Source organism: Neodiprion lecontei, chromosome 2, assembly GCF_021901455.1.
Source record: "Neodiprion lecontei isolate iyNeoLeco1 chromosome 2, iyNeoLeco1.1, whole genome shotgun sequence".
Taxonomy (NCBI): domain Eukaryota; kingdom Metazoa; phylum Arthropoda; class Insecta; order Hymenoptera; family Diprionidae; genus Neodiprion; species Neodiprion lecontei.
This window is the reverse complement of record NC_060261.1, coordinates 43,408,148-43,841,683: the sequence shown is the minus strand read 5'-3', so window position 1 is coordinate 43,841,683 and position 433,536 is coordinate 43,408,148. Positions and strand designations below refer to the sequence as shown.

The following is a 433,536-nucleotide window of genomic DNA, read 5'->3' as shown; positions in this document are numbered from 1 at the left end:
TGGAGTAAATTGTACGAAAAAACGCTCCTCCGATATGACGACGTATCGGATAACCCCGTGTACGCAGACAGGCAAGGACTATCGTGCCGCACGTTGTGGTCCCCAAAATATTGAATCCTGCTTTGAAAAACTCTAATAGTAATAATGAATAATATCGCGATTGTCCTTGACTTAAATTTTCTAGTGGCATTTATACAATCGCGAACGCGCGTGTCTGTATCATATAGGTATAAATCGTGTGTGTCTCGTGTCAAAATAGGATCGGCCTGTAACAACGTGTACCGGTAACTTAATCGATTCCGTAGCCTTGTGCAGAATTCAACATTTGATATGGCATGGTTTCAACTCCGAATGGATTATTATATTTTGCCTCTCACGTAGATGGAGACTTGCCTCTAGTCATCTCTTTTGGCAATAAATGAATCGGCAGGTTCTCATCGAGTACAAGCTAAATTAAAAAAATTATTGCTATCCTCGGTACATAAAAAATAATCGTTTAGTTTAAGTATTACATTTACATTTTCCCCGAGCTATGTTATACGTGCAGAAACATTGAGAATGATAATCTTGTAGGTACTTAAAAAATTATTTCCGCATCTGTACAACATTTGTGGAAAAATATCAAGCCGCGATAAGCGAATGAGTCAGGTTAATTTAATAGTTGCAATTTGTAAAAATTTCCCCATACCGCCAATTGATACTTACATGATTACAGCCCAATTGTAATTACGGATAAAGGGTACTGGAGTACCTGTTGGAAAACATTTCTTCGGCGAAAATTCTCGCCCGACCAAGTTTTTTGTGTATATATATACACGGAAAGAATAAAAATGCAGTGTTACTAAAAACTACAGGAAAAGAGGGACACGTGACGTTTTTTTTTTTTTTGTAAATTACAGTTCCTCGAAATACAGAATTTATTCTAGAAACAGTGAAAACCATTGCGTGCAGAGTAAAACCTGCTACATCTATAGTAAAAAATTACAAAATGTATTTGACACGGGTATATTTTAGCAAAAATCTCTACGTGTCCCTATTTTTCTGCAGTTTTGAGTAAAATCTGCTCCTTTTCCTCTCCCCGCGTATAAATAGCCTTCGTTCCGTTTTGTTCTGGTTACTTCTCTTCGCTCGTTCGGTTTTCGATATATATCATCGATCCGTAGCACCGACTATCATGCATGCGGCGTGCCCCACCATGCCGGTAAGGATCTTATGTGAAAGTAAGTCTGCCGGTTGACTGAGAGCGCGTGCCCTGGCCCGGGGACGACTGGGTATAGGACACCGAGTTCGCGGTAGACAGACGAAGGTAGGGACAGACACTTTGCCAGCTGCCGCGTCTACGGACGGACCGGACCCACCGAGACAGAGACTGTCGCTTGACACGAGGAGCCAAGTCGAGATCGTAAAATTGAACAATAATACTTCTATCGCCTCTCGTCGCAAGAGTTTGTGAAAATAAAAACCCGCCGAAAAATAATAACAAAAGCAAACACTTAATATCGGCATACGCACCAGTTGTATAGTTTTTCATTATTTTATTTATTTTTTCTATATTTTTTGTTCGTTGAAAAGTTTTATCTGACATATTGTTACACATGTGGTAAATATTTGGTATATTAATACGTATATCTGATTCGGAAATTGTGAGACGTTCGTTGTACCTACTGTACTGTTTCATTGAATTTTAACGACAAAAACTGTCTTGTTACATACCTGGAATATAACTTCACCGTCTTGCCAATTTTGTTTGCACTTACGCGACGGACTGAGTAGGGACTGCGTGAAGAGAAAAAGTATTGCTGGAAAAAAAAAATTTCATTTCCTCCCCTCTCGCAATATTCATGCATATATATAGATTCGTTCTCGACACAAATCTCGTTCAGTCTCGACACAGCCGTGAGAGGTTCCTGATCGTTTAACAAACGATTCTCCACCTTCCTCGCCGTTTGAAAATTCGGCAACACACCCAGATTGTACGATAACAGTTGCTTATATATTTTTTATATCCGTTGAATTTGAAATAGCGTGTTTAATCACATTGAATATTGCAAAATTGAAATGTATGGAAAAATATATTTAAATTGGTAGTAAAAATTCGTTAATCATAGCTAAGGTCAATTGATTGATTCGAAACATGAATCGAACGTCACACAGTTTTCGAAAATTTCTGTAGATCTGGGATGAAAGAAGAAATTTGATATGTATAGCGGACGGTCGTGCAAATATATAATCGTTATTTAGAGAGGCTCACTTTCTACATGTTATTGATAATTGTTGTAGAAAAAATTAAATACTAAACTAAATCAACGTTTGTTTCTTTCTTTTTTCTTGGAGCAGAATAGTCTGGCCTGGACGAAAGAGACGAGGGATACTTGGATTAACTATCGGGACATAAATTTTCATAAGCACGGTGTTTAATCATGCATTTTTCAAAACGAGACATTTCGACCGAGGATATGGTGCTGGTTGTACAGTTCCACTGAAATCATTGGACTGCTACGTGGGGAAAGTGAATTGATAACCGAAAGGACGATAAGCAGCTACGAGTCTGAATTGATAACCTGCATTCACTCAGTGACTTGTTCGCTTTTATCTTTGACTCGGATCAAATTCGAGCAACGCAGACCCATTGCCAGTGATAATTACGTGGAATAAACAGAACACCACGGATCCAGAGGAACTAATCGGAAATTCTGCGCCTTGCGACCTGAACGTTTTAACGGTTTTAACACGTTGACAATAAAATGGCGATGACAGATAAATGAATAAACAAATAAGCAAATAAATAAATAAATCAATAGATAAAGGGAGAAAGCAGTAGGGCGAGTCAAAAATTGATGACAGAAAATAAACTCGGTGAATCGTATTAAAGTGAAAATATAATCGGGAAAGTGGTGTAAAGGAATTGAGCCAAATAAGATATTGTTATAGTGCATAAAATACTGTGACTAAATTGGAACGGTTCTTAGAGAAAAATCCGAGATCCGAACGGCAGTGACCATGATAAAATTTGTGCTAGCGGCGTATCTTTTAGGCTTCGTGCTTGCCGGAAGTCCAAGACTTCCGAGGACCTCGGCCGACCAGCGCAGCATCAGAAACGCAAACAGCATTAGCAGCGCAACGAGCAACAACATCAACGGAAGTCTTCTTCCAGCTCCCTCGCGAGGCGCTAATCGGAACAGGTGAGTTCCTTGTCATATTTCGTTGCCGAGCAGGCCTGTTGAATGAGATCCGTGACTTCTGACCTAAAGGTAAGCCTACCGGACACACCCAGTTATTGACTCTTCTATTTTCGAATAATAATAAATTTATGACACAAATTGTGAATTTCTCGACGAGTAAAACCAATTGCCGGAGGGTCAGACGATGCAAATTTATTTTTCGGTAATTCTAGAACTAAGGATCAAGCGGATGCAACCAAACGAGGTCAATAATTGGGACAGGGTCAATAACTGGTACACCTACCTCAATCATTGTCGAATTTTTTTTGACGAGGATTCGGTTTCTTCTCAAGTCTCCTCGAGTAGCTCACGGCTCGAGTACAAACAGAGCTGCTTGAGAACTTTCGCTAGAATTACGTGTGCGCGTTTATTGAAGGATATTACCTACTCGGATTCCAACAGTGCTTGTAGTGATTTTTCTTTTACGTTGGAATCGGAAATTCACAATTTAACGATTAAACTTTTGTTGCGTCTGTTAATAATTAAAAACACAGCTGCTCTTCGGCCTAGTGCAAGGTATATAAATATCATTAACAGGTGCGCGTGTAATTTTGAGAATAAGTTACGTTGATACACCGTAAAATTTAGTTAACGCGCCTACTTCGATATCTCGCTCAATTATAATATTTAAGTCAATGCGGCCAGGTCAGACAATTTGTGGCACATCCTCTAAATGCCAAGTGCCTCGACGATAAATATGAAAACTGGACGCGCGATCGAGTCCTTACGACCAAACACCATTGCGTTAAATAAAATTTTAGAAATGTCTGGGAGCTGTTTATCTCGAAGTTTATTTTATATTTTTTACCCATCAAACTGAGAGAGTAAAAGTTGGTAAACTTGTAATATCGCATCATTGCACAGCCGGAAATCACCAACAAAAAAACGTTTAACGCTGCGTCTTTACACGAATGTATCTTACTGTGCGTGATGCGATAGAAAGCGAAATTGCTATGGGTGAAAAATTTCACAGTTTAACGTAGCAACTGGCAGGACGTTGTTAATAATTAATTGATTTTACTGAACTCCGGCTGTGATCAAGCACAATTGCTGAACCTTATATTTTATACCGTTAAAAACACGATTCTTTGTGAAAATTTGCTCACCAGATCACGTTTTCATCGATCTCGAATCAAGGTGTAAAAAAACGAAAGTAAAGTCGTGGAAAACTAGAACGCTGTAACAGTATTCTTAGATTGTCCCGGAACTGCGGCTCCTCTTCTTCCTCCAATTTGTCAAGTATATAAACACAAAGTTCTAGAAGCCAGTGCTTATAATGATCGTGAATTTATTGGCGCACGAGATAACAATCGCGATTTTATAACAAACCGACATTGATGTGTCTCAGCATTTTTTATTTTTTTGTTTGATTTTTTGACATTCCTTGCCAGTCCTTAGTCCGATACATATGCGAATCCTGATATTTAGACTGGATCAGCCTTGAATCCACCTTATACTAATGTTGTATGTATGCCTACGCATGCGTATACATTGAGTCATGGGGGTCATAGACTGGTTCCTAATATGAATGGTAGTTCGGTACAGTAGCACGGAAATTATAAAAGCTCGTTCTTTTCTGCACTTCGTTTTTTTCTCAATTCCCACCTACTTACCGATACTATACTGACACACTCAACCGGTGTACAAAGATCTGTCACCACGACGCAACGATGCCTATAAAACCAGATGGTGCCGCCGTATCTGCACCTACACAAGAACGGCATCGGCGTGCCTTTCGAACAATTTACAACTCGAGATGGACACGCGGTGATCTGTTTTTAGACGCTTGTACCTTGTTGCTCGCCGCTTGTATACCGAATGTCAGATTCAAATTGCAACCATCAAGGAAGAAGGATTGTCGAGATTATCTATCTAGGTTAAGGCTCGAGGCTGAACCTCTGATTGCACAGGCTTTACGACTCGATCGAATTGAATGTTATTGATTTGGGTAACTGGTTCTGTTTTGAAAACTGTCACGATTTTTTGCTGTTGTATTACAGTGACGTGCCTATTCTATGATTAAGACAAAACCAGCTTGTCACGAACCATTCGACGCTGCGAATGCAATTTGACACTGCATCTGTGTATTGGTCGTCTTCCTTCGTTACGAAGGACTATCGTGAAAGTTATTGAGGTTATCGAGACAAATTCACAACACATTGCGTGCATCGTTAGTGGGTTCTATAATTCTATTGGTTTACCATTTAAATGATATGCAAATTTTATACCTCGATGAAACATACCCAGGCAAAGTATCCCGGTATCCAAACTCTCGTCGAAGACCCATTCAGCATAGTTGAGTCATGCATTCTCGTTTTTGACTCGCGATTCGATGGGAGACAAAACTACACTAAATGATCATCAGTCCAACCGACGTGTTTCTACGTACTCCTAGACTCGCAAAAAAAGCGGGAGAAAAAATTCAGCAAAAACAAACCGTACGAGAACGATTGTGTTTTTTGTCTACTTCTTGGACTTAATTATCGTGCGGTCAGGTCATGAGGTCAGTTAAAATTCGTCATTCCGGGGATCACTGATTCGCAGTCTCTGATCTCGAGAGCATAACAATATGACGCAGTAATACTTGGGCGCGTCAATTCCTTCCTTCCTTCTTTGCTTCCTTTCATTCCTGGGTACTTTCGAATGACGTTACTGTTGACATTTGCTGTGGTTACACACACCACCGCGGACACGCGTGCTGTCGCGTGTACGAACCTCTTCTACTTTGAATTCAATCGATGATGCGGCGACGATGCGATAAGGAAGAAAGACGCAACCTGGCAGGTGTTAACCTTGGGGAAGACCGCGAGACGAGATAGCGGGAAGGATGGAAAGCGTGCTTGGATATGTACGTTGCGCGGTAAGCTAGTCATTCGTGAACAGGACTCACTCAACTCTCTTACAACTTGTGCTGTTGGGTATGCGGTGTACACCTACTCCGGGCGTAACGGTACCTTGAGTATGTGCACACGCAGCTTCCATGAGTCTTACCTAACTATATGCCTACATCGAACCTCGCAAGCTCTTCATCATCCGGATCTCTAGGCTCAGTCACCTGGCTTTAGCTTTTTCCAATCTTCTTGGAGCATTGCCCGAGATGATTTTCGCCAGCCCGGGTGTTCCGCGTCGCTGGGTCGACGAGCCGTGCGTTGAATCATAATTTTAAGGCCAAATGCTCCGCTTCTCGCAGGAAATCACACAGATGTCAGCTTCTTTGTCCAATAGATTTTTCGGACGGATCACTCGCCGCGTTTTTGGTACAGTACAATTTTACAGGTGAACGCAATTGAAATTGATTCGGTTCGTCAGCGGTATAATCTGCTCGTCGCGGTATTAGCGTGCAAGCACCGTTTATCACCATGAATTATCGAAGTAGAAAGTGCCTGTGCACAGAGCCTTTCGAGAGAATGAGATTTCGCGTCCGCGGTTCCGTTGCGTGCTGCTGCCGACATTTTACGGGTCTTCGGTGGTTTTGGATCTTTACCGGGATCGTGATGTTGTCAGATATTTCCGTATGTAACATAGGCCAAGCACTTGCCTGATGACAAGGAACAGGTCTTAATTATCAGCGCAGAGGTTGGAGTGGGTTTTGAGGTTTAAATTTTTGGAAACTTCGCTACGGTGTCTCGTGTACTCTCGACTACGCAACTTTCCTTCATCAAGAATCGTGGTGGAAACAATTGAATGCAATTATAAAATGGGTAAATTAATGTCGCAACTAAGGCATGTATCATTCAAAAAAGCTTTATATTTAATGCATCGATATAAGTAACTAGCGCAGCACAGCACGTCCAGTAGGTACTAATGCATGTACACTGCAGTCGTGAGTGTTTTTCTTGTTTTTCTAAAGAACGAAATATGCCGAGTGAGTGAGCTAAGCTTCCCATTAAGGCATCAACCAACTACCCCGGGTGTCGATAAATCACGCTTGATGACCCATGGAGCGAAGGGATTTGAAAAGATACCCAACGAAGATCGCGAACGCGCTCGTATCCATTCGCATGATTCGAAAGATCGTCCGTATCCGTTTATCAAATACTCTCGCGTGGGTGGTGAACAACTTTATCCTATTGTCGACTATCTCGTACATTTCATCTCCCGCTGGTTGTACATACTTCGCAATGTTCCGTAGATACATCATCGGGTACCGACGTCTGTTCTCGAGAATTTATAATCTCGAATGATTATTCAACAACGTGCGACAAACCTGTGAAGAAGCATTCACGACAACAAGGTCAATGACATGGAAACATTGATAGTAAGCAAAGTATTTCTCACAGTTTACACACAATCGTAATTTCGCGCACAGTTTCAATTGTTATGACTTGCTGAACCTGTGATCATAATTGAGGAGTAGATATACTGTAATATCTGAGAATCAGGACGACGGGATAATGAAAGCGTTTGCTCTGTATTTATGCACAACGAACAATGCACGATGGATTACTCGACGTTCAAAATACGCAGGCACTTGTAATAACATCGTAATCTACGGATAAAATCTCTCGATAACTGATGGCCATCTCATAGTCATGGAGGAAATTTTGATTAAAACGCTGCAGCAATATAATCGAACATGTTTCGCGGAGTTCTTCAAAAGCTTCAAGAGTCCAGGGTAAATATTACGACGGTGCTATACCACAATTGAAATAAACTTAGACCGCAGTGCAGCCCATGATTGCGAGATTTCTCAAAGCGAATTAGCGATGCTGTTTGGTACCGCGTAAAGAACATCACCTCCGCACTCGTCATGGAAAGATGGATAAGATAATTAGTTTAGGTAGCATTCTTAGTCGTGCTATATAGGCTATATAGCTGCTACCAGGATTAACCTAGTTTCAAACTAATATTTTCTAATTTTTTAACCGTGAGTCACCATTAATCAACAACAATCAAGGATAATTGCGTTGGAACGGAGAGCTTTTATTCCAAACTCGACCCGAACAAGTTTTTTTTTTTTTTTTCCTTAGACAATGTTGAAAACCCATATTATAACCCTCCAGATCGTAGCAGTGAAAAGATTTGAGATGAACTGGCTGGAGATGAAGCTTCGTAAATTATTCTTGCCAATTATTCTGCTTCCTTTCGTTCGCATTCTTTGCTCAACTATCGGACGGCGATCATCAGCAATAAATATTTACTGTTTTGCCAATGGAGGAGTGTAAAAACTTTGGGGAAAGTCATGCAGAATGCCAAACTAAGCGCACTTTCTGGAACCTGATTTTTACCTCCATTTTTCTGATCGATTGAAATGACTCATATTTGCAAGCATCGATAAAACATAGGGTAGGGAACCGCGTAGAGAAAGCCAATCCCATTGGTCTATTGTGGTGGGTCATCTCGAGATAGCCCTGCCATGGGTTTAACGCGTGCCTGAAACTAGCCATCGATTCGCGAAAACTTCACACACGAAGTGATTTTTATAGAAAAAAACCACTCTAATCTATGGCGTTTCGACATTTGTAATACTTATCTACTGATTCAAATAATTTGAAAATGGTAAACAATTCGCACGTGTACAAAGCTTTAGTTAATCGGTGGCCTGCTATTGGCGGCTAGCTTCAGCTTCATCCGTAGCTACGCGAGGTGCCGGACTGGATCAATGGTACCTACTCACCTGATCGAAAATCTCCACAGACCGACACCTGTTCCTAGAGGCGTGCGTCGCCCACGCGCCGTGGCCGTTTCGTCTCTCTCTTGAAACGTCGGTTTGTGTGCATAGCTGTGTGTGTGTTTGTGTATTGCGTGTGGTTAGTAACTGAAATGGCACCAGGAAACTCTCCCATTTCCGTCCCCATTAGCGCGCCTTTTCATCGTGGCTACTTCACGGAGTCCTTTCGTTATGGTGATCGCATAAGTTTGTTTGATTGGGAAATTGGGAAGAGCGAGAGAAAGAGAGAGAGACAATGCTATATATCTACGAATCCCACGCACAGATGAGAGAGAATCGAAAACGATCACGATTTGCGGTGATATTTTGTAATTTTGTGAGTAACGTTGGATCATCTTTGCCACAGATTTGTGTTCTTTATTTCGTATAATTACCAGCTCAGCCTTTAACGGTTATTACCGGTTGGCATTCACGGTGCTGAGATTGAATATCACCTATTAGAAGATGTAACCGTTCCATGTAAACGAGGATAAGGAATTGAGCCGTGGGTAAGGAATCGCATGCCAATGATCGATCAATTCTTCAAACTACGTCGTTCAATCGGAAGCGAATCTTGTTTATGGCGGTATAAATAATTTTATTATACCACTATGCTAGACGTAAAATAATGGGATCGTTATGTGGCTAATTGAGTTTGGGAATACAATTATAATAGAGCTAATTGCGTGCGCACTAATCAACAGTGGCAAGGAGAATTCGTGCGATATCTCCACATATTTTATGCGTAAAGATTATAGTCAGCGATCCATCGATCGATTCTAAAAATATTGTAAATCCTTGTTCGTGCAGGTTACAGAATCACAGGATTCCCGCATAAACCTCAAATATATCAGCAGATTGTTACGTGGCTATTCGACTAAATGTTAATTGATACTAATAAAATCACCATAAACTCGACATTGGCATTTTATTTCTTCTGATACGTTTACTGAGATACTGTTCTTATCTGTATGGGATTCCTAACTTTGACTGTGAGGCTAATTGGTACTGATGAAAAAAGAATACATAATGCTGTGGACAAGAAAATATGCTTGTAGGGCAGAGCGAAGCCCGTATTATACGTGTATCAATGTATAGATGAATTCTAATTTGATTAGTGAAAGGTGTTAAGCCTAGGCAAAGCCACCGACAAAGTATCGGGACAAGATGAAAGAATTGGCATTGACTGCCTTGGCGACGGTGATAACATTGAATCAATGCGGAAACAAAACAACGTATGCTCTACGACGCTTGACGCGATGCGTGTCCTATATTTACAATTAACTGTTGGGGGTGGGGGTTGTAAGAATTTGTTAAAATTTAAAATCATTTCTACTAAATAATGAATATTGCGTATATTTGATAAGGTACCACCAGCATAAGACATTTTCGTTTCTTGAGAGATATATTAAAACACGAGCCGCCGTTATACTTAAAATTCATTCGTTCATCCACTCCGTATGTAATTACTATGTATATTGTTTAAAAATGGTGCATATTGTTAAAATTATAAATAATTGTAAATAATTGTATTTCGTCGAGGCACTATACTCTTGGATTTCACTGGGTCTGTCCCGTTTCTTTCTATTAAATCTCTCTTTAATTTTTATGTGGCCTTCGGAGTTTTTACTAATTAGGTTTTAAACGTCCTTCTTTATGGTAAAATTCACTTTTCTTGCACATTCCTCGATTTTCGGTAGTTGATGTTCAATTTCGGTGATGGGAACCGCTGCACCTCCTTCCTACTAGAGAGACGTTGACCAAGAGCAGTCATTATCTTCTTATACTTGAAATTGGTGACGACACACACCAGGTGTCCCACTCCATGGGTCTAAACTCATCCGCTCACGTTGTGCTCATTGAGCGGTTACATTCGAATCATTACGATATGCAAATGTTCTTGAAAATATAAATAATAAAGCTTTCAAACGCAAATTTCTCTGAACGTTTTCATTTTCTTGAAAAAAGAAGAACTCCCAAAAATAGGTATGATTTTAGACCGTCCATGCTGTATTCCGCTTTAATTATCGCTCTTCAACCAAAGTATGAGACTCAACGATAATATTGAACTTGATCACTCTTACGACCGTGCCTTTTTGCCACGCAATACTACTATGCTATTTGGTTAGTCACAAATAGTCACCCTGACAATGACAATGGATGGATTTCTCTCCCGGATGGTCCCGCAGAATACGTGCCGTCGTGCACGCACCCGATCGCACGGTCTGAACAGGTTTTAATTGATCAAGGGACGAATGTTACTCATTCGATGAATAGGTCACAAGTGTACGCCAGTCGCACAAATTTATGCCTGTCACGACGGACAGAGCATGCCATGCTGATAAAATTTCTTAAAAAAATTGTCGGCTTCTGTTCGAACAAACGTGCGAATCAAATCAGTGTTGAATGGTCCGGTTTGCGAAGGAGAATTAACCCCTTTCACTCGGACACAACTGGTTCAATGTGTGGAACCGATTGCGCATCCACTCGAGCGAGTCTTTATTAATCGGCTGCGTATCGCAATGAGAGCAGCAGTTTTTTCGCAATAAGAAAAGGATGGCAAAGGATGACATTCACGTGGCGACGACGCCTCGCCGATCGAGTCTTGGCGGCGGTATAAGAAGTTGTAAAAGCGGTTCTTACGCAATTATCTCTGAACCTGTCCTCTTCACCGTGCTTCCTACGTGTCATGCCCTGGTATACGTACGCGTTGTGTTTGCTTTTCAACGCTCAAATCCCCCTCGGACCAATCGCTCTTTCACTCTTTCACTATCGCTTCACATATGCTCTTGAAGTATTCGTGCCGCCTCCCGCTCGCAGGCGCGTAAAGAAAATTCATTTTTACGAACCACCGTTCCGCCGTGTTACTATATACACATATATGCTCGCGAAGCCTCAAGCGGCCAAGTACAAGCGATATTTAAGCCGGTGCTAACTTTCGATATATACGTCTCTCAGGCTCCACGTATGCGGCTATAGACGTCGTTTGGAAATAGAGAAATCGGAAGGCAGCGAATCAGTCCTTTCGGAGCTGCAGGCTTGGGTTCCTACTAAGCTTTATCAAATGATCAAGGTCTCCTTCTCACTATCAGCCAAGTTTACCGGTGAGCCGAACGACGAAGGGATAACATCACCCGCGTTACATTTCGAACCCGTTGCACTTTTGTCCGCCCTATTCTTTCTTCTTCCGCTTCTGCTTCTCCTGTCCCATCGAGGTCATTGTATTATTGTTGAATTTAATAACTATCGATCGGAACGACGAAAGTCTGTGGTGCCAGAGTGACGTGCGTGGGTAATTTATATCGCACCATTTACGAAATTGAAAACAAGGTTTTGTAAAACGATGGTGACATATGCTTTTAACAAGGCTCGTGCATCTGTGGGACTTTTAAGAATACAAACAGCTTATCAATCATCCATTGCCATCGCGGTGAATGGCTTTCAGGAATTCAGTTCAATCTGCGTCTGTAAATATAGGTATATACGTGTGATAGGTTTTAAGCGTTTCAACTATTGCGAAATGTAAGTGTATAAGTTTCAAAGCCTGACCACTTACCGCTCAGGCCATAACGCACGTTGATTCACGCACACTTCAACAAGTTTTATTCCGTAACTGTCGCCTGTATCCGTTAGGTACAAAATGTCAAAGTTCTCACGGTTTCGGATTGTTTGACATTCTTTTCATGCTCGTCTTTTGCTAACGGACAAAGCCGATTGCGTCTTCAACTAGATATCGGATCTTCTAGGGTCCCTGATTGTCCAATAAAGACACTTGATCAGCCGGGTTAATATTCAAGTAGCCGAACAAAATTCAAAAATCGTATCCATTCGTAGCTTGAATATATTTACACAAGATTTTTTCTTTGCATAGGATCATCCGATAAGCATTGGGAATTTTTGACAGATCAATCATACCGCTATCACGTGTAAAATCTGACCAGAAGTTGACCTGATAATGGTTTACTCAAGGAAATGTGGTGTTATAATTTGACGTACAAGTTTTGAGTTTCGCTACATTACAGTGCTAAATACCGACATAACTTTGTTATGATAAAATGATCCCGTTGGAAAATTGGCAACAATTGACATCCGATAGTTGCCGAATTAAGATATATTTCTCTCACCTAGACACGTTACGTGTCGTTCAGCCAAAGATGCGTCCGATCATCCAAATGAATTCATAATCGTTATGCAACAGTTATCGCACTTTATTATCAACTTATTACGACATTTAGCGGGGATTATGCTAAGTTGGGAATCTTTGAGGCAGCCGGCATACCTACCTTGATACAAGTAGCCGTGTTTCTATCTATACGTGGAGCTATTCGGACACTGCAATAGTGTATTTATATACGTCGACTATTCGCAGACTTTATAACGCGTACACTTTCTCGCCGCTGTACGATGTATGGATTTGAGTTGTCGATTTGTAGTTGTTCCATCACTCTGACGTAATTTTAACTCTGGTATGAAGGTATTCCTCGGCAGAAAATTTTCTACCTTATAATATTTCGTACAGCACATGCGCGTGCAATACACATATACATGTACATTTGGTCGGAGTGCAATATCCAGAGATGAACCGCGGCTGAATTAAAGTTCATATGTTACCCACCTTGTTTCACCCGATTAAGGGGTAACGCCAATCTGGCGGCCGAAAAAAACGCCTAACTTTGACGATTTATTTTGGGAGTATAGAAAAAGGAGCAGGATTTCTTTTCAGGGGATTCGTTTAACACATATTGAAGTATGAATAAAAAACTGCCTTGTAAACATTTCGATGCAAAATTGCGACGACAGAGCAATCTTTGAAATGACCTTTTTTTAAAACTCCTTCACGGGAGGACGAATTTCTCGTAAAATATAAGACCTGGAACAAAAGCCGAAAATTTTATAATCTATATACTATTACCTGTAGAAGTGCGTAGGGTTTCTTTTAAATCGAATTTTGTAGAAATAGTGCATTATTGAAAAATTGAATCGATTTTTCGCACAAAAATAAGCGGTAAATCGTTTGTAAAAAAAAGATTATACTAAATAAAAAAGAAAAAAAAAACGGCTACGGACTTCCATAGAAAATGTAATTATGAAGCTACAATGAAAATTTTAAATCGTTCCATGCAACGGCGTTCAAGTAATCTGTCCTCCCAGTTTGAACAAAGTGGTTTCGAGAAAAATGCGTTTAAAGTTTTACGAGCACTCAGTGCGCACTCCGAGGTAAAATCGAGAACAGAACCTTGTAAAAAAAAAACAATTTCACCACATCAGGACCAACTACATATGGTTTTTATGACCCTGAACTATTGTTTTAACCATGCAATGTTAAGTATTCTCACCGATCCCATAACAGACGGGATAAAATTGTAAAATCTTCAAGTCTCTTTTCACAGTAAAATACTACATATTCTTCCATTCATGTTTAATTGCGGTAGTGAATACAGCGAGCCAAACAGCCAGACTTATAATGAGGAAATAAATAGCCATTAAATAAATGCTCAATAACGTTTATAATCGGGAATTAATTGATAAAAGAATATTACTCCGCGGCATGCATGTAGGCACACAGATTTTTTATACTTACATATTTTAATCCGAGTTAATTGCCTCGGCAACAACTTCTTGACATTCAGTACAGTCCATTTCTATTCATCGACGTAGTTCTTCATCGCCTTTTAGTTTCATACGTCCGTACTGTGATGCAAAGAACTATGGTGTTTCCTACGGTGAATTATAGATTGCGGACACGAACGGAATTTCTTAAACTCATTCGGCGTTTTTTGCCAGAAGAAATATGTCGTTATCGTCGGCTTACCCGCAATTATTCGTCCAGCTGGAATTGGTCAATCTGTTTTAAGGTCGCCGCATTGCCACCCATAGGTATGTACGAACCATGTTTTTCTGCATCGATTTAAGCAACAAATTCATAATACCGTTGCCGTGAGACTCTTTCCATTCCACGTTCAGCTACCTCTTTTCTGTCTTTATCTCAATATCTCTGCACGATTCACGAAACTGGGTCTGCTCCTGATGTAGCCGAAGAGTTGTCAGGTTATCGTTATTGCACAATTCTACTTCTTTCAGTCCATGATAGTTGCGCCTGGCGATTCTGGCTAATTGGATCGCTGTAACGATGACTTGACGAGCAGAGAAAGAAAAGAAAACTAAAGGAAATGGTAACACAAGTACGACACGTATACTGTACGGCAAGGCAAGGTACGCTGGAGGAAGCTTGAATGGATGACCCTCGGGCGTCCAGTTGCATAATAATATTAGTAATCGTATGTAGACCTACCTATATACGAATAATTCATACATGCGTTCGGTCGTGGATGTGATGGATTATTTTTGTAAGAGTCTTTCATTTTCAAGTCAATGGCGGACGAACACGCGAAAGAAAGGAGTGATAACCGACTTATTAAATCTGTAATTGTCGATTCAGGTCCAATTTACCTGCGGCGATAGGACGTATTGTGTGCTGTAAAGATGTGTGCCGTGATGTAACCGCGCGAGGTGAATGCTCGAATTTCGCAAGTCGGTGCGAATCGTTTAATCCCTCCTTCGTACTCCGTCATCACGATCTAGCTTCCGTCCTCGGGGTCTCCGCAGATTCCCGATAAAGTGATCATTCGACGAATACGACCGATCATGAATTACCGCGTATTAAATGTATAACGTCGCTGCTTCGCTCAGGCACAAACGGAGCCTGCACAACTGTCGATAGTGAAAGCTGAGGGTACAAACGTACACGGACGATACACGGTAATTCGCTATACCCGGTGGGACGGTTCGGTAGGTATTAGGTGCCGAGCTGTGTATGAGTGAATTTTTTAACAAACATTTCAATGTCAACATTTTTTTAAGTCTCCGGAGGTCGACCGAATAAATTATGTTGTGTCAATGCACGCGCTCGCATATCAAGTGTTGATAATTGAAATGTGTTGACACAATGCAGCGGATTTTGTATAAATTTTATAGAAGGGTTGATTTTAACACAGAACATATTAACCGCAAAAACACTTTTGCACAAATTATTCTTAACAGGGTACCTGAGTGAAAAGAAACATACGAATGAGCGAAAATATTGGATAATTTTTCATTTCGATAGAGATGTAACAAGAATCTCTTCATCGTTCAAATTTTCATCTGCCCAAAGCTCGGGACGTTCATCGAGGAAAATAATCGAGGGTGAAATTCCTCACTGATTCCATAAAAATAATCAAATTATTCGGAATAGAGGCAACGGTTGAATTTTTGGTGTCAGCCTTGTAAATTAGTTTTTCGATTTTAAAGGTTGTGATCGTAGAGGTGGTCTCCGGTGGTTTTACAATATCGATACAACGTTAAAAAATCACATTTTGTTTGGAGTGAACTGTTCCAAGTGAAATACGCGCGATATTTCATTCTCGTGTTTGTCAATCAATGAATGTTAAAAATTTTGTGGTATAGCATAAACTGTCATAGCGTGTATTTAACGGCGTGAGTTAACGCGCTGTGCAATTAGAAAATTCTGTCGACGCAGAGCTCCAATTATTTCACTCATTGTCGGTCAACGTCTCGCATCGTGTACCTGCCGATCTTGGCAGGGTTCGAGGATGAAAACGCCTCACCTTATCTCCGTACAGATCTGAAGTGTGCCTGCCAACTCTCGATTCGACACAATGTTGCCTTGTACTTTTTCCTCCTCTCCAATGTACATATACGGTGCTGCCTGTACATAAAACTCGTCGTTTGTTCGAAGACCGTTTCATTAAAGTAGCAGCCTGTAAAATTGTGCCTCGCGGAGCTGGTGAAACCAGCTTGAACCACATACACTATGCATGCGGCAATTTGGAACCGGAGATTAAATTCAGGGCGTTGTGCTCGGATGTGAAAAAATTAAAGTTTCCCATGAGGATATTATCGACATAACTCGTAGGTACCCATTCTTCGTTCACCCGTTATAAATATGTATATTTACACTACCATGCTTGATCACATTTCCCTTGTGCAATGGAAAGAAAACGTTGGTCACGGTATCTAGCTTCGGGGTAGAAACGACGAGTGGGACGGAAATGAATTTTGTTATAAGCTCGGTTTCCCATATTCCCATGTTCTTATTTTTATTAATTTATTTTTTTTTTTTTTGTTTTTTTTTTTTAGTATTCTTCGACAGGTTTATAGTTACCTTCGAACACTTGTGATATTACCGTTCGGATCGGCATGAAGCGGCTGTTCGTCATACCGGTGTGTAGCGGCGGCGATGGAAAGTATATTCTAATAATTTCACTTGGCAATGGTCTTTTCCCTTTCTTCCGTCGAGTATATTATACCGGCTGGCCATGCACCATACAACGTCGTTGCAATTCAATTCTAACGTTATACCTTGCACTCACGTAACATCACGCCTCCCGTACATGTCGGCATGTACGCAACGAACAATAAGATCTGCCCATGGGTCGTAGACGCGTGAGCGGTCCGATAGTTTTAGAAATCATTTCACTACCGGCACCTTCTTTCTTAATTACGAGTTGAAATTGTACTTGATACTCATACACATTCGTTGTATTATAGATTTCGGCGTGGACTTCTATAGACCATGCGTTGTCGACTTGACACCATTTGATGCTATATTTCCGAACTAACGTCAAAGATCATTGGATAGTGGTCCTCAACGACAGTTGAAAATCCACATTTTTCGTAGTATTAGTAAACTGCATGCAACAGTATTACAGGTAAGGCAAGTGTGCCAGTTATTGACCCTGTCCCAATGATTGACCTGTTTTGGTTGCATCTGTTTGATTCTTGGTTCTAAAATTACCAAGAAATAAATTTGTATCGCTTAACATTCCGACAATTGGTTTTAATCGTCGAGAAATTCACAATTTGTGCTGCAAGTTTATAATTTTGGAAAATGAAAGGGTCAATAATTAGGTCGAACCGTGTCAATAACTGTTACACTTACCTTATGCAACTGTCGATGTTTAAATAGAGGGATCTCGATGCGGGCCGGTTATTTACTGTCACTGCACAAAACACATTCATAAATTGTCCAATTAGCATAAGAGATAAATATCCACCCTTGCAGTGCATACGTGTACCTACATTGATGTAGGATATAGGTGGGAATTTGTAGAGTGTACCGTATGGATCTGCATTCAGAAATGGACCCGTGCTCCACTTTGACCGTGTTTTAAGAATGAAGTCTGCACGTGTAGGTATATCCTTGTCCTCTTTCGCCTACGCCTGTGTAACCATTCGTGCCTCGGATCAGCACCGCGGCTTGTTTGTCCATCGAAGATGCAGCATTACGGATGGTTGAACCGTCGTTTGAAAAAATGATTTTCCTTCGCGCGGTTAATACTTGTTTTGTTAGCTGGGTACCGGTATTACATGCCTGATTCGATCGAAGATCAACCGCCATCTTTTTACATGCATTAAAATAACAATATTGCCAAAAAATTATTCACTTAAATACTAATAGTGGTAAAATGGACAAAATGTGTAATATTATAGTTCTCGCTAAAGTTATAACGGAAGGAGGAGTCGTTGTAAGCAAATGTTTCTCTGCTGCTTCGAAAGTATCTTCCAACCTTATATCTATTGTATCTTCGTATGATAGTATAATTTATACCGCAATCGGAGTTATTCGGTAAAAAGCAAATAAATGCCGAATTTACGAATGATATTGTACTTTCGCCGATCCGCACTATCGCCGGAAGAGCGTAGGTATATACAATCGTAGTCATTGAACTGTAGTTAACCGCGCTTCGCTTTCATGTTAATTCACCGTGTCTAGATCCTGGCTATGGTAAGAAAATCGAAGCCCAGTGCTCGGCGAGAGCGTGGCGGTATTTCTGGGTTTCATTCACGTGTACTTGCAAGCTTCACTTTCCAGCTGTTGTCTGCCTACCGGAACTCTAACAAACGGTTTACTCGGCAGCTATCCTCACGGGAAGTACCGATTTGCGCTTTTACTGCCGTACTATTATTATAATCACACCTTTCGAGCACGCGGCGCACGGTTCGCTTATTGCTGAATAAATACTAAGTTTACGATCACCGTTTCAAATTTCCCGTAGACCACCGGAAATGGTACTCCGGCCCAATCCCGTGAGCTTATCATGCATAAATATGAATATTTTACCCCGGTGAAATTACTCGTGATATATAGTACAGTAGGCACGCGTGCCCGTGTCGTACTTTCCACTAATATTATCGACTCGTGTTCGGACCCTGAATAATAAGATCGTTGTACGAATCCTCTATTCATACGATCTAATGCCCTGTGTTTTTGGACATTTTTAATTTAGGCTGTTCAATTTCCAGTGAGCTGGTCAATAGTTTATCCATGTGTGCTCAGCTTTATGCGTAGAATCTGAAGACTAAGCGTTTTCATACCTGTGAAAGTAACAATCTGTTGCAGAGTGTTAAGAGGGATCTCTCAATGATAGCCGGATATCAGACACAAATACCTATAAAGTGTATAGTGGAAATAGGACAAGTAAATCGCGTTTTGTCACAGAGGTGTTGATCAAGTGCATGTACAGCCCGCTATGATTAGCGTAACGTGTACAGAACACTTGTATGTCTCTGCTCACATTGTATGATCATTCACAGGCACGTACATATAAGCCTGCGACGTTGCTCGGAGGCTCTCGATGATCAAAAAGTGAGAGCCGTTGGAAAATATCGGGTAACGTTCCCTGCTTTCGGTACAGACAGACATGGCAAGGGCCAATTTGAAATTCAGCTCACGCTCGCGTGGTTCCCACGCTATATTATACCACCGGTATAAGGTATAAGTGACTGCAGATCGGTGGTCGCTGATAGCGCCAAGTTCATTAAAAAAAAAAAAAAAAAAATGAACGCGCGCGAGCCGACGCACTATCTTTTACCGCGAACAGAAGCCTTTAGCCTAACCGGCGAAAACAGTGTCACATATTTCTCCCTTCTCCCAATGAAATTCGACATTTCGGAAGTTTTTATACGATTATGGATTTTAAAAGCTTTCATTTAAGCCCTATGTCAATGCGATCGATGCACGGGGAGCCGAAATATACCAGTTGTAATATTTCCAACATCGTCGAAAAACTGATTCAATTTGTATTATGTAACGAAAAAAAGTGACGTTCGTGTGTTTCATAGTCGTAAGTTCAGAACTAAGTGAAAATATACAAATTAGTGATAATTATTTGACTACTTTAGATCGGTTCGATGAACAGCGGAGCTCCCGATGAAGCTGAACGCAGAGTTAATAGTCTTGCGAAGCCTAATTTTATGCTCATGTAATCGGGTAAATTTGGTCTGTCAAAGGATGAGAATATTTATGTACGTTGTGTTTTTGTGAAATGTTTTTCTGTTGTATAACTTGATTATATGCATGCATTTTTGATCAGAGAAAGTATTTTTGTGGGTAATGACCACATTGTTAATGTACTTGGCGAAAGGCTTTTGTACCAGAGGTGCTTTTTGGGGGGATATGATATTTTTGGATCCTTCGTAGAATTTACGCGTATACAAGTAGCTCTGATGGCCTTTCTTCAACTCTCTTTTCGTGAGTGGCTAAATTTGGCAGATTTTCGTTGCGCGAGGACCGCGGTCTAAAATCTAACCGGCATAGGTTGGGTGATGCCACGGGCACGTATGCAAATGATTATCGCGTCCGTGTGACGATGACGCTTAGGAGGACGACGTCGACGTCGCCGGTTAGGACTAAGAATTTCCAAAAACACGCGATTCGGGGATATTTGGTGGAAACGGACGAAGTTGGTGATTTCTTTTACCTTCATCTCTCATTCGTATTACAGATCTGAAAATACTTTCACGGCGTAACTCTACATTATTTTTTTTTCAAAAACTAATTCTTTCAAAGTCGTATGACGGACCTCTACACGTGGTTTGTATTTAATGTGAAGAAGGTTATAGAGTAAAATGAATAAAAACACATCCTCATCTGAAGAATCAGAAAATGAGCAAGAAATTTTCAACTATTTCGATTCCGAGGCAGCATTAATTGTGCGAAAGGAAACCGTACCAAAGAAATAGATGTATTCGATCGGTATTTATTGGCTTACGACACGTACAAGAATCAGCGACAATAATGTAACTGCAAATATTAGTTTTCATTTATTACTCATTATTTTGGTCACGGATCATGACTTACTTTTCAATCAATAATTTTGCAGCCCTGGTTCATAACCGAATGCGTTCCGTCGCCGTGCTTCTTGATACGCCCTTCGACCACCGAGTCCGAGACCGTTCTTAAATCGTAGGCGAATCCGTAATTCGCCAGAGTCTGCAAGAACTTGGTGTTGATACCATCCCGTTGACTGAATTCTCCAGCTCTCCAATCCCCGGGAAAACTGTGATGGTAATTGTGCCATCCATCTCCGCCGGTCAGAAATGAAACGAGATTGGACTCGACGGAGGCGATTCTTCTAAAATTTTCAACTACGTTATTTCACATTAAACTAATTGTAAATTTTATCGAAATTCATCCAAGTATAAACGGAGAGTGTTGTAACCCTGAGAGTTTCAGGGTTTCTCGGGAATCATTCCACGTTCGTTTTACATCTGCTTTAGAAATGAATCGGTGATCGTAAACTTACTTGTCGTAGGGCTTTGTGCCGAACATGTGAGCGACAGAATTTACGCTCCAAGTTACATTAAGGACGATGACGTAGCGAAGACAGTATGCGACGTAAAAGGAAGTCCACCAATTTTCATTCCAACAGAAAACTGGCAAATAAGTGGGACAAAGAAATCCCACAAGTATGTAAAACGGTACGTAATATCTGCAAGTAAATTGGGATGATAAAAGACAGCCACGGTTATATCGCGATATCATGAGGAAAAAAAACCGTCGATGGTGTTCTAGTTAGTATTTCACGTTTCTGATTCGAAAAATCGTGAGGATTTCACTTTAAAAAGAAATTGGTACCTATAGTGTTCGAAGTTGGATACTCACTTGTATTGAAACATGAGGATTTTGTCATCGAGTAGATCCGAGACGTCGATGCACTTGGTTTTCTCTTTAACGAGAGGATGTTTCTTGAACATCAACCAGCCGACATGGGAAAAGAAAAATCCTCTGGTGGAATTGTGAGGATCAGCGTCCGTGTCGCTGTATTTGTGATGCAGCCTATGGTCTCTTGCCCAGGTAAACATGCTGTTCTACAATACGAAAGGTATGCCTAATGTCGCCTGATTGTCGCGCAGTTATTAAAAAGTAGTTCGGGGGGGACCCAACAGCACTAAAAGCACTTTGATCTTGAATCGTCAAAGACTGTTATTACGTTATACCTATGATACCCGGTGTATTGACAACCCGAGTATAACGAGCGCACAATTTTGGCGAAATCGCAATTTTTGTGATTAGCTGCGAATAATTGGATTTCACTAACCTGTCCAGCAGCCGTTTGAAAAATGATCATGGCCAGCCTGAGAGACGTTGTGGCCTTGAAACTCTTGTGAGAATAGTATCGATGGGCCCCCAATGTTACAGCTTCCAAGGTACAGAACACCATGAAACCCGCTAGAAAAAAAAGAGTGGTGAAGTTATAGGAATAAGTAATTGTTGAAACTGAATTCGGCTGTTCCTCGCCGTCATTCTTATATCTGCATTCTTACGAGTTATATGATTTCAACTCACCCCATATTATTGTGAGTATCTTGGCGTTCACCAGTAGCTGGTAAATACCAATTACTGCGCCCACGTGGAGGGCGAATAAGTACAACAGGTTGGGAATCACAAGTCTGTGATAAAACTTATCGTTCGTGCTGACATCCTTGTTGACCACCTCTTCCAGGTCGAACTCTCGACTCTTCTCATTTTGCACAATGAAGTCCAAGTTTGAGTCGTGATCCCTGTACATTTAAATTCAAATTATACCATACATGATAATTTTCAATGTTTTAGTTATACTAGCTTAGTCAAACAGCCAGTCCGTCAGGGGATCAGTTAAGGGGACTCGCAAGTGAAATTCTAGCCCTACTATATATACCTGCTACAAGGTCGGTGATTTTTTTTCTCCATGACTTTGGATAAGAAATGATGTCCCAACCCGAAAAATAATTCCGGGAAAATTTTCACTATTTTCGAAATCAATATTTGTGAAAGCAGAAGAATGAAATTTATATGAATATATGAACCCCATTATGGTAAATTTTTTTTTTCTCTTTCCCGTCTCAGTTGATGGGCCTTTTTAAGCTAAGGTCAGGTTTCAATCATGCTTTTATTGTGAATTAACAGTCATGGCCTTGGCTGTAGGATGTAACTTCAATCTCTTTTGATAAAGGATGAGATCACATTTTTAATGTACTTGGCGAAAGGTTTTTGCACCGGAGGTGCTTTTTGGGAGGATTGATTTTAACGAAAAAATAAAGTGAATCTCGACTCACATACTTTTGAAAAGACGAACCCCAAACGAGTGAAATGATTGGTTGTCGAAGCATGATTTCCCCAAATCTACCCACTTTGCCAGCCGTATTTTCGTACATTATACCTCCGTAAAATAATTTGAAACGGATTTTCATGTTTGGGTTTGCTTACTGATTGGCAAATATGATTCGCATGACTCAAAACAACCAAAGCAACAATTTAAGGGGAGAATCAAAATTGAGCGGGAAAATAGTCTGTTCGACGCCGCGCCGCCTTTAAGTATGTGCCTTGTTAGCCTAGACTTAAGTACGGCTCTGGTAATTATAGGGGTAGCACGATCTTTAGTGAAATCTACAGTACTTCTGGTTGCTAACTTAAGGTTACCGACTGACCTGTCAAACTTCACATTGCGAGTCTTTGATGTGGTGAATTTTACTGTCGATTGCTTGAAAATAGATCAATTCTCCCGGAATGATTGCATTCACTTTTCGGTTCGAAATATCCAGTAATAATCGTTCGTCTTTCGTTAATACAAATGCCAAAGTCTAGCAAAGTGATAGTTGATAGAGAAATTAGTAGGACATCGATAGGATGCGAGTAAACGTCGGTTTGGACTTTATCTATATTATTAAGGGTGTATTGAAAACTCTTAAAATTAGTAATTACCCCATTGAAACACAGCTCGCAGTATTGAAGATATTTTCTCAAACTCTCAACTATTTACGTATTATTTTTCTTTATGCTCAAGCTGCCTCGACGAAGAACGGAATCACGCTCAGTGTAATGCACTGGACTGACGATCTCCAATTGACGATGGTACGAGGATAATCGGACTTTTAATGTTTCCAAAAATATGACGTACACGTACTTTATTACGCTAACGCGGATCAAGCACAGTTTTTTAGGTGGGGCAAGCCAAGTCAGATGGGAGGTGGGGGAAGGAAACTAAGATTACCAAATAAGTTTTACAAATGTGCAAAAAATGCTTTATTTACGACTCTTGGAAGCACTGTAGTTTTAAATGCTTCCAATATTATTATGTAAGAGTATATCGAACCACGAGAGGTGCTCGACGAGTTTTTGTCAATCGCAAGTAGACGCTGATGTCGGAGTCGACGTCACCGTTACCACGACATCATCAAACAACGATCCGTCGCAGCTGGATCACCGAAAACGACGGTCTCGTTGTCAGGTGAATTTATGAGTTATCTCGAACGCCGGGTGATGATCGATTCAGCGTTATTCATTATACCTATGGGTGTATCGTAGTTAACTTTTTGATTCTTTTTTTGCGTACATCTGCCCACAATTCGAGGCTACGCGACATGTCGCCGTTTCGTCGCGACGCGCGACGCTGCAAGCTCGTCAAACCCATTTCAATAGAAATATCTCTTCGCCGTGTTTATGTGATCGGTATGCCGACAATCGCGGCTCTCTTGCCCGATTACACGTCTCGTTTGAGGTCAGGGTGTTCGCTCTACCGTGAAATAACGCCCATAAATCTGCTAATACATGACGTCCAGTCCACCTCTATGTATGTACAAGCTGTAATTACGTGCCGGGGACTTTCTGTTTTGTCGGCGAGAAAAATGAAAATTTCCAACGGTACGAAGAATTTTGAACTGTCTTTACAACTTAGATCTCGAAATTCAGCAAGACTGAACTTGATGTTATTACCTGATGTAAGATGTTGCGTTAGTCGTGCAAAAAATGTACAACCCGGTATGAAACTTTCATATCAACAATATGTCCATTTTACGTTATTTCGATACATACTGTATACACTTTTACCTATGATTCGTGGCGTTTCGAATCTAAAACGCAAAAAAATTTACCAATTTGCCGATGCTGACACGTGTGTCAGGTTCGTACGTCATATGGAGGCAATAAAAATTCGAACATTGGACTATTTGAAAATTTTACGAGATTCAAAACAGATTGCGTAACCAATACAAAAGATGCTGCTTGTAGCTTGAGAATAGATTTTGGCGAGCGTATGATGTGACTTAATGTTGCCATTCGACTTTGGGACCATTGTGACGCGTTTTTTGTATCCATTCTACTTTTTGGTACAAAATCGCAACATCGAATAGGACATCAAACGTATATTATCGCTTTTATATTGGCCGCAATAACGATGAACATGAATTTGGCTTACGTTGATGCCATTATTTTCCTGAAAATAAAAAGTAATCTGCCGGCAGGATATTGGATGATTTCATCAATATTTATTCCCGTTCGAATATCACACGGTTTGGCATAGATCGGATCGATTTATTTCCTTTAATTTTTACCACGAGTCCTGTTTCTCACCATGAAATATGCGCAACTTGCGGAATGCAGTACTACGATATTTTTCACTGGAATTTTATTCGATTTTTTTATGCCTAATTTTTTTGTCGTACAAAAATAGCGACATACTTCGGATAAGAATGTAGAATGAAGTTTTGAAATATTGGGAACCCACGGTTCCGCAGTCACATTGTTATTATTTTCTGAAAAACTAATTTCCAAGTCAACCAAAAACTTCAGTAACCTGGACAGGATATAGTATCAACCTTTCTGATGCTCGTTTCAGTTTAACGAGTTTCCGCTAATCATTAGATGTTTTAAAATCATTTTAAGCGGAATAAAAGATCAATCGATAAAATAGAATCAATGAAACATCAATACCGAGGTTCAACTAAAGATTATCTTTGGTCTCGTTATTGTAATTGCAAGAGTACCCAATAAGAGGTAAAGAAGCTTTCACTCTTTGAATATAGCTAGATTGAATGTTGATCAAAGGACTTTCGGCAAAAATATTTCAAAATATCTGTTTCTTCCGGAAATGTTAGAAACAGCCGATCCCATCGATTAGTCGAAACGAATTTTCGAGCAGTCGTGGGTTGAAACGGGAAATGAAGGGGCGTGGGTACCGTTCGGGTCACTGGCAAGCGAGCCCATCCCGAATGTTCGTGAGCTGCAGATACATACGTGTCACATTGATTATGCATGCACATTTCTATTAGAGAAATTAATACGCGTAGGAACTGTGTAGAGCGGAGTGATTACAGATCCGTTCGTGCAGCCTCCTACCGGTCCTCGCGTTGTATTGTCTATTATTACGGTGAAACGTATAATAATAAAGGTGCGCTGACCTTCGAAAGTAATTTATCGGCTACGAGAGTGCGAGATGAAATTAGTCTACGTATCATAGCTGGATTGCGCGGTAAATTATCATGAGCGAAACGACTCGTTTGGATAAAATTCACAACATTATCCCGCAAGCAATTCTGCAGTATACCGAACTGATTCAAGATCTTGCGAAAGCTCATTTGAATCACCGCTTCCTTCGTTTGCGAAGTCGTTGATCCCATTCCATACGGAATGAAGGGTGGTAATACAAGGCCGATTCTTGATGCAGATTCCTACCACCGACACTTACCAACATCTTACCCAGACTCAAACCCTTCTCCGCGATGACGTAACCGCGATCAACCCCCTGCTGTACCGACTCGAAGGTCAAAATCGCGGAGAAGGGTTCAAGTCTCGGTAAGATATCGGTAAGTGTCGGTATTAAGAATCTCTATCAAGAACTGGGCTTGTATTACTACTATGAATTTATTACTTATGAAAACTGCAGAAGTTTCGATACTGAGATGATGATCCCGTACCTACACGATATGAAGCGTTATTTTGAGCCGAGAACAATCCCTTTCTGGTTTGCAAATATTCCATATTAACATTTTTACACGCCGTTGACCTAAATTCAACGACTTCTCAGCTTACAACTTTTCGCATATACGAGCGTAAAAACAGCAATCAGTGTTCCGAAATTGTCCAGATTCACACAACGTCTGCAAACGGAGCACGTGTCAATGCTCGAAACATATGAACATAGGCGATCAAGATCGGCAGGTACGCCCCGAGTGTATGGAAATGGATTGCATCGCTAATGAGAATGCGGCACATTCAGCTCGGGCATTATCTATGCAGGAAACAGACGTCGCGTCGAGCAGACAGTGTCCTGCCCTGGGCTGGATAAAGTCATCAAGATTACATGCTGTGACGTGGTCTTTTCCTGTACCTCGGTCACTCGGAGAAATGACCGAGAACTTACCGCGTACACAATAATTCGGCGGCCCGCGATTTAAGCTGAAAAACTGGATCTTACAAAAGATATCGCAAAACTATGTTGGGCGCCTGGCGTGATTACTACGCCTCGAAATCGCTAATTCGCTATACCTCGGGAATTTACTCGGTAGCTCAGTACCGCGGAGAGGGGACGGGTAATTTTTGGAAGAGACAACCACACGTTATCTGACAACGAAATAAAATAATATATTTGACGATAGTGATGATACATAAACAAAGAAGAAGAATAATTCAACATTCGCTCCTCGCGATCCAAAAAAAATAAACGAACAGAACTGATAAAAACCGACTATATAAGAAACCTTAAGTCTACTTGCGCTAGTTGCATTCTTAGTAATAAACAAAAAAATAGAAACAAATTGTTACGTGACGCGCTAACCGCGATTGTTCTCTACGAGATACAGCGCTAATCGCCAGACTATAATAATAAACCACCAGGGCAATAACTAAAATGAAACCTTATTCGACGCGCTAGTCTCACCTCTAATTATTATTTGTAATTCGACGTTTTTTTTTCTGTTTTTTTTCAACAGTAATCGCATGACGCTTAGCACGACGCATCCGCGCTCAATCCGTACCCGCAATTACTCCAAAGTTCACAAATCGCTCCGCTAAACCGAGCGCTCACGCGCGACGATATGCGACCTACACGAGAGGTGACACTTTTACATAAGCTGACTCGACAGGACCCCGTGCGGCGGAATTTGGCTGAACTCAATTTGCAACAAGTTTGACTCGACTCAAAACGGTGACTCTACTCTAGACGATACATGAACAAAAGTTACTCTACGCGTTATCGCGAGAACTCAGGCTATGGCCATCACACAAGGAGATCGGCACACAAATTTCAAGTGCTCCACTAACTCAATTATTAACTGGCCAACCGTTGGTCGGTGCGCCGATCTAAATCGTACTCGAAATATGTTCGCAAAGAATTAACAGCTCTTACCGCTTCGCAACCACACCAAAAAGTCTCCAACCCTGGTCTCGGCCGTGGCGCACACAAACCTAAATTTTTTTTTCTTTTCTACTCAATCACAACGCTCGCGCACTGTCGCCAGGCCTCAAGTGCCGAGCTTCGCTACGCGGAGCCGAAATTCGAACATGCTTCTAACATACGCGCTATCGGTCACGATAAAATTTTCCCGATCCAATTGGTTTTCATCTCATGAAATTCTTATAGCCTAACTTACCGCTATCGTTGACTTCCGCTGTCGCGGAATGCTGATTGGCTGTCTAGTTCTCCGGTTTTCCATCGTCCGGCAGTGGCGTGGTGACGGCTTAGCGAGGCTGCATGACGTAAGCATGGTGAGGGGAGGAAAAAAAAAATCGCTGAGTTGCTGGAGAACGCTTATGTACGAATGCCGCGAGTTGGACAATTCGGTCCAGGATTCATTATTACCCAAACTGAGAAGCATTTTGTCTAATTTTCCCTTTTTTTCATCGAGTGCAAGCGATTATTTTTTAAATTCTCTGTGTATTCAGCCCCATGTAAAAACTTGCAGAACGTTACAGTAAGGCCACAGTGACAACCTTCGGATCCAGTTTCGAAATAATAACCATCGAACTATCAAACTAGGCTTATATTTCTATCGTAACTGCCTTTAAACATGCCATTCGTCATCTGTAACCGAAGATCTACGAATCCAGCAGCGACTGCGCAGCGTCGCTTGATATTCAAATTAGCTATTCCTGATCTGTACCATAAAGATTATCATTTTATTATTTTATTTTTATACTTTGAACGCAATGCGGCGCAGGTTGTCCCGAGCTGCTGTTTTCTCTCTACAACTAATTATCCTTCCTCAATCTGCCGTATAAATGATCAAGATATTGCCAGTATACGAAGAGACATACTTGTCTGTTATAATGGCCTGTTCACCTTCACGTTCGGTCTAATCAGTTGGCGTGCCGTCGAATCGGTTTGAATGACGTCAAACTTTGCACGTGTCCATTCCCCGTAAATAGAACGATCTCAATATCGCGAGGATTCGTAAGCTCGTCATTATTTTGTTGCACTGCGTATGAATGTAGGTTGTAACGCAAGGGTTTCCTCGGATACGATATTTAAGATAATTTCGAGGGTGGAAATCCTGGTCCATTCGGCGCAGACAGCGATCTGATTATTAGTGATACTTAAGGATAAAGATATTGTTTTCAGAAAGACAGTTTTCGATAAAATTGGCAATTTAATGGAATAATGTATTTCAATCACCAGATCGAAATTTTGTATCGGTTCACGGCATTGTTTATGAGATGTAAGCAAATATGTCTTCGCTCATTTTACACATATTCTTATGGAGGAATGAACGGGAATTGAAGTTATCAATTCAATTTGCAATGAAGTGACATTGAAATTTCAATGAAATTTTTTTTGCAAGTAGAAGCAAGTCTAATAACAATAAAGAAACATATTTCAGAATTATTCATCACTTCCATGATATTGGAAAAAATTATTTACAAACATGTATACATGTCTGAGATTGTACCCAGCTGTGCAGGCCGTAACACGTTGTGACGTGGCAACAGCGCAACACATGCGTAAAACATGACATTGTTGTATTATAGTTACTTTTCGGCTATAAATGAAAAAGAAATGGATTTTATGCGTGACAGATCGTGGAGGTATATAGAGTTAGTATACAAAGCTTTTGCAATAAGATGACGCGACGTTACCAAACTCTGAAAAACCTATTACTTACGCTGGTCAGACACGCAACGCAACCGAATTTTGATTAGCCGCGTAACGTCGTTACAACTTCCTTAATTATTTAAAGATATTAGGTAAGAAAGCAACTTACAATCAAATTAGAGAAGTTATAGAAAAGACTAAGTGACGAGAGAGAAAAGATAATAAGAGACAAAGATAAACTGTGAGAATTTATAGGCTAACTAATTTACCAATCACTACAGAGAAACAATAAATGATGAAATTCAAGTAAAGCAAGGCAATTGAAGGTATTCTAAACAAGCGTAAGCAATGAAATGGTAATTAATCAATTCAAGCAACAAGATCAAGGAAAAAGGCAATAGTCACTACAGATTAAACAAGTAAGTGCTGACCAGTCGTGAAGTTACTTGCGGTATTATATAAGAAAACGGAAAGGTACCAGCTCACGTGGCTAACGCAGAGAAAACGGCGAGAAAATATAAGAAAAGAGAAAAGATATAATACAATTAACTTTGTGGCTTTACAAAATAGATATGTAAAAGAAAACCTCCCTTACGAGAATTGTAGAAGAAAAACAGAGAATTATATATAAAACACGCTTCTATTTGAGAGCTGATGGCGAAATAGGCGGTTGTTTCAGCACCAGGCTGATAAGCGTCGTCGACGATTCGCGTATCCGTCGGCGACGCATCCAAGCGGCTGTAGCGGTATTTTGTTTGAGTCTAGTCATCGAAAGTCTGCATTGGCACTTTGCGCTGGGCACTAAGCATGACCCTGTTCGCAATCCTTGCAGGCATCCACCCGGAATCAGTTTGGCGATATTCTGTCCTGTGTGCTGCGATATCCGGTTTCCTCGAAGCGATGTTCTTGAAGATAGTTCTCGTAATGCGATACAAAAGTAGAAAATAGACAAGCTTGATAGATATATCTCACTTAAAATTAGCGTTATTCTGTGGAGGAAAAAGTGCTTTATTATGGCCCATGTGACGGAGTATAAAATACCACCTCACAAGGTATATTCCACGGCCGTAGTGCATGTTATGCTCGAGGAACAGCGTTCATAAGATTGAAATTACACAATTATAACGATACTTAGATTCATTATTTGTCCTTTCGAGTTCCGGGCTTTTCCCCTTTTTCAAAATTCTTCTACATATTAATTATAAATCGACCTGGAACAATGAGCCCAGTCTTCGTGCTTCACGATTATCAATTAGGAAATAAAACATTTCAAGGATTATTACAAACGTAAACGATTGTTAAAACGATTACGAATAAATAACGAAGGCTTGTAATTGCTACGCAATTTGAGTTATACACATCGTTATTAAATTTGTTATTAGCCAGATTTATGAATTTATTGTTCAATATCCTACTGTCAACTCATTAACTCTATGATTTTTTTTATTGATATTTTACGATAATTATTGGAGGAAGACATTTTTTTGCTGCAGACGTAACAGAAGAAAGAAATTACGATTGATTTGGGATAATCATTACAATAGGTACGCAGGCTTGAGAAAATTCAATAACAAGAATTCGAAATTGTTAATATTATGTGCATTATATACTATACGAGTTCGAAATTTACTATCTAATTTATTTCCACAAACGCGTTTTCAACTTTTTGTATTCAAATACTCTGATACATGAACATATTAGTTTCTATACGACTTACGAATGAAATAACATCAATCATATATTGCTGATCAAAAGTTGCAACACTTTTAATTTTTGACAGGCTGAAGATTAATTTCTCCCACGCAACTAGCGAAGTCGGTATCGTACATTTTCTTGTATCGTTACATAATTGATCGGCTGTTGATATACAGCAGTGAACGCACGTGTCCAAGCTTTCTTTTAAGATATCATAACAATGTTTTCCTGAAACACAAAAACGCAATCTCGTTAGAGACATTCAGAGAAAAATTACTCTGTCGTTAAAGCATTACTTATACCTATTCGTGCGGTATTATATGGGGACAGAAATGCGCTCAAAAGATCATGACCACTAAAAATGTCGATCGGAGCTACCCACGTGGATTGTTCGTGTGAGGTTACTTGCAGCGGCTCGGGCGGGGTCGAAGAACCGAATTTGAAAAGTTCTGAATTATTTGGTGGCGAAACATGAAGTGGAGAAATCAAACTTTTACGATACAACACAGTTTCGAGTGGTCGGGAACCCGACGGCTCAAAGTTCCGAAATGTGAGATTCCGAAAATTCAAGATTCGATAGAGTAAAATACGGAAAATTAAAATATACCCAGACAGCGTAGTTTACTCAACGAGTCTGTGTAAAACATCAGAAAAACGGAAAATCGGAACGAACAGAATTCCGAACGTGAAAATATCGAAAATCCCAAAACAAAAGAAGATGAAGGTGGTGAAATTTCACCTAAAAAGATATTTACAGAACTGAATATCTTCGATCGTTCGGAATTTCAATGTTTCAGATTTTTAAATTTTCTCATTTTCGCACTTTCGGAACTTTGACTTGTCGGAGTTGCGCCTTTTCGAACCTTTGCATTTTCTGAATTTTGAGCGTCGGGTTTCGGACCATTCAAAACTTGGATGTTTCGTCAAAGTTTGATTTCTTTACTTTGAGTTTCGCCACTACAAAATTCGGATTGTGGCGTTTTCGGAACTTGTCAAATTCGGAATTTCAACCCCGCTCCCAACGGCTGAACCTTGGATGTCCTTCGTTGATGTCCCATACATCACATGTAGAATCGAACGAAGCTGGGACTCGAGCGTCGATCAGGCGCCACGACGTAGTCGGGTGCAACATGAACTGCACTGGCACTCATACTGCCAGTGCTCGTAACGATCCGAGAACGAGAGGTTTCTCAAGCTTTATTCTTTTGCCCCGTTTTTATCCGCTCAAGAATGCAGTCACCGTGGCACAAATCCTGAAACGTGAGCGTTGCCACGTTAGTATGAATAGAGGCACGAGTGTAAGCCCTCGCGGTAATCGTTACTCGCGTATGTCGGACGCACAGGATTAATGTCCTGGTTGTACAGGTCTGGCAGGCGCGGGATCATCATTCTCAATCGTTGGAAAAAGTGCGTGTATCCTAATTTGCACTTTTACAAAAAGTATAGGAATAAAAAAGGATCTATCTGTGACTTTGATGGATCAGAATACCGTGTCGATGATGTTGCATTTTATTTCAATCTGTCAAATCTTCTGCGATTGATATTTGATTCGAAACGTTGCCTCATGATCAGGCATCGGTAGTCGATTTTTTTATTTCTGTGTCTAAAATATTCTGGTTACGTCTCGTTAACAATTAGAGTATAAAAATACCAAGTAGATTAATTGCAGGGACACTGTAAGCTGATCGGGTATTTCTAAAAGCGTCGGATAGTGTTTTCATGGGAATAATAACATCTATTTTCGTCTTCTCAGTTCAATGATTGGAAGGATCAATTTTTCCCTCGGGGATCACAGCTCAGAATGAATTGAGGAATCAACTGACGGTTCAAAACTCCGTCAATAAATCTGATTGTGAACCTGTAACTGACCGGGAATCATTCTGCTGGATCTTGAGATCCGATCCTGAACTCCATTTTACACGTGCGGTACGTACAACACAAAATCCGTAGCACCATCGGAACGTTATAAAATACCGAACTTGTGCACGCATACACCGGTGCTTGTCACGTATACGTATCTATACGACGATACGGCAATGCTTCGGTGTAATTGTCTTTCGCCCCGGCAACTGGGTCTTCCTTGACCCAGAAGTCCAAAGTGAGTCTGCCGCCCGAACAGGTGTAGATCGCGAACAATGGACAATGGCAGTAGGCCGTGTAGCTATATACAATATTACGGGAGTCGTCGGCGCGTTATTAACACTACAATGTATTGTAACTGCGTTGATTCTACAGGGTGTCCCGAAATTCACGCAGGAAGTAATTTTGACAGAAAACACAGGTTTGTGATTCAAAATTAATTTTTTTATCGTATAGTTTCGTGAAGTATACGGTATAGGGTTATGTATGAAATAGGATATTGGGTAAAATGGCCTCCACGGCTTTGCTGGCATATGCGTACTCTTTTGTTGAATTTTCCCAAGACCGTTTTGCATAAATGTGGCTGAATTTCGTCGATCCAGCGCTCAATTTCCTCCCTCAAGATATGCGTGGTCGTCGGCTTGTTTGTATAAGCCTTGGACTTGAAAAAACCCCAAAGGCAAAAGTCCAACGGCGCTAAATCGCATGGTCCGGGTGGCCGATTCTGATCACCAAAATGGGAAATTAAAGCTGCAGGAAAATTTCAACAAAACAGTGCGAATGTTCCAGCAAAGCTGAGGAGGCCATTTTATCCGATATCCTACTCCATATATAACCGTATACATTACGAATCAATGAAAAAATTTCAATTTTTAACTACAAACCTGTGTCTTCTATGAAAATTACTTCTTGCGTAAATTTTGGGACACCCTGTATTCAAGAGCTTCCTAACACACGATGATATTACTTCACCTGCCTTGCGCCCGGGCGATGCCTGTACAATGTAACGCATACTTTGGCGGAACATCATGTAGGTAATTGTCGCCTACGATTTGCCACGGGTTTCAAGGTCGTCGCTGTTCGCGGCCCATTCTTGTGCCGTGACAACCAGATTTTCATCTCCGGCGACGGAAAGAATGGAATAAAAACTTATTACGAGATTAAATCTTGTACACCTCGAGCTCGTTTGAACTCCCACCAAAACTGATTCCTACGCGTTGACATCCGCAGGCTGCAGCAGTGACCTAGAAAATATGGGAATATCAGAGAATTTTACGAAAGCGTCGTTTGGAAGGTCAAAATTACAAGTGACAGATTTGAAAAATTCGACAAGAAGATACGATAAGTGGTTCTTAGTACATACACATACACAGTATGTGTGCAAGAATAGAGGAAAATGAGACGATTTTCTTTATACATGTGACGATTCAAGAGCAGGGTTTCCCACTTTACAGAACGGGGTAACGAACCTTGATCAGTAAGTTCCGAGTTACCCAATCGCTCGAAATCCCGGCTTGTATAGTATTGATGGGAAATTAATGTGGCAAGAGCTGTCGAGTATTCGCGGTGGTCACCCGGAGGCAGGAATCCATTGCCGAAGATGGAACGAACCGAACTATATGTTGGGAAAAGGTGTAATGAAAAAAAAGAAAGAAAAAAAAAGAACGAAGCCAAGAAACAATAAATAACATGATAATAAAACAGCCGTCCGTTGCGATAGTAATCGCGAGCAGCGATTACGCAAGCCTACGGCTGGGAGGTCGGTGTATGTGTACCCCTACCGCAACGGCCACGTTACATTTCACAAGAGCGTACACGCCCAGGGCAGTGGCAAGATATCATTAATATCAAATTGATCAGAATTATAATTTGTGAATGTGTATCGCGTAAGTGGATCTCGTTTTTGCGCTACTCGGACGTGTATGGGAGGAAGGAAAGCGACCCGCCGCCCTGTAATTAAAACAACGTTGCAGTCAAATGAGTATTTTTTACCCATAGCTAATGACCCCGCAACAGCGCAGAGTTGTCTGGCCGATAATTGCGATAAACTTATTCGCCGGGATTCCAGTGGGATATGGATATCGAAGGGGCGACACCTCGTGGGTGATCGAAAACCTGGATGCCCGGACGCTTCGGTGCAGCTCGACGTACGTCATTCGATTTCAATAGAACGTTCGAGGTGATAAAATGGATCAGAAACGTGTAGGACCCGATCATCGATTTCAAACAACCGATCACGTCCCACTCTCGCTCTCGATGATCGTTAAAAATTTCTTCGACTTCGATGTTCGCGAGTGTAGGTATATCATAGATTACGTATGTCGATGAACGCAGGCTGGGCACTGATCGCCGGTGAAGCTGCCCGCCCACTTGAGAATATAATACGTTTTTATGTAACTGGGTGTAATTTCCGTTTAAGAAGTTACGGGGCCGTTGCATAATACGCTGGTAACATCATCGACGATGCGGTATTAATATACGCTGGTACATCCATGTACCTCTTACCTACCTGCATTCGAATCGGCACGGGGCGCGGAGCACCTCGAATAATATTTTGATCTTTCAAGAGAATCGGTAGGTGTATAATGAGACAGGTTTATTTCATAGATTAAAGAACACTAAACGGGTTTTGGTGAATGTTTACTCAATAGCATTATCTTTTTGTCTAACGAAAAGATGGCAATCAAATGTATCGGACATCAGGCTTCCTAATATAGAGGGACGGACGTGCGAAACAACATTTTTAATAATCATATCTCGGAACTTTGCACGAATAGAATCATTCAAATGCAAAATTGTCATTCGTTAGTTTTTTCATGACGGTCACCAGTGCTGATAGGGAGTGCTGAATAAATTTGAAAAATCTTGAAATTTCATTCCCCTGTGAAGCGAAATAAAAATTTCGACGCTTAATGAAATGTGACCGAGATGCACCGATTTTTAACCATACACGAAACGTGTACTCCGTAAGTAGAATCCGACTATCGCGATCAGCCGCTCAACTGACGATCAATTATTAACGGGAACGAATTTTGCGAGGTACTGTGGCCTGCGATTGGTCCGTTTTATTATTCGGCCTGATATACCGAGATTAATGTAATGGACCGGTCTCAGGCTACGAGTAGCTCTATTAGCTGGTAATAATTGCGCTCCTAATGTCTTCAGGGACGCAACTTATCGCTAGAATATTAACTTCGCCACCTAATTCAAGTTCTTTCGTCATTACGTATTTAATGGTATAATACATCTGGTCATGGACCATAAGTTGTTCTGACATATTAACAGACTGATTTCTGGAATTTATAGTAGTGAACATTCAAGCAACAATTATTTTCAACAAATTACAGCTAACATTTGTTTGTAATGAAAGAATTTCACACGGATCACGCATCTGTTGATAGAAATTTATCTCAGTCAATTTTGATTCTCAGGGACCGATAAGATGTATGAGAAACCAAATACTTCGGAATTTTTTAAACGCATTTTAACTATTGATGCAATAACCTACATATCAAATCTAGAACACCATTCTATACATGTATATGTAAATTCATTTGGCATTTTTGGTTCTTTGTCAACACTCATCGACCTCGACGGTCTGTTAACGCCGCTCTAGGTTGCCGAATTATTGGTAATCGAAAACTCGCATATCTCTTTGAAGTAACAGAGGTGGGGAGCCGTTCTTTGCTGTGAACAGGGTGGATTTTGGATTTTGGTCCACCATATTGGATCCGCCATTTTGAATTTGCAAATTTCAATTTCAGATTCGTAATCAGCAACCCAAGAACCTCTGTATCGAATTTGATTTGCCCCAGAAAGGATTCAATGGGGAAATCCACGCTCTTGCGGGCACGGATTAGAATTGAGATAAAAACCAGAAAAATTAAAGAATTATTTTAACAGTATTTAGAGCCGGTTTGGGTCCGTGAGGCGGTTGAAATTCAAAAATTACCATTTTAAAGACCACCTTATTGTACATGACTAACTATTTTAGCACAGGGAAATAGTAGATTACGACAAGAATGGTTTATTCTGAAATATAACTCTGTGTGAAATTTTTCCGATTATATAAATATCAATGAGAGCTTCTCCTATTTTTCTCAGTCTTACATGCCGTACGGACACCCGATTTGGTGAATTCGGAGTACACTCATGGGGTTCATTTGGTAACTCAGTGTTCAGAATGACTAACAACTATCGATCTACAAAATATCGTTCAAGGTTGTCTTGTGAATAGCGCATTGCTTTAATGACAGAGTTCCAACCTTCGTATTACTTGTTCGCTTTCTGCACACGAGCACTTCTGGCCTTTAAATTTTTTTAAACTTGAGAAATAAAATCAATGACGATAAGTTTTGTAAATTATGTGTAGCGGAAACTCGGACTGAAAAGACCGTTCAAATATTTCAACCTAAGATGGATGTTATAATTCATCAACACTCAAGGCTATTTTTGCAATTGCTCGAAATAATTTTCACCGAGCTTGCAATTTACTCTGAACTGTTCTTCACTCAAACGATATAAATGAAAAGAAAGAGACGCTTATGCACGCCGAACAAAAAAAAATATCAAACCATGTTGATCCGTTTCCACGCCGAACCAATCACAGGCTAGAGTGCATCCCTTATTTGACTCACTAGGTATGGTGTTTAATATGACGTCGTTTTCTACATTTCGGTGAAATAACAAACAAAACTTTACCTATTTCAACTGATATAAGTCAAAATAGTTTCACGAATGTATCAGATCGTAGTAACCCGAAGTATGAAAGATTGCACAGATACATTTATACCTATTCTTTTTCTCGGAAAGTGTACTAAAAATACCAAAAGCATAAAAAATTACACTGTTAAATAACATATTTAACCGAAGCACGATGCAAATCAAACAATAACTAAAAAAAAAAATTTTACGTCATATGAAATACTACTCTACCTCAATAATTGTTGGAAAACTGATTTTCGACCACATCGTACTGCTCCTGGCAATACCACCGATACATGCACTGGCACATACGCGTCATCGTTACCTGGCAGCCACCGAGGGGGTGAAATATTATAGTGTGCGTTTATTTTCGCTTTTGATTAAGTCATCATCGGCACTTGACAAATTTACGAACAGCACCGATGCCGCTACTATAGTTACGTGCACCCTGCGAGCGCCGTGCCTGCAGCATGTATGCATATTATGATGTATGTGTTCTGAGAAACATACATATAGCTCATCGTTAATCTGTTAGCAACGATCTAGAAGTTATGCAATGCCATTGAGTAGAGGTATAAAGTAGGTATAGGCCCACCTAAGTGCACATTCGGACCTATCGGGCGTTAGGACGTGTATTCTAGACTCACGGATGGAGTTGGGCTGCTTCTGAAAGAGAATGTCAAAGGAAGCAGAAATCTTTACCGCGTTGCAGCCTAGCCACACACAGTCTGCGTGTTCGGTCACTTGTCAATTTTTATACAATTTATTCCCTATGCTTCGTATCGGTGCAGAACTTGGCGCATACCTGCCTCCCTACCCCACTCATGGTCTCGGGACATTGAAAGCGTTGCAGCACCGCGAACAACGCTGCTCTATTTGTTCCAGAATGAGGAATGAGAGGGAGAATGCTGCGTCGAGGCGAGTTCTCGATCTATCGAATTCGGAGATTGTTGTCAACGCCTTGTTATCCTTCGTGATGTAACAACTGACAACTACAACCGGTATGGCACAAGTACAACAAAACGCGGACATATGCCTTGCACTATCGACGAGTCGGCCAGCCGCGATGGTATTGAAGAAAAAAAGTACACCAAGACTAGTATGTATGCTGCAATGGCGCGTTTGCGATACAGGGCAGCTGATTTTGGCTGAAAAATTTCATTGGCACCTCGATGCGACAGGCGCAGGCACGATAAGTCAATGGGGGGCAGAATAATATGCTAAAAATGATGAAGTGAGCACCGTGGCACGTGTAGCCAAGCTGTCTGCGATGGACGATAAACTGCTAGTTTTATTCGTACTATGTGCCTCCGGCTAGTGCTGTCTAGTTGCGTGTAACTCTGCGATTGAATTGCAGAACGGAGAGATAATAGTTACGAACCGTTCGCCTTCTTCGTCGAGGTATCAACGATCCGGTGAAGATCACTCGGGTGCTGGGACTAATTGACTTCGGCCGAGTCTTCGGTTAACATCTTTTTCGCGGGAAGCTTAAATTTAACTGGAGCCCAGAATCTTCACTCGATTCGTGACGGTGGTGGTTGTGGTGGTGGTAGCGATGTTGCTGCTGCCGCTGCTGCTTGCTGCACCGCCTCGAGACGTATGATTATTTTTACGCGTTACTCAACGAGCTGGACTTGGATTTTAATGATATCAGCTCGTGTAGCATATGTCGGGTACCACTGGTTTGACATTTTGTTCGGGGACAACTAGGTTACGCTTGCGAAATTTTTTCAGGTACGATGCAACGGTATAACGAGTAATAATGGAATAAAACTCGATACAGAATTGTGCAGGTCACTCATCTATCACTGAATTGAGAAACTTTTCGTTTGTTCTGGATTTCTTTGAATCAATTGATAGTAATTTTTCTAATCAGTTTCCTTATCTCATTCAGAAAATCTAAATTCCAGCCAGTATTGAACATTTGTAACCATCCAGCTGGTTTGTAAAACGAGAGATGTGAGTATGTGACATTTATGTTACGAACAACCTGCCGCAGGCGAGTTGTCGGCATGTTTGACTCATTTGCGTAATCCGAATGCATGGTGCTTTTGAAAACGCTTAGCTCCGTACTGCAGCAGTGGAGGCCAACAAACCAAAACTAAAAGCATTCACTCGGGTTTCTCTCATCCTCACCAAACAAGGTGGCTGTCCATCAGACTCAGAGTCACTTTATCCTACCAACTTAAGCTTATCTGCTTCATTTGATTTCACCGATCGGACGCAGTAGCCACATCAATTTGAATCACTCACCGTCAACCCATCAGTCCTTCTGCATCTTCGATTGTCCAATAGTGTGTACTTGACGCAACAACTGTGGCATGACTTCTGCCCTGCAACTAGTAGTTTTAAATCTTGAAGGGTCTTCGGAGGTTAGGCTGCTCTCGACTGAGATCCGGCTAGGCTCGCTTGGAACAATGAGAGAAAGTGCATAGGGAATTCGCATTAGAGGGACATGCCCAGGTAGGTATCTGTTGTATCTTCACACCGCATCTCGTCCGCGAACGATCCCTAATGCGATAGATTTTCTCTATCGTGTCATATCGTATCTCAGGTGCCTATAATATATGCCGTGATTGTCTTTACTGAAAAATGTTTCATTGCAAGCGGTTACTGAACTTTCTAGAGTCGTTGTAAATGGAAAACGGGATCGGTTTAACCTACTGGGTGTCTCTCGAGACTCGGAATGTGAGATTCGAAATGTAAAGGAGAAACGGGTGTCCGCCGGTGAGAGATGCGGAACGAAGCTAATTAAAATTCGTACAAGAAGTACGCGAGAAGTAAAAACACAGGCGGAAAACATGAGGTTACGTACAAATTTGTCGGTTCGCCTGATTCATGCACCGCGGGATGCCAAGCATATATGCATAGTGCGACATGTTCGGGTAAAAGGTTCTGCAACCTGTTTCGAACCAGCCGGCAGTCTTTTCACGTACCGCAAGTTTTGGAGCGGCGCCTGATATCCTTGAATACCGAGCGACACGAGAAGAGTTCCTGTCGGACCATAATTTTAGATACACGAATTACATCTCTGATCGATCCATTCGATTTGACGCGTTCGATGAAAAAGTCGTCAAATGTCAAGAAACAGGGCGAGGTCGACCGGAGTCGATCGTGTAAAAATTATTTAAATTGTCCTGAAATTCTCCCATCGCTGTCCTTCGGTTGAATTGTAAGATAACCACATTCTGCAACAAAAAAATTTACCATACACCTGTCGTGCTCGTCCGTCTGGCCGTATCCTTGTCTAACTACACAAGCAACCACCCATATATGCTTCACGGTGCATAAATTATTCTACATATCCGTTATCATCTTGTGACCGAGCTCTTTTTTCGCATAACCCACGTGCGTTGTTTCGGTACCCAATACAGCACCACGGTTGCATAACGTCTCGCCGCACGCTGTGGTGCCTTTCTAGACGTAAGTCACGAACATTCTCCAGGTTGGTACCGTCGTCCTTAGATGGATATTTGAGAAAAAGGTAACTTCCTCGTGCCAGCGAAAGTCTCGGGGCAAAATGTCGTCTTGCTGATGTAGCTTTGCCCGCATTTGGCCTAAAAAAGACATGACAAATTCGGTAGATCTTGATCTAGTGATGCATACTCAAGTTCTCACTTTGGGCAATACACTAGAATGAATCGTAATTTATACAAAATTAGACACGAAATCGTGGAGATGCGTTGATTTGCTCCTTAGATAGTTTGCGAAAATATCTACCGTGCATTTCAGCAGGGAATTAGAATCGTTCCGGGTCACAGGAATTGAGCCTTCGTCGTGCATGTTTGCTTCGAGCGCATGTACCTGATACCTGGAGTTTACTTTGCCGGGTAGACCACATAGTCCGCTAAAGTGTTGGCGGTTACCACTTAGCGACTTGAATACAATTCTGCAGACATTCACTTTTTCGCGGTTGTCGGTGATGCCGGTACAAAGTGACCAGCACAGCCTCTTAACACGAGCAATACCTTATTTTGCGATTACGTAACTGCTAACCTAGCGCTGCAAGCCTCCGGTGGTTCTTGGCTTGACGGATAGGTAAGCGTGCATGTTGGCACAGCCTTATAAGCACCGACACTTTTCGTTGCTGCGAAATTTGTTTTTATAAGTGAGAGACTTTTTCGCGCCTCTGAGGATCATAGTAGCTGCGGTAATAACGTCTTGTAAGAGATATTTTTCCACGCCGAGTCCGGTCCAGTTCTAATTGCACATTCGACCTTTGACGGGGATTTCTGCATTGCCGTATCGCATGTGGCCGAAAATTTTCATCCGCAAAGCGTCCCACCTTTCGAGTTCCCGTAAAGAAAGCAAATAATCCGTATAACGTGCACAGTGTTGTGTGGTTATTTGTTTGACCGCAAGAACCGCAAAAACACAAGGATCGTTCGATGGTCAAGTTTTCGGATATTTGATAGTCATAACCCCGCACGATGGTGTACACGAGATGTGTATATTAGTACATTTTGTTGCGTATCTACACGGTCGCGAACATATGTTGGTAGATACTGATCTTTCATCCGGTATTTATGGTAGACACTCCAAAGTCGCGACAACGTGTCCTATATGACTCGGAGGTAACATGGTCCTGTTCGTTCGTTCACCTCGTACATCGAATATCACGCAGCGCAGATTGTACTGACATAGGCTTTATAAATACAAGAAGATAGGATCACCGCTTTCTTTCGAGATCGTACGGACGAACTAACGACTAACGACTGGCTTACAGCCTCTGTCGCCAGATATTCTCCGTGGAGAATTAAAAAAAAAAGAGAAACCTAGAGAAATAGCTTAGCACCTCGAGCTGTGACACGGCTGTTGTATAGTACTCTTTACTTATGGATGACTTTTGGTCACTTGTCAAAACAATCATCTGGAATTTAGGATGAGCGACGACTAATGTCGAAACTAGTAATAACTAATTCGGGGTTATCCTTCGGTCGCTTTTGTGACCACAATAAGTGGTTAATATGGTCTTTGAAAATCATCATGTGCAAGAAAATTTTGTAGTACAGGAATAAATGTTGATATACATTTTCTTGCTTCGAATAAATTCCAATCCGTATCAGAATTGTCAAATACATTTTTCTTTTTAGCCTGATCATAGTTACAATCCAGATTCTATTCGCTATCTTCTATATGTTAAACTTTTTTTCTACCTTATTTTTATCAGAATATAAATTATGCTCCACGAAAGCGATTTTCACAGATATCGACCACAGTATGTGATTTTCAAACTCATTATTAGTTGGTTCAGCTATTCTGAGGATACAGATAATCGGGTGTACCTTATTTATTTTCATAACAGACTCTGCGAAAACCGGAGGGCATGCAAAATTTGCCGGAATAGTGAGACTGTGTTCAAATTTGACTATCAAAAATTTATCGGACTCATACGGAGACCACGGATGCAAAACTTATAGCTTTTCCATCAGATTGGAACCTGTCGCGTGACTTGGAATAATCGAATGCTGCAGTCTCAATAAAGCCGTATTTTTAGCCATTCAATTTTGATATGAAAAAGGTCAAGGATTAAATCATAAAAAGGATTGACATGACTCTCATATGCTGCTACTTCAACTATCGCTAATCTACTCTGAACACGAAATAGTACTCAAGCTGATTTTGACTCTCCATTCTTCTCCAAAATTTATGCCTATAGACTAAACGTCCGCATGAATTGATTAGTCGAGATTTTTCGAGGGTGGTCCGGATTTCAGCTTATATTTTAATGCGGTGAAAATTGCTACCCGACAAACCTTGACAATGAGCTGAAGGCGGTAAATCTCGTCCGGGAATTGCAAAACGTGGAGAACCGTTAAGCGGCTTGACCGTGACTCTCGTGGACGTGAGTTGATTCGGAATTTGAACTTGTGATTCGATTAAGGTCTGCAACGAATACGACGTACTCTTGCATTCGTTAATAGACTGCCCGTGATCGTACTTAGGTTAAAGACACAACTGTCAGTGGAGCTGTGAATAAATAGTAAAGAGGCAAATATATCAACTTCGTTGTCGACCTGCCTCACTGTATGGTGAACATCTCATTGTGATTCAAGGCCCCGAAAAAAATTAAGAGGTAAACAAACACTGATATTGGCTTACAATCGTGAGAAGGAAACCCTATATCTGTGGCCCAGATTGGTCCGGGAAACTTTTCCCTCAGAAATACCAACGGTCGTATAGTTTTCGCCTACATTCGGTGTTCCACATATCGAGTCATCGCGTATCGGTACGTGATTTTGGCAAATAAACGTTGGGTGTCAAGCAATTGATATGCATGGAAAGAAGCCGCACCAAAATCATACGTATGAAACTTTCCGAACGTTCGACGAGTTACGAAATTAGGACGAAGTCAGTGATGACTGTTGGGTCTTAAAACGCCTTTCCACAAACTAGGAACCACAGCATAAGAACCCACACGCTTGAATTGGCAAATTTGTAGAAAGTTAGACAATTGTCGAGTAGTTTTAAAATAGTAGAGGGCAAGCTCACTCAACGCTCACAAAGCTACGGGGCATAAAGCAGAGAAAGCGGCTTACAATCAGTTGAGAGCTAGGTAAAGAAGGTCTGGGTAAGCTCCCTCGTATGCACTCAGAATATGTGGCAAATTAACTACACTGAGTGTGAAGGTGTACTTACCCACGGCCAACCCTTTTGAAAACACTTGAACCGGAAGCGGACAAAAGAGGGATTTTTAAGAGAACGGTCGTGCCTTCAGCAACCGTTCCAACTTTCTTCACCATCTGTTACATCGTAATTCCACTAAATCCTGTCATCTTTGAAGTTTTGGTTTTAACAATATATCCACTTATCAGCGTGATAGTTAGCTATTCTGAATAATTATTGCACTTGGACAATATCCTGATCAAAATGTCCAACCTACCGCGTGTGCCAGTAAGCCGAGGGCTTTGGCTATGGCGCTACGCTTTCTCAGTGTCAAGGCTGACGCTAACGAATTCATTACCTTAGCTCGCGGCTGTCACAACGTTAACAGTTGACGCAGCCTGACCCATACCACCGGGCCACGACTCAACCAAATAGAAATCATCACTACATCCTTCCTCGTAAACGATTCTCCATCACTCTATCACCGTATGGGGAACCGACTTCTGCACACCAAACGACAACTTTCATCGATCAATGCTCCACAAAACACACACCGCGTTATACCTGTATTGTAGGTATGTGACGCAATTATTAGCCATTGACGTGTAACAGTGAACAGTGCTACATTTAGCAAATAAGATTCGTTTGGATCAGCTGCAACTGCCAGTGTAATCGTGCACACGATCGTTAAGAGAGTGTTCGAACATCTCGTTGTAAACGTTACTTTATCATTGGGCAAGCGATGTCTCACCAATTCATTCATGCTTGTGGTACTGCACTACACGTTTATAGTCTTGTCAACGTCGTGCCGAAGACGATCAAAGCAGCTTCGACTCAACGGTTTTGTTTACAAAATCATTACCATTATCAATTTTTACTCTCTGAATATTATCAGCTTTCGATATTATTATCTACTACGAATATCGACAGGGGTAATCCCTGATTGGCATGCGCTGCTCTCTTAGTTAGGAAACTCTTTTGTCTTGGAGACCGAATCGAAGTATCTGGATCCGGTGGAACCTGGTAACGAGATTTTCAAGGACCGTCTACGCACACGCAAAGTGGCAAGAATAAGGCAATCGTGGGTTGACGGGAAAATTATTAGAACATTAAATGATAAGCCAACATCTTTAACGGTGGCAATTATCTGGAATTAAGACGACTGTTTAGAAATGGAATTGGATAATAAAAGGGTAAATTACTCTGACTACTCGTTATATCCGCGAGGGTACCAAACCCATACCTTAGGCGGCAGCTGTCGCTCCTCAGCAATAAACCTATTCGCACCTTTCTATGCCGGACCCGTGGGGCTCGTTTAATAGAGGTATTGATTCCGTAGTTAGCATCAATAAAGTAATTATACCGTTAAGCGTCATCGCTCCGGGCAAGCCTCAAGAGCACGCAGCCGTTTTCCTTCAGACTTTCAGTATTTCGTACCTACTCTTGTGCGCAGAACGCAGAACAGTGCCGTGCCATGCAGATCTTTTCATCACGTCGGTACATGGGGGAAATGGGGAATCAGAGAATTGATAGGAATGATCATGGATCAGTTACATGGCATTGAAGATAGCCTCACGTGTATCAGTGTTACTAACGCGGTCACGAGGCAAATTATTGAGACATGAAGTCGCGAGATCTTCTCGCTCAGCTGTTGGCCCCAGAGGTCACTGTGGCCAAGCCACGAGGCCAGGGTGAAATCTCTTGCGGCCAATCCGGGCAACCTAATAACCTTAATTGTCTTACGATTGCAGTTGTAAAATTTACCGATAATCATACGAGTTGGGTAAACGTCGTGCACAAACTTGCCAGTGCTAGTTCATTTCCTTCCTCCCGGTAACGTACATTCCGTAACCCTAATTGGACAATCGGTCGTTGAGAATAAGATTGATTTGCCACTTCACACATTTTTATTGTTCAAGAGTAATGAGTTCTTTTACGATTTGAGCTCATACGTCGCGGGACATTTTTAAGACCTTACTAATAGCACTTCAATGATCATTCTGCGTGACAATCGAACTCTTTCACCGAACTTTCTACGTTCCACGTGGATGTATATATAAACAATCTAGGATGAAGACATATCGTATGTATCATCGATACACATCCAAATTAGTATGACTATTTTTTACCACTCGGCCGATTTATCTTTCGGTGAGAGATTGAAATAACGGAAGATACCTCGTCGATAGGAGAATGACCGCAAGCAACGAAGCTTCTGGCACAAAAATATTAAAAACGTACAGTATACATAGAATGATTGATACAGCGTCCGTGTATTTTACACGCATGTGTACGCGGAAGGCCCGCCATTCGTTTGCTGACCAAACGCAAAGGTTTGGGGACCCCCTGCTGGCACGACATCACGCGGGCCTCACACGCGCACATCATCTGACTGTCATAGTCCCCCTGTCGTAAACTGATATTAATTACGATTCGAAAGGTGAACGTTTGCATAGAGAGATTGATACATCACTCTTAATAGAATTCCGCAAATTGAACAGTTATAGCGAAATTTGTATGTAAGTCCTTCCTGATATCAATGCATGGATCTCATCGAGCAGCTGTTTGGTTAATTCATAAATTTCCACGGTGGACGGCAATGTTTTTTCTTTCTGTCGGTCAACCAATATTCCGACGTAACATGATAGTCTTGATCGTTATTTTAATCGAGTTTTTATTACCTGGTTCGATAAAACTGGGAGGGTGGAATCTCTCGCTATTTCTTTAATAATGAACAGTAAAAGTCGTTGCATCGAAATCGGTCGAACATCTACGTATGTGTAGACTCTAGAGTAGATGTTGCTTACCTCTGACATCTCGAATCGGTTACGTATCGGAACTCAATGGCCACATAATCAGCGTATCAACAGGTGTACCTCACACCAGATAAATTGTGCATTACGAAATACGAATTCGATGAATTTTAAACGATACCCAATAAACAGAGGCCAAATGTCAAATCCCGTGGGTAAGTTCGGTGTAAGTATAACCGCTCGGTAAATCGTCGACGAAGACTTTCTTTCCTTTTCAAATCGGATTCGATTAAGCCTCATACATGTATAATAAAATATACCAGCTGCTGTTTCTCAATTCATTTATTGAGACATTGAGAAGAAGAAGAAAATGTGTTAATGAAAGACTGTTCACCATTCTTCAAACCTCGAAGTTTTGACACAGTGTTTGCTATCGTATAAATGCTCGTAGTGATATTGCACCAACCCGTGCAATCGCGAAAATTCTGAGGGTTGAATGATCGGAGTATTCGATCAGCACGTGGTAGCCACGCGGAGGTTTAGAAAGCGATGTGTAGCCAACAGTGCCGACTCTGTGGGGGGTACCAAACTCATCACGGCTTGTAATCGTTTAACAATTACTATGCAGGAACAGTAGTACTTTTTAAACAAGAAGTGTTTCAGGTGCGTGTCAATCGATGGTGTGAAAATTGAGTAGCTCAGGCGATCCGGCCGATTGCACAATCGTCTGACTAGATATACCGTGAAACGTTCGAGGTATTGGTCGAAACATTTATCGCCCACTGACTACATGCTTCCTTTGCGACAATCGTAAGCTTTTCATGCGTCACGAGCGCAGCGCGAGCGATTGCCAAACAAGGGGTTATCTTTCTAACGTTGGTTCGAAAGCTAAACAATTCGTACGCGATGCAGAGTAATGCTTATCCTTTGTATGCACCTATACTTGGATTGGGAGACGGGAAAGTTTAATTGTCCTCCGGGAACAAGAAACGCGTGACGTGTATATAAATGTGTACCATGGGTGCAACTTTGAATTATCCATGTTGCGTAACGTTTTTGCTTATACCAGAAGCTGCGGAATACCTAGCAGGGTTTCCTATATTCGCCGCTGTAACCGTTTGAAATTCCATCCGTAAGTAGCTACAGGATCCAGCTGTGAAACGAATAACCTCGGAGGGGTATTTAATTATTTGACCAATGGCTTTTTAACTCGGTTGTGTATAACTATACACCATTCTTCGTTACGTTTCGCGCTCGCGGCGCTAGAACGACTCACTAATCGATACAACGTCTGACGTATTTCCTTTTTTCACTTTATACAAACGATCAGATTGATCCAGCTGCAAACGCTGATACACTGTACTTGTGGTCGTAGTGTCGAGTTTTTCATCTCAATGTTTCTTAACTAGTTTTCCACAATTATAACAAGTGTCCGGCAAGCCGGAGTCGACTCTATCGTCGCATTAACGTAGTAAGTACGCGGATTCTGTACGCCACGTTGGTTGCAATTGTGCGCCGATTCGGGTCTGATCTCGTAAGATAAAAGTGAAAGTGTTAGGCGATGGCGCCGGATCTCTCTCTATGTCTCTCTTTCACTCCTTCTCTCTCTCTGTCTCTCTCTCTTTCCTTCTTACTCACTCTTTCTCCCCCCAACCTGTCGTGCTCTTTTGCTTTCCGTATTTCATTTTCTTCCATTATCGCTCCAACTCTCTCTCTCTCTCTCTCTCTCTCTCCCCTCACGTAAGTAGGACTACTCAAGTTTTTGCTACGCGACTTTTCTGAGTACACTCTGGTCTTCTTGGTCCTGTGGGATAGCAGCCCTTGTTTATTCAAAGTCTGTCTACCCATTAGGATGTAAACCAAGTAGCTACAAATTACGAATACAGGATAGAACAGGTTTGATGCAACACTTTGCCCAACTTCGCTTCTTTCATGATCGCCATCATCTCCCCGCCAACTGTTACCTAGGATATCAAGCCGTGTATTGACCTACCGTTTGTCGTTTATCTCGACTAACTAGACGCACCCGGAATCAACAGTGCTCAGCCCAAGGTGAACCAACCATTTCGAAACATTAAGTTTGACCATTTACGCAGCGTTACTCTCATAACCGTAATTGTGTCTTTCGGTGCGCTTCTCGTGTTCTTGGCTTTCTTTTTGACTCTAGATTTGCTAGCCGAGGATCTAATGCGCGAAAGAATAGGTAAGCCTTGACCTGCGGCAGATATCACCAAGGTATAAATAAACAATTAATGTACGTCACTTTTATCACTCGTTTTCTATTTCTCTTTATGTATTTTTTCTTATTATACGATCGTAACAAAATTTCCGAAATGTCTGTCTTGATTAAAATTCATAATCAGTTCTGCAGTTGAAAATTTAAGAAGATACAGCTTTAACATGTCCATCAACATGCTCCTATCATTCACACCTTACAACATCTGTAACGCTTCGGTTCACGTGCCTGAGATCACAGAAATGTCGATAGAGTAAAAAGGAAAGGCAAAAAATAACGCCTGAATACGAAATGCATCGAGAGTAAAAATAATGATAAACGTTATAAGCACTTGCGGAATGTTCATTTTTCCTGATCGCGCTTCAACACGATTCGACCACATTTCAACAGCTGAGTGGGTAACGGACTTTCACGAATGAAGACATTAACTGGTAAATAGTGCAGCTATTAATTCGATTCGGCATGAAACGTTCATCTTTCGATCAACAGACAAACGGGCCTGTGTCTCTTAAAAAGGAGAATTTCATCAAGTTGTTCGAACTGCCCGTGGGAAGCGTTAGCTGGTCAGCGATCAAAGGATATTAATTGTCATCGTCAGCCATTAATACGAGCAAGCGTAAGCGACTCACCGTCTTGATCAAATATTTTTTCGCTATTCTTCCTGCTCAGCCCAGGTGGCTAGTTTGAATCTTTTACGTCATTTGCTTGAAAAGGTTTTTTTTTCATCGCTGACAGCGAGTTCCTGTCTGGGATCGGCGACACTTGAAGTGTCATTCTTCACCGTCCTAAGAAGTCGGTCTCGAATGTCTCGATAATTATGTTGAAACCATAGCGGCTTTAGAACGACTCTGTTTACCCCGTAAGGCAGGCTACTGCAATCCAGCATTCACACGCGTATACCGGAAATAAACGTGACAGCAGGTGCCGGTAGAGAACTGGCTTTATTTCTTCCAACGATTTCTAACGATTGACACCAGACACTAACACGATGGATCACTGGACCCGATTCACCATCAGCCGCGAAGGCAAGAAGCGGTCACATAACGTACCTTATTCTAAGCCCTACATTCTTACAATTAGATTCGAAAAAAGGACGAAGTGCTTTTACCCCTTGACAGCGCTCGTACACGCCAATTGGTTAGTCAACGCACGGTCACGTGCAATCGTTCAGTAGTATACCGAAAGATGCTCGTACACTACATCAACGTTCCCACAGAGTCATTCATACAAAATACCTTACCGCTACAAGCTCACGTGGTGGCTGGTGTGCGTCTTTTTCTTCTTTCACTTGCGTCGCCGCGTCGGCTGAGTCGCGATAATACTCCAGTTTAAAACGGGACTGGTCTACCTACTGGCCAGGGTGTTAGGTAATAAAAAAATTTCTCTTTCAATCTGTTGAATGCAGGCCCGCCCGTATGGAAACTCTTCTTATAAGCCTCGCTTCTATCGATCTATTTCCCTCGACACTGTCATGCTAGTCCTCGAAAGATCGAGGTTTCCCTCGATACTTAATACGCATAGTTCAGCCAAGAGTTTATTCGAAATCGGGCCATCTTGGTGCAGGTCAATAAGTCGGTGTTATTTGTAATCAGGTTCCGTTAGCCATCGCTAGGGTCTGGAATATTTGTTTTTATTCACTTTTATATGACTATCATTATTTTCCCCTTACGTCGCGTCGCGCACGTGGAATTATCTCTGCGCGTAACGATCAGTCTTGTGAGCACATTTTCCAACGCAACCGACGATGTCGAATTGTTGACCATTTTCCCCCAACTTTTAATTGCTTCGGAAAGTAGATTCGCACCGGCGTTAAACCAGTCGTGAAATAGTTGCATCCCGCGTCCAGGAATCGGTCTGCACGATGCCCGCAGCATCGGTAGCTAGAAATGTCTCTCGTAAACGGTCTGAAAGTGAAACTAACGCACACGCAATGGAGCTATACCCTAGAATAATGCTTGTGTAGGTACCAATGATAAAATGTTCCCCGATAAGCGAACCACACCCGTCTTTCTATTCCCGTTGCTGCATTTCATCGTTGGTATTTGAATTACTTCCTGAAAAGTGAAGAATTTCTCACACTGGTCATAGTTTCCCGACATACCAGACAACCACACAAGTATTATGATAGTTATGTTCTTCTTATTTTTTTCCCCCGTCAGGGAACAGTACCTCTTCAATGTCTTCGAAGTTATTGTCTCCACCCTCGAATCAAAGCTACAGAGGATAGAAAACCTCGACAAGGCGGTGGAACACCTCATGAGAAGGGTTGAGGCTCTCGACTCGCGGGTGAACGACAACATTGATAAGACAGACGCGGTTATTTCAAAACTGGGGACCTTAGATCTGAAGCTATTTCACGCTCAGCACGCTGGTTTTCCGCAGGAAGCGGTGGTCGAATCTCGGACAGCGGAGAGCAGGAGCAGCGTCGACCACGCCGGTAAGTCGAGTGGAATTTGGCAGGCCTTTGCAGTTCCGAATCACTGGTCACCTAACGTAAAGTAAGAATTTTGCAGCTCCGACAATCCGCGTCATTCATCACGATGACCCGTCACCGGAATCTCTTGGGGAGAAGCTTTTGTCGCTCGATCAAAAGGTTTCGGATATCGACGAGAAACTCGTCGTACTGAAGAACCAGTTGGACAACAATTTCGTCCCAGCGGACGACATAAACGCCGAAGCCAGCGAGAAGAAGCCGATAAGCATGAACGTTATCGAGATAACCAAGGCTCTGAACAACGAAGTGATGAATCACGTTTCCGTCGAGATCGAGAATCTGCGGCAGGCGACCAGCAGCATGGACCGAAAGCTTCAATTCCACATGAACGTTGTCTCGGACAACCTCGGCGCCGTTTACACCATGATACGCGACGTCCACGAGGCGATAGTCGACAAAGACACGCCCGTAAACGTTACCACGACGCAGCCTCCCCCGAAGCAGAGCAAGATCGACAGGATCGTTGAACAGATGCACCCGATGCTCACGGTCTCCGAAAAGATGGACGAAGTTTGGGACGTTGTGGTGAGCAAAGAAAAAGTGACGTTAACAATTTGATTTCTAACTTTCCATTATTCTGAAACACGCATCCACTTACTCAAGCTCGTAATTTTCTGTCAGGTTGGCACCAAGAGCTCCGTGGACGACCTCGTTCCCAAGTCGGACGAGCTCTTGACGCAGACTCAGCGCCAGGAGAGAGCCATAAGCGAAATTCACGCCGACCTAAGGTCGAAGACTAATAAGATAATCGAGAACCTGGAAGGTGTCGAGAGCAGGCTCAAGAAGCAGGAGGACGACGTCGCCACTTTGGCCCAGAGACCGGTGCCGGCTGAACTTCTACTTGACCCAACGATCGACAGGCTCGTCGAGTACGACCCGAGCAGGTTGGTAAAATAGTTGGAACGAAACGGTTACGATTAGCCAATGTATTGTAGGTAAATCTTGGTCAAGCTCCTCGCATTCGATTCACAGGTACGTCGGAATACCCGAAGAGCTTCCAACCGAAACGCCGATGAACGCTTTCGTCACGACGACAATGCCACCCGCGACGACGACGACTCTTTCCTCCGTCGCGCCCCCGTCCAGCAGCCAAACCATCCTCGTAACGACCCCGACGACGCCCTCCTCGAGCCAGAGACCAGCCACTCGTAACAGAGGAGTCATTTTCCCGAGCGTCAAGAACAAGCCGAGCCCTGCCAACTCAACGTTCACATCCGATATCCTCGCCAACTTCAAAGACATCAAGGTAAAATCGTCATCGTCATTGATGATTCGGTTGATTTCAAGTTTTTCTTCGGCTATTACGTTTGAGGTCAGGGCGGAAATTTCACCGATCGTTACGGCAGCGGAACATTGCATCTTCGCAATGAGAAGATTTATTTACATTAAAAGTTTTTTGGTCGATAGTTCCTACCACAGTCGGTGTCAATTTAGAGATCCGTTTAATCATTCCGCTAATGAATTTATTACGCTACGATGATGCAGATCGATTTATGGCAGGTTTCTGAAACTCGAAGAGTGAAGGAAAAAAATTCTACTCTGTCGGTAATTGCGTAAAATCAATCGATCGCTTGCAGGAACTGTATAGCCGAAATACTAGCAAGTCACAACGTAGCCACCCCTGATTCTGAAACTGATGATCAATAAATCGGTCTAAGTAAGTTCGATTGGAATAGAAGGGAAAATGTATTACATAAGAAAGTCTTAGCACTGCGCGTTGTATGTACGAGGCCGAGTTTGTAAACGATCGGTTCGAACGCATCAAACCTTCCACACGAGAAGATGAGCCATCGCAATGTAGCAGGTATTAATTTGCTCGCCGATCCAATGACGGCTATCAGCCGTAACTCACCTTCCTCGCCATCGCTGTATCCACTCGTCATTAACTCCCTTCTACGTCGCTCTGAGATACCGTTCCGTATGCCAATCTGCTCCCGAAAATACCACCGTGACGTGAATCACAGGAAGCAGAGACCACACGCGAACTGCGATACTAATATCCGTCGACGGTTGGCCCAGCCAAAAACAAAGCCATCGCGTCTCGATCCATTCTGGTATCGAAGTCATGCTTGCAAACAGTCTTCGTATGAGCGATTTCTCGGCTGAAAGGAGAGCTGTGTAATCCTGCAATTGAAATTATAACGAGTTTATAATATCGTGAATATCCGGCTAAATGTGCTCAAGTTTTTCTTCGCATCATTCGTTGTCCTGTTATCAATCGCTTTGAGGAATTTTTTGACTTCGAATCGATGTCTCCGGGTACGTGCAATAATGGCTAAGCCGCGCTAAGTTCGTTTCATGAAATCTATATCCGTCCGCGTAAGGTGAAAGCGACAAGTGTCGACAATCCGTATCCCTAAAGTCGTTTGCCGTGACCAGGTGATTACTATTTCAATTATTGCTGGATTTTTGCCAATCGTTGTTCAGTTTTTACCTAGAGCCAAAGGCCACCCCGAGGCACATTGTTGTCCCCGCAGGCTTTGCGCAAGGACAAAAACTTGTACTGCCACCGTCGTTTATGCCGCTGCGTTGCAATCTCGTCGCTTTAACGAGCTGCCGTATTTTCGCCACACGTTTCCCGAGCTGCAGGTATTACACCGTAAACTCTGATATTTTTACCGACCAGATAATACTTACCGTAGCCGGTGCGTGCTTGTACCTGTAACATGAACGGCCATTTATATCGGCTGCCAATTTAGGATTTCCCAATCACAGGGATACGCCTGTATAACGATATTTCAAGAGCTCGGCTCGATGGTTCACCATTTCTTACTTCAAGCAGTGTCGGTCAGAACTGAGGACCGCTACTAATTGTTCAATGTTTTTTTTTTGTTTTGTTTACTCTCCATTATGCAGGCAGCCGGAGCATCGCTCGGCCACTCACGGCGAATGTTGTACGAAACTGAAATAAATCGAAGAGCAAGTGAATTTGAATAAAAGTGTCTCCGTATGTTGATTAATAAATGTACGTAACTACGGCTCATCTTCTGGGTCCTCTGACCTTGAGCCAGAGTAGAAGCACGCGTAACTTCCGGCACCACGTCGCACATTTGACGCGCGTATCAAGTGCGGTGTTGCTCTCGACTGTATTTCGCAATGTTCCATCCATGTGTGTGGATCTGTACCTGTACCGAAAAACTCGAACGAACGAGTCTATCATTCCTGCGCACGTACCTTATACATGTAACATAATTTCGGGTCTCGGATACTTTCAACACCGGCATGATGATCGTTCTGCACCGCGTTGCAATTCATGTAATACCGATAGACAGCTGTCGAATTTTCGTGATCCATGAGTGCTCGGCTTCGTTCAACAGAAAACTATTACGTATGTGTAAACGAGAATTAGACTCGGGATGATTGAAGCAGCACGTGGCGCGTTTAAGCTGCAGCATGGATCGTGATTTAACATATTATATACCCAGTATCAAGCCACGAGATCTGGTTGCGCCTGTCAGTCCTCCGATCCATTTCTTGAATAAAGTTTAATCCCTGATCTCATTATTTACACGACCTTTAAAGAGTCACTTGATTTCACCGTCGTATTAATTTTCCCTCTAGTCGATGCAGGGAAAACGATACGCGAGTGAAAATACGTCTCTCAATCGAATTGCAATCGTTTCACCTGACACGTTTTCGGTGTTCGTCGCATACCGAATTCAGAGAGAAGTTCATACCTTGGGATTTTCAACAAATAACATAACTACAGCGCGGTAAAGCAATTAAAACAGTTCCACTCTACGATAAATTGGCTGGTCAAACAAGAAGTAGAAAGTTTTTTTTTTTTTCATCCTACTCCCCACCCTTTTCCGGTGAAAAGAATTATACTATAGGATTTCTACGACTTATATCATCGTCTCGACAGACGTGATGGACTGCGTAAATATAAAACCATAGGCATCTGGTATAAGATACGGAAAGCAGTACAGGATTTATGCTTGTAATGTTTGAAAAACTGAACTCTTGCAATTCAAGTTTGTCCACACTATATGTTCGCAGGTATTCACAATGAAATGTAATTTTGAAGCGCACGCGGTGGTGAGGCTCATGATTGAGGAGAACAGTTGCGAAATAATTCACTGTAGGTGCCCCCACATATTGTATTGCATTGTACGCGGCACGTACGTCCCTGATCTAAATCGTATCAGCTCCTCTCGATTATCGCACGCAAAGCAAACAATTTCCAGAGAACAATGACGACCGGTTCTACTTGCACGGTCGGATGCTACGGAAAACATAGAATGTAGACGCTAATTACCTATTGAGTTTTATGCGCGAAACGTATTCGTTTGCCGTGAATTTTCGCACCGAGACACGTACCTAGGCGATTTAACACGGATCATTCGACCCCTATTGCCCGACGGACGATAAGGAAGTTGGTTCCGTATTCTTTCGTCGTTAACTCCACGGCGTGAAAATTCCACAGTACTGCGGTAGAAACGCGTTGTTCGTGTCCAGCACCGGCGTTTAAGTCTAACTCCTGAGCGAAGTATGAAATTGATGGTAACGATTCGGTGGATTGCTCACCCGGCGTGAACGCCGATCAAGCTCATGGCGTGTAATGCGATAAGCATGATTCGCCGGTGTATAACTCGCGGTGAATAACGGATGGCAATGAAATGTCTGTGGCTAATCCACATTGTACGGGCACCGATGCATTGCCCACATTTTAACCTAAAAAATACTCCTTTACGCTCTAACGACGCGTGAACGTGAAATAGAAATAGAAATTTTGCCCGAGGTGAGGCATAAATAGAATTTCTTCTTTTCGTCGTTTTGACCACTTCCCACACACGCATCTGTCATAATAGCAGTCGCAAACGTCTCGAGGCACATTAATAATTAATTATCAATCATTAATAAGAGACGAGTCGGGAAAGGCGGATCTGAACGGCCTTACTCCTGCCTCTCTCCATTGTAGAATTGCCTCGGATCCGGTGGCTGCAGGATTCGATTAACACAATGTGACCGCGATATCTGAGTACCCAATCAATGTAAATTGGTAGGAAACCAGCTCGGGAGCACCGTCCTGAAGCCGGGCACGCGTATTTCGTAAATACTCACCTACCGACAGACGTAACTACCAAAATTGCAGACTAGCTTAGCTGCTACCCTATAATTTAATCCCGCGTTTCGCTATCGGCAATTTATTCCGATCCGCGCGCTTCCAGATAAAAGATCGTTTCTCATAGGTTCCAATCAAGTGAAGACCGAAGACGGCTCGTCGATATAGAAACTCCGTTGTACTTTGTCTTTCCTCGAAATATTTTCGACACCTCCTCCCACCGACAGGGCGTGACGACGACGATAATTGGTACGACGCTGAATATTCAATCTTGCGATAGGCTATGGGTTTCCTGTCGCCGTCGATGACCGTTCCGAACACGTGAGACGTATGTTCATGGTAGGTACGAGATACAATGTCCAGTCTCTAGAAACACGAAGGATTCCACAGTACAAGTCCTACGAAATATTTTTTCGTTAATTTTTTTTATTCCTCCCAGGCAGATAGTCGAGCATTTCTCCTGTCACCTGTCACTCGTATTGAATGTCATTGCGGTTGTAGCCGAGTAACGGAGGTCCGTTTACGCGTCGGCGAACCGCCGGGAGTCCGCCGCAGCCTCCGACAAGTTTGCTTGTTACACCGTATTGAGTTTTTTCTTCCGTAGGTAAAATTTCTTTTCATGGAAATTTGTGCGGCACGTTCAGATCTCTCGATCCTTCGATCGGAAACCACGGCAAGGAAAGATGCCGATTAACTCGATTCCACACTGATTCGGTCACGATCGATAAACGGGATGCAGCTAAAGTACTGTGGGACCCGATGCAGCCTAGATTCGATGCCGCGTAGTGTCGCAATTACGAATATAGATGAACCGGGTTCAGACGATCTTTCCATAATTTCATTTTTCATTACGCCGTAGTGATCGGCGCCAATTCTCATCGCTCACTTTCTACTCGCAATACCTTATTACACGATTAAGTGCACGTTGCGTGCATCACAACGCGCATTTAAACTGTTCTGTAAACGTTATCCTGCATAATGAATTTCATCCGATTCCACAGGGCTATTCTTGCGTCGATCTCCTCAACGCTGGAATGAGGGACAGCGGCGTTTACTACCTTCAAATCCGAGGTACAACCTACTGGTTCCTCAAGGTATACTGTGAACAGGAACTCGCCGATGGAGGCTGGACGGTGAGTGCCGAATTTCCCACCATAGATATCCTGTTTAATCATGATTACTGTTGCATTGTTGTTCTTTTCTTTCGTACGTGGATAATTTATCACTATCACTTCGCTTAAGTTGTAGCGTGAGGAAATTTAGCAAGAATCGTGGATGTCGGAAAATTATAACGTAGGTATCGTCACCAATTACCTCACTCCAAGTGCGGGTTTAAATTGATTGCGGAAATTTCACCACGCCGCATGATCGACGTGCGGTTTTAATTTTTCCCTCATTTATTTTCTTTATGCACGGATCGACAAATTGTGAGTAAAAGCTGTGACTATGATAATACCTTGCGGTTCTTGGTATAGAAATTTTCCTCAGCCGTATCCTATTACTTAGGTACTATTCCATTTGACCAGCAATTCCACAAACATTTCTTGTACCTGCAGAGCAATGTGACCGAAGACTTAACTGCTGGGGTTAAACTGTAATTCGTGTAACACACCGTTTCTTATACCTTTCACACCTATAACGGTGCTGTTTTCTGATTCAAGTTTTTTACGGCCAACTTTTTATATCCTCTTCCACTTATTTTCTCCTTCGTGAAATGCAAGAGCCATTTTTATCGATATCATCCTGCACGCTATGTAACGTTATAGTCGTCCAGGCATATCTATAATAACTACCTAAATACTAATGAAAAATGATCACCATATCATTTGCTCGAGCGAGATCGTGAATTTCATTGCTCGGTTATATAAATACATCGATCTATCTTAGTCGAACTCACAATTAGAACCAGCAATATTTTTTTGCTTCTCGCCTTTCGCCTTACTTATTTTCGACCAGTGTACCGCCGGTATATATATATACATATGTATGTATATACACACACATTTATATACACAATCACTCGGTAACATTGTACACATTTCTTTACGATTATTCAATTCAATCCAGTGATTTTCACCGGTAGATTATTGCTTATATTCTGAATTCATGAACAACCGAACAGCTGAGTAGTAAAATTTTTCCATCATTAAAATTTCGCATAATATTTTTTTGCTGCCGATTTTACGTACAATTGGATCACGTGGAGTAGAAGCTGTGAAATTTACGTCGTACTTGTACAACAAGAATCGTCTAGCTAATCATCCGCGTGCATGCGAATTTTCCGAATAAGGCACGAACCCGCGTACATATTTCCCTACGGTCGGACTCATTACGGCCGGGGTTATAACCACCGCGAAATTTTCTCCTGCAATATTCTCTGCTCCCTGCAGTGGTTGCACAGGTATGCACACATTCTGTAACCTACGTAACACGTTCATACTACATTTTAACGTCCTGATACAATTTTATTACGTATACATATAGATGAATGGGAGAAACATGCAATTCCGCACTTTTTATATTTCATTGTTCTCCTCTCTCCCTGCCCCTCGCTCTCGCTCTCGCTCTTTCTCTCTTTCAGACAACTTTCCTCCGAGTTATTTGTTTCTTTATTTGTCTCACTTTTTTTCGTTCTTTCTTTCATTACACGCTTGCGCAACCGCCGCTTTATTGGCGTACACGCCTATGTAACGTAATCACACGTGTGCCGTGTCCGCGAATGCTTATCCGGCGTGTGAATTCTATCAGTGCAAGGACACAGCTGCTGGCTCTTATGTGTTATAAGATACGTAATGCATGTGTACGTGTGGCCTTACATAATCGGACCGATTATTTCAAATGGATCGGAAATTATCATTCATCAACTGCTGCAACAATTAGGTTGTGTCCGAAAGTGAGACCTTGGCCTCAGGCAGGCAGCAAGATAAAAAACAGAAAAGTACAAATAATACGGAGTGAAGTGAAAATAAACGATGAATTACAAAACGAGTGACGCGCTATGTATGCTATATATTAATAGATCACGCTGGTAGATCGAGTGTTGCGGTTGTTATATCCCGCAGTAAGCCTAAATCTATATTATACTGCATGTCCGACTATCTATATGCACCAAATGAACTAATTGTAAGCTGCAGCGAAATTGATTACTAGACGGACCGGAGAAAGAAAATGATATACATGTAAGCTGTGACAGACGCGTGTTACATGTGTTATAAAATTATACCAATGCTATGTTGAAAACTGTAAAAAAATTTATTTATTTACGACCATCGTGCGAAGTTTCAATTTTCTCACAGCATTATAAATCGACACCTTTCATGCAGTCGCCAATCGTAGGCGTACACGGTTAGAAAAAAAATGTCCCTGCAGATCCACGAATATTTTCGGGTTGATTTAACCATTTTTTTTTATTTATTACTCACTGAAAGACAAAATACAAATTTACAAATTAAATGTTGATGTGGCAATTAAAATGTAAAAATTACAAAAACTTGCGTCATATCTACTAACAAAAATTCAACAAACAACACAAATATAAAGTGAATTTGTTGAGACATTATGTTCAGTTAAATTTTTTTAACAGTTTTTAAAAATATTTCAACGAAGTCATGTCTATATAGATGAAAAATATATCGACTTATTTTATTCGTGCTCAAGCGAAGCGTGTAATTAAATTGTAGTTCTTGTTCCAATAATCGCTCCGTTCCCTATAATTCACTATCCTCTTTTTCGTTCACCGCGTGCGATATGTGATGCAGGGTGAAGAAAAACGAAGTGGGAAAAAAGAAATGCCCACGGTACAGCAAGCGAAAGTAACGCGATTTCAAACGATTATCGGTTCGTTGGTGGTGACAGGTGAAACATGAAGTTGTAAAAAAAAGTCTTTGAAGCTGACGGACCTCTGGGTCATCATCCTCTTGCCCTACGGGTGATATTTCGACGTTTCTTTTCTCGTTCCTTTTTTACCTCCCCATCGACAACTTCATCCGCGATTCACGTCCCTGCAGCTTCGTATTTCAGTCGTAGATGGATGGTCCGTAGTTATTCACGGTGGCTGAACGAATCGCTCTTTTCGTCGGAGACGAACAAATGAGGTTTAGGCTAAAGAAATACAACATTCTCGATACAGTTATTCAACGATACACGTATATTATGCATATATGAATGTACACGTACATTAGACTGTATGAACAAATACACTATTTTTTTTTCTTCAAAATTCAAGTCGGCAATGTTGTTCGAAATGAGGAAAAAATTATGCTGTCCAATTTTCGAGTCCTAATATTAATATTTCGAGGTACCTCGTCGCAATTTTTGTATTTCCCATTGAAATAACGTTGAAATAAAAAAGTTTTTTTTTTTTTTTGCAACTTTGGATCCTTGTAAGTCGTTTACATATCAGTGTACCGATAAAACCAGCACGTATTTTTGTAGGGAATTGAACGCTCTACAAAAAAGGTCTTGCATCATTTAATGATAAATCTACTCTTTCAAAAGTTATTTAAGGCCCTTTGATGGTTCGATATGCATGTTTTTCCGTCAATTGTAACACGTTAGGTCTGCACTACATAGCCGCATGCTTGTACACATGACACATACGATATGCCCACATATACCGAATGAAAATTATCATGGCGTAACAATTGTTATCTCGTTCGCTTTCTCCGGCGCGCGTCTGCGATTGCGGTAGGAATTTTTAAATAGGTGTAATACATCAGGCACATAACGCGCGGTGCAGGATGACAATTTAATGCAACTCTCACAATTCAAGACCCTGGGGATATACAGCCGAAGGTTTTGTGCCCGCGCGTTCGTATATAATAAGTTTGTTTGCTCTAACAAGGTGTAACGACCGGGGGTAAAAAAATTGGTGAGCTTTCCTTCCTGTACGGCATCGGACTATCGGACTAGCCATCCATAGAAATTTAGCTCCGGCTTGATCACGCTGAATCGTTAAGCGTAGAAAATGCGCCACTGGGTGGTACCTACCATCATGCAAAACACGTGATAAATAGGAATCGATTGAGGTGGATGTTTCTTGCGCACGTCTTTACTGCAAATACCCTGATTTCACTCGATTAATTTCTCTCCGCGTTGCCGAAGGAAAAGCCGAACTCCACGAAACTTGCACGGTGCAGTCGTTATTGACTTATAAATGGTCGGACCGTTGTCATTTGCCAATTTCAGTCGCATAAGCGCTGCTTAGCAATATCAAGTAGTTATATATTATTTTCGAGTAATTAAACACCTCACACACGTAACCCGCGCTCCATTGCAGCTGACTTTCCCTTCAATTTGCAATAGGCCCTCGAGGAACGTGCAAAACAAATTAAGTTGCGGAGTTAGGAAACGCGGGGCTTCGTGTGCGGTGCAGGAAGTGTTAATGCATTCTCCCCGCAAAACCACAAATTCATGAGCGAGCGATCTGAAAAAGGGTCTAGTCCACTCCATCTCATCGACTCTGACCAACTTTCGTTGGTTCACTGAATTTCCTGCAACGTTGCGTCATTTGCAAACCATGCGGTAAAAGTCAAAGATCAGTTTCTGCAGTCCGTTACAGCTGCATGTTACGTGCACCTTACACACATCGCGAAGTCAGAGAAATTGCACCTTGCCACGAAGCTTGGCATTTCGTTTCAACGACGTGCAATTATATTCCCGTTATACTCTAATTGGACGAACGCACACCGATTTTCTCGTACCGTGTCATCGCATTATCCGTGAATCAATTGAATTCGAGATATTTAATTTAACATTTGTTTCCAATTTTTCGTGCAGCCAAATTACATTCCCGAGAAACAATTGGAAAGTACGTATTATACCTAGTTCTTAAATTGTACAGCTCCTGCATTCGAACAATCTCCTCACAAATTTCTGTCTCGCAGGTGCGTTTTATATAAAGTATCGAATGAAAACGCGATAGGATCTATATAATAACGAGCAAATACAAGCCGGAGACTAGCGGCCATAGATTACGATCATCACCTTGTACACGGTGTAGTTACAATGGATGAAATTGTTCTCCCCAAGACCCCCAAAGTATGTATTATCGCCTTGAAATAAAATTTGACGTCCGAATCTAGATCGGCATCTACAAACCTGGCAGTTCTATAGGCATTCGCACGGCAATGACAGGTGCAAATTTGTATGGTGAATTATACGTCTCTTTTTGCCCTTAAGCGGGAACCTGAGGCTGTTGATATCAACGTCGTATACGAACCAATTTTGCACTACCTAGGGTGATTCTGGCTTCGTATCTCTGTGGTAATTAGCTCCGATCTGGTGGCGAAAAGGGGCCGATTGAGTCGATTAGTGACCAGTAAATAACTTCGGCTTCTGACGCAATGCCAATTACAACTCTATCTCGAGGTAATTGCAAGAGCTCCACTAAATCTCGCCCTGTCCCGACTTTATAAGTTTGATGACAGAATTTTTCTCTCCGTGTTTCATAACATTTTTTCATTCGCCGCTACTTACTCGCTGCTCATTCGTACAATTGATCAATTTCCTATTTCCAAAGCTCAGGGACGACGTTACGTCTAATCAATTCGTACACGTCTTGTCGCGTCGAAGTATTTAAGCGGATTTTAATGGAGCATAAAGGCACGATGAAGGCTACGAAGATTGATAATTAGCTGTAAATATAAGCCCGTAACCAGGTATAGGACCATAAAACTCTGCATTTAATTTAGGTGTCGGTTATGAATTTTGATCAGTTTCGTGCCAGATTCGAGCCGTCGTCGATGGCATCATTTGCTTAACATACGAGATGTATAGTTTACGATCCGTCCTACTATTAACCAATTATAAGCCATTTTGTAAGAATTACAAGAACTGGACTGGGGTTCATGGTCGTAAACAGATAGTGAAAGGTTCTACATTTTATTTTATATACAACGTAATGGATGCCTATCATATCCGTGATTCGCGATACAGTTTGTGGCTGTACACCGGCCGTACGCTACACTCGACTTACATCCGATCGAGCAACGATAATAAATGCACGGAACCTGTGATACATGTTCCCGAAATTATCGTCTGTACCACATGCCAAATCGCCGTAAAAATTTTCCCATTCACCTATCTCGTATCAATTGTGAAACAACGATCGCAAACCCTCGTCTCGTTTCAGGTGATTCAAAGACGAGATGACTTCGGCGATTCCAGGGAAAACTTCAACCGAGACTGGGCCGATTATAAAAACGGCTTCGGTGATCCCGCAAGGGAATTTTGGCTCGGTAATGAAAACATTTACATGTTGACGAATAACGAGGACTACATGCTGCGGGTCGAGCTTGAGGACTTCGAAGGAAACAAAAGGTTGGTTATTCAACTTGTACCACGTACTCGTAATTCGTCCAATCCCCAGCGCCATTCTTAGGTGTCGTTGTGACTCGTAGTTGTAGTTCTGCACATTAGCGAACCCCGACAACTTACCTAGTGACCGACGCACGCGTAGACGGGCATTTATTTTCATTCCGTGAAATACGAGTCTATGGAATCGTAACTCGGGATCCCTACTGACCGTGAAAGAGGGCGTCTCTCGAAAACGAGGGGGTATTGAAAAGTGGAAGCTCAGCATTATTCGGAAGACGTTCTACAAAATTTATAGTCACTCGTGAGATATCGAACCAGCCGTAGTCCTCGGTTCGAGACCTTCTGCACAAACGAGACGCTACGATTGAAGAAATCCTCGTTTGAAAATATGCTCCGTACGATTCAAGCTGTTTAAAATATTCCACCCTCTTGTGGTGTGAAAATCCCCTAAAGATGCCGCGATAGATTATGGGTAAAAGTGTAAAGGCGTTGCGTCACTTTGTCGGGTAAGTTCTCCTTCACGTTTCACACTCCCACGTAAACTCCGGTCTCAGCTTATATTCCGAATCGTTTTCGAATCACCCCGTGTAGATGCGGCGTGTCGAGCTCAAGAGGAGCATCTTCCTTTCTATAAAACGTCTTGCGAAACGACGAGTAAGTGCGACTGCGATTCACAGACGCATTCACCGGTTGGATGTCAGACGAACGAGTGGGTTAATGGTAACAGAATGATCCGAGATGCTCATTATGAAACGAGATTTGCCAACGCTAGAAGATACGGAGGTAGATGCATGTTTCACGTCCACGTGCGTAAAAGTATATCGTAGGTGAGCTTCGAGCTTCGCCGGTGGCAAAAAGGTCGCTGAAATTAACAGCAATTGAATCGGCGAACGAGTTGTAAATCTTATGCTATTACATTATGACCAACGATGTGTACACACCGTCGTATTGCTCGCTTTTCGACATACCATGTTATTTTCTGTACGCCGCAAATTGAGCCGACGAATTTGCGCCCGCTCTTACTTGCTCTCTCTGTGCACGTGTGCGTGTCTTATAAGTACATCGTACACGATTAATATATGCGACCTACTGCTAGCTGCTGGTCGCTAACCGTACGAGTATGTCTGCCTGTAAAGCGATTGGTATTTATTTGATTTTGGACCAGAAACCTTTAGCCTTTCTGGAACTTTACTTTCGTATTATGTAAACCGTGTTTCCGCAAGTAAGTCGTCGCTGTCGCGTTTGCCCGAAGCAGACGTGCGGAAATCGCGACGGCACGGCGTTGCGCGTTTCGCTGAACCGCGGTAAGAATTACCAAAAACAATCGATTTTTGATTAAATTGATTATTTTTTACCGAGTAATCACGTATATTCGATCATTTTTCAGAATCGATTAATCAACCGACTCGATTATTTTTCCTCGTAATCAGTTTTGGTTTTTTACTCCCATGAACGATGTAATACAATATCAATTTATTTGATCAAAGTATCAAATTATATATTTATATATTTTAATATAATTATATATTACTTATACCAAGTACCTGTTCGATATAATTAGTGAAAGATAAAGGAATATTTTTACTTGGAATTGAAAAATATTTTGAATGAAACTGTAAATTATCAAAAAACTTTTCCGCTATTAAGACCGCGTACTGAAATTTACGAAATTTTGCTTTCAAGTAACTACGAAATAATCGATCAACCGAATAATTTTTACCGATTCAGTCGAGTCGTGTTAGATTATTTTTTGTACTCAACTAATCGACGCATCGATTATTTGTAGCATGTTGGTCATCGTTAGCCCACGTTTTCCAGCTGCGTCAAACACTGTACTATAAATTTCGAATATAATTCGTCAGAAAATGTGAATAAACTTAATGACTTTCGCTCTGTAAAAGGAGAAGATAAAGAAATTGAAGGGGACTGAGAATTGAATAGTCCGTAAGAACTCTGTTCATAGATAGTATGTTTGACAGTGCAGTGTATGGCTCTTGAATTACCATCACCCACCTGTCAGACTAACGAGCAAAAGTTATTCGGGAAGCACACGCGCATAACCGTACAAGATACAGGCGCGAAACGAAAATAATAATTCAACCGTCATGTACGGAAGAAAGGAAAAGGTCGAGATCTTTGAACTATAAGCGTTATACATATACACGATCTTTTCTCAATAATTTATACGCCTTCTTGACGATCACCTGACCACGTTCACTTCTCGAAATCTCTTATATAATACACAGAGCAGCAAAACACTTACGTACGTCAAATTCGCCTCACGCTAATTTTCGCTTTTTCGCACTCGAAATCAACTGGCGAATCATCAAAGCGATGCAATCTAACCCATCTCGTTATACATATACGTGTAATTACGTTGGATGTGTCAGGTACGCCCAGTACTCTCACTTCAAGATATACTCCGAGGGTGAATACTACAAGCTGGAAATCGACGGGTACGAAGGAAACGCGGGAGACTCTCTGAACGACCCTTGGTACGGGTCGAACAACAGCCCCTTTTCAACCTATAACAGGTGGGTCCTGCTCATCTGACGATATCAGTGTGAGACGTCAGACGTGAATAAAACCAGCCAGGCACCCGTAACTAATACATAAACGGCACGTGTGTGAATTTCATTTACAGAGACAACGACAGATCGTCGCTGAACTGCGCCTCGATGCTGAAGGGTGGATGGTGGTGGAAGTCCTGCGGTCGCGGGTTGAACGGATTGTACCTTAATGATCCGCAGGACCTTACAGCTCGACAAGGTGCGTTTCACACCTGTCTTATCATTCGATTATAGTATGTGTGTTATTTATTTGCGCCATTTCAATTTTGTCCCAGGAATTGTTTGGTTCCGTTGGAGAGGCTGGGACTACACCCTGAAGAAGGCGTTGATGATGATCAAGCCGAAGGGACCGATGCCCGTAGTTTAGACGGTGATTTGAATCTATAGCAACGCCCTTGATAAGATAATTTTTGGGTAAATTAATGCTTAGACGATGTTATAAGCGGCGGTCGCCGACGTCGTGGTTGTTATTGGAGAAAGTGTAAGTCAAGCATCGGTATAACTCGTTATTCTGTACGTCATTTGGTGGATATTATTTTCTGGTAATTTCTTTTACGGAAAACTTTGTTCTCAAATTTGGGAAAATCTCTCTCGTCAAATATGCTCACCTAATTTGGCAAGTCCCGATCTTCACACTCTGTAAATGGATTCTGAGCGGTGCAATGTATTATTTGAGAAAAATTTGAGTATGATATTGAATTCAGAGATTTTTTAGAAATTATCGACTCTTTGAGATTGCGTCACTTTCTCCCATTAATTCGTCCCTTCAATAACAAAATATATTTACATCGTATGAGAATTTTTCCTTTTTGTGAAAATCTTGGTTCAGCAATTACTGATAATCTCTGATTTTGTCTGTATTTTGTAATACTCTGAAAAGTACCGATTGAAAAAATAATTTAAAAATTTCAAGAAAAAAACAGCATACTTAATTACTGACTAGAATTTCCACCAGAGACTCGCGGAATAAAGTTTCGGCGAATAAAAGAGCTTGTTACGTTGTGGCACGGGTATAGGTTATACATATAGGCGGTCACGGCAAACGAGATCATGATTGATTTTCTATTTGGTTTCGCCGTACACCGCTACTTTCCAAGCTAAAGTAATTAATCACTGGCGTCTAAAAAATTGACCATTACTCTTGCCTGGCTTGGTACAGTAGGGGAAAATTAACCAAGAGTTGACCAAACAATGGCTTCAAGATCCGATAAATTCTCAATCATTGCTTTTACAGGTTCCAGTGTAAGCCAGTGTAAAGTAAGTATATATACATGTATATGTGTATGCATCCACGCAAATATACATGTGTGTGTACGTACGGATCAGAAACGGCAACTGATCACTGCAAACATTCCATCTATTCTCCGATTCCCTACCCTGTATATTTATTATCGTCTCACACCATCGTAAAATTATAGATTTTAAGTTTCAAACACCCACGTGTGATTGTATTACGGTTTACAGTAAATTATTGTTTAATATTAGACAGCGAAAATTTCTCTCGGCACTATTTTAACACGTATAATATACGGGATGAGTTATCCTAATCCTGATCAGAAACCGCGCGTCTGCAATTACTGATTAACATTCCGCCAACTTACGCATTTGGTTCTCGTAACGGATCATCGTATTCAATGCTGAAAGAAGATGTTGTTTATTTACGTTATCATCGCTCGATAATGGAGCGACGAAAAAGAAAATAGCCTTAAAACGTAAACGAGATGATGATCGCGTTAATTGATTTCTATACGTGCTTCGTTAAAAAATTTCGCTGAAAAATTGTTTTACTCTTTTACTTTGGACTTTTGTAGCTCTCTCCTAACATTTTTCACACGCATTTCACCAGCAACCTGCAGTCCAATCTCGTTAATGACATTGTAATAGGCTTATGTCAATATAACGTCAAATTATGTAAACGAGAAAACGCAATTTTAGTTATTTTTTCATCGTATGTTATACTCCACGATGAAAGCTATAAATTAAAAGTTGAAATAATACAGATTACGACAGGCTAATGTCCGAGCTATTCTATAAGATTGTCGCAAAAAACACATCGGTTGCTATTCTAAACTGCGAGAAATATCATTGAAGGCTTAATTTCGATTGAATATTGGAAGCAGAGGATTTATTGTACGGACGTTAAACCAAATTTGCATATCTGTCTCCGTTAATAACGTTTCATTAAAATTTTTGTAAAAGATTTCTTCTCTCGGAATATACACTCGTCGTGCAGTTAGCCAGTCAGATGCTGTGTGAGTGTGGGCGGAATTATATATATTGATGCATACCTTTATGATTATAACTTTCAACACACTCGGTGCCCTTCGACCTTTTGAATTATTAATGCATGTGAATAATGGCGAATGGTAGATAATTTTGAAGTTAACGATTGGCGGATATTGTGTTAAGCTGTATGTTAAATTAAACTAACAACAAGTGTGTGCAGGTCGTATACTAATGGAATTGCGAGCTTGAACGCTACGGTCTCCGAATCCGACCTGAAAAATAGTTTTAAAAAAACGATCCGGGGAAGACTTCAAAAGTATTGTGTAGCGGCGTTAGAAAAACTATCAGAACATTCCTCTATGACACTTTTACATAAAGTGTCACATGGTTAGTTAATTTCAGCTCAAAATTCGCTGTATAATAAGATGTTGCCGTTCCGTGTAGAAATTTCGTATTCAATGCTAGAAAAAGATGTTGTTAAATTACATTCTGCGTAGTATATTATATGTTAATTTATTATTATTGTCATTGTTATTATAATTATCCAAAAATTATTAGGAACAGCACGATTCGATTTAAAGATTTCTGATTATCCTCTGAAAATTTTTTTTGGCCGCATATCGTGAATATTTATCTATTCTTATAATAGATCGAGAATAATCTGCAGCTAACGAACAAATATCTTACATAAAGCGGTTATAAAAATTTTTTGTACAAGGAGTTATTACTTCAATATCTAACACCTAATTTATCCCAGGCTTTGTGTAATACGTTTGAATTTAAAAAAATACAGCATTTTTTTTCTTTTTTTTTTTTTTATCCACACACATGACGAATATCGGCCCGTTCTTAAAAGGCCAAAACGAGATTGGTTGGCGATATGAAAAGAGTTGATAAATATACAACTCTAATACTAATTGAATGAACATATAGTATACCTATTAATAACTGAGTAAGTAATTATATATTGTAAATAAAGTGACACACCCAATATTATTAATGTTACTATGTATAATGTATAATATATCGATAATAATACATATTTGTAATAAGTTGTAAAAAGACCTCGAATAAATATATGTTTTGTAAAATAGTAAACATGTTCTAGCTCTTACAAAACGAAATTGTCGGGAGAAATGAACTGTTTTCGAACAAACGGGCGTAGTTAACATAATAAGTAATGTGGCTCTGAGAGTTGAAAAATTCTAGATCGATTTAGATAAATTATGTTATGTACGATATAAAAAATGTCTTGCAAACCGTTAAATTGTCAATTCAGTCCGTTGAATTGACAAACTGGGAAAATGATATGATGAAAAATAACTTTTATAAAACAATATGACTTTTACACAACATCTTTAAATATCATCTGCCATCAAATGGTACAGTCGTCCAATATCTCCGGCCGCAACGATGACCGGGTGTAGGTAACACGTATACCTGTTGTTTTACAATTACATTGCAATCAATAAAAAATGACTACAAATGTATGAAAAGCAACACAGTTGTGTCACACGATCCGATCCTTCAATAAACAATGCTGCACAAGTTACGAATCAGTTATAAAACAGATAAGGTGTACTGAAAACTATTACTTTAGCCCTTATAAGTCATACTTTGATTTAGTTTTTTTTTTTTTTTTTGCGCATTCTTGAAAATTGGGACCGTGCATAAATTTATGTGAGATACCCGAGAGCTCGCAGGTAGTATTCGTTGTCTGGGCCTTTCCTGGAAGGGAAGGGGCGGGAGGTTCGGATCATCGGGGTTTTAGTTTTCAAATGCATATTGCAGGGTTCTCATCCTTCGAATGGGAAATACTTTTGCAAGAAATTTCTCGATCATTCTCAGATCGCACGTTCACGGCATTTGCAACCGTGTTACGTTGCCGGGAGAAGTGCTGAAAGTCAAGTGCATTCACTGGACTGCGTATGTCCATATAAATTCATTCTCGAATAACATGCCATGACTGAATGCAGCGGCGATCCCTTCCCTTTTGAACGATCAGTGATTCTCAACTCAGCTCTGTCGATGCGGAAAAGTTGAGCAACAGGTGCCAGAGGAATATTCGCAGTATACGTCCACCCGGATTCCTAGCATCAAAAATTTCCGATCGAGCAATGATAGATGCTGCATGGCGTACAGTAGCGTCAGAAAATTCCCATAGTTCATACATTTTTCACGTTACAATTGTATGAATTGCATTTCAGTCTTATCCGCAGGACAGCCGGAAACGTGCGTAAGGTGGCAGGTTTCGTTCCGTCAAGTAGGAAACAATAAAACAATTACTAATCCGATAGTATATGTAAAAATAGTGGAAAATCAAGAAATTTGCGAATGATAAGTCGGTCGCGTGAAACACACGTCACGTCGTTGATGCGAAGCTTATATTCGACAGTTTTAATCATCGGGATTCCGGTATCTATAGTATTAAACTATCGGAACGCCATCTGTGCAGCACGCCGCTGAACTAGGATAATACGTGTCGGGGGCCGGGGAAACGAGTTTCGTTGCATAGGACGCAACGAACGCCTGGAGCAAATGGTGGTGCGTTCGGTTAACGAGGAGTGTTTCAGTTGTGTTTCAAGAGACTATTAATCAGTGGTAAGAGCAATATTATCGTCGATTCGTTGCTGCTGTGTAATCGCGACGTTTCGAGCTGTCGGCGAGTTTGCAATGCGACTCCATCACGTGAGTACACGCGACATAACGTACATACGTATGACTTCTATCCAACCCGCGCGGAGCTTTCTAACACCATAAAACACAACCTCGTCCTTCTTCCTCTCACAATAACTAGCCGCCTGTTGCGTCGCGCTCTACCAAACTCGCTGGGCTGGACAGTGAAATTGGTTTACTTGTTTCAATGCCTATTCTACGTGGGAGTGACAAATTTTTATATATCGTCGGTTCCTAACCATATTTTCTAGCCAAATTCCTTAATCTAAATTTAATATTTATTCAATAAACCAATTGCGATACTCCTTTAATCTAAAAGTTCACCAAGTCAGGCTGGTGTCTACTAACAATAGGTTTTTGTCTACTGTAAGGATGCTCCACCCACTTTATTCTCTATGCATTGCCTTACTTGTCGCTGCTCTTTCGAATAAACTATTTAGTTCGGTTGCTTTAATATTACAGTGAGAGAAAACACGTGTTTTGGAATTCATGGTAGAATGAAGTGAATTTTTGAGTGGGATACAATAATTATATTTCCTGGTACTCTGATTTATCTTGGGGTAGCTGCACGGTAGCAACGACCTACGGGTCATTGCCTGGCTCTTATTTCTCTCCCGAGTATTTTGTTATCGGTTCATATGCTGATAATAAATCCTGAATTATATATTGACACTTGATATGATCCTTACAACATTTGCTCATATGACCTGTGTGTTTTCTTTTTTTCTCTTTTACAGATGACTGCCATATCGTGAAAAAAATCCTGTTTGTCACAATGAAGCGACAAACAGTTTAAACACAATGTTCATACACTTATTATCTTTTATAATATAATTAGAATGAACAATTTCATCGCAAAAACAAATTGAATTAGCTAAAATACCATTTCAACAATCAAAACAAAGAAAAATAATCACTCTCGGTCAAAACATTGTATTCACGATGTACAAAGATAGAAACTTGATGAAATCCTCCGAGTTGGATGGCAATTCCGAAGACGATTTTGATTTTTGTAATACTGAAACTGGTCAAAAATTTACTATAAAATGGAGTCCGACCGAAGACATCAGGCATATATCTAAGCATCGATTCGGCAGCACGAGATTACTTAGCAGATCAGTCCCAAGAAGAAAGCGTAGTTTATTTCAATATAGAATAAATAGGTCGTTAAATTTTGAAATCGGCGCGCCTAGGCGTGACACGGTATTTAAATCACCAAACTTTGATTCAGATGAAAGTCCGATTTGTAATGAGAAATACTTGACCAGATCTGCCAAAATATTACGATCGTTAAATATAAACTACAGTCCTTCGAACAAAAGAACAACGAAAATAAATAAGGCTTTAAACTTTGACTTAAGTCCGACTCCGACAAAAATTTTTAATTCAGCTGAGAATCTTTGCAAAAAAGAGTCTCCAAACTTTGATTCCAATCTAAGCAAAACTTCAAAGATCAACAAAACATTGAACTTTAGCTCCAGTTCGAACAGCTCTAATTTGAGTAGCTGTTTAGGTACATCGATTGATTCAATTGATGAAAATCAAAATCAAACTCCATCTCATCGAAACAGAAAAGTAAAAAAGTCACTGAACTATCTTACACCGAGTCCAAAACCTAATGCAAACTTGCCTAGGTCTGTAAACAAAACTCCAATGTCTCGTGAAGAATTTATAAACAATCTCAAACATAATGCTGAAACTCCCGACTTCCACATTGCCAAACAGAGTGTGAAAAAATCAAAGCAGTACGACAGAATGAGCGTCAGCACTCCAAGGAACTTGTTCCAAGATTTTGAAGACGACGATAAAGATGTGAGACCGACTACACCGGAAAATATTGTACAGTTTGTACCAGAGAGTATGAGCGCTATCAAAAAGAGCCACAAAAAGGTATCTCAGAAATGACTGTATTTTAATTCTAATTACCTTACCTTACCTTAAAATAATAGTTGTTGACATTGTTATTCACAAACTTTATTTGATCCGAAAATTACTTATGTTGCAGGAACGGCAGAGTTATCGTTCGGAAAAGTTGTATGCGCGCCAATTAATAGAGAATTGTCTAAAGACAGAAAATAAATCAGAAGATTCTATTATGTTGACACACTCGGATGAGAGACCTGCCACTCCAATTACAAATGATTCTTATCCAAGTCCGAATTATAGTGTCGGCTCTATTAAACAATCTCACAAGAAAGATAAAAGCAAAAAAAGAACCATTATTAACCACTCAGAAGATGAAATATCCGACTCGGGATCGATATTTGATTACACAGAAATGCAGGAAAATAAACCAATCGTTGAGAGTGAAATTTTAAATAGCTCCGAGAATAATTTGAGCCCTATCAGCAATACCAGCTCAGGTTTCGGAGTAATCCCATTTAAGCAGGAGGTCGACCAGAGATCAATGTGCCTGGATAACTCTATCGAAGACTTTTCTGGTCGTGGTTCAAGTTTTGATTATTCAGCAACGCCCGAAACCAAAGGTGAAACAAATATCGGTAATTTACCGTACAAAACTGATGTACAGGATAATTCGAGTCACAGTTCCCAAATTGCAGACAGAGAGCCACTCAAGTTATCATTTGACAAGTTAGAGTTAATTTCACCTGTAAAAGATGAGCAAGAGGCGGTACAGTCCTGCAGCCAGGCAGACAATGAGAATGCTAAGCGATCAGTGACACCTGAGAATGTGGTTAATATATTGGACCAAATAATGACAGATTCAATAAAGAAATCGCATAAGAAAATAAAAGATAAGAAGAAGAAGATCTTATTTAAGCCTCATGCATCTGTACATAACGTTTTAGTAGAATCACCGTCACCTGATAACAGCCAACAACTTCAACCGTCAAGTCCTACAAGCAATCTGAATAGTTCTGAAAGCGTTGTCAGAGCTGTTACGCCAGAGAACGTCAATTCAAGTAGATTGTTAATGGGACAATATAGCTCTGTAAAGAAGTCACACAAAAAGAATAAACACCAAAAAATTGTTACTGAATTTGCCAAACGTCACAAATATTTCAATAGTGACACCCAGCAAAAAACTTCGGACGACGCATGCCTCATTAGCGGTATTGAAACTTTACCTCTATCTTGTGATAGTTTTGCATCCAGTGCATCGAAGAAACACAAGTCAATGTCTGACGAATCTGTGATGAGATCTGCATCTGCGACTGAAAGTGAGGCAAGCTCTGCCACACCTGACAAGTTATTAGCTATTGATCGTTCCATTGAATTATCTATATCTGATAGATCTCCATTGGATAGATCTAGTCCGAATAAAAGAAAAAAATCTTTACTGATAAATGAGACTGGAATAAGCAACTCATCAGGTGATTCGTGTCATATTGAATCTTTGTCGATGGAATATGAGAGTGCTGAAGAAGAGTTTAAAATTTTCACACCAATAAAAAAGCGGAGATCTTTGCTAAGACCGACCGATTCTGAAACTATTCCCAAGACAAGCGCCGAAATGAAGCAATCAAATTCTTTGGAATGTTCAGGGGACAAAAACTTGTCAACGGAAGATGGAAGCTTTAAATCTGTGGAAAATGGTTTCGATACTCCCAATCACGAGAAAGACTCTCCGGTTGTTACACAGAGTAATTCTGAGTCTCAAATTAGTGGAGAAGGTTGCGATGGTGAAAATTCAAATGGTCCATCTACCCCAAAAAATCGTTTCACCTCAGAATTAATTTTTGATATTAATTCGATAAAAAAATCCCACAAAAAAGACAAAAAAAGCAGTAGATTGAGAAGAAACTTGAATGTTGACAGTGAAAAGAACGATTTTCATCTCATAGAAACTAAAACATCAGTTGAAGATGAAAAACCATTCGTCAGCTTTCAAACTATAAAACACAATGAATTGATCTTGGAGAATGAGTTTGAAAATCCCAAACCATCGACCAGCCTTGGCTGCACTTTGACTACAACCCCTCCGAATTGTTCAAGAATAATAAGCTTCTTAAAGCTACGCCAAGCAGACTCTATTAAACGATCTCATAAGAAAATTCGTGAACAAAGAAGACAATGTACAATTAATAAAGATCCGGACTTGTCAGACGATGGATCGCTATTCGATAGTAGCGACAGAATTGACGTAAACGGTGCTAACGACTCGATTGATATTTTGGAAGGGGAAAATGAAACAAGTTTGAGATCTAAAACAGCATCTGCTAATCCAAATGACGAGGGTGCTCCTGAAGATTTGGTTCACACTCCACCTAATAAATCGAATATGTTGATACAAATTGAATCGATAAAGAAGTCGCACAAGAAGGTAATCATATGTTACAATTTTATTACTCTCTCTATAGTTTTATTAGAATTAGTTGCACATTGCTTCTCACTTCAATACATTTACAGTCATTTTCAATTGAAACCTAGTCTTTTAGACTGATAATGGTTTAAATCATTGTCGTTTTTTTTTTTTTATTCAGGATCGTGAATTTAAACGCTCAATCACAAACGCAGTAAATCCAGAACTTTCCGATGACGGATCAATCTGTGATCCGAATGAAAAAATTGACGAATCGGTCAGTGACATAAATGAAATCCAAGCCAGCAGGGACGCTTCGCCATCAAATTGAATTTGCAACAGAAGAAATATCCCAATCAAGATCAATGCCTTACCTACGAATAAATTTGACAAAAAATGATTGTTTTCTTACACACTTATATCGTAATTAAAAAAGTTTATATTGGGAAATATCGCAATTTTCCCGGGTTATACACCTGTTGTAATCAAAGTTCCGAATTTCTCTCAAATTTCAGTTTCGTTATGGGAAATTTATTCAACCATACAAACATTTGGGTAGCGTGATTATTAATTTTTGTCTTTATCAATTATAATTATGTTTATGTTTATTTTTAGTTTTGTTTATTTGTTAACGTCATTGATGAAAGTATTCTTGATACAGCACTTTTGCTCGATTAGCTCACAATCAGTTATTTTTTTTGTGTAAACTTGTCTGGCAGGGTATTGATTGACATTCGAATTTAGCCAATCACTACCACGCAACAAACCGTAATGAGACGATCGAATATTTCCATCAGTAGTCGCAGGTATGGTTAACATATTGGAAATCAATTTGGTAAGTTTGGTGGGAATTGACAATTAATCTATTATTGGGCCTGTTCCTGTATGCCAAACTGCATCAATGTGATACAAAAGACATATTTCATTACCATCAATCGTTAGGTGCTTGTAGATTTCACTGAAATAATAACTCAATGGTTCAACGAAATCTACAATGTTTTTCGATTCTGCGAAGAGTGACCAAACTGCTATTTGATTGTTTAATGAATTTTTGAGCCTTAACGAACACGAAACACCCGATGGAATTATCAGAATAGTGAGAGCGCACTTATGAAAAATACTTTCTGACCAATGTCAGATTTATAATTTAAACTATATCTTACTCTGTGGCGTCTATTGAAAGTTACAGTGTATACATACATATACATACATACTGAATAATTTCGTTGAAACTTCTAGTATATTGTACGTATGTATATGTATACACACGCCGATATATAAGAATGTGTACAAAGCTTGTTGTCGTACACACATTTTACTGGTGCCGCATAGTAAATTAAGTTCTCACTGGCGTTATAATGGTTATCGCTCCATTTATTAAAATATATTTCAATGTTACTAATATTCATGTATACAATTTTTAGTTAATTGAATATTGTTTATTTTTCGGCAAAAGTTGCGTTAAAACGTGAAACGTATCGTTATTTAAGTTTAACATTCATGATTGTATTGCATTATTTAAACTACGGTTGCTTTTATGTGTTACGTAATTCGTCGCATCGAATTTTGCAAAGTCCTAGTATAATTGTGATATGTAAATAGGTATTATAAAATATGAAACAATCCATATATTTTTATTGTAAGAAATCGCATTCCCGGGCGACGAGACGTTAAGCGATGTCCAAAGTTTTATTACGATTCAATCAACCGGAAAATTGTTCTTGTTGACTTTGGAACCTCGAGAATGATTTTTCAGGACATAATTATGATTGTGTTAAAATAATTATACTATTCTTGAATCGTTCAGCAGCGTCTAGTTGCCCGGGTTTCCACGGAGGAAAGAAGACAACGTATATTGTCTATTGTAAAGAGCGATTTTCAAATTATTGTTATACAAATGGGTCGAGGTAAATTACTCTATAGCTAACTGTTGTTGTCAATTTAAATATGATATAATGCATAATTGAATTTAACACACTGTAGAATTCTAACATGCGATAAAAATGTATATGTTAAAATTAGGAATCTACGTTTAGGACGCATGAACGGCTGATGACATTACCTCTATGTGTATCTTAGTTTAAATTTGACGTTGTATTGGTTCAATTTTTTAACATTTTAAGATTGGACCGCAATAGCGATGTTCCACTATTGAAATAGAACTTTTTCACTTTTAGGTCATATTCTGCACGTCCGCTAACCACTAATGTCATCAGCGCGTTGAAAGATGTGTAACATGAACGTCAATAAATTTCAATTGACGGCCGCTCTCTTTCCTTGCCGATATCCTAACAATATGACAGCATTTAAACGGTGGAGAGTCGATCAAGGCCATTGCAGATCTCCTTGGTTTTTTTTGTTCATTTTTTTTTTGTCTTTCTGTACCATCAGTGCCGCGTTTACACAATTCATGATAAATATTGAAAAAAAACCGTCCAATTAGCTGACTCAAACTCACTTATTTCCTACACAAAATGGCTGAAAGCCCTTACACAGCTTATCCTACTATAGCCCAAAATTGGACAATGTATTTTTATGATCAAGCAACGACAATGAGCATGGTCATGAATAAAAAAAAAAAAAGAAACGTGGCGCCTGTGGTTATCGCAGTCAGCAGAATTATAAGTTTTCGGCAAACCCAAAGAACACAGTAATTTTATTGAAACGGTAGAATTCTGATGAACATCGACCGCTTGAGTGAAATTTCTTTGTAAAAATAAGCTGACAAGTTGTAATTGAATGAAAAAAAAATGATATGTTATGCTTCTTCAACGTTTGTTGTTCGTACAGTTTATCGAATTTCAATCAACTAAATGTGTAAGATTTATGTGATTGTTAATTATTTCAGTCGAAATTCTTGCCACATCCGTAATCGCTTAAACATAGTAAGATACCTTGATCCTACTTTTTATTTAGAAATTGGATTATCGTTTTATTAAATTCAGCGCGACCAAATTTGCTTGAGGTAATGGTTTTTTCTCTTTCGATACCTGGTATGTTTTCAAATTTATCTTCACTATAGAAGCAATAAATCGGATTCCTCCGCTCAACACGTCACTTCCTAGTTAGGAAGCTTGAAAACTGGACAAGCACAGTGAACAGTCGCGTCTGCTTCGCGATACCGAATTTCATCAGAACTAGCCAGTCAGTGTAACCATACCCACCCATTGTGCCTGCGTATAAAGTTGCCCGGCTTTGATCTGTGCGGGCAGTTGTTGAAAACCAGCCATACGCTGCAGCGTTACCTACACAATTATTTCTTAACTAATGTTAACAAAGATGATATTCCTATAGTCCTCAGAAGGAGTGTATTAAATAATTGTTATATACGGAATAATAATGATTGAAATGTATGTTACGAGCACAGAGAGAATATTAGATCTTATATTTATTCTGACGGTTTAGATAATCATCTTGCGTTATGCGCGTTTTTCACCATGCGATCGTCTTGGAGTAAAATTATGTTACGGAACAAAATTCCTTGCAGCAGTGTGAGAGTTTTGTTAATTTGTCAAAAAGACTGACTACGCAAATACATGGATTGTATTTATTACTAAAAAAATAATTAGAATATTGTGTGCAAAACTTTCAGTGCTGATTTCGAAGATTGTGAATTCTTCTTTTGACGACTGTATCGACTATTCCAATAAACTTTGTATGTTGTGAACTAATCTAGGATATATTGTACTTTCGTTATTTCGATTTCAACATTTAATTATTTTCCACTTTCCCCCTATCGATGACCGCGGAAATGAACGAAATACCTGCATTTTCAACATTGATGTGCAGGCTGTGAACATCAACGTATAATATCGTTTTCCAACACTTGCTTGAAAAATTTAACTAGACATCGCTCACTTTTCGCACTAGTAGCATAATGTACTATTTAGCAAAAAATTGTAACATTGTAATGAACACAGTTGTGTGCGATTACCCGTCAACCTGATTCATGTTTTTCAGAATATCTCCCACGTGTGTGTACTTAAATCAAAACCCCGCGTCCTTTGCTTACATCTAACAATTTTCTTAAGGGCTCTTACAGTAATGCTACAGCGTTCCGACTCAATTTTAGATACGACATTATAAATGTCTAAGCGATTTGGGTGTGACTGATCACTAACAAACATATTTTCCATACATTCATCCTCAATTAGTGTAATAAGTGCCTCATTTTCTCATTCATCGTCAGATTTTCCACTAGCTAGACCACGTCTCCAGGAAACTTGTATAGTCAGTCCCACTGCAGGCAACTTTTCGTGACTCCTAGAACATAGTGAATCAATGCATAAGCGTAGGCTGCATCTGTTCTATGGTGAAATGTATTTTCCAGCGGTTTGTCAAGGAACACGTTCAACAGGAAGATATATGTTTACTCGTCTTAGATTGTGAGAATGAAGGATTATCGATTGTCTGCTCTGCCGCCTGACCCGAATGAACTTTCAATAATGATTGATAATCGACATTTCATTGACAAAGTCACTGTTGTGCAATATGTATATGTCGGTGATGCTGATGTTCAACCATTAGTGAGTCTGAATTGAAACATTAACACGTATGATATCATTTTTATTGTAGTGTTTCCGTAACATATGTTTACTATTGGTTCCGTTCGGCAAAGCTCTATGAAGAAATTGTGAAAATCGGAAACTACGGATAAATTACTGGTGATGGATGGACACAGCATATTCGTGTGTGATTCGTAGAGACACATCGTTGGCCTTACATTATTTTTCATTCTCGGAGCCGAAATTTTTTTGTCTCGGATTCGATATTGATGACCCCTTTCTGGCTAATTGGACCTCCAGGAACTGAGGAAACGCATCGAAAAGAGCGTAGGACGAACAAGACAGAAATGGCGAATAAAATTCTTCGTTTTTCGGCTGTCACTTTTCATACAATGATCGCAGCGTATCGGGACTGCGCTCAATCGATTTCTCTGGCAAAATTACGTCGGAATAGTGCAAGAAAGAATTCATTCCAGCACTTTTCGAAATCGCGAAAATTTTCGCCAAAAATACAAAGGGGTTAGCCTTACTTTTTTCTTCATTTTTGGAGCCAAAAATTTGTGGTCTCAGATTCGACTTGTATGACTATTTCCTGGCTAATTGGACCCCCAGGAACTCAGAAAACGCAGCGAAAGGAGCGTGGGATCAACAGGGAAGAAGTTACGAAGCAAAAAGCACCTGCTGAAAAATGTCGAAAACACAGGTTCTGGTTTTTCGGCTGTAACTTTTGATCCGCTGCTCGCAGCGTATCGGGACTGCGCTCAATCGATTTCTCTGGCAAAATTACGTCGGAATAGTGCAAGAAAGAATTCATTCCAGCACTTTTCGAAATCGCGAAAATTTTCGCCAAAAATACAAAGGGGTTAGCCTTACTTTTTTCTTCATTTTTGGAGCCAAAAATTGGTGGTCTCAGATTCGACTTGTATGACTATTTCCTGGCTAATTGGACCCCCAGGAACTCAGAAAACGCAGCGAAAGGAGCGTGGGATCAACAGGGAAGAAGTTACGAAGCAAAAAGCACCTGCTGAAAAATGTCGAAAACACAGGTTCTGGTTTTTCGGCTGTAACTTTTGATCCGCTGCTCGCAGCGTATCGGGACTGCGCTCAATCGATTTGTCTCGCAAAATCGCGTCGGAATAGTGCAAGAAAGAATTCATCCAGCACTTTTCGAAATCGCGAAAATTTTCGCCAAAAATACAAAGGGGTTAGCCTTACTTTTTTCTTCATTTTTGGAGCCAAAAATTGGTGGTCTCAGATTCGACTTGTATGACTATTTCCTGGCTAATTGGACCCCCAGGAACTCAGAAAACGCAGCGAAAGGAGCGTGGGATCAACAGGGAAGAAGTTACGAAGCAAAAAGCACCTGCTGAAAAATGTCGAAAACACAGGTTCTGGTTTTTCGGCTGTAACTTTTGATCCGCTGCTCGCAGCGTATCGGGACTGCGCTCAATCGATTTGTCTCGCAAAATCGCGTCGGAATAGTGCAAGAAAGAATTCATCCAGCACTTTTCGAAATCGCGAAAATTTTCGCCAAAAATACAAAGGGGTTAGCCTTACTTTTTTCTTCATTTTTGGAGCCAAAAATTTGTGGTTTAAGATTCGACTTGTATGACTATTTCCTTGCTAATTGGACCCCCAGGAACTCAGAAAACGCAGCGAAAGGAGCGTGGGATCAACAGGAAAGAAGTTACGAATCAAAAAGCACCTGCTGAAAAATGTCGAAAACACAGGTTCTGGTTTTTCGGCTGTAACTTTTGATCCACTGCTCGCAGCGTATCGGGACTGCGCTCAATCGATTTCTCTGGCAAAATTACGTCGGAATAGTGCAAGAAAGAATTCATTCCAGCACTTTTCGAAATCGCGAAAATTTTCGCCAAAAATACAAAGGGGTTAGCCTTACTTTTTTCTTCATTTTTGGAGCCAAAAATTGGTGGTCTCAGATTCGACTTGTATGACTATTTCCTGGCTAATTGGACCCCCAGGAACTCAGAAAACGCAGCGAAAGGAGCGTGGGATCAACAGGGAAGAAGTTACGAAGCAAAAAGCACCTGCTGAAAAATGTCGAAAACACAGGTTCTGGTTTTTCGGCTGTAACTTTTGATCCGCTGCTCGCAGCGCATCGGGACTGCGCTCAATCGATTTCTCTGGCAAAATTACGTCGGAATAGTGCAAGAAAGAATTCATTCCAGCACTTTACAAGATCGCGAAAATTTTCGCCAAAAATACAAAGGGGTTACCTTTTCAGCAAAAAAACGTTTGCTCCGGAATTCATTTGTATGTCCTTGTTACAATCAATCGTACACCCAGGAACGCCGAAAATACACTAGAAATACCGTAGAAACACCAGCAGAAAAAAGCATAAAGGATACAAGGAAATTCATTAATTTATTGATTTTAGTACAGGTTACATGCAGTAGTAAAATTACAATATTATTCACATCGTATTCTTTAGAGGTATGTACATTGCACACATGTATAGCTCAGAACTTGAACTTGACAACATATACCTCACATCCATATAACCATTCACGCATTCTGCTCAAAGCAACTTATATTGTACTTCTCTTTCCTCATATTCTCTGTGTCTTCAACTTTATAATAACTACTATTAGGCAACCTGTTGAAGTACCGTACACTGTCACGCGAACACTTGTATTAGAATTAAGGCACATTGAATAAACTGTAACTGAACTGAAACAAAAACTTTGTCACTGTGAATTTATAATTTTCCTTTCCCATCCATCTGAAAACTCGGTAGGAATCGGATGCTTTTGGCTGCAATTCTGGATTTCTTGCGCGCAGCGTATTTGGACCGCGCCCAAACGATTCCTTCCGCAAATATACGTCGAAATAATGCATTCAAGAATCGATTCCAACATCATTCAGAATCGTCAAAATCACGGCATCCAGAACATCGTAGGACCCACAGCTAAGGAGTCGGACGTGCATATTCTCACTGTATGCTAGTGAGGCCTGTGTGTTTTTTCACGTGCATATCATTTTCAGTTATCATTTTTGATCATCCATCATGCATTCCGACGTATCTCATCTGATATAAGACGATTCAATAGCTTGCAGAATCAATGCTTTGTATCGAGCATTAGAATAGATATGAATTATGTGTCAGTTGTGGAAGCAGGTATCAGGAAGAATTTAAACAAGTTGTATTTCCGATGGTTATCCGATGTACTTTGTTCGTTATTCAAGAATGTCGCAGCGCTGCAATGCCGTCCAAACGCCTCCTTGTATTGTAATCCTCCCGCATTCAAGGAGTTAGTCATAAGTACAGTTTTAGCGAACGCTTCAACATGCAGTTTCATGTCATTAAACCAGAGTGCACCTATCCAGAGATCCTTAACCTAACTTATCCTTTCTCATAATAGCTACAACTATTTCACGTTCAATTTTTGTTACTGCACTTCCGAGAATTAGGCGACGAATTCGTGTTACTGAGTCCAATCGGATGGAGCCCACGAAACGAGGTTCACTCGTCGTGTACCAATATAGCGAACAGATCGAAGGTATGTGCAGAGTTACCTGAAACAAGATCTAAAATTAGTGCTTTCTACTCAAAACAAATCTCGAATTATCAGTAAAAATTGTTGATCATACAAGTGCCCCCCTCTCGCACACACGCACGCACGTACATACCTATATATACGATCGTGCACACTAATACGATTTACACGTCAAAACTGAAATCTCTGGATTTTTTCTACTCGTCCGAACTGGCCTCGAAATCAACATACGCCTACGCACGGAGCATAAAATACCCAGAATCGCGTGTAACGGAGGCCTCGCGACAGGGAGGGAAGGGGTAACCCTAAGGAGAGTGGGAAACGCCGGACGTCGAGACGCCCGATCAAGTCGTGCCGGTACCTCTGAAGACGTCGCACCTTGAGGAATACCCTGAAAATTAACTTAGGTACGATTTCTGTCTAGGCTTTTACTCTCCGCAAGTCCTCATAATTCACCCACCCATCCACCGTCCATCCACCCGCTGACTGTCTGTTGAAATTTAATTTACCACTTGCCAGCTTCGATTGATTTGGCTTCGCTCTTCGGACATACTAACCTTTGACACCGAAATCTAATGTAGTCGACAGATTCGCGATATAGACCAATTAGGTTAGCTCGCCAATTTTCGTGATTGACGCATAGAGGTGACCGACAAACGCGTGCTGACCTTAAGAACATCTCGCCTAGCTTTTCTCTTCTGGTCTCCTCAACTCTCGCAATTTCATCCTCATCCCCGTTCATACTGTTTCCTTGGAAGACCAAGGAAATTATCAAAGAAATTTAACGGAGTAATCCGCCTCCGTAATTGAATTTAGTAAAATCCGAATGTCAAAACCTGATACGGCCTTCATTACCTCGCCACCGACTAATACCGATGTTGCGAACTTTCCTGTACCCACGCAACACCAGCTCCGCAAGTATCAAATTCCGCTTAAAATATCTTGTCGACTTGGATTTATATTTAAAAAATCATTCGTACGAACGTCGAGTTGTGAGTTTGATATTACGCGTGGTATACAGCAGTCCGTCAATTTATATATACCTTTTCCTCGACGATATGTTCTCTTTTCCAGACGCTTTACGGAATTTAGCAAGTTTTTGAACCTCGGTTTCAACTCAATTTTCTCCTCGCCTACGGCTTCACTACGGTGGTATTGCACCCACTTATAAGCTCGTACGCAATCGGTTTCGCGCACGTGTCGGAGGCGATAAAGTAAGAGCTTCCATGCAAGTCGTCGGTTATTGAATCCAAAACGCGTGTGTATTCGAAATCTCCAGTATCCTGACATGCAAATAACAGGATAGCGCTAGCGCCTAGCTATCGCGTGACGTGGAGATCGAAATAAAAAAGCTTGGCGAGCCTCCAACGAGTACACGCAGTAGTAAAATAGATTAGCGCATTAGATAATTAGATTTTGTAATCGATATCACCGATTCTAAAACAATGTCTGCACCAGCTAAATTTGGACTCCCTCGCTCTCTTCTTGTCTGTTTCGACTCGGCTCCTCGTCGCTCTCGGGGTTTTCTTTACGTGCGCGTCGCCCGCGTACCTCTGGGTTCCTTAACTCGTTATGTAACGAAACTCCATCGACGTGCCCGCTCCTCGACTATTTCAATGTACTAGTACGAATTTCAATGACCGCGGGATGCCGCGACTCGTCGTATAGCTACGCAATTACGCCGGGTACCTGCCTGGGTGAAATTAAACCTGTACGACAATTACGCGCATGCGAAAACGAAGAGGTGAAATAATGGCGCAAGTTATTACGGGATCGTTCGTGGGAGGGAAATTCTTATAATACATGTCTCGTCGCCGCGTCGACACGGTAACATTTATTCCGCGGGAATTTATTGTATTCATAGCTGCATAACGAACTATCGCTGCCAGATCGAAATACGCATGTAACAAGTCCTACCGATAGAGTACAAGGAGTGACTTACGTACGGACAATGCGCCACAAAATTTAATTATCATGATTGAATCTGTGGATGTAATCACGGATACATTAACAACAAAAACAACAACCACAACAACAACAACAACAACAACAACAACAACAACAACAATAATAATAGTAATAATAATAGTAATAATAATAATAATAATCTTGAAAAAGTCTTTAAGGCCGTTTGCGTCGCATCGCATAAATAATCACCGACTATTCTTAGCTACGAAGGAAGTAATATAAAATGAAAGGGATAACGAAAAAAAGATAACTCTGAGCGAAGTGTCGAGTACGTATAGCTATATTCGGCGACACAGCGAGAAGAGACAAAATATTATCTCACGGGTGTACCCGTCCAGACCTACATATACTGAAAAGTATACCGCGTGATATTTTTGAGACGTGACGCGGTAGACGGGGCGGTTTTTAATGGTTTCTTAGCATTCCATGCGGGCTTCCGGCCACCTCACAAATAACCGAGGACAGACAGACATCAAGGCTGGAAATCTAGTTTGACGTTACATACCGGCGTATGATTCACCCTGCATCGCAGATGCGTGGTCACTGGAGTAGGATGGCTTTGGTTCCTGCATCGGTGTTGGAATATTTTTCGCGTGTTGTAAGCTTTGAAAACAAATCCGACACAACGGGTCAATTTTACTGTGAAAAATGAGAACGATATTGAGGTACCTTGAGAATACCACAAATATTCGACACCCTCCGCAGATCGAAAATTGTGTGTGTATTGGAGTGAGGGGCATATTTCGTTGCTGGTCTCGCTTTGCTGGCGCGTCTAGATGCTAAATCGCGATGTCGCTCATCCGTTAAACGAGCGTTGCACGGGCCCCCCTCTGGGGTCCTAACTCCTAATGACTTGGCCTCGTGCGGGAGGCTACTTAATAATACGACGTCCCGGGAGCTGGCTGAAAAAGAGGTGACGCCGGCGATCCGTGTTTAAAGACTTCGAGAAAGAGAGCAGGACTAAAGAGCGAGGAGACGGACTCCGAGTATGGGATGTCCATCATTTATCCGTATCGGATGATTGTCGCCACGGAGCCATGAGTGACCCGCGTATTGTCTAGGTACTCGTTTACGTCCGTCTCAGCGCGCCTACCATATTATCCGGGGTAATTTTGGCCGTGATGCTTTCCGACGTAGCTCATACGCCTCAAGCTTACAAGCTGATCGTTGAGTAGGTGTCGGGAGTTATTAGTCACTATTTTCGTAACCTAGGATAAAACGATTGGTAGGATCGCTTGATCAGGCAAGTGGTGATTAGAAAAATGGACCCCGGAGCAAAGCCCGCGCTCCCCAAGTTCAGCTTTTTCGATTCTGCGTCGATAGAATCTCGGAACATTGCGACCCGAAGACACGATATACACGATATGGGTCGAGTGCAGACTTGCGTCAGGGTGAGCGTAAGGATTCCGGGTACGTGGCAGGAATGCGTTTACACCGAAATCTTGCCGATCCGTATATAAGGATGACGTATGTAGAGTTACGGAGAAAATCTGTGACGTCGAAGTCAAATTCAACCCTTGACTCCACCCCGCTGCCGCGGAGCGTTGACAGGGGATTTCATTTATCAAATACTGATTGCGCCGATTGTCAAACCCTGTTGCCAAGAGGTAAAAATAATCTTTGGTTTAGTTTCTAGCGCGTCGGTGACAAACGTCTCAAACTCCGCCGCTTCGTCGCCGCCAACTCGGCGCTCATATTCTTATTTTATTATTCCCCTTGTCGTCTATAAATCGAGACGTCGAATTTTTTCTATAATTAATCGTAGTGACGTCTGCGAATGCTCTTCCACTCGTGAAAATCAAAATTTTTACATCGTACGTTTCTCTAAGCAGCGATCCATCAATATTTATGAAAACTTTCTACTTTTGAGTACCTACTGCAAAGAGGAATCAATATTCTTTGACCATTGTTGACTTTTACTTACGTATAAGCAAAAACTGACTACGTCCAATCGAGAAAAAATGACAAACCAAAGCCCGTTGTTAGCTTCGATCTACGGGTAGGATGAAAATTGAAAAAAAAAATTATTATACAAATAAATTAGAAACGGCTAGAGCTGAAATTTTTTAAAAATTATCATCTTTGGTTCAATCCGAATTTTCTAGCCTTCCCTCCTGTACATCGAAAACACAGTGTTAATGAATGGTAAACGTTATTCGCACTTGAGAAAGCATGGCCAATCAAGTGCCGTAAAGATTAGTACCGAAATAGTTTAACGGTGCTTGAGATATGAAATATACGGAGTGCGGAACTGCAGAACTAATTTTTACCGCCTATAACTCGAGCTCCTCTGTACGAGGGTGCAGTTTTCAATCAATTTCCACTTTCTAGACGTCGAGAAGGGAGCCCAGTTTCCTACTAATAGAATGAAAACCGGCACCTCGCCGTCTAGTTTAATTTAAGATGATTGGGCTTTCGAAAGCAGAATGCTCTACGCACATTTTACACGACCCATGAGATCGGGACTCGGTCTCGTCAAACTACTGCGGTAAAAAAACGAAACCGCGTGGGTAATTTGATTGAATGCCAAGTGGTCAACTTGCGAGTGTTGCGCTACGCATGAAAACGTACGGCGTGTTTTCAAGATTCCCGCAAATGACGCATGCGGCACCAAGGCTCTCGTGTGTTACGCATGCCGCCGGTTAATTCGCTTTCCCGGTAGGAATTTCCCGAAGGAATCGAAAACTCGGATCTGCAACATCGCCCGCAGTCACCAGCCTTTGTCAAATCAGTTTCGGCCAGCCTGCCTGGTTCTTGCAGAGCTTGCTTTGGCCAGCCAAACCGCGCTCGGCTTGTGTGCGGCTGGTTCACGGGCGCCAAATTAGATTCGATCTATTTTCGACCGGGACATATAGTCGGTCGTTCCATTTTACAACTACTGGGCCACGCAACCACCGAAACAACTCTCCGCTTGCGTGAAAGAAACCGTTGCCTTTCCTCTCCCGCTTACAATTTGATGATATTCGCAAAATCACCCCGCTTCGTTTTCGCACACAGCTTTTACGAACTTCTCTGGTAATGCAAAAAGCGAGCTGCCGTTTTACAGCCAGAGATATTTTACCGTCTCAAGTTTTTCTCGCACCCGGAAATTCTCGATTAATCGTGCATTTTACGCGGCTTGAAAATGCATATTCAAAGTATGATCTATGCCGCTGTAAAAAATGTAGCGTCATACGACCAAGATAAGTCGAATTGTATTTGCTGATAAGGAAGGAAATTTCATTGCCTTGGCTTTATTCTTCAACTGTCGATCGGCGAAACTTTCGTACGGACCCATCGGCTGATTCTTACCTTAACACGAGTTCCTGATTTTCAGAAAAGAGCACCCGTCTACCTTAGGAAGCGAAGATGTCCAGGCCGATATTAAGCAGGCCACGCACCCGCGTCTACGGATGCAACTACGACAAGGGGGAATCCTACTACAAACCAATGGTCGACCACCTTGACCGAAAGTACAGCGGACGCCCCCTTTTCCCGGAAGCAAGAAGTTCCCTCGCCGACGAGATCGCAGCGCGTCGAAGCGACATCGGTAAAAGCTTCAGTCGTTTTCCAAAATGGTTTTGACCACTGGCACGCAAATTTTTCTTTCCCATTTGTGTGACGTTGCGCTCGAAAACACAGTCCCGCACATCGGCACGTGCCTCCCGCACGGTACTCTAATCATATTTATAATAATAAGTAAGGGAAAAGTAACAGCCAACACTTCGACACCTCAAACACCTTTGTATCGATGTATCGCCTGCCGTCTGTGTGTTCTACTGTAATATCCTCTTCTTCGGTTCCTTTTTCGTTTGAAATTCATAACTGCGTCACTCTTCACCTGACTTTATTTCTCCACTCTTCCCATTTTCTTTCAGTCGCAGTGCTTCGCACCTTAGATCAATATGTTTGTGAAATTGTGCCTCCGTGAAAAAGGTAGATTAAGATGAGAATCGATAGTTGAACCGCGAAGTGCACCGAAGAAGACGAGCATTCGCGTACTCGTAAAAGTTGAGACAACATACGCACATATTCACTGATCTCATCTCAATCTCTTCACGGCCGAGTCACGGTTCCTCGAAATGTAAATAGTTTGTTACGTTTCAATTTTCTCCCCCTGTCACGTTACCATTATCTCTATATGTTCTACACGCCGTTGTTCATAATCATTGTATTACCTGATTGTTGAATAAATGTTTGGTTTTCGAAGATTCTGACTTTAAATTGACTGAAGTCCAGTTGAACTTGTACGTTCGTTGCATGCTGCATCGTTTACATCGCATCGTGGTTGCAGGCTACTGCATCGGGACTCATCTTTGTGTTTCATCGGAATGTTACAGAAAAAGGAAGAACGAAACTTTCGTCGCTCGATTAGAGAACATTTTATCACTCGCAACTTGAAAAATAATCTTTCTTGATCTGATGTCAGTAAGCGGTTAGTACAGCTCCCGTATCACTGCTAAAAAATTCTGTATGGAACTTCCTACATTGTGCTGGAAGTTTTATTCGGATACGGAACAGCGAATTCACCGTGCATTTACCGTTTATGGAATTTACATATACAACAAATTTACTACACAAGTTACTAAATTCAAATGACCTTTTCTTATTTTCCTATAAATTTTTCGTGTAATCGAGAATTTTTATTGTATATTTAAGACAAGTTAATAGTAATTCACGACGCTGCACGGAATTTGTCACCTTACAAACTGATTTTGTAAATTGACAACTCTTTTGTACAGTAAACGTGTAGTAAATTCATAACGATTTAGCAAATTAACCGTTACGAAATAGCCGCCGTGAGAGAAAGAGGCGCACGTGAAGTTTCGGATCGCATTAGGCTTGACTTGCATCCGTCGCATTTGAAAAATATTCGTTTCCCAGATATAGTTCCATATCCTGGCACTTGAAGCATATCATCTCAACGGTTGTTATGCATTCCGAGTGAAAATTCACTGCAGCCATTCGTCCGCCGTTCGCTAGTGTTGGTTGGGATGAATAGAAGCATTACGTAGGTACGGTGCCGAGGGTTCTGCACGAATGCCGAGTAGTGCGAGTTTGTTTACTCTCTTGAAATAGAGCGAAGTGGGATTTTGCCCAAGGCGTCATGAACTGGGTGCCATCCAAAGCTGGCTCTGTTAGTTATATCCGCATATAACGAGGAGGACGACTATTTCACACCCATGGGTGTAAACGTGCGGCAAATTTATGACCTACTTCCATGACTTCAATGAAATTAATTGCTTCTGCAGTTCCGACGCAACTCGGCGTCGAAGTTCGTTGGTCTTTGAAACAGAGCTCTGCCAATCGCTGTGAGTTCGGTAGGACAGTTTCAGGGTACACAGTACGTGCAGTTTCCGGTGGGCCGTTGATCTAAAGGAATGGCTCTTTGCTGCTGAGAGAAAAAAAAAAAAAATTCATTTAAACTTTTAGATTTCGCTCGTTCCGCGAGACATTTATCCTGTGGCCTTGACCCAATTCAAATTGGCGGATCGGCCGTGAAAGGTTCCTTCGTGTCGAAAAATAAAAAGTAAGCGTTCTGCAAACCCAGTGAAGTTGGAGATTCTAAAAATGATTTCGAGACAACGTCACACTTGTCTCGCTATCCCAGGTTTCTGCTAAATATACTCTACCCTTTCCCGGTGGTTCGCTTTTTACCGCAGTGCCGCGGGTCATAACCGCTGCAGGTTTAAGGGGACTCATAACCCTCGGCGGCACGGAAAGCCTGGAGTTTTGGAGACGGTATTTAAGCTAAACAGCCGGTAACGCGCCAAAGCTGCCTATAAATGTCCTATATACCATGTCCTATAAATTCTGTTGGAAATAAAGCAAAAGCAATTATGTCGGTTGACAACCGCGTATTACCTGCACGGGTGGTTTTGGAATTTTCGCATTCCTGTATTCTGAAAACGACATCTTGAGAATTTTCAAATCCGTTCAGTGCAATTATTTTCTTTGCAAGCCAAAGGATTGGACGCAGTCAATTTCTTTTTTTTTTTACTTTTGATTTACTCGTCAAAATTGTTGTTCACACACAGCTAAGCCCTGTACCGAAAGTTGCACAGTCGAAGTCTCCCACTGTTTGAAACAAGACGAAGGACCCTCCCGCATGTGGCTTGAAAAGACAAAGTCTTGAGAACTCCCGACGGTTTCCGTATCGCCGATATTTCTGGGCTCCTGTAAATTAACCGGTTAAATCACACGCTCACTATATTTCGATCGGTTGCAGGCTCCCGCGATCTTGCTGGTTCCCGCAACGACTCCTTTGGGCGTGACCTTGACCTTGAATCCGAATTCCGTCCCCGCGCCCGACCCTCGAGCGAAGTGCTCATCGACGACGAAGACACGGTGTTCGACAGTCATGGTCAGCGGACGCGCCGCGATACCGCAAGCGATAATTTCGCAAGCGAGGTTGAGGCGACGACGCGTCGTTTCAAGGCACGCGTCGCGGCGCTGAGCTACGACGAGGACCTGGAGAACAACCGGCGCCCGAAATACGAGCCGGGCAGCAAGCTCTTCGAGTCTTTCGGCACCAGCGTCAAGGCGGAGTCGGATCGAGCCAGGGCGGCGATCGAGGACGCCGATACGGCGTTCAAGCGTCGCTCGAGGTTCCTCAGCGAAGACGTCGTCGCCGAGGAGAGGCCGGCCCTGACGAAATGGTCGAAGGTAGCCGGGCTCGACGAGGACGCCCCGAGCGCCGCGGCCACCAGAGCCAAGCAGACCCGAGCCCGTCTCAACGACCTGGAAACAGAGATGGAGGAAATCGCCGAGAGGCAAGCTAAGCGCGAACAGCGCAGCGCCGCCTTGCGCGCTTTCGTTAACGAGAACGCCGCCGCCAGCGAAAACTTGTCGAGCTCCTTCACCAGCAAGAAGGTCTCTTCCGTCCGCGCCGAGAGGGCCGAGAGGTCCGACAAGCACGTTTCCTTCTAGGCGAAGACCTCCGCTCCACCCCCGATAGCTTTCGAACCTGCGGGCATTGCGCGGAGAAGCGGAAGAATCCCGCCCGCCCCTTCTCTCTTACATTATAAATGTTCCTTGAAAACGGTCCTTTCTACGGATCGACGAACAGAGTCTTCCTCTTGGATTCGAAAGAACGCCGCACGAGATACGCGCGAAACGAGCGTGTTGCCAACGAATCGAACAGCTCCTACGAACGCCCGTCACTTCGTCTTTTTGCCCACCTCACTTTCGGAACCGTTTGGATTTTTTATCCGCTTCTGCAAGGCACGATCCTTTTTGCATTAGCTTTCGTGCGCTCTAATTCATTTTCTCATCTCTCTCTCTTCTTCTCTCTCGATGATTCTTTCTTCGCGTCATATACGAAATTCGTGCACGTAACGTCAAATCCGTTCTAGCGTAAAAATTCAAAAATATTATTGCTCTGTATGTACGTGTTCGCCATGTATTTTTTGAATGTATACAACTTACGTTCGGTGTCAATAAATTAATATGTTACCGTCTTCATTCGCATTTATTTACACAGAATTACGGACCGATACCAGATACTTCTGCAAATGTATAAATGTTACGTCGACAAAAAACACTGTCCACCCCATAATCCTGATTATAATTGATAATAAAAGTAATCAGGTCTCACGTATTCATCGCAATATAACTTCGCTGTGTATTCGGCTACGTTGCTTCTAATGTTGCATTCCAATATCGGTTAACCCATTAAAACGGCCGAGCTGTCGGATATCGCCTAATAATTTACTAACTGCTATAACAAGCGCGCTTTTACTAACATTTCAGGAACACGGGGCTTGGCCGAATCTCGTAACGATTCGTTCGACGACCTGGATTTCATATTCGACAACCGCGGCCGTCCCGTACACGAGGAAAACTTTGAAGATGACTTTGTCAGCACTCATAGACGGTTCAAGGAACGAGCCGCTGCCGCATTCGACTCCGACTTAGCAGAGCTTAGACGCAAGCGCAAAGATATGCAGGTACTTTGACTTTGACATGTTGAAAAAAAAAAAATCAGCTTACAGTTTAACCGAAATATTTTCTGAATGTCGTTTCTTTTAATAGGACAGAATGTTCGACATGGTCGACATAAACGAAGAAATCGAACGTGCCAAGTCGACTCTGGAGGCAGCTGATTTTGCTTTTCAGCGCCACGCAACGAAGTTTGACAACAACGAAATTTTCGAGGACGCAACGTTGGTTAAAAAGACGAACAGGCACAGGAATTTGCAGGACGTTGAAGTCGAAGAGAAGCCAAGACCTAAGGCTGCATTCAAGTGGGCGAAAGTTTCTGAAATGGAGGAAGACCCGACTCAACTGAAATCTATTACGGCTAGGAAAGCTCGAATCAATTCGCTCATAGCTGAGAACACGAACGCGGATTTCCCCTTTGAAGGTCCCGCGATCAAGATCAAACCAAAGTCGGCCTTCAAAAGTGACAAGAGAAAGAAGACCGTCTCATTTTAGGAGAGATTGCGCCTCCTCGGACATTTGATAAAATTCGAAAATCCAATCACGGTGATATAACGTAATTCAGCGCAGCACTTTGCATTGTACCTATAAATATAGCTAATTGTTGCAGGCGATAACTGAATCTTACATTATATTCTGACCGGACTATGACTAAAAATTCATTGTCCATCCCCATTCAAGGTCTGTCTATTCGCGCAGCGACACCCTCACCCACTTTCGTATAATACTTTCGATTTTCTACTGCGCAATTATAAATCTATCGCTATACCATGCATCTGCTATTTCTATACTATCTTACTGTCGGCATCGATGCCAGCAGCTGCGCGTTATGTTCTTACTTTGACAATGTGAAGAGAAAGGCGAAGACAACAACATGTATTTGACGCAAGGACTAGGAATATGCCTGTATGGTTTGATTTTATCGCTGTATTCCTTGTACAATTAACTACTCGGAATGTATTGTGAAAAATAAAGTTAACCCCGGATGTACGGTATTCTTTCGTTGTACCAACTGATTAAATGGTCACGTATCCTCAACCTTGGACAACCAACAAAGAAACTGACTCAAGGTGCGGATGGTTTAATTTCGAAATGACAATTGCATTCATTGGATGTTTCATCGCGTGCGTCTGTTGCCAGCTTTTATCTATATGCTGCAAAGCTTGGTAATGATCAGTGTCAGCAATCTGCTACAAAACATCTATACGTGCAGATATGCAGAAGCAGCGTTGCCAGCAGAGTGTCATCGGCGTTCGCAGGATGTTGAGACACGCTGGAAGGAGAATAGGCGCGAGTGAGTGGAGGTGAAAGGTCTCCGTCGCCCTCCGGAGGACTCAAGACATCCTCGTTATATTCTTGTTAGAGAGACACAGGAGGCCTTGGCTTTGAGGCCGGAAAGCTTTTCAAAAGTTTCAAAATTAACTCGCACAGCGTTACAGACCTGCTGGATTCATCCAAGCTCTCAAGCACGCATAAATCATCCGCACGCACACGTACACGTGGGAAAATGAGAAGCACTTCTTCCGCTCTCTAGTTCAACCGGAATGCCAGCCCCTAAGCGTGAGCCTAAGAGTAAGCCCTTGGCCTAGGTATATCGCAGGGGATGTAATTGAGCGGAGACACGCTTGGTTTTTCTACCGTAACACGTACCGGGCTAAGTGCTTTGGCTTAATGCATTCTACGCTGGAACAAGCTGCACGATATAAATTTCTGCATACATATATATAACACACTGTATATTTCCCGGTATATATATACATATATAACATAAAGATGTAAGGTGCGAATCTTTGGTATCCATCACATCGCGTTCCGTCTTTCTCACGATGGGATTGTAACGAATTGCATTACCTAATGGTTGCCGTTGTCTCGGTTGATATTTGCAATGGTTACTTGGTTTCCGGCTGTTGGAAATGCGACCTTTGCTTGGCGGATCGGAAAACGGAGAAGATGATACTAAAAGAAGACACACTTCGTTAATTTTCGTAAACTTAGATTGCCATAGTAAAAACGGCACATGTGTCAACGCTTTCATTGTCGTGTCGGTCTAATTTGATTAGAAGAATCGTCGCCGTTACCCAAGTGTCGATTTACGTAGGAACCATTAATCCTCGTCATGCAAATATAGATCCCATGGTCAGGGACTAGTGCGCGGATCAACTTACAAGAGTGTCTGGCTGACGTTTCCTTAACCAAAATGACGGCTAACCATTTTCTCCTTCAACGCTCGTTTCAGTCGTATATGATACACATACGCGCAAGTGAAAACGTGAAGCCGCTGATTCCCGGATGGATCGAAGAAACAGCCGTGTTCGACATTTAGGCTGAAACGGTGAGCGTGCTGTCAGGTTAGCCGAGTTTGCAGGCCTTCGATTCGTTAATTAATACCACGTACCGCATCTGTATGGGAATGCGCACATGTGCAGAAGGCAGCTCTGCCAACTGTGGCAGCAATGATTACAGCAAGTTGTGCGTGCCGCTCTTCCCCCCCCGCGAATTACTCACGAGGCACTCACCCGAGGTTTTCGGAGCGATTTTTGCGGAGGGGGTAACTGGGAGAATGGAAGGGAGAAAACGAAACGGTATAAGCTAAAATAAAAGCGTAAGAGAGGAAGGACAACGGGGTAGTGGCATAAAGCAAGTGGCCGACGAGTGGCCGAAGCGAAAGGGTGTTTCTAACGAGTCTGTCTGCACAGGTGTTTCACACGGTCGGGAAGAGACAACAGGTAACCGAATATTTGCGGTGGTGATCGGTCAGTGAATATGCGATTTGTCCCTCTTTCGAGGATGGACCGGACGAAATTGCGCCGCGATGTTAGTTCGCCGAGGGAGTGAGGATGTTTGAGGGCTTGCGCAAACCTTTGATTCGGATTTTCGGAGCAACACTCGCGCCAGAAATGTGGAACAACGAAGCTATCGGGTCTGCCACGGCCAAGGAATACTTCTTTCGCTTGTTTGTTTCTACGATAATTACTAGTTGAAATGTTGAAAGATACTTTCTCGCAAGCATCGACCAAGCCGTGAATCGATGGATGACAGGCGGTTTGAGGCAGTCGTTGAAATTGACCATTTGCACAAAGCTTGCTTTATTCCTCCGTCATTCGATTCTTTGACAGCTTCCCGTTTTACTCAAAGTGTACGTTTGGTGAACAAACCAAGAACGGTTCAACACAGCATTTGGATATTTTTGGCTCGTCAAAAATGAAAGATCGTTTACTAGGCTGCCGGTTCGCGCGCGTGAAATTTCGATTTACAACAGTTTTTTCTCTAATCTGTTTCATACCGATCACACAGAAATTAAAGTAAGAATGCTGGAATATTGAATTCAAAGGTTTAAACAGTTTTCGTTTTCTACAATTATTAAATTTTTCAAACTGGTAACGGTGATAACGCGTAGTCTAATTTCACGTCTTTCAGTTTCATTTGGATACGACCGAATTTAGTGATCAAACGACTGATGCTCGTATAATGACTCATCTCACGAATTTGATTAATCTTTTCTCCCGGTGTAGCGGCTCAACTCAATTCGTCAATAGCTTTCACGTAATAGGCGTTACTGAAGCTAAATATATAAATAATATATATATATATATATTTGTAATACGATTGGTAGAGTCTTCGCTTCGAGCTGAGACTTGATCCAAGTAACCCATTGTCCGAGGTGGGTGATTACTTTCCTTGAAGTACAGGAAACTCTCGACACAATAGTGATATCTGGTATGGAATGCAATTCCCACACTTATCCGTGTTAGGTTGGAAACAAGTATATTTTACGTCGTTTAAAATCAAAAAGAACCTTCACATTTCAAGGTCTCCACTTAACTTCTCAGACCATTTTCGTGCTGTCTATCAACGACGTGATCTATTTTCAACTTCGCTTTGTTACTCGTCATTCGAACGGAACTGTCCGAGTATTGTGTCAGATTTCCGAGGCCTTAAAATTAGCAGAACCTAACCCTTGATCTCGAAGAATAAGATCGACGTTACCGATACCACAGTTTTGCAACAGAATTGAAAATTTCTCGCAATATATCGACTTTGAAGTGGAACTCGAGACGATGCGTGTTGTGTACGAGCATTGCGCATCGGAGGACAGTGATGGGTAGTTCTTTTTTTTTTTTTACTTCTTTTATTATCGAGTAGTAAATAGCCGCTCGGTAGAAACTTTTATTCGTCACATCCTATTTACAAATAGGGATTCGAACGAACAGCGCGATGCCTTCTAATCATTGCCGCGACAGCTTAGCGGCAATAATTAATGAGAAAATTCTGCAGGTCGATGTGGATTGTCGCCAAGAACATTTACACAAATTATTTCGGCAAATACGCGATGTCGCGAAAAGGGCGTCGATAAAAATTTACGTTGAACGTGCCAGTCAATCTAATCCGTTAGGCGGACTTCGTGTCCCTGCCTGTAGGTCAGTGTTACAAAGTGAAATTTTCATTTACAGAATACACAAACATGGACACGTCCGAAACACGATACATTTACAGTTGTGACGTAAAAACATCAAGCGTAGAATATCCTCCAGATGATACGCAATCAGGTCAGTAATTGTCGAGGACTGGAGAAGGTTTGAGGATAAGTCAGAGCGGAATCTCCTACGTCGAGAACTTGTGTAATTCGCTGGGCTTCGCATTACCGGCTATTTCTAACACCACGCTTTCAGCTGCTTTATTTATAACAAGCGTTTCTTTTCAAACCCAATCGGTCATCGTGTAATACCGTTGTGTGTGCAGCTGCACGCCGGCTGCTGCACTGAACTAGAATCGATCGATCCTTTGCCGCGAGGAATGTTGAATCCTCTGTTACGTCGATTTCGTCGGGGAGAGGAATCTCGCTGACGATGGATCGGCGTTACCCCTTTTGTCGGATACTGCCGGGGGTTCGTTCGATTTTAATCGCTGTTGAACCGTGTGCGCCGCGACCTCTGTTCTCAACAATACGCTTTGCGCCGATGCTTGAATGACACGAATCGCATTGAAATGCTTCGCGAACGCTCGAGGAGGGATCATTCTTCGATCGGGACTGATTGCACCAATGATAAATTTTTGAAAAAAACGAATCCGCCTCATACGATGGTTTCAAATCAAGGGTAAAAAACTGCGACGAATGAGTTGTACAACGGCGCAAGTATGCCTTTGAAAAATGACGTCCAATTTCAAATCTCACATCTTTCGTTAAAACCAACGTTTCTCAGCTCGGCGTAACTTGGATGTAGGTACGTGTCGGAAAGATGTGACTTTCGTAATGCCGAATGAATTTCTCGAAGCACGATCCCTCTCGACACTCTTCCGGGCTACCGCGTACCGACGATTGACGCTCGAGTGAATAAATTTCAGAGGCCACCAAAATGTGGGGAGACGAGCCGGCACCGTGGGACACTCCGGATACCGAGGCACCTGCGGCGACCGGAGAAGGTGGAGAGGGCGCACCCGCAGCGGATGGGGCGGCGGCGGAAGAGGCACCAGCCTTCTCCTGGAGGGGACTCCCCAAGTGTGACCCGCCAAAGTACACCCTCCACTGGGTGCGACCCCTGTTCCTCAACTACGACTACCTCTACGATTACAGGTGAGTCGGCTTAGAACAGGAACGACGCGGGCGAGGATAACGTGGGTGAAAACGAAATTTCGTGTTGAAGGAAAAACTACTACGACGACGTGATCGACTTCATGGACAGGAGGCAGAGAGGGATATGGCGCGACACACCGAGGGCTCAGGAATGGTCGGAACGAGTGCTGAGATCCTACAACGGGAAGATTCCGGTGAGAAGTGGTAAACGGGCGGCGGATATGCGAGTGATGAACCTGTTGAGGCCCGACAACAGGGGATACTACAGTTACCACACTCGCGCCTATTACAGTATGAAGTACCAGGCGATCCAGTGAACGAATTTTATAAAGTACGCCCCTCCCCCTCGCCGTTCTTAGCGCCAACTTACTGCCGAAAATTAAACTTCGTCCGCATTAGGACGTAATTCACTACGCGGGGGATTGTCGTTATACGTCGGATGTTGCGTTAATTGAATATTGAAAAACGATACACTGAAAGGAATTTCATACTTGTTGTATATTTATTTATTTGTTCATTCACGTAAGTAACGTGAATTGCCAAGACTCGGATACTTTCGGTGCATCTACTCAAAGTTTTCGGCGAATTTGTTACAATTGTGTAAGTGATCGAAATTTTTCAAAGCCGCACCGATCGTCAACCCGAATTCACTATTATCAACGGGTAATATGTATTATTCTTGCACGCAATTACTGCTAAATATATACATGTATAAATGAGTAAATCGAAAACAGAAAACAGTTTGTTGCAATTGTAAATGTTTAAATCCTTTTCCCAGATCCGTACAGTACGAAATGCGTATTATAGACTGACGAGTTTACTTCCAGGGTATGGAAACTAATATTGACACGCTAGTGTAACTGACAATTAGAGTGCGCTTTGTTCAATTACAAAACATAGAAACGAAATGGAGAAGAATAGTATCGACCGTAGCTTGAGGGGAAAAAACAGGGAGAGAATCTGTTCTATTTTGTATTTCTAAGTAACTCGACACAATTTGAACGGGTATAATAATGTCAACACTTTAATGTATACTCATGAATTTGATACAGAAATGATTTGTTTCATTCGTTTTCTTTTTTTTTTGTCGGTTTGTTTTAAATTAGTTTAGATTTATTTTTTACTTCACTTTTTAATTTGTAATAATAATAATTGATCGGTAATAATTATTAGTATAACTATATAATATTACTAAATATATCTTCAATATATATATATGTGCATGTCGCAAAGCAAAGCAAACTTTCAACATTTCGTAATCGTCGTCATATACAAATATACCATTGCCCGAGGTTGCATCTCTCATTTTCTTCCATTACACACGTAACTCTATAATGTAATTACAATATGCAATACGAGTATAATTATACAAGGGAAAAAACGGCGGTTTGTGTTTCGATTCCGATGACAGATGTTGTTTTTACTCATATTTTCCGCTATTTTTTTTTTTTTTTTTTTTTACTTCCGAAGATCGAAACTCAAGCCGCTGCGGTGTACCGTGTGGTCAAAGTACAACAATTACAATAAAAATATGTTTTTTTTTTTTTTTTGTAGAATAAAATTCATCGCGTAGGTAGGTAATCAGTTTTAATTTCAAAATGATTATACGTTATCACCGTTTGTTTTCGTTATTGTGTTACTATTTCTTTATCTCGAATCTTCATTCGCTGCGAAAATTTGCAAAACGATTACAACGACATGTTAAAAATTACTAGCCGCTCTGCACATGCGTCAGGCCGTGAAACAATACACGCCGCGTATCAGGTCATATACTGTTCGGAACACACGGTACATACTTGATTTATTTACTTATTCTTAGCACCAATAAATTATACATCTGTATAATGCTTACGGGGCAGGTATGCTACGTCTTCCGACAAACATACTCTACAGCGATTCAATGACGAATTGTTACATTTGAAAGTTAAAGAGCACAGACGGAGAAACGAGGTAAACAGTGACCAAGTATTTCGTCATCTTTCGTGCCATGTTCATCTGACTACTTGGAACAGGGACTTTTAGCTGAGAGCGTACGCCGAGGGCTTTCAACGGTGATCGATAGAATTCGCGAGATGGTAATGATCCGCATCAATTGATCAAACAGAGTGCGTTGTTTCAAGTTTCGCAGATATGCGCTTATGTGCTGATAACAATTTAACAATCCTGTATCGTTTAGAATTATTGTATTATTAGAAGTTATAAAATCAAATAGTTTTACAGGCTGTTGTTCACGTTTTTTTTCGTTTTTTTTTTTTTTTTTAAATTCACATTTTAATACTAAACCCTATGATTGTACACGACTGTGTTACAATTTTATTTCATTTTGTTTATTCATTTCTTTGGTTCAGATGATACAAGTCCTCGTGCGTAAGGTGCTCTGTACAGAGAATATTGGTGGCGCGGTGCTTAGATTCTTTTTGAAACGAATAATTAAAAAAATTCCCAACCAATAGTGAGACGTAGATAACAAGTAGCGTTAGCTGGTAGATTCCTATTCATTCAATTTCTGGATTTTTTTTTTTTTTTTCTTGATTAGGGGAATGTATTGAAATACATTTTGAAATGTAAATAATATTAAATCAAATATCTATTGCTATAAGTAACTGACAATAGTTTCTTTACAACTTGGTTTCGATAAGTATCGTGGCCAGTATCACGTCTGCCCCGCGAATCGTGCCTTGATTGTACGGTAAGTACGTAATACTATTCTTACCGTACAACAATGGATTTGACAATATATTGTAATACGCGCACGTTGATCCGCAGGTTAGTTACGGTTGAATTTCACCCTTAGGTTTTCACTTATCACTGCTGAGGCCCGTTTCGGTAAGCCTAGAATAATTATTGTGCGTAGATTCAAACTATTTATAGATCTTTACAATCTCGTTCAAACCGAAACTTGTTATTTTTCCCCACCAGTAAAGGTATCGTCGCATTATACGAAGCTTCTACAGATTGGAAATTGACTCGTAGAAGAAATTTTGTAACAGTTTGGCAAAAGTTTTCTTCAAATTTATCTCGGTTAAACAACGTAATTATTTTACGTAAGGTATGTATGTACACTGATTTAAATTAAAGAAAAAAAAAAAAACAACCCCGCTATGGCGGTTGCTCGACGCGCGATTCAACTTTGAAAATTTAAATGACTGTAACTTTACGCGTGCACATTGGGTGTCGTCGACGCTATCTCTGAACCCCGAGTTCATTATTCATCGGCATCTATAATCCCGAGGTTCCGTAATTTCGGAATAACGGAGTTGGTAATTACGGAATCTTTTTTACCGGTATTGATTAAAATGCGACTGCCTTCCGTACGTGTAGGCGTAGCAAATGATTAAGTGCTCTACAAGTCTTCTTCCTGGCGGTGAACACCAAAAAGCCTGCTTTAATTTCGAAAAATAATAAGTAATAATCATATAGTACAATGGATAAATGATGGTGTGAAGAAAAAAAATGTAAATCCTCTAAATACCGCGCAAAGAGGAATGAGATGCGAAAATATTATGTAAATTTTCCTCCTAGATGACATCGTGCCTGAGGGAAAATGAACCTTGCGCGGCAGGGGAAGCCCACCGCAAGCTCACAGCTAAGCTAAATTAGTTCTTTGATATTTGCATAATATTATCCACACCCGCCTATATAAGCGCAGCGACAGAATTAATTAATTAATTAATTAAATAATTAATGTTGTTCAACTTTGAACCAAGGCGAAGACTACTCGGGGATTTATTGCGCGCGCCTAGTTGATACTTGGCAAAGTAACGAGCCAAGTACTCGTGCATTTTCTAATGCCATGCGTGTATTTTATATATATTGTATGTTTATATATACCATATTGTACGCAGGGGTGAAAATGTTTCACGACCGTTGCGTTACTCGTCCTCATTCGGGATTAATATTCATTCGTTTATATACATTAAAATTCACTGTATGTAAGTCTCTTTTCCGTTCTATATATAGCAGACCGGTTTTAGGCGGGAGGAATTTTATTTTTTATTTTTTTCTTCTAATTATTCAATAGAAGTAATGTAAGAAGACGAAGAAGATATACAGTAGTTGTAGAATTAGAGAAATATTATTTTGATATCTATGAATCGTATTCACCTGAGAGGAGGCATAAAATAATAATTCCAACGAGACAGTGTAGCGCAGATCTGACTCGTTTGGCATGCATATTTATTATATCGTAGTATAATACTATGTGTTTGAAACATGTATTCATTATATATTCCTTCGTTAAGGTCTTGTGGTGAAACCCGTTTAATTATCTGTTCCGTAGGATGGATTTACAAATAAGGATAAGTTACTCGTGATCAAGACTGAGGTGAATTTTGAATGAGTAAATCGTTCGTCAAATTCACGTAAAAGGGTTGAAATTAGCGAAAATATTACACGCTTCGCTACTTTTATGCTATGTATGCATGCCCGAGCCGCCGATGTTGCAATGTTCATCAATCATAACAATAACCACCTACGTGTAAATCCATTATCTATAAACATCTTAGTGAGATATAAGTATTATGCAAAAAGGCAAGAACAATTTTATACGTGAGTACGTATGACGACTTGTCGACATACGTATCTTGCGGTATCTGTTGTACTTCCGACTGAGTTCACATAAATAATATATAAGTATGTATGTATATATTTTATGCGTTTTATTGCTTCTTAAATTTCATTTTTTTTTCATCCCGATTATTCGTAACGCATTATACCTTTACACCGTGTAGCTGAATAGAATATTGAGTGTATATAACAAAATATTGAGTCATTATTGTTGTTATTGTTATATATATATATATTTTGGGAATATTGTTGTATGTTCATTTTTATCAATATTTTGAAGTTTATTAAATTTTTTAGACGCATTCGTAATTATTAAAGAGACCAATTTTAGTAGAGGAAAAAACAATCACATTTTATGCTAGTAGGTAAATGTATGTAATACATACATACATAAATTGTATTATTATAGTAATTTATGTATTAATTGCTTCATATAAATTCAATTTTTTTTTTTTTTATCTTCTTTTCTCTATCAATTTTCTTTTCCGAATGTTATGGGTAATTTAATAATTTATTAGATATTTAACATCACGAAATATGTCCAAGTTAGAGTTGAGGGAAAATTTTGAATTATATGCATGTAGTAGATTATGTTATAAATATTAATTAATGAGCAGTATATGAATATAATAGATGTCTAGTTAAGATGTAGGTACTGTAGAGGAAAATTGATGTAGTACATATAGTGTGTACAATAATGAGTTGCTGTAGCACTAAGATGGTAGCCGCGAAATTTAACGCTGGAATCACGAACGCGTTATTGTGCCCCCTCGCCGTTGATTGCAAAATCAGTTTCTTCCGGCACAGCGCCGTGACTTGACCATTTCATAGAATAATTCATAAGGATTCAATTATTATCATTAACGTATATAATATTGTATATCTGTTACTATTTCATAACGATAAATTGTTAAGGAACGACGAAGTATGACAAAATAAAATAAAAAATGACGCAGAATGTGTCATTTCTTGTAAGGTAGAAATAATAATAATAATAATAATAATAATAATAATAGTAGTAGTAGTAGTAGTAGTAGTAGCAGTAGTAGTAGCAATGATATATTACTAACTTTTCACATTAATTTGTTGGCAACGCATTTTCAAAAATTATTATTTTTCTTATAGTAATATATGATAATCAGCGCTACGCAAATGACAACGGCTTAGTTTAAGTTAATTTATAATTTAATTTAATTTAATTTAATTTATGTTACTTCTATACTTTACTTTAATTTTATACATACATACATACATATATGTATATATATATATGCATATATGTATGTATGTATAATGTATACATGGGTGTGTGTGTGTGTGTGTGTAAATTTATTTTCTGCATCACACACCACTCCAGAACAAACAGAACTAAAAGATAAATAAGTGTAGAAGAAAAATGGAGAAAAAATACTCTCGGACGTGGTAACCTGCGTACAATTGATTTTTTCGCGATTCTATACTATTTTCTCATTTCACTTCAATGCGTATACATGTACTCTCACCTGAAATACCAAAATTTTTTTACAAGGTTCTTTTGATTCGTAAATGTTTCACGGTTTATTCCTATATTTTTAAGTAATACGTTGATATATGCATATTCAGTATACATACACCTGTGTATAATATCTCCATTGCAGGAGCTGCTAATCGTACAAGTGTATTTATATGTATAGCACGGTTTACCACGAATAAATTTTTTTTTTTTTTCAAATCCTGCAAACTAGACAAAACAGTGGCAGCCTTAATTGTATGTGTTTTTCTGCCTTTGAAAGTTTGATTCGAGAACGAAAAAAATGAACATGAATTTTCTTACCTTTTCACTTAATTTTTTTCTCTGTGCGTCGAAATGATAAAAATAAACTTGATCTTTTTTCACTTTCCGCGCGTTTCTTTCAAACGAGCGTGAACTTCGCGGCGTATAAAAATGCTGCCACCGAAGTGCATATCTGTATGTATAAAGGGATAAAAAGACCGAAACGGAAGGGAAAATAGCTAAATGAAAAAGAAGAGCCACACTTTCAGCTGATATTCTTCCCAACGTGTTGCTATTCTTTTTAACATCTCCGCCTCACTTTTACCTCCCCTAAAGCATTTACAATTTCAGGGAGCGAACGAGGCTCGACGATGAACACGACTGCCCCCCGATTTGTCTGTCAAAATTCTTTCTATATAATTATATTGTACGTATAAATTTATTCGATCACCGCAAAGGTATAATATTTGCCGCGCGATGCTCCTGCGAGACATTGGCTAATTTTACATTATACAATAACGATTATATACGCTATATGTATACCAGCCGAAAAATCGCAAAAGCGTCGCGGGTCCTTTTAGATACTAGGACGATCATCATCTCGCGCATCCCGTTTTCCGGGAGGCTGGATTCAGGCACCGGGCCGCGCGGGACGTTGGCCAGAATAATAAACTACCGGGGAAGATTCGGCATCTCGTTATCTCCGCCCGGACTTGAAAGTCCGCCGAACCGTGTGGCCGACTGACGTTTCGCATCCCATTTGTGTCGTTTCATTCCTTCCTCTCGTTTCCTTGACCCACCGTTATTATTTTTCTTCGTTCTACCAACCCTCCATTTGCATTCATTCCTTATTCTCTATTCAGAGCGAGACAGAGCGACTGGACTAGTTCAACCATCTAGCTAGCGGTCAGTGCAAGCGCCGTGGGCCCAGGAGTCCCCCCGGACGACCGGGTCCGGCCCAAAACTCGCGCCGCGTTTTTTCCCAACAAGTTGAAATACAATCGTATTCTACGCGACTCTGTATTCGTCTTAGTACGGGTGTGAGTCTGCCTGTGTGTATTGGGTATAGACTACAGAGGAGAAGACGTTTAGGCAGGATTTCGATAATCGTGGGTAGGTACGTATATACGTTACATGTACGTACATTCGACTGCGCGTTATCGATTGAACGACTTTCGTATAAACGGAAGTGGTGCGATTTCTTCGTAATCATGTATACAAGTAAGGTTATAGAACTGCAGGAGTAAAGGGAAGCGTGAAGGAATGCCGGAAGCGGAGGAGGTAGAAAGTCAGTTCGAACTTGTCGGGGCCGCCGGATCTGTTTGGGCCGGGCGCCGCAGCATGGTCTCGGGTCCCGAGGCCTCACTGGGCCTGCGGATCGCACTGCAACAGCCGTACTATGGACGGGTCGCTCTTCGCGCCCTCTATAAATTCCTCTAAGGAGAGTTTCCCGTCTTTGTTCTTGTCCATCTGCCGGAATATCTTGTCGGTTCTTTTCTCGGGCGTCGACTCGTCCTCCGGCATCTTCATCACGGTGCCGACCATCTTGTAGATCGCCTGCGAAATCACAAACGAAGCGTCACGCGTGCAGTCACCTTTTACATTGTACTCTTGGCGGCAGTGATTCTGAGAGGGTTAATTTTTTCGACGGGTCGGTTACGTTGGCAATGCGAAACGAGCTCGCAGCGCCGCCACGGGCCAGCCGCGAAACAAATTCAATCTTTTGAAACGTAACATGACCCATTACCGTCGAACTTGGTATTTTTGAGTTGGATTCGACGGTTGTGGGTGACGTTATGTTTTCTTATTTTTGGGTCTGATTCGATGTTCATGCATGAGTTGTTACGTTTCGAAAGATTGAGCTTGCTTCACGGCTTCACGCAGACGGCGGCGCTGCGGGCTGATTCTGCATTGCCAACGTAACCGACTCGTGAAAAACTTATCCGTCTCGGAATCGCTGCGGCCAAGCGTACGATTTTCTACGATTGACAATCTCGCCTCATCTCTGTTCCCCGCCACTTGTACCTACCGTCACTATTTCGAGCATCTCCTGCCGCGAGATGTATCCGTTCCCGTCAAGGTCGTACATGCTGAAGGCCCACTTGAGTTTCTGTTCCAGCTTGCCCCGGGACGTTACGCTGAGGGCGCAGAGGAACTCCCGGAAGTCGATCGTCCCGTCGCCGTTTGCGTCAAACGTCCTAAATACGTGCTCTGCAAACTAATCACACAGTAAAAACGTTACGGATTTTTGGCACCTCGGATTTCATCGAACCACCCACACCATAGAACATGATCAAAGCTGTGCTACGCGACCATTCCACCTCTCTGTAGGAATTTGCGGATGCGTCGTGCCGCACAGAGGCCAGGTTAACGAGACGGTCCGGATACCCGGATCGCTACAATTTTTCATCCAACGGTTCAGAAACGAATAAGTTCGATAAATTTTATTCATTACGAAAGTCGCCGTCAACCCACCTCTGCCAGACTTTTATATTATTTGGTGAATCTAGGGACACGTTAGTGGTGCAGAATGTGCAGAAGAATATTTGTGGGATTACGTAGAAGCTTGCAAAGCTGCTTCGGGGGACATGCAGTCGTTGGAATTCATATTTGCGCATTCCGGGTGCGGAAAAATTGTTGTAGAGAAGAGTCTTGACTCATCAAAAGTGACTCGACGCATGAAGAAACAGATTCGGGTTTTACAGTCCATTCAGGCACTATTTCTGTACTGATAAAGTTAATCACGTACATGGTAGTCGTATAAGAACTGATTTTTTTTTAAATTTTGTCACTGTTTGAAAATGGGAATTAAAATTAAAATTGAATTAAAAAATTTCGAGGTTTCTTAACATTCCCAAAGATTCTAATCGTACTACGGAATTTTTGTTTTTATGTGTTTGAAGACTGTCAAAAATTTGTTGTCACAAATGTTATGTGCTTTCTGTCAAATTTTGTACAGTTTCAGCTTTAATGGTAAATTCCAATCGGACTAAGCACGCATGTTTTTGCACTGCTTTATATCTCATACCGGTTTAACAATCGACAGTTTATCAAAATGCCGGAACATAGTACCGTCGAATAATTTTTGAAATTATTTTCTGTTCGTGTAATTTCATGAAGCAGACGTGTGTAAGTTAGAGAATTCATGCCTTGAACGTAAAGCGAGAGAGAATCATGTGTGAAGCCATTTGGTGTGGCAAATATTATACATTTGTATAATTAATCAATTATTATTATGTCAATTGAATCGCATGCTGGCTATTACGCAAAAATTACCTTTTTCCCCCAGAGTATGGTTAACAGGAGAGTAATTAAAATATACGTGGGTGGGCGTGATTCGGATAATAATACGAATTGCGTGTGTAAATACGGGTTAGTTATTATATCTTAGTAGCATCCGACATGACCGCCTCGCGATCTGTTACGACATACAGGAAGTGAAATTCGTTTTCTTATTTTAACATATATTTCATCCTCGTGTTTGTAAGATCCTACCTTCGACGCGTCCCCGTAAGGAAAGAAATTGCCATAAATTTTTTTGAACTCCTCGACGCTGAGATGTCCGCTTGGACAGTCCTTCAAGAAGCCCTTGTACCATTCTTGAATCTCGGCATCTGGAGCAGGGGGGGGAGGTGGAATTGACAAGATATCAAGAATGAGACGATATCGAAAATAAAACGAGGGCCGATCGTAGGACGAACGAAAGTTTGCAAATTATCCAGCACGCGGTCTACGTTACCCGAGAATTCGGTGTTCTGTTTGAGGTCTTCCAGCACTTCAGGCTTCAGTTTGCTGTTTTGTTTCCCCATAGTCGATTCCCTCAAAGCCCGCCGAATGCCGCGGGTTCTCCGACTCCGTTTCTCCTAATACTTACAATCTAATCTAACTATCCTACGTGGGAAGTTGTTTTTTTTTTTTTTCTTCTCTGCTTAGCAGCGGCGCGGCGTCTGGCCAACCCGCACCTGACGTCAGGTCTGTAAAGAGATTAGAAATTAGAAAACGCACTGTACTGTCGAACTGATATTGATCGAGGATCGATTAGTCGCCGCGAGAGGCAAACTGTGACAGTATGATTTGAAAGAAGGCGTCGCGTATCGAACGAAACGTGGATGGATCGGAGCGGGACGTGAAACGTGAAACGTCGAGGTTCGTCAAAGCATACCAGAGATATTTTCCCCGCAGCGATTCCGATTTTCCGCGCACGTTCGTCACTACCCGTATTCATTTGTACCCGTGTTTGTTACCGGGGGCTGCAAAGCAGCGGGGCGTTAATTTAATCCCGTTAGGGAAGGCCTCGCCTCCCGTACGCGATACGAATTGACGTGCAATAAAACGGACAGGCAACCCTTCTCCCATCGCTTTTCGAGCCAATCGTCGGGGGTGCTTGGCGCAATTTTCAATACGCGCCGATTCATACGCGACCATACCGGGGAGTCTCTGTGGTGAGAGTGCCGACTCCCGGTATGTTGCTACCTACTCATCCATCCTCCCTCTCTCTCTCTCTCTCTCTCTCTCTCTCTTTCTCTTTCTCTTTCTTTCCCTCAATTGGCAAACGCAAATATACCGACACACATATTGCAGATTTTCACACAAGCCAACCACGCTGCATACCATTCGTACATTTTCAATTTCCATCCACATTACCTGGAACAGAAAGAAAATTATCGTTAAGGATCAACAACAGTGCGTTCAGAGCATAGTGTAATTTATTTTAGTGTTGTAATAATAATGATGATAATAATAATGACCTACATAAAAATTACGAGGTTCTTCCGAGACAGCAGCATGTGTTGAAGGTACACGATATAGAATTACCTAAATTATAACGAATACACCATATATACATATATTAATATATGTATAATATCTACTATGTATAAATACTTGTTCATGTTTCAACATAATTTATACACGTATATTTGTATACTTTAAGCACCGTACGTACGTATTTACCCATGAATCGGTGTACACGCCGCGTATAAACGTGATTTACATGCAACCCTGTACAATTACATGAGTTTCGACGAAAGGTTTGTCGTTAATCCTGTAAACCGGGGGACTAGTATCAAATCGATTATCGCAGCACGTAATTGATTTATTTTCACATCGTTCCGTTATCGCAAGATGGCGTTGAATTTTCGTTACCGCGCGAACGTTTTCAAACTTCCCTTACGCCCGTGCACGGGTTTCACAGCTAGAAGGGACTAATACATTTCGTGCCCTATCCCCCCAATATTCCGGATGCGGTTCCGCGCCGCAACGAGGAATTTTCATGGCTGCGCGAGAGGTAGAGCCGGAATTGCATTTGGTTATTAATTGAAAACTATCCGTTGCAGAGGGAGGCCTATCGACCGATCTCGTTAACGGGGGCAGCCTGCCATTTGTTGCGACCCGTCGGCGATCAGTTTTGATTGTTATTGCCGAGAATTATTCGCTACGTGGAGGGAAATTTATACCGCGCAGTTTCTATCCTGGGCGCAATTCGTGTGCACGCCTAGAGCAAATGGAAACTGTTACTCTGGAACGTTCTCGCCAAGGCGGTTCTTGTTCTTGTTCTTGTTGTTGGTTGTTGTTGTTTTAGTTATAACTCGAAAGTTGGGATCCTCTGTGCCGCGCGTAAGTTGAGGTCGTCGCAGACCTCTGAAGTAAAGGACTGATTCGCGAATCTCCGAGGAATTTATCCATGTCCCCGCCCGGCTTTACTGCCACCTGTTTTTATGCTTCCGAGTTCATGGAAATAATCCAATATTCCGCAGTAACTCAACGATCATTGTTGCGCAACGCTATGGGAATATAATCATATGTATAATTGACGGTAGATTTTGAATTGTAATTTTCATAAAGCGTATTCTTTTAAAGTTTACGCGACGTAAGGAAATTCCAATATTTTTACGAATATTGCGATATCCTCAATACTTGCAGCCAAGTATTTGGCAACTGTTATTCCTCGCCGCAAATGTTACGAATTGAAAAGATAAAGTTACGGTGAAAATTTAAACAAACGAAACAAGGGCGTTGCCCCACATCCGCGGTAACAATATACGATTGTTTGTTCGAGCAAAATGAGGGAACTCGAATGGGTCCAAGGCTGCAGATTGTGGGGGTAGTTATAGAATGAGCCGACGCGTTTACGAGTTTCGACAATTAATTCGTTATACAATCGCCGTCACAATTCCCCTAACAAGTATAACTTTCGAGATTAAACATCGTAGCGTCGCTTTGCTAAACGACGTCACGGAGATTTGAAAGACCCGACGTTTATCACGTACAATAATATAATAATGCGGTATACTTTGTCGCGAGTGTAAATGGCAATGACAATAATCATTCTTGCATGCACTTGGAATTTCATCTATCGGTGTAACGCAACTCGCGCATCGTGCGACGATGATAAACTATACGATTCAAAGTATAATATACGATGTACGTACGTCTCGATGGACGATATAATAATATTATAGCGTGCATAGACTCATTGTACACATTGTACATACGTACCTACGTACGTACGGTAGAATCAATTTGCACACCCATAATGTGTGTACGTATAAAAACTATACCTATGCGATCCTCGTTAGGTGTCCAACATATAATATTACTATCTATTACAACACAGAGGTTTGATGTATTCCAATTTAGCCTAAGAAACGTTACAGAGGTTATGTATGATGTATATATGATTATTTTTGCGTATTGCGTGTCATAATTACGATATATGTATATACACGTATACATATACATATAAATATACAGGTATGTATGCGTGCACGTGTCAGCCAACGCTGAGATAAAAATAAAAGTAGTTATTCGAGATTATTTTATCATACTTGTACAATAATACTCGATAAATTTATTTCAATAATTATGACAATAATAATAATAATAATAATAATAATAATAATAATAATAATAATAATAATAATAATAATAATAATAATGAGGGTGAACAGCATATATTTACACTTTTGCCTCGTAATCAGAACTCGAGTCACATTGGCGACCGCGGTGCAGATTATTATACATCAATTCAAGTGACGATACAGCACAATGAAATGAAATTTGAGTCAGGCATAATAACACAAGGAATTTCGTGTAAACGAATACCTCGTGGTATAAATATCCCGATGTACCAAAGGGGGAAGACATATGAAGAAATGAATATTACTAAAAAGAAAAGGGTTTCGTCAAAACACAGTTCTCGTGATTAATGGTAATTTGCCAGTTTATGAAAAAGGTGAAACGAATTACTATCGGAATCTTTTCACCTTGGCGTAAAGTTCGTTAGAAAGACGAGTTCGAAACAGTTTTGTGTTAAATGCAAAAAAAAAAAACTCGAAGGCGAGTTTCTCTGGATCGTTTGTTATTTCATAACTTCGCGGTTGGAACGTGAAGAAGAAAACTTTTCCAAAAATTTTCACTTGCAGCAATAAAGCTTCAGGAATCAGCAATTCGTTCGGTAACTCCTCGAAGAGTTACCCGACATCTACGAAGAGCTGAATATGGGTATGGAGGATACCTACGGACTGACAATCAGTCAGCCGAATAAGCCCGACTCAACGGTCGAGTCCGGACTACTCGGCAAGCAGAGCTTACGATTAGCAAGTGAGAGGCGAAAGGGAAACGCGATGCAGTTGAGTGAGCTGAACAGGCGAAAGAGGGGAAATTTTTACGCCTAAGCCTAGACTTGCATCGCTTGCAATAGGCGGTAAACGCGGCAGGTTTAGTTGCGTGCTAACGAAAAGCTCCAGACGATTACGGAGGGGGGAGGAGGACAGGGGAGGGAGAGGATAAAGCCGAATCGGCTGTGCAGACAATTCGATTTAGGAGATAGTGGTGAAGTTACACGCGGGTAAATCCAGCAAGGGGGAATTTTATGCGAAGTAGAAAAATATAAAATATAGCAATAATGCACAATGAGTTACGGTCAGTTGTAATCGTTGTACACAGATTTAATTTTTTCGATATATGTATATATATTCTTCCTTCAATTTTTTATTTATCTTTTTTTTTTTTACTTTTTGGTTTTTTTTTTTCTCGAGAATTGACATCGTTTCGTTCCTCGTCGAGAGGATCGTCACCTTGCACAATAAATTTTTATACCGTTTTACGTCAAATCAACGAACGAATGAGCGAAATGATCAAACGAAATATAAAGGCCTCGGTTGTTTAGCACGCGTTTTTTGTTACACGTAATATATAATACATATGTCTAGATGCAGGTATACAAAATATTAGATATCGCGTAGGTTACATCATATTCGTTGATTTCGTTGGTGTATTTTAATAAATAAATCTCAGCCTGCAGACATTATTAATCGATTCGCATGCGTGGGGTTTGGCAATAATCGCTTAAATTATACGGTGACAAAATTATGACACATATAATATGTACAACTTGTGATGAGGAGATTCAACAAAACTCCGAACTTTTCGGCTCTCACGGCCACTTTCCTTTTATTTTCATTTATTATACCGCCGTCTAATTACGCGTAAAGCAATTGGAAATATTTTCATTTCTGCATGTTACGTAAATCTTTCGTGAACATTCTATACAGATTGTCGATGCTTGACTTTCCGCCGCAGCAGTGGATTATACAGCGAGTGTTACTCGATGCCGGTTAATATTAATCTGACGCAATTTGTACGTATTTTAAGACATTACTAATTCGAGTGAGAAACAAAGAGGAACAATCGGCGAGAAATTATCACACGCTGTGAGGATATTTTTCTTTCCATTGTTTCCTTTACTAAAAGGTAGGTATAAGCTGCGAACGACGAATTAGTGGACCAATCAAAAACGCAAGGGTAAATGCTGGTGTTTCTGGTACAACAATAATTTATCGGTACATATGTAAGTTATATAATTTTAAGATAATATATGAATTGCAGGATCAGCTCTGCCGCGTTAAAATTTACTCTACGTACAGTAATAGTTGTATATAAGTAATTTACGTAACGTATATTATATACAATATATGTATATATATATATACATATATATATATATATATGTATACAGAAGTACCTAAAAGCGTACACAGAAAGAAAGTTGCGATTACAAGTTACAAGATAAGGTTATACATAAGTATTGTAGAAATATATGGAAGGACGCGATGATGATATGTAGCTAATATACTAGATGTATGATTGATGAGATAGACGCCAGGTCCGTTTGGAGATTTTGCCTGGTGAAATCCGTTGAGAAGAAGGGAATCCAATTTCAGTGATTGCTCAAGTTAAAACTGTTACAGACTTCAGAAATAAAAGATATCCATCTATACGGTTGCAAGCAAAATTAATGTTTTCCCGCATTTTCGGGCAATCGGAAAAATACAAAAAATCTGTCTATTTTATCGACTTTTGCGATCATGGCAACAGGTAATTCTTCTCAGCGAATATACCAGGTCAATGACGATTCATAACGATCGATAAGCGATACCGTCGCGTCTCTCACAGTAGCAAAGTTCGTCAGAAGCAGAGACTTTGTATTGTTTTATTCACTTTAGTTATTTGTTCTTGTTTTTGTTTTGATTTGTTTTTCTTTTTTTTTTTTTTTTTTTTGTTTTTTTTATTATTTTTTCCTAATTAAGACATGCAATTGGTCGAATGCTATATCACTAAGTTCGTAGACATTATATTGTAATAGTCTGCTTACGTTTCTTCACACTTCATTACAGACGGTATACTCGTATGTTATATAGAGGTATAAATACGAATCACTCTGCAGATGAGGCGTATCATCAAGTTACTACCTAACGTTTTAAGATTTGAAATTCCCCTTACGCCTATATCGCTAGATTTTGTGTACGTGTAGGTATATAGGTAAAAGTGATTAGCTAAGAATTTACGCAGGTAACCTTGAGTGCTATAGCGTGTAGAGGGATACTTTTTTGTCCAATATTTCTAATTGCTGGACACGACAAGAAAATTGGAAAATCGCAACTAGGAGAAAAATTTTAAAAAAATAAATAATGCAACGCTTAGGTATCGGAATAAATTTGAATATTCGTTTTTCAGGAAACCACGGTTCAGATACCGCTTTAACAGAACGTCGTGTACGCGCAGCTGCCGCTGCATGTATCTAATTTTTATTTTCTTTTTAATCTTTTTATTTCCATTTCGAGAGACGAATAACAAATTTTTATCCACGTTGATAATGAGTTAAATTACTCCAGTGCAAGCGAATGATTAAATTTCTCGAATTGCGTATCTTCACAACTTCGATAAGTCATTGGAATGGCAAAGATGAGATTGATGAAAAGTAATAAGCAACGGGTATTGTGTTTCGCTTTTTCTTTATCTTTTTTTTTTTTTTTTTTTTTAACATTACTGCTTCAGCCGCGCGGCAACGTTTCAAACGTTTCAACGTTGCTTACGCATTACGTGTCAAAGAACAGCAGGCTTTGTATTTTTTTTTTTTCAACGTGGTTTCTTTTTTTATTTCGTTCGACCACGTTCTCTTGTAATCGCATCTTATACGTTATTTCCATATAATTATTATTGTTATTCGATGAGTAATTATACTGTAATATTTAATTACTGAATTAATTATTCATTTATCGCGTATTGTATCATATAATAATATATAAATGCTAGCCGGTGTGCAAATATCGTAAAAGTAAGTATATTACCTTTGCGCAATGTATGGTATATATATGTTCATATTATATCGTTATCATTGATATATCGGGTTGGATCTTAAAATTTAACTATATATAATATATTTATATATATGTATAACCAGAGATAAAAATGATAACGGTGTAATATGAACATTTATTGAAATATATATACATGTATATTCCATATAGGTATATATATATCTGTTACAGCTCATACGTGTAGGTATGCGTATATGCATAGGCATATATACGTAGGTATATTAAAACCCTAATCAGCTGACATATTTCTTTCTTTCTTTCGTACAATAACAAATTTATTAATAACCTCGAGAAACCTTGAATCTAACAATCAGATAATATAAAGGGTTAGGAATTTTTTTAATAAATTTCTTTTCTGTTTTTTTGTTTGCTTTACTCAAGCGCGAGAAGCTTCTTGCTAGCCACCGAAATCGCAGGGTGTATACAATATAGAAATTTTGAGGGTATATTCCGCGAAAAATATTATACTTGTATAGAACGTGACGAGGCTGTTCGAATTCAACCAGGCATTTCTGTATAATCAAACCGACAAATTGCACCCCATGTATATGCATGTATATAAATATATACACGGTACGGAGGTATGACGAAGCCTGGCAGACGATTCTCTTTTAAAATAACTCAACGTATACGTACGTGTAAGGTGGGATGTGTAGTATCGATCGGAATTTAATTCTGCGCGCATACTTCGCGAAGGTAATGGGAACAGAGCGTTGTTGGGTACGTGCACGTATCGTCGGAGGGGTCGATTTGGAATTAGTTTCGCTTCGTTTCATTTTTTCTTCATTTTCATCATTCGATCAATAGCCGTTCAAGCCGCAAATTCACCGTTTGCAAGCAATTATTTGTTATCAATTTCTGCGCTCACCACCTCTTCTCGATCCGTGGCCGTGCTTGCGAAATACGATTTATCGATTTTCATGTTTTCCAAGACAGCTTTCTCGTTCCTCGTCTGTATCAGCGGAATATTTTCCACGAAATAAACCCTCGATTTAACGTCCCCGCTATTGTATAATTTATACTAGTTATCTCCGCATACGCACGTCATATGTACGCTTACAGTTTCCGTTGGCAAATCTATAAATGGAATGTGCCACTCAATTCTCTTATATATTTATATAATTAATATATATTTGTGTGTGCGCGCGTTTGTGTACGTGTATATATGTATAATTTATAATTTATAATTTATAATTTAAGATTAACTATGTATTATAACCGACTAAAATCGATGTAATTGTCAAAGCCTTATGATACAACGTGTGAACTCCGTTTTGTTTCGCCGGCATTATTTATCAGTTATATAATATATTATATATGCATGATGTGTGCGTGATCGTTTTACGTGCGTAAGCATGGTTCACACAAATGCGATCCCCTATATATGTATAAAAGACGACTGGATTATCGGACCGTGCGGCGCGATTCATTTCTGTATATTTCTTCCATGGCACTTTCAATCAAGATAATATAACGCATGTATAATAGGTGTATTGCGAATAATCGACATATAGGTGTTGAGAATTATTCAGATTCAGAATGTAATGTTATAACTGCAATTATCGCGAGCGCAGCCTGATACCGGTTGAATTTCCGTCCTCAACGCGGAACGACGGTCAGACCTCTTTTTCTTCATATTTTCCGTTCAAGTTTCGATCGCGCATCCCAATCAAACGATTATTGAATCAAAAAATACGCGACTCTTTCCAGTACACCCAGTCTTAATGACAGAAAAATAATGAAAACGTCCAAAGGAAAGAATGATATTTTTTTGATCGGCAGTTTTTTGTTTGTTTGTTCTTTGCATTTTTTTTGTTTTTCCATTTTTAAAGATGAACGGACGAACGGAAGATTCATCCGGTTTCAGATAACGCGGAAAGAAAGCGCATTTCGCTCCAGATCTGACCGTTACGGTGTACGTACTTACATGTATCAAGATCGACGCCGCGTACCGAATGTAAATTAGTGTAGGTATATTCTGTATATAGCGTTTCATATGCGCTGTTATTGTAACGTGACCGTGTTTAGCAAATCAACATATTGTATATATGTATATATCTTATCTTGTTCCGGCGAATAGGGATTAAGGTGCCAGCATCTTTGAGAGTTCTTCGTCCTGCAGACAGCCCTTAAGGAATTCCTCTTGCGTCAGCTGTCCGTCGTTGTTCTCGTCCATTTTGGCAAAGATATTCTTCGCCCTCTCCTCAGCGCTGTCGGCTGGCCTGTTGCTCGAACATGCGCCGAGCATGTCGTAAATCGCCTGGAAACACAGGGTACAAGATAGTTTGCAACATTGTCAGCAACATATCGTAGGTCACGTTTCCTCTCGTTTGTGAATTCGTCGACCAAGTGTAATTTGTTACAAGCGATAAGCCGGATTTGGAAATCGTTTCCCAATTAGTTTGGAGAAAGGAAGAAGGAGGGAAGAAAATATAAAAACAAAGTTGAACGCATAAGCTCATATTTCATTTTTAGTCCAACTGTTTTTTCCCACCATTCGGCCAAAGCTTCATGGTTCAGATCCATCTTTCGTCGCGTCGATTATTACCAAACAACCAAAGAAAATCGAACAAGCTGTTGTAAGTTCATCCAATAAATACAAGAGGACTGCCTTACGATTTCCCCGCCTCTCCTCCACACGTTCGATCGTAATGGGTAGTATGACGTCACGCTCGGGCCCCTTGCTCTCGCACATTTCCCGACTAAGGATGAGCACGGGACGTCCGTCGAATCAGCCCTCACTTTCCGACTGCTCGACACCCGTAAAGGGTCCTCAAAACTTACCAGCGTACTATAAACTGGAACCGCAGGGCTGACCAAACACAGGCTGTACTACTGGGAACGTCGAGTCCGCCCTCACTTTCAGTCCCCGTGAAAACAACACACTCCGCGAAACGTTGGCTAATTTCTCGCCAACCTAGCCCAATGTATTAGAGTTCTTACAGAGAACGGCGAAATGTTTTTAGAGGACGTTAACCCTCGGCAGTCTTTGCGTATAAGCGAGGATGGAAGGAAGCTCGGGGGTCCAATTTCCTAAAGTTCGTCCGGCATTTCGTACAGGCAAATTGGCTCCGGGTAGATTACCATAACCCGTATCCAGGGGGTCAGCATTTGACAATGTCTGCGGCTAGTTGGTTGTTACAAATGGTCCAAAGTCTCGGCTCACTCGCGACCAATTAATGGTGTCAAGCTCCTCGCAGGGCTGACCGCGGCGCTTTGACGGACTGGCGGCGAAAGGACGGTGATACCTGACAACGTTAAGTTACCTTCGGCTCCGGGCCGATAGTCTTCTCTTTCCCAATTACAAAAAGGGCTCGCATCAACGATCAAAGACCTCCGAGAGTCGCGCGACGCTGGACGAAGAGGAAGCCAAGGACTGGACGACTGTCCGAAAAGACTCGCTGCCCACTGGCTGTCCTAGAATATGCCGAGGACGAATTGATTTTCTCGTCCAACGAGATTCCGTTTCCCTCGGGAATTTTCTAGAAACGAACAAAAATGGTTCGTTAAGCCCCGCAAGAGCGACGCGTGTCTCTCGGCGCCGAGGAAAACGAGCCCGGCGAACCAACGGAAACCGGAAACACTGCGGGGTCAGTTTTTTTCTTTTCATCTTCACCCCAACGGCAACACGCCATCCTAGAAATATTGTTACACAGGGTGAAATCATCCGTTTTGCCCTCCTTTTCTCATCTAGTAGTCGTCGCCATGGATGAAATACGCTTTACAGAGCTTTCACATGTTACCAAATGAATAAGACTGCTGCGTCAATCAATATTATTGTAAAAACAGCCTAGTCTTGTTTCTGACTGTAAACTTGTAAACACGCATTGCTCGTTAGAGCATTTATCCTCATAATTTAATTTCGCTGCCTGTTCATTCCCTTAATTAGCTCACGAACCTGTTTATTTTCTCTGTAACGACGGTGTGGTTACGACATTTTAAACCTGCAACTGGATCGGTTGACGGTCGTCCATTTTTATTCTTTTCCTCTAACTTGACCTTTACATTTCGAAAATTTTCACCTTTTCGAAGCTCAACTTCTACGAAAATCTGAAGACTTGATATATTCTCCGACAGAGTCAAACAAATAAGCTTAATCCCGCAACCATCCAGGTTAGGTACAAACGTCGACCGATATTTCTTATCATCCGTTGCCCGTTTTTGCCGGTAAGACGAATTAGTGACATCTTGCAGACTCGAATCGCGTTTGATCCGACCTTCGTGGAACTACCTACGATGAAAATTCATGGTAGAGTTGACGCAGGGGAAAAAAGCCCCTCGTACTTTGTCCGCGTCGAAGATCAGGAAGCACAAAGAACAGCCTTCTGATCGAAGATCCGAGCCTTTGCCCCGTTTTTCGCTTTCGCGAGCTTGCGACGAAGCAAAGACGCGAGGCGAGGCGGGTCGAGGTCACGACGAGCTTCGCCAAACGAGGTCCCAAAGTGCCGCAGCTCTGATTTGTCCGGATTTATAACCGAAGGCTCTACAACCGCGAGCCTCGCTCCGTTAATTACTGTATTGTTCGCAGTCGGAGGTGCGGGGAGGGATAAAGAGGATCGACTCGGCCCCGATGCCGAGGCTGACTAGAGCTTTTTTCACCACCGCCAGACCTTCGATCAAACTCTCCTCCCTGACGGCGTTGCGAGCGAAACGTCGCCTTGATTTTTACGCGATGAAAACCGCCCTGTGAGTCACGCCGTTGGAAGTGATTACGCGTAGGTAGGTGTTCGATTTTTCTCAACCTGAGCTTTTTCGACACTTTTCAACCCGAACGTCTGTTTTTATTTCTTCATAACGTACAACCGTAATCGGAATGTCGCCGCGGCTTGGAAAATTTATTATACTCCCAACAATGTCAGGCTAATGTGTTGAATTATAAGAAAAGTAAAATAGTGACAAGAGAATCTACTAAGTCCGTATTTGAGCGCCCAGTTATTATTACGGTGTCGCATGTCGGGCACACCTAACCGATAAATAGTCAAGTAGCATTAGAGCCAGTTCAAATCGCACCGCTAATGGATGCTGATGACGAACCGTTGTTCCAATTACCCTCGTTAGTCATACGATTATCCGAGCAGCTTACACAATTATAGTCCTTCGACTCGTAATTTAATTATACTCGGAACGAACGAAATTACCATCGCGTTGTTGACCTTTAATTTTTAAATGCCGCTGACAACTGCTGGTGAATTATTTGCAAATTTTTCCTGCCTGACACGGGGGCGAAAATCAGAGTCTCTGCGCCCTTTCAAGTTCAATAAACAAGCGTCTTCGATACTTTCTCCATACATTATATTCGCTAAACAATTGACTATATGATCAAATTTCGAAAAACGAGTCGACTCTCAAGATTATTGCGATACGGATAGACGCGTCCTTTCAACTTCTACAATGACATCAGTTCTAATGACCCTGCCTTAGCTTTTTAGGCCCAAGATAAGCCAAGGCGTCGCAAAGGGGGGCAAAAAATTTCTCCGCAGAATTAATCAGCGAGAAGATTAATCGGCGCTTCCCATTTCATCAAGGTGATAAATTTAGTGAGAGAGCTATAAAGGCTCTCTTCAACCCCGAATATAATTGAATACGATGAATAATCGTCAGTCGGACAAAATAGTACCTGTGACTCGGAGAAGTATCGCAAGAATTTATTGTAGTTGAAAATAAAAAAAAAAAAACCTTTTCCATTTAACGATATCTAGACGTGACCTCGTTACTGCAAAAGCGTTGATGAAACGCCTACAAACCGCGACGAGATTCACTTATTTATCAAGTACCACAAGCTAGAAATCTGTAATATTTAAAGAAACTTCTTTGCAAAACAACTATCCACTAATCAGAATTTTCGGAAGTTGTTGATAGCTGAGCTCTTATAGTTTTCAAATAGACGGTAGTTTCCTTTTTTTTTTCTGTAGCGTCGTGACGTAATATTGACGGAATCGAATGACTTTGATTAACTTCAGTTCCGTTCTTTCATACGTGTTATATTTAATGATTTTGTACTTCTAGCCTAGTTACATAAGGCTGTATCCGTATCCGTGTAGCGATTTCCCGATACTTTGCACGCGTCCCGGAAACCTGAAACTTTTTTGTTTCACCTAACCAGCTACGTGGCCCCATCACTTTCCTCGAGTTCTTTGAAGTAATTAATTACAGCAAGTAGTTAGCGACTTGCTTCCATCAGAATTCCACGATCCGTAGGGCGTTGGGTAAAGTTATATTAGGGATATCGAAGTTTTGAACTCCGTTTTATTACAAGTCTTTGATGAAACTTTGCCAAAACGAATCGACAAATTGCTAATCAATTACGTAAAAGACCGTTGCAAGCTAAATTTTCAAGTATCTGCCGTACCTACAAAATATGCAAATCTTTGCCGATTCTTCTCTCGCCTTTTTTTCTTCTCTAACTAATTATACGCTTCTTCCTCCTCTCATTTAGCATCAGTGGCGTCTCAAGAACCGTATATAATTTCCCCGACGCGCCCACCGTCTGCAAGCCTGGAGAGTTTCCTCTGAATAAAACTTTTTCACATTTTCATCTGCGAACGTATACCTTGATCCAATTATTATTTCAGCCCGCTCGCGGGTTGCGAAATTATTATATACGCCCCGACAATAAACTTGCCGGACGCCTTCGCATATTCTTCATAATATTCAACTCTCTCGTTTTCATTCAACGCGATGAATTATCGGCGAAAGAATAACACAAAAACCGAAACGATACCTCCGATTTTTTTCTTTTTAATTATTTAAACATTTTTTCCTCTTTCCTTTCACCGGTACGCTGACGTCAGTGCCACGTAGAGCGCGGTTGATACCGACGCGGTGATTTAGTCGAGTCCCTTGACCCAATTTCGCCGATGACAGCCCTCCGTCGCGGATTTAAAAGGCAAGGGGCGGCGAAGGCGGGAGGAAGGGAGGGCCGGGAACTTAGGGAGCAAGTTTCGGATCGGCTGATTTAATTTTCCAAGTCAAATTATCAATTATGCCGAGATAGGCGATTCGTGATTGATTAGTTTGGAGGGAGAGAGAGAGAAGGTTCCTTGGTGTGTGTCAATTTTTTTGTATCAACTTCTGGGACTCGTACGAGAAACTGATTGCGTAAAGGAACGAGGCCGGAAGTTGAAGCGACTCCTAGGACACGACTGCTACGTCGACGTCGTCCGGGCTGTAGAACTCTTCTCCCACTTATGATAAAAACATAATGAACGAAATTTCGTTACCTGCACAATCTTCGTCATCTCCTGGATGTCGATTACGCCATTTCCGTCCACGTCGTACATTCGAAAGGCCCATTTTAATTTCTCCTCGGGTGTCCCGCTAGATGTAACGTCTATCGCCAATAGGAATTCCTGGAACATATCAACAAAAACACGGGGTTCATTCGACGGATCAGAGCGAAGGGCTTATACTCGATTAATCAACTCTACGATATTCAAACTTACGCCCCCAATTTGAATTTACACAAATTCAGAGCACGGTGCCAATCTGGTACACCGGAAATTAACAATAATATCACCTCGATTCGTCTCGCTTCGGTTCCGTCTCGACGAAAACTCGACTTTTTCTTACTACCAGGCCTAACTTGTGATTCGTCTGATTTAACGTCGACGTGCACGATTTTTTTCTCAACACCTCTGTATTCTCAAAAATAAAGACGTTTTTACAGTTCGCAACACGTGGAACAAAATTAATATATACAATTGGATCTATTTAGATCTAGCTAGAAGCAAATTTTTTTTTCTGTCTAATCTGATAAAACACCGTATAAATTCTCGATAAAAAATTATTACTCAATTGCATTCATCTGTTTATCATTCATTGGTCATTACAAATGGCTGTAATTGTTAAGCATAGTGACTTTCGTAAACAAATTTTTCAACACCAATCGATACGTATAATACATATATTTAAAAAAACGAAAAAGATTTTTACAACTAAAAAGAAGGTTGAAAAGTTTCAAAAGATAAGATCAAGTGTCTTATTCGTGACTTTACCATTCCTGCCTGGCAAACCATAAAGTATAGGTTGCAAGACGGAAGGAACTACCAGGACATCGAAATAGACTATTGAAAGCATCGGAGAGACCCCGAACTGCATTTTTAGTTAGGGTAGGGCTGACATTGAGAGATCCGTCGACGGACTATCCGAGGCAGAAGAATGGTTGAAATAAATTTAAGAGGGGAGTACAGCTCGGACGTCTAAAGTCATACCTATTTTTAGGAGTTTATTTTTTTTTTAATTTTTTTTTTTTTTTTTTTTTTGTTTTAAAGAAAACGAAAACACTCGGAACAATTTAAGTTTCATGACTTTATTATTTATAGTTTATAGTAAAAATTCTCTCATGTTCTTGAAACTACGAATAATAAAACTCTCAAGCTCGGATTGCTCCAATTGTTTCGTTTACTTGGAGAAAAAAAAAAAAAAAAACTTCCAAATATAGGTATGAGCTTAGACCGTCTAAGCTGTATCCCCCCCACTCCTTGAGACCTAGGGTTCTTCGGTTGAAGTTTACAAAATTTGCCCGGCATTCGGTAAAACGCGGCATGAATACGTATACACTCAGATCCATACACTGGGTCGAACTAGGTCGGTCGACGCTTCAGGTAGGTATACGAGAAAAGAAGGAGGAAGGAGGAACGAGGGTGAGAGGGAGGGAGAGGGAGAGAGGAGACTTTACCTCTTTACCGGTCCACGTGACCCCTGGAGGGTCTCTCTCCATATTGACCCTAAGGTTCGCGCCGCCACCCCCAGCGCAGGCCTCATTCAGATGCCACCCATGAAGATAGGGGAATTCTTTCCTACACGACTCGCCCTTGTAAGGAAGATTCATCGCCGCCGAGCGTTATTACCATTTTTCTCCAATTTTATCATCGTCGTTATTTCAATACGGGGGACAAGAACACAAAAAAAAAAAAAAAAAACAAAAAACGGGAAGGAAAGAGGCGGAAGACGAAGAATATGCAGAACCTCTGCGTTATAAATGCCTACTCGCCGGGTGAGGAATATTAATGGTCACGGGGTTGAGCCGTCGCGATTCATGGGAGATGTACGTGCATATAGTAATGTAGGGGAAATATCCCAAAGCACTCGTAACACCGGGTCGCCTGCGTAGCTTCGACCGAACACATCTATCCTCCGAAGCGTTAAAAAATTCAACCGATTTCCCACCATTTGGCCACCGTCAACGGCTCGGATATGTTTGTGAGAAGCCACTGATCAAGGGACGCGACGTCCAGTTTTCATCGATGAGTTAATCAAGCCTGAGTTTCACCGCACAGTGAATATCGCAGGTTCCGCAGCGATCAACACTGGGATTGATGAAATTCTCAATAATTCTCATTCAATTCCTGCATCTGTGATAGCTGCAGCTTGGAATGCTTCATATGCATAAACGTCCCATTAGAAAGACGAGAGCGGTGCATGAGCATGTCGTTCCAACTATTCAGCACAGCAATTTGGGTCGAGAGTAAGCGACTCCCATTTCTCGCAATGTGCAACGCGCAATAATTAATGATTCACGGAGGACAAGCAAGCCGACCTCGAGGCGCGTGCAACCTCCCGCAGCACGTCAACTCGGCTTGCAAGTCCAAGCGCAATTCGCATGCACCTTCCACTGCTCGATGTGCGATGCGACAGTTCCTCTTTCGTCAAGTCGATTGTGGAGTATTTCCGTTCTTCTTCGCCGCGTTGGTATACCTGGTTTTGCACTCTTTTCATCAATTTGACTCGATTCCCACCAAATTCTTTCATCCAGCGTTGTCGAAGCGAGTAACGTTAGTGCCTTTCCAGTACGATTCGCAAAAGGTGTTCTTAAACTTTGCGAGTGAAGACGGTATTCCGGTAACGTCGATTGCCTACGTCAGTATCATGTCCCATTACATACGGCAAGAAAAAGTAAATTAGGCAGTCGCTTGATGTAAGGAGACTCCTCGAGCTGTCGCCGGTTAGCGAAACATGATGCTTCGTTGTCGCTTCGCTCGTGCAGTAAATTTCCCGCGATTTTTTCACGTCGCTCCGTGTTCGTAACAATTTGTCTGAAACAGTTGTCGCGCACGGCCAAGCGCAAGGTCCCCGTTATAGGTAATACAAGTTTTGGGACCTCACATGCAAACACTGAGGACGTAATCGCTGGCGAAACTTTTAATGGCAAATTAATTCAGCAGATGATTGAATTGAGTCGGGCTCGCCGGCGCGGAAGCTATATACCTAATCGAATCGAAGATCTGAGGAGGTTAATTTGGCTCCAGGTAGGAAGGATTAAGGGTCGTATCGCGTGTCGCGACCACGCCCTTACAACAGACCCTCGACACGACGCCCATACCCAGCCGGAGCAGCCGCCTTCGAGCCCTTCGTTTCGCCAGATGTACCGCAGATATGCAGCAAGCAAACCTGTATGGATTTTATCATTACCTCCGACACGCGAGAGTTGCGTCTGAAGCTTGGATGAAGTCGGAGCGACGGTCGTCGATCAGGCCGTGCAGCAATGTTTTGTTTCAAACAATTTATTGATAACTTTCGGCCATTATTATTATTGAAATTTAATTTTCTTATCGTCATTGTTGTGGTTGAATTTTATCTCATCGCAATAAAGAACGTATAGCCACTACGTCCTTACGTTGCTTCAAAACTGCAGCGCGTACGGATGCCGCAGGATTTAACGCGTCCGATTATTCACCAGCCTTTCGCTCCGCGAAGCAATGACGGCGGATTAGTGACGGGTAATTGTATTCCAAGGTACGTTGTAGCTTGTAGAATTCGAGTGTTGAGCTGCACACGGAGATTGGGATCAGAAGTTAAAGGTTTTCCTTGGGCAGGGCGTCGTCGCCGGCACTTTCAGCTCCCGGCGCGCAGCGAAAGGGGGTTCCTATAGCGTTTCTTATCAGCTTACCGGCGAGCGAACAACCGCGTATATTTCGCGACGTGGCAGATTAAACGCCCGAGATTTGTACTTCTTGCTCATTTTCGGGCAGAGCTGGCAGCTACGCCTGTAATAATCTTCGGCGAAAATCTCGACGTAAACTCGAGACGCTCGTTTTCCACGACCTTGGCTCGAGAGATTATTATAAACAATCGGATAGACAATGTGGCACGGCGTGTATATGCGGTTCGTTACCGCTTAGCCGGGGATCCGTTCTCCTGCTTAATTCCGTGTGCGCAGGACTCGCCGATCCGGACACTTCGGTTCCATTTCGATTCATGACTGCTCCTTTGCTCGAATATGTCCAAGACCAAGGCGGGCGTCTCTCTTGTGCAATCGCTTCACCTTCTCTCCTTGCGCTTCGTTGCCGTCAACTAGAATTATCGGTGAGTTCAAATTTTGCGTGCAAAAGATGAAGAATCCATGTTTGAATGATCGTGAGTCAACGGAACTGGGTTCTATTTTATCTGGCGAGCAGGGTATACGAGAAGATAGGGGCAGTTATCTTATTGGCACTTGCACTGCGAAAGTTGAGTGATTTGCCAGACCTGCCACGACGTTGTTTACTCACGGTTGACGGAACAAATACAGTAAGCCGATTTTCCCTCGTTCATTTGCACCGCGTACGCTTGCCTGCATCCGTACCGTTCCATCCCGATCCCGCGACAATCCGACTGTAAACACGATACATCACTACTAAGGAAGCCCGACTTGCCATCGATTTCCGATTAGAAATGCGAGTAACTCACGTGTAATTCACCGTAGGTTGGATCAATCTCGAGATAACGGTTCCTTGTTTGCCCGAATTATAATAAATTCGCCAGCGCAAATAAAAAAAATTTTTACAATTGGAGTCGAAAGTTCAAGAAGATAAAGAAAAGGATAATCTTCATAGAAGGTGAGCGTGCGAAGTGGGAATGAATCAATCTCTACATGATTGATTGTTCTTAATAGAAGCTGGAGGAGTGCGATATTCTAGCGATGCGGATATGCCGTGTGGAGAATTTTTTGTTTTCATACATCACGAATGCATATTCATGAGAAAAAGACGTCACGGATAAGCTTCTGATCCACTGTCGGTGAAACAATCCGAGAGACGACGTCGACAAATCAATTTTACTTCATATCGCCTTGACACTGCGCAGTATGCTGAAATAAATTAGTCGGCTAAGATCGATGGCATTTCATATCAGTCACCGTTTTTCTTGATTTCTCATTCTAACTTTTCTTTCCAGGAGTGTCAGCTTTAGAAAAAAGAAATATATCTATATACATGTTGGTACTTTTTTTTCTAGAAAGCGACAACAAAGGTATCCTTGTGAGAACGAATGTTTGTCGACCGACATTTTCAAGAACAGTTATAACACACGTTCAGTAATTTTTCATCTGTCTCTTCCCCTAGGCCTTTCTGATCATTTTGTCTCTGTCGCGTGAAAAGTATAATGCAGGGTTCGTTTGCTATGACAAGAAAGATTTATTTTGCAGAAAGTTTAAGAAACAGAAAAATGAGGGTATACAAAAATTCGTATGCAGAGGTGCGTGTACCTTTATAACAAGGCTGCAATTCAATTTTTAATTGGCAAAATTTACAAATCATAAAAAGCTTCAAGTTAACAAGCTCAACTTCCGTTGTTCGCGAGAAATTCGTAGAATGGTTTGAAAAAAAAAAAAAAAAAATTCATTGAAAAAACAAACTAACGTAACTGATTGGTTTGATACTTTCGTTTTAAAAACGAAAAACACTTTTCAAAGGTCAAGGTGATCCAACTATCGCATAACTCCAACCGAGCACCGTAAGTGTCAACTTCCGCGTGCTGCTGCTGATGCGGGTTAAAAATGGTACGAGAAGTTGAGTAACGGTTTGGTAGCAAATAAAGCGATTTTACCAGTATGATAAAAAAATAGAAAGCAAAAAAGAGTAATCATAAATCTGAGGCAGATAAAATTAAAAAAAAAAAAATTACGAGGTTCGCAACAGCAGGCAAGGAAGATCAGTGCAAAATATCAGCACGAAAACCCGTCAGCTCGGTAAGCTTATTGTTAGAAGGTCGTTGCGTGTTGAAAACTGTTGGCAATCAGTTGTAATTAACGATATCCATGAAAGGTTTGCTTTCAGTTTCACCGATAATATTATGTCCGTTATCTCAAAGTTTTTCCGGCGCCGTTCGCACGTTAATCCGGAGTTAACGCTCACCCTGTTTAATAATCGCCCAGCGGCGGCTGAATCCGCAAGGATCCTCGCGATTTCAAGATAACCGCGCTCTAATGTCTTCTAGCAGAAATTTTGAGCCTATTTTCACGGTTCTTAGTCCCGATTCGGGAGCCGCATAGACGATAAGGGGACGTGCGGTGGAAATTCGTGTCCCGGAATTCCGGGTTCATTACGATGAATGGGGCGAATCATCCCCGATTCTGTTACGAGCTCGAAACCTATTGGCTGGGGCGAAAGGCGGAGTAACGATTATCCGCAGTACATACCTTCCTTCGTATCCTGCATGCTTTACCCTGTACATATATGTATACCTATATGTATATGTATCCGCTCGGAAAATACGAGAGGAAATACGAGCTTTTCACCTAAAGTGTGCTTTTCTTTTTTTATACGGTGTATTCGATTTCTGCTTTTTTATTCATTTTTCAGTAGTGAGAATATACCGCGGATTAAATAAAATATATACCTGAGGATATTCTCCGTTTAGCTGCAGAGCTGGAGATACGTTTTCTCACTTCAGACTCCCCTGGGCTTTCCTACAGCTTCCTGAACCGGAAATCAACGGTTCGAGTAATTTGCCCCGCTGTTACCGCTGCAGCATCGGCCCGACGATGTGAGGAACTTCTTTTATTATATCGCTATTGAGATATCCTTTCGAAATCTCTGTCCGTTCAACCGTTCGCACCGCTCCAGCTGTCGCTTATTGTTTCCGTCTGGACTGATTGTTGAATTCGTTTAACGAAAAAAATAGTTTTGCTTGCATTTGCACATCGATTTTTTCGACGCAGTAATTATAGATATCGAGGAAAGAAAAAGAGAGACAAAATTTGAAGGACCAACACACGAGCCATATTGGATGGACTGATTTATCCGGTAACGTAAAATTTCACGAACAAGGCAAGTGTACCAGTCATTGACACGTTTAGACCCAATCATTGACCGTTTTATTTTCCAAAATTATAAATCGACGGCACAAATTGTCAATCTCTTGACGACTAAAACCAATCGCTGAATCGCTAGAGGGTTGAATGCTTCAAATAAATTTTTTTGGTAATTTTAGAACCAAGGTTCAAACAGATACGACCAAAAAAAGGTCAATAATTGGGCCAAGGTCAGTAACCGGTACACTCACCTTAAACGGGAAAAATGACACAGATCAGGCTGAAGTTCCCGATTGAAACGGAAAGCCCGATTTTCTGACGCGACGAGAGAGGTCTCATCTTGTACAGAACAGTCCATCGTAATCCGGATAATGGCTGCTCCCGAGTAAACGATGCCTTCTCGGGGATACGACATAGCGACGCTGGTATAATACCGGCTACATGTAAGGCACCTACTTGGATTCCGCGCACTTTTAATCCCGTTAATACGGTGCTTGAATTACAATCGAATGGTACCTTTAACGCTGGAAAGCGACGGTACGGCGTGGCAGCAGACGTTTGAATTTTCCAGCATTTTTATACCTACTAAAATAGACGGAAATAAAACTGGCGTGCGACGTATGGGCAGGTATAATGTAAGAGGAAAAATGTGTGCCACTGAAAGATTTCATCTCCTCGAGCGGATTCGCTGTTCACAATATTGTCCTCTTGCGAAATATACAATGCCCCCGTTAATATACAGATATACAAACGGGTTTAATCGACCGTGACAGAAAAGTTTACGACGAGGGTGGTCGGGGATTGAAAGGAATGCAATAAAGATCTCACGAGGCACATTCCGCTTTCTGCACGAAACTGCACAGACTATCAAAGAACCAACGTAGCAGGTTCGCACTTTTACGAGAACGTGCGTATTATTCCAAGATGCGGACGAGAGAACTTCGGACTCTCGTTACGAGACCTGAGTAAATCTTCGGCAGCAGGCATGACGTGTCTCGATTGTTTCCGGAAGTTTCCTGTTGCCTTGGTTTGGTTCAACGAATCCTCGTCGAACGACAAGGGATGCAGGAAGTTTAAGGTTCGAGATTTTCTCAAAACTTGAAAGAATCGGGGGGCGGGGGGGGGGGGGGGGGGGACAGAGGCGAGGACGAAAGTGAACGATACAAGTTGGTATAGACCTCTGTAATGACGTCATACTGGCTAAGTGGAGGGAATCAAAGATACAGAGGATGGCGTTTTCTCCTTCCCTCCGATGAGTCAATCATCAATTTTCTCCAGCTATATTTAGGCCATCTTTCTCGTCGAACTAACGACGTCTGCACGTGAAACGAATGGACGCGGTTGCCGGAGCTGAATTCTTTAACGATTAGGACAGCCTCGCATGCGAAAGAATCACGGTGAAGGTTCGCAGATTAGGTAACAACAACGGGACGGACGGAAGGAAGGAAGGAAGGAAGGAAGGAAGGAAGGAAGGAAGGAAACGCCCGGTTGCATGACGTGCTTTCATCAAAGGCGACGGTAATTCGGACGGCGAGCGTTGAATCGACGAGTGCTGCAGGTTACGTCGGTTCGTCACCTCGCACCTAACAATAAATGGCATTGCGCTGACGGTACTCGCGACGAAGCTTTCTTTGTCCGTCTACTCTCCCTCTTCCTCTCTCTTTCAGTCGGGCCGTGACTAATTGCGAGCAGAAAAATGACACCCTCGTTCGGCAAATCCATCGCTCGGTTCACCCTTATCGGTGATACTTCTCAAGGAGGAGGATGGCTTATCAGGGACATTCTTCTCGACGAAGCAATCTGTCACACCAAGTGGCGATTCGTACTTCTACGTAAAAGCCGCGTTAACTTGAAGTTTCACTTACGTATTGCTTGTGTACAGAAGCGCGGGAAACTTCAAAGAAACTGTTTTACGTTATACCGTGATCGTAGATAATCATAGGCACGTCAAAGAGCGAAATATTTATTCGTACGCCAATGACAAGAGAGTCTCGATTCTTTGAAAACGTTATTGCTTTATCTTTAATCCTCCGTAGCGATATTTAAAAAAATCTATGAGCCAATTATTCTTTGATCTTGGAGCTCGTTGAATTAGCGGAAGAAATTCTCAGCTTTTATTTGACTTAATTTTACGAACGTGTGATAAAACAGTCATGTTTTCAGTGTGAAAAATTCTAGAATCCAGCCTGAGACATGTACCTGTTCAAAGTTCGGGAACTCGTTGAATATAGATAGAATTCACAAAGAGTAAAGAGAAAAAAGAAAAGAAGCTCACGTTTCAACTGGACGTGGTTTTCGATGAGAATTAAAGAAATTCATGAAAGAGGTGCACAAAAGTTTATATCAATAATAAACTCAACACCCTGACAGACAGCCGCTTTAGGATTCTCAAGCATTCGCGTTAAACTCTAGCGGACGACGCGACGCCGCGACGGGGTGTTCGGTCGTTAGAAATTCACTCTGCATAGTCATAAGTACGTATATAAAATACATCAAGCGTGGGAAATCTAGCATATGAAAGGGAGATAAAAAGTTTCGCCAAGTTTCCTATAAAGGTAATTCTCCGGCCATTTCGACTCGAAGTGTTTTATATAGGTACAACCTAATCGAAGGAGGAAAACTTTTTACTGCCGTTTTCTCGTCTAACTTTCGAGACACAGGAATCGAGAGACCGAGTTAAGAGGGTGTGAAATTCACGGCGAAAGAGGAATAATAATCTTCCAAGGATCGAGGTTTGTCACTGCATCCTTTTTACCCAGTATTTAAAGTTATACTATTTTTTTTCAAGTATAACCTACAACTATACGCAAAACACGTCAAAGTCGATGAGACGTCCGACTCACTCCTCGCAGCTGGACGCGGGTGAAAGACAAAAGTGGTTTTCGTCAATTACTCGCAAAATATAAATTCACAAAATATACCGTTTACGATATATAGTTAACCCAAGCATCGCATTTCTCTTCACAACGTAACATTTTCACACATTTTTCAATTATTCGAAAACGGAACTATGGATATACGAAATCCTTCCGGAATGCAATTTCCCCCGCTAGCTGGTAATATCGACCCCTGTAATACCGCCAGATTTTAATAACGTCGGAAATTTAATATTGTTTTTCTCAGTCCTTCGCTAATACGCGGGGTTGTGGATTACGAATTGGGTTAGGCTAGGTTAGGTTAGGTTGGGTTAACGAACCCGTCGAACCGCGAAGAGAAAGTCCGATGGGATAGGAAAAGCCCCATAGATGGAGAAATGAGAAGTGACGTTGAACGGAGCGGAAAGTTAAACCGCGTTAACCATGATACAAAGGCAATTCTAATCAACGTCGGATCTAGGATAGACAATTAAAACAGATAAGCGAGGTAGCCGCTGGTGGGCGAAGCAGGTAAGTGGGAGCAGATCGAGTAACGAAAGCTCTCGAGACGACCGATCGAACGGTTCCTCAACGCTGCGTGGGAAATCCTGACGTAACACGCACGTGATAAAAATGAAAATTATAATAACAAGGACGACAACAAGTTTTTGTATGCGTACGCATTGTGCTCGCCTCCCTGCAAAGCTTTGTGAAAATAATCAAAGAATGGAGAATTAATCCTGGGTATAAGAAAATATTTGACAAAGGCTATCCAGGGTGAGTATTACAATGGGGGTTGGTGGGCGGCTGTTATATATAATATACTTACACGCGGGTGGGGACACCTACACATTTTACTAACGTATACGCGATATCCAAAGGTCGCCCTGGACTTCAATGAGTAGGAGGGGAGGATGAATGAGGTTTTCGAGATAAGAAAACCGGTATAAGTGTAGAGAGCGGTATACAAATGTACATCGAGGACCATTTATTTGGACGTCACTCGAGTTTAGGGGTGGGTAATCGGTATAAATTTGTATAGGTGGTCGCGCCAATATCTACCCGAGTGATAATAATGCTACAGACAATAAGGAAGATCGCGTCGTTTGACTGTTATAGATTATCCAATCACGTCGTACAGACACCGAGGAACGGCGAAAAAATTTAGACACCGTATGAGGTATCGCACGTACATATGAGATATTCCATGCCAACTCGACGAATGAATTTCCCGCATGGTATCGGGTCGAAGAATCTTTTTTATAATAATTAGGAAATTTTCAAAAGTGGAATATTTTACCTTCGTAAAAATATGTTGAAATAAAAATAAATAACGGTTTACGCTAAAAAGCAGTGTCGGAAGAGGAGTATACAAAATTACGAATGAAGTGAAAAATGGTAAGGAAAAATCGTTTGTCGAGTTGGCATGGAATACCTCACATATAACGTATGTACATTGGGTTAGATTTGAAACTGCGAAACACTTGAAGCTTCCTGTATCCCCTTCCTTTAACACCTACTTTTTATTCCTCGTCCGACAGTTCCGACAGAGACACCTTCTGACGTCGGATGGTCACGTATGTACATGGAACTTGTCTCGAGGCAAAATTCGTGGCTACATTGATTTGTCGGTAAGGTGAACCGGGCGTTATAAACGCAGACGTGGCGCTGGGACCTCGTTCGTTTAATTATATAACAACTTTAATAAGCTATTATGCGTCCGCGGATTTATTTCACCGAGTGAGAATACAATACGTCGTTAAGAACGTTCGGCGTCAACGCAACGATCATAATTACCCGAGATTGGCGATGGGTTCTTGGATATATATATTTTATTCAGTCCACGTCTTGCTCGCCCCTGCATCACCTCGTCTCTTCACTGATAGGAGTGACGCGGAAACTTTCGCGATGCCACCTGCCTGCGAAATACTCTAATAGCAGACATCCGCGTTAGCAAATTTCAATTTTCTAGCCCGCGAAGACGCGATAACAAACGATTATTATCGATCGGATCGATTAACGATCGACCCTCGAATCGCACTTACGAAAATTCGAATCTTTTGCTAAACGAAAACGAGAACAAGTTTCACGTCCGATAAAATTTCGGCACGTGTACGAGTAAATCGAGTTTAAAGTTTTGCGGATACGGATTGACGTGCGTTGTCGTCGCTCGTGGCATTTTGTCAAACAGCCTGACATTTCGCCGTGGCGGCGTGTTGGATGATACGCATATACGACAAATGTTATTTGATTAGGTACCAAAATTATCCGGGAACGTTCGTGCCTATTATGGGAACGTGCAGGATTTCTCCGCAAACGACTACAGAAGTACGGAAATGAGTATGATAAAATGAAAATGGAAACAAAAACATTTCGATATGATTCACGGTGTCCAGTGCTCCTGAAAATGTCATTGAATTTTACTTGCCCTTCGAAAGTGCTGGAAACTATCCTTGAATTTTTCTCGTGTCCTGAAAATATTCTACTTTTAATGTCTTTGAATAACCAGAAAATATCCTCGAATTTGTTACGGATTTTTTACTGGACACCATGAATTATGAACGCATAGCCGCTGTACTCATTTAGTACTGTTTGTTCTTTACAGCTTGTAAAATGTAGATGAAAGAGAAGAAAAAACAAAATAAATAAATGCAAACCGCATCCTCAACAACGCCGATTGGTCGCCGACTTAACAGCGGTGACTAAGAGTAATTATTTTCCAACTAACAAGTCCGATACAAGAATCATCAGCTGGTTTTATTCTCTCAAGTAGTTGTCATCTATTTATTTTTTATATATTCTTTTTTTTTTTTTTTTGTAATTTGGTTTCAAGCAACTCGTAAGAAAGCGACACACTTGCAAGATACACGCTTTAGAATTCCAGGTGCACTCCTTCGATAACTACGCAAGCACGACGACTGGGACGCAATTATCTCGGTATTCCAGCACAGCGCGATTGTTTATTTATTTATTCACTTATTGTTGGCCGGTATTCGTTCGGGCGCAGATTGGATTGCGCCGGTGCATGTCAGCGGCCGCCGTATCGCCAAGAGGCATCCTGATTGCTGGTACATACAGGTACAAGTATAATAAAAATCAGCGAATTGCAATTAGTGTCGACGAAACGATAGCGCAACTCTTGTATAATATCTTACGCCGCTTGTGTAATCACGAACGTCGGCTGTGACTTCGTTCCATATAACAGGGTACCGGCAACCAAGGCGACATGCACATTGTATGTATCACTTTTACCGTACGCTGCCTGAGACGGAAGAAGATCCAGATAAGGACCCTTTGGTCATCGCTATACAGAATTTCCCCCAAGTTAGTTTCTTTCCTTACAATGTCGGAATAATAAATTGCAAACGAGTGGGGAAACGGTTGAACCTTTTCGCGAATCCCTCTTTCGGAGGATCGGGTCTTTTCCAAGTATAACCTGCACTCGGGCGTAACGACGTGTACAACATATGTAAAATCCAGTAAGACCAATTACCTTGAAGTCGATGTACCCGTTCTTGTCCATGTCAAATGTGCGGAAGACGTGGTCGCAGAATTCCTCGGCGTTACCAGAGGGGAAAAACATTTTGTACATGTCGACGAACTTGGCCGGAGTCAGTCTGCCGTTTGGACAGTCTTGCTGTAAGAAGAAAAAAGAGAAACACGTGGCATGAAACGTGAAATATACGATACAGCGACGAAAGATTGCAACGATCTGTTGATCGAGGATGAGAAGGAGGAGCAGGATGCGGGGGACCGGGTGAAAGCGGAAATTACATCAACTTCGATCGACAATCAATCAGGGAAAGGTCCTGGGCAGGAATTGCCGCGAAATTTCGTCGTCTTTAATGACCGAGGTACGGCTCAACGGCTAACGACTCGAAGCTTTGGCGTCGGGCTGCTCGCCGCTTTTACCGCTCCGCCTCTCTCGACGCCAAGACCTTATCAGGATTAACGCGAGGCGAAACGGGCTTCACACCCGTCCGACTCGTTGAACGTTCCATCCCCGAAATCCCCGAGCATTCTTAGCCTCGGCCTGTCCCGCATGGGACGCCTAGCACGGTGCCTATCGATCATTCGGCACGAGCCTAGCCGTCACCCCGTTACGCTGACATTTTCGTCGGCGTTAAAACGCGACGGCGACGCGTCTTTTTACCGCCGTCGAGGAAGGAAGGCGAGGAGGAGGACGAGGTTTAGCCACACCCGTGTCGCAATTTCGATTACGCAAGCGAGCGCTGACCGTTCCTTCGGTCCTCCTCCGCTTCTCCGCGTAATAACTACGAGAATATGTACCTGTACGTAGAAAATGCCTCGGACAAACGTAAAATCAATATTGATCCTGCACAATGTATGTATGTATAAAGTGTTCGTACCGCAGGTTGTCCGAGTCTCTTTAAGGTACTCTCGAGTGAGTTATGCTTATTTATCGCACATTAGAAGAAGAATTCAACGAGGTCACTCCGAACGAGCGCAAACTCTTCGAATGCGGTTCTAGTCCGGCGTCGTTTCATTTTTGATTACGTCTTCTGATTTGTACGTGAAGATATATTCCTGGACCGAACTGACACGATTCAATCGATCAGACTCGGTATAATATAATTTTTGCAACGTCTTCGAGTTATTCCTTTGTCTATTCTATTTTTGGACACCTCCGATTTCCTACAAAACCACGCACATCTAAAATCGGAGACTTGGTAAAGAAAAGAAAAAAAAAGTATCACGTCGGTTAGAAAAAATACCCAAACTTGTCGAGATATAGTGAGATGAGTAAGTGGTCCTCACCGAGGTCCGGTTTCAGAAATGATTCACTGCCATTGGCACGTACGAGACAACGGGTTAGACACGTTCCCCGAGACGAACAACTGGGAGGCTTTTAGCCCATATTTTAACCCTTACACGACTGTAGGAAACACATGTCAAATTATGAGCGAAAGAGCTGAAGGACGTAGCGGTGACTTCAAGCTCTGACCCACTTGCTAGATGAGGCTTTATTTCGTTTTCATTCAACTTGTCCCTCACCTCTCCGTCACCCTCTATCTCACCTCCTCTCTTCCCCTCTTTCTCTCTCTCTGTCTTAAGCGATTATTAAGCCTTTTTGTCTTTCCATTTCTATTTTATTTGTCTCACACTACTCAATATCGCTATTAATACAAATAAACTTATAACGTTGCATTCTCTCTCTGAGTAAACTCTACTCTACCCTATTTTACTCTCGCTTTGGACTACCGCAGTTGTAACACAACACCGTCGTGCGTACGACTGAAAATTTTCTACGAGGATCTCATGTTTGTAGTTAATTTTTGGAGAACAATGTTGAAAAGATATTCGAAAAAACAAGAGGTCAATTACTAGTTTTCCGAATAATCTGAAAATATGCTGCTAAACTTATTCACTTGATCTATAACTTACGCTCCATTAGACAATCATAGCTTTGAGTTGCAACCAACTATCGCGCAATGACGGACATCTTTCTAGTCTCCTTAAATTCTATTAGGTTAGGTTGAGCCGCGATAGGTTAGGTTAATCCGAATGCACGGCACTTCGGCATCGTTATCGGTTCACAGCTAGCAGCTTATAACGAAAGCGGGTGCAAAGAGGGAGGTAACGGAAACGGGTAAGAGATCGTGGATGAGGTCGGAAAGAAAACGGCAAACGATACTCGAGGTCTGTACGATGTCGAGGAGGAGGAGCCCGCCATCCACTCGAGGGAGTCGTACAAGGCACGCGAACCTAAACCCCGAATAGAAAGCAAGAAAGACAAAGGAGCGAACGGACCGAGTGCGAGTGGATTTTCTAGTGCGGGAAACGTCGGAGGCGAGCAAAGAGGAGATACTAATCACTTAGCATTTCAAGCGGGCAGAGCAAAGATTCAACTGACGGTGAGAGAGTTAGGGAAAGGCGTGGAAATTTATATGTGAGGAAAAACTCCTTGTCCGAGTTTCGAATCCCGATGCCAAAAATACCCAGGCATTGAAACTTGTGAAAGATATTTCGCGATCATTTATAATTCCGCTGTCCCGACAGAATTTTAAAGCACCTCGAGGAACAGGGATCCATGGAAATGAGCAGACTCCTTACTTTTTCAATAATACGCCCTGCCTCTTGCTTCACTTTATCTTTTTTATTCTCCATTATTATTATTTTTTTCTTTCTTCGCCGACAGAACCGTTTCGTCCATCTTAGGAGGAGCTTACGAAGCTTTCTTATCTGTTGAGATCCTTTCAACGTCGGTACGAACTTGAGAGGAATCGACAACTGCTGTCGGGGCCGGGGTGAGAACATGAACGGATTAAGAGAACTCACCCCAACCCCGCGGGTCTCTGTACAAAAGGACGGGGAGTTTTGCAAGACGGTATCATCATTCCGAACGAGATTATACTCTCGTTAGAAAAAATCTACCCACATTTAAATGAAAGAGAAAAGAAAACCAGAAAATATTAAAATAACAAACAAACACCAAAAATCTGTAAAATTTTACATCTTTTTGTACAGCTTTGAACTTTTAGACTCGACGATTTGAGCGGTCCACTGGTATGATTATGTAGTTTTCATCCTGCGATCACGATACTTTCTTTCTTCGTTTTAAAATAATTTCCATAAAATTCCTCAAGCTATAGGCAGACTTTATTTAGAACAAAGAACTTCGCCCCTTGTTTACCGTCTCTGACTGTGAGTAGAAATTTCCCACCGGCGCAAATATTTTCTACCTCACCCTGAGCGTGTGTAAAGAGAGAGAAAGAGAGCCGCAACGGTGAGCTTATTATTCTAGGTTTTTCCCCCACACCTGTCTTGAATAAAAGCTAATATACATAAATCCGCGTCAAGTCTACCGTAGAGAATAGGACGAGGAGGTGGAACGAGAGATCGAAATTGAGGCGAGCAAAGAAGATGGCGGCGGTCGTATCGATTGAGAAAAGCCTGCCACAGATTTCCCCGTAGCCGGCGAGTAACGTCCAACAAAAGTAAATACACAAATAATGGGAATCGAACAACATAACCCAAAACAAATCGCAGCGACACGAAGAAAATTCTCCTATTCTCCGATATATGTGTACATGTATTCACGTATCAGCGTGAAATATCTGTGTCGTACGGTGAATCAGAGGGATGCGACAGGAGCCGAGTGCCAACATGCTGATACGCGTTGAAGAATTTTTTCACAAACGTTCAAGGTATACCGCGCGTGTTAAAAATCCGAAGGTATGAAAGAGGAAGAAAATGAGGAAAGCTAAAGTATGAAGTGAAAAATGTAAAACGCTCCGCTTGCGATACCTTTTGCGTTCCTCGACATTTTTTATTTTTTATTTATCTTTTGTTTTTCTTCGATTTTATTTATTTATTTATCTACTCTCTCGGCGTAGCGAGGTACTCGCGCTCTTCAAGTTGGAACAGCGAACTTGCACTCAAGTAGGTACAACAAACTTTTCCACCAAAGTTACGAAAAATGACTGGAATAAAAAGCGGTCGGGTACGCCGAGGGTTGACGCGACCCGTTTTTCACTGCCTAATTTATTCATGCCCACGTGTAAAATTTTCCGGTGTTCCTCGAGTGAGGAAGTAAGGAAGAAGAGAGAGGGAGAGAGTCAAGGATCAGCCAGGACGTTCGTGCGGAAAGAGAACAGGATCCGGATAACCCTTTCACTCACGCAATTCAGTTGCCTGAAAATGCAAAAAGATTCAGAATTTTGCATGGAACATATAAAAAAACAGAAGTAACAATAGAATAAAAAGAAAAAGATGTGCCACTATAGTGGCTTCTGTGAAAGGGTTAAAAATAGGGGAACAATAGAACCGCAGGTGAAGAAGCGGATCGTGTGGGATCTATATTTCTTTGTCGTGCAATATATCAACGTGAAAAGACGCAGGTATGCATAATAACGCTTCGCGTTGTTTGAACAGTTGATCCGTTTCATCTGCTGCTTCCTCCGATCCGACACTTCGACTTCGATTAAAGTGTAGGTACATCCCTGGTAAATATTAGTCGAAACGATGTAGAACGAACATCATACTTTTTTTTCCAGATAATAATTTATGCGAGTGATAATTTATTACTGAAGCTTGTATTGTTGTTGAAGATTTTTACGGAATATACGAATACTTGAAGAGTGTAGAGCAACGTAGAGTAACGACGAGGCCGCATCGCTTTCAGGCGAAAGTGTAATTTCCACTGAATCGAACCGCTAGATTGTTCGGTAAAAATTTTGCAACACCGCCGAATGGTTGACATCGGTTCTGTCGCGTTCCGTCATCCGTACACCCGATACGTTCCTTCGCAATTATACGGGTCACGGCCATGCCCGACTGACAAAAACAAAGCAATTGCGTAATCCAATTGACCGCGTCGCGCGTCGGTTCAACGTTACGCGGTAACGAGAAGAACAACTTTGGTCGGTGACGGTGAATCGTCTGCAAGCGCGTCGATGTCACGGAAACTCGAAAAAACGATGCGAAAAGTCGAGAATTTCCAGCTATCGCGTGCTTCAAGTTGCGTCGGTCGGAAAACTCGAAATTCGAATATTCAAAATGGTTAATCCAATATGGCTGATAAGCACAGAAAAACAAGAAAAATTTTGAAAACATTGCGTAAAATTTTTTGGCGTGTATCAAGTTTGTGTAAAAATTGACGTTAGAATTTTCATGGTAGATTAACAAAAAATGCTTTTCATCCGGCTGTTTTTACAATAAATAAATAAATAAATGTCATATTTTTATTAGACTTGGAAATATTTCCGGGATCATGTGGAACCAAGAAACGCAGCAGTTGTTACCAAAAAGTAGTTTAATAAGTATGAAGCTGCAAAAAAAAGGTAGGACGTTGAACGTGACTTGAATTAAACGGTTAATGTTGGCGAAAATTTATAACGACATGCGTGGAAAGTATGGCTAAGGATCACTTTGCGCTCGGAGTTGGACCGAATCAGACAACAAGGCGCGATGTCCGCGTAGACAGCGAGGCGGAAGATGCATATACAAGTTACAGCTAAGAGGTGGGTAGGAGATTCAGGAGGATCGATCAAAGAAATCGATCTTCATATCTCACTTGTCTTGTATTTTAAATAATTATCTTACACGTTTTTCCTCTTTTTAAACATAATCTCGCCATTTGGCTCGTCACACGTTTTCGCAAAATCAACCGTCCTACTCTGTATCTTTCTGCCTCCTGCCCCGCTACTCGCAGAGCGGAAACTTGGCAATTTTTCAGTCAAGTCTCCTCTACCAATCCCTGATATAAGTGACTAACCAACGGCTAAGTTAAAACCTAAGTAACGGGTAAGCGCCTAAAATACGAAGGTATTATAGTTACATACGCCGTCGCTCCGTCTATTATACGCGTATTCCATGGAATTGAGGCTAAAAGCTTTGAATAGCAAATAGCTCCGAAGTTACGTTCTACAACGGTTATTTTGATAATAGCGCGGGTAAGTACAAGGGAGACGAACGCGGAAAGGTCTCGAGTTGCAGAGCGATCAGTTCTACGGATGCAGTATGAGAAAGAAAGAGTAAATGAGGCAAGAGAGAAGAAGAAAAAGAGAGAAAAGAAAAAAAAGAAAGAAGTAGACGGGTTGAACGAATGAAAGGAAAAATAGAGAGCTGAAAGCCACCCTTCGGCAAACGATGCAATTTCCGTGACAAAGAAACCATCGCTGACGATCAGCAATATTTTTCACCGCGCTTCACATAAACGGTACCTACATGGAAAAATGAGTGACACGCGATGCGATGCGATGCGATGCGATGTCCCAGAAATTGAATTCTAGTCCTGGATCATTTGATTTTAAAGATAAAACCGCCTATTTGCCTCTTTCGTGTTCCGTATTGCGCGTTGCAAGGCAACTGATCCATAGCTGTGATCGACTTATACACAAGGTTGCAAGCCTTTTTTCCATGTCGCAACAGAAACGGTATCCGACTTTGATATGGTCTAAAAGGCGAACGTTTATTCCACGATCTCTCGAGATAGATATACTGCAGCCACCGCTGCATTTCCAACCTGTAACATGCACACGATGGTGAAATTCGTGTTCTTATTACTGCACTGCACTGCACTCCGATGCAATCAGCCTTTGAGGCTAATACCGCAAACGTTGCGATGTACGCAACTGGTATTTATAGTTGTATAATTGGGGCAATTAAGAAATCATCACATATCGACAAAACTAAACGTCGCCGTAACAATAATCCAATAAGGTAAAATTGATCCTGTCATCATCTTGAAAGTCTAGGTACACGTGTTTCTCTCGTTCGCCGTTTTTCATCCATCCTCCCTCGGTTGTAACACGCACGTTTATTTATTTTCATTTTCTTCGTTTCCTTTTTCGGGCATGATAAAATTGTTTCGCGTATGCCGCATACCGACACGAAACGGCATTGCGCGATTAAAGTTAAGCCGCAAACGAGTTTTCACGAGTCAAGTTTACTCGCGGTTGCTGGTTATACACCCACAGCTATCTGCGAATCAATGATCCAACCAGCCAGCCGGTTCACTCCGCCACCGCGCGGTGAAGAAGGCAGAATTTCGAGGGCCACTTTGACGAGGAATGGCGAAAAGTTTCTCCACTAAATAACTGGGAAACCACACCAACTTTCCTCGGGTACAACGCCGGAGACACATTCTGCGTAAATAATTTACAGGGTTTACAAAAGACAGGGAACGCCACAAAATCTCTCGCCAACTTTTTAGAATTGATGAAGAAAAAATAAAAAAAATTATGCAGCAGAAGGAAAAAAAGGGAAGAGGATCGGTTTTTCAGCGCCTTCGTGATCGTACCGCGGCAATGTGGAACAAAACGAGTTTAAAACCCTATAATATAGGAGTGAAAATACTTTCATGGGAATATCGTGAGGATGAGGTATTGTCAAAGGAGCCTTAGCGAACAGACCTACCGTATAAAATAAATTACAAAAGCATAATGGATGCGCTCTAATTGGACGGTACAGCATTCTCTGCGGGAATGAGACGGGTTAGAATTTTGAAAGGTAAAATTAAGGAGAGAGAAAAATGGATTATGATTGAGAAAAGGTCCATCAACGAATCCGAGGGATCACGTTCCACTTCTTCACTGAAAAACGTATAACGCGCATTGAAAATCGGATTTCGTTTCGATAATTCGCGCATTGTTTATTGTAAGAAAACATTCGCAATCCGCAATTAATGTCACTAACACGGTCGATTACATACAGCGATGCTTGTGTTTGACCGCTGATTAGAATGAGAAGCGCGTGTGCCACGCGAGCGAGATTAATTGAAGCAGTATGTGGTCAGTTTGCTTTGTCAACGAGGGTCTCGGTTTGTGGGAATGCTTTTGAAGCCAAATGCAAACGTGACAGCTGAGGAAAGTGAGAGGCAAAAAATGGAGGAAAAAACGGTCGTCTCGTCTAACGAGATTTTTATTTATAACGATAAATTTTACCGCTCAATAAGCATTGACGGAAAATTCCGCGAACAGAAACAACGGTTGCAGGTTTACGCGCGGCAAGAATGTTAATTAGCTCTAAAATCCAACCTCAAGTATTTGACAATTTGAAAACTATGTTGAGCCCCGAGATCCGGGAGCTGGATTTCTCTGCAGCTTGCCTTCTTTTTACTCCACGAAGAAATACGAGTCTCTAAATTTATCGGTCAACGACCGAGTACCGGTGGATAATAAATCGGAACCGAGTCGGAATTGCGACGGCCTCGTTTTTCAAATCTCATACGACGATCGACCTTTGAAATAATGAAAGGTGCTTCGTCGACTGACCTTAAATCCTTTGTACCATTCCTTGATGGTGGCTTCGTCGTACCGCGTGTGCGACTTCAGGAAATCCATGTCCTCTTTGCTCAGCTTATCCTTGCTCCCGAAGCACCCCATTTTTTAACCTGAAAATATAAAGAAAAAAATATCGTTAAATTTTCAGAATAAAGTAAATTACGACTTTTCTCAAAGGACGGAGGGGACTATTGACAGAATATTTTCTCGACGTGCGATTTCCATTTTCTCGAACTCCGAAAACGGGAAGACTTACGTTTTACGTAATGTTATTCCTTACACTAACGTAACGATCGCCTGCCTGATATACTTGTACTGTGCTGTACTGAGTCTAAATTGAACACACGTGAAGTACCGATAAAGTCTAATTTTCGAGAAATCAAAACATTTTTGTCTTCAACATCCGCAGCAGCAACTTTGATAATACACCTTCGTGACGCCCTCGCAACGATTCGTTTGATTATAGGTGTATGGAAAGTGTGGGTACAGCTACGGATTGCAGACGATATTATGTCATTCGTGACCGAGTAAAAGGTACATTATACGCGGCTCACAATCGGTCTAAGTGTAATATAGTATAAATCGTACTTCGTTGACCCTAAGTGGAGAAAGTGGTGGCGACATGGGTTAGGTATGGAATATTGGCCAAATTGCGCAATAGGAATAACGGGGTCGTTATACCTGTGACACAAGATACGTATGACGGAATATTTTTTCAACAGCATGGCTACGTTCCTTCGCACGGTTGGAATTTGATTGCTAACTAGTCGTAGGTTACGCGTATAGTTTTTATTTATTTTTCTCTTTTATTCCAGTCCGTCTGTTTTTTACAGAGCGCAGAAAACAGACAGAAAATTTCGTGGCGTCCGCCTTGATGAACGCAAGCCAAGCTTCGTTCCCTTTGAAGCGCGGAGCTTCGTGATTCGACGATTTTCCTTTTTATTTTCTATCGAATCTTTTTAGAAATATTTTCGCATGGCTACAGTTTCAAATTATTAGTTTGCGAGGCAGTTTTCTGTACAATGATTGAGCCGTAACTTATTTTACCGTGACGAGTCGTTGGACTAGCAATTATCGATCACGGCGCAGCCCGTGAGACGGCCAAGTATTCAATTAATAATATTGCGCATGCAGTCTTGATCTATAAATCAAACTTGCTAATGAGCAAAGCGATAGAACGTTGCTTGTTAGAGAGACGTTACTTAGTAAGTAAGCCACGGAGGGTAGGACATGGAATAAGAGAAAAAAGAGAACAGATGAAATGAAAAGATGGAAGAAGTAGGGAGAGAATGTGCAGAAGAATTCGGAGCTGATAAGTTGTTCTCCCCCCCCCCCCCCCCCCTGCAGATGTCACCAAAGAAATAGTATTGGAATAGACAGAAGCCATTCGCGAGAAGAGAGGAAAGTAGATGAAAGAAAGAAGCGGTATAACCACAAGAAGACAAAAAGTCCTGCCATACGGCTCAAACGAAATCGATCGCAGGCCTGATGGACTCGCCTGTGGAAACGCCATGAAATCAGCCCCCCGCCCTCAGCTACTAAAAAAATAAAAGAGCCCCGAGAGTCAACCGCGAGAGACGGAGACGTGCTTTTTTCGTGGACGGCCGTATATAAGTCACTAACACGTAAGCTGTCGTCTTTGGTACGTACGTATATGTATAAGGAAGGCGCGCACGCTTTGTTGAAAGGAAAATCGATGCAGCTGGATGAAGAAACCGTCGCGATCGAGGAAAAATTGCGTAGGTGGTGTGCCGAGATAAAATTGATGGACAGTGAGTAGAGAGCCACGCGGGAAAAGAAACGGAAGGGATGAAACGCCGGAGAAACAACGATATTGGAGTTGCGTCACGTATAGCGAAATATTTTTAAACGATTATTTGAACAGTCGTCCGGCCCGTTTCAAATAGTTCACGACGTCTTAATTGATTGTAACATCAAGTTGCGAATCGCGATTGCCGATTATTCGACATTCCGTTATAAGTAATTTGATAGTTGGATAGATTTTTCTTCCAACACTAAATTACAGAGGTTTAGAAAATGAAAAGAATAAAAAATTTATTAGTCATAGCGAATAATCACCGATAATGTATGTCTATTATAACTTATGCGAGAGAAAAATTTGAAGAGAAATATGGTATAGAAAGAAGAGGTTAACGGTTAAAAAGTTTATGTGTAAATCAGGCCGGTTGAAAGAGTGAAAAGTATTCAGATACTTCTTTCTTTTTCTTTTTCTTGTTTTTTTTTTTTACAAATTTCATTTCATAGCGTGTAACACGAGCGCGAGCGGTATAAGTTAATTTACGCAAAGTGGAGGCCCGAAAAAGAGGAGTAGAATGAATAATAAAAGGATTTCAAAAACGAAGAGAATAGATGGAAGTATTTTTGCTGCTCGTGATGTTTACACACACCTTTGGTTTGTGATTATATTCTAAACCTATTGTAGATAGAGTGCTCGATAAGATGCATATCCGGTGTTTCATTGTCAGTGCCCGGTAAAGTATTCAATCATAACGTGACTAATTGTGAGAGTCAGTAGGGAGTAACACGAGAAACTGGGATAAAAAGTTAAATTTCGCAAAACTCTTTGCTGTTTTCCCTCTTAATTGTACAGTACCACGGCTATGGCACGAGTGTCAATGACGGCGAAGATTGTGTGTGTAATTTTTTGCCGAAGGATATTTAGATCGCGAATACAGGACAGTGTCGGCAATAATTGATCTCGCCCCAAGTTGAAGTATCACGTTCATTATACGATATGTAAATGTTACCTACAATTTACACAATTTTCCTCTGCAATGTAGGATCGTCGATGAGCAGGAGGCGCCAAGGTGAAATTACACGGTAACACAGATTTATACCACAGCTTGAGGCGAGCTGGGTGAATAATACGAGTAAAAGGAAACAAGAAAACGCAAGGGAAGATAATTCTCAGCGTGTGTAATACGAAAAGACACGACGAGTACGGTGTGCGAGAAGCGAGGTGAAAATGTCGAGGGTAAATAAAAACGGAACCGAAGCTACGAGAAACAGACGTTTCGTATGCAAAAATAGCGAGTCGAAAACGCGCGTGTTTCTCATCACGATCGGTTGCCCGAATAAATTACGCGGGAATACAAATAAAGATACTGTTAAAAATTCTCGATAGAATAATGAAACGGGTTGAAACAAGAACGCGAACGCGTTCAACAATCGTGTTATGTACGTAACAGGAAACGATATTTTTAGAATCCCAGCAAAAGATATTAAGCCACCAGTAGTGGTACGAGGGGAAGGGTCGACTTGCAGGGATATGTTGTGTTTATGATGTTGGTTTAACGCGTGTAACCTCACATGCGGCAGGATCCGGCCAGCTATATACATCGGACGGCAAAAAAGATTGCCGCACTTGCTGCCAGCGATGCGGCTTGGTGCATACGCATCTCATCGGAAGTAACGCAGTCAGGGTAGCGACGAGCTTTTCGAAACAAAAATTCCGTGACATTTCCACGGTTTTCCAGGTACGTGACCACTTTGGACGCTACGATGTAACAAGGATTATATTTCAACGGGTAAAACTACAGATTCCGCGAGTATTCGACGAGGACGTCGACCCTGTAGCACTTCGCCGTTTCGGGAGGCCTATTCTAGCCGTTTAATCTCAGTCCTAATTAACTCTGACCTGTAACCGCGGATCTGGATAGCGTGCTCGCAGGCACATCCATAGGCACACATCGTACCTGGCTTTCGTGCTCTCCGAGTATTTGACGTTTGACCTGAATACGTGCCTCCGGCTGACCGCTTCATCTACATACGTTCTGTGTCGGCGACGTGATCCTGCAACCGGGGCTACGTTGGGCATACGCGTAGACCGATTGACGGATAAAGCTACGCACTCGTCCCCGGGTACGTGTAACAAATAGTGAAAGTCGGCTCTGTCGCGTTCGGACTTTCTCCGTCCGCATGCTGGACTATTTCTTGATAAGATGAGAACGGGCGAACGTCTTATTTGTGGTGGTTACTTTTTTCGTTTGTAGAGTATCATTTCTTTTTTTTTCTCTCTTGTCTCTTATTTAATCTATCTTTATCTCGCCACCATTAAAATGGATTTTCGTTTCATATCGGTCACCGTTACTCGCATCCTTGCAAATATGTAACATTGATATGGGACGAGTGTCGATAAATTTCGGAAGCCGCAATTTCTGTTGGAATACCAAAAACTCGATACCGATAGCTAAGGTCAGTGCTGAATACTTTAACATATCAATGGCAGTCGGTGAATAAAACTTGAAAGTCAGACGAGACTTGGTTGTTTTTTCCTTTGTCATGCTGAAATGGTTATTTAATCAGTATTGAAGAGTATGTATTATGAGAAAACGAAAATTAGGGAAACTGTAAATTCTTACGTTCTCGAGTCTGCAATAACATGAGCTAAAACCAAGGACGAAATACCAAAGTAAATCGTTTAGTGCCGGTAGCCATCTGCCACCCGACGTTACGCTTCAACGAGATTTTCGGGTAATCGATGGATCGTTCGGTTTGGCTCAATTTGAATTTCTTGAACAATAAGACGCGAGACGAGCCGAATCGCGAGCACCTAAATTAGCGAGAGTTGTTTTCAAAGCATAATTGGTTTGTTTTTACGACGAAGGAATGAGTAAAGGATAAAAATAACGGAAAAGCTTTTTAAATTATCGTCTATATAATCCGGATCGATCCGCGTGACAAATAATCACACGTATACAATTCGTATCCGGCAAGCTGTATAACCTTCGTTAGGAATACAAAAAAAAAAAAAAGTGTGACGTGTGTTATAAAACTGAAAAATTAGAGGCGTTAACAAGTAAAACCCGAGGTAAAAAATGAAATTTTGTCATTAAATTTGAACGTTACCGTTGACCGTTTTGTATTCTCTTTCCAGCCGACACGATTGATTACGATTTTCGGTATCAAGCAGCTCCTTCCAACATCCAATAATCTCAAAGGTTGAAGAACGAAAAGGATGCAGACAATGTGAAAGTACAAAACTACGAGTACTGAGAAAGGTCGATTTGAATATAATCCGTACAAACAACCAGCCGGATGCATGTTCTTTATCTAGAAGTTAGCTTCTTCCTCGGCGCCAGCCGCAAGCTCTGACTAATTACTGGCTGGTGTATCGACACAAGACGAACCGCAGAAACCAAGAAAATGAAGTAAAAAAGGGAGAAGCCGAAGCTTTCAACTTCGACTCAAACACCGATCGAGCTGACAGACGAGGCGCAGGTCTTGCAGCGTCTGTTCGTGAGAAGAAAAACAATTTCTTGGCCGAGCTTTCGCCGCTTCCGTTAGCCGGTGGAAAATTTTTTCCGACAGGCGTATAGGTTTACCTTAGCCAGTATTCGCTCTGTCAAACTGATATCGAACCATCGAACCGACGCCCCTGCAAAAACTCAAGTGAAAAACTTTAGTAATACCGAAGATCAAGTCGGAAACTCGAGTTACGCGCAAGCTTGCCACGAATCGAATATTGACATCAGCGACTCGTCACCGGAAAGTTATACCCGTTGTCCCTAAAATCCTCCGACTTAATACCGAAACCGTTTGAACAGAAGATGAATTAGACTGCCGCGAATGTTTGCCTCTGACAAATAACTTTCATCAAACTGTCCAATGAGAACGAACTGCTTTCAACAAATCGCAAATCGATATTACAACAGACGTTGAGAGGATACGTTGTTTCATAAACTGTTTCAGAAAGACTTGAAAAATTGAGGAAGACTTTTAGAAATCGACGACTCGTTTACCGCTGCTCAAGAACTTCGCACGTTTACTCTGGGAGCTGATGATTAGAATCGCGGAGCTGATGCATCATCCCTCACCCCAAGTTGGTTGATCAGGGATACATCATCACCGAGTCCATAGCTGTGGTATTGATCTTAGCACGGGTGTTTTTTTCTTTTTCATCCTACCGTGCATCGCGCTTCCCATGAAAATGACCAGGCAGCTTTGGGTGTTTTTTGCTACTTCGTTCCGAGGCGTCCCTGTACTTCATCGTTTCAATAGCTACGCCGTCATCCGAGTTTGATAAATTAACAAACATACGTAGCGCCTGATAACTGAGCAGCGACGTAGGTGAAGCTGTCTGTGCCGGATACGCCGGATGAAAAATTCATCGAACGTAGTCAGCTTCGCGGTAGTCTCGCCGACCGATAACCTTTGACCCGACAAAGCGCTGCCCGGGAGCGGTTTGGAATAATTGAAATATGCCTTCGATTTGTTCTTTGTTCCTTTCCTCTTTCGGTATTTTTTCCCCTAGCCAGAAATCACAGCCGCGGCGATTTTAAAAGTTTTATACGACTTACGTGCCGGAGTCGTTTTACCGATCGTGCAACGAATGAATCATGTCGAAATACGCTCGTGTAATACTTGTTTCGATTTGACATCATCAATCCACCCGTAAATTTCCACACAAGCGATGCACAGGATATATACGACAACCTTAGCTGTCAATAATCATGTCGGAATGTAAAAGCCTATTATGTGGCGTGAACCTCGATCAGAACTTGTTCCACGCGAGTAAAAGTATTCCGAAACGACAGCTAATAGATGAGTCTAGTCGTCCGTTCTTCGATTCATCGGGGCACGATCAGGTGACCATTGCGAGAGCAATGAAATTCTCGATTGCAAAACTTGTTTCAGATAGACATGTGAATTATTTCTCGCGAAACTTCACCGACAACTTGCATCTCTCAGTGACCGACACGTCGTAAAACATGCGAATCGCTGTAATAAATCTTTGAAGGTACGTATGTGGACCTAGTTTTTCAAAGATTCGAACACCTTTCGTAACCACGACCGACCATTGGTCCGAGTATCTAGACTCTACCCGATAAAAAGATTTAAAAAAATCGTAATAGTCGATTCTGGAGTTACATTGCGTGAATTATTTCATTTATAAATTTAACACAGCAAATTTTTTCGTGCAATTTTAAACAACACTAAAGCCATGGGGAACAACTCCGGTTTCGCAGCTAGGCGTGACACTAAAAAAAAAAAAAACCTACAAGTGTTTATCGATGCACGCTTATCTTTATCAGAGTGAATAATTTTCTCAAGTCATTATTCCTACAATTTCTTTTTCTACGTTATTCACTTTTCCGTCGCAATTTCGTAGCAGGGGGAAAACGCTGGCGGGCGAGAAACAATGAGGAAATTATTCAAATCCACTCGAAATATCTCGAGTGGTTTTGATCTCACGGGATTTTAAGGTCCGTCCAACAAGTGAAGTCAACAGGCTAAACTAAACTGGGATGTTCGTAAACTGACGTGTTTCAATGAAAGTCTAACGGATGCGAAGAATGGTCATTTCTTTCGTTATCTACAGCTTGGCGTCTGGACGTTGTATACAGGTTCAAAAAAATCAACCTCGTTGATATTCTACTGGTCGCAAAACTGCGGCGTATTTAGCATCCCAGAGTGTTGATGTTGAACGAAGTTTAATGGATATGGATTGGCCAATTAGAGGAATGGCGTTTTGGCTTACCTATCAAGTGCGTCACTGTCTGGGTATATTCCGTGGAGAGCGAGGTGTACGGTGAGAGAAAGATGAATTCTTTTACTCGACACTGTTTATCGGTAGATCGAAGTCGATATATCCACAATCATTCGTTGGCAATATCTTATGCTGAGTAAACCATTTGATTGATTGAGCACACACAGTTGAAAAAAAAAAAAAAAAAATTATAAACAGCCGTCGTCGTTCTCGCAGTTTCGCACTTTATTAAATTTCTCTTTCGACACTGAACCGCTGCATTCGATAAATTCAGAGGTTAAAATCACGCGCTAGTTGATTTCCTTGTAGAAAAGTCGACGGTTATCAAATCGTCATACGTATTGTACAAAGTAAGGGTAAACCCTCCTCCTTCTTCTCGGCCACTATATTATACTTTACGGAGATGAAATTATTTCAAACTTCTACCACCATCGGCACACCGTATTGAAACTGGACAACTTGCACCACTGCAAATTTGCGTATAGAGAGAGAGAGAGAGAGAGAGAGAGAGAGAGAGAGAGAGATATAACGGGATAGGCGGGGAAGGACGGGAGGGAGGGAGGGCGGGAGGGAGGGAGGGAGGGAGGGAGTGAGACAAAAATAGGTCGAAAAAAAAATCGTAAACAAAAACCACACCTCTGTCAAGATGACTAAGCGGGGAAATCTTATCTCCGCGAACAAGAAGGTAGCGAGTAGGTGATATATCGTAATCCAAGTAATCGCAGCGGATTAATCCCGGCAAGAATATCCCTCCGCGGCGTTTAGGGCTATGTTGGGGTAACCCGGCGTTTTGCTTCGAGGACTGTTGCTTCTCGGCGAGGATGTTCGGCGCGTTGAAAACTCCGGCGTTACACCGTGTCCGCACTGTACGTATCCAAGGGATCCCCCTCGTATCCCAGATATCATTCGCGATTGCGTCGACGAGCAACTGGCACGACGGGTGTATCGGATCGCCGTCGTCGTGCTAACTGACGTTGCGTCGTTTCGTTCGTGCTGAGAGCGAGCGGCCTACTAGCATCGCAACGGTTTGATGCCGACTCCCCGTCGAATCCCCGTCGAGTCCCCGCCGAGTCCCTCCAGGGTCGCGCGCGCCAGCCGATCCTGCGTGCTGAACGCCGGAGCCGGAGCCTCGAGGCACGCGAATCCCTGAAAAGGCGAGATTCAGCCCTCCGCTAGCCCTTGCAGAAATATAACTGAATAACGAGAGGGTGGCTAGGCGTAATCGATCTCTCTCACCTGCGATCCCCGCCTGCCCATGTACTGCTCCGCGAGCAGCCCTTCTTGCGATACAACGCGGGTATTAGTTTTATCGAACCGTGGATCAGCCCTACCACCGGCGGCTGTCGCTATCTTTATCGAGGTCTTTGGTAGCGATGTCGTCATCTCGAGACGGCGCGACCATACCTCGTGCGAAAAGTGCCGGGCATGTCCTGCGTACTTTTTATGTTAAACCCGATAAACACCCGGGGTCGTCGTCTGGTGTGAAGGCTCTTTTTAAAGGTTTTGGGGTATTTTTGTTTTTTTTTTTCATTTTTTAAACAATTCGTTGAAACAAAATCACTCATAGTTTTCACATTATATTTATTGACATTTAAACAAACTTTGTGATTTTTTGGAAACGAAATAGCGAATATAACCTAATGCATACTGTCCGATAGGAACGTATGTAAAATAAAGTGTAGACATGATATCTCAAAAAGCTCTTGACCCATCGTACTCAAATTTTTACAGCATCTTCATTATACCTATACCTATCGCGTGAACTGCGATAATCATGATTGCTTTGGTAGTTTTTATTTTACAAGCTAAACAAATGAAAGGATATGCAAACTTCAAATTTTTTTTCGTTAGTCTAAAAGAAAAAAAAAAAAGATTTCCTCAAAATCCTTTGAAACTAGACGACCATCTTGATCGAGAGTTATCAGTCGGAATCCTGTTTATTTGGTAATTCTCTTTCGCACCTTTCCTCCGCGCCTCTCTATTCTCCTCTTCGTTGTCTTTCTTTTGAATTACGCCTGTTTATCAGTGAACAGATTATGTAAGAGTGTCAGGTTCGTTAAATTGGGTGCGTAACACGCCTTCCGTAAATTGGCGACTTGGTCGATTCTTCGTTATTTACGTAGCGAGTAAACATGAAATGAAACTTTTAGAAGCGGGAAATTCAATTTAATTCCCCAAACTCTTGGAGTCCGGGATAAACAGGTAAGGGGGATTAAAAGCCAAGGGACGAGAAGATGTCGTGACTTCTCAACGTCGAGAAAAAGTACAGGTCGGACGATTCCTTTTCCTCGACTTCGTTGCGTACATACGGCACAGCTCCTAAACTAATCCCCTTGTTAAGATAATCAATAATTCCTCAGTAACGCGGGCCAATCGATTAGGTAAACGATATTTGAAGATATGCGAACGGCGGAACGGTGCGCGTCGTCTGATAATTTGGCAATTCACGGCATCGCGGAGTTGAAGAACGAAAACATCATTATTCAAAACATTTTTTGCCTTCCCCTCAAGGCAGCAGCTTCAACGCCAACTACAGTGGGATTACAATGTGTGTAAAAAAGAGTCGTCGCAGAGCCGGTAGCCGGTGAAAAGTAGCTTTACCCTGCAATGTTTTTTGCAAAGCATTTCTTCCGTTGTCAAAGCCGTTATTTTCAAGGGACGAAAAAGCACCAAGACGAAAAGATGAAGAGCTTCCGTTCTTTTTTGCGCACAGCTTGTGAATCTCTACGCAACCCTTCAGTTTTGTATAACTTGGCTATCTCTCATCCGTCATCCGTGATCTATCCATCGGAACACGGATCGTTGGTCCCGCACCCTGTATAAATTGGCGTAGCCATATGGGACAGGCTGACCGTTCGCCGTTTCGAAGTTGTCGGAATCAGGTGGAAGGAACCATACCGAGAGTTACGGAAACCCGGTGCCCAGGTTACGCTTAGGTCAGCCTGGGTTGTGTTATACGTAGTTCCACGGGGTTTCCGCTGGTCCACCCAAGTTTATTTACACCAACCAATATCCAAATATCGATCAGCCCAACCGGTTTACTTCTTAGGATTCAGTTTACGCGAGCATGGCGAAACTTTGCTCACCAATTTCACTCAATTATCTCGACTATTTGGACCCCCGCCAGAGAGAGAGAGAGAGAGAGAGAGATAGTTCGATATACGCTAGGAACAAACTGTGGAGACGGCAGATAACCACGTTACCGTGCTGAGAATAGTTTACGAGCGATGCCAGCCTACAGGCGAATGAATCTGCGATCAGTCGACGATGGTTGTGGCATTTTTATATTCTTTCGGAATAACGCGAGCGAGAAAGGGAGGAAAAATTGTGACGAAAATTAGTCATACCGGAGTAGGAAATTGACTTCCCAGTTTCGTTGGGACATATTACTTTTCACCGAAAACGACAACTTTACGCGAATATAAATTTGTTTTTTTCTTCCTTTAGACAGCCAGACGGATGATCTTCGACTTGTTGGACGATGAATTTCCTGTCCACTAGCCATAACCCTTTCAGATCGATGGCAGAATTTTGATTCATCACGCGCTTCGAACACGATACTGCGACAAGGGCATTTTGAAGCATGCGAAACGAGTAATTGCAGCAATTATTATCCATTACATTGGATCGATATGTCGTTACTGTCGCTTTGTGGCAGCAGAAGTATGTAATTGAGGACATTACGGACAGACTGCAATCAGAATATCATTATTGTTATTCAGCTCCCGAAAGCTTAGTCGTGGAATGACTGGGAGACGCGAGAACTGAGAACAAGCGGAGAACAAGGGGATGACACCTTGAAAGAATGGCTTATTTATGATTATCTCTTGGGCAAAGTTATTTCGTTTCGTGCTACAGCGGCAGTTTCTCCCAGATGTCTGCGGGGTAAGAAATAAAATGTGCGCCGTGTTATCCCGGTGTTGAGCCAAACTAGCGATGAAATACCGCAATGGGAGACCGAGCGGAGTCTCGTGCTTTGGCACATTCCTGACAGCCCCCGTAAAACTTACGTCTCCAGAATCCTCCCGGGATTCTCCCCTCTCTCTTTGCTCATCGAGAGGTCACGATCGCATATATTCGTCCACGCAGAATTGTAAGAATTTAGAAACTGAATTAACCCGGTGACGGTACCGGTAGGCTGCGGATTACGATCGGTGATCTAAAGTCTTGCACGGTCGACATCCAAGAAGAACAATAAAAAAAGCCGCAACAGCCCAATGTAACGCCATGGAAACGATTTCATTACTTGGGAATACATCCGAGAAAATCTGAGGGTATATAATCACCAAAGACCGATAAAAACTGCGTGAATTAATTATCGTCGCCGTCAACGAATCGATAACTTTCAATATCCGGTACGGTGACATCGCGAGGTGTAGCCTACATCAAGTAAACCCGATCCCAACGGGATGTCAAAGGAGCAGAGGAAAGCGGAATAGGGAAGGGGGCCTTCCTCGTCATCTTTTCGCTTACTAATTATTCGATTGGTACGGACTGGGTTACGTTTTCAGGTCTTCGAGTGCACAACTCTCTCCAATTTCTTTGCTATCGCAATGAAGCGTTCGACGTAGGTACGCTTGGGAGAATAATTCCAGAGAGCCAGTTTCCAGTAACGTTTCAACATGCGACTTCCGCCACGCTAGTGCTGCACCGACTGCATCGAGCATCGTATGCCCGTAACTATGGATTGTAATACGCAGTGACCGGATACTCGCGCCTATTCATACTTCAGCACAGTCGTAACCTTACGATCACAATGGAGAATAACGGAGGTAGGTTTGAACTTGGTAGCGATTTATTGGACTTGTATGTTTCCGCACGGGGATTGTATTAATGCTCACTGAAACGTTGTGACGATCATTCGGGAAATGTCTAACGAATCGCGTAATGATACAGCAGTACGACTTGGAGGAATGTACGAGAAATGTCTAGGAAACACTGCTCGTTCGACAAGAATGATTGGGAGCGGTTTTTGTAAGCTTTCATGCCAATACTTGACAGATTTTATTGAAACTTTCCAGAATAATGTTGAGAATAGTGCCCGTTAGGAACGAGAAACCGAATTTCAACCGTTCGGACGCAATATGAATGGGTGGCCTTCAATTACATCAAAGTTATCAGCGACCCGAAGATCATTTCCCGGATGGGCAGAATCGATAAATGTCTTCAGGAGTAGAGATAGGCCGTAATACATTATCAGAATCGCTTCCTGCTGTCTCGAATTCGTTCGCTGCTTGACCTTTTTCACAAGAACTTGGCTTGTCCAGCCGTCGGCGGAAATAGAAACAGATAGCGTTCAGTTTTAGCCACGTGGTCGGAGAAAGGTAGTTTTACAAACTAGTATTATCAAGACCGCACCTTTTTTCCAGAATTCTGCAATGACGAATCGTTTCAGTGATGATAGTTTATCTACATCGTTGAGTTTGAAAAATTATAACCATACCAAAACGGATCTATTGTACAAGCCTGTCAAATCGTTCCCTAATAAATTTTGTATCCAATTAATCGCGATGAAACAAACATCATTTTCGTGAAACATTTAGTAAAACTTAGTGCGATAACGACAACGTGTATAAATCTAAAAAAAAATCTTTACATTTTTTAGCTTTTATAACTGAGGAAATTGAGCGTCATCAAGCGATACGGAGGAGACTTGATCGAATTTTAATTCGATATTAAATATCACTAAGAAGTGAAACTTCGACGGATTCGAATAAGGGTTCCGAAGAAATCAAGGTACAATTCGAGAGTTCAAATTACGTAGGATATCTACAGAAAATGTGTAATACAATATTGTATCTGCCGATAAATAAATTGAATTAATTATGCATCTGTGCAGAATCGATGGTAGATGGATCTCGGATTATTATTCGTAAAAAGTTGAAGGAGGACAGAGCAATCCGTCGTCGCTCAACATTAGCTTACCATTGCGTATACCATCGTTTCAGCAGGTACAGTTTGGCATTTACCTGTGATTAAGAGAGATTGAATGATCGTAAATCAGGCGTTTGGTGATTATCTTGAGGAGCCTATTCTATCCAAGGCGGCCAAGTCGTTGGCACTAACAATGTACCGAGTCTGCACGTGCAGGGGTAGAGTGGCGTCGAATCGAGTCATTGGGCAATGTCTTGTTTGAAATGCGCAGCAATTCATTACCACGATTACCGTATTTGGACGTCTCCGTAAGAACGAGTATGTCAATTAACCAATGGCACGTATCGTATCGGAAGATGTGAAATTCAGCTCTGAAGAATCGGACGACAGAGTTCACTCTGTCACGCAGGCATGCGTTGTACGAATAATATACGTTGAACTCAGAATTCATTTTGCCGAACGTTAAGGCCTGGTTTTCGGATCGGTACGCGTGCGAGACCGTGCGTTGCATTCACGGCTATGATGCCACACGTCAGGTTTATTATTACTTTTTCAATATCATTCTCTCCACTCCCAAGAAGGCTGGCAACGCAATCGAATTAATTTGCAGTCCAGTCGTCGCGGTTTCAATCGTTACTGACTAAACTTTCACTTTCGATCGACCGCAGATGGAAATGTAGATACATAAGTAGCGAACCCGTAATGGTTACAGATTGTAGCATTATTCGTCGCCCACTGGGGCAATCAGTTTCGACCATACGATACGAAATGATGCGTTCAGCAGGCACCACGCACGGTCCTCGGTGAATAATGCAGAGGAGTTACAATATCGGAGGAAGAATGATGGAACGGCGATACGTGTCGCGGCCACGTTCGTTTCGAGAGATGAAAACAGCGGTACGACCGCAAAATGGCGGCAAATATTTACACGCGATGATTAAGACGGGAAAAAACGTTTTGAGAGAAGTCGAGGTGAAAGAAAAGTTCTACTCGTTTAAAGGAACGAGGGCAAAATATCCAGCTGTGTGTTTTTCCCCGCACTGCAATATCCGGCAGCTTTTGTTACGGCTACGAAGTCTGCGGATATGGAGATTATATATCAACAGAAAACCCGCGGATTGTTTAGCGAAGACAACCAAGACTGATCACCGTATTCGAGTTCCCGGCACCCTCACGTCCATCCTGAATCGCAAGTGTTACGTGATAGTCTCAGGCACGATTCGAGGGTGACTATAAAGCCGGGGTCAGAGTTCGTTCTTGACGACCTTAAGGGCCGCCTGGTCGTTGCGCGGAATCACCTAAAATGAAGGTGGCTATTTCAGAGGCGAGCGCGTTCATTGTCTGTCGACGTCGAAATTGCGAGAGCTCGACGTTCGCTGTCAGGACGAGCCAAACGCGGCTAGACGAGAATTTGCCGCCGAGTCGAAGAAAAAAAAAGCTCGCATCGGCAGAAGCCCAACGATGATCTCTTCGACTGACATTGACTCGACTTTAGTTTTTTTTTTTTTTTTTTTTCCAACAATCATCACTTCCATCTCTCGGAATTTTGTACGGACATGCAGTACAGCAGCTGACCCAGGAAACGGTGAAGTAGAATATTATACGATCGGAGCCTTGTTTTGATATGCACACATTGGTTAACTTATGGCGTGGCAATAAGGATATTCCGCATCGTTAAATTCGATGGCCTCTCACCTCCCCCGCAAATTGTAATATCCTGATTTTCCAGAACAGCTTTTCACTTCCACCTCTTTCGCGGAGCTTTTCCACCGTTCACTGGCATGAGAAAGTACAAGTGGTAAAAGGGCAGGAGGTCGACCTCAACGCGGAACTCATTTCACATTCACGTACTGTGATGTTGATTTTCCGACACCCCTTCCAGATCGCAGAGGAACACGAATGTAGAGTCGATCCTTTCACGGTGTCTGAGAAAACGGCAGAAGCGGTATCGGTCAGTGTCGTTTCACTTTCGCCGTCTCGCGACAAAATGGATCGTGGCTCTTGCGATCCAACACTACGCTCGGGACTGAGTTACTTTCATTACTCCGGTTGCTCAAAGGATAACGAACTGATAAATGTAGATACAGCAAATTGCCTCGGCGTCGGATGACAGTGGAAGGTAAAGTGGGTAAAGTGGATAAAGCGGGTAAAGTGTCAACGTGTAGAACAAGACGCAGATTAAGATTCCTGACGCACGACAGAGAAAATTCAAAGTTTTCGACGAATTCGGGATCGAGTAATGATATACTTAACATACCATTTCTTGTTTAACCGAGGCTGAGCACCTGACATAATCACGTTGTCCGCTCTGTTGGCGTGCAGTAGCCTTGATATTGTTACATTAGTACGAGTGACCCGCGTAGCAAAAATCTTTTTCTCCCCAAGTAATGTAATACGTCAACTTCCCCTGCATGCAGACGTTATTGGAGATCAAGTACGTGTTTTACTCTTTCTTTATTTTCCCTCCACGGTCCTAAAATCGTTTTTCTCTTTCTTTCAACCTCTCCTCTCCCCTCTACTTCCCTTCGTTCGCCAAACTCCTTAAAGCAACACCTAAACCGATTCAAATGGGCCGAAATATAATCAGTTCCGAACGAAATCGTGCAGATACCCCGATAAATCACTGTCTCGTAAGTGAAGACGCACGTCACGCAAACCGATTACCCCGAATAGAGTAACGATTCGTTACACTGCCGCACAGCGTACGTCCATCACTAAGACCAACGACAGCTCTATCCTTTCTTATAGAATTCCAGACGACGCCTGGGTTAAAAAATGGTGATAATATCGCACCTCGTCGACTCTTGCCGTTACACAGTCGGTCACCTTTCTTTTCAGGCCTGGTTTACTCGAAACGTCGAAGAAAAAACGCCGCGGCAATGACCAATGACGAGGGGGTACATGCTGGGAGATTTTAGGGGAGCGGAGCCGACTGGCTCTTAGTTAGCTGGACAACAAATTGCTGACGTCATTGTCTCGGAAAGCACTGTACTCACGCCGGAATATCGCGGTTCAGCACAGACCGTGATACCAGGCTTTGCGGTATAGACATAGGCGTAGGCACGCCTTACCTCGTATTATACTCGGAACAATGTAGGCGAAAAGCGTGAGTAAACTTCTCTCGCAAGATTGGACGTTTAAAGTTTTAACGACGAACGATATCCCTGTTTAATTTGCCTCATGAGTTTAACGCCAATTTTCAGGTCTAGAATAGACGAAAACAACAGATGTGTACCGCTGATCCAGTGCTTTTCAAGTACGCGATTCTCCATACGCAACTCAGATGCTGTTCATCGTCGGTTTCCCCTAAATAATGTAATCTGCGATCGTGAAAAAAATCTTCTCGGATTTTATCGATTCGTTACGCGCTTGTGGTGAACGTCGTGCGAACAACGAAGCTGACAATTTCCATTTTTACCACATTATCCTGACCACTATTATCGAGTCTCGTCGCCAGCGTTCGTGAAGCTGAGGTTATCGCGTTAACTTTGGAGCGTGTGTATAGAGTCTTCTAGTTTGAGCAAAATCATCTAGATAAAATAAAAGTAGAAAGTATCGAATCGACGGTCCAACTTATATACTCTTGTCTCACGTACGGCGACACACACTTTTCCCATGACGTGAAGAAAAGTAGGTGGCCGCGATGGGTGAGTCACTTTGTTTCCAATGCAAAGAGGTGTAGGAAAATGATTACAGGATGAAAGTTAAAAACTTCTTAACTGACGAAACTTGTGCATCACGAGTATTTGCTCGCAGTACGAGAGCACATATTGTCAGAATATTTCCAATTTTACTCGTCTCTCCTCTTCACGGAAGGAAACGCTAGGGGGAGGGATCAAGGACGGAGGAAGACAGAGCCGAACGAAGCACGATGTTCGAATAGCGACTTCCGTTAATTTTAGGCAAGAGAGAATCTGTCCTTCCTGATATTGAGGGGTTGAAACTTTCATCGAGAAATGCAAACCGTCCGACAAATGGTACAAAATCTTGCGTCGCATAAAGCAATCGAGGAAACAACGATTCGTCGTAGTTCATACAAGTAGGCTAGGTAGGTATTATACCTACACAGAGAATTGAGGCGAACACGTGGGTGCGTAAAACGGATTCCAAGTTTTCACTTCGACCGCAGTAAATATGAAAAACATCTTGGAAAAGTATTTTGACCGGATTTCTTTAAATTGCAGTACAGCTCACGAGGGAACTGTAATAAAAACAAAAAGTGCACGAATAAACAAAAGTAGGTAGAATTTTTCTGCACCAAGAAATTCCTGACCAAATGTAGGTTGAGTTAAACAAAAAAATGAGGTCAACTTTTGTCTGCAGTTTCTCGTTGTAAGCCAAACATGTGGAAAACTTTTCAACTGGTCCAAAGACGGTTCCGAAGTAAGAATTCACCGAATTTCCTCCAGCCTACCAGACGTAAGCATTCATGATTCAAGAGACACGCTGTGCAATTGTTAAAAACTCGTTCGAGCTTCGTGGAGACGAGACGTCGACAGAGGAAGAGTGAGAAACATCAATCATACCTATCGAAAGGAGATCAGAAATGCGCCCACATAGCGTTTTAGGCTCAGCAGTATCTACAAAGTAAGGAAAAGTGACACCTAAAAATTTTTATTAACGACAACGCTTAAATTTGTCAGATTCTCCACAAAAGTTAGGCATGAACCTACCGCTAATTTTACGTGCGTAATGATAATTTCATACTTATATGCGCTATGCCGCCATATTGTTATTAATTTCGATAAAAAAAATTCTAAAATGTTCTTGAAACTATAAATAATAAAGCCCTCAAACTCGAATTGCTCCAAGTGTTTTCATTTTCTCAAAAAAAAAATACGTATTTGTTATTTCGAATTTTCCTTTGTTCACGCGTATATTCGATGTACCTGATTGGCACTTTCCCGGGTACAACAGCTGCAGAGAATCACTTATCGCCCTGGACCATGACGGCGAAAATTGCACGAATGTGTTATCCAGCGAAAATAAGTAAATATCCGAAACGAGAATGCGCGATTCGCTTCTGTTAAATTTACGATTAGCTCGTTCGACGCGAAATTATCTTTTCCCCGTTCTCTCGTTCCTCCCGCTTCTGATAAAACTAACTATCATGCCAAGTTTCAGTTTTGTGACCTACATTTTTCGAACCGGCGGAGACGGTAGCTGCGGAAGCATAGCTGATTTATACCGACTGTTACGAATCGTCGTACGTTCGTTCGATCATGGACGGGTAACGCTTCCGAACTCTCCGGCTGTTCGAAAATTTGATAAACTCGACAATCAGACGCCTTTTATTCTCTGAACAATGGTCAATTGCCATGCACTGTACATTGTCTGCGCTTGACAAACGGTTTTTAAATCAATGCTCATTTCAGCTTATCATTAGCTGAATTCAATTCGAGGGACGTTTCGGGCAGGCACGGTTACAGATAGGTGCGCACCGTGATCAATGACACGAGCTTTGCCTCCGTGTCATTAATATCTATCGGAATTCTTTCACTCAGCGTACAAAAACGGAGCACAGATATTTCTCCGCAACGCTTCTTGCCAAGAGAGGTTGGTTTTACCAGCAAGAGAACGCGGAGAGGTTATTCGTAACCATTTGTTCCACGCATCGCGGAGAGCTGGAACGAAACGCAGCCCCGAAATCCGGTAATGGTGCTGTGATCGATCCAGCGACAACTCGCGGAGGAACGAGGAGGCTATTTGTTTAAACCTGGAGCGAGGGTCTCGGTTAGGCAGCTCAGCTCGAGCCGCAGGTCCACCATAGTCTTTCGGTGATCCGCTCCCCTAATGAGCAAGCCTTACAGCCGAAGCTTGGTAAAACGAGGCAGAAAACGCGCTCGTCTCTGCGTGACGGGTATAAAAACCGAGAGGTGAAGAAGAAGCGGGAACGAGACGAGGTAAGAAATGTATTCGAAAAGTCGTTTCCATTGCAATGTGTAATTTTCACCGAGACTTCGGCTCACCTGCAACTCACCGGCCAATCGAACGACGAGTGTAATATTGCTTTAAATCAATATTTTTCCCGCCTCGCCTCGACGGACGGACGGAGAACCGCAAATACAGAACGACGGCATTTCCAGGGCCAACTTCTCGGGTTCGGCTGGGTCGGCGTCGAGTTATCGATCCTCGCCTACCTGCCGGAGACCTCCGCGGGTCGAGCCACCCGGCACCCAGCTGGAGGAGCGATAGAGAGAATGGCAGGGAGGATGGACCCGACGGAGACGACGACGGAGGAGGCGGACTCCCGACTGGCTGACGTTGGTCAGCCCGGCTGTCGCTGCGGATATTTTCACTCGACTCGAATTACGTTACATCGTCGTATAGCCTGCTCGGCTTTCACGAGTCCGTTTGTTGTCTTTTTCGACAAGATTTTTTTTTTTTCCTTTATGACCTCGTTCTTTTTTTTTTTTTTTTTGTTTTTCTACTTTTTTTTTTTATATCACAGTGTCGAAATTGACTTCACTGGCTTTTCAAGGATGCTAAGCCACGAATACTATTTATACCGGTTTTGCGGTATTCCAATTCCGTGAGTTGAAGAAAACCGAAATGAAAAACCGCAGGCTGTGTGATTTATACGCGGTAAAACGAAACAAGTATAAGATAAATCATAGAGATCCAATGTCAACGAATGTTGCGGTAAAAGTGAAGTATCGAATTGTCATTTTCGTTTCGAAACACTCGTGACCTTTGCTCAATATCATCGATGATCCAAGACATTCGAAACTAAAAACTCCTCAATTTTTCCTGTAACTTGTTTTTAAACGATCGAAGCAAAAACCTTTGTTTGTTCTCATGGTTTCGATACATGGGAGGAAAATTTTTTCGAATACAGAAAGATACTCCCGAAAATCACCGCGGTTCCATTTCCCTCCGCGGGATTACAGAGTGCATATACATTAAACCAGAACGACGGTATTTCTCTCGGTTATGGATGCGGATGAGCCAGCCTGCCTGTTTCTAAAGCCAGCAGTTTCCCCTCCCGGGTGCGATAAGCACCGGCTAGTGTTTTTTTCCCCCCTTATGAACTTGAGAAAATAGAAATAAATTCTCCAACCCTCCCGAGGACGACAGCGACGAGGACTTTTTTTACGATATCAATAATTTTTTTTCCGCAAATTCGATGTCTTAGTTTATTAGGTACCACCACCCGAACTTCGATCATCGTATTTTCGTATTCTTCAAATTGAACCGTAAGTGTCCGATACGGTTGGGCGAAAGCGAGGGGCGATTCACTTAAGCAATTAGTTGGAAATCAGTTGAATTCAAGCTATCCTTTGACATTGAAAATCACTCGGGAGTGGTTAATGATTTCCAATTGAATGGTCCCTCAATTTAAAGTAACGGCAAAAGGTAAAAAGCTGGAAAAAAAAGTCATAACAATAATAAATATGCATATTCGTATTTTTACACGAACACAAGAATGTCCGAGCCCCGAGCTGTTGCTCAACTTAGATACGAAATGTTGGATTCCAGGAGCATTGGGAAATGCGCAACGCACTGTGGTAAAGATCAGAATCAAACAACAACATGTGTGCCCGACCCACCTGGCTCCATACCGCGAAAAGAAAAGAAAAAAGAACAAAATGATTCGAACGGCAAGGACAAAAATTTCCCCAAGGACCCGAAGCATGAGAAGGAGAGACGGCCAGACGGATCCCGCCATCCGTCAAGATTCTTTTCTCGATTCGAAATGGAACTTTACCGCAAACCCTCGACCTCCAGCTACAACCGTCCCACAATTTAAAGATCGATATTCAATCAGCAAGTTTAACGCGGAGTTATTAACTTTTAACCTCACGCGTGATATGTGACAAATATCGCAAATGTATACCTCGCATTATTGCATAACGGAAAAGAAGAATAGTCGAGGGGGGAATTATATAGCGAGTGCGTATACCTGACAGGGAAACCGTATCGGAAACACTACACAATGAGTGAGAATATCGAGGCTCGGATGGAATGATTCCACGCGGCGCAGATCGGTGAATAAACTAAAACATGTGTCGAAAGGTAGACTGACTGACTGACTGGCTGGCTGACTTGCTACAAGTGGAAGCTGAAAAAGACGAAGGGAGAGAACCTCAACTGTTAGTCAGACACTGTTTGTAATCCACAGGGTATCGTCCATTACCGTCGAATAACCTGGAATGTTTATCCCGCGCTCCCTCGGCAATAAAATGGAAAACAACGCTATCGCTTTTTACAGACAGGATAGGTGTCTGCGCGTAGTCCGACCATATTCCATTCTGTCATAAAACTTATCGTTTTTTGTTGAAACATATAATGTTTACATTTCTAATATCCCGTTCTGAACACAGATCATATGGAGAATACTGCAGGAAAAGTTGCGGAATGAACCGGAATTGCCTTGTTACAACACGATAGATAAAAGCAGCCGGGCAGAGTATTTCTTCGAAATTGAGACGGGGGTAAAAAACGAGGGGTTTCGGGGGTCGGCTGGGAGTGTTGACCGGCATATCGTCAGACGTACTCCTGTAGGACCTGGGAACAATTTCGAGCAAACTGCGCCCTGCCCCGTATCCGAGAAGTGCATCGAGCGGTATAACTCGGAATTAAATTTCTCGCCGTGATAACATCGTCGCGTCTTAAGTAGGAGAATTGCCTTGGGACCACCTCCCTCCACCCCCGATTCTCTTTTTCTCCTCTTGTCTTGCTCTCCTCCTTTTCCCGACTCTCGTCCGTTCCCTCTGGATCCTCGTAATCCGCTCTCAATATTCTACTTGGAACGCACTGGCGACACTCCCGAGGCTCGGGCTTTACGGTGAAGAAAAAGACGTCCAGTCGGACGTGATTGAAAACGTAATGCCAATTCACCCGGATATAACTACGGGTGAGGGTACGACGTATATACTTTGCTCAGTCATCCGGATGCAGAGTTTTATTACCGTCCCAGGTATCGGCTAATTTCAGATTCATCTATTCAAAGATCCGTCCTCCGTTTCTTTTCACGGAGATGAAGAATCATCGGCAGTTTTACTTTCCAAATTCCGATCACTGATCACCGCCATCCGTCAAGGGTCGAAGCGTCGACGATTCGACGTCATTCGCATTTCTGATCTCGACAAATATTGAAATATTTCAGCATCCATCTATATCCGGACGAATCGAGAAATTATACAATTTTAAACCATTCGAAATGAATGCGAAATCTTTTTTCCTTACATCAATTCTCGATGGATCGATCCTAATAAGTCACGCGGGTTCTCACAACTAAAAATTTCATTACTTTCTTCTATTTCCAAGTACGAAGATAAGCAAATTTTTCATCCTTCACCGAGTTTTCTCCGAGTTCCAACATAGTTACCTAGGAGTAACAAACAAGCTCTCGATCATTCGATCCAGGTCAACCGTGCTTCTTCAATTCTGAGTCTGAGCGAAGTGAATTCTAATATTCGATATTATAACTCCTCACTGACAGCAGTAATCGTTGAATAAAGTTTGTGAAAATACAGAGGTGACTGAATTGTGACTCTTGAAAACTACTAATTTCACCAATAAGAATAATTGATAATATTTCAAGGTCACCGACAAAATTTCATACAACTACGGATAATCGTGCGTCTTGTATTTTTTCCCACACGCATTATTCGTCGACTGTGTCAACCCGGCTGAATTTTCGTTAAACTCGTTGCATAAATTTTGACACCCTCTGCCTGCGGGTTGTAAAACATTTTCCGATCGATTTTTGACCGCTGTCGCAACTCACTGCAACGAAGTTTCACCAAAATGAAGAGATTTATTAAAGAACGTTAAAAACCCCGAGATCGCAAAGAAAAAAATATTTGTGTGCGTAAAATTGGGTTGAAAATGAGCGGTGACGCATTAACTAGCCGCAACAATGACTATTGCGGAACGCGTTGAAGTTGGACTTGAAGAGACTCTCTAAAAAATTGGTGAGCTCTGAAAAGCCGGCTGGGTTAAAAGGCCCACCCGTCGTAATCTGGTGGGCTATACGCCTGACCTATACGCCAGTTAGGGGTGGAATTCGGGGTTGGCCATAGACACTCGCCCGCCTGGCTCCCTCCATTTTTTCCTCGGTCCCTGTTTCTCGGAAAGGGTAGCTTACAAGACTCAAGGCAATCTGCGATCCCCGTGACGTCGCTAACCCCCGAAGATCTATTCCGAGAGAGATCCATGCCGTATCATATTGTCTGCCGCGAAAAGCATCTCTCGCCTAGAAATCCCAGGTGTACGAGCTCGCTCCCCTCAGTCGTCTCATTATTTTTTTTTTTTTTTTTTTCGTTCTTTTTATCATCTCGCGAGGAAGCCGACGGATACGGTGCGCTAGAATTTTCATCCGGTTAGACGGAATGACGGAAAAATTATACGAACGATACGATGAATCCTCGTGAAAATTTGGTTATTGGAAGGAAGGTGAATCGCTCGGAAGGATGGTAGGCCTAGAGCCTAGAGCTTAGAGTTTAATCACTTCGGGAGCTCCGCTCGAGCCGCGATAACCATCTTTCACCACCTCGATGCTTCTCTCTACTTCTTACCTATACATCGAAGCTCGAACTCAAAGCTAGCGCGTCACTGATTGAGCCGTAGAACTTGCCGCGAGTTCCCTACAGCCGTCTTATCGCGATCTGTCAGGGTTAAGACACCCCCGAGAGAATTTATTGGCCCCAGCGAAACGAGTTGGGGAAACGATTATATCTTGATTATGATTAAACGAAAGGGTTTACCGGAGAGATGAAGGCGCGCGGCTTTTCCCCATCCGGAACACCCGCTCCGTTCCTTTAATTCGACGCGTCGATAAAACCAAGACAGGAACTAAAATCCAAACAACGGCGATGCCGATAATTTTTTCAAACTTTCTATTCGACGCGACACGGAAAAGATGATAGTATGAGAACCGTATCCTCAACTTTTTCCATCGAAACGTTGACCAAACGTGGCTGGGTAATCTTACCGGTAGAAAGTTGACGATACTTAGGTGTGTAGGACATTATTTTTCTCCCTGCAAACGGCGTGAAGTTAGCCGGAGGGCGAGTCGCACTCTGCGCATACGAATGAAGGCAACTATCTTGAAAAAAGCGGGGACAGCGCTTATACCGAGCGGTCGGGGTAATGAAAAAAAAAAAACAACTTATTTTACTCCCGAGTAATTACTCCGAAGCGACGCCTTTGACTCGTTCCAACTTCTTAATTCCCACAAACCACACGTAACGCTACGACTCTCAACTTCCGGGAATAAAACGCTTCCTTCTCGTATAGGTACAAATCATTCGTCCAGAAGGTGCGAAGTTCTATCGTATCGATGAAATTAAATATAGAGCCGCGACGACTCCCCGCATACGAGGGTTAATCAACATTGACTGACGAAGGTGTGCAGGGTAAATAACCTCAGGGCCTGAACTCTGACGTGTCTAGGGCTGGTCTCTCCACCTCGCCCCTCTTTTCATGCGTAAGCTGTACGTACGTGAGTGCCGAATGTTATGAATAAATATGATGAAACAAAGTGCACCTGTTGTCAATCGAGGTGAATCCGATTGAAACAATGCCACCCGTGTTATATTCCATTTCATTCCACGAAAATATTTTCGTTTTGTTTGATACCATTTTTTTTTTTTTTTTTTTTTTTTTTTTCCATTTTCTGATTGCGGTAGAAACGAACCGAGTCCCGAAGCGCCCTTTGGTGCAGACGCAGCCGTCAGTTAAATGGAGGGCAGAAAAGTAGGTATACCGATGCGGACTACTTTTATTTTTCATTTTTTCCCCCCTTTTTCTTTGTTTTGTTTTTTTTCTCTCTATTTCAAAAACTGCAATCACGACTGTCTAGACTCATTCCAAGATAAGTGAGGTCAGCGCGAGGTTACGACGATGTCTCGAAGTAATAATCCATTTGATAGTAAACATCGAACATACGCCGCATTCTCGCCTCGTAAAACTTGTTATTGTAAATAAAAAGATAATGATAAATAAAAAAAAAAAACCTTTCACGACCGACGCCTTTTTCTATTTTATGAGGTTTATTCCCGTGGCAATATCTCGATTACCTTGCCTTAACCACGCCGGAACGTTTGGCTCGACTAAATAATTTCATCAGAGTCCCACATACGATTGTTGTCTGTCTGCGGCTGTCGGAGTATATTGTTATTGTTATTATTATTAGGATTATCCCGATCAGTCGGTGCGAACTAAGGACGTACACCGGTATACACATGATTTATCCACGCAAACTATAATAGACCCTCGAGATTCACACCCTGCGATAAATCAGCGTATAATATATCATTATTCTTCCGAAGTAGTATTATTCTCGTGGTTTGTGAACGAACGCTTCCATCCCCGTCTCTACAACCGCCTAGGATCGCAAGATTTAAGACCCGGAAACCGGGTCTAAGCTCGATTTTTCAACCACTTTCGTGAGTTCCGACTGATCCGGGGCATAACGCAAGACGAAGATCAATCTGCAGTTCCGCTAACGCCAAACGCGACACGGGTTTCAGCTTATCGGTGAGAGACACCCTGCAAGGGACTCGAGACTCTCGAGAGGTGAGGGAAGGAAAAAGGAGGCAATAAAGGAGCAATGACGAAAAAATATACTTCAACGATCACGAACGTAAATAACGGGTAGGTGCAATGAAACCGTTTCCTTCCGGGATTCTTCGTATAATTGCATTCTCTGTTCTTTAGTTATTCATCACTCTTTTAACCGTTTGCCGCTAAGGGTTCAGGGTGAAGTAGGTACGCAGGCTAGGACGTAGGTACAATTTACTAACCAACCCTCTTTGTATTCATCCAAGTACCCTGTAAAGCCGTGGAGATAGTCCCTGAGGCAGAGTACGAGCAGCGCCATGGTTGAAAGTTTTAAAATTGCAACTAAGAGTATAAAGTTTGAACTCGCGGATATTCGACTGAGAATACACGCGCATTAATGAAACCGCCAGCCCGGGTTCGATTCGATTTCAAATGTTCCGTATTCCACGTGGGTATACGTATACCGCGGTAGCTGAGCGAAACGAATAAAAAGTTTAAACAAATAAAGAGACACAGCAAAGAAATTACGAAAATGAATCGCTCTCGGCAAACTTGTTTAAACAAAATCGAGAAATTGAATGAAATAGAATATTACGTCGATGTATCAAACGTGTACGTAAGTACGACTCACCGTACGGACTGCCTCGTCTTCGGTGTGCAGATCAGGTATGCAGGTATCATTTTCTGTAACAGAATGTAAGAGAGAATTTACCAAGCATTCCCGAAATAAGCGGAAAAATTCTCTGGGAGCCAACTTTGTGAAAATAACTGAAGTAAATTTCTGTTACGAGATCACGTTAAACATTATAAATATATTCTCTTGACTGCACCATAGGGAAAATTCTGTAACGAATCTCTTCGCGCATATTTCTCACGTAATCTTCCCAATTTGCAGGTACTAATAATGATCATTACATACAATTTCGCTTTGACAACGCAAGCCCGAGCGAAGCTTATTCTAACCTTGGCCGATAATTATTCCGGTTGGTATCACTAATCGCGGTGATTCCTAAGAGCGAGTAATTTGACGTTGTTGCGACGTGCGTTGCTTTGTTTATGCCGCAGCTCGGGCAAATTGTAAATTAGAACTGTTCCCGGCGTTTGTTCGTTCGTTCATTCATTCATTCGCGTCGTATACATATGCATATACGTATAATATATACATTACAAGTGATTAATTAAATCCTACAGCTCTTCCGCCGTGCCAGGTGCCGTAACAACGTGGTTTCACGCAGCGAATCAAAACTTCCGACAAGTAAATCAAATAAAGGAAAGTTATAACCGCAGGAATACATTATTTCTAATATGCTTAGCCGTCATTTGTCGACGAGTTTTGCCATGACTGAAGAACATCTGAATTGTAAACCGGTAAAATTCGATTGAAACACAAAAGAAAAAGAAGGCGGAAGTCACGGTATTTCGCATGCACACACCGTAGGTTATCAACAAGAGAATTAGGGTCGCCCCAAGATCTCGGAAGTAATTCCAAAGAATACTCCGTGTATAGAAAAGGGATCGCGGTTGGACTTACGAACGACGTTTCGCGAGGAAAGAAAAAAAAGAACGAAGAATTTGGAACATGAAGAAGAAGAAGAAGAAGAAGAAGAAAAAGAAGAAGAAGAAGAAGAAGAAGAGGGTAAAGAAAGGAATGGAATGGTCGGCATCGAGTTGGAAAAGATAGAATAAAGGATAAACAAAATATCCGCAAGAGAACTTCGAGCCCCCTTCAAGTTGATATTTTTTCCGTGAAAGTTCCAGAGACGAGCGTAAGCCTCGCTCTCTTTTCGTCCGTCAGGGTCTCGCATTAATTTTCAGTTTGAGCCAACCAATATCACACTCGTGCCAAAAACTGTAACGCGAATGAAATATCGCGACACACGTGGTATTTGCTGGGAAATCTTCCCAGCAAATCCTTATCGCGTACAATGATATATATAATTATATATATATATATGTATATAACGAACCTGAAAATAATTGCCGACAACCATGTAAGCTGTTTGATACCTCACTGCTACCTACCTCATGCAGTTTCCAGCTGGCTCGTGCAACTCTAGGCTGAAGAAAATCGATCCAGACTTTACCGGAGGTTCGCGTAATTAGGGCACCAACACAAAACGACGAGAAACACACGCGTATTCTTGTTTCAATATCACGAATAGAGCGAGAGAGAGAGAGAGAGAGAGAGAGAAAGATTTTTTTTACAAAAGGTAAAAGTCCGCCTGCATGTATACGTGAACGACGCGTCGTTAAAAATGACAAAGTGAAGGGTGGGGGGAACACTGCAGGTCTCGACCTCGATTAAACAACCTTTAATTATTTATACTTGGCAATTGTCCTGCGGGAGTGGATGGGGGAAAACATGAAATAAAATTTAGAACGAGTGACCTACTTGCGTCGTCAGTTTGCCTATGGCAGAAGTGCAGAGCTTCTTCCACCCCGCCCCAATTGTTAACAGATAGGGGTAGAAAGAAAAAAAGGGAAAAATTTTACAACACCGAAGAAATTCATGCATAAAATCCCTGCACTCGTTTCTTGCCAAGCTTCGTACATGTGTACTCGGTACCTACCTATTCTTTTTGAGAATCTACAGACGTCTGAGCCGAGTCTAGTATAAGCACATAACCGTGGGCTGTAAGCTACAAATATTCCCCTCTAGTCGCAACGCGACGAGAAACAAGACTTTTCAAGCGGAAGCTATTCAGCTGCACGATTCAATGCGAAGGAAAGAGGAGAGTATAAGAGGAATACACGTATACAACGAAGGAAGAGGGAGGGGGGAAAGAGAGAGAGAGAGAGAGAGAGAGAGAGAGAATTTTAGCACGAAAAGCTGGGAGCGCGATGTGGGAGAGACAAGATTTTGCAGGTGGATATTATTTGTTCTCGCCTTTTGGGATTTTATTTTATATTTTTTTTCTTACGTCCTTTTTTCACTTTGTACGGTCGTTTTGCTTTTTTCCTTTGAACAAAGTATATAACCACCAAAGAGACAAAGGAACTGAATGTAAATTTTAACGAGGCCGGTGTAGAATGGAGGACGGACAAATTAAATTTTCATCTCGAGTAAACATAGCATAAAAGGTAAAAAGAAAAGTACAAGCAGGTGAGTCGTCGTACTCAAGGTAGGGAAATACGTCGGCTAAATTAGTCGAGTCCCCAATAAAAATGTAACTTCGGTCACAGAGGTTAATCTACGACGAATGTCAAGAACAATTACGGATGCCTGCGAGGAATTTTCTTTGAAGAAAGAAACTTCGTGCGACGTAAGCGCGGTGAAGAAAATTGCGTCGGGAACGATCGTACGCACCGCGATGCTGAGGGCACCCACCCTGCCATGTAGCGTACGTGTAAATGGGTCAAAAGACTTGTTCTCGGTGTGTCGGGCGATGCGATTGAAGCAAAACAGGCGTTCTTCGCGTTTCCACGAAGTATCGCAAATATTCGCGACTGTACAAAGCCAGCTCCCAGCATCCCGGTAATTGCATGCACCGCGATGTTGTGGAAAATCGATCCATCCGCGATCGAGTAAAGTACGGTAATAGGAATATACTTCGCTCGGTACGAGAGCGAAATTCGTTAACGAATACCTCAGGTTGAGTTTCGGCTCCTACGTCAGCTGCAGCTGTATTCTTGTTCAGACGTTAACGCTCCGGAGGTAAATTCCCGAAGGTTGCATTAGCGTCACGGCCATGTAAACATGGGTGGATTAGCATTAATCTACCTAACCGCTACTCCTTACCCCCGTGCGACTGAGAGATACGACGAAGAAGTTTGATCGTGCAGCTTCTAACCGGGTCAGGATGTTAACGACAGGGACGAGGAGAAAGGATTAAATGTACAGCGCAGAGTGCGGTGAAATCGAATTATACGCATGCTCGTTGAGAAGAACGCCAAAGAAAGGCTTCAAGAAGTCAAACTGCTCGCTACCTCGGCTAACGTAAGTAAGGCATTTAAAAGACACCTACAGTATCAAGCACAGTCAGCTGCAAGGTAGGTGAAATTGTTTTGTTTCGAAGCCAAACGAACCGCTGTTACAGAATTTCGCTAATGCAAATACCTATCTCTAGTCGACGTTCGACGAGGAACCAATGAACGAGCAAATTTTTACATAAGATGACCAGCATCATAAAACCTGTGGTAATCAATTTTTGTATCGGATCGCTTATCTACGTTACAACTTTTACGCATCAATTTGTCAGAAAATAGATTTATAGACGGTGTTTCGCATCGCCGGGTACCATTTTCGGAAATTTGACGCAAGGTACAGGGGCATGAGGAGGGGGAGGGGGAGGACAACGCAAGAGCAGCAGGAGACGGTGAGTGTTTACCCAATTAATCCTGATCAATGTCTTCGTCAGCTCGTTGAAAGTGACGTAGGTATCAGAATCGCGAAACTTACGTACCCACTCAAGGGTCTGTGCCGGGAAAGTTACCGGCGCCGAAAGTATACTACGATCCTTATTCGACGAATTCGTGAGAATCGGTATGAAAAGGGTGGTGAATATTCGCAACCACACTGACGGCGGTGCTTGGAGGCCCGAATTCGCCAAGTGTTCGAAGAACAGCAGAATCGAGTGCAGCTCGGTAAGTAGTGAAGGCGGTTGTTGCGTCAGACCAACGCGACGACGATCAGCCTGCACGGGAAGGCGACGGCTTAAATCGGGTACGTCGTCGTCCGAATCTGATTGCTAAATGCCACCCGCCCCGCGCTCATTTAATTCTAGAACACGCGTATCTTTTTTTCTACCTTATAACTCGTGAGGGGGTCGATAAGGCCCCGCGTGTTTCTCGGTCGTAAAATCGTTCTAAAAGGAAATAATGGGACTTCTAAGTACCTACATAAACGTTTTCGCTTTCTTAACGAGGTAGCGAATAGCGAATAAGACATTTTATTTTATTTTTTTATTCGAGTTTAGTCGGTGAAAAACTCAATTAGCTATCAAGAAATAGTATAAAAAAGGCAAAAACGTAATTTTTTTTTTTTTTTTTTTTTTTAGCGAATCGATTTCCCAATTTCAAACGCGAATTTTTAGAGGCTACATGAGAGTTACAGAGAAAATTTGCTATTCCTACGTCCCGTTGAAAAAGTATATTTATTTCGGGATATGAAAATACGAAAAAAGTCAATAAAAACGTAATAAAGTAACGTAAGAAAAGTGTTTTCAACATGTTTTCGTACATTTTCAAGCTCTTTTATTTAAAAAATAGTATACAATCAGTGATGATAATTTGAGGAAGGAACCGTGTAAATCATTCGACTGCAGTAGCGTAAAGGCAACGATGCACCGTTCGGTGTTCGTCGCAGAAGGTTAAGTCGTATCTTTGGGCCATTTTATGCGTGAATAAATGACATACATTTTCTACAAAGCCGCCGAGTTCGCATAAAAAAACAAAATGTAGAGTAGCGTACATTTTTCACAAAGCGTACGAGTTCACGTAGAACATTGCTTCCGTATGATTGAAAAAAAAAAAAATCACTTACTGCCACGAAAAATCAGCGGCATCTTGAGATTGGGGTCGTTAGATTTTTTTTCTTCTATTACTCTGCGCAACAGCTAACAAGCAACTGATTCTACCGCCGGCTAAACCACACCGCGAGATGGTGAAATTGAATTATGGTCACGGTTCCCAACCGATAATATTAATTTTTAACCGAGGAGCGCGGTTTGAAATTTTGTCGGGGTCCTTTACGAACCCGTACATATATTCTGAGGTAAATAATCGGCCAGTTACAAATTAAATGCTCCAACAATGCCCCGATGTGTTTCGCGGGATGCGTCATTCTCACCTCGAGGTTCGCGCGGAATGCAAGCTTCGAATCATCGATGATTTCCTGCACACAATGCCAAATCAGGTTATTACAGTTTCCATTGTATGTTTTGGCAAAGAACCGCGGTAGCTCGGAAATGTCGGTAAGCTAATAAGTAAGTTAATTAAGGATACGCCGAATGACGATTCGATTACAAGTATACGTGATAAGGTACGGCGGGCGGGCGGCGAGCGGTGTTATTCAATTAAAATGCAAATGATTTTGGAACCAGTGTGCCGGCGTAGGAGACGTACGAAGGTAGGTGGGTGAGGTACATACGTAGGTACAGCCTCCACCAACTCAGTGCGGGCACATATCTGCAAATTCCCATTCCACCCATTCCTCCCAATTCCCAGACCGTTCTCCCGACGATGAGATTTACATATACTTCAGCATTGATATAAATTTTATCACCAAGTTTCAGTCTCTGTGCCAAGTGCCTTTGCTCGTTCTCGGATTGTTTTTGTCCCTATGCTTACAAAAGCTCGGTAAATTTAAAGCCACCGCTGTCAGGAACACGAAGCTCTTCAAGACTCGTGACTATGATTGTTATAATTGCACGGCCAGCGACTTTAACAACGACGAGTTTAAAAATTCTCTAAATGGTTGAGATTAAGGATTTCTTCTGCTCGATGTATAAAACCGTCTTTGATGATACCCGAATTGAATTAACCAGAGATCGTTGGAAAAAAAAATACGTTATGGGAAGAGAGGAGAGAGAGCCGATTGGGAGACCTCGAGTAAACCATTTCACCTGCCCACAGCAGCTGTGCGCGTGTTAAAAAAAACATTTGGTCTTCAACGTTTCCTAACTGCGGCAAGAAATTCATCACGTTGACGGACTACCAATAAAACTGCGACATCGACGTCCCTGACCGTACTCGGACTCCTACTCGTCGTGCAAGTTTTCACATACACCGTACAGTCGATGCCCAGTACCTAGACGTATTACTCAGACTTTTCATCTGCAGTGGTAAAAATTGAACGAGTCGCAGAAATTCCCTTCGGAGTTTCAGTCGATGTATTACATTCTTTATTTTACCAATATACGGTTGGAGTGTAACAGAGTATACTATGTTTAAATAAGACGCGCAATATTACGAAGCGATAGAAATAATGAAGAGGAAAATATAAACTACGGTAAGAACGTACGATTGGATCGTGAATTTCACGTCGAAACTGTGTACTAATAAATGGGAGGTGCGATGGAAAATCTTGTGAAAAGCTTTCCCCAAGACTGACTAGGAGACGATGAGGGAAGGGAGTATGCAAACAGCGTTTAACAGCCTGGATAAAACCCAACTTTGATCAGGGTACCTGTCGAAAAAACTCGATAAAACGATCATTTAAGAGTCCCGCGAGGTGGTATAAGACCGGAGGATGGATTGGTAGGGAGGTCGGGGATTTCATTCGACATTTATTCGGAATAAAAGTAACCCGATTAAGCGAACATTTGCTACGCGCACGCGGTAATTATATTAAGAAAAAAAAAAAAAACATCGGGAGGAGATGAAAAAGAAGAAAAAGAAGAAGAGGAATTTGAAGCATTCCCACCAAGTTTCGTTATAGGTAGAGGGAAATTCCTCGACTACATACTTTGCGGATCGTTGAGTTTGTCATCGACGGAGCCAAGATCACTGTATTGCGTATAATGCTTCCCTCGAATACAAGATCGAACGGATTGAAATCTGTCGATCCGGATAATCTACAACGTCGTAGTCACAGCAGTGACGCGAAACTCCCTAAATAGACGTACAACTTGTTCTACAGAAATCAGACCTCATATTTCGATATGATCGACTTACAAATTTTATTGACGAAATGCTTTGCGTTGATGTCGTTTCTAACTGCCATTTTTGCAAATAATTGTACATTAAAGTCCCGCCATTCTTTTATCTCGGTAAATTCAGGAAGTCTGGTGCGGTAGCAAATAGGAGGAGGGCTAATTTCTTAGTTAAACAGGTTTTCCATAAACCTGTGCGCATCTCTGAACCGACAGTGAAGGTGGAAGCTGTGCAGCGGTGGCAGCAGGCGGTCCAGTGAGCTTCATGAATAATCCATACGTGCGGCATTAAAGCGTCGTGCAAACAATAATGCAGTAGTTTAGTAGTTTAGCTTCGGCAGTTTGGCTAGAACGAATCCGCTCTTCGTCCGGCTGACCTACACGTCGAGTTTCGCACGAACGGTAACAAGACAGTGGAGTAATTACACTGTCGGAAATCCAATTGACAAGTAATAAAAACCACAACGGGTAGATTATCTCATTCAATGGTCAGGACGCACTTCCAAACTGATGATCTGTAAGCTCGTATCTATTATTACGAAACTGCTGTGCAAAGAGTACATGAAAATGTCTTTTACCGAACACCGTCATTCGCTTTCAGTATCCGCCACGAGCGCCAGTCTACTCGACTCTCACATCGGCGGAAAAAGTGGATTATGCGGTATAAGGTAAGAGCATGAAGTTATGCGACGATGACCCAAATAGATTGTGGAAACTTGGTTGGATTGCCAGTTTAAAGGTAATAATGCGTGCTGCCACAGCTAGCGATATCTCCTCACCGTCACCACGTCTCGCATAATCGCGAGCTACTCGAGCGACACACGAGAGGTCAAGGTGCATATTGCTGGTCTACGGCGTAACTCGCAGCGTGCAGAATTCGTGTGTGAGAAAGGTAGAAGGAAATCACGAGAATCGGGGAACACCCGGTGTCTACGATTTACGCTGGCGAAGAAACGGTCTTGTAAGTTTGTAACGTCGTTGTAACGATGCGATTTTAGAGAAATTCGTTATTTTGCAACTTCCGCATTATAATGCAGCATCAACAAACTCAGATTTTGTTCATTCAACTTCTTCAGTTATTCTAAAGGTGCTAAATGGTAATTTTTTGTTTCAACGTTTCGATACGTTGACGTTACCAACCTCAGCCTCGCAGTATTAAGGATATTCGAAAGCACGATGATACCTGACTTTATGCTCGCTGCTGTGCTCTAGCATCCACATATCTTCACCTTGTAACGTACAAGTTGAAGCGCAGCCTGCAAACAAAGAAACGTAAGCTAAGAGTACCAGTTACCGTCACGTTTAGACCGAATAAATTATTGACCCTTTCATTTTCCAAAATTATAAATTGACGGCGCAAATTGTGAATTTCTTGATGACTAGAGACCAATTGCCAGAGTGTTAAACACGGCAAATTAATTTTCTGGTAATTTTAGAACCAAGGATCAAACGGATTCAACCAAAAAAGGTCAATAACTGGTACACTTGCCTTGCGTCCACCGCCCTCGAGCAACATCAGCATCGAGTGAGGAGTTCACTCCTCTGTTTTCTCAATATTTCCATATCATTTTTCTCTTATTCTTCATTTTTTACGGTTCTCTTTGACAACAGGCTGATGATTTTCCTCAAACTCACTGGCTAAACGCTTCGCACAAGATACTATTTCCTGACGTAATTCCCCGACTGCCGCGTAAGGATTTCAATTTCAATTTCAGTCGGAAGATGAAATAAAGATTTTTGCACGGTATGTCGCAAGAGACGAAGCGAAGAAAGGACGTTGAAATTAAGAAGCTGCCGGTGCTGATTAAATGACTGTCATATTTTCAGACTCTCTTTTACGGAGAACACGATTTTCCTCACTTTTGCTAGTTTTATTCTCGAGAAATAAAAACCAGTCGATCCGCACGTTCCAATCTGAAGTACCGAACAATACTCCGTTCACTCGCGTACGAAAAAACTGGGATACGTCTCAGGAATGGGAAACAAAACGGAGAGCGAAAAGCCAGGAGATAAAACGGGAACAAAAAAGTAAAATGAGACAAAGAAATCGAAGGGACAAACAAATCGTCACCAGAGCTGAAATAAGCTCATTTTCAACACACACGCACACACACAGCAGTCATGGCGGAGCGTGTAGTCGTGAATAAAATATCCGTATCCGTATCCGTACATCTGCATATTTTTTACGCCCGAATTTACAACCGAGCTGTGTAAATTTTATTGTTGCTATGTCGGCAATCCTCGATTCAAGACCGAAGCGTATGCCGCGCATTGCAATTGTCACTTTACGACTTTCTTTCGTTCTTCCCCCCCGCCCCCTTCTTTCGCTCTACTTTATTCACCTTTCATTCTAGCGCGGGATCTCCTGTAGCAATCGGAAAAATGTGATACAGAAAATTGCATATACATATACATATGTATAATGATAAGATCAGGTTACTTCTTTTCCTTGCCGCTCGCACAATTTCTCTCGTTCTCGAAAGATCGCGGCACCCTCGTTGTGAATAATTATAAAACTCCGCCCGCAATATCTAAATTCCAGTAATAAAAAATACGAAGACAAAAAAAAAAAAAAAACGCAGCATTTACATGGTAATTTAAAAGGGATCGATTTTTCCTATCGAGAATCTGATTTCCTGGGCTGGTTACTAGCACGCAACGAGCGCTCGATATGATTGGTATTATACTTTTATTCCTTATTCCGAGCTTGTCGTCTAACAATAAACAAGTACGACACACACACCATACATACACGTTTGTTTAATACTACATTACACAAAAAGAAATGGTAATGATACGCGAAAATAGGATTGGAAGAAAAACCACAGACTTGTGTAAAGTATCCAGAGAGATGCATCAACTAGGGCAAAAACGGTTATGAAGATTGTAAAAGGAAATAAGAAAAACGAGATACGCGAGTGCTGGCGAGGGACATCGTCGGATTTTCGCCCGTTATCAGCGCCGCAATACGCCGGCAAAGCAGCCCTCTGCATCGTCGAAAAAGAGTGGCGGGGTGGTTTTACACACGTACACCAAGAGACCTACACCCCCCACGTGCGTACGATGCGTAACACTGCCTAACCGATGGTTGTGTCTGTGTCTCCGCGAGTTTTCCGCAAGCGTGCAGACCCAGATATCCAACCATGACTAAAAAGTGTCCGTCGTATCCAGTTTAAAAATATATTACAGTCGTTAACGCTAAATTACTCCAACCCTTCGCGGCAAACGCGCGATGTGATATATGTATATCTATCTACGTACCTCGATATGATTCAGTGGTTACGAAGGTATGTACATATACCAACGCTGTACGCATATGTATACGGCGGACGAGAGATTGTTAAAACGTACGTTCGCAAAACTGGGCAAAAAGTTTTCAACGTTACTTTGGGGGGGAGGGGTTGCCGAGTAATTTAATCGATTTTTGTTTCTTTCTTTTTTGGGAAGGTGAGGGGTCTGATATGTTTTTTCCCCTCCACCGAAGCGAAAATTCGCAAAAAAATAAAATAAATGGTAACTCTATATTATACATTCATACATCAATGTCAACCCCTTAAGGGGTGACACCACTGTAAAAACATATTAAATGCACCTTTTTTTTTTTTTGATAAAAGATAATATTAAACATTTTCATTCGAATTCTCGCTAATTACACAGAATATCAATGTTTTAAAAATCCTCTACGCATTTCTCTAGCTATAGACATGTAGATTAAGCAGTTTTTTTTTCTTCTGCATTTAAATTGAAAAATACACCGCGTGCCGCATGCTTCGCGAGAATGACTCCAGTGCCGCTATTTTTAAATATTTTTTAATAATAATTTTTTGTATTATACTTAAATACATGTTTGATAACTTTCTTAAATATTATTACCTTATCTTCTTTTCTTTCATCCAAAAAAAAGCTCGTCAAAAAGAGCTTTTCTTTTGTTTTTACAGTGGTGTAACCCCTTAAAACGGAAACTTTACTGTAACTAATTCACCGGAGTATAATTGAAGAAAATTATCGAAAGAAAGGAAGAAATTTGATCGTTACAAATGAGGTACTAACATGGGTCTGTCGAATCCGTACATTGGATTGATATGGTAAATTTGATCAATCTCTTGCACGAGTGAATCAGAGAATATTCCGCAAGCGTGTAGCGAACGTCGCGTTTTGTCAACTGCAACAACGAGGCGTGGTACAAAATCTCGCGATCGTTACCCGCAATAATTTTCCCATCTACTGCCGCGTGAAACCTTTTCAATAAAGGCAACATCACGCCCGACTAAACCGTGTATATGAATTCCTATTATTTCATCGCAAATTCATTACATCTAACAGGTAGTATATTAGGTACATAATACACAAGCATGCAGCTTCCAGGCGTTATATCGAATACATTGTCTGCAGGTACTCTATCCAACCGTGCATGAATAAATTTACCGTGGCTCATAGCGTTCTCTCTCTTCCTCACTTTCTCTCCGTCTGCGCCTACGTAAATATAATAATCTGATTATTATTCAGACATTAATCTTTCAACGTTACATGCATCTTTCATTTCGTCTCGTTCGTTATTCGATCCATCAACGCGACGACCGGAGGTTACCAGCGGCCATCGCTATTATTCAGTGTACAAGCAATAACGAATGACTGGGTGTTCAAGTTATAACACCGCAGCCTCGTCACGCCTTGTTTAATCCCTCGCAACGGGAGCTCGGTGAAATGCGTTATGTATAGCTTATAGCGCATACAATATCCCGCAGACGTTTAAGCAACAATTACGCGTGGCTAAGCTGCCTGAAAAACGCGATATTTAAAAACGAAGTGCAAGTGAATTAAATAAACGAATTATAGATCCATTATTTCAATTCGCCTGTACACCTCGTCGTGATGGTGGACGAAAACACGCGTGCCTCACGCGGCGGGTAAAGTCAAAAAAAAAAAAAAAGGGGGGCGGGGGTGGGCAAGAGAAAAGATGAGGAGAGAGATTGCGTGGAGGGAAAAGGGGACGGGGTCGGTCGCAATTATCTGGGAAAACCCGACCGTCCGTCGACTCGACTCGTTCCGTTCTTCACGGGTGAAAAAAGAGAGGCTTGTTTCTCGGCGGCTCCTCGCGTGAGATTCGCCATTTACCATTTCCGTAACATATCGCAGAACCGCGTGCGAGTGACAGGGGCTCAATAGGCGGCGCTGATTCGGGAAACCCCGTTAGGTATTTGTTATTTCGTCGCGATGTTTGTTCTTCGCTATTGTCACAAATAAGGGAAAGGGAATCGGGAATCCTGTGACTTGACGTATCAGGCCGCCAATGAGATACGCGATAGAGTGGGACCGATGGTGTTTGTATAATGAAGAAGAATCCCTTCGACTGATTCCAGCGTGTGGTATTACAACAAATTCAATTTTCTTATTCGTGGCTTTGCATACTGCAGGCGACATTTTGCCATAAGCCTGAATGTATTCTGTGTAACGTTACGAGTCACACGCTGTGGAGATATTTTTACTTATGTTCTTTGCCCCGAGTATAGTATTTACACAAGAGGGTAGTCTCACATCTCTTTATTTTTATTTTTTTTTCTTTTCGTTGTAAAATTTGTTTAATATGATGTCAAAATTTTCACACATAAAAGAGGAAGTTATAAAGTGATGCGGAAAATTTTTTTGTTCGATTTTCATGGTAAATCTCGCTGGTATGGCCGCCTGAAGTTGTCCCTATTTAAATTTGGCTGACGCTGTATGTCAACTTTCGTGCATGTGAAATAAAAAAAAACAAAGATATTATCAAAAAGTACACTTGTCGCTATCGTCTGCACTGTCAAATTTATTAATGAATATTTAATCCATTGTTTCAATAACTCAAGTTCAAAAAAAAAGATCGAAAATTTCAAATATCCGCCATTTCGTTTCTTTTAATCGAATTTGCATAATTCTGCTTCAGACGATAGCGACAAGTATACTTTTTGATAATCTCTTTGGTTTTTTTTCTTTCAGATGTACGAAAGTTGAGATATCATGTCAGCCGGATTTACGATAAAAAATTAACAAAAATATTTCTATATTACTACATAACTTCCTCTTTTATGTGTAAAAATTTGTAAGTATTACATAAATTTTACTATGAAAGTAAAATTATTAAAAAAAAGTCATCGAGACGTGAAACTACCCCCATAACTATTCCCCTCACGGATTTACAGTATCTGTGTGCTATACGTACATAGTTCAGAGCTCCGCTATTCAACTTTCAACGATCTTCTCGATTCAATTTGTCGAAGAGAACGAGACCACGGTCAGTTATCGCTGCCCGTTACTGCCGCAGCTCACAGCTTCCAGCGAGCCTCTGCCTGCATTCTGGAGATATTTTTCCCCGATCATGTTTGTCGTGAAACCCGGAGTATGTACAGGGAAAAGATACGAACGTTACAAGTGCTCGAATTCTATTATGTTGCAACAACTAACACCGTAAAAATTATTATTATCATTAATAAATCTTGCAAAGAAAAATAATCTTTCCGTGTTCAATCAGCGTCTTTGCGTTAAAATTCATGTACCCAAAAAATATTCAACGTTTGAGTACAGTTTTTTTTTTGCCCAACATTTTTTTTTTTTTTCACACTACGTTTCAAAATTAGTATCAAATGCACTCGAGCCTGGCGGTGATTCGTGTTCCGGATTAATACGAGTTTAACTTTTATTCGACATTTGCATGATAACGATTTCGAATTGATATCGAATCTGGGCGAATCGTTTCGCGTAATTTTAGGGCGTATAGCTGTGGGCAGAGAGAAGATCGGGAGTCTAGGCTAGAGGGATATTTTATGACTGAAATCAGACAACTGCTTTTACTCTCGTACCCATAACTTTGACTGAAACCTGCAAGAATCCCTTCTGCATATTATTCACGCGAGACTTGCGATTCCTGAAACCGACAGATCTGCCAGAGGCGACGAAAGTCTCAATTAAATCAGGAATATTGTTTGCGGGCTGCGTGAGATATTTTAATTGTATATACTCGTGTATATATACAGGTATATATATATATATGTATATATATATACAGGGGCAGCGATGACGTTGAATATCTGAAAAATGAGAGAGCGCGAGAAACAGCAACGATCGCATTTAATTGAACCGCTTTCAACGTTTCTCCGTCAAAGACTCTAATTAATATAGGTGCCAAAGGTTGTACAAAGACAAGGGTCAAATGAAATTCACCTTTTTGCTTTCCGATCTTTTTCATATAAAATGGAAAAAAATGAAAAAAGCTGAAAGACAGGATTAACCGAAAGAGAAAAGGTAAAGAATGGTAGAAATGGCAAGGCGGGGGTGGTTCACCCCCGTCAAACCGTATAAAATTCATGGTACGTAACGCGCATGAGGCATAAAAAGGAGGCTTGCAAAGAAGAAGTCGTAACGCGACTTCTTTCCACTTTGTCGAGTATACAGGATACAACGAGAGAGTACCGCGCGATGCAGGAGATACGGATGACGGTTTTATAAAACGGGGAAAAAGTTTCCCTTCCATTGTGTCTTGTCTCGTATTTTCTTTTCTTTTCTTTCCCTTTCTATCCTTTTCCTCTCGCTCGCTCTTGCCCGCCCATAAATATTATACGGAAATTACGTTAGGCTCGAGACACTCTAGCGCAAAAGCTCAGGGATCTTCCGAACCGGAGTGAGCTGAGCATGCTTTCGATCCTGGGACGAGAATCCCGAGATTTCTCGACGCACCGGAGACCCGTGGCTGGCTATAAAGCGGGACCACGCGAATGAAAAGCGAGCATGAGTAAATAAAGGGGGGTTCTCGTCGGCCCCTGTTCTTTAGAAACTTCGTGTGATTTTTAGCACGCAGGTTTTACGGGGGCATTCTGGTTTAGAGGTCTGGATTTCGGACATTTTTTCGGGCTTGATGTCAAAAAAAAACCATATTTTCATCATCGATTCTTTCACAAAATTTTTATTCGTGTTTAAAGAACTTGCCGTCAGATCTTTTGTGAAATACAAAATGGAAATTAAACAAGTTATAGGCGTCGAAATACGGGCGTGACAAAAAAAAACCGGTTTAGGTCATTGACACGATTCTACTGCTCCCGTTCATCCAGAAAAGAAATACAACGACCTTTCTTGATTGGTAAAGACGTCGTTACAGCCCGTACCAACAATGGAGAAAATGGTGACTGTTTGAAACCAGAATGAATATTTATTTATTTTTTTAATAGTTATAATAATTTCGCAAAGCGCGTGGTATGTCAAGCATAGAAGGATGTATACCGAAGATTCATACCAAATTTCAAGTCAATCTGTTGGATAGAACTCGAGATTTTATGTAAACCGGGTTAAAAAAAGTTAGTTTTGAGATAAACGCATTCAAAGTTGATGCGTTTAAAGATTTGTCCTCGGTTTTCACTCTTACCTCTGTATCAGCTAAAATGGGAATTTTTCTTATCGTTTATCGGCGATTCCTGGGCATGTAGGAGATCTTCTATCGCATTTGTCGCATCCTTACAGGACGATCTTTCTAGGCTTGAAGCCAATAAATCTATCGAGGCTAATACCGAGCGGTCGTACATTGTTTCACTCAGGTGCTCGTTGCTTTCTCAATTTTCGGAAATTTGTCATCGGTCTCAGACCGAAATATTTTTAAAAGATGTAGCTATAGTAATATACGAAAAAGAAACAACATTTGTTCAAGTTTCTAGACCAGAATAACCCCTCTTAAGCCGGCAAAGGACCATTCGCCATCCTCGCGCCATGGCGCAAGCAATCAACATCGTCATCGTCGTCGTCGGACGAATGCGGTGAAAAAGGAAGTCTGACTCACCGGCGAAAGTATCAAGCCCCGTTGTCGCATCGTCGAGGATTCGAGGCAAGGCGACGACGTCTTCACCTGAAAAACGGAAGAAGATAGAATGAAACGATTTGATGATTTGAATTTGTAGTATATACGGGAGTCGAGCGAGGCGTTTGCAACGTCGTCGCACGACGAAAGGCAGGAAGCCGGTACCGGTGACAAGGATTTGCTCTCAGGATCGGCACTCCTGCTGCCTGCAGTGGTTAAATATCTCCGTCGCATCCTCGTCGAGAGCCGGGAACCGATCAGTTTCAAGAGACGCATGCCGTTCCGACTAACGGTGACGCGGCTTTAGTGCGACGAGTTGGATTATCATATACGGTGTTTCGGTAAAATGGGGATGGAAATGGAAAACGAGTCAGAAATCATGACGATTCACGGACGTACAACGTACAGTGAAGAGATATTATTGAGACAAAGAAATCGCAATGTAAATTGAATGAGAAAAGATGTTTATTACATGGAAGGAGAAAAAAGTCAATGATTAATAACGATATTCCTGGCCTTATTTCCGATCTTACGATTAGCCTGGTTTAAAAGAATTCCAGAGCAATGTTTGTTCGCAGTAGTAAAGCCCGTGTTTGGTCGGCCGTCGAACGGTACGAAAATTCCGATCTAAAATTTGGAATATCTTAAGGGACGACGATTTCCAGAGAGGTGCGTATAACTCGGAAATAAAATTTCCACTACGAGAAGATGCGTAAGCGGTAAGATTGAGGTATTCGGACGGGTTGCAGATCTACGTTAGGACTGTAATACACCCTGCAATATTAAGCTAAAATAACCGGTATGATTATATAATTTTTATTTTATTCTGACTTTACGCGGTAGACGATATTCCAAATAATTTGATATTTCGAAATTTTGATTTTGTTCTCTTTCGTTGCATTGTTTAATTTTTTTATTTTTCTTTTTCATTTCTGTCGGCTGGTACGAATTGGTCGCAAGCTCTGTATACACGATATACACGGAAGTTGGTATAAACCGTTCATTAAATAGATTATTTACCGGTTGACATACATGTAAGTGTAACCTAAAGATCGACTTCGTAAAATTTCGTCGATATCAAGACTGTATATGTAAGTTGGTACAAGTATTTCGCTAAATGAGATCTGAGAGAGATATATGAGAATGGTCGAAGTCTGGACACGCGAAACCGCGACCCTGATTGAGAGACGTAAGTAACAGGAAAAAGTTGTGTCGGTTTTTCCACGGTGCATGCAAGATGAATCAAACCGTTTCTCAAAAACGGGAAATACCAGCCGAGTATCATTTCTCCAGGTTTACTCAACCTGAAGACTACGTCGAGACGAGCTGCGAGACAAAAGGAAAATTGACTGAATGTAATATGACCAACAAGAGAGCGAGAGAGAAACACAAGCGCAAAGCTTGAACGCTCGGCCGCATTCCTCATTAACTGAAGAACCTCTTGTTCCCTTGATGAAGAAAAAAACCGTCTAAAACGTGAGCTTTACTTTTTTCAAACCTCTAATATCGCTTCCTGGGTGCGTGCCGGAGAGCCGTAAATTTACACACTGGTTGCCCGAGTTACAGGATATCGATTTGTTTTTTTTTCTTCTTCTTCCATTTCGCTTATTTTCAATCGGGTTTGATTTACGTTAATTTCCTACTTCCAGGTACGTTTTAATTAGCAAAAGAATAAAATGGTAACAACATAGTTATCAAATTATGCAAAATATCTTCTCTCAACGATTGAAAAATCAGTCACTGCCCCAGCTAAAGTTGGTATAACTCTGTTTTCGCAAACCATCGAGAGGAGTGAAAACTTATTTTTACCTCGTAGCGGATAAACTTCAGAGTTATAAGGTTTGTATATAGGTGGACGTGTATAGCTTACAGGCAGAGAATATGGCGAAAGGTGGGAAGGAAAACAAATTTAACGAAATTTGCGGAGATGGTCGAAATTGAATTCGATTCGACGCGTCCTCCTCTCTTTGCGAATAATTTTGAATAAATTTCACTTTCCACCCTTTTCCTTTTCGTTATATTTCGTTGAAACGGTAATTTCGAATTCTACCCGAATATTACCCTAATTATAATCCCTGGTACGGATGAGTGTAATACTTTTTTTTCTCGCCACCATACACGAACCGCAGTTCTTATTTCTGTGCATCTATTTCACGCCTATCGGTCGTTGCACGTTTTATTTGAGGGTAAATTTAAGACCCGGAAATGACACCTGGGCACATAAATCAAGATATCGATAAGGAAACACCATGCCTTTTAAAATATCGGGGCAAATATTTCGTTTCCCGTATGTCCGCTGCAATTAAACCGCGAGCACTTTTAAGGCCAATAACGCGTCATGTGCGGCTCTAACGTCAAATCAAAGCAGCTCGGCGGCAAATCGTCAAAGCGCATGTAATAACAACATCCGTGCTGCGTTAAAAATTTACCCATATGCCCGCGCCTCCTTTTATTCGTTACATGCATTATACCAAATACATGTATGTGCATACATGGATTGTAAAGGTGACCTGGCTTACCAACAAAAGTGTGAAATATCTTTCGCGATAAATGGCTCCATTAAAAGTATACGAAAGTTGCTAAGTCGGAGTTTTAAATGGACGGCAACTTTTCATCCAGTCGCGATAATTCCGCGGTAAAGAACTCGCTCGCTTCGTTCCGGCGTCCGGTTCCGATCAAGTGCATGGTCCAGATATTATCATTAATTAACCTTTCAGTCACAGTGGGATGCTCAGTGCACGTATCCGTCCCGTCTCGAAGATTTCCATATCCTAGCCCTGTCGCTGTTCATTTACAGCTACAAACGATCTTTGTTACATCGTATGGGTGTTAAAATATGGGAAAATCTAATTTTCGGTCAGAATCGTCGAATTTTAAGTTTGTTCGATTCCACATCCACCATGTTAGATCCACCATCTTGGATTTAGAAATTATCAAATTCTGAGGTCAGATTCATGATCGGCGATCCCAAAAACCTCCACGAGTAACAAGATTCAGGCAAAAATATTGAGTGGAAAAACGTCTGACCGACGAAGGGTTAATGCAGAGAAAGGTAAAAGGAAAAATATAAGGTGTGAACTAATGCTTGAGGGTTATTTGTGTTCACGTGCGTTTTATGGTACCCTCAATTTTATTTTTTTAATGAATTAATGAAACGTATGCAGGGGCGAGGGCAACGGCTGGAGTGTAACTTTTCAACATTTTGCTTGCCGCAGACTTCAAATTAGTCAACGCGGTCTAATTGTAAGTTATGTAATAAACCGTCGCTCGCCCGGCAAGCAAAAGCAAAGCAGGCAGGTATGCAGCAGATATAACAGCCAAACAACTACACAACAAAAGCTGGAAACTCGTTTCGCAGATAATTGTTAACTGTACTTACGTACTTCACAGCGTTGCCGGCCGCGAGGTAATTACGGCAAGAGGATATAATCTAGTTTAAGGTGTATTACCGCACTCTAATGTTACACCGTAGCTTGGTACTAACTATATATATATATATACACGCGTTAAAAACCCAGGCCTGAGTTTTATGTACAATGCGAGTACGAAGAGGACACACGCGTCACGACACAATAAAACACCCATAGATGCAGATGTATCGAGAAGATGGTGGAAGAAATCTAACACCCGAAGTTAGGAGTTTTAATAAGGCGTTCCCTTTTCTAACAATAAGTTCGACGTAAAGTGCAAACGGCCGCGAAAAATCGGATTTTGAGTTTACGCCAAGTCTTGAATTTCCGAGACGGACCGCAGCCAAGAACTTTCTTAGCACAGGTATGCAACGAAATGTAACACGGAAGAAAGAAGTGAAAATACGAATACACTGGGGAGTTTGTGAAACAAAATAATTAATTCAAGGATGTCGCTACGTAAAATCTTTCATATTTACACAATATGAAGTTGGAGTCTGATACATGAAATTAAGAATGTACTAAATATCATATTGGAAATTCAACGTTTTATCGCTGCACAATTTCACAATCACACACGGTCTAAATCCACAGACTGCAGGCAATTTCGTGAAGATATTTCGGTAGTACAATAAGCTCCGATCGAAAATAAAAAATATTAATCATGTAATAATCAATCGAACTGGACAAAAACATTACCAGAGTTTGATATAAATAATGAAATTTCAGTCACGCAGTATCCAAACGCTTTACAACAGTCCCTTAATAGGTAAGATAATATATGTTGTATTACTTGGGAAGCATTTATTAAAATATTATGAGGTGAAACGAGGCACGATAGAAAAGAAATGCGGAAAAGAATATGGTGACGCTTTCAGAGTGCTTTTAGGTTATACGCGTCTGCAGTAATCCATTTACTGGCCGAAACTCAACCACCAGTACTTAGAGCTCTATACGGAAGGGTAAGCAGACAACATCCCTCCTAAAAGCTCCATGGTTTATTCAATCATGGTGTTGAAAAAGTGGCGTATATACCTATACGAGTATAAAATATATGTGTATACAATATATTATGTATACACATATTATTCCAAGATGGTTGGAATAACTCTACGCGATTCTGTACATGTATAACGAAAACCGTACTTTTCCTTCCTGCAACGTTTTCCGAACCGTCTACATTTTACCATCGCTCGCGGGGATGAAAGCACCTCCATTCCGATTCTGGTGTTGCGTTCAAGGGATACAAACATAGAGAGGGGAGACGAGTTTCTTTCAATGTAGATGAAAAGTGGGCGATGAAAGTTCTTTTCAAAAATTTCATACATAGATGTAAGTATACATATCCATAGATGTACATATGATTGTAATATGTAGTAATAAAGAAATGGAAAAAAACATGGAAGCTTCTTCTCTATACGTTTTTGCTTTGTTGTACAATATATATTTCAATATTATACTGATATTGAAGGAGGAAGATGGAGTAAAACCGGTATAGCCGTAACAACCAGCAGTATTCCCTTGAATTTCAATCATACCCTTGACGCGTAAAGACTGAAAGCGAAGACCCCTGTTCCCCGCCTGGTGATCATTGATCCGAATCCGCCTCGCAGACGTGTGCAGCTGTTATTTTCGATCGGTAAGTCGCCGAGATGCTCCCTGTCCTATCGACGCAGAAATGTATATCCCTCGGTAACAACGTACCAGCAGTCGGTCAGGCCGGTGAACGCATTTTAATTCGCTATGTTACTCCCCAAGCTCTCCGAAACGGACAGAAAACAACAAGTCCAACGACAAAACCGGAACACTGGGTGAAACGTAAAGCAAAGAATTCGTATTGCTATTTGCGGAACCAAGTTGGCTTTGTATTCACCGACCGTCACTACTATTACCATCCGTGACTAATCATTATCGAAAATGCCGACTTTACCGGTAACGAAGGCGTGATTCGCTAGCGCTGTCAAGTGCTGCCTTTACTCGGTAAATTACCAAACGATAGAAAAATTGAATCGATTTATTCTCGCTAAGCACCAGGTTAAACGATGTTGATAATTTGCGCGCCACGCCGCGTTTTAACTACATGCCAAAAATGGCTTTCCAAAAATATCGGCAAATTGACAATTGGAAAATATTATATATAACATTTTTCAACATTGGCAAGAAGAGAATTTCAAGTTGCAGAAAATATACAGGTCTTACAAGAAAACAGGTTTTTGCCCTTGTCATTGTATTATTTCGATGTTTTTTTTTTTTTACCCAAACTCTAAAAGTCCAAATGATTCCGGATCGCTGGGATTGACATTTTTTACACAATTGATTACAAAACGAACGAAAAAACACATGATTGTAATATTAAACACGCGAAGTTGGTTTAAATCGTGAATTCGGAAGACCCAGCATTTGATTTTAGAAACTCGACCTGAGACTGCCTGTATAGGCATGCGCCGTTAAGAGAGGGCTGCAAAGGCATTGGAGAACAAGGGTATGAGAACGATAGGATCGAGAGTACTTCAAAGGAGCTGCACGTCGTTGGTGGAAAATAAGAGAGATCTCTTTCGTACTGCAGAGGGTAAAAAAGGCGCAAAACTTTGTCTCCCTCTGACTTAAGTACCACTTGACTATGAGCAAAAAGAAGCTCTTCCGTCGACTCGAATGTATTTCGCGATTTTCTATTCTATCCTTTTCATTCTCACGTTGATCCCTGCCGCCGATATTTTGCCAAGTCTACATCAGAGTTACACGAATGAAGAAATTCCAAGCAACGAGATTGACGAATTCGCGGATTACTTGATTTCATCTTACAGACGCAGGAGTCATAACACATTAGGACACAACCGAGCGTTGGTTGGTGTACGAAAGGTTGAAACGCTGAAAGATTGAAAAAATAAACTTAACAGGTCCGAGAGAAATAGAGAGAGAGAGAGAGAGAGAGAAATCTGTAGCGAAACATTTCGGATGAATGAGGCGGTATCGGGTAAATATTTTATCGAACCGAGATAGATGTGTACCTACAGCATATGATTTGTCCATGGACTTCTGCGAGTTCCGAATCTTTCACAGTTTATTGCCGCGCCTGCTCTAATCTAAAGTCGAACTTGTATCTCGCAATCTAAGCGCGCGAGAAACTTCGTTTTCGCGAAAGCTCTGACTAATATGAATCATCGAAAAGGAAATTCTTTGACAATACCATTAGTTATTTTATTTTTGCTCAAACTCTAACTACGCCATCGGAAAACATGCAATATTTAACGCAAGTATGCATTAGTTTTGCAACTTGTTAATTTCTATATTACAAGCAATTAATATTAGTACCAGACCGGCACACGGTTTCTTATGAATCCGCTACTGGTTGATACGGATCTAAAATACAGTAACATCCATTAAACTACCGACTGTAAAATTTTCCGGTAACGACCATTCATTCATTCATTCATTCATCCAAAACGTTCAACCGATTGTTCGTTAGGAAATTCCTGCGTCGTACATTCAATTGTCGTTTTGCATATCCGTAATTCGCAAATGGCGAAATCGATAGAAGAAAAAAATAAAAAATACCCACGTTCATCCTTTGTCATTTTATTTTTCATTCTTCCTCCGCGTATACCCAGAGCGCAAAGAGATACGGCGAAACAACGTATAACGATTAACCCGCTTTGCGCACCGAGTCCCTATGCGACACGCCGAAAGGGATGCTGGCAGGGTGCCACGACGGTTAGTCGGAGCCCCCCTCCGGTAACCCCGCAGCATCCCTTTGGCACCCTCTCCGCTCGGCTGCGGCAGAAATCCGCAAGGCGGATCCATAGTTGCGATTTGTGTATTTGAGCGAGTTTACAAGGATTACAAGGGAAGGGCCTGGTGTCCACCGACGAGCTTGAGCTTTCGACGTGTTATTTATCGAAGGAATAAAAAGGATTACAGAGTGCGTTACACAGCTCGGATATCGACATCGACAACTTGACAAATATGCAGTGAGAAAATTATTTCGCTACAACATTTAGGAAAATATAGATGAGTCAAATTCAGCTTCGATTTTTTAACCTTGATTAAATCATTCGGTTCGCAGGTAGATATCGATCTTCTATTAGTGTTGAACTCTTTAACCAGATTGTACGCTCGGGACCTCCTCATCAACCCAATCCTCGATTCACGTACCGTATGTAAGTGTGGAACAGTCCGGACGGACCCTAAAATTTCATTGAATTTCATGTTTCGCGATTGAATTAATGAATATATAAACGGACTAATGATCATCCAACCGCCACTCGAATCACCCCTTCAAAGCCAGAGAAATATTAAAAACGAAATACAATAACCCTAACGACGAAACGGAATTCGTATCGTGTCACTCGATCCCGAAGCGAATTAATCATTTTACCCTTGCAGTACGATAAGGAGATGGGGGTCACTTGGTAGCAATGGTGAAAAAGTATCGTGCAAGAGCGATAAATAAAACTGAACGGTGAAATAAATTTCGACGGTAAATTCATTTACGCAGCAAAATTATAAGGGGGGTTGAACAACAGCTGCGGAATGAAATTAAATAATAATACTCTGATGTTTTGTCAACTTTCTTCAGAGAGAAAAGTGACAAAGTAGGTTATAAATATGAACGAGAAAATTAAAACAAGATTAAAATTCGTGGTAAATGGAAAGGAATCAACTTCAATCAATAGATTCATTCCTTTTCCCACAAATACTTAATTTCTCCGCACATTAACGTGTCTGCTGATAAGCGTTACTTGCAGATACAGTAATTGACTGTTAATGAAGAAAGCATGTTTTTCGTTCATCCTTATGGAGATAATTTTCTCGAAAAAGAAACAAAATGTGACTCGTTACACATTTGTTACGTAACAGTACGGAGAGACAAATTGGTTCAAAAAGTTATATAATTATTGGCATTTTAAAGACATATCGGCATTTTTCGCAATATATTATTGTCTACGGTAAAAGGAAGAGCTAATATTTGAACACTACGTCTTACTAGTTGACCAGAGCAACGAGTAATAAACGAACGTCAATAACTGTAATCCGCAAATAGTAAAAATGAAAGTAGTGGAAGAAGTTATCCATATCGTTAAATAACGGTAAAGAAATAGGAATAATGAACCAGCGAATTAATACTACTTCCCTCAAAATATGCTACGTATCTTGGACTGACAGCGTCAAAATATAACACAAGTCTAGAACTTGTATTACAAAGATTCCCACCGAGAACAGCAAATTACTCGCCTACTCGATACTCGCCCAGCATCGCAGTTTAAATTCCACGCTGAGCATTGTTTTTTTTTTATGAAATTTCAATTTCGCCCCAAGACCTTTTGGAATTTATGCTGTACAATTCTCCCTAGTCACTGGCGGTAAAGCCTGCAAAAATAACGCAACATATTCAAAGACAAGATGGGAGATTGCTCGACGATGCGATTACGATTTTCTTATAGTTGAGTGAGACTTGGAGTCACCGCTACTCTATTTGTCATATCATACGTTTCATCATCGTCTTTGGGAAATAGTGAAAACCTTCCAAGTTAGATTCCTACGAAAATTGTCAACTTTGTGAATTACTACGCAACATAAGAATTTCTGATAAAACGGGGACGTGTCCCTGGACGGTGAGAAAAAATAATATAATCTGGTCGTCATTTTAATAAATCTTTCAAACAAATGTCTATCCGTGTACATATATGTGTACAAGATCAAAGTTGGGCACGCCCTACCAATCCCCGAAGTTAAAATCCAGGCGTTTCACTGATGCGAAATTAACCCCTTTTCCACAAAATAATAATCAATCCAACGCCGAAAAAGTAGGGGACGATAAATGTTGAGAGCGTTGAGCGAGCGAGCCGCCAATGAGGCATGGCGATTTTCTTTTCGCTGTTTAATCAATCAGAGTTGGGTTTATTCGCGCGGGGTTTGTTCGTGCGAAAAATGTGTATAACGAGGAGGGTTTTCGACACGGGGTTGGGTGCACACTCTGCACAGCCTGGGGTCTAACAGGGTTCAAATGTTTGTGTTTCACAGATGGGAAAAGGCGAGGTACGAGGGTGGCGGAGTCTCGACCGATAAGCGAATCCACGCCGCTTCGTCATCCCAGCGTCGTCGTCGCCATTCGGCATCTATAATACGTGAGAAAGAACCAGTTTCAGCGGTCGAAAAACTGGACTTCTTTAAAGTGACGATGCAACGATTTCCTGATCGTTTCGATATTTGTAAGAAATCAAGGACAGACTAAAGACAGCAAGAGAACGGACTAATCGTAGATAAGGAAAGACATTTTATCTCAATTTACTTGCAGTACATATTCTTACTTTGTCGTAGGATATGCGTACATGAAATTCGTAAAGCACGTCACAAGTTACCGAGGACGTGATGCAATTGACGAAACAACCCATTCGTATTCATGTGACGAATCACAAGTTCCAGATTCATCATTTTATTCTAATATTCGAAAATCCACAAGTAATTTGAAAAATGTCTCATCAACGTGTGTTTTGTGACAAACAGAGCGTTGAATTTCTGCCAAATTCTCGCCAACACATTCCGCTAGATGAACATTCTATATGCGTAATCCTCGTGTGTCGAATGCATTAACATTAGTTTAATTGAGTGAGTCATCGATACATATATGTATTGAGAGATTCGAAAAATGTCAACATTACCATATTATTCTCAAACGTGGTTCGTACGACTCAAACACGTATAATACAATTAGGTCCGCGGTTACCGAAAACTAGTTGTCATATTTTTTTTATTCTTTTTACTTCCTTCTCTGTTTTTATGGGAAAAAACTGCTGCGGGGGCAATAAAATAACAAAAGATGAATCGTGAGAAATTTCGATTTACGAAAGTGTCACTGATCATTCAATCAATTATTTTCGCATGTTTGAAAATGACGCAAGTGTGTCAAAGTTTACAGTTTCTGAAAATACTGTTCAAGTAGCAGACAGGTATATAAGGAAATCCCATAGAGTCAGGCGAACGTTACAACCTGTTGTAAATATAATTCAGTAAATCGCGTGCCGGCAGACACTGCGAGAGCCTTCATGCTCGCGTAATTCGAATCGAGCCAGTTTGCGTGTCAAGATACACATTATACGTTATACCGGCCTACCTGCCCGCGGCTTTGCCAGACATTTATTCCGATTACTTTAGCGGGAGCGCGTTTTCAAAACGCCGCGTATATTATATATATACGACGAAAGACACGGGTTGTTTTATTCGCCACGAAACGACGACCACCGCGATGAGCGTCTGTAAATAATTACATTGAAGCATACTCTGGGACATTGAGTCGTCGGAAGAGAAATTTTTTTTATAAAAATTAAAAAAATAAAAGAAAAACGAAACGAAACTTTTTGCGCGTATAAATAGGCATGGTAGAGAAAAGATGGCGCACATTTCCTGGTTAATCGGTTCGTCTTCACTACACCACATTCTTTATATTTACATTAATATATATATACATCCACCTACCACGTCATATTCACGTGTTACGTCATAACACCCGACGGACGAGGGGTCGCATCGGCCGCAGGGAGAATGGGTACCTGATATAATTGGATTTTACAATTGATCAGAAAGCCGACCGACTGGCTGCCGCAATCGCGTATATGCATTGCATAAATAGAGATTTCATTATTACGCAGAGGGTCGGAACTGGGAGGCGATCCGACAACCGGAATACGGCGCAACCTGCGGTGAAAAAAAGAAAAAAAACTTTACATGATAAGGTATTCAAGATGCGGATGTAAAAATCGTGCAACCAACTTCCCTTCCTCCCACAAGTTTCGTGCTAAATTACGAAACCCATCCCGCCACTTCTAACGATAAATCACAATCTTCTAATTTTCAAGAAAATACACGCTACAGATCCGCGCAGCCCAGCCGCTCTCGATACCGCTGCGGAATTCATACAACGGTTTTCCTCACCTCCGAGCAGCGATGCGATTCTCCTCGCCGGGCGTCTAAATGCTTCCGCAGCTTATATTCACCCAGGCCACGGCAGCTAAGAAAATTACCTGGGTCAGCCCCGGGAAGGTATATAAACCGTGACAAGGAACATGCTCGCAAGTTACGTAACGACCGGCTTACGCTGCCGCCAAGCATGCGACAAAGCCCGTTTCCTCCGAGGTATTGCAACTTGGCCAAGGAACCAAGGGACGATCGTGCGGCGTTGCAGGGTTGAAAACAGTTGCGAATAAGGAGGATATCGGAATATATATAACTACATTCCTCGCCAATGTCACACTTCCATACATGTATGCCTAATTGTGAGGTGAGTTTGTACCGTACCCGAAGGCCACCGCAGGGGTGAATTAGGGCAACGTTATTCCGTCATCGAATATCAGGGCGTGTTCGTCGAAAACAACGAAGCTGACAACGGCGATAACGCCGTGGTGGTGGATAATATGAACGGTGGATGGACAGGGGCAGGGGGAGGGGGAGGGGGAGGGGGAGGGGGAGAGTGTAAAGTAAGCCTAGGTCCATCCCTTCCGGCGTCCTTTAACGAACCTTCGATCTGGGTACCAGATATGCTCGACATTCGCTGTACGAGGAGCCAGCCGTCCAGCTAGTGTCGAGCTAATATCACGCGATGAGCCTGTGTTTGCGATATATAATGTTTATCACAGTCACGCACAGGGTTCTACGTACACACAACTCGATGAGAGCGAGAGTCGACGCAATAATGTCATTATTCCGTATTGAAAAGAATGAATCTCCCAGTGTTAATTTGGATACGTACTTGGTCAGTCTGTGCCCAACGCACGTCATTTATCGTGAGACAGAAACGTCGGCACAATTACTACTACTTTCAACTTGTGCGCTTGTCATTGAAATGCGAAACAAAACGTTCGGAATTGTACGAAACGATAGGTGAAATTCGTTTAGTTTTATTAGTCCAGCCAAAATAGGTCTGAATTAAAAATTTTCGGGACATGGCTGAATTTTTGTGCTTCTACGGGTTTTTGACCCTCAGGAACTCAAAGCTGAAGTCATTTTTGAGCTGCACGGCGGGCGTTTCGAGAAAACAGCAAAAATTTGATTTTTTTTTGCATTTTCGGTACGTCGCATCGTGTAGAGCGGAAAATTCTACATCGAATTATCTCCTCACATGTCGGAAACGGAATCAGATTAACAAATTATGAAAAAAGAAATTCTACTTACCGACGGCATCTGGGGAATTTTAATAAATTTTTTTTTTTTTTTCTCAATTTTGTATTCCGACTCCGTTCCCGACACACGAGGACACGATTCGATGCAGGATTTACCGCTCTACACGGTGGTCAAGTCATTTTTCATCTATAGATAGCAATTATTGAGGAAAACACAAAAAACGTCAAATTTTGTCGTTTTCTCGAAACGCCGGTTATGCGGCTCAAAAATGACTTCAGATTTGAATTCCTGAGGGTCGAAGGCCCCGAACATTTCGTAATTCGGTCATATTTTGACCGACCTACACCGTTGAGCCGTAACTCGGTATACACGGGTATATGCGGTACATTATACCGAGTGTAGTTTAAATGGTGTAATTTTGGAAATTGCAGCGTTTATAATCGTGAACCGAGTGAAGAGCCAATTGAACGTCTAATTGTCACCCACACCGACACCCTATTCTCTTTCTTCTCCCGATCCTCGCAACGTTGCGTCGGTGTAACATCCACCCTTCGCCCGCGCACCGCGCCGCGTCATCAATGCCGTATTGTCAGGGAAAATAACCATCCGGCAATACACAAGTAACGTACAACACACGCGCGCGTCCATTCGTGCACCATCGCTTATCACTCGTGTGTAAAAGTCCGAGAGCCGCTCTGATCGAATAACCAAGTAATTCAATTTCGTTTCAATCGGATTAAATTGAAGAGTCGAGCTCTCGAGCAGCAGCTGCAATGACGAGCTGCTATCACCGCATAGAAATATACGATTCAATCGAATTTCGGGTAATTACTTGTACGGACAGACTGCCGCGGTCAACTGACCCGTTACGGGGCCACGATTCTCATACATCTTACACCCGTGTCGCGGTCCATGTACGTATACATATGGTACAGATGTATATTGCACACATATTCTTAGCGTAAACGTTTATTTGTACAGTTGCGTATGATGCGGTGAAAGTATTACGCAGCTCTGTAACGAGTAAGCGAGTAAGCTAATTAAACTTTTACGCTGCGTTGTATAAAAAATTAAAACGAACAGATGTAAACGATCCGCAGTATCGAAACGGTGTTAATTTGCTAATCCTGTAATTAAGTACAATCTCGTGTTGGAACGGTATTTCAGGTATAGATTTAAGTTATAAGCGTGACTCTTATAACTTAAAAGGGTTGCGGAAATAATAATTCCTGAGTCTCAACGACTTGGGTTGATGTAGAAACGATACTAAAACATTATATTAACACCAATCACAAATAATTACATAAATAATAACAAAAATAATTATAACACTTATAGTCACCTAAATCAACAACAATGTCGGTTTTGACGATCGGGATTGTAGGCTTAGTTGACAATGATAAGAATAATTTACAATATAATTTACAATATATTTTACAGAGCATTCACTATGACGCTAGTGGATGTCTCGAGCGCCTGTCAATCACTCCCCTCTCTCCCGAGGCGATGATTCCGCGATGGTCACTCTTGGTTATCCTTTCCGTAACCCGTTCAGCGTGTTTGTTGTTTTTCATAAATAAGTTTGGGTAAACAGGCCACAAACTTACATAGATATCTTTGAAAGAAACGAGTGTACTGACTGAATCGTTGAAATTGGTAAAGTTCAAGTCCGGATATACGAGAGTAAGAAGAAGAATTGTCTTCGGCTCTTTTGTACCTGCGAGTACAAACGAAACGGACGTATACCAATAATGATCCACGTATTACTTCGTACGCTTTTTGGAATCTAAAATTGCCCGACTTTTCCAGGCATTCCAACCTGAAAATAGAATTTTTCCAGGAACCTTTCAACAAATCTACCGCTGATCGATGATCGATCTTCGCACATTAGCACTGATACTTTCAATATTACGTCTTAAGTATCTTACTTTAGTGACTATCAATTCACAAACAACGGCCTGTGATTTTCCATAAGAAAAAAAAATGAACGAAGGTTCGGTACTAAGTAATGTACCTGCGTAGAAAGTATGGAGCAGCGCGACGAAACAAAATCTCAAGTGCAATTTTTTTTTTTTTTTGATTATCGAAATCGATAGTAGTTCGTATTGGATTATTGAATCACTAGTACCTAGAATTACGTGCCCTTAAGATCATGGGTTCAAAAACGAATCGACACGGAGAGTACCGGTGAGGCGATAAAAAAATGACGATAGGTATATGGTTATCTGCTTTTGCGACCCAAACTTTGAAACCCGAAGCCCTTGGGCCCTCCAAGGCGCCGGTGGGTCCGAACAGCTCTTACAATTAGTCTCTTACCGACATTAGAAAAAAAGAGACTGTTCTTCCTCGCACAATTCACAGCGTTTAAATATTATTCATCATCCTATTCCCAAGATACTTTGTTCGACAACGAATTTGTATCTTCGACAGACTCAAAATTCCACCGTAACTATCGAAATTTCCAGCTTTTCCCTACGCGTAGAAACCCTGGCTGTATACCAGCCTCCCAGGAAACGAGGCATCCAGGCTCTGCTGTACGAGCTAGCCATCGTACGGACACGCGATGTCAGCATTTGGATCGACTGACCTTAGGGCCCCGGGAGGGTTGGAAAAGGGGCGAGATGGCGGTTTTTACTTCCTGCAGCTAAGGGATCGAGTGGCCGGCACACCTTCGCCCCACACCGTGCACATACGCGACACATCTCCCGGGGAATGTGAACAAAGTTTTATTTTATCGCCTTAAGGCATTTTATCGCCTCGCGCGTGTTTGCAGAATTATTACAGGCATTATTATACGTGTATGCATTCAGGGGGTAGGTTGAGCACGGAAGTTGAATCGCACAGCGGTTCGATACTCTCGAAACTTAGGTGGGAGCTGGGGTCGATTACCGCTGCTGCAGTTTCAAAGATCGATCCAACTTTGAAAATTTCGATTCATTTTTTACAACAGATTTCAGTTTATTACGATAGAAGTTAGTAACGCAATCGTAAAACATCACTACTTGCTTATTTTTACACCGACTTCGAAGAAGCAAAGACTTCAAAACGTGAGTAACATGTGATTTGCATTGTTACTCTTTACCGATTTTCAAACAATCCCGCAATCCCAAAGAAACGATATTTCCTCAGCATGACGCGTTGTACGACAACGTTACCTACCAACTTCAGCGTGGTCATACTTTGCGGTTCGCTTTTTCATTCAAATGTTACGTGACGTTTCGATCGAACGAACGTTTCACCAAACAATCGACAAGAGTGGTACTTCAGCTCGTATTTACGCAGGTTGCAGGCATCCGTATCTGCATTTCAATTCGAATTTCCGTTCAGGTTCGATTGTCGCGGCGTGGTCTGTATTTAAAAACCCCCTCGGCGACTGTTATAGATTTATGCAAACGATGAAATGCCGGACGTTTCACGGATGGGAAGACCTCCGTCCGTCTGGAAAACCGCGGCGTTATATGTATACATATATGTATATACATGTATACATACACACGTACAAGTACCTGCTGTTTCGGTATGCAAAAGTTTAATCGCGGTAGATATACAGTTTGAACCCGGCGGTCGGTCAATTTGCGGTTCAACTGTTTGGAACGTCGGTTGCACGCAGTTAACACTCAAAATGTGTATACAATATATACACTCCAAAGTATACACACCTTTGTTTTTTTTTTTTTCTTTTTTTTCAGAAAAAATTTCACGGTAATATACGGGTAGGTGAAAGGCTTCCTCCAGGAACCATGAAATGGATGAAAATCACAGATTCGAAAATCGGTTTTCAACTCGAATGACTTTATCGTGCATTTGGAATAAAAAAAATTGTTCAAAATTTTCTTCTAAATCTTGTTATCCCTTACTTGCCTCACTTCTTCAGAATCACGTACTTGCCGGACCGAAGTGCCATGCTTTACATCCCAGTGATAAAAATTGTTACAAAAAATAAACTGTCGTACATTTTTACTTGAAATTTCTATTAGAACATGTCGAAACTTAATGCAAAGGATCGTGTAGTTAATACAGTCAAAAATTAAATTTAACTAGCAGTAGTTTAAGTAAAAAGCTGGCTACTTTTACAAAAAAAAATTCATCAACTTTTTTATTTTATAACATTAAGGGCTTGAATTATTAGCTGAGCCGTTCAAGTACTTAAAATTAAGGTAAAAAAAAAAGCCTCGGGTGGTCTACTACACCCCGAAGTGGCAAGTAAGGGTTAAATTTATCTTTGCATCGCACCGACGATTTGCCGGCGGCATCGACTAAATATACCCACATTATACCCATATAATAACGTGTATGGTATACGTGTATCTGCGTAGGTTAGTTATATGCATATAATATTAAACACTCACGCACAAGTTGTGAGTATATAATAATAAATTTTCATTTGATAACGAGTACGAGATAACGAATCTGTAAACACCGCGCGAGTTACACAGCGAGCAAACGAATTCTCCGTAGAGATTAAACTTCCTTCGCTATGCGTGCCTATTCAAATGCGTTATCTTCACCCCACACATCCATCCCCGCGGAATACCTACGATACGCATGCATACGTGAATGTGCGTGCGTGCGTTGCGAGGCATTAAACCCACGTAAGTTATTGACAAATGATCTTCGACGCGTATGAATTCATTTATGTAAACGTATCGTACGTTTCGGTGCTACGTTATACACAGGCTGGAGGCACCAAAAAATTCGAGCTTCTCAAATTTCACCTCATTAAGTTCCGTTCGCTAAGCTCCGTGGAACGAGAGTTCCTTTTTCCCCTCTTTGACTTCGACCGGAACACAGCGAGCAAGTTCGATCAACCTCGATATCGCACCGCGCGTGCACGATTTCTACCCCTGTTCGTTCGCTCGCAGGCGCCGATCAAAGAAATCTACCGCGGCATGCCGATGTTTCGGATTTCGTAAACTTTCGTTCTTGTTCTCCTCTGTTTCAGTTCCCTCTCCTCCCGTCTCGGACGAGCTTTCGACTTCGAACACGGAGGAATTCGTACGCCCTGTATTACGCGACGATCGCGGAGGATCGATCGGCGTGCATGTGCAGAGGGCAATGCGAAGGGAGCAGCTCGAGAAGCTAGACGACTCTCACGCAAGTTAAACGCCGCTGCCACTTGTTGGTCGCAGGTTAGGGAAAAGCCAGCCGACAGGTGTTGTGCGGTTCCTTCGTTAGCCAGCTCGACTAGATCGAGTCGAGGAGTGGTGGTCGGAGGTTCGGTTTCGCGACGCGACGTCGTGCCAGCTCAACCTTCTCCTCGCCTCTTCCTCGAGGTATAATTAGACCCCGGGATGTACGATGTCTATATACCTGTTCGGCAGTTGGTACCTACAATGTCGCCGAATGGGCCGGGAGTGTCGGTTATAGTCGCGATATATAGCCGACACCTTAGCCTAATAATAAACGCCGTTGCCAAAGTACAAAGATGAACAGTCAACGCGGCGTGCGAAAAGATTTTTCAGGATACGTGGAGGAGAGTGAAGTTCGTAACGTTGATGTAACGATTCATTTTTAGCAAAAGGCGTCGTTTCACAAATGCAAAGTCGTCTCAGATCGAGTAACCTATTTTTAAAAAGCATTTCGGAAATTAGACCTCTTTAACATCGATCTAAATTTACAAAACAATGATTTTAGTTTCAATATTTTTACTATAACGTTACGGTAACTTCGATCTCGTGGATGTAGCGGAGATTATTGCGGCCGATTGAATTTTCGCCTTTCGCAACGCGATGCTGATCCTACGCGATAAATGAATTAAACTTCGAATTCTTCTTCGACTGCGGATGTAAACATAAAGGGTTTCGTAAATAAAACAGGTAATATCATTTTTACGATCGATTATACAGATACGATCGTATCTCTCTATTTCTAGCGTATATAACGCCCCCGAATGACCCCGGTTTTATTTATTCAATTTTCTTTTACTGGGTGCCGATATGCGTATAGATGTGCAGACGTTAATTATGTTTTCCAAGCAGGCTCTAGAGGAAAAAATCACAATCATTTTGCCGCAAGTTATTTGGGAGAGTAGTTCTATGCACCAATTATACGATCTTTCACAATCTTCCCATCAACTTTAACCGCAGACGTTTACCAGACGATTCAAATATATACAACACTCTCACTGCAGATTCAGTACGTTGCACGCTTCATTGACTGTGTAATTCAAGCTAATTATAACCTCATTGCAGCATATAGGCAACGTAGCAGACTTCGCGGCGACTTCGAATCAACGGTTAAACGAGAATTTGGAGAAGCAAAAAAGAGGAGGAGAAAAAACAAATTATATAAAGTATAGCCTTACGCTTCCTCAACGATCTACGTCGTCGTATGTAATGTAAAATGCTTTTTTGCCAGCATGCGTCTCGGAATTGAATTTCAAACTTCACGGCCTGGATAGACGGAGAAATCGTCGGCAAATTTTTACTCATCGCGCGGAAGGACTTTGCAAACAGATCATTCGCCGATCGGGGATCGTCGGCGGGACTTCGAGGATCGCGCCAGCCACGCTGGAAAATCTTCGTCCCGGGCTTATCTGATATTAGTCGTATTGGAGGGGGGGGGGATATTATAGAGCTAGGGGCCCGAGACGCGACAGGATTGCCGACCGAGTGAGTAAAGTCTGGTACGATCCATATCCTGCATGAAATCGAAGGAATGGATAAAGGCCGAGGTGTAAGAGACCAAAGCCTCTCTCTCTCTCTCTCTCTCTCGCATTCTCTGCGGACATACAGACATCCGTTTACGCCGAAGAAGAGGAAGAAGAATATTAAATTTTTTTTCTACACTTCGAATCCTCGCGGCTTTGCCGCATTTCTTCCACACACGCCGCTTGCGACGCTCAACTTACCGTTTCCCGGACGCGGAAAGATTCAATTTCGATACAAATTTTATTCTCGCGTGGTCGTCGGATCAAATGCTGCGACATCCAAGTATTGTTGTATATTACACAGGCCTGTCCGTTTATTATTGTATCTACATCCCGTTGAATTTTTTTTCTCATATTTTCTTTTCTCACATCTCAGGTAAAAGAAGCTCTCGTGTTTTCGTATTCACACGAGTTTGCTTGCAACACGCGGCTCGTCGTCGTAATCTTTTTTTTTTCTCTTCGTTTCTTTTTCTTTTTCTTTTTCTCTTGTAGCTACCCAGTCCTCGAGTCAAGCAGAATGTAGCCAACAAACTCACTAATTAAAAGCAACAGCAGCCCGCGGCGGAAGCCGGAAACATCAGATACTGCTCGAGCGCAAAAATTAGCCGAGGACAAGGTTGTGGCTTCTATAACCGAATAACGTAATCCCGTATCTTTCCTCAACTACTTTTCGTCGTATTATCATGTATACCATAATTCTTTTTCGCTCTTCTCATCGTCTGAATAAAACATACAAGCACGAGTGCGTGCAAACGGCTCGGAGATCGTTGAATATTAAACATTCGGGTCGCTTTTTTACTCGATATATTTAAAAAGCAACGGAGCTTATGCATTGTCGCAGTCGTATCTGCTTCATCGTACCTCGAAATTAAATGGTCCGATATTGAATAATCTACGTCAATTTAGTTTTATTGCCGGATAAGCACCCTGCACGGACCTGAAACGAGAGTCCATCCAAAGTCCAACCTGTGACTCGTCAAGATTAGACAATTGAACTGATCGCCGTTGCGTTTCCCGCTATTATCGCGTTCCTCAAACGACACATCCATCGTACACGTATGCCTATGCAGTTGTTATCGCGCCCGCTATTTTTTTCTACGCCAGTGACGACACACATGTACATAATACATGTCTTTCCACGAAGAGCTCTGAAATAATATTTAATGCACTTCCCAAGTACAACATCCAGGCGTAAGCCAAGTATTTGTTTTTCTTCGACACGTATTTTTGTAAGCCCTATTTTTGTGCTCACAATATCGCAAACTCCGTAACATCGTATAACAGATAAATAATGTATACGAAAGTGAGTCACTGAAGAATGAATGACGATGTTACACGTGGAGGAGATGAAAAGTTTTTATTAAAAAGAAAATACCGGATCCGTAATGCCGGGCGGAACAAAAATACGAAATCGAAACGGTAAAACCGAAAAACGAGAGAAGGCGACAAAGGTTTGACGACGTGACGTGGGTGCAAACAATGCCGGTCTTATAATACGTATGTACTATTTATGTCGCGTATGCAACGCTGGACGTGCACGTATGGGTATGACATAGACATAATACGGCAGCACAGAGATGATACTTTTGATTTCCGAGACTGATTGAACGACGACCGAGTCTCGTCTGTGTTTACGCACGCCTCCGGGAGCCAGCGATTCTAATTCTAATCCCACGTAGTCGAAATCGGTATGTGTGACGCTTTGTTTTTTAATGTGTTTTTTTTTTTTTTGTTTTCGTTCTTTCTTATTTACAACCTTCGCATAGCCCGACCGGTTGTGCTTGAAAAAGGAATGTAAGAAAAAAACACAAAAAAGATGAAAATTCCCGCGGAAATGTGTAAGAATATAAATAATGAATTCTCGCAAATAATGCGCGATAAAGTATGATAATAATTATTGGCTGGTCAGTGCGGATGAAGAAACTACACGCGTGGTAAATATATTTTGCAATAAATTCTCGACGATGATTGCGAAGTAATTTTGTCGCGTTATAAGCTGTACGTGCGGATATAAAGTTGGTGTTTCAATCATCGACGGACATTATAAACGTATTACATTAAATGTACGTACATATGGGTTCCTGGTACGTAAGCTGTACGAACTATAGAAACATTTGACATCATCCTTCACCGCTTGCGTGATTGATGGATAAACGTAAAGGAACGAACGAACGGAGAATGGAAAGAAATATGGAAGGAAGGAAGGAGGAACCTTAGGCTAGACATGTACGCGTATCTCCGTATCTCCGTATCTCTCTATCTCTCCACTCTCTTCGAACGTGTCTATTTTCTAAGAACCCGTCTCTCCGTGGATTATGTATCTTCATTTGGCAACATCGCTATGGTAAAATAAATTCATCTATCCATCCATCCATCTCTATGTACGGATAATACACAGATAAAGATACGTGTACAACGTATGCGCGAGTAGGGCGAGCACCTCCGCATCGTGCGTTGTAGCGAATAGTTTCGCTGGATGTTACGTCGAACTTGAAAAGTTTGACGTCATCGCGGGTTAATGACGGAGAACCGACATACGTGCAAAAACATGTATGCGTATAACAATATACTGTCGTTATACGTACACACGGTGTGAAGAAGACCTACTAGCGACGTTATTTATATATACATATATATATAATGTAGCTGCCGCACGTTTACACAATCTTGAGAATATACACGTGCGGATACAGCGTACATGTACGGTAACACACGATGACACGTGTATAATAATATACCATACACCTTGAAATTTGGCGTACGAGGAATTAAGAGACGGGATGCTAACAATAAGAGTACGTACTTCGAGTGACGGAGAATGAAGGAAAGATCAGATAAGTGGCGCCGTGAATGAACGCGGTGCATCGGGATTTTCGAGAGACTGTAACTTTTTTTCCGCTCGCTGTTGGGTATACGTGATATACCTACGTTTAACATATGTAACGATAAACCACCGACCGACCGCCGTACGTGAACCACACCGTAAAAAATTACCCAGTTTGTATATCAGATGTGTGAAAATATACGATTACCCATGTATATAACGTTTTTATTTATAACACATTATACGTACACACGTTGCATGCACATGTATTTACACACGCGTGTACGTGCAGCCTTGTTAAATTATATCTATGACGTCACAGACACACACACACACGCACACGACGATTATTAACGCGTTGAAATGAATTTGCTAACTTAGTATAATTGTACGCCGTGATATATTTTTAATATGGATTCACATGTAATGTGATTCACTTGTGACGTAAAAATATTGTGGACGGGCAGTTGCACGTAATAATATATTCCTTCTCAAAGAAACGTACTATGTGATTTAGATACAAATGCCTTTCGTCGAAAGAGTAGTGAAAAGCGAATTTCGAGGGAGTCGCACGATTTAATTGATACTTCATCGTTATAAGTCTGCTGCTGCAGTCTTGGATACGGAGATATACTTACTCAACTTTTTTGCATTGATTTTTATTTGATATTTAGGTTCGGCTACCCTTGAAAACTTTCCCTAATTCGATACATGTATCCGAATTAACCGGCATTTGGATACGATTGTTCGTCATACGATACCCTGTGATGTAATTATTGCTATGACGAACCGATACCCCTCTGTGGATATAGAAACACACTGAATTTACTCGATATTGATATCGAATGCCCAATCCGCGTAATTTGGTGGATTAAAATTGGGAGACGTTGGCTAACCAACCCAATCGCCTTTGCGAGAGGTTGTTTCATTCGTGACGTACAGCATGCGTTACTTCGACAAATCGACGAAAGGCGGAAAATGATACGACAGCAATTTAGAAGCTGCGAACAATTCACAGTATAATTATAAAAAATTTCCTCAGCTCAAAGGGAAAAAGTAGGTATATTCGAGAAGAAGATAGAAGAAACAGCGTAGAAAAGAGAGGTAAGAGGAACAACGAGGAAGGACTCGAAAACGCAGGACTGCTTGTTGAGACGGTTAGCAGCTACGTCGTTACCTACGCTTGATTGGGAGATGGAAAATGTGCAAAAGGCGAGCCATGTGATTCTCTTGGGGTAGCCGTTGGATTTTCAATGAATCGTAATCGTCTTCTTTCGTTCCGCGTACTGTAATACGTATAACTGTAATGCGAATTGCTGCATGACCCCAATTGAATTTAGGTACGAGAGAATTTATTTTCCTTTGTTAAAAAGTGAATCGCTTTATTAATTTTCATCTAGGTATATCCGATACATAATGTTACGTGGTACGGTGCGTGTTACTTTCCGCGAAGCGCTTTCCAGACTTACGGAATGAATAATTTACATGTTTAATGACTGTATCACGTATAATATGATGTATTCAATACCGTGGGATTCGATGTCTGCGAGACTGAAGTTAGCAACGTTAACGCAGCAACGAAATATTAAGGAACAAAATTTAAAATTAAGGCCGGCAAAGCGCAATCATTCCGTTTTATCCCCCTGGCAACCTCAATAGTGGTTTTTAAGCAGACCAAAGATCCGCCTTTCGTGTAAAAAATTTAACACGCATCATCTCAAAGTGCCGAGGGAACCTTCGCTGCGGATACTTCAGATAGTTGTACGGGATACGGGGCAATGTTTTTCTAGTCTGACGCGACGACGAGAAAATAATGCGGCGTGGTTGAAATCCTCAAGTAAGTTCTTCGCTCCGAGGAATTATATTCGTAGACGTACGTCATGCGAATCTCCCTCGAAGACGTGCCAACCTTATCTTTACACACCTCACACCGATATCAACGGGTTAGAAAGTTTATTTGCCGTTTTAACGACAGTCGAAACTAAACGAAACTCGAGATACACCAAATAAACACGTACTCTCGATAGTCGCAGGTAAGTTTACCGAATCGCGGCCCCGTAACAAAATATACAAAACCCACCACCTCTTCCGCCCACGCTCTCAGGATTACCGCGCAAAGAGAGGAGGTGGAGAAAAGAGAGAGAGAAACGTGAGAAAGTCGGTAATTAACAAGGAATGAGATGAAACGATCGCGATTCTGGAAAATCGGTCTCACGCCTGTAAGTGCAAGAGTGTGCGGCGGATAAGAAGGCTAAGAAGAAAACGAAAAATAGAAGCATAGGTAAACTGTAATGGATAAGACCGAAAGAAAAATTAGTTCTCTTATCGTCGAGCACCTGGGGGAATGATGCGTCATCGCGCGATTGTCGAGGTCGGCGTAAATTCGATAAACATGTAGCGATTAGCAGGTAAAAATAACATATTTAATAAATAGGTAGGTGTGGAACTCACCATCATCGGCACCGATGAATTACAGATGAAACAACAAACAGCGCAGGTAGATCGTGAAGGCGGAAGCCGGCGACGACGCGCACGCACCTTTCGAACTCGTCGCATGAATATCAATGATTTGACAGTTAGAAATCACACTTTTTCACTGGTTTTTCCTTCCGTTTGTTTTACCTCGTTCTCCGCTTTCCGCGACGTGGCGTCGATGCAGGGTGCAGCGAAGAATTCTTTTTTATTTCTCCTCGCGTACTTTCAGAAACACGCAACTTCCTCCGTAAAACATGCACAAGCTAACGGAGGCTCATTCAGACTTGGAAGATATTCGCAGGGATGTCCACTCGATATTTCTACGGGAATACTCACTCATTCATACCTCGATCATCCGGCCGATGGACCTCGCCGAGTAATAACAAACAACAACAACAACAACAACAACAACAACAACAACAACAACAACAACACACACGCACACAGACACGCGCGCATACACACGTCCTGATAAATCCGGGTGTGAAAAATTTTACCGAAGGGATGACAAGAGTTTGAAATGACGGAGGGGCGGCAGGGGGAGGAGGAAAGGGGTGACGATAGAATAGACGTGCAATTAATCCAGGAGTCGGAGGGACGAGGAGGAGGAGGAGGAGTTACACGATACTCGGAACGCAGTTGTCTAGGCACGTTAAAACGTTTCTGTGATGTTCGAGAGATACGGAAAATTTGTCGTGTGTACACGGCGTGTACGCATTTTTGGTGAGGTGATTTATTTGTATACGTTGGCGGAGGATCGGGGCAAGTCGTCGACTGGATATTAAGTTTGGCCCCCCTCCCGTCCGTCGAACGAAAGAAGAAGGGTCGCCGATTTTGAAGAGAGGATGAAAATAGGGAGAAAGATTAGGAAAATGCGAAGAAAGAAACGAAGGGAGGAAATCGGGCGAACGGTGATAAAATAAGGAATCGTCACGTTTTCTCGATATTATTTTATCGCCCGAGGGACACACTCTGGTCGTACCGTAGGTAATATGCGGGGCTTGAGTTAGGCGGTGCGATGCAATGCATAACCCTACTAACCTATGCACGATACGTCGACCGGTTGTCCGCGATTACGTAAAGGAAATTTCAAAACATTTTGCGACACACAAACTCATCCAGACATTACGACAGTTGCCATATTGAAATTTTCAGCCAGCCGAGACCCGAGACCGTGCTGCCGAGTGACTCCGAGATCCGACGTTGACTCGGTGGGCGGCGCCTCGATCGCCTCCCCTCCCTTCGCCACAGCGGCGACGAACGACGCGCAGCGATCGTTGGCTGGGATGACGCCGCGTCGCCGCAGCCGCGGGAACAACGCCGCGCGTCCAATCAATTTCAACTTTACACCGACGCGCGCAGCCGCGCTCAAAGTTTAAACTCGATTTACGCCGAGGCCGGGATTTGCCGATGGTAATTGCACGAAATTACGAGCGGAATTGGTAGCTCGGAGAGCTCGGAATCGAATGATCGTCGTCCGATGTCGCGTATGTTACGGGTATGCTTTCAGCGCCCTGTGCGACGATGACGAGAAATTTGAAGGCCTGGAACGGGAAAGCAGGTTTGGAGAATGGAATGAAATAACGAAAGAAGAAAGCACGAGTGAGTTGGAAAAAGATCCAATCCACTTTAACTGGACTTCTGCTTCCTGTAACGAGTTTAATTTTTGAATTATCTTTCAAAGTTCAAGTGTCCACAGGTCTCTGGATCAGCGCAAATGTGTGATTTGTGTCCCTGCGACTCTGGGTACCCACGTAAGTCGCGTCCGCTACGGCTACGTGGACCTGTCGCCGTATATGTAATTTGCAACTTGCTCGCGGGAACGTGTATGTACCACATGGCTACGTCTATGTAAACATAAACCAACTTCCCTAGGTATAGGTATAATGACATTATTCTTAATGGTGTAACTTTGCGATGTCCCTTGGTAGCCCGCGGATAATTACAGCTAATTGTATAACGTACGCAGAAGGTCAACCCGGAGGGAAGCTATTTACAGAGGCAAACCACGCTGCGTACTCTGCGCTGATAAAGTTTACTTTTCCAAATTAGAAATTGTATTTTTACACAAGGGACGTGCTCGCCATCGTGTGAAAATATTTGAAATTCAACAACATCGTATTGTAGATAATACGCTGCAGTATTTATATTGTGGTATAACCTGTACGAGAAAAGAAAACAAAACGTCCGATCCTGGATACAAAATTCCTTTTTTTCGCTTAGCTTGTAATAAATGTTTAAAATTTCCAATTTGTGTAAAATTATAATGCTTTGCCGAGATAAAGCGTGTGATCTATTGCAGTGAGTTTTCGCACGACTGTACAATATGCAAAAATCGGTGTTACCATTTATCGTTTTATCCGAGCCCCCCACCTATCCTGCGCTAGAATTCTTTTCACGCGCTGTATCGTTTGACGTGGGTGCGTGCCTCCGGATGCGGCAGCGACTCCGATCGGGCCTCGAGGCCCCCTCGAGGATTTTGCTGACGTAGACGATGACGTCACACCAGCGTGAGACCGTCGGGACATCATTGTCACAGCCGTACGCCTCGGCAATTCTGGGTAGACGTGATTAGAGAACCTCAAGTAAGAAAGGTAAAAAAAAAAAAAATTAACGTATCGAGATCACTGCGCCGGACTCTCCAATGACTTGCGGCTCTCCGTATACATGTATAAACGTATACGCAGTTATACCGAGGTAATAAAAATACAGAAATTTCGACCGTCAATGTAGGTACTCGTAAACAAGTTTTTGGAATAATTCTAACCAGCTAACGGACGTCGAGGAACCATGGGTAAACGAAGCCGACGGTTTTTGTGGTAAAGGTGAAGGACCAGAATGAAGGAGAGTCCACGTTTATGGTATACGTAAAGCGGGAGGCCTTTAAGGAGGCCTGTAATAAAGCTGGATAAACATCGAGAACAGTAATGGTTGGAAATACGTTGTATTATTGTGCCTATGCATATAAGGTGCAAGTTAGTTTGTCGGGATACACCGAGTCATTCTTCGCCTCCCCACCTCTCGCTTTCATACATGATTCATCGACGATGTACGCGACCACTTACGCGCAAGTTTTGTTATTCCAATACGATGTTTAAAATCCAGACGCGTTTTGCATACGCGATCACCTCTGTAATAGACTGCAAATGCAATAATGTATTAAGTGCCGCGATTCGCGAATCTGGGTTCACAATATTTTACACTAATTTTACACTTTCAATTTCACGGATTTATAATAGCGTATGACGTATGTTAATTAACATGACCTGTATAGATATATGGTTATACTCATTGATTAATTTTCGTTGAAATCAGAATGTGGGAAACAGTTGGCGGTTAACATTATGTACGTAAGCTCGTAATATTTGTAAAAGCTTATCAGATATATATTAAACAGCATTGAACGAAGAGCTCTACGACCTACCTAATAGTAGGTATTGTGATCGATCTCCGTACGATGAAATTATGCAGGACTAACGCTTGCCTAATATAAATATTATGGATAATATGTCTGATGTGTACGTCTTATACAGCAGCGTAAAGCACACAAGCTGCGTAGCCACTTACACGGACGATAATCATCTGTCGATCGACAACTTGCAATAAACTTATCTAATTTCTCCCCTTGGATGGATACGTATAACGCATGATGTGCAATGCATACGTATGTTGTACGTTGGTATAATACCTGCGTTTTATCGTGATTAGTAAGTGCAGGGTGAGTGCAGATGGAATACGCCGTGGCCGTTTGTGGCAAAACATCGCGTGCACCGAACTCAACCGGGCTTATGACAATATGTGTAACCTTCCGTAGGTAGTTCTTCGTCGAGCGTGCAGATGAGTTCGTCTAGAGGAAAAACAAGCACATCAATTAGTAGTGAGTAGCGACGTGACTGACTTGAGTTAAATACTCCTCGGCGATTAATTATATCCACGATGTTTACAACAACTCGTATATACATAATACATACAGGCATATGAAGAGTTATGCGTCGATGACCCTTGTACAACTTCACGCATCAAGGGAAATCGAAATAAAGTTGAAAAAACACTTGTGTGGGCGTATCATGGATATCGTCAAATAACAAAATTGATTTTCCAACGTTCTGCGAGATACCTCATCAACTTTTGGAAACTGGATACGTAAGGTAAACGTTTGAGAAAATTAAGTTGTATCAATTGGTATCTCACGAAAATTGTACAATCGACAATTCTGTGTAGACAATATTCAGAACTGTGTACATATAATTCGATACAAAATTCGATTTTCAAGCCAGATTTGGCGTGACTTAATTGTCGAATCGAACTTGTTACTCCGTGAATATAGACACAAAGTACAGTTTGTCGGAAAATCCGTGTTCATCGAGTGGCGCTGCTTTCGACGCGTCCAGCCCGCCGAACTTCGGCCGTTGAAACGATGTTTATGGTTTGCCGGTGCTTGTGAATTTTTATACGAAAAATCCATCGGCATCATGAAATTAGTGAGGTAAAAATTTGCCGATAATTAATCATTCCGTCGATCGAAGTTTTAGATTGCTATAAATTCGGATAGTTTTTTTTCTTAACTACCGTGTGATTGTAGATACTGATTTAAATCCCGTACCTAACCTGCCTCTATGAGTGATGTTGCAATTACGTTACGAACACCGTTAATGCAATGAGTGAAAAGACACTGGATTAATTGGGATATTTCGTGTTTCAGATTTTTGATGAAACTCAGCCATGAGACGGTTACGATAGAACTGAAAAATGGCACCCAAGTTCACGGAACTATCACAGGTTTGTAAACATAACCTATGCCATTTGACTTGACACAATCAAATCACAGTTGGAATAGCGTACAGAGCAGGCCGCTTCTCTTTTGTCTCCAAGTGAAATAGTTTTTGCAGATGCATGACAAAAATGTTTATTTTTAAGGTGTGGATGTGGCCATGAACACCCACTTGAAAACTGTGAAGATGACGATAAAGAACAGAGACCCTGTACAACTCGATACGTTGAGTTTGAGGGGAAACAACATTCGATACTACATTCTGCCTGATTCCCTTCCCTTGGAAACTCTGCTTATCGATGACACGCCCAAGGCTAAAGCAAAGAAGAAAGAAGCCGCACGAGGTCCTTATAGTCATTCAAGTTTTGCGGCCTTTATGATCAATTTTATTTATGTTTTAGTATTTTCTGTGACTAATCTTCCTTGATTCAATTTTCGACACATTCAATCCAGACTTTGCAATAGTATTCTAATACATATCGATGATTTCTAATCCTTGTTTTTCTGTACTAGGTGCGGCTCGTGGAAGAGGCCGTGGTGGACGTGGCGCTAGAGGTGGACGTGGAGGTCGTGGCAGAGGAAGAGGCAGGCGATAGTGTTTGAAATAGTTGATCCATTGATGATTTTTGAGAAACGTAACGAGGTGTTGTATTCTGCGATTTCTCTTCCCACGCACCTCGGTGAATTACACCACTGACCAACGTTTTATATTCTTAAACAAGTCTAATACCAATGCATTCTAGTTTAAGTTCGATAAAAACGTTGATATCTCACAGACATGAAGTTAGCCTGTAAGCCTTATCTGACGTAATAATAAAATGAAATTCTTTTTTTTTTTTTTTGTCAAAAATCAATCATCAAATCTTTTTTATACACAAAAGCATTTTCGTATTTTTAATTTAACGATATTCATTCATCTTTTGGCGTGTGTTGCAGACTAGGTAATTTAATGCTTAGCCAAGTTGTATGGAAATAGTGAATTTTATTTCATGATTACGTGATTATAGTATTACGCGATAGTATTGCAAATTTTCTATTACTATTCAAATAAAGAAACTAGCCGAATTTGACGTTACCGCGTCGTATATAAAAGTGTTGTGGATCGGCTTGCATTGATTAGTTATGAATTTTATAGTCTCCTGCGCAGCTAGCCCTCCTAAGAACGCCGACACCGAATGTAGTTCAGATCCGCCGTAACGGCAAAATTCATGGACGTAGTCATCCTTTGCCAATGGCCCACAACCCCACTCCATCAGCAATTTTGAAATACAGGCCTGAGTACACATACAAACGTAGAAATATGTTAGATATTATGAAAGCTTTGTTTCTATTGGTATGGTGGCCCTAAAAACAGATTTGAAAATTCCTGTGTTGTCGAGAATCAGAATTAAACGATTATAAAGAATATACTTGGATCTAATCCCAATTCTGTTCGCACACATCCCAAATGTGATAAGTTATCGCTAGTTGAAACATACTCTACTATTTACAAATTTTAACTTTGCTCTACGCTAGGCTTTGAAATAGTACCTTAAGTTTCACAATATCTGGTTCAACGTGATCGTCGAATTCGCCTGGATACGAATTGTATTCCACCTGGAATTTTTCGATCCCTCTGAGTACCACGTAGTACACCATCATACTTTCAGGATTTTCTAGACTTTGAGCTAAAAGAGTCAACATTATTTACATGAGCTATATACAGCTGAAAGTAAAATATGAATGAAATGAAAGTAAGGCGTACTCATTTCGCTGGCATCCACAGTTTTTGGATCATACTCATCCGCTATACAGGATCCCCTTTGAATGTAAATGTTAGAAGCATGTCTACAAAATAACTTGACATCTTTTTCTGTTATCGCATCCGAGGGGCGACCAATCTGTCTGAGCAAATGGACTGTTCTTCGCCAAACTGCTTCCGCATCTGCTGCGGCTTGTTTGTGATACCTGAAATTTATTATACATTGAGATGTCCGTTCGGCACTTACATTAAATTCACGTACACTCACACTTGTTGCAGGGATATATATTTTTCTGTATCTGCCGTCATGTCTGGTACAGCACCTTTGAGTGGCAATGAATTTGAACCATCATTCTCCATGAAGTCTTTTACAGCCTTGGCGATAATCCAAAAAGGTTTACTCTAAAATTTTCATCATTATGTTTTGTCCGAAATGTGTCGAAGTGCTCAAACAAAAAAGAAACGATACTACCTTGGCGGTAAGGTTTATACAGCAATCGTCATTCAGGACCTCCATGACGCTGGGAGGTACCTCGTAACGTCCAACGCTGGTATTAACAGCTTTGATTGCTTCCTCAAAGTTTTCCTCATCAATAGGATTATTGTGCTCATCTTTTCTAATACCACTCCTGATCATATCTCTTAGCTGCTGTTTCTCCTTATAATTTTTTGGTACATCCCCATTCTCAGATATCCACTTCTCAAGGTATTTGTACAGAATCACAACATATGGAACGTGAGTGTGATCCTTCAGGTCCAGTTCGTCCAAATTTATTGAATCAAAATGATTTTTCAATGTTTCAAACGGATTGTCCAATCGCAAATCAGGTGTCTCGTTGTCCGGGTGAGTTTCTATGACAGTATGTTCTCTGGTCTGAACTCGCATGTACGCGATAAAGCCCAGGCTTCGGCAGACTATCAACGGGATGTCCAGGTCCCACAATATTTTTGACAAGCGAATTAGACTCCTGGAGGCAACAAGATATAGTAAAAATATGGATGATGATCATCACTTCAAAAAAAGGTAGCAAAATATTGATGCATACTTCTCTGGGAGTGCAGTAGTGATAACGACGGTGAAATTATTGAAAAAGTCCGGGCTATTTGATAAGATTTGCTCAGGGCCCTCGTCGACGTAATCGCCACGTACATCGGAGTTTAGTTCAAGAAGAACTTGAGTAGCTATTTCTGCCCTTGATTTTCCAACACTCTCTGAATCTAGAAAAAAACTGATGAAATTATATTAATTACAATGCGATGTTCACTGTATCACGCATTCCCTGGAGTGACCAAACTTTAATCTTAGCATCGAAAATACAAACAAATAATTGAATGAGGGACTGACTTCGCTCCAATATCATCGTCGCTGATCTTCTTGCTGTCGATTATTGTGAATGCCCCAATACCAGGCAAGACGAGGGATTTCAAGATCTCGGTACCCAGCCCGGTTGCATTTATCAAACAGACGTGGGCTCCTTCGAGGGCAGCTTGTCCGTGGTCCCCCCATAACCTGTTATTTGAAGCGATGACTTATTTAAAGGATCATCCGAGAGATGCTGCTTCTCAATTCAGTAAAATGTGCACATTTACCGAGCAATTCGTACATATGAATCAGAGGCGAGTTTACATTTTACCAAATTAAGCCACAGGATAGAAGTCATAATTCATTTTAGGCATAACCTGAAATATCGTGCGATAAACATAACCTCACCTTAGTTGACGGTCGTATTTTCTCGTTCTCTCGGATTGTTCAGGCGATTTCGGGCTTGGCGATGCCATTTCGCGTACATCTAATTAATCCGCTGCTGACTTTGGTTCAATTTCACTTTGTAAAATCATTTGGTCATAAACGAAACGTCGAAGTGGCAGATCACTTACTTTTTCGCCACTGCGACAACCCGGTCAGATGGACGGCGAACGTTACGTTCGAATTTCAAAATTTGAATTTGACGCGCGGGAATGCCGCTGCGAATTGTTGAAGGCAACAACGGAGTTGTCTAACAGTAAATCATTTGTCGAAAGAAAAATGGTTAGATAAATGTATACTGTCCGATCGGATGATTATTTTTGCTGTTTATTTTCCGAAAACTGGTGGATGATGAAAATAGATGTTATAATATATGAAGAAATAAAGGAAATAAAGAAAATAATAAACGAACTTAACTTACATGAAGTTGGTTGCAAGTCGAACTGACAGTATTTATTGGAAAGCACACAACACATATTTCGTAAACTTTGCATATTATGTAGAGTAAACTGATTTCATTCTTAATTCTTACACACAAAGTGACTATCGGTGCCTATAATTCTTAACTCACTCGTTGCTAGATGAATATCCATTTTCAATGATTCAAAAATACCGTCTCATCGTCGTACGAGTTGCACTACGTAATATTCGATTGGAGGAAGAAAAATTGACACATTAATAACTCTTCATTCTTGTAATGGTCTAAAAGATCTAATTTTGTTTTTAATCGATGACCCCTTGATGCTCGGTACGAAAATAACAGAATATACATTTTTCCGACATTTTTGAGCGTACAACGAATAGAAATAACGAAATGAAAATTATTTCCACACTGAAACCCATTGTATTTATTACTAAATAGTTTACTACATCGCGACTCTATTAACGCCTGATTCATGGATACAACGATATTGTTCGATATACATGTAATAACACACGTCTGATTTATTTATCATCAGACATAGAGATTCGTTTGTATGCAGTGGTGCCATTTTTTTCTACGCTGTTATAACATATGGAATTTTTCATCAATGATCGGACATCGATTCGATCTTGAGGAACGTACGATTCTTGCACTCTAACTTTGACAATCTGCCCGGTCGTGTTTCGAAAATCGACGAAAAACTCCAGATACTATCATAACTTACAATTATACGCAATATATTTATGCATTATAGAATTAGCTCAAAGCGCTGACATGCGAAATAAATAATACATCAATCAGACACGAATAAAATTGTCAACGGGCTGCAGTGAGTATGGAAAGGTCGCTTAGCGCTGCCGCGAAGCAAGGTTCAGATGCGGATGAAACTCGGCGTCGGTTTCATTCTGATCATCCCGGCCTCCTCGAGGCTCGTCGACGTTGGGGCTCCTGTCGTCCTCATCGCTATCGGATGATTCTTGGGGAACGTCGATCCCCTGGGTGAGAAGACTGGTGATCCTCTCGACGTCGACCGTCTCGTCTTGTTCGTGAATCTTGCGCAAAGCATTCGAGACTATGCAGAGGTCGCCGCGCAGTTCGCTGACGAGAGCCGTGATCTTCTGCGCATCCGTCAAAACCTCGACGGACTGAGTGTAGGGGTTGTAACGTAGGCCGAACGGGCGTTGGATCTGATTAGCGAAGGCTCTGAAAAACGGGAATAAAACTTGTCTTTCTCACAGCTAGGTTCCTCGCTCGGGTTACCCGCGGCGTCATACCTCATCTTCTCCTTCGCTTCCTCGATGCTCTCCGTGTAGTAATAGGCGTTCTGAAAGGCCGTTATGATGCATTCCTGCTTGCAGGTAACGTCCGGCTCGAATCTGAAGGTTTTTTCGGGGGTGCTAACGGCGTGCCTCAGCTCCGCTACGGAGGACAGAAGCCCCGCACCGTAAACGCGGAGAGTGCCGTCCTGTTTACACAAGCCGAACTCGACCGTGAAGAAGTAGAGCTGCGAATCAAAACGTGACACTTTCTATTCCTTTTCGGCACGTACTGTATTGTGCACACCGCCGCCGCAACTTGACGGATACAAGGGAAAAAAAAAAAACACTATACAAAGATGAACTGACTTAATGGAACAGAGCATCGATCAACGATGCCGCATATTGCAAAGTCGGTGCGCCATTTATCTTGGTGAATCGATTGCTCTCCGTGTTGACAGTTACGCGAGTCGTAATTAATTCTACAACGAAGAATCCGATCTATTGTTTTACGGACACAAGACCCACGCCTCAAGTTTTGCAGGCATCAAACGATCGGTTCAAGGCTATCATAGACTTCTACTATGTGCTACTGTGCATAGTGTTATTATCGTTATCCTGTGGTTCACTGAAAATTGAATGAAACTGCTCACGGTTGCTAGCTTGTCGATGTCCTCGTCGGCAGCTCCAAGTGACGCCAGGCCGAGTTCCTGGGAAAATTGGGCGAAGCTTGGATTAGCGAGGAGTGGCATGTGTCCTAAAAGTTCGTGGCAGCAATCCCTACGATACAAAAATGAGAGGAAAAAGAAGTCGGATTAATTGGTAAGGTTCGTAACCAGGACATTTTCTTGATTGGAACAGAGACGAAAAACGGAGAGTTCTTACGGTTCTGGGGTGTAAAAAGGGTCCGAAGAGTGCCTGATGTACTGAGTGCAATGAAAGACTCGGAATGCTAAACCAGCCAAAAAATCTCTCGGCGAAAGATATCCCGCAACTGGGCGTAGTTGAAACCCAGTCATTCCTGAAAATAACGTAAAATAGCCACGTAGTATAAATAGTAGATTGTATCGAAAAAATCGACAATTTTTGTTTTTTAAATACACGTCGAAAATATATTCGAAATTTTTTTTTATTAAACTTTTGAATTTTATAACTCGACAACGCATTAGTATACTGCTAAGACCGGAACGTATTTATCTAGGGTATCGAACGCTCTACGAAAAAGCTCTGTTATCATTTTATGACAAATCTCTTTCAAAACTTATTCAAGATCCTTTGTTGACCTTTGACCCAATGACCGATAGGTAATCGCTATAATAAATCGGGTTCCTAGGCGAACACAACTCACGTTTCAGGAAGACGTTGATATCCTGGAGCTGCGGTATGTTGTCCTCTCTGAGAGATGGTAAAGAAATCATTCAAAATACATCACTCACAGGGGTTTGATCGTGAAGCTACTTAATTAAATATGAAAAGCAGTGACTAATTTGTTTCAGAATATAGCGTAAGGTGAATTTCCCAGCCAATTTGAAAAAAACGAAATTTTCAGCTGTCAAGGATTGAACATGAAACGAGCGTCTCAAGGTGGTCACAGGCTTCAACTATGTGCTACTGTGTATTTCCTCCTTGAACAACCTTTCCGTACAATCAATTCGAAGTATGTGCAGGAAAGAAAAGAATAAAAATGTTTGATCTTACCTGTAACCACAATACTTGACGAGCTTCGGCCAGTTTTCTAGATACTCCTTGCAGGCATGTTTCAAGTAAAGTTGGTGCAGCTCGCAAAATACCGTGCCCCTGAAAATTCACAGTTTACGAATTATCAAATAAACATGTATCATAAAGACAATATTGTGATTCAATAGCCACGGAACGGTCTAGCCGAGAAGATATCTGCCAAAAGCTACAATGGTAGAGAGTCGGAATATAACCGAATAACGAAATACGAGTCGTCGGCTGATTTAATCAAGACGAGAATCAAGTGTGAACGTCCTTACAAGAAAAACGCTTTTACGGATCTGCAACCCTTCGAGCAAACTCCCGTATTTTCCCTCGCGTTTCTTGATTGAACGCGCGGATGAAATCAGGGCAATTAAGGAAGCATTCAGTGAGAACTTGAATCTCCCATCCGTAGTGTTATACCTACCTCGATATACCCTTCGGCCTCTGTGCTCGTCGAACAAACGGCTTGTGCAGTTACGATAGATACAATGAAACTAGTTGTGAATTGAAGAGATGTAATTTCCGCGGTGCCCGGACAAAGTCGAAGAACGTAGAAAAAGATTTGATTGGTCTCGTCGCGGAAGAAGCACGTAAACGGGTGAAAAAACTCGGCGAGTTTTACGATACTGCCAAGTTAGCGAACTTTTTACGGTTCGGCTTCCTCGCAAAGATCACGTTCTTTCACAATCCGTTGTTAGCCCAATTTCTTCACCCACATGCAAACCAAGAATTTCACACTCACCAAGTCTTGATTTCTTCCGCAGTGTATTGCACCTTCGGGATCGGCTGTCCACTTGGAGAACAGACAAAGCGGTTAAGAGAGGAAATTTGGAATGCAGATTATAAAAAAGTTTCAACTCCGTCACCACTTACTGTTTGTAACTATTGGCGATTTCAGCGAATGTTTCCCGGCGCCTTCGGTATACTGGATCTTTGAATCCCTAGGACGGGGGACCGTGATTATATTAATTGAGTGCATGAAGCGATTTAGAGTCACAAATATTTCTTGTTACGCAGGCTCTTTCTTTTTGTCAAATTTACAAAAAGCACTCGCAGTTACGGAAGAGAATCTCCTAAATGGTTCAGGAACGGAGAAATATTTCTGTTGCGTAATTTGAGACCGAGTGGGTACTGTAACTCATTCGATCTAACCCCATTCCGCAAATGGGCGAACTCAACGTTGTACAAATAGCATGGATAGACGAAAATAGTTTCTGTATGTAAGCAGATGAACTCACTGGGTGATCAGCATCCAAATCGGAGCCGTACATCAGCACCTTTTGAGCTTGATCAAGGTCAGCGATCTTGCGCGGAAACCACGGCATGTCGACCTCACTGAAATCTGAAAGGACCTCAAATTCGCATGAAAAATTAATTATCGAAGCGGGGAAAAACCGATTCCGATCCGCGCATTACCGAAACCGCAGTTAATTTCATGCCTTGAATATTGATCATTTTTAATATTTTGAGAAACCGTTGTTTCACTATACAGAAATAAAATTGGTGCAACTTTTACGCGTCTCGTGACGAAGTTTATTTTTCAAGGGAACTTCTGTTATACATATATACATGGTGAATATATATAATAGGTTATATATATATATATATATATAACTCCCGAAAAGACGTATGGACGCAACTCCCGAAGGGAAAATGAAAGTAGTAATCAGAGTCGTGAATCAATGCCAAATATGGGGATCAATACGCGATCAATTATCAAATTCTAACACGAAAAGTGAGACAGGGAAGGTTACATCGACGCCATGAGAATCGACTGACCGAAGCTCGGGGCAGCCGACAAGGTTGGCGGCTGAGGAATATTTCCTGTTTGTTCGTATTGGGCCAGATTTATAGCGGCCACCTCCCGACTCAACATCCTCATGAGCTGCTCCATCCTTTTTCCGTCGCACTCGACGTCGACCAGAATTTCGTACTCGGGACCGCGTTGCGCCGATCGACGGGACTCAATGTGGACAACGTTGACGCCTAGGTCCTGAACAGAAGTGAATGTGAATTTCAAACGGAATCCAATCTACGATCTAACGGCCCGGCCGGTCTGTTTTAATTGGAGCCTTGCGCAAAACGGTACCATTTCGTAATACCCGGTTTGGCGGTTCTTTCTGACAAACGAACAACCTCAGTCCGCGATCGCGCGATACAGATATTTCACGCATGTCGCACGTTAACCTAGGAATAAAATGCGCTGTGCGTTGAGCATCGAGTGTAGAAACCATTTGCTGTCTTGTTCTACTCGGGTTTTCAAGGAGAACGGCTCGAAACCTCCGGACTGACGGACACGTTATTTCTAGGCGGTCAAGGGCGGCATGCGTTCATTTTAGTCACTGAACATCAAGATAGGGATAGATGTTCTTTTTTCCTTCTTTTTTTTTTTTGGCTAAGGTCTTTCGTTACTCGTTTAATGAAAGTGGTCAATGGAATTTGCGGAGTCACGAGTTCTTGTCCCAATACCGAAGCAGCGACAAATATGCAATAGTTATATCAAAGGCTGCACTTATAAGTACAAGCATCAAGACTAATTTGGATAGAAAAAAAAAAAAAAAAAATGGCTCGTACCTAATGTTATAAAAGTCAGTTAACACTTCATTTCTTAATATTGACGTACTCTCAAGGATTTTCATTGAAATTATTATTACTTTTAGCCCGAGTCGGATTAGCGCAAGAACGAATTCATGAAAAAAAAGCTTTTGGTTCGTAATCTCGAAATTGTGCATCCGGCTCGCATGTGTTATCTGAATTTCACCTCAGTTTAAAAGATGTTGTTCCGAGATATCATGCTCGCAGCGTGTATCTTAATTTCTGCAATGCCGAACGGAGTTGAACGCGTATATTCACTAGAATGTACACGCGTATGTTGAATTACGAGATTTCCGATGTAAAAATAGAATTTTTATCACAACTCGTTACGGCCCCGCTGTTAACGGTGTTCCAAACGTAGGGTAATGTTAAATGTGCCAAATCGAATAGAGAAATAATACTCGACTGATAGAAATCTATGGCAGAAACCAGTTAACCACATCCCACTATGACATTTGCGCAAGTGATATCTCTCGACTCTGCACTCAGACTTTTGGTTAATTAATGGGGTGAAAAGTGAAACACCGGTGAATTTGGTTTTCGTCGACTTTACACGCGATACTTGATAGCATTCCATTTTCACTTCCCATGCTACAAAGCGTCGGAAATTAGCCTAATACCGTGAGTAGAATAAAGAAACTAGTGTATGTTACCGTCTCCGATGCACAAGGACGCCTTTATTGCACATGATCTTGTTGTTATTTCCGTGCAGCAAGACACGTGTCGTCGAGTGAGTAACTTGAAATGTTGCTCAAGACTGGACCGTTATGTCACGAGCAGTGAGCGTGAGTGTCGTTTCACGCAATCCGAAGAACTGTTCCGACGCAACGATTTTCCCGCGCTCCTACCGGTCACCTATCGTTTCTTTAAAAGGTGGGACTGGTTCCCAGAGGGGGAAATTATCATATGGAATCACTCTACTCCTGCTTCTCCTCCGTCTCCACTTGCCTATCCTCCAATCGAATAAAGTTGGTTTCGCTGCCGAGATTCGACGTGTTCAAGAAGAAAGAATCTAGGATCCTTAATTGTTCGGCTGCGGTATACGTACTTGATTCGATCAGCGGGCAAGCAGCTTACCTGGAAAACTTGCAACGCTCGAGCTAAGCCTCCAACTTGATTCTTCAGTGAGAAGATTACCGAATTTTTATTCTCCTCACTTGCGTCCCGCTCAGTCATCGGGACCTGGACACGTATAATCGGATCAGAAGATCGTTCATTTCTGAGGATCAACGGTCGCCTTCGTCACCGATTTCATGTACTCACGTCTGGAACCTTGTGCATCGGGCTTCCCTCTTTGATGGCCCACTCTTGGCCTCTTCTGTAGAGCCACATGCCCAAAAGACCTTTTCCAGAACCGCTCATAACTGTTGCGTATTTACGTAGGGATTTTATTTGAAATCCGCAGCCGCCGCAAGGCTCAGGAAAGAAAAATTTCACGTGTTCTTAATCGAAGATTTTCGATTTTACTTGGATAAACACGTCTCGGTAAAGAACGCAACGCAGGTTCAACCTCACTCTTGGATGATGCTTCTATCTCTCTTGCGGAAGGACCGACAGTGTTCACCCTGCAGCCGATTCCGGTCTTCTTAAGCTTTTCACCCCTCCGCCGTGGCGTCCTCGCTCCCTGTCTTCGTCCAACATCGGCTCCCGATTGGTCCCTGAGCAAGGGGATGACGGGCAACTATTGGCAGAGACGGTTTTCTATAGGAGTACGGGGATTATGGGGGTGGTTCGTTCTTGCTCCTGAGGACGCTATCCTCCCTCTTTCCCGGTCCTTCCGGCAAACTTGCGGCGAGACCCTGTATAATCTCTGACGTCCTTGAATTCTGACCTCTATCCTCACCTCTTGAGAATATTCACGACGAATTACGGAAACAGTTGAAACAATGAGAAGTGTAACTTTGATTGTTGGAGAAATAATCGATTGTTAAAAATTAGCAGTATGTCGAGTTTGTATTATCGAGCAGCTTTAATTAATTTCGAACACAGGTACTAGAAAATCTGTTAAATTTAACCGAGTTCAGACAGATTATCTGTTCGTTTGCTGCAGAAGACTTCTTCATAAAATGCACGACCAAGTTACGTCAATTGGTTTACAAATGAGTTACTAATTGGATTCGTCGTGTACGGGACCATTGTTGATGCACATCTGGCATCGCTTATAAACCGAGCAGTATCATAACGCTCCAAGATAGTATTTAATTTCGCAGACACGGACCGTTACACACTCACTCTTTTGTCCGTGAAAACGTGAACTTTCGTAACTCCAGAGCAGCAGTCCGGATCGAACCAGACGAACAATTAATCATTGCACATAACATGTCCACGGACGAATAATGTAGACGACGGAACGATTATCCTCTGATCGGCAAGAAATATACCACGTATCCTTCTGCTGTCACGATGTTGCGTACGTTACGCAGACTTGACTTATGTATTCGACGGGAGTACGTCGTAATTTGTCGAGAAAAGAAAAAAAAAAAAGAAAATGCATCAGACGGTACGACACTGTGCTCTAAAATTGCGAGATTGGTCTTCTGGATGAATGTGTGTTTAGTATGAGAAAATGCTGGGGAACGAGAGTAGGAGAACGGAAAGCAAATGAGAAAAGGAGAGACAATGCTTAACAAAAGCCCGAACCCACTTCTCTACCCTAGCGAGTCCTATCGGTTCTCACCGCTTCTCCACAAAGCAGATACAGCACATTATCCAGCCAGCCCATCACTTACCACTATCAGCTACTATCCAGAGGCAGTCGAGGTGGCCGAGTTGTACCGGGTGTTTCGCTTGGTTTTGCAATAGAAAAATAACGATCTTACAGACCTACCTTGCTGCTAGAACGCACTTCATCCATGTGGTGCATCGAAAGGAACGGTGACGTAAATACATGCCGATTAAAAATGGTCAGCAGGGCACAAGCGTCATAGACGAAGTTCGCAAGCGACATCCAGTGGCCTGATTATCGTGGGATTTGAGGTGACAGACGCCTGTACCAGACTTTGGCTCACCCGTGGTCTGGGGTGTGGGCGATAGTCGCAGGCTACACTGCGTATATCTCTGGAAGTGTCTGTTTCACCTTGCTTCAATTACTTACGGCCCGCATCCATCGGGGAGCGTCTCATTCGCTGAGCGAACGGCAAGACCGGGTCCAGATGAATGGCGATGCTCGGACCGTCTGCCGGCATCGGAGATCGGTTTACTGCTTCTGCCCACTTCGTCGAGTGTTATGTTAAGGGTGGCCCAGTACCGGCCCTGTGGTTATCACTCGATGTCGGTAGCTGGAAACTCTGAGATATGACTACATGTACTTCGATAAGCATGATGAATCGGCATAAATTTTTATACGATAAAGAAAATTGCGTGAAGTCTTTTCAGGCTCGTTGTAACAGGTAGACGGAGGTCGTACGCGATTCGGTACAAGGTTTCTCTCAGGCAATATAGTACTCGTTGAGAGCGGGGAGTTTTATTCATGGAACGAAAGTGGAGAGGAGTCTCCTGGTTATTTAAAGAGAGCTTCGATTCGAACTAGCGTTTGCAAAGCCGGTGGGAGGCAAATGGTTAGGCGCAAGATGATGGGCATTCGGTGTTGGCAAACACTAGGATCCTTTCAACGACGTTCCTCGGCACGAATGATGGGACGGAGGTATGCTGAAGAAACGAAGGCGGAAGCCAGCCGAAAATTAAAAAGCGTACGAAAGGTGAGACCACTCAATTTCGAGGTGCTTCATTGGCCGAATTAGGGGAAGGACCTTGTCAAACCGCATTAGTTGTACAAGGTAGTCATCGTCCAACGCGTCAACATCGGTATCCGTATTGTAGGTACTTCTCACGATCGTTAACAACAGCGGTTTAGCCAAATTTTCTCTAGGTATAATCAATGCCACCAGTGTCCGAACTCTTGCAATTGTTTGCTTGGATTTGATGCAAGTGGTTCACGGGTGACGGGACGGCGTTTAGGCGCTGCATCACACGAGTAGAAGTTTCGTATTTCGTTCATCCCTCTGCGCCCCCATATTCGTTTTTCATCTCGAGGCTCGCTCGAGGGGTGCGCGCGTCACGCTGCGTCCAGGAATCAATAGGTTTGCGACGCGTGCGCCGCCTTCGTCCGGCCCGGTCGCCTCCGCCGTCGGCCGCCTCCACGGACCGACCTTTCAAGAATGGCTGATTCAGAGTTTGAAGAATTCCGGCATTACTTTGAGAGACTGCCTCAACATCTCAAGGCACCGATATCAAATTACACGTGAGTAATTTTATCAGTTATCTTTCCATCCGTGGTGGATTTTACTGTGGAGGAAAACACTTGACACGTTGAAGCCGCTCGCGTTGATGAAGAAGCACCCTGACATGCGACATCGTTTTCACTATCCTTGTCAACGTTAATGGGTCTATAGGACACGGTGATATTTATAAATAACGTCACAATCATCATCGATCAATGGTTTGTTGGGGCGATCCACGGTTGTCAATAAACACGGGGTGCAATTTACAGCATGAGTAAAAAATTCGTCGATGCAGCGTAAATAATGACAGGGAAAATTGTTCTAATAGAAGAAATATAACTACATCATCCTGGTCGACAAAATCTTTCTGACCATTTGGTACAACTTGTGGTTTGCCGAGCCTTAGTGAACTGCAGTTTACGAGTATGCATACATATTGTATACAAATGGATTCTCAGACATTTCTCATGGCAACTGTCAAATTTCGTATTCCTTGTATTCTGCCAGCCTTATTTCAACTCAAATTTCATCCAATAACGTCTTTTTAATGTTCCGCAACCCAGGTAGAGGGGGTGAATCAAGAGATGTGGTTTCAATGTACTTCAGGAGTTTCAATCGATACCCGAAACACTGTAATTGAAACCAAAACTATTGACATGTCATGCAGGAGAGGGGGGGGGGGGGGGGGGGGGGCAGGTAAAAATCACCAGCCGTGATATTGAAGCGGAATGTTCATGGTCGGTAAATTATATGAACCATAAACGAGCCGTCCAAGATCATTAGTATATAAAAAATATTTTAGGAGCGTATTACAAATATCGTTGAAACCCGATGTGCTCCCAGACTTAGGGTTTCAGTTTACCACAAGAGCATGGTGGTCAGAAACTTCATCTGCGCATTGGAAAAACGGAGTAAGTGTAGACGTTTCGTGCGCTCTAGTAAAAATCAATGGCTGGCTATGTGATCAAACGTTTATAAACTATTCTTCGACGAGGTCTGGTACATACATGTCCTTCCGTACGGTATTCAAACTTTGGGGTCGGCGTGGTGAATTTTTTTTGGTAATCAATAGCATCTTAGGGAAGAAAACGTACGCGCTTCGACAGCTTCTCTTTCAACAAGCACTTTCAGACCAAAGACCGATGAATCGAAGGAGAGAGCTTACTAATCTGGAATCTAGTATTAAGCACATGACGTGAGGTAGAAGAGTGAAATTTATGAATGAGCGTTACTTGTTTCGTCTTTCATCTCGCGACAGACTGGTCCACGATGTCATGGTCGACGATTCACCGACGTCCTCGCAGGGCAGCGACGGAGACGTCGGTCAGAATGGTGCAGCCGTGGACTCGGAGGACGACGAGGTTGTCGCGCTTATTCATCGTCACGGAAACCACAGCGAGCAGAGCTCAGGAGACGACGACGAAGAGCTAGACCACCACTGTTCCATCGTAGCTGACAGCGACTTTAGGTATGGCAAGTGCACTTTCCTCGCATCTCATCTTTGCGTGGGTTCTCGCTCATACGAACGGCAGGCGAGTCCGAACCCGCGTAGCTATGAGTCTGTTTATAAGATCGACTCTCGATGGGAGGTTAGAAGATTTCAATGGCATGTGAGTAGACTAGTGACAAGGACACTGCGTTGGGTGACATTAGCTTGTTCGGTGGACTGAGCAGTAGGAGGCGATCGGTTTCCGGGGCTGGAGGAGGACAAGGAAGATCGGAAGGTGGAGGCTGCGGCAGGGAGAGTGTAATCAGTGACGTAGGTGACTCCTGCTCGAGCCTCAGCTCCTGGCCCACTCCGGAACACGTGCCGTCAAATCGTAGCGGAAGCGGGTGCACCGCAAGCGGCGAACGCAGGCGGAGACGACTTCCGGAGATTCCAAAGACGAAAAAATGTAAGCATTGCCAGTTCTACGTAATTCACATCGGTTGACACGTGACGACGAGTAAACGTGCTCACGGTGTATTGTTGAAATTTGTATTTCCATCGGTTCTCCCGAGCAAAGAAAAAGTAACGAGACTCGGGAGATTATGCCGATGTTGTCGTCGTAACTTGATCTCCGTCGATCGCCATTTGCGTGAAACATTAGCAGCCTCTGATCACAAATCATGTGTGACGAAAGGAAATAGAGGCTTTTGCTGTATGAGGTTGACATAATTAACCGCAAAATAGACAAGCGTACAGAAAATAACCGCCAGAAAGAGAGCAAAAGGAAACAAAAAGAAAACTGCTGTATGTAACGAATCAGTTCTAGTCTCGATCTTCGGAGAATTCAGTCGTTACTTACCTTTATTTCTTAGATTATTCGAAATAAACTCGGTGGAAAATAATAGTCGTACTCACCGAGTGCTACAAAGACACGGTTTATGAAAAGAGAATCTTCTGCAATTCCAATCATCATGCATTACTCTTGTGTCTACAACAGGGGTGAGTTTCACAGTCGTAAAAGCTCTGTGTTTCCTTGAAAATTGATTGGATCGTGAAAACATAACGGTATACATTAAGAAAATCGTTAGTTTGAAGTGAAAAGAAATATCATGCTCGTAAATGTGGAACCTGGAGAATTTCCTTGAGTTATGAACGTATATAACTAATTGACAGCCGTGTCGATGTGCCATTCGTCTCTTCACTCGTCTCCGTCGCTCGCCGACGAGCTGGGGGCGGCAACGTCAACGGCGGGACGGCCGCATCTCGTTCTGAGGAAGTATCATCCGCGTCTCCGTCATGAGGATAGTTCCCCGGACAGCGAGAGAATGACGACGGACAGTGGCCACTCCACCGCTCATTCCCCAGACAACGGGCCCAAGAGTGTGTCTCCAATTCCGTGCAGCACCGTACAGAATACGAACTCAGTCTCGCCGAGCAGCACGCCAGGTGAACGCAGAAAAAAAAAAAGCAGAAAATAAGTAGCAGAATTAGTAAAGCTTCGATTAGTATCCAAATCTACGGTGGTTGTAAAAACAATACCTTATTCGTATTGAAAATTTGCTCCCTCCAGGTAGCGGTGGAGTTCCTTTCACGCAGCTAGAACTACTGGAGGCGACTCATCGCGGGCTGCACAAGTTTGTGCCGCGACATCACGACGAAATCGACTTAGAGATCGGGGACCCGATATACGTGCAGAAGGAGGCTGACGATCTTTGGTGCGAAGGTATGAAACTCCGGCGGCAGAATTGTCTTCGATAAGCAGAGTGAGCCTCTTCTCGTTTCAGGTGTGAACCTGAGGACTGGCAGACAAGGTATCTTCCCTTCGGCTTACGCGGTGGACATGGACTACAGCGACTTCGATCCTTCGGCTCCGAAGGTGAAACGGGAACGATACCTACTGGGATACCTCGGATCGGTGGAGACTCTTGCTCACAAAGGAACGGGCGTCGTCTGCCAAGCCGTTCGCAGAATCGTCGGTGCCCCGAGTCAGGAATCGCCCGCGTCTCAGAGTTGCATTCTAGAAGTGTCTGACCAGGGTTTGCGGATGGTCGACCGGAGCAAACCGCAGGTAATGGCAGGGGAGTATTTTTCAACGATTTTCGAAAGCCACCGTCTTCGACGGAGAAGTTTTCGTTTCACGAAAGAAGAACCACAGCTCTATAGCCCTTCGGTCCTAATTAGAACTCTCACGAACAATATGTCTCGTTTTTTTCTGTGGTCCCTGCAGAAAAATCGGGGCCCTTGCCACGACTACTTCTACTCGCTGAAGAACGTCTCGTTTTGCGCTTTTCATCCACGGGATCATCGCTATCTCGGATTCATAACGAAACACCCAACGCTCCAGAGGTTCGCCTGTCACGTATTTATTGGCCAAGAGTCGACGCGACCTGTTGCCGAAGCAGTTGGGTAAATAAAAACTATATTGATATATTGCGTATGTTGCATGGTTTCTGCTTACGTAACGAGGAACGTGGATGTCTTGCGTCTTCTGTTGCAGGAGAGCCTTTCACCGGTTCTACACGAAATTCATCGAGACTGCTTTCCCCATAGAAGACATCTACATAGAGTAATGAATTGCTGAAATATAAGTTGCTGTTGACGCTGACGATCTCATTCCCTTGTAAATACCACCCCTTAGCTGATTTAGCCTTATATATACTAAGTCTAAATCAAATGCCCAATATAAACAATTACGATAATAAAGAATCATTATTCGCATGGTAAAAAAACTGCGACGTGTTCAGCCTTTGCAGAAAATATTTCGCGCCGGTTCGCCTAGATACAAGAAAATACGTACGGTAACGTTAATTTTTCTTTCTGTAGCGGCTGTACACCCTCAGCGATTAAATTAGTTTTTCGTGGTATATCGTTTTCGCACGACGAAATGTATTATTCGAAGAGATTGAAAACTTTGAGAAAAATTGTTTTTAATATGTACTAAACGTCGCGCATTTATACATAGATATAATACAGTGACGATTGGGCGTTCGATTTTCACAATTGGTGTACTGATGGACTGTTGAGAACTCGCAAGGTGAGCCTTTCGATCAATTGCAAATTCTTACCAGAGATGATATTAATTATAATAATGAAAAAAAGCCTTAACATGACCACGGACGTGTGAAGTACGCAAGTGATGAGTTACACATACTTCAAATACCGATCCTTTCTGTGTCTTTTCAATGAGCTGCAAAATTTTTGAAACACTGACTCTGATTTCATTCTATCAATTAAGATAAAGTAACCACTGTATTACTAATACTGTATAACGTGTATAAGACAGTGAATAATGTCAATTTGGAAATGAACTGATGAGGGGAGGACACGCACCCGGGATGGCTGGTTTCTTTGAAATTTGAACCGGTCAAATCAGATTAAATCTCGCTAGATCCGTATTTTTTTCCGAACAATGCGCGGTAGTTGCAAAAAAAATCATGTGGATCTAATCTGATCTAATGACAAAAAATCGTTCACTAGCTTTTTGACAGCTGTGAATACTAGTTACAGTACCTACATTCCAAATGAATTACTTTCTTCCGACAGAAGACTTGCATTTCATGAAATGAATATTGTGAAAAAACATGTTACAACAGCAATCTTTGTCAAACTGAATACAAGAATGAAATAAAGTAAATACCCTGCAATAATCTTGGGGAAATTGGGTTTTAGCGAAATTGTCTGGATTCTGGATACGTTGTAGATCTCCGTGAGCACGACCCTCTGCTGTGAATAGTTCGGACGCTAAAAACCACCGTTGACGTCCCATGGAGACTTTTTTTCAGACTGCCAATATCTACAACTTATCAAAAATCCAGACGATTTCAATCAAAAACCGAATTACCATAAGATTATTGCGGGGTTCTTTCTTTATGTGACAACAACAAATGTTACCTACGCTTTATAAAATCATTTGTAACTTCGTCCTGATCCCATTTTCAGCAACTTTCAAAAATATTCGGATTCTCGTGCATAAACTGCAAACTTTCAGATAAACATGGTAAATTTCAAATCAAAGTTGATAACGATAAAATAATAACGAATATCTATGGAAAAGAGCGTTCCAGAGGATTTACTCTAATTGTAAAACAGATTTTACGGTCAGGAAAATTAGTTTCTTCTCAATTGATAATCCCTTGGGCCACACTTTTTCCCCGTGATAAGATACAATAAGAATGCGAGCATAAAAATTAATTTGTTCAAAATTGAAAGGTTGATAAACGTATTTCTGATAACGAGTAAAAGCTAGCGGGCTGGTACCTACTTGCAGAATTTTAGCATATCAGCTCGTACAAACATTAAGATATCGAAATTACAGGAAAGTTGAAATTTCTTCCACGTATCACTTACTAATAATTGGTGGAATGGGCAATTATACGCATATCTTTATGAAGGAGAACAGTATAAATTTTTAGACTGACGAAAAGGGATGCCATCTAAGTATGTTTGGTATACGTGATTTTTCGGCAACCAGTGTCCATTGGTCAGGAAAAAAGTGCGGGTCTATAAATGAAATTCAGTTTTATTTCACCAGTTCAAATTTCAATAAAATTGGTCATCCTGGGTGCGTGTCATTTTCTTGTGAGTGCGTTTAACTTATAATTATCGATATTGTCACGCGATTTATTGCAGGGAAACGGGAATGGAACAAATCAAATGGTTCTTTTACCGGCTTGTACAAGATTGAAATTACAAGTAGAACAAATGACATAATAAATGGATGATAAAATTTGATTAGCTTGTTATGCGGAAGAAAAAAAATGTGCCCAAACGTATACATTGTCATTAATACAACAACTAGTATAAACAACAGTTTGGAGTGGCAATGTAATAATCATTGTATACAGTCACCGTATATTATAATTATCTAATAACGTAAGAGATAAAAGTATACATATGAGGGAATAAAATTATTCAACAAGTCTGAGGTTCGTTTTTGATCCAGATTGCAGGTGCTGGAAATACAATTAGATTTAGCTTCGCGTTTTTGCATAATATTAGCGGAAAATACTTACTTACCTGAGTGACTCGATATTTGTGGATTTATTGGAAATTTCCAACATCACTATTGAAAAACAATATCGGGACGAGTTTAAGTAACTATAAATCGTACAAATTGTTTTTCGTTATTTTAATAATAAATTTCAATTAAGTAAGTGACAAAGTTACATCTTTCAAACTTGGCAAGCCCTAATAGTTGAAAGCATCGTATCCTATATCGGTCTTTGCAGGCCGGCCGTGAAGTCGAAAAGTTTCGGATTCGTGAATCGCCCTCGCATGTCAAGAATGTAATGCATCATATCTCCTTTCACTTTTATCGGGAGGTGAACTTTTGCTTCGGCTCTGTTCAGCTTGCAACATACCTGTATAAATGAATTATTCGAAAATTAAAAATGATGTGTTTGGAAATGTAAAATATTTGTCAAGCCTGTGAATAATGGTGAAACAGTTTCATGGACTTTTGTCAACAAAACAAATTGTCCGTTATTTCTTTTACACAACGTCAAGCTTTACCGAATAGCTTATATGCTGTAGTAAGCTCCGTTTCATGAAATATTACAAACTTGGTAACTCAAAAAATATTTTCACAAATCTGCAAAGATTGAAGTTTTATTGAATTGCTCGTGGCGATTATACGATCTTCTGCTCATAAAGTAATGGTAATTTACTTCGCGTAAAGTGCGTGAATAGCCGAGGCTATCAAGGGAAAACGCGGCTCCAGGAACTCCCACACACACATATATATATATATACATATATATATGTACATATATATATATATATATGTATATACCTTATCCAGGGGAACCGTCCTCGTCCTGGTCCCTCCAAACGGAGTGTGCGTAATGAAGGTGAGCTTATTTCCACCCTTGCGCAAGACGAGATATTTAACGGACTTCAATGTATGTATCCATGCAAACGCGAACATCGCGTACCCTGTGAATAGTAAATAAAATCGATGATGGTGAACACAGGAAAAATTGTGAAATAAATTCGGTTGTAATAATTTAATTACCGATTAGAAATGTGCATACAGAGAGAATGGTCCGAATCTTTTTTTCGCCAAAGTTGATACTCCTCCACCAGGGTAAATTATCGGCCTGGGATTTGCTTACAGGGGCATCCTTCAGCATGGTATAAATAAAGTGGGCCAAATATGTCCAAAATATTAATTGGGAAATAGCAAAAATGTTGAGGAGCTTAAACAGTTTTCTATTCTCGTTCTTGTACAGTATCGCGTCCGCTGACAAATTCGTGGGTATTTCGTATGGTTTGTTCGTTTGAACTTCCCGCGCCTGATTGAACGACGGGCCCGGCGTGCCGCCTGACCGTGAAAACCGAGAAAACGACGCAAAACGGAAGCCCGGCGCAAACGTCCCGAGAAGTCGAAGGCTCGGCACCGTTAATTTACATCGAATTGCCTGCGACCCACCTTTCACACAAGGCCAAGTCCATTGTCTCGCAACGCTCTGTCCCCGCAGCAATAAACTCTGCTTCGAAAATATCCCATCGGCTATCGCACATCCGAGCATCTTACGTAGGATTCACGTGCGCGCGGACGACACTCACTTCAATATGGCGATGCGCTGTCGGCTTGCCGCGCATGCGCAAACGATAGAACATACCCGATACACCTATAACGGCTATTTATTTCTGCTTGCTTCTGCCTTGTTATGAATCACGAGAAAAGTTCAATATTTCTTACCTTATTTTCCTCCTCCCACCGCGGAGTCGGTTCCTCAATTTTTTAATCGATCTATGATCTGCACGCACGTGGAACGAAACGGATGAATTATCGCAATTATGACTATCGTAGATGTATTATGGCCTTTTAATTAATCATTTTCCTACATGTACATATTTCTTTCAGGCAGTATTATTTACAAAAGTGTTCCACCTCTACAAAGTCTCGATATTATTCAGTCTTGATATAATAACTATATTATATTATACGTTTACAATGATCCCTAATATTAATTTCAAAATTCCTTTTTTTTTTTTTACTCGTTATATCATTATTGTTATTGTTATTATTATCAATTCGTAATCATTTATACAATGTTTTTTTTTTTTAGCGTTATTAGTAAACCATCCAAGATGAACGATCCCGGCACAATATTATGTACATTAATATTTGTTTTTGATTCGAGCTCGAGCAAAAAAAAAAATCAGTAATTCCGACTCTCAACAATGAAATGTATCGGTGGATTCGAATGAACAATTATAACATGTCCAGAACATTCTCGGTACATTCCAAGGTTCAATATCTATACTTTCGCGATGACTTTAGAAAAGTCAAAACGGACTTTGATTGATCGTAATCTCGTCTAGTAACTTCTCGTTTCCATTTAAATCATAATCTATCTGTACGAAACGTTTTTCAGTTCAAATACGTTATACGATGCCGAAACCCTGCATTTGTTAAACTGAGAAAAATTATGAATAATTGTGCAAGAATCGTTCGAATTCGAACGCCGCAAACACGAAGCTCATTGCTATAATAATTTACGAGCCATATATAATATATTATCATCGACGGTCATTAATCGATTGATAGATTTTACAAGCGAGCTTAGTAGCATATTGAATTAGAATATAATCGATCAGATTGAATTTCAAAAGTTCTTTATAATATTGAGGTTAATTTAAACATTACAATATTCAAGCAAGTAAATCATTCCCTCTAATTTCGATATAATAAACTAATCTTTAAAAATAAAATTACCCACTTTTTTCAATCATTCTAAGTAAATTTTTTGGTATTCTCATCCTCGCGTATTATCTGCACGTGTGCACACACCTTGCGTTTAAAATCTTTTGAAAGCCGTCAGCGTTCTTATGACTGATATATCTCCAAAATTATTCGGTTGACCGTAAAAACAAGACAATAATAGTAATTCTTGAATGTTTTCGGAGGAGTTGCGCTGAATTCATGATCACGCTCGGTAAACGTCGCAGGTGTTTATCATATTATATTTATCATAATTATCAATTTTACTAGCAGCTTCCCTTCGCTAATATCAAAGTACGGTTTTTTTCGACAATAAGTTGAAAATATATTTAAAAATAATCACATCATCGGTCTACAAAATTTCTGCACTTAGTACTAGAGACGAGGCATTGTTACATTCAGGGAGATGTGCTGTTGCATCGAACAGAGATGCTTTAATCACATAATACAGGTATATACCTATGTTTTTATCGTAAGCAGCGGATTATTTTAAAGATTTTTTACATTTTAACAATTTCATCACTCGCTTCTTCCTTCACAGCAGATAGCTGTCTAAATTTTGTATCGTGCAGTGTTGTTACGCAGTGAAATCAGTAAACCGATGATTGTTGTATTTGTATTCTGTTTATCGCATGACTTCAAGCACCGTTTGCAGGTCACTGCAAAAGTCAATGAGGAATATAAAATAGCGGTGAAATAGGTAATGCGAATATCATCACCATATTGAAATACTGCTCTATCGATCTGTCGGGTATTTCGAGTACAAAACTTACTGCTTGGGAATTTCAATATGACCATTTTTTTTCTCTGCACCTGCGTAGGTGTGTTTCGTGTGCATTGGTTGAAAAATTTGCATGAAGGGCATATGTATAAATAGGCGGTGTCTTGGCGCAGCACTCGGAAAAAAAAAAAAAAAAAAAAAAATGAAAAATAAAAACACGACTCGCAAATGCAACCAACGAAGTATAAAATCTATAACGTATTTACAATGATAATATTAATTAGAATACAAGTTTGTTGTATTACATTATAGTGCTGGAGTGCCGACTGTCTGTGTCACGTTATAATCCACGTCTAAATCTCTTACTGTCTCAATGTCCAAGATTCGCAAGTAAATATGCCAGAAATTTGTTGTAAAGCTGCATTATACCTGTATCGCTACACAGATTAATATGCCTTGGGTGAAAAATTGTGTGAGAATTTTCCAGTACTTTTATCGACATGAATCATTCACTCGTCGAGCGTTGTTTTATCCATATACAGTATATTTTCAGTTACGTTACCCGGTATATGTATAGTATATAGCTATCCATGTAGTATATCATCAAAATTTACATCACGCATTAAATACGGCCATTTGATGGTTACAGTGTTGTATAATGTATATTTCATCATTTATTTAACCATAATAAATATTAGAAAATAGAAACAAAATATGGATTAATTATAAGTTTTTTTCTTCGTTTCTCTGCTTCAGATATTTTACATTAGAAAAAAAAGTATTAAAGTTAATAATCGATTTCCAGATTTTCAATGACATAAGTGTGTGGTGTGTGGTTATTGAATTGGTCACAAAATTCTCATGACCTTTCTTTCAATTCGGTAATGTAATCGAACTGTAGGATATATAATTATGTACAATTGTAACACCGTGATTTTGATACAATTACGCCAGCGTTTTTTTTTTTTTGTTTTTTTTTCCTCATCTTTGTGACTTAATATTGTATATATGCTGCATATTATGTGTGAGCGTGATCGGTATGTATGAAATCAAATTTGAGTAGACGGGTACGTGGGCTTAAAATTGTCACATGATTTTCACCACCTTTGTACATTGTTAAGTTTAGAGGGAGAACACTGAACACAGACAGTTTGGATTTGTATTTTGTACTTTACATTTTGGGGAGGGCTGTAGTATTATATATATATTATACATACTTGGTGCTGTAATATAATAATTATCATACTATTTTACAACTTACTCTATTGCATGTACGACATTAATGCATTTACATAGTTTTTTTCTACTCAGACTTATAGGTTAATGAAATGATATTATTTTACGAAATCTCAAGCTTCAATATTTATGTTCATCAATTTAACATAGCGAACATAATATTTATGTAACAGTGAATAGGTACTCAGATTCAACTAATACGTTCCGCACTGTGTAACTTTTACAGTAACTGGATATCAAATTTAAATTACGATACAAACATTCTGTAAATACTCATCTGATTATTGTATTTCAATAATACAACACAAGTCTGTGAAAATGTTGCAGGAATTTCAAAATTTTTTACACTTTGTGAAAACCGAATTGAGCAAAAACTTAATTTCGTCGACATAGGTACTTGTACAGTTTATGAGAAATTGATGAAAAAAAATAACTTGGTGATTCCGCGAAAATACGCCGACTGAGACGTAATTATGATTGCAGATAGATAAAATGTTGATTTACAGTAAATAACAAGTTAGATGTAAGTAGCTATTAGTACACCATGCTTACACGCTAATATTTTTTGTTTTTAAATTAGGTACACTTCTAATTATAACATAATTATAATATTGTATTGTTATTTGTGTACACACACACACACACACACACACACACACACACACACACACGCACGCACGCACGCACGCATGCACGCACGCACACACACACACACAAAATGGGCATCCAGATAGCTTTTAGAAAAATAATAACCAGTCAGTGCACAATAAAGGTACAACCGCACTCAGATCTCGTTTTTCTATTTTATTTCGATTTTTTTTAAAATTATGATTAATTTATTTGAGTTTTAAATGGTAAGTTTTCTTTTCCCTTAATGCTGAATGTTTTTTTTATGTTTTATTTTTGTTTTGTTTAATAAACTTTTTTGGTTTTTTGATTCAATCAGTCGCAGAGTTTGCGATGTAACAGGAGTCACAGTCAGGACTGAGCATGTAATTATACACACTGGCGCTATCTGGGAATTACTATACAATCGTCTCATATTATGTAGATGATGATACCGATAGTAGTGATGATAAGGATGACGGTAATTGTAATAAAAATAAAATAATGGTCATAAAAATAAAATGATAATAATAATATAATCAAATTATTAATAATAATAGTAATAATAATATATTATAACATTGCAGTCTTATAGTGAGCCAGTAAAATCGATGGCAACGATCCATTATTTCGATAACAGATTAATCCTTGATTTTTTTCCCTTTATTCACATGTTATTACTATTTATTATTCCCCATTGCGGGAAATATATCGTTCACTTTGATAAACTGTTGAATAGACGACAGACTTATAAAACGGTTTGTAGGTACCTGTTTCCGGGTTAGCCGGATATTTTATGAGGTTAAGTTTTCGTACCAAATTTTTTCAAGTAAGTATAAATATAATGTATTTACAAATTCAGGGTATATCGTGGAATTACGGACGTAGATTGACAGCGCAAGTATGTCCAACGACTTTCATGCATCCATTGGGGTTTAATTCAGGATTACGAAAAAAGAATGCCATTTGCCATCAGTTCATTTTATGCGTTTACGTACCATTGTAACCACGATGCACCTATCTTTTTATCTGCATATTAATAATATCCTTGCAACAATGCGGTTGCTTTGTCATTCCAATCCGACATGCGCTCGTGGGTTTGATTTTGCTGTTACTAGATATCTACTATTCGATGTAAGAATTCACGAGACACGATCAATCGCCGTTAACGATCCGGATGGTAATTAATTTTTTTTTTTCCGCTTTAATGACAAAAACTGAAAGAGCGAACGCTTTCATTATTGCTATGAAGCTTAGAAACTCAAAAATCATTCACAAGCAAAGGATAGAAAATTCTGTACCGTTTCGGGCAATGATAAGAGTAACTCTACCATATTGAAGATGTATAGGCCTATAATAATTACAATGCCTACGTTGATATTTTACATCTATAATCGGTCAATTCTATATTTATACTCAAATTTCCGGTGCAGACGATTGTTTGTTTCTTTATCTACAAATGTTATTCTCAAATCAAACTGCACTGTATATATATATACTTAGAGTGTTTCAAAAAACCGACGTTTTTTTTTTTTTCGATGAACATTGAAAAATCTTCCGAGTGTCCCTCAAACATGACCTCGGTAAAATATGAGCTCTTAATATTGGTATTTAGAGGTGGCGATTCTCAATTTTCTATTTCCCATTTAAATAACATGGGAAAAATTTTTTAAAAAATTTAGAATTTTATTGCTCGAAAACGAATCAGTGTGAAGATATAAACAAAACATGTTCTTGTAGGAAATTTTACGCTCTACAAGAAAGGTCTGAATAAAGATTTGCGCAAGGTAAGTCGTTTCGGAGTTATCAGGCCTCAAACATCGAACCGTTTGAAATAATGATGTTATTAATTTATAAATGCTACAAAACTGACTCATATCGTTGATTAATGAAAGTTATTAATTAACATTTCATTGGAAGTCTATCGTATTAATTTTAAAATCAATAATATTGTGTATTTAAGTGATATGAGTCAGTTTTGTAGCATTTATAAATTAACAACATCATTATTTCAAACGGTTCGATGTTTGAGGCCTGATAACTCCGAAACGACTTACCTTACGCAAATCTTTATTCAGATCTTTTTTGTAGAGCGTAAAATTTCCTACAAGAATATGTTTTGTTTATATCTTCACACTGATTCGTTTTCGAGCAATAAAATTCTAAATTTTTTAAAAATTGAGAATCGCCACCTCTAAATATCAATATTAAGAGCTCATATTATACCGAGGTCATTTTTGAGGGACACTCGGAAGATTTTTCAATGTTCTTCGAAAAAAAAAAAAAATAGTCGGTTTTTTATTATACACGCGTATATCTTCCAGTTGCATTCCGTACGCGTCATGGCAATTTCGCACTGCAGTCGTGAATTACTTGTTGCTTAAATTATTGGTGGATAGGAAATGTGTAGCAGGGGAGCGGGGGGGGGGGGGGGGGGGGAGGTGTCTGAGTTCATTTCAGATTACCAAAGAAATGTGAGCAAACTTTGCTGCAGCGTTAATTAAAATAACATTCTTCTTCATTCATTCTCACACTCCGATGTTTTGCTGCACATTGACCTGCAAGTTATAATGATCTTGTTGAAGCGTTATCAGCATTTGTTTGGTCTCGTTATGCTCAGCCTGAAACATAATAATTTTTCGAAAATGTTAAATTACTGTTCAGAATTATATAATTTTGTGGTCTGCTTACCTCTATTTGTTTCAAGTTTTTTCTTTGAGCCAGTAGTGCGGGGTTATCCAAGTCACGCTTCAGTACGCTCAATTGGGATTCTCTGAGAGCTATGCTTTGTTCCAGTTGAAACTGCGTCTTTCGGATTTCTTCGTTCACAGCTTGCTGTAACAGAACGCAAAGAAAAAGAAATCAATTTATTCATGGGTTTTTATTACATGTGATGTGTAATCGCTTGGATAAGTGATGTGATACGTGCGATACTCACATTGCAGGCTGTAAATTCGTTAATGTGTGCCTCGTCAATGGTTTCTGAAACAATAAATTTCAAGAAAAAAATCTAAGTAAGGAATGACGACTGTTGGCGTTTGTGTTTTTCTCTTAAAATATTCTGATTATCAAATTTTCACACTTTGGCAGCTATTACAGTTGGGTCTTTGCGACAAAACTGTACACGTTTTTTCATAGGCCTTATAAACCATGGAAAACAGTACCGTGCAAAGATTATTAACCTTAAGTTTGTGTTTTAAGTATCAGAGTAGAAAAAGTGCTTCCTCTAATTTAAGAGCTCATGCAAACACCAGAGACACATAATTTGCAGTTGAACATGCTGGATTGTTGTAAGAGAAAAAGAAAAACGAAATGAAACATATTGCGGCACTAACTGTTCATTCTTTACATTGTGTTGTAATCTAAAATCATTTTACTCGTCAACTATTCAATATTGGTATGTATAAGCAGGCAGTATCAGGTAACGCCTTGGGGAATATACAATCGCATCCTTACACCAAAGAGCATGAACATTAGCATAAAATCACTAGTAGAGTTTGCAGTGCAAGACAGTAATTGTGTTTCAGAAGTTTCAACGATTATGAGAAAGATTTTTCATGTATCGTTGGTCAGGTTTTGTCATAAAATTTCATACTATGCAGCAATTTGCACCGAGGTACCCAATGTGTTACTCTACAGATTAGTGAAAGTTCTAAACACTTTTCAAACTTACTTTCATTACACACCACTGACTGTAGGTCTTCAAAATTTGTCTTCATAAGATCTACAAACATGCCAGATAGAATACGAGTTAGCAGTTGTCATCTCTCGACACACAAATCAAATTGTTTTTATATGTTGATTTTTTTTTTGTTTTCTATTTTGTTTTTTTTTTTTTGGCTTTAGGAAGAAGAAATTGAGGTCGAACTGATACTACACATTCAGATGGTTTCAGATTCGCTTCAGGTACAACGGACGATTATAGAATTGAAGGTAGATGTTTTTTGGTCGGTAGGAACATTGATTGGAGATTGGTGCTAACAGTGTTGTGTAGGTACGTGCAGTCATTTTATTTATTAAAAATTTTTTATTTAATTTTGTTTTTACGTGACACTACTGTGGTACCTGTGTCAACGTCCAAGCTCGGGCTCAAGACGTCTCCCGAGTAATCATCGTGAAACTCATTAATCTGATAGCCCGTTACCGACGAACATGAGAACCCGGTGTTCGACTGCTGATAACCGTCGATCGAGGGCAAACACGATGCGGTCGCCAATTCTCTCGATAATCCCGCATCCGATTCCAGAACAATATCACCGATCAAGTTTGCTTCGCTGCTTAATTCGCCTAATTCGTTGTCGTCGAGCCTTGGAATCAGAGGCGATCCGACGGTTGGATAGTAATTAATATCTTCGTTGCTCAGCACGAAATCGTTACTGCTCGACGCCGAGCCCATTTTGTTAGTTTTTCTCTTCGAGACGGAGACGGGCACCTCCTCGATGCTTCTCGACCTTTTTCTCGTGTACTGTGTCTCGTCGAAATTACTGCCAGAGTATTTTCGCGCAGAGTCTGGTCTTATGCAACGATTGTTCGACGAACTATTCGCATCCCGGACTGCCTCGTGTGTTCTGTGTGACGCTGTTCCTGTGCTTTTCGTCCGAATCGTCTTGTTGCACTTGTCCATCTGCACCTTTCCTACTGCGCCATGAGTAGCCCTTCTACGAGACACCCGTTTTTCTCGTACATTATCGGATATTCTAGACCCAGCCGCTCCACAGTTCTGCAAACTCAGGTTACGATTGGCATCCGTCATATGAATATTCTTTTCCAAATTCGGCTTCTCCTCCGCAAAACGATCGTCACCGAGTCCCAATACTATGTCCTCCGTTTCACATTCACCCAGTGATTCTTCAGCCGTCGTGTTTGTCTGCGTATACAAAAATGACGTCCGAGTATCATCGATGTCTCTGTCGCATTGCGGCTCGTCGATCGATGCTGAATCAGTCTGTGCCGAACTGTATTCTCTCGTCTCATGACCGTCGGTTAGGACGTGACTCGATTCTTCGTCCGAGGGTGAATTAAGCTGCAGCGATTTCATCCCCATCTTGTGGGCCTGAACAGAGGCCGGTGGCAATTTCGTGGAGTACACCGCAGCTTTGTAGAATTGATTATGCGTTATCGGGGAAGGTGAGACCGAAATACCGGACGCGGGAGACGGCAGGTTACTTATCAATTGTTTCACAGCATCCTCGAGCTGAGCGGGGTCTTCGACCGTCAGTTTCGGATCCGTCCACTGAGAGTCTTGAACCTGTAAGAATACACAAAAGATGTTCTACAATTATCGGAAAAGCAGTTCTGCACGTTGATGAATTTCTTCATTAGATTCCATTTTCCAAAGGATTCAAGCAGAGTTACGCCGTCAGATCTCGTATTGCGATAACATGTTTACTTAGGCATTTTGTATTGATGATCATAAAATGACAGGTTCGTAACATCTGTTATTGGCTCGTAATGTTGAAGGCAAGAGTGGCAGTATCTGAAACAGCCTGGTTCCATTGTCATATTTCTACCGTCCTGCCACAATCTTCCAGTTCTGCGGATAGTCGTAATGAGTCTTTCCTAATGTATTCTCACCCTCGTATCACCCCGTTTTCACAATCAACAACTGACGTCGGACATTAACACTTGGATAATAAATATTTCTGAAACTTACCGGAGGCGTGATCGAACTTGGTAGTGGAATTGCGACTTTAGCCGGACCAGAAACAGTTGCTGAGAATCTGTTTTTCATTTCCCGCACTAGTTCGATGCCTTCTTTTTCCCTATTTTCACAATCGTTCACGGAACAGAGAAAAATTTCTTTGAGATACTGATACAAGGCGGTAAAGCCAGAACTCGTACATTACGTTCATGTATGTGATTTCGCGACCAATACTTACGTAACCAACGTGTTTACGCAGACAAAAGACTCGACGCTTTGCGTAGTCTTGTCGTATTCGAGATAACCATGGGTACGGAGGTAGATGAACTGACCAGTTCTCGATAATAATCTGTAACACGACGAACCAAATCCCTCCCCTCGGTCGTACACTGAAAGATAAAAGATGTGCATCCGTACTTTTAAAATGTTACATATCGACCGACGAGTGATGACAGATCCTTCGATGTTTCGCCTGTAGTTTGACCGAGGAAAAAGAAACGGAAGAAGTAAAATAGCCGTTCTTACTTTGTCGTAACCCGATCATAGTCCATCTGACGTCTTCTTTGTGCATGAACTTGAACGCGCTGAGTCCCGATACCTCCTCTGCCATGTAACCAGCCACGACAGAGATTCTGTGATCGCAGAATATTATGCGCCCATCGATCAGATGCCGCGTCACGTATTCATCCTTCGTTGCCTCGAGCAGAGACAGTTCTGTTATCGTGCGTCGTTTCACGAGCCGTGCGATCCCCACGAAAATTATGTCGTTGCTGGTCCCGTTGATTTCTAGTCAAGTTCAACACCCACCGTTCAACTAACATATCACGTAACAATGGCAGTCATATTTCCGTAATGAGGATGAACGGATATTGAAAGATTGATGAAAAAAGAAACAACAAGACCACACGCGCAAATAGATATATGCGAGTGGTGCAAGTTCGGTTCATTCTAATTATGAAGCATTGAAAGAACAGCTGGGTGAACGAGGTGCTTCGAATTCTCACTTCGTGTGTCAACTGATCCGTTTAATTCTTTTTCCTCCATGCTTATGAATTTGCAGAAGCTACTGATGTATAATACTGCGGTAACTTGGACTCCCAATGAGGAATATTTCGTTTAATAACATCGAATTGCATTAATCTGGCGAAAAAATAGCGTATTTGGATATTATTTGACAATTTTTATGAAAAATAAGCCAGGTGTTTTGTAGTCCTGGCCTCAATGCCAATGGCACTCGAAGTCGAACGAAGGCCACTTAAACAAATTGTTTTAATCAACCGAATATAAAATAGGACACATCGCAGCATCGTTCAGAAATATGAGACCCGAATGAAAAGCGCCTACAGTTCATCCCGGTACGCAGTAATAACTGCGTGCGTCGTTATTATTTTCCCGTTGAAAAAAAAATGGTCCCTCGGTATTTCCCTGCCAGAATAAACGTCAATTGACACGAAAGAAGAACCCGGGATAGGGTGCAAAACGGGTGTCCGTAAATCGTCCGAAAGTTTCTCACCTCGAGGTCTCGATCGATTATTATTGGTGTTGTTCGATTGGTTCCCACATGCGTCCGCAAGCCTGAGAAGCCCGGATATCTGCAGGCACTCGTACTGTCCGTGATCCCTCTTGTTCAGGGCTTTCTGTGACATCCGTATGCTGAAGCTCCGGCGTTGTTCGGTAAACTGTTTTTCCGTCTTCGGGGATTGCGACTCCTCGGATGAGTTCGAGGTCTCGTCGTTCGCCTGTATCGCGTTCGAGGTAGAAGTTTGGGTTTCGTCTGGAGTCAGTCCGCTCCGTAATTCGGCGTAATCTTCGGGGCATACAAAGGTGTACAACGACTGGCCCAGCAGCTCGTGCTGTAACGCAAAATAGAAACGAACTATGACGATCGGAAATATAATTTGTAAGAGTCATGCAAACGTTTGTACTATCGTTACTTTTCAAGTCTTACTCGAAGGGAATACGGTCGTTTGACTGAAAATTCATGTTCGAAGGTATGCAACTTGAATGCAGCCATTGCGAAACAGGTTTGAGCTATCGTTTAACCCTTCGTGGGCCACCTTACAGAAACAATTCGTCCTAGGCTATTTTTGACCCACTCAGTGGCGAGCAAAAATTCAAAAAAGAAATTGAGGTAACTAGTTTGAGGTTTTTTTTTTGATGTTCCGGCGTTGAGAGTAACGAAATACTTAGTCACGCGATAAATGAAAATTAATAAACTTTCAAGAAATCGAGAGGAGCGAGCATTTCAGAGAAAGTACGAGTGGACGTCCATTCGTCCTGGGTGGCCAACGAAGGGTTAAGCGAGGATAAAGTGACAAGAAGGTGACTTCGCTACTGTAAAACTGTCTCTTTTCTCATACGACACGGAACGGTCAAGGGAAGGTTTCCGATATATTTCGTGAACGGAGGTTGTATGGCACGTGGTTATACGGCTCGTGCAGGCACATAAGCCAACGCGTTGGCGACATCGTGCCTCATTTTCTCTGCGGGGCACCTCTTTCACCCCACATGAATATAACTTGATTGCACTTAAAAACAGCGAAAACAAGCCAGTCCCTCCACCTCCTCATCCTCATCCTCATCCTCATCCTCATTTCCATTCCCATTCCCGGCCTCATCTTTAATCGTTTCGCTGAGCATGCCAAGGCTCGAAAGCTCACTGGGTACACGTAACGCGTGTATCAGGTCGCCATGAGGTGCGCACGAAGAGCCCTGACATCGGGGTCACTATCAGGGAACGATCATCGTCAGAGTGATCCGTTTTTTCCAGCTTTCAATTGGGTACTAATAGTAGCCTGACTGTTACCCTCAATGCGACAGTTAATCCCAGAACGTACCGACGGCATTATGAAAGAACGCGACATCTCAGATTGTGCTAGAAAAAGATGACATCTCAAATTGTGAAAGAATAACGTGACATCGTGACTGAGGTAAAATTTTTCATCGATGCGTCACTGGAATTATGGGTGCACGAATTATACGGCATTGGAATTTTGGCTGTACGAACTATAAGAAGCATTTTTTTCCGATAGATTCAATAAATGTTTCAATCATTTTTTCATTCATTCATCCCCCATAATGAGTTTGATTTTATGTAAATGTTGTCGACCATTCTGTAAGCCCAACGTAAGGTTTTGCGTAAATAGCATTCCAATTCCGTAATGTACATAATTTTTGTTTTCATTTCGTCAATTGAAAAATTCAATGAAAATAACATATTAAAATTGAAGAATATTTGTTTCTTCGATTCGTTGTGAAAGTTTCTGGTTTCTCATCATGAAGGTTAAATGAACGAGAAAATGCTTGAAACAATTATTAAATCTATCGGAAAAAAATGCTTCGTATAGTTCGTACAGCCAAAATTCCAATGCCGTATCAATGAAAAATTTTGCCTCGGTCGAGATGTCACGTTCTTCTCTCACAATTTCAGATATGACCTTCTTCTCGAAAGAATCTGAGATGTCACGTTTTTTTAGCACAATTTAAGATGTTACGTTCTTTCATACTGCCCTCGATACGTGGATGCGTATAATCTACGCATATACATATATACAGACGACGTATATTGTCAATTTGTAAAAGGGCGTCTGGCACTCTAAACGTACCTTTACTCGAATTCGAGGGCCGTAACACCTACTTTTGGCATTTCAATCCCTTGCAACGTTTTTCTTTATCCGATGACGCCAATTATAGAAGAAAAGTAAGCCAAAGTTTCACTCGCTATTTTCTATCGCAGTTTGTGTTACATCCAATAACGACACTGAGTTTGCGATCTCAACCGATCCCCTACAGTGTTACATTATACAAGTATACAGATCAAATTAGAGGTATTGTTCAGCTTTCTTAGCGGCAAGCCAAGATCTTAATATTTTTTTATTTTTTACTTTACGGTCCAAATAAACAATACGTGTAGCTGATTTGTTGCGCGGCCGTTTTCATGCTGGCAGACAAAAATTTGACTAAAAATTGTCTGATAATTTCTTTCAGTTTCTTGCTGCACATTTAAACTGCGTTCAAAGATACAAGCAATGCCGGAAGAAAAATGATGAAACGTAGAAAACCTGGTCGACACCTCCGTTCTTGGATAATCGTGTATTAAAAACGTATAATGTGACAGGGACCGAATTTTATTTTCGGCGATAGCTGCAACATGTTCGTTTTTCAAAAGCAAAAAACTAAATTTATCGAGGATAACGGAGGCTAAGAATTCATCCGCGAACACGAAGAACGAAAAACCAATATCCACGCGTGACCGAATATTTACCAATTGAGTCTTTATTGCAGGTTTAAGCAGGTAAAAGCTACAGTGGTAATAAAACTCGACAAGTTTGCTAATTAATTCGTATCTCTTTATAAACAGCCGATTATTATAGCAGCGCAATCCGGTCACGCGTGGGACTGAGGCTATACGGGATGTTTTGCCAGATTTTATTTCCGTCTGCACGATGTATTTGTTTTTTTTTTTTTTTTTTCATTCAATTCACGTGTAAACGGCGTGACATCTGATTTAGGTCAAAATAAATTCTGCAGTAAAATTGGCCATGCGATGAAATAACTATTCTACTGCAGATTTTGTAAAATGATCGAATTTTCTTATATATATTTTATTTATATTACATATATATCATATATATATCATATATATATATATATATATATATATATATATATATATATATATATATATATATATATATATTTAACGACACGTGCAGAGTAAAGCTCTCAGCGACAAAGGAAATTGACGTGACAACACGGGATGGATGTGAAGAGGAAGAAGGTAAGAAATTCAAGCCGACTAGGCTTTTTTCCCTTCTCTTTACCTTCTTATCCACCTGCTCTCTCTCGGCGACGCGAGACTAGCTATGCACACACGTGTGCTTCTCTTATTCTCTCACGGATAGTAGAAGAAGACGTGTTGTTGGCAACACCCACGCTGGCATAAATGGGAAAATAAGCGCCGAAAGACTGTTTATCCCTGGCGAACGTATGATTATAATTAATTCATAAATTTTCCTTTTCTCACTCGCCAATTACACACGTATCGAATTCATTTTGGGCAAACGATTTTCAACCTTTCAAAAATCCTAACGTCAGAGATATCCTTTTCTATCAATCACGCTGAAATCTGATCTTCGACAATGCACGCGGCAATACCGAACGAAAAAACCTGTCTTACTTTCGCCAAAAACCAAACAACGATACGTATGTCCTGGGTTATCGTTGCCATGAGAAAATACAATATCTATGGTCCTACGTAGGTTGAAATTCTTATCGACGAACATCTTCTGCACGTCCGGTGTCCCAAGAATATTAATGCTATGATTCGTTGACACGTGTTGGGATCATTAACGAAGTTGCCTTCTCAAAGCTTGCTTATATATTAGTGATTACGTGACATTACTTATAACCTGTTCCGAGAAAGTCGTATTTCTGAATACAACAAATTCTCTAATTCAACCTGATTCACTAGATCTGAAAGGGGGAAAAAAAAAACACAACAAAAACAAACACAATAAACGCTTTTCTTTGACAAAAGAAAAGGAAAGATAAAAATGAAAGAAAATAAAAGAAAAAAACTACATTCTACGGTGGAAGCAAAAAAAATTATTCCAGCACCCACCAGTGACTTTGAAAACATATGGGTTGTAGATGTCTTTCATCTCTAGAGACATATAATATTAGAATCACCAAGACGAATACGTAAAAGTGACGACGCATGATTCTTTCACCGGCAGGCATATGATTGTGTACATTGAGAAATACGTGGAAGAAAAGTTTACGTTGCTCCTCCCGTCCCGTTTCCATTGTCTCTTTAATTTTCATTTGCATTATTTTTTTTATTTTTCTTATTTTTTTTATTCCTCTCAGCCGCACCAACGATTGCAAGGGCAAACAAGGAGACGTCTGCAGACACGGTGCCAGATGAAACGTTGCCATGGGAGCGAGTGTCTCGACGTTGCATACGCGTGCAGCGATTGATCGATAGAAAAATTTCTCTTCCCCTTTGCATTTGCTTTACTAGCCTGGATCCCGTCCATTATACCTAACACCGATACTTACATATATCAAGGTGCCCCGTAAAAAAATTAGCCGATTCGAGGTTTCCAGCCGCGATTAAATTTCATTCCAAGCGTCGCTTCGGAAACTTTCGACTAATCGCAAAATAATGAAGAGAGAGAGAGAAAAAAAAAAAATCAACAAATGGTAATGGAAAAATTATATGTACATATTCACCTGCGCGTGGCCAAGCTGATCCTCGACTTGTCGACTGATGTAGACGATTTTCCCCGACGTCGTGACCACGAGGAAAAACCCAGCGTTTGCGACCACGTTCTGTCGATGAGAAAATCGGCGTTTGTTACCTTGTTTTTTTTTTTTTAAATCTTCATCTACTTTTTCAAAATTTCTTTCTGCAAAGCTTCTATAGGCTCGTTGCTCCAAGCCTCGGATTACGATCGACATAAACGTGATTTAGGCAAGGGCTATAAAAATCAGTTCATTCTGAACTGTTGCCGCGAATCGTCACTGATTATTAAAATTCAACCGTTATTCTAATATCAAACTTTTCACCGAATTCTAATACACACGTGTCTATTTGCACAGATAGAGGTATACGCGTGTTACAACTGTACCTATCTTATACGTGTATGTATGATTGAAAATACTCACTTCGATTATATACTGTTCGAGATCCAAATCGTTGAACTGTTGGGGAAGAAACTTGACCGATCCCGAGCCCAACGCTGCAACAAAACAATACGATAAACCTTTTCTCCAATTGTATGACACGGTCTTAAGATAAGTGTTCCAGTTATCGACCCATTTAGACCCAATTATTGAACCTTATACTTTCCAAAATTATAAATTGCCGGCACAAATTGTGAATTTTTCGATTACCAAAACCAATTCCTAGAGAGTTGGACATTACAAATTTATTTGTTCGCGATTTGAAAACTAACGATCAAACGGATACATCGAAAAAAGGTCAATAACTGGGTAAGGGTCAATAATTGTGACACTCACCCTACATGTACAATGTACGTATCGTATAAAAAGACAGGAAATTTTCTATTCCTTGTACTCGCGTCTTTTCCGCAGTGTTGAGTTTTTCATACACATTTAAACAAAGAGACGATGTAGATTAAAAAAGTATAAGATAGAAGGAATAAATGACGGATGACTAAATAAATAAACAAATAATCAAATAAAAGAACCAAACAGATTCATTGAATAGATTGTATATCCGCATAGATTGATATGACATGACGCCGTGCGGCGCATGTGTAACGTACCAGTTATCGGTGCTCTCGCAAGATTTGACAGCGCGTTTTAACCAATCATAGACGAAGGTCACAAACAAATGCGATTGCGATTAACTGGCGGACAAATTTATCGTACTACTCAAAGTTTACGATTACTTAAGTCCGCCCGCCGCGTGCGTAGTACGCAAGGTCGTGCCTGCGAGTTTTTCTCGCGCTAGATGAGATTGTGCACATATACGTGTGTGTACATATATATATGTGCATATGTATATATACCTGCGCGTAACACCTATGAGCTATATCGCAGGTGCGAATCGATCAGAGAGAGAGTGATAGAAAGAGAGAGAGAGAGAGAGAGAGAACGGGATTGGATGCGAAATAAAAAGGCCTGCAAGTAATTACCGAGCAGTTTGAAAAGCATGTGATAAATAATACATGTAGGGCATTCAACTCAACCGGGTGTTATTTTTTCCGTTCTTAAATCCTTTTTCTACGTGTTATTGAACCAGTCGAGATAGGCGAATTAGCGAAAATAGCGAATTGTTGCAATTTAATCTTCTTCTTGCAGGTACTCGAGCATTTCAAAATTACTTTTACAAGTAAAGAAACGAACGCGTACATGTTTTAAAATATTTTTTCAACTATAACGTAGATTTTTTCGATATACTGCCGTTGCATAAGGTGCGGCAAACGGAACAATAATTTTTAACGTGGAACGTTGTCTTACTGTAATAGGCCCTTAAATATGCTGCCGATAGTCGAAGTATCGATATCTTGTCCATCCGCCTCGAGCTTCCGGCGACAGTCGGCACCAGCGATGCCATCGTCGAGATGTTGGTATTCAAATTGTCCCGACGTTGTTTTTCCGCCATGTTTCGCGATGCTCTCGGATTGCTGCGAACAGAAGTAATTGAAAATCACGAAGGTGTCACGAAGTTCGAGTCGAAGCTGGAAGTGTTAAGGCTACGGGAGAAATTGGGAGTTTTCGACGTCACCGGATGGCAACGATCAAATTTTTACTCCCCTCCGAGCTTTTGCATTTTGCAATTCGAAATTCGCAATATGGTCGAGTCGTTCGGCGCAGCGCTTCCTTCGGACTCGCGTCATCCACGAATGTATCTCGTAATCTGTATCTGTATCTATATCTGTATCTTTACACGAGGTGGCCGTGTGAGTCAACAAGTAACTTTACTAGCGTAAGCGATGATCGGATGGTTGGTTGGTCGTGCGACAAAAATAAGCTCGTGGCGTAGGTCACAAAGACGAATATATTTAAATATCCTCGCCCGTTCTATATCTATCGTAAGAGTTGGGTGTCCGTACATACGTATGTATGCATGTATGCATGCATCTACGTTACGGGCCAAAATTCGTTGTTATACTTAATTCGATCCCCCTTTCCTCGTACCGCGCGGATCTTGTCCGAACGGTTATTACCCGAGTGTAATCGTAGATCAATTGAAATTATACAACAGTTACCCCGGAGACAACGAGCCTGTAGTAATGTTAAAAGTAGAATTTTTACTCTGGGTTCTGGATGTCAAATTTTGATTTCTTCCACGTAACTGACAAATGAAAGAAAAAAAAAAAAAAGGTTTCATCGGACAAGGTTTCCTTTTCTAGAATCCAGAACGATATTTGCGATATTAAGAAAAATTACCTATTTTCTCAAACGTTTACTGTAAATAACAACTAAACAAACACCGCTTTTATTAAAAAATTGAAACGCGCGAGCTACCTCCAATTTCAAGCTCGCTCATCGGCCAGAGGATGATTCGGGTTGCGTGATGAGAAAATGTGCAAGTACAACCGACTCGAAGACAAGAAATCGACCCCGACGTCCGATATGCGATAACGATAAAAACAATTGCCGCGCAAAGATGTTATCTTCGTAGATTTTTATTAAAGCGTTAACCAAAGTGGGCGTAACGGGGATTTTTGGACGAGTTGACCAACGAGTAAGGCCGGATCTTCCACCATTGTCTACCTCGGTTTCACATCGAGGCCGTATAATAGTGGCCTCGAGACAGTGGCGTTTCTCAGGGCCTTGGACACCCCGATTAAATATCGAGGCAGATATTCCGAAATTCTTCACACATTTTATCGATAGCAGGTGTATGTATCTGCGGTAGTCTTGAGTTATAATTCCGAAATTCGTTATAATATTATGTATATCCATATCTATAAAGGAAGCATTTAGCCACAATGGTAACAGGTGACAGGTGTGTTTCAACTGGGAACATTCTGCGATTTAAATTACGACTCTTTACTTATGCAGTTGGAAATTCTACCGTACGGTGAACATTAGAAGTAAACTTTCAATGGTAAGCGCGCTACATTTAGTTGTGTAGCTCGATTATTGTACTTTGTTTCAAAGATCAGCTACCGGTGATAGGAGCTATGGTTTTTGGGGGCGCTAATTGCGAATCTCGAAACAGATTTATAAAATTCAAGATGGCGGTTCCAATTTGGTGGACGAAAATTTCAAATCTGATCGAATACGGTCTAAAAACTCTGTGGAGGGGTTTACGGAGTCGCTGATTGGATTCGCCACACTGCATTTTGAAAATCTGATTTCAGATTCGCAATCAGCGACCCCAAAATCTCCAAAATTAGTAACGTGTAGCGAAACATCGGGGAAACGACCATTATTGAGTAAGCGAAGAACGAGCTTCACGGAATTAGAGAGAAGTTTTTTTTCAAATAATGAAAATGACCAACTTGTGCCTAGGCCTAGGGTGTGCGATAACGCGGGTCAACAAAAACAAAATATAAATTTTTCTTCTGATTTTCTATTGACAATGAGATAAATAAATTTTGATTCTATACATCGAATAATAACCAAAATCTTCATTTGTCACTTGTAAGGTTTGCTTTTGTTTGTTTTACGTTGATAAATAAGTCTTGAAGTTTTTCGTCGATAGCTAACGTGGGTGCCTATTCGGAAGCAAAAGAAAAAAGTTTTCGCCAAAATGTGACGGACTTAATCGTTATTAACGTTATCAACGACAGTATAACGAGACTACGATGGGAGATTAAGTTTGGGGTTTGATGCGTTAAAGTTCATACGAACATCGAAGCAGTACGAAGAATATTAATTTTTAAACATTGTTTACAAATTCTTTTACATTTGTAGTTTAATTCTGAATTATTATTTTCAAATAAAAGTGATTCAAAATACAAAATTGAAGTTTGTTCAATCGTTATTTACAATAAATGTTTGTAAAACAGGTAATTTACCTTAAAATCCGAAATATCGTTCCGGTTTCTACAAAAGCATGCATTGTTTCGTCCTTTCGTTAGTTACGTGGAAGAAATAAAAATTTGACATCTAGAACCCAGACTCAAAATTCGCGTTGTATGAGTCAGAATTCGAAGGAAAGAGAAAACCGGCTCCACTTCTCGACCAGCATCATCCCCAGGCCCAGGCGAGGTTGCGTCGGCTGTCTGGCATCGACCGGTCGTATCTACTGGTCTGGTCTCCGCATGCCCGCCTATATTCGTACGAAACAGTCCAAGAGTCTGCGGTGTTGGGGTAGCTCTTGCGGAGTACGGAACGCCGTGCAAAACGCTCCCTCTCCCTCTTCGTCGTCACCCTCTGACACATCAATTAAATTTCTGCGACGCGACGCGGCGCAACGATTTGCATAAACTGCACCGAGAAATCCGAGACCTAAGCCAACGTAGTTTCTGTTGGGACGTCGCTGTTCCTGCTTACTCGACTGCGTCTCCGCACTCCGCTCCAGGATGAAAGGTGGAGGAGGAGAAGAAGAGAGACGAGTAGGAGAGAAACGCACACGTTGGCTCACGCTGCCGCTTCCCACGAATCCTGAACCTCCGTCTGGCCTCTCCGCCCATGATCCGCACCGTCTTTCTCTTCTCTCTCTCTCTCCTCTTTTACTCGTCTCCTCTTGAGGTAGGTACACCGACTCGTCAGACAAAAAGGGCGACGTTGGTTTTCGGAGGATCGGGAAAGGACAGACGTCGAGACAGTGGTGATCAACCATTCGATCAAGATAAAAAAAAAAAAAAAAAAAAAAAAACACATACGTCGATAGATTAATTGTACGGTATACCTACTTTACATAAATTCGACTTAATTCAATGTTACATTATACGAACCTCGAGCGAGAACAAAAATGACTAAAAAAAAGTTACACCTAATACTCGCATATACCTATGTGTATGTTTACGTAAGACGTATATTTTTTATCACACGTGGACGAAAAGTGGGGCTTTGCGTAACAGTTTAGCGGGATGAGAGCAGACAATTTCATCTCAGTCTTGCAAGGATAGGTTCGCGAATGCGCAGTCTACAATTGCTTCGCTTTCGTCCCCAGGGAGAAGGAATTGATCACTCGCGTCTCGCCAAAACTACCAGGCAAAGCCCCACCACTTTTCATTCGCTCGTTACAAAAACTATCGTGTGCGACTCGGGCCACAAAGTTTGCGATCGCAATTCGTGCAATTGTCACAACGAACTTCACCCTCGTCGCAATCTCCAACTTTCGTCCCTTGTCGCACAATATACCATGCGTAGTGCATACGTACACAATGTATTTCACTACGAATACATATCTAGACGAAAATTTGGATCACGGTCAGCAAAATTGTTTTTTTTTTTTTTTTCTATCTCGGTAAATAGTGTAAATGCACATATTTGCCGTGCATCTTGTCACAATTGAGATATATATAAGGCGAGTATGTGAATTCGAAACTTAGTTGCATTAAATAAGTCTCATATACCACGGATATTTACATTATATTACAGGCATGCGAACAAGTTCTTGAAGCTCATTTTATTCGTTGTTCGCTGACGTTTACACGGACGTAATCAACCGCTTGATTTGCGTAGTCAATAATGTTCAACTTCATGAATTTCTGCTATCGTATAATCTGGAATTATATATTGAGATATTTCGGAGCGAACGGTGTTTACTTTATTAAATCAATCACATACTTCGTCGCACTTTTTTTTATCGAACTTTTAAATACTTGGGGCAAATGATGTTTTCCGATGAAATCCGTGATATTTGATACGTTTGCCGGTTGATAAGGTTTTTAAACATCGAAATGGGAGGAAGAAAAATAAGAACGGTAGCCGAAAAACTACATATTTCTCAGGACCGTGCAAATACCGACAAGCAAAGAAAGACGGTCAACATAAAATACGAGCTGCAGACAATTAAGACCTTGAAAACGTGACCCGGGTGTCATCAATTGACGATACGGGCGTGATAGTCGGACGATTTGAAATTGAAGAAAGAGAGAGAGAGAGAGAGAAGCGAGGGAGAGCGAGGTCGCAGAAATTGTGATTGATAAACACGTGATAAATGACAAGTGAAAGATGCCACGTGTAAAAAAAGTAACGACACACAGCATTTTGATGCTCGACGCACGTAGAATTAGCGCATACGTAACGCATACATGAATATGAGTAATACGCATGCAGAATCATGTATAATTCGATTTCAGACGCCTCGATCGCCGCGCGTTTGATAAGGTATTATAACTTTGCCAAAAGGTCTAGATAACCGTACGACATAATTTAACAAATTAGCGCCCACGGGAGTGCGGGAAAAAATAACTTGTTGTTTCGTGTACGATAATTGTAATATTTCAAGGACTCTACATGCACGCGTACCACGTGCATATTATAACATTTTTTCACCGTTGCGAAATAATTGAATTTAACACTTGCAACACGTGGGCTTGAAGCGATAAGGTCCGGGACACGCAGTTCGACCCAACTATTGTTATAATCTTCGGTGAACCGGATTCCACACGCCATCGCGCTTCTTTCGCGCTATTTATAACATACCTTGACAAGGTAAGCTTTCCGCAGGACATCGGTTTTCACACGAATTGCCAAATTTTTATACAATACATGTTTTAAATACACATTCTTTTTTGCTTTTAGCCAGATGCACAATATTCCGCGTCTGCGTAGACGGTAATTATTTGACTATTTTGTCACGTACTGAGAATCATATATTCTATTGACTCGTTCAGTCGGTTAATATGTGCACGGTACCATCTCTCGGCGAGAATATACACACATTTTTTATACGTATACAGGTATGATGTATATAGTAAAAAAATCCACAAAACGTACGTTGCTGTTATAACAACACTATAGTATGCGAACTTGGAGGGGACGTTTGAAACGTTACGTCACAATCTATTTACATCTCTGCATCGAAGAGTTTTCAATATCACGATGATTTGTGATTAGCGAAACGGGAATGAGGAACTGAAGCAAGTTCTTCGATATTGTTACAACGCGACTCTTCGTTATTTCTATCTCTGTTCTATTAATCTACACACACCAGCTAGCTGATATGTTTTGTCATTTTATCGGCAAAATAATCAGGCGTGTTGTCGTTACGAAAAATCGACGAACGATTCAGAAAATGGTGCATTTGCAGTACGTTGAAAATAGTCGTTCAAACTATCTTCGAAAACTGTGTTTATGAAAAGAAGTATTGACTTCGAAATTAGCAGGTAAAATCCAGCAGGCCGTAGGTGTAAAGAGCTTTCAGGTGAGCAAACGATGAAACGTGGCAGAATTGTTCAGGGAATTCTGCTAAATATATTCCTGCAAGTTTTGGACACAGATTACCTGGTTAGTATCACCTTCTACTTTCAGCTTTCGCAAAGAAGTAACAGAATCAAAAAATAATTGCATGAGAAAGGTCAAGAAATTCGAAGCTTTCGATTATACCGTGCCATGAATTTTCTCAACACCTCAATCTTCACGAGGCGTTTCTCTGCAGTTTTTCGATATTTGCGAAATAAAACCGGGTTCCGACATAACGGAGAGGATAAAAAATAAAAATAAAATAATAATAAATCGTGACGTAAAAACTTTAAGGCGATCCGACGGTGATCCGCGATACAAAAAGCTTCATGATGTCGCGGAGGGCACGACGTCTGGATTGATAGGTACACGTGCATACGTTGCGGATAACGTTACGACGTAATATTATAGTTTCCGGCGACGTAGATAAACGATAAAGAAAATTAAAAGTCTTGTCATTTCTTTCTTTCCTTCTTTTCTTGCGTTTCAGGTTTGGACAGGTAAGAGAGCCGTGATCACGCGGTTGCGTCCAATCCCAAAAAGAAGCCTAGCTTTGAATGAAACCGAGGTCGAAAACTATCATTCTAATCGACATCGCTTAACGGTCGTAATATGTGTTATCAATCAATTGATGCAAGGTCATTAATGTAATCGTTCCGTATCTCGGGTTGGGGTCAACAAAATTTCAAACGACCATCATCATGCCTAATTTCACAAGTAAAATGTTCGCAACTCCGAAAGGTCGTTATATCCACACCGAATAACCGAATTCCCGAACGTTCGACTTTCGGAATAGGTACAATATCGATGTACCTACGATAATCATAAAAAAAAAAAAAAGCAAAAGCTTGCGGAGTGAAAATCCCCCCAATTACTTTAAACCATTCTTCGTTTCGACCTCGCACCACCAAAAATAAATGAAACCCAGTATTATACGCGACGAATCGCAAACGGATCCTGCAGCCTGGCAACTCTCGTCGACGGCGACGGGCGTCGGCGTCGAGACGTCGGGTAGGTCGTGTCCCGCCCGTCCCGACCCGTTCAAACTACCCAACTATATAGAGATGTGCGCCTATACAGCGTATCTCGGCCCAGACGCCCTCACCCCATTCGCGTCTGCCCCTGCAGCCTCAAGGACTCGGGGTTCGCTCGAAGGGCGAACGTCGGGAGGTTCGCCAGGCTCGGCGGCGAAAAAAGCGAGGGGTGGGTGGGGGGCGGAGGAAGGGGCGACTCGAGAGCTGGCGAAATGGCGGTGAGGGATGAGGACAGAGAGGGAAGGAGGGGGAGAGAGCCGAGTCGCAGCCGGCGGTCGATATTAAACAGGCACTGGATTACACCCACCAGAAGTTCAAGGTCAGACGGTCAGGAATGAGCCGCAGGACTGAGTGAAGGAGGGAGGGAGGGAGTCGCCGTCGGCGTGCTTAGAAAGCTCTCGCGTTCTAATACACCCTGCAGCGTGTACTTTCGTATATTAACAGCAGGGGTAAGCCGGGTTCTATTTGCTCGATCCTTGTGTTATACCGTACGCAATTCCCCGGGGAACCGTTTGAAATTTGAATGAAGAACTTGCCAGCCGGAGAATTGTTAGACCTACCTATAGAAATGCTTTAACCCTTGCGCGATTCAAGATTTACAAGTAAAGTAACTTTGTGTGACGGTTTTGATGGTTTTTTCTTATTTTTTCCTCTTTTGACATTTCTACAACCTACAATGGAACTTGGAGAATTCAGCTAGTGTACGATTGATCAATTACGCAGATTACTCGAGACAAAACTTAGCCGAGTCTATGAATAACGCCTTCGGGCGATGTCTGATCCCTGATTTATACGTGTAACGAAGAGGCGAACGCACGAACGGTAGCCTCTAATCAATAAAATTGAGTCGATAAATTTAAGAATTACGGCAAGTTGACTGTTGTAACAGTGCCGAGAGAAAGCTCGAGACTAATTTATACCGCTATATTGCAGAGTCAGCGTATTTGTTACAAAAACTTCGCAATACCATTTAATACATTACATGGTATCTACAACTTTAACGATTGACTCGTTTACCTTTTCCCTCTTCTCAGGCTCCTTCTTTGAGTATATAAACATACAACTCAAGGGACAAAGAAATACTGAAAAATAACCGAACCTTTGTAATTTGTGTTTTTCGATTTATCCTAGAGCAGAGGGGTAATCAAAAACATTCCACAGCCGGTATAGTACAAGTCCCCAAATGATGTACGCAGATTAGCATCTATATCTACATAGAGATACCCAAGTGAACCGCTAGCGTGGCGTCGTCATTGATTTGGCCGGCGTAGAGTTAATCGATCGGCCCACCCAGCCAACCCTCAACCCCTAAAAAGAGAGGGAAAAAGTTTCGTACATAGTCTCGCCGCATGTAACTTTCGCCCACGCTCCAGACTATCGTCTCTTACATACATACTTTATACCCGTAAAAGCTTAATCTGGAAACAAAAAAAAAAAAAATGAAAATAACGACAATTGGCATCTACACGTTAATTTTTTAAGTGAAAGCTTCTTCGGCACGAGAGTGATTTGAAACTCGATGAAACTCGATGAAACGAATAATTATTTCACTCCTGATACTGCATTCTCCCCATTCTCCCGCACCTTAGTTTCCGATGGTTTCGCTTCTACCACGAGTGAACTGTAGACACGTTTTTTTTTTTTCACCGATTTTACCAGCAAATCTGTAAAAAAAAATCCCCCATGCAGCACAGAAACGCGTGAATTCTGATCTGACGACCATTACAGCCGTCGGCTATCCCCCCCCGCAGTCCGTCTCTTTCTCTCTCGACAGAGAAGAGAGAGCATCGCGAGAGATTTGGGAACCTCTGGTGTGCGACTTCGTCTGAGCGTTGGCGGGGTCGGTGGCGCGGCCTGCCTCACTGCAGAGCCGAGTGAGCCTTTCGCATTCGAAACGCCCTCGGGTCAACGCCCTCCCGCCGCCCCGCCGTCGGGGAAAACAACCAAAAACCGTTCTCCCGTCCCTCGGCGTCGTCGGAACCGTCGCCGTTATATACAAACAGGGCCCGTCGCAACGTCGCGTCGCGTTGCGTTGCCAGGCCAAAGCCAAAGTCGAGGAGAGGTGGGAAGCTCAAAGGATTGCGAATGGTGACCTTCGGACCCTTCAAACCTCCCTCGCCGCCTCCGCCCCTCTATAAACCCGCTATAAACGCTATAAACCTATAGGCAAGGTTTACCGGCACGTGTGCGAAAGCTTGGTTTTCAGGAAATTTACAGGTACGTAATAAGGGCAAAGAGTACGGTAATACGAATTTTTCCAACGCCAACGGCGAGAGAAAGAGAGCTTCATTCAGCCAAGATACGCGTGTATATCGCTCTCCTATTATCTTTTCCGAGAATTCACCCCCGCGTTAAATACAGCGTATCGCTGTATGATTTCCGTAGCAAGTCCTGCCGCCATTCGCATACTTGTTATTTCCACTACCGCGAATCTTGACGACTACCGCGAAGTTTACACAGTCGTACAATATACCGCGATGGGAGAATCTATACTCGTATATTTCGCACGACGATCGTTCGGCGAATACTGCCGCACAATGACGCGAAGTACGAGGAATGAAAATAATGGAAATAATGGCTGTTATTTTCGAGACGTATTTTGTACATACCATTCGCGTCCGCCTATCTTCTATCATCCGTGTTTAACATAACGGTCCTTTGAAAGAAGTCGCAGAGTCGCAATTGGTCTGTTTGGATGTAAGGTTGCCGTCTAGCCTCCCCTGCCATCGTAGACTTTTGGTTAGACAAAGCGAAGGCGACGAGACTAGACGACGATCCGCAGGCGGGGACGAAAGGCGGAGGTACACGAAGAGAAAAAGTGGGCGTTTCAATTCTCTGATTGACTCCGAAGGTAATGAGAGAAAATTGGCAAAGTAATTTGTCCGGTTGTTCCGTTTTCCGTTGCTGCCTGCGGCTGATTCGTCAAAAAGCCTCGTTCGGATGTTCGCGGATCGTTAACGATACCACGTATACAACTGATGCGTATAAATTATACACGTGTGGTATGCGTGTCCGTGTGTGCAGTACCAGCGCGTGTATCGTGAGGTTTACCTACGCAGGATACTTGCGTCCGATTCGCAAATCGAATCAACCCGTATAAATATGTATTGACGCATGTTTCCCCGACGGCATTGATTCCAAGCATTGTCCGATAGCTCTGTTGTTGCAGGTGTCACACGCATGCACCGCAATTGAACACGTACCGAGTGTCGTAACTGTGATCGATCAAGCGAAAAATACAGTTCAATCGATTTATTGCGATAATTGTAGAAGAAAAGATCGCCCAGGGAGAGGTGGGGAATAATCATGGGAATTGTTTCAAATCCAATTGTTCGTCACTGCGGTCGCTCAACGAAAGAAGAAAATCTCGATGTCTTAGGATTTGCATTGAAAAATTAAAGCTGCTATTACCGGCAGGTGAACGTGTAGGTGCCTACCTAAGTACCTTTGTGCCGTGAAAACAAGATGGCGGAAGGTATGACAAAAATGGCGCCTCTCGAGTGGTGAAAAAGAAGAATTCGGTGGCCGAATACCGTACGAGCTTGAAAAAACGAGTCGCAAACTTTGAACGCTCGTTCAATACTGATCGATCCTTCCAAGAAAGTTTCTCCATTCATTCGTATCCCTACCTACAGGTGTGATACTTCCAAGTACAAAAATGTACCACAGCTACGAGGGTGTGTTTGAAGGTTTCTCTCTTAGTTTTGCGTCCATGATAAGATTAGTACCAAGTATAATCTAAATAGTACAATAAAAAAGTAAACGTGGTACGGGAAACTGGCGAGCCAGGGTAAAGGGCAGGTGTGCACGGTGCGCAACGTTGTTATACCTACGCGCATTGCATCGCGGTTGTGTTTGTCGAGTAAAAAGCTAGATAGGGCGCTTTCGTCGGGCTTACAACGGGTAAAAAATTCCACTGTATGCATCGACCGAACGAACTAACGCGCATGCACAAGAGGCTGTCCGAAGAATAGGAAGGAGAAGAAGAAGGGGAAGAACGAGAATGAGAAGAAGGAAAGAGCATTGAACCGAGCAAATAGATATAGCGGAAGAATGATCCTTTGTAGGGTTTCTGTATATAATGAACTGCAGCGTGTTTGCGGCAAAACGAAAAGGGTTAGAAGATTAGGGGAACTGAAAAATGCGTTGTTTGAACGAACCGTAAAGCGGGAAACTTGTACCAAACACGGCGTACGAGCTCATAGGCATTTTCTACTGATCTGGGATGTCGCAATCGTCCAATTAGCATTCCAGAACACCACGTCACTTCTTACGTCATATTCTTTTTCACGTTATTCCTCCTGGGATCCGTAATTTTGTACATACGTACCGTCGTTACATACCTACGTACCTAGGTGCATATAGGTGTGTACGCGTATTACGTAATCCATAACCCGCAGACCGCGCGATGACGAAATATTTTACTCACGATAAAATGGATGGATCGATTTCCGCGTGTACTATATATTATAAGCTACGATCGAAATTCCCTTACTTTTTTCTCACAGACACTTCGATGACAGTTAAAATGATTATTGCCCAAACGAATATGTATGTTCGACTCGAATGTCAGTCGTACCGAAGCAATCCGAATTCATACAGCTCCTCGATCATCGTGCGGTTTTTCAAGTGTGTCAGACAACGTGGCACGTAAATTGTACAAAGTGTACAACGTATTAAGGTATTAAGGTCGACGAAGGGCGATGAAAATATCCTTAACATGCTTCCCTTACATCGGAAAACGCTGAAGAGAAGACCTTGGGGTAAGGGACTCGTTACGTGAAGCAAACCTCTTGATAAAAATCATCGGGGAAACATCCACCCTTCGCGTTACATGATATCTCCATTGATATTCACGTTATCGTAGGTTGTTTCGTTTCGCGTTATTTTTCCTGGGGTCTCTTTTTTTGCACAACACACATACGAGGGAAGAGAGCTGCAGGAGGCTTGCAGAAACTGGTAGTGTAGCACCGATATAACGACATCTGATTTTGCGTCAGCGATCCGCGAGCAATCGTTCGCCATCATACACAATAACTATAATGTAGGCTAGAGTTTCTTTTCTAAAATGATAGAGACCCCGATAACCCAGCTATTACACAGGTACACGAAAAAAAAAAAGAAAAGAAAAAAAGAAAGTATTCTGTACCAAAGACTAGACCCATAAAATCTTGTGTATTTTGACGTGCTTAATCCGAATCCGGGGTCAGGATTACTCCGTCACTCTGTTTTTTAAGTTGCCAAAAAACACCCTTAACCCTTTATTGCACACATTTTTGTGCCGCGTCAATTTTTACAACAAATTGACGTTTTATACCTTTTGGGATCGGTGATTACGAATCTGGAATCATATTTAAAAAATTCAAGATCGGGATTCGGAATCGGTACGTCAAAATACATAAAAAGTCACGGATCTATGAGTCTTTGGTAAATATCAATTTTTTGTTTTTTGTAACCAGTAAACAACGATCAAGTTACAACTATACATGATTACCATACCGTGTGCTCTACTGTACGTAGCAATAAATCAAAGGTGAAGACGGATGAAGATTACAACGAAGCGTAAAGCTTCTTCATTGATACGCGCAACCGATTCCTTTGTTCCCGTCAATCTACGAAGAATCTATGCCGCATATCAGAAAATATATCGACAATTTATCACGAATCGATATCCCCCCCTTCCCCGACTGGTTAAAGTCAATTACTCATCGTCGGACCGTTTAGATTTCGTGAAACTGCAGGAGCTTGCGTCGTGCATATTACAATAATGTTAAGCTCCCGCATCTGGACGCGCAAATAGAATGGAGGGGATAAAAAAAGCGGCGTCTACAAAGCTCAACGTTACGTCCAACCGGGCTGCACGTATCACGAACGGGCGGGCTGTAGGTGCATGAGTATCTACGCACTGCTTGTAATACAGTGGCGTAGCTTCCGAAGAGTTGAGTTGAGCCGAACTCGTTCATCAGGCGCAACAGTTCCTGGAATCTCGACGTCGTCGCTGCAGACGAAGGTCAGACTTTTTTTCGCACGGACTTTTATTGCGCCAGACGCTACATTCGTCAGCAGTTGCGGCGCCGCCGCCGCTATTGCCCGAGAGACCCACCACCCCCACCCCCTTGCGGCCACATTTCGCCTGCGTCGGCTTTCGATCCAGTACCCTTCCCGCCCCGCTTTTATGTTTGGCGAAAGCTGCCGGTAAGCTCTGAGGTTGAATCAAGGTGGCGGGTCGGCCGTACGTATACGCGTATTATATGCAGACATACGAACTACATCCGTTACGACGCAGGCGCGGTCCGATTTTATCCTCACGGTTTTGCCTCCCCCTCCACCTCCCGCCCCCGCCGCTGACCTGCCATTTGAATGTGCGGACCATTCAATAATCCAATTAGAGGGAATATCGGAGGCATATTTTCCAGCCAAGATAGAAATAATGTAACGTGAGTAAAGCAGAACCGACAACGAACGCATGCCGAACGAATTACATTTATCAATCATACCACCTGAAGGTATTAGACTGTAGGTGTATGATATCATTCTCACACACGCACATTAAATGCTTTGACTGAGTATTTGAGTACTTCTGTTTTTTTTTTTTTTTTTTTGTAGTAATTATTATTAAACAGTAATTATTATTTCACTGCTTCTTGTGTACGAATAAATAATTATTATTAGGCAAATATCGCTCGGTCCTAGTTCACGCACAAAATTTCACAACGCCCGAGTTATAGTTGTTATAATTTCATTAATTCAATTACGTTACATTATCACAATCGCATTGGGTATAAATAATCGCCATTTCTTTCCTCGCATCAAGATTTCCTAATCCTATAATAGCGGAAATGAAAATATTAGGTGTCGTAAGAGTCTCTAATTGAAAAAATATTACGCGTACAACGTTGTATCGTGATACTGTGATATTGTCATATTATTGAATGTATAAAAATTTAAAACAGAACTGACGACGAAGAAATTTGATTGCGCCACGTCTTTTGTCATTTCTACATCGTCGAACTCCACCCTCTACAGGTATGAGCGCTCGGTGGAGGTCGCGGCAGGGAAAAGCGTCATTAAACTTTGGTTTCGTACGTACGATCGACGGACAAGTTTTACGAAAAGTAGGATTTTCTGACGTACGCGCTCGTTTGAAATTGGAACGTCGAATTAGCTTAGTCGCTACCCGTTGACAGATGTTTACAGCGAGGGTGCACATGCGGTATTACAGTGGGCGGTTGATCAAAGGTTCGGCTCACGTTACTTATGCGTATATACATACGTATGCATGTAACACAGCTTCGTGTGATACCATTTGGGGTTCAAGCCGTGCAGGAGAAAGTCGCGTCGGTAGTCGTACACACGAGTATACTAAAACATTCGCGGTATCTCGAACGTGTCTCGAGACTGGCCGCGCACAATGCCTCGTAAAAGATTGAAATTGAAACACCGGTTCGCAAAATTTAACGCGTAAATTTTCCACACAAATGTAATAGCCTCTAGGTCCTGCCTTATACCGCATGGCAACAGCGGAGTAAGTGGGGAAAAAAAACATCAACGATCAAATGAAATAAAGGAAGAAACGAATACGATTTAAGCACCGAATTGATAGAAAAAAAAAAAAAACAACGTGCAGTATTACCAACTTCTAGACTAGAGTGTAATATCGCGCGGATGGAAGAGACTTCGTATCTTCGTCATATATATAAATACGCACACACACACGCGCGCGCATAAACCGTACCAATAGCGCAATTAGCGGTAAGAATTAAGAGACTCGTATTTATGGCAAGCTGCCAGGCCCATGGTTTTATTATAATTCTAAGCGTAGGTATCAAGTATTGGCCGATTAGCACTGGAATCACGGTGATAAGCATAAAAATCACCGACGTGAATAACCCTGCGTAAACTATTGTTATACACTTATTAATGTTAGGTTTGGATTATCGATAAAAAAAATACCTCATGTGATAATTTGTATAGAAGACGCGCTCAGGAAACTAGTCAATTAATTCATAAAAGTTGAGAAATATGAAATGGAAATTAAAAAACGAATAATTAGTCTCAGTGTAATTTCTTGGTAATTGCTTGGTAATTGCTGCGATGACGGGAGTTACGGGATTTCGTTGTTGTTTTTTTGTCAACATCTGTTGCGATTCGAATATCACCTCCCGATTAGCGATGGCCACTAACCACAAGCTAAAAATAATCGATGCATCGATCAATCGAATCCAAAAAAAGAATCGAACACGACTCGATCGAATCGGTAAATATTAATCGATTATATCATATTTCTTTGAAACGATGCATTTAAAACCGAGATTTCGTAAAATTCGGTACGTAGTATCAACAGCGGAAAAGTTTTGGGATATTATTCATTTCATTCGAAGTATTCTTCAATTTCAGGTAAAAAATATTCATTTATCTTTGACTTGGAATATATACAAATAGCTACCTCGGTGAGTAAGACGATGATAATAACCGATACTTTAGTCGCATAAATTGATATTGTATTTATTCGATGGAGCTTGAAAAGTCATCGATTAGTTTCCGTCATTTTCAGACCCGATCGACTGTCGCAACCGCCCTGCAATTGGATTGCCAAAAATTTGAAATTTTTTCACCAGGCCGATGAATCAGTGAACACCTATCGCGATTTCCCGATTGGACAACACGACGCACGTTGAGGGTTCGGCCGAGGAGCGATTACTGCGACGTCAGTACCGAAGGTCAGACTCGGCTTGTTATACGCGCATGCAGTTACATATGCGGCAAGTAGTGCCGGCTTCAGCATTCGGTTCAAGTGCAATCTTTGTAGGTGTACGAGGATTGAGGTAGGCTCCGAGGCCCGGAACGAAACCGACTCGCCCACATTCGTACGGAAGGGGAGGAAACCCGAGGAAGAGGATTCGATAGGGAAAGACTAATACGAACCGATGCGACGAATTGTACGTGTCGCTTAGTTCTTAGTCTACTGTAATATATTACAAAAGAAATCAATACTGGGATACCTTCCTTGTGAAGCGGCACCTCCGGCAAGATGGAGTTAGCTCAGGAAACTCACGTCGATCACGGGTCTTGCCACCGACTCGGTGAGTCCCCTTCGCAAAACAACGTGCACCGTGCAGAATTACGTCATTCCAGCAACGAAATTTTACACACTTCGCGTCAACGTCAAAAGTCATCGTGATTGTAGTGAATAATGATACTTGGTGTAATTTTCCAGGCATTTTTCGACAATTAATTTCTTCAACTAACGCGGAGTTGGAGAATAGATACGTACTGTACTACTTGCATACACTTATATATAACAAGAGTAAGATTAGCCGGAAAGCTTGTGCGAGCGAATCGGTATGCTTTCAGCTGGTGCGAACTGGAATCGTTGAGCGTCGTGAGTCAGATCTGCTTATACGACATCCAGTCGACTTAATCGCTATACCTGTTTACGTACCAACTGCGAAGATACGCTCGAATTACGTCCGTCGCGGTGGGTGTACCTTGTAACGATATTGTCTTGTAGGTGAATCGGAGAAGAAACTTATAATAGTGTTTTTCGATACTAGTGCGCGAAGGTGGCAATGCCCGCACGAGCGTGAAGGCGCAGCACGAGCCCGCAGACGAGTTGAAGGGCGAGTGTGGCGCATTCACGCGAGATAGGCATTGCCAACTTTCGCGCGTGTATCGAACTCTATTTTTTGCTACACCTGTAATGGAAAGTCCGACATACACGATTATATTTACACGAAACCACGGCACGATGTCTGTTCGGTGACGATGTCGAGCACGGCAAAGAGTGACAAACTATTCCGTCGGTGGCGCTAGTGCAGCTGTTTGCAAAACGCGCAACTGTGGATAAAAGCGCGACCATCTTTTTCGCACACCGCTAGCAATGCGCGAAGGTTTTTTCTCACACCGCTAGCGATGCGCGAAAGTTTTTCCCGCACATGTGTATAAAAGACCTCTTTCGGTGCTTGTAAATGGTGCATAAAAATGGACTTTCCATGCAGGTGTTGCAAAAAGTATAGTAACACGGCGACTGGGTAAGATGACAAATCGAACGGTGCCCACTTTAAGCCATCGGTGATACATTACGTTGCAGATTATTATACGCAGGCATAGAAACGTAATCACGGCTATTCGAAAAAAATCTATCACCTTCTGCCAACGATAAGTATAAAGCGGGCAAAAGAAGTACGACGGCAAGATGACTGACAACGAAGATCGAAGAGAAGAAACTCATCCAGGAAACATACATATGTACGTACGTTGTAGATACAACCAATCCTGGGTGACAGCTGGCAATTAATATCAAGCCAAGGTACGCACGTTTGCCGCTCGCCTGTGTACCGACGGTATGTTTCCACTCTCCACTCTCGATCCTCACTCACGGCACGTATAAAACCCTCAGCCATGTTGATACCCAAAACGAATTATCTAGGTTTTTACCACCGCCGCTCTACAATGACAGAATGACTAATTTTATTTCTAAATCTCGCGGTCGGTGGTTTGTAGCCGACATCTAACAAAGACGAATGTGCGTTGAATTATTCGCCAATGACTGGGATCGGCTTAAAGTTCAAATTCCCCGCAGCTTGCGAGCTTTTTCGAACGCGTTGTAAGTTTTGTTTTTCCCCCCTTTGAACGGCGAAATTCGCATCAAATTTTTACTCCGTGTTCTTTCGTTTGCAAATAATTCACCGCCGACTTAACATACGTAGAGATATGAAAGAAAACTCACGCAAGCGGAAAATCCGGCCTACCATACTCCGTGTAAAACCTATGACAGCAACTGGGCTTGGTTACCCAACTTCCGTGGCACAACGTATTTGCTGCAAATTCAAACGGATAAGGCCATTTCTGCGGTTGTGGAAATCATAAAGACGGAGGGTAATAAAGCAAGGATTAAGAGAAAGACGAGATAGCGTTTGAAGGTAATTCGCATTGCGTTGTTCCGTTTACTTACGGTTGACGGAAATGGCGGTTAACCATAGTAAGGAGGCTCTTCGAAGGAGAGTCAACCCTTTCCCCGTAATAAAAAGTTACAATATTAAATAAACTAATGAAAAACGTGCAAAACCACCAAGTCAAAGGAGAGGAAAATTCCATCGCAATCGCATATTCATTCGCAGAGAGGCTCGATTAATTTTTCAACTCATATACCGCACTATATAAACAGTTCTCTGATCGGTCGTTGTTATTTCTGCATTATTACAGATTCTCTTCAAACGCAAGACTACTAATAATGTAACCGATCCTTCGACGATAAGGCCAACGAAGAGGCAAAGACCCATCAATGTTGGATGGGTATTAAATCGAAGCCGCGAAACGATCGATCGGAAGTAACACAATGCACACGAATAAATACAAGTCACCGATATGAATTTGAATACGCACGCGGTATTTATTAGTACCTACAACGGTAATACAGAGCTATACAGAGCTATGCAGAGATAGACAATTCGAGTTCGTGATCCAGGCGGATGGAATAACATCGCAACATTGGTATCAGGGCAGCGGACGCGTTACAGGCCGCATCCAGGTGTAGAACGTACACAGAAATAAAGCACGTACGTTACGTATATTATACGTATACATATCATAAACGTAGGACAAATTTGATGTATTGTCAAGGCCGCAAGCGTTTCCAGATCGTCTATATCGGCTGCGGATCAAGGCTGCAGGGAAATGATTTTAGTCAAGTAGACAATAATAAACGTAGACTGTATGAGGTGGTATTACGTGTATGAATATAAGCGGTGTGTACATAGTCGATGCTGTTAATTCTCGGTTGAGTATAGAAATCGCGCCAATCATTACGAATAGCGAACTCGGAAAGGCCATTCAAACTTTGATCCCCTTATAGAACGGAACCTAAAGATACACGATTGTGAGCCGTTGCAAAAGTTTTTCATCAAGCGAATATGCAGATACGATATTTTCGAAGGAATGAAAACTCGAACGAGTACTCAAAGTTATTTGAAAAAAAAGACAGGGGCAATCTAAATGAGAAATTCGTTTGATGCCTACGGTACGAGTCTCGACGTTCCGTTTTCCGCATCTTTCATCAACCCTTTGGTTGAAATATTCGCTGCTCCAGCAACGCAGCGTTTTCGAGTCAAGCGCTCTCATTTCCACAGCCGGTACATGTGCCGATGTTGATCGTCGGTGCGGAAAGGAAGTCAGAGTGTAACGCGGAAGGACGTTGGACAGGACGGAACGAATTCGTTATTTTTCGTCAAAAACACGGATAAATTTGAGGACATGGAACGAATCGCGTGCACCTATCAAGGATCGTACAATATCCGCGGTGACTTTAGCAACGCTGCATATTATTAGGGTATACGAAAAATACGTACGTACAAAGACACGACCTTGCCAACAGCTGACATTTTAAACCTGTTGTTGGAAGAATGTCCGCAGCAGCCGATCAGTCTCACGAACTTCAAGGACAGGAATTGCCGAGACTCCGCTCCGGCGCAAAACGAGAAACTGGCCGAGATCGAGTAACGTAACGGTAAATATTAATAATGAAACGAAGAGATTTGTTTTAAAAAAGATGACGATCCTGGTCGAACACTCGGAGTAACTTCGCATGGCCCGAGTGTGCTCTTTCACGAGAAACATTCACTCCGGCCGACCGGAGCGCCAGAAACGATCGTCGAGACGAGGGATACACAGGTACACGTGTGCACCGATTGGTGGGTCGGCTGATGGCATCATTTCACCTCTATATTATGCAAGTTACACTCCACAGGCAACATAGGCAACGTATACCGTGTACGGATGGATGGATGGATGGATTTCGCGAACACGCGCGGAATTCTCCACGCGACGTTCAGGAAAACTCACCTCGTGTGTCGTGAGGAGAAATTTCGCGTTATCACCGCAAATTGCCAAGTGTGCAGTTGAGTAACATAAATAACGAAGAGGATTATTATTATTTTTCTCGTTTCATCTTTTTAAATATAATCCTAGTGAATCTATTTTCTTGTCATCGTCATCTCATGTTCGAAGGGATTATTTTTTTTTTTTTTTCGATTCATTTATTCATATGTTTATATATTTTTCTTCGCAAGCAACGTTCACTTTCGACAATTTCACGTTATACCATCGAACCGAGGCGTGCATAAAAAATTCCGATCGTCGTCGAGAGCAGCGAGTTGTCGTACGGATTGGATTCGCAGAGTTTCTCGTCAAGAAATTGTCGTTTTTTCATTCGTTACTTGGCGGAGGAGTCGTCTTCGTCATTGTCATCAACATAGGTATGTATACGAGGTGTGTGAAAGAGTGCAACATAAGTCCGAATGCAGCTGACCGTCGGGTAATGCAAAAACAACCAACGGCAGACGTATTTACGGTAAACGAGTCGCAGAAGTGAAATATTAGAATAAATTAAAAACGAGGCAAAAGAGCAAGAATAAAACGATAAAAGTGCTTTAAAAAAAAAAAAAAAAAAAAACGTCTCCTCGCCGGTGCAGACATTCGGCACGATGGCCTAATACAATCGTAAGACAAGCAAGCTAGGAAACGACAAGGAGAGGTAGGCGGGCATGGCGGGCACAGGTACCTAAATACGAATAATTTATCATTTCCATAATTGGACGCAAACAACTCGTCGGCTGCTGGACCGCGGGACGGAGCCGAGCAAGGCTGTGACGTAATCCCGAAGGTTGTCACTTGTTTTTCAACTTCCTCGTTACCTCGATGATACGAACCATGCACGGTGGCCGGCGAACACCGTCGATCAGCGCAATAAATTTACTCCGGCAGAGTGAAACGAATTTTCTACTACGCCTGGTCACGATCGCCGTTTCATCTCACAAAGCGATCCGCGATTCGCGATCCTTGGGAAATCGGAGTAGACGAAAGAAAGAGGGGGGAGTCAAGAATGAATGAAGGAGAAAGAGAGAGGGAGAATAAATTAATTCATTCTGCTTTGCACGTACGTACGTATATATATATATATATATATATATATATATATATACATACGTGCATGTGTATCACGTGTGTTTCTTCGTTGTACAGTATAGGTATAATTGCGGCATAGCCAGACGAGTTTTACGGACCAATGACTGTGAGAAAGAATTTCAAAGCATGTAGGAGGGGGGACGGAACATGCCGAGTGGTTGACATTGCGCTACTACAGAGGATGCGGAGTTGTTAGCTGACGCATACGTAGATATCTAGATATCTGATGAGAGCGAGAGAGGAAGAGAGGCGATATCGCGAAGGAGGAGGGCATTCTTTGTGTGGGAAAATAAGCTATTCTTATTGCAAAAGTTCGCCGACTGTTGCCGAGCTGCTGCTACCGATCAACGACCGATTTTTTTATTCGACCGATGCAGAGCTTATCTTTACTCCGAAGCAAAAAAGTTTATCTCTATTTTTCTTCCGTATATTCTGTAGGGACCGTAGGTGTGAAACTTACACGAATTGGTAGTGTTGTATTACGACGATGTGTACGATCCGGACGCACGTTTATCGATTAATCTCAAAGTTAAACGACAAAGCGTGAAATATCGTTTGAACGAAGATAGAAAAATGATATAAAGTAAAAAAATAAATAAATAATCCCACGAAAATATTACTCGCACAGCGCTATTTGTCAAAATGAAGATGATTGCATATGATTAATGGCGTTTACAAAAAGCAAGAGTACATAACCGCGAGTAAACTGTAACTCCGAAAACGTGAACAGACAAAAAGGAAACAGGTGTAATACGGACGTTAAATTGCGATAATCGTTTTCGAAAAATTATGTGGAGAAAGGAAGTAGGAAGGGGGCAAGGATTTTTCCCCCCTTTTCAACATCGGGATTTAAGCTCAAACGACTTCTTACTCTAAATTCCGATAATTCCGTTATTCTGCATCTTAATATACATGTAAACTATGATAATGAGATGCGTGCAAAAATGCATAGATCAGGTATCGTGAATCCGAAGGAGGTTGAAAAACGAAGTGAAATTTTAGCAGGGAAAATATGTGCAATACTTGTTCATAGACAACGGTATTGTACACGTTGTTCGCTATAGTTTTTACCTCGGTTTTTTACAATACGAGACAATAAGGTAATGACAACCCTGCCCTAGCCTAATCGTTGTTAATTTCTGCTCGAGCATGCAAGCGGACACAATCGTTACACACACACACGAAATACGTTATCGCCGATGTTTGAGTGCACGGAACAAAGAAGCGTTATCGCCGGATAAAATCGCGCATCGTCTCGAGTCACACACTTGAATCCGCTTTAAAAAAATTAATTGTCGCAATGACACGTATTGTTTGACACGTATGTAATATCGTCGCTATTCTGTAACGCGTATATTATCAGAGTTCCTGCTCATTGTCAGATAAGCGATCCGCATTACCCTACCCGCGAATAAAAGTCAACAGCGTCGATCAACCGTCAAAAATATCTGCTCTGAACGTGAATAAGTGCGAAGCGAGAAACGGGACGTAAGAGAAAAGAAAAAGGATCGAGTCACGGCTAAAGGCTCAAATTTAACAGACACGTTCGTCTAAAAAAATGGCGCACGGCGTGGCGCGGAAGTGAGGTAAAAAAGAACAGCCGTTCCGTTTTCTCTGGATTATTACGAGTTAATATTTCGATTCGATCCCCCCTCCCCGCCAAATTTTCAATTTCACAGGGTCGAGTGTTCGAACGACACGATCACGGAGGTACGGGAGAATCGAGATAAGGCAGGAATTTGCGAGAGAACTGGAAAACGAGACACCGGCAGACGCGTCTGGTTGTGAAACACGCGAGCGCGCATACGACCGCAATCATGGATGGAATCGTGAAATTTCTTCATCACGCGGTTTTGATGGATATCTCGCCGTCGGCCAGAGTCTAGACACCACAGACTTGTCAAACGATATCCCCGGCGTCGGCTGCTACGCTGGCTCATCTCGGCAACACGTGGAGAACTTGAACGAAATGCAGGAATTAAGATTCGCGATTTGATACCTGCGACTCGAGACGTCTGGCCATCCCTGCTGTCTCCGCTCCCAGCTCTATGACACACATGCATATATGTCGTATGTGCATGCCACATGGACGTGAGATCGTCGCGTCGACACAATAATATCGGTCAAATTAACCTGCATTCGAAACTCGACTACGTTCAACGATTTCATCGACAATTTCGTGCTGTAATAATACGGGGTATAAAAATCGACGACTAACGATAAGCTTGCAGTGTAAACGGCAATAAACGGTGCAACATACGCGAGAACGTTAGATTCGGTCTTGATCTCCGAGAGTGCAGAGATCATCGATATCACAATAAATTTCCATCAATTGCTGATATAAATTGCTATGTAAAGTTGCGTCCCGGAAAACTTGGAATAAATAAATAATCCGCACCTTATAGTTCCAAGCGCCAACTTTGACGAGTCTCTGCAGCTTTCGCGACGACGAACGAGCTGCAGGGTCAAATTTTTGGGATGGAAGAGAGAGAAGGAAGGCTTGAGAGATAAGACTTCCGGTGTTACAGCGGAAGGTGGCTCGAAGCACGCGGCCACTCGAGGTACAGATACGTCCGCATATGCCTACCTTGTACATTTCAGAGAATAAGGATTCATTATTCAGCGGCAGCTGTTTGGTCGTCGGGGCGATAACCCGCGCCTTGAAAAAACGATAGCCGACAAGTTCGGAGATGCGTACGTGTGCGAGTGTGTATGCGAGGTCGTCGTCATCCAACAATATAACTGGCGGAATATTGAAGGGGAAAAAAAACGAAAAAAAACGCGAATCAAAAAAGAGGTATATGTTAGGAAGGAAAAAAACGTGGAAAAAGAAAACCGCTTTTGCCACGGAGTATCGAAGGAGATGTACGATATACGTGTGTGTGTCATTTATACATATAGATATTATACACAGGGTGTTGACGAAATTTTTCCACACCATCCCCTAAATCAACTTCAAATAATTTAGAAAACAATTGCCTAATTTTTTCACGCTTTTTTTTACCTCAACTCTAAAACTTTTTCTCTGAGGTAAAAATTTGAAAAAATTAGGCAATTGTTTTCTGAATTATTTGGAGTTGGTGTATACATATTTAGGGTGTTGACAAAATTTTTACCGCCCCACTCCCCAAATGAACACCAAATAATCCAAAAACAATTGCAAAACAATGTATTATATACAGGTAAATCAAACTTTGACGAAACATCAAAGTTTCGAATGGCCCGACACCCGACGCTCAAATTTTCGAAAGGACAAAGTGCCGAAAGGGCGGAAAAACTCCGACGAGTCAAGGTTCCGAAAGTGCGAAAATGAGTAAATTTAAACCTCCGAAGCCACGAAATTCCGAACGATCGAAGATTTTCAGTTCTGTGAATTTCTGGCTTGGTGAAATTTCACCGCTTTGATCTTTCTTTGTTTTCGATATTCGATATTTGTACATTCGGAATTCTGGTCATTCCGTCTTTCGGTTTTTCCAATTTATAACACTCACTCGTCGAGTAAACTCCGCCGTGTGAGTATATTTTAATTTTCCGAATTTCACTCTATCGAAACTTCGAGCCGTCGCGTTTCCGACCATTCGAAACTTCGTTGTTTCTTCAAAGTTTCATTTCTTAACTCAAAGTTTCGCCAGAAAATATTTCGGAATCGGTTGCTTTCGCAACTTATCGAATTCGAAACTTGAACCCCGCCCCGAAAAAATCTTTCACGGCTTGGACCGGGCCGCGACTCGTACCTTGGACCCTTCGCTTTTCGAACCTACCGAATATTTCGTACCGCTAGCCGACTAGCTGGTTGAGAAACGCCACGTCGCAACGCACATGCATAAGATATACGTACAATCGCGTATGCTTGAATAAAACAAGCAACGTTGAATCGAATAAAATCGATCATCGACGGCAGGAAGACAACTCGCAGGGATAATTCCGGTGCAGAAGACACCGAGTGACACAATAACGGGCGTGAATTCTTTTTCTTTTGACAGCACCGTTGCCAGTCCGCTTGCGTTTCGCGATTCCGTGCTTAACCCATCGGCAGCTTACCCATACGCGTGTAAAACGTACATACATACGCTCGTTTTTACTGTTTTTTTTATTTCTTTTTTTTATCCCTCCGCCTCTCTCTCTCTCTCTCTCTCTCTCCCTATTTCTTCGCCTATAACCACGCCGCGTCTCCATTCTCTTTTTCTTCTTTCTCTTTTCCTCTTCGAGGTCAGATATTTAATTGCTGTTGTTTGCCCGGATTCTTCAACGCGTCCTCCTCCCCCCTCTTCCTCGTCTTTGACCCTGCGCGATATTATAATCCGTGACGCATGATGGTGGCCCGTCGAGTATCAAGTGCTGATCGCGTTCTCACACGTCCCTCGCATACTGATACGTATATATATATGATATATATATATATATACATCATAACAAATACGTGCAGTCCGTACAGAGAAAACGGGCCGAGGCCTCGCGAGGTCCACGGAAACATCTTATCGCATCGATATAGATCGTTCGGTTGGTCGTTTGTACGCCCGGCATTTCTCGCCCTCTTTCTCTCTCTCGGTTCGCTACCCTAGTATAATAAAATTTGTTCTATTCTATTCTATTCTATTCTATTCTATTCTATTCTCTCTCTCCGTCATATCATACGTGTCATAATGCAAAATAAATAATTTCCCGTAAACTGCAGCGCGGCGTGAAATATTTCGCGAAACTTATATACATCGGTTGATTCGGAGGATTATCGACGAATGTATATTCGGGGTAATTATCGACACAATTATCTTGGCACGTTCAATTCAATATTTCATAATAACATAATTACAAATAATTGTTTACAGACATAATTATACGTTCGGATTTATCTACGGGCGTGTAGATTAAAATCGTACCAGGTCAATGAAAATCACACAAATTGTCCTTACTTTTATTTTAAACACCTGTGTAAAATATCATACGCAACTTTCCGAAACATACCGGAGTTTAATTTTACCTTCGGTTTTGCATGATTTTACTTCGAACCAAAGACGGTTTCCCATAAGAATCGGTGTGAAATCAGAAGAAAATTAAAAGTAGAATAATTCCAATATGGTTCGGACAAACGTATTCAAATTTTACACGGACGTTCAAAATCGAAGTTGGAACAATTTGTGAAATTTTCATTGACTTGGCACGAGTTCGACCTACACGCCTGTACATCCTTCAGCTTTGCGCCGATTTTAGGGAGCACGTAATACGTAACATAGACTACGAGTGACGTACCGCAAACAGTGTCGAATCATTGTGTTCGTATGATATTGTTATATTCGCAGTTTCTGCAATTTCCAGATGAAAATATTATTCATTAAATGCAATCTTCGTACAGTTATTTATACGCTCTTTATATAATTCCATTTTATCTGCAATCACGCGGCAGAGACTGCGCAACGGTGAATACATGCATAATAAAATATCGCAAGGTGTGCGTGCAATTTATCGAAAAGATAATACACGTGCGCTTGTAACATGTAATGCGAAAAATAGCGGGGAAAAAGGAAAAAAAAAAAAAGAAAAAAAACCTCGGAGCCACCAATTACCGTTATAATTGATACGTCTCATCCGCACTGCGTAGGATTTTCGGACGAAATTTCAGCACGGAATAATTAATTACTCTCTCATCTTTAAGCGATTCCCAGCTGCAGCGTGCAGCGTGCGTGCCAATAAAATGATAATGTATTGTTGAACGAGCAATAACGCGAAGGTTGCATCAAACCGACAAGACAAAATTTAGGGTATAAGTATATAATTATCGAATGTTCGTCGAAATAGAAGAGATAATTGCAACGAGTTATCTAGCGATTATTATTTAATTTATCGTCAATTCTGCACGTCGCAAAGCCGGACTGCTACGCCGATTATCTTACACCTATACATACATAATCCAAACGGAAAAGAGAAGCTTTTAAAAAAGCACTGGTGACAGGCTGACGCGACGGCGACACAAACGAAGGCAGCAAGCTGCAGCCTTGATCTATATCGTGTGTAACGGTAGCCAGTTTAATAATAATTGATCAAACTGGACGTGATATACATGCATACAAAAATATTTTTACGCATTGTTCAATGCCGCGTCACGTACACAAATCCACAGTTCACGCTGGTATGGGTGAATATATACATATAGGTATAAATATATGTGCGTGTTAACGCGGCTAAAAGTACGTCTCAACATACATCGTTGAGTATGCTCATACGTATACGTACGCGTACGTGTAATGCTCGCGATGATTCACATCGTAAGCATTCCTGCCAGTGGTGATGATAATATAAAATCTAATAAACCTCGTATACGCACAGAGATGCCTATCTCTGTTGTATATGTAGAGTACGAGTGTCTCACGCCAAGAATATGTACACACGAATACGCGTGTATGTATACGTGACATATACATCTTTCGTATAATTTATTGGCAAAGAGTTATGCGTCACCCAAATTATGTATATTTTTTATACGGTACAACAGAAATCATTTTTCATTACGTTTTTATCATTTATAACGTCACGGCTGTACGGTAACACAGGTGTCTGAAAGCAAAAAACTGCACAGGTTTTTTTTTATACCGTTGCTTATAGATTTTTCACTCACTGGAACGGGGAAAAATTCGGAGGAAAATTCCATCACGCCTGGTTTTTTTTTTTTTTTTTTTCCATTCGTGTTCGTAGTTTCATTTAGAGAGAAACTCCCGTTTAATTCGAAATCTGTTATGTATTCTATTCTTGATTATGAAAATCCTATTCAAAAGTGATTTCTTACTTCCATTTAATATGTATTACAGTTAAACCCAAGGGTAAATACAAACAAGGAAACAGAGAATGAAAAGCGATAGCGTGTTCGGAGGTGAATCAAAGAGGAGAAGAAACGGTTTCATAGGCGAAAAGAATAAACACGGAATGTTAAATACGTTGTATAGGTAAATTATTTTTTAATTTTCTAAGAAGTATTATTCAGTTCAATGTAATGAAATGGTGGTTTCTTCATTGTTGTTGTCCTTTTTTTTTTTTTCTTATGCAAACACCTTGTATTTTGCAAGAACACCGTACGCGATGGAGGGAAATGGAAGTAATTTTTGGATTCAGTACACTCGAAAACTTATCATTCATCAAAAACATCCCATGTAGCTGGAAAAAAATATCCTTTTGCAGACCTCTCCTAGTTATGTAAAAATCTCGACTACTGCGTGTGCATGTGCACGGCTGTTATTACATATAGGTTTATTATATTGATAAGCGTATTGTCGTATACGTTGTTAGATAAGAAGGTGCAGCTTGTAAAGCGCGAAAGAGAAAAATAAAACACCAGCTATTTAAACTCGTGCGGACGACGAATCCTTGATTACGCGAAGAATTAATAAAAGAAAAAAAAAAAAAAAAAAAAAAAAACACCCGCGTTAATAATAGATCGAACGTACTAATAAATTAAATTCCATACAACTCCGATTCATTTTCATTTTTCCACGCACGAATTTTACAGACACGTAAAACTAGGGATGTCCTAGAATCTACCTTGCACAAAAGGCGGAGAGACGTTATCTGAGAATGAAATTAAATTCTTCGCGTCGACCATACCCAGTTTTTCCCGGTCTGTCATTTTTTTCCCTCCGTCTTATGAAAATCTACGCTACGTATTTCATACCGCTGCAACAACCGAGGCATTTAAATATTTGAAAGTTAGTCAGTCGGCCAGCGAACTTTGTAGCCAAGTCCTCGGGCTAATTTGTACCTGTAATACTGATTGTGAGACTGGAAGGGGAATGACTCTGCGGCGCGCGAGGAGCGAAAAGGAAAAAAAAAAAGGAATAGAAAAAAAAACAACAATTGGTTGACTCAAGTAAAGCATGGTATTGAAAAAGGAAATCTGTTTTACCGACGACCCCAAATTCTCTCTCACTTTGCGAAGAAAAAAAAGAACACGACGCCTGATGAATGAGTAGGTACGACACACTTTAATTTAGCCGTTCGCTGGTTTGAAGTGACCAATATTTATTTGTCAATCGCGGTGCGTTATTTACGGTTAAATCGACATGGAAGCGTTACTTTAAGTAACGTACGATTGAAATTTAACAGATTGTATACCCTGGGATGATTTTAGTTTCACATTTCAACCCGAAGCGATATACGAACAATACCGCAAATATACTTCAACAGATATATTATACTGTTCTGTAACGCCTGTATAATATATAATGTGCATCGTATTACAGCGCATTCGAGCAAATTAGAAATCGACGAAGCTTCCAAGGAAAAATACTCAAATCTCGTATTCGAATGTAAAACGAGTTAATACGATTAAAAAAAATAAGAAAAAAAACACACACGCACCGGGCCTTTCAAATTTCCAGCAAAGCACGCTGCAGCATAAAAAAAAACCAAAAAAAAAAAAAAATAATATGCATATATCAATTTTTGTGTTAGCTTTTAATACCCAAGAAAGTTTAGTTATTCATATCACTAACGATTCCTGTAGCACGACCCAAGTATGTGATTTATTAAAGAAATGTTAAGTATCGCAGCTACCATTAGCGTACTTGTCGATCGAGAAGAAATTGTGAATGAAGTCGGATTATACATATAGTCATGTACACAGGTATGCGTGTGCCGGATACTGTCACGATCATCGCGCGTAATCGCATGTACAAATATACATGTATATAATACGCGTATGTAGATTGGTGTCTCGTACAGAAACGAAAATAGATCTCGTTATTTTTTACGACTTTGACCATCGGTCTGTTCTTCTTCAGCAACGGAAGTGACACAAGAAAAATAAGATTCGCTCGAGTAGGTGTACTGCTAAAATTAAATTTATAAATAACGTATACGTATAAAACCTTTCGACCGTTGCGAAAGCATTGAGATTCAATTGAACTCCGCGGCGAAAAATAAGGCGTGTCTCGTCAATTTCGACGTTCATGTGCAAAGAACCGTAAGACCTGTAAAACCTGTATAATCCTTAATGTAAACGTTGTTTTTTTTTTTCTTTTTTTTTTTTCATTCCGTATTAATCGAAACAAGGATACGCGTGAGTATTATCATCCGCGGAATCTTCTTCTGCGTCGACATTTACCCAAGTAAGCGGGAAGTCGTTGAGATATTTCAAGTAAAAATGGAAAATAAAAAATTGAAGAATCCTCCGAGAGAAGTTTTTTCTTTGAAATAGCTTGGGTAAATGTCGATGCAGAAGAACGTAATCTACCATCAGCGAATCGAATATCTCTATCCATTAAATTAAACCCGAAACCATGTAGATCGTATACCGATGATAATAAACGGTTATAACAGTTGTACATACCTTGGATAGAATTTTTTCGGATATAGAGAGATGGGAATGAATATTTTATGGTCGGGCTGGTTGTAAGGAGCGAAAATGTCATTTCGATCTTACCTGAAATCAGAAAAAATTGAGAAATTTAGTTCGCGTGTGAATTTTGTTGTTGGATAAAAACCAGGGAAAAAATTAATTATTACAGGTAAAGAAAGAAGCTAATTTGGCGAGAATTTCCATCTTATACGACAGTAGCGGCGTTCCTTCCAATTCTTTTTCGCATTCATTCATCTTCTCTCCATTCTAAATTAAAAAAAAAGGTCAGATTTCGAGGGTGTGCAATTCGTCGATATCGACTGTTGCCACGACGTGAATTTTTTTTTCCAGACAATAGCACCAATGTCCACTAAAACCTCGCAGCTACAGACTTTCCGGAGCATGATTGATTTTGCAACAAAATATACACCGAGAAGAAAAGTTTTCTCCCACGTTATTTCCATAAGAAACTTCGATCACAATGCGGACTGTCTCAGAGTTGAGGTGTAATTCTGAAAAAATTAGACAATTGTGTTCTGAATGATTTGAAGTTGTTTTCGGAGGGGTGAGGCGGCAAAAATTCGTCGACATCCTAAACAAGGACCAGCCTAATGTATATAATGCATACCTATGTACAAGAGAGGGAGAGAGAGGTCAGAGTGCGGGAGGTAGAGCTCGACTTAAACGTCGACCGACACTCCGCGGCGCGTATTGTTGAGATAGGGTATGACCGATACAAGCTGCGGCGTGGCTCGATGCTAGAAACGGACAGATGTAATCTTAACCGCTCGTTATTATCATCATCGGTTTACGAGGCTCGACAAGCACGTAATAAATGTAAATAAATCCTGCATACGCACTCTTCGCAAAACCACAAGCGAATATGCCACGTGAAATACGATTTCGCGGCGTGGATTACAAACTGCTCGTCGTCACTCCTCGATTCCTTGGCTCTGTATACGTGCAATATCGCTCTCATTGTACGAATCATAAATCAAGGCTTGCGTGCAATTTTTCCCCTTTTTTTTCCCATGTCGTCGTTAGTGCGGAGGAATGGGTGAGTGGGAAAGTTCGGAAGAAACAACAGCCCCGTGATTTATATTGTAAACTACCAGACTCGAGTTTCATTTTTTATTTTTTTTTTTTTTTTTTTTCGTTCATAAGCATTTTGCCAAACTCGTTGTATAAAGAAAGTAATATACCTACAATTCGCTACATGAATGAGGTTCCTATAGTAAATTATTACACAGGGCTGTGCGAGTGATCCATTACCTTTAAAAACGATCAACAGCACAGGTAATGAATGAAATTCCTATCGCAATATCAGTTTATTATCCACAACTTGTCCGTATCTGGTGTAATCGCTGCAATATGAAACGAGGGGGAAACAACTCGAGATTTCAGTAACGCGATAATTGTTTTTGTTGAATCGATTGAAATTAATTTATGCGATTTAACTTGTTGTTTTTTTATTCACTAATTTCCGACCTACTTTCTTTAATTCGACTCAATTTACTCGAATTCGTGAGTTACAATATTTTTTTCTCCATAATTCTCGATAATTCATTCCAAACCAATTGAGTTGCAAAAAAATTTAAATTTATTCACACCTGTTTCCCGTTAATTCAAATAAATATCTTTTTTTCCAAACCAATTCAAATCAATTTGACTTGACATACCATAATTCAGTCGATTCTCGTTATTTCCGTTAATTTTTAACGAGTTGCAATTAATTCGCAAACCTATCGGCACGTCAATTCAGTGAGTAATTCGCCCTGGATATGAGGTACGAAAAAATTAAAATTTCCAAACCAAGCGGTGAACGCTCCAATCAACAACTCGGAGGTTTTCGCCTCCTCCGAATCCCGTATCAAACGGAGACACCACGCACGCGATAAGTTTATACGTTACGCAATCGATTCCGCAGACCGCGTCCAAGCGCGGCGATGTATGTACGCGGATTGTACGAACGTTGAAAGAGACAGAAGGCGAAAAGAGACGTGATAAAAAGGCATGACTGACATGTGTCCTAGGCAGAGGACACGACGCGTCTCTCGGACCGACTCGAATGCAGCAGCACCGATGATTCAGGGGCGGACGATTGACGAATCGAGGGGGCAGCAAGGTCCGAGAACCTCTAAATTTGACGAGGATGAAATTAGTAAAGTTGTACCGTACAAACGATGCATGTTGAAAAAAAACAAACCATAAACAAAATGCCAACTCTTTGAAATGATTTTTTATCGGGATGTATCGTTACGTCAACGTTAAGATAAGTTCAGCATCGTCAAATTTTTGCTCCATCGGATCGTCCGAGTCGTCACCTTCCGGTCGGTATATTCGACCAAAATTAAAGTATCCCGATAAGGACGCGTCTCGATGAGAAAAGTCCTCGTGGTCATCCTGGTCCAGTTTATATTATATACCGATCGTCAATTTCTCATCCAAGCGTGAAAGATCGATTCTTTAGTTCGCCAAATATGTCCGCTAGATTTTCGATAAAGTTACGAACCCTCTGATGTAACGTTTTGTAAACTGTAACGATTAGATGTAAAGTCATAAGTAAGTGAAATGATACGCGGTTTTGACGGTTTCAAACGACGGAAGGAAATTGAAAAATTGACTTGTCGATTTAATTGACAACCGTACTCGAAATCACACACGTCGATGTAGAAATTGTTTTCGATCGATCCGATTCGTTAAGACTCGTTTCATATTTTCCTTTCTTCCAATTACCTTTGAACTCTGCGTAAAAAAATCGGATTCGTTCGTTTTTCCAGAAGAGTCGAAATGCTAGCTGGTACGAGAATACTGCACGATTACGAATACAGCGTCAAAATTAGTACAAAAGTGCGATAAACAACAAAAAACGGGAGCACTCGCGATAATATATTTTTTCTTTTCTTCCAAACATTTTGGCCAATACCTGTGAAAAAACCATTTACGTTACGGCATTTCGTATAAAAGATTCACGAGTCGCATGATGTCAATAATTCGTTATCGATACATAAATAAATATTGCATTTAAATATGTTTTTCGTCAAACTTGTACCTAATTTTTTTCATCGGAATCGAGAATGCAGCGACGTGAAATCGATTCGAGTGATCGCGACACGACGGTTCTCGGATTCGCAAAAACGGCAAAAACTACGGCAATATGATGATCGTATAAATACGAATCGATCGGTTGATATACAAAGGTCGGTAATAGATTCCGTGCCTTTATACTATTGGGTTGATTGGATAGCGGTGTCGTTCAGCAATAATGTAATAGCTATAATAACTATTGGTATATTAATATCGAAGTTTGTGGCAAGGGACTCAGCGTCGAGAAAACTAATGAATTGGAATTCGCACCCGTTACAGGGCCACGCCCTTTTTTTTCCCGATGTTTCAAACAGCTATTCAAGCTCTAAGCGTCGTAAGAAAGTCGCGATGTTTCAGTCGTGCCCGGAAATTCTGATGAAATTTAACAACCGCATACACCGCGGCTGAAAAAGCAATATTTTTAAATCCGTAATTTCCAATCGGCAAATGAGTTGAAAGATTTCTTTATTTTCATTCAGGCAAATCTAGTGAATTCGTATCGATTGAACCAGAATTTCTGGGTGTAGATAAATGACGTTGAAAAAATGAAGATTCGCAGTGATGTCAATCAGAATAATACGACGAAACTTGTGATTTTTCAATTTCATTTTAATCGTTCAAATGACGTGAATATTTTAAACGTCTCCAGTTTTTCGATGTAAAACGAGTATTACAGAGACGTGGCATAGTGACGAAACGTGTTTTCTATTCCCCAAAAAGAAGTAGGACAAGAATTATCACGAAATCAGTTATACATCCGTATATATATATATATATATATATATATATATATATATATATATATATATATATATATGTACATATGTACTATTGAGAGGCTTTGAACCCGGATTAAACCGCATTTCGCGATAATATGCAACTGCGATGTTTATTTTTTTTTTACGTTACAAAGTAATAATATAATTATAATATTATGCGAAGAAATATATACGACGTATATTATAATTTCTACGTCACGATGCCAAACTTTTTCCCCATCGTTACTCGTGTTTTCAAAATATGTTGTCTCTTCCGAAGTGAAAGAAAGGAAGGAAGAGCGCGATAAAAAATATCACCATTCTCCAGGAACGTAGGTACAGCAAGATAGGCATGCGGGTATTTAATAAAAATTGCAATATTCCAAGTCCAAAGTGCATCGTAATCGGTCGATTCGCGTATAACGTCCACGACTCCGAAAATATTAAGTGACGCTACCGGGCAAATATTTACGCCAGACTCGAACTGGGATTTGTCCCAAGGTCTCGACGAGACGAGACGGGACGAGACGAGAACATAGAATAATCAAGCGAGGAGAATTGAAGCTGCGCAGAGCGATGATAGCGCTTCTCGGTTGCCATTTTGAACGACGTCGGATCATCGGCTGACTTGCCTGCATTTTGTCGAGCGAAATATTGCAACGCGTCGGCAATTTATACCGGGTGTGTTGTTTCGATCGGTTGACTACGAAACAAGGTTTCTTGGCATCGAGGGCAAGAAACATTTTTATCGAGTTATTCTTTGATTTTCGAACGACCTGGGGGACGAGATTTTACGCTTTTACATTCGAACGATTGTCACCGACGACTAACGGTTATCTAAAAGAATTACATGTGTCGCATTCGCGAAACATTCGCTTGAAAACAAAATACATTTCATCGCAACGAGCAATTTTGCTGAAGTCTTGTAGGAAGGAAATTGATTCAAACTGGACACTGAGTATATAAAAACTGGCGTATACCTAGAACCGGACATTCTTTCAAGCCTAGACGCGAGTCGTTCAATTTACTTTTAATTTCTTCTTTTTTTTTTTTGTTTTTTTATCGTTAGAAAATTTTTTTTTTTTTATTTCTCTGCTTTATCCCCGTTACAATTATATACGCACGAATCGACTGTATCTCTTTCAAACGTTGTACGGACAAGCTGTCTACATATATATATACCTACGTGAATTTTTAAGCTTGGTGCATAATAATATAGATAATAATAATAATTTGCCTTAGATATATCTAGATAATGCTCCTATAGATTATATACCATATATCACTTTTGTAATACTGTAACGAGAAACGCTTCGCACCTGCGTTTTTGACTTTCGACTTGCGCATCACCTGAACTTTCCTTATGGCATAGATATATCCGTGTACACACACACACGTAATGCGATTAAGTTATTATTCGAAATGCAGGTACAACAACATAATCGACAACAAGTCGCCGGGAGCTCGATAATCTCTTGGATTGTTCGATTTGTCAAGAAAACTGCAATTTTATTCCCTGCCTCGAATAATACATACATATATATATATATATCTACAACAACGCCTGGGAATAATCATCCTCGTTGAGGATCACTGCCGCAGACCTGGCAGGTATTTCCAAATCCGCTCTCGAGAATCCGGGTGAAATCCCAGGTGAGGGCACCGCATCCCGAATATCTATATTCGAGTTTCGTCGCGGATGTATTATTACAGAGGATTTGGACTTTCTTTCAAATTCGTAACGAAGATATTGTGAGAAACTTTTCCTCCTTTATGCCGTGTAATATTATACGTACGTTACATGTAACGGACACGTACATGTGAATGGGGAAAAATGCCTGCACGTCAAATTTCAACATTCATCAACGAGACACAATACTTGGAATTATTAAATGCGTTCCTATCTCGAGATGAATCGAAGAACGATTATTCGCAAAATTGCTTTGCCCAGTTCGTATTACATAAGAGAATGAAGTAATTTCCTATATCGGTTGCAGTGCTTGTGAATACCTGTACGATGTACGTGGTATGTGTAGGTACGTCGTATCGGGTGTTACCGGTTCATTCTATTTCGCACACAATTATTGTCAGCAAGGATTATTCATTTCTCGGAATTGAATGTAGTTATACATAGATATATGTTACATGCATCAAACATGACGTACAGAAATAATTATTAAGGTACCTTGTATGTTTTCTATTGTTTTTTTTTTTTTTTTTTTTCAAATCCAACAACCGAAAAGACAAAAAAACAAATGAATAATCGAACGAACGACGAAAGATATTTTTCAAGTTGTCAACAGTTCGGAAACTGCGTTATTTGCATTGCAAAGTAACAATAATTTTGACACTTTCGTTGAAACGATACGTATTAATTACACGCACGTGTTATTCCTCTGAAAGAAAATTGAATTTTATTCTTTCTTTCTTCGGAGAGATGTAGATAGATTGTGCAAAGAGCACGGATATATATATATATATATAGAGTACGTGTAATTCAAGGTAGGGGGTAAAGTCTGCAGCGAATAATAGACATGTAAAGCTCTTCCGAATGGTGAGACTTTTTGCAAGAAAGGGCAAACTTGTAACTGGGAACTCGAGACTCGACGACGTGCGATAATGAAGCAAAGTTGCCGGTAGGCTGGTGTATTATAAAACATTATAGAGAGAAGCTCTGCTGGCTGGATGATATTATTCGAGATTTCCTCCGTCAACGCGCCTCCGTCGCGTCGTCTGCGATCTTTTAACGAGATTTTCATTACAGAACCCAATTAACAGTTCTAATTACCTGAACCCGCTTTCGTTTCCTCGAACGCGACTCGTCAGACTTTGGTCGCTGGGAAAAATTTCGCACACTAAGTATACGCGTAAAGTGTGTGGCAATAAAGTCTCGCGAAAAAACAATATCATTGACAAGACAGAGAAAGAGACGGATAGAGAAATAAAAAGATGTAGAGAAGACGAGGAAAATTATTTAGAGTATTGTTCCCAAAACACGGTATGCGAGAAAAAAAAGTTCATCAACATTTGACGATCAATCTATTCAATTTGTCGATCTGAACAATGAAAAACAACGAAGATGTTGAATTTTCAATCCGCTTTCCCGGGAGTGCAGCTATTCGTACGAAGGGCGTTTAAAAATTACTCGACCTTTCGTGCCTTGGATTGAAAATTGCCCGTCGAACGTGTGTATAAAACAGAGGCACGCGTGTCTGATTTTGAACTAAAGTTAAAATTTTTCAAACAAAACGGCTAATCGAATAAGAATAATGAAAATTCTTCGGCTCGATATTTTCTGCAGTTATATTTGTGCGTGGCAAAAAGTGGTCGGGAAGGCCGCTTACGACAGAGGTACACAGGTACGTAGGTAGTCCGGTATGTATAGGTATAACGATACGTGACGGTGGTTAAATTTAAAAATGAAAATAAAAAAAGAGAACCGACCGTACGTTAACAATTGACAAATATACGAGCATTGCGCGTGGGTATGCATGCCTGCCGAGGCGTGAGACGCGTACTCATGACCCACCCATTCATATTTCACTCCGTCCATGGCCGAGGAAGAAGGAAGAGGGCGAATTAAACAAGCCCGTGGCTGCGGTTGGCCGGTTTGCAAATTGCATACTTATTGATTTTGTCGCGAGACTGCAGATGACGGACAAAATCCCAACGATCGGCTTTCGAGTCACGGATGTTTCGCGCTCGGATAATTGATAACGACGAACGCGCGTGTAATAATTTATACATCGAAATACGTCGTGTCGGTCCTCGATGCATTCGGCGACGAAAAGGCGACGACAGCTTTGCAAACAGGTTCGTTCGACGTTTGTGACGTAAACGTAGACGTACAGTCGGGTCGAAAATGTTTCGAATGAAAATCGTGAAAAGTTGCGCTGCTGGGTAATATTTGAAATGGTTTCGTTTCAAATGTAAATGGCATTTTGCGTTCGACGTTTTAAATCTTCTTAAAATAACCATTTACACTTACCCGTTTGAATTGTGTCTTGTAAAGCGGTTTCCACTTTTCATTTTAAATGGGTCTATCGAAGCATTTTACTCAGCAGTGTCAAGTGCGATACACCTTTGTCGTCATCTGGACTAGTGGAACGATTGTTTTTCAACGGTTCTATGGTGATGCGACCCAGACTGAGAAGCACGAATGATGACAAGTTCGAGAAGCAGTTGCTCCTCAAAGCGAATGCTGTGTACGTAAAGTGAAAGAAAAGGAGGAACGAGAGTGTAATCGACATGTGTGGTATAACAGATGAGATGTAAAAAATACTTCATTGCGTAAGTCATCTCGCATTTTATAAACTCGATTCAAATACCTATTTTCCACTTTCCATTTTGAATGGATCTGTTTGAGCATTTTATTGCCCGGCAGTGGTGATAAGACGAAAGTTTGAAAAGTGTCACGCGAGTCAGAATTACGTCACATCTGTCTGTCACTGAATTTCAATTCTAAACTTATCGTTGGATTAACAAAATTAAAGAAATTACATATTATATTCGAGCATTTTTTGACCGAAAAAATCCACGTTGCACGAAGATGCGTGGATGAATTCTTCACTAATCGTCCGAATTCATAGATTCGGTCAAATCTTAATTGAAATTCGACGAACTAAACGAATTTGTCGTTGGAAAAAAATATCAGCAAAGAATAGCGTGATTTCTTCGACGTTATTTATAGTGAAATGATGACGAAAATTAAAATCAAATAGTTTCACCTTTTTTTTTTCTGCGGCTAAGTGACGAAAATTTTTTAGTTAGATCTAACCTGCGTTTTATTTTCAGTGACAATTTTCAAAGCTAGCAGCTAGAAATAACAGCCAAGCGTTCTAACGTTCATTCGAACAAGGTAGTAACGTCCGAAAATCAAAATTTTGTGAAATACCTTGTGCCGGAAATACTTTTGTAGAATTATGAGAATGAAACTGATCTGGATTTTTCGATTTCCAAAAAGTTTAACACGTTTTGCTCCTAACTCTGGCTGCTAGTTTCAGCTTAGTTACAGGTAAGGGAGTGCGGATAACCAAAGGTGTTCCACCTTGCAGGATGTCAGACACCATCCATCCGTCCATGGGACGCTCTCTGTTCCTTACGCAGCGATTAATCAACGACAAAAAGCAGCCGGCAAACTCTCGCGGTATCTTCAACATTGTAACGTGCGGACATAAAGAAGCAGCTGTATCTATATGCCTACGCACACACGCAAACAACACCGACCCGTGATCGCGGCAGCATGGCAGACGCCTAAAAAATATTTCAAACCCGAGTAAATAGACATATTCTATCGATAAGCTCAACATGTATCGCGTGCACGCTCCGCGCATAAAATTCTTGCACGGGTCGTTTCTGACCCCCCTGATTTTAGCCACCTTAGATTTTAGAATTAAGATTGGCAGCACTGGCTTCTACCTTACGCCTATCGAATAGCAGACGTCGTATCCGCTGGATGGCTTCGCTGGGATTGGTCGAAGGCTGCCGTAGCCAACCTTATTTCTGACTGACTATCGTAAAAACGAGGGGAGGGATCGGAATCGAATTTACTCGGGTCTACGACGTTACGTACGTTCAAACATTTTTCCTCCTTTTTTTTATACCTATTATACACTCTCTGTTGCCATTTCTCGCCTCTTCGAGATTCTTTTTTTCTTCTTAACATTTGTACCTCGGTTTTTTTTTTTTTCTCTTTTGCTTAATCGTACGGATTTCTCGCCAAGTTTGAACAACTGCCGGCGTCGACGACACCCTGCAGCGCATGAAACGAATTCCAACGTGTTGGCAGGTTTTTATTTTCTCATATTTTAATCATTCATTCGATTTCAAATTTACTGAAGACGGATTTCGACTTCATCGCATCAATATTCTCACTTTGATACTTCGATAATAAGATATAGATAGATATATAATATAACCTCTTAAACCTACATCGACCGCATTCATGAACAACATACTCAGCGTTACAACCTAAAAAACAATTTAACAACTGCGCGTTGAGCACTCAATCGTGTTGTTGTTGTTGCGTTGTTGTTGTTACTGTACTACTTCATTCTTTTTTTTGTATTCCATTTCACGCCCCTCTCCGACATTTCTTTCTAGCCCGTTAATCGCCAAGGATTTGAGTCGCGCGGTGATATTTGCTCGTGTGAACTTGTAATAGCCGGACTGTGAAGAGAAAATAAGTAAATAAGTAAATTGGCCAGTCAGTCAGCTCCAACTAGCCAGCCGCCTCGGCAAGCCGCGAAGAAAAGATAAGAATGTAGTAAAACGTTTATCAAGATAAGCAATGACTGCAGAGTTCGATGGTAGACGGTAAACAAGCATTAAACGACAGATTGTACATTCACCATGAGAAACGAGGGACAAAGGAAAGTAAAAACAAATAAACGGTTAGTCGGTTGTCATTTCTATTGACATTTTTTACACTCAACTGTCTAACGCCTCAAGATTTCTGTGATAACTGTTAAACTATCTGGCTCTTGTAGTTGTACATCTTTTGATATCACTGCTGTATATGGTTTGATGTCGTACCGTACGTGAATATAATCGGGAAGAATAATAGAGAGAAAATTAAGAGAAAAATACGCGGGGAAGAAACGGAAAATCAAACTTGAAGAACCAGAAAAATTGCATTATATCTCCTCTTCTGCTTGGAATCTCTCTTTGACGCATGTTTGCTCGTAATTCCAGAACTACCGAATCGACTTTGAGTCTTGTTTTGTCTGTGAATACGTGAGATTGCCCACAAATTATACGAACGGTGAATGAAAAACTCTTACACGGATAGAGAAAAGTAGTGTCGAGGGGTTTTAAAGGACGAGGTCAGAAAAAAAAGGAAATGTATCCGCAAAAGCACATGGCTATATCTAATAGTTTTGCAACAAAAGGCATTTGGATTAATTATGTGCCAATATACGCGGGACATTCCACGCCACAACTCAGTAAATTTCGCCAAGGATTTTTCCTACGTTAGGGGGGCCCCTGAAAAGCTTCCAAAATAATTTTCAAATTTTTTCCATCACTCGTTTTTACCCCATGATTTTTCAAACCCATTTCAAAAACACTCGTATTGATTTTTGTGAAATAGAAAAAAAATATTTGGTTTCCAAAATGAAACATTTTGCACTAAATTTGTTCAATTTTTTTTAATCGATCTTTCCGTCATCGCACCCGTTAAAAATCTATCATAATACGGTTCCGATTTGATTACAGACTTTTTAAATTGTTTTTCCAGTTCCAAAGCACAATCGTGAAAACAATTTAAAAAATAGTAAACACGTCAAAAAGAAAATACAAAGACGAAGTCCCACTCCGAAACTTGTGTGAAAATGTTTCATTTCGTAAATCAAATGTTTTCCTCCTTGTTTCGTAAATACCAATTTGGTTGTTTTCGAGGCGGGTTTTAAAGATCACAGGGCGATTTCCTCGGTGAAATTAAAAAGTGTCACGGGGTTGTTATAACCGTTCACCGAGTCGTCGTGGAATGGCCCACACTACACATACGTATGCGAGTACACTCGTTACATATGAAGGAATTTTTTCGTCTCTTCTAATCCCGAAAATTGCCTGAATATAGGCCTGGTTGCTGTGTAAGGCGATAGACGCGCATCTAATGCATAAAATTTCGCCAACGATGGACGGATCGATCGGAGCGGCGAGGCAAGGCGAGGCGAGGCGGGGCGGGGATTTGCACGTAAAATCGAAAGTAACCCTGACCCTAAGCGCGGCGGCGACCTCTCGAGGGTCGCTGCCGCCGTTGCTGCTGCGTGTTGCACGGACGAAACGACGAGGAGCGCCCGGCGTCGTCACCTACTTGCGAAACCGTCCGCCGCCGTTGTGAGTAATTATGTAACCCGAAACAGTCCCGATCGTCGCTAAAAGTCGGCGTTCATTGCTGGCGGCGCGCGGCGGCCGCGAAATTCGCGACGATCGGCAATATCGCGTACAGTTCGGTCACGAACGAACGCGACGTCTGTAAAACCGGAATCACGCAAGCGCGATATAACCCCACCACCACCCCTCCCTCATCCTCGCCCACCTTCGTGACGGTGTTTAGTAATCCGCGAGGATGGGATTCGCGCGGTATTATAATTTAAGCTGCCTGCATGCACGCGTGTAAACCCGGAGGTCGGCCATTGCGGGTCTCGAAAACTCGAGGGAAATACTTCGGAGATTGAGAGAGATTTATCGACGGACCAAGAACTCGTCGTCGTAAATAGTAACGGACGATTTACAGAGATAAGGTGCACGGAATAACGAGTCATTACCTCGAGCACTGTCAAGGATTTTTAATTATTAAAATAAATTAGCGAATAGAGTGCGAGAGAGACAGAGAGATATCATGCCTTAGCATTCTATTACACACACACATATATATATATATATGTTCTAATTGCCCGTGCTTCTTTCCCGTTCAATGTGGAAAATGGCAACGTGAGAGTGCGGAAAAAGACGAGGAGAGGTCTCGATCATTGCGTCTTCCCCTCTTCGTCATTTTTATTTAGGACTGCCTCCCGCGTAGTGCGTGAAAGGTTCTACATAACCATCGAAATTAGGTTCCGTCCACGTACGATTGTTATTATTACACGTTGCTGCTCCATTTAAAGTTAAAAAAGAAAAAAAATCGAAGAAATAAAAACTACGCATCGTCGTTGCGGTTGATTGTAAATTAATTTTTATCTCTGCACGAGCGTTGTACAAGGTATAACAAGTAGGTGGTACATGCCTGCTAAGATCGAAGAGTATTGTACCGCGTACTTATTACATATGTCAGGCGGAACGCGACAATGTAGCTGCAGGTATCCTGCCCAAGAAAATATCCATTCATTACGCAACAACGGTCACTCGTATTAGCCGTTTCTTTTTTTTTTTATTCTTCCTTAACTTACTCGCGAACCGTAAGCGGCAGAGATCAAAGAGAGATCGAACTTTTGTTCCTCCTCCTGCCAATGGATCGAAGATTGATAAAGTGGTAAGACCGTGGAGCAAGTATACGTGCACCTGTAATGAGGAAAGACCTGCATTCTCTTTCCCTCGTATATAGCGGTATTTCCTTGCTACACTTTGGCCATTAATAAAAAAAATAATAACTAGAGCCAATTTCAAAAAACTACGCTTACTCCCAGGATCGTCGACATCAAATCATCATCCCAACACTACAACTTCCAGACCAGTCAAAATGTCCGGTTTAATAATTTCATTTTAAAATTCTTACGTCACGTTACATATCTCCCCCCCCCCCCCCCCCCCCAATGACGACAATGAATTTTACAACGACAACCAAAGTAGTAATATAATGAATTTTGTGTTTGTTTTATCAGACTAGTTTTACAATTTCACTTTAAAATTCCTACTTCATCATACATTTTACCTCGATACACGTACAGTTCTAATGCTAATTGCAAGACCGCTAAAATGTCAAGGGTAACAAAACCACCGTCGACCATTGATATTTATATATGACAAAAACTCTCGTATCCTCACACCGCGGTCGGATGATTGAGAGAAAGGATGCAACAATAACGTGCCATCGGTACACTTGTAATAAAGCTTAGAACAAACACGATTCGCGGACGACGAATGTCGCCAAGTGGTAAGTTAAGTAGCAGCAATAGTGGTAGAGCCATGAAACTGGCGGCATAATACAAAGTTGCGCAAGGCTAACGATTGAATTCGCGAATTTGTACCCCGAGGCGAGACTGTTCGCAACTCTACGTACGCGGCGGTCGTCTCGCGGTGGCGGGTTCGGGCACACAAATATATAATATGTTGTATATATACATATATATACATGTATATTCAGTCGCCAACTTGTCTAGCGAGTTAACTGTATATTTTCAAATGATCATACGACGCTGGACATATGATGAATTTTAGATACAACGTTTCAAATTCGTTATCTTCTTCTGCTTCGTTTTTGTCTCTATGCCTTTTACCACGATCGCGTTACATCAGCGATGCAGCCGGTATAGTGAGAGGACGATAAGAATATTGCACTGCTAGAAATGCGGTTTCGAATGTAGCGCCGAAAATATTCTATGGTAGTCCACGCCATTTTTAGTTTTTTTTTTTATTTTTACGATGTCGATTTTAAGACCACACGGTGTCAAGAATCGACCGGTTTACACGGATGATGTTTAATTTTACACTAATCGGTGCGACACTTTTATTGACATCCCGAATTTTCTAAATGTGAGGGTTTTCGGAACGCGGCGAGAAACCACCCCGGATTACGAATAAAAGGACAGGCCGATCCAACTCGGACCTGAATTCAATTCTAGTTGCTGTTTGTACGCACCCCCGAATTTTCGCCCCTCCCCCAAATTTATTAAGCCTAATCGTGGAAATTTTTCTGTAATCTTTATACTCGTGAGTTGTTGTATATTGGTAATCATCACTCTATCTAATAAAAAAGTTTCGAACAAATGAACAGGTATAAAAAGATTATAATAACAATAGTATAAAAAAGATTATAATAACAATAGTATACGCATGAAGTTGGCGGTGGGGTGAGATGCCGAAAATAAAACAAAAAGCATCTAGCAAACAAAACTTACTTTGACAGCTGTCATCGGCTGTTTATGACAATCTTTGACAAATATCTTTACAGGTATCTGTTTCTGACACGCAAAAAATGAACATGCAAACGAAAATTATTGAGATGATTCCCCATCGGGAATTGTCTTTTTCGCGCGTCGGCGTATCGCGTATACGGCACTCAAGATCGACACGCAGAGGTGAGACTGAGTATCGTTTCAAATATAGCGGATAATTGGTCTACGTTTGCGGGTTTTATTACAGGTAATGATTCAAACGGTGCTGTGATTAGGTCACCTGGTGATTACAAATCACATATGAATAAAAATGGAATTTACGGGGGAGAAGAAAAAAATAATACAAAGAAGGTGATTTTGGAGAATAACCGGCAGAGCGGTAGTAAAAATAATTCAACGAAGGGTGTCGAAGAATTAGAAGAATCGATTGTGATCATTGATTTGGAAAATAAATCAAGAGGACGACCAACCAATATGATGAAAATAGAAGAGCGAAAAATTAGACGACGAGAACAACAGCGAAAATATATGCTCCGCTTTGATGTCAACGAATGTAAGCTCTTTGAAAAGTTTGTTAATTAATGAGAAATAATTCAATTCTAATTCCGTAAAAAATCAAGCCTATCTTAAATTCATTCTCTCCTAATTACAGAGCAACGCTCGGGGCGATTGTTAGGTACAACACAGAAAATCAAGTTGACCGAAACCTGATTCCGACTAAGCGTTAGGTACAACGCAGAAAATCAAACTGACCGAAACCCGATTTCGACTAATAAAGCGTCACCCCGCCTCGAACCTACAAAATGGAGACCAGCTGCATAAAATAATGATTGCGGGAAAGCAAATTTTGAAACACAATTTCATGTGATCTTTTTGTTATTCCAATATAGAAAATCTATTTTACTTTTTTTTGACTTTCACTTAATTAGGTTTATTCCTTCATAAAGCAATTATAGGTTAACCTACGCATGTCAAGGCAGTACAAAAATCTTTAAAAACTTGATCAGCCGTAGCTTCTGCATTAATAACCAAGATGGGAGCTGATAAAGAAGAAAAGGTTTGTTTTATCAACCAATCCTCATGAACCTCATGAATAGTTCTGAGGAGCTCTAAAGAAATGTTCGATTCTTCCTCACGAGAACGGGAACTGATTCGGGCGAAAGGAGTTTCTGGGGAAACTCGCAAATAAACAATTGAATCTACTCTGAGCTCAGACGAGCCAAGGCGAAGATCGAAATTTTTCATCAATCAATGAGATTCGAAGTCAACTTCGAACTAAATTTAAAGTGAAAAATGTTAAATAAATTTATTTGAAAAAAAAAGGATTGATATCAATTATTTGTACTTATAAACCAGACGCAGTAGACTCTATATCTCTATACGTAGATATACGTAAAAAAATCTGAAAATAGTAACTATAGCAAAATAAGTCGCCGAATGCAATTGGGGTTGCATGGCATCGGGAATTTTGTACATGTGAGTGGATTCGTTTACGAAAATAATGTGAGCATGCCTGCATAGGGAGCCAATAGCAATGTCGGGTTGATCGGAAACAACCGATCAACAGTTGCAGACCTGTCATCAAATCAACATAAATGAATTCACCTGTCTAATAGACAATGCATAAGGAAATAGTGAGGAGCCCCTAGTAAGAAAAAAAAAAAGTAACAACGAAGATATAAATGTAAATGCAACACTCAAGAGTCAGGATTCGATATGATCTCGTTATTCGCAGACATTCAATCTTACAAAATTGATATTTCTTTTTCTTCGCTCGGTCCATTTTGATTTGTTTCGTGTATAATATATTTGACATACATACAATGCGGTATCGTATTGCACTTCCGTTCGCATCAATTCCTCCCATTGCATTCACGTTAGGTATTTTAGGTACAGTGTGGTCTGCGTTAAAAGGCTTTGAATCCATCGATGTTGATGAATTCAAACATTGACGTTTAGTTTTTTATTTTTTTTTTTTATTTTTCATTCAGATAAACTATTAAGATTGGATTATCGACGGATATTAATAAGAGAGAGATAACACGACGACGAATAATCGCGTCCATGCTACGATCAACTAATGTAAGGAAACCTGCAAATTGCGAAAATCGCCGTTACGGAAAATTTCGATGTTTCAAGTATTCTACCTGCGTAAACTCTGAAAATTAGGTTGATTTCGGTACGACTCTTCTTGGACCACCCGTGTCATAACTATATATTAGAGGTGCGCCCCGGATGGACGACCACCGGAACAGAGACAACGAATCGCTGTATCGATACCTCGAAGGTGTCGAACCTGCAATTTATACATACAAGTCAAAAGTCTTGTCAAAATCCTCGTCGTTAATGAACGCTAAAATCATCCAAAATTACGTCCGCTCAGCTTTCCGCCGAGCAGCGAGCGTCTATGACAAAGATTAAAAATTAATGTATTTTTTTATTCTTCCGCGACGAATTTTGCGAGTCGTCTTTTCTCCGTACAGACGTTTGTAATTAATTCCTTTATTTTCACAAGTGCGCGCGACGCTTCGCGAGGCGATCGATCGATCGATCGGGTATAGCTGTACTCGTAGACTGACCTTGGTGCGGGTAGTTCCACGACCCCGTGACGTTGATGGGTAATCTGTTGGGGAGGCAGGTGATTATCGAGCCGGTGGTTGGCTGGAGGGGAGGCTTCGAGTTCTTGCTGCTGGTGATGGTGGTGGTGGTGGTGGTGGTGATGGTGATGGTGCAAAGAGGAGGACGAGGAGGTCTCGAGTTGTTGACGAGGCGCCGGACGCTGAGGGGGCGCTACGGGCCCCATGAACTGTTGATGCTGATGCTGCTGTTGTGGCCACATCTTGTTGTTGTTATCCTCGTTTGCCTCGTACATTACGTACGTATGTGTGTATATATATATATATGTATGTATGCACCTAGGCGGAAGCGATTTCCTTCCTCAAGGCCGCTGCTGCGTCGCCGATAATTACAACGAGTTCGTCACCTTCGTAGGGGTATAAAGAAACATCGCCGATCGCACTGTTCTTGATCATCCGACGTAGATTAACCAGCAACATTTTTTCACCATCTCTTTTCACGCAACGCCACTTTCTCGGTCAGTGTCGCTTATCCTCTTGCGTAGGGTGAAACTGTTGCATTTAAACCGACAACTTCTTCACTTTCACTACATTATCTTCCACCATCCTCGTTCATCCCCCCACAACTTTACTTTTTTTTTTTCTCCCGAAGTAATATTTCGGTTAGCACCGCATGCCTTGTGTTCGAGAGAATGCACTCCGAGGCGAGGCAGCGCAGGTCCGCTTATCGCTAATTTTTACGCCGCGTTAGGTAGTCAGCGCACCGTTACTGCCAGAGTTGGTTGCGCGCAGCTGGGGAGACACGATGCATTGCATACGTGAAGAACACGCACATATATACATGTGTATATGCGTGTGTGTGTGTTTACATGTACACGCGCGTTTGTACATACGTGGTCATAGACGGAAAGAGACATATACGCGGGACCAACCGACGCTCGCAGTGGCAACTCGCGACTTACAAGATATGTAAATACATCAATATTTTTCGCAATTTATAAACTGTATAAATATTATTTGTCAAAGTTTCGCGAACAAGATAGAATTTAAAAAAAGATTAAAGGCAAAAAAATAAAATAAATAAATAAATGAATTTAAAAAAAACACCCCTTTCGCTAACATTGTTTTTCATTTTGATATTTTATTTTCATTTCCCCTGTACGTATACGTATATATTACATGTAATATTCGCGTATCGCATACGCGTGTACAAATGCACACGTATTACGTATCTTGTTATACGCGCTGCGGACGGATTTCTCATCGTCCCGGCTCTTTGAATAAGCCTCAATTATTATTGCGTGAGACTTTTCGAGTTTTTCGGTGTAAATTTCAAATGATTAATAAGCGGAGTAAGTCGTTCGGTACGACACGGCGCTCCCGTATGAAACCTCGACGCTGTAAAGAAATATTGAAAACCACGTTCTCCGTGTCTGACGCAAGCAAGTCCCTGTTACATAGGTATGATATGTTACATTATTGTCACGTATACGTATATATCACAAGAGCCTTATCGGAATTGAAACTTGTTGAGCGAGCGCGACCTTGACACCGTGTCCTAGATGAAGCCCCGAGGCGGGAAATCCGCCGAGTATTTCCAACTATACAAACTAGACTGAGGAGAAGGGACAGGAGGACGTACTGTGCATAGATCGTCGTACCAAGTGTCAAATGAAAATATAACAGCTGCGACTGTCGCATCTCTAACGAAGGACGAACGATATCATTTAAGCGTAAATGCGCGCGTGTTTCTATCCATTGATTTCATTGGCAACGATTCGGTAGGTACGCATGTACACCGGGGTAGGTGATGTCAAACCGCGATCAAATTACGAGGCAAACCGACACCCATCGCTCGTCGGTGTGCACGAAGCACGGTACGTACGCCGTGATCAATCTCGTCGGGGTGTAGGTGGTGCAATGGTGGACTGGTAGAGTAATTAATAAGAAGGATAACGTTTCATCCCTCCCCCTCATCCCCGTAGTTTTCAATCGTCCCTCACAGCGCCGACGGAAAGCACGCGACGAGAAGAAAATTAGGCGATTCCGTTAGTTAATCTTTGCCCGTTCGTCGCCGCGAAAGTCGCGAGTCGAGCGATTAATGCAACGCCTCGTCGTCGCAAGGTCTCGACCGATGTGAGAGCTCACGGAGTAAGACCGACGCATGTACTCGACGCACGCATACATGTCGCCTTGTAAAATAACAAACACACCAGAGGCCGTGTATACGTAGGTGTTAATCGTCGCCGAACGGCCAGACGAATGAATATTGCCGGTGCAGCCGACCACCCACAATTTGATACGTTCGCGGAAGGTTGACGACGAGACGGTGCGTGCGTATCACAGGCCGTATACCCGCGAGACGTTCGTTAACACGTCCAGACGGAGGTGCAGACGGTTCGCGATATCCAAAGATACGACTCGCCGCATGCACGTCCGATTGTCACAAACACTCGCGACTGTTACACCTCCGCCTGTATTGAAAACCGTCTCGGCGTTGCGGCCTCTCTGGAGAAGATAACGAGGAGGAGGGGGATGAGGAGGATCTACTCCGCGGAGACGATATTGGCAAACGGATCGAGAGAGAGCCGGAGCTGGAGATAGAGAGCGAGAAAAGGAAAGGGGGACAGACGGATGGATAGAGAGAGAGTGCGGCAGGTATCGGAATGGTATCGGAGGTCGCGGGGCCACCTGCGAGTCGGAATTCGCGATCGGCGTACAAAACGCGCACTCTCCGCGGCTGCTGACTCTCGACTGCCGCCGGATCTGTCCCCGCGCCAGACGGCCGCCCCCCTCTCCGCCTCCCTGCCGCCTCCCTGCCGCCTCGCCTTGCGGAGTTTTTCTACATACGTGCGTGCGTATACGCGTCTCTCCGATGCACGTACGAGGCAAGGGTAACACGCAGCTGTGTTACGAGGCACTGATAACGAGACGGTACACCTTGTTACAGCTGTACCGGGTAAACGCAGGCCCGTGTATGACAATGTACGAACGTACGAATGGATCCGTGCGACGCAAACGCGGGATGAATTTGCGCGTGCCTCCGCCGTGGGGTGAAACGACGTTGCCGCAGCGTATGCGCGTGTCGCGTCGAGCCTTGTGATACGTGCAATGCCGTACATTGTTGCGATAGGTTGGACGTTTGTTGTGACGTCGCCGCCGCCTTGCCCGATTATTACGGACTTGCGTGCGTGGGCGCGTACCAGCTGACCGGCCGGTCCTCGATCTTTCTCGAACGATACGCGTCAATGTTCCGCGATGCCCGCAGGGCGGGGGGCGTGATCTACCGGCAATCGCTGATTCCGCGATCTACTGCGCGCGATTTCGCGCGTGTAACACACACCGTTGCGGGGAGGGAACCTGGCGAAAATGTGCGAAAATGTGCGAAATTTAAAAGCGAAGTCGAGTTGCAATTGGCGTTGTCGAGAGGAGGAGAAAATAAACGAGGAAAAAAAAAAAAAAAAACGATCAATTCGAGGCAGCGTTTATTAATTATTGTACGTCGTCTTTGGATTGAAATCACCTCGAACTGCAACGATTGCACGTTATTTCCAATCGTAGTGCGCATAATATTGAAGTAGATACGAGTGAGCTTTGTCAAAGACGTGTGATAAACGAAAATGAGAATAAAAAAGGAATGTAACCAACGAAATTTTAAAAAAAAAAAAAAAAAATAGCAAAGAGCAATCAAGTAATTGGTGTTTTGTTATTCGGCAGCGACCCGACGGTACTCGAGATAAGTGTATACGCGTTGAAGATTGCGCAGGGGATATGTGTACTACATGCGTGCTTGTGTTGTAATATGTGTATACGCGCACACGGGTTATTCCTACCTACACACTGTACGGATTGTATGCGGGCTGAGAGACGGAGACAAGTGCCACTGACGTCACTTGAAAAACATACAGTCATTATAACGATTTCGATAGGTAGGAACGTATAATGGGTTAGGTTAGGTTAAACGGACTCTCCTCTGCAGCACGTATATAATGTATATCGTGCGTATTATCGTCAAGCCAAATTGGAATATTATCTCGGTTTGCTGACAATGCATCGGTTATTTTTCCATCTTGTTCCAACTAGCTCCGAAATCAGGTCTGGCGAAGAGTCATGAGAATCAGTCTGTCGTTTAATCTGTGCAGTATCATTCCGCTTTAATACCGACGAATAAAGTTTTTAAAATTTACGAAAAGCGTGAGGCAAAGTATAGGAGTAACATTTTCGAGCCCGATTATTCGACACAAGGAGCGAAATTTGAAATATTTCAAATGCTTTTATTGCAACAAGATAGGGATTAGAAAAAAAAGTTACCGAAACTGTTTCCACGTATAGAAGAACGGAAAATCATTTTCAATGACTTGAAACAGCGGTTATTTAAATAACTACAGATGTTTCGAAGAAAGTCCAAAGAGGGGGAGAAAAAAAGAAAACCACGATCACGTGTAACAGATATATCTATACAATTTGTCGATTACCACCACCTGATATTATACACATAACAAAGTATACAAATCGAACGAAGCTGCCCGTTATAAATATACACTGCAATAATAATAAAACATCTCGCGAACGGAACGAATTATTTTCGCTCCGGTGTAAACATGTAGGTTGTTAATTATACGTACGTGGTCGACATAGGTGCAGAACGGCACTCGATGAGCGAGTAGGAAAATCGCTGAAGCACATTGTCGGGAAAAAGTGTTAAAAGCGATAAAAATAATAACAAAAGAAGCAAGAAAAGGAACAAATCGGTAATACGATCGCATCGAAGTTAGTAACGTAATCGTAACGATTCGTGCTGGAAAAAAATCATTATTTCCAGATTTGGGATTGTTTAACAATTCGGTAAACCGTAATAAAACGAAACACACTCATATAAATCGAAATCTTAGTGGTAACTTGAAAACCATTGTAAAATGAAGAAAGTATGGATTTTTTTCCTCGATCTTTCGTTACGATAACGTTACTAACTTCAACCTCGCGTGATGTTGCACGTGACTGACCTCTGAGGTAGGATAAATATGTTTTTCCCGCGCAAATTGTATCTGTGTTTATTTATACATAAATACACAGATATAAAACATATCGTCACGTACGAACAGTGAGCTATTCGGAAAATGTATGCACGATACATGTCAATTGTACTGTATCAAAAGAAAAAAAAAGACAATTATTTTTTTTCAACATTCACGACGATAATAAAATATTGTTCGCCACGAGGCACCCCGAATATTAATATCAAGAGCTGAAACTTGACAGCGTCTTTGTTTCGTCATTTCGAGCAATATTTTCGACTTGAATGTTGATAAAAAAATATTCGACGCTATCTAAACGTATCTATGTACGTACACGTACGCACCGTCACGCAGATTGCGATAGGTTACGGGTAGGACCGTATTTATGCAATATACCTATATTCAAAGTGATTTCGCACAGACCCGCAGACAGGCTCGTCGTCTACGACGGCAATGAGGATTTCCTGCGTCCGAACTGTGCCCAGCACTGCTGGATATAGTGCCATCCAATCGGGTCTTCACCACGAGCAATGACGAACCCGATCATTATAGTCCGCACATTATACTATAGGTGAGCGAATTTGTTCGAATTTTTGCAATTTTTTATTCTTCGCCAACCAGCGAATCTGCAGTCGCGTATTGGATTATATTTGGCGGATAATTTGTCACACGATCCACATGCAGCAGACGTCGAGGTCAAACTAACCGATTACGGGACTCGACGCGGGGGCGACTGATTGTATTCTCCTTTTTTACAGCTGTATAAATTTGGCATAGAGTGAAATTTCAGTCTCGCAAGTTCCTGATTTATTTGAGCAATAAAGAAGGGAGAAGGGCTGTTGAAGGGCAGAGAGGAAACGGGAAATATCGTTTCGCCGACGGTTACTGGCGGTTATCGATGTGGTGAAGATAGCGATCTTGTTCTCGGGTTGTAAAAATCTGTGTAGGTACAGCGTACTTGGCGTCCGACGTCGTCAAGGGAAAACGGATAAAATACTCCTCTGCGTGCGGTTGTTCGGTTTGCCGAATTTTTCTTTACTTATCCATTCGTTTATTCTTACATTTTTCATGCGCGGAGCCTATAAGTAATCGCACTTTACACGTAGCACGTTCACTTCCCGAGCTCGTAAAATCGGCTCGCTGCGAGATTTCTTTCTTGCACGAAGAGAGGCTGAAATTACCAAACGCAATCTCACGATGACGATACAACGATCCGAAAATAGACGAGAAAATCCATCAGTTTTCGATTATCGTCAACTCCTCTCCCTGCATCGGTATAATCATAACGCGAAGAGTCGGACAATCGCTCCGTTGTTCTTCAAACCGCCGCAGGCACTCGAGATTATTATTTCTCCGCGATAACGCGTCGAGCCCTACGGTAGGCAAGGTTTACCATTTCACCGTTACGGAGCGTGCAACATCCGATAGTTTCGATATCGTTAAAAAAAAAAATCAGTCTTCTCCGAGCTTGTGCGAGGATGTGCCGGTCAATTTACGTGGGATCGAGAATTTCCATGATTTTGCTTCTTGTACTTCAGCTGAGAGTTGTAGACAATATTATATATAAGGGTAAAGGAAAATGACTTTTTTAAGGACCACCCTAACACCTGAAACATATTCGTTCGCGTGACAATCGATTACACCTCAAATTCCGTTCGATACGCAAGCGATAATCAGAGCAACGTGCCTCGAGTCAGGGGGGAAGAATGAAAACGAAGTAGTCGCCTTACCTGTAAGACGAGGTTGTGCTCTCGGGAATACTTCCGGAGGAAGTGGCTCCGGACTCGTCGTCCTCCAGCTCGTCCTTCATCTCTTCAGAGCTGCAGGTTCTGCAACAAAAATTGAATTGAATAGCGAAACGACACGAGCGCCGACTCCACGCGGTGAGACGAGAATATGAGACACGTCGTCAAGTGAAAATAAAAGTCTATATTAAGCTGCTGCAGCAAATATTATCAGCGTGTATGTATAAAACGACGTGACATCGTCCTCGAATTCTGGAGGCGATCGCCTCGTGTGCCGAGTTAATACCGCGGTGAAAACGCGAAATTACTTTGTTTACTAGCGGTTTTTTTTTTTTTTTTTTTTTTTCTGCATACCCAAAGAAACGCTTTTACACGATTATAATACGTCGGATTTGTGTACCTGCAGGGGGGGAAAACGTGTCATTGCCCTTTTTGCGCACGTGAATCTGCATTATATGCGTATATAATTTTATACACCGTTTTCCTTTCATCCGGACGGCGTAGAATTAGCTGGTATTGTATAATACTTGCGAATAATGATGTAAAAAATTTTCAAGACGCGATTACCCCCCTTTCTTTGCACGTTTTTCAGTTCAAGTTCAAACTTTCGCAATGAAAGCCACGACGACGTAAGGTATAATTTTCGGTCGTTGGGATTTGAAAGAATTTCTCCGAACAACCACGATCACACGGCGAACGTTAAAAAACAGAAGTTAAGATTGCGTTGATTTGAGAGCAGCGATGAAATCTCTCCCTCGTCTCGGTAAATTCTTTTTAATTGCACCGCGGTGTTGTCGCAGTAACGATTTTGTCACGTCCGAAGGTTCGTGACGAAATTTAGCTAGTTGTACGAAAAGTGGGCTCCATTTGTCATATCTACGTGGGTTGTACCGCCTTTACCACATCCTGAACGCATTGTTGGCCCGATAAAGTCCCCGAAGGTCCCGCGAGGATGAAGAACGAGGGTATCGCTCGTAGCAGGCGGCAACGTTATTCGCTCCAAACTTCCGGGTGCAGGCGACTCGTTTTATCGACGTTAAAAATATTTAATTCTAGGTGATGAAAACCGCGAGAGAAACGCCGCGAATAGCTAAGGTTGTAAGAGCACCGTTTATTGACCCTTTTATTTTCCAAAATTATAAACCGACGGCACGAATTGTGGTTTTTCCATAGGGTCAGACACTAGAAATTAATATCTTGGTACCTTTCGAAGTAAGAATCAAACGGATACGCAACCAAAAAAGGTCAATCATTCGTGAGGAGATTCAAGCATTTTAGTATCGTTTCGATCCTCGACTCGTCGCGCCGTGTAGCACCGGTCTTCCAAAGCTCGGTAGTACGGATCGAGTTATCTTATAAAAAAAAATGGCGCCAGGTGAAGTCAGCTAGTACGATATTACACCCGTACCGTATGCAGGTATTATCCGTTTGTTCAGGTTTGTTTACACGACGGGCCGTTGACACCGACGACGACGACGACGACTCGGAGGCTTTCGCAACGAAACGCATCGTACACACACACGAATATGTAGAAGGAGAGTGCAGCAGCGTGCAAGAGCACCATGGCCGTTGCACTCGCTCTCCTCTCCTCTGCGCTTTGTATCGCCGAGCTCCTCCCAAAGCGATATGCTGAGTGTACTTTTTTACACTGCTTCTTTCCTGAGACTGGTGTGGATAAACAACGAGTAGGTATAAGGTACGACGCCTTGCATTTGCCACGTCGCGTTGGAACAGGACTGTCTTTCATTCACTTTGCACGCGCGTTCCCGTATCGATATAGGTAGGTGGGTGGGTACGCGATCGAAACGGTTGAATCCGGTGCAGCGTGTACTTTGCAGACGTCGGAACGTCGTCGATGTCGATTCGCTCGTCGATGACTGTGTTGAAGAGTTCCTTCAGACTTCCGCACGCCGTTGCAGCGCAGTCTGCGAATACCTTATCCGAGTTTATGGAAGAAAAAAAACCTCTACGCCTGCGGCGCAGGAGTAAGAAAATACCGCCTGTTTCTTTACCGAGATAGTAATCGCTTTCAACTGCTGTCTGTTCCTCGATAATCTACTTAGGTACGTCAGATTGTACGAATACGCGGTATACGTATAATAATTGAGCCAGTAGGTATCAAATGTCTCGAAATTTCCAAGTAACCGGACCAAGCCGGTCGGGTAATTTATTGGGACTAGGTAGGTAACCGTGGACTTGGAGGTTGGTGCCTACCCGGTTAAAGTTGCTTACGGAATTCTCGAGATGCTTCGAAATATTGCGGGAAATCTTGAGTCGCGGCCAAACCGTGTTTATGAAAACGAACACAAAGATCAGGAAGATTCCATTCTACGCACCCTTATCGTCGTTGTTACAGTACAAGTTTTATTGACCAAAGTCCCCGTATCTTCCGCAACTTGAACGTTTACGGCCACCGTGACCGGGGCAGCTTACAATTAATTGAATGACGTTAACGATAAGTTTGCGATAACCTGAGCCACCTTCCTCGACGAATACCGAGTGGTGAACGGTAACTCAGAGGTTACACAGTAGCCAAACAAGTCGCACCTCTCTAAGACTCATTTACGCAATCTGAATTATCTCTTGAAAACGCAGTTGGCATGACGCCGACGCGACGGCAGAATTTAGAATCTCGAGGAGTTCCGTTCTATAACACGGTGCAATCACTTTTTGCAATATTCAACGTTGACGTCGTTTCTTGGTACGAATGAATGAACGAACGATGATCGGAGCAGTTTTTTTTTTTTTTTTTTTTTTCATTGAAACGACTGCTCCGTCGCGTCTAATTATCCAGAAATTAGCAACGCAGGTTGGTCAACAAAACCAACGACTTTGGCCTTGGGACGACCGATCGGCAATGAATTTAATTTTCACGCGACGTATCGGACAAATCGGCGCAAGTACCCGCATGTCGCACTATTATCGAGTGAGGTTAAGATAGGGGCAGACAGGAAGGAAACACGTTGCATAGTACGAATACAGTTACGCACGATGCTTTGTCAGCTTGAAAAACCAGACTTGGAACAGGTTTTGAACCGGAGGCGTTGAAGAATTATCCCCAGTTGTAATCTCTTTGCATGCAGACCAGGCATATCAACGACGTATTTCGGGAATCGTTTCGACGTTAAGAATAAATTGTCGAACGTTGATTCGACCGCAATTATATTTCATTTGAGAATTCGTGCCGTATCCGAGCTACCAATCGGTCAATATTCCGAAGTACGGAGCTAGAAATTGCCAAACCGTAAACCGTACGCGATGCTTGAAATAGAATCGAACTGATATTTTATTAGCTTCCCTGATTTTATACTCGATGAGCAAAAAGTCGCGATCGATTTCCGAGTAAGAGAATAAAATATACAATGAAATGGTAATCGTGACAACGCGAGATGAAAATTAGTAAATTACAGCGTCGCGGGTCGTTTGGATCGTCGTATTTACCGTGACGTAAGGTGGCTGAAAGTCGAACGATTGTTAAAAGTTTTCCATAAAATTCAGTTCGCGATAAACGAGCCACGTAGCGATAAACTTCGGAGGATTTACGTAAGCTGCAGTATAACCGAGGAGTGCAATTATAATTATAAGCGCGCGTTGAGACCCGTGGCATGCAGCACGAGACGATAAGCCGTCGGTTACTCGAAATGACACGTTGACAACGCTACGCGTGTATACGTATAGGTACGTGCATCGTGCTTGATGCGCGAATCGTGTAACGCAACAATGTTTGTGCACCGATGAGAGGTCATAAATATACGTATAAAAAAACACGGTTCACCTGCTTGCTTACGGTTGTGCGGCGCAGCCATGCGAACGCCTAGGAAATAGATCTAATCGTTGTATGCCGATGACGCGAGTTTTAAGGGTATCGGAACTGAGAATCAGGCGCGAGAAAATTACACGGTTATACTTCACGAACATGGGTACAGTGTTTGTTCTAGTTACGAGCAATTCTGCTATCCGATCGATAAAAATTTCGATCGTTCCAACAGATGCCCCTGAATTTTGCCGAGGGATTCCTTTCTTTCATCCCGAACTTATCCGGATCGACTAAAGGACAAGATTTGGTAATTGAAAACCCCGTTGAAAGGAAGTGAATTGTTTTTTTCTCTAGGAAAAATTGCAACGTTGATCGTGGATCGATAAATTGCGTTTCAGAATTAACCCGAAATCGAGCGTTTCGTTGCGTTTCAAATTCGTTATTCGTTCCCGAGTAAATATATTACTACCCCTGAAAATGTCGTCTGTTTTACCAAAAGGAAATCGCGAGTTCGCGATGTCGTACAACTCGTGTTCTGGAAGACGATAAATAATAAATGTTGCAGAAGAAATTAAAATCGTAGCAACTGCAGCAGGCGGGCTGCGCGAAATGCGGCGAAGCGAACTTCTTCGAAGAGTTTTGAAAAACATGTTCCGCATCGATGTGGTAATAATACGCGGTCGGGAAGGTTTACACGGCTATTTTAGTGTACGAACGAGGCTCGTTGCGTAATTAGCATCATCTCCGAGTGAGCGAGGCTTGAGGCGATCGTCGACGTCGACGTCGTCTGCACCTGCGCCAGGTGCATCTGGTAAACAGTGGTGAAAAAGTTGATAGTTACTTGTAAGCCGCGCGTTTCCCTCTACGTCTGGATCAGCTGCTCCTCGTCGCATCTTCGAAAGGCTTGCAGCTTTTATTCAAGGACTGGCGCTTCGGAAAATCCGGAACGATAAAGAACGAGCGCAAAAAATGAGTCGAAAAAACCGCGATTATTCTTCTTGGCAATGTGTATTATATATCACGACTACTTTAGTCTGGCTCATTTTTTAACTTAAGGTGTCGTTCGGAAAATTTGTGACGAATACCGAAAAACAAAAAAAAAAACAATAAAACTATCGTAAAACCTGGAGGAGATGGGAAAATATTTAGAGATTGCTACCCGTTATTGTAATATTTTTTGTCTACTTTTACGCGTACACTTTACGGACTTTTGTACATGTATATAGATACGAAAAAAAAGAAACTAATATTACAATAATCGATAGCGACCTCTAAATACTTTCCTGCCTCTTTCAGGTTTTACGACAATTTTTTTTTTTCGAGTATTTGTCACAAATTTTTCGCGTGACACCTTGAGAAAAAAAAAAGTAAGTAAAAAAAATGAACCACCCTAGACTACGTACAGGTTCACCTTTGGCTGAAGTCAGGGTTATTGTTTATCTCGCAAGGATGCGAATAATTTTAAGGATAAAATATCAGTTCGCCCTCTGTATCGCGGTTGTGTAATTCTTGTTTATCCGTGAATAAAAACGAGGTAGGAACAAAGAATTTGGTGAAACTTGTTGGATATCAATTGGAGGATCGATGAATATTAACGATCCTCGAAGATCGTGATATTCAGCTGTATAGCATCTGCGTTAATTATGCATATCATACATGTAAGACCGTCGCAGCGTTCCGCGGTTCTTTGAAATTAACGCAGTTCTTTTACTCTCTCGACTTCTTGCATTTTTTTCCTCTCTTTTTTTTCTCCTCGCCAGTTTCAAGGTGCACCGTTCAAAGTCGATTGCGTAATTCGCCTGACCTAGTCAACCTTCAAACAGCGCATAAATACGACTCCGTTTCAGTCCGTATAAAATAGGTGCAGGCGTGTAATCGTGCTATAACTGCAGGCAAGTGGAATGATGTAAGAATCGGTCAAAACCAAACTGCCGCTAGGATTTTTTTCCCCCGTCACCGAGCACTCGCAGTCTGCAGAGATCGTCGTTTGAAAAACGTTAATTCGCGAAAGCTTGGCGAACGGAACAACGGAGATGTAATAATTACGATAAAATTGAATCAGTAACGAGGATAATTCCGGCCAGAATCGCTTACAATACGTCTTTTAATCACAAGGACTTATAATTAGTTCTCGAGAAATAGGATGGAGTTCAACGGATTATCGGTATAACAAACGATGAGGGGGAAAAGATGATCGAGAAATTTTCAATAGCTACGTTGCGTGTATCCGTATGTCACGGATAGATGCAGAGGAGCTATACACCTATGCTATAACATAGTTGGACATTGGCCAGATGATGCGTCAGGGAAAGAAGCATCGGTATCGCCACTTTGTTTCCCAAGTAAGTCAACATTGTCTCTATCTAGCGCATAGTTTATCCATCCCGCCGCGGTGCAGCTATGCGCGTCGTATCGTACGTATACGTATTAGGCCTGATACGTATACGTATACATACGTACAGAGTTGGCCGCAAATGCACCGCACTTACACAATTATTCTTCGCTATTTCCACGGGCAAAAATATCCCCGGTGCATGTTCTGCGCAGCAACAGCAGCTCTATTCGCGATTACCCGGGAGGCATGGCGGGCACGGAATGCGATTCCAATATCGTACAATTACCACGTCGCATAATCGGAGTCGGGGAATTGCGGCGATAATTCGAAAATGCGATATGCGCGGACGATCGAACGATTGCGCAGCCTGCCTCGGGGAGTAAAATAATTTTGTGCAACTCCCGCCGACGAAATATCGCGAAATGATAGATGCCAGGTTGAATGAAGCCGAGTCGTCCGGACGGCGGAATTACCATGTACGGATCAAAGCTGCAAGCCGCGGATCCTTACGCGCCTGTTGTTGTTGTTGTTGTATTGTTATGCCAAGTAGAGAGATTTTACTTTGCTGTGTATTATAGCACCGAATGCTAATTTTATTGTACACTTATATGTTACGTATAATATACCTACATTTGTTATGTGATAGATTTAAAACTGCGCTTACCCTGCTGTCGGAATTGTAACGTCTGACAATAAATTATATTAAAAAGTGATGCGGAATCTATGTTACATGCAAACAGTGACGGCAATTTTCTCGGTCTCTCGTACAAACTGTACTGAATTTACGTATTTTTATACAGAAATATTCAAATTCTTCAACTCTTATGGATAGGTATGAAATCGAAATGAAAATTACACGATCCAAAGTATTTACTGTATAATCTGACAATATCTGTATTCGAAATGACGATCGAATAAGTTTGCAATAAAACCGTGAACTCTCAATTAACAGCAACAACAGCAACAACAACAATAATAAAATACAAAAATTGTTGCTCATCGCGCGAAGCTCTTCTTCGAATGATGAGAGTACGATAAATATGTATTACTTTATTGATTTATTATTATTATTATTAATATTTTTTCTACAATACCTACGCCGTACTTTGAAGCTATTATTAAATCAGTCGTCGAAAGAAATCTATCGGGGCAAACTGATATGGATGAGAATTATAAAGAGGTTTTGCGCACACCTACGTACAATGTTACACAGAGTAGTAGATTGTAGGTAGACCTCTTGTTTACGAACTAACCAACCAACGATTGACAAACTAGCGCACACAGACCTTCCCATCTACTCTGCAAGCATGCGGAGATAATTATATCGAAGGGAGAGAGAGAGAGAGTTGGAGGAAGAGGAGAACAACGTATAATGTATGCATGCACAAGTAGGCGGTTCTCGGCTATCGATAAATAATAATAAGCGTATTATGTGTGTCGCCTCGGGCGATTTGCGACGCACTTTACACATAAGTCATACGTACAAGACGCTAGAAAACACGAACGCGCGCTCCGATCAGCAATAAGTGCATAAATATCGCCAGCGACGGATACCCATGTATAGTTTATCGGATCGCTTTGCTGCTGCGCGATGCGGATTGATTTTTCAATCCCAATAATATTTGCAATCTTAGCCGCAGTTTGTTTAGCGGTGATTAATTGGCTCGGAATGCGACAGTCGGACGATGCAAACGGAGGAGAAGAAGAGGAGAAGGTCGTAATCCCGCGTACCATTCGAGGCTCATTGATAAGCGCCGCTTTCCACGCGTACGCCTATGGATACCTAAAAGTTGAAAGGTCAACGGAACGACGTGATTCGAGCGCACGGATTGAGCGATGCTCGCTATTCCTCGCTGTGGCTGGAGATGGATGATGACGATGACGATGTAGATGAAAATGAAAATGAAAATATATATATTGTTTATAGCTGCGTAGGTGTTCGATGCAAATTATGCGAGATTAGCGGCGACTGCGCTGCCTTCCTGCGGGGTTTTGAGTAGCAGCCGAAGCGGAGTCGCCGAATCGCTTTTACACCGCAGAAAGTGGGAGAAAAAGAAAAAGGAAAGAAGAAAAGAATGCGACTAATTTATTGAAATTGCAGATTGCCCAGAGACGTGTACAGAATGACACGATCTGTACGGTATTTTTTACATACCCACGGCAATAATTTACTGGCCGTTGAGTGAGGTTCATAAACGTTCGCAAGGTTTCTGGAGAAAGGATCTTTTCTTTGAAAATTTACACCGCGTACACGGTCGATATATTTTGACAAGAGTCAGAGAGTAGCGAGAAAAAATTTCTTTCGTTCGCCGGTTCGTTTGACTTCTCGTTTGTCGTAAACTCTACGATTCATCGTCTCGATGAAACCTCTGTTCGGTATTAATAATTTCACGGGCGAAAACCGTCGCCAAGAATTTGTCGGGTTTCGGGGAAAATAATCAATGAACTTTGCCTGATCGCGCCCAAATTGGATACAAAGATAGGCCCGCGATATCGGACCAAAATTACGGGCATGGTTCTGGCTTATTAATTAACTTCTATGACCCATCCACCCACGTATCGTCTGCACGAAATATACGTACGTGTTCGCGTGAACGACGATGCGTGCATGTGAAAATCATCTTAGGTATGCGTGTTACTATCTATCGTATCACGTTTTGGCTTACATAAAGAAGTTTTGTATCCGGTATAGTTCAGAAGTGCCGGTACATCGTAGCAGGGAAAAAGTCCGTCGCAGATTCCGTTGCGTACGTAAGTGGGGCGAATGGCCGGTTTCGCGCGGGAAATAAAATGCTCATTGCGTAATCTTGCCCAACTCTGTACGTGTAGGTACAACTTGTTATGGCTTGGGCATGCGATCTGTAGCGATTATTTTTATCATCATTATCATTATCATTATTATTATTACTACGCCTAATTTATATTTGAGAAAAATTTGCGTTACTACGTACACCTAGGATCGTACGTAACGCAGTTGTCCGCAACAGAAACAAGCGGCTTTGGACTGGCCGTGAGCCAGCTCTCGAACTTCCCGTTCTCGCACTGTTAGTTCCAAGTTTTTGGAGGGAAAAACGAATAATATCCAATTCGAATATCGAACTACAGATTCAGATTCGTGATTAATAATTTTAAGGCCCTCGGATACCGTGTTGCATGAAAATATGACGATTTTTATTATTTCGAACCACTAGAGTGGATCCACTGTTACAAACAAGAAACATCCGCCTACCAATTTTTACCAAAATCGGAATATTTTTAGATTCTTTTCCGCCATATTGGAACGTCATATTGGATATCATAATCTGACTTCAGATTCGTGCTCAGCCACCCAACAAACCGACGAGTACCAATTTTCATCAAAATCCAAATATTTTCAGGTTTTTCGACTTGTTGAATACGCCATATTTAAATTTTGCAAATCCGACTTTAGATTCGTGATTAGCGATTGAAAAAAACGTCACGTTACCAATTTTACAAAAAATTACAATCAACTTTGACCCGACTGTCGTCGCAAGAAGAATCCATGGCGCTACTAATTGCTGGAAAATTCTCACTCATCTCGGCGTCCCTGAATATTGCGCAATTATTATGACGAAAAGAACATTATCGTGGAGTCGTTGGGAATGAGATAAAAAAAAAAAAAAAAACAAAGTGGTATGGTACATACATGTATAATCTCGCGCGATAACTAGTGCCAAACACCGAGTAGTCGTATAATAATTATGTTTCTTGACAGATTGTTATTCATCATCCGGTAACGGGGGCTTTAGTGACGCGAAGAGGAAGAGGAAGAGGAAGAAGAAGAAGAAGAACGGGTGGAATTCTAAAAAGAGAACGAAAGCGTTCAACAACAACGATTCTAGCCCGCAACGTAGCCACGGAGGGATAACAATGAGCAACTATTTTCTGGCCGAAAGTCAGGTGCGAGGTTATAACGAGTGCGTATATTATTCCCAAGTGTATGTACCTACGGACGCCCAAGTCCATCTCTATAAATAAAATGGAAGAAGGAAAGAAGACGGAAAGAATCTAGGCCGGAGGACGGAGGCTCGAATCTCCCGCACGCGCGGCCAGTCGAAAACCGGGGAACGAGGTGCGAAAATTTTTCCCAATATCAAACGGTTCTCGCGACTACGAGACATGCCGCCTCGGACGCAGGTAAGTATGACAAGTAAAAAAGCGCCGCAAGACCTCTGACGACGCGACGGCTCGACCGACGACATTCTGGGCCGCTGATTCATGATCCGGGGTCGAAGCCCGGAGGTTCTTCTTCATCGCGGCGGATAGATCTTGAGGTTTTTCGTCGGAGGAAACGACCGTGCGAGCCACGGCTTGTTATATGTATATATACATTATACATGGGGCATTCCATGACATCTCGATCGAGATTCTACGTCGATGACTCAGATCGGCTTTATCATTAATCTCAAAGAATGTAACAAATTTTTTTACACCTGTCGGAAGATGAGGATTTCGTAACTTCGAGAGGTGAATGAGAAGAATAATCTAAGAAAAAAAGAAATTATTATTATTGATACGGGTCGAAAAATATCTATTCAGAGAGATATTGCAATATTGCGATGAGCTCTCATGTTCATTCTTACGTCAAAAAGCGATCCAATAATAATGATATTTTTAAAAATTATTTTTCTTATTCATCTTTTGAAGTTATAAAATCTTCATCTTCTAATAGGTGTCAAACATTTTGTTACACACGGAATGCCCACCCTCTTTTTTTGTTAACCTTATCGCGCGAGGCTTATGTTATATATACCTAATTATCGTACATGGGGTGGAGATTTAGTATCGAAATAATTGCGATGTGTCTTTACTTTTTCCAAGTGTTTTAAAATTCGGATTTCAGGAGAGCGCGGCCTCGTTAAGCGCCTCGTACATTGCATAACTTTCGTTCGATTTGACTCCCACTCATCATTTCCAACCGAGATATACATATATAAATATAATGTGGAAATTAAATTTCGTACAATTTGCTCGTCTTACGGTTATCTGGACAGGTACAGGAAGTATATCGAAAATTTGTCCAACCGAAAACAGTGGCTTTGGAATGAATTCAATGTTTTCGCAATGTTCCGAGTACGGTGGAATTGTTTCAATGTCAATAACTGCTGATATATATGTGTTTATATATATATATAAACCAAACTCTGCACTTTGTTCCTTCGGAAAAATGACTGACGGTGTGTATATTTCAATACCGAATACAAATAATCGTTGATACATTAGTGCACGCGTGCAAAGAATCATAATAAAACACGGGGTGCGGAATTGCGACGAATAGAAAGGCCAGCAGGACGAATGGGGTTTTGTTACGGGACAGGTGGACGTATATCCCATGGTGAACCCGCGACGTGCCTGTATTACAACGGGATCTGCAGAGGCGTCGCCTACACGAGGAGGCGCGAACACACGCGTATTCGCATATTCGCATATTCGCATATTCGCATATTCCCATCGGGGGCGGACGGTGGCGTAAATTGTCGTTTTACGTCAGGAATGCGCGTGTGGGTGTGCGTGCATGCCTACCTACGAGGCTAGTGAACCCGCGGAGCAACCGATGGTAAATATATCATGAGACGCGTTACATGGGCTCCAACCCCGTGACCGCGGATGCCGCGCGTCGCCTGGACTTATATTTAAACCCACCCGCGCGAGAGCGAGAGAGAAGGACGACGACTCCAATGGCAAATTAGCCAAGGCGACCTTGAACCCTTCGCACCGCCTCTAAGTGCTGACTTAATTCGCACGCGACGCCGTCGCGACGGACGGAACCGAGATCGGGATCCCCCCCCCCCCAAGGAGTCCAATTTTTTCAACTTCACACGCCTTCGCGGATTCTTGTCCCCACTTGGGTATAATTTCTGAATGTCGTCGTAACGTGGAATGCCCGCGACGAGTCGACCTCGGTTAATTAATTATGAAATCGGATTCGAAGATAATTCTTCGATTATTTCGACCGAACGAACAACTACTTTCGTTAAGTAGAATTATTTTGCGAAATTCCTGCTATTTGTTTTTTACTTTTCTAATTGCACATTTCGAGGCACGAATTCAACGAGATGAAAAAAAATTCTTTCTTCTCAATTCCGAGGGCCGTGATCCAGATTCGTCCTTGGAAAGCGGCTAGTACTCAGCGTCACACCACAGAACTCAAGTATTTATTTTTGCGATCGATGATTTACTTCGATCGCCGCGAAAAAGCTCGACGTTTGATAGAATTCATCGTTCATAGTGCTGAATGGTGTTCCATGTTCAGGGTGTCTAGCGTCGTAAACGTATCAAATATTCCAACATTTCCCAATTTCCCAGATGAAAACAGACATTTTCCAGGATTCATTTCAACCCAACTTTACTGACAAACTTGCTTTTTTTTCATGAAAATTAGTTATATCTTAGAGATCGGATGTCTCCATCGTAAGTTGAGTCCAATGTTTCGTTCGGTGTAAATAATTCTATAAATTCTTAAAATACCTCCAAAAATCATATTTTTCTTCGACCTTTTTTACACCTTTTTCACACCGTCCCCCCAAATTCGTTTCGCAGAATGGTACACCAGTGAAGAATGAAATAAAGAATTTCCCAAACACACAACCGAACTACCCGACATTTCCCTCTTTTTCCAGCCGCATGCCGATCCCCCGAAAATTTCCGGTTTCCCATATTTCCCTGACAGCTTGGACCCCCTGGTGTTTTCCTTATCGAAACGTCGCCCGACACGCCGTCGCACACCCATGTGCCCAGAGACGAGTGACCCCTTGCCCCTCGGTAAGGTCCCGATCCCATTTTCGGTAATACTTGAAAAAAAATGAGATCACGCGGACGGAGGAAGAGTTTGCGTGCATTCGGCGTGCTTCGACACATGTAGTGTCATCTAGTGACAGAGAACAGGTGTCGGTAAGGAGAGACGAGCGACGCGAAGTTGGTGGATGTCGGGGGAGAGCTTCTCTATCGGCGGAGCGGGGCCTGGGGGGCCTGGGACAATGACCCCAATGTTGAGGAGTGCCTGACCTATATTCGCTTTCGGTTCCTCGATTTTAGTGCCGCGCAGCGACGCTGCGTCGACGTCGTCGTCGTCGTCGTCGACGTCCGTCGTCCGTCGGGCGCTGACGGTGTTCGAGGCGTACGCGCAGCGTGGCGTCGACGACGAACGAAACCAGCTGCGGCGCAATAAAATTTATTGGCCCGGTCGCGCGGCTTCCGACCAAGAATTTTTCCTCACCGTCCCGACGGCGACGATACGGCGCTGAGGGAAACGGATTTCCTCCCCCTCTCCCCGAATCGTTTCTTTTCTTCTTCGTAAGGAAAAAGGAGACCTCCGCCACCAGCGATCGTGCTCAATCGCTATCTCGATCCTATCAAGAAATTTTGCCGTGACGCAGGTCAGGCCCGAAGCGCGGGACGCCGCAACGAGACGTGCACGGATATGCGGGGATCGCAAGGAAAGGCGGTGAGCCGTTTCCATCCGCCACCGCGACCGCGTGTAATCTCCAGAAATAACTCGTTGTACAAGCGCGCACACCGCGCAAGCACAGCCGCCGAAGCGTCGATTATCAATGAATGCTCTTGCATACGCGCGCAAATAAATTCCAGGGGCCGGCGTAAATTCGTCAAAGTTGAAAGCTGAGGAAACTTCTTCGCGTCTCTCCCGATTCTTTATCCCCCTCGGCCCCTGCCTTGCTCTCGCATCGAACGCACGGATGTTCGTACATGTCGCGTAGGCATGGGTAGATGATGCGTCTCTGCGACAAACGTACCCGTACCATACGGTGTGTCGCAGGCTGGACAGAGACGAAGCAGCGCGCTGGCGCAGCGGAAGACGAGGACGTACTACGTGTCTAATACGGATTGACGAATGCATACGCGCGTGTGAGTCGCACGTACAGCTATCTGCTCGTAAAACGGTAATGTATGTATGCCGTGCCGTGTAGGTTCGAGATCGGCGCTGCCGCGGTTCGGGCGGACCAGTTAAAACAGCGCGTGTGTTTAATTACGTCATACGTCTTGGCCGACGAAGGTGTGTGTACTACGTACGTTCAGCGGCGGATCCGGAGGGGGCTCCGTGCGCGGAAAATAATTTTAACATATCAGAGACGAGGAGACTTTCTCGGACCAACTTTGAATTGCCCTCTTCTAATTGAGGCAAACATCGTCATATCCAATTGAATTCGAATCGTTTCCCAAAAAATAATGTAATTTAGTTGGGATGATATTTAAATGTTACAAGTATGCAACAGCAATCGTTGGGTTATTAACAGGAATTTTTCGAGTTTCGTTTTATTACGATACGTGCAATTATTTGCAATTCCAAAATAATGATTTATATTTCTACATATATATGACGTGAATACTAATCTACGGTTTCACAATACGTGTGAATAGGCAATATTCATGTTTCACAAATGCAAATATATATAATTAAATAATAAATTTAACGTAGAATGTAGAGTAATAAATTGTGCTTTCGTAACTATTGTTTTTCAGTCATTATGATCCATAGGACCGCATAGCTTTCATTGTACAAAAATTTCTCTCATTCGGATATACATATATTTCAAACCTCCCCTCTCTCCAGCGTGAACCTTCTGGATCCGCCCCTGACGCGTATTACGTGAATCGAAAGAACCGTGAGACGGAGTGCGCGATAAGAAAAAGAAAGAAGAAACGAGAGGGGAAAAAAAGACCACGCGACGAACCAGTCTCGACCGTCTGTAATCTACAATGCGAACGCGGCGAAAGAAAATAGCGCAGCATAAGGCAGACGGCAGGCATGCGTTTGAAAATAGGAACAAAGATCGTAGATGCGTGAATTTCCTTTCAAGTTTTCCTCCCGTTCTCTCGGTGTGAATGACTGACCCCCCCCTCTCCCCGCCCCCCGTTGACGCCTTTCACACCGCTTCTGGAACGCTACGTTTATACACAGGGCCAAAGTAATACCAGTATCGCTTATACAGGCAGGTAGAGCTGTGCCTCCGACACACACACACACACACACACGCGCGCACACAAACACACGTATGCCTACCTATAATAAAGGTACGATGTAGTAGCGCTGGGGTGAAGCGAGGGGTAAGACACCGCGGGGTGGGTCGAGGGGGTTTGTGAAGGGAAAAGAGAAGGAAGGGAGGAGGAGGACGAAGAACGAGGGACGGGGTGGGGGTAGCGCTTAGGGGTCAATGCCCTCTAGATGACAACACGGAACACACCCGCGACCTTTCGTACGTACGTACGTTCGATTGGTATTATTAAATATATAATATGGGTGTATTTACGAGTGTACGCGTATACGCATGCACGAGCCGTACGTACAACGTGTACACGTATGCGATGCAGGATCTCCACCCTGCGTGCGTAGTACGGTATTTGCCCCGAAATCGATACACGATCGCGAAGCGGGTCGGCGAGTGAAGAGGGGGGGGGGGGGGATTTGGGGTACGTGCCTAGGTTTACTTCAGGGTCGAGGTACGGCGCACGTATTATACGTAATACACGAATCGCGGGGTGTGACGCATTAAGAAATCATTATTTTACTTTTCGCCACCTTTGGCATTTCGCGTGCCGCGAGTGCGTGGCGAACGAAACGCGAGTGTGTGTGCGCGGGACGGAGGGAGGAGGGGGGAGGAGGCAAGGCGAGAAATAAACGCCAAGCTAAGCTAGGATAGAATGAAATAGAACAGACTCGAGGGTATCGGACGTGCGTATTATTATAGTAGGTAATTCTAATTAGGTGCGAGGATAAGTCGAGACGAAGAGGAGATCGCTCGATAGAGTGTGAAAAACGGTGGGAGAGGCGGAGACGGAGGCTGGGACTGGAAAAAATACGCGGAGAGGAATGACGACAATAACAGCGATAATAATAATACGCACCAAACGAAATGATATCGTGATAGCGGGCGAGAAACTTCCTTTTTTATTCTGCTTTATCGAATACGTATCCACGGAATGTGTCCGGCCACATAGGGCGGTTCCTTTCGTCATAAATCACAGCACATATCCAGCAAACGATCACGCTCACTCTTCACATTTATTTATTAACACGAGTAACTCGTTTATTAACGAAATTTTTTTAACCAGACCTCCGCACTTGACGTTGCGACGCAATGCCGTCATGTTCCTGCCGAGCTCCTGTTGTTTCCCTCAGTTTCCGGATCGGTCATCGATCCGCCATCTGGCGGACGAATCTGAAACGACGGAGAGCTTTTGGTTCTTCGGTGTGACGAGAGACGGCGCGACGACACTCGCCAAAGCTGTCTCGGCTTCGTGTGGGATACGAGAAGCGGAAGGATTCGATAGATTTGAATTTCATCAATCGTTGACGATCGTTTGGAGAGGTACGGTAGATGGAAAAAAGTTTTTGCGTTAAAAGCATCTACTCAGGTTTCAGCTCGAAAGTTTTTTTTAAATATATACGATTGTGAAGAAGTAATTTCATTTTTTGGCCACAAAATTGTTGAAAAATAAATTTGTACAAGGAAATGTCGAGATTTAAATTGAAAAATCTAGCCACCAGCTTGTATCGATAAACAAGTTTTACAGATTGAGTCAGAATTTACAGTCGATCGGATAAAAAAAATTGGCCGAGGAATCCACGCCACCGGATTGAAAACGTGGGCGTTTGCTACTTATGTGCGCCATACCGCCATTCTGTTATTAAATTCGATGTAAAAATGCTGAAATGTTCTTGAAACTATAAATAATAAAGCTCTCGAACTCAAATTGTTTCAAGTGTTGTCATTTTCTTTAGGAAAAAACCCCTGAAAATAGGTATGATTTTAGACCGTCCAAACTGTGTCCTCCGCCCTCTAAATCGTAGCGAAGCACTCGAGCAAATTGGATGTAACAAGGGATTGGCAGCGGTGTCTGAATATCCGTACGAGATTCAAAAAAGCTGCGGAAGTTTACGTACAGATGAAAGTTATCGTGGTTTAAGAATATTTCTCACGTATCGTTTTTTTCTTTTTTCAACGAAACTCCGAAGCTTTGCTATCGAGATTCGGATTCTAATTACTCTGGTAAATTTTCTGGCTGTTCCGTTCTTGACTCAAGCGTTGCACCAATTTCAGAAAATGTGATTGTCCTACAGAAATAATAACTATCCTAATTAATTTCTCGCCACAGTCCCTGTGACGGTGATGGTTATAACTTACAGCAGTTTCAAATTAGAATACGTCAAATTGAGAATACATTGACACACGTATCCGAAAACACGTATCGTTGTTAGGGTGATGTAATTATCCAGATCGAAATCCACGAATGCATTTCCCGAACCAGTTATATGTCCATCGACTACCCGTCACACATGTTAATCATTCTAACAATCGCGCTCCTACATCCGTCGATGATTCACGCCCAGCACGGTATGCAACTCACGTTTCGCGAGTGAAATTTTATTGCCTGGCTGACAGGTATAATATCTTGACATTCTTCTTTGTAACAGAAACGTAGAGAAGTCGGCGAAATCGGCCTAGGACTGGGTCTAAGTCAGATATATCAAGATGGAATTTCACAGTCAGGATATCTAACTGTTAGTTATTACAAGAATCAATTCAAGTTTAAGGTAATGTGTACAAATGAAACTGTATACGTGTGGTTACGTCTGTACGTTACACGAATTAATTTTTCGTGCAAACTGAAATGTGACCCCTTAACATTTGGCCGTGATTTTTTACAGAACCGATTCGCCCCGTAATAATGGACCCTGTTGAATTACCCTCCTTACGGTATTGTAATAAAAGTGTCTCTTCAGGGTACGGGAAGAGCTTAATTACCGGGGATAAAGAAATAAAGTAGATCTGCAAGGGAATCGGCTTAGATCTCCACCCCTCAATTCCTTCTCTCGGCTCGCTTCCATCCCGTCATTCCTTAGGGAGAGGCACATGCATCTGTTCGAGGATTACACCTCTTCCTTCGCCCCGCAACTCGCAGGACGTACCGCGCTGTCGCGAATAAAGTATTCGCGCGACAGAGAAATTTCTCGAAAAATATCGCGTCCACCGACGGTTGCCTAAATAATTTTGCAAGAAAACTCTCATTTGCAAAATAAGTCAACAGTCCTCGGTGGTTGCAGAGGAAATCAGTCATAGAAACATCGAGTAAATATACATTGAATAAAAAATGTTACCCATGGCACAACTTTTCACAGTAAAAACATATTTTTGGCATAATAATGTTTAACGAAAGATTTTTATTCATGGAAACTGGGTCGATTCAGCGAACACTTGACATTGTAAAGAAGGCGAAGAACCAGTTTCGCGTCTCACGATGCAACCTGATGAAATGACGACGGACTTGACAAGCCATTCTATCTATGCCAACGTAACGATCGAGGGAAATAAACGCAGCCAACCGTACAACGTTTCCGAAACTAAGTCGTCGTATTATATCCGATCGAGGAGTAACACTTCGCGTCGAATCGAAGCACAAAGAGAGATTCGAATGGGATAGAATTCTTTAAAAAGTCCCCATCCCTGAGCCGGCGTACGATTTCCATTGTCCCGGTTCTGGCATTCATACCGTCGCGTACAATAAACGAAGTGACTGACTTGACTTGCGAGGGGAAAACGGGCCCGGAAGTCGATGAAGAAACAATGGAAGAGGTTCACCTCGAGGACGACCAATTCATGGCTAACTCTCATAGTCGCGTATATATCAAGGGGCGAGCTTTGAGATCGTTTTATCCCCCGTATTTCCAGGCCTCGATTAGCTGCCAGTCGCACGAGATTTGCTCGGGTATTTTTTTTTTTTTTTTCCAATTTTGTTCAACCCATGAAATTACAGACAAAACTTTTCTCGCCGTGCCGTGTACAGCGCGATTTGTAAAACATTCCGCCAGCTATAAAGCTCCTCCGAAGCTGATCAGGTGACGAATTAATTACCTGGACTGTAGCTACGAGGCAAAGAGATTGCGTGAAAATCTGTAGGATAAGTAGGAAGGACGACTGCCTGCAGTCTGAGTTATTCAGTTTACATGTGTTAAGTTTGAACACAGAGCCTGCTGCGTTTATCCCATGGAAGAAATGGGGGACCGTGTATTCAACGACAATCTACTGGGATGGTTGAAGTAATTTTACCCACTTTTATTTTTTCCTCGTCATAATCACACGACGTTTATTGTCAACTTTCGTTGCTGCATACTTGAGGTAAGAAATAGAAAATGAAGTCTAAAATGTGCGATGTTTCGTCTCTCTCTGGACGAATCGAGGGGGAAATGGGGCAAAGAGGAGGGTGAGCGGCGACGCGTCGAAGAAAGAAAGGAAAAGCCACGTTGGCCGTAAATATTCCTTGATCCCGTGCCGTTGAGTCGGACCGACGTGGTCGAAGTAAGAGTTCGAGGGGAGAAGTATAGAAGTACAAGGTTATATAGCTCCAGGGATAAACTGAGGACTGCGTGAGCTGCAAGTTGACCAGCAGAGCCCTGGTGGATCCCCGCTAAAGTGGATAAGTTGAGTGGGTGGTGAATCGGACCGCGCGAGTTATCGCCGAGTGCCGGTCCGAGGGGTGGCTAAGTGTCAGGTGATTCACGAACGGATTTAGAACGGAGTCGCGAGGAATGGCAGCCACGATTTCGGTAACCCGAGGAGAAGCGGAAAGGTTCCGAAGAAGAGGTTTGCTGGGTGAGAAGGGCGAGAGATTCGTCTCGATGTTACACCGTTTCGACGATCTCTCGTTATACGTGAAAACGTCGGGTCATTCGACGTGTTTAAGCATCCCCCAAGCCGAAAATAGGGCCGACCGGGGGAATATAAAGCAATAAATTATCGCCGCGCACTCAACCCGCTATACGTCTACATCTGGTGCGTTACGTCACAATGATGGATGCTTTTAAAACCATATTCCTGTTTCTTGGGTACCCACCTCCAGACGGTGGTGAAAAATAAGTTGAGATAAAAAGGAACGAGTTGGAGAGAGAGAGAGAGAGAGTGAAAGAGTAAAAAAATAAAATAAAACAAAAAAATAATGGTTTTCATTAATATCGCAGCGGTTAATTATCTCGCCTCGTAATATATTAATTGGAATTTAATTCAGATACCGATCGAGTCGATTAAGATGTTATGCGTCCAGTTTATGCGTATTATGCATTCGTCTTGCTGCAACATATATCTTTCGCACTCCAGTTTTACATCACCTTTATACGCTCAACGATAATGCAAACAACCAAGCCATTATAGGCTGCGTGGTGCCAAGGATCGAGTTCCGACATTCCTACCACACCGGTTTTACGCGTCTTTCGTCCGCGCCGTGCATCGTGTTAAAAAGGCCCTAATCAACGGGCAAGTATTACCCTCTGTAACGGTGAGCTTGAGGGACCGTCAAAGTCGTCGGTTTCGCGTGTGCGACGACGAGCGACGCCGTCAATAATTCTTCCTCCACCCACATCCGAGGGTGTGGTCATCGCACGCCGCGGTCAGAGGTGCCGCACCATTATATCGCTTGTACATACTTATAATACCCGTTGCGTTACATCCACCTTCGAGATTTTCCACATAAGTGGTGGAATATTCAACGAGGGATTAAAATCTGTCCTTGGAGCGGAGGTGTGGCGTGTAAATAGGAGTATATGCAGCCGATATTATCGCATATCAATCAAACGGGGCTGCAGCAGCGGCCGGCTCGTGCGGATCGCCGTTGTAAAGCGATACGTATGGATTACACGCCAATCTCACACCTGTTATCGAATCAGCATACGACCAGCCGTACAACGCGTCACGTTCGACGCTGTCAAACGGGAAAATACCGATTCGGTTGATTTGTAATTATTCTGCGAGAAAGAGGGGAAAAAAAACAACGTAATAATAATCCATTTTGCAGCGTTACGACACGAGTTCGGCGATACGAATGATGGCTTATCGATCAGTGCGACGGTGCGTTGCGATGAGGTCATTTTTCAGTCAAGTAAAAAAAAAAAATAGAAACGATCACCGTCGAAGTCTTCGAGGGCTGCGGGAGTCAGAATTGTCAACTTGGATCGCGGGCGAGGGTCGAAAATTGCAATAGCGTTTTGAGGAAGGGCGCGCGTCCTTCGTCGACAAGTGATGGCCGTCACGGTATGAATTTGTAATTCGAAAGCATTCAATTATTTCTGTATACGATTTTACAGGTGAAATATCTCGTCTGTCGCAACCCGTCCGATGCCCTCGTTCTATTTTATTCCTCGACGCGCTTAGACCCGGTCACGCGCATACCGTATATTATACCTGTGTACAAGTCGAGACGGTAAATGACCATGCCGATTTAGGCTGAGAACGTTGTATAATGTACACGGTTTTTATGAACCTTTTGTCCAAGCTGCACTTGGTTAGACTTTATTGCCCAGTCAAGCGTTTGTTCTGCATGCATGCGATTCTCACGTTATATCTTACGCAACGTATATACCTTAGATTCCGTGTAAGATAACCGTCTTTGGTTTGACGTTCGATTAGAAAAAAAAAAAAAAAAGAAGAAGAAGATGCGTTTCAAAATTCTTGCCACCCGTGATATGCTTCAAACACTTGTCATCGCGTTTGCAGACACACAAGTATCGATGCAATCTGTTGTTCGAAAGAAAGAGAAAAAAATTGATTTTCGTTTTACGAATCTTGAAAATCGTCGTACGGTAATATTCGTTATTGCCTTTGCTTCCGAGGAAAAAAAAAATATATAAATTCCTACAGGAACGAACTCGCATTCTCTTTCGGACCGAAAACAATTTAGCCAGAAGCCAAAGGCATTGACGAATATTATCGTACATACATGCTTTGGTATCCGATCGAAGCTCGTGGTCAGCTTACCACCAAATTTAAGTGAACTCCGAAGCGTTAATGTACCGAGATGTTTCGCGACCGGATCTCGGTAGTCTCGGCCCGTCTGCGGCAATTACCGCTCCTCGTGTATAAAAAAGCACGAAGTGGTCGATTAATAATTAATCGGAATTGTAATTTGCGCTTACAATATCACAACAGGTATTTATGTAAAACGATGAACGAGGAGTGAGGTGGGCGACGGTGATCGAGCCCACCAGCTGCAAGAACTCTTTTACAGCTTAGCACACGGAGCAAGGTCAGAGAGGCCGAACCGTCGTCGAACGGAAAGATCTTGCACGGCCAAATCCCTCCTCGATACAGGTAATTCTCTCCGAGTTTCGGACGGACAAAGAGACAAACGAGCCCGAACAAAGTGTCCCAGTCCAAGGAAATGTGCAGGAATTGCTCGCGCAACGCGACGAGCAGCTGCAATTGCGACTCTCCGTCGTGTCTGTCACGGCCTGGTTCTCTCGGTCGCCCTAATTCCCTCTCGATTAATTACCGTAGCCTTCGACACGTCGCGAGACGCGCAGCTTCTGCATATCGCACGTATCCCGGGGTACGGCGCATCGAGTAAGGCTGCAACGGTTACGAGACGAGAACGATGGAAATTACGCAGTCGGAGTTGACGGTTTTAAGGACCTCGTCGAGGCTTAATCGACGGGTAAACGGCCCTTGCCATGGCTGTGCCAGATGCGAAGTAGCAATTGGCGAAAGGTCAATGCTGGAAACGATCTTAGAGCCGGACCGATATTCATCTCCAAATTGGATGCCGGGGTTGCCGTCTTCGTTTCGCCGTATCGTTCGAAATCTTGTAGTCGCTGACATTTCACTGGTATTTTTTCCCGAGATTTCAGCCGCAAGATTACAACTAACCTTCGCTAATTCACTCTGGACATTTCAATTCGATAAACACTTTCGATTCATTCTTGAACCGCTTGAGGAGGGCTCGAAACGCGGCGTCGTTAACGGGTTGGTTGGACGCGCCCCCTTTGCCTCTGCCTTTGCCTGCTACTTATGGGGGGTAGGGGGGATGAAAATGATACAAATTTGGTGTGACAAAAATAAACAAAAGATAATGAAATAACGATAAATGAAAAACACAAATAATAAAATTTGGCGGTCAAATTGGTAAGTACGTAAATAAAAGCGTATAATGTTAACATTGTATAGATGTAAAAACCTGTCGCATGCCTGTTTTTGGGAGTTCTTTTTCAAAGAAAATGAAAACACTAGGAGCAATTTCAGTTTGAGGGCTTTATTGTTTGCGATCTTAAACCGTCAAAGCTGTGCCCCTCCCGTTAATGGCAATCGATTATCAAACCGCCGTCCCGTCGGGCATGGTTGTACCGCGTAGTAGAGCAACCTGTTAATCCGCTCATCGAGGGCTCGCTACGTGATATTATCGGGAGCTCGCGATCAAATGATTTTCTTTAAACGCTTACGGACGGCGGTTAGAAGGCTATTAAATTCGGGGGCACGGGTAAAAAGTTGACCTTGCCCGAAACCGGCGGTGATACATAGATTACGAAGCCGCAAGTCGAGGCATGGAATCGAATCGCAAACTGACCCTACGCCCCCAGCCATACGATCTGCCGGTCTAATCGGACTTGAACGTTCTCCAAAGTTGAAGAATCCACGATCTACGGATAGGTATCGACGCAATAACCAATTATATCTATGCCAACGTACCGACGCACGCACGCCCTGAAGTTAGCATTGATATTCTCACACGGTGCGCAGAAACGGTTGCATACACGGGTATGCGGTATATACCATATGTATATGTACATAGAGACTCCGGAGTCGCGGTAAAATCGGAGCGTGAAAGGAAACGTGAGGTCTCACCGGCTCCTTTGTGGCAATGCGCGTGCGCAGGCCGGTCTGAAGCATGCAGCTAGAACGTGTCACTGTTCCTTACCACCGTCGCATTTACGCCCAGAGATTACAAAAAATGTTGAATTGAAATTTTCTTTCAACGACAGGCGGTCGCAAATCACGACGAGTCGTTACGCGTCCTGCACGCTGCTCGAGTGCTGCTTTTTACGGATGACGTGTTACTGAAAAATTCGATGGACACTTTGCAGTGTCGGGAGTTTCTCAATAGGTCGTGAACTTGAGGATACACGGGTATGTGTTACACGGCAATTTGGTGTTTTTGATATCGTTATTATTTACTTCGAGGATCAGATAACTTCTACTTTATGCTAATTCGGATTCTGAATTACTCTAGCCAAGGTTGCTAATTTATGCGTAGCGTGTGAAAAAAGTTTATTCGGACCGTTCGACGTGGCGTTTCATTACTACAACCGTGCCTACGAATGTTCGGCTCGTTGGCAAGTTTTGGGTTCAGGCTTATAGGTATCTGGGCCAGATTTTGTTCTAGTTGCAAAAATTTCATATGCCAAATAACTCGTCACGAGCTTCGCACACGTCGATTACTTATGCTCATGAAAGCAAATAAGAACGTATGGATTTTACCCGTGTCACGGTTCTCGTCATTTTTCAGTATGATTTCCTGTAATAAACGTGTAGAAACTTTTTTTACTCTCCACGCGGCGAAGTTTGTTCAGAGGTATCGTAATTATAGGTGATATAACTTGGGTGCGAATGGGTAAATATTACGCGATCTCACGTCCATCGGAATCGGTGCATACCTGTTACGTATAGTTATACCTATGCAGAGAGGCTGGCTGCGGAGAGGGAGAGAAAGAGACTTGATCAAAGGCACTCTCTTTCACACCTTCGACAGCCAGGCAAGTATGCATGACATTGACTGAATAGACCAATTTACCTTGAAAATCTGAGCCTCAAACACGCGGGTCCTTGCCGGTAAATATCGTCTTAATTATAATCCGGTGTGAGACTAGCGGGCCCTTTTAGATCGGCAAAAAAATAAAATCTATTTTCATCATTTTCGTCGTTAATAATTCCCTACTCCGCGGGTTTCCTGATCACAACGCGTGATATTAATTTTCGATCGACGCGGGTGTACAGAAACAATTTCAGTTCAATACTCGGACACCTTGAACGGCGCGGAGGATATTCGAAACCGATTAAAGATCATTTTCGTACGTTCTTGCGGGTAGGTGCGCGTTGTGCGAAACTCACACAATCCCAATTCTCAATTAGGCTGGAAGGTCTACCGGGAACAGGAATTAAAAAAGAAAAAAAACAATGCCAGGCAATAATCGCGGCAATGAAAATTAAAAAGCAGAATAGAAAAATAAACTAGCGGAAAGGCTCGGCGCTGTACGAAGGGTTCGACAAACCTTCGCCCTTGTCCCTAAGCCCTCGAGCTAATCCAGCTCGGACGCAATTAAACGTTCCAGCCGGTATAAGGCGAGCGCGAACCGAACTGTGCAATACAGCATTGAGCTTGACCGTCACCGTTCGGCCGCCCGAATAACAAATCTCGAACACGTCCGTGATCATTTATTCCGTATACCGATTAGTCCATGTTTCAAAATTATGTTAAAATTTTATCGTGCTTCGGTCGAATGTTAGCGAGCATTACTCGAATACCTCCCTATCCTAGGAGTAAATTATGTCAATGTCTTTCATAAAGGTTCTTTGAGCTGAACTTTGGCGATGCTTAATGCCTCGTTCTTATCTCTTGGTTTCGATCGTCTTCCTCTCCTCTTCGCTCGGCCTTTTTCGCCGCCAATTATACCGGCGAATTTTTTGCCAAACGGTGGTTTTGGAACATGCACCGCACGTACGTACCTATCGACCGATTGTCAGTTTCGCGGACTACAAATGTACAGGATACACATTCTCGGTCGTCCGGGTGCGCGGATGTGGGCGTGGAGGTGAGCCAAGGCCACGTGTTCTAGATAGCCTCGTTTTTTCTTCATTGTATATTATTTCTTAAACACACACACGCGCAGAGACACCCACGCATTCTCGTCACTCATCCGCTTGCGGAACCTGACGATACGACGAGTACTCGGAATCGCGATCTTCGTCGATGTAATTAGGAACGATAATCAGTCTTATTCTCAATCTGTACGTTCGTCTTTGTTCGTAAAAGGCAAGAGTCCCACATCTAGCAAGATGATACCGCGCCGAAGGAACCCAAACGATAAAACAATATCGTACAATGACTAAATAGTCGAAGGGTCGCGTGCGACTTCCGGCGCTGTTTTTTTCTTTCCCCCCTTTATTATTCACGGGTTTTACTCATTTACAATACTCGGTTGATTGCCAGATGTGGACACTGCATAACTAACTATCAAGGCAGCTGATTATCAGTCTATCTAATAAACAACTATTTCGACATCCGACAAATTCAACAAACAAACTGATCGACAATGTCAACGTCACTGCTGTAGCGATTAAAATTTACAACCCGCTGAGAATAAATACTTCTTGCAATATGGTAACGAAATTTCTTGTCTTCAACTTGTAAATATATATTTAGATTTTACAAAAATCAACTCAACAATTAAATACCTTCACCGCACTAAAGTGTCGTGCTCGACAATACGGTGTCATTCCGTCGAGGCGTGGATAAGTTGTAGGTGTAGTAAGGCTTGAAGGAACTTGTCGATCGTTCCGACTGTTCCAGAGATCATAAATACGTTTGCACGATCGATCCGCGTGGCAACGCTTCTCGTTCTACCTGCAGATGGAACACAAAAAGAAAAAAAACACATCGAATTATCCTAGGTGACATCCAACGGTAGAACCGTCGACAGAAAAGTATTTCGGTTTGGTGAAGCAGCGTTTTTTCAGGACGAGGATCCCTGCCATGGACGGATTCGTTCGACACAGCCAGGTGGTATGCGACATAGCGATCGGAACTGTGCGGAATGTCTGCAAAAAGTCAGGCGGTGTATCCAAGGCCCCTTGGTTCTGTCCGCTAACAACTCGACTGTCGCTTACTATTAGCGGAGGTAATGTCGATTCAAAGTAATGCTTTATCCGTGCAACGTTACACGGATTTACGTGTGTTAAATCCACAATGCACACTCGTGGCATAATGTGTCACACGAAGGCGATCAAGACTCGATAAAACTGGCGAGCAACAATGTTGACGTACGTAGTCATCCGTGGTAATTATCGTACTACATATTTTGCCACTACGTCGTATTTCATTCCACACGTGTAATTCCAGGAAAGATGAAGCGTGATACGGAGATTTTTTCCCTGACAATTAACAGCTGATCAAAGGTCTCGAGTCAGTAGAAAAACTGATCTTGAAAGTATTGACGATAACTAATTTTGGAGGATCGTTGCAATGCAGGGGCGATGCTTAACGCATGAGGATGGTAGGAATTTTGAAAAAATCCAGTCGTTGGAGGAGGGGTATACAAATTTGGTAATCATGTTAGGTTTCGCTCCAAAAGGCTATAATGGAAAGAAGTATGCTGGCAGAGAATTCCTTCCAGATATTCCATTTATTAATAATTACTTCTTTTCAAGGCGTACGAGCTCTTTGATCGCAAAAAAATTCTCGATCAATTTGTCAAACTGTTACCAGTACGGCGTGATTGACAATTAACAAGTAGCTTCTAATACTTGCAAGGATGTTCTACGCCGAGTTTCCCATTACACGTGTATCAATCGTACTTACTTTGACAAACTCGCAGAATACGATGTACCTGGTAGAACGTAGGATTGTCTGAGCTTTGGAACAATTCTTTCACCTGCAATCGTATTATAAGCAGTACAAGATAAGACCTGATGGTTGTCTCTTAATTTTAAGTGGATTCGTGCAGTAACTGATGTCAAAATAATTAACATGCCTGGACAAACTTGAGTAGCTGGGGCCGAGTTGCCACACATCACGCAACCCATGAGCTTCTTTCCGATCTTGTCCTCGACCCTGATTTTGTTCCTGAGAATTAGCAACAAGCCGTAGCTTTTTAATTCCCAGTGATCTTCACAATCCGAAGATCGCAGATAATCCGCTGTATTTTTTCTCATCCATCCCCTATCGATGACCATCAAACCAAGACGCTAGCGCAACGTCATTTTAAATCAGTTCACACCTTCGCAGAAATGAACATGATTGACGGTAAATGAATGATTAATTTATGCCACGAATTTTCAACGATCTCGCCGAGTGACCGACTGGCTGTCATAATGATGTCATAAATGAAAGCAAAGCTAATTTGTGATTGAGTTTAACTTTGTCAAGCAGTGTCTGATTAGCTTCTGTGTTCATGCTCGTCAAAAAGCTATAATACTTAACTCACGGGAATCCCTAACAACGCACGTTTCCATCTTCCGATAGTGGGGTGAACTAATTAAACAGGCCCGCGATGGTTTTCTCCTCGTTAGCACAAGAGAAAAAGATTGAAGAGGAGTTTTGAAGAAAGTAGCAACGGATATCACAAATCTTGTTTAAAGCTAATGTTCATTTTATACCTAAACATTAAGTTTTATATTCATTACATTTTTTAAAAATTAAAATTGTTTAAAAATGTGTAAATATGCGTATTTTGCATAAAAATAAAACTCGATGTATCTACTATATAAGAGAAAAAAAAAAAAAAAACTCGTGCTATATATTTATTCAACACAGCTACATACCTAAAAAAACAAAAAAGCATTATTACTTAAGGAGGAAAAGTTATATTTCCCAGGCACGAGTTAACACTGTGTAGTTTGCGATATGGAAACCTGGATAACGATTGGCGGTGAATAAAAAAAAAAATAATCCCGAATACGAAAATGCGACACCCTAATTTCTGCTTTATACCAATCGTAAAGTACAAGTCTGGCTACCGAGCAACCGTCACAGAGAGTCTGTTCAGTTGTTCCGTGCTGTAAAGCGCATGCTCGATAAATCTGTAACTTTTTGCTGACAATGAGACGGAATCGGCAGGCCGTTATGTAGGCGATATACGCGCCTTTGTGTACCTCGCGATCTTTCGGAGGTGAGGAATTGCTGGTTTCTTTCTTGATTATTTTCCTAATTCTCCTGTTCGGAGTGCAAAAACCGACTCCAGGTCCAGCATCCGGTTGATAGCTCCGCACACGGACGCCGCACGTGATAAAAGCTCGGCAACAATGGCCTCAGACTTTACGAGTGAGAAAATCAAGGACCTCGCGTCCTTCCACCGGCGAAAAACCGCAACTGCTGGTGTAACGAAAGTTGGAGAAATAATAGTAGAATCAATTGTCACGTGCTCTACCCGCGGCTGCAGCTGATATTTCAGGTGGCGAAAAAAAAAAACGCCAATCCTGAGTAATCGAGCGTGACGCGTAGCAAGGTAAATAAACACCACTATTCCCGATACTAGCGCAGCTACTATAATACTATCAACCTGTAGCGTATCCTCTTCGTCACACTGTGCGGAATATCCGCCGTTCGCTTGCCTGCCCTTTTTGCCGGGCCTCGAAGCGATCTGGTTTTTTCCAACTCGGCTGTATAATACGCGAGGCCGGCGTAAAATTGTGCAATAGACGGAAGAAACCTGCGACGGAGAATCGACGCGATGTTTTGACCACCTGATCCTCCTCGATCGAAAGCGATCATTGAAGTATCTTCAGATATGTACGGTACCGCGTTCTTCCTGAGAAAATTACGATATTGTATCGACGACAATTTGTAATACCCTAATTTTCATTTGAAGCCTGTCGCGGGGTGTGAATCACGTTGAACCTGACAGAAGGAGGTGGAGGTCGTTCCTTGAATACCGGTGCCATTACCAAGCTGTTGCTGACGCGGTTTCTCTTCTACACTGTGCGCAACTGTTCTGGTTCAACACAGGCAAGTCAACTTCGAAGAGCTTGTTTACCCTGATTTACATTGCAGAGCTACGTGCTGGTTGACCGGTGTCTCAAGTCAATTTGGACAATTTATTGACTAATCGGCCAGCTCAAAATTTGACCTCAGTGAGGATGCGTGCAAATTATCGCAAAAATAAGAGGTAACTCGACTCAATTTGTCGCATTATGTTAGACGTTAGTGCCTGCGGTGTAAAAAAAACGAGAACACTGCCAATGCTGAGTGTGTAAAAAATTCGCTTGCTTCTTGTAAATAGTGTAATTAACGTTCAAAGCGATATGGATCAAGTGGAAAAAGTTTAAGACTCTGAGCTTCTCGTGTAAATTATGGGAGACGCGATACCGGATACGATTATACTTGATATTGTCGACGATAAGATCGAGGCGTTCGTGAAAAAATCCTTGGATTTGATAAAACCTTAGATTAAATCGCCCGGAAATCGATAGAAGCGACGAAAGTACCAAGCTTCTAAGTCTGCCAGAGTGCGGAAGAGCTTGTTCGAAGATATTTTTTTTTTTTTTTTTAATGCATACATTTCTCAACGACGCCTGTTGCTTAATGTCGAATACCCAATAAGACACCTATGATTTCAACACCATTTTTTGTTTCTTCCTTATAATCCGAACTCGTTTTCATACTTCCTGATTTCGATCGCACGTGCTTACACGTCCGTCTGAAATCAAAGAAAATTCTCTAGCTACCTCCAACAATTAACAGCACAACGATGCTTAGTCACAAATAAACAAAGATCTTTCAATGGGCGTCGCTGAAGCGCAACGATGTATTAGATTTAAAAAAACGAGCGTTATACTAACAGGGTTTTTTACCATGCAGATACAGCACCGAACCCGCAGGCTGCCCGGTTTTATGAAGTGGAACAAACGACGTAACTTGCGTAATGCTTCGGACACTCAATTATCGATGGCAAAGCCACGGATACGACGCGACAACGCCGCTTTTGCTCGGGATGGATTTTTGTCCGTTATTACCCTGTATGAATTTTTCTTTCCTTGGTTTCAGGCAAAACTACTCAGGCTCTGGGCCAAGGTCCGTTAGAAAATTTTATAACCAGGCTGTGGGCTGTGTCGTTAAAAGCGATTTTACAACTCTCGGGAATTACATAAACACATGAGGTTCGATCCGCAGCGGAGAATATCGTAAATCATATTTCACCGGGCTGGTTTGATTCAAATCGAGCATTCGCATGCATGCGTCTAATCTCACGTTTCTATTCGTATACACAATCTTCTCCAAACGTGATCGCGTCATGTGATCCACAGCATCCGAATATGCTTTGAACGATACGTTTTTCACACCTGACATTGACTCTCTGGACCATAGCAAACGACTCCAAGAACACTATTCGTCCGTCAGGTATGAAACGCCGCTCAACGAATTCATTCAGGGATTACCTTACCAACTCAATTGAGCCACGTCCAAAGTTGTGTGTCGTTGTGCCGTTGCACGTGAGAATATGTACGAGTGCCACACACGCCATCGATTTATTGCCAAGGTAAGGATTTACTGACAACGTGAACGTCTTTCTCTGTTTCCCTACGGAAAGTCTCTTTCTTTCTCCCTCTCTCTTACTTTCTTTCTCTCGTGTTTACCACGTCCACCGAAAGCACTTGAAGTAAGCTGGTGTTGCTGTTCTTAGCTCCATTTTCAGTCTCCCTTCTGTCGGTATTAGATTTTCGTCGCTTTACTCCGGAATAGTTCTCGTTTTGATTGAAATTTTTGTTCATGTACACGTTTATCAGCTTATGGTTCGTTGGAACATGTTTACCATAGTAACCGGGGCAGTTGTTGGAATTTTTTCATTCTGTGCGATTCCCTTTGGATGCTTCATATCTCGACGATTCAAGAAAAAAGGTGAGCTCACAAAAGTGTTTGGTTACGTATCTCCTTCGATATCTGCTATTCGACCGTTCTCAACCACTTTATTCTATCTCAAGGACACCTGCGATTCATCTTTTCACTGTCATCAAACTATCGTTGAGTTTTACGCTTAGCGTCGAAACGTTGGTGTTCGGTTTACTATTTTTGTTTCTTCATTCTTGCAGTTACTTCTAAGACAGCCATAAGTATCAATTCGTGAAATTTGCATAGCGATACGATTTAAGCCGTTGCGGGATCGTTGAAGCTATTAATTTTAGATGATTTGTTACACGCGCTAAAGTTGACTGGTCGCATAAACATTTATACGAAATGGTATGCTAAAATCATAAAGTGTTACGGCTGTAGTTTCGTTATGCGGGAACAAGGATAAAAAAAAACATTGATTTATTCTCAGTCGTGAAGAAATGGAACTTGAGAACATATTCAGATCAGAATTGCTTAACGATTCGTCCTCCGGATCGACCTCGCCGTGACCTCTTTCCTCCACCTCAATATTGAATTCTCTCACCTTCCCGCAATATCGATCATTACGAAAAGCCGACTGACTCTTGAACGGTGCGATTTCTGCCGCAGTGATAACCCCTGAAGAAGTTCCGAACGGTTCCGGGTCCGGAACGGAGGACTCGTCATCGGCGCGAAGGACGAACGAACGATGCTCGGATTCAGCTGTTGTCTTGAGCCCGGTAATAGTCGCGCAGCGCGCGGAGATGTCCTCGAGGTCCATGATAGAAGTGAGGGTGATATTCGGGAACGGCTCGAAGAGGCCCCCAGAGGACGAGAGTCAGGGATACGCCAGCGCCTCGGGATCTCCGAAGGCCCTGAAAGCGAGGAGTGACTCGTCCTTGCAGCATCCGGCGACCCGGCCAGCGACGAGTCGCCGGGAAAATGCTGCGAGTACTTCTCTCCCCCTGCAGTTCGAGGGCGAAACGGCAGCCGACGACACGACCAGGCTGGAGATCACGATATCCGGAGGATTAGCGGGGAACGTCGCGCGCTTCGTCGAGTTCAAAAAGGACCTCGGTACCTCGACCTCGACCCCGAATTCCCGGCTATCCGGAGGACTTCCAGAGCCGAAGAAGCCCCAGACGAAGAGGCGAAGGCATTCCAGTTTCTGGAGACGTCCCTTCGGAAGTCGCAACGAGCAGTCGGGGGTCCTCGAAACGAGTCACGATGCCGAGGTTTCGAACCCGGAGTCGATTTCCGTGAACGAAATGCGCTCCAGGCGTAATTTGGAGTCACAATTGGACAGCTACGAGGCTGTTAAATCCCCGATCGAAGAAGTCCCTTCGTTCGAGGCGAAGCCTGCCGAGCCTTCGGCATCTTGTAAGGAAAATCGTAAAGGGTGTAGTAGTAAGTGGGGACTACCCGCTCGATTTTTGGAAACTCTTAGTGAAGCCACGAGCCTTGCGACTCTATAGACGCGTGAAATTTCCAATTCGTCATTGATGAACCAAACGTTTGCTCAGACTCTTTTAGCGATTGACTGAATTTGGTTTTATTCTTTCTTTCTTTTTTTAAACAATTTTACACGATTTGCATAGACATTTTACTACTCGTACCGGTATAACGGGGTTCATATTCTACTCGGCTTACGGCTGTGCACGTCATTTTTATTCCATTTTATTCTGACGAATGAATTGTTTTTACACTCTTAACCAGGGACCGACGCAGCCGTATGCCGAGCCTCAGCGATACATTCGTGTCGTCGTGAAATTGATAGATGTAGGTAATACGGTAGGCTCGAGCAATATGCGCAAATAATGAAGTGAAATCTCAGAATTCCAGCTCTTAAGGTACTTCCACGTTTTATTATTAAAGTAACTTCCATGAGTTTGAAGCGTCCGGTTAATTACTGCTGAAAGTTTCACTTAAAAATTAATTTCTCCCATTTTATGTTTTCAAGTTGTACCATCATTAAATCGAATATTCAAGTTTTATGATATTGTTCAACGGTGATCCGCAATAAAGGTAGTGTACGGAATATTCTTCAATAAAATCCTCCTCCCCGAACAATGTGAAACCGATTCTATTATACTCATTCTAGAATTAAGTTGCGAGGATCAATTTCACGGAAGCAGTTATTTTCATCAATAAATATGATTATTGTCCGACTATACTCCGACATAAATTATCAGATCTGTGATCCGCTTCGCTCTTGATTAGTGTCTCGATGTGTCTGAATACCTTCAATTGCTGTCAATGAGAAATGACATCATTCGTTAACCGCATTCATCAGTCGACATTCATCAAAATGCGAGTATGTCTTTTTTTTCATTTCAACGACGGGACCGGCAACGAGTATGAATTCAAATAGTTGATTTGCGATGCCGCTTGTTGACTTGCGAGTGATTAGCGTTCGTTACTTGCAACTGTAAACTTCTCTACGATATTCACGCTGTTCTTCGAAAATTTCGCCACATGCACATTACCACACGTACATTAACAAGTTAGCTTACGTTTTTTTTTTACGTTTCATCGACTCAGTTTATCGTTGGTCGCCCGATGTTATCATTATCATTATAAATATCGTAAAAAGCAAATCGTCTATTTCGCTACGTAGTTTGCAGTTGCATACGGTAAACATTTTTTTTCATCATGGAATAAACAGTGTCGCGAGAAAGGATCGGTCGCGAATGATTTTGATATCCGTGCAGTGAAATCAAGCAATTGAAATGACAAGTGAAAAAATAAGAAAAAGCCGATCGACAACACAACAGCAAATTTTGTATGATTTTTTTTTCTTCATATAATCTCGTCTAAATTCCTACCGTCTGTTTTACATTCGGTTTTTTTTCCATATAGCACGACGCGAATGTATGGAATAATCATTGAAAAAATACGAAAAACAAGAAACAAAATACGAAAAACAAAGAAAAAAAAAAACATACCGAACCCAATCACCATAGATGAGCCTTATAAGGATACTGGGTGATATGAAAAAAGATTTCAGGTTTGCTTCACGTCATCGCCGCCGATAAAATAATATCTAAATCGCTGAACATACATCTAACACCGGCTCCTGTTCTTTTTTCATACCAATCAGGTTCGTACGTCAGCAGAATTTACGTACAGTGCGTTCGGAGGTGATCAGTTTTTGCAAACTCTGTGCTGGTATAGTATCGACTATCGCAAATCTCTCTTCTCCCATTGCTGCCGGCTAACCAATCCAAAAACCTTACGGTCAATGACCAGATGGATTGGGTGGCTAGCCGGCGTGCGGCAAGCTATTACTGTCCCAATTAAAATAGGTAGTGCGTAGAGATCGTTCACCAAACCTTAACAGGTGGATGGAATGGAAAAACCGTAGTGAAGGGATTTAGTCACTCTTCATGTTTCGGTAGTACGCACTCGGTGGATTCGTGAATACCACCACATAGAGGTCCGTGGTCGCGGTTTTAAATAATAACTACGTTCTTTCGCTATTCAATTAGACAATCCGTCAGAAGCACCTGTGCGATCTACGTCAATACTGTGCGGTCTGCGGAGATTCTTCTCGGAAGGTAAGACAGCCGTCGGGGATTCACCGTGTTTGCTGAGGCTCGACTTTTTTCAACACGTGGAAAGAACCTGCCTTGTCCGCGCAATGACAATTGGAACGACGTGAAGGAAAATCACTAGACAATGGCGAAAATTGTAGCTGGGAAATAGCGGGAGGAGCTAAATTTATTCTTCACCACCGTCGCAGGTTTTTTTGCGTTCGTTCGAACGTGAGCTCAGTTGTGCAGCGATTGGAACATCGACCATCTAAAAGAAGCTCTTTAGATTCGTAGTTTTCTTTCCCAGCGACGCGAAGATGTTCAGTCACCGAATCGCGAGTAGCTTGCATCGCGATTTGTTAAGAGGGCCGTGGAGGTTCGAGATTTCGATACTTTGCGTGACTTTGATTGTGTATAAGGAAATAAAGTCACGCAAAGTTTCGATATCTCGGACCGAGCAGGATGTGCAGCCCGTTGTCAGTTCTCCGTCGACGTCCTGTATCAACGTTGTAACCTCGAAGTAGATTGGCTCGCGTCATCGGTGATTATTTTTCGCCGAATGACTCAATGCTGATCCGGAATTTGATTGATCGCGATATTGCAGCCGCGGCGATGCTGCCATTTGCACGTAACGTTCGTTCAGTCACGGTCGAATATCGCGACAATGTAGGAACTCGTGACGCGTACGGTGCAGCATGGCGAATTATTGCAGGTCGTTTAGCGAGTCGACCAGCTATTAAAACCATTACACAGGTGTCCGTCCGCCTACTCGGAAAAGGGCAAAGACAGCTTCCTTTGACGCCGAGTAGCCGGACTTTATCTCCGCAGCGATTTATAGAGCCGGAGGAATCGACCTTCGTCGGCTTCGCGTTGCCGCCGAGTTAAGAACAAGCGTCTGCTACAAAGGGCTGTCGGCATTGCGCACCGTTGTCCGCTCCTTATCGCTCTGCGACATCGTTGGACCGAAGATTTATCGAGGACGTAGTTTGGTACGCTCGGAACAAACGGGTGTGAGGACCAAAGGCCTCGCGGTGTTCAAGATGTTTCTTTCACGCGCAATCGAATCCTACATCTCGATTAAATTTCCTTGGCTATGGAAAATTTTTAACTCTACTTTTCTACTTCTGCGGATTCAACGCCGCTTGCACGCATGGATTGATACTTGGGAGAGAAGCGTGGATTCTTCCTACACTGTTTTTTCATTTTCGTTCTTGAAATTTCGTCTGCTTCGAAAAAGTCATTCCAGGCTTTTTATTTGCGGTTTTTAACAAGAAAGAGCGACCTTTGGTTGATATACTGAGCTCTGTTACGCTGAAGCAATTTGTTTGTTGTCGAGAAAGTATTAATTATACTCGTAATACTTCCAAGAACTTGTTAACATCGAAGTTGGTCCAGTTTTGAGGCTCTATACTCCCTCCCTTCCTCTTATTTTCTCCGTATTTCTTCACCTACGTGGCTCAAATCTTACACTAGCAACACGCACAGAGACATAGAGCGTGGACTGCGGATTTGGGCCAAAAATCTCTAGGTCCGTAAAAAGGGACAGAAACGTTCGTGGTCAAGGTCCGTTTCTTTCTAACCGTAACTTTCATATCGAGTGCCCTCGGTGTGAAATTTGTTTTCGAAAATGAGTAGAAAAAAGACATTGAGCACTGTGCTAGGACAATATGTTTTTCTTACTGTATTTACCGTATCAAGTAACAGTTTCTTTCCTTTGTTCATTGTATCAATTAATTATTATTGTCAATGTGCTCGAATGCAAGAACTTAACCTCACGCTGTGACATTCCATCTACTTGTGAAACGATCTTCGAGGTTTTTCATCTCCTCGCAGTTATAAATTCTTATATAAAATTTAAAAACTATGGTGAAATATATGACATTGATTCTTAAATAATTATCGTCTTATACACTGGAATCTCTGCTCGTATACGACTATAATCTACATGAATACGGGCAGCCGTGGGTTCGCTTGACGGTGATATATTACTGAGCCATCTACCAAAGACGAATCAAATGCTTAGAAAGAGACAGACATTGACCGCACGTGTTTCCTTCTCTCTCACTGTTCTGATCTGGCAACCATTGAAAGAAGAGAGAAACGATGAAAAACGTTGAACACGATAAAACTTTCTTAACGCTAATTTGAAACATTACCGCCAACTTGCCGCTGATCGGTTTCGCAGAGTTCGCCGGATTGCAAATTGCCGAACTCTTATGCCTGATTCTAGTAAGTTTCAATTCGCGCAAGTTTTAAACCGTCTCCGGACTAAGTCTGGACAGCTCGGCGATAACGCACATTATCGCATAGTTGCCGGTGCCGATTGACGATCGAGCGTCTGGTCGTTGGCTGCGTACGCAAAGACCAGTTTCTCTGGAATATTCAGACCATCCTGTTACGGGAAGGAGGAAAGACCCGGTGGATTCGTCACGAATTTCGCCATGGTGGACAAAGGCGGCTGCTCGACTCTCGGGGGTTTCCCTACACGATGCACGTACTCGTTGAGCGAGTTCAAGACCGAGGTCGGATTGCGGTATTTGCGAGGCGTTCGTTGTCAGTGCCCCAGAAGTGGTAACGAAACGACGCGTATTACGTACGTGACGTTAACGAGTTGGCAGACGTATCGTGCACAAGAGCCTCCCGCTTGCAGAGTGCGGCAATGCCTTGAACGAAATCGCGATTCGGCATAAACGGCGGACTTGTTTCCCGCTTGAGGCAACAATCTGGAAGAGATGCGCGTTTAAATGGCACACCCGATACACCAACCGCAAAGCTGCTTACCATATCTCGTTTTATTCCTCGCAATATCTGCGAATCGTCTACCTCATACGCGTAGCGGATTATTTTTAGATCTCGTTAACGTATCGTTGACACAGTCTTTGGAAGGCTGAATTCTCACGTCGTTTTGTCATTCGTTTTTCACAAGCTTTGTTACCTCAGACAGGCGATTCATTCATGCTCGTAGGTACCTGTACAACGTCCGCACGTAGCACTTCCAGGCTAATCAAGTATCGATAAAGGCTTTGCAGGCTAATTTCAGTTACACCGGAGTCATCGAGAGGTCACTTTTCACATTTTATCACAGGCGGCACGTTTTAACTAGGGTTTACCCTATAACTGTGACAGGATAAGCTGCGCAGTTGGCAAATAGTGGTCGGAAGTTCGTCGTGTTGCGGTTATACATCTCGCATACGTAACCCACATACGATCGTTTATTACCACGAACGACTGTAAAGGCGTATCAACAGGTGTATCGATACCGATGATTAATAGTATCGTAGTCGTCACGGAGATGGCTGTTTGACTGATTATTCATGGTATTCCACAGATATTACAAGTTGTAAAAATGCCAGCAATATCGGCGTAGGTACCAGAGCAGGCTTCATCGTCAGCTATGCCAATGATCGTGGGTCGAATGTGTGTCAGGAATTCGTGTAATTGTCCCGCGGAACAGTCCGGTGATCGATCAACACACCACTTATCATACCGTGTCGAACATGCATGTTCTAAACTCTACGACATTGCGTATAAAGAATTGCACAAGTCAAATGCAAGAACGAAACGACCTGCACCAAACGGTGAAAAGCCAACCTGCTTTTAGTAAATGCTTATTAGTAGATGAATAAAGATTAAGAACTGAGAAGACCTACCTTTCGATAAGTCGGCACGTGAGTGCGTGCTGCTATAGTCTTATACAGGGCTGTGAGAGTTGTGCAAATGGTTGAGACGAAATTAGAATAATGAAGGACACGTGATTGTTCAGAAATGAATGACCAAATATGGATTAATTTGGTAAAGGTAGAATATATTTTTCAATCGATTGGTTAAATGTAACGAATTTGTTCAAATTATTGACAAAATAATCAACTGAAGTCAGATTGTTGTGTCAACGATTGATTGTATGAAAAGATAATATTGATAATTGTAAAGTCGACACTTGAAATATATTATTCAAATACAGTATGACTGCAGAAGGAGCATAGTTCAGGCGTTTACGTTAATTAACCTATAAAATGATCAGATGCATAAGTCAGATACTGCGTTTCTTTTGCTCTTGGTCTTAAAGACGCTTCTTCTATCAGTTAGGCCATAACTCATGTACCACAGATCCGAAAATCCGTTTGTCAAACTGACAGACGACGAGAAATATTTTTCTATGTTCAAAGACCATTTTCTATAAGCAAGAGCTGCTTGCGACTCATCGTTCCTGAGAGACTTTTGTTCCTTTCGACGAGTAGAATTTTGTTAGGACCCTCAAATTTACTAAACCTATTGGACCCTGTTTCAAGATCACGATCCATTTTGCACGAGCATATCTTTGAGGGTCTTCATCGATCTCGACCTGGGGAATCATCTGGTAAAACTGCGACACGTAATTTTTTTACATCCCATACATGCCTGTTTCACTTTGACTACCTGATACAACGTTCCGGCAACTACGAATAAGCAGTGCCATGCACTTCCAATTGAAAGTAAGAGATACCGGTTGGATTCAGCCGAAATGGGTTCCGAATTAACAGAAACGAATTGCAATCGGAAGACCAAACAAGATCGGTCCGTTGGTCAACTGACGCGTAAACTGCGGTGTTGATGCGTCAAAGGACTCGGCATGCTGCTGGCGAATCGAAGCGCCTTTAACGTTAGCGAATCAGTGCTGACGAAACATGAGGTAGAATTGTCCGTAACGTGTCTTCTGTATAAAATATTCATAAAATTACCGTTGTCAAGTTACCGTAAAATCAGTGCCATGTGAAAGTTCTTCGTCTCGCACAACTTTGATCGACAGAGTAATGACCTTTTCGAACATTGAGAACGCTTTTGAAATCTCGATAAAAAATTCCGGTAAACATTGTAAAAACAGCATAGTGTCTGGTGACATTGGTATCGAATATCCAGCTAGACCTGCTGCGCGATTGATTTACGACACAAGTTGTCTTTTAATTACTACAAAAGCCTTCTCGTATTAAAATGTATTATATGTATCACATGACGTGATCTCATTCCACCGTCGCGTCGATAAATATTGGACAACGGAGTGTTCGATATATGCACAATTAAAATCGTTCTCGGCGTCTTTTCCATGTATGCATAAGTTCATCCAGCAGAGGCTGGATCCCTAGAGTGTTGACAAGAAACTTGACGGTGAGGTGGACTCGAGAGTTATTGAGAGAGCGAGAGAGAGAGAGAGAGAGAAATCAATTATCTCGCAGGCAACGAGCACGGAACAACCTGTAATATACCTTGAGCCAATTGTTCTGGAATCTATGCACTGGGCAGGTGTAAAATCTACGGGTGTAATTCAGTTATGTGTATGCATGCTGGCTCATAACTCGAGTTATACGCGCTTGATAATCCGAACAGTGCCTTAGGGACTAATGACGAGCGGTGTAGCGACGTTATTAACATCGTCCTTGGACCTTATGGAGGACGAGAACGACGGATTCGAAAGATTTTTAATTACGGACAACAGCTGCTCTGTTTTACCGCTGGTATCGATCCACCGATCTACCCCGCAGCCTTGATTCAATCGCTAAATTAATTATCCGCCTCTGGTACGTTAGCAGCACGATAACGTGTTGCCAATAAATTGATCTTGATCGTTTTCTCAATGGGTCCCGTATCGGCCCAAACTTTTACTTTCCTTATACATTTTTCATGAAATTATACCCACGTGAGTCAGTATTCCATTTCCTGTTCACTGTTTCCTTTGCAAAGGTCGTTAAGTTTAATAAAAAGAGGAGGACGTGCGAATATTTGACACACAAATTTGTCAATTTATCGCTGCTTGTTCGAAGCCAATAATTAAATGGATTAACCGGATCGATTGATTATATGGGCGCTGTTGCAACTAAGATTTGTGCTTATTTATTATCTTACGATGTATACAAGAAAATGCTAATGCCAGGATCTTGTTACGGAAAGGTCAACGCTTATTAATGAATTTTATTAGATACGATTAATCATAAACTCCAGGTACGCAATGAAGAAGGTCGATAAATTTCGTGATCAGGGGTTGGTTTGATCCTCGATAATTATTTGATTAACATCTCGTTAGCGGTAGAATTTTTTATACCATCACAAGGATGGAGTTAAAGTCACTCGTCAGATTCCGCGGAATTTTCTCTGTCAATGAATGGTCTTAGCACGTAGCACGTCTCGCAATAATAGTTATTGCGTTCTCTTGACAAAAAAAAGTGCGGTGGTCAGAACCTTGCAGGGATCTGCTTGAAAATGTATAACGCGAAGTACACTCAGGTGATTGATTCACTTCAGAAATAGGTATAAACTCCAGCTTATATGTTTGAGGGTGAATACGTACATCCATCGATTGTCAAAGCATGTAACATAGATCATACTAGTGAACGCGTGAGCGTAAATAATTCAAAGAAAGTTCAAATCGTTTAGTAAGTGCAAGCAAAGTCGTAGAGAATAATGAAAAAAAGAAAGGTACGAAAGATAGTTTTTTTCTAATTTCAAATTCCACCCGAATCGTTCGCCTACTTTTGGTCGAGATATTCAACTTTACGTCCCGATCGAAAGTTTTAAAAGTGTTCACAAACTTTTGAACGGCACTGTATATGTCTCTGGCTGAGGAGTGAATTCGTTCTGCCGCAGATTCAAAGCAAAAAAGGCATTCGACCAAAAAATTACTCGCCTGTGCGAATAAATTGAGATCCTTTGCAAATCGCAGGCTGGCGTATCGGAGAAAAGATTTGGTCAAGAATTCAACGGACTCGTAATGACAGGTTCGGCCTGTTCTTCGTCCTTGATCTCACTGAGGTGATTTATATAAGACCGATATGTATATTTCCCGGTTTTAGTTGCTTAAATATGCGCACACTTGGTTCCGGGAGTCGATCGTTGGTTAAAGTCGAGCGGTCCGGTACTTTGAGAATTTTCAATCCCATTCAAAGCCTTGGAAACTTGTTGAAAAATTCTCCTTAACCACGATGCAACGAAATTCGCAAAAATTGCAGCTGCGCAACCGAAGTCCTTCCACTCGGAGATTTTATGCTGTGATATCACTATTTAGGTACAGGTTACACCTTTCACCTTGCAAATTATTTCCGATCCTTTCACCACCAAGGGGTCAACATGAATCACGGAGTGGTTATAATAAGGTGTCGTGTTTCGCGACGAAGGATTTTACCTCCAAAGACTTTGCCCTGAATTACGATTGAATACTCTCATGGAATACCTGAAAATTCACTGGCAAATACATACACGGGTCGCTTCGTTTCTCGTCTCGCTACTCCAATAAGCTTGTCGAATAAAAATAAACCGCGTGGAAATATGAATGGATAATCAATCGGTGAACGGTAAAATGCAAAATGCACGAATTGCATACTGATTTCGGAAAGCCTGTGTAATGTAATGTTTCTTTCCCCCAATGCTAAAGTGCAACGGCGTGAGAAAGAGGCAGATTTCTAAGTTGCGTTCGTTGTAATCGCCAGTCACCGGTACAATAAACCGACACAAGGCTTCAATGCTAATAGAACGAAAGGTGATTCACGCCTCTCACAATAAGACCGACCAATGAATGCACTCCCGCGACGTTGCTTGTCTCTACAACCGGGCTACTTTTTTGCCTCGCGGTGATCAGTTCCGTGCGATATACCAACTAAAATATCTATGCCTATGCATGCTGGAGAGCTAGTCGTCCAGCGCTAATCGTCAGTTACACGGTCGTTCCGCTTTACCGCAGTGTGATGTCTTTTTCGATCCATGCGTCCCTTCGCGGATATCACCGGCGAATCATCAGATTACACGAAGCATATTACAGATGAGTTGCGATTCCCGAGCAAGAATTTCTTGAGAAGATGGGATTCGTGGGTGGAGGTGAGAGGAAAGGATCAAATACCTATTTGGCATTTAATATCTTTGGTAAAATATCATAGCTCAAAATATTAAAGGCTAAATAGACGTTTCGTCTTTTCTGATTACCTTCACCGAGGAATTCAATCTTTGGAAGCCTGTTATAGGTACGGAAGGTCGACAAACTTCTTAGCGACTAATAAAGATCGGAGTAAGAATCCTTACATTTAAGGATCCGGAAGGAAAAATAAGATCTTTGAAGGGTAACAGGTATCTTACAGATCGATTACAATCGCTTATGTTGCGCGTCGTGTGGATCTGTATGATTATAGATGAAACTGTGATTAGCACGTCTTCCATAGGTTTGCAGGATAAAGGTGAAGTGCTCGTGGCATAATTTTATCGTCTATCCAGTGACGAATCGCAATACACTTTTAAGGGGGGAAAACACTCGGAATGATTTCAGTTTGAAGAGTTTATTATTTATGGTTTTAGGAACGTTATATAATTTTTTCACTGAAATCAATAACAAAATTGTGACATTGTACATACAAGTAGCGAACGTCGATGTTTTCAATCCGGTGGCGCAGATTCCTTGCTCAACTTTTATCCCATCGACTTGAAATTTTCGACACAATTTATAAAACTTCTTTACCCATTCGAGCTGGTGGCTAGATTTTTGAAGGTCAGTCTCAAACATTCTTTTACACAAATTTTTTTAGCAATTTCGTGGTCGAAGAATGTAATCATATGTCCGTAATCGTGTACTTTTGAAATTTTTTTTTCAACATTTGGGTTTCGAGCTCAAATCCGAAAGGTGTTTTAACGTCAAAAATTTCTTTCCATCCGTAACAAGTTGGACAGTGACGTCAGGAGATGCGCCATCGCAAAAACCCTCAAGCTACTTATATGCGCCATGCCACCATTTCGTTATCGATTTCAATAAAAAAATTCTAAACTGTTTTTAAAACTAGAAATAATAAAGCTCTCAAACTCGAATTGCTTTGAGTGTTTTCATTTTCTCGAAAAAAAAAAACTACTAAAAATAGGTAATACGGTCATAGACCGTCCAAGCTGTAGCCCCCCTTACAATTCTTTGACAGTGAAAAATTTCTCTCGACGTACTGTCACATAATTTCATTCGCTACTGACTCGTTAAAATTTATTATAAAAAAAAATAAATAAAGACTGATCGAATCCCAGTTTATACTGATTCCGAGCGAGGAGACGAAGAAAAAAAATGAGAAACAATGGCTAAAGTATCAATGCAGGCTAAAGAATCGAAGCAGCGGTCGACGTCGATCCTGTTCAACTCCGACGGTCGGTAATTCGCACCCGAATGTGAAGACACGCGTAGAACTGATTATAAAAATGTGTATAAATTAATTAACGAATCGGTGAATCTTTGATCATCGAATCGTTCCGCTCCTTAACCCAGAAACGTTCGTTGTTCGCCGTGGGTGTATAATATTATACCGGTCCTGCCCAAGGCAATGGCAGCGCAGATATCGGCGACGTCGGCGAGTTCATCGCGGGAGCCTTGGAAGATCATCGATCGAGATAAGAGCGAGATTCGATTCGCCTCGGCACACGCTGCAGGGTTCTCGTCAACGTCGAATCCCATCGCTGTTAATCGACGATTACCGTTCGCCTTGGCTTTAACGTGTAGCACGACTTCAGACATCGCGTACACTGTAGAATTTTCGCCCCGCAAATGTTACGCGAACAGTCACGTAGGCCGCGAGGCTCAACTTCGCGAGGCTTCACGATTCGGCAGGAGCTGCGGCTTGTCGGGATCAGCAGCTCAGACGGCATCCCGAATAACATCCGGTCACTTCGACCTGCGCCGGTGGAGTTCGATCAAAAGCTCTGAAACGATGGCGCTGAATTTTTTCCAGGCTGGTTCACGCGTTTCATCGAGATAGTCTTCGCCGTAGGACGACGGTGTCAAGAAAAAGAGAAGAGAACGTATCGCGTGTCGGGAAAGCGTTTCGACGAAATCGGTGCACTTTTCCCGGCTATAGGTTCGACCGAACCCGGTTTCACCTGTTCTCCGATTAGTGATAATAATGAGCGATCGGCTGGATATTTGCATTTCTTTGCCCCTTTGTCGCAAGAAGTTAATCTCGCCAAGGTTATCCAGCACACCTCGGTTGCATGCTGTTATATCACAGCTATACGATATGTGATTTCTGAGTTTCTAATACCCTCTCCTTAGAGCGATCGAGCGCGGCTTGCCGCAGCTACTGGATCGCTCGATAATACGTTCATCGTCTCTGCTCAGCCGGAGAAAATAAAAAATATAATTTCCCGCTACCTACCGTTTCTAAGTTCAAGGAAAAACCGGGTGGATACCGGAGGCTGGAGGAGCTCGTCATTTTCATCATTCTCATCATTTTTCACTTTCGACTTCTGGCGCATCTTGGCAAATAGCATATTTCCGCAACGCGCGGATATTACTGTTGCACAACCTGCCGCCACAATGTTGCGGTTTTTTAATTATCTCACTTGTTTCCGTAATTGCGCCGAGATGCAAATGCGATCGGCTCATCGTCAGATCCTGGAGCCCTGCAATCCTGCGCCGCCTTTCTCGCCTCTATGCCTCCGTGCCACATCAGCCGTCCTGCTCGCCACTCGACCAGATCCATTATTCATCGACTTACCATTTATTATTTCATCGTTAAGTCCGCACGCCGATCGCCGAGAGACATGCACACCCCCGCCATTTGTCGGCGTCCTTGTATAACTCTTCGCTTCCGTATAAGAAGAATGATATCAGATACCAACGACTCAAATCCGAGTGCAATACTGCGGCAATGTTTGATCGGTCGTTAGCAGGCGCTTCAAGGATCGACACGATTTGACGGAAATGATTTATCAAACGCTCGCAAAGAAGAAATTCCGTCAGCTTTCAAAGTTCGCAAGTCTGTCACCCGGTATCGTTAAATTCTTCTCCGTTCAATCGACAATTTTCTGACGCGTGAGAAACCGTCTTACCCGATGGGCGTGCGTTACTTGCTTACACAGCAAGCTAGGGTGAATATTTTCCACCAGAGCTTCCGCCCCGTATCCATGAATATTCGTTTGAAGCACGCAGCAAAGATCATCCGGCATTTTTCTGTGTCGGATTTGACCGAAGCGGAGCAATCTTCGGCAAGGTGAACCTCGAGTTTTGAAAGCAGGCGTTTCGCACTACCGAGAAGAAAGAAAAGGAAAAAATTACGCGCATGTTTGCGGGAAAAATCCAACTTTGCTTGCGCAGGTTCGTCGGTAAGATGTTCGATAGCTTAGCAGGCAGACTATATCGATGGTACTTTACTACCGGTGAAAGGCTCTTTCAACCTTTTCACTTAGGCCAAAACTCGAGTTACGGATACACGCGTATCGAAGACTTCCGACGCGTTTGATTACCTATAATAATCACTGCATTGCGCAACGTGGACGGCAATTATACGCGATGCGGATTACGTATCACTTATGTAATTCGTACATCCGACGTTATAATTTATCGGGATCTGACAACAGGCTGAGAACGTGCAGAACTCGCTCGGTTGTCGTTTTGTCCGTTTCCCGTAGCAGTCCTCGTGAGCCTCTGATTGAGGTGGGCGTGGCACGGCAATGAAACACAGATCGATCGAAAAAAAAAAAAATACATTAACATGCGTAAATAAATAGGAAAAAGAAAACGACGGCAAAAAATCAATGCGAAAAAAAATTGATACAAAAAACACAGAAACTGTCGCAGCCGTGTGAATATTAGAAAACTGGATAAACTGGAAATACAGCTCAGGCGATTAGAATCGATCCGATCAAACCCGTACAATCTTGTTATTTTATCATTCATGAGCATTTATGTGTCATTTGTGTTTTCTTATCATTACTTGTCTTGTACTTCAGTTATACATCGGTACATCTTTTCGAACGTGCGAGTCGATAATTTTTTATTTACGCGTCTTATTTATGATCTCTTTTTTTTTGTTACAATTTTCACTTTTCGTTTGTACCTACGGCAGACCAGAAAGTTGTGTTTCGGATAAAGATCGTACGTCGTTAGATTCTTTAGCCGCTAGCAACACCTTCACAAATATTCCGGCATACGAGCAATTTTTTCCTTCCGCTTTATTAGTATTTTGTTCTTACACAGGTGATAATCGCAACGATAGATTTGACTACAGTAATCTTCATGCCTGATCTGTTTTATTCCGAATCTGCAGATCACAACTCGGTTGCTGCTACTAATTGGCCAATTCGAAATCGGATGTTTTATTCATAATACAATTAAAATATGAAAACATGCATGCACAAATTATAAAAGTACAAACATATGCATACATTATGTATAATGTATGCTACGTTCAACAAAAAACCCGTTACTCATTACGGAGGCACTGATTCTAACCCTGATAAGTAGCACATTATCAAACGTCGATTTATACACGGCGACGCATTTGTTTCGGGGATTTCTTTTTTTTTTTCTTTTCACTAACCTCCAAATGAAAAAAAGGGGAATTGAAAAAAGGAGGAGAAAAAAGGATCGGGAACCTAGTTCGATCAGGCAAGGATCGCGAAGGCCAGAGTTGTTGGCGGTTTGCGGAGAAGGACTTTTCGGTTGAATAACCAATTTCGCTGCCGCGCCGGATCAGCTGCGATTCGAATAAAACGCCTCATGGTCACGTGCATGATCCTTTTGCTCGGCTGGATATCTCTCGATAAAGATCGTCGCCACGGAAGAGTTTACCTTTACACCGCTGGAGCTGTTACAACTACCGAAAAATTTGCTAAGGATCCAGCGCCTAAACCTCCAAGAGTTTCACGGCTTACGTTCTCATCGGCGAGGCTGCAATGGCCGATCGACAACAAATGGCCGTTCACGCGACGAAGCCGATCGTCGTGACACGGACGGTGTCGATTATACGGGTCTGCAAGAAACATTTTTTTTCAGCTTCGTGGGATGTGCGATCAATTTTGCACAGAATTTTTAGAATCAAAAATAGGATATCAGATTTTGAATTGAACGGGAGTTTCACTTTGAACGAAACTACGGAGACGAGTTAAAAAGAAAAACCGACGTGATGGAATTTTCTGAGAATTTTCCCCGGTTTGAGTGTGCGAAAAATGGGCACATTTTTATTGTCACTCCCGCGCCAGGTTCCCGAATACAACTAAGGCGAGGCTGCACAAATTCCTGGCTGATAACCGTGTCCATGTCATGTCGCATTAAGCACATTCCTACGCCCGCGTGATCGACGACCCTGGTCAGTTTTTATAAGATATTGCTTTCCTTACCATTCGGCTAATTATCTTCGGTTCCGATTCCCGCCTTCGAGATTATTAATTATTACATGTATATTCACCTTCGGTAGACGCTGTTGCAAAGCAAATACCTTAATTGCTGGAACAAAACGGTCGGTAATCACCGCTCGTATTGGACGCAATTATTGTACGTGCACGAGCGTGAGGGACGGTAAGATATTACGCGGATTACAGGCATGCGTCAGTCCAGGAAACGTAACATTGACCGATCCCTGCCCCTGGTCCACGACCATCTCGGTCCGCTCGTTTCGTCGTTGAAGTGAAAATAAATTTGGGAACGAAATTGCAGAGCGGCTTTGTTGCGGCTTCCGCTTGTCGGATCGCAAACGAGGAATAAAATGAAAATGTTCGTTAAGCTTTCTCACTAGCACACCTGACAACTCCTAGAAATCTGGTGAACGCATGCATGTTCAAATAAAAATCTGCTCATTTTCGCGCGACTCTCGGACCTTTGTATGTCAGTCTCGTTGTCGAGTCAACGAATGTGCAATAATCTGTATTTTTTCGTCAGCAGTTATCCGCGCCTGCGTCGCCGATCAACTCGAAGCAGTTTAAAAATACGACGAAGCGCTTCTTGCGTTTCACTCGCCAGTTTTCGGGCAATGAATCAAAGTAATTATACGTTCTCTCTCTCTTCGTATCGAAGAAGCGTCGATTTTTATTTCCTGAGAAAGCGATCCTCGACCACCGATCGGACACCCCGGCTCACCGTAGGTGGAAAGATAAGTAATCATCGAGAATAGTGCGGCGGTAATTATATTACTCGAAGCAAAGTAGGTTCCGCGCATCCTGCAGTTTTCGCCACATCCGTCCGACCGCCAAGGCGCGAGTTCGCCGCGTCGAAGCCAGCAACGCTCTGCGAATGCACAAACTTGTACCTACGTAGCCACGATCGGTATCCACCCCGGTCTCACTAGGCCAGGGTCCGGGTCAAACAGAGCATGACTTCGGTTTTGCAAGAGTTTGGAAACGAGTTTACATGACGCTGGCGTTGCAATTGCTAATGAAACGAACCTACTTCCCGTACCTTTACGGTCCGTCATTTATCCAGCGATAACATCTCAGGGATTTATCATGCCTCGGATTGATTGGAATGAGGTTGCCACGCAGGTAAATATCACTATCGGCCGTCTGCAATGAATTTATATAATCATGCACTAAAAATCAATCCGATACAATTTGTTTACTCCTGTCCAAAGCGAACTTCAATAATAATTCGCAAAAAGTTGAGGAACAAGATATTTCGTCATAACCCCAATGAACGGTGGAACAAGCGACAGCGATAACCCAAGAATAGTCGACAACAACAGAGATTTTGCAGTTTCAGTTACAGTCAATTCAATTCCACGAATGTTTTCATTATGCTCATCACCAACTCGATTCGGTTCTATTTCGCATGATCCGTACCTTTACTGTCAATTATTATTATTATTATTTTTATTATTATTGTTATTATTATTATTATTATTATTATTATTATTGTCGTTTTATCGCGTCGATGGCTTTTCCATTCGCAGGTGCAGAGTGGTTAATAACAATGGAAAATCGGCATAACAATGCCGGTACAGTAAGAGTATAATGGCAATGACAGCTGTCCTTAGTTCGCCTCGTACAAAGGCTGGGTTCACCCTGAAAGTGTATTAAGACGTGACTCAGAAATTAATACACAATCCCAGAGCGTAACGGATAGAAGTTTTCGCTAATTAATTTTATAAGCTTGTACGTAGTGTGATTTTTGCGATACGAATCATTGCTGACGCGTTTCGTTCGAGGTAGCTTTTATACCCGGTTGCGCGAATGATCTTCGCTTACGACCCCGCGGATTGGTTTCGAAATTTTACAAACTCAATTACTTCGCAGCGTACCTGCACTTTTATAACCGTGAATTTACCGTTTAATTTTTGTTTAATTCATCGCGTATATTTGATTTATACCTAGGGCCGAGTATCTAGTTGGTTTGAAGTTGCGACTACCGACGGTGAAATTTTCGTTTCGCAAGTATTACGAAATTGATTCTACAATCTTTTATTGACCGAAGCGCTGCAACATAGACAAAATGCTCCCCGAAAGTTAACTCGGACAATTCTTGCAGTAAAAAATGATTCCAAACGAGAGATAGAGATTGGGATGGAAAATAACAGATTCGTAACGTTGTCAACTTTCTCGGAGTTTTTTCACGTCTTATTGCGGGAGGCATAAGTCTCGGACGGTCGGAGTGAAGTGTCTGCATCTGTAATGCGCACCTGTTTCATTCCATTTTTAAAGTCGTACAAGTTACATAAAATTCTCAATCCCCTCTCTCATAATTATGCCGCGCACGCATGTCGGCACGTAATATTGACAGACTCTCACTTTATTTCCTGCCGACTGAATGAACACGATTCCGTCTTCTTCTCGTATTTCCGAGGCCGATCGCCATTGGCTATAAAACACGAAGCTGGCTCTTATCCCTCCGTTAATATAAATCACGAACATTTCTAGAAGCCGGTGTACGCAGATCGCGGTAAAACTCTTCGCATTGCCCCATCTTTTTCGCAATGTTTATAGTAATCTCGCTATTACGTCACATCGCGTTTACTCACCCTAATTATTTACGAAGACGTGTAAATTTTGCTTATCGAGCATCAGCCGAGAACGTCACTGCGAAACCAAAGCCCTGCGGCTTGGCAACTGCGGTAATGTTCAAGGCGAGTGTCGACGGACAACATCGCGGTAACTAAAGCACAAAAGGAGAAGAGAAAGAAAAGACCGAATAAATGGAAAAGAGAGAAACGACCATCACCGCAGTCGGCTCACACTTTTTAACGTACTTTCAACTTAAGACCCGAATTTTGCCGACCGTGGGCCGTTGTACAAGCAGGAAGAACGAACAGCGCGACGTTTCGGGATTTTATAACGCCTCTGCACTTATTCTTCCCCGTGCGTCAGACGAGCGGACAAGAAACTCATTCATGACACTTCTTACTCGGCGTGGCGTTGCAATTTTTTGTCCACCAGGCTAGCTATACGTGTAATATAATAATACGTTCAGTCACGAGACCGATTTCGTGACCGGCGCTCCTCGAATCCAGAAACAAGATATAATCCTTTGCTTTCATCCGGGGTTCAGGATTTATAGTTTCCCTTTTATTATACAGATTAGCGCAATTATATCCCATAATCAAGCGACCGGGGTCGCGATATCCTCTTTTTCACGATTCTCTTCCACTTCTTATGCTCCGCGATACTCTCCGGTTATACGTCGGACTGAACGTTCCGGAACACGGGGGCCAACGCACCCGGATGTTCTCAGCGTTGGAAATAAAAGTATGTCCTGTAACGCGCGTACAAAGGTGAAATTCGTTATATTTTGCGCAAAAAGTGTGGCCATTTGTCGCAAGCTTTGCTATCGCAGGACCATAGAAAGCTCGTTTCGACGTAACGATCTTCGATCTGTCGATCCGGCGAGAGAAGATGCGACGTCTGTGCATCGAGTTCACGTTCGATGGGAGATTATTCAAGGTCCGAGATTAAAGCGCTTGTTCCCTTCTTGGTAAGAACTCGAGGAAAATCGGGTCCATTAGCTTTTCACAGAACTCCACGCGTAGGTAAGATTATAAACGGCGATACCGTGAATTCCGTACATCGCCAGATCGCGAATTGGCATAAAAAGGTTTGCCCAACTCTGCAGAGGAGGAAAAGTAACGCCTCGAGGCGAGATTGACGTCAATGCGTGACGCAGGTTCTCCTATAATGATGGTGTTTTAAGTGCAACGCCGAAGGGAGAGAGAGAGGAAAGACACGTTAAGAAATCCTCCGCAACTTTCCTCCTTGATACCCTCCAGGTGATTTTCAATCAATAAATGCCGTATCAGTTGTCGATCGACATTTTATAGATATATTCGTGCGGTCTCTGTATTTTTATTTGTTTTTTTTCCCAGCTGTTCTGTTTCTCCGTTTCAATGGCATCACGATTACACGGTCCCGACTAGAACTTGGCCACGCTCGATTCACGCGTTTTCACATTAGAATCGCGAGGACTCGCCCGGCGTTAAAGCCGAGCGATACCCCTGCACTCGATAATCGGTAGCAAAGAGCGTGTCTAGCGGCGAACGTTCATGAGCAAAAACCATAAATATAAAAGCATTGACCTCAATTGCCCGGCTTCGAGTAATTATACTCGTGTAATAGCAACAACAGTCTACGACAATCGGAAATGAAATACAATGTTGATAATCGGTCCGACATTGAAAGTATTGCATTTGTAACGCGAAAGTGACAACTAACGAGACATGTTGTTCGCGCACCGGGAAAGATAAGTCTGGTGCTTTTTCGACTTCTTTCCGACGACCCGATTTGTGGTAACTGTGACGTATTTAGGTGTACAACAGGTATATGGATATTACGCGAATGCTTGAATGTTGGAAAAGACTGGTAAAATCGCATCGAATAACAGAATCGGCAAGAATTTTCCGCGATTATTTAATTTTTGTTACATACTTATTTAGAGAGGGTATGACGCACGAGACACCGACTGGTTCGCTAAATATGTAACTCAGTTCGTCGTTTTCCATTTGCGTGACCTCTTGGAACGCATTTTTTTCTTTGAAATTGCACGAGTGAAATTCTCAGCACTGAAAAAAATTGTCAAAGCTCGTGCGAGCTTCTGATATCGCCTGACTTTATTCACCGATTCACGCCCGCATTTGAATAGAGAAAAACTAGTCCGATATCACCTTTTGCGTTATACTCTCTGTTGTAAAGCGTGGAAATTCCAATTGCAACATCATTTTCGAAGAATCAAGCTGTATCAGTGTTTCTTACCGGCACTCGATTTAAGTAGAAAAAATTATAACGGTAAGACAACAGTCCCGTTCAGCCTATAATTTAATACAGGTTGTTTACTTTTCTTCGAATATTTTTTTTCATTTCGACTCTCGTATACTTATTTTTTCCACTAGTTGGGTGACTCCGATTCAATTACACTACAGACATCGCTTTGTAAATTCGAAATATAAAAACATGCGAAAAGAATCACTCAACTCGAACTATCCAAGTGACGTTTGGTAAAAACACGTGTAAGATAGGCAAGGTTTGCAGACGAATGAAAAGGTGCGAGCGATGAGTGGATGAATCAGAATTCTTCCAAGTTCTTACAAAACCGCAAAATTTCATCAATGAACCGAAATATTGAACGCAACTCTTCTAGCAACGAAACAGTAATGCCCGAGGTTGAAATAACGTCTGCGCATAGGAATCACCGCGAGGCTAAGGGTCGGAAAGTGCGCGGTGCAGGACATGTGTAATTATTAAAAATCGACCGGGCTGATTGACCGAGTGTTCTTCGCGTCAGAAGCACGCAAACCCCGTACCGAAAGCTCGCGATAACCGTCATATAAACGGCTCGCCGAATCAGGCGCGAACAATGGACTCGAGGTCTGTACGAATGGTGTCCTCATCACGGGAAGATCCGCATCCGGTTGCAGGCTGCACCGATTCGATACCGGTTTTCTAGCCGGCTGCTTCACTGTTTCCATGAAACTTTTCACCGTGTTACCATTTGACCAACGTTTCTGCACTAACGACCACGGGCCGCGGTAACCGACTGCAGATTGATTTATCGCAGATCGCGTTCAATGCCCACCCGTTCTTTACGCACATTTTTTACCACTTTGTCCGGGCTCGTGACCTTTAATTGGGACCAGAACCACTTTGTCCCATAAACACGGCTATTAATCAGATAAACGTGAGGCGGATACACTCCCAGGTATCGGTTAACGCGATTGGGAAACTTTTGACGTTGGACCAATTTTTCCTGAACATGCAAGGAATTTCAAAGGCTCCCGATACGCGTGTCGTGCGTGATATTTTCACGGGATTCGGCTTACGAAATCCACAAGACCTCTTCGGGATCGGTACGTCACCTGATTCGTGCGACATTTCATAATTATGTGATCGTTAGGTGAAGCGTTTTGACAACGCCTCGGTATTCGGACCACACGTAGGAAATTTTCAGGACATTTTGTTGTGGTTGAAAACCACAGTGTGCATCGACTGTGTCACTACCGAAGTAGAATCGATTGGATAGGTTCGGTTGACCCTGATCCATTTGCAGGATTTGACCATCGGGACCGGCGTGTGCGGCTGCCTCGAGAAATGGAAGCTGAGCGTACAGTTCTTTTTTTTTTTTCATCGATTCATTAACGCGAAACTTTGCCAAAAGCTTGAACAACAATGTCTTTTTTTTCATTCCCAAGGTGATTTAGGCGCAGCTGCGGGATAGGCGAGTAATTGCGATACTTTGCTCGAAAAAGTTAATCTTGTTTCACACGCCGACCGAGCTGCCTACCTGGAAATAATTAATAAAGGCTCAAAAGCGCGATCGAAGGGAAAACCTAGTCGATTAACCGCAATGAATCACGCTAACGTTGCATATCTATAATCGCAAAGTCAGCTGCGACCTGCCCGAGCTCTACTGCGCCGGTGTATCGATATTCGAAAGGTGTGCGAATTACGCTGTATCAATGAAAAATCACTACTTCACTTCACCTGCTACACGTATCCTGCATCTCAACACTCGTTAATCACAAGCTGATCTCCGAATGGACCGGTCCGGTTTTATTCGTGCCGCGCGAAACGGAACTGGCGTCAGGAGTACCCGTCAAGTGCCGAATTTAGCGGTGGCCACTGAACTAAAGATAAGGGATGCGTCGATGAATCGAGTCGGAAGTGACGATCGAATACGACTCGATTGAATCGATAAAAGTTAATCGATCAATCGGTCGCGCATTTGAAACCAAAATATTGTAAATTTCAATGTGTAGTATTGAAAGCGGAAAACTTTTTCGATAATTTACAGTTTCGTTCAAAAGATTTTTTAATTTCAGGTTGAAATATTCATTTATATTTCACTTACATGAATTAGGTAGTCGGTAAGTAAGACGATGATAATAATTAATGCTTTATTCACATAAATTGGATTGCATTGCATAGTTTACGGGAGTGAAAAACAGAAACCGTTTGTGAATCAGACGTGTGAAACTTGGTGTTTTGTTCAGCTAACACACCGGCTGATTCAGATTTCTCTAATTTTTCCACGACGATGCTAGGATTCTGATTTTTTAGTAAAGACGCTTGTCGATTTCAAACGTTACAATTAATGCGCTAGGCGCAAGCATGAATTCAGATCTATTTCGAGGAACCTGTTTACTCTAATTCTCATGTTTCAAGTATAAATACGGACGGCTGTTTGTATCGTTCCAGCGACGGGTCAATTAAACAAACAGATGCGAGTTAACTAGAATATTAAGTATCACGCTACCTGCCACCCGGTGATTCATGCGTTTAACCTGTAATTAAAAAGCTATTCTTCATGCCTTCTGAGTTTGTTTTATTACGACATGATTAACATGGCCGAGCCTCTGGGCACACCGTTGAAATCCTAGTATTCAAGGCTGCGTTAATCGATTCATTTGCATCGAGGAAATAATTGCACTCGGTTATTGTGTAACGCCACGCGTAAGATATTATCATTTTTGGTGTATCGATCTTCTACAATTGTTTGCGAACGAAGCCACGAAGAACCGATCGGCCGATCCTTTTCGGTTAATTAAACTAGCAAGGGCGACCGGCAAGATTTTTGAGTGCCGTGTTATTGAGATGAAGAAATGGTACGAAGACTACCAGCGTCAAATGCGAAACGCGAACGTTACCGTTGAAATGTCAACAATTTTTGGTTAATTGATGCACGACAGGTATCGCCGAGGTTTGCCATAAAAACGGATCACGGATGTAATGGTAACGGCGCATGGAGAAGAAAATGATGGCTCATCAAGCCTCGAAGATCACCAATTCCCTGTTGCGCGTTGCCGACCTTTGTTCAAGATACTTCCGTGATCATTCGGAGCGTAATTATTATCATGAAAGCGCAAGAGTACGTCACCGGTTAATCAGGTTGTGTTAGACGGCCGAGATGTTGGAAATTGAAGCTAGCGCGCAGATTATTTCAATCTAAATCTAACGTCCGGTTTTTTTTTCCGCGAGTTTTGACATTTGTTACATATGGTCTAGCTCCGGAATGGAAATTCAGATTGTACAAATTCCTCCGATTACGATACTCGGGACTGAGCTTCGCTTGCACAGCGATTCGATTTGTAAACCGAATATCCCAGCTTCGCGTCTCGGGCTTTCCGTTTCGAAAAAGCGGTATATGGGCAGGTATGCGTATTTGTTTCCACCGTGATTTCAATGGAATTGTGCTTTTCCATTTCTCGAACTAAAACTCGCACAACGTTACAAGTGTGTATTTGTAGCTTTGTAGCTGTAACAGGAATCGCCGAGGATTTACACACAGGGAAAAAAGATTCCGCGATAATTCCGTTTGGTTTATTCGAGCGACGCGAGATCGCGAGCTAATCCATTTACAAAGATCACTTTCGTTCGAGTCCTCGATCGTACGATCGGCAAAAATGACCTCAGAGCGACCGAAAACACTTTGCCACCTTGAGTTTTGTCCGAATCGAACCTGTAAATGTTTCAGCTAGCTCGCTCTTTCCATCCACCGCCTCGATTAAATGACTCTATTTTCGAACTATGCCGGCTCGTTTTCGCTCAATCCAACCAGAAACTTCACCGATATCCAACAAATAGTTCGGGAACGGTACATCCGGTTGACTTATCGGCGATCCGATTGACTATCCACTCGAATTTACGATCGTGCGAGGGAAACCCAGGGCCCAGTGTGCGCAGAGTTGAGTTCGCGGGTGAGAAACCCGTCGCGACATAAGCGGGAGCCGGAAGTGCGATTATTGATACCTTGGCTCGATATGAGCCGGTGTAAAAACCAGTCAGTGATCTAGATAAGGCAATGGATCGTGGCAGCGGAATTTCCATAGCATTGTACCGGTGACGTGAAGCAAGTGCCGCACATTCTCGGTTATCGGGAACCTGGTCTCGGCGCTGGATGCTGGAAGTGGCAAGAGCAGAAGGCCTTGATACTTGAAAGGATACACGGCATACGCCGGCCGCCGACAAGCCTCCGTCCTCGCATCTCCGTTGCCGCGATTTGGCCAATCCGAAGTTTCGAACGTCACAGCTCGAAAAACCGGAAGAACCGGCACGATTATCACCGCCATCCGTTAATCGCCGCGTCGCACGTATTTTCAAAGAATTTCTGACCCCGTGACGCAATTGGCAATCCAGGTGTATTTATAGGGTACCTATAGTACGTGTTACGCAAGGTGTGCAGATATTGTACGTACGTGTGGACGTCAGAGGTTAGCCGAAACGTCATCTCCGCAATCACAGGTACTTTGCTGCAACGCAAGATTGGGCGGAGCCGCGAGTAAGACCCAAGTAGGCAGGCTGATGGACTGATTAGAAAAGTGTCGAGTTGAGAAGGTGGAACTGCAAAGAGATCCACGAACTGGATACCCATCCCTGTTTTTCATAAATCGCCTTCAAAACAACGTGTTTACTTAAACAAAGATGTTATGAAAAATTCGTAGAAAAGAGCTCAGTCACGGTACAGTCGAGAAAAGTCTATTTATAGCGATCCTGGAAATGCTTTTACCGTATAATTGTTTCGGGTCCTTGGTCAGCCGCAATTATGGTAACGTAATGATAGCTGGACAACAATACTGGGAAAATACAGACGTGTAATTTATTAAGAAAGGGAAATTTTCGGGTGATTGTACAATGTGATTGTACTTAGACAACAAGCTTCTGCAATTTACTGTACAGCGATAAATTATGCATCCTTTATTTTTGTCCCGCTGGACCGCACGAACGAGTTACGAAAAAGTGTATGAAATATGATGGACTTTAATTAATCACGTCGATACAACCATTTCACTTCGTAACAACGAAAGAAATTTGTAGCTACCAATTAATAACGTGAGTGTCTCTCAGCTCGGGTTGGAAGTACCAAGAATTACTCGACAGCCGGGTAAAATTCATTGCATGTGACCGCAAGATTAGTCGCGTGTTTTATGAGAATGAGGCGAATTACCGGTGACCGGCAGACGTCGAATTACAAATAGCTGGCATAACACGGAGGGAATTATCGAAAGACTGACGACACCTCGGAATTATCCCATAGCGAGTAGTCGGAACCGCGTTGAATGAATAAAAAAAGGTGCAATTAGTTTGTCGATCCACTATTATGCGAATCTGACGTAGTTTGGCCGATATAATGATCCATTGGCAAGTACCTTCGACACGCAATTGCGTTATGACACTGAAGAATTCTTCTTCCATCTGCCGTTCAGCCGGTAATTATTGTTAGATCTTGAAATCGGTAGCGGGTCTCGCAGCCAGAGCCGGAGGCGTCGATGTGTAACTATCAAGTAGGATAAACGGAACCTTAGCAACGGCCAGAAATCACCTCGACGGGCACCAAGAAAGCAATTTGATAAATACGTTGATTAATAAATAGGTTGGATTTTCGGCTGGTCAACCGATTTTATCCGACGGATATGAATACACAGGTGTATAAGTAATTCACCTGCGTTACAGAGAAACCTCAAGGCTGATGGTGTTGTGTAGGTAGGTACGGCTTGTTAGCACTTTCGTACGGTGCCGATCGTCTGTGTACAGTAATATATGATCCCGGAATTAATTATTGAGGAAATTGATATCTACCTCCGGTATTTACTCTCGATTATTGTCGCTAATTGATACCCTGGATCGATCACACGCCTCAACTCGGTAAATATTTGACCACCGACCGGTTAACAATCGGTGTTTTTTTCCCTGGAACCTTGTGGAATCGAATCGGACTGTTTGCAGAGAGGGACTCGCTCGCGCCTTCCGCGGTCCATGAACCGCCGATTTTCTCCATAGCAATTTATCAGCATCGCTCGCTCGCCGACATCTTGATCGTAAAATAGAGACATCTCACGAGCGACGAGTGATTGCGAGGCGACACCCAAGATTCGCGAATCCTCAGACTGGACCTTCATGTTTAGATGCTTAGATGGATCCGAGTCGAAGTACCGTGGATGATATCGAGTCGGGAACCAGCTAATGAAACGTGACTTGTTTTTTAATCAGCCTCGAGAGATCCGTGGCCCAAGAAATTCAGTCTTACGTGACGGATCGAATACAGCTTCGCTCACCTGGCCGTTACATTCCTATGGTAAATTTATCCGAGTAGCTCCTCCGGCCGCATATGTTTATCCGGGAGTCGCGGTTGAAAAATCATAAATCTACAGCGAGAAGATTTTCCCGGTCAAGGTGCGCAACGTGTCGCGCGAGGAAAAAGAGAAACACGGAAAGCTGAGAAACTCGAGTTACGATACGCCTGTGACGGTTGCATGGTCGAATTGATAATTGATTCGAAGATGATTTTCGGAACAAGCATGCCAATCTTTGTATATTCATGAAGATGAAATACTTTTCGCTGTTGGAGTTTAATTATAGCCATCGGATGAAATTACGGAGAGTCGAGGGAGCAATGAGTGGGGATAAATGCACAACACCGAAGGAGAATTAGCGAGACGCGTATGACTCAACACCTGGTGTACGATTTTTACGGGATAATTCCCGTCTGAAATGCTTTACTGCTCGACATGATGATTATTTTGTAATCAAGTAGCGGATCACGCTGGTGCAAAAACTGCATTCAAAAATCCGGTTGTCGAACGCGAGTTCAAAACCGAGCTGAAAAGAGTCCCAGATGGATCTTTAAGCTCGAAAGCATCGCTTCTCAAATTATAAATGGTCGAATTTCATCGACGTTGAAAACGTTTCGCCAGCTGAGCCGGTTGATCAGCTTGGATAGACGTAATGTCACGGCTGTTTGGGCTACGTGAGTATCTGAACGCGATCAACTGATTTGCACGTTCGGCACGATTATTTTGTACACAGAGCGAAAATTGCGGCTCGGTCCGATCGAACTTGACCTAAAGAGGGTGACAGAAATTGACCATTAAAACAAGGTATCCTCGAAATTGGACAGACTGAAATAAATTACTTTGAAAATTAGTTATTGGTAAATAAAAACATTATGTGAAGTGAATAAACGGCACGACTTGTACACTTTAACCGCACACCTGTTCAGCAGAGTGATTTATTCGCTCGACGTCTGACGAATGTCGCGACATTTTTTCACATATATGCAGTATTGCCCATTGTTGCGGAATGAAACGATAGTTCCGATTGTAAAGTTGGCCGATTGTTTTTCTAGTTTCATTAAAATTATGACAGCCGTGTTCATAGGTGAAACAAAGAGAAGGTACGGTAGTTTTCTCGAATATTGGTGTATTTTTCAGAGAACATGCGTTAAACGACGAAAGCTGCGACGTTATTGTCTCGACGCCTCAACCGCGGAGTAAAGGTTTAGGGTATCGTCAGTTTGGCAAAAAGTTTCTTCCGCCCAAGCGGTTCCTGAAAATTTACAAATTCACCCTGACCGACAAGGTGCGAAAACTGTGACTGAAACGTACGGAGCGTGTATTTCTTGTTTGGGTCGAGCGACGTCGTCGAAGGCTGTCGTAGCCAATACATTTTCGGCTTTAACGTGTTTCAACGTATCTTAACGTCGATTCGGACCGCCCCCCGAGGGATGCCGATAGTGGGGCACCCGCACGCGTCCCCCGTTCCTGATCGTGAGTCACGCGGGATCCCCCGGGTCCGGACCAATCGCGTTCGTCCTTTGCCAGCGCGCCGTCGCGAGTCGGGTTACGAAATGCGGGAGCACCGCGTGTCGGCGTCGCGGCGCCGCGGGGCTGTCAGGTACGGACACCCGAAACCCAGGGTGGGGGGCACCCCTGACCCCAGGAGTCGCGGTGAAGGGAGGCAGCGTTTATATGCTGCGACCAACCGCCCCAACCGCACATTCGCTCGTTAGCTTCACCCGAAGGCAAGCTCGTAACGCTCGAGATTTCGAGGTAGATCGTGCGGAGTATTTTGAACTTGGTAGTAAATCACCTTGCGACAGACAAGCACCAGTCACTGTTTGTGGTCGCAATTAGTAAAGTTCCTAGACACCGCGCGCCGACATCTCGTCAAACGGAAAATCCACCGAGTTATCAAGATCGGCAGTGAATCTTGAAAGAAGCAGGAATCAGGCCGACAGTCGAAGTTTTGCATCCAAGTTTCGCCACTCGTCTCACCGTCGAACAACCCGTGCTACCTACCACCGGTTTTTACCTGTGCTAATCTACAAATTACTTTTGTCTTCCGTCACCGTCAAGTTTTAATATCGATAAAACGACATGATGGCCGTCGCCGCTGCCCAAAAGAACCGTGAAATGTTCGCCATCAAGAAATCCTACAGCATTGAGGTACGTATAAAATTCCCCAACCCCTCAGCCAATCTCCTCGTTCACCAGGTTATCCGTGAATTAACTAACCGAGTCTCATCGACGATCGCCACGTTAACAATCAAGCGAGCGCCTCGCCTCTGTGTAACACTCTTCTCGGACAGGAGACTTCGATTCTCCAACCGGGAATACCGTGGATTCTTTCTTATCTGTCATTTTGTAAACTCGCTTTCCATCGGCATAACCAGCTTCCCTGCAGTGGGCTAGGTCAGGGTCGAGTCGAGTATTCGGTCACGCGCGAAAATTGATCGTTATCAGGCTTATCGAGATGGAGATGAAATTCCAGTATCCGAAGAGTCAAACCGCTTGAATCGACATCGAGCTGAAGTTGAAAGAAAAAAAAAAATGTTTGGTCACGAAGCGTAGACACATTACATAAATATTCAAAACACTCTCACAGCTGATCGCGTAGAACTTGAATACTTTGATCACGGGATGGAACAAGGTTAATTTATTCGAATAACACGTAGATTTTATAGCCAATTAATTTGTCGGATTTGTCGGGGCAGACTTGGGCTGAGTTGGATTCATTTATATTTGTTTATATCCTGGTTTTTTGACACCCTTGCGATTAAGCGCATCATCGGTCTGGCGGGTTTTTGCCTATAGAATTTGTTTTCTTCCATCCCTTCTCTCGTTCTTGAAGATATTTTTGCAACAACATTCCGCGATGCGAAAATATGACTCACGGGCTCCGTGCGATCTTTCGCAAGTCCGCATCGCGGCGATGCGCCGACCGCGGTAATCGTCCGTCGGATGTTGCGTCGAGTATCCCGTGCCGTGCCATTCGCTAATGTTTGTCGGTGCTCGAGCGAGTCAAGTTCAAAAATTCAAGGACAAGTGACATCCGTCGGTCCTTTCATATCGTCGTCGCGAATATCGAGCAGAGCGACCGGCGTCGCGTCCTTGCGAAAGGTTCCGAAGTCGCCGGGGTTACAACGTAAAGGTGAAGGTGATGTCGTATTATTTTCATGTCGCAAACAGGCTGGCTCGTAGGATCTAATTATCGATTGAGAAATCGATCGGCCTTGTCGGCACGATAATTACGGACGTGTTATAATTATGAGCGTGAAACGATTGTAACGGAGTGGCGTGCAAGAGCAGTCACTACCGAGACCCTGAACATTTGAACACCGTTATCCTGTCGGAGGCTCGCCGCGGCCGTAACGCCGCGACTTGTGTTGCTCTCGATTATGCCGCATGATTTGTTTCTTACGAGCATGGTATACCCACCGGCGAATAACTACCGTCTTACTCCGATTAACATACGCACCTCGGTGCTACACTCGGCGATATTTATCGCTGCAATTAAATCTCCATGATCGCGATATCGGAACGAGTGGGATTGATATTCTTCCGATCGGTACGCGGCTCGTTGTATCTCTTTTCTCAACTTGCGTCGGACAAGTTCGCACACGGCCGAGAAAACGATCATTAAAGTCCAACAGGCCCGAGTTCGCGGCGGACGGTGATTATACAATTAATGATTCACACGTGGGCTGTTAAAGGATAATAGGGTGAAGGCAGCCGAGTTGCGGCGACGTTGGAAGAAGAGTTTCAGCGCATAGGTAACCGGCTGAAAGACGGGGGGAAACGACACGTGAAAATTTGGTGGTGATCGGGCTTTGCGTGAAAAGAAAAATCGGTTCCATCGCAAGCGCAAGCTGTGTTGTTGACGCGGATGATTTTGAGGGGGGTGTTCCCAAGGTCGGCGACGACATTCCTGCATGGTTAACGGTCGGCACGATGCTTCGTCGTTTTTTCAGAAGAACGGGATTTTTCTACGCAGTCATCGAATTGCGCTGGAACGAGACGCACAAGAGAATTCCCGCGACGGGTCCCTTCGCAACGGTCGAACGAAAGTGACTCACCGATTTGTAGTTCACGGCAGGAGATAACCCGCGTACCTGCATCGCGTTACGCAATTGCGTGTGCAGTAGCCGCTCATCGGACAACCATTCGACCGCGAAGTACTTGGCCCAGTTTACGCGAGCGTTGAAGAATTGCTAAACATTGCCTAGATCCATGTCAATTGCGAACCACTTCGCAGGTGAAGACAACGTACCTGTTTTCAGTCGCTCGAGCGGCGTCGCGCATTTGAAAATGGAGAGGAAAATAAGCGATATGTGAAAGGGCCGCGTCAGATCCAAAAGTCTTGTAGACTCGGCGGGGTGGGCGTAAAGATAATAAATACCATCCCCGGTGTTTTCAGTCTTTGCGGGCTTCCAGCGTGACCGCGTTAGCCCTGCAGCCATGTAGTCAAATTTATGCCTCACCGCTTCCCACCTGCCTCCGGTGCCGTCGCTTCTTTGGTCTCAAGCTCGACCTCCGACGCTTTGTACTTCTTTAAAGCATATTACTTCATTTCCGATCCTTCAGCGCCAGACTGCTCTTGCACAGACGAAAGTTTCGCGCCCTCCTTTCGACTTTGCAGACTCCATTCGGCTCCAGCCATTCTTAACTGTCTCTAATCATCTACGGAAACGCAATTATTCCCGAGCTACGATAACTTGGACCGACCGAAATGCGGCATTCGTTGCGAATGCTGCGATTTCACGAGCATTTTTGAGATGGTCGAATAATTATCGGACGCGTCAAAGATTGGATCGTTTTTAGCATCCGTTTAAAAAATTCTCTTTTACGTTTGCTACAGAACGGCTATCCGGCACGTCGCCGTTCTCTGGTAGACGACGCTCGATTCGAGACTTTGGTAGTGAAGCAAACGAAGCAATGTGTGCTTGAGGAGGCCCGTCAACGAGCCAATGGTAAGTTTTTCTCTTCTGTTTTTCCCAAGCATGTCGTACTCCTGCTTTCTTTCAATATTGCGTTTAGACGTTCAGTGTTGTTATTTCCCCAGTTGTTCTGTGATTCTAAAAGAGTTTGACATAAAGACGTCACGACCCTGCTGCATCTACAGTATAGATACAGACACATTATGATTTTGCACGCCCGTTTTTGCATGGTTGTGTTTGATGTTTTAATAGATTCGAGCGCAGATCAGGCAATCATTTGCTCTCAGGAGCAACTGCCGCAAGACGAGCATTACAACGACGCCTCGTCAAGCGACGATGAACAAGGGGAGACGCTGTCCTGCGCCGCCAAGGAAGAAGGTAAGCTTGGAAATCTCGGCCCATTATTTTACTTACCCGGGTACCAAATTCGATTCCCACCCTGGCATGAGACGCATGTGTGTTTGAACGTGTTCGTTATTTCTTTGACTTGCAGAGGCCAAGGCCGAGGCTTCCTCGTCGGATAGCGAGGGAAAACCAGACGACGACGGTAAGTGGTCCTAATTCTTATAATGTCGGTACGTACCTACCCGCCTGCACTTACGCCCACCCCTTCCGCCCACTTTCTCATTCTCGTTTTTCCGTGAAAAAATTCCATTGAGCTGCAACAGGCGGAGGAGGTGGCGGAGGCTAAGCGGGAGGAAGGAAATGGAGGGTGAAACGGCCCCATTGTCGGCATCCGGCCGAGTGCCCGGCACTTCGCTGAATTACGCCGACTTACGGCAGCCGTCGTGCATTTAGATTTTCACCTCTCCATTTCTCTCCCGCTATACGTATTTCTACGTCCGTATGCCGACACGTATATACATACTTGCACCGATATTCCACCCCTGCCAGTTACTGAGCCTCGGGGCGCTCAAGTTCCGACGACTTGGCGTTTGACTCGAGTAAATGGATTCGAACTTGCGGGCTATCTCTCGAAGCATAGCTCTCGGCTCAGACTGCACCGGGGAGGAATCGTTGCGCTTGGTAGATTGGCTCTAGCTGTCTTTACACCTGACGAGGTATTTTTTTCTCTCTTGGTGACGCAGACTCTGGGTTGACCGAGGAAGAGGTCGTCCTAGCTAAGACTATCGCGGAGACACCGGAGGGAGAATATGCGGTGCAGAAGGCTGTCTTGGTCCTCCGCATGCGCGACGGAATCAGCTCGCTGGCGAGGATCTTGAAGACGATCGAGAACTTCAAGGGGGTCGTCGACCACCTCGAGTCCCGCCCGTCTAAGAAGGAGGGAATGCAGTTAGACGTACTCGTCAAGGTGGACATGACCAGGCAGAGTCTGCTCCAGCTGATCAGAAACCTGAGGCAGAGCTCTTCGCTCGGTGGAGTTTCCCTTCTGGCTGACAACTCGGTCAGCATCAAGGACCCGTGGTTCCCACGTCACGCATCCGAGCTTGACAACTGCAACCATCTGATGACCAAGTACGAGCCCGATCTCGACATGAACCACCCAGGCTTCGCCGACAAGGAGTATCGCGCCCGACGAAAGATCATCGCTGAGATCGCGTTCGCCTACAAGTACGGAGACCCGATTCCCAACATCCCTTACACCGAGACCGAGAACACCACCTGGACCCGAGTATTCGACACCGTTCTTGACCTCGTTCCGAAGCATGCCTGCATCGAGTATCAGAAGGCCTTCAAGCAGCTTCAGGAGGAACGCATCTTCGAGGCTCACCGTATCCCCCAGCTTCAAGACGTTAGTGACTTCCTAAAGAAGAACACCGGCTTCACTCTGCGTCCAGCTGCCGGTCTTCTCACCGCCAGAGACTTTCTGGCTAGTCTTGCCTTCAGGATATTCCAGAGCACTCAATACGTCCGCCACATCAACAGTCCTTACCACACTCCCGAGCCGTAAGTTCGTTTGCGGAATTACTTTGTCGCAACTTGTGAAATCTAATCGAATTCGCGATTTTTGTAAATGATTAACTTTCGGGATTCAACCTGTCCGTTCCGCGCTTCGTCGAGCTTCCGACTTTGTCAGGTGGCAATCGATACAATGTCGCACGGTGACTGTGTGCTTCGTTGGCGGAGGCAGGGGTAACGTAATTATCAGTCTACTCAGAGCCTGTAATGGAACTCTAATTGGCTTTTAACGACACGATGGCGTTGTCAACTCGCGCCAGCAGCGACTAACTTCCCTCGTCCCGTTGGAATGATAGGGAAAATTATCATCCCGAGCTGGGATAGTTACGGAGTTGATTTTCCGGGCATGCACCGACTACACAGATTGGCCAATTCACAACCACCTCGTACTAACCCTCGTTCTACCATGTTACAGAGACTGTATCCACGAGCTGCTTGGTCACATGCCGCTTCTTGCCGATCCCAGCTTCGCTCAGTTTTCACAAGAAATCGGACTCGCCTCTCTCGGCGCCTCCGACGAGGAAATCGAGAAACTTTCGACCATCTACTGGTTCACAGTCGAATTCGGTCTCTGCAAGGAGGGCTCCGAAGTTAAGGCCTACGGTGCCGGACTATTGTCGGCTTACGGAGAGCTCCTTCACTCGCTGAGTGACAAGTGCGAGCACCGCGCATTCGAGCCATCGACGACCGCGGTCCAGCCGTACCAGGACCAGGATTATCAGCCCATCTACTACGTGGCCGAGAGCTTCGAAGACGCCAAGGAGAAGTTCCGCCGCTGGGTGTCGACCATGAGCCGATCATTCGAGGTCAGGTTCAACCCGCACACCCAGCGCGTCGAGGTTCTGGACAGCGTAGACAGGCTCGAGGGTCTCGTTGCGCAGATGAACACGGAGATGGTTCACCTAACGAATGCTCTGAACAAACTTAAGGCATCATCCGCGTAAGCGAACGCCGGACCACCGTCAGCGACCCAAAGTCAACTCACCCTCGCCCTTTCACATTCATTATATTTCTTGAATATATATATATATATATATATATATTTTTTTTCACTTTCCTGTAATTGGATCAACCTATGTAGGCTACCCTCGTTGGCTCCGTCGCTAGTGTGACTGCAGGCGACGGGTCTTGATATCGTCAAACTGACTGATGCCGTCGTCAAGACTTGCCTTCGCGGTGAAACAGTACATGGTATTCAATTATTCGCATCCCCATCTCGATAATTCATTGTCTCCACCTTGTGTATAAAGTCGCCATCAATTATTATTATTATTATTATTATTATTATTATTATTATTGATTATTATTAACGTACGCACATTTCAATGTATGTCTGCGTGTACGTACGTACTTCCGTACGCATACGTATACAAGCGTTGATACACTGTTGTATTTGTTTAACCACGATAAGCGCGCACCCATACTCGTAATCTCGTATTTTTGGTTCCAAAGATGTTGGTTATCATAGGGTGCGAGCGTAGTTCCGTAGTTTGTTGGATACCGTATTAAATAACTCTAAATTGATGCGGGTTTTCACCGCAGCAATCCGTGAATTATTATTTAATTAATGTGAAAGAAATGTTTTGTTTTTATTTAATTATCTTCAAGTAGATCTCCTCTGTGGATGTGATTGCACAGCACCGAATGATTCAACGACATATCTTTCATTCAATACTGCACTTTACTTCGCAGATATAATTCAGGCATCATACCGATTACGCATATATGTTTGATCTTTGATGGAATGTTACTATATATACGATGTATAATTTAAATAATTATAGTACGTGTATATCGGTGTTCCCTGTAAAGATGACGCGTATAGAAATGCCCGTAGAGATCTACTCGGGCCTAGGTATAAAGTCGATGTTGAAAGTAGATTGACACCTCACAGAGATAGTGTAGAGGTACACGCTTCATACGCACCCTGCACAATCCTGTAATTGTATACTTATTATATTTGTTGCATGCAAAAGAAAATTTCACAACGTTTTTTCCTATTACACATATATTATCAATACCTATCCAACTGTATGAATCATTTGGTTTGTATTATATTGTAAAGAACGAGCATAATAAAAATCAAGATATGTATCTTACATTTTTCCGCCACTCTTATTTTCCTCATTTCCACGGTATATCCTACACCGATTAGGTATTAATTGTCACGGCGTGTGAGGCTTGCCAAGTCGATAAGAGAAACAAATTCCGATCATGGGAAGGCGAATGACGAGCGAATATCGATGCATTTAAATCGAACAATCGCAATTTCTGTCAATAAAAAAAAATATATACAACCGACACAAATTCAAGGCACAGCTTTGGGACGCGTACATCGTCGATATGAAATTTCCAGTTTTACTGTACACCGCATTCATTGTGCAATGTATGTTCATCAAAGCCTCCGATGCCGCAAGTAAGTAATTTATCGACATTCCGAGTTTATGACTCGCTGCTCCGAGTAGCTCATTCCAACAGAACCAGTACTCTGATAGTTACACCTACCTTTCAGGCTACCTTGAAGAAGCGGCAACAATTTGCAGCTGGGGAGCATGCGTCAAGCGATTCTTCATAGTATTCTTCATCATCTCCTGCCTTGTTCTCTACTTTGTTCCTGGGTCTCGTTCCTGTAAATAAACTTATTTTCGCGAATCCATTTAAACTGACAATGAGACGTACTTGATTCTCTTTCAGATGCCGGAAGAGGATGTTACATCATGATCGACATCGTGGCGAGCTGTCTGAAAGCAGCAGTGAGTGGTTCTTTTGGCTATGAGGCACGTTTCGGAGCTTACCCAAGCTCCTATTCTTCCAACCGCCTCGTCAGCTTTCCCGAAATCCAGCATACCATCGCCACGAACGGAGACGTACACGCAGAACAGTATAACGGTTCAGCTCACGCGTCACGGAGGAGACGTAAAGTCAAACAAGACCTGAAGTCGGAGGACGAAAAGACTAGGTTCGTCCAATTTAAAAACACGCATTTCAACGTCGATTTTGATCAACGTGATTTTTTCCAGAGGGCATGACAGGAGAAGGCATCGGCATGAAAAAAACAGCCAGCCATTAGGTCAGTCCACACAACGTCATCAACTTCAACCGGTAACGAGAACAGTCCTAAAAGAGGCAGAGATCGAATCGACATTCCCACCTCCATTGAAAATTAACGCGGACAGAACATCGAACGGGTTTTATCACCCTGGAGACAGGAAGGCAGATCCTTCATCCGCCTACGCTACTCACGGTCCTCAATATTCCACATCGTTTGTGATAAGGTGCGTGAAGTATGCGACGTTTCGCTTAACGTCGAGCGACCATAACCAGCATTAATATGACCATCATTTATTCCAGTGGCGTAAAGACCGGACCATCGGATATAGTGCAGATGGAACCGCAGTTCAAGCAGGAAAGCGTCGACACAATGGAGGAAGAGCAGTGCCCGCAGACGGTGAACAAGCAACGAGGCATTCCGAGCGGCTGGTCAAGACCCGAGAATACGCTTTACCCGGAGAACGAGGGCCCCACAAGAGACTGCGATATCTTCGGGCTCGGTGAATTGGTAACGTGACTTCCGGAAGGAGTTTCCGGAATAGAGGTTCGTTACTCGTTTCGCTTATTTTCCGTTCCTACCGAAGGACTCCAAGTGGAACTGCGACGGCGAATCGAAAGCTGGATTCGGCACAATGACTTTGGGATACCCAGAGCGAGAGTTTGACGCGTGTGATCTGCAGAGGCATCGAATGGGTCACGAGAACGTCTCGACAAATGTTCAGGACTGTAAGGATACGGTGGAGGATTGGGAGGACGATGCAAGGTCCAGGATATCGAATAGAAGGTCGAGGCAATCACTATGACAGCAAACCTTGTGACTGGTGAGTACCAAATGCAACAACTAACCTATTTCTTTGGGTCAACTACAGAGCCTCAGCCATTTGCGAAGAGTTGGACGATAATGACGAGGAATGCAGAGCACGAGTGTCACTTCCGCCCGCTGAAGGGAATTTCGTCAGTCGTATCAAGGATGCGGTGAGGATAAACGAGAGAGCGAAAGACAAGAAGAAAGCGGTAGATGGTCAATAAATGTTTTTTTTTTTTTTTTGAGGTCAACCAACCCTTCCAGAAAAGTGCGTAAAAGTAGTAAAATAATTATTTCCAGACCTGGACGAAACTCAAATTACACAGAACGAGGAAGTCTTGGGTCAACTCGGAGGTCAGATAAGAAAACTCGAGAAATCCATACGAATGATGAGGCCTGAGGTGAACAAGAAAATGCGCGCGAACAGTGTTGGGAATGATTACGTTCTGCAGAACATCGAAAGCTTGTTGAAAGACATGAAACGCAGTTTTGATGAGGTATGTGAAGACTAAACGTGCATCGCTATCAGTGTCACAAATACCTTTGAATCTCGAGCAGATCGGACATTGTCGAAGACGCAGTGCCGCCAAAAAGGAGGATTGCTTTTTCGAAGATGACGCCCAGGCCGAGTCCTTGACCTCTGTCGCCGAAGAAGCTTCATTCAGAAGCGAATCTGTTGAAAAAGAAAAGTTCGTGCGTCAGCTGGACTTGACCATTTTAAGGAGTGAAACGGTGCTGGAAGACCAAGAGGAACTCGCACCGATACTCACCAGTAAGTTGATACAAAAGTCGGAGTGTTCTTCAAGGGTGAGGAATAATAAGGATAAGGAGATAAAAGAGAGAAAATACGAGGGTGAACCGTTCGGCCACGGACTTTGAAAGCCTCGTAAATTAAACGAATCGGAGTGACCTTATCAATTTGAGCCGCAAATCATCGGTCGATCAATCGCCAAAGGTAACTCGCCCAGGTTAATCCATGTCGTCGATGTGGTTGCAGATCGGGTAAAGCCGTACCTAACTCGAACATTCGACTGGCTCTTTACCGGCTGTCCAGGAACATCTGGGAAGAAACACGGCGTCGGCAAAGACGGAGCCAGGCAGGTTGCCGCAACGCGGGTTCCCTAGCTGATGTGGTTGAAAATAACAACTCGTCTTGCTTGCGCCAACCCGCATCTGGTAAGACAGTTACTGACAATCTCAGCTTTCAGTGCTATAATTCTTCGGTGAAATTAACTGACAGGAATTAGCGGATTTTAGAAAAAGTCCTCGTACACCTACTACTAGCAAAAAATTCGACGTTTCGCGTATGACGCCTCCGCGATTACGTTGCTGTCGCATCTTTAAAGGAAAATGAATGTTAATTACTCGCACTGGGAGTCCGTCAATTCCCTGATATGTGAGAGAGTGATGTCTTTAAAAAATGCAAACACCACCCGCCGTTCGACAACTAATCGTCTGGTGCCAATGCGCATTCGTGCAGTTAACTCTCGAGGTGATACAAGTTGGTCTGCTAACTGTATAATTCTTTTACCGTTCGAAGCGCCCAATTATTCCCCCGCAAACGATCGCTGCAATTAAACCCGACCGCCTGTGCGTGCAGTGTTATCGTAGCTATTTCCACGCTGCGTTTGTGGTTTAAACAAATAATTCCTCCACTTGTGGAGCGCGCGTGGATCGTGTATACAGGGTTCGTTCGGTTGAGCCTGTAATTCCTGTCATGTTGATTCCGCGAGCGGCGTAGTGCGTACGGGAAACGGTATCGTGTGTAATAGGCTTCAGGGTAAAAAAAGATTTCACTCGCAGCTTGCAGCAGCGGAAGAAGAAGAAGAAGAATGAGCCAGAGTTAGTCGAGCGTTGACCAAGAAGCGCGTTGGACGATCGCCGGATCGGCCCGCTTCGTCCTGACAGAAGACACGTGACCGAGAAGTTTTGGTCGCGTATTTTACCTCATACCCACGTGACGGTTACTTCCTGAGCATAATCTCTCCGGACGTAAGCCAGGATTCTCTGCTTCCACTTGTGATGAGTTGTTCCGTTCCAGATATCGGAATAAATTATTTGACCGACCGTTTGTCCGGACAAATTTTCGAATGCAAACGTTGTTTTACACCCGGTGAAAACGAAAAACTAACACCTGACTGTGATTCCGAATAAAACATTTCGCCAAGTGAAGCGGTCGACGTACGCCAGTTAGGCAAAATATCGTCGAACAAACGCGGAAGGTGGGTAATACGTTACGAGAAGACCGATCGTTATACGTATAAGATACAAAGTTACCGGTTCAGGAGTTATCAATTAAGATTGTTTTCTCTCAAGTGAACGTATGTAACCCGGATAGCCCGCAGCTAATGGAAACGTCAATGGCCGAAACGGAGAGTCACTGTAATGATATAGTATAAAAATGAAGAGAAAACAATTTATCATCCGATTTGAGACGCTGAGGTTTTGGCTAAGCCTTCTTACTCAATGTCAAAGTAGTTTATATCGCATCAAGTGAATAAATGTAATTATATTCACCTTCGTACGCTACGTGGTCATTAATTATTTCCGTAAATTTCTAACATTGGATTATAATTCTTGATGGTGCAGAGTTTACCAATTTCTGCTGAATTGATAATGTGCTCTGGTCCTTTCCTGGTGATTTTCGGTACCAATATCTGATATTTCTCATCGTCATTGAACATCTATTTTCACCAGTTGTATTGAAACAATTCCTCGATTGTAAAATTGATTCCAAATAAATTTAATTCCAGTCAACTATTTGTCCGTAGTGAGCAAAATTTGCAGCATAGCTTAGTAAAAAATCATGACCATGGGACAAAAGAACCGTCCAACTCTCAACGTGAAAAACTTTTTACATTCCTTCATCCCACGAGCTGTACAATCTTATTTCTTTCGTTACGTGAAATCGGAAGAAAAGATAAATTATACACTCGCTTCCGCCTGAGCATAAAAGCCGGTTAGTAATCTGTGTCGTTGGTAGTAGAATAGGAAACCTGCCCAGCCTGGGAACGATCGACGTTATTTCAGTTGAAGTAGATTAGCGAATGTTTAGGGTAAGATCAGCATTGAGCGCAGCTTCTAAAAACTGACAGATTCACAAACCGTTGTGTAATAATAGCAGAGGTATGAGCTGCCAGACCAGATTTTTCAAATTCCCCAACTCACGTGTGCGAACGTCGTTCTATTATTGCGACAATCACCGTCACGTCACGTCTCGCGTTGCTTTTTCGGCGGCGTAATCTTCGCCGAGTTTATACTTACCTCGAATTAAGGGTATATATTTTTCTTTCGCCTAGTCTCGGCCGCGTAGCCGGTAATTCAACGGATCAGCCGAGAGTGAGCGGGAAGTGCACGGTTCGAGTGGACAGGAAATGGGCTGGGATATCGGGTGACGGAAATATTCTAGTGAGAAAAAGAGTTGCTTTGAGGTTTCAGATGTCCGCGAGATTGAGTTCAACGGCCGTGCGTGCAGCCGCAACATCGATATGTAATATCTCAAAACTTTCTTCCAGTCTGCGGAAAGTGACGCAATTCTTCCATTTATGTCGTAAACCAAGCCATGAATATTCGTTATTAAGTTATCTCGTTGGCAGGGGTCGACTAGAAAGTTACGTCGAATCTTCTCGCAGCCGTGATCGTATGCTAGATGTTAGAAAACCACGAGCGACAGTTTTCGTCTTATGAAACGACACGGGCGGCACTTAACGACGGTCAGATTCTTTCCTCGTGCACTTTAGGTCCAGTTGTTTCATCTCCTAGCTCTGCCTTGAAATAGAACACCTCTTATTAGAGAGCGGAAAATTCTTCCGAGTGCAGTCGAGACGGCCGGCTGATGTCTCATTCACGAGGAGCAGTTGGGACACGCTTTGCGAGGCTCGTAGGCTGTCCGTCACGGAATCTTACGACGTTTTCATGCATGCGGTATTCAACATTGGCTCGAAAATACGACGCGCATCACTCAACGGCGACTCGACGATTATTTTTCACGCCATTGGCGAAGTCTCGAGGATAGAGCAGAGCGAATATCGAAAAACAGCAACTTGCATCCGCCAGATCGGGTCCGGGGCCAAAGCAGCGCGAAAATATGTGCGAAGAAAACGCAAAGGCGGACAATATGAGGAAATGCAAATATCGTTCCGGCGGTAACAAAGAATCATCTTTACGAGCGGGCCGATCGCGAGTCGGCAAACATAACAAGTTTGTCTTGGCCGCGCGTCAGTTTGTCTTTTCGCATTAATTTCTATCCGCGAAAATGATTTTCCGAGTCCCAGATTTTGGCATGCACGATGCTTACGTAACCCGAGGGCGATGAGTAAAGCGGCGCTAACACATGTTTCAGAGTCAAATGCCCCCCGCGCCATGACGTCGAACGCAATCCGTGGCATACGGAGGAAGAAAAGCTCCCTCTGCGAAGTGAAGGTTGCTGTGATCGGTGCTCCAGGAGTTGGCAAGAGCGGTGAGTGCCGAGAATTAAGAGTTACGAGTGAAAATAGAATTCGCCTGGTATACCTTGAGTGCAGGGTGAAGCTGCAATTCGTCTCTACGACACACGCGCGAGGCGGATTCGTCCGGGAAGGTGATCAGAAAATCGGACAGCCATCCGCTCGGCGGGTGCAACGCCAACTTCCTCTAGGTTTACATAGGTATAATTTAGCGGTACACGCACGCCTATTCGTACCGACATACATCCCATCCTCTCACGTATTTGTCTAATTGTACTATCGTAGGTGTAGTAATCCGTGACTCGAGCCAAGGCGAGTCGGCTCGGGCGATTAGACGGACTATGCGCGTTTTACGACTTAGAAAGAGAAGCTGATCGCTGCGAGGACTTCCGCGCTTCTTTTCGCACACTTCTCGTTCATCCTTCGCGTATCAAAGTACAAGGGCTGGATCACCGCAAGCGATCGATCGTTCGAGTACCGATATCGCGAAGTATTGAGAAAACGAGAGACTCCGTCTGGCGGACTAGGGGAAGCCGTCGTTCTCACGTTCTCAAATGAAAAAGAGAGTGAACGCGACTGTTTTTTACGTGAAAACTTTCACTCGACGCTGCGAATATTGTAGAAAATAGAGTACGAAAATTACGACGGGCGTTACGATGGCCTCTCGAAGAGGATTTTAACCGGCGGATTCGTATGACGAAACGACTGGTCGTAAAATTGAAAACTCAATTGGTTAATAAACACGAGCGACGACATTGATGGGACCTAGATATCGCGGTCTTGAATAAAAAATCAATGTCCGTTAATGTAATCGCGATAAAACGGTTTTACTTCTTTTTTTTTTTATTCCTCAAGATGTGTCTGAATTATTTCCAATTATTTTTCTTCAGGCTTTCAAAAGTCTGAACTACCAAAAGTAAACAACTTCGAGGGCAACGACTCGCGGGTTGGAAAGGAGGAAATGTGAGGGACGATTACCCTGAAGAATTGGGCAATTCGATACGATGTCATCGGCTACAAGGTAGCCGTGTGACTCATTTTGAGAAGTAGTCGTTAAATTTCAAATCCGCAAGGTTAATACGGCACGCATATTATTATTAGTTTACTTTGCGACGGTTACATGCAAGCGACTCACCCAGGCGAGCGTTGGCGGATCCCTGTGGATCCGATCCACGCGTGGCATGGTATATACATAGGTATGCACGTTTGGATCAAGTCCATTAGATCCTTTGATCCGTAAAGATGATTCAACAGCTGTGAACGAACGCCTGTATCTGTAGCGTGTGAGTCGTTTCGGATCACGAGATACGTATGGACGTGTGTATAAATATATTTGATTTGCGTGTTCTTTTTTTCTACGACGTTTTTTTTTTTTTTTTTTTTTTTTTATCTCCTCTTCGCAATTGTAACAATATTCATTTTCACAGTTTCGAAATGGCGCGTGGCCGCATTTCTCACTTACAATTAGTTTTTCCCGACTTATACAGGCATTTGTAATATTTTTCTTCTTTTTTTGGATTGATATCACTTGATCCATCCAGAAGATTTCCGTCTTTAAATAAGATAAACCTCGGACAGGTGCTCGCGCCCACGATCTCGCACCCTGTAAACACTATGAATCTATAAATTCGGTGTTGTTCAGTTTCTATTTCTTCCAGCAACCAGCAGTCGCAAATAGACTGGGCTAACACACATAGCCGTATGTTTACAGCAGAGACTAAGTGGCACAAGAGTATAGATGTACATGTGTAACATACGTTTCAGTATCATTATCACTGATCATAGCAATATTGTTATTACCGTCATATTTCTTCTCTTTCCCCTTTGCGAGTTTATTTCAGGATCTATCACGACAGAGTGTTACAAATTATTTCGAATATATAAAAACGGACAAACAAGCCGACGAAAATCAAGCGAAAAATCTCGATTGCACGAAACACGTAAATTTATCTCAACGTGCGAAGATTGACGGCCAGGTGACTTCTCGACACTGCGACACTACACGTTTATCACGCGAATCCGAAATAACCTAGTGAGTAGGCTGGCTGTTTCATTGTATCTTCGAGTGCGATTCGTTTTCCTCTTTTTCAAACCATGCGAGCGCGATATACAACGAAGCTGCCGGAGTCGAATAGATCAGTGCTTCGAGAACGTAAATCTCTTTGAAATTTTCGATCCCGTCTAATGTTCCGAAGAGTATAAAGCCTGGCAGTCGAAACGAGCTCTTCTCCGGATCAACTTGGAACCTTGTGACGAATGCCGGAAAACTTGAAATGATTACAACTGTGACAAATAATTTTGATAAGGCCCAAATGTTCGATAATTTCGCTCCAAAATTTTTTCGGAAAATATTCACCCCCCTCGAATTAAGGCCTGCGAAACGGCTATTTTTTGCTTTCACGCTTCATACGGACTTGAAATAACTGATCGGCGAACATGTGCGTCCGCTAAGCAAACAGTTGTTACTCCTGCAAGTCTGATAAATATGTGATGAAAGGTGGTATTTATAGAAGTTTCTAATTTATCCCACACGAATTTTCGTAAGAAGTAAAACTTGTGTTCAACGTCGCTGAACGGCGCATATAAAAATTCTTTCAACACGCAACAGGAGCGCTTGATAAAACACTCGAGAATCCGGTCTTGCCGTTTGCTAAGTTGTTCATTAATAAGAAATTTATCGAGCGTACAGAACGACGTAAACACATTTTTCTTTTCGAGTGTTTTCGGTTTACGGTATCAGGCCTACATTCTAATAATATCCGTGCTCCGAATAACCAATATAGAGTTATCCGTGTAATGATTCACGTAAAGTAATTGCGAGTGATTGAAAGCGTCGGTTGATTTTACCGACGGAATTAAATTGCACCGTTACGAAAATGACGAAAAATTTGTAATCTCATATCTTTTCACGGATACCTCGAAATTCAAACGGATCGTGTAAATCCGTTCGACTAAGAACAAGGTGAGAGCCTTGACTGTTGTTTAGTTATAGAATTCCGCCTACCGTATACAACATTGCAATGGTAATATCACCAAGTGTAAAAAAGATTTACACCCCAGGGATCACCCATACAAATCCCGATTTCATCTATACGCGGCGTGTCGAAACGGCGGGAAGGAACGATGAGAAGCATAAACCACTACAAACGAGGAATTCGAAAACATTACAAAGGCAACAAACATCGCGGCTGCAGAGGGAACGGCGTTAGTTGCAGGTACCCGGGGGCCGACATGTAAACGGATTTCTCATACAAGGTTTTGCGGCGGCGTGGACAGGTCCGAGGTAAAAATAGTGCGGTCTACATCGAAGCGGGTCACCAGGCTGCTGCATGGCTTTCGACTTGAACCTCGGTCTGCGCTATGTGTGCAACTTTCAACTTGATTCGCCGCCCCGACGCGCAATCGGGGTTTCCTCGAGGGTTTACGTGCAGGGGTTTTAAGGGCAAAGAGAAAGAAACAAGGCATATTATCTAATGTTTTATTTTAAACATAACGAAAGAACTGTTTTATTCAAATCTTAAGCATGTAAAAGAACGACATTTGAACAATGTTTTATAAAATTTTAATTCAGTAATGACCAGCTGTACATTACACCTACGAACGGAAAATGTTTAGTTTCTTTGATACTTGTTTCTCCGACAAACCAATTTTCGAAATTTTTCAATGAAAATTCTATAAAATATTGTACTTGTATCTGCTTAAGGTTTGAACATGACGATTCTTTTTTTGCATTGAAAAATAATTAGAGAACAACCTGCCGAAATTTGCCGTTAAGCTCGGAGTCGACCCTTTCTTTAGATCTTTGCAACAGGTGAAGGGTGAGGAAGAGGGTCCGAATCTTACCGTGTTTCTACGTGGTAGCTAGATTGTTTTTTTCAGACTAACAAGAAGATCGTATTATCAACAATACGAGTGATGGTTCAGCCTTCGGAAGCTCGGCTAAGTTTATAAATGCCTACAGTTTTATGAATATTAACAGTATGAGACCATTTTCAAGGAGACGATTCGCCCGTCGTGAGTTTCTAACTTCAAAAGTTGCGTGTAATTTTAACTGTTATGGTTTGCAGACGTTCGGAAAAGAGACTTTTGTTGAACGAACCGAGATGGTTTTGTTTGAATTTTTGATCGGTTTTACTCTTTTCAAAGCGGTGCTGTCTTTCAACGTTCTCCAATTTCTCGTCTAAAACTGTCTTAGTTTGACGTACGTTTCGTATGCGAATCATCGGCAATCGTGCGATGGAAGATTATGTCGAAAATCGATTTGCAGCTAATCTTAATATTCGACAAGATCACCAGCGATTTATTCAGGCATGCACCTTTCTCACCCACAGAGCTCCCGGTTACACCCCGGAACTTGACGCGAAAAATTATGTTGTCAATTATACGTGATTAATGTAAGTTTGAATGAAAAAAGTATTAAATAGCAAAAAAAAAAAAGTAGAATAAACCAAAATGGAACAAACTGTGCGAGGATTTCCTCGCGTAGGCAAATATTTATTATACACAATATATTATATATCATACATTACACGTATTGCATGTATATCTATATATATTTGCCGCGATTGAAATAGCGCTGAAAGAGGTTTAAAAATATCATTATACGACGAAAGGTTATATATACTGTCTATGTTTTTTAAAGACTCGAAAATAACGACCCGTGAGTTAAAAAATAAATCCTCGCGGTCAAAACCGATGTACGCATTTACGACGGATTAAATGCACAGGTTTTTTTTCTTACTTTGAGTTTAGACGATGCGATATAGATATGGGTAAGTTAACGTAGCTGCGGGACAGTTCTTTTATATCATTAATGTAAAGTTACAACGATGCCTGGAAGTCTTTACGTTTTACACGTATAAACTCAGCTTCAATGTTCGAATCTTTTAATTTCGTGATAAATAAAAAATGCAACGAAACATTACCAGTACAAAGAATTCTTATTTTTCGTTTTCGGCAATATTGAGCGATGAACATATACCGACTATTACGTAAAGATGAAAAGTTGTATGGTCAACGGGTCCAGCCGGATGCAACCGTTAAATCAGCGCGATAAAAAGGTCGGCTCATCAGCCGCGGATCTCAGCATTCCGGTACGCCAAGGTCTCACGTAAATCGAAAAGGCTCGTTAATCCGTGCAGCTTTCCTTATTGTTAGCGCTATGCGAATCCAACTTGGTCCAGTCCATCTTAGAGTCATTAAATTGCGAAAACATCCGTCGGTTTGTTTTTGTCAGCTCCGATTTAACGATATCCTAGAACGCATTCCCCCCGTGAAATTATCCTCCGTTGCGTTTCCGCATACATACTTTGGTACGGTAGGTATTCCTACGCCAAGTTGGCCAGACGCGCGCTCTTTGTTCGACATTCCGATATATTCCAAATCGAACAGTTTTCATTCACGATATACGATAGGATCTAGAAACCAGCGGACATCGGTCGCGTTTGCCTAACGATCAGAGAAACGTTGTATTTTCGAGATTAGCTTTAGGAATAATTTCTTACCTTCCGCACAGCGAAACTTAATCGCACAGCTCGTCAAGTCTCGGATAAGTGATGACCTTGTCTGTATTGTAAGCTAGTTCCGAGTTATTTTAATATCCTGGGGAGGCAACTATTTCGCATGAAAATTCTGACATCGGTGTGGAGTGGGCGAATAAATCAGCCACGTTCGATTCTCCTTCTTATGTGGCCTTTTCTTCTTCTTTCAGCCCTAACCGTGAGGTTCCTCACGCGAAGATACATCGGCGAGTACGACCACCAGTCAGGTAAGGTTCGCGGGATTAACCACCTTGAGAATAATGGGAGGCCGGTGCCCGAAATTAGGCCTAGAGCGAGTTGAAAAATGGGCACCAACTGCGTGGCCTCTGGCCGATCCCCCGTAACTCTCCGCCACGCATTCCTCGCTCTACGTCCGAGCTAAATATATCATAGACGAATTTGACACTGGAGCGAAACGCTACTTGTTTCCCGTTACACCAGACTCGTTAATTATAAAACTTTTGCCTCATTTCCCGTCCACTTTTCACGCCCCATCGCCGAACTCGTTTTCGCACGCTTCCGCGCTCCCGTGCCAATTGTAATATTAATGTCTTCGTAAACGTTTCTAATTCTCCCGCTGAAAGGTAAACGCCCGGAAAGCTCAACTTGTAATTTCTTTCTATCGTCCCCGCGTTTCTTTGCCACGTCGCGTGCTTAAAAATGCTTAAAAATCCTGTTCCGTTTCAGAAAACCGGTACAAACACGAAGTGCTGGTCGATGGAGAGCCGATACTCTTTGAAATCTTAGACTCTTGTCCAAAGGTAAGGGGAACCGCTTAAGCGGCCGCGCAATGAGAACACGTCGCGGCTTCAAGTGGCATGTATTTACAGACCGAAAACGAGCTGCCGACCATGGAGACGCTGCAGTGGGCCGACGGCCTCCTTTTGGTCTATTCGATAACGGACAGGGGGTCGTTCAACTTCGTCAGAAGGGCGAAGGAAGCCCTCGCCGTCGCCGATCCGGAGGCTGCGATACCGCTCGCGATGGTCGGCAACAAGGCCGACATGGTTCACCTGCGGCAGGTCAGCGCCGAGGAGGGTGAAATTTTGGCCAAGGATTTCGAGTGCTGGTTCAGCGAGGTCACAGCCGCGGAGCAGGTATTCGATATTTTCTCTTGGATACCTGTTGACTTTTAATTTTATTTTTTTTTTTGTCAAGGTACCGCTCGAAAAATTTGTCACAAATACTGAAAAAAATTTTCCTAAAACCTGGAGGAAGTCGGAAAGTATTCAGAGGTCGCTGCCAATTATTGTATTATTTTTTATTTATTTTTACGTGCACGCTGTACGGACTTGTTAGTTTACTTTTCAACGTATCGCGGTTCAGTTAATCATTGTTCGTTTAAAAAAAAAAAAAAGTTAAAAAAGAAACCACCCTGGTACCTATATCTGGGAATTATTATTATTATACACGTGGGATTGGCTGGCTGCTGCATCGCGGTCCTTGGCGCGGTGAAATTGTTTTACGAATAGCCCGTATTTTTAATCCCCGATTATTTTCGTACCTCTTTTCGTGCCCGTTCCGACAGGTTGTCCAAGTCGCTGAGGCGTTTCACGAACTTTGCCGCGAAGTCTTGGCTGCCAGGAGACGAAACAAACAATCTCTCCTCGACCGGATGCTAGGGAGCAAAGCTGCCCGAGCTTATTCCCGAGGAAAAAGCGACTCCGCGCTACCTAAGGACTAGCGATATCGATCTCGAGGATTCGCCCCGTCGGGATGTACGGGGCTTGCGAGGATCGTGGAACCGGGACGCTCCGAGCCAGCCGCGGAAACGGGAAAGCTACGTCGTCGTTGAGGCTTTGGAAACGAACGGCGGAGTGGAAATTGAGTCATTCCTGGTGGGAATTTGTCAGCTGAAATTTGGTAGAAGGATCCGAGAGTGTTGAAAAAATTCCTGCGATATCCTTTGGAAACTCTTTTCTCGGTTATCGGAATTGAGGAAGAAAAATTAATTAGTTCAGGAACGTTATTGTTCGGAAGAAACTATAGCGAGTCGGTATATTCTTCGATACAATAATTCCTTATGGCAACTGGAAAATAAACACTAGCGAACGTGTCGGGTTCTGAGAAATATTTTGCCCTGAATTTTTCTTGTAATAACACAATTTCATAACTGGGAACGTTTAAAATAAATCAGAAAGTTTCTTTTAAACTATTTGTAATACCTATTAATTTTATTCCGATGTTAACCGTAGTAATAAACCTTGAAGTGAAAAGTAATTTCCATCAGGAAAGTCATTTAAAAGGGTGTCCCATCGTGACTCACGTCTTAAAATATCTCAAAATGGCAATTTTTTATTTTGCGCAGCGATGATGTGCCAAGCGTAAAGGCTGGCCACTTATACCACGTACTGTATACGTTTGAATCTGTCTCGATGTAGGGTAAATTTTCTTGTAGCCGAATAAAAATCGGTTCCCATTTAAGAAAATCAAGTTCGTGTCAGTATCCCGGAAGCAGTGATACGACTGAACTGATATCACCAGTTTGCGTTCCCCTAGGAACCATACAGTTATTTTCTGAAAAATTTTTCAACAGCAACTCTAGTTTTACAATTAGAGATATTGTAACGAATGATTTACGACGGGATACCCTGTATGTCCGTGGAGCTGAAACGCTTTCGTCGTTATATTTCAACTATTACAATTTATATTAATGCTGTAAAATAATCTGGTTGAAGGTTGTATAATTTGTGTAAATCGTAAGTTAAATTATTATACCCTAAGGTGCTGAAGACTTGACTTAGTGCCTTTAAGATCGATATAATTACCGTCGTTAATTTTACTATCATTCGTATTGTACTCAAATACTACGCTTTTGGAGTATTTTAATTGCCACTACCAAATAAGATCTTGCGGAAACTTGAATCCCGATGATCCAGCGCGCTAAGACAACAATCCGAACCCATGTAATTGGATCAAGCATTGAATAACGTGGATATCAGGAGAAAATTGTTTAACAAGCGTTAGAACAGATTAATCTTTGAATACACTTTGAACAGTTCTAATATATCAATGCAAATCACGAATCATGCTTTTTCCATTTCGCACAACTTGGCCGTGAGAAATAGAAAGCAAATTGCAAAGTTGCGCGAAAATCCTCGAAATCTCATGTCTGAAATGCACTTTCTATGGAATTCCATGGTGGCGGAAAAAGTATCAACGATCGTCGTTTGATACTTTGTTATTTTTTAAACTTTGTGCTACAATATACTTCGGTTCAATCATCATACCTATGTAGTCGCGAATACAACTAGGTAGACTTCCGATGTAACTAAATATTGCAAGACGAGAGGCTTATTGGTCTTTAATATATTCATTCAGAGAGAGGAAAGAAATGGCAATTGAAATATAGATGAAGCGGACTAGTTATTGTTCAAAATATTATAGATATATATTTATTTTGTACTTACAAGCTAGTTTAGACGATAACAATAATAAATCACATTGTTTATTTATTCTTATACAAACGATATTTACAATCCTTGATTAAGCCATCTATCTATAAAGTCTTTAAATTTCGGCTTCATTTATTGTCGTCGTAGGTTTCCAAAACATCTGCCAAATGCTCGTTGTCTCGTGGTTTTTTGAACTGCTTCTTCCTTGCGTTTGGTTTTTTCCTTTTAATGGGTGCAGGCTTCTTTGGTCCGTGATCCTGCATCGACCTAATTCCCTGTTTCTCAAGGTATTCATCGATCTTCTGATCGTCCATTGCGTCGACTGCAACAGCCCTCCACAATTTTTGAAATTCATCGTCGACTATAAATTGGGCCGTTTTGTCGTTGTAGAACACTATCTTTTTCTTATCCAAAGGTCTTGTTATGAAGAGTATTTCGTTCTGGAGACTCTGCGCATCAGTAAGATAAAAAATAACACGATTTGCACCAAAATAATAGCTCATTAATATCCTGAGGGAGAACGATTTACCTTCAGAGCTTTGTCGCAATGCGGCAAACTCTCCTGAATGTCTTCAAGCAGGATGCCTCCGAGTCCCTTAAGATCCTGCTGCTTCAAGAGTCTGAGTAACGATTTCTTGTCTTTTATTTTGTACATCGCTTTGAAGGAGAATCTTCCATCTGGAGAGACTTCGATCTTTGGATTGTTAATCAACGACTCTGTCAGCAGCCATTGTTTTACCTGCACGAATAAAGAATGGTAAATAGAATTACTGGTAGTATAGTTGAATTTTAATGCAAGCTCTGGCTTTAGCACGATTTATCTTTTGATTGAAATAATCGCAAGTATTTTTAAGCAGTTCTACAAAATGTTTGGATCACCTTAGATCCGACGTCGAGCTGATTTGTCTCGTCTAAAATCTCGTCGAGGGTGAGAGGATGGTCATCGCCCTCCTGATGCCGCGACTTCATGTGCTTAACTATTTTTGCCAAGACTCCGAATCTGTACTGCGAACTGCCAGACATGGTCTTGTAGTTGACCATGTCCAACTTCGGCGCGGCAGAGGAGGATAATGGCTTGCTCTTTTTTTTTGGCGGCTCATCACGGATCGGTTCCTTCTCGGGTTCTCTCTTTTTTTTCTCTACACTGAAAGTGTTAAGAGGCGGTTATTTCTTAAACTAAGCACTTCAGAGCCTTCCAATATTTTTCAATTCTTCGCAATGCGGTTAATTCACAGTTTCTCACTAATTTACAGGTTAGAAACGCGCAGCGTTGTTTTACTCACGTTGGTGTGGTGAGGGCTCGCTTTTTGAAGAGCTCTCGCTCCCTTAACAGCGCTGGATCCATTTCGTAATTCTTAAAACTTCTACCGTACGAGTTTATCACGGATATAAATGAATTTAACAAGTCTGCCTTTTAGATAGTTTACACTTTGCAGTTTACACCCTCAAAACAGTTGACAGGTGCGTTTCTAACGTTTTTCGCCTACCAGCGCCCTCTGATACGAAGAAGTTCGTGAACTAATTTTCGTTGGTAAGCGAATGTCGATATCGAAAGTAGTCGATAATGTAGAGTGCATTTATCACGGGGAATGCTGGTGGGTGGTTGAGAACTAACAGACGATAAACATTAGCGAACTTAGATTAATTGTCAGTATACATATTGACTGTGTTATATTATGGTGATCAGTGATTCGAAAGGGGAATTCATCTCTGTCCGCACGTACCATTCGCGGATTACCTTCGTGATACTTCATCTCTTGGATGTACTGTTATCTCTGCAGCGTAAGAAATGCGCCTGTGCCTGCTGGCGACGGCAACTGTCTAAGCACGGTTCCGACACGACGGCGACTTGATTCGGCAGCTTCACGCCGTGTCGGCGGGAAAATTGGCTCATGAAAATAGATACCGACGCAACGGTTGATTGCCGCGCGTTGAAACCCACGTGATTAGGTCAATGGATCTCAATTACATTTTCATTCGAAGAGTTAAAAAATCTAGGATTGTTAATTGAAAGTGTGAAAAAATGGAGAATATCAAATCTCTCGTTGAATTATGTCGAGAAAATGCGAAGAGGACACAGGGGTATTGTTTATTTATTGATTGTAATACAGGTTCCATGCAATAGTAATAATACAATATCATACATATCGTATCCTGCAGATGTATGTATGTACATACATTGCACCTGTGTGTAGGACAGAACTTGAACCGTACTCACAAACTACAAAAATAACTATCTCATACAACGTTTTTCGTATTTTGCTTGAAGTGATGTATATTTTACTTCTTTTTCCTCCTAGTCTCTTTGTCTTTCACTTTAATATTACTTGGCAGCTTGTTGAACACAGACTGTCTACATGTCTATAGATGAATACACTGACACCTGAACACTTGTACGAGAACTAAGACACATTGGATAAACTGGAACTGGAACTTTGTAGCTGTGAGTTTGTGATTTTGCTTTTACATCTCTTTGAAAACCCGGTACAAAATTCATGTTCTTTAGCCGTAAGTTTTTATGCGTAGCTGGCAGCGTGTCTAGACTGCGCAATGGATTCGTCTGGGAAAGTTAAGTCGAGATGGTGCACTGAAAAAGTAATTCAACTATTTTACAAAGTCAGACAAACTCCCACTGAAAAAATCCAAAGAGGTTAGTCCTACTTTTTGAACCAAAAAATCTTTTGTCTCAAATTGATTTGTTTGATGCCTTCTAGATTAATCGGACCCCCAAAAATGCAGAAAATATGACATCAAAAACAGCGTTGGACTAGCAGCAGAGAAATTTATAAAAAGACTTTCGGTTTTTTGACTCTACGACGAGAAAATTGCTACATGCTCAATACATAACGCAATCACCGGTAGTTGCGTATAGCTTCGTGTTTCTTATATCATATTTGTTGAAAATCGCTGTAAGTTTTCAATCGATATTTGGCAGTAATAATCACCAGTTAGGCAATACATAAGGTGGCCCTATACTGAAATAGTCGGTGGCAGTTTTCCGACTATTTTCATTGCAAGCAGCGGGTGGAAGTTAATACGAATATCGTTAATTAATTCGGAAAATTCCTTCTCTTGCGATCTTTTTCGACATTTCGCGTGAAATAATGGATTTAATTAAAATGTAAGGGTTCAGCAGCCTCGTAAACAATACTGCATTTAACGCTTGTGTTTATTACTCCTGGAAAATCAAAAAATGCAATAGTGTAAGGTTTGGGATTGAACTAGCAACGAGTAAATCGTATAGAAGAACTGGTAGAACACCCGATAACCAGTAAACTCTTACTTTTTTACCGCCATGCGAGTAGCAGAAAAAGCGTGAAAGCGACTGCGTGACAGAGCGTAAAACCCGTGAGAATGAAAAAGTTTCATTCCGATTGGTATTTGATAAATGACGCGAGCAATCAATTAAGTGTAGTGGCGGCTGTCGTCTCTTTTGGCCTTTCGATCCCGCCACCTCACACAACCATTCTCGGCAGATACACTCGTTCACATTGCTGTAGGGTCATAAACGATAGAATACAGACCGTGACTATAACGTGTTCACTTATCGCCATGATGTGAATACAAATGGTACCCAGTTGTGTCAAATATGCAAGTCGAAAACAATACGATTTAGATGTCCGAACGAACGTGATCTATGACTCGTACAATTAAGCCTCATGCGGTGAGTCATGATTAATTGCACCATCTGGCATAGAATTTATACCGAACAAATTCTGCAGAGTCAGTTTATCGGTTTAATTATACAGATTCCCTTTTTTTCTTACCAGACTGTTAGAAATTACTCGGCTCGGTGAAATAGTTTATGCTCTTCTGGTTTGGAATAGCACAGTGTAAAATAGAGCAGAGCCAACAATGTATACAGTTTTAAGTAGGTGCACAAGTAGGGACTGTAAGTACACTCCAGAACAGCGCTTCGGTAGCTTACCGGAGTGGAATGTTCGAGCAGGCGGATTCTTCCTGAGCAGGAAAGAGATTCCGCTTGAATCTGAGGAAGAAATGTAATATCAGACGAATAGATTGGCTCCGATAGTAGTAAAAAAATTTCAGTTTCGATCCTAGTTTCCAAAGAAGCGTAGAATGACAATGGCGTGTTTCACCGTCGACGTTAACCATTAATGAAAGCGACCCAATCCCGTCGCAGAATCACCGGAGCCTCGACAAGAGGAAGAACGTCGTTCCCTGTTCCGAACTCGACTTCCGCAGCAGAAAAATCGTGATACGGGGTAGCTTGGAGTTTCCGGGCATACAATGACGGACGTTCTTCCTGCGATGACTGGGATGGGGTTCGCCACTTCGCAGCAGATCATCGCATAGGTACCCGATATTGCTGATGCCCAACGCCTCGTGTTTGCACGGGGTCAGAGGTGAGAACCGTAGGAAGGTGTTCTCGTCCCGGGTGAAACGGAGCATATTATCCGCCTCGGGCGACACGTCGAATTGCTGCGACTGCGGTGCATGCACCATACTTTGCGCGAAGGGAAACGCGCTTCTATTCAACTCCGACGAAGGGTGAGAGGGTGGAACAGGCAGCTATCTCGTATGTTCGGATAACTCGAGCGTTATCCCCGGTAACTTTATAGGCGTGACAATCCATTCGCTTATCCGTTTTCGCTCTTGTCGAATCTGCGAAGGGTAGAGGGAATGAATAGGTTCGCCGGAAACTTGATCGAAGAATTCAGCTTGACTTAATTTTCAAAAGGGGTGGACTCCGAGTCGTCCTGATACTCAGAGCGAAGTAAAATCAAGACGACTTTGAGTGTCGATCAAAGTTACGAGGTTCAGGTGCCCCAGGAATCGGAAGATATCTTCACCCCATTTACGACGACTCGCGACATCCGATTTGTTATTTTATTCTTTCAGTCGACCTGCTGGCGGTACGGTGAAATTTTGACAAGATAAACCATTTCCTCAGCTCTTTATGACTCATTAAACTCGGGTGATGGACCGCGATGCAATATCCTCTTTTCGTTCGCTCCCTCTATTCTCGAAAGATAACAACGTCGCCCCGCTCATCTTCTCGAATATTCGCGCTACCTTGTCTCGCCTTTTCTGTGAATCAACGTCGATTGTGACGATGAGAACTGCGAACGCGATGCGTAACAAATAAAGTTCCGATATCAGCGGAATCCGTTCGAACGGTGGCCGTTCCAAGTTTCGCTTATTTTCGCGCTGGCTTTTTCCACCCCGCAAAGATCGATCCTCCAGATTTCGATGACGAGGGTGCTCTTTCTGCTCGCATTTTTCACCTGCCATTGAGAATCCATTCCGCATGTTAAGACTGAAGAATTTTCCACGCGAGATTAAATAGAGTGCAAATAATTATATTAGTTCGATCGCTATTCTCTGCAGTGAGAAATTCGTTTCTCCCTCTAGCTGTTCCGTACTCTTTATCGATAACCCAAGACTTTCAATCATATTTCAGAATATTCCCAACTGTTTGTTAGCTTATGGTCTAGGGCAATTTGTACGTTACTATTACGTTTACGCGGTTCGATATTAATTTACCCTGACGTCTGAACTAAGATTACCCATTACGCGTGACGTTCGGGCGAGTAGAATTTGTAATTGAATTTACATGCAAGCTCTGAGAAGTAAGCGGCGCTACAGTATTCATCGATCTATGAAACGTACAATCGGGTAAGAAATATAACGCGCTTTAATCTAATCAAGATATATCCGATTAAAGCCGAATTCGTGAACGAGAACAAAGGTTTTAAAATCTCTTTAATCAAAATTACAGAGGCATTTTATTTCGAATATCAGGTGTACCCGACGATCAAAGTGGCCAGCGATACATGTAGCTCAGGATTACGCCGCAGGTACAGGTGTCGTGGCCAAAGCTATCGCGCCGAAGGATATTTGTCCGCGTTAACCGAGCTCCGAAGATTGTTAGCACCTGTGGTGACCGTATAGTACACCATAAATGCGAAACCGGTCATCAATAAGTTATTTGCGATTCGCCACCGTTTTGTCGGCGGGAAATTAGCTGGCCTCTAATTTACCCCCGCAAATTTATCACCCACCAAGATTTCCGTTTCCGAGATGGTCTAACAATCAAGGTCTGTCCAAAAAAATTGTTTCAACAATTACACTTCACCTTTCCGAGACCTTTGACGAATCGACTAACAAGAAGCGATTCAATGGATCGTCGATTTTTACATGCCTCGTGAAGTAAACGCATTCTCAACGAATTTGACTAACTGCAGGCTCTGCTTTGTTTGCAAAAGATTCAGCGGGAAACTTTTTTCGGGTTCTTTACATTCCTTTCCAGCACTCTCGTCGCGCTAACTCTTTTCGCGGCCACGGGGAACGATGTAAAAGAAGTTGCGATGATCGAATAAAGGATAGGAGCGAAAATAAGAGAAAGAAAAAAAGAACGAAACAGCGTGCTTAACACAGGAATTGAGGCTTTCCCTTTGATCCTTCGCCCCCCCCCCCCCCCCCCCCCCCAACCGCCGAGAATCGTCTCCCAGATCGAGTAATCAAGGTTTTTGGCTCATCTCTTTGATCTCTCGGTCCCATGGCAAATAGATTATTTAGCGTCAAACAACCTCGGTGAAATTTGAACAGATAAGACCGGACGTCCAGGTCTGTAATTTTTGCTTCGCGGTTGCCCGCACTCGTGTATTAACTTATTTCATCACCCAGTTATTCTCCTTCAACGACTGTAATCATCGCCTTTTGTCTATTCGCCGGATCACACAGCAATCCCCTTAACGCGTACACGTGACGAAATGATTATTCTTCGACGTATCGTCGTTAATTTTTTTCGACGACAACAGGTTTTCCTCGAGGTACGATGAACGCGGTTCGATGTGTTTCAACCCTCGTCGAAATTTTCTTCACCTTGAGCGAATGCAAGATGATCGCAGATCGCGCGTATATATTTCTGACTGCAAGTTCCGGAGTCTCTCCTTTCCCTCCCTGATTATGGCTACATCGGATAGTGGATTCGAAGATCGTGAAGAGAGAGTGTTCAAATCTGAAGTACAGCCGCGATCGCACCGATGGGGTCGTTTCGGTTCGGCCGAATTGCTGCTCGCCCTAGAGCTAATGGGAAAATACGTCCAAGCCAAATCGAAATCAGAAGCTCTCCGCTGGTTTCTCATAGTGTGTGTGCATGCACGTACGTGTGTAACGTATATATACCTACCTACCTATTTCTGGCTTGTATGAATGAAGGAAGCTCCTGTTATTTGGGAAAACGGTACGGAGCTGGGAGAATTGATTTTCGCGAATATAATAGTGGTTAGCAATAAGAGAACGGACATTTGGCCTGAGCCTTGAACAAGTGGTGGCGGAAAGGGGAAATTGCGGGTTATACTGCGTAGAAATTCCACATCGCGGAGGTGAATTTTTTCACAGCGACGAAGAAAAATCAGTTACTGGCGGATCGGTGATTTGATCTTTGTTCAAATTGTACGAGTATTTTGTTGTCGTCGGTACAATTATTTACAAAATTTTTCGTGATAAACTCCTCTGTGCGTCGAAATTGCCGACACCTGTAAATTCCTCGAACCTCGTGTCTCTTACTCTCGGTTGAGCTTTACCGCTGACGCAAATACGTACACAGTGAAACTTCAGTTATACGGTTTTCAAGGGATATGGCAATATTGACGTACAAGCGAGAATAACGTTAAAGTAAAATACTTGAATACTTCAAGTCTTCGTGGTTGGAAAATGAAAAAATTGATGATTTTCAGCGATTTTATAGACAACATCTTGTGATTTCATTCATCGTAGCGAAATTGGCCAATATTATTATCACAGCACTTTTCCTTTAAAACAGTAATTCTCAAAGAAAGTCTCATTTTCCCGATTTCTGATAGCGCGAAACAATTTTCGGAAATTTTTTCAGGTAGATCGTACTCGTAAATTTGAAATGGTAATACAGTAAAAATGGGACCGGGTTACTTTGACCCAGAGCCTTCTCCATGACCGAAAAAATAGGTTTGTGACGGTGAGTAAGGAACTTCTTTCCGTAGATGAGGTTAACCTGAATTTGCCAGAACGTGTTTGGGGTAGCAATAGGCGCACAAGTCAAGCTGCGCCATCCAGCTTTGAAACATCAAAACGCGCCCGCTAAATAGAAATCAAACATCAAGTAGAAAGAATCGACTAAAAAATCAGCTGCAGTAACGTGTAACCGAAGAGAGAACAGCGCTAGGGGACGGAATACGTGGCGTATAATCGCAGAAAACGTACAAACGAGAAACGTACAAGTGAAATACCTTTACAATGGTTCAAAGGCGGGAATTGCCATGAACGAGAAAAACGTAAAACTCAGGTTTTACCGTACATACGGTCTCGTGCAAGCCGCGGCTAAACTCGCTCGTGTTTACACCGCGCTGTGTAACTTTATCGGGATAACGACGAGCAATTTGCCTAGTCCAATGTACCGTGAACCGTTCAACGCGCGCAAGAGTGCGGCTAGGCAATCGGCACCTCGTAACTACGTCACGTGATAGCTCGTGCTGATCCGAACCTCCGGAAACGGCGGAGGATATACGTAATTTCTGACAATTTCTTTATTTTCGATGCGACGTGATTCGAACTTGGACAGAGACGCCGTTTCCCTCGAAGTCTTCCGGCCTGAAGATAATGACGAAAGAGGGACTCGAGAGATCGATCGCGAGGACGAAGTTCCCTCGAAGGACGATGCCACGGCCGTCCAGGGCAGATCTTTGTGCAATTATTTGTCCGACGGGCGCCTGACGTGAGGATAGCTATAAGAATGTTGTTTCCTGAGATATTGAAGAGTCCCGCCGCCAATCGGGCTGGAAGACGCGAAGCGATGCGGAAATAACACGGGCAGTATTCATATCAAAGGGGCGAACGGGAAGAATAAAATAAACAAGGCGAAGGATATCGGCTGCGGAATCGAATCTAGCGGGCTGGAAGTTATTTTGAAGATGAAAAAGTTTCGAGCGGAAAAAAAAAGTATTGATTTCAAAAATTTTATGGTTACCCCGTACGGGCTGTAGTCTTGTAGTCGAACGAAACAAGGGTTGAAAAATGATTGAAAAGAAAAAATAAATAAAAAATCTGCTACTTAGCCATAATATTGCAGGCATGTATTGCCGCGCGGCTGCAATAACTCGTCCTAGTGATTTTTGATGAGAAAGTATAAGACCCGATAATAATCACTGCAGGAGCTGCAGTGAAACGGCGGTATAATATATGTGAAAAAAAAAGAAAAAATGCGCCGTGTTGGCAGTTCGATAATGCGGGAGAGCAGGCTGTCATTATTTTTACACTCTGCAGGGAATGGTAAAATTTTTGGTCGTTCTTCTTTTCACTCGATCTTTAGTTCTGGATCGTATTTACCGATAAGCAGAAAAGTGTAATTCCAGGGAAACGATAAAGGACCTTAACGACGAGCGATATTGGATTAACACAGACCCGAGAAGAATGAGAAAGAAAGGAAAAGTGCTTGGCTGCCTATTTAAAGTACCCGCCGTAAACCAGAGCTTTCAGGTCATTTACCAGCTTTTATGACTGACGCGTGTAGCGGTGGGATGATGTAGGCGACACGGCTATACGTATTACAAAACGTGATACACTCGTCACTCCGGATTCATATGGGCGAAATAGAAATTTCGCAATCATAACAAGTTCAGCGTGTATAAAATCCCGGCTGTCCCGGCCTTTTTCATTTATACACGAGCTTTGTCTCGTTTTACGACGGCCGGCGTTGCGCGTATCTCTGATTGACAATCTACCGGGTGGTCCGTCCGGATTACCTCTGCATGAAAATAACTCGATGAAATTTAGCGGAAAAGCCGAAACTCTCTTATGTCATTAGATTCAATGTTTTCTCTCCCATGCGCTCTGTAAGGCAATTCGCCTTCTACACTCGGCGGGATAGTGATTCTCTTTTACGAGGATCCCTCGCCTCGCATAACATTACGCGCATGCCTACGTAAAAATGAATGAAACCTTATATTCCCGCTCCCGCCCACCTTGTCTTTTATACCCATAATAGTATCACGCCGGTTTATACACCGCGTATAGATCTATACCCGGCTTCGTTTATACGTCACGGCGAACGTATCGTTGTTTAATTTAACGACTCTGCATTCCTCCGGTTTATGGTTCGGTCAAGTTCGCGTCAATTAAACGAATTTCAAGCTTCCATGCTTTCCTCAATTAATCTTGGACAGCGTGGGCGTAAAATATTACAGTCAACGCCGGAGACGTCGAGAAGGAACGAAAAATGAGAATACGAGGAAGCGAAGTAATTCTATTCGGGTGAATGGTATAAAGAAAAGAAAAGAAAATAAAAACGAATTTCGAATTGTTTCGGATTGGCCGATAATTCGCGTCGGTTCTGCGTCTGGCATGGATGGATCGGATGCGGACTGGTTACTGGAGGTTTCGCTACACCGCGAATACACTCTTCTATGTACGCAAACATCCGGCATGTCGGGCCGGTTCAGGGTGTTGTTCCCATAGACCGGGAAGAAATTGTTCAGACGCGGTAAAATTGGAATTTCAAATGAACTGTTTGAGCTTGAGAGTCGGCGGAGAGGGTCGGTCCAACAAATCTTTCCTCGCGCCTTCCTCCTCAACTTATTCCTCCTCCGCGGCTGAAAGAGTCCTCCGTATCGCTGCTGGCAAATATCCAGCCAATCTGTGAGAAAAATCCTCACATTGCTAACCGAATGAACAACGCGTATTGTTTGTTCGGAGTTCGATCTCGTGGCAGGTGAATCTGAGAGCTCCGCCATCAATTGTCTGAGTGGTTTGGGCACAGACGTCCCGCTATTCGCTGTCGGAGGTAATCCCTTACGATCCTAAATTGATTTCGGACCAGCCTTTTTTTTACTCATACTGACGAAAATACGTCGGTCAATTCACGTTCCGACTTCTGCAATTTGGACGTAAGTCGAACTCAGCCGTAGTTCCAGAACGAAATACGTGAATATGTTTGAGCTCACTCGAAATAGACTCATCTGAAACGGGCCGCAAGCTCATATTCAAAATTCTCGTCCCGTTTAAAGTAACCGGTTTACGGCTCATGCTACTCTGTTTAATTTTGAATCCACCGATTTGAGCGAAATCAGGGAACTTTTTTGAATCGAGTAATTTCTTTTCTCGCGTCAAACTGTGCAGTGAAAAGTTCAAACACATCGGAAGACGGCAAGTGGCAGGATATATTGCTTGTAATTTCAGGTTCGGTAGAATCTTTATTCCAACACATGTTCCTCGATGTAATTTTGAGCAAATGCAGCCAACTAGACACGGCGACAGTCCGCAGGTACGGTTAATTCATTCCGCACGGTTACATGAGATTCGGTAAATGGCTACCGTGTATTTCGGAGCAGCGGGATTTGAAGTGTAATCGGGAAAGATAATTTGGGAAACTTTCCGCTCATTTCGAAACTCGGTATATCCGTAGCTCAAGAAATGTAAATGAATCGTGCCTGTTACAGAGATTTCTGTTCGTTCGAGACGAGTTCAAATTTCAGGACGAAGTTACGGGGTCCTTCGAAGGCTGCAATTTCACACACCGTATCAAGATTTCTAGATTTGAATGCGAATTAGCAAAGTTTATACCTTGGAGGGTTACCCGTAAAGTACTGACCGAAGCCTGGATGTATTCATGGAACTTTGGCTCCGATCTTATCCACCGCAGACCCTGCACATCCCAGACAATGTACACACAAGCAAGCCGTCCCTTTTGGGTGCGTCTTCTTGCCCTTAATTCTGCTGCATCATCGACCCCTTGCCGCGCAGTTTCGGGTAATTTCCAGCTTAGGTTATTCCACCTTCTTTTCAGCTCCATCGGCCAACGGTTTCGTGAATATAACGAAAATTTTCCCTCCGGAATACGTTTCGCTCACGCTACTTCACCTTGCACGCTGCCCGAGTAGGTGTGAGATGAAAACGACGGACTAACGAGGCGTCGAACAACCCAGCCTTAATCACGAACTCCCCGCTGACGATACTCCGTCTAGAGCCTGATCCGGCCTGCGAGAAAGGTGGGCCTATCGACCCTTCACCCCGGCTATAATCTGATTCATGAACCTCTGGGAAGGATGGCAAACAGCGCGGTGTCCTCGGTTTGACGACGAACCGAAAGTCGGAGGGGGAATTTGATCCGAGTTGAAGGTATTATACGTTTGAATATCGTCAAAGAGGCGACAAAGTTGTCGGACGATATACGTCGACTGATGAACAGGGCGGTTCCGATCAGGCTTGCCTGTTTTTCAAGCTTCTCCCGCTTCTCTTAGTTTTTCTTCGTTGCTTTGCCTCCCCTTCTCCGCCCGTCGCCGCCGAACAAAGTAACTCCGATGATTTACCGAGCTAGATGATCGCCCTTAAACTCCACCGGCAGCCACCCTCCTCCACTCGCATTGACGTGGGTTGAGCCCTCCGCCCTACCGACTGTCGAGAAAGGATGTCAATCCACCTTTGGTTTCCACCCTTTTGAGGTCACAGATGACACGGGATGCTCGAGTCAACGGCATTCCAGTCAACGAGTCTAGGTTTTTGATCCTATTGTTTTCTTGTTCTTTCTTTCTTGGACTTATGCTTTGACATATTGCCTGTGTCTAGTAAAACAGTGTGCTGACATGTCACAGAGAATGAAACGCTGTGTTTCTACTTTACGAAACTCTGCAGCAGCTGCAGATCCGATCGGAATGGAGCCATGATGAAAGCGAGAAAAGTGGATCTGTCGAGCTTTCCAGTCTCGGAGTGCGAATGAAGAATAATGCAACATTGCGTCTTGCACGTGCATCAACGTCTTTCTGCAATGAATAGAATTGGAAGTACAGCCGCGGCAGGCGAGTGGAAGCGGAATGCGTCGCGATTGAATCACTAGATATTCGCACAGTCGTAATAAGTCGTTGGGATTCCCTTTCCGCTGGTAACTGGTAAAACACGGGAACGTGACGAATTGCCGTGCTTACAATTAGTTAGCAACTAATAGTGGGTGCGAAATGCACAGGATTAATCTTACTCGGGGAGTGTTTGTGCGCAGGGGCAATTTTAGGAGAAAAATGTTAGTGAATAAAACATTACGCTTCTGGCAGAATTTTTAACAACGCAATAACATATCCAGGATCAGAATAATACGCACGGTGTCTGAAGTTTTCATACCGTCCATTTGCACGGTTAGAATTCACCCCCGTTCAACTCTTGACGTCACGACGTCTATTAATTTTTAACTATTTGTGGCTTCAACTTCACGAACTTAACGTACCGTCAACGCCTGCCAACTGCTTGAAAGAATCGTCTTTAAAGGGGCCATGCAGACCTTATTGAGCGAGTATCTTCTTCGAGATATTTTTGACGGCCAGAAATTTATTTACCTACTCACGGAATTATACTCTGAACATTTGTTCCGAGAAGCAATGTCACGCAATTCTAGTTACATGTTTAATTGCTGGAGCAAAACGAGTCACATGACCAAGTTAAAGAATCACAATTAATAAAGTACAACCAGTAATTATGTAAATGAAGCATTCCGCACCATTTCCATCTGGGACTGACCCTTGACCTCTCCGATTCGGTCGACGAATTTTAATCTGGTCGTTTTGACTCTAAAGGATGCTCAGATTGGGTTTTAGACTTTTTAAATAATATACAAAAACATCGTTGGCTATAATTCAAAAATCTCAAGAAAAAGAAAATCTCAAAAAACCAACATCAGGCATGAGATTTTTCGAACCCAGACACAAAGTGGACCGACGTTCGCTTCGTTATTTTTTCACTTATTGCCATAATGTTGTTTTTTATCAGAAGCAAAAGTCACATCACTAAAGGGAATGTCAAAAACTGACAGACCAATTGATTATTCAGAATGGTATACTGGATGTACACACCCAGTTTCAACCGAGAATATCGAGACTTAACGAGGTTGTTTACTTAGAAAAAATGAACTATCAGTAGTGTTCAATTTGTGATATCCAATTTTTGAAGTGATAAAATTGATTAGAACAAGTTTTTCTATTTTTTGATTTTTCGGGGGAAGGGGGGAGCTATCAAGTAAGGTATTTAGTTCGTCGAACGGCGTTTAAAAAATAAACACTGGACCACTCCGACGGCTACTACTTATTACAGATACATTTGCGGGGTAAACCCTCAAGCGTATTTGCCATGTTAGCGGAGACTTCGAAATTCATTCGCTATTGACAAAACATTTAACTTTCCCTGCAAGAAATACATAATGTATTGTAACATTTCTAAAAAGCCACAGAGTATCCAGATGGTGGAATTATACGGAGCATCTTACAAATAGGACCTTAACAAAACATTGTGTACGATATTTTACATCGAGAGTTTTATTGCCACGTGTAGAAGCATGTGTTTACGTTACATTAGATTTCTTTTTTCCTCGAAGATATTTCAGGTAAATTAAAAGTATTCGACATTAAAGGGGTCGGTATTAGGAGTAAACGACTCCAAAAATGTTGGGGCTTCGTATTTTGTCAGCCAATTACTGAATTTTATTGGCGTGTAACTAGTCCAAAGTATGACGAACAAGTTTCATGGACGCAACTTTTTTTATCGTAATCAATTGATGGAAAGCATTGTTATTGTTAAAACAATGAGAACCATTTCGTTTTGCGACATGCTTTGCGATGCACACGAAATTGTCAGAATAGCTCAACCAACTTGCCTCGAATTTGTAGAAAATATTCTAGGATAATTTATCCTCTTGCCTATTGAAATTTGATTTTTTGTACAAATTTACGACTTTTTCATTTATTCAACAAAAAAATACGATGATTCAAAGAAGTGAGATCCCGGTAGAAAGGATGGAATGGTTACCTCTTCTGCCCTGTGAATAAGCTTCATCATTGGTTCCGTATGTATGGAATGCTATATTCCATACTCGTAGTTAAAATTCACACCTGTCAAGGCTGTTACGCAATTCCAAGACTCGATAAATACGAAAAATGTTTGCACATTCAGTGTGGCCTACATTTTTTTAAACAAAGTTTCAAATTGCGAGAAATTTATTACTCAATTCAAGTGTGAATATTACGGATCAGCAGATAACATATTTGAACCTCATTTATGTATCTCGTGCATGTATCCACTAGGACCTCGATGAAACGGCGTGTGCGTGTGTAGTGTGTATCGTAGTACGAGCCTGACCGCGGAGAAATATGTTGAGTAGAAATATATGTCACTGATTTTCTTCAAAAAACTTGCTCGACTTCTCAAGTATGCATTATCGTGTACGATCTGCCATAATTTTTTCTTAATGTAAACAACAGCTAAAAAGTTCATAAACTAGGCATACACTGGCCATGCGCATGAGTGAGTACAGTAAATATGGGACGGCGTCATGTCTTCGCACAGAAAAACGTTTCACAGTATGCGTGTATTCGTGTACGAAATAGTACCGTATATGCGGTACAGTCGAGTCGAAAATATACAGGCTTACACTTTTAAACTATCGATACATGGGGCCGGGGTTCAGAGCGTAAACTTTTTGATCGGCAACTATCTCAAACCGAAGGCCGTTGAATCGAGGTCCTCTTATTATAAGTATCACCTGAGAATACAGAACTGTTAAACGTGTTAAATGTATGTCGAACTGAAGAGTGCGCATTGTTGTGCCATATAAATGCAAGTAATTTCGAGGCAGTAGACACATAGGCGCGAAAAGTCAAACCGAACGTATCCCGAGGCCTCTTACGTAAGTAGAATCGTACATTGTGCGAAAAGGGACGAAAGTTGGCGATTGCGGCGAGCGCGAAGTTTGTGCCTGAGCAAAGCGAGGGCGGCAATCACGCAAGTTACGATCGCAAACTTTGTGGACCGAGTCACACATGACGGTTTTTATAACGAGTGAATGAAAAATGGCGGGGCTTTGCCTGGTAGTTTTGCGGAACGGGAGCGGTCAATTTCTCCACTCTAGGAACAAAAGTGAATTTTTCAAAGACAGAATTTGTTGAAACACGAGCGGTGTGTTCTATAGCTTATCTCGATTGAAAATATCAAACAGGCTCATTGTTTCTTCACCTTGATTCAAAAAATATACAAGATCAAAAGCGTTTTTATATAACAAGGAATTTTCTTTTCATGTTAAAAAAAAGGATACTAATAATGCAATGGTGTAAATCTTTCATAATAAAATTTAATTCCAGTTATAGGATTTATGTATTCAATCCTTCCCATTTTTCGAAATTAGGAACTTCGGTCTTCATCATGATATTTCGATTGAGCTTTTTTTGGAGAATACTGCCAATTGTTTTGGGATGTGCGGCATGGTCTTCAGCTGCAAAACTGAAAACTGTTTACGAATGGAAGTACATCGACTACGTCTGGAACGATAACGTACAAAAACTAAACGCGATCAAAAACGGACAGTACAATCACACCAAAATTATTCCAATTGATTTCCAGAAAATCTCAGGTACTTAACAGAATAACCGATTTCCTCTGATCTACTCGTTTTCGTTGCTTTTGTTGTTCAACCTCTTTGTGAGGCAAGGGGATCGGGTCCGACTCGCCTCGATCCACTTTGAAGATAAACAAATCCGATCTCGTTTCTCTGCACAGGATATTATTCGAAACGGGTATTATTCTACACAGTTTTATTCTTCATTATTATTATGTTATTTGGCGCACATTATATTTGATACGGTGTCGTTATTCTACATGGACGTGGTTACCCATAGGTAGGTTTTATTTCCAATGTTCTGCAGAGCACGCTTGTTTAAATTGCTTTAATTTTGGACAACGTTATTTTAGCCGTGTAAATATCTTACGAATCCGATGCAAAAATCAAAATCATCTCTATTTTGAACCGCCTTACCCTATCACAGATACCGTCAAATTAATTTTCACTTTGAACGAATCGAACTGAAACGCACATCCTACAGAACGTTGGAAATCAAGCCTGTGTGCAATCACGTCCGAGTAGAATAAAGCCATATCAAATCGCACCCGTGTAGAAAAAAGTCGTGACAAATAATACTCGAGTCAAGTAATGCTGTGCAAAATAATATCGTGTCAATGTGTACACTATACGCTAAGTGGACCGAGGCGAAAAGATGCCTTCTCTTAGGTATGGAAGTGACGCAATAACTGATCGACAATCTTACAGGGGGTCGAGTTTTGGTAACAACCCCAAGATTGTTCAACAACCCCGCGAGTTTGTCAACGGTTTCAAATCAGACTGGCGATGGTGGTCCATTGCTTGAACCCTACCCCAATTGGGATTGGCACACGTCAACGGATTGCACCGGTATTACCAGTGTTAACAGGATTTTCGTAAGTAGAAAAATACGTCCCTCTGCCGGACTGATGGTTATATATTTTCGCCTCGCCAGTCACAACTTTCACGTCCGTTTTGCAGTTAGACGAATGCAATAGGCTGTGGATCGTCGACTCGGGGAAAATAGGAAACGTACAGACATGCCCTGCTCAGATAATCGCGTTTAATCCCAAAACTGACGAGGTCCTGCAGCGTGTAATAATTCCAGATGAATTAACGCATAGTTCCGTGAATACGAATAACGGACGACTTGAGATACAAACCGTGGAGACGTACGGAGACTCGTGTAGCACTACTTGGGTGAGTAAACAAAAAGTTGGGTGCAGTTAGTAAGAGATAAAATTTCAGTTCAAGCTATAAGCGTATATAGTTCACACTGGCAAAATGACATGCTTCCTGCAGGTGTACATCGGGGACCCAGAAGGATACGGTCTTGTTATTTGGAACGGTTCCACCATATGGCGGCTGGAAGACGACAACGTTTACGCTCCGGATCCAGAAGCAACAATCTTCTCCGTGGACGGTGAGAATGTGACTCTCGAACTCGGTGTTTCCAGCCTCGTGATACCACCTCCTGGATTCATTGAGGAAGGGTACCTTCTCTTCAAACCCTTGGCTTCAAGGATAGGATATGCAGCTACGCTCGACGATTTGCACAACTCCAATACAGCTGGAAACACTGTGACATATTATCGATCTAACTTTACAATCCCTAGCCAGGAACTTGCCAGAGTTTATTCCAAATTTGGAGTCTTAATCGGCGGATTTGCCACACAACTAGTCGTTGCCTGCTGGAATATACAATATCCATTGACATCAGAATCCGTGGTAAGCATGCTAGGCTAGTAAGGTGGCATTGCTAGGTTATCAATACATCCAAGTTTACGTTGTTTAGAATCAAACGACATCAAACCCTATCGATATAACTTTTCATCTAATGCAACGACCACTAGTGAATCAGTGTAATATTATTCGTCATTTCAAATTGGCGTAGGGTACGATACTCGAAGACGACAATGCCCTGCAATTCACCAGTGCCGCCAAGATTACCAATGGATGTAGGGACGAGTTTGAGTACGAACACTACTGGCTGCTGACTAATCGATTGCAAGAATTTGTTCTGGGTATCATGGACTTCAATGAAGTCAATTATAGAATTCTGGGTGCTAACCTTGCCGCTCTTGTTCGTGGCACAGTTTGTGAGCCTGAGCCACACACCGTCTCCCCCAGCATTGAGGATAAATTTTTTTTCGAATTTGAAACTGTAACCGTCATTTCTTCAGCAATCACCGCATCAGAATATCTTAATTAGTCACTACATTTTCTGTCGGTTTTATCTATCGTGTAATTTTTTAATAAAGAACTATTATACGAATATTCATTGTAAGAAATTGGCGGTGTTAAAATTGGGGAAAAGTGGCCGGCGTGGACTACCATAGAACAATTTTCGTCGTCAATTCAGAGCTTGAACGTCAGATAGCGAGTTCAGTGAAAACAACTTCAGAATCTTCAACGCTTCTGCCAACGTCCCCGTCAAGAACTGCAAATTTTAGTCATCCTGATTCCGGAACTATCCTTTTAGAAATCTCAGAATTATGCCCGTATCATTTCTATCGTCACACTTCCTTTGTTTGTGTTCATATCACATCCAATCAATTTTTAGTATTTAGTAATTCGTAAGTAAAAGAATTCGAATTATCGCCCTGGCTGAAAAGTTTTACTTTCCGCGTTGTCTTATCGAGCAGCTCTCAAATTTGGGTGACGAAAAAAATACATTTTGTGTGTTTTATTGTAAAAAGTCATGCGGTTGTCAAATGGCTTAACAAACAATGTAACAACCTTCTTTCCCTTTATCGTAAGCACGAGTCCTGAATATCGATCGTAGGTAAAAAATTATCACCAAAATTACAGAGAATAAAATTTGTTCCAAGTCTTGTTACTACCATTTTCAGAGGTATTGAAAGGAGATGAGCTTTTGAAATAAAAGTTGTCACTTACCTTTCTGTGGGCGGCTCTACGTGCTCGACGGTGACTGGATATGATGTAAGTTTACGCTATTTGGGTGCGATTATTCTGGTTGCGGCGACTGAATCATAGTCTCTGATGGTATGAATTAAACGTATACTAGAAATTATCTACTAGCACTTCAATATGTATACTAGTGTTCAATACGCCGAAAAAAGTAGCATTGCGAAAAATGGCAGAGTAGAGAAATGAATTCAGTAACAGTTTCTTTTTACCGTGCAGTTTTATTTTCTGAAATCCATTTTAATAACTTTTGCAGTGGTTCTGCTGGCCAAATTTTCATCGAAGCAACAGACGAGTTCGTTTTCTCGCTTTGGCGTGTACTCTGACACATCTTAAATCTAGACAAATGACGATGAGACTCGAGTTCTTGGCGATGGAAAAAAATCGAACCACTGAATGTTGACGGAGCTGCATCTCCGATATTACCCTTTCAGGCTTATCCCAGTGTCATTTAAGCAGCAAAACCGATTAAGCAGCCTACGTGTCATTGTCATCAATATTGAACTGCATTCAAGTTTACGCGTAATAAGCATACAGTAATCGTATGGAGTATATTTTCACCAGACCCGACTGTCTCAATGTCATATAAATGGCATAGCACGAAGCTAATTGTAGGTGTTTGTCTGGTTATCGGCTTCAGTAACAGACCTATTCCTGTTGACGAATGGTATTCAAGGGCATGATAGGTATGAAGATAAATATTTTCACCAACTCTATTACATACTGTTATGTAAATGCTTATCTTCATACCTAGTTTACTAATTCTAATATATACTATAATATAAATACTTATCTTCATACCTATCATTCCCTTGAATACCATTCGTCAACAGGAATAGGCCTGTTACTGAAGCCGATAACCAGACAAACACCTACAATTAGCTTCGTGCTATGCCATTTATGTGACATTGAGACAGTCGGGTCTGGCGAAAATGTACTCCATACGATTACTGTATACTTATTACGCGTAAACTTGAATGCAGTTCAATATTGATGACCACGGCACGTAGGCCGCTTAATCGGTTTTGCTGCTTAAATGACCCTGGGATAAGCCTGAAAGGGTAATATCGGGGATGCAGTTCTGTCAACATTCAGTAACTCGATTGTTTTTCATCGCCAAGAACTCGAGTCTCGTCGTCAATCGTCTAGATTTAAAATGTATTAGATTACACGCCGAAGCGAGAAAACGAGCTCGTCTGTTGCTTCGATGAAAATTTGTCCAGCAGAACCACTGCAAAAGTTATTAAAATGGATTTCAGAAAATAAATTCAGGATCGATTTTCTCATACGGCACTGCTCAGCATAGAGAATGATACATTTTTTTTTAAATTTCTGCTGAAAAAGTGTTCAACCGATTTGCCGAAAAGAAAGGACGCTTAAACTTATTTATTAATGTATATACAGAAGGAGATAATTTTAAGATGAACGTGTGATTAAAGCAAGTCTCATATTTCATGTGTGTTATAAATTTCAATCAATGAAAGCACGGTCGTTTGCGAGTAAAACCAGTTTTTTTTTTTTTGTCAAGCAGCCCTCCCTAGGACCCCGCTTATTAGGTAATAGGGTTGCTCCATCAACCAGTATCATTGTAAAACAGTCGTGTTTCATATTTCAAACAATAATCACGCATGGCCGTTAAAGCATTTTTCATTGTCTTTTTATTTTGTTGCCTGTTTATTCGCTTAATCAGTTTACGAACATGTTTATTTTTGCTATAACGCGTAGAACTTTACATTTGGTTTCGGAATCACGATTTTTGAACTGTGCAAGTGAAATCAATTGAGTGTGCGGTTTTGGAGATGATTACCACCAAGAATACTCGCTCTCGTCGCTTGGGAATACCCTGCGGAGATAATCCTCGTTTGGAAGATGCCCCGCAAGCCCCAGAGCCGTCTACAGAATCCAGTGCTGCTCCAATCGCTCAAATTTGACGTCTCTTCCAACTGATTAGAGAACAAGAAGGAGCTGCAAATCAATAACAAGTGCGGCCTTTAGAGGCAACTGACCGACAACAAGAAGCTCACACCCAACACTAACAGCAGCTCTTCCAACTGCCTCAAGTCCATCAGGAACAGCACAGGCTGAACCGCGAGTCTTTGATGCGCTCGGAAATACAATTCCATGAACTTTTCCGGACCACAGTGACAGCCGTTCAGGCAACGAAACTATCGAACGGTGCCAGAGAACCTGCTTACGCCCCCCTGATCACCTGGGCATAAATTGCGTTTAAAAACCTGTTTCGCCAGCTGTCCTTGGAACGCTATCACTGTCCATTGTCTGCAACTGATAGTGGCCACCTTTATAAGGCACAGTTTATTATAAAAAGTACCGCATTTTATGCCAGCTATAGTGGCAGGCGTCATTTCTACCACATTGTCAGTGTGGCGACGCGGAGAATACCATTCCGAGGAAGGCAAAAACTTTCCTAAAACTACTGTACTTCAGTAATTCAATTGACTATTTACGTTTGAGATATTTTCCTCTGAGGATGCATCGCTTCGTACTTATTCTAACCATCGCAAATTGCGCGGTGGCTGCAGAACTGAACGTGATTTATGAGTGGAAATACGTCGACTACGTCTGGAACAGCGAAGAAGATCGACAGTCGGCAATTGCCGAAGGGAGATACAACGACACGCAGGTCTTCACGATCGACGTTCAGAAGGCTTCAGGTACCGATGTGCATTACAAGTCTGCAAGCCTAATTCGAAAAGTGATTTTGACTGACGTGATCGTTTCCTGAAACTCGTCACTAAACTTCATACTTGCCCTCGTAGATGGACGTGTCTTTGTGACTACGCCAGCGCTCTTTACTGCCGGAACTCCGGCCACCCTTTCGACAATATCTTCGAGCCAAGGTCCAGGTGGTCCGCTATTGCAGCCCTATCCAGATTGGTCCTGGCACATGCCTGGGAACTGCAGCGGCATCACAAGTGTGTGGAGAGTGGCTGTAAGTTGCGACTAACGGGTACTGGTCGATGCGACGTCGCATTGGCGATCGTGAATTATGTTTTGTGCTGTTTTGCCGCAGGTTGACGAATGCGATAGACTCTGGGTGCTTGACAGCGGAAAAATTGGCAATGCCAACCAGGTGTGTCCAGCCCAAATTTTGGTATTTGATTTAATAACCGACACACTGCTGCAACGAATTACCATTCCAAACGACATCTCGCACAGTCCCGCGAACGAGTCTCTGGGACAACTAATTACGCCTGTAGTTGAGACGGAGGGCTTCGACTGCCAGCGGACATGGGTCAGTAGTCCACTGATGTTTGACTGAAACTGAATCTATTCACGACTGGAACCAGTGAACCGTCGAACATAATGTTTCAAGGTTTACATAGCTGACGTTCAGGGTGGAGGTCTCATAATATGGGACGGATGGCAGTTTTTGCGCCTTGACGACGAAGTGTTCAAAGCGGACCCAACGGCCACGACGTTCTCCATCGCTGGGGATAATTTCACTCTTGCGGACGGGATGTTCGGACTCGCGTTATCACCCCGGCATCCGCTGCAACCTCGCAGTTTATTTTTCAGGCCGTTGGCCTCGCTCAAAGAATACTCCTATGCTGTTCACGATCTGCATAGGCTGATGTTTGGATTCGACTCCGTTAATTACATCACTTCCAACTATGAATTTCCCAGTCAGGTTACCGCACAAGCATTTTCACGGGAAGGTATCCTGTTCCTCGGACTAACGAGAGAAATAGCAATAGCATGCTGGAACATGAATCACCCGATGGACGACGAGCACGTGGTAAGTTGAGGATTCTTGATAGAATTTTCGTTTCGTGCGAAAATTTTGAATTGCAATATTAAACGTAACTCATTTTTTCAGGTGATCGTGGCGCAAAACAACGACACCTTGCAGTTCGCTAGTGGAGTCAAGGTTTCGAAACGCGGATATGATGATTTCGAAGAAGAACTTTGGGTTTCGACAAACCGCTTACAAAAAATATATACTGGCACTCTAAACGTTGATGAAGTCAACTTCAGAATTCTCAGCGCTCGGGTCGAAGACCTCGTCCAGTATTCCAAATGTCAGTCATTGCAATTTTTTAAATAAGCCTGGTCGAAATTGTATTCGTGGACTTTAAACGGCATTCAGCCGTTTCAGCTTGTATAGCCAAGTCTACGTTTGTGTGTTCAACCAATTGTCAGTAGCAATTGAAATTTGCATTCAAAGTTAAATCCGTAAAAAATTCTCATTTTTGCTTTCTGTGCCATGCTTTCAACGCTCTTAATTGCTGCTCTGTCACCCCCAGGAGAAAATTTTATGGCTGACAGTTGCAGTTGAGACGCAAGTAAAAGAATCAAAGAATTGAGTAGAAAAAGTCAAACAGGTTCCGTATAATAGTCAAGATACCAAAAAAAGTCAACAACTATGTTTTCTTCACTCTGACATTCACTCAAGTATATTTAATGCCCCTAAATACTAGATGAATCGATTGATATATCATTTATTGTTATATTTTACACATCTACAAGGTTCTAAATATTATTTGGTATTTCGCTTCAACCGATTGTTATATTTTTATGACAAACTCTCACACGCATATTTCATTGTAATCTTCTTTTCCGCCTTCGGGCAATTCTGCTATTTTAATTTTTTCTTTTCAATGACTCGCTTTTGGTACCTATGTATAAATATTTTTGTAGAATAAACAATATGCCCCAAAACATCTTACGATATTTCCATGCCGAATGGATGAAGGATATGGCGCCCACGTGCAGCGTGATAAAACCATCTGTGAAACGGTATCTGTTTTGGGTAGGATGCCGCAACGATAAAATAGGTTAGTTTATATGAATACAAAATACAAAGGAGGAATTCTTACCTGCAACCATGGGAAGACCTGGGCTGGGTGTTACTGGCCCGTTACCCCTAGGCTCACGGGAGAGAAATAAAAAGGGCGAATGAAAAGATTCGAAATATTTCTTTTACACTCGTGCAATATCCTCGTTGGCAAAACTTCCAGCTTCGTCCAAGAAATTGGGAAGAGCCAACTTGCGAGTTCAATAGATTCTTCAAATCACAAAACGAACTCCGAGAGGAACATTTTTGCTCAACTAGAATCAGTCACTTCGAAAGCATCCCTCTACCGAGTCACTTCAAGAAGAGCCTGTTACCAGAGCGGTTCTGAAAAAAATACACTTGTGCAACACTTGATAATCTGTACGAGACACTTCAAACACTTACTCCAAATCTTCTTGCATGAGAAGTTCTGAATCCTGACCTCTTAGTGAAACAGTTTTTAAATAGAAACGCAAAGTGCGCCAATAAAATAATTTCACATTGACAATTACCAGCTTTGTCTTTTGTCGTAAGTACTTTAGTTTGCGTCTAGTCACCGCAAAGTATGCAGAGCCGTCCACAGCCCGAATTATCAAGATCAACGAAAGGTAAGTGGCACACTTTTATTACAAAAGCTCATTCCCTCTCAATACAAGTTTAATCAAGAGGAGAAAATTTAGTATTCCGTTCAGGCAATTGTGTATGAAATTTCTAGATACCATTTTCATTGCAAACAAATTTTGTCGTGAGTTGGCGATTTCGTGCACAACTGATAGTGAGACAAAAATCGTCACCTTAGATAAAAATTACTTTGCAAAATAACCGTGTTTGCGTGTCAACCCTGACGTATTCTACCAGAAAGTTGGGTTACGTCCGATTATGTCACATCACGTAAGTTTAGCTTCAGCTAAACATGCACGAATACCAAAGTAGCCCGAAAGTAGTGATGCTAATTGTTCATAGACAGTCATAAATTTTGTGTATAGATAAGAGTCGCACTGCGAGGCGAGTCGAATTCAGAATGATAGGGAACAGCAGGTACGCAATCTGCATTGTTATCAATCGCATATATTGCAAAAAAAACTTCGACAAAAATCAAACGGCTGATTATCTATCACATATGTAAGCATGAAACAATCCTCCATAAGTTTGCCAGAGCTGTACTAATTGAGTCAACAAAAATCTACCGAATAGTCAAAAATCACGTGTTTCGGCTGCTCCGATTGTCGCTATGGAACAGAAAAATTAAAACTTGACCTAAAGAGATTCCAGCTCCATTTCAAACGAATCTAATACCATCTCCCGTATTGACATATGCTGGTTGAACCTTGGCCGCTGAGCTTGAAGTTTTTTACGAATGGAAGTATACATATACGAGTAGACTAGGCCTGGAACGATCGTATGCAAAAGAAGAAGTAATAAGTTTCCTCTCATCTCCGCGCTGTCAATACTTCTATGCGTTGCTGTCATTTTCGACGTTTACGCTCTGAATTCAGTAATAACACTCTTCTCCGTGGCCGGCGAGAATGTGACTGTCAAACTCAGTGTTTCCAGTTTCGTGATACTACCTTCAGGATTTATCCAGTAAGTTAACCTCCCCTTCAAGCCCTTAACTTCAGAGAAGGGATATGCCGCTACGCTCGAAGATTTGCACAACTCCAATACAACTGGAAACACGGTAACAGAATAAAGAACTTACTTTACAATACCTAGTCAGGAACTTGGCAGAGCTTATTCCAGGTCTGGAGTCTTAATCAGCATATTCACTCCGCAGCTGGAATGTAGGGTATCCCTAGGCATCAGAATACGTGGTGAGCATGCTTGCATTGCTGGGTTATTGATTCGTTCAAGTTTACGTTGTTCAGAATCAAACCACATCAAACCCTGTCGATATAACTTCATATAATGCAACCACCGCTAGTAAATCAGTGTAATATTATTCATCACTATAAATTGACGTAGGGTTCGATACTCGAAGACGACAATGCCCTGCAATTCAGCAGTGCAGTCAAGTACGAACACTGATATATAATGTAAGTTGGCATCACTGGTTGGCAACGGGTTCAGCGCTTGCTATGTATGTGTTGGTGCGTGTCAAGTGGTGGGTACCGAACGTAATTTACAAAAGAGACCTTACCGCCGTATCTTTAAATTAAACATATAATTCACTGAATAAACCAAGACTAAACTTTAGCCACCCATCAGCCATTACAAACGTTACTGGCTGCAGACTAATCCATTGCAAAAATTCGTTATGGGCATCATGGACTTCAAAGAAGTCAATTACAGAATTCTGGGTGCTAAGCTTGCTGCTCGTGTTCGTGCCAAAGTTTGTGACCCTGAGCCACACACCGTCTCCCCCAGTATTGAAGACAAATCGCTACCCCGTTAGAATATCTTAATTAGGTAATAGATTTTCTCTCGGTTTTGTCTCTCGTGTACCACCATGAGTCAAGATCGTTTGAATTTGACTTTAACACATAAATTTAATAATAAACATAATTAGACAACTTTTTTTGTTTGAGAAAGCATTGCGGATCGTACTTCGGTCTTTTTGACGTTGCGAGTTAGATCAGCTGTGCTGCCCTCGGATTGAATTCGGTCCCACCGCTCACGAAACTGTTTGATTTTGGAGCAGAGCAAACCTTAGTATTTGAATTCATACTTTGGCTTCATGTAATTCGCCTAGTCATAGTCAGTACAAAGTTTCCGGGAATAGCCCGATAAATGTCTCGTTACATTCTGTTTAACCGAGAGTCTATATGAACGTCCTTTGACTTCCGGATTTTCAATTCGAAATTATCATTTTTCCTAATAACAACCATCCGATAGCGGAGATTTATTATTCGTCCCTGTATTTCTGTGTGTAAACATCCGGCAGCGAACGTTGCATTATTTTACAACTTTACTCAGCTTTCCGGAATACATGGCAGTCAAAATTATGCTAACTCCTAAACACCCAACACCAAAACTCCAACGACTATATATGTATCCATTCATCCCATTCACTCCCTGAATAAACTAACATTATTTTTCTGCGAAATATAATTATCTGACTTGTCTCGCTGATTTATTGCCTAAGCTCATTTACCAAGCCTAAGCCATTTAGATACCCCGCGGTTTATTCCCCGCGCACTGGGAAGAACTCCGTTGCTCTCCGGGATCGCATTTCTGCTTCGTCCTTGAATTATTATTCCTTCTGGAAATTGGCGCCCCACATTAAAATCAACAAACTGTAAGTGCACCACGCTGAAGTTTCTTAATATCGAGGACATTTTGAAAATACTTTTGATAATTTATTTTCTTTGCCAAGATACAATTTTTTACCAACCAAGAGGTGACCGTTTGAAATTGTAATTCGTTTTCTTAAAAAAAATGACGACCCTTTCATATACTTGACAAAAAAAAAAAATAAATCAATAAATAAAAATACGACAATTAGAAAGTAGGATCGTGTAAAACAGGGATCTATCCAAGAATATTGTTTATAAATTTGAAGTAAATTGGTTCGGCCGTTCTTCAAATATCATGTGCACTCTTGTTTATAATAGGTATAACAATGAGCGTAAAGTACGAAAAATCTATTTCGACTTGTGAAAAAAAATTGAAAGAAAAAATTTTGGATATAAGTTACGCCCTGGAATACTGACCTCTTCCGTATTGTAAATCAGCTTCATCTCTGGTTTCGTAGGTGAAGAATGCTATATTCCATTCTCGTTGCTAAAAATTACACGTGTCAAAGCTATTGCGTAATTCCAAGAGTCGAGAAATTCGTCAAAAGTTTCGATTCACAGTGTGGGGACATTTTTTGAAGCGGACGGTCTAATTTAGAGAGATTTATTAGTTGGTTCAGGTGTGAGTATAACGCATCGGCAAATAGAATATTCGAACTCTATCTGTCTGTTAGCTGTTTTCGATTTACATTTGATTTTTTTCCATCACTGACTTTTCACCCAATCTTTTTCACGTTTCCTAATAGAACTTAAATCTCTTTTCCGGTTTTATTCTACCATTTCACCCTTTTCAAATGTACAGAGTAATAATACTTGTTTTTGTGAATAAAATAGTTGACTTTTTTCTGACTTGCATCCAGAGATTAGCTGATAATTACGGCGGAGAGTTGGCAATTATTTTCAGATTTGGAATGCTTTTAGACTCCGCATACGAGGTCGGGAATCCACATTCGAATTGCTTATAGTTATATTACAGGTGTGACACGTGTAATGATGCTTCAAAACGATTTTATCATCACCATTTCGCAAAATGATAAAATCCAGCTTGATTCAACAACGCGGCTTTACTGACATGGTACACAGTCAGATACTTTGTTCAGGTGAAGAACTCTGGAGGTACGGATATTCTGATCAATATAATCACAGCTGTTTTGATCCACCGTTCTCATCAAATTCGACGTCGTTGAGAAAGTGTTCAGGTCGTATTTTCACCATTGACTGAATACAATTTATGATCTAACTATATATGTGAACAACAACCTTCCCTATCTTTTCCCGTCTCCATCTACGCTCAAATTATTTGCATCCATTTCCTCCCAAAAATGCATGAAAAATGGCCAAGAATTTAACAGATTATTTAAAAAATTATTTTCGAACGCAAACCTTTCCGTATTAACCCTTTGCGGACGCGTGTTCGCAAATAGCCGCTTAATTCTGTTTGAAGTTGCGACACATGCTATACACGGCTCCGTCCGCAAAGGGTTAAAACCAAGAAAGAACTACATCAAATTTCTCAAGATTTCATCCAACGACCAGTATAATTTTTATGCTTGCATGGACTGTACCTCTATTAGTCTATGTGAAGTTGTTCATCCCACAGATCGCGAACTTTGAAGGAAAAATCATAGCTAAATGATCAACCAAAAGTTTCTGTAGTTTCAAAAAGGTACTTGGGAACAAATATGTGTTGTAATTCCAACGACATTGCACGGTGAAAAAAGAAAAAAATGGACATTTGGTCCATTACAGGATCGTTGCTGAATCTGAGATTGACGTAAAAAAATCGAAATCATTGAAGACGATATGATGAATTAATATTTCTAATCCGTATTCCAGATCTTTCGCAGTGCTAATTCACATCATATACTTTTATCAAGGATTTCAACGGATCCAGCAGAAAATTCTTTAGGAGAAATTCTGAGCTACCACACAAAGATTATTTTTGGCTTGCGTTTCTCTGTACTATGCAAACTTTTAGGCCTAAAAAGATGTGTCATGAAATGATTAGGTCCATAGTTTACGTTACTATGTCTCCATAGTGATAAGGGATAGTCAATGGAACCATAATTGGGTATACTGTATGGAAATCCAATTCAAGGTTCCTATCGCTCGGCTATACCGTGAAAATATAGTATTAGTGATCATTCTTCTTCGCAAGATTAACTATCCTCACCTGAGCATACAGGAATATCAAACATGTCAATCATACAGGTATGTGAAAGTGAAGAGAGCACATCGTGATGCCGTATAAATACGAGTGACATCGAGGCAGCAGACACGTTTCCGGACAGGACCAGAACGAACAGCCAAACCAGAACGCCTCTAGAGTCCTTTGATTGCATTTCGACGTAAGTAGAAAATCATATTTCACATTGCATTACATTCAAAAACCATTAGGTATATGAAAGTTGAATATACCTAATTGCCGTGCAGTCCGTCTCGTGGATTATTATTACCGCCACTATACATTCGCACTGCATACGGTGAGCCGAATTTCGATAAGCAATCAAACCAGGTTTTCTAGGATGAACAGACCTGTTTGACATCCTATATTCTAGTCGACCTCATAATCGAACTCTAGAAATTTCAGAGTAGCAGCTGTGTTCAAAATGAATCTGATACTGACCGGGATACTCGCATTTGCTGCCTGGACGTCAGCTGTCGAACTTGAAACCGTCTACACGTGGAAGTACATAGACTACGCCTGGCCAAACGATTCCAGCAAAGTGGCCGCGATCAGCGCTGGACAGTATAATGCCAGCAATATCATTCTAGCTGACTTGCAGCCCGTAGAAAGTATTTATAACAGTATTTGGTGATGGTTACCTGCAACTAGCTATGAAACGTTGCTCTTATTTGATTGCCAACATATTACGAAACTTTTACGGTAAAATATTGGTGGTCTTTTAGACGGTCTAATGTTCGTTGCAACTCCAAGATACTTCAATAATCCGGCCAGTTTGTCAATCGTTTCGGATCAGACTGGCGATGGCGGTCCATTGCTCGAGCCCTACCCAAGTTGGGATTGGCATACGTCGGACGACTGTACTGGGATCACCAGTGTAAGCAGGCTAGCTGTGAGTATGCAACGAATTCTCAAGACTGGCATCTTCGAAGTTGTTTCGTTTGGTTCTTATTCTTCCTCGTCAATTCGCAGACGGACGATTGCAATAGGCTGTGGATTGTCGACTCTGGGAAAATAGGGGACGAGCAGGTATGTGATGCGCAGATAATAGTGTTCGATCCAAAAACCAACGAAACATTGATACGCGAGGAGATCCCATACAATTTGACGCATAATTCGAAGAATTCAAGTGAAGGGTGGCTTGAGATACAAGTTGTCAAGACAGAGGGAGACTCGTGCGAAAACGTTACGGTCAGTAGATCAGAATTCACGCTGAAATCGAGTTGGAGATAGAGATACGAGTTGGTGTTGAATTGGAATTTATACAAAATTTAACTCACACAGGCTGTGATCGGGGACCCAGATGGACATGGTATTGTTATTTATAATGGTACAAACATGTGGCGGGTAGAAAATGAGATTTTCGCTCCGAACGAAACTGACTACCCCGAGGACACGGTTCTCAGCAAGGAATGGGGAGTTTCAAATTTCGTTATGTTGCCGGAATCATTTGCTGTGGGACCATTCGTAATGTTCGGCCCTCTGCTTTCCAACGATACATATGTATTAAAATTGTCCGACCTGAGAAGCGCGGACTCTGATATCACGTACTACAAAAGCAACCGTACGTTGCCGACCATGGTGACTAGCAGGTCTGTTTCCGAATCTGGTGTTTTAATAGGCGGCTATGTCGGGTGGCAGTGCGTTACCTGTTGGAACGTACAAAATCCTATTGCACTGGATTACATAGTGAGTATTCGATAACATCGTTAAATTGTCAGTCCATCGAATTCTCTATTGTTGGTCGTTTAACCACAGAAAAGCCTGTCAACGTAATTTCTGATTACAAATGGATCGCGAGGTTCCACGACTATCGGCTTAATGGCGTAATGTGAACTTATCATTTTCAATTGTTAAAGGTCAACGTAACTGGGAACCCTTCCGCACAAGATACCTTTGCCGTCAAAGTGGTAAAAGGGTCGGAGGACGGCAAGGATAAATACTGGCAAATAACCAGCACCGTACCGAAATACACTTCGAGCACCTTGGACGTCAGCGTTGATAATTTCATCATCTCATTCGTGGATATGGATTCCCTTGTTAACGGAACAGCGTGCGAAGTACAGGATACCAGCTCTAATCGTACCATCGAAGATACGAACTTCGCTCCGTTGGCCGCCTGATATGCAAGGAATCGTTTTATAATGTGACACCTCTACTATGATGGTTTTCGTTGCATACCATACTATACATACATATCTCTATATATATTTATATATATGTGTATATTCATCTCTCCTTCCTTCTCTTATTAAATTCGGAGCATCGTGTTTCGTTTTTTCCAAATTGACCTGAATAAAGTTATTCTTTCTATGCATTAAATGTCATCTTAAAAGTTTATGACATCCTACGCAGCCCGATGAATACCTAACTTGCTCTTGTCTCTAGTAATTCTCAGCTATTATACAAGTCTTCATTACGGTTCTGAGGGCATCACTTCTGATCTTCGTCAATAGCCGAGACATGGAACGGATCTAGGCTACAGAATGCTCTCCCACAGTTGTATTACGTCGTCAGCGTAAATCAGTATATTGTTTCAATATGCTATCGAGTTATACGGATAACCGTTGCTTACTCGATGTACGAGTTTCTCCCAATATCATCGTCTCTATAACGATGAAGTTGTTCACTAAAGCAACACTCGCTCTGCCCTTGAGATTCGATTGCACAGCTTGTTACGCGTCACACGCCTACACCGTCTCGCGTGACTAGCTCCAAGGCAGGGTGGTTTTGTTTAAGCGAATGAGTTTTTATTTGCGTTAGTGTAAGTTCAAATTTCATATATTTTAATAATACTTGACAAAATAAAAGAAATGTTGAAGTTTTCGGAAACGCGAATATCGTGAAATTAGTATGGATGGAATTTGCTTTAATTAGTTAGAACGTAGCTTGAAGAGCTGGGACGTTCTTTTCCATACGATTTAAGGCTTAAGATGAGACTGGATGTCAGGTGTTACCGGTTTGAGAACTTAAACGGTATTGGTATTTTATTCTGAAGTTTTGAGAAGATTTTTTGGAAGAGTAAAAGGTTTTTGATTCTTACCGATTGATTGATATTTGATATTGGTAGATTATTCGAATTGGTTGAATTTTAGGATTAGGATATACTTGTGTTTGTGATGTCCAGTCAGACGTGATTAAAACAATCTAAACATGAATTTTTTAAATTCCTAGAGAAAGTGTTGTGAAGAGATTGAAAATTTTATTTAATGAGTTCATATTTGAGAAGTTAGCACACTGGCCGGTATTGCTTCATGGCCTTGTTCACAGGCGACCACAGGCCTTTCCTAGGTATGCGCTTAACGGTTGCTTCGTGCTTTATTCGAAATTAGCATGTACGAATGTACAATGCCATTTTAAAAGAAATAATCAATCAATTTGATCGAGTCGAGTATAGAATGGCTCACGACGCTGCTTGCTTACAAATAAGCATGAGACTCTATGATAATATACGATCTGCGGCTCACTCACGTGCTACGATTCACCTGAAAATACCTCCTTTGTCAGATCGTACCGGCATCAGCATCGATAATTCAAAATAGTTAGTTCTAGTTCCTTTGAAACAAGACAAAAATTTGATTGAATTCATTTATACACAATAAAGCTGCATGAAAAGGCTTTCTGTGAATATTGAAACCGGCTACTAGACTTGTGTAATCTGCTAGTTCGGTTGACGAAAATTGCTATCCTTTATGCCAGCAACGAAACAAAATAATCGGTGAGGTTGGGTATAACAATGAGAGTAAGGTATCGAAAATTTATTTCGGCTTGTGAACGTGATTGAAAGAAAAAATCTTGGATATAAGTTACGCCCTGGAATACTGACCTCTTCCGTATTGTAAATCAGCTTCATCCCTGGATCCGTAGGTACAGAATATTCCATTCACGTAGCTAAAAGTTACACGTGTCAAAGCTATTGCGTAATTCCAAGAGTCGAGAAATTCGTAAAAAGTTTTCATTCCCAATGTGACGGATATTTATTGAAGCAAACTGTCTAACTTAGAGATATTTATTAGTTGGTTCAGGTGTGAGTATAAGACATCAGTAGATAGAATATTCAAACCTTATCCATCTATGAGGTATTTTCGATTTATATTTGATTTTTTTTCCACAACGAATTTTCACCTAATATTTTTCACATTTTCGAATAGAACCTAAGTCCCCTTTCCGGGTTTATTCTTGCATTTTACTCTTTTCAAATGTATAAAGTAATTACACATTTTTTCGAGAATAAAATATTGCAGTTCTGAGAAGGGCCCCCATCAAAGGGCCGTAACGTTAATCAATTTGACAATTCTTCTTAATGGCCTACGACACTGAAAAAACTCAATCTTAACATTACATCCACCTCATGCATGGAACATCATGAAACATCGACAGTTGTCAGTTTCCATCCCGTTGACCTTAAGAAAATGATGACGGATGGTTTCGTCTTTGGCCACGTGTTTCGCTGCTTTACGAATTATCTGATTCTCAGTTCTGAATCGATCCTTCTGCCGCGGGGCCGTCAATATCTATTCAAAATTCTATGACTTCGTGCAGTTTCCAAATCTCTTCGGATTCGTCAAGGCTATGTATTTCAACATGAGGTATTGAGATTTTCCAGCAGCTCTGAAATCGTGATTAAATTTATCTACCAACTACATCCTAAGACATATCTTAAGTATTATATTGTGGTAAGTTTTGTGCATTTAAAAACAAACTGTACAGAATATTCTTGTGCACGAAATTGACCGTGAAGGGAGACCACGTATCATTATATCGAAGTATCTGCTCGCTTACCCACTTCCAGAAATATTTCACTCCCACCGCCAGAATGGTACTTAGGAACAAATATGTGCTGTAATCCCAACGAGATTGCTTGGTGAAAAAAGGAAATGAAATGGACATTTGGTTCTCTGTAGGATCTAAGATTGACGTAAAAAAATCGAAATCAGTGAAGACGATATGGTGAATTGATATTTCCAATCTGTCTTCCAGATCAGCTATAGTGCTAATTCACATGGTATACTTTTATAAAGGATTTCAACCGATCCAACTAAAAACTCTTTAGAAGAAATTCTGAGTTCGCATACAAAGATTATTTTTGGCATACGTTTCTCTGTACTACGGAAGCTTTTAGGCCTGAGAAAGGTGCGTTTCCACGGTGATAAGGGATAGTCAGTGGCACCGTAATGTACCGTAGCTGATCATAAAAACAGAAAGTTCCTGGTGATTATATATTGTATATTGTAAAAATCCGATTCAAGACTCCTATCGCTTAACCGTACAGTGAAAATGTAATATTGGTGGTGATTAATCATATTCGCCAGAGTAAGCATCACCTGAGAATACAGAAATGTTGAAAATGTCAAACATGTGTGGAAGTGAAGAGAGCACATCTTGGTGCCGTATAAATACGAGTGACATCGAGGCAACAGACACATTTCTGAGAAGGAACCAGAACGAACGTTCAAACCAATAGAACGTCTCCAAGGGCCACTGATTGCAGTTTGACGTGAGTAGAAAATCATCTTTCATATATATATTCTGTTTTATCCGCAAACGTTTCTATGGGAGTTGAATACAATTATCATTCAACTTATTCCATCGATTATTATCATCGCCGCATTATGTTCACGGCATGCAATCAGCCGAATTTTTATCTGCAATCGCAGTAGGTGCCCACCATATTTTTTGTGACGCATTTACGGATTTTCTCGTTTTCTTGGCATATTAAGCAGGACTGATGTCACCATTTTCTGACACGGCAACAACGTACTTATCCGATTATTTAAAAGAGTTTCACTTATTAGAAAGAAAAAGAGTGGGTAGATATTTGTTAATCAGTTTTATTAGGAAAATCTAAAAAATTACATTTCAGAGCTTAGATATTTTTTTTTTTTTTTTGTTCTCAATTTCAAACATGTTATAAGTGTGATAATTTTCTTGAAAATATTGAAAATCATTTTAATGCGTGTTTTTTACTTATCTTTAGCCACCGGTCTGAAAACACTCACTCTAGCCCCGCATAATGGGTAAAAAAAAAAAAAAAACGCGGAGTTCGTGTATGAGTTATGAAAACATTTTTTCAATCACGATAACAAATAAGAGTGCAATAAAAAAAATTATTCGAATTCAGCGTGTTGAGATAACACCAGAATCACGTCATTAAAATAAAAGTATGGCTCTAAAAGGTATAACTCGCGAGTTTTATTGCTGTCAAGTAAGCTTGTAGCAATGAAAAACGCAAAAAATGAAATAACTTTAAACTTATGCGTTTCTGAATTCGTGAGGAAGTCATTAAAACACGGTAATAGAGGCTGCTATGTAACTTGCATACTATATAAATATAAGTGATATCGAGGCATCAGACACATTTGTTTTGGAGGGAACTAGAACGAACGTTAGAACCAAAAAGTTTTCAGAGACCTTTGATTGCATTTCGACGTAAGTACAAAATCATACCTCACATTGCATTACATTCAAAAACCATTCTATGGAAGTTGAATATAATTATCGTGCAGTTCGTCTCATGGATTATTATTACCGCCACTTTACATTCGCACTGCATACGGTGAGCCGAATTTCGATAAGCAATCAAACTAGGTTTTCTAGGATGAACAGACCTGTTTGACATCCTATATTCTAGTCGACCTCATAATCGAACTCTAGAAATTTCAGAGTAGCAGCTGTGTTCAAAATGAATCTGATACTGACCGGGATACTCGCATTTGCTGCCTGGACGTCAGCTGTTGAACTTGATACCGTCTACACGTGGAAGTACTTAGACTACGTCTGGCCAAACGATTCCAGCAAAGAGGACGCGATCAGCGCTGGACAGTATAATGCCAGCACTACCATTCCAGCCGATTTGCAACCCATAGGTATTTATAACAATATTTGGCGAGACTTATCTGCAGCCAACTGTGTAACGTTGCTGTTATTCCTTTGCCAATGTGACATGGATGTTTAACGATGAAGTATGGGTGGTCTTCTAGGCGACTACGTTTTTGTTTCGATTCCAAGAAAGGCCAATAATCCAGCCAGTTTGGTTAAGGTTTCGAATGAAACTGGCGATGGCGGTCCATTGCTCGAGCCCTACCCAAGTTGGGATTGGCATACGTCGGACGATTGTAGTGGGATCACCAGTGTTAGCAGGCTAGCTGTGAGTACGCAACGAATTGTCAAGACTGGCAACTTGAAAGTTGTTCCGTCTGGTTCTTAATCTTCCTCGTGAATTCGCAGACGGACGATTGCGACAGGCTGTGGATCGTTGACTCTGGGAAAATAGGGACCGAGCAGGTATGTGATGCGCAGATAATAGTGTTCGATCCGGAGACCGACGAAGTATTGCTACGTGAAGAGATACCATCTACTTTGGCGCATCATTCCACAAATACGAGTAGAGGGCGGCTCGAGATTCAAGCTGTCAAAACGGAGGGAGACTCGTGCGAAAACGTTACGGTTAGTAGACCAGAATCTACGCTGGAATCGTTAGAGATACGAGTTGGCGTTGAATTTGAATTTATAGAAAATTGAACTCTCACAGGTTTTGATCGGAGACCCAGAAGGATATGGTGTTGTTGTTTATAATGGTGACAACATGTGGCGGGTGGAAAATGACGTTATATTCTCACCGAACTTGACCCAAGCTACCGCCAGCCAGGTTCCGCAGGTTGAGACCGATAATTACGGAGTTTCGAATATTGACATAATGCCCCCTTCATTTGTGGAGGAAATATACGTGACTTTGAACCCTTTGCTTTCCAACGACTATTTTGCAGTCAGACTGTCTGAGCTGATGGTCGAAGACGGTGATTTAACATGGTACAAAAGCAACTACACATCTGGTACGAATGTGGTAGTTAGCAGGGTTATGACCAAATCTGGCGTCTTGATCGACGGTCATGCTTACTGGCCGAATTGTTCCTGCTGGAACGATCGGTATCCCACTTCAGTCCCAGAAGGGCAGAATGTAACTTGGGTGAGTAGCTGGTTGAACCAGTAAATTATCAGTCCGTTGAATTCCCTTTTGTTCATCGTTTAACCAGAGAAAAATCTGTCAACATAATTTCTGATTAAGAACAAGTCTCGAGAGTCTACGCATTGGCTACATACCAGTTCAATAATAGCATAATGTGAACGTATGATTTCTGATTGTTCAAGACCAATATTACTGGAAATCCTTACGAGACATACACCATTGGCACCAAAATCCGTGAAGGGCCCGACGGTGAGACCGACTTTTCCGACGAGGAATACTGGCAACTTACCAGCCTACAAACAATATTCAATTTGAGGAGCGTGGACGTGGACGTTGTTAATTTCGCAATTTCCTACGGCAACGTGGGTTACCTTATCGACGGAACGGTGTGCGATCTATTGGATCCTCAAAGCTATAATCGTACCATCGAGGATACGTATATGTTCGAGTTCGACGGCTGATACGCGTGGATTTTCTTCGCCGTAGTTTAATTTCCAATGTGACACGTTTCAATTGGCGATCCATTGACCATCGCAGTCTTTGTTGTCAACTGTATTGTATAATCTTATTTCTCCCTATTTCTATTTTCTTTTCATGAAGAGCGTTGTGCTTCTGCTTGTTTGAAATAAATATTGAATAAAGTTACGCTTTCTGCAAATTTAGTCTTTTTACGACTCAAAAAATACCTAATTTCCAGTTTTTATTAGTCTTGATTGTTATTTTGAACATATCATTTCGCATGGGCCTAAAGACAGGAAAAAACGCTGAACATTATTAGACTCGACAATTTCCAGCACGTCGCAACAATGGCTTTGATCTAAGAAACGTACAGATCCAACGTCAGCGTGGACAGCGAAAGTAAAAATTCGAGTCAAGTATCACGGCTCCTGGTTTTGAAAACGGCAAATGGGACGTGATATTAATTCTCGGTCGCACAAGTATCCATTCGAGCTTTCTTCAGCAAGTGCGATAATCAAACGTATGTCAGATGTTGCGAACGACGGAACAGCTGCGGTCAAGAACCAAAACTAACATTAATAAACGCGTAGGAAAATTGGTTGAGCGCTAATTCTTCTGTACTATTCTTTATTATATTCGTTCTGATTATGGGTGTGAAATATTTGTTTGGCAATATTTGCAACTGTATTGAAGGCAGTTGTGATGTTTTTCATTTGAAATCTTCACACGTGGATGAAGATTTGCACGGATGATGCATTAGAGGTACTATAAATAACACGCTAGACATATAACATGAGGATAAACAAAATACTCTGGTGTATGTCCTCCGAAAGGTGTTGAACAGAGTTTCAAAGTATTACCTTTTTGTTTGACTAGCTGAAAATGCGCGCTTATCTGTGTTGAGTTTGTTCTGGCCTCTGTTTGTCCAGCAATAAAGTCAATAAAAAATTCTTTTAAACCGACGAAATGTCTACACGAACCTTGTGTTACGCCTCCATCGAGACTATCATTTCAATCGACGGTAAACCCAACGGATTTTCACGATATATGTTTGATCAGCCGTTACAGTTCACTTACGACACGCGTGATTTATTTGCAGTATCTCGTTATCCTTTCAAACGTGGAACAAGATGAAAAAATTTAACCAGTGGTACATTAGAAACAGAGTTTTTTCACCACTTGCATGGAGAGTTCGATGTTCGAAGCCTGTGGAGCTTGAGTAAAGTCCGACTTCCGAAAAATTCGGTGAAACGACACTGGCGTTTGCGCACGACTGAAGTAGTCGATTTCGTACGTTGAAGCTTTCTTTCGCGCATGCGCACTTTCGAATAACTTGATGTTTCGCACTGTTTCATTGAGCGCAGGTTACTTAACGTTAATCTCACGAACTGTCAGAAATAACGCCGTTTCTTCTTAAATCAAACTTTCCTTCGAGTGCTGAGAAAAAAGAAATGAATAAATAAAAAAAAAAGTTTGGAAAAGAATTCGTGTTGCAAGGATCTTTCCACACCAATGACCCAATTCATCCTCTCTATGCCTCATATGTTTCGATGAACCATTCCTGATAGTTTGAACGTAAAGGCATTTAAAACAGAAAAGCATGCGAGTATTTATCATCAATGATCCAAATTATGTAAACATAATCTCCCCAATTTCCAAATAACTTGTTTAAACGATTCTTCTTCCAATTCCCTATTTCCGTACGATGAGAAAAAAATTAATTTCAAGGCGACCTGAAATCACGGTGAACATGCTTTTGGAATTTCGAAGCACTGAGCGAAGAAAATCGTTCGTTCGAATTGTCGAACATTTGCCAGAATTTATCTTAAAAAGGTGAAAACCCTGCGACTTCCCGTTTCCATTATATCGTATATCAATATTTGTCGAATCAAAAATACGTCTCAGATCGTTCGTCGGCTTGCTGTTTGATTTTCGTTACTTACTGCTGACAATTTTACATCTATCGCGTGGATGGACTTATTCGAAAAAAGCTCGTTAAATCGGTATCAGAGTTTTGCTGATTCGGTACAGCATTTTCATTTAGGCTTATTCTTTATGTTCATGCAAAAGAAATTGACCTTTTATTTCCACGTCCACGCATCTAAGCATACGAAGCCACTTTGTCCGCCAACTTTTTTCCTGCCCGGCAGTTTTCCTTCTTTTTCCACCTTCTGCTCGCTGCTTCCACCCTTTTCCCACCCCGCTGCAAACAGATTTTCGGCGACCGTTCTCGCGGTCGCAGCGGAATCCC

The 433,536-nt window shown here is 42.1% G+C and overlaps 23 protein-coding genes and 3 long non-coding RNA genes across 50 annotated transcripts; 15 read left to right on the top strand and 11 right to left on the bottom strand.

The window, feature by feature from the left end:
- Positions 1–1,265: 1,265 nt before the first annotated feature.
- LOC107227821 (angiopoietin-2) lies at positions 1,266–68,988 on the top strand. Of its 7 annotated transcripts, none has more exons than XM_046731246.1 (11): positions 1,266–1,306; positions 2,338–3,182; positions 52,013–52,290; positions 52,367–52,887; positions 52,969–53,231; positions 53,299–53,593; positions 58,414–58,545; positions 64,545–64,732; positions 67,120–67,263; positions 67,374–67,498; positions 67,575–68,988. In XM_046731246.1, the coding sequence occupies exons 2-11, from the start codon at positions 3,001–3,003 to the stop codon at positions 67,664–67,666; spliced, it is 2,220 nt and encodes a 739-aa protein (XP_046587202.1). In that variant the 5' UTR covers positions 1,266–1,306; positions 2,338–3,000; the 3' UTR covers positions 67,667–68,988. The 7 variants fall into 7 exon arrangements, with proteins under 7 accessions (XP_046587202.1, XP_046587199.1, XP_015524565.2 ...); XM_046731243.1 differs by lacking the exon at positions 1,266–1,306 and adding an exon at positions 1,316–1,402; XM_015669079.2 differs by lacking the exon at positions 1,266–1,306 and adding an exon at positions 1,326–1,600 and having other exon boundaries at positions 52,367–52,872; positions 53,320–53,593.
- On the bottom strand, positions 20,893–24,027 carry LOC107227822 (acyl-CoA Delta-9 desaturase). The gene is made up of 6 exons (XM_015669081.2): positions 23,897–24,027; positions 22,502–22,716; positions 22,254–22,384; positions 21,818–22,023; positions 21,459–21,644; positions 20,893–21,287 (listed from the first exon to the last, which is right to left on the bottom strand). Exons 1-6 carry the CDS (start codon positions 23,899–23,901, stop codon positions 21,017–21,019), a joined length of 1,014 nt encoding a protein of 337 aa, XP_015524567.2. The 5' UTR covers positions 23,902–24,027; the 3' UTR covers positions 20,893–21,016.
- LOC124292866 lies at positions 31,585–39,740 on the bottom strand. The gene is made up of 3 exons (XR_006902809.1): positions 39,640–39,740; positions 32,077–32,947; positions 31,585–31,922 (listed from the first exon to the last, which is right to left on the bottom strand). It is a non-coding gene; the product is annotated as an uncharacterized LOC124292866 (long non-coding RNA).
- Positions 68,989–72,014: 3,026 nt separating the features above from the next.
- On the top strand, positions 72,015–79,064 carry LOC107227823. The gene is made up of 4 exons (XM_015669083.2): positions 72,015–72,213; positions 72,939–74,091; positions 74,207–76,486; positions 76,647–79,064. Exons 2-4 carry the CDS (start codon positions 73,144–73,146, stop codon positions 76,794–76,796), a joined length of 3,378 nt encoding a protein of 1,125 aa, XP_015524569.2. The 5' UTR covers positions 72,015–72,213; positions 72,939–73,143; the 3' UTR covers positions 76,797–79,064.
- A 5,679-nt stretch (positions 79,065–84,743) lies between these two features.
- On the top strand, positions 84,744–93,895 carry LOC107220782. The gene is made up of 3 exons (XM_015659511.2): positions 84,744–84,895; positions 89,773–89,985; positions 92,665–93,895. The coding sequence occupies exons 2-3, from the start codon at positions 89,805–89,807 to the stop codon at positions 93,363–93,365; spliced, it is 882 nt and encodes a 293-aa protein (XP_015514997.2). The 5' UTR covers positions 84,744–84,895; positions 89,773–89,804; the 3' UTR covers positions 93,366–93,895.
- Positions 93,896–94,025: 130 nt separating this feature from the next.
- On the top strand, positions 94,026–95,371 carry LOC107220783. The gene is made up of 2 exons (XM_015659512.2): positions 94,026–94,384; positions 94,470–95,371. The coding sequence occupies exons 1-2, from the start codon at positions 94,379–94,381 to the stop codon at positions 94,869–94,871; spliced, it is 408 nt and encodes a 135-aa protein (XP_015514998.1). The 5' UTR covers positions 94,026–94,378; the 3' UTR covers positions 94,872–95,371.
- Positions 95,372–96,097: 726 nt separating this feature from the next.
- On the bottom strand, positions 96,098–96,917 carry LOC124293168. 2 transcript variants are annotated; one of them, XR_006903113.1, is made up of 3 exons: positions 96,772–96,917; positions 96,542–96,700; positions 96,098–96,332 (listed from the first exon to the last, which is right to left on the bottom strand). It is a non-coding gene; the product is annotated as an uncharacterized LOC124293168 (long non-coding RNA). The 2 variants fall into 2 exon arrangements; XR_006903114.1 differs by lacking the exon at positions 96,772–96,917 and having other exon boundaries at positions 96,542–96,708.
- Positions 96,918–96,967: 50 nt separating this feature from the next.
- Positions 96,968–101,315, top strand: LOC107220788 (flightin). Of its 2 annotated transcripts, XM_015659520.2 has the most exons (4): positions 96,972–97,102; positions 98,828–98,923; positions 99,720–99,948; positions 100,019–101,315. In XM_015659520.2, exons 2-4 carry the CDS (start codon positions 98,839–98,841, stop codon positions 100,263–100,265), a joined length of 561 nt encoding a protein of 186 aa, XP_015515006.1. In that variant the 5' UTR covers positions 96,972–97,102; positions 98,828–98,838; the 3' UTR covers positions 100,266–101,315. The 2 variants fall into 2 exon arrangements, with proteins under 2 accessions (XP_015515007.1, XP_015515006.1); XM_015659521.2 differs by lacking the exon at positions 98,828–98,923 and having other exon boundaries at positions 96,968–97,102.
- A 72-nt stretch (positions 101,316–101,387) lies between these two features.
- Positions 101,388–213,479, bottom strand: LOC107220785 (neurocalcin homolog). Of its 2 annotated transcripts, none has more exons than XM_015659516.2 (5): positions 213,356–213,479; positions 110,007–110,241; positions 109,763–109,881; positions 108,297–108,485; positions 101,388–107,824 (listed from the first exon to the last, which is right to left on the bottom strand). In XM_015659516.2, exons 2-5 carry the CDS (start codon positions 110,074–110,076, stop codon positions 107,630–107,632), a joined length of 573 nt encoding a protein of 190 aa, XP_015515002.1. In that variant the 5' UTR covers positions 110,077–110,241; positions 213,356–213,479; the 3' UTR covers positions 101,388–107,629. The 2 variants fall into 2 exon arrangements, with proteins under 2 accessions (XP_015515002.1, XP_046589094.1); XM_046733138.1 differs by having other exon boundaries at positions 213,297–213,407.
- LOC107220791 (neuronal calcium sensor 2) lies at positions 114,256–213,446 on the bottom strand. 4 transcript variants are annotated; one of them, XM_046733140.1, is made up of 8 exons: positions 213,356–213,446; positions 212,291–212,634; positions 187,825–187,890; positions 172,067–172,119; positions 145,533–145,651; positions 137,288–137,431; positions 124,149–124,277; positions 114,256–119,188 (listed from the first exon to the last, which is right to left on the bottom strand). In XM_046733140.1, exons 5-8 carry the CDS (start codon positions 145,641–145,643, stop codon positions 119,012–119,014), a joined length of 561 nt encoding a protein of 186 aa, XP_046589096.1. In that variant the 5' UTR covers positions 145,644–145,651; positions 172,067–172,119; positions 187,825–187,890; positions 212,291–212,634; positions 213,356–213,446; the 3' UTR covers positions 114,256–119,011. The 4 variants fall into 4 exon arrangements, with proteins under 4 accessions (XP_046589096.1, XP_046589097.1, XP_046589098.1 ...); XM_046733141.1 differs by lacking the exon at positions 172,067–172,119; XM_046733142.1 differs by lacking the exons at positions 172,067–172,119; positions 187,825–187,890; positions 212,291–212,634; positions 213,356–213,446 and adding an exon at positions 153,688–154,093.
- Positions 213,480–214,743: 1,264 nt separating the features above from the next.
- Positions 214,744–218,490, top strand: LOC107220773 (probable small nuclear ribonucleoprotein Sm D1). 3 transcript variants are annotated; one of them, XM_046733144.1, is made up of 4 exons: positions 214,744–214,908; positions 217,017–217,093; positions 217,232–217,429; positions 217,599–218,490. In XM_046733144.1, the coding sequence occupies exons 2-4, from the start codon at positions 217,024–217,026 to the stop codon at positions 217,679–217,681; spliced, it is 351 nt and encodes a 116-aa protein (XP_046589100.1). In that variant the 5' UTR covers positions 214,744–214,908; positions 217,017–217,023; the 3' UTR covers positions 217,682–218,490. The 3 variants fall into 3 exon arrangements, with proteins under 3 accessions (XP_046589100.1, XP_046589099.1, XP_015514981.1); XM_046733143.1 differs by lacking the exon at positions 214,744–214,908 and adding an exon at positions 216,309–216,462; XM_015659495.2 differs by lacking the exon at positions 214,744–214,908 and adding an exon at positions 216,642–216,800.
- On the bottom strand, positions 217,725–220,739 carry LOC107220793 (NEDD8-activating enzyme E1 regulatory subunit). Of its 2 annotated transcripts, XM_015659528.2 has the most exons (8): positions 220,538–220,739; positions 220,172–220,336; positions 219,873–220,055; positions 219,299–219,794; positions 219,095–219,228; positions 218,830–219,032; positions 218,616–218,752; positions 217,725–218,359 (listed from the first exon to the last, which is right to left on the bottom strand). In XM_015659528.2, the coding sequence occupies exons 1-8, from the start codon at positions 220,603–220,605 to the stop codon at positions 218,129–218,131; spliced, it is 1,617 nt and encodes a 538-aa protein (XP_015515014.1). In that variant the 5' UTR covers positions 220,606–220,739; the 3' UTR covers positions 217,725–218,128. The 2 variants fall into 2 exon arrangements, with proteins under 2 accessions (XP_015515014.1, XP_046589092.1); XM_046733136.1 differs by lacking the exon at positions 220,538–220,739 and having other exon boundaries at positions 219,873–220,044; positions 220,172–220,330.
- Positions 220,740–221,000: 261 nt separating this feature from the next.
- Positions 221,001–228,570, bottom strand: LOC107220787 (tryptophan 5-hydroxylase 1). 2 transcript variants are annotated; one of them, XM_015659519.2, is made up of 12 exons: positions 227,834–228,570; positions 227,648–227,752; positions 225,755–225,968; positions 225,214–225,317; positions 224,849–224,916; positions 224,718–224,768; positions 223,952–224,050; positions 223,602–223,648; positions 223,139–223,274; positions 222,907–223,033; positions 222,272–222,501; positions 221,001–222,200 (listed from the first exon to the last, which is right to left on the bottom strand). In XM_015659519.2, exons 1-12 carry the CDS (start codon positions 227,930–227,932, stop codon positions 221,846–221,848), a joined length of 1,635 nt encoding a protein of 544 aa, XP_015515005.1. In that variant the 5' UTR covers positions 227,933–228,570; the 3' UTR covers positions 221,001–221,845. The 2 variants fall into 2 exon arrangements, with proteins under 2 accessions (XP_015515005.1, XP_046589091.1); XM_046733135.1 differs by lacking the exons at positions 227,648–227,752; positions 227,834–228,570 and adding an exon at positions 227,224–227,402.
- Positions 228,571–230,662: 2,092 nt separating this feature from the next.
- LOC107220786 (JNK-interacting protein 1) lies at positions 230,663–238,391 on the top strand. Of its 2 annotated transcripts, none has more exons than XM_015659518.2 (8): positions 230,663–230,810; positions 232,049–232,258; positions 232,465–232,685; positions 233,393–233,665; positions 233,790–233,942; positions 234,004–234,287; positions 234,447–234,625; positions 234,717–238,391. In XM_015659518.2, the coding sequence occupies exons 1-8, from the start codon at positions 230,728–230,730 to the stop codon at positions 234,787–234,789; spliced, it is 1,476 nt and encodes a 491-aa protein (XP_015515004.1). In that variant the 5' UTR covers positions 230,663–230,727; the 3' UTR covers positions 234,790–238,391. The 2 variants fall into 2 exon arrangements, with proteins under 2 accessions (XP_015515004.1, XP_015515003.1); XM_015659517.2 differs by having other exon boundaries at positions 232,444–232,685.
- Positions 237,333–238,817, bottom strand: LOC107220774 (transmembrane protein 223). The gene is made up of 3 exons (XM_015659496.2): positions 238,233–238,817; positions 238,011–238,153; positions 237,333–237,579 (listed from the first exon to the last, which is right to left on the bottom strand). The coding sequence occupies exons 1-3, from the start codon at positions 238,747–238,749 to the stop codon at positions 237,430–237,432; spliced, it is 810 nt and encodes a 269-aa protein (XP_015514982.2). The 5' UTR covers positions 238,750–238,817; the 3' UTR covers positions 237,333–237,429.
- Positions 238,818–244,704: 5,887 nt separating this feature from the next.
- On the bottom strand, positions 244,705–326,276 carry LOC107220780. 7 transcript variants are annotated; one of them, XM_015659509.2, is made up of 14 exons: positions 326,027–326,276; positions 310,038–310,136; positions 256,145–256,311; positions 254,825–254,898; positions 254,390–254,488; positions 249,666–250,005; positions 248,678–248,938; positions 248,391–248,541; positions 248,165–248,273; positions 246,577–247,759; positions 246,185–246,235; positions 245,450–245,493; positions 245,203–245,346; positions 244,706–245,132 (listed from the first exon to the last, which is right to left on the bottom strand). In XM_015659509.2, the coding sequence occupies exons 2-14, from the start codon at positions 310,115–310,117 to the stop codon at positions 245,040–245,042; spliced, it is 2,796 nt and encodes a 931-aa protein (XP_015514995.2). In that variant the 5' UTR covers positions 310,118–310,136; positions 326,027–326,276; the 3' UTR covers positions 244,706–245,039. The 7 variants fall into 7 exon arrangements, with proteins under 7 accessions (XP_046589088.1, XP_046589089.1, XP_015514995.2 ...); XM_046733129.1 differs by lacking the exons at positions 310,038–310,136; positions 326,027–326,276 and adding exons at positions 303,296–304,084; positions 304,186–306,035; XM_046733128.1 differs by lacking the exons at positions 310,038–310,136; positions 326,027–326,276 and adding exons at positions 303,296–304,084; positions 305,506–306,035.
- Positions 326,277–339,413: 13,137 nt separating this feature from the next.
- LOC124292935 lies at positions 339,414–343,598 on the top strand. Its single transcript, XM_046731677.1, has 3 exons — positions 339,414–339,445; positions 339,525–339,661; positions 342,152–343,598. Exon 3 carries the CDS (start codon positions 342,286–342,288, stop codon positions 342,994–342,996), a length of 711 nt encoding a protein of 236 aa, XP_046587633.1. The 5' UTR covers positions 339,414–339,445; positions 339,525–339,661; positions 342,152–342,285; the 3' UTR covers positions 342,997–343,598.
- A 27,394-nt stretch (positions 343,599–370,992) lies between these two features.
- On the top strand, positions 370,993–378,237 carry LOC107220784 (tyrosine 3-monooxygenase). The gene is made up of 6 exons (XM_015659513.2): positions 370,993–371,447; positions 374,140–374,251; positions 374,471–374,596; positions 374,712–374,765; positions 375,307–376,126; positions 376,554–378,237. The coding sequence occupies exons 1-6, from the start codon at positions 371,379–371,381 to the stop codon at positions 377,080–377,082; spliced, it is 1,710 nt and encodes a 569-aa protein (XP_015514999.1). The 5' UTR covers positions 370,993–371,378; the 3' UTR covers positions 377,083–378,237.
- A 244-nt stretch (positions 378,238–378,481) lies between these two features.
- On the top strand, positions 378,482–380,179 carry LOC124293038. The gene is made up of 6 exons (XM_046731945.1): positions 378,482–378,554; positions 378,651–378,767; positions 378,833–379,097; positions 379,159–379,413; positions 379,490–379,697; positions 379,774–380,179. Exons 1-6 carry the CDS (start codon positions 378,482–378,484, stop codon positions 379,990–379,992), a joined length of 1,137 nt encoding a protein of 378 aa, XP_046587901.1. The 3' UTR covers positions 379,993–380,179.
- A 1,464-nt stretch (positions 380,180–381,643) lies between these two features.
- Positions 381,644–393,446, top strand: LOC107220790 (ras-related and estrogen-regulated growth inhibitor). 2 transcript variants are annotated; one of them, XM_015659524.2, is made up of 6 exons: positions 381,649–382,216; positions 384,337–384,453; positions 390,150–390,206; positions 390,667–390,740; positions 390,810–391,076; positions 391,508–393,446. In XM_015659524.2, exons 2-6 carry the CDS (start codon positions 384,357–384,359, stop codon positions 391,661–391,663), a joined length of 651 nt encoding a protein of 216 aa, XP_015515010.1. In that variant the 5' UTR covers positions 381,649–382,216; positions 384,337–384,356; the 3' UTR covers positions 391,664–393,446. The 2 variants fall into 2 exon arrangements, with proteins under 2 accessions (XP_046589206.1, XP_015515010.1); XM_046733250.1 differs by lacking the exon at positions 390,150–390,206 and having other exon boundaries at positions 381,644–382,216.
- On the bottom strand, positions 393,027–394,856 carry LOC107220775 (transcription initiation factor IIE subunit beta). The gene is made up of 4 exons (XM_015659497.2): positions 394,658–394,856; positions 394,254–394,518; positions 393,904–394,113; positions 393,027–393,823 (listed from the first exon to the last, which is right to left on the bottom strand). The coding sequence occupies exons 1-4, from the start codon at positions 394,717–394,719 to the stop codon at positions 393,503–393,505; spliced, it is 858 nt and encodes a 285-aa protein (XP_015514983.1). The 5' UTR covers positions 394,720–394,856; the 3' UTR covers positions 393,027–393,502.
- Positions 394,857–409,000: 14,144 nt separating this feature from the next.
- Positions 409,001–412,546, top strand: LOC107220771 (major royal jelly protein 1-like). Its single transcript, XM_046731784.1, has 6 exons — positions 409,001–409,035; positions 409,531–409,755; positions 410,449–410,615; positions 410,701–410,919; positions 411,022–411,447; positions 411,614–412,546. The coding sequence occupies exons 2-6, from the start codon at positions 409,548–409,550 to the stop codon at positions 411,929–411,931; spliced, it is 1,338 nt and encodes a 445-aa protein (XP_046587740.1). The 5' UTR covers positions 409,001–409,035; positions 409,531–409,547; the 3' UTR covers positions 411,932–412,546.
- A 1,736-nt stretch (positions 412,547–414,282) lies between these two features.
- Positions 414,283–414,901, bottom strand: LOC124292721. Its single transcript, XR_006902628.1, has 2 exons — positions 414,654–414,901; positions 414,283–414,590 (listed from the first exon to the last, which is right to left on the bottom strand). It is a non-coding gene; the product is annotated as an uncharacterized LOC124292721 (long non-coding RNA).
- Positions 414,902–414,966: 65 nt separating this feature from the next.
- Positions 414,967–417,329, top strand: LOC107220789 (major royal jelly protein 2). The gene is made up of 5 exons (XM_015659523.2): positions 414,967–415,319; positions 415,425–415,597; positions 415,679–415,900; positions 415,982–416,404; positions 416,486–417,329. Exons 1-5 carry the CDS (start codon positions 415,136–415,138, stop codon positions 416,711–416,713), a joined length of 1,230 nt encoding a protein of 409 aa, XP_015515009.2. The 5' UTR covers positions 414,967–415,135; the 3' UTR covers positions 416,714–417,329.
- Positions 417,330–422,886: 5,557 nt separating this feature from the next.
- On the top strand, positions 422,887–425,181 carry LOC107220777 (major royal jelly protein 1). Its single transcript, XM_015659499.2, has 6 exons — positions 422,887–423,023; positions 423,266–423,471; positions 423,586–423,752; positions 423,833–424,051; positions 424,145–424,549; positions 424,720–425,181. Exons 2-6 carry the CDS (start codon positions 423,285–423,287, stop codon positions 424,981–424,983), a joined length of 1,242 nt encoding a protein of 413 aa, XP_015514985.2. The 5' UTR covers positions 422,887–423,023; positions 423,266–423,284; the 3' UTR covers positions 424,984–425,181.
- Positions 425,182–429,193: 4,012 nt separating this feature from the next.
- LOC107220794 (major royal jelly protein 1) lies at positions 429,194–431,484 on the top strand. The gene is made up of 6 exons (XM_015659529.2): positions 429,194–429,289; positions 429,524–429,726; positions 429,841–430,007; positions 430,088–430,306; positions 430,392–430,826; positions 431,009–431,484. The coding sequence occupies exons 2-6, from the start codon at positions 429,543–429,545 to the stop codon at positions 431,285–431,287; spliced, it is 1,284 nt and encodes a 427-aa protein (XP_015515015.2). The 5' UTR covers positions 429,194–429,289; positions 429,524–429,542; the 3' UTR covers positions 431,288–431,484.
- The last annotated feature ends 2,052 nt before the right edge of the window (positions 431,485–433,536 follow it).

Coding starts and splice junctions, on each gene's coding strand:
- LOC107227821 (XM_046731246.1), top strand. CDS start 3,001: ATGATAAAATTTGTGCTAGCGGCGTATCTTTTAGGCTTCGTGCTTGCC. Junction 64,733..67,119: donor GACTTCGAAGGAAACAAAAG/GTTGGTTATTCA, acceptor TGGATGTGTCAG/GTACGCCCAGTACTCTCACT. Junction 67,499..67,574: donor GGACCTTACAGCTCGACAAG/GTGCGTTTCACA, acceptor ATTTTGTCCCAG/GAATTGTTTGGTTCCGTTGG.
- LOC107227822 (XM_015669081.2), bottom strand. Junction 21,645..21,817: donor ATCCTCATGTTTCAATACAA/GTGAGTATCCAA, acceptor ATTTACTTGCAG/ATATTACGTACCGTTTTACA. Junction 21,288..21,458: donor GGCACAAAGCCCTACGACAA/GTAAGTTTACGA, acceptor TGAAAATTTTAG/AAGAATCGCCTCCGTCGAGT.
- LOC107227823 (XM_015669083.2), top strand. CDS start 73,144: ATGTACAAAGATAGAAACTTGATGAAATCCTCCGAGTTGGATGGCAAT. Junction 74,092..74,206: donor TCAAAAAGAGCCACAAAAAG/GTATCTCAGAAA, acceptor CTTATGTTGCAG/GAACGGCAGAGTTATCGTTC. Junction 76,487..76,646: donor TAAAGAAGTCGCACAAGAAG/GTAATCATATGT, acceptor TTTTTTATTCAG/GATCGTGAATTTAAACGCTC.
- LOC107220782 (XM_015659511.2), top strand. CDS start 89,805: ATGTCCAGGCCGATATTAAGCAGGCCACGCACCCGCGTCTACGGATGC. Junction 89,986..92,664: donor AGCGCGTCGAAGCGACATCG/GTAAAAGCTTCA, acceptor GATCGGTTGCAG/GCTCCCGCGATCTTGCTGGT.
- LOC107220788 (XM_015659520.2), top strand. CDS start 98,839: ATGGACACGTCCGAAACACGATACATTTACAGTTGTGACGTAAAAACA. Junction 98,924..99,719: donor TCCAGATGATACGCAATCAG/GTCAGTAATTGT, acceptor AATAAATTTCAG/AGGCCACCAAAATGTGGGGA. Junction 99,949..100,018: donor GACTACCTCTACGATTACAG/GTGAGTCGGCTT, acceptor TTCGTGTTGAAG/GAAAAACTACTACGACGACG.
- LOC107220785 (XM_015659516.2), bottom strand. CDS start 110,076: ATGGGGAAACAAAACAGCAAACTGAAGCCTGAAGTGCTGGAAGACCTC. Junction 108,486..109,762: donor CTTACGGGGACGCGTCGAAG/GTAGGATCTTAC, acceptor CTGTGTGATTAG/TTTGCAGAGCACGTATTTAG. Junction 107,825..108,296: donor AGATGCTCGAAATAGTGACG/GTAGGTACAAGT, acceptor GTGATTTCGCAG/GCGATCTACAAGATGGTCGG.
- LOC107220791 (XM_046733140.1), bottom strand. CDS start 145,643: ATGGGGTGCTTCGGGAGCAAGGATAAGCTGAGCAAAGAGGACATGGAT. Junction 124,278..137,287: donor ACGGGTACATCGACTTCAAG/GTAATTGGTCTT, acceptor GATATGTTCCAG/GAATTCCTATTGGCGATAGA. Junction 119,189..124,148: donor AGATGACGAAGATTGTGCAG/GTAACGAAATTT, acceptor CTGTGTTTCCAG/GCGATTTACGACATGCTCGG.
- LOC107220773 (XM_015659495.2), top strand. Junction 217,094..217,231: donor AGTTCACGGAACTATCACAG/GTTTGTAAACAT, acceptor TTTATTTTTAAG/GTGTGGATGTGGCCATGAAC. Junction 217,430..217,598: donor GAAGAAAGAAGCCGCACGAG/GTCCTTATAGTC, acceptor TTTCTGTACTAG/GTGCGGCTCGTGGAAGAGGC.
- LOC107220793 (XM_015659528.2), bottom strand. CDS start 220,605: ATGGCATCGCCAAGCCCGAAATCGCCTGAACAATCCGAGAGAACGAGA. Junction 220,337..220,537: donor AAATACGACCGTCAACTAAG/GTGAGGTTATGT, acceptor TTCAAATAACAG/GTTATGGGGGGACCACGGAC. Junction 219,229..219,298: donor GTATAAACCTTACCGCCAAG/GTAGTATCGTTT, acceptor TGAAAATTTTAG/AGTAAACCTTTTTGGATTAT.
- LOC107220787 (XM_015659519.2), bottom strand. CDS start 227,932: ATGAGCGGTTCTGGAAAAGGTCTTTTGGGCATGTGGCTCTACAGAAGA. Junction 224,051..224,717: donor GCGGAAGAAATCAAGACTTG/GTGAGTGTGAAA, acceptor GTGAATTTTCAG/GGGCACGGTATTTTGCGAGC. Junction 223,649..223,951: donor GTCAAGTATTGTGGTTACAG/GTAAGATCAAAC, acceptor ACCATCTCTCAG/AGAGGACAACATACCGCAGC.
- LOC107220786 (XM_015659517.2), top strand. CDS start 230,728: ATGGCTGATTCAGAGTTTGAAGAATTCCGGCATTACTTTGAGAGACTG. Junction 230,811..232,048: donor GCACCGATATCAAATTACAC/GTGAGTAATTTT, acceptor ATCTCGCGACAG/ACTGGTCCACGATGTCATGG. Junction 234,626..234,716: donor CCTGTTGCCGAAGCAGTTGG/GTAAATAAAAAC, acceptor CTTCTGTTGCAG/GAGAGCCTTTCACCGGTTCT.
- LOC107220774 (XM_015659496.2), bottom strand. CDS start 238,749: ATGCTCGGATGTGCGATAGCCGATGGGATATTTTCGAAGCAGAGTTTA. Junction 238,154..238,232: donor TGTATGCACATTTCTAATCG/GTAATTAAATTA, acceptor TACTATTCACAG/GGTACGCGATGTTCGCGTTT. Junction 237,580..238,010: donor GGACGGTTCCCCTGGATAAG/GTATATACATAT, acceptor TCATTTATACAG/GTATGTTGCAAGCTGAACAG.
- LOC107220780 (XM_046733129.1), bottom strand. CDS start 303,588: ATGTACGAGGCAAACGAGGATAACAACAACAAGATGTGGCCACAACAG. Junction 254,489..254,824: donor TCGAACAGTATATAATCGAA/GTGAGTATTTTC, acceptor TCTCATCGACAG/AACGTGGTCGCAAACGCTGG. Junction 245,347..245,449: donor ACGAATTTACAGCCTGCAAT/GTGAGTATCGCA, acceptor GTTCTGTTACAG/CAAGCTGTGAACGAAGAAAT.
- LOC124292935 (XM_046731677.1), top strand. CDS start 342,286: ATGTCCTCGAGGTCCATGATAGAAGTGAGGGTGATATTCGGGAACGGC.
- LOC107220784 (XM_015659513.2), top strand. CDS start 371,379: ATGATGGCCGTCGCCGCTGCCCAAAAGAACCGTGAAATGTTCGCCATC. Junction 371,448..374,139: donor AGAAATCCTACAGCATTGAG/GTACGTATAAAA, acceptor CGTTTGCTACAG/AACGGCTATCCGGCACGTCG. Junction 374,252..374,470: donor GGCCCGTCAACGAGCCAATG/GTAAGTTTTTCT, acceptor ATGTTTTAATAG/ATTCGAGCGCAGATCAGGCA.
- LOC124293038 (XM_046731945.1), top strand. CDS start 378,482: ATGAAATTTCCAGTTTTACTGTACACCGCATTCATTGTGCAATGTATG. Junction 378,768..378,832: donor TGTTCCTGGGTCTCGTTCCT/GTAAATAAACTT, acceptor ATTCTCTTTCAG/ATGCCGGAAGAGGATGTTAC. Junction 379,698..379,773: donor TCTTCGGGCTCGGTGAATTG/GTAACGTGACTT, acceptor TTCCTACCGAAG/GACTCCAAGTGGAACTGCGA.
- LOC107220790 (XM_015659524.2), top strand. CDS start 384,357: ATGACGTCGAACGCAATCCGTGGCATACGGAGGAAGAAAAGCTCCCTC. Junction 390,207..390,666: donor CGAGTACGACCACCAGTCAG/GTAAGGTTCGCG, acceptor GTTCCGTTTCAG/AAAACCGGTACAAACACGAA. Junction 390,741..390,809: donor TCTTAGACTCTTGTCCAAAG/GTAAGGGGAACC, acceptor ATGTATTTACAG/ACCGAAAACGAGCTGCCGAC.
- LOC107220775 (XM_015659497.2), bottom strand. CDS start 394,719: ATGGATCCAGCGCTGTTAAGGGAGCGAGAGCTCTTCAAAAAGCGAGCC. Junction 394,519..394,657: donor CGAGCCCTCACCACACCAAC/GTGAGTAAAACA, acceptor TAACACTTTCAG/TGTAGAGAAAAAAAAGAGAG. Junction 394,114..394,253: donor AGCTCGACGTCGGATCTAAG/GTGATCCAAACA, acceptor TTATTCGTGCAG/GTAAAACAATGGCTGCTGAC.
- LOC107220771 (XM_046731784.1), top strand. CDS start 409,548: ATGATATTTCGATTGAGCTTTTTTTGGAGAATACTGCCAATTGTTTTG. Junction 410,616..410,700: donor CCAGTGTTAACAGGATTTTC/GTAAGTAGAAAA, acceptor TCCGTTTTGCAG/TTAGACGAATGCAATAGGCT. Junction 411,448..411,613: donor CATTGACATCAGAATCCGTG/GTAAGCATGCTA, acceptor AAATTGGCGTAG/GGTACGATACTCGAAGACGA.
- LOC107220789 (XM_015659523.2), top strand. CDS start 415,136: ATGCATCGCTTCGTACTTATTCTAACCATCGCAAATTGCGCGGTGGCT. Junction 415,901..415,981: donor TCGACTGCCAGCGGACATGG/GTCAGTAGTCCA, acceptor TAATGTTTCAAG/GTTTACATAGCTGACGTTCA. Junction 416,405..416,485: donor CGATGGACGACGAGCACGTG/GTAAGTTGAGGA, acceptor TCATTTTTTCAG/GTGATCGTGGCGCAAAACAA.
- LOC107220777 (XM_015659499.2), top strand. CDS start 423,285: ATGAATCTGATACTGACCGGGATACTCGCATTTGCTGCCTGGACGTCA. Junction 423,472..423,585: donor TGACTTGCAGCCCGTAGAAA/GTATTTATAACA, acceptor GTGGTCTTTTAG/ACGGTCTAATGTTCGTTGCA. Junction 424,550..424,719: donor CTATTGCACTGGATTACATA/GTGAGTATTCGA, acceptor CAATTGTTAAAG/GTCAACGTAACTGGGAACCC.
- LOC107220794 (XM_015659529.2), top strand. CDS start 429,543: ATGAATCTGATACTGACCGGGATACTCGCATTTGCTGCCTGGACGTCA. Junction 429,727..429,840: donor AGCCGATTTGCAACCCATAG/GTATTTATAACA, acceptor GTGGTCTTCTAG/GCGACTACGTTTTTGTTTCG. Junction 430,008..430,087: donor CCAGTGTTAGCAGGCTAGCT/GTGAGTACGCAA, acceptor GTGAATTCGCAG/ACGGACGATTGCGACAGGCT.